Here is a 576,716-nt window from a genome sequence, read left to right as displayed (position 1 = left end):
CAGCGGTGCAACCGTGGCGGAATAGGGCAGGAAGCACGGCCAGCCTGTTGGCGGTGCTTCCATCATTTTAGCCCTGGCGGTCTCGGACCGCCAGGGTCAAAATGACCCCCTAAGACCCATATTTATACTCTGCTTGCGTCGGATTTCTGTCATTTTTTTAACACAAATCCACTGCAAACTTAAATCCATATTTATATTTTGACTCTAGACCCATCTAGCATCAAAAATATGGAGTTAGCGTCATTTTAAGGATGTGTGAAAACGCCTTGCATCAATGAGATGCAAGGTAGATGTTCCCGTCCAAAAAATGACTCAAACACCCTGGCCCCATATTTATCCAAAAGGGCAAAAATGACGCAGAGTGGGAGGCAGACCTGAAAAATGACGCTAAACTCGATTTGCGTCAAAATTTAACACCTGGGTCAGGGCAGGCGTTAAAATGAGGCAAACACACCACCACTCAAAGAAAACACACACAAGCAATATCACAGACCAACAGGACAACATGGAGGTGCTAATGATGCAGCTTGCAAGACGACGCCGAGCACAGGACCAACGGCAGCAGCCACCACCACCCCAACGCAGCCCACAAAGGCAAAACAGAAGGCAGGAGAGGCTCTTTAGGAACAGGACAACCCTCTGTGGCCTCAGGAAACAGGACATCATCTGGAGGTATCGACTGAACTGGCAAGCCAATCAGCAGCTGCTGCACTATATTGAGCCACAGCTATCAGCTAACCTGCAGACACAACACAACATACCACCGGTGACCAAGCTGCTAGCTGTCCTGCATATGTTGGCAAGTGGCTCCTTCCAGACAACAGGTGCCCTGGTCGCTGGGGTATCACAGCCCTCATTCTTGGCCTTCCTGCCCAAGGTGTTAGATGCCATGATCTCCCTCACACACCGCCATTTCAGCTTCTCCAACACCCAGCAGAAGTAGCAGGAGATAAAACAGGGCTTCTACCAAATCCATGCCTTCCCGCATGTGCTCGGTGCAATTGACTGCACCCATGTCCGGATCGTCCCACCTGCAGCAACAGAGCACCTATTCCGGAACAGAAAGCACATGCATTCCATCAATGTGCAGGCCATAGATGACCACCAGGGATTGTTCACTAACATCTTGGCCAAGTATCCTGGGAATGTCCATGATTCATTTATATTTCACCACAGCAGGATCAATCAGCACTTCCAGGACGGACAATATGGCAATGGCCTTCCTGTCGGTAAATGCATAAACCTAGCAATATACACACAGCACAACAACCCTGTATGACACACAAAACATACACCACTACATTGACACGTGGGCAGGATGACACTGAGGTGTGACACTGGTAGTTATGTTGTACACCCTGACACAAAGGGATACACACCTCTAGACAAATGACGGCTGCCACAAACATTAGCTGCCACTTTCAGAGCAACAAGGGACCAATGTCAAAGCCCACAGTGACAATGACATGGCCTGCCCTGGAATTACAACTTGGAAGATGAACCATTTACAATTACATTAGGCCAAGTATTCAATCTGACACCCTCCCAAGCAGTATGTAGCGAAAAATGGGTGCGCAATATGTGTTGCAGCAGGTCTAACACCATGAGACACATAGCATGATGATGCTGGCTCAAATGTATGTGACACAGAAATACTGAGGCAGTCCCAACATCATACATCCCTCCTGGGGTGCAGTTGCCAGGTAGCAATAATGAAGTGAACTGTCCTATGAACACATATTGAATGCAAACTGCACACTGCTGCACACACTGAAAGAGCCAATTGTCCATCAAAGTAGCATATGTACAGGGAGATGGCCCTTCCTGCACAGATACATTCACATCCACAAGGCAGTTAGCCAGGTTCCCTGGAGCAAGTTTGGTAGTGTAGGTGCACGGTTGCACATGAGCTACTGGCAGAGGGAACAACAAAGGTTTGCCTAGAACCAAGTCACACATGGGACAATTATGCATTGTCAATACTGAACACCTCAGTGCTGCCAACTTATGGAGATGTGTTGTGCATTGTCACCTAGCCAAATCAAAGGGCCTCACTGTTGAATTTCATCTGCAATTACTTATGTCTAAATGGATGGGATGTCCAGGCCATGTAGTGCAACCATGTTACTACCACATCGGAATCTATTGTGTTGGTTGAAGTATCATGTCCCCTCCAGTGAAAGCACACTAAAACATGTTGGACACTACACAACACATGGTACATACATACTGACCAACAGTTTGGAAACAAAATCATAGATCACAGGTCAATGAGTCAAACACAAGTTGTCAAGTCAAATAACCCACTGCAGAAAAAACCTCACAGAAGCCCAGGATCTCACACAATACCACAAACACATATGAGTCACAGATGACACAAGATATTAACTGCCATGCTATGGCATTCCTGTTGCAAGCACTAACAAAATACTCACTTCTGTTATCTTTTGCAGCGGATCAGAGTTACGGAATCCAGCCATGGATCATGTCCCCATTTCACAACCCAAGCACAGCAGCAGAGCGTGCCTATATTGAGGCACATCGGAGGACACGCACCATTGTGGAAAAGACCTTTGGCATCCGGAAGTCCAGATTCAGATGCCTGGATCACAGGAGGCAACCTCCTATATGCCCCACACATTGTGTGTAAGATTATCCTCACCTGTGCTATCCTGCACAACATTTGTGTGGGGAGGAACATCCCTCTATATGAGCCCGAGCAAGAACTGCCTGAGGAGGAGGAGGAGGAGGATGGTGGCAGGGAAAATGAGGGGGAACAGCAGAACACAGCTGTAGGAATGCGCCGCAGACAGCTAATTGTACAAAACCTTTTCAACCAATAGTCACTCTACACACCTTGTAAAGATATGTAAATAAACACCTTACTTGATCACACAATCCTGCTCTGGTTTCTTCATTCTCCATCACATGTTACTTAGGAATGGGAGTATTACCTCAGGGAGTATGTTACAAAGACAGATCTGACTACTTCTGATGTAACATCACATGTGATGCGTATGATTGTACAGCAAACATCACACACAAATAAAAAATATTCATCTCTTGAATTTCACATATGAAGGACAAAATCAATGGACCACAGCATATGACTCACATCCACATTGCCAACATGGTCTACTGTAGCACATGACACACAACTATGACATCTCCAATCATAAGGTAAATAAGCGCCCCATACTTGAGGCAGTGGATGTGAAATATCAGTGGAAAAAGAAATGTATGAACAGACCCCTGACATTAGTAAGTGTGACATTTGCAATCTCTGCAAGGAGCTTGTGTGACAAGTGGGGCATCATTTGTGAAAATTGATAGCATGAGTGTCCCAGGTATGACATGCAATGTTCACAACACATGCTCTGTGCAGCCCATCCCTGGAAATAAGTCCTGCCACTGCCATGTGTCACGTCTCTGCCCTCCCATCTCTAGGGGGCGCTGTAAACTGACTATCTGTTCCCTGGGAATCATCATTAACAGTCACCTAGAGTCCCTTTCTGACTCCTGTTTGCTTCCCTTTTCCACATGACATGCTATAGAAGAACTACATTAGCTTGCATGAACTTCAGGTCCCATAATGCACTGCCTGGAAGTCGGTAAGACCTGTAATTTTCTGTCCATTGCTTCCTATGGGAAAAGTCTGGTTGTCCCTTTATACTGGATTCTCTTCTCCAGGACTTGCGAGAGACTGAAGCTGCACACACCTCTGACCTCTCTTGTGCAGCCCAGCCATGTGACTCTGCCCTGGCCTTGCTGCTCCTGGAGCTGCTTATAAGCTGCCATTCCCTGAAGCTCCTCATTGTGCATTGGAGTACAATTCCTTTGTGTTCCAAACCCCTGGTTGGATTGTGTCACAGTCCTGATTCAGCCTGAACCTGCTCTCCGTTTACCCAGTCCTGTTCCTGCTTGTTCCAGTCAGAGTCTGCTCCCTGTTTCTCAGGCTTGTTCATGTTTGTTTCTGCCAGAGCCTGCTTTCTGTTTCCCAGACCTGTTACAGCCTTTGCGTCAGCCTGAGCCTGTTCACTGTTCCTGGCTTTGCCTTCTAGTTGGTTTCTTCGCTTTCTGTTTTCCCTTGGGTTATCATGTCTGGTAAGTGTCCTATCACTCCTCACCTGTGTAGAAGAGTTTTCCTTTGTACTTGGGTTGGCACCTGGTTTCCAGGAGGCAAATCCAGCCCCTATCATTTGTCTAGTGTTGCATGTAGTCTTTAGTGCCTAACAGTGACAGTGTGCTATGGCTGTATTCCTGGAATTGCGGGACCCCCAAGGGCTAGTCTCATGTATGTAAGTACGATCCTTGTTTGTGCCCTGAGGGTCCAGCCACAAAATCACTTCTGCTGCCTCCTTTCTATGGGGCTTGTGTGGTGACTATCTGTAAGATTAATCTGCACAGAAGCACTAACGTTCCCTTTTGCTGTGGAAAGTTCTGAGCCCTACCCTGTGTACAATCTTAGTGATAACCCCAGCGTGTTTGTCCATTACTGACCTGTTCCATATTTTCTCACACAAGGTTGCTCTGCCTTCACATTTCCGTTTTCTCTGCCTTACCATATCTGGCCTTTCTCCTTGTATGCCTTTAGCTGCTCTTCTGCTTTTGTACACTACCTCTTTGTGAGATACTCTGTGAACTCAAGGGGTGGTCCTGACTAGACCCACCCGAAACGGTGACACCATGGAGCCCAATCCTGGCACAGGGTACACATGCCCACACACTTAAACTGGATACTTCTGTGGAATGCACATCGGAAAATATGTGAACACATGCAGCCAGGGCAGCAGGCCCACCACAGCAACACAAGTAACATAGGTAATTGTAATGAGTCACACTGACGTGTACCAAACATTTTATGAGTGGAATTAAGGCACAGTGTCTCAAACATAGTACGCACCAAACATGTACACATGTCAGACATTTGTGTAGTTCACACACAAGTCACCATGAAGTCGTAACCAACAATTAATGACATATGAGGGGTAACATATCCTACATAGCACTCATCAGCCATCCTCAATGATCCCTGAGTTTTGTTTGTCGTGCGAAATTTAATGTCTCTGTCGTAGGTCGGCCGATCAAGTACACCAGACTGCTTGTCTCTTTAGGGAAGTATGAAGCTTGTGTGACTACTAAGTATGATTTATTGTTCTTTTACAGAGTAATTTTCTTTTCTGTTGGGTAAGTCTGAGGTAGGTGGTGGTAGATGTCTTCTCTCGTCTGGGAGCTAATCTCGTCTTCTTCTTTCTTTCCTCTCCATAGGCCTCTCGGGAAGCTTGTGGGGACAGAAGAAGAATAGGTACGGTAAGTGATTGTTTAAACTCTCTTTCTCTCTCTTTATCTCTTCTCTCCATTCTAATGGCTCAACACTTATTTTCTCTGTCTCTCTTTGTCTCTTCTGCTCTTATCTCGTCTTTTCGTACTGGTTCTTCCTTAACCCTGTTTTCCTTGTCTTACTGTTCTTCCCTGTTTCCTGTGGGGAGGGTTTCCTTTTTCTCTCTTCTCCCTGTCTATTTGCGTATTTCCGCTATCTGGTTTTCTCTTCTCCTGTCTCCTGTCTTCTCCTGTCTCTTTCTTTCTTCTCCTCTTTCTCTTTAGTTTCTGGAGTTGTCTGCTTCTTCATTAATATTTGCCCTCTTTTGCTTCTATTTCCTTTCCTCTCATTCTCCTATTTCATGCTCATAAGATCTTCCTGCGTTTTATCCTTTCTTTCCCTCCCCTCCTTTCTACACTATTTTCCCACCCGTCCTTGCTCATTGTGTGAGTGTGGCGGGTCCTAGGCATTTTCTCCCCGGGGCCAGCGGTCTTCGTCCCTGGGTCGGGACTGTGAGGGTGTCGGCTCCGGTCTGCTCTTCTCCCAGGAATTCTGGACGTCTCCCGATTCTGTTCTTCCGTGGTCGCTTTCTGTCTTTCCGATCCTCTCGCCGGTCGGCTCCTCCAGGATTCTCCTCCGGATCTCCCTGGCATTTCGGGGCCTCCCCTTTTACGGCCCATCCTTCTCGAGAACACTGCGGGGAGCCAATACGAAGGCTGGCACCTCGGGCTGTTTCCGTCACGCTAGGGGCAGAGGTAGGACAAGTCGCAGTTGTGTGCGGGTCGACATGGTCCGACCCGTCACAGTCCCCAAACTCAAACAACTACATACATCACATGAGTCAACACATATTACAAACACATATCATGACTGTTGTAGATCACTGATTGCCATCAGATGTAGGTACCCATTTAGAACACATTCATACATTTGCATTACATCCAATGTATTGCATGCCGTTCCTTCAGAAACACACATATTGTTGTTACAGATCCTTCACACCCAAAACACACAGTTGCATGATCTACCACATGTGGTCAACCACTATACCACACACTGCAGGCCATTCCATCCTATCTTCATGTTGATACAGGGAGCATCAATGTTTAAATATTTAAAAATCACGCAATGACAGATTGAGTCAAACATTTTGATGCAAATGCCTCGGAAATCACACAAACGCTAATTAACCATACATGGGCCCTTAGCGTGAATTCCACCTGCGCACTGCATGCATGCAGATAGCCATTGAAATAGAAGTCTACAGGTAATGCGTGGTATTTTGCCGCTCATGTAGGTTTTGCGTCGAAAATATTTATGCAAACATCATATGCGTCAAAAAAAGACACTTATTACGCAAAACGGGCAGCAAAGGGGACAGGAAGTGATGTAATAGGAAATCCTGTTTACAGGCATGGCACAATGGGTGTACTTTTACTTTCACTTTACAGTCTGTGCTTTTACTTGACTGTGTGGCTGTGTCTCGGTATTGCTGGTGTCTCGATTGCGTTTCTTGTATCTTGTGGTGTCTCTCTTGTGTCTTTTGTGAATTCTGTTTGTTTATTGTACCTGTGTATATGCTTTTGTGTAGTTTAGTGTCTTTCAGATTGTATTTGTACTGTCAGGTGTCTGTCTGGGGGTTAGATTAGTTGGGTTAGTTGGGGTTCTTAGGTTTGGCCTGTAAGTTTCCTTTTTTCATTTATTTTCAGTTTTTTTACACACATTCTCAGTTTTGATTTGTTGTTCACGGTCAAGTCGGGAAGGGCGATGCTGACCCGCATTGGGGAGGAGGAGCTTGGGGGCTTTGTGTGGCTGGTGTGCCACTTCCTTCCCTTGATGCTGGAGATGGTTGGGTGTGTGATACAGGGGTATCACACAGAGGTGAGGCGGCTGCGGTGGGGCAAGGTGCTCTACCCCCTCAGAAGAGTCTACCATCTGAGCAGGAATGAGCACCAGCTGAAGCACTGCTGGGCTGACCTGGCGGCCAGAGATCAGGATCTACTGGACCACCTGGGTGTGGTGATTGGTGGCCATGTTGGTGAGTATCGCATTGACAAATGTGTACAGTAGAATGCTCCTGAGTGACAGTAGCAGATGTCTTGATGTGCTGCATGCAATGTTTGTGGCCATGTTGAATGTAAGCAGAACAAAGTGTTAGTGCCCCAGTATTGAGATGGATTCCACATGTCTATACGTTATCAATGCAGTCCTGAGGTTTGTTGAGTCATGTACGACTATCAGTTAGGGCCACATGTACAAAGCTATTTTTAATAGTCACAAATAGCCTAGTTTTCCTAATTTGTGTGTTTACATCAAGAAAAAATGTTTATTCCAATGCACATACTCAATTTTGCCATTCTGCAATCCCATTGCCGAATCACAAGACAGGGTTTGCTAGTTGAATTTAGGAAGGGGCGTTCCCTTCCTATTTGCGAGTCGCAGTCGGCTGATTGATTGTTTGGTGACTGCAAATGCCGTCACAAAACAATTGCAGTTACCACCAGTTTCAAGTTTGTGCTAACTCATTCGCAAAAGGAAAGGGGTCCACAGGGGATCCCTTCCCCTTTGTGAATGCATGGCAAAAAATTGTTTCAGAGCAGGCATTGGTTCCACGGACCACTGTCTGCTTTATAACAAAATATTAAAGTTATAATATTTTTTTTTACATGCTTTCTGTTTACCCTTAATGAAATAAGGCTGCATTTAAAAAGAGAAAATATATCTTTATTTGAAAGCAGTCACAGACATGGTGGTCTGCTGAGCCCAGCAGGCCAGCATCCCTGTGAGTACCGCCATTCCCAAGTGTTTGCAAAATGAGACCTACCTCATTAATATTCATGAGGTAGGCCATTTCCCACCCCATTTGTGATTTGTAAACAGTGTCATTGACAGTGTTGTACATCAGATTATCCTACTCGCAAATTGCGAGTTGCTAAGTCTTGCAATGTGTGACTCACAAAACCTGATCTTCATACATGTGGCCTTTAGTCACACATTTCAGGTGCAATGGCAACACCTGTGCCCATGCATTCTGTCAATGATGATCAGGCAAGGCACTGTCAGCATTCTACATTTACTGTATCAGGACAGCAAAGTGGGCAATCCATGTTTAGCGCTACATTGTCATTATTGCACACACATAATCCCTGCCATTATGTTGGCAAAGGGGGCACACACTGCTTAGGGGACACTGCCAATGGGGCATCTGTTACCTACATACAACTGTGCCACATCTGTCATGGACCACTGAATGCATGATAATTGCAGACTGAATATTGAGCCACATGTCCATCACACAGTAACTCAGTGTCTCTTGATGCACAAGCCACAATACCTGAGTCACTTGTATTGCTGTGCACCAGGGAAGTGCCATTGAAATTGTCACCAAAATACAAATCATGCCATGGAGTACCATCTGAAATGGATTAGCCACAATGGTTGTAGTTGGGTTTAGCACCACATGACTGTTAGGCCCAGTGCATATGTGCAGATGTGTGGCTATCACTCACTGGAGTGTCAGTGTCAGTGTGAGTTTGTAGTGGTATGTCTGTTGTACTGTCTACATGCAGGATCACCAGCTCACTCATGCAAAATGTTACACACTGTGATTTGTTGTCCACACGTTTGTACAGTGATCTGACATTGGGCATATATTTCCTTTCCATGTCTTACAAAGTGGACCTGCCCCCTATGCCATCGGGGAAGTGGCTCGATTTCAGGATCCAGACGTATCCAGTAAGTGCGATAATGTCTGTCCCTTGTAGTGATTGCAGCTGTTGTGTGAGTGACTCTTGTCTGTTGCACTCATTACAAGATATGTTGAGCTGGCACGTGATCTGGTATATTACTTGGATGGATGTTGATATAGTGTTCCGTGCAAAAGATACACATTCACAGGCAGAGAGTCACATGTTGGCGCAATAGGCAGCAGCTTGTGAACAAGGTGATTACTAGCCACATGTAGGCCCACATGTGACTTTGAAGTGCTCCAGTGTCAGTATATTGGCACTGGGGTCATACCCTCATTCTCACAACACAGTGAGGCATCAGCTTTCCACACAAAATTGTGCATCCCTGTATTGTAATGTACAGATAGGACTGTATGGGTAAGTGTCCCCCAGCAACTAGTCCCATAAGTTGTACTCAATTTACGTGACACTTATGTGGTATCTAATAGGCGTGCATGCAGGTCAAGGCCAGATGTGTGCTGGCATCAACGTGGGTGTTTTGGGAATTGTGTTGGCAGATCGGGTGTTGATCGTTGTCCACAACTGGACACATGAATGTAGATGTGAGTGACCTACGGATACCTTATTTCTATGTGGCAGCCCTTCTCACATGTGTTCCACTCACTAAATCCATGTACAAGTGGACATGCCTTCATGGTTGTCCTCGACAGTTGTGATGATGTATTGCATGCCCATCCCCCCTGAGGCACAGGGGTAGGGGAACAACATATATGTAGGTACATGTGATGGTCACTGTGTAGATGACAGTCATCCCATTCAAGCATGTATGTGTCCCAAACAACACTTACCCCTTATGATTAGCAACTGCATATCATCCTGCTAATTACATCTACAAGTCACTGGTCTTGTGTGCTTTGAAGTTGACTCAGATGATAAAGATTAGTCAGCCTGGCCGATGTGAAGTAGTTGCGGCCTTTGTATTGTGACACAGTGCACTACATCAATGCACAGATCGCTTTATTTGGTCCAACTCTTGTGCTTTGCTGTGGTGTAAAAAACATGATGGCTAGCATCGTTGCCATTACATTCATCAGGGACATTGTATTATGTGGACGGTGATTTGGACTGCATGTGCAAATCGAAGCAGAGTTTTAGATTATCATCTGTACATGCATCACACAATGATGACACTGATGGTTGCCTGTCTAATTTTTACAGCTGCCAACATGGATGTTGCCGAAATCAGGGCTTTCCAGAAGCGGGCAGTGCGATACCGACACATCTTGGATGTGGAGTCTGGGTACCGAAAGATGGCATGAGGCTAACAAAGAGAGCGAGCCACAGGGAAATGGCAGGCTTTCATCCAAGGGGGACCGGCATTGGCCACAAAGGTTGTAGCTACCACCACAACTACACACAGTACCACAGCTGCCACCTCACATCTGCCCCACTTGCTTCACCGTCAACCTCTGCACCACAGACCACCACACCTGCTGCACCATCAACCTCTACAACACAGACCACCACACCTGCTGGAATGGACATGGCCGCAATTGTGGAGCTCCAGAGGGACATGAAGAAGGTGTTAAAAAAGCTGAACAGCATTCAGAAGGATGTAGACAAAAACACACGGAGACTGAAGGCAATTCAAAAGACACTGAGGAGGGCCAACCTGTGAACTCTTGCCTCTCCCCACCTCTAGTTCAGGCCCCTCCCTCCTCATTCCTCATCCTGTTTTGTAGTGGGTTTAAGGGGTGAGTGATAGGTTAGAGTAGGGTAGTTATTTAGATAGGATAAGTAGGTTTGGGGGGGTGGTTTTCATATCATTGCATGTTAGTTTATGGGTGGGAGGGGGTTAATGTTGGGGTTTTTGTGAATTAAAAAATAAAATAAAATTATATATATATATATATATATAAATATATATATATATATATATATATATATATATATATATTTGTTTAGTATTAGGTAGTATATGTTGTCCTCCATGTGTCTTGTCATATATAGGGGGTGGGGGTAAATGTTTAGAGTGTGTTGTTAAATGTGGTAAGTAAGCTTAGCATAGGGTAGTTAGGGCCAGTTGTGGGTAATGTATAGTTAGGATAGATTAGGTTAGTATAGGTGTGCTACATAGTTTTAAGTTCTGTTCCGTACATAGTTATTAAAAATATAGGTACTCCCTTACTGCATGTGTCATATGCTTGGGGCTCATGAGTGTACAGTGCCAATTGTCTGATGGCCTGTGAATTCTGTCCTACATCCACATCCCTCTCCTGACATGTTGATTCCCACTTCCAACTGAGCTGTCACATTGGCAGGTATAACAAATCTAATTCTGAATGCATCTGCTATCCATTGTACCCACCACTCAACATGACTATGGTTCCCATGTATTGGACAGGTAGGTGTGTTTTTTCAACTGTAATTGTTTTGATCCTGTGTCGTGATGTTGGGCACTGAGGAACGTCTGCATGCAGCCTGAAGTTCATGTGAACACTGCTAAACTGAGTAGTGCCAATTTTAGATGAGGTCAAGTATACACATTTCACTACAATGTGTTTTACTTGTACTCCCAGCTGACGTTATTGGCCGAGCACTCTTACACAGCCATTCCTGCTGTATGTTGTGGATGAGGTATGTATGTATGTATGTTTTAAAGCTAATGTTACATACACAGTGACTTGCTTGTAGGGAATGTGGCCAGCATTGACGTTCATCTTGTAGATACTTTGAGTGAAGATATCTGCCCACATTATTTCTGGACTCTGGTATTCACACTCTGTGACCATAGACATGTTACACGCATCACAAACCTCCAGCACAGTAGATGTGTCACACTACACAGAGACAAAGTGGGTGTGTAGGTGCTGTTTATTTTAAAGTGATGTAGTGTAACATTTACATAGTCCAGGTCTGTGATCCCATTACCCCATTGGTGTAAAGCATTCTATTGTGATGCAACACAAGTGAAAGGTTGACAGACATGTCATTGGACATGCTGAGGTGAAGTGTTGTTCAGTGCAGGGGAACATGAATTGCCAATTGAGTAGTGAGAGACAATTGCAGTCCATAGTGGAAAGGTTAACAGTGTGTTACCAACTGTAGCAACATTGGCATGTTGTCAAGCACAGGACAAAGGAAAATCAGTGCCCATGTGGCATGGGCTGGTGCTATCGGGTACTCCTACAGGTGAAGATGATCTGTTCCACATCTTTATCCTCTGATGTGTGTGTTATCTCCTCTGCCCTTGATGGTGGTTGTGGTGGGTTTGAGGGGGCCACACACACTTCAGTGGTTGGAGAAGTGGACACCAAATTCCCGGCAGCTGCCATCTGTGGAACTATATATGGCATCACTGCAGCAAGGAGGAGCTGCTGATTATTGAGTATGGCAGCAACATCCCTTTGGTAGGTAGCCATGTCTGCCCTGAAGGAGGCCAGTTCCCGGTACATGGAGTCCTGCTTGTTGTCATGTATGCAGCAGCAAGATTGGGAGTGCAGGTGTTGTGGCAACTCCCTCACGGCAGTGGTTAGGTCCCTCACACACTGTTGGACTCCACACAGTAGGGATTGTGTGACTTGTCATCATGCACATGCGCATCCCCTTAAGGCTGGCTGCCATAGTTTGCAACCCTTACCCGCACCTCCTTGGCCAGCTCCGCTGTACTCCCACTACTGTCCTCTCAATGGTGGTCCCTGTGTCATCAGAGTCCTCAACTGTGTTTGAGCTGGCAGGTCGTACTATTGGGGTGGTGGGTGGGTCCTCTGGAATGGCTGCTACATGAATGCTCCTCCTTGCGACTGGAGGTGGTGTCTGGAGGGTTTCCAGGACATCTTGGAGGGTTTCTTGGCTGATGGTTGTCAGCTGATCATCCTCCAGGTCATCCGGGTAGTCCAGGACAGGCAGATCTACAGGAGAGCCATCGTCCTCTGCAATGAGATATTGCACAATTAGTGTGTCTGTGTTGTGCCAGTTGTAATGTGACGTTACTGACTTCCTATTGGTGATACATTATCATCTTCGTTCCCATGCATTGTTCCTGTCATTAATGTTTGCAGTCTCTCAGCCCTATTCCCCACCTGCATGTCACATGTAGTGTGGGCAGTTTGGGCAATTGTCTGAGTCACATCTTCTAGGTTTGGGTTCTGTCCAAATTGTGGCTTGCCAACTTCTTGTCCTCATCAACCCTCACTCTGCTTCCATTTGCATGGTGAGGCCTTGCAATGATTGTTGGTGTGCTGATGCCACAGCACCACACATGACAATATGGCCCTGTCCCAGTCTATTGTCTTTCACATACACCTATGTGGTGCTAAGACTTAGCACCACACCATCCATGGCATTTCCATGAGACAATGCACGTGTTACCATAAGTAGTTACTCATGTTGATGTTTGCGTATGTGTGCTACATTGCATTGCACTGATGTACCTGCCAGAGTTCCATTTACTCTTGTGGCTGCGTGGGTGTGTTTGTCTTCCTACAGACATATGTCCTCCCTCACAATGCAGTTGTCTTAGCACTATGATACCGGAGATGTTGCATGGTGGCATTGCAGCTATTGTGACACAGGCACAGGGGTAAACCCAGGGATGGGCAGCATGGATATGAGATCACTACTGTGTACATCATTATGTATGTAACAGTGCCTCATGGTTGTTGAGTCTATGGACATGACCAGTTGACAGGATTTGCACTTGGATAGGTATTGATGGGGACTGATCACGAAGACATACTGAACCCTCATTTCGAGTGTGTTTGTTCCATGGGCACCTAACTGGCATTTCATAATTGAATAGCGCGCACAGCACAGGTAGTTGTGGCAAATGTTGTCAATGGAGACTGCCACTTGAGCCAATGGCCTGAGACTAGGCATTGTCCTCTAGTTTACATTCTGACAGTACCGGCTGTCCTGTGACACTATGGGCCTGATTCCGACCCTGGCTGTCATGGACCGCCAGGGCCGGGGACCGCGGATGCACCGGCAACAGGCTGGCGGTGGATCCAGGCCAATTCTGACCGCGGTGGTAAAGCCGCGGTCAGAAAAGGGAAACCAGCGGTTTCCCGCCGGTTTTCCCCTGGCCTGAAGAATCCTCCATGGCGGCGCTGCAGGCAGCGCCGCCATGGGGATTCCGACCCCCTTCCCGCCAGCCTGGTTCTGGCGGTTTTGACTGCCAGAATCTGGCTGGCGGGAACGGGTGTCGTGGGGCCCCTGGGGGCCCCTGCAGTGCCCATGCCAATGGCATGGCCACTGCAGGGGCCCCCTAAAAGGCCCCACACAGATTTTCAGAGTCTGCATAGCAGACACTGAAAATCGCGACGGGTGCAACTGCACCCGTCGCACCCTTTCCACTCCGCCGGCTCCATTCGGAGCCGGCATCCTCGTGGAAGGGGGTTTCCCGCTGGGCGGGCGGGCGGCCTTCTGGCGGTCGCCCGCCCGCCCAGCGGGAAACTCAGAATTACCGCAGCGGTCTTTTGACCGCGCTGCGGTATTCTGGCGGTTCCTGCTTGGTGGGCGGCTCCTGCCGCCCGCCAAGATTAGAATCACCCCCTATATCAGTTGTACATTCTACCCTACCCTCCTGGTCTGCTTCTGCATTTCCAGCAGCCTTGGCATGGTGGTGTATCTCCATGCAAAGGTTGTTGGTGTTGTGTTGTGCTGTGCCCCTGCACAACCCATGCACCTGGCATGGGCAGTGCAGGAAGTCCCGATGCGTGCCCCTTTGCCCTTTCCACTGCCTGATTTTCAGGGCTGACATGCATTGTGTAGCAGATATGTGCCTCCCTTTTCTTGCACTTGACATTTTGGTCCCCTATGCAACTTACCCTGCATATGTGTTGTTTCCTGGTAGTCTGCGCTGTCCTGTCCTGCGATACCAGTGACGATTTGCTCCGGGATGACGGCTGCAACCATCTCCTCCATCTCGTCCAAGTCCTCTTGCAGTGCTGGACTCCCACCTCCGGTCTGCAGTGCTGTCTTCCTGTTCCTTGCCATTTTTTCCTTTGTCCTCCGCTCGCAGTCATGGCTGCATGTCTTGCACTCAGTGACAGTTCTCCTGACCTCTGCCACACTGTTCATCTTGTCCACAATCTGTTGCAAAATTGCCTCTCTCCTCCCAATTGGCAATTTAGAGTTGATGAAGAGTTGATGCTGGTGCTCCATCACCTCTCTCACCAGTATTTCATGCTCCTCTGCGATGAAGCAACACTTCCTCTTCTTCTTGTCACTCCCCTGGATCTTGTCTGTGTCCTCCTGGCTGGTCCCTGGTTGTCTGGGGTCTCCCTGGAGTCTCTCCTGGCTTCTCGGATCCATTTTGGGGCTCCTTAGCACTGTTTGCTCTGTTTGCTTCGCTTTTTGACGCTATTGCGGGGGACAATGGCGCATATCCTTTTTGCGACGTGTTTCCATGTCGTAAACCGGATTAGAGTCATTTTTCCTGCGTAAACGTCATTTTGCCTTACGACAAGGCGCAATGGTTAGCATCAGGAAAAATGACTCTAACCTCTTCTTAGCGCCACCCAGTGTCATAGTATCATTATGATGCACGGGTGGCGTTAAGAAATGGCACTAGCCAGCGCAAAACGTTTTGACACAAAACTGCGCAGTTTTGAGTCAAAAAGTATAAATTTGGCCCCCAATCCGAAGGTAAACTTTTGAGTGGGGCCTCCCGCTTGCTGTAGCTGAGCAGGGCTCCATTGCGGTCGGCCTTAAACTTTGACTTTGCCCCGGTTGAGGTGCAACCAAACATCCCGAGTGGCACTTTCAGTTTCTCATTGGTAAAAAACATTAAGGCCCTCATTACAACATTGGCAGTAAATGCCACTTACTGCCGTGCAGAAGACCGGCAACTCACCGCTGCGGAATTCCACTACAGCTATTACGACCCACAGCTCGGAATACGCCAAAATCTAGACACCCACACAATGCCCCCACACCAAAGGTCAGTGATAAACTGGCGATACCAAAACCTCCACTGTCATGGCAACAGGAATAAGCCCACACTATCACGACCCATGAATCCACGCAGCGGTCTTTCAACCGCGGTATTCCATTGGCGGTACACACCGCCGCGTTCAAAATACACACAAACTTACAAAACACAACCACATTGGACAATTCCAAATACACACACCTGATACACATAAACACACCACTCCCACACACCCAATACAATATAAAACACACACCCACATCACCCATAAACCCTGACAACCAGAATTGCTAAAGAAGGCCAGAGAGAGACACCACCATCAACAAACTAGCATCCACAGGCACACAACACCATCACTCACACAACATCCACGCACCTCACACAACACACACAAACACATCCCCTCACACATCACAACACACATCACCTCACACATCACCCACACCACCCCATGGCACCGCAAAGACACCCCAGGTTTTCTGAGGAGGAGCTCAGGGTCATTGTGGAGGAAATCATCCGGGTAGAGCCACAGCTATTCGGATCACAGGTGCAGCACACCTCCATAGCTAGGAAGATGGAGCTATGGCGCAGAATCGTGGACAGGGTCAACGCAGTGGGACAGCATCCAAGAACACGGGATGACATCAGGAAGAGGTGGAACGACCTGCGGGGGAAGGTGCGTTCCGTGGTCTCAAGACACCAGATTGCAGTTCAGAGGACTGGCGGTGGACCCCCACCTCCTCCCCCACAACTAACAACATGGGAGGAGCAGGTCTTGGCTACACTGCATCCTGAGGGCCTCGCAGGAGTCGCAGGAGGAATGGACTCTGGTAAGTCAAATCGTTACTACCGTATCCCCACACTACCTGCATGCTATCACATACCCCCACACTCATCCCCATCACTCCAACGCCTCACATATGTCCCACTATCACAAACCACCCATCCCAACACCAAGCCCTGCATGCAACAACAAAGCATGGACACTCATCACCAAAGCATGTCCACTACAGACCCCAAAACAATTATCACACAAGGTCCCACACAAGAATGTAAGCACTGGGGTACAGGGTCACCCACCCATTGCACACAATGTCACACACAAATGCAGTAATCATGCCTTTACACCCCTGCAGGACCCCTACCCAACGTCACCGGACAGGAGGTTCCAGACATGTCCACCCCCCACAGAAGAGGCCCACAGTGATGACAGCAGCTCTGTCCAACTGGTTCAAGATGACCAGCCCGGCCCATCTGGGACCTCGGGACAGTCGGTTCCCCACACACTGGCACATGCCACCACAGAGCCTCCCCCCTCAGGAAACACCAGCACAGCACCCACCCAGTGGGCCCATACCTCTGTCCCCAGGACATGTCAATCAGCAGTGTGTCCATCACTACAGGGAACCCAGGCGAACCCGCCAACCCAAGAACAGCAGGGACCTGGGGGCAGTGGCAGTGGGCACACGGTGCAGGGGACAGAGGAACAGGAAAACCGGGGAACTGGGAGGACTGCTGTGCGACAGGGGGAGGACAGGCCTAGGGAACCCACTCTCCACGAGGCCCTCTCCAACATCATGGGAGCATACCATCATTCCCAGGAGACGATGACAACGGTACTGGCCAAGTTTCAGGAGACCCAACGGCTGCAGGAGGAACAGTATCTGGGGATCAGGGAGGAACTCAAGTCCATCAACACCACCCTGGTCACCATTGTAGGGGTGCTGAAGGACCTTGTGAACACCAGGAGGGACACTGTGGCACAACAAGGGGCCCCTGACACTAGCCTGGACGATGAACTGCTCACCACCTCTGCCGGCACTAGTGGACAGAAGGCACCTCCACAGGACCACGACACAAGCACCCCACCCCCTGCAGATGGAGAACCACCCCACAAATGGTCCCTGAGCTCCAGGACAAAGACACAGAACAATGCCAAGACTTCCGCCAAGAAATGAGACCACCCTGAATGTCATCCTTCTGTCCCACTTCGTCACCCTGTCCATCCTTAAACTGCCCCAGCTCCACTTCCTATGCCCCTTTGGACAATGCACCTGTGAGACTAATAACTGGACTCTGCCATGGACATTCCTCCACCATCACCCCTGACCATTTTACAACCCCCTCCACTATTTTGCACTTAAATAAACACCCTTGAATCACAAAACAATATGGAGTCAGTCTGTGCTGTCACAAATGTGTATTTGCAAAAACTGAGGAAAATAGCAATTCCCATTGTATTGTCAACATACCTAAGTCACACAGCTCTACTCCATGAGGTAACATAGCAGAGGTCACACAGTGGGACCCATATCTGTGAAATGGAAAGGCAAAGTGACAGGTCAGGGTCCATACACTGGGTGAAAGTGACAGACATATGATAGGTCCAACAATTGTATGAGATGTAGGAGGCAGTAATGTCTTCTTACCTGTGTCTCACTGGAAGTATTGCTGGATCACGTTGTTTATGTTGTCGATATTCTCTTCTTCTGCCTCCTCTTCTTCACTGTTCACAGGCTCCACAGCTGCCACAAGACCTCCTTCTGGACCATCCTCCTGCAGAAAAGGCACCTGTCGTCACAAAGCCAAGTTGTGCAGCATACAGCAGGCCACGATGATCTGGCACACCTTCTTTGGTGAGTAGTAAAGAGAACCACCTGTCATATGGAGGCACCGGAACCTGGCCTTCACGAGGCCGAAGGTTCTTTCTATAATCCTCCTAGTTCGCCCATGTGCCTCATTGTAGCGTTCCTCTGCCCTTGTCCTGGGATTTCTCACTGGGGTCAGTAGCCATGACAGGTTGGGGTACCCAGAGTCACCTGCAAATGTCGAGGGTCAACTGTTAGACACACACTAACCCTTAGGGACAACTCCAGACCCAGACAACTATTCACAGGGTATAGGGTCCTTGTCCTCACCTATTAGCCACACGGTGCCTCTGGAGTTGCCCCATCACATAAGGGATGCTGCTATTCCTCAGAATGTAAGCGTCATGCACTGAGCCAGGAAACCGTTCTCATGGGAGATGTACTATTCGGCCAAACACACCATCTGCACATTCCTTGAATGGTAGCTCTTCCGGTTTCTGTACACCTGTTCACTCCTGCGGGGGGTACCAAGGCCACATGTGTCCCATCAATGGCACCTATGATGTGGGGGATATGTACCAGGGCATAGAAGTCACCTTTCACTGTAGGCAAATTCTCCAACTGAGGGAAAACGATGTAGCTGAGCATGTGTTTCAGCAGGGCAGACAACACTCTGGACAACACATTTGAGAACATAGGCTGGGACATCCCTGATGCTATGACCACTGTTGCTTGAAAAGACCCACTTGCCAGGAAATGGAGTACTGACAGCACCTGCACTAGAGGGGGGATTCCTGTGGGATGGCGGATAGCTGACATCAGGTCTGGCTCCAACTGGGCACACAGTTCCTGGATTGTGGCACGATCAAGTCTGTAGGTGACTATTACATGTCTCTCTTTCATTGTCGACAGGTCCACCAGCGGTCAGTACTCTGGAGGATGCGCCATCTCCTTACCTGCCCCAGCGGACGTGCCCTATGGACGAGAGCAGCAAGCACAGAGTCAGCCAACACTGAGGTAGTAAAAAAAGAATTTATTCTCTGTGTGTATGCAAGGCCTAGATTCGTGTGACACATTTAAAAATAAGGCCATGTGGCCCCCTGGAATGGCAGCTGCCTGACCTGTAATGTAGGACAAGGGGATATGAGGTAACTGCGCTGGCGTTGTACACCGTCGCGGTAGGCGGTCGAAAACCGCGGCGCAATCCAGAATCGGTTAACATTGGGCACTATGGGTCCCAGGAGCCAATGACGATGTACGCCGGTGGTGACGGTACGCACTGCCGCGGACGTGACCACCATTTTCTGTCTGTTCACTCACTTGATACCTGACCTTTGACAGGAGAAGACCTACACTGCAAGTGCTGCTATGACCTCAGTCTGGAAGCGACGATGGCTCATGTGTCTGGGGAAAGGGCCCCTGCCTTCACATCGGACGAGTTGGAGAAACTAGTGGATGGGGTCCTCCCCCAGTACACGCTACTCTACCGTCCTCCAGACAAACAGGTGAGTACACTGTGAGCATGCTGTATGGGCAATGCCTGTTTGGATTGGTGTGGATGGAAGATACCTGGGGGGGATGAGGCCTGCGTGATCGGACGGTGAGTGTATGTGCATCAGGGCAAGGGTGGGAACATGGGACAATGACTGTGACAGTCTGGACGGTTAAAGTTTTTCATTTTCCCCCTGTACCATTACCTCTTGGTCAGCGCCAACCAGAAGAAGGATATTTGGCATGCCATCGCCAAGTACGTCCGGACCCTGGGGGTCCACCACAGACAGAGCACCCACTGCCATAAAAGATGGGAGTACATTCGCCGCTGGAGAAAGAAGACATTGGAGGCCCAGCTTGATATGGCCTCCCAACGTGGGAGGGGTGCCCGTCGCACCATGACGCCCTTGATGTTCCGGATCCTGGCAGTGGCGTATCCTGAGTTGGATGGGCACTTGAGGGCATCACAGCAGCCACAAGGGGGTGAGTACCGTCACATCCATCTGACTCTTCGTGCATTAGGAGGTGTCTGGTTGGGGGAGGTGGGCAGTGGGTTACCCTAGGCTAGGACGAGCTTTGTAGGCAAGGACCCTTTGTGAGGCAGGCTAAGTGGCACCCCAACCCCACCAGTGGTAAGAGCCATCTACACCTAGTCAGGCTCCTGTGACTTTCAGGTGTGCAGCAATCGGGCATAGGCCATGTACCCCATGTCCCTGTGATTAATTAGGGATCTCTAAGTGCATGGCGTAGTGCAGAGGGCTGCTGTGTCTGTAGTGTCCGCCAACAGTAGCGGTATTGCATGCACTGAACATGTCTTTCTTCTTTCCCCCCCCCCTTTTTGTGGTCTCCCTGTTCTTGTGTGCATTAGCATCATCAGGCGGAGGAGCAGTGCCACCAGAGCAGGAGGGAGCTGCATCTCACATGGCCCTGGAGGGCGAGACATCGGAGTCTGAAGTCACCAGTGGGACAGAGGGCGAGGGGAGCTCCACGGCGGGGACAGGAGCAGAGACCTGCGACACCGACTCCTCCTCTGATGGGAGCTCCCTTGCGGTGGCGGGCCACTCTGTGCCCACCGCATCTACAGGTACAGCCGCCGCCCCACCTACCAGCACCGCACTCCCAGCAGCGCCTCAGCGTGTGTCCTGGGGCCGCTCACCCAGGAGGGTGGGCATCTCCTTTGCCCCCGGCACCTCAGGCCCTACCCCAGTCAGCCCTGCTGCCCTCAGTGAGGTCGCCATTGACCTCCTGAGATCCCTCACTGTTGGGCAGTCTACCATTCTGAATGCCATCCAGGGTGTAGAGAGGCAGTTGCAACAGACAAATGCATACCTGGAGGGAATTCATTCTGGCCAGGCAGCCCAACAGTGAGCACTTCAGGCTCTGGCCTCAGCACTGATGGCAGCCATTGTCCCTGTGTCCAGCCTCCACCCTCCAACTTCCTCCACCCAGACCCAATCCCCAGTACCTCAGCCTATCCCAAGCACACCATCAGACCATCATGCACACACATCAACACACAAGGGTGGCTCTGGCAAACATAAGCACCACACATCCCACAGGCACTCACACAAGCATCATATCCATGCACACATACCAACATTCACTGCCTCCACTGTTTTCCCCTCCTCCACATCTCCCTCCTCCCTCCCAGTCACGTCTCCACTCACACCTGCATGCACTACACCCTCAGCTACTACCTCCATCACCAGCACGCCCATCACCACACACCGCTCACGTGCACTCACCACCCCCACTACCATTCACACATCCCCTGTGTCCTCTCCCAGTGTGTCTGTGAGCCCTCCTCCCAAAGTACACAAACGCAGTCACACACCCACCCAACAGCCATCCACCTCACAACAGCCTCCGGCCCATGCACCTTCATCCAAATTCAGCAGACGTACACCTCCTACAACCACTACCTCTTCCTCCACTCCCAAACCCCCTCCATCTACCCGTCCCAGTGTGTCTAAAAAGCTTTTCCTATCAAATGTTGACCTCTTCCCTACACCTCCCCCCCGGGAAGTGCACCAAGCAACAGGGCTGCCAGTCTCCCAAGGAGCGAGGGCAAGGACATTCCCCCACCTCCAAAACAGAAAAAGTTGCCCACATCCCGGAGGGAGAAGGCAAAAACACCTGCCACCAAGGTCTCAGGCAAGACAAAAGTTGAAAGTGGGGAAGGTCCTGAAAATGAAAGGCAAGTCCATGTCGACGCCAACCTGCACGGCGGACAAAACTGGCACCGCCACCGCCACCTGCACTGCCGCCACAGACACTGCCGCCAGCACCCCAGATGCTGAGCCCTTCACCAGCACCCCAGACACTGTGCCCTTCACCAGCACCCAGTTAGTGAGCCCGCCACCAGCACCTCCGCTACTGACACCACCTCCAGCACCGCAGTCAGTGAGGCTGCCACCAGCACCGCCGCTACTGACACTGCCACCAGCACCGCAGTCAGTGAGTCCGCCACTAGCACCGCCGCTACTGACACCGCCGCCAGCACCGCAGTCAGTGAGCCCGCCACCAGTACCGCTGCCACAATGACCGCCGCCAGCACTGCAGTCAGTGAGCCAGACTCCAGCACCGCAGTCAGTGAGCCCGACACCAGCACCGATGCCACAGAGCCCGCCGCAAGCACTGCCGCTACTGACCCGGCTGCCAGCACCGCCAGCGGCCTGCAACATCCTGAGCCAGTGGCACCACCGAAGACATGGCTGCCATAACCAGTGGTCATTCGTACGAGGCGGTGGTCAGTTCCAGGGGCCTGGGCAGCTTGCATGTTGCACCACCGTCAGTGGAGTGTCACATCCACTACCTCAGTCCTTGGCAGTATGAAGCACTCTTGGCACAAAGCCCCCTCCAGAACCAGTGGAGATTCTCATCCACTACCTCAGTCCTTGGCAGGATGAAGCACTCTGGGCACCAGGCCCCCTCCAGAACCAGTGGAGAAAGGCATCCACTACCTCAGTCCTTGGCAGGATGAAGCACTCTGAGCACAAAGCCCCCTCCAGAACCAGTGAAGATTCACATCCACTACTTCAGTCCTTGGCAGGATGAAGCACTCTGGGCAACAAGCCCCCTCCAGAACCAGTGGAGATTCACATCCACTACCTCAGTCCTTGGCAGGATGAAGCACTCTGGGCGCAAAACCCCCTCCAGAACCAGTGGAGTCTGTTATCCACTTGGGAGACTGTGGCTTTGCACTCCCCAGGATAGAGCAGTGGGCAAACCACCCACTGGAGAGACTTGTGAGACTGTGGCTTAGCACTCCCCAGGATACAGCAGTGGGCAAACCACCCACTGGAGAGACTTGAGAGACTGTGGCTTTGCACTCCCCAGGATAAAGCAATGGGCAACCCACCCACTGGAGAGACTTGAGAGACTGTGGCTTTGCATTCCCCAGGATACATCAATGGGCATGGAGCCCCCTTGTGGAGCTGGTGTTGTGCACTCATCCGGCTAAGGTGCCCCCCTTCCCTTCCCCCTGAGGTGCCTGTTTCATTTCGATCTAATGCCCCAGCAGTGTTCTCTCCGTTTCGTGTCTGGTATTGAGTGTGGGCCTCGCCCATGCATTTTGGGCCCAGTGGTCTACGGACTATGAATGGTGCACTACCCGGACTTGATTGGTTGGTGTACATAATTGTTTATACTGTATATAAAGTTTTGACTAATGGATTTTTATTGATTACAATCGTTCAACTCATTTCCTTTTGTCCTTGCGTTCTTCCATGGGGGTGGGGAGGATGTAAATGTAATGTTGCAGCATGTATTGGTGTGTATGTTGTTGTGGGTGGGGGTGGGGGTGTTGCATTTTGCGTGTGTGTGTCACTCTCTTTTCCCTCCCCTGTGTTGTAGGTGCAGTACTCACTGTGGTCGTCGACGCCGTCTTTCGTGCTCCTGGTAGAGGAGCAGGAATATTATCGCAGGGAATATTTGGAGTTCAGGCTCCATGGCGTCCTGGTTCCTCGTGGGTTGTGTAGAGGTGAGTGTTTTCCCTTCCAAGTCCTGTTTCCGTCGTGTTTTTAATCGCGTTGAATCCGCCCCGGAAAAGGTGGCGGATTGGCCTGTCATAATAGTGTGGGCGGTACATTGTCTTCAGCCTGTCTGTTAGCAGTGACTGCCGCTGTGTTTGTTTCTACCGCCGTGGCGGGCGGAGTGTTAAAGAGGCTGTCTATGTTGGCGGTTTCCGCCATGGTCGTGATTCCATTTTTTTTACCGCCGGCCTGTTGGCGGTCTTACCGCTGCTTTAACACCGACCGCCAGGGTTATAATGAGGGCCTAATTCTTTAAAATTCATACCTCCGGTTCCCCTTATCCGATTTTATTTGTTTTGGTGTCAAATTAAAGATAAAAATATTTCCTATTTTTATAAATTGGGTTTGGGTTTTTAAACTGTTTCTTTGTTTTATTTCATTATTGTTTTGTGATACTTGAATGCTTTACACACTTTGCCCCTCATTATGACCTTGGCAGTAAATACCGAATACCGCCGTGCTGACTGCCTCCAGCATACTGCCGCAGAGGTGGACATCTGTCTGCCACATTATGACACATACATACAAAATTGACAAAAACCAGCCACAACCACAAATCAGCCAGGCCCACTGAACATGATAAACTGTCGGTACTACCACCCATACCGTTACGCCACCAACACTACGCCCTCCAAATAATGACCCACCAATCACCACAGCGGACATTCAACTATGATAAGCCATTGGCGGTGAACACCGCCGGGGCGGGTAAGGCCAGCCAAAAACAAAACAAGACAACATTGGCCAGAACAAAAAAAAACATACCTGACACAATTACACCCACCCCACACACCCAACAGCACTATAAAACACACACCCACATCACCCACAAAACGAAAAGACTGCAATAGCTAGCCACGCAAATCACAGAGACAATTACACACACATCAAACTCATCCATCACACATCACACACCCCACCACATTACTCAACACCCTCTGTACACCAGACACACCACCCAACACCCATGTCTGCATAAAGGCACCCCGGTTTCACTGATAAGGACTTGCGGGTCATGGTTGAGCAAATAGTCAGGGTAGAGCCACAGTTGGTTGGAGCACAGGTACAGCAGATATCCATTGCCAGGAAGATGGAGCTATGGCAGAGAATCGTGGACCTGGTGAACGCCGTGGGACAGCATCCACAAACAAGTGACATCAGGAAGAGGTGGAATGACCTACAAGGAAAGGTACTTTCCATAGCACAGGGTACCAGCTCGCTATCCAGAGGACTGGCGGTGGATCCCCACCTCCTCCCCTACAGCTGACAGCATGGGAGGAGCAAGTCTTGGCAATCCTGCATCCTGAAGGACTCACTGGAGTTGCCGGAGGACTGGACACTGGTGAGTCAACATTTACTACCTATCATTCCCCCATACCTGCATGCCACCACTACTCCTCACCCTGACACCCATCACCCCACTCCATCCCACACAGTGCACCACCACAATTAACAAACCTAAATGCCATGCCCTGCATGCCACACCTACTGCATGCACATCCCTTCCAGCCCTGCATGTACACCCACCACCAATGCATGCACAGTATGGAGAACTAACAATCCCACAATACATCACCATGCACAAACAAAGGGGACGCTAGGGATGGAGAATATCTCACAGACATGTAGCATAACACACCACTTACATCCCCACAGGTGCCCCAGCCTGTGGAGGTGCCACAGCTACCCAGTCCCCCACCAGAAGATGGCCCCAGTGATGACAGCAACTCTGGAGTTCTGGATCTGGATGAAGCCCCTGGCCCATCAGGGACCACTAGTCAGTCGGATACCCCAGCCCACACCCTCTCCACCACAGAGCCTCCCCCCTCAGTATCCAACGCCACAGCAGCCACCCAATGTCCCCAGACCTCTGCCCACAGGACACGTCAATCAGCAGTGTGCTCACCTATACAGGGACCCCAGTCCACACCTCACAGGCAAGACAATGAGGGTCTTTGGGGTCAGTGGCAGTTGGCACACCATTCAGGGGACACAGGCACAGGGGGCCATGGACACTTGGAGGACAGCTATGAGCCAGGGGGAGGACAGGCCCAGGGAACCGACTGTCCTGGAGACACTCACTAATGTCCTGGGGACTTACCAACAATCCCAGGACAAGATGGGTCAGGTGATAGACATCATGCAGGAGAACCAGCAGCTGCAGGAGGAAGACCACCAGGAGATCAAGAAAGAATTGCAGGCCCTGAACACCACCATGGTCTCCATTGCATGGGTGCTGGGTGGTATGGCCAACACCATGAAGGAGTACACATCGCACCAGTGGGCCCCTTCCACTAGCCAGTCAACTGACCAGCCCTCCACATCTGCTGCAGCTAGTGGACAGGAGGCCCTGCCACAGGACCCACAGGCCATCAGCACCCCTCCCCCTCGCAAACGGACCCTGTGACCCAGACAGACACCAGAGACACTTGCCAAGACCATCGCTAGGAAATGAGCCCCTCCTGAATGTCCCCCTTGTATTCCACTGTGTCACCTTGTCCACTTTGAATTGCCTTTGCTCCCCTTCTTATGGCCCCTTGGGCACTGGACCTGTGATACAAACAGACTGGACCACTACCCTGGACTATTCCCAACCATCACCCCACTCTATTGCACTTCCCATTGTAGAACAATTTTCAATAAACACCCTTGGACATGACTTGAGTAACAGTGCTTTATCTACAGGTAATGTACAATGTAATGAACTGTAATGAACGGCATGATCCTGTGTAAATGTCCAGTAACATGTTGATCCACCCAACAAATGTGTCTCAGCAGTCTGTACACATCACAGCAGTACACTGTTGGAACAACACCAACATCTGCAATAAAGGAAGGCGTAGCTGACAGTCAGGTGGGATGCAAAGGGAATGACTGGCATTATGGTGCAGTCACACAGTACAACACTAAAATGTTGAAATGTTTAGCTCAACAGTCTTACCTGAGTGTCATTGGAATTACTGCTGGATCAAATGTGACCTGTTGCACACATCCTCCTCCTCTTTGTCCTCCTCACTGTCCTCAGTGTCCACTGCTGCAACAGCTGCATTCTCTCCCCCTCCTCCTGCAGATAGGGTACATACCGTCTGAGGGGCAAATTGTGCAACATACATCACACAACAACAATTCTGCAGACCTTCTGAGGGGAGCATCAGAGGGATCCACCTGTCAGATGGAGGCACATGAACCTGGCCTTCAGGAGACCGAAGGTCCTTTCTACAATCCTCCTGGTATGCCCATGAGCATCATGGTACCTATTTCCAGCCCCTATTCTCGGATTCTTAACAGGGGTCATGAGCCATGACAGGTTTGGGTAGCCGGAATCACCATGAGGAAGTAATGGACACATTAGCGCTGCACAATGGCATGTGCCATGACTCCTCAAGGCATACACTCATAAACATTGGGTGGGGACACAGGCTCACCTATTAGCCACACTCTGTGCCTCTGTAGTTGTGCCATCAGCTGTGGGACACTGCTATTCCTCTGGACAAAGGCATCATGCACCGACCCTAGATACTTGGCAATGACGTGGGAGATGTACTGGTTAGCCAGGCACACCATCTGGACATTGAGGGACAGATTTATACTGTGTTTGCGCCAGATTAGCATCATTTTTTTTACGCAAATCCGGCGAAAATTCAACTCCATATTTATATTTTGATGCTAGACCCGTCTAGCAGCAAAATATTGGAGTTAACGTCATTTTTTTACAGTGGAAACCTACCTTGTGTCAATGAGATGCAAGGTAGGCGTTCCCGGGCAAAAAATTACTCTAAGGCCTTTGCGCCTTATTTATCCTCCTGTGCAAAAATCACGCACGGGAGGAGGAGGGCCTTAAATAATGGCGCTAAGTCTGTTTAGCGCCATTATTGAACGCCTGGGTCAGAGCAGGTGTTAGGGGACCTGTGGGCTAATTTCCATGGTCAGAGACCATGGAAGCAGTCCACAGGTCCCCTTCCCTGCCCCCAGAAACACCCCCAGCCAACCCCACCCACACCTGGAGGACACCAAAGGATGGGGGACCCATCCAAGGTATGTCCAGATAAGTTTTTATATTTTTTTTCAGAGTGCCATAGGGGGCCCTAACTTGGGCCCTCCTACATGGCACTGTGCCCAATGGGCATTCCCAGGGGCCATAAGTCCCCTGGGCATGGCCATTGGGCTGGGGGTCATGACTCCTGTCTTTACTAAGACAGGAGTCATGTCCATGGGGGTTGTGCATCAAACAATGACGCTAGTCAGGCTAAAGTCAATATTTTTCACGCTAACCTGACTAGCGCCATTCTTTGATTCACAACCTCTAGTCTCCCATACTCCTCCCCTACCCGGGTTAGCTTCATTTCTATTGACGCTAACCGGGCCTTAGCGCCGGCTAGCATCATTCCTTAAATATGATGCCCGGCTGGCGTCTAGGAATGGCAGTAGCTTACGGTATACTTTTTGATGCAAAAAGTATAAATCAGGGCCTGAGTGAGTGGAAACTCTTCTGATTCCTGTAACAGGTATTCATTGGCCCTGGGGGAGACTAAGGCAATATGGGTCCTGTTAATGGCCCCAATAACATGAGGTATATGTCCCATTACATAGAATCCAACCTTCACAGTGGGTAAATCACCTACCTGGGGGAATGCGATGTTGCTGAACATGTGTTTGAGCAAGGCAGACAAAACCCTTGCAAGCACAATAGACAACATAGGCAGTGACATACCTGCAGCTAAGCCCACTGTCACCTGGAAAGAGCCAGTTGCCAGGAAATGGAGCACTGAGAGTACCTGCACAAGAGGGGGTATTGCTGTGGTGCTACGAATAGCAGGTAGCAGATCAGGCTCCAATTGTTCACACAGCTCTGTGATTCTGACCCTGTCCAGACGATAGGTGAGTATGATGTGCCGGTCCTCCACTGTAGCCAAGTCCACAAGGGGTCTGTACATGGGTGCTTGCCTCCTCCTATTCCTCTGCAGTGGTTGGTACCTATGGGACCCAAATGTAAGAAAGGAGTGACAACAGGAACCTTAAACCCACTACAGCAGTGTACACAGAGCATGTGTGTATGTTGGATACTGGAACTGTGTAGGTGAGTACATTTGACTACAATGGTGCACTAGTTAATCTGTACATGTGTACTAGCATTATAAAATGGCACCCGCCTGTCCTGTATTCAGGGACAGGTAGAAGTGACCTCACAACGCTGGCGTTGGCATCATGGCGGAAGGCAGTCTGCACCCCGTGCAATTCCTCATTGGCTAACATGGCCCTCTATGGATAATGGCAACCAATGATGATTAACACCGGCGGGGACGGTGTTCACCGCCGCGGACATGACCACCATTTATTTTCTACCACTTCACTTGATGTGGGAATCTTGCTTGGTTTGTAGTGGGTACCAGAGGTACGTACACCTTATACCAGGTTCAGTGATCCACCTTAGTGAAATGTAGGCAGTGTCTAGCAGCTTAGGCTGTCTAGAGGTAGCTTTAGCAGAGCAGCCAAGGCTGAACTAGGAGACATGCAAAGCTCTTGTAATACCACTATAGTCACACAGGTGGTCATTCTGACCTCGGCGGTAAAAGGCGCCTACCGCCGGTCAGAAATCCTCCATAATTCCGCTGCGGTCGCGGTAACCTGCCACGGTCATTCTGACCCCCAGCAGCCAAACCTCCGAAAATCCGACAGCCACAACAGACCGCCAGACCAGCGGTCGGCGGAAAAGTGGAGGTGACCAAACCTCCACCGTCACGCCAACAGAAATACGCCCATGCCATTACGACCCACGAATCCACGCGGCGGTCTTTCAAACGCGGTTTTCCATTGGCGGGACACACCGCCGCGGTCAGAATACACACAAGCGAACAAAACTCAGACACATTGGCCGATTTGAATTCCACACACCTGATACACATACACACACCACTCCCACACACACAATACAATATAAAACACACACCCACATCACCCACAAACCCCTTCGACCAAAATCCTAAAAGAAGCACTGAGAGACACATCAGCGATCACAGAATACCATCACACAGAGGCACACTACACCATCACCCACACAATATCCACACACAAAACAACACACACCACCACACTCAACACACTTAACTACACATACTCCACCCCACCCATCATACACACCACTCCATGGCACCCCAAAGACACCCCCGCTTCTCAGACGAAGAACTCAGGGTCATGGTGGAGGAAATCGTTTGGGTAGAGCCCCAGCTCATCGGCACACAGATCCAATACACCAGCATTGCCCGGAGGACGGAGCTATGGCAGAGGATTGTCGACAGGGTCAACGCTGTGGGACAGCACCCCAGAAATCGGGAAGACATCAGGAAGCGATGGAACGACCTACGGGGGAAGGTGCGTTCCATGGTATCCAGGCACAACATCGCCGTGCAGAAGACTGGCGGAGGACCCCCACCTCAACCCCCACAATTTACAACATGGGAGGAGGAAGTCTTGAACATCCTGCATCCTGACGGCCTCGCAGGAGTCGGCGGAGGAATGGATTCTGGTAAGTTGAAGCTTCACTACTGCTTCCCCCCCACCTGCATGCCAAATCATACCCCAACCCTCACCCCCATCCTCGAACCCCACCCTCACCCCCACCCCCATCCTCACCCCCACCCTCACCCCCACCACCATCCTCACCCCCACCACCATCCTCACCCCCACCACCATCCTCACCCCCACCCCCACCCCCAGCACACCTATTCCCTGCCAATGTCTCACCATCACAACCCACACATCCCAAAACCTAGGCCTGCATGCGTCCACTAAGCATGGACACCCATCACCAAAGCATGCCCAATGCATATACACATCCCCCCCACAAGCCACCCTCACCAAAGCCCCCACACACGAATGCCAGCACTTGGGGACACGGGAACCCACAGATACACCCATATGCCACACATTGAAACTATAACCATACCTCAATACCCCTGCAGGACCCGACCGTCAACACACCGCCACGGAGGGCCCAGAATTCTCCACACCCCCCACCCAAGAGGCCGTCAGCGATGACAGCAGCTCTGTCGACCTGGACACTGATGACCAGCCCGGACCATCGGGGACCTCTGGACAGTCGGTTCCCCTCACACAGGCACAGGCCACTACAGACCCAAACCCCTCTGGGAACACCAGCACAGCTCCCACCCAGCGGGCCCATGCCTCTGTCTCCAGGGCGCGTCAATCTGCGGTGTGTCTACCACTACAGGGCACCCAGGATAACCCACCACCCCAACAACAACAGGGACCTGGGGGCAGTGGTAGTGGGCACACCGGCCAGGGGGCAGAGGCCCAGGGAAACAGGGCAACTCGGAGGGCAGCTGTGCGACAGGGGGGGGACGGGCCCAGGGAACCCACTCTCCACGAGGCCCTCACCACCATCATGGGAGCATACAACCGCTCCCAGGAGACGATGGTGACAGTACTGGCCCGGTTCCAGGAGATCCAGGTACTGCAGGAGGAACACTATCGGGGGTACAGGGAGGACATCAGAGCCCTCACCTCCACCCTGGTTACCATGGTAGGGCTGCTGCAGGACCTCATCAACACCAGGACGGACACTCAACAACAACAAAGGGCCCCTGCCACTAGCCTGGACCAAGAACAGCCAACCACCTCCGCCGGCGCTAGTGGACAGGAGGCCCCCGCACAACAGCAGCCCACCAGACCCCCACCTCCTGCAGGAGAAGAACCTCCCCGCAAGAGGGCCCTGAGATCTCGCAAGAAGACAGAGTAGGATGTCAAGACCCCCGCCAGCAAAGGATACCACCTGATGTCATCCCACTGTCCCACATTGTCACCCTGTCCATCCTTGAACTGCCCATGCTCCATCTCTCCACAGGCCTATGGACAATGCACCTGTGTGACTGTTACTCTGGACTCTGCCATGGACATTCCTTCACCATAGCCCCCACCCACTTGAAACCACCCATCCCATTTTGAGCACTGAAATAAACACCTATTTTGCACAAAACTATCTGGAGTCTGGCTGTGATTTCAAAATATTGTAATTGACATGACAGTGCAAATATGTCCTTGTACATAGTGAAGTCAACAAACAGCTGCCACAAAGCTGTAGTCCATGGGGAAACGAAGCACAGGACTCGTAGTGGGGACCCCAGATCTGAAATAGGGAGGGAAAAGCCACAACTCAGTCATCATACACTGGGGCAAATAGACAGGCAGCAGAGATGCAGGAGAGTAGTTCACATTTACTAAATTATGTTATGGAAGTACTGTTCAATGATTCTGTCCCTGTTGTCTGTTTCAGCCCCGTCGTCTTCCTCCTCGTCACTCTCCACAGGTTCCACAGCTGCCACAACACCACCGTCTCGACCATCCTCCTGCAGGAAAGGCACCTGGCGGCGCAAAGCCAGGTTGTGAAGCATGCAGCAGGCCACGATGATGTGACACACCTTCTTAGGTGAGTACATTAGGGATCCACCTGTCATATGCAGGCACCGAAACCTGGCCTTTAGGAGGCCGAAGGTGCGTTCGATCACCCTCCTAGTACGCCCATGGGCCTCATTGTACCGTTCCTCTGCCCTGGTCCGGGGATTCCTTACTGGGGTCAGTAGCCACGACAGGTTGGGGTACCCAGAGTCCCCCAATAGCCATACACGGTGTCTCTGTAGCTGTTCCATCACGTAAGGGATGCTTCTATTCCTTAGGATGTAGGCGTCATGCACTGACCCTGGGAATTTGGCATTTACATGCGAGATGTACTGGTCAGCCAAACACACCACCTGGATGTTCATGGAATGGTAACTTTTTCTGTTCCTGTACACCTGCTCCCTGTCTCTTGGGGGAACCAAAGCCACATGGGTCCCATCAATGGCACCAATGACGTTGGGAATATGTCCAAGGGCATAGAAATCACCCTTCACTGCAGCCAATTCGCCCACCTCAGGGAAAAGGATGTAGCTCCTCATGTATTTCATCAGGGCCGACAACACTCTGGATAACACCTTCGAAAACATGGGCTGAGACATCCCAGAAGCAATTCCCACTGTTGTCTGAAATGACCCACTTGCCAAGAAGTGGAGTACTGACAGGACCTGCACCAGAGGGGGAATCCCTGTGGGTTGGCGGATGGGGGACATCAGGTCGGGCTCCAGCTGGGCACACAGTTCATGTATAGTGGCACGGTCAAGCCGGTAGGTCAGGATAATGTGGCGTGCTTCCATTGTCGACAGGTCCACCAGCGGCCTGTACACGGGAGGATTCATCCGTCTCCTCGCCAAACCCAGCGGACGGTGCCTAGGAAGGACAACATGGAGCACACAGTCAAGCAACCCACAGGTACGTACTCACAGCTTGCACAGTAAACGATTCTCTATGCAGTGAATGGCGTGTCTGAGTGGCTATGCAAGGCCTAGGCCTGTGTGACGCAGTTGAAATTGAGCCATGTGGACCCTCGAAATGGCGGCTGCCTGACCTGTGAAGTGTGACAATGGGATGTGAGGTCAATGCGCTGGCGTGGCACACCGCGGCGGTCGGCGGTCGAAGACCGCGGCGCGAAGCCGCATTGGTTAACATTGAAGCCTATGGGTTTCAGGAGCCAATGGCGAAGGGCGCCGGCGGTGGCGGTACGCACTGCTGCGGTACGCACCGCCGCGGACGTGACCGCCATTTTCTATCTACTTATTCACTTGCGACTTGAACTTTCACAGGAGAGGACCTATACTGCAAGTGTTGCTGTGACCTCGGTCTGGAAGGGACAATGGCTGCTGCGCCTGGGGAAAGGGCCCCTGCCTTCACTGGAGAAGAGTTGGAGAAACTTGTGGATGGGGTCCTCCCCCAGTATGCGCTACTCTACGGTCCTCCAGACCAACAAGTGAGTTTAATTCAATATGGATTTGGGGCCACTGGCTGGCTTGGGGGCCTGGCGGGGGGCCTGGCGGGGATGGGGGGCATGTTGGGCCTGGCGGGGGGCATGGCGGGGTGCCTGGCGGGGATGGGGGGCATGTTGGGCCTGGCGGGGGGCCTGGCGGGGGGCCTGGCGGGGATGGGGGGCATGTTGGGCCTGGCGGGGGGCATGGCGGGGGGCCTGGCGGGGATGGGGGGCATGTTGGGCCTGGCGGGGGGCATGGCGGGGGGCCTGGCGGGGATGGGGGGCATGTTGGGCCTGGCGGGGGGCCTGGCGGGGGGCCTGGCGGGGATGGGGGGCATGTTGGGCCTGGCGGGGGGCCTGGCGGGGATGGGGGGCGTTGGGCCACTGGCAACGAAAATGCAGACAAACTTGAACGTGGTATTTCTCCCTCCCTGTACGTGTCACATAGGTCCGCGCCCATGAGAAGATCGGGATTTGGTGTGCCATCGCCAAGGAAGTCCGGACCCTGGGGGTCCACCATCGACGGGGCACCCACTGCCGCAAGAGGTGGGAGGACATCCGCCGCGGGACCAAGAAGACCGCCGAGTCTCTGCTGGGGATGGCCTCCCAACGTAGGCGGGGTGCCTGCCGTCAACTGACCCCCCTGATGTTCCGGATCCTGGCGGTGGCCTACCCTGATTTGGATGGGCGCGTGAGGGCAGCACAGCAGACACAAGGGGGTGAGTACAAGCATTATCTACTCTGTTGTCGCGCAGTGGAGGTGTCTGGGTGGGGGAGGAGGGCTGTGGGTCCCCCTAGGCCAGGGCGATATCTGTAGGCTGGGCACCCCCGTAAGCCCCTGTGTCCCCAGCCACCACCCTCAGTAGTGTGCCAGTACAGCCATCCCTGGGCCGTGTCATCCATGGGTTCAGTTGTCAACTCTAGGCGTGTAGGCCATGTTCCACGGAATGCGTAGGGGACCCCAAGTGCGCAACTTAGTGCAGGGGGCATCTGTGTCTGTCATGTCCGCTAACTGTACCGGTGATCCATGTACTCAAAATCTCTTTATTTCTCTCTCCCCCCCCCCCTTTTTGTTTGTCTTTCTGTGCTTGTGTGCATCAACATCATCAGGCGGAGGAGAAGTGGCATCGGGGCAGGAGGGAGCTGCATCTCACATGGCCCAGGAGGGCCATGCCACAGAGTCTGACTGGACCAGTGAGACGGAGGGCGAGGGGAGCTCCACAACGGGGACGACTGGACCCTGCAGCGACACGGACACGTCCTCGGAAGGGAGCTCCCTTGCGGGGGTGGCACCATCCGTGCACCCCGCCATCACAGGTACAGCCGCCACCCAGCGCCCCATCTCCGCCCTCCCAGCAGCCCCTCAGCGTTCGCCCCGTGCCCACTCTGCCAGGAAGCCGGGCATCTCCTTCGCCCCAGGCACCTCAGGCCCTGCCCCTGTTACCCCCGCTGCCCTCAGTGAGGAGGTCATTGACCTCCTCCGAACGCTCATTGTTGGGCAGACTACCCTTTTGAATGCCATCCAGGGGGTGGAGAGGGAGGTTCATCGCAGCAATGCGTACCTGGAGGGCATTCATTCGGGTCAGGCTGCCCATCAGCGATCGTTCCAGGCTCTGGCCTCAGCACTGACGGCAGCCATTGTCCCTGTCTCCTGCCTCCCTCTACTAACTCCCTCCTCCCAGTCTCCTGTTCCTCTGCCTGTCCCACCCACACCATCAGACCAGCCTGCACACACCTCAACACCCAAGAGCAGCTCATCCAAACATAAGCACCACAGATCACGCAGACATTCACACAAGCAACATTCCGATGCAGACATGCCAACAGTCACTACCACCTCTGTGACCCCCACCTCCTCGTCTCCCTCCTCCCTCCCTGTGACGTCTACACTCACACCTTCATTCACCTCACCATCAGCCAGTGTTTCCATCACCAGCACACCCTCCAGTCCAGTCCGCACACGTGCAGTCACCACCCCCACTGCCATTTACACGTCCCCTGTGTCCTCTCCCACTGTGTCTGTCACCCCCTCTTCCACACCACACAAACGCAGCCACCCACCCACCCAACAGCCATCCACCTCACGACAGCCTCCCGCTCCTGCACCTGCACCCAAAGACAGCAAACTTGTCTCGCCTACAACCACATCCTCTCCCTCCACTCCCATTCCCACTGTACCTACCACTATACATTGTCCCAGGAAAATCTATCTCTCTACTGCTACCTTCTTTCCTGACCCTGAGCCCCCCCCTCCTTCTCGTCGGGGTAAGAAGAGCACCTCAGCCACCACCAGCCCTGCAGCCCCCTTGACAAGGGTGCAGGGGTATTGGAGCCCACCAGCCCGCAGGTCTGGATCTTCGCCCAGCAGCAAGGGGACAGCCAGCCCACCCCCTGGGAAGAGGAGCAGAAGGCGGAAGGGCCGCCGCCGGAGCCCGGGTTCTATATCCCCCCAGGACACTAGCCAGCCACCGTCAACAGCCACAGCTCCAAAGGGAGGAAAGGGCCACAGACTCCCGACTAAGGAGGGCAAGGGCAGCAAGGCGGAGAAGTCAGGCAGCAGGCCTGCTGCCCATGGAGGACCCGTCACAGCTGCCCAGGAGGAGCCCGCAACCCCCATAGCCGCTGCCCAGGGAGGAACCGGCACAGCTGCCCCGGGAGAGCCCACCACCCCCATAGCCGCTGCCCAGGGAGGACCCAGCCCAGCTGGCCAGGAGGGCCCCACCACCCACAGCCCAGGTGGGCATTGAAGGAGCACCATCCCCGCTGCCCAGGAGGGCACCACCAGGCAATGAGCAGTTGGCCATAGAATGGCCGCCGTCTCCAGCACCGCTCCGCTGGGGACCGCCGTCTCCAGCACCGCTCCGCTGGGGACCGCCGTCTCAAGAACCGCTGAACTGGGCCCTTCAAGGCAAGAACCGCTGAACTGGGCCCTTCAAGGCAAGAACCGCTGAACTGGGCCCCGCCGTCTCCAGCACCGCTCCGCTGGGGACCGCCGTCTCAAGAACCGCTGAACTGGGCCCGCCGTCTCCAGCACCGCTCCGCTGGGGACCGCCGTCTCAAGAACCGCTGAACTGGGCCCTTCAAGGCAAGAACCGCTGAACTGGGCCCTTCAAGGCAAGAACTGCTGAACTGGGCCCCGCCGTCTCCAGCACCGCTCCGCTGGGTACCGCCGTCTCAAGAACCGCTGAACTGGGCCCCGCCGTCTCCTGCACCGCTCCGCTGGGGACCGCCGTCTCAAGAACCGCTGAACTGGGCCCTTCAAGGCAAGGACCGCTGAACTGGGCCCTTCAAGGCAAGGACCGCTGAACTGGGCCCTTCAAGGCAAGGACCGCTGAACTGGGCCCTTCAAGGCAAGAACCGCTGAACTGGGCCCTTCAAGGCAAGAACCGCTGAACTGGGCCCTTCAAGGCAAGAACCGCTGAACTGGGCCCCGCCGTCTCCAGCACCGCTCCGCTGGGGACCGCCGTCTCAAGAACCGCTGAACTGGGCCCTTCAAGGCAAGAACCGCTGAACTGGGCCCTTCCAGGCAGGAACCGCTGGCCCTTTGGCAGACGTGGCAGGGCAGGATCTGTCTCGGGCAGGGCTGCAGGATGTCCTCTGGCCAACATGCCTCCTCCAGTGGCAGTGGAGTCTGTTATGGACTATTTGGACTGTGGCTTTGCACTCCCCAGGATGGCCCAGTGGGCAGGCCACCCACTGTATGGACTGTATGGACTGTGGCTTTGCTCTCCCCAGGATGGCCCAGTGGGCAGGCCACCCACTGTATGGACTGTATGGACTGTGGCTTTGCTCTCCCCAGGATGGCCCAGTGGGCAGGCCACCCACTGTATGGACTGTATGGACTGTGGCTTTGCTCTCCCCAGGATGGCCCAGTGGGCAGGCCACCCACTGTATGGACTGTTTGGACTGTGGCTTTGCTCTCCCCAGGATGGCCCAGTGGGCAGGCCACCCACTGTATGGACTGTTTGGACTGTGGCTTTGCTCTCCCCAGGATGGCCCAGTGGGCAGGCCACCCACTGTATGGACTGTTTGGACTGTGGCTTTGCTCTCCCCAGGATGGCCCAGTGGGCAGGCCACCCACTGTATGGACTGTATGGACTGTGGCTTTGCACTCCCCAGGATGGCCCAGTGGGCAGGCCACCCACTGTATGGACTGTATGGACTGTGGCTTTGCTCTCCCCAGGATGGGCCAGTGGTCATGGAGTCCCCTCGTGGATCTGGCGTCGTGTACTCAAGTGGCTGAGGTGCCCCCCCTTCCCTTCCCCCTGAGGTGCCTGTCCTTTTTTCTTTCTGATGCCCCTGCAGTGTTCTCTCCGTGGAGTTCTTGTCGTGGGACTGGGCCTTGCCCCTTTGCTCAGGACCCCTGTGGTCCACGGACAGTGGTTGGACTACATTTAGTAGATGTATATATTTTGTACATAGTTTGTTTATTTATTGGGATTACTGCTGTCCATTTTTTAATATATCTGCCCGTTTAAGATCTCTTCTTTTGGTCTTTGCATTATTTCGGAGGGGGGGGGGGGTTTGTGGGTTGTGACAGTGATCTGTGGGAATGCATTGATGTGTGTGTTGTAGTGGGTGTGGGTGGGTGGGTGTGTGCCGGTAATCTTTTCCCTCCCCTGTGTCGTAGGTGCAGTACTCACCGATGTCTTCCGCGCCGCCGGGCGTGCTCCTGGTACAGGAGAAGGTATAGGAGTGCGGGGATGACCTGCAACTCGGGTTCCATACTGCCGGAATCTCGCGTGGATTATGTGGAGGTGAGCGTTTTCCCGTTCGTAGTCTGTTTCCGCCGTGTTTTTATCGGCGGTGCTCCCGCCCCGGAAAAGGTGGCGGATTGGTGGGTCGTGATAGGGTGGGCGGTACATTGTCTGCCGCCTGGCTGTTGGCGGGGACCGCCGCGCTGTTTGTTTGTTCCGCCGTGGCGGGCGGAGTGTTAATGCGGCGGGCTGTGTTGGCGGTTCCCGCCAGGGTCAGAATTGCATATTTTGGACCGCCGGCCTGTTGGCGGGTTGGCCGCCGCTTTATCACCGACCGCCAGGGTCAGAATGAGGGCCACAGTCCTTATACCCAAGTAGTGACAATACTCAGTGTTACCAAAAATAAAGGTACTTTATTTTAGTGACACAAGGCCAAAAATATCTTAGAGACAATACTCCTTCTGGAGGTAAGTATTGTACACAATACATAAACCAGTAAACAAAATCAGGTAAGTACACAGTCATAAAATAATGCAAACAGTGAAAAACACAATAGGTTGCAATGGGCCTAGGGGCAACACAAACCATATACTAAAATAGTAGAATGCAAATGTTGGTTTCCCCCCTAGGCAAGTGTAGTGTGTAGAGGGGCACTGGGAGTGTAAGAGAACAACAAAGGAAAGTAAATTACCCCACCCCAGAGTCCAGGAAAACAGGAGTAAAGTACAGCAAGTTTCCTCAGAACACACTAGAAGTTGTGGTAAAGGATTATGCAAAGATCAAGCAAGACAGCAAGAGTCAAACGATGGATTCCTAGACCTGAAAACCTGTGGAGGGAAGAGACCAAGTCCAGAAGTCAATGAAGAGTCCAGGAAGAAAAGGACCCCATGCCAACCTGGATGAAGGTGCAAAAGTGGATTCTCCAGTTAGAAGAAAAGTACAGGAATGCACCAAAGAAGATTGCTGCAGGTTCCTGCTTTGTGCAAGAGATGTCCCATGCTGAGTCGTTGGATGCAAGCTGGTTATCGTCGTAGGATTCTGCCAAAAAGCCTTGACTCACACAAGGATGTGTTTTGCGGCAAAGAGGTGCTGCCCGTGCCCAGGGGGGACCTGGAGGTCTCGACTTGGACTGAGGAGACAGAGGGACTCTCAGTACTTTGGAGAGCCCTCAGAGAACCAGGCAGCACCCACAGGAGTCCCAGGACACGGGGACAAGGGAGTTGCAAATTGTGGTCATTGCAGCACTACACAAAGGGATCCCACGCCGCCGGATAACAACTCAGGGAGCTGAGCGGCACAGGATAGCGTGCTGGGGACCCGGGATACACTGTGCATGAAGGACTTTTGGAAGAAGTGCACAGAAGTCCAAGGAGCTGCAGAAGACGCAGTGCACAGGGGTACTGTCTGCCACAGGGATGCAAGCTCTTAACTCCACCAAATTTGGACAGGTGGACCTTTGGACAGCCAGGATCACTTTGGTCTACCACCTGTGTTCCAGGGATAAAGCTCGTCGATAGGCGAGGAGTCCCAGAGTACGGGTTCTCGTTGCAGAGAGGTGCCTGCTGAAGCAGGGAAGTGACTCTGTCACTCCACAGGAGATTCCTTCAGTCCTTCTGGTGCAGAAGGAAGACAGGCAGTCCTCAGAGCAAGCACAACCTGGAAACTGTTGCAGTTGCTGGCTGGAGCTGAAGTTGCAGGATTACAGTAGCCTTCTTGGATACTTTGTTGCAGTTACAGAGTTCCTGGAGCAGTCTGCAGTTGATCCAGCGGACAGAAGATGTAGCAGAGGATGCAGAGGAGTCCTGGAGGAGTCTTGCAAACCCGAATCTGAGGAAACACCCAGAGGAGAGACCCTAAATAGCCCTGGGAGTAGGAATGGCTACCTAACCAGGTATACACCTATCAGGAGGGGTCTCTGACCACTCAGATGCTCCCAAAGTTCCCTGACAATCCTGAAAACAAGATGGCAGAAGATGGCAGAACCCAGGGACACTCTGGAGGAGCTCTGGGCACCACCCCTGGGGTGGTGATGGACAGGGGAGTGGTCACTCCCCTTTCCTTTGTCCAGTTTCGTGCCAGAGCAGGGATTGGGGGGGCCCTGAAACAGTGTAGCCTGGATTATGCAGGGATGGCACCATCTGTGCCCTTCAAAGCACTTCCTGAGGCTCTGGGAGGATACACCTCCCATGCCTGTAACACCTATTTCCAATGGGAGAGAGTGTAACACCCCTCTCATAAAGGAAATGCATTGTATTGCCCTCCTGGGATTGAGCTGCTCAATCCCCAGGAGGGCAGAAACCTGTCTGTGAGTTGGCCACAGCTGGGGCTGCAGTGTAAACCTCAGAGAGCTGGTTTGGCAGTACGGGGGGTCCATGGTTGAGCCCCCCGGTTGCATGGAATTGGTCCCCCAATACCAGAATCGGATTAGGGGTACAGTTTCCCAATCTTAGTCACCTCACATGGCCACATTCGGGGTTACTATTGTGAAGCTACATATGTGTATTGATATATATGTAGTGCACACTTATAATGGTGTCCCCGCACTCACAAGGTCCTGGAAATTGGTCCTGGATAACGTGGGGGCACCTTTGCTAGTGAAAGGGTGCCCCGACACACAGTAACTTTGCACCAAGCCTTCAGTAACTGAAGGTTAGACATGGAGGTGACTTATAAGTTACTTGGTGTGGTGAAAATGACTGTGAAATAGTGTGTGCACTATTGCACTTATGCTGCAGTGGCAGTCCTGAAGGAGTGTTTGTATAGCTCCTTATGGGTGGCAAAAGAAATGCTGCAGCCCATAAGGATCTTCTGGAACCCCCAATGCCCTGGGTACCTAGGTACCACATACTAGGGACTTATAAGGCGGGTACAGTGTGCCAATCTGTATTGGAATATGGAGTTACTAGTCTATAGTGATAAATTTGGAAACAGACAGAGCATAAGCACTGGAGTTCTGGTTAGCAGAACTCCAGTGACACATTCAAGCATACTGACAGCACAGTAAAACACACTGACATGTATGCCATAAACTATGAGCAGTGGGGTCCTGGCTAGCAGGATCCCAGTGAGATCGTAAAAACACATTGACAAACACTAACAAACAGGCAAAAAATGGGGGTAACTATGCTAGAAAGAGGCTACTTTCTCACACTTGATTCCTGACTTTCCACAGGACGACGTCTCCACTGCGTGTGCTGGTGTGACCTGTGTCTGGAACCTGCCATGGCTTGTGCAACAGGCGAAAGAGCCCCAGCCATCACGTCAGAGGAGTTGGAGTGCCTTGTGGATGGGGTCCTAACCCATATGGCCAGTTGTATGGGCCTCCAGACCAAGAGGTGAGTACACCGTGGGTACGTTGCATGAAACTTGACTGCATGGAGATGTGTGTGTGTGCTGGCAGTGTGTCAGGTGGGGGGTATGGCTGGTGGCAGCGTCAATGCAGGGGTACAGGTCATGTGTGTGCCTGATGAGGGGAAATGCTTTTTGTGGGCCATATGTGTGACAATCTGGATTGTCAGGTTCATGGTGTACCGCCTTCTGTGTTTCTTCTGCAGGTCAGCACCCATCAGAAGAAGGGATTATGGCGTGACATCGCCAAGGACGTGGAGACCCTGGGGGTCTATAACTGGGAGAGCACCCACTGTAGGAAACGGTGGGAGGACCTGAGACACTGGGCCCAGAAGACCATGGAGAGCCAGCTGGGGATATCCTCCCAATGAGGGAGGGGTGTTGGTAAGAACCTGACACCCCTGATGGCCCGCACGTTGGCAGTGGTCTACCCAGAGCTGGATGGGCGTTTGAGGGCATCACAGTAGCCACAAGGAGGTGAGTACAGTGTGTTTGACAACCATCTCTGTTGCTTGGCATCAGATTTGGGTGCTGGGTACAAGTCAGTGGATGCCCCAATATGCCAGTTCAGATATTGCTGCGTGGTCCAGCTCAGGTAAAGAGGGTGGAAAGCATGTATTAGATAGCTAGGTAGGTGGTTTCCCATCTCAGATAGGGCTTAGCTGGTCCAGGTTTGTGTGTAGCTGGCAGTGTTTGGCTCCTACCTGCTGTGGTACTTAGCCAGTGGTATGCCAGTGTAGTCCATACTGCCCATTTTTATGTCTCAGTGTGTGACAGTGATGTGTCTGCCATCTGTGCTGTTGGTGCTGATATTGACTCTGTGCACCCTTTCTCTCTCTCCCCTCTCTCTCCTTAAGTCATCCTGTCCATGTGTGCATTAGCATCATCTGGCGAAGGAGCAGGGGCGCTGGTGAGTCAGGGAGCTGCAGCCCACGGAACCCAGGAGGCAGAGTCCACTGACGCTGAGGGGACCAGTGGGGTGGAGGGCAAGGGGAACAACACGGCTGAGACAGGAGGTGACACCACTAACTCTGATTTGTCCTCTGATGGGAGCTTCCTGGTGTTGGTAGACCCCTGTTGGACCACCCCAGCTACAGGTTCTACCGCCACCCCTATATCAGCACTGCCCTCCCAGTAGCCGCCCACCGAGTTGCCCGTGCCCGCTCACCCAGGAGGGTGGGCATCTCCTTCACCTCAGGCACCTCAGGCCCTTCCCCAGTTAGCCTTGCTGCCCTCAGTGAGGAGGCTATTGACCTCCTGAGATCCATCTCTGTGAGGCAGTCAACCATTGTGAATGCCATCCAAGGGCTGGCATTCCAGATGCAGCAATGCCTTCCTGGGGGACGTCCACGGTGGATTGGAGGCCCTGCAGAAATTGTTTCAGGTCTGGCCTCTTCACTGACGACAGCCAGTGTCTCTGTTTCATCTGTCCTCTCTCCAAGTACCACTACCCAGTCCCAGCCTCCTCACCCCCAACCCATCCCACGCACACATTCTGACAAGCATGCATCCAAAACAACACACAAGACTCGCACAGACAAACACAAGCAGCATACTTCAGTCCACAAGCATTCACACAGCCAACATACAGATGCATACACAACATCATCCACACCCTCCACTCTCTTCCCCTCCTCCTCCTCCCTCACAGTCACATCCACACTCACACCTGCATGCACTGCATCATCAGTCCCAGAACCTGCCACCTGGACAGCTTGCCCACAGTCACCACAACAGTTGACCCACAGACATGTACCCAACACACCACATGCGCAGTCACCACCACCACCACCTCATGCAGCTCACCCACCTCACTTGCAGACACCACCACAACATCCATACATACATCATGTTTGTCCTCCCCCACCCTGCCTGCCCCTTCCAGTAACACACACACGCTGGCACTCAGACCCCCACAGCCATCCACCTCTCACACGTACACTGTCCATGCACCTGCACCCAAGTGCAGCACACCTCCTCGTCCTACAACCACTCCCTCTACCTCCACTCCCATCCCTCCTCCCACATCCTGCCCTATTGTTCTTAAGAAGCTTTTCCTTGCCCGCCTTGACCTCTTCCCTCCCCTCCCCCCTTCCTGCCCATAGGAGGAAGGTCACACCACCCCGCCCAGTACCTCAAGCACCCAGTCTAATACAGCTCCACCCCCAAAGTCTCGAGCTGGCGCTAAGGTGCACATGAGTGACAAGGACACTCCTCCACCACCTCCAAAACCCAGAGCCAAGGATGCCCCAACGACATCCCTGCCCAAAGAAGCCCTACAAAAATCAAAGGCCAAGGAGGCCCCCCAGATATCCAACGCCAAGAAGGTACCCTAGAAATCAAAGGCAAAAGAGTCCCCCCAGAAATCAATGGCCACGGAGGGCCCCAGAAATCAAAGGCCAAGAAGGCCCCCCAGAAATCCCTAGACAAGGAGGCCTCCCAGAAATCCCTGGACAAGGAAGCCCCCCAGAAATCCCTGGACAAGGAGACCCCCCCCAGACGTCCACCAGAAAGTTATGGACAAGGAGGACCCACAGAAATCCCTGGACAAGGAGGCCCCAATGGAAACCATAGCCAAGGAGCCCCCACTCAAAATTGTGGCCAAGGAGCAACATCCAGAACCAGAGGCCAAGGGGCACCATCAATAACCAGTGGGCAGGAAGCTTCCTCCTCATCCTGTGGGCAGGCAGTCCACTCCAGAACCAGTGGGCAGGAAGCCCCCTCCTCATCCTGTGAGCAGGAAGCCCTCTCCTCATCCTGTGGGCAGGAAGCCCCTTCAAGAACCATTGGGCAGGAAGCCCCCTCCTCAACCTGGGGGTAGGCAGCCCCTCCAGATCCTGTGGGCAGGCAGCCCCCTCTAGAACCAGTGAACAGGCAGCCCCCTCCGGAACCATTGGGCAGGAAGCCGCCTCCAGAACCAGTGGACAGGATGCCCCATCCTCATCCTTTGGGCAGGAAGACCCTCCTTATCCTGTGGGCAGGCAGTCCCCTCCAAAATCAGTGGGCAGGAAGCCCCCTCCTCAACCTGTGGAAAGGCAGCCTCACCCAGACCCAGTGGGCAGGAAGCGCTCTCACAATGAGTTGCAACCCCAACACATACCACCTCCCACCCCCTGATGTGCCTGCCCATTTCCAACATGATGCACTGAACAGTGGAGTCCCGATGTTGTCAGGAGTCAAGTTGGGGCTTGGACTTTTCCCTGTGGGCATTAGTGACTTTGGACTGGCCTTTGGGCCTGCATTTATTTATTTCTGCAGTTGTGCATATTTTTGCATCTTACATATTCATACAAAAGGAATACAGTGGGTAGAACTATATATGTGTCCTGGGTTTATTTACTCCGGGGATCTGTTACTGGTATTTTCCTGTACATGTTACTGGGTGTGTGGTGTGTGTATGGTGTGTGTTGTGAGTGTGTGTCACTCTCCCCCCCTCTCTCCCACCCCTGTGTGTTAGGCGGCAGTACTCACCATCATCGTCTTCGTCTGTGTTGGTGCTCCAGGACAGACGTAGCATGGTACAGCATAGGGGAATACTTGCAGATCAGGTTCTATGGTGGCCGTGGACTCCTGTGTGTCCCTGAAGGTGAGTGGCTCCTTTTAAATGTTTTACATGTTAAATGATGTGTTTGCGGCAGGTTTTTGGTGTCGTTGTTACCGCCCTGGAAATCGTGGTGGTGTGCTATGTCATAATGTGGTGGGCGGATCCTTGTCTTCCGTCTGCCTGTAGGTGGCTACCGCCGTCTTTGGTGTTCAAACCGCACTCGCGGTTGGTGTGGTACATTGGCTGTCTAAGGAAGGGATCACCGCCAGGAACATAATTTGACGGTCATTTTCGCCAGCCTGTTGGCGGTGAGACCGCAACGTTAACCCTGGCGGTCAGTATACCGCCAGGGTCATAATGACCACCATTGTCTCCTGAGTTAAGCCATATTGCTCATTGCCAAACTACCAAGGGTTTAGCTGGGGTTAATTTATTGAGACCTAACTGAACCTAGTGGGGGATAGTGGCCTATTGCTAAGTGTAGGTAATTACATGCGCTTACTAATAATTCACTTTCCAACAATGGATATGTGAACAGATGGATGAAATGGTCAATGGATGGATGGCAGGGTGAAAGATTGAATGATGAATAAAAAAATAAATGAATGACAAAAGGTAAACATGAAATGGATTTCAGCAGATTGATGAAAGGGTAGAGGAATGAATGGTAGGTGCTTGTATGAAAGAGACATGGATGCTTCTCTGAAAAGCTTCAGGCTCACCTGCTTTGCTTGGTGACACCAGTGATTAGGTTGGGGCGTATTGTAATTTTCTGGCTACTATCTTGAACATGTTTCTGTAAGTCACCACTCAACTGGCATCCATTCCAGTTCCAATATCTTCACAACTCTACATTTCCTGTACTACATTACTGCACTTTCTCACCCACTTTAATTCATGTCTTTCAACCTAAGCAATACATATATTCCCCTCTCCAATCACAATTCAATAAGAAAAAAACCTCAAAAATATTTAATAAAATACAGTTCACATTATACAATCTTTGAAGTTAATAGGTACCATTCTCTCACTCTTATTCTCACAATTCCCTTTCTGAACTACATTTTCCTCTAGCACCTCACTGGACAGAATCAAACTTCTGCTACTAGTGGACATGGTGGGGGATCACATTATAGAACACTAGTTTTACTTCCTTCAGATAAGTATAACTATAACAGCTGAATTTGCATGGTTATGTGTGTGTAGAATGTGAATCTAACTACAACATCCCTGTAACCTTTGTTTTTTTCAGTGAATTTCTAACTTTGTTTTATTATACTTTCTAACTATAATCTAATCTTTGGTTTGTATCTGTAGATATGTGTGTGTGTCTGCGTGTGCATATACACATATATGTATAACTTACCGGTGTTTGTCAGTCGGTAGTTACAGTTAGGGCCATGTTTTCATAGGAAAAGCAGTTTTTGACTTGCCTATGAGTTTGGCACAGTTTCTTCAGGAATCTTCACAAAAATTTCCACAAAAAGTGTGCAGATGGTTCATGTTGTGCATGGAAAGTTTCAAGGTGAGCTGACAAGTGGTGGCTGAGAAAAAGAGGAGGTCATAGAAAGTGCATTTTCCATGTTAATTCCCATAGGCTCTTTAGATACACCTGCAACGCGAACTACTGAAAATAACTGCTCCAAATTTGGCTGAAAGGTAGCTGTAGGTCTGCAGATGAACCTTTTTCTTATTTGGTGCAAATCAGTGCAGTAGTTTAGGAGAAATTAAATAAAATCCAAATTTGTATATCTATGGTCACAAATAATTTGCGACAAAATCATGACTAGTTGCAAATGCGTGCGTGAATAGAAGTGTTGTAATTGTCTGGCCGCAACCTGGACAGAAAGATGAGGCTGCCATTTTATTATACAGACATGGTCCCTGGGATAAAATAAAAACTGAGGGAAACAGGTATAGTGGGTCTGGTTGGATGCTACCTGACCTCCTGGGTGGGACATAGGGGTGTTATTTAGACATAGTATGGGCATAAAACGCTGAAGAATTGTTTTTTTGCCTGATGTGCAATATTGACAAATTCATTGCGATGCCCAACACAACCCTCCCATGTAACATTGCAATGAATTTGCGAATACGGCAAAAAAAACACAAAAACATTCACACACTGAAAGACACTCATGGACCCACTCATACACCCACAGAGGTACTGATGCACACCCTCACACACACACACTCAGAAACTCATGCACACACTCTTAGATTCACAGACTCATGAACCCACTCACAGATCCACTCAGAGACCCATGCTCACACACCCCCTGAGGAACTCCTGCAGACACTCACAGACCCAGTCAGAGACTCATGCATGTACTCATAGACTCAGAGAGTCATGCAACCCCTCATAAACCACCTCACACACTCATGCTCCCACTCACAGACCCAGTCAGACACTCATACACCCACTTAGACACTGATGCATCCACTCACAGATCCACTTAGAGACTCAAGCATCCACTGAGGGACTTACACACCCATTGACAGACCCACTCAGACACTCCTGCATCCACTTACAGACCCAGAAAGACACTCTCACACCCACTCTCAAACCCACAAAGACCCTCTCACACCCACTCTCACACCTAGACACTGTCACACCCACTCTCACACCCAGAGACACCATCTCCCACCTATTCTCATACCCAGAGAGACATGCGGTGGGGCCAACCCCTGCCGTGCACAGGCAAAGACCGTGCACAACGCAGTGTTGAGTGGCTCTAGGGGGTTGGCCGTGCAGTATAAAAGGCCCTCTCCCTTGTTAAAGGCCCGTAGAAGCGGGCCTTTAATGGCCGGTAGAGCCCGCTACAGCGGATTCTAAGGCTCTAATGTGTGCCCCCACAAGAGTCTCTGAGACTCTTGTGAGCCCTCCCCAAAAGGCCACTACGACTGCCGAACTCCATAGAACGGGTGCCTCTTATGTGAAAGTGGCATCTCACATTATCGATTATCAGCAGCAACAGAATGGAGCACTTGCAGGTAGATAAAATTTACACTTCAGTTCCATCAAAGAGACACCCACGGAGACTCTGTGCCGGTTTTTTCAAATAATTAGTCACTTGACAGGAGTGAACCTTAAACATTAAGGGCCAGATGTAGCAAGGTTCCAAATTGCGAGTTGCAATTTGGGAGTCCCAGCGACTCGCAAATTGCAACTCGCAATTTGGAATGCAGAAAGGTGTCTGAGACACCTTCTGCGAGTCGCTATGGGGTCACAAAGACCCACCTCATTAATATTAATGAGGTGGGTTGCAATTTGCGACCCCATAGCGATTCAGGGCACTCATGGGGATGGTGGCCTGCTGGGAACAGCAGACCACCATGTCCGTGACTGCTTTTAAATAAAGCAGTTTTTTTTTTCAAAGTGCAACCCGTTTTCCTTAAAGGAAAACGAGCTGCACTTTGAAAAAAAAAACGAAACCTTTAGTTTCGGCATTTTTCAGGGCACATTGGACCACTGCCTGCCCTAAATGTTTTTTTTTTTTGCCAGACACAAAGGGGAAGCGGTCCCATGGGGACCCCTTCCCGTTTGCGCCTGCGTTACCATCCACTTCAATTGGATGGTGATTGCGGTCGCAAATGAAAATGCATACCATTGCATGTTGCAAATAGGAAGGGAACACCCCTTCCTATTTGCGAGTCGGAAATGCATTTTGCGAGTCGGTTCCGACTCGCAAAATGCATTTCTACATTGCAAAGTGGCTTTAGCGACTTGCAAATGGCGATTTTCACCGTTTGCGACTCGCTAAACCTTTGCTACATCCGGCCCTAAATTTACTCCCTTGTTACCGCAGTTTAACCAGTGCTCCGTTCTGTAGCGGCTTTTGGAGTGATTCAATTTATAGTGCCAGAACCGCCGCAGCCTGAATGTCTGCCGAAATTAGAACATTACTAAATGTTAAGGCGTGTGCCACTAAGCTTGCGTCTTCAGGGTGTCTACCTATATTGGCTAAACAGCTTTTGTGGATTGATGTGATGCTGGTGGTTAACATCCACAATTAGTGGTCTAATGGGAGTGACTTTAAGTTGCATGTCATGTGACTGTTTAGTTCAAATGACTGCCATTGAAAAAAGCAGTAATTGCTGAAACCCGTCTTGCGAAGCATTAAAATTGTATTTCACCTACCTGCGAGTGCTCCGTTTTGTTGTTGCAGATATATATATATATTTTTCAGATCTGGGAAACCCTTGTTTCTCTGAAGAGTTCCCCCTTAAATTTGGGGTGCAGCAGGGATCTGCTTTAAACTCTAACATTTATCTGCAGCCTTTAGATGCCATGGTTAAGTAATTAGGTGTAGGAATCATATCTTATGATGATGACACACTGTTGGTCGTCTCCCTCATTCCCAGTAATAGTATTCAGCAACAGCTGGGTCCCTGTTTGGAGAAGGTGGCCCAATGGAAGACAAGCTGCTACCTGAAATTAAACAGAGACAAAACAGAACTACTTATGGTGGGAAATAATGCATCTCCTTGTAGTCCGTTGACTACACTAGACTGGCCGATGAGCCTAGGGACCCCTCCTGTGCCGTTGAACCCTATCACAGGTGAAAAAACTAACATGTACATGCTTTGCCTTGCTGAGAACTCTTTACAAAATACTGGACCTCTTACCTACATTATTCAGAAGAATTGTGGTCCAGGCACTAATGCTGTCATGCTTGGACTACGGAAATTGCCTGAACGGGGGCTTACCTAAAACAGTCCTAAGGAGATTCCAAGTAGTCCAGAACGTTGCAGCCAGGACTATCTTTAAGCTGCCTAAGCTTGCCTCACCTAAAGAGGCCTTGGCATCTATGTATTGGCTCCTTTTGGTGGAAAGAATAACATTTAAGATGCTGTGCATTACTCACAGAGCAGTCGCCCACAAGGGACATAAGATGATCAGGTATCTTATCAGTCCCTATACTCCCAATAGGACATTAAGGTCCTTCAACACTTGTCAGCTGAAGGTCCCCCGCATTCAATAGGCCAGATAGGGAGGAAGATATTTCGCCTACATATCCCCCAAACTGCTTAACTCCATGCCGGTTGGACTGAGAATGGAACCCAATGATATGAAATTGAGGAAACTTCTCAAAACCTGGCTTTGGCTGACTAGCTGAAGTATATGGTAATAGGCCTGTCTAGTGCTTACTCTCACAGCGTGGGGAAGCCTCACTGTAGCCAGGCACTCTATAAATCCATATAAGATTTGAAGAAAAGATTTATATTTACATATATAAATATATATAAAATGTATGATTTATCGGTTGGTGAGTGTATAGGGTGGTATGGGTGTTTTGGGGTTTAGGGGTGGGTAAAAGTATAGGGTGGTAAGGGTGTTTTCAGGTTTAGGGGAGAGTAAAAGTATAGGGTGATAATGGTATGTTTAGGGTTTAGAGGTGGATAGGGATATAAGGTGGCAAGGGTATTTCAGGGTTTGAGGTGGGTTAAAGGTATAGGGTGGTAAGGGCCATATATATATATGCATATATATATGCATATATGTATATATATATATATATATATGTATATATATATATATATATATGTTTATATATGTGTATACATATATAAATATACATATATATATGTATGTCAAACCAAGGCCCTTTCAGGGTTAGAGTGATGCATAAATTATACAAAGAACAAAGGAGAACTCTGGAAAGTTCCCAATTTTAGGCGGAGAGCCGCTCTAGTAAGGAGCACCCTGCAACACCAGCGACACTCTAGATTTGCTCACCTCAAATGTCTGCTTATCTAGCAAAGTTTTTAAGCATAGGATCAGCACAGTGCTATCCTCGCCGAGCTAGATAGTGACAAAGTCTTTTGCCATTTGTACAGCGAAATCTTTAACCCCTACGGTGCCCTGGACGAGGTGATCTTGTCCAGGGCACCGGTTCCTGGGTGCATTGGACGAGATCACCTCGTCCTGAACCCGGGAACTGGGGGGAGGGCTAGCACTCCTCCCCCTGTGCTCCCCACCCCCCCCAAGGCAGGGATGGAAGGAGAAGCCCTTCCCCTTCTACCCCCGCCCCCTGTGACATCAACGCACGATCGCGCGCTGATTTGTCACAGGGCTTCCTCCCATCGCTCTGGAAGCTCAGCTTCCAGCGCGATCGGAAGAGAAATGCTTTGCATTTTTCTTCCGATCACGTGGGGGAGGCCGAGAGAGGCTTCAAAGGGAAGGAAAGTTATTTCCGTCCCTTTGAAGTCTCTCTCTGCGTTTCAAAAGCCGGATTGCAAAGCAATCCGGCTTTTGAAACGCCCACTAGACACCAGGGATTTTATTTTTTATTTTTGAAAGTGGCATAAGGGAGCGGCCCCATGGGCAAGGGTCGCTCCCAGTGGGGACATTTTTTTGGAAGGTCTTTTCTGCCCCCCCTGGGGGCAGAAACCTCTAGGCACGAGGTATCATTTTTTTTTTTTCCTTTTTGTGTTGTTCTGTTTTTTTGGAGGTGGGGAGCGACCCCTTAGGCAAGGGTCGCTCCCCTAGGGGGCAAATTATATTTAGGCCATTTCTGACCCCCTTGGGGGCAGATTGGCCTATTTTTATGAGGCCAATCTGCCCCTAAGGGGGACAGAAACCACTAGACACCTGGGTGTTTTTTTTTCCTCATGAATTTCACGCAAGGGGATTGACCCCTTAGGCAAGGGTCGTTCCCCTGGGGGACAAATTTATTTTATTTATATATCTATTTTGATTAAGCCGATCTGCCCCCAAGGATGGCTGAAACCACTAGGCACCGGGGATTTTATTTTTTTTGTTTTACAGATGGGGAGCGACCCCTTGGACAAGGGTCACTCCCATGGAGAGGAAAATTGTATTTAGGCCATTTCTGCCCCCTTTGGGGGCAGATCGGCCGATTTTTGCTACGCCAATCTGGGCAGATTTTTTTTTGCGTCAATGTCACGCAGGTGGAGCGACCACGTAGGCAAGAGTCGCTCCGGGGGGGGGTTGGGGGAATTTATTTTAGGCCATTTCTGCCCCACCGGGGTCAGATCGGCCTATTATTAGGCCGATCTGCCGACAGGGGGGGGCAGAGACCTCTAGGCGCCAGGGCAATTTTTTTTGTGTGTTTTTTTTTGTTTGTTTGCTTTTTAGAGATGGGGAGCGACCCATTAGGCAAGGGTCGCTCCCCTGAGGGGCAAATTGTATTTAGACCATTTCTGCCCCCCTTGGGGGCAGATCGGCCGATTTTAGGTCAATCTGCCCCCAAGGGGGCAGAAACCACTAGGCACCTGGGATTTTTTTTTGGGTGCCAATGTCACGCAGGGGGAACAACCCTGTAGGCAAGGGTCGCTCCCAGGGGAGGGTTGGGGGGGCAAATTTATTTTAGGCCATTTCCGCCCCCCCTCGGGTAGATCGGCCTATTGTTATTAGGCCGATCTGCCCCCAAGGGGGGGCAGAAACTTCTAGGCGCCAGGGCAAATTTTTTGTTTGTTTGTTTTTTTAGAAATGGGGAGCGACCCATAAGGCAAGGGTCGCTCCCCTGAGGGGTAAATTGTATTGAGACCATTTCTGCCCCCTTGGGGGCAGATCGGCCGCTTTTAGGTCAATCTGCCCCCAAGGGGAAGAAACCACTAGGCACCGGGGATTTTAATTTTGCGCCAATGTCACGCAAGGGGAGCGACCCTGTAGGCAAGGGTCGCTCCTGGGGAGGGGTTGGGGGGGCAAATTTATTTTAGGTCATTTCTGCCCCCCCTGGGGCCGGCTGAGCTGGAGGCCAAAATCAACAGGTAGGCACTTTGCAAAAAAACACCTCTGTTTTTTGTGAAAAAATGTGATGTGTCCACGTTGTGTTTTGGGCCATTTCCTTTTGTGGGCGCTAGGCCTACCCACACAAGTGAGGTACCATTTTTATCGGGAGACTTGGGGGAACGCTGGGTGGAAGGAAATTTGTGGCTATTCTCAGATTCCAGAACTTTCTGTCTCCGAAATGAGAGGAAAAAGTGTTTTTTGGCCATATTTTGAGGTTTGCAAAGGATTCTGGGTAACAGAACCTGGTCAGAGCCCCACAACCCACCCCATCTTGGATTCCCCTAGGTTTCTAGTTTTCAAAAATGCACTGGTTTGCTGGTCTCCCCAGGTGCCGGCTGAGCTAGAGGCCAAAATCCACAGCTAGGCACTGTTTTCTGCGAAAAAATGTGATGTGTCCACGTTGTGTTTTGGGCCATTTCCTTTCGTGGGCGCTATGCCTACCCACACAAGTGAGGTACCATTTTTATCGGGAGACTTGGGGGAACGCTGGGTGGAAGGAAATTTGTGGCTCCTCTCAGATTCCAGAGCTTTCTGTCACCGAAATGAGTGGACAACGTGTTTTCTTAGCCAAATGTTGAGGTTTGCAAAGGATTCTGGGTAACAGAACCTGGTCAGAGCCCCGCAAGTCACCCCATCTTCGATTCCCCTAGGTCTCTAGTTTTAAAAAACTGCACAGGTTTGGTAGGTTTCCCTAGGTGCCGGCTGAGCTAGAGGCCAAAATCTACAGGTAGGCACTTTGCAAAAAACACCTCTGTTTTCTGTGAAAGAATTTGATGTGTCCACGTTGTGTTTTGGGCCATTTCCTTTCGTGGGCGCTAGGCCTACCCACACAAGTGAGGTACCATTTTTATCGGGAGACTTGGGGGAACGCTGGGTGGAAGGAAATGTGTGGCTCCTCTCAGCTTCCATAGCTTTCTGTCACCAAAATGAGTGGAAAACGTGTTTTTTTGCCAAATGTTGAGGTTTGCAAAGGATTCTGGGTAACAGAACCTGGTCAGAGCCCCACAAGTCACCCTATATTGGATTCCCCCAGGTCTCTGGCTTTAATAAATGCACAGGTTTGGTAGGTTTCCCTAGGTGCCGGCTGAGCTAGAGGCCAAAATCTACAGGCAGGCACTTTGCAAAAAACACCTCTGTTTTCTTTAAAAAAAATGTGATGTGTCCACGTTGTGTTTTGGGGCATTTCCTGTCACGGCGCTAGGCTTACCCACACAAGTGAGGTATCATTTTTATCGAGAGACTTAGGGGAACGCTGGGTGGAAGGAAATTTGTGGCGCCTCTCCGATTCCAGAACTTTCTGTCACCGAAATGTGAGGAAAACGTGTTTTTTTAGCCAAAGTTTGAGGTTTGCAAAGGATTCTGGGAAACAGAACCTGGTCAGAGCCCACAAGTCACCCCATCTTGGACTCCCCTAGGTCTCTAGTTTTAAAAAATGCACAGGTTTGGTAGGTTTCCCTAGGTGCCGGCTGAGCTAGAGGCCAAAATCTACAGGTAGGCACTTTGCAAAAAACACCTCTGTTTTCTGTCAAAAAATGTGATTTGTCCACGTTGTGTTTTGGGGCATTTCCTGTTGCGGGCGCTAGGCCAACCCACACAAGTGAGGTATCATTTTTATCGGGAGACTTGGGGGAACATAGAATAGCAAAACAAGTGTTATTGCCCCTTGTCTTACTCTACATTTTTTCCTTCCAAATATAAGAGAGTGTGTAAAAAAGACGTCTATTTGAGAAATGCCCTGTAATTCACATGCTAGTTTGGTCACCCCGGAATTCAGAGATGTGCAAATAACCACTGCTCCTCAACACCTTATCTTGTGCCCATTTTGGCAATACAAAGGTTTTCTTGATAGCTATTTTTCACTCTTTATATTTCAGCAAATTAATTGCTGTTTACCCGGTATAGAATGAAAACCCACTGCATGGTGCAGCTCATTTATTGGCTCTGGGTACCTAGGGTTCTTGATGAACCTACAAGCCCTATATATCCCCACAACCAGAAGAGTACAGCAGTTGTAACGGTATATTGCTTTAAAAAACCTGACATTGCAGGAAAAAGTTACATAGTAAAATATTGAGAAAAATTGCTGTTTTTTTCACCTCAATTTCAATACTTTTCTTTTCCAGTTGTTATTTTCCGTAGGAAACCCTTGTAGGATCTACACAAATTACCCCTTGCTGAATTCAGAATTTTATCTACTTTTCAGAAATGTTTAGGCTTCTGGGATCCAGCATTGGGTTCATGCCTATTTCTGTCACTGACTGGAAGAAGGCTGAAAGCACAAAATATCATAAAAATAGGGTATATCCCAGTAAAATGCCACATTTGTGTTGTAAAATTGGGTTTTCTGATTCAAGTCTGCCTGTTACTGAAAGCTGGGAAGCTGGTGATTTTAGCACCACAAACCCTTTGTTGATGCCATTTTCAGGGGAAAAACCAAAAGCCTTCTTCTGCAGCCACGTTTTCCCATTTGTTTGAAAAAAACAAAATTGTCACTGTATTTTGGCTAATTTCTTGGCCTCCTTCAGGGGAACCCACAAAGTCTGGGTACCTCTGGAATCCCTAGGATGTTGGAAAAAAAGGACGCAAATTTGGCTTGGCTAGCTTATGTGGACGAAAAGTTATGAGGGCCTAAGTGCAAACTGGCCCAAATAGCCAAAAAAAGGCCTGGCACAGGAGGGGGAAAAGGCCTGGCAGCGAAGGGGTTAAGCATAGGATTGACACAGTGTCATCCTCGCTGAGCTGTAAAATGACACAGGCCATTTTTCACTCGGGGCACAGTATTACAGCTTTGGACTGGTCAAATACCGTCCAAGCCAACCTGGAATGAGTAAAGCAACCCCTGACACGTGTTTCACTCTCATTAGAGCTTTTCAGAGGAGTTTAGCTTTGTGCAGACACAAGGGAACACTCAGTATAAGTCAAACCAAGGCCCTTTCAGGGTGAGAGTGACGCATAAATTATGCAAAAAACAAAGGAGAACTCTGGGAAGTTCCCAATTTTATGTGGAGAGCCACTCTAGTAAGGAACACTCTGCAACAATCTAGATTTGCTCACCTCAAATGTCTGCTTATTTAGCAAAGTATTTAAGCATAGGATCAGCACAGTTCTATTCTCGCCGAGCTAGATAGTGACAAAGGGGGTCATTCTGACCCCGGCCGGCGGCGGAAGCCGCCGGCCTGGCTGGATCGCCAGAATACGGCTGCGCGGTCAAAAGACCGCTGCGGGTATTCTGGGTTTCCCGCTGGGCTGGCGGGCGACCGCCAGAAGGCCGCCCGCCAGCCCAGCGGGAAACACCCTTTCATGAGGATGCCAGCTCCGAATGGAGCCGGCGGAGTGGAAGGGGTGCGACGGGTGCAGTTGCACCCGTCGCGATTTTCAGTGTCTGCATGGCAGACACTGAAAATCTTGGTGGGGCCCTGTTACGGGGGCCCCTGCAGTGCCCATGTCATTGGCATGGGCACTGCAGGGGCCCCCAGGGGCCCCACGACACCCCATACCGCCATCCTGTTGGCCGCCAGGAACAGGATGGCGGTATGGGGGTCGGAATCCCCATGGCGGCACAGCAAGCTGCGCCGCCATGGAGGATTACCCAGGGCAGCGGAAAACTGGCGGTACACCGCCGGTTTTCCGTTTCTGACCGCGGCTGTACCGCCGCGGTCAGAATGCCCAAGGGAGCACCGCCAGCCTGTTGGCGGTGCTCCCGCGTCGTTGGCCCTGGCGGATTTTACCGCCAGGGTCAGAATGACCCCCAAAGACTTTTGCCATTTGTACAGCAAAATCTTTAAGCATAGGATTGACAGTGTCATCCTCACCGAGCTGTAAAATGGCAAAAGCCATTTGAGGTGAGCAAATCTAGAGTGTCGCTGGTGGGGCAAATTTATTTTAGGTGAGGTATCATTTTTATCGGGAGACTTGGGGGAACGCTGGGTGGAAGGAAATTTGTGGCTCCTCTATGATTCCAGAACTTTCTGTCACCGAAATGTGAGGAAAACGTGTTTTTTTAGCCACATTTTGAGGTTTGCAAAGGATTCTGGGTAACAGAACCTGGTCAGAGCCCCACAAGTCACCCCATCTTGGATTCCCCTAGGTCTCTAGTTTAAAAAAATGCACAGGTTTGGTAGGTTTCCCTAGGTGCCGGCTGAGCTAGAGGCCAAAATCTACAGGTAGGCACTTTGCAAAAAACATCTCTGTTTTCTTTAAAAAAAATTGATGTGTCCACTTTGTGTTTTGGGCATCTCCTATTGCGGGCGCTAGACCTACCCACACAAGTGAGGTATCATTTTTATCGAGAGACTTGGGGGAACGCTGGGTGGAAGGAAATTTGTGGCTCCTCTCCGATTCCAGAACTTTCTGTCACCGAAATGTGAGGAAAACTTGATTGTTTAGCCAAATTTTGAGGTTTGCAAAGGATTCTGGGTAACAGAACCTGGTCAGAGCCCACAAGTCACCCCATCTTTGATTCACCTAGGTCTCTAGTTTTCAGAAATGCACAGGTTTGGTAGGTTTCCCTAGGTGCCGGCTGAGCTAGAGGCCAAAATCTACAGGTAGGCACGTTGCAAAAAACACCTCTGTTTTCTGTCAAAAAATGTGATTTGTCCATGTTGTGTTTTGGGGCATTTCCTGTTGCGGGCGCTAGGCCTACCCGCACAAGTGAGGTATCATTTTTATTGGGAGACTTGGGGGAACATAGAATAGCAAAACAAGTGTTATTGCCCCTTGTCTTTCTCTACATTTTTTCCTTCCACATATAAGAGAGTGTGTAAAAAAGACGTCTATTTGAGAAATGCACTGTAATTCACTTGCTATTATGGGCACCCCGGAATTCAGAGATGTGCAAATAACCACTGCTCCTCAACACCTTATCTTGTGCCCATTTTGGAAATACAAAGGTTTTCTTGATAGCTATTTTTCACTCTCTATATTTCAGCAAATGAATTGCTGTATACCCGGTATAGAATGAAAACGCACTGCAGGGTGCAGCTCACTTATTGGATCTGGGTACCTAGCGTTCTTGATGAACCTACAAGCCCTATATATCCCCGCAACCAGAAGAGTCCAGCAGATGTAACGGTATATTGCTTTAAAAAATCTGACATTGCAGGAAAAAGTTACAGAGTAAAACGTAGAGAAGAATTGCTGTTTTTTTCACCTCAATTTCAATATTTTTCTTTTTCAGCTGTTATTTTTCATAGGAAACCCTTGTAGGGTCTACACAAATTACCCCTTGCTGAATTCAGAATTTTGTCTACTTTTCAGAAATTTTACAGCTCGGCGAGGATGACACTTTGTCAATCCTATACTTAAAGATTTTGCTGTACAAATGGCAAAAGACATTGTCACTATCTAGCTCGGCGAGGATAGCACTGTGTTGATCCTATGCCTAAAAACTTTGCTAGATAAGCAGACATTTGAGGTGAGCAAATCAAGAGTGTCGCTGGTGTTGCAGGATGCTCCTTACTAGAGCGTCTCTCCACCTAAAATTGGAACTTCCCAGAGTTCTCCTTTGTTTTTTCCATATATATGTATATATATATATATATATATATTCAGAAAAAATGGTGCATTTAAATCGCACACCAAGGGCTGCACATCATCCAATACCAGCTGGTAAAATACTCAAAAAAACACTTTTATCGATAAATTCATCGGCTGCTATTTATTGAAAAAAGATTAGATTGCAGGTAAATCAAACCAGCAAAAGTTGGTACAAAAAGCACAAAAAGAAAATCAACAATGTGCCCACCATTCAAAAAACACACACGCTGTCCCAACCAAATGTCCGCGTTTCGGCCGAAGCCTTCAACAGGACATTGGCAGACATTTTACACTCAACTATTTAAACCATATAGTCCTTCTTTGTTGTTCATTGCATAGCTCAAGAGAAGTGCAAATGGAGCAGCCATTTTATAACGTCACAATTTTAACTTAAAAATGAGAAACTCCTAATCCTGTGCATGCTTTGAAATAAACTAAGAACTAAAAATGTGACATTATATATTTCTCTCATATTATAATACATTATCACAAATATAGTCTGGTCACCTGTGAACACTAAAAATTAATTGTAATCACAGTCTACAATTCTTGAATACAAAACAAATCCCATGTATGCTATTTTTTTCTCTCTTTCTCTTTTTTAATTTTCCTTTTTCCTTTTTCCTTTTACTCTTGATGTCCACATATTGCCCACTTATACCTAATAATTTAAATTTTAATTTTAAAAGCCTGATATATAAATGTAATTAATTAATTATATAAATGTATAAATATATAAATATATGTACTGCCAATTGATTGCAATACATCCACTCCATATACAGGCTATAAATAGAAGATAAATGATGACAAATAAATAGAGTAAATTCAGTCAATTCTAAAAATAAAAAATAAAATACAGGTAAAAGGGACTTCAACGTAGAATAAATATATAAATGGATATTCATCATCATAATTCATTAAATTAGTCATAGTCCTATCAATTAATATATTCTAAAAGGAATCTGAAGAGATTAATTAATAGATCCATATCATAGGTAAAATTGTTATCAGTTAGGAAATTGTAAATAAACCCCACAAATTCAGCAGCAGGAGAGTGTATATGTGCGCCGCTATCCTCCCCAAAGACCTATGCAACAGTATAAGAATAAAATAGATGAGTATAACACCCTAAAAGTGAGTAAAATATTAATAAAAAATTATTACCAAAATACACTAAGTTTCAATCCGGCAACATGCTAATAATAATGATAATAATAACAATAATAATAAAGTCAATCAGTAAGGATCCTAACAAAACACAATATTCTAAAAAAGTCATCAGTTTCATTTCATGTTTTCTATTGGACAAAATCTATGTATGAAAAAATGTGAAAAAAATTATATATCTGTGTGGGGAAATCTAAAAACTTACAGATGAACATGAAGCTCTGCGTCCAAGTTGTGACCCCAAGGGTGTTCTGTACCTAAAAGTAAAATAATTTTGGACTCCATTTGTCTCAAATGTGCAATTCTATTGCCTCCTCGGGGATGGGCCGCAATGGTTTTAACACCATAAAATGCTAGGGAACTACAGTTACCTTCATGTACATCCCAAAAGTGTTTAGCTAAAGGATAAGATGGATCATGATTCTTAATGGCTCTAAGATGTTGCAGGAACCTGACTTTCAGTTTATGAATGGTACTGCCCACATATTTTTTACGACACCCACATTCAATGACATATACAACATATTCAGTTTTGCATGTGATACGATCAGTTATGTCACAAATTTTTCCTTCAAACGTGGTGTATGTCTGAGTATTCTGTGCATACAAACAAGATTTACAATGTCCACATTTCCAAAAGCCCAAGCTTTTTTTAGCCAACCACGACATATTAGTTTTGGGACTCTGAAATAGGCTTCTGGTAAGATGGTTACCCAAAGATTGAGTTTTGCGGTATGTGATACATGGATGTGGACCTATACTGTCCTTAATGGCAGAATCATGTCTCAAAACATGCCAATTTTTCTGTATGATATTATTTAAATATGAATGTTGAGAATTAAACTCTAAGAACATACATATATATATATATATATATGGACACACACACACAAAATCCTTTGGGATCAGTACAACCTAAACGGTATGTCTCCCTGTTCCACATGCCTCGGACTTGTACAATAAAATCAGCAGTTTGGCAGCACAAACAGTTTTGTCAATAGGGATAACTAAAACAAGTGTCACAAGATCATCTGCTATCTCAGCGTGGTACATGGTTTTCTGCATGAATTTCCACCTATCAACACTATCTAAGCTAATTAACCTTTTCACGTCACAATGTCTTCCGCACACTATTCCATATATACTGCACACTTGACCACTTTTGATGTATGTCAATGTGTGCAAAAAACCCCAAATCATTTGATTCTGTTCACAGGCAGATTACTATTGAGTTCAGTAAATATTGCAGTAAGCGGTTTCATTCTAACATACAGCTGTTTAGTGCATACATATAGGCCCTCATTAGAACCCTGGCGGTAAATCCCGCTTACTGCCGTGCTGATGGCCGTCAAGATGCCGTGGACGCGGCGGAAATCGGCTACAGGTATTACGACCCACATCTCGTAATGCGCTACAATACAGACACCCACACAAGTCTGCCACACCAAAGGTCAATAATAAACTGGCGCCAACAGAACTACGCCCACACTATCACGAATCAACACAGCGGTCATTCAACCGCGGTAAACCATTGGTGGTACACACCGCCACGCTCAAAATACACACACATTTACAAAACACAACCACATTGGACAATTCGAAATACACACACCTGATACACATACAGACACCACACCCACACACCCACAACACTATAAAACACACGCCCACATTACCCACAACCCCTTACAACAACATTTTTGGAAGAAGAACAGAGAGAGAGAATAGCAAACACAACACCAGCATCTAGAGGCACACAACACCATCACTCACACAACATCCACGCACCTCAAATTACACACCCCAACACAACACATCACACAGCACAACAAACAGCCCCACACACATCACCCACATCACTTCATGGCACCTCAAAGACAACCCAGGTTGAGGAGGAGCTCAGGGTCATGGTGGAGGAAATCATCTGGGTAGAGCCAAAGCTATTCGGATCACAGGTGCAGCAGACATCCATTGCAAGGAAGATGGAGCTATGGCGGAGAATTGTTGACAGGGTCAACGCAGGGGCACAGCATCCAAGAACACAGGATGACATCAGGAAGAGGTGGAACAACCTACGGGGAAAGGTGCGTTCTGTGGACACCAGGTAGCAGCACAGAGGACTGGTGGTGGACCCCCATCTCCTACCCCACAACTAACAACATGAGAGGAGCAAGTCTTGGCGATCATGCATCCTGAGGGCCTCTCAGGAGTAGCGGGAGGACTGGACTCTGGTAAGTCATATCTTTACTACTATATCCTCCCCCCACCCTACCTGCATTCCAGCACAAACTCCTAGCCCAACCCTCACACCCATCACCCCAACACCCCACAGATTCCCCACTATCCACACATCCCAATACCAAGCCCTGCATGTTACACCAATGCATGGACCTCCATCACCCAAGCATGTCCAGTACAGATACTCAACCAGGCCCCAAAATTAACAATCACACAATGCCAAAGACAATAAGCCAAGCACAGGAGTAGAGGGTAACTCACACATTGGACAAGATGGCACACACAGATACAATAACTATGCATTTACCCCCCAACAGGACCCCTACCCAACATCCCCGGACAGGAGGTGCCAGACATATCCAGTCCCCCCACCGAAGAGGCCCACAGTGACAACAGCAGCTCTGAACGCCTGGATCAAGATGACCAGCCCGGCCCATCTGGGACCTCGGGACAGTCGGTTCCCCTGCCACTATCACAAACAACCACTGAACCTCCCCCCTCAGGAAACACCACCACAGCACCCACCCAGCGGGCCCATCCCTCTGTCCCCAGGACACGTCAATCATCAGTGGTGTGTCCACCACTACAGGGACCCCTGGCAAACCCACTAACCCAAGACAATCAGGGACCTGGGGTCAGTGGCAGTGGGCACACGGTCCAGGGGACAGAGGCACAGGATAATAGGGAAGCTGGGAGGACTGCTGTGCGACAGGGGGAGGACAGGCCCAGGGAACCCACTCTCCACAAGGCACTCTCCAAAATCATGGGAGCATACCATCATTCCCAGGAGACCATGGGCACGGTACTGGCCAAGTTTCAGGAGACCCAGTGGCTGCAGGAGGAACACTACCTGGGGATCAGGGAGGACTTGAAGTCCATTAGCAGCACCCTGGTCACCATTGCAGGGGTGCTGGCAGACATGGCCAACACCAAGAGGGACACAGTGGCACACCAATGGGCCCCTGACACTAACCTGAATGATAAACAGCCCTCCACCTCTGCTGGCGCTAGTGGACAGGAGGTCCTGCCACAGGACCAACAGGCCACCAGCACCCCTACCCCCTGCAGAAGGAGAACCACCCCGCAAACAGTCCCTGAGATCCAGGCACAAGACAGAGAACATTGTCAAGACCCCGCCAGGAAATAAGACTCTCCTGATTGTCACCCTTCTGTCCCACTCTGTTACCCTGTCCACCTTGAACTGCCATTACTCCACTTCCTATGCCCCCTTGGACAATGCACCTGTGATGCCAATAGACTGGACTCCACCATGGACATTCCTCCACCATCACCCCAGCCCATCGCATACCCCCCTCCACTTATTAGCACAGAAATAAACACCCTTGAATCACAAATCAATCTGGAGTCACTCTGTACTTTCACAAATGTGTTATTGCAACCGATCTGAAAAATAGCAATGTCAATGTTCATTTTCACATACCAATGTTAAACAGTTGTTGGGCAGCAGTAAACATAGCAGAAGGCAGAAAGTGGTACACAGATCTGTAAAATGGAAAGCCAAAGTGAACTGTCAGGGTCCATACACAGAAGTGAAAAGGCAGAATCATGCAATGTCCTACAGTAGTATGATATGAGAGGAGAAGTGCCAGTCTCTTACCTGTGTCTCACTGGAAGTATTGCATGATGATGTTGTTTTGGTTGTCTATATCTTCTTCTTCTGCCTCCTCTTCTGTATGGTCCACAGGCTCCACAGCTGCCACAAGACCAACATCAGGCCCATCCTACTGCAGCAAAGGCAACTGGCGTGGCAAAGCCAGGTTGTGCAACATACAGCATGCCACGATTATCTGGCACACGTTCTTGGGTGAGTAGTATAGGGAGCCACCTGTCATATGGAGGCACCGGAACCTGGCCTTCAGGAGGCCGAAGGTTCTTTCTATAATCCTCCTAGTTCGCCCATGTGCCTCATTGTAGCATTCCTCTGCCCTTGTCCTGGGATTCCTCACTGGGGTCAGTAGCCATGACAGGTTGGGGTAACCAGAGTCACCTGCAAATATCGAGGGACAACTTTGAGACATACACCAACCCTTACGGACTCTACCATACCCAGACACCTATGTAAACTGTGTTGGGACCTTGGGCTCACCTATTAGCCACACCTGGTGCCTCTTGAGTTGGCCCATCACATAAGGGATGCTGCTATTCCTCAAAATGTAAGCGTCATGTACAGAGCCAGGATACTTGGCATTCACATGGGAGATGTACTGGTCTGCCAAACACACCATCTGCACATTCATCGAATTGTAGCTTTTGCGGTTTCTGCACACCTGTTCATTCCTGCGGGGGGGGACAAATGCCACATGTGTACCATCAATTGCCCCATTGATGTTGGGGATATGTCCCAGGGTATGGAAGTCACCTTTCACTGTGGGTAAATCCTCCACTTGGGGGAAACGATGTAGCTGCGCATGTATTTCAGCAAGGCAGACAACACTCTGGACATCACGTTAGAGAACATTGGCTGTGACATCCCTGATGTCATGGCCACTGTTGTTTGAAAGGACCCACTGGCCAGGAAATGGAGTACTGACAGGACCTGCACTAGAGGGAGGATTATTGTGGGATGGTGGATAGCTGACATCAGGTCTGGCTCCAACTGGGCACACAGTTCATGGATTGTGGCACAATCAAGTCTGTAGGTGATAATGATGTGTCTGTCTTCCATTGTCGCCAGGTCCACCAGGGGTCTGTATACCGGAGGATGACGCTGTCTCATCATCTGCCCCAGCTGACGTCCCTATGGAGGAGAAGGGTGAGCAGAGGGTCATACACCACATAGGTTCCACAAGGGAGTTTAGAACAAATGTGATGTAATCTGTGTTTTGCGCTGTATGTCTGTATTCCTACCCAAACGTGCTGTGACACAGTTAGGTGCCCTGCCATGTGGCCCCCAGAAATGGCGGCTGCCTGACCTGTAAGGAGGGACAAGGGGAAATGAGGTAACTGTGCTGGCGTTGTGCACCGTCGCGGTAGGCGGACAAAGACTGCTGCGCAATTCAGCATTGGTTATCATTGGGCCCTATGGGTTCCAGGAGCCAATGACGATGTACACCGGCGGTGATGGTAAGCACCACCATGGACGTGACCACCATTTTCTATCTGTTCACTCACTTGATACCTGATCTTCAACAGGAGAGGACCTACACTGCAAGTGCTGCTGTGACCTGAGTCTGGAAGTGACAATGGCTACAGTGTCTGGGGAAAGGGCCCCTGCGTTCACTGCGGAGGAGTTGGAGAAACTGGTGGATGGGGTCCTCCAACAGTACACACAACTCTCCGGTCCACCAGACAAACAGGTGAGTGCACTATGAGCATGATGGATGGCACATGAATGTATGGAGTGGGGTCAATGGAAGATACAGGTGGGGGGTGGGCAGAGGCCAGCATGTGAGGATGGGTAGTGTATGTGTTTGTGGGTCAGGGTGGGAGGTTGTGGACAATGAGTAAGAATAACCGGACGGGGGAGTAAAATCTATTCCTACTTCACTTTTCCTCTAGGTCAGCGCCCACCAGAAGAAGGGTATTTGGCGTGCCATCGCTAAGGAAGTGCAGACCCTGGGGGTCTACCATAGACGGAGAACCCACTGCCACAAAAGATGGGAGGACCTGCGCCGCTGGACCAAGAAGACGGGGAGGCCCAGCTGGGGATGGCCTCCCAACGTGGAAGGGGTGCCCGTCACACCATGACCTCCCTGATGTACCGGATCCTGGCGGTGGCATATCCTGAGTTGGATGGGCGCTTGAGGGCATCACAGCAGCCACCAGGGGGTGAGTACAGTCTCATGCAGCTGACTATGCACACTTTATGAGGTTTCTGGGTGTGGGAAGTGGGCTGTGGGTTCCCCTAGGGCAGAGCAAACGTGCCAGGGTAGATCCAGTGTTAGGCAGGCTCAGTGCCAGTCCAACCCCAAAAGTGGCAGTGGCCTTCTACACTTAGGCAGGCTCCTGTGGGTTCCAGGTGTGCATCAAATGGGTCTAGGCACAGTGCCCCATGGGTATGTGAATTTGCTCTGAACTGTTAGTGCATGGCCTAGGGCATAGGGCTGCTCCCGGTGTGTTTTGTCCGCCAACGGTGGTGTTGTTGCAGGCATTGACCATGTGTCTCCTCTGTCTTTCCCCCCTTTTTTGTTTTGTCACCCTGTCCTTCTGTGCATTAGCATCATCTGGCGGAGGAGCAGTGGCACCAGAGCAGGAGGGAGCTGCAACCCACATGGCTCTGGAGGGTGAAATTACGGAGTCTGAAGGCACCAGTGGGACTGAGGACGAGGGGAGCTCCATTACGGGGACAGGAGGAGACACCAGTGACAGCGACTCCTCCTCTGATGTGAGCTCCCTTGTGGTGGCGAGCACCTCTGTGCCCACCGCAACAACAGGTACAGCCGCCACCCCCCCCTATCAGCACCACCCTTGCAGCAGCCCCTAATCGAGTTTTCCGGTTCCTGCTCACCCAGGAGCGTGGGCATCTCCTTTGCCCCAGGCACCTCAGGCCCTGCTCCAGTCAGCCCTGCTGCCCTCAATGAGGAGGCTATTGACCTCCTGAGATCCCTCACTGTTGGGCAATCAACCATTTTGAATGCCATCCAGGGTCTCGAGAAGCATTTGCAGCAAACAAATGCATACCTAGAGGGCATTCATTCTGGTGTGGCAGCCCAACAGAGAGCATTTCAGGCTCTGGCCTCAGCACTGATGGCAGCCATTGTCCCTGTGTCCAGCCTCCCCCCTCCAACTTCCACTACCCAAAACCAATCCCCTGTACCTCAGCCTATCCCAAGCACACCATCAGACTAGAATGCACACTTATCAACACACAAGAGTGGACATGGCAAACATAAGCACCACACATCCCACAGGCACTCATACAAGCACCATCCCCATGCAGACACACCAACATCCACTGCTTCCACTGTGTTCCCCTCCTCCATGTCTTCCTCCTCCCTCCCAGTCTCGTCTCCACTCACACCTGCATGCACTACATCCTCAGCCACTACCTCCATCACCAGCATGCCCATCACCACACACCGCTCACGTGCAATCACCACCCCCACTACCATGCACACGTCCCCTGTGTCCTCTCCCAGTGTGTCTGTGAGCCCTCCTCCCAAACTACACAAACACAGGCACACACCCACTCAACAGCCATCCACCTCACAACAGCCTCCAACCCATGCACCCTCACCCAAATTCAGCAGACGTACACCTCCTACAACCACCACCTCTTCCTCCACTCCCAAACCCCCTCCATGTTCCCATCCCAGTGTGTCTAAAAAACCTTTCCTTGCTAACTTTAACTTCTTCCCTATACCTCCCCATCCGTCCCCTAGGGCCAGGATGTCCAGATCCCAGCCCAGCACCTCAGCCACGAAATCCTCGAGCCCTGTGGTCCCTGCAAGTCCAGAAACATCGCAGGTTGTACCCATCAGGGCTGCCAGTGTCCCACCTAGTGAGGCCAAGGATCACCCAATTCCACCACCTGCCAACGCAAAGAAGGGGACAACATGCCGTAGGGAAAATCCGCACCAACCAAGCAGCAAGGCCTCCTCCAAGACAAAAGAGGACAGTGCCAAGGTCCCATCATTGACTTCCAAGGTGGGGAAGGGACACAAGGCTAAAGGGAAGTCAGCTCAGGGCACGGTGGCTCAGGGTGAGTGACTGGTGACACCCCTTTTGCAGGACAGAACAGCAACCTGTACGGCGGTGGCCACCACCGCAACCACTGCCACCTGCACCCCAACCTGCACACCCACCTACACCGCCAGCTGCACCTCCACCTGCACGTCTGCTGCCTCTGCTACAGTCCCCAGCATCATCCCCAGTGGGCAGCCATCCTAAGCTGCAGGAGACGTCCTGGTGTCTCCCTCCACAGGTGCTGACATATGCACCACCGCCAGCATCTCCGTCACTGACACTGCTGAAACCACCGCCACCTGCCCCGCGATGTTCTCAGACTGTGCCACCACAGCCGACATGGACATCATCTCCAGTGGGCAGTCGTCCGAGGCTGCAGGAGACGTCTAGGACTCTGCACAGAGAACATGAGGCACCGCAACCAGCACTGCAGCACCAGCAGTTGGCAGGCTGAGTCGCTGCAGGGTGGAGTGTGTCTCTGCCTCCATGGAGCATCATGCTACCTGTTCCCAGGAAATCTCGTGGCTCTGACACCCACGTGCGGGAATGGGAACTGCCACACACCATGTGCAGCACTCTGGGCACCAAGTCCCCTCCAGAACCAGTAAAGAGATACATCCACTACCCCAGTCCTTGGCAGGATGAAGCACTCTGGGCACCAAGCCCCCTCCAGAACCAGTGGAGAACAGCAGCCACTACCCCAGTCCTTAGCAGGATGAAGCACTCTGGGCACCAATCCCCCTCCAGAACCAGTGGAGAGATACATCCACTATCCCAGTCCTTTGCAGGATGAAGCACTCTGGGCATCAAGCCCCCTCCAGAACCAGTGGAGAACAGCATCCACTACACCAGTCCTTAGCAGGATGTAGCACTCTGGGCACCAAGCCCCCTCCAGAACCAGTGGAGAGACACATCCACTACCTCAGTTCTTGGCAGGATGAAGCACTCTGGGCACCAAGCCCCCTCCAGAACCAGTGGAGAGATACGTCCACTGGAGAGACTGTGGCCTTGCACTCCACAGGACCAAGCAGTGGGCAAACCACCCACTTGAGAGACTAGAGAGACTGTGGCTTTGCACTCCCCAGGACCAATCAGTGGGCAACCCACCCATTTGAGAGACTTGTGAGACTGTGGCTTTGCACTCCCCAGGAGCAAACAGTGGGCTGTGAACCCACTTGAGAGACTAGTGAGACTGTGGCTTTGCACTCCCCAGGAGCAAACAGTGGGCAGTGAACCCACTTGAGAGACTTGTGAGACTGTGGCTTTGCACTCCCCAGGACCAATTTGTGGGCAAACCACCCACTTGAGAGACTTGTGGGACTTTGGCTTTGCACTCCCCAGGAGCAAACAGTGGGCATGGAGCCCCCTCGTGGAGCAGTGGTGTCGTCCCATCATCTGGCTGAGGTGCCCCCCTCCCCTTCCCCCTGAGGTGCCTGTTTTTTTCCCACCTGATGCCCCAGCAATGTTCTCTCCGTTTTGAGGCAGGTATCATGTGTGGGCTTCGCCCATGCAATTTGGGACCACTGGTCCACGGACAATGAATGGAACACTATCCAGACTTGTGTAGTTGCTGTACATATTTGTATATAATGATCTGTTACAGACCTTTTTTCCCTATCTGAATTTTCAATGATTACACCCGTTACAATCATTTCATTATGTCTTTGCGTTCCTCCAGAAGGTTACGGGGTGTATTTGCAATGTTGCTGCATGTATTTGTGTGTATGGTGTTGTGGGTGAGGGTGGGGGTGTTGCATGTTGCGTGTGTGTGTCACTCTCTTCCCCCCCGTGTGCTAGGTGCAGTACTCACCGTGGTCGTCGCCGCCGTCTTTGATGTTCCTGGTAGAAGAGGAGGTAAACCAAGATTGGTAGCACCTGTAACGCGGGCTCCATGGCGTCCTGGTTCCTCATTGGGCGTCGAGAGGTGAGTGGTTTCCGTTCCATAGACTGTTTCTGCCGTGCTTTTGATGGCGTTGGTACCGCCCCGGAAAAGCTGGCGGATTGGTGCCTTGTAATACAGTGGGTGGTACATTGTGTTCCGCCTGGTTGTTGGCGGTTACCGCCGCGGTGTTTGTTTCTATCGCCGCGGCGGTCAGAGTGTTAAAGTGGCTGTCGGTGTTGGCGGTTTCCGCCATGGTCGTGATTCCCTTTTTTTACCACCGGCCTGTTGGCGGTATTACTGCCGCTTTAACACCGACCGTCAGGGTTGTAATGAGGGCCATAGTTTCCACATTATGATAGCCAATATAGCAAAAGCAATGAACAGTGAAATTGAGGAGTTCTGTACCATATTAAGAATTTTTGTTGCTTCTTTTTTGATATACCTCCTTGGTCTCCATTGCAAGGCCATCTGTCTGATCTGGTTACATGTAGGGCACTCCACTTCTTGTTGCTCTTGCTTTTTGGAGACCAGGATTTCTCGTTAATGTGCCCATGCATTAGTGCCTTTCTCTTCCAGATGCCCTGAAGTCATGTAAGCCCAGTTTTCTAAGGCCATTTTAGCTTCTCCATTAAGTACCACACGTCTTGCTTTGGTCATTTGATCCACCTCATTGTTGAACAGAGATGCAAAGCAAATGTCCAATGGACAATGGGCACCAACACTACCCACATATGACCCACATTGATTTGACACTTCTGCCCTTTCTTCCACACATCTCTTCCCACAACTGTTCACTACCCCAAATAGGGGTGCCTTTGATTTTCCACCCATCTCGGTGCCAGGTTGAAGCCCAGCTTACCAGTTCTTGATCGATGGCTCAGCTGTCAGAATACACAAAGATTCTTTCTCCAACAGGGGCTTGCTCAATCACTGCTGCCACCCCTTGCAGGTCAGCAAACTGGCTTAAACCATTGTCTCCTCTTCTCAGCAGCATTGTCTCTGTAAAAGGTCAGAATGCAACTGGTTGCCATTGTCTTTTGCCCTGCTGAAATCAAGCAGTCCCATCAGTGAACCATGCATTCCACCAAAGCTCCATCAACCCATTGGACCTGTGCACTTCTGCTTTTGTTGTACAGACCTTAAACTGCTGCACCTTATCAATCACTTTCTGCAGTATTATTTTCACTGGTCTTGACCAGATAGCACCCCAAAATTGGTAAAATGTTGCAGGACACTGCACCTTTTCAGAGATGATAACCCACCCTCTCTGCTCTAAGTAGTCAACCTCTAATGTCTTGGCGACCTGTTCTTTTGTGTCCCCCATGATCATGACATCATCAATGTAGTGTGCAAGTCGGGTATCAAGTGGCAAAAAGTTAGAAGACCTCTGGCAATCAATCCTTGACACAACGTAGGACTATGCACATATTCCATAGACAGCTTTCTAAGAGTGTATCGCCTAACATTCCAACTTATTTCAAATTGATCCTTGCTCACTTAATTGATATCAGTGGAGAGGAACATATTCGCCAAATTGATGACTGAGTGCCTCTCCCCATCTCTTTGTTCAAATTCTCAAAAAGTGTTTTGGCAGCTGTCAAAGGTGGGGCTACCTTGTTCAATTGGTTGAAATCAACAGTCATCCTCTAGGTATAATCTGGTTTCTTCAAGGGATTATAAAAAGGGGATCTATTCGCTGAACAGGCTCTGAAATCTCTTTGTACCCTCCAAATATGCTGTATTGTTTAATACAAACTGGCTCAGTTAGAGGGGGCACATGAAAGAGGCTCCATTTAGCATGCCTAGCCAAATCTTCTCAGGTTTCTTAATGTGGGTGTTCCTCACACCAACTGTCCCCTGCTCCATTTCAGTGTTGCCCAATAGCAAGTCCATATCAGTGAAGTACTCTGGTACCTTAGCTAGCAATACCTGAGCTGTAAATGGTTGTCCTCTGCCTAGTGACAGTTTTATTTTAGTAGGTTTGGCTTCTGTCTCAGCACCCCCGTCACCATTCATAATCACAATTCCCAAGGTAACCTTTGGGTGTTTACACTTATCAAGGTTACTTCAGCACCTGGATCAATCAGTGCCACCACATGTGGATGATAAATAGTGAAAAGTACATATGTCCTACTGTGCCTGGGGCTTACCTCTTGACCTGCTCTGACTCCCAGGGCCCGGCCTCACCTTCATAAAGGCTTCAAGACTTCCCAGCCATCGCTGGGCATGTCTGGGCAAAAGGTTGAAATTGGTACCTTCCTCCCTTTATTATAAAATCCAGTCTTCCAGACCTCCATCTTGTCTGCAGAGGGAGCAAAGGGTTGTTTTCTAGTAGGGGTATTCTTCACCTTCTATCAACACTGTAGTTCCCCCCACTTACTAAATAACTAACTGGTTGGTTTACTGTGAAGCTAGTCCTTCTTTACCCTGCCAATTTAATAAATCTATCCACAGTTGTTGCTGGATCAACCTTATCGTGGTCTCTTCCTCCTTATCTTTACTATCCTGGCCCACTGCTCTGGCTGATTCCTGATGGTCCAGCCCTTCCAACTGTGCCCTCAACAATACCACTTCTTCCACAGATTGTTTGCGAGCAGGTCCTTGAAGGGCTAACAAAGCTCCCTCCATTTGTTGAGGAGCATTCTTAATCAGTTTTGCTCTGATTCCCGCAGTCAGTGTCTCTACATCACACCCTGCAAACTCTTGAGAATATGTGGCAGTCTACATCTCCAAATGCCTTGTCTGTTCATTTGGCTCTGTGATTATGTGCCAGGTCCCAATTTCTCTCAATATCTATGGCAGTTGGATATAACTGCTATAGTCCATCTATCAACCATCCCACCAAGGAAATTGCTTGCCGCATGGCACACCTCACCATTGCTGCCCCACAGTGGCATACATCAGAATTGATTCAATTTTCAAAAGTGATAAGATTGCTCCATCTGCCCCTGTATCTCACAACTGAAAAAGCCATTTGGATAGAGGCTCTCCAGGCTTCTGCCTAAACATGTGTGTTATCAACAACTCACTTTGTTTATAATCCCTTACCAGGCGGGTATTTACAACCCCTCTTAATTCTGCTGCAGATATTTTCATCCTCATCGTCCCAGCCTCACACATCACTGTCAGAGACTGATCCATCCTATGTACTGGGATTTCATTCCTCTTTTCTCAGCGATGCCCTCACAGACACTGATGGTGCCCTGGGCTAGTTCTTGCTTTTCAATTGTGTTTCTCACACTTGTAACAATGTGCACCTTGTCTCCATTTGATCCTCTTTGTTAATGTAGTTTTGACAGTCTCTCTCTTAATAAGCTGTCTCTCCTGCAAGGCTCCCACCTTATCCCATACCTTTCTTACCTCAGCATCTTGGATTAATTTTTGCTTATACACCATGCGGTGCACAGGCAGGAAAAGTCATCCCACTTGTCCAGCTGTTTTCTGCCCCAGCTTCCCCCACTTAGCTTTATCCTCTCTACAGCATTTTCCACTAAAAGAGCAGTCACATTTTCAGTTAACTGTTCCGATACAACTGGTGTTGCCGACGAAAAGTGGCAGTGCTGGCTGTCTGACAGCAGCACTACCCCTGCGGTCGTAATGTGGCGGTTGGACCACCATGGTCGGAATGTGGCAGTCGGTTTGCCGCATTGGCGGCGACCTGACCGCCACCACGACTCTGGCGGTCATGGACTACTAGGGTCATAATAAGGCCCTATGTCTTTAATAAAACACAAGCGCATATATTGGCAATCATGGCTAAATAGTAGCATAACTGTTACTTTATATATACAGGGCAATGCTAGAACACGAATAGCATAAAAAAGATGCAGTCTTTAATCTCCTGCAATGCAGTAGATCAAAAGCACAATAATAAATCTGTAAATCAAGTTAGAGCAAGAGAATTTGGATCTTTATTCTGGATTACATAACAGTAGCAGCTAAACCTGGGAAGCCCAACCTCTCTCCCTTTAAGAGTGGCCCAACTGAGGTTGAGACTGTGGGCGAGACCCATATCATCAAGGCTCTGTCTGTGAGCTTCCCTGATGCATCTACACCCCTCCTTTTATACAGTTAAATCTGGCTTACACAACATCATGTTCCTTTCCCAAACCAGGGGTTGCTGTGTTATTATTAGTGGTTTTTGCTAACCTAGGATGACTACTAATCACCTCTTGTTTGCATTGGTATCAATCAGTCATCCTCCCACGGTCTTCAAGCTACTTCTAGGCTTGTTCGGGGTCAGTGCAAGATCAACAAATGTCTCCCTTGATCCCCATGCCTAGGCCTGTTACAGTAAATACAGCATTTTGGCTGCACAAACAGTTATGCCTACTAAGAATGGCAAAACAAATGTCACAAGATCATCTGCTATCTCAGCATGGTACATGGGTTTTCTGCATGCATTTTTACTCATCAACTCTGCCTAAGCTATTTAACCCTTTTGCGTCACAATGTGTTCCACTCACTACACCCTATGTACTGCACACATGGTAAAGGCATGCTTGATGAAGACAGCCAGTGGTAAAGACATCGGGTACATTACAACATTGCCGGTAAGTGCCGCCTACCGCAGCGGCGACGACCGCCAAAGACCATCTCCGCGGCTAACATCTGTCTCCCTAATTCTGACCACAGACGGGTTTCTGTCACAAGAAGGGTGTAAGTCCGGCTGTGGCCATACTGGTGGATGGTGTTAAGGTGGTGCTGCTACCACCAGCAGCGCCACGCCAGTAGACTGTCGCCAGCCGTATTATGAAAAATAATACAGCCTGACAGTGTTCTGCTGGTGGGCGCTGCTGGTGGTAGCAGCGCCCCGTCCGTCCCCTGCCGGAGGACCCCCTGGATGCAGGTAAGTTGGGTTTTCTGACAGGGGACGGTGTTGTTGTGTGTGTGTGTGCATGAATGTGTGAGTGTGTGTGAATGCAAATGTGTGTGTAGTGTTGTTTGCGTGCATGTATGCATGTGTGAGAATGCATGTATGAATGGAAATGTGAATGCGTGTCTGCATGACAGTGTGAATGTGGTACGAATGTGTGCATGAATGAATGGATGCATGCGTGTATGAATGCATGTATGACTGTGCGAGTGAGTGTGTGTATGCATGGTGCATGTCTGCGAGTGTGTGTGTATGGGTGGTTGGAAGGGGGGGAGCATGGATGGAGGGAGAGGTGGAGGGAGTCTGAGGAGTGTTTCTCCTATCAGTGACAGGGAAGGAATTCCCTCTCACTGGTAGGGCCTACCACCATAGTTTTCACGGCATTACGAATGCCACAAAAAACATGGTGGTAGGCAGGGTCAAAATGCCTGCGGCAGTACATTAGCAGCCGTCGGGCTGGAGATTCTTATCTCCAGCCCAGCGGCTGCTACCACCATGGTGGTCGGTGTGGTATATTGGTGGGTTGGCGGTACTACTGCCACATTATCACCGACCGCTGGGGTCATAATGATCCCCATTGTGTGGTAAAGACAGCATTATAATGGCAGGTTCCCATCACAAGGCTGTTTTTTGCCATCTTGACTAGGGGTGAGTTAATGGAGTTTTTGGCACTCAGAGCGCAGAGTTTGGCCAAACACTCCGCTAGCCCCAGAGCAGAGCTGACTGCACTATTTACTATGGGCCACAAAGCGCAAACACAGATTGTCTGCGCTTGCACTTTGTGGCCCATAACAAGTCTGCAGCCCAGTTATGGGTCACACTGTGCAAGCGCAGACAATCTGCATTTGCGCTGTGTGGCCCATAACTGGGCTGCACAACTTATTCTGCCGGTCAGCGTGGAGCTGCTGCTGAGGGCCAGCTCCAGATCAAGGACTCCTTTCACTGTCCTCAGACTCAGAGAGAGGCAATAAGCCAGGATGTTGGCAACGGGCACCCTGGACGGTGGACCCAGGCCCAGCAGGTAAGACCCTCATTTGCTTTCTGGGCCAGCATCGGGCATGCACGGTATTGGCATATGAGGGGAGGTGTCTGTGCTTGGAAAAAAGGTACAGTCAGAGCTCAAATTGAAAACAACATGTCTCCCCCGAGTCCCTGGAAAAGGAAGTGGTGTTATGGTGTATGGTGCTTAGGCCAGCAGGGAGAGCTGGAGACCGGCAGAGCATCAGCTGCTGAGTGGTAGTCTGGCAGCCCTCACCAGATAGAGATGTGTGTGTCCTGAGAGAGTGCATTAGCGCCTAGTGGCAAGCAAGGCTAGGCACGTTGTGAAAATACCAGGCTGCTGGTGGTGAATTGGTTTGCTGCTGACTAGTTCTGGGCCCTCAAGAAAGGTGGTCTGGGGCTGTGTGTAAGTACAGAGGAAGCAATTGCAATGCTGGTGAAAGACAGGGGGTGTGCTTGGCCCTCCGTAGCAAGTTTGTGAAGGAGGGCAGCTGGTGACAGGAAGTGTGGAGGGGAGACTTGCGCCCAATCTTGGAAGCACTAAGCAGGGTTGGGTACTTCACTCCCATTATTAGAAACATTCTATGGCGGCGGAGCTAGGTTACAGATCAAGTTGCCCATGTAGAGCCCAAGTAGAGCTCTCTGTACTTCCCTGGGGTGTGCATGGCTCAAATAGCCCTTTTTCCTTTGTGAGGTAGATGAGATTGATACCTCCCTGAGCCTCTCAAACCCTGAACATTTTTTTAATCATTTAATTTTTTTTATATTGAGGGATCCCCCTCAAACCCACCCTTCTTTTTCATTACCCTTTCGCCTGGGCCCTGAAGGATGGGGTCCCTGGGGTTGGAATCAGCCCAGGGAAGGGAGACATCTTCCTCCCCTCCTTCTTCAAAATGCTGCCAAGCCCCAAGGGATGGAGCCCTCAGGGCTGAAATCGTCCCAGGGAGGAGGGCAGCATTCCTCCCTCCCCCTTCAAAATACACCGGGCCCCAGGGGATGGGGTCCCCTGTGTTGAAATCAGCCCGGGCAGTGGGGCCATGTGCCCTCCATAAAAATTGAACCTGGCTCCGGGGATGGAGTATTTGGGGCTGAAATTGGCCCGAGGAGGGGGTTCCTGGTGGAATAAACTATCTAGGGAGGGGAGCCATATGTGCCCACTTCAACTAAAATAGTAATATATATCCGCTGAGACCGGGCCCACCCAGGGGTCTTTAAAAAAAACAAGCGCAGAACACTACTCTTGTTTTTTTTATATTTTGCCACAGATTCACAGATCCTCCACAAATTCATGGTAAAATGTTCTAAAAAAAGTTTTGGGACCCAGGCAGGGTCCTTCGGAGACCCCACCATGAGACTTAGAGGGTCATGGTTTTCCTACCATGCCCGCTTGTGTCTTTCTTTTACCTGTTTAGGCCTCTGGACCAAGTCATAAGTCTTAAGATGGCTCCCATCACTTTAGGGTTGAGATAGGATCAGCCAATCAGATGTCAGTTTGAGATCTGTCGGGATCCTCGGAGCCTCCACTTCCCTATATATACAAGTTATTTTTTCATTAATTTTTCAAAAACTACTTAATGGATTTCCAATAAAACACAAAAAGCAGTCTTTCTGGGCCTCAATCCAGATTTCTGCCAAATTTGGGGTAAATCTGTTGAGCAGTTTAGGCTGTAGCTGTGTCTAAAGTTCCTATGGGAAAATGAATTGGGAAAAAGCATTTTGGAACTTCCCCTTTTTTCTCTGTCCCCCTTGATGTTACACATTTCATAACCACTGCACTGATACACCCAGTTTTAGTGTAATTCAGTGGTTCACAGCCTGTGGTCCGGAGACCCCTGGTGGTCTGTGACGCCTCCTCAGGGGGTCAATGACTGCTTATAAAATTAAATATTCTTAATAGATTAGGTCCCCAGCTTTAAGTAATGACTCAGTGGAAGGTCCCTGGACTCCAATAATGATTCAGTGGGGGTCCCTGGGTTCCAGTAATGATAAAGTGGACACTGGATAAAACAGTGTTTTGAATTATGAGAAAAAGCCAAAAAAGACTTATTAATAAAAATAACTTTCGTAAAATTGTCAGAGGAAAATGGAAGCATACGTCTAGTACTGAGCCTTTCTTTAATAAATAAAACTACTTGCAAGATAACACATTAGTGCATGCAGTTGAAACAACTGGTCAGTGCTATGAGTTAAAAGATGGTACTTCCATCGCGAAAGAAGGGATGGTTCTTCGAAATGTAGAGGAAGAGATAGCTGAAGAGCTACAAGGAAGGTGTAGACATGCCCCAGTATATAAGTGTTGTAGTGTTGTATTGTTTGTCAGGAATCAATTGATATAGTAAGAACTTTCCTAAGTGAATTTCCATAAAAAGGTGTGAAGCAGAAAATTGCAATGTTGTAAGGATTAGATCCGTGCCAATTGTGGAAATATTACTAATTTACAAGGACAGTCACTGGTGTGTCCATCCAACAAAGTGTGCACAAGCACCTTTCATCACTCCAGAATGTTGGCTGTTAATCACTCTAAAATGTGAAATTTTGTTAGGGAGCTTTACTTTGCAAGACGTCCTGCATTGTGTTTAGAAGAAATGAATAAAGCTCTTTTGTATGGTACACTATCAGAGGTAGAAAAAGTTTGTGAAGTTTTTCAGTTATGTTTCTTTGGTCCTGAAGAGGAGTCTAGGGAAAATGAAGAGTTGCTATGTGCTGGTGGGGAGGAACAGAACGCAGATATTAGTACTGATAACTTTGCTCAAGAAAGTGCAAAGTTTAATGCAGTTTCAACTGAGAAACAAAACTGTTTGTATTGGGTGTCGACGTACTCAGTACAAAAACCAAACTCAAAATGTTGATGTGTTCTCAAAAACTAAACAGGAAAACAGAGGCAAGTGGCTAGAATGTGCTGTATATTTATTTGTGGATGAATGCTTTGATTGGTCTACACAGCAAGTGATATGTAAGTATTGCTATGAGAAGATGGAGGATAACAAAATGTCTGCCAGAGCAATACATAACAAGTAAGAGTTGGTTTCAATTCCAGAAGAACTTCAAGATTTAAATATTTCTGAATCAATACTGATACAATCGATACACCCTTTTCAAGCAATAGTTCAAATGGAACAATAGGCTGTGAAGCTACCACTGACTGAGCTTCAGAAAGGCCTTAAAGGTAGAATGATCTACTTACCTTTAGAAATTAAACAATATTAAAACTGTGGGTGGAGAGAGATATAGACGAATAGACGAAGCACTTATTTTTCTAGTGAATGGTGTGCCAACAACAAAAAACTGTCAAGACTAATGGATGTAAATAAAATATAAAAAGGCACATTCTCCCTGAAATAAACTAATATGTATTACAAAGATGTAAATATTGTTGCAGATGGAAGTGTATGGAGGCTGAAATTTTACCATCAAGTGGAAAGAGTGAAGCAATGGATAGAAATAAATCAGAAGAAATATATGAACACTACAGTATCCATCCAATGCATTCAAAAGACGTTATGGGCGATGCTATTGATGTGTATCAGATCTGATGTAACAAGCAAAAGGAGCTCCAATGAGTGTGTGGGAAAAAAAAGTTTAGAGGCTGGCTGTTTTCCACAACTATTTCCTGCTAGAGTAGGTGGGCAGTATAATGACAGCCAAGTGCAAATACCAGCAGCTGAATATATGTCAACCAGAATAAACTCAGAGGACCCTAAATGTTGTCAAAGTATTCCTTATGTATTCCATCTATTATTTGAAAGTTATATGTCTGGAATTTAACATGCTGTTAACCACATACTTAAGACAGGAGTTAATCTGCCAAATCTGTCTTTGAATGACTTTGTTGACAATATTCATGGAAAGGATGAAACGTTAGAGTGCAATTTCAAAAATATGATGGAAAGCCAATGTGAGATCACCGAATATTGGTATCGCCATCTTGTTGAACTGAAATGTATGTTGCGAAATTTAAGTGCACCTACGTGGTTTGTAAACCTCAGTTGTGCATAGTATGCATAGGATGACTGACGACTTTTTGAGAGAAGCAAACCCTAACATTAAGAACATCAATTTGAAGACACCGGGAGAACTTTACTGTTTGGATCCTGCAAATGTTTGTAGATATTTTAACTATGGATTTCAAGCCATGCTATCCTTCATCTGCAACACAAAATCCACCTGTAGGAGAAGTTACTAATTTCTACTGATAAAGACAACCAAGCAAGGAGTTCTCTTCATATTAATATGCTATTATGGATAAAAGATTTACCAAAATTTGGAACTAACACAGATGACTCTGTTCTTTCTTTCGTAGCACAGTATGTGATATGTGCCATCCCAAAAAACAGTGATGAAAAAGGCCATAAAGAGCAAGTTCTGGACTTTCAAACACATAGATGTGGGAAATACCGTTGGAAGAAATACAGAGTGAAAAGAAGTAAACACGAAGGTAGGGGACCAACGTCTTTTTATTCCTGCTCCAGCAACATCCAGGCAGCAACTGCCAACCCTCTGAACTCCCAGGTTCTACACAGGGAACTCTAATCTTTCCGTTCCATCATTCTACCCCACAGCCCTCCCTTTATAATGACAACAAAAGATGATAACTAAACCAGGAAAATTATATTCACATAAAAGTTGGAAAGGCAAGTTAGCATACAGAAATCAGCACATATGTAGTACCAGATGTTACAAGAACTTTAGAACTGTTAACTATTCAAGTTGTATTTATCCAACTAATACATGCTGTAATCTTTGAACTCTGCAGGACTTGACTTTGTCGTGCTCGGAATTCTGCTGTCTCCACCACCTTTACTACAACATTCTCTCATTTGCCCTCCCATCTTTTTGCCTCCATACTTGGTTTTAGTTTCTGGCACAAAGGAAAGAAACAACCTATTTCATATTTTCCTATTTTCCAACACCACAAAATGATCTTTGACTTCTTTCACCCTTGCAGGAGAAGAAAAGTGATATTACCCTTTGCGGACATAACCTGGCTTCTTGATTTTATCCCATCTTCCTTCCTGAACATCTAAACTCTTGTGCAGATAATATTTGGTCCTGTACTTCTCTTGTACTGCAGATCTCACATCCACCACACTTCCCACTTTTTTCATGTCAACACCCTACTTGACCATCCATTCTTTATTTAACTTAGAACCTGCTACTCTTACTCTCTGTAGCGTGAAAGGGGATATTAGTGTGCTTATGTAGGGAATAGTTCTTATTCCCCCTCAATACTTCTTTAATTGCTTCTTTCCAGTGTAAACCATTGATAAGAGCAAGCTGCATGTTATCTTTTATAACTCGGTTTAGTCTCTCCACCAGGCCGTTGCTGTGGGATGGTATAGAGATGATAAAATGTGCTTAATGCCTGAGCTCACTAGAAAATCCTCCATTTCTCTTGACAGTAGTTGCGTACTATTGTCAGTTACCATCTCTTCAGGGAAACCTTCCCTCAGAAACACTTATTTAAATAATCTAATAACTGAATCAGAATTTGATTATCCACAAACTTTACCTCTGGCTACTTGGTCATGTAGTCCACTGTGACTAAGTCGTACTTTGGTGAACTTCCAATTACATCAAAAGATACAGAAACATCCAATGCTACCTTTGACCATGGTACATTATTAACTTCGATTGGGGTCATGGGTAAGGGATATGTTACCTCAGTTTTATCACTCAACACGCACATGCTGCAGTCCCGGACATAATGTTCTATCGCTTTGTCCACCCCAGGCCACCAGAAGTCCTCTCTCATTCTACGTTTCATAGCATGTATTCTGAGATGCTCTTTGTGTGCTAAATCTAATACTTTTTTCTGTAAGCAGCTCAGAACTATCAATTGGTTACTACTGCGCATGATGTTACTGATAACTGACAATTCTTCCTCTACTCTTTTGTAGGGAATGAATCATTCTGGGTTATTTTTTACAGTAGGCCATCCCTTTGTGACAAAGGTTATAACTGTCTGTAGTTCATCATTGGTTAACGCATCTATCCACTCAATTTCTGTCAAAGTCCCCCCCGATACCTCACCAACAGAGTTCACCACAAACCCCATCTCTAGTTCATTTCAAACATCCAGACTGTTTTCCTGCTCAATCAAAGGTAACCTAGAAAGGCAATCAGCCACCCGATTCTTCACTCCTGGCACATATACTAACTTGCAGTGGAATTTTTGCAACCTATATTACCCCTTTGCGATGACTAGCTCTACCTCCTCCCTTCGTGGTGAATAGATCCACCAAAGGCTTGGGATCTGTTCTCAAAATTAACTCCTTTCCCCACAACTTTTGTATGCCCCACCACATGGCTAAGTCTTCCTTTTCAAATGTGGAATAAGTACTTTGTTGAGCTCCCCTCAACGTTCTTGATGCAAATGCTCTGGTTTCTTTTTTTTTATTACATCTTTGCTGCATAAGCACAGCACCTAGACCTATGTTACTTGTGTCAGATGATATGATACTTAGATCGCTGATGTCAAAAGCTTTGAGGGGATGAGCTCTACAATATTCTTTTTGATTATATCAAAACTCTCAGTACACCGGTTGTTCCACACATATTTTACATTTTTTTTCAGAAGATTACGTAGGCATGCTGTCTTGTCAGAAAATGTATTAATAAATTTAGGGGCAGATTTATGAAAAGTGGCCCTGAACCTAGTGCAGCACCACCTTTCTTGCCCCCATAGTGCCCCCCTAACACCACAATGTGTGCACTGTATTTAAAATATGGCGCACCATGGCGGAAGTCAGGGGGACTAGCGTCATCATTTTTTACGCTAGTCCGGCGCTTTGCAGGATTAGCATAAAAAATGTTGACGCTAATCCTGCAAAGCACACAGAGGCCCATTGAAAACAATGGGAGCCTCTTTTTAATGCCTGCTCTTAGCAGGCATTAAAAATTACAATAAAAATGATGCAAAGAAATCTCTTAGATTTCTTTGTGCCATTTGTTTGGCCCCCGTAACGCTGGAATTCCCTCCTTGCATACATTATGCCTGGGGCAGGCATAATGTGCCACAGCGGGTTACAAAGTGGTGCAATTCAAGCATTGTGCCACTTTGTAAATATGGCACTGCGTTTTTGCCCTTCCAATGCCACGTTAGCATAAACAAATTACGCTAATGTGGCGCTGGAATTGCTCAGGGCTCTCATAAATCTGGGCCTTAGCGTAGTATTCTACCAAACTGAGAAATTACTGTAATTGGTCTTTATCGTTTGGTTTAGGTGCATTTTTGATGACATCCAAAATTTTCATTTTGTCCAAGGCTCTTTTCTGACGCATGATGCCCCAAGTAATCCACACCTTTTTGCGAAAACTTAAATTTGTCTTTCTTCAATGTTAACACACTTATTTTTATGATCTCCAATACTTCCCTCACTCTTTAGCTGTGTAACCCTTCATTCTCCCCAAATATCAAAATGTCATCCTGAAAATATATGATCCCCGTTTTGTTTTCGAATAATCTGTTCATCAATCATTGGAATACTGCAGATGCAGGTGCCAGACCAAATGGCATGCATACATATCTGTATGCCCCCTTGGAAGTTACAAATGATGTGCTGCTAACTGCAGAGCAGTTTCTAAATCTGGATCATCTGTGGTCAAAAGTTTTTCTTGCACCTTTTTATTATTTGTTCTCTCAATTAGTTGATCCTGGAGAATTTCATCTCTAAACTCCTGATGGTTGCAACTTGTTGCAAGAGTTCATAGTACTGCCACAAAGTCATTTATTGATTCCTCTGAAATCTGTGAATGTTGAAGAAACTTGTGTCTTTCCAAAACTATATTTTTCTCTAGGATTAAGGCCCATATTTGTGGAAGCTTAGTGTCGCCTTAGCGCAATTTATTTGGCTATAAAGTGGCTCTAACCGAACTCCATATTTATATTTTGACACTAGACCCGTCTAGCTCCATGTTCAGGATGCGTTAGCCCACCTGGCGTCAATGAGGTGCAAGGTAGGCCTTTCCATCCTAAACATGACACTAGCCCCCCAACGTCATATTTAACTCCCGGCACAGAAATGACGCACAGCTGGGAGGCGGACCTAATTAATGGTCGCTAAGTATGCTTAGCACCATTATCTAACGCCTGGGTCAGACTAGGCGTTAGAGTGCAGGTGGGCCCATTTCCATGGTGAAACACCATGGAATGGTCACATAGATGCCCAGCCCAAGCCCCAGCAACACCACTACCCACACTACAGGGACACTACAGAAGGAGGGAGCTCATCCCAGGTAAGTTGCAGGTAAGTGTTTGTGTATGTGTGTTGTGTGCCATTGGGGGCCCCTTATGTGCCCCTCAGCCCCAGCCTGGCACTGTGTATTTTGGACTTGCCCAGGGGACACTGGTCCCCTGTGGTGGGCATTCGGGTGGTGGGTATGACTCCTGTCTTAACTTAGACAGGATTTTTTTGGCTGCTTGTGAGTCAGAAAATGACGCTAGGCTGACTAGCGGCAACATTTTTCCCGCTAACCAGACTAATATCATTTCTGACCCACTAGCGCCATTCCCCCTAACGCCAACCCCCCGGCTGGTGTCTATGTTTTTACGCTAGCCATTTCTTAGTGCCGTTGTGCAGCATTACATAAATATGGTGCACGGATGGCTTTAAGGAATGGAGTTAGGGAGAAAAAATTATGCACGATTGCATTAGCGCAGTTGTGCGTCATTTTTAATAAATATGGGCCTAAACCTTTTATCCAATATGCCTATTGTAGACGCATATGCATCAATTGTAGATGAAGATTCATGTTCTTCGTTTCCCACTACATAAACACTCACTACCTCCGGAGGTAATGTTTTTAAAAATGTTCATGCCTTCTGCGCCCAAATTATTATTAATAGTGTTTTTTCTTTTTCGATGTAAAAGTGTACCCATCTATAGTTTCTAAGTATGCCTAGAAAGTCTCCTTCCATATTTGCCATGTCACAGCCGGTGTTCCTGCCACCTGCAAGAATGGTGCTGGTGCAAGTATTTTATTGATAGCTCACCTGTGTGGGTGAGTTGCTGCCCACGTAAACAATTCTTCTTCGTAGTGTAAACTGTGTTTTCAGTGTTAGTACAGTTGTGACCTATTCATCCTTGACTAAAATTGTTTTTTCACGTAAACATTTTTTTTATTACTTTCTCTGATCATATCCCTTTTTAATCTTTTTTCCTTATTAGTTTGATGGGTGTGCCTGTCACCGTAGCAAGTACAGCAAGTACAGGCTCCAAATCATGTTGCACATCTTAAATTCTCGTAAGGTTTTGTTTGGGAACTTCAATTAGTTTTTCAATTACTTAAGATGGCCTCCGGACACGTCTCAGTATTTTTAGTTGCACATGCGTCGCCTGTGTTTCTGCAGTTGGTTGGGCACATTACTCATTGCTTCCCAACCATTTAAAATGGCTGCCAGACGTGTACAGAATGCTTCTTTCCCTACACATGAGCAGGAACATGTGCGCAGTTGTATCCGATCTGCGTTGGCTTTGCAATGTCTCAATTGAGCTTTTCCCCTATATTTGACACACAAAACATATCTATTAGCAAACAGTATATTCACTGATTAGATAGTGCTGTCTCCCCGACCGGCATACGTTCCGAGGGCAATTTTCTCTGCCCAGCGTCTTACTGCACCAAAATCAACTTGCTTCTATCCTTGCCAGATTCTGTGCTTTCAGATCGTTGCTTTGGAAGGACTCAGGAAAGTTGTCGCCACTGAAAAGAAGTAAACACAAAGGTAGGGGACCAACGTCTTTTTATTCCTGCTCCAGGAACATCCAGGCAGCAACTGTCAGCCCTCCGAACTCCCAGGTTCCATGCAGGGAACTCGAACCTCCCCGTCCCATTGTTCTACCCTACACAGAGTTAAAGGAAAGTTTTACACAAAGTGTCATTTGGGATTTCCAAGACCTGTAATTTCCAACGGAAGAGTGAATGCTTTTTTGTCTGCAGTGAATCATACACTTACTTGAAAATCACTGAAAAACACATACAACCTGAGAAGAAGAGGCCTTCAAAGATATTAATGACTATAATCCTGTGATTCTCAAAATGCAGAATACCAATATGGATATTCTATTTGTGTCCGACAACTCCATAGCTGTTGCTTGTTATGTGCTTCCTACATAACAAAATCAAAGAAGACAGAGATGAAGGAGATGTAGGAGGAGATTTCTGCTGAAAAGTCTCTAACCAAGAAATTGTACAGCTTCAGCTTGAAGATGTTTTCACCCAGAGAACTTGGATCCTATGAGTGCTGTGCCAGATTAAGCTCAGCTTGCTTATACTCAATGTCAAGAGGAATTGTTTGGTTAAGTCTAGGCCTGGCATGCACGCATGTGTTGAAGTGTTTTCCAGAAATTCAGCACCTCGCAGAGTTTGATCCAGAAATTACAGATTTTGATAAAACCAATGTTGGACACTTGCTATCCTAAAAGGATCTTGAAAATGTTTGTCTTTATAAAGTATTTCAACCCTACAGATATAGAAACAATATTACTGAAAATGTAGATGAAAGTAAATATGCTGTAGTTGGTTGCGACATTTGTTTTGTATGATACATAGAAGGCAGTCTAATTAACCACATAAATCTTAGTTGCCAACCTGCTGGAAAAACTTCTACAACTGTTTAAGACTTGGCGTTCTAAATCAGAATTTCTCAGAGACTTTGACTGTTACAAAAACTCTTTCAATACTGTAAAGGATAGCATTGAGTGATCAGAATTTCCTAACTATTTGAAAATGTTAAAGGTTGAGAACAGGAAGAAACAATTGCCGCTCAAAATAGCTAAGGAAAGTTAAATTAGCAGCCAAGGGTCTGGTCCCCTACGTCAAGATCCTCTTCGACAACCAATCATTGAAAATGAAGTTGCCATTGCAATGAATGAAGTGGAGACTGCAGTGGAACAAGTAAGACAGGAAAGTATTGTGTTGGATGAGTGAGCTGGGCAACTAAATGACAAGCAAAAAGAAAAATATATAGAGGTGAAAGACACAGTTCATCATGGTTTCCTCCATGAGAAGAGAGAGTGTGGGTGCATATCATTTAAGCCAATATTGTTGTATGCCAGGGGTTTAAGCTGGCACTAGTAAAAGCTTTTTAATAAAAGTTCTTACTGCTTTCCTACAAAAGTGACAGCAATTACAGAGTGGAATTTGTCTTGTGTAGTAACAGCACACACTGGATTTGCTTCACACAATATTAAAGGAATTACTTTACACTGACTTCTCGAGATGCTTGTGGAACATTGCAATAAACTGGAGTACCACAAGTTATCTGGTGAAACTTGTCATGAAGTTTCAAGAGTACTAAATAAGTTAAAACTTTTTAATTATTTATGAGGTTAGCATAGTCTCAAACTGAATGATTGCTTTTGTACACTTGAGAATGCAATAGATTCAATGGACAGGCTAAAATGTCCTATTTGGAGGAAAACACTGGCGGTCATTCTGACCTTGGCGGACGGCGGAGGCCGTCCGCCAAGGTACCGCCGTCAGAACACCGCACCGCGGTCGAAAGACCGCGGCGGTGATTCTGACATTTGCCCTGGGCTGGCGGGCGGCCGCCAAAAGTCCGCCCGCCAGCCCAGGGCAAATCAACCTTCCCACTAGGATGCCGGCTCAGAATTGAGCCGGCGGAGTGGGAAGGTGCGACGGGTGCAGTTGCACCCGTGGCGTATTTCAGTGTCTGCTGGGCAGACACTGAAATACTTTTTGGGGCCCTCTTACGGGGGCCCCGCGGCACCCCCTACCGCCATCCTGTTCCCGGCGGGAGAACCGCCAGGAACTGGATGGCGGTAGGGGGTGTCAGAATCCCCATGGCGGCGGAGCGCGCTCCGCCGCCATGGAGGATTCTCAAGGGCAGCGGAAAGTCGGCGGGACACCGCCGACTTTCCGTTTCTGGCCGCGGCTGAACCGCCGCGGTCAGAATGCCCAGCGGTGCACCGCCAGCCTGTTGGCGGTGCTACCGCCGACCTCCGCCATGGCGGTAATTACCGCCAGGGTCAGAATGACCCCCTGATTGTGTTTGGCAATCTAATACAACTTATACCAGTCAAAGGACAGCCTGTGTTCAAAACACTGATCCATGAAGAAACTCAGATGAATATATATATATATATATATCTATTGCTAAGGATATTAGAGTAGGTGTTCTCTCTAAAGAGGGGAAACATCATCTAGAAAGTCGACTTGTTAAGAAACTGCTTCCTACAAACAAGACAGCAGTAGATCTAATGTTCAGTTTTATTCAAGAAGGAAAATCCATTGTGTGCCTAATGTTTACAATTGAGAAGTGCACCTCTTTCAACAAACAATTGCTCAAATTGGAGAAAGAAGAAATGTTGAAATTTACAGCAATAGATAAAATGGAACACCAGGGCATGAAGGTATTTCTAAATGAAAAGCTACAAGTGAAATCGGATTTGTTGGAAAAATCTGTTTTCAGAACTATGTGATTAGAGAAATGTTTAGGTGTTTGCAAGAACTGTATCTTAATTTTGCATTGAAATTTAAATGTTGATGATGGATCAGTTTATGGTGCTATTAGTAAAGTGATTGATTTCATTTGCTTTACAAATCGGAAGAAGGTTGAATACCTAGCAACAAATTTTGATCAGTTTGATGGTGTAAAGCAGATTGGGGGGTCCATTGTACATTGTTTTGCTTGTGGAAGACTGACATGTTCGACGGAAACGGTTTCCCTAGCATACTCTGTGACTATTCATAAACACTCAGGTTTAAGTATAGATGCAGCATTTATTAATATTGGTAGTACAGTGTTTAAAGAAGGTATGTCATTGGTAGCCTTATCTTGAGTTAGAACATTGTCTGGTTTTCATCTTGTTGAGTTTGATGACAGCGAAGTAAATGCCAATCCACGTTGTGTGTAAGAGTATAACTAAATAAGAAGTGTTTAAAGCTCTTCGTGTAGGACAGTGTCCAGTTAATGAAGAATGTACCATCCGTTCAAAGTGAAAACTTTCAAAGGATTGCAGTCATGTTGAAAAGAAGCTAGCAAAAGAATGCATGAAAGTTGTTAAAGAAAAGAAATGACAGTCGCGAAGATATTGTTGGTTACCAGTTGTCAAATCTCTCTGGTGTGAACTCCTATCCAATGTAATTCTAAACATTAACTTTACGTTATCTCATGCTGGCCTTGCAACTGAACAAACGCAACACAAGACATTGGCCTCATTACAACCGTGGCGGTAAATGCCGCCTACTGCTGTACTGATGGCCGCCAACATACCGTGACCGGGGTGGAAATGCGCTACGGGTATTATGACCCACACAGAAAAATCCACCACTATACAGACACCCACACAAGTCTGCCACACCAAAGGTCAGTGATAAACTGGCGGTACCAAAACCCACCCCGTTAAGCCAACAGGAACACGCCCACAGTATCACGACCCACGAATCACTGCAGCGGTCTTTCAAATGCGGTAAACCATTGGCGATACACACTGCCGTGCTCCAAATATACACACACTTACAAAACGACACCACATGGACAATTTAAAATACACACACCTGACACATATACACACACCACACCCACACACTCACACCACTATAAAACACACACCCACATTACCTACAGCCCTTTACGACCCCAAGGATGTGACAACTGAGAGAGAGACAAGGCAGGAGCACCCACTCAATCAGAGGCACAGAACACCATCACCCATACACCATCCACGCACCTCACATCACACACTACAACACAGCACCCCATACATCACCACACACATCCTCACACCTACCACTCACACCACATCCATGGCACCCAAAAGACACTCCAGGTTTTCTGAGGAGGAGCTAAGGGTCATGGTGGAGGAAATCATCCAGGTAGAGCCACAGATATTCGGATCACAGGTGCAGCAGACATCCATTGCAAGGAAGATGGAGCTATGGCGGAGAATCATTGACAGGGTCAATGCCGTGGGACAGCACCCAAGAACAAGGGATGACATCAGGAAGAGGTGGGACGAACTACGGGGGAAGGTGCGTTCCGTGGTTGTAAGACACCAGGTAGCTGTACAGAGGACTTGCGGTGGACCCCCACCTCCTTCCCCACAACTAACAACATGGGAGGAGCAGGTCTTGGCAATCATGCATCCTGAGGGCCTCGCAGGATTAGCAGGAGGACTGGACTCTGGTAAGCCAAATCTTTACTACTTCATCCCTCACCCTACCTGCATGCCATCACAAACTCTACCCCTACCCTAACCCCCATCACTCCACCACATCACATATACCCCACCATCACAACCCACCCATCCCAATACCAAGCCCTGCATGCAACACCCATCACCACAGCATGCCCATCACAAAGATTCATCCAGCCCACAAAAACCACCACGAACACAAGGCCAAGCTGACAGGGAAATCACAATCATACATGGAAACACACCCATGCACAAGATGGCACACGCAAATACATTAACACTGCATTTAAATCCCACAGGACCCCTACCCAACGTCACCAGAGAGGAGGTGCCAGCTACAACCAGTCCACCCCCTGAAGAGGCCCACAGTGATGACAGCAGCTCTGCACTCCTGGATCAGTATGACCAACCTGTCCCATCAGGGACCTCTGGACAGTTGGTTCCCCTGCCACAGTCCCAACCCACCACAGAGCCTCCCCCCTCAGGAAACACCACCAGAGCACCCACCCAGTGGGCCCATACCTCTGCCCCCAGGACACGTCAATCAGCAGTGTGTCCACCACTACAGGGACCCCAGGCAACCCCACAAACACAGGAAGATCAGGGACCTTTGGTCAGTGGCAGTGGGAACACGGTTCAGGGGACAGAGGCACAGGACAACAGGGAAGCTGGGAGGACTGCTGTGTGACAGGGGGAGGACAGGCCCAGGGAACCCACTCTCCACGAGGCACTCTCCAAAATCATGGGAGCATACCACCATTCCCAGGAGACCATGGGCCAGACTCTGGCCAAGCTGCAGGAGACCCAGCGGCTGCAGGAGGGACAGTACCTAGGGATCAGGGATGACCTAACAAACATCTACACCATCCTGGTCACCATTGCAGGGGTGCTGGGTGACATGGCCAAGACCATGAGGGAGGCAGTGGCTCAACAACGGGCCCCTGACTCTAGCCACACAGATGAACAGCCCTCCACCTCCGCTGGCGCTAGTGGACAGGAGGCCCCACCACAGGAACAACAGACCACCAGCACCCCACCCCCTGCAGAAGGAGAACCACCCCGCAAACAGTCCCTGCAATCCAGGCAGAACACAGAGAACATTGCCAAGACCCCGCCAGAAAATAAGACTCTCCTGATTGTCACCCTTCTGTCCCACTATGTCACCCTGTCCACCTTGAACTGCCATTGCTCCCCTTCCTATGCCCCCTTGGACAATGCACCTGTGATAACAAGAGACTGGACTCTAACTGGACATTCCTCCACCATCACCCCTGCCATTGCACATCCTCCTCTACTTATGAGCACTGAAATAAACACCCTTGGATCAAATACAAGTACGGAGTCTGTCAATTGATTGCAATATGTTTTAGGTTAATAAGCTGTAAACATTTCAATCCATATGTTCAGTTATATATACATTGGTATGACCTGTAGTGGGCAGCAGTACACATAGCAGGAATCAGAGTGGGGCACAGGGATCTGAAAATAGATATGGCAAAGGGTAAAGTTAGTGGGCAGAAACATAGGGTAAGAGGCTGTCTTGTACAATGTCCAGCAGTTAACTGAAATGTAATATGAACGTACAATGTCTCACCTGTGTGTCACTGGAAGTATTGCAGAATAATGCTGATCCTTTTGTCAAAATCTTCTTCCTCTGCCACCTCTTCCTCACTGTCCACAGGCTCCATCGCTGCCACAAGACCATCTCCAGGCTCATCCTCCTGCAGAAAAGGCACCTGGTGTCTCAAGGCCAGGTTGTGCAACAGGCAACGATGATCTGGCACACCTTCTTGGGTGTGTAGTACAGGGAGCCACCATTCAGATGGAGGCAGCGGAATCTGGTCTTCAGGAGGCAGAAGGTCCATTCGATAATCCTCCTTGTACGCCCATGTGCCTCATTGTAACGGTCCTCTGCCCTTGTCTGGGCATTCCTCACTGGGGTCAGTAGCCATGAAAGATTGTGGTAACCAGAGTCACCAGCAAATAGCGAGGGATACATGTTAGACACACACTAACCCTTAGGGACAACCCCATACCCAGACACCTACTCATACTGTGTGGGGACCTTGGGCTCACCTATTAGCCACACCCGGTGCCTCTGGAGTTGGCCCATCACATATGAGATGCTGCTATTTCTCAAGATAAAGGCGTCATGCACAGAGCCAGGATACTTGACATTGACATGAGAGCTGTACTCGTCGGTCAAACACACCATTTGCACATTCATCGAGTGATAGCTTTTTTTGTTCCTGAAAACGTGCTCATTTCTCCAGGGGGGGGTACAGATGCCACATGTGTACCATCTATGGCACCAATGATGTTGGGGATATGTCCCAGGGTATACAAGTCAGCTTTCACTGTGGCCAAATCCTCCACCTGGGGGAACACGATGTAGCTGTGCATGTGTTTCAGCAGGGCTGACAACATTCTGGTCAAAACATTAGAAAACATTGGCTGAGACATCCCTGGTGCCATGGCCACTGTTGTTTGGAAGGAACCACTTGCCAGGAAATGGAGCACTGACAGGACTTGAACTAGAGGGGGGATGCCAGTGGGCTGACGGATAGCTGACATCAGGTCTGGCTCCAATTGGGCACACAGTTCCTGGATTGTGGCACAATCAAGTTTGTAGGTAATGATAATGTGTCTGTCCTCCATTGTTGCAAGGTCCACCAGAGGTCTGTACACCGGAGGATGCCGCCATCTCATATGCAGCCTCAGAGGTTGGAGCCTATGGAAGAGAACGGTGAGCAGAGGGTCACATTCCCACATCTATTACACTAATGCTGTATTTTTGTAACTTTACAGAAACAAAATGTGAATCCTAGAATCAGTTGCCGTGCCAATGTCTGCTGTGACGTAGTTAGGTGCCATGCCCTGTGGCCCCCTGAAATGGCAGATGCCTGACCTGTGAGGAGGGACAAGTGGAAATGAGGTAATTGTGCTGGTGTTGTGCGCCGTCGCGGTCGGCGGTCAATGACCGGCGCGCAACTTCGCATTGGTTATCATTCGGCCCTATGGGTTCCAGGAGCCAATTGTGATGTACGCCGGCGGTGATGGTATGCACCGCCGCGGACGTGACCGCTATTTTCTATCTCATCCCTCACTTGCTACCTGACCTTCAACAGGAGAGGACCTACACTGCAAGTGCTGCTGTGACCTGTGTCTGGAAGCGACAATGGCTCATGTGTCTGGGGAAAGGGCCCCTGCCTTCACTGTGGAGGAGTTGGAGAAACTGGTGGATGGGGTCCTACCCCAGTAAACATTACTCTACGGTCTTCCAGACAAACAGGTGAGTACACTGTGAGCATGATGCGTTGGCCATGAGTGTATGGTGTGCTGTGGATGTAAGCCACATGTTGAGGGGTGCTGAGGTGTCCTGGCCAGAGTGCAGCGTGTAAGGTGGTAATTGTATGTGCGTCAGGGAATGGGTGGGAACTAGTGGCCAATGAGTCTGACGGTCTGGACGGGTGATTAATTCCCTTTTCTGCTGTCTTTTCCATCCAGGTCAGCGTCCACCAGAAAAAAGGTATTTGACATGCCATCGCCAAGGAGGTGCGGACCCTGGGGGTCTTTCACAGGCGGCGCACCCACTGCCGCAAGAGATGGGAGGAGCTGCGCCCCTGGTCAAAGAAGACGGCGGAGGCCCAGCTGGGGCTGGCCTCCCAATGAGGAAGGGGCTCCTGTCGCACCATGACCCCCCAGATGTTCCGCATCCTGGCGGTGGCCTATCCGGAGTTGGATGGGCGCTTGAGGGCATCACAACAGACACAAGGGGGTGAGTACAGATTCTGAAAGCCGACTTTGCGCACTTTAGGAGGTACCTGGGTGGGGGCTGTGGGTGCCCCTAGGCCAGGGCGATCATGGCAGGGTAGGTCCCTTGTTGGGGAGGCTCTGGCACACTCCTACCCCAATAAGTGGCCATCTACTACTCGGCAGGATCCTGTGGGTTTCTGGTGTGCAGATGCTGGCGTTAGGCATTGTACCCCATAGGCCGGTGACTGTCTTAGGAAATGGGTGGGCATGGCCGAGTGTATAGGGCTGCTCCCTGTGTGTTGTGTACGCCAACAGTAGTGGTGTTGCTGGCATTGACCAAGTGTATCCTCTGTCTCTCCCCCCCTTTTAGTTTTGTCACCCTGTTCTTAGGTGCATTAGCATCATCTGGCGAAGGAGCAGAGGCACCGGCAACAGAGGAAGCTGTATCCCACATGGGCCTGGAGGCCGAATCCACCGAGGGTGAGAGCACCAGTAGGACGGAGGGCGAGGGGAGCACCACAACGGGGACGGTGGGGGAGGCCACAGACAGTGACTCCTCCTCCGATGGAAGCTCCCTGGTGGTGGCGGACACCTCTGTGCCCACCCCAACAACAGGTACAGCCGCCACCCCCCCACCAGCACCACCCTCCCAGCAGCCCCTCAGCGTCTTTCCTGTGCCCGCTCACCCAGGAGGGTGGGCATCTCCTTCGCCCCAGGCACCTCAGGCCCTGCCCCTGTCAGCCCTGCTGCCCTCAGTGAGGAGGCTATTGACCTCCTGAGATCCCTCTCTGTTGAGCAGTCAACCATACTGAATGCCATCCAGGGTGTTAAGAGGCAGTTGTAACAAACAAATGCATACCTGGAGGGCATTCACTCTGGCGTGGCGGCCCAACAGAGAGTATTTCAGGCTCTGGCCTCAGCACTGATGGCAGCCTTTGTCCCTGTGTCTGGCCTCCTCCCTCCAACTTCCTCTACCCAGACCCAGTCCCCTCAACCCCAGCCTCACCCAACCACACCTTCAGACCAGCATTCACCCAAATCACCACACAAAAGTGGCTCAGGCAAACATAAGCACCACACTTAATCTCACAGGCACTCACACAAGCACCATACCCATGCAAACACACCAACATCCACTGCCTCCACTGTGTCCCCCTCCTCCTCCTTGTCCACCTCCCTCCCAGTAGCATCTACACTCACACCTGCATGCACTACATCTTCATCCACTACCTCCAGCACCAGCTCACCCATCACAACACACCCCTCACGAGCAGTAGCCACCCCCACAACCATGCACACATCCCCTGTGTCCTCTCCCAGTGTGTCTGTGACCCCCTCCTCCCAAAGTACACAAACGCAAGCACCCACCCACCCAACAGGCATCCACCTCACAGCAGCATCCAGCCAATGCACCTTTACCCAAACTCAGCAGACAGACAGCTCCTACAACCACTCCCTCTTCCTCCACTCCCAAACGCACTCCATCTTCCCGTCCCAGTGTGCCTAAAAATCTTTTCCTGCAAACATTGACCTCTTCCCTACGCCTCCCCCCCGTCCTTCCCCTCGGGCCAGGGTGTCCAGATCCCAGGCCAGCACCACAGCCACCAAGTCAGTGTCCACAGTGTCCACTCTAAGAGGATCAAAGGTGGCACCCGTCAGGCCAGGCAGTGTGCCACCGACCCCTGCAAAGGACCAAACCATTCCAAGAAGGGGCCAGCATGCAGCAAGGCCAAGGAGCACAACCCACCCAGCAAGGCCTCCTCCAAACCTCCAGCTGCCAGAGCCAAGGTCCCAGCAGCATCTGCCAAGGTGAGGAGGGGTCAGAAAAGCCAAGGAAAGGCACTTCAGGCCTCAGAGGCTCCAGGTGAGGGCCTGGTGCCCACCATCAGAAGCGACAGCCCCGCTACCGGTACTGCAGCCAGTGCCGCCACAAGCACTGCAGCAAGCACCGCCACCTGCACTGCCGCTGCCACCACTACTGTGAGCAGCAGCATCCCCAGTGGGCAGCCGTCCAAGGCTGCAGAAGATGGGCTGGTGCCTCCCTCCACCCTTGACAGCACCAGCACCTGCACCACGGACAGCACTGCCAGCATCCTCGCTGCAAGCACCGCAGCAAGCACCGCCACCTGCCCCGCCGCTGCCACCACTACTGTCAGCAGCAGCATCCTCAGTGGGCAGCTGTCCGAGGCTGCAGGAGATGGGCTGGAACTTCCCTCCACCACTGGCAGCACCAGCACCTGCACCACAGACAGAACCGCCAGCATCCCTGCCCCAAGCACCGCCACCTGCACCACTACCAGCAGCAGCAGCCCCAGTGTGCGTCCGTCCGAGGCTGCAGGAGACGGCCTGGGGCCTCCCACCACCACTGGAAGCACCCCCCACCGGCACCAATTTGCAGCCTTAGTCGCTGCAGTATGGAGCCTGGCCCTGCCTCCATGGAGTATAATGCTACCTCATCCCTGCAAATCTCGTGCCTCAGATACCCAGGTGAGGGAATGTGAACTGCCACACCCCAAGTGCTGCATCACTGGACACAAGTCCCTCTCCAGAAGAAATGCATCCACTCACCCTATCCTTGGCAGGATGAAACACACTGGGCACAAGGCCCCCTCCAGAACTAGTGGAGAAATGCATCCACTCACCCTATTCTTGGCAGGATGAAGCACACTGGGCACAGGTCGCCCTCCAGAACCAATGGAGAAATGCATCCACTCTCCCTATCCTTGGCAGGATGAAGCAGACTGGGCGAAAGGCCACTCCAGAACCAGTGGGAGAAGGCATCCACTTGAGAGACTGTGGCTTTGCACTACCCAGGACCAAACCACCCACTAGAGAGACTGTGGCTTTGCACTACCCAGGACCAAACCACCCACTAGAGAGACTGTGGCTTTGTACTCCACAGGACATCGCTGTGGGCATGGAGACCCCTCGAGGAGCAGTGGCGTAGTACCATCTTCCGGCTGAGGTGCCCTCCTTTCCTGTCCCCCTGAGATGCCTGTGTGTTTTCGACCTGATGCACCTGCAGTGTTCTCTCTCTATTGAGGCAGGAGTCAAGTGTGGGCTTGGCCCATGATTTTTGGCCCAGTGGGCCACGGACATTTGCAAAGGACAGTGTACGGCCTTCTGTACATATTGTAAATATTTGTATATAGTGTTTTTCTATTTGTTACATATATCTGCATATTTCAATATATCACTTATTTCACTCAATTCCTTTTGTCCTTGCGTTCTGCCAGGGGGTAATGGGGTGTAAATGTACTGTTGTTGCATGTGTTTGTGTGTATGGTGTTGTGGGTGAGGGTAGGGGTGTTGCGTGTTGCGTGTGTGTGTCACTCTCTTTTTCCTTCCCCCATCACCTGTGTGCTAGGTGCAGTACTCACCGTGGTCATCGCCGCCGCCTTTGATATTCCTTGTGTATGAGGAGGTAGACCAGCATCGGCAGGATCTGCAGCTCGGGCTCCATGGCGTCCTGGTTCTTCGTTGAATGTCGAGCAGTTAGTGGTTTCCCTTCCATAGACTGTTTCCGACGTGCTTTTAATGGCGTTGGTACCGCCCTGGAAAAGCTGTCGGATTGGGCGGGTTGTGATGTGGTGGGCGGTACATTGTCCTCCGCCTGTCTGTTGGCGGTGAGCGCCGTGGTGTTTGTTGCTACCGCCATGGCGGTCGGAGTGTTAAAGTGGCTGTCTGTGTTGGTGGTTTCCACCGTGGTCGTGATCCCATTTTTTTTACAGCTGGCCTGTTGGCGGTATTACCGCCGCTTTAACACCGACCGCCAGGGTTGTAATGAGGGCCATTGTGTTCTGCACTGTTTATTTTGTGTCTGTGCAGTGACATAAGTACAGCACACATTGGAGACACATTTGAGACGTTGTTAATGTATGCAGTGGATCTGTGCAGTTGATACGAAACACTCAAGACGATGGCCAGGAGTTTTTAATGATGATTTTAACAGTTTTAGAAGAGGATGTATCTATTGAAGAGTTATTTGGACTTAGTTACCCATGGAACCATGACTGTGAAGATTGATTATTCATGTCAAGTACAGAAATAGTTTCTGAGCAAATTATTAATTTAATGCTACCAGATTGCAAAACTGTGACTTTTGACAGATTGTTCAAGCAAGCAACATAAAACAATACCTGGTCACATTGTCGAGCAGATCTTATGTCAACTAATATTTACAGTATACGACGAAGTGGCACATACGCTAAAACAGAGATTACAAACTTTAAAGCAGGACACATATGTATTTCTGGATAAACATCTACTACTGTGGATAATATTTTTGATGAAGGAGTTTCTGATACATCTGATCACAACACTGTCTATGTGAAAAGTAAAGCTGGATGGACAGAATGTAATAATAGCAACCTTATATTGAAGCAAATACTGCCTTTTAAGTTACTAAATTCTCATCTTTACTTTTTGAAACCAAAGTTCAAATGAGGATTACAATTATAAAAGTGAAATAATGTAGTTTTCATAGATGCATTATGAGTGTTTATGACTTCTTACGGCCTACCAGAGGTGATGCCTTTAAAATGCTTTCCACATGCTGGTGTGCAGTTACTGCAGCAATGATGCAGAGGTGATGACAGTAAATTGGAAACAGAGATTACAAACTTCAAAGCAGGACAAACATATTTTTCTGGAAAAGCATATACTAGTATAACCAGCATATTTAATGAAGGAATTACTGTTACATCTGGACACTACACTGTCTATTTAAAAAGTAAAAGTGGATGAGCACAATCTAATGACAGCAATGTCAAATTAAAAAAAAAGTGCCATTAAAGCTACCAAATAGTTTTCTTTTCTTGCATGAAGCAAAGCCGTAGGGAGGATTACAATTGTAAAAGTGAAATAGAGTAGTTGTACTTCATGCATTATCAGTATTTATGATACCATACGGCCTACCATGGGTGTTGTCTTTCCTACTCTAGTGCCCTTTACATGTAATAGTAGTGCTGTAGCAGTTCTCATAATGAAGGAGTTATTTTTAGCATATGCGTCCTTAGAATACTTGTGTAAGCATAGGTAAAACAATCAATTGAATAATTGTAGTGAGTGCAAAGCATAGTGTTGCTAATTTATACTGACGTACTGTGCAGTTTTGTTTTTTTCTACAATCTATATGGTTGTTTTTTCCTAACTGTTCCAGGATGATAGGATGACTCTTTATACGGTACATCATTTATGGTGTATAAGTAGAAAATCTGAGAACAGTAAAAAAGGGAAAACCAAATACTTATATTTAATGTAAGATAGCACTACAGCATAACAAATATGTAGTGTTCTGTTCATAATATCACCTTATGTATTACATAAATTAAAACTTTATTGTATAATTTTATAAAATATAATGCTAACATGTTTACGCTTTTTATACCACTCAAGGTCAGCATCTATTGGAGTAATGTAGTATAATAGTTAGTTCTTTCCGTGTTGTTCAATTAAGTTACATTCTCAAGGCACCTACTAACACATCCATCACACACTGATACAGTCACTGGTATACCCATGCATGCACCGATGCAGATACTGACACGCCCAGGCACACACTGATGCAGAAATTCACAGACCCAGGTACTTCCTAATTCAGACTTTGTCACATCCAACTTCACACACAGGTATGTCCCAGACACTGTCACACCCAACTAAACAGTAATGCAGGAAATAGCACAACCATGCACACACTGGTGCAGACACTGGCACACCCATGCACACACCGATGCAGTCACTGACACACCCAAGCAAATAGTAATCTAGCCACTGACACACCCAACCAAAAACTAATGCAGCTAGTAATACACCCAGGCACAAACGGATACATATATTGACACATGACACATACCAATACATTTACTAACTGTAGGAGGCTGGCCTGGCTTATAGTGGGTACCTGATGGTACTTACACCTTGTGCCAGATCCAGTTATCCCTTATTAGTAGATAAGTAGTGTTCTAGCAGCTTAGGCTGATAGCAGTAGCTGTAGCAGAGCAGCTTAGGCTGAACTAAGAGACATGAAAAGCTCCAACTATACAACTTATATCATATAGCACTATATCACAAGAAAACACAATACTCAGAGTTACTAAAAATAAAGGTACTTTATTTTAGTGACAATATGCCAAAAGTATCTCAGAGGATACACTCCCTTAGGAGGTAAGTAAAATACACAAAATATACACACAACCCAAAATCAGGTAAGTAAAACACTTAGAAAAGTAGGGCAAACACTGTAGAACACAATAGAATGCAATAGGAGAAAATAGGCCTAGGGGCAACACAAACCATATACTCCAAAAGTGGAATGCGAACCACGAATGGACCCCAGGCCTAGTGTAGTGTGTAGAGGGTCGCTGGGAGTGTAAGAAAACACTAAGGGTGTCCAAGATACCCTAGTCCAAGGCCCTAAAAAGTAGGAGTAAATTGACCCTACTACCACAGAAAGACAGTAAAGTCGAGATAGGGGATTCTGCAAAGACAACAACTGACTGCAAAGCACTGAAGATGGATTCCTGGACCTGAGGATCTGCAAAGGAAGGGGACCAAGTCCAAGAGTCATGCAAGTGTCCGGGGGGGCAGGAGCCCACTAAACCCTGGATGAAGATGCCAAAGGGTTGCCTCTGGGTGGAAGAAGCCAAAGATTCTGCAACAACAGAAGGTGCCAGGAACTTCTCCTTTGGTCAGAAGATGTCCCACGGCGTGCTGGAGAATGCAGAGTTGTTTCCATGCAGAAAGACCACAAACAAGCCTTGCTAGCTGCAAGAGTTACGTTTGAAGATTTTGGGTGCTGCCAGGGCCCAGGAAGGACCAGGAGATCGCCCCTTGGAGAAAGAGACAGAGGGGGCGCTCAGCAATAGAGAGAGCCCATGCAGAAGCAGGCAGCACCTGCAAATGTACCTGAACAGGTGTTCAAGAAATCTGAGCATGGTGGTCGTCTCAGCACAACAAAAGAGGGTCCCACGAAGTCGGAGGTGAGCAATGCAGGACGGAGTGCTGGGGACCTGGGCTAGGCTGTGCATGAAGGAATCCCTGCAAAAGTGCACAGACGCCCTAGCAGCTGCAGATCACGCAGTACACAGGATTACTGTCTGGCATAGGGAGGCAAGGACTTACCTCCACCAAATTTGGACAGAAGGACCACTGGACTGTCGGAGTCACTTGGATCCAGCTCCTGTGTTCCAGGGACCAGGCTCGTCAAGATGCGAGGGGACCCAGAGGACAGGTGATGCAGAAGTTTGGTGCCTGCAGTAGCAGGGGGAAGATTCCGTCAACCCACGGGAGATTTCTTCTTGGCTTCCAGTGCAGGGTGAAGGCAGACAGCCCTCAGAGCATGCACCACCAGGAAACAGTTGAGAAAGCCGGCAGGATTAGGCGCTACAATGTTACTGGTAGTCTTCTTGTTACTCTGTTGCGGTTTTCCAGGTGTCCTGGAGCAGTCAGCGGTTGATCCCTGGCAGAAGTCGAAGAGAGAAGTGCAGAGGAACTCTTGTGTGCTCTTGAATTCGTTATCTGAAGAGGAACCCTCAGGAGAGACCCAAATAGCCCTCAGAGGAGGATTGGCTACCCAACCAGGAAAGAGCCTATAAGGAGGGGTCTCTGACATCACCTGCTGGCACTTGCCACTCAGAGGTCTCCATTGTGCCCTCACACCTCTGCATTCAAGATGGAAGAGGTCTGGGACACACTGGAGGAGCTCTGGGCACCACCCCTGGGGTGGTGACGGACAGGGGAGTGGTCACTCCCCTTTCCTTTGTCCAGTTTCGCACCAGTTTCTGGCGTGAAACTGGACAAAGGAAAGGGGAGTGATCACTCCCCTGTCTATCACCACCCCAGGGGTGGTGCCCAGAGCTCCTCCAGAATGTCCCTGGGTTTTCGCCATCTTGGATTCCAAAATGGTGGGGCACTCTGGAAGCATCCGAGTGGCCAGTGCCAGCAGGTGACGTCAGAGACCCCTCCTGATAGGTGCTTACCTGGTTAGGTGTCCAATTCTCCTTTCAGGGCTATTTAGGGTCTCTCGTCTGAGCGTTTCTTCAGATTGCAAGACTCCAGCAGGAATCCTCTGCATCCTTTACTTCATCTTCTACCGACGGAACAACTGCTGACCGCTCCATGAACTCTAGAAAACTGCAACAAGGAAGCTAAGACGACTTCTGCAACATTGTATCTTCAGCTCCTGCCAGCCACATCAACAGTTTCCAGTTCATGCATCCTCCGAGGACTGCCTATCTCTAGCCTGCACCAGAATAACCAAAAGAATGTTCTGAGAAGTGACAGAGTCACTTCCCTGCTTCAGCAGGCACCTCTCTGCAGCGTCGATCGGTGGCTTGGGTCCCCTCTCTAGGCGACAGGCGTGGTTCCAGCAACAGGGGTGGTGGAATAAAGTGACTCCGACAGTCCCTACATCCAGCTGTCCAACTTTGGTGGAGGTAAGGGCTTGCATCTCCATGAAAGGCAGTACCCCTGTGCACAGCATGACTTGCAGTTGCCAAGGCTTTTGTGTGACCTTCCAAGAAGTTCTTCATGTACAGCTTAGGCCACCAGCACTCCATCCTGCGATGCACAGCTTCCTGAGTGGTTCTCTGGCGGTGTGGGAATCCTTTGTGTCGTGCTGCATGGGCTTCCATTTGCACCTTCTTCGTCCCCATGCTGTGGGACTCCTGTGCATGTTGCCTGGTCTTCTGATGGCTCTCTGAGTTGCTGAGAGCCCTCTCTGTCTCCCCCTCGTGGGTAGAGGCTACCAGGTCCCTCCCGGTCCCAGGAAGTGCCATTTTCCCCTAACCATGAGATTTGCATGTGCCAAAGCTTGTTGGTTGAATCCTGCAACGCAGACCAGACTGCATTCATCCATTCAGTGTGGGACATCTTCTGCACCAACCAGGAACCCGCATCTGTCTTCTTTGGTGCAATACTGACTTTGTCTTCTCACTTTGCATCTTCATCCGGGTTAGCAGGGGCTCCTGTTCTCCCTGGACTCTTCAGTGCTTCTTGGGCTTGGTCCCCTTCTTTCACAGGTCTTCAGGTCCAGGAATCCATCATCGGTGTCTAGCAGTCTCTTCTGGTTCTTGCATTATCTTCTATCACAACTTTTTGTGTGTTTTAGGAAACTTGCTGTGTTGTACTCCTGCTTTCCTGGGCTCTGGGGTGGGGTCTATTACTTACCTTTGGTGTTTGCTTACACCCCCAGCGCCCCTCTACACACTACACTTCCCTAGGTGGGAAACCGACTTTCGCATTCCACTATTATAGTATATGGTTTGTGTTTCCCCTAAGCCCATTGCAACCTATTGTGATTTTCACTGTTTGCACTGTTTTCTTACTGTATACTTACCTGTTTTTGGTTACTAGTGTATATATTGTGGAATTTAATGACCTATTAAGGGAGTATAGTCTTCAAAGTATTTTTGGCCTTGTGTCACTAAAATAAAGTACCTTTATGTTTGTAACACTGAATTGTCTTTCATGTGTGTGAGTACTGTGTGGTTACAGTGATATTGCAAGAGCTTTGCATGTCTCCTAGTTCAGCCTTGGCTGCTCTGCCTACAGCTACCTCTAGACAGCCTGGCTTCTAAACACTGACTACATTTCACTAATAAGGGATAACTGGACCTGGTATAAGGTGTAAGTACCTAGGGTACCCACTACAACCCAGGCCAGCCTCCTACACACCTTCCTTAAGTCAAAATCCAGATTATTATTAAACTCATTATTGTAGGCTTTCCTCTTAAAGGAAAGTATGCTACTCATTTTTCTTCTCAAAAATTCTTTAAAAGAGACTCACACTACACCCAGCGAGGCTGAACCTAGATTGATTTGAAAAATCGCCTCTGTCTCTGAGTGGAGCACATTCACAGCCTCCTTATCTTGAAATATCAAATGATCTAACGTCCATCTCCTTAACTATGCTCTAATGACAGGTTTAAACTCAAGTAGTACTGCTGAATAGTCTGACCAATGCGCCCCTACATGCTTAATCTTCTGAATCTGTCACCTTGTGCTCTAATCTTTTAGGAAATAGTTGATCCCATGTTGGTGGCCATATGTTTTAGTGTTGAAGGTATAACCTCGTCTAAGTCCAGCCCTCTCTCTCCATATGTCACATAACCCCATTTGCCTCATCATATTTTTAATTAATGATAACATTTTCAGGCATGCCAAGGACCTATTTTTTGACAACTTAACTAACATATTATCCAGGTCAACATTAAAATGTCCCACCATTATAACATGAAGGAACGGTCCAACAGATTGGAGAACATTTCCCTATAGAGCACTGTTTAGTCTATATTGGCAATCCCTCCCTGACTTCCTCATGGCCTAATGCATTTTGGTATGTCACACCTGGTGTGCAAACATATATCAAACATAGAAACAGAAACATCAGAAAAACTACATAACCAAAACTAGGGGGAGGAGGGATAAAGGAAGTGAGAAGGTAAGAAAGAAAATCTATCCAATTATCAAAACTACCACTTATTCCATACTTTCCATCAGCCCTCCTTACTCTTTGGCGCCACTATTCTTGCTGATGGCATCAATTAAGTTGTCGACCGCCTTATGCCATCTAAAACTATACATTTGAGCATTATGCATGACTAAGGCTGTCAGGAAATTTTAGCTGAGCAGTGGTCCCTAGCTTCTACCTCTTTCCCAACTCCCACTACCTATTTAAGGTGATCCAGGAAATGGCCAATGTAATCCCAAAAGAGATCCCGATCACTTTCAGCGATTCGATTTCAGGGGCATTTAAGAGAATTTCCTACTTTAATGCATACATGTGAAAATTTACTGAGATCTTTTTGGGCTTACTTCTATTTGGGTTCTTCCTAAAGGGCTTGCGATGTACCCTTTGCATATCTTTGAAAATATCTTGCTCTGACTCCTCTATTAGAACCCCTGCTTTAATTAGCTTCACCACATATGTTTTCAAGTCAACACACCCTGCCTCATCCTGGACATCAACATCCTCAGTTGTTTCTTCTCAGATTGTTTTCCAGGGCCTCTAGCATCTCCATTTGTGATCCCACTGGTTGCCATGTTATCTAAACTGAGGTTCTGTCCTAGGCCCCGAGAACTTGATGGCTGATCCTCTACTCTTTCTTCCCCTCTTTTTGACTCACTAAGAATAAGGCGGTCATTCCAACCGCGGCGGGCGATCGCCGCCCGCCATGCGGTTACCGCCGAATGACCGCACCGCGGTCAAAAGACCGCGGCGGCCATTCTGGCTTTCCCGCTGGGCCGGCGGGCGACTGCCAAAAGGCCGCCCGCCGGCCCAGCGGGAAAGACCCATCAACGATGAAGCCGGCTCCGAATGGAGCCGGTGGAGTTGCTGGGGTGCGACGGGATGCAGTGGCACATGTCGCGATTTTCAGTGTCTGCTTTTCAGACACTGAAAATCATTATGGGGCCCTGTGAGGGGGGCCCTGCACTGCCCATGCCAGTGGCATGGGCAGTGCAGGGGCCCCCAGGGGCCCCATGACACCCGTTCCCGCCATCCTGTTCCTGGCGGTTTTTACCGCCAGGACCAGGATGGCGGGAAGGGGGTCTGAATCCCCATGGCGGTGCTGCAAGCAGCGCCGCCATGGAGGATTCCTTGGGCCAGGGGTAAACAGGCGGGAAACCGCCGGTTGCCCTTTTCTGACCGCGGCTTTACCGCCGCGGTCAGAATGGCCCATGAAGCACCGCCAGCCTGTTGGCGGTGCTTCCACGGCCCTCTGCCCTGGCGGTTGGAAACCGCCAGGGTCAGAATGAGGGCCTAAGTGTCTTGGGGAGTATCTTAAAATAATTCCAAAGTGAGGGGGTGATCTTTACTTTTTGTACTGATTCTCTAATACTAGTGGGTCTACCCTTACCTAAGTTCATCTTTTCATTGGACACAGACTGTAACTGTAGGGGGCCTTTCTCAGTGACTAACTTTCCTTTATTCTCATTCTCTGCAGTTTTACCAAGTAGTAACTTTCTAGTAATTTGTGAGACACCTTGGTATTTCATTGCAGGTACTCCTCAAAGCTTATCTAGCCTTCTTTTCCTGAACTCTCCCACTCACTCCCTCAAGTTTGCGTTCTTATTGTTTACACCAGTTTCTTTGTTACCCCCTTGCCTCCTTACCCCTGCACCTTCTTCTCCTTTACTCTGGCCAAATACTGGGTCATTGGTTGTCTCAACCACCCAAAGATGACATATTTCTGCCTTTCGCTTCCCAAATTTCACTGCTGCACCTTTGTGGATGCTCCTGCTACTGCTGTCTCTTTTCCTCCAGAAGGGGATCCTGCTGAAGCCCTCAACTCTCTCCGTAGCTCGAGCCTGTTCTGCATTGGGCTTGGGACCCGCCATGTCTGTCGTGGTTGCACTCAATGCAGTTGCTGAGCCTGATGGCGTCCATGGACCGCACGCTGAACTTGGTAAGTAACAAAAGGGATCCTTTGCTACCGACTCTATCAGCACGTTCATTTCTTTCCCTTCCGCTCCTCCAGTAAACCTTTACCATTGCAGAGATACAAACAGACGCATCTCCTGTGCAGATCATATCTGCAACCTGCCACTAGCTGGCCACCATTTTCTCCCCAGGATGCCGTTTTGGAGTATAGAGTTAGGAAGAGGTGGGAAGAGGTGGGAAGCCAGTAGAATAGCTCATTCAGAATATAGGGAGAGTTGCAGGAAGCTCCTTCCTTGGAAAATGAAATCAGACCTAGCAAGAAACCGAGTCAAGGAAATAAAGTGTAGTATTTCTGGGGAGATTCTAAGAAGTAGTAATGAGATTGAAACTGCTTTTCAAAAATGTTTCAAAGATTTATACACTAAAAAGTTAAGGTTTGATTTAGAGTTTGGTGGAGGGCTTACTCTGTCACAACTGTGATGGATATACCATCTAACAAATTACAAATCCCATTGGATCCTATGGGATTTATATTTCAGTTGGCGAGATAACCGTCACCGTTGTGGCAGAGTAACCCCTTGACCAAACTAAATCAGACCCTTAGTGACTACTGAGGAGAGGGTGAAGGATTGGGTTGCTCAACAGGAATTAGGTAAATTTAGAGAGGGTAATAAGACCCAAATTAACAGCAATATTAAACTGTGAAGTCAACTAGCCAATTAGATCTGGGAAAACAGGAAAGGCAGCAGGTCCTGATGGTTTTCTTCTTGAAATATGTAAGGCTCTGGGTGACATAATACTGCCTGTACCGAATAAGCTATTTGAGGAGATCTTTAAGAAAGGGTCACCTTAACTACCCTTGTCACTTTAATTCTTAACCCCAGGATAAGGCCTAATAATTATGAGTCATATATACCCCTATCGCTCCTTAATTGTGATTATAAAATGTTCGCCAAAGTCTTGTCTGAGAGGATGAATGGAGTGATTCGGGACCTCCTACGTAATGATCAAAAGGGCTTCTTAAGATGGAGAGCATTGCATGAGCTGACCTGTGGCCTCATAGGCTCTATAGATTTGGCAACTGGGTTTAAGATCCCACTGGGGTAGTAACCTTGTATGCTACAAAGACATTTCATAAAGTGAACTGGACCAATTTGCAAAGTATGCTTTATTATTATAATTTTAGGAGAATTTCTGCAGAACACTACATTTTATACATCAAACCCCCTCTGCCATGGTAATCTCACAACAACTTTCAAAATACACAGGGGAATGAGGCAAGGATGCCCGCTATCATCCTTATTATCCAACTTGTATATTTAACCATAGCTCTGTAAAATTAGAAAGGAATACTCTATCCCTTCTTCATGGCTGGAAAAAAGGTACGTAGGCGACCACATGGTCTATTAATGAGCTCTGCAGACTGCTCTATGGATCATTGAGCAGTTGACTCTAGACTGTGGCCAGGTGGTGGAAGTCTGTTAATAATGCCAAGACAGAAACAATGGTTTGGAACATGCTGAGGGGTATTGGCCTAAATAAGGATAAAATGAAATACTTAGGGGATGCTTACTAAAGGAACTTGGGAGTAAAATCTCCATTGCCCAGCATCCTTAGAGGCAGGAAGTTGCCTCTCCCGCCCTGACCGCGCCCGGAGGCGTATATCTTCAGTCTTTTTGACCCGCTGCGCAGGACGCTTGCTAAAGGAACTGGGGAGTAAAAACTCCATTGCCCAGCATCCTTAGAGGCAGGAAGCCGCCTCTCCCACCCTGACTGTGCCCGGAGGCGTGTATCTTCAGTCTTCTTGACCTGCTGCGCGTGACGCGTGTGGGCACGCCCGGGCGAAGCCTGGGCCAAGGGCGGGCCTGTCCTTGGCCCGTCAGTGACCGGAAGAGGCTGGGTTTGGCCATCCCCCTTGATTTTCCTTTATTATATGTTTTTCTCCTTTGCCCCTTCTTGGTCCTTTTGTTTAGTAACTCCTTTACAAAGGCGCACAAGAATGGGCAAAAGGAAAGCCTCCGACAAAAATCTTGGATTGGAGGGGGCAAGGAAAAAGGTTCCCAGACACTCTGCTGAGAACTGCATCCTGTCTGAAATTGATTCCCTAATTGAAGAAGTGGAATGCCTCCTCGCACTGAAAAGTAGAGCCAATGATGGGGAGGGGGGAAACCCTTGGCAAAGACATTAAGGTGGTCATTATGAACACGGCGGAAACAACCGCCATGTTCATGCTGGCGGTCAAAACACTGACCGCCAGCGACCCCGGAACACCGCTGGCCAGATAATGAACTTTTCTGAGAGCCGGCGGGTGAAAACATTTTTTCCGCCCGCCGGCCCACAGAAAGGCACGGCGGGGACATTGACGGCAGCTCCGTAATTCCTACAGTGACCAATTCTCATACCTTGCAAGCCAATTCTCCCCCAGATGAGCTACTTGTTGAATGTTTTAACCACTACGCCCCCTTAAGAGATCTTGGATGCATATTGGAAGATAGGGGAAACCCTTATGGGATTAACAATGATGATGGTAGCGAGAGAGAAGCCCCTACAAAGGTGCATGTAGAACAATTAAGAGGGGAAATAGAGAATTTGAAAGCCTATATAAGTTCATTAGGCAAAAGGCTGGAAGAAAAACTGGATTGCTTGCCGTTCACAGTAGCAAAGCTTGTAATCTCTCCCCCATTGATTGAGCAAATTTTGATATCTGCAACTCCCACTCCCCTTGTTAACAACCATGAGAACATAGATTATGAAATTCTGCAAATTAACTAACCTAAATTTAGCTCCCGAAGGGAAATGCACCCCATGGGATGCCAAATACCATCTATGATACACAAGCACAGTTCTAGTCTAGTGGGAGGGGAAAAGTGGGCATTAGAGGGAAATGATAGGCGCTCTACTCTTACAAAAAAAGGAAACCTGGAAAGACCTCCCTGGAATAGCAAACCAGGGATACAGTATGATCTGTATTTGCTGAATGTTCCTAAGCTGTCTGCAGACAAAAGAGAAACGCAAGATTCTCTTAAAAATAAAATAATCCATTGGATTAGGCAAACAAAGTGCTGCAGATCAGTGATAAGAGAAGACATAAGGTACGTCACAAGAATTAAAAATACAGACTCAGGCCAGGATTCTATTGGCCAATTAGCCAATTTAGAACTTGTGGACGGCCTTCTATCGGCTCGAACAGAGATCCAGACCACATATAAAATCGCAAATAAAGGTTGCATCAGCAGTTTCCCCACACCCCCTAGGATATAGAAATGTGACATATAGTGGAGACCCCCCATCCTACTATATTAAACGAGACTCCCCGGGACCAAATGGGTGTACTTCAGATGTTGATTGACAGGAGGTGCTCCAGCCAGCCATGGGGGAATTGTCTGTAAAAAGTAGCAAAGAGGTGGTAAGCATTAAATTGATCTGCCCGCTTGAAAAATGGAAGGAAGGGAGAGAATGTAACTATGAAGCCCTCATTGAAAGACCCTGGGATATAGGGGAGAGATTAGACGCTCCTAAGCCATGCAAAAATAGAAGTCTGGGAATGTGTGATGTAGAATCAATTAGACTCCTCTCGTGGAATGTGGCGGACCTGAGAACGAAGATAAGTGCCCCAGAATGGTATAATTTCATAGATTGGCACCACATTATAATGATGCAGGAGACCTGGGCTCCAGGGGTTTTACACAGAGCGGGATACTTAACTTTTCAAAAGCTGGCGGTCCCTTCACACTCGGGACGCGCTGCACGAGGTCTTATGGTTTGGCTCAAACAGGATCTATTTCCAAGAGCAAAAGTGATCTCTTGTAATAGTACGGATATACTAATAGTAGAGCTTAAGATTGCGGCCCAGCTGGGAATGACTTATATAGCCATAGTAAATGTTTACAGTAGACCTGCCCCCTTAAATGACCAAATTGTGTGTAGTGAACCAGGTTGCAGGTATTTTAACCAAACTCCCAGAGTGTGTGCAGGTCATAGTTGCCGGGGACTGTAACGCTAGGCTGAGAATTAACGATGACTATTTATCATCTATTTACACCCATGATAGAACTTTGGGAAGATCGAGGCCAGTACAGGGAGAGACACACAAATCCATGGGGGTTAGCAGCTCACCTCGAGAATTTGATTGTTACACTGGGACTCAAACAGGTTAATGGGAACACAAGATCAGACATCCCAGCCTTGCCCACATTTAGAAGGGGAACTTGACTACGTTTTCCTGGATCAAACGCTCTGGCCAGCTCTGGTGGACATGGTAGTGACCCCAGAGCCGATAGTGACCATTATGCCCTTTGGCACCTCCTTTCAAAGATTGTGGGTTGTCCCCATGGGTTGAGGGTAACAGCTCAAGAGTAACAAATAATAGGAGGAATCTAAGATGGGAGGAAGTGGCAAATGATGGAAAGGGTCAATCTGCTATTTATTCATGGGTTATAGAGAGCTTAGCTCCCCTGGGGTCTGCCTACTCTTTAGCATCCAATTTTGACCAGTTACACTGTGATTTGATGGATAAATTGAGATCTTTGTTCACAGTATTGAGGCGTAGAGGGGCGTAGAGGGGCTCCTACAGCTAACAATCCAAGATGGTTTTCAAAGCCCTGTAAGATGGCGAAACTGCAGCTCCTGAATGTGTTGGGTAAAGGACAAAAAGAGGAGATACAGGGTGCAAGGGTGCAAGGCATCATTTAAAAGAACCCTGAGAGATGCCAAAATGAGGTGGGAAAATAAGCAGTGGGACAGATTAATTGACGCCCTCCATGATAGGGACACCAAGCTGTTTTGGAAACTAGTAGCAGGCAGGAGAGAACTCCCTGCCTTTGATTGTGAAGCATCTATCCAGCCAGAGCGATGGATAGCCCACTTTAAAGGGCTATATGGCATAAGAACTACTGAGAAGCTAATAGAAACAGCACCCGGGCCATTGCTGGGCCTATACCACATAGTAAATCTAACCTCCCCAGTTACAACTTGGTAAAATTCACCTTGGATGAAACTTCTATGGTCTTGCGGACCCTTAATAAGGGGAAAGCGCCGGGCCCTGATGGCATCACCGGGGACCTGTACTTATCACAGCTTGAGATTTGGATGCCATACATGAATACTTTAAGTAATGCCATCCTGAAGGGAGAAGGCGTCCCCCATTTTGGAGGGGAGCAACAATTGTCCCAATTTATAAGAAGGGAAATCGTATCCTCCCCGGGAACTATAGACCAATAAGCCTAATTGACGTTACCCAGAAGGTCTTTTGTAAACAGATTTTGGCAAGGTTACACTAATGGATGGAGGAGCATCTCATCCTCGATGACTGTCAGGCAGGATTTCAAAAGGGGGTCAGTACAGTGGATCAGGTTTTCAGGTTCAAATATTTATGTTGGAAGTATCTGACTCTGAAACATGATCATCTATATGTCGCTTTCATCGACCTGAGGGCGGCTTTTGACCTGGTTCCACGCGAGTCCCTTTTGGAGAATCCTAAATGATTGTGGACTGGATAGCGACCTCCTGAGACTAATACGACCTTTACACGAGGGCACTTATGCAAGGGAGAGGTGGACAGCGGGAGGGGATCTTACTGACCCCATTCCAATCCCCAGCAGGGTGAGGCAGGGTGTGTGTTAGCCCCTACCCTGTTTAGCCTTTATATTAATGGGCAGCGGTCCAGGTGAGGAGGTGCAATCATGATGCACCTAAAATAGCGAAAAAGCCAGTACCCATTCTTATGTTCGCTGATGATACGCTATTAATATCAAAGACCCCGATGGGCTTGCAAAAGGAACTATACTCCTTTGCTGTATTTTGCGAAGAGAGGGGGTTATAAATAAACAAGCAGAAGTCAAAATATATGGCCTTAAACCCGCACAAATCATTTATGGGGAAAATGGCTATAGGTGGCACAATAATTGAGCAAGTGAGGCAATTTGACTAGCTCGGCATAAGATTGTCAAATAGCCTCAACTGGACTCCCCAAATAGAGAAGAGTGCTGTGGCCTTACAGCAAGGAGCACTGGTTATCGGGAGAAAGCTAATGAATTCACCTGGAGGCCCTGTTTCCCCGGCACTTACGGTTTACAAGTCTGCAGCAGTGTCAGCTGCATCTTATGGAGCAGAATTATGGGGGCATTGCAATCTGCATAAAATAACTCTGATTGAAAATAGATTCTTACGATCGATATTGCACTTACCAGCTAGTACCCCACTTATTCCGCTTAGGCTTGATTTGGGATTAAACCCAATACATTGTGTCATTAGCTTGAAACCCCTCCTATAATGGGTGCGCCTGTGGTCTTCCGTCCATTTGGGGCAGTATGGGTTGGTAATGATGAAACTATTATCCCTTGATAGAGTGGCATCAATTACGTGGCTCAATTATATAAAGGAGCTGTGCCACCAGATTACAATGGAGGAGCTATGGAGATGCCCGTTGAATATTAAAAAAGGCATGGCGCCCTGTGTTGTCAATCTTTATTGGGAGGCTGTACTAGTACAAACTTGGCAAGAGCAGTCTATGGGCACCAGAACAGAACAATTCCTTAAGCATAAATGTCTGCCAAAGTTTGAATGCTATATGGATAAAGTTTACCCGGCGCAGGCAAAGACCCTGTTTATAAAATTGAGATTAGGAATTCTGCCTTTGAACTCCTTTACCTCTGGGTGGGGAGAGAAAGGTAGTAGTGGTAGGTCCAGTTTCTGTCCCTTTTGCCCATCAGAAGTTGAATTTGTAGCCCATTTCCTCTTCTTCTGTCCGAGTTACCTAAAACCTAGGAAGAAATGGATTGCTCTGCTGTGCCGTAATCTTGGTATCAAAAACTACAAAGAATCACTACGGGTCCTGTTAAGTGACACTAGTGGAAAGATAGTGTTTTCAGTCACTGGATTTTGGCGAAGTGCCTGGTTAGTAAGATCCAAAAGTACGTCCGTGAACTTGCAGAACAATCTTTAATCATGGTCATTGGCGAGTATGAATGTAAACTAGAGCAATATGTTTTTCTTTTTTTAAAAGGAATATTTATCTTTTGATTTTATGGATTTTACTTGTGAATTCTTTTAATAATGTATGATCTATTGTAATAAGACTATGGCCCTCATTACAACCCTGGCGGTCGGTGTTAAAGCGGGCGTAATACCGCAAACAGGCCGGCGAAAAAGAAAAATGGGATTACGACCGTGGCGGAAACCGCCAACATAGACAGCCACTTTAACACTCTGACCGCCATGGCAGTAGAAACAAACAATGCGGTGGTAACTGGCAACAGACAGGCGGAAGACAAAGTTCAACCCACTGTATTCCAAGAGGCCTATCCGCAACCTTTTCCGGGGCGGAACCAACGCTATCAAAAGCACGGCAGAAACAGTACACAGAAGTGAAACCACTCACCTCTCGACACCCAATGAGGAACCAGGACGCCATGGAGCCCGAACTTCAGGTGTTACCTATGTTGGTTTACCTCCTCTTCTACCAGGAGTACGAACGGCGGCGGTGACCACGGTGAGTACTGCACCTACAACACTGGGGGGGGGAGGAAAGAGATTGACACACATACACAACAAGCAACACACAACAACCCCACCTTCACCCTCACACACAACAACATACACACAAATACCTGCATCAACATTACATATACACCCCCCCACCGCCTGGAAGAACGCAAGGAAAAAAGGAAATGATTGTAACGATTGTAATCATCAAAAATCCATTAGTCAAAAGTCAAAATTCAGTATATACAAATATGTACACCAACTACACAAGTTCGGATAGTGTACTAATCATTGTCCGTGGACCACTGGGCCCAAAATGCATGGGCGAAGCACACACATGATACCTGACTGGAAACTGAGAGAACACTGCTGGGGCATCAGATCGAAAACACACAGGCACCTCAGTGGGAGGGGGGCACCTCAGCCTGATGAACGCACAACGCCACTGCTGCATGAGTGGGGTTCCATGCCCACTGCTGTATCCTGGGGAGTGCCAAGCCACAGTCTCTCAAGTCTCTCCAGTGGGTGGTTTGCCCACTGCTCTATCCTGGGGAGTTCAAAGGCACAGTCTCTCAAGTCTCTCCAGTGGGTGGTTTGCCCACTGCTCTATTTTGGGGAGTGCCAAGCCACAGTCTCTCAAGTCTCTCCAGTGGGTGGTTTGCCCACTGCTCTATCCTGGGGAGTGCAAAGCCACAGTCTCTCAAGTGGATAACAGTCTCCACTGGTTCTGGAGGGGGCCTGGTGCCCAGAGTGCTTCATCCTGCCAAGGATTGAGGTAGTGGATGTGATACTCCACTGGTTCTGGGGGGGGGCCTGGTGCCCAGAGAGCTTCATCCTGCCAAGGACTGAGGTAGTGGATGTGATACTCCACTGGTTCTGGAGGGTGCATGGTACCCAGAGTGCTTCATCCTGCCAAGGATTGAGGTAGTGGATGTGATACTCCACTGGTTCTGGAGGGGGGCTGGTGCCCAGAGTGCTTCATCCTGCCAAGGATTGAGGTAGTGGATGTGATACTCCACTGGTTCTGGAGGGGGCATGGTGCCCAGAGTGCTCCACGTGCAGTGTGGCCGGTACAATTCCCTCACCTGGGTGTGCGTGCCACGAGATTGGCGAGGTTCAGGTAGCATGATACGCCATGGAGGCAGCGACATACCCCACACTGCTGCAGCTTTGCCTTCCACCTGCAGGTGCAAACAGTGATGGAAGTCATGCCTCAAGGAAGCTGGCCAGGGTCCCGGAACTTTCCTCCAGCCTCGGACGACTGACCACTGGGGATGGTAGCCATGTCAGCGGTGGTGCCACTGTCCGAGCACGTCGTGAGGCTGGTGGCGGTGCTTGTGGCAGTGTCTGTGGCGGCGGTGCATGCGGCAGTGTCTGAGGCGATGGTGCTGGAGGCGGTGCATGGGTCAGCACCTGCTGAGGGACAAAGCTGGACGTTTCCTGCAGCCTCGGACGGCTGCCCACTGGGGAAGAGCCTGGGGACTGTCGTTGAGGCTGTAGACGTGCCGGGGGCGGTGCAGGAGACAGTGCAGGTGGCAGTTGTGGTGGCGTTGCAGCTAGAGGTGTTCGCCGCCATACAGGTTGGCGTGGTCGTGGACAGAAGGTGTGACACTGGTCCCTCAGTCGGTGCCATCATGCCCTCTCCTGACCTGCTCTTCTGCTTTTGGCCCTTCCCCACCTTTGATGGTGCCACAGTTGTCTTGCCACTGTCCCCTTTTGTTTTTGCTGAGCCCTTGGTGGCTGGTAGTTAAGGCTTTTCCCCGTGGGATGTGGGCACCTTTTTCACCTTGGCAGGTGGCGGAATGTCCTTGCCCTCGCTACGTGGCACACTGGCAGCCCTGATTGGTGGCACACTCGATGACCCCACAGTTTCTGGCACCACTGTGCCTGGGGATGTGGTGGCTGAGGTGCTGGGCTGGGACCTGGAAAGCCTGGCCCTAGGGAAAGGACAGGGAGGAGGTGTAGGGAAGAGGTCAATGTTAGCCAGGAAGAGTTTTTTTAGACACACTGGGACAGGAAGATTGAGGGGGTTTGGGAGTGGAGGTAGAGGTAGTGGTTGTAGGAGGTATACGTCTGCTGAATTTGGGTGAAGGTGCATGGGCCGGAGGCTGTTGTGAGGTGGATAGCTGTTGGGTGGGTGTGTGCCTGCGTTTGTGTACTTTGGTAGGAGGGCTCACTGACACACTGGGAGAGGACACTGGGGATGCGTGAATGGTAGTAGGGGTGGTGAGTGCACGTGAGCAGTGTGTGGAGATGGGCGTGCTGGTGATGGAGGTAGTGGCTGAGGATGCAGTGCATGCAGGTGTGAGTGGAGATGAGACAGGGAGGGAGGAGGAGGACGTGGAGGAGGGGGACGCAGTGGAGGCAGTGGATGTTGCTGTGTCTGCATGTGGATGGTGCTCGTGTGAGTGCCTGTGGGGTGTGTGGTGCTTATGTTTGCCATGTCCACTCTTTTGTGTTGATGAGTGTGCATGCTGGTCTGATGGTGTGCTTGGGATAGGCTGAGATACAGGGGATTGGGTCTGGGTGGAGGAAGTTGGAAGGGGGAGGCTGGACACAGGGACAATGGCTGCCATCAGTCCTGAGGCCAGAGCCTGAAATGCTTTCTGTTGGACTGCCTGCCCAGAATGAATGCCCTCCAGGTATACATTTGTTTGTTGCAAATGCCTCTCTATGCCCTGGATGGCATTCACAATGGTAGATCGCCCAACAGTGAGGGATCTCAGTAGGTCAATAGCCTCCTCAATGAGGGCAGCAGGGCTGACTAGGGCAGGGCCTGAGGTGCCTGGGGCGAAGGAGATGCCCCTGAGCTGGCACAGGACACACACTGAGGGGCTGCTGGGAGGTCGGTGCTGGCAGGGGCGGTGGCGGCTGTACCTGTTGATGCGGTGGGCACAGAGGTGCCCGCCACCGCAAGGGAGCTCCCATCAGAGTAGGAGTCGCTGTCACTGCTGTCTGCTCCTGTCCCCGCCGTGGAGCTCCCCTCGCTCTCCGTCCCACTGGTGGCTTCAGACTCTGTTGCTTCACCCTCCAGGGCCAAGTGGGTTGCAGCTCCCGCCAGCTCCGGCGCCAATGCTCCTCCGCCTGATGATTCTATTGCACACAAGAACAGGGAGACCACAAAAAGGGGGGGGGAGACAGAAGAAAGACATGTTCAGTGCATGCAACACCACTACCGTTGGCGGAAACAACACACATGGAGCAGCCCTCTGCACTACGCCATGCACTGACAGTTCCTAGAAAGTTCAGCTGACCATGGGGTACGAGGCCTAAGACCAATTGCTGGACACCTGGAAGTAACAGGAGCCTGACTAGGGGTAGATGACTCTTACCACTGGTGGGTTGGGTGCCACATAGCCTGCCTCACAAGGGACCTTGCCTACCAAGTTCACCCTGGCCTAGGGGAACCCACTGCCCACCTCCCCCACCCAGACACCTCGTAATGCACACAGAGTCAGCTTAATGAGAGTGTACTTACCCCCTTGTGGCTGCTGTGATGCTCTCAAGTACCCATCCAACTCCGGATAGGCCACCGCCACAATCCGGAACATCAGGGGGGTCATAGTGCGATGAGCACCCCTGCCACGTTGGGAGGCCATCCCCAGCTTGGCATCCGCCGTCTTCTTGGTCCAGCGGCGCAGGTCTTCCCATCTTTTACAGCAGTGGGTGCGCCATCTGTGGTAGACCCCCAGGGTCCAGACGTCCTTGGCAATGGCACACCAAATACCCTTCTTCTGGTGGGCGCTGACCTAGAGGAATGGTACAGGGGGAAAGGAAATTACTTACCCGTCCGGACCGTCACACTCATTGCCCACCAGTTCCCACCCATGCCCTGACACACATACACTCACCATCCGCACATGCAGGCCTCAGCCCCCCCATGTATCTTCCATCCACACTACTCAAAACAGGCATTGCCCATGCAGCATTCTCACAGTGTACTCACCTGTTTGTCTGGAGGACAGTACAGTTGCGTGTACTGGGGGAGGAGCCCATCCACTAGTTTCTCCAACTCCTCCGAAGTGAAGGCAGGGGCCCTTTCCACAGACACTCGAGCCATCGTCGGTTCCAGACACAGGTCACAGCAGCACTTGCAGTGTAGGTCCTCTCTTGTTGAAGGTCAGGTATCAAGTGAGGGAACAGACAGAAAATGGCGGTTACGTCCACGACGGTACGTACCGTCACCGCCGGGGTACATCGTCATTGGCTCCTGGGACCCATAGGGCCCAATGTTAACCAATGCAGAATTGCGCCGCAGTCTTCAACCGCCCACCGCAATGGTGTACAATGCCAGTGCAGTTACCTCATATCCCCTTGTCCCACCTTACAGGTCAGGCAGCCGCCATTTCAGGAGGCCACATGGGATGGATGTTAACTGTGTCACACCTATCTAGGCCGGGAATATAGACAGATACTGGCACATTGCGGATGTCAGGGAGACCAAATCCTCGGGGTCTGCGCGCTTTCCCAACATGTCCACCACTAGACAGCTCCAAGACTCTGATAAATAAATCAGAGAGACTGAGAGAGTCCAAGCGGGGGAAAAGGGGATTAGGATGGGAACAGCTGGGAAGGAGACCTGTAGGAAACAAAAGGTTAAAACACACAATATCAAGATTATATCACATTGACATTTACTAGACTATGGGGGTTATTCTAACTTTGGAGGAGTGTTAATCCGTCCCAAAAGTGACGGTAAAGTGGCGGATATACCACCAGCCGTATTACGAGTTCCATAGGATATAATGGACTCGTAATACGGCTGGTGGTAAATCCGTCACTTTTCCGTCACTTTTGGGACGGATTAACACCTCCTCCAAAGTTAGAATAACCCCCTATGATTCTAAACATTATCACACTGTAACCATGGATAACTTAAGAAAAGACTAATAACTAGGTGTGAGAAAACAGGGCTGATTGCAGAGGCCCCCTAACTTTTTGCCCCCATTTTCCACTTTTTGCTGGTGTTTTCCTGACTCTGATGGTGCCCTGGGTACTGCTAACCAGTCCCAGGGCCTGTGCTCTGTGTACAATGGATATGCAAATTAGTCTAATTATAATTGGCTAAGTTAACCTACCTATAACTCCCTAGTATATGGTAGGGCATGTAGGTTTAGGGACCACAGCATAGGTGGTGCACCCATAGGTGCACTGCTGAGGTGCCCAGTGTCATTTTAAAGGCAGGCCTGCCTTGCTGGCTGCTTTTAAATTAAAGTTATATGCAAATTCGACTTTGGAATTAAAAGTAGTTCCAAAGTCTTAAACTACCTTATTTTTTCATATAAGTCACCCCTAAGGTGTGCCCTATGTGCCCCTGGGGCTGGGTGCCATGTAACTATAAGCAGGGACTTTATAAAAATAGTTTTATAAGCCCTGGTGAGGTAAAAACAGCCAAATTCGCTTTTCCCTCATTGTAGTAAATGGCCTTCATAGGCTAGAATGGGGAGACTTTATTTTAATTTTTAAAGTCTCCTTAAATGATGCATACCAAGAGTTTGGTATCAAATTAATTGTTGTAATAAATCCCACAACTTCCAGTTGTTGGATTTAATATAACTTGTTCAGGTAAAGAGTTTTAAACTTTACCTGAAAAGTTACCAATTTCAGCACTGCATTGTTTTTACTGCTGTGCTCTGATTGGCCAGCCTCAGAGCAGCTTGGCCAAGCTGCCTTGATGAGGTGTGAAGTGGCCTGGCTTCACACAAAGGAATGTGCCTGTGGGAGGGAATCTCCCCTCAGCAGATGGTGAGGCAGGAAGGGGGAGGGCTGCCAAACTGGTCTTCAAAGGCAGAGAAGGACATTTGGAGCAACCAGCAACACCCCCACATCCTGCAACCCCAGACAACTAGGTGACCCCTTGATTAGATTAGGAGAGGGCAGGAGAGGGGTGTGTTTATGATTTTTAGCCACACCAGTGGGTGGGCTCAGCCAGATGTAACCTCCAAAAATCAGATTCAGCCATGATGGATTTTTAGGGAATGTTGCCTCCTGGGATTGATTTTTGCCACACTTCCCAGGAAGTGGTCATCACACGGGGAAGGACCCTGCACCTGATTGGAGAACCAGGACCCCTCTGCTTTTCACCCAGGAGCAAGGATAAAACTGTCAGACCTGCACCCACACCTCAGTTCCCTACCACATCCAACAAGGAAGAACGACAGAAGAAGAAGGACTGCCCTGCTGGACCCCTGGCCTGCACCTGGAACCTGCACTCAGAAGGACTGCACCAGCTGCACACTTGGGCTTCACCACAAGAAGGACTTTGCCTGGCTTCAACTGGTTCAAGGAGGGACTCCCTGTTTGCTACAGGTGAAAAATTGCTAACCAGAGTCCCCTGCACCAACTCCTGAAGAAAGCGACCAGTTGACCACTGTCCAGTGGCCAAAAAGGAGTTTGCGCCAGGTGCATTCTGGGAGTTGTAGTCCACACCCCCCAAGGACCATCTCAGAACTTCTGGACCCTTGGGGTGAGCTGTGGACCCCAAAAGAACCTTAAAAGGACATCTGGGAGAAGCCCCAGAAGTTTGGAGAAGTTTGGAGAATTTTTGTAAAAAAGCTCCATAGAGGGACCGACCCGCCGCAGCAACTCTAGCCGGCTTGCCTCAACCGCGACCCGGCCTGATTTGCTGGTTCGTCCCGGTAAAGAAAAATCTCAGAAAAAGAGACTAAGGGGCTGATTCTAACCCCGGCGGTCTTCGACCGCCGGGGCGAGGGTCGGCGGGAGCACCGCCGACAGGCCGGCGGTGCCCCGCAGGGCATTCTGACCGCGGCGCTTTGGCCGCGGTCAGAAAGGGTAAACCGGCGGTCTCCCGCCGGTTTACCGCTGCCCTCAGAATCCCCCATGGCTGCGCAGCTTGCTGCGCCGCCATGGGGGATTCTGACCCCCCCTACCGCCATCCTGTTCATGGCGGGAAAGCCGCCATGAACAGGATGGCGGTAGGGGGGGTCGCGGGGCCCCTGGGGGCCCCTGCCGTGCCCATGCCAATGGCATGGGCACGGCAGGGGCCCCCGTAAGAGGGCCCCGCAAGGTATTTCAGTGTCTGCCTTGCAGACACTGAAATACGCGACGGGTGCTACTGCACCCGTCGCACCTTCCCACTCCGCCGGCTCGATTACGAGCCGGCATCCTCGTGGGAAGGGAGTTTTTCCCTGGGCTGGCGGGCGGTCTTTTGGAGACCGCCCGCCAGCCCAGGGAAAAACTCATAATACCCTCCGCGGTCTTCTGACCGCGGAGCGGTATTATGGGGGCGGAATTCTGGCGGGCGGCCTCCGCCGCCCGCCAGAATCAGAATCACCCCCTAAGTCCGAAGGTAAAAAGTTGACCGGGACCTGCAGCCAGCGTATCCGAGGAGGGCTCCATGGACGTCGGATCAAGATCCAGGTTTACCCCGGTCGAAGGATTTTCACCTCGAAAAAAACGACTAAGTCCAAAGGTAAAAATCTCCACCGAGGATTCCAGCATCGCGTATCCGGAGAAGGGCTCCAGGAGGTCGGATTGGACTGGCAGGTTCGTCCCGCTGAAGAAAATCTTCGAAAAAAAGACTAAGTGTGAAGGTAACATTTTAACGGAGGCCTCCCGCGGCCTGTAGCCGAGCAGGGCTCCATCGCGGTCGGCCTGAAACTTTTACTTTGCCCCGGTCGAGGTGCAACCAAATGACCCGATTGGCGCTTTTTGTTTCTAGGCGCTAAAAAAATAATAATTCTTTAAAAATTGCATATCTCCGGTTCTCCTTATCTGATTTTATTCGTTTTGGTGTCATTTTAAAGACAAAAATATAATCTATTTTTATAAATTGGTTTTGGATTTTTAAACTGTTTCCTGTGTTTTATTTAATTACTGTTTAGTGATATTTGAATGCTTTACACTCTGTCTCCTAAGTTAAGCCTTGACGCTCGTTGCTGGACCTTAGTGGAGGTTAGTGGCCTATTGCTAAGTGTAGGTACCTACCTGCCCTTACCAATAACCCATTTTCCAACACTAGGCCTCAAGACGTCTAGTTACCTGGGAAGGAATCAAGAATGATTAATACAACTTCTCAATGAACCTTTTCATGAAATGTTACACATTGACTAGGAATATAAGAACCTTCTAGAATTATGTTTTCAAAATCAAACATGGTCTTTTTGCATGAGGACAAGAAAATAATCTGAACGTTTTCTGGAACACAATAGGAGTTGTATTAAGGACTTATTATGCGCATATAATGTAACATCTAGAATGTTAACACTTAGTTTTAAATACAGAGACATGAATCGCGCACACTGCTGATTTCAACAAGAATATGCAAATACCATGAAATGATCGTGCACACTGAAAGAGATCTGAAACATCAAGTTTTAACTGCAGGAATGAATTGCACGTCTTGCCAATTCGAATGCCACCATGTAATTGCCAAGAAATGGTTGTGCACAATAATTATCAAGAATTAAATGTACGGAATGAATCGCGTGTCTTGCCGATTCGAGTGTCACCATGTAAATGCCAAGAAATGCTTGCGCACAATGCGTATCAAGAGTTAAATGCAAGGAAATGAATCACGCATCTTTCTGATTCGAACGCCACCATGTAAATGCCAAGAAATGGTGGCACACAATGAGTATCAAGAGTTAAATGCAAGGAAACGAAATGGGCGTCTTGCCGATTCAAAATGCCACCATGTAAATGCCAAGAAATGGTAGCGCACATTGAGTATCAAGAGTTAAGCACAAGGAATGAATTGCGCGTCTTGCCGATTCGAATGCCACCATGTAACTGCCAAGAAATGGTAGCGCACAATGAGTATCAAGAGTTAAACACAAGGAATGAATTGCGCGTCTTGCCGATTTGAATGCCACCATATAACTGCCAAGAAATGGTAGCGCACAATGAGTATCAAGAGTTAAACACAAGGAATGAATCACACGTCTTGCTGATTCGAATGCCACCATGTAACTGCTAAGAAATGGTAAGAGCACAATGAGCATCAATTGTTAAACACGAGGAATGAATAGCGCGTCTTGCCGATTCGAATATCAATATGTAAATGCCCGAAACCAAGAGCACATTCACACGCACAAGGAAAAATCTCCCAATATGAAAATTAGTGAGTGAAATGGGGTGTAATAACAGGGGACTAATGGCGCTCAGGAAACAAATTGGCCAATTATCATATTAGGGGTTGCCTACACAAGGGAAAACACCCATCCCTTCAAGGTTCAAAATGAACCCAACAATACTTAACTCAACGTGAGGCCCCCCTCACCCAGAGTTTTCTAATCACAAATCAAGTAAGTCAAAACTCAAGTGAGTAAAGTTCAAAAGAAACGCAATCTGAAATTTCACGCCAGTCTTTATAAAGTCCAATCCAATCCAGAAGTTTATTGGATCATATCTTCAAATTTACAGCATTCATAGTGTGACTTGGCACTTCGCAACCTCTTTCTATGTTGGTAACGGATGACAGTCCTTCTTTGACTTTGATCACGTGAGGTGATCGCGCGCTCCAGAAAATGCTTTTAACCTTGGCTGAGGCGAGACGCGCTGGTGCGTACTCGCAACGGAGAGTTTCCTTAGCATGGAAACGCTGTTTCTGGTCTGTTTATGATTTAACAGGTAAGGACGTTGGAGACACTGGTGTGGACTGTCTGGGCTTTTGAAATTTAAACTAATAATTAACGTGGACTATAAACTTGGCATTTCATTTGTTTTATAGCTTTGAAATATACAGCTCGTAATTACAGAGCACATGAGAACCAAGGAATTTGATGTAAGATATACTGTATATTCTCAACTTATTGAGGTGCTTTTGAATTTGGGACTAGGGGTCATTTATTGAGTTGTATGTGGTGCTTTTCTTCCTTTTACTTTTATCATAAAGGGGACCTTTATATAGCATTATTATAATTTAACATTTTGCAGTTTGAGCATTTTGGTTTCTAATGTAAATCATTTACTTATAATGTAGAGCCCTGAAGAAGTCGTTGGGACTAAAGGACTTTCCCATGACAAAACACGTGTTGGCTCGGAGTGTATTTCCATGAAGAATGCTGTAAATTTGAACATATGATCCAATAAACTTCTAGATTAGATTGGACTTTATAAAGACTGGCGTGAAATTTCAGATTGCGTTTCTTTTGAACTTTACTCACTTGAGTTTTGACTTACTTGATTTGTGATTAGAAAACTCTGGGTGAGGGGGGCCTCACGTTGAGTTAAGTATTGTTGGGTTCATTTTGAACCTTGAAGGGATGGGTGTTTTCCCTTGTGTAGGCAACCCCTAATATGAAAATTGGCCAAATTTGTTTCCTGAGCACCATTAGTCCCCTGTTATTACACCCCATTTCACTCATTGACAATTTGAAGGGGGCAGCTTGGACACGGGCCTTTACACATATATATTCTGCGTTATGGATAGAACTAAAGTAGCTGAGGAACTTTTTGAAAGTCTAGCCAAGGGAGGTACAATTCAGAACACATCATGTAATAGCTTAAAATTACAAAATGAAGGCTTAAGGAGCAAATGTATTAGATTGGAGAGACTAAAAAAGAGTGAACTATCCAAGTGGTGGGACGGGGCAACATTGAAACAGTATAAGAAATTAAATCGCATCCCCCGAGGTTTAAGATCTCAGATCTTTCCTACCTTTGATGACTTGGATATGGATCTGCTAGTTATGTGGGACAATGAGCTAACTACCAGCTCGATGAAACTTATGGATATTTTAATTATTAATTCAGAGAGGAAAGTGATCAAATTACAGAGAGATATTGAGGTTTTAGAAAAGGAAATTGCTAATTTGAATCTCAAAGAAGCCACCGACAAAAACTACAAGATTCTGGAGGAAATATTACTTAAGTACCAGGAGGAAATCACACAAAGAAAAGCCCGTAAACTGAAACGTGATGAAAAGGATTATTTGACAGGGAGAATTTTCAAGTTTTCAAGCAAATATGATCATTTAGTACAGACCAATCCGGCCCCTAGAAGGTCCAGCGTTTCCAACATTTCTGACTCGACATCCATTAGTACCTCGATCACTAGTGACAGTGAAGGAGAAGGTGGTCCAAGTACTTCTGCACAGGCTAGTGACGCTTTGGAGGGCAGTACTTTTTTACAGGAGCTAATGAGAATGAAACGGGGCAAATTTATCCAGAACAGAGGAACACCCCTTACAAAAAGACTAGGAGGGGTAGCAGAGGATCAGGTGGTCAAAACAAAGGATCAGGAGGGAGTCATAACAAGATCTCGGGACAAGAAAAAGTAGATGTGGAGGAAGTTTCAACCATAAATGTGGTCAACTTGTCAAAGATTGAACTAACATCAGGGGTGAGTAGTCTTTTAGCTAAAGGACTACATTTCTGCCCTAAAACTTTTGGGGATCCTTGCAGATCCAAAATTGACCTATATAGGTTTGTTCGTAAATTTAAAATAAAAATATATTTTCAAATAAATCAAATGGAGAGTATAGCTTCGGATGAAACGGTTTCTTCACTTAGTGCTTTGTCTATCGAGGAAGTGCAAGATACAGCACTCTTACTCTCTTTAGCAGAACGGGATGAGGGTCCAGACATTTTTTCTAGGGTATCACATGATTTAGATGTTGATTTCAGCAAAAGTATTTCCAGTGGCTTAAAAAAGAAATCATGTTGGACTCCGAAATCCTGTGGTATGAGTACTTTTGACAAGTTCTTTGACCTGGTCTGTCAAGACTATGATAAGTACATGGCAAAGAACAGATACAGACAATTTTCTAAAAACCTGAATTCGGATGAACTAGTTGCATTGGAAAATCTCAGACAAGATAAAGATGTGATTATTAGACAAGCTGATAAGGGTGGGAATGTTGTTCTCATGAATAAGGTAGACTATGACAATGAGATCTTGTCACAACTAAATGATTTGTCATGCTATGAGAGTGTTACTGGTAACCCTATCCCCCACCTGGTGGATGTGATAAACTACAAACTATGTATATGGCAACAAGAAGGGTTACTGAGTAGAGATGAGTATTTATACTTAAAGGTCACTCATCCAAGATATCCATGTCTATACACACTACCTAAGATTCATAAGGGTCTGCCTTTTCCACCTGGAAGACCGATTGTCTCAGGTTTAAAAAGGTCAATGGAAAGACTTTCGGAATTTGTGGATTGTTTTTTACAACCAATGGTTTGTAATCTCCCATCTTTTATTAAGGACACTACCCATATTCTTAGTATTTTGAATGATGTAGAATGGGATAGGAACATGTTGTTAGTAACACTTGACGTAGTATCCCTATACACTTGCATTAAACACGAGCTAGGACTAGAAGCCACTCGTTTTTTTCTAACCAAAAGATCAGCAAGTCTTTGGCAACATACTGTTATGTTATTGGAGATGATTGACTTAATCCTTGACAACAACTTCTTCCTATTTAACAATGGCTGGTATAGACAAAAACGGGGTGTCGCATTGGGCTCCAAGTTCTCACCTTCCTATGCAAATCTTTTCATGGGTTGGTTCGAACACAAGTGGGTTTGGGGCTCTGATTCTACTCAATGGCAAACTGATATTCTCTTTTGGGGCAGATTCATAGACGATTGCTTCCTGATTTGGACTGGTGGGGAACAAAAATTGTTGGAGTTTTGTACCTTTTTAAACTCCAATACTATGAATGTGAAATTTACATATCAATACAGTGCAGAGAGGATTGTTTTTTTAGACGTAGAGGTCTTTATTGCGGCTAATAAGATCCAAAGCAGACTCTTCAGGAAAGCTACGGCTTGTAACTCAATCCTACATGCGGAAAGTGCACACCCACGACATCAAATTACTTCTATTCCTTTTGGTGAAATGGTGAGGGCACGACGAAATTGTAGTTTGGATGATGAATTTTTGTATCATGTGAATGAGATGGGCAAAAGATTTAGAGCACGTGGCTACTCTAATAAAGTGATTAAGAAGGCAAAATCAAGAAGTAAAAATGTTAATAGGATTGACACCTTGAAAACTAAAAAACCTAAGACCATGTTAGATGAATCTAACAAGGTACGTCTTATAACAGATTTTAATGATGCTTCTTTGATCATGGTCAAACACGTGGCTAAACATTGGCACTTATTATCACAGGATGAGTCAATCAGAAATCTAATACCAGCAAGAGTGCCCACTACTTACCGGAGAGGGAGAACTTTAAAGAACATTTTGAATCCCAGTTTTACTACTGGGTCTCCCAACAAAACTTGGCTATCTGCACAAACGATGGGTTTCTTTAAATGTGGTAGCTGTGGAGTATGTCGGTGGGCTTGTCATAGGATTAAAGAATTTTCTTTGGAGGGGAAAATTTACAAAATTTGTACTATGATCAACTGTAACACCACTCATGTTGTGTACATAATACGATGCAAATGTACCCGCATTTATGTAGGAAGTACAATACGCCCACTAAAGGTTAGGATTGGAGAACATATTCGGATGCTTAAAAATGGTGATGCAAGATATCCATTAGTTGCTCATATTTTATCATGTAACTCACAACCAATTCATAAGAATTTTGAATTTTTTGGACTAGAACATGTTCCCCGCAATCCAAGAGGGGGTAATAGAGAATTAATGCTACGTAGGAAAGAGGCAATATGGATAATGAGATTAAAGGCTGTGGAATCAGGCCTTAACTCAGACAGGGAGTTGGAGTTATTTTTGGGTGATCGATGACAACACAAATTGTTAACTACCAATCATGTTGAAAAATGCATGGTTTGTTTCTTACTTCAATTTGTGTACACAGATATTGTCATTTTGAACCAAAATTCTCATACTGAAGGTACTACTCTACTAGTGGTTAATATATGAAAGTCAGGGGGATCACAAATTTTGCTGACTATTAATTATCTTATCTCTATTTTATGTCTCTTAATCTGTTAACTTCTCTTGACATCTGAGTCAATTTATATAGTAGCTTGGAAATATTTGGCTGACTAGCCTGAACGGTTAATGTGCCTAACAGGGGTTGATACTTATTGGTATGTGTTTCCTGATTTAGTTGGGGAATAATTGTCATTTGTAACGGTAAACGTTAATTATTGTGTTGTATTTTATTTAATGTACATGTGTATGTACAAGATATGAGCTTCTTTCTTAGTTGTGACACGTTGGTGTCAGATGCACCGGCTATGTTCAGTTTCGTCCTATATTAACCATTGATCTGCAGTCCTTGGAGATAGAGGATTTGTTGTTAATACCAGTCCGATAGCTAATTTTGTTTAGAAAACGGGGTGGTATCAGACACACCGCCAATTTTCAGTTTCGTCCTATGTGAACCATTAACCAGTAGTTCTTGGTGTTAGAAGATAAATTGTCATTAATTGTCGGAAAGCTTTATACAGCCTTTGCGCGTGAAACTGATTCACGCGTTTCATAGTGTGACTTGGCACTTCGCAACCTCTTTCTATGTTGGTAACGGATGACAGTCCTTCTTTGACTTTGATCACGTGAGGTGATCGCGCGCTCCGGAAATGCTTTTAACCTTGGCTGAGGCGAGGCGCGCTGGTGCGTACTCGCAACGGAGCGTTTTCTTAGCATGGAAACGCTGTTTCTGGTCCGTTTATGATTTAACAGGTAAGGACGTTGGAGACACTGGTGTGGACTGTCTGGGCTTTTGAAATTTAAACTAATAATTAACGTGGACTATAAACTCGGCATTTCATTTGTTTTATAGCTTTGAAATATACAGCTCGTAATTACAGAGCACATGAGAACCAAGGAATTTGATGTAAGATACATATTCGCAACTTATTGAGGTGCTTTTGAATTTGGGACTAGGGGTCATTTATTGAGTTGTATGTGGTGCTTTTCTTTATTTAAATAGATATGTTGGTGCACTGAGCAGTCATATTAAGAACATTACCTACCGTTTGAAGTAATTTTTGAATTTCCACTAATACTTCACTTGACTTTTGGCTTGGTGAGTGTTCTTTTGGGTGTTTTTTGACATTAGCATTTGGTATTTGTTTTGGTGATCGTAGGAGTGGGTTACGGTGACATATGTGATTATAGTTGCTTGTGATGTTGTAGGTTAGCTGGTGATTGGTAGCACTTTGATCATCTGCACGTGGTGACTTGGTGAATCATTAATGAGGGTGTGCTTTTGGCTTTATTTTATCAAATGGGAATTCACAACTAAGGGAATCACTTTCCATCTCATACTACTTGTGGGTCGTTTTTCTCTTTTCTTTCTTCCTTTTTCTTTTATCATAAAGAGGACCTTTATATAGCATTATTATAATTTAACATTTTGCAGTTTGAGCATTTTGGTTTCTAATGTAAATCATTTACTTATAATGTAGAGCCCTGAAGAAGTCGTTGGGACTAAAGGACTTTCCCATGACGAAACACGTGTTGGCTCGGAGTGTATTTCCATGAAGAATGCTGTAAATTTGAAGATATGATCCAATAAGCTTCTGGATTGGATTGGACTTTATAAAGACTGGCGTGAAATTTCAGATTGCGTTTCTTTTGAACTTTACTCACTTGAGTTTTGACTTACTTGATTTGTGATTAGAAAACTCTGGGTGAGGGGGGCCTCACGTTGTGTTCAATATGAAAATTAGGCCCAAGAACTCGAATTCCTTCGAAAACGGGATCGGGGGCCCAGCCCGACCTCCGTCTTACTGCCCTGATCTAGGATCACCAATACAATGAAGGGCAAGGCCTGGAAGATCAAAGTAGCATGAATTACGTTATTTCATAAGTGTTGGGTTTTTGCATTCCAGTCGCCCGTAGAGCGCGCTCTGCCCTGATGTTGACAGTGGATTAATAAAGTTTCTGCAAGTAACAAATTGTGATACCTCAGTGTTGGATGACCCTCTGCTCGCTGTTCTCCTCCATAGGGCTCGTCTGCTGGGGCAGGTGTTGAGATGGCGGCATCCTCCGGTGTACAGACCCCTGGTGGACCAGTAGACAATGGAAGAGAGACACATCCTAGTCACATACAGACTTGATCGTGCAACAATCCAGGAACTGTGAGCCTAGTTGGAGCCAAACCTGATTTCATCTATCCGCCATCCCACAGGAATCCCCCCTCTAGTGCAGGTCCTGTCCGTACTCCATTTCCTGGCCAGTTGGTCTTTTCAAACAATAGTGGCCATGGCATCAGGGATGTCCCAGCCAATGTTCTCTAACGTGTTGTCCAGAGTGTTGTCTGCCCTGCTGAAACACATGCGCAGCTACATCGTGTTCCTTCAGGTGGAGGATTTGCCCACAGTGAAAGGTGATTTCCATGCCCTGGGACATATCCCCAACATCATTAGTGCCATTGATGGGACACATGCAGCATTTGTACCCCCCCGCAGTAATGAACAGGTGTACAGAAACCGGAAGAGCTACCATTCGATGAATGTGCAGATGGTGTGTTTGGCAGACCAGTACATCTCCCATGTGAATGCCAAGTATCCTGGCTCAGTGCATGATGCTTACATTTTGAGAAATAGCAGCATCCCTTATGTGATGGGGCAACTCCAGAGGCATCGTGTGTGGCTAATAGGTGAGGGCAAGGTCCTAATACAGTTGATATAGGTGTCTGGGTATGGGGTTGTCCCTAAGGGTTAGTGTGGGTCTTACAGTTGTCCCCCAACATTTGAAGTGACTCTGGTTACCCCAACCTGTCATGGCTACTGACCCCAGTGAGGAATTCCAGGACAAGGGCAGAGGAAAGCTACAATGAGGCACATGGGCGAACTAGGAGAGTGATCGAACACACCTTCGGTCTCCTGACGGCCAGATTCCGGTGCCTCCATCTGACAGGTGGCTCCCTATACTACTCACCGAAGAAGGTGTGCCAGATAATCGTGGCCTGCTACATGCTGCACAACCTGGCTTTGTGACGGCAGGTGCCTTTTCTGCAGGAGGATGGGCCAGATGGTGGTCTTGTGGCAGCTGTGGAGCCTGTGGAAAATGAAGAGGAGGCAGAAGAAGAGGATATCAACAACTGAAACAACATCATCATGCAATACTTCCAGTGAGACACAGGTAAGAAGATGTCACTGCTTCCCCCATCTCATACTAATGTTTGAGCTAGCATAAGTCTGTCATTTTCACTCAGTCTATGCACCCTGACTTGTCACTTTGACTTTCCATTTCACAGATCTGGGTCCCACTTTGTGCCCTCTGCTCTCTTTACTCCTAGCCTACAGCTATGTTACATTGGTATGTGAACAAGTAAATTGACATTGCTATATTCCAAAGTTATTGCAATTACATATTTGTGAAAGCACAGACTGACTCCAGATTGTTTTGTGATTGAAATGGGTTTATTCCTGTGCAAATAAGTGGAGGGGGTTGTAAAATGGGCTGGGGTGATGGTGGAGGCATGTCCATGGCAGAGTCCATTCTATTTGTTTCACAGGTACATTGTCCAAAACGGCATAGGAAATGGAGTAATGGCAGTTTAAGGTTGGACAGGGTGACATAGTGGGACAGAAAGGTGACATTCAGGGGGGTCTCATTTCCTGGCGGGGGTCTTGGCAAAGTTCTCTGTCTTGTTCCTGGATCTCAGGGACCGTTTGCGGGGTGGTTCTCCATCTGCAAGGGGTGGGGTGCTGGTGTCCTGTTGTTCCTGTGGCGGTGCCTCCTGTCCACTAGCACCGGCGGAGGTGGAGGGATGTTCATCGTCCAGGCTAGTGTCAGGGGCCCCTTGTTGTGCCACTGTGTCCCTCCTGGTGTTGAGAAAGTCTGCCAGCACCCCTGCAATGGTGACCAGGGTGGTGTTAATGGACTAAAAGTCCTCCCTGATCCCAAGGTAGTGTTCCTCCTGGGGCCGCTGGGTCTCCTGAAACTTGGCCAGTACCGTTGCGATGGTCTCCTGGGATTGATGGTAAGCTCCCATGATGTTGGAGTGTGCCTTGTGGAGTGTCGGTTCCCTGGGCCTGTCCCCCCCTGTTGCACAGCAGTCCTCCCAGTTTCCCTGTTATCCTGTGCCTCTGTCCCCTGAACTGTGTGCCCACTGCCACTGCCCCCAGGTCCCTGATTGTCCTGTGTTATTGGGTTTGCCTGGGTTCCTTGTAGTGGTGGACACACTGCTGATTGACGTGTCCTGGGGACAGAGGGATTGGCCCGCTGGGTGGGTGCTGTGCTGGTGTTTCCTGAGGGGGGAGGCTCTGTGGTGGCTTGTGACAGTGGCAGGGGAACCGACTGTTCCGAGGTCCCAGATGGTCATCTTGATCCAGGCGTGCAGAGCTGCTGTCATCACTGTGGGCCTCTTCTGTGGGGGGACTGGATATGTCTGGCACCTCCTGTCCGGTGATGTTGGGTAGGGGTCCTGTTGGGGTGTAAATGCATAGTTATTGTATCTGTGTGTGCCATCGTGCGCAGTGGGTGAGTGACCCTCTACTCCTGTGCTTGCATTATTGGCTTGGTCCTTGTGTGATTGGTGACTTTGGGGGATGAGTGAGTCTCTGTACTGGACATGCTTTGGTGATGGGTGTCCATGCATTGGTGTTACATGCAGGGCTTGGTTTTGGGATGTGTGGGTTGTGTTGGTGGGATATCAGTGGGTTGTTGGAGTGATGGGTGTGAGGGTAAGGGTGGAGTATGTGATGGCATGCAGGTGGGGTGGGGGGATAAGGTAGTAAAGATATGACTTACCAGAGTCCAGTCCTCCTGCTACTTCTGCGAGGCCCTCAGGATGCAGTATTGCCAAGACCTGCTCCTCCCATATTGTTAGTTGTGGGGGAGGAGGTGGGGCTCCACCGCCAGTCCTCTGTCCAGCAATCTGGTGTCTGGAGACCACGGAATGCACCTTCCCCCGTAGGTCGTTCCACCTCTTCCTGATGTCATCCCGTGTTCTTGGATGCTGTCCCACTGCGTTTACCCCGTCGACAATTCTGTGCCATAGCTCCATCTTCCTAGCAATGGAAATCTGCTGCACCTGTGACCCGAATAGCTGTGGCTCTACCCGGATGATTTCCTCCACCATGACCTTGAGCTCCTCCTCAGAGAACCTGGGGTGTCTTTGAGGTGCCATGATGTGGTGTGGGTGATGTGTGAGGTGGTGTCTGTTGTGATGTGTGAGGGGATGTGTTGGTGTGTGTTGTTTGAGGTGAATGGGTGTTGGGTAAGTGATGGTGTTGTGTGTCTGTGGATGCTGGTGTTGTTTAAGGTAGTGTATCGTTCTGGCCTGCTTCCAAATTTCTGGTAGAAAGGGTTTGTGGGTTATGTGGGTGTGTGTTTTATAGAGGTGGGAGTGTGTGGGTGTGTGTATGTGTATCAGGTGTGTGTATTTTGAATTGTCCATTGTGGTTGTGTTTTGTAAGTGTGTGTGTATTTTGAGCGCGGCGGTGTGTACCGCCAATGGTTTACCGCGATTGAATGACCGCCGCATTGATTTGTTGGTCGAGATAGTGTGGGCGTATTCTTGTTGGCGTGACGGTGTTGGTTTTGTTATCGCCAGTTTATCACTGACCTTTGGTGTGGCGGACTAGTGTGGGTGTCTGTCTTGTGGCGGATTCTGAGCTGTGTGTCATAATACCTCTATCGGAATTCCACGGCCGCAGTGGTATGTTGGCGGTCTTCTGCATGGCGGTAAGCGGGATTTACCGCGAGAGTTGTAATGAGGGCCTATGTTTTTCTAGTAAGTTTAGGGTGCTGCTTTTATGGCCTACTTCCGAAATACTTAGGCTAACAGCTCACACATGATATTAGGAAGCTACCGGAAGCAAACTTTATAAAAGTTATGACGGAGTCATTTAAACTGATGAAGAGTTGGGCTCATTTATGGCTTAATATTTGTGGAAGAACTAACATTGACAAGATGAGTTTGTTCCTATTTAATATAATCCGTTTGAGTTTTAAGCAGGAATGTTTAGACAGATTGCAAGGCAGGATTAATAGTTTTATCTGGGCTTCAAAGGAAGCACAAATGGCTTGGAAGAAAGTTCAGAGAAGAAGAGATAAAGGAGTTTGACACTTCCAGATATAACATTCTATGTATGGGGTTTTCAACTAAAGAATGGAAGAATGCTGCTAAATAGCCCAGACAGCTCCAAGATAGACACTATATACAAGGCCATGCTAAAGGACATCAGTGGAGGGGAGACTAGTTTCCTATATAAATGTAGAGACCCTAAGTACTACCAGAATGTGAGGGTTGGGTTACTACAAGCTGAACTTGGGTATCATATTAGGAAGGGACCTGATAGAATCCCTGCCTACATATATAAAACTATACCAGAACTTTGGGGGCCATTACTTACTAATGTTTTGAGATCTGCTGTGTTAGAAATGGGGTCTTTGGTTGGCAGTCAGGTTACCCCCTGTCCAAGCAAGGACCCTCTCTCTAGTCAGGGTAAAGGAGTATCACCATCAGTTAACCCTCTCTCACCCGCTTGGTATCTTGGCACAAGCAGGCAGGCTTAACTCCAGAATCTAGGGGGGTCATTACAACATTGGTGATAAAAAGCTGCTTACCGCCGTGCAGAAGACCGCCAACACACCGCCGCGGCCGCGGAATTCCGAACAGCTATTATGACACACATCTCGGAATCCGACAAAATTCAGACACCCACACAAGTCCGCCACACCAAAGGTCAGTGATAAACTGGCGGAAACAAAACCTCCACCGTCACGCCAACAGAAATACGCCCACACTATCACAACACACAAATCCACATGGCGGTCTTTCAACCGCAGTATTCCATTGGCGGTACACACCGCCGCGCTCAAAATACACACACATCTACAAAGCACCACCACATTGGACAATTCCAAATACACACACCTGATACACATACACACACCACTCCCACACACCCAATACAAGATAAAACACACACTCACATCACCCACAAACCCCTACGACCACAATTACAGAGAGAAGGCAAGAGAGAGACACCACCATCAACAAACTAGCATCAACAGGCACACAACACCATCACCCAAACTACTTCCACACCCAAAACACCACACACCACTACATATCACCACACTTATCACCACACACACCACCCCACACATCACCTACACCACCCCATGGCACGGCAAAGACACCCCAGGTTCTCGGAGGAGGAGCTCAGGGTCATGGTGGAGGAAATCATCCGGGTAGAGCCACAGCTATTTGGATCACAGGTGCAGCACACCTCAATTGCAAGGAAGATGGAGCTATGGTGAAGAATAGTCGACAGGGTCAACGCAGTGGGACAACACCCAAGAAATCGGGAGGACATCAGGAAGAGGTGGAACGACCTACTGGGGAAGGTGCGTTCCGTGGCCTCAAGACACCACCAGGTGGTTTAGCAGACCCCCACCTCCTCCCCTACAACTAATAATATGGGAGGAGCAGGTCTTGGCGATTCTGCATTCTGAGGGCCTCGCAGGAGTCGGTGGAGGAATGGACTCTGGTAAGTCAAATCTTAACTATTACATACCCCACCCTACCTGCATGCTATCACATACCACCACCCTCGCCCCCACCCCTATCACTCCAACTCCTCACAAATGTACCAATATCACAAACCACACATCCCAACACCAAGCCCTGCATGCAACAACAACGCATGGACACCCATCACTAAAGCATGCCCACTGCACATACCCATACACCCCCCTAAACCATCATCACACAAGCTCCACACAGGAATGCCAGCACTGGGGTACACGGTCACCCACCCATTGCACACCATGACACACACAGATGCAATAATCATGCCTTTACACCCCTGCAGGACCACTACCCAACGTCACCAGACAGGAGGGTCCAGACATCACCACTCCACCCACAGAAGAGGCCCACAGTGATGACAGCACCTCTGTCCACCTGGATCTAGATGACCAGCACGGACCATCGGGGGCCTCGGGACAGTCGGTTCCCCTCACAGAGGCACAGGCCACCACAGACCTTCCCCCCTCTGGAAACACCAGCACAGCACCCACCCAGCGGGCCCATACCTCCGTCCCCAGGACACGTCAATCAGCTGTGTGTCCACCACTACAGGGAACCCAGGATAATCCACCACCCCAACAACAACAGGGACCTGGGGGCAGTGGCAGTGGGCACACGGTCCAGGGGACGGAGGCCCAGGAACACAGGGGAACTGGGAGGGCTGCTGTGTGACAGGGGGTGGACAAGCCATGGGAACCCACTCTCCACGAGGCCCTCTCCTCCATCATGGGAGCATACCACCACTCCCAGGAGACGATGGCAACGGTACTGGCCAAGTTTCAGGAGACCCAGTGCCTGCAGGAGGAACAGTATTTGGGGTTCAGGGAGGAACTCAGAACCATCAGCTCCGCCCTGGGCACCATCGTAGGGGTGCTGAAGGAAGTACTGAACACCAGGAGGGACACTGTGGCACTACAAGGGGCCCCTGACACTAGCATGGACGATGAACTGCCCACCACCTCCGCCGGCGCTAGTGGACAGGAGGCACCACCACACCAGCACCACACCTCCTTCAGACGGAGAACCACCCCGAAAACGGTCCTTGAGATCCAGGAAGAAGACAGAGCACGATGCCAAGACCCCCGCCAATAAATGAGACCACCCTGATTGTCATCCCACTGTCCCACTTTGTCACCCTGTCCATATTGAAACTGCCCCAGCTCCACTTCCTATGCCCATATGGGCAATGCACCTGTGAGACTAATAGACTGGACTCTGCCATGGACACTCCTCCGCCATCACCCCTCACCATTTATCTTCCCCCTCTAATATTTTGTAGTTAAATAAACACACCTAAAGCACCAAAAGATCTGGAGTCTGTCTGTGATTTCGAAATAGTGTATTTGCAATTACAGTGACAAAATGTTCATGATATAGTAATGTCAACATACCTATGTCACACAGCTCTAGTCCATGATGAATCTAAGCAGATGACACACTTTGGGACCCACACCTGTGAAACCGTAAGGGAAAGTGACAACTCAGTGACCATACACTGGGTGAAATCGACAGACAGGATAGAGGTAGAAGTGTAAAAGTACATGTAGTAGGCAGGAATGTATTCTCACCTGTGTTTCACTGGAAATATTGCTGGATGACTGAGTCCCTGTTCTGCATGTCTTCTTCCTCTGCTTCCTCCTCATCACTGTCCCCAGGCTCTATAGCTGCCACAACACCACCATCTGGACCATCCTCCTGCAGAAAAGGCACCTGTCGTCGCAAAGCCAAGTTGTGAAGCATACAGCAGGCCACGATGATCTGGCACACCTTCTTTGGTGAGTAGAATAGGGATCCACCTGTCATATGGAGGCACCTGAACCTGGCCTTCAGGAGGCCGAAGGTCCGCTCGATCATCCTCCTAGTTTAACCAAGGGCCTCACTGTAGCGTTCCTCTGCCCTTGTCCTGGGATTCCTCACTGGGGTCAGTAGCCATGACAGGTTGGGGTAACCAGAGTCACCTAATAGCCACACACGGTGCCTCTGGAGTTGACCCATCACATAAGGGATGCTGCTATTCCGCAGGATGTAGGCGTCATGCACTGAGCCAGGGAACATGGCATTCACATGGCAGATGTACTGGTCTGCCAAACATACCATCTGCACATTCATGGAATGATAACTCTTCCAGTTCCTGTACACCTGTTCAGTCCTGTGGGGGGGGGGATCAAAGCCACATGGGTCCCATCAATGGCACCTATGATGTTGGGGATATGTCCAAGGGCACAGAAGTCACCTTTAACTGTAGGCAAATCCTACACCTGAGGGAAAACGATGTAGCTCCGCATGTGTTTCAGCAGGGCAGACAACGCTCTGGACAATACGTTGGAAAACATAGGCTGGGACATCCCTGATGCCATGGCCACTGTTTTTTTAAAAGACCCACTAGCAAGGAAATGGAGCACTGATAGCACCTGCACTTGATGGGGGATTCCTGTGGGATGGCGGATTGCTGACATCAGGTCAGGCTCCAACTGTGTACACAGTTCCTGGATTGTTGCACGGTCAAACCTGTAGGTGATAATCAAATTTCTTTCCTCCATTGTCGACAGGTCCACCAGCGGTCGGTACACCGGAGGATTCCGCCATCACCTCACATGTCCCAGCGGACGGTGCCTATGAAGGACAACAGCGAGCACAGAGTCAAACAACTCAGAGGTATGTACCCACAGTCTACACAGAACACCATTCATACACAAAATCTGGCCTGTATGTGTGTTGAGACTAGGCCTAGGTATGTGTGACGCAGTTGGTAATTAGGCCATGTGGGCTCCTGAAATGGCTGCTGCCTGACCTGTAAAGTGGGACAATGGGATGTGAGGTAACTGTGCTGGCGTTGTACACCATCGCGATAGGCGGTGGAAGACCGCGGTGCAATGCTGCATTGGTTAACATTGGAACCTATGGGTCCCAGGAGCCACTGACGATGTACGCCAGCAGTGATGGTACGCACCGCCGTGGACGTGACCGCCGTGGACGTGACCGCCGCAGACGTGACCGCCATTTTCTATCTGTTGAATCACTCGATACCTGATCTTCAACAGGAGAGGACCTACACTGCAAGTGCTGCTGTGACCTCGGTGTGGAAGAGACAATGGCTTGTTCGTCTGGGGAAAGGGCCCCTGCCTTCACATCGGAGGAGTTGGAGAAGCTCGTTGATGGGGTCCTCCCCCAGTACACGCTACTCTACGGTCCTCCAGACCAACAGGTAAGTACACAGGGAGCATGTTGTATGGGCTATGCCTGTGTGGAGAGGGCTGGTTGTATAAGGAAGGGGGAAGAGTACTGCGTGCATGAAAGACGGTGGGTGCAAGTGCCACATGGCAAGGGTAGGGATGGGGGCCACTCACTTTGATGGCGCAGTTGGTAATGACTTCTCTTCTTCCCCTGTACATTTCATGTAGGTCAGCGCCCACTAGAAGAAGGATACTTGGCGTGCCATCGCCAAGGACGTCCGGACCCTGGGGCTCGACCACAGTCGGAGCACCCACTGCCGGAAAAGATGGGAGGACATTCGCCGCTGGGGCAAGAAGACGGCGGAGGCTCAGCTGGGGATGGCCTCCCAACGTGGGAGGGGTGCCCGTCGAACCATGACCCCCCTGATGTCCAGGATCCTGGCGGTGGCCTACCCGCAGTTGGATGGGCGCTTGAGGGCATCACAGCAGACACAAGTGGGTGAGTACACTCTCATTCAGCTGACTTTGCGTGCAGGGGAGGGGTCTGGTGGGGGAGGTGGGCTGTGGGTTTCACTAGGCCAGGGTGAGTTCCGTAGGCTAGGCCCCTCCGTAAGGCATGACCCTGTGGCCCCCCACCCCACCTCTGTAGAGTGCCAAGTACAGTTATTCATGCACCTGTGTCATCTATGTGTGCATATGTCGTCCATAGCCTTGTAGGCCATTTTCCAGGAATTGCACTGTAGAGCCCAACAGCGCAACGTAGTGCAGGGGGCTTCTGTGTCTGTCTTGTCCGCCAACGTTAGCGGTAATCCATGTACTCAACATGTCTTTCTTCTGTTCCCCCCCCTCTTTTGTGGTCTTCCTGTTCTTGTGTGCAATAGCATCATCAGGTGGAGGAGCAGTGGCACCGGAGCATGAGGGAGCTGCATCCCACATGTCCATGGAGGGCCACACTACGGACTCAGAATACACCAGAAGGATGGAGGGCGAGGGGAGCACCACGGCGGGGAAAGGAGCTTAAACCAGCGACGCAGACTCGTCCTCCGATGGGAGTTCCCTTGTGGTGGCGGCAAAATCTGTGCCCCCCACTTCTACAGGTACAGCCGCCACCCCCCTACCAGCACCGCCCTCCCAGCAGCCCCTCAGCCTTCGCCCCGTGCCTGCTCACCCAGGAGGGTGGGCATCACTTTGCCCCAGGCACCTCAGCCCCTGCCCCAGTCACCCCTGCTGTCCTCAGTGAGGAGGCCATTGACCTCCTCAGGTCCCTCACTGTTGGGCAGTCTACCATTTTGAATGCCACCCAGGGTGTAGAAAGGCAGTTGCAACAAACCAATGCATTCCTGGAGGGTATTCATTCTGGTCAGGCGGCCCTTCACCAATCCTTTCAAACTCTGGCCTCAGCACTGATGGCAGCCATTGTCCCTGTGTCGAGCCTCCCCCCTCCAACTTCCTCCACCCAGACCCAATCCCCTGTACCTCTGCCTATCCCAAGCACACCATCAGACCAGCCTGCACACACCTCACCACACAAGGGAAGCTCAGGCAAACATAAGCACCACACATCCTACAGGCACTCACGCAAGCATCACACACATACAGACACACTAACATCCACTGCCTCCACTGTGTCCCCCTCCTCGTCGTCTCCCTCCTCCCTCCCAGTCTCATCTACACTCACACCTGCATGCACTACCTCTACAGCCACTATGTCCCGCACCAGCACACCCACCACCACACCCCGCTAACGTGCAGTCACCACCCCCACTACCATCCACACGTCCCCTGTGTCCTCTCCCAGTGTGTCTGTGACGCCCCCTCTGAAGATACACCAACGCAGGCACACACCCACCCAACATACATCCACCTCACAACAGCCTCCAGTGCATGCACCTGCACCCAAAGCCACAAAACGTACACCTCCTACAACCACCACCTCTTCCTCCACTCCCAAACCCCCTCCAGCTACCCGTCCCAGTGTCTCCAAACAACTTTTCCTGTCCACCCTTAACCTATTTCCCCCCCGTCCAACTCAAAGGTCCCGAACTAGCACCTCAGCCACAACATCTCCGGGACCAGTGGTGCCTGTTGTCACAGGTATGTGGAGTGCACCGGCCACCAGGACACCCAGTGTGGCACAGAGCCACAGCACAGCCAGTCCCCCCCCGGGGAAGCACCAGAAGTTGGCCAGTGCCCGGTGAGAGAGGGGGAAGACTCCAGCCACCCAAGCCGCTCCCAGGGGTCCCGGTGGGAGTGTGGACTCAGCTGTGACTCCTCCCAAGGTGGGGAAGGGCCAGAAGAAACCCGGCAAGTCTGGGAGGAGCTGCACGGTGGAGAAGACCGCCATCACCCCCGCTGGCCAGGAGGGCCCCGCCAGCCCCATCGTCGCTGCCCAGGAGGCCACTGCCAGCCACAGCCCAGCTGCCCAGGAGTGTCCCGCCAGCCACAGCCCAGCTTCCCAGGAGGGCTCCGCCAGCCACAGCCCAGCTGCGCAGGAGGGCCCTGCCAGCCACAGCCCAGCTGACCAATGAAGGACCGCCAGGCCCAGCCCAGCTGGGCAATGAAGGACCACCAACTCAAGCACCGCTGAACAGGGCAAGCACTGCTGAATAGGGCAAGGACCACCAACTCAAGCACCGATGAACAGGGCAAGAACCGCCAACTCAAGCACTGCTGAACAGGGCAAGCATCGCTGAACAGGGTAAGGACCGCCAACTCAAGCACCGCTGAACAGGGCAGGCATTGCTGAACAGGGCAAGGACCGCCAACTCAAGCACCACTGAACAGGGCAAGGACCGCCAACTCAAGCACCGCTGAACAGGGCAAGCACCGCTGAACAGGGCAAGGACCGCCAACTCAAGCACCACTGAACAGGGCAAGCACCGCTGAACAGGGCAAGGAACGCCAACTCAAGCACCGCTGAACAGGGCAAGAACCGCCAACTCAAGCACCGCTAGCCCATGAGCAGCAGGGGCACTGACGCAACAGGGACTGTCACGGGGTGAGTGATGCACTCTGGGCACCAGTCCCCCTCCAGAACCAGTGGAGACATGCATCCACTACGTCTGTCCTTCTCAGGATGAAGCACTCTGGGCACCAGTCCCCCTCCATAACCAGTGGAATAACACATCCACTACCTCAGACCTTGGCAGGATGAAGCACTCTGGGCACCAGTCCCCCTCCAGAACCAGTGGAGAAACACATCCACTACCTCAGTCCTTGGCAGGATGAAGCACTCTGGGCACAAAGCCCCCTCCAGAAACCAGTGGAGAATGTTATCCACCTGAGAAACTGTGGCTTTGCACTCCCCAGGATGCAGCAGTGGGCAAACCACCCACTGTAGAGACTTGAGAGACTGTGGCTTTGCACTCCCCAGGATGCAGCAGTGGGCAAACCACCCACTGTAGAGACTTGAGAGACTGTGGCGTTGCACTCCCCAGGATACATCAATGGGCATGGAGGCCCCTCGTGGATCTGGTGTTGTGCACTCATCTGGCTGAGATGCCCCCCTTCCCTTCCCCTTGAAGTGCCTGTTGTATTTCTATCTGATGCCCCTGCAGTGTTCCCTCTGTTTTGATCTGGTATTGTGTGTGGGCCTCGCCCATGCATTTTGGGTCCAGTGGTCCACGGACTATGAATGGTGCAATACCTGGACTAGTAATCTTGGTGTATATTTTGTTAATAGTGTATATATGTATATTTTTGCTTACTGAATTTTGATATATTACAATGGTTACACTCATTTCCTTTTGCCTTTGCGTTCTTCCGGGGGGGTTGGGGGGTGTAACTATAATGTATAGATATGCATTAGTGTGTGTGTTGTAGTGGGTGAGGATGGGGGTGGGGGTGTTGTGTGCTGCGTGTGTGTGTGTTCCTGTTTTTTGCCTCCCCCCTCCCCTGTGTCGTAGGTGCAGTACTCACCGTGGTCTTCGCCGCCGGCGTTGGTGCTCCTGGTACAGGAGCAGGAAGACTATTGCAGGGAGAATTTGGAGTTCCGGGTCCATGTTGTCCTAGTTCCTCGTGGAGTGTGTAGAGGTGAGCGTTTTTCCTTCGAAATTCCTATTTCCACCGTGTTTTTATCCGCGGTGAATCCGCCCCGGAAAAGGTGGCGGATTGGCCTGTCATAATAGTGTGGGCAGTACATTGTCCTCCACCTGTCTGTTGGCGGTGACAGCCGAGCTGTTTGTTTGTACCGCTGTGGCGGTCGGAGTGTTAAAGTGGCTGTCTTTGTTGGCGGGTTTCCGCCACGGTCGTGATTCCAAAAAGTTTACTGCCGGCCTGTTGGCGGTCTTACCGCCGCTTTAACACCGTCCGCCAGGGTTGTAATGACCACCCAAGTGTAAAGTATTTGTACCTACACACACAGTACTTTAATGAAAACATTACAAAATGACACAACACAGGTTTAGAAAAATAGAGAATATTTATCTAAACAAAACAAGACCAAAACAACAACAAATCCTCTATACACAAGTCAAGTTATTAATTAAAAAGCACAAAGAGTCTTTAAATCCTTCAGAAACACTGCTAACACTGTTATCATTGAAAAGTACCTGGGTAGCGTCAAAATGACACGCACAGGGGAGTGTGTGTGGAAAGAGGTTAGCGGTGCGTTGATTTCTCACCCACAAGTGAGGTCGTGCGTTGTTTCTCCTTCTCCGATCCGATCGGTGTGAGTAGTTTCTTCTCTCTGCAGGAGAGCGATGCGTCTATCTGGACAAAGCACCTCGGGTCCGGGCAGGCTTGCGTTGTTTTTCCGCACCCAGCAATGTTGCGTCATTGCAGCCTCCATCCTCGATGTTGCACGTCATTTCTCCAGCTGTGTGCGTCAGCCTTCCAGCCGGGCTGCTGGAGGAGCGTCGATTTCAGCCGCAAAACCAGAGGCGCGTTTTTTTTCCAGCCGCACTTGGGAGGTTGCATTGAAAATTTCCCCGCAAGGCGATCTGTACGTGAATTCTCAACCATGGTTTGCCAGCTTAACCTTTCAAGGCCCTAGGAACTGGATGGGCACCACTTGGCAGGGCAGGAGTCTTGCAGAGAGTTCAGGTGCTGGCAGGGAAAGTCTTTGATGGCCCTGAGACTTCAACAACAGGAGGCAAGCTCAGGACAAGCGCTTGGAGATTTCTTCTCAAGCAGGAATATGTCACAAAGTCAAGTCTTTGTCCCCTTGCACAGGCAGAGGCAGCCACTGCAGGATAGCTCCACAAAGCACAGTCACAGGCAGGGCATCTCTTCTTCCTCAGCTCTTTATCTCTTCTCCAGGTAGAGGTTCCTCTTGATTTCCAGAAGTGATCTAAAGTCTGTGGCTTTGGGTGCCCTTCTTATACCCATTTTGGCCTTTGAAGTAGGCTTACTTCAAAGGAAAGTCTCTTTTGTTTGTGAAGTCCTGCCTTTCCCAGGCCAGGCCCTAGACACACACCAGGGGGTTGGAGACTGCATTGTGTGAGGACAGGCACAGCCCTTTCAGGTGTGAGTGACCACTCCCCCACTCCCTCCTAGCACAGATGGCTCATCAGGATATGCAGGCTATACCCCAGCTCCCTTTGTGTCACTGTCTAGAGAGAGGTGCAAACAGCCCAACTGTCAAACTAACCCAGACAGGGAATCCACAAACAGGCAGAGTCACAGAAGGTTTAGGCAAGAAAATGCTCACTTTTTAAAAGTGGCATTTTCAAACACACAATCTTAAAATCAACTTTACTAAAAGATGCATTTTTAAATTGTGAGCTCAGAGACCCCAAACTCCACATGTCTATCCGCTCCCAAAGGGAATCGAACTTTAATCAGATTTAAAGGCAGCCCATGTTAACCTATGGGAGGGATAGGCCTTGCAACAGTGAAAAATGAATTTAGCAGTATTTCACTGTTAGGACATATAAAACACATTAGTATATGTTCTACCTTAAACATACACTCCAGCCTGCCCATGGGGCTACCTAGGGCCTACCTTAGGGGTGTCTTGCATGTAAGAAAAGGGAAGGTTTAGGTCTTGCAAGTGGGTACACTTGCCAAGTCGAATTGGCAGGTTAGAACTGCACACACAGGCACTGCAGTGGCAGGTCTGAGACATGATTACAGGGCTACTAATGTGTGTGGCACAACCAATGCTGCAGGCCCACTAGTAACATTTGATTTACAGGCCCTGGGCACCTCTAGTAAATCAAATATGCTACTCATGGATAAACCAATCAACAAGACAATTTACACAGAGCGCATATGCACTTTGGCACTGGTTAGCAGTGGTAAAGTGCCCAGAGTTCTAAAGCCAACAAAAACAGGTCAGACAAAATAGGAGGCAGGAGGCAAAAAGATTGGGGATGACCCTGCTAAAGGGAAAAAGTCCAACATGCTGTGATAGACTCCCTGATAGAAACCTGGAGATAGGCGATCATTGTGCCTATTTTTAAGAAAGAGGATAGTGCTATCGTCCAATCTCCCTCTTAGACAGCTCTGTTAAGATCTTAGGCCGAGTGGTTCTAGCAAAATTGGAGACCTGGGCTATGGAGACCAACTGTTAATCAAAGGTACAGTTTGGGTTTCTCCTGGGGCTGGACACAATTGAACAGACTCTCAACCTGATAGTACAAAAATATACTAAGGCCAAAAAAGGCTGTGTCCATCTAGCCTTTATGAATCTGTCCTGTGCTTTTGACACAGTTGACAGACCCAAATTGTGGGCTGTTATGTAAGATATGGGGATGGATGAAGGTATAATTTCTCTTCTCAGCAAACTCCATGCCTGCACCTCTTCTAGGGTCTGTTTCAGTCAGAAGGGTCATCTGACATATGAATTTCCCTCTTTAAAAGGAGTTAGACAGGGATGTGTGCTGCGCCTTTCCTTTTCCTTCTCTACATAAATGGTCTGGAAGATTTTTTGTGTAAGATGGGAAAGGATTTGCCATTCACTAACTCTCAGCCAGTCCCAGTCTTACTCTTTGCGGGCGATGCTGTCCTTTTTTCAAGGACAGCAAATGGCCTTCAATCTTTGTTGGATGCTTTTAATACTTTTATGGGGAGCTGTGGACTAAGAACAAATGGAATAAAGGCCTATGTTATGAAGAGTGGTCCAAAGCTATCAAAAACTAAGAAATTTGTTCTTGAAGGTTCAGAAATATTAAATGTTTAGAATTTTACTTATCTTGGGGTCCCAACAGATGTTGGTTTTTACTGAAAATGTTTAACTAGTGTCCATGTTTTGCAATTTCAAGGAGCCGTAGATGCTGTTTTTAGGTTCTCAAAGAAGCTGGGCCATAAACCAGTGAGGGAAATGCTGACTGTTTTTAAAAGGAAATGTTTCTCTACTGCCTCGTTCGGAGCTGGGGTCTGGGCTATGGCGACTGCACGAGCCTTCAGGTAGTGGAGAATAAGTTTCTGAGGAAGTTATTAGCAGTTCAGCAATCCACTCCGACTGCTTTCTGTCATGATGAAGTTGGTCTGGGGCGCATAGCCGAATACATAAGATTGCAACTCCTATTGCTTTGGTCAAGAATCTGTCTAAATTCCAAAGCTCAACTCTGTAGATCAGTGATTTCGGACTGTTTGTCACTGGCACAGTCGATGGATATTCCCTGGCTCAGTTATGTTAATTCCTTATTTTCCCATCTTGGGGAATATTTCCATGCCTCTGAGTCCTTACCAGCCAAGGCCAAAGAGAGGACTTAGGAGCTCTATTGGCATTCTTTTTCAGAATTTAATTTGACTGGTAGGGCATCAGGGGGTTTGGATATCTCGTTGCCACAGCCGCTACACCCTAAGCTGTATCTTACTATCACTCCTTTAGAGTGGCACAGGTTTTTATTGACTAGATTTTATTTGAAGTCTATACATTTTTTAGTAGCATTTCCCACTCAAGGCACTTGGTTTAAAAAACTTCCGCCATGTATATGTGACGGTAATTCTTCCCAAAGCACTTTGCACTTTGTTCTCTTTTGTAATCTATATGTTGTATGAGTGCTGGTGATTTTCCACCTAAAGAGTGGCAGAAAGCTGCCAGAGGTAGTAATATGGCAGTTTGCAGACCGCCAGTACTGGTGGTATAGTGGCGTTATGGCTTTGTCGGTCTTGCAAAAAGACCGCCAAAGTCATAATGAGGGCCTATGTCTTTTATGGCTCTTTTGAGTCGAATAAAGTATTTCTGAGTGACTGATATTAGGAAGGCTACCATACTCACCTATTACAGTGAATCTGCCTCTATCTGAGACTCTCCCGGCTCCCCGGAATGCGTTATGGACAGACTGTCACTTCTCATAAAAGGCGGGCATCCGGACATAGGGCCAATTGATTCAGAACGCAAGAGTACTTGCAGCTGAAAAGTTGGACCTGGATTTCAGCTGTGGAGATGGGGGCACCAATGAACTGGAAGAAGCCTTTATAGACGGAATGCTAAAGGGCAAGGAAGGTTTGAGATGATATTGGTTATTGATGGATATGGGAGATGGAGAGTTCACACTGCCGGAGGAAATGTGGGGACAATACTTGCCACAAATGCAATTGAAAGAATTACTGTAAGAATCAATTAACGTACTATACAGTACTGTCAAACCTGCTAGTTTAAGGAGGAACCAGCTTTCTCCCTTCACAGAGCATATTGAATGCCATACAGGATATTGAAGATGGGAAAAGGAGTAGCAAAATGCACAAAATGTGGGCTAGGGAAGGCAAATGATATACCTGACTTTGTGGATTGCCCCAGAATCCACAGGTCCTGGGAAAACGTGGGTAAAGCTCAGAGTAGCATTCTCAGCATAACCATCAAGGTAAGTCTCTCCCTAATTGTTTTTGGGACTTGGAAGGTTAGGTGAAGTTGAGTAAAGATGGAATGTAATTGCTATTCTATTTGATTCTTCTAGCTCAAAGGGAAATTTGTAGGAAGTGGATGAGCGGTTTCCCACTGACATACACTGATTGGTTTAGTTTCCATACATACAACGTAAAAATGTATACTACAGGCCTGACTGTTAGAAGGTATAAGCTTTGGCTGCTACTAGTGAGATGGGTAGAGAGCAATGCTAAGGGAAAAAAGTATAACGTTTTGGGTGTTGTAGACTTCAAAGTGAAGTTTGTCCTATGATTACACCTACCGTTGCTTCTACACGTTGATACTCTATGGAAAACCGAGGTACACCAAAGAACAATCAAAATACCTCTCTGGTGTAGCAATCCTACAAGATAAGAGCGTAAAACAAGAATAAGATCTTTAGGGTACAAGCCTGAGGTGAATGTGGACAAAGCTAAAATTAAAAAGAACTTCTGAAATCCACTGAAAAAAACAATGGTTACAGAGAGGGTATAATTAGGCACACATTTTAAAAGTACAGAACCATATTTATTTATGATCTCACATATTACATCACTCATGACATCGTTAGTGGCATAACTGATGACATCTCAAATTACATCATTGATGACTTCACGGATGATATCACCCACATAACCCATAACACAGCCACATAACCACCAACATACCTGCTGATACACCCAGACAACCACTCACAAACAAATACAACCACTCACTCACCACTCAAATAGCTACACCACTATGTACACACCTTATCACATACCCATACAACCAGTTACACACCCACCCACACAAACACTTACAATCCCACTCACACCCACATATCCAATCACACCCCCACTTACACACCTGTACAACCACTCACACAGCCACTCACACATCTACTCACACACCCACTCACACACCCATACAATCACTAACACACCCATTTACACACCCATACACTCACATATCACTCAAACACCCACTCACACACCTATATAGCTACTCAAACTCTCACTCACACACTGACACAGCTACTTGCATACCCACTCACACACAAATATACACGGGACACACCCATTCACACATCCATAAACCCTCACACATCAACTCACACAGCCATACAACTATTGAAATGGCCACTAACAAACTAAAAAAACAAACCCTACTCACACACCCATCCACAGACATATCAGCCACTCACACACACACTGACAGACCTATAGATCTACTGATAAACCCACTTCCCCATTCATACAGCTGCTCACATACCCAGTCAGACACCCCATATAGCCACTCAAATATCCACTTACAAACTCATACAGTCGCTCAGCTACTCAGATCACATAGGTCAGAGTTGGTATCAGTTATTAGTGGTACAGAACAAATAGTAATTTAAGGAATGCAGTAGTTTATTATATATATCCTTAAGTCTCTGAAACATTTACAAAACAATTACACTCACTGGATGATGTCATCAGTGATGTAATTTGAGATGTCATCAGTGAAGTCACTGACCATGCCATGAGGGATGAAATATGTGAGGTCATAAGCAGTGCATTGCGGGGGCGTAAGTTATAATTAGGTGAGGTAACTATAACTGTTGAATTACAATTTTTTTGGATGTTTAAAATTTGGTAAATCTGAGGCTGACTATAACGTCCCTGAAACCTTTGTTTTTTGCAATGTATATATATATATATATATATATATATATATATATATATATATATATATAGATATATATATATATCTATATATATATATATAGATATATATATATATCTATATAAAATATATATATTTATATATTACCTTCTGGTAGTTACCAGTAGGTAGTTATAGTTAGGACCATGTTTCCATAGGAAAAGCATTTTTTGACTTGACTTGCCTATATCTTTGCCGTCATTTGTAAATCTTCACTACTTTTTCCCCCAAAAAATGTGCTGGTGATTCTTGTTGCACATGGAAAGTTTCGGGGTAACCTATAAAGCAGGGGGGCCAAGAAAAAGAAGGGCAAAAAAGTGTGTTTCACATGTTAATTCCCATAGGAGCACGACTGCAGCCTGAACAGCTGGAAGAAATAACACCAAACTTGGCAGAAAGATAGATTTTGTCCTGCAGATTATACCTTTTATTATTTGATGTAAATCCGATCAGTATTTGAAGGGCAAATACATTTGTATATTTAGGGCAGTGGATCTGTTGCAACAAATTTGTGATGATCGCAGCGTATTCATGAATACGCGTGCCACCAAGAATGCTGTGATTGACTGGCCGCAGCCTAAGCAGAAAGTTGCAAGTGTCATTTTAGTTAACAGGACACAGTCCCCAGGGCTGAAAAATAAAATAAAAAGTGGTATAAGGGCTAAGGTAGAGGTGCCCTGACCCCAGGGGTGTGATATGGGGGTTTTTGAGGGTGAAATTATGTGTTTAAAAAGATTTTTTTCACTACACATGATATTCGCAAATACGTTGCGACGCTCAGCTCAGCCCCCCATATAACATTGCAACGAATTCTCAAATAGCACTGAAAATTTAAAAAAAACATTCAAACATTCATTCATTCACTCATATATGCACTCAGAGACTCATGCCCCAAGGTAACGATAACTGATGCCCTCACCATGCACTGCTAACTACCCCACATATTACATCACTCCTGACATGTTTGATAACCTCATTGATAATATCAATGTAACATTTGCAGTAAAATTATTTAGCAGAAAACTGTACATGGCGTTACCTTAGGGCACGAGCTATACTTACTTGAGCTAACCATAACTATGACTGCTGAATTTCTATTGTTTTGTGCGAGTAAATTCAAATCCTAACTTTACGTCAATGTAACCTATGTTTTTTAAGTGCAAATATATATAGTAAAAAAAAATAATAATAAAAGAAAAAAATATACATCAGATTGATCTTAACCTATAATGAGGATACTACAGAAATTAAAAAGATCATCTCTAAACATTGGAATATTTTGAAGTGTGATCCTATTATTGGTAAAGAGATCCAGAAGTGGCCCTCGATTGCTTATAGAAGAGGTTGCAATCTTCATGACAGGTTGAGATCGAATGATGTCACTTCTATTTCTCAATTAAGAGAACATAATTTACAGGGATTTTTTCCATGTGGTCACTGTAAAGCATGTCGTAACAGTGTGGCCAGGAAAGAGTACCTGACAAGCAAGCCAGGAACAAATAGAAAAATTAAACAATTTCTAACGTGTAGTACTCCATTTACTATTTACGTATTGGAATGTCCATGTCATCTCTGGTATGCGGGAAGTACAAAACATGCAGTGAAAAAACGTATTCTTGAACACATGCGTGCCATTACAACAAAGGATCATCATTATCCGGTAGCCAGAGTTTGTACAGCTGTTTGTAGTACAGGTACAGCAGATCTCCATTGCCAGGAAGATGGAGCTATGGTGGAGAATCGTGGAAAGGGTGAACGCCGTGGGACAACATCCATGCACAAGGGACGACATATGGAAGAGGTGGAACGACCTACGGGGAAGGTGCGTTCAATTGCAGCAAGGCACCAACTTGCCATCAGGAGGATTGGCGGTGGACCCCACCTCCTCCCCCACAGCTGACAGCATGGGAGGAGCAAGTTCTAGCAATCCTTTCACCCCACTCCATCCCACACAGTGCACCACTGCAATTACAAAACCTAAATGCCAAGCCCTACATGCCATACCGACTGCATGCACATCCCTTCCAGCTCTGCATGCACACCCACCACCAATGCATGCACAGTATGGAGAGCTAACAATCCCACAATCCATCACCACACGTTACCATAGGTGGGAGGACAACAACTTTGTCATTGGGAAAGCTAGGAATGCGGAATATGGCACAGACATGTACCATACCACACCACTTACATCCCCACAGGTGCCCCAGGCAATGTCAGCAGCAAGGAGATGCCACGGCTACCCAGTTCCGCACCAGACGATGCCCTCAGTGATGACAGCAACTCAGGAGCTCTGGATCTAGATGAACTCCCTGGCCCATCAAGGTCCACTGGTCAGTCAGCTACCCCATCCCACAGCCAGTTCACCATAGAGCCCCCCCTCAGAATCTAACACCACAGTAGCCAGCCAATGCCCCCAGACCTCTGTCCCTAGGACATGTCAATCAGCAGTGTGCCCACCACTGAGTCTACATCACACAGGAAAAACAATGAGGGTCCTGGTGTCAGTGGGAGTGGGCACATCGTCCAGGGAGCACAGGCACAGGTGGCCAGGGACAGTCGGAGGACAGCTGTGCACAAGGGGAGGACAGTCCCAGGGAACCTACTGCCCCACAGGCACTTACAAATGTCCTGGGGCCATACCAACAATCCCAGGACAGGATGGGTCGGGTGCTCAACATCATGCAGGAGAACCAGCAGCTGCAGGGGGAACAGCACCAGGAGGTCAGGCAACAATTGAAGGCCTTGAATACCACCATGGCCTCCATTGTAGCGGTGCTGGGTGACACGGCCAACATCATGCAGGAGTATACAGCACACCAGCGGGCCCCTACCACTCGCCAATGTTCTTACCAGCCCTCCACATCTGCTGCAGCTACTGGACAGGATGCCCTGCCACAGGACCCACAGGCCACCAGCACCCCTCCTCCTGCAGAAAGAGAACCACCCGCAAACGTTCCCTGTGACCCAGACAGACACCAGAGACAGTTCCCAAGACCAAGACCACCACCAGGAAATGAGCCCCTCCAGAATGTCCCCCTTGTGTTCCACTGTCTCACTATGTCCACTTTGAACTGCCATTGCTCCCCTTCCTATGGCCCCTTGGACACTGGACTGTGCTACAAACAGACTGGCCCACTACACTGGACTTTTCCCAACCATCACCCCACTCTTTTGCACTTTGCACTGTATACCTGAATTATTAATAAACACCCTTGGACACAACTTGAGTAATAGTGCTTTACTTGAAGGAAATGTACAATGTATTTAACTCTATTGAACTGCATGATCCTGTGCACATGTCCTGTAATATGTTGACACGTCCTACATATGTGTCTCAGCAGTCTGTACACATCACAGCATTACACTGTTGTAACCACACCAACCTCTGCAATAAGGGAAGGCATAGGTGACAGTCAGTTGGGATGCAAAAGTAGTGACTCGCAGAATACTACAGCCACACATCACAACACTTAAATGGAGGAATGTTTAGTTTAACAGTCTTACCTGAGTTCATTAGAAGTACTGCTGTAGTATATGTGTCCTGTAGTTCACATCCTCCTCCTCTTTCTCCTCCTTACTGTCCTCGCTGTCCACTGCTGCCACAGGTGCATTGTCACCCCCTCCTCCTGCAGATAGGGCACATGGTGTCTGAGGGCCAAACTGTGCAACATGCAGCACACAACAAAAATTTGCAGACCTTCTCAGGGGAGTAGCGTAGGAATCCACCTGTCAGATGGAGGCACCTGAACCTGGCCTTCAGGAGACCGATAATCCTTCAACAATGCTACTGGTACGCCCATGAGCATCATTGAATCTATTCTTAGCCCCTGTCCTCGGATTCCTAACCGGGGTCACGAGCCAGGACAGGTTTGGGTGGTCCGAGTGACCTGGAAGAAGTGAGGGACACACATTAGCCTTGCACAATGGCATGGGGTATGACTCCTGAAGGCATACACTGACATACATTAGGTGGGAACTCAGGCTCACCTATAAGCCACACTCTGTGCCTCTGTAGATATGCCATCAGCTGTGGGACACTGCTATTTCTCAGGCTAAAGGCATCATGCACCGACCCAGGATACTTAGGAGTGATGTCAGAAATGTACAGGTCAGCAAGGCTTGCCATCCGGACATTGAGTGAGTGATAACTCTTCCTCTTGCTATACACCTGTTCATTGGCCCTGGGGGGACTAAGGTAATATGAGTCCCGTCAATGGCCCCAATCACATGTGGTATGTGTCCCATTGTAGAGAATCCAGCCTTCACAGTGGGCAAATCATCTAACTGGGGGAATGCGATGTAGCTGCACATGTGTTTGAGCAAGGCAGACAAAACCCTTGCAAGCACATTAGAGAACATTGGCTGTGACATTCCTGCAGCCAAGCCCACTGTCACCTGGAAAGAGCCTGTTGCCCGGAAATGAAGCACTGAAAGTACCTGCATAAGAGGGGGTATTACTGTAGTACAATGGATAGCAGGTAACAGATCAGGCTACAATTGTGCACACAGCTCTGTGATAGTGGCCCTGTCCAGACGATATGTAAGTATGATGTGCCTGTCCTCAAGTGTAGCCAAGTCCACAATGGGTCTGTACATGGGTGCTTGCCTCTTCTTCCTATTCCTCCGCAGTGGTTGGTACCTAAGGAACCCAAATGTAAGAAGGGAGTGACAAAAAGAACTATGGACACACAACATCATAGTCTACAGAGCATGTTTGTATGTTGGACACTGGAATTGTTTAGGTGTGTACAGTCGACCCCAATGACGCACTTTTAAATCAATACATGTGTACTAGCAGTAGAAAATGGCAACCGCCTGTCCTGTATCCAGGGACAGGAGTTAGACGTTATGGCGGGAGGCATCTGCACCACCATGCAATTCCTCATTGGCTAACATGGAGTTCAAGAACCAATCATGATCAACGCCGGCGGTGATGGTGCTCACCGCCGCGCACGTGACTGTCATTTTCTTCCTACTACTTCACTTGATTCCTGAATTTCCACTGGACTACATCTCCACTCCATGTGCTGCTGTGACCTGTGTCTGGTAAATGTCATGGCCCGTGCTACAGGGTAAGGGGCCTAAGCCTTTACGTCAGAGAAATTGGAGAAGCTTGTGGATGGGGTCCTACCCCTGTAAGGGCAGTTGTATGGGCCTCCAGACCAACAGGTGAGTACAACATGGGTATGTTACATGCGACATGGCTGCATGTAGATGTGTGTGTGTGTGCTGGCACTGTATAATTTGAGGGGTATGGCTTGTGGCAGTGTAAATGCAGAGGTACAGGACATGTGTGTGCTTGATGAGGGGAAAATGCAGTATGTAGGCCACATGTGTGACAGGCTGGATAGTCTGGTTCATGGTGTGTCTGTGTTTTCTCTGCAGGTCAGCACCCATCAGAAGAAAGGGCTGTGGCATGCCATCGCCAAGGACGTGTGGACCTAGGGGTCCACAGCCGGCAGAGCGCCCACTGCAAGAAACGGTGGGAGGACCTGAGAAGCTGGGCCCGGAAGACCGCGGAGGCTGGGGACGGCCTCCCAACGAGGGAGGGGTGCCCGTCGGAACCTGACACCCCTAAAGGCCCGCATACTGGCTGGAGCCTATCCAGAGTTGGATGGGCTCTTGACAGCATCACAGCAGCCACAAGGGGGTGAGTAGTGTGTGTGACAACCATCATTTGTTGCCTGGAATGTGATTTGGATGTAGGGTTGTAATCAGTGGATATCCCAAACTGCCAGTTTAAAAAATTGCTGCGTGGTCCAGCTTAGGCAGTTTGGGTGTAATGCATATTTGTGATGGCTAGGTAGTTGTTTTTCCATGGCAAACAGGGCTTAGTTGGTCCCAGTAGGTGTGCAGATATCAGTGTTTGGGTCCTACCTGCTGTAGTACCTAGCCAATGGTATGCCAGTGTGGTCCATATTGTCCATTCTTAGTCCCAGTGAGTGATAGAGATGTGTATGCCATCTGTGCTGTTGGTGCTGTGATTGACCCTGTGCTCCCTTTTTTTCTCCTCCCTTTTCTCTCCTTTTGTCATCCTGTCCGTGTGTGCATTAGCATCATTTGGCGAAGGAACAGAGGCACTGGCGAGTGAGGGAGCTTCAGCCCACGGGACCCAGGAGGCAGAGCCCACCGACACTGAGTGGACTAGTAGGGCGGAGGGTGAGGGGAGCACCACGGGGGGTACAGGAGCTGATACAACTGACTCTGATTCCTCCTCTGATGGGAGCTCCCTGGTGGTGGCAGACCCTTCTGGGACCACACAAGCTACAGGATCTTCCTCCACCCCCTGTACCAGCACCGCCCTTTCAGTAGCCCCCCACCGAGTTGCCTGTGCTCTCTCACCCAGGAGTGTGGGCGTCTATTTCGCCCCAGGCACCTCAGGCCCTGCCCCAGTCAGCCCTGATACCCTCAGTGACGAGGCTATTGACCTCCTGAGATCCATCTCTGTAGGACAGTCAATCATAGTGAATGCCATCCAGGGGCTGGCATCCCAGATGCAGCAATGCAATGCCTTGCTGGAGGGCATGCACAGTGGCATGGTGGCCCTACAGAGATCGTTTCAGGCTCTGGCCTCCTCTGTGATGGCAGTCAGTGTCCCTGTTTCTTCTGTCCCCCCTCCAACTACCACTTCCCAGTCCCAGTCTCCTCTCCCCAAAACTATCACAGGCACACATTCTAAAGAGCATGCACCCAAAACAGCAGACAAGACATGCACAGGCAAACACAGGCAGCACACTTCAGTCTACAAGCACACATAACCACCACACAGATGCACACACAACATCAGCCACTGCCTCCACTGTCTCCCCCTCCTCCCTCACATTCACATCAGCACTCACACCTGCATGCACAGCATCAACAGTCCCAGAGCCTGCCACATGCAAAGCCTTGCCCACAGTCACCAGAACAGCAGACCCGCAGACATGCACCCCACACACCACATGCGCAGTCACCACCACCACCATCACCACCTCATGCAGCACACCCACCTCACTTGCAGACACCAGCACAACATCCATCCACACTTCCTGTTTGACCTCCCCACTCTGTCTGCCCCCTCCAAAGACACACAAACACTCGCAGTCAGACCTCCAACAGCCATCCACCTCACACACACACATTGTCCATGCACCTGCACCCAAGTCCAGCACACCTCCTCCTCCTACAACCACTCCCTCTACCTCCACTCCCAAACCTCCTCCAACAAGCCCACCTCACTGGTCCTAAGAAGCTTTTCCTTTTCCACCTTGACCTCTTCCCTCCCCCTCCCCCGTCCTGCCTGTAAGAGGAAAGTCCAACCCCCTAGCCCAGTACCTCCAACACCAAATCGAGCCCTGTTCCACCCCCTAAGACTTCAGCTGCCACTAAGGGACACATGAGTGGCACTCCAGCCCTCCCCAAGAACACTCCTCCGCCCCCAAAATGGAAGGGTAAAAACCTGCCCCATCCCAAACCCAAGCACCTGCCCCCCTTCAAAAGGACCCCCCCACACACCCCATACCTCCCAGCCCCCGAGGTGCCTGCCCATTTCCAACATGATGCCCCTGCACAGTGGAGTCCTGATGTTGTCAGGAGTCAAGTTGGGCCTTGGACTTTGCCCTCTGGGTATTTTCAGACTTTGGACTGGCCAATGGCCCTGGCTGTAAATATGTATTTCTGCATTTTTTCCTTTTGGGCTCTTCATCCTACAAAATTACTTTGGTTGGAACTGAGGTTTGTTTCCTAGCATTCTTTGCTCCTGGGTTCTGTTACTGTTGATTTACTCTGCAGATAGTTGTGGGTGTGTGGTGTGTTTATATGGTGTGTGTTGTGCATGTGTGTGTTTCACTCTACCCTCCCCCCTCCCCTGTGTGCTAGGCGACTGTACTCATCGTCGTCGTCTTCGTTGGTGTTGATGCTCCTGGATGGTGTGGTACTTTTTTCAAGGCACTAGGGGGGTCATTCTGACCCTGGCGGCCGGTGATCGCCAGGGTCACCGACCACGGGAGCACCGCCAACAGGCTGGCGGTGCTCCCTCGAGCATTCTGACCGCGGCGGTTCAGCCGCGGTCAGAAACGGAAAGTCGGCGGTCTCCCGCCAACTTTCCGCTGCTCGGGTGAATCCTCCATGGCTGCGGAGCGCGCTCCGCAGCCATGGGGATTCTGACACCCCCTACCGCCATCCTGTTCCTGCCGGGTCTCCCGCCAGGAACAGGATGGCGGTAGGGGGTGCCGCGGGGCCCCTGGGGGCCCCTGCAGTGCCCATGCCCATGGCATGGGCACTGCAGGGGCCCCCGTAAGAGGGCCCCACTGTGTATTTCCGTGTCTGCAAAGCAGACACTGAAATACGCGACGGGTGCAACTGCACCCGTCGCACCTTCCCACTACGCCGGCTCCATTCGGAGCCGGCGTCCTCGTGGGAAGGTAGATTTGCCCTGGGCTGGCGGGCGGCCTTTTGGCGGCCGCCCGCCAGCCCAGGGCAAATTTCAAAATACCCTCAGCGGTCTTGTGACCGCGGAGCGGTATTTTGACGGGGGAACATTGGCGGGCGGCCTCCGCTGCCCGCCAATGTTAGAATCACCCCCTAGGTGGTGAGGTGGAGAATGGTTTAGTTAACACATGTGAGAGGCTGTGCGAAGTGATTGCTGGAGAGCATATGTTCAGTTCTTGTTTTCCAGAGCCGCGCCATCAGGTGGAGTATGAGTTCTCTGACCCCAGGGAACCTGCACTGGAGGCAGACCTCTGGGTGAGTGCCAGAGAGCCTGAACAGGCATTTGAGGGTGCTCCTGAAGGTAGTGGATAAGGTTTCCCCAACCAATGGAGGTGGAGGAGATAGGCAGTGACCCAAGTGGGTCCTCGTGCAGTGGAATGGGTGAGGTCCCATCTCCTGCCTCAGGAGAAAAGGAGTGGGGGTGGGCAGAGGCCCAGGTTACCCAAGACCCAGTCCCAGAGCCTGGGGGTTTCTATGAGAGAACACCAGTGATGAATCTTAGCCTATACCAGGAGGCCATCTGCTGAAAGAGACCCCATAGTGTCAGGAGGATTTGGGAGGCCAGATGTCACCAGCATCCTGCCAGTCCTGGTGTCTGGCAGAACCACTCCAGAATGGAGGGTGCAGCAGACCAGGCAGAGGGGTGAGAGGGGGAGTGTAGAACATGGAGTGTCAAGAGTCAGCTCTGAGGTCAGAACTCCAAAGAAATTCTACTGGTGATACTACTTCTGGTCTGGGGGGGCTCCATGCCCTGCCAGGTGGGCAGGGGTCAGGGAACCAGTGCCAGACTGCCAGACCTAAGGCAGGTGTTTCCCTTTTGGGGGTTAGGAATACTCCCCAAGAAGTCCTGGGTTGCCAGGCAGTAGTCCAGTCTAAGTTTACAGACCCTATGCTGGATGGTCAGGTTCAGGGGTAAACCCTGGCCTGATGGGAGGGCGGCTTGCCCAATCACTGCCTCCCCCGATGTGACTTCTAGGAGAACTCTCCATGGGGGGTGGAACTCTGGAAGTGAGGGCAGGGGAGGGAGAGACTCACCTCTGACCCTAGCTCAATCCAAGGGTACAGACCCAGGGTTGGGAGACCAGTTACAGGGTAGTGGCCCTGAACTGGTGGGACAATTGTTCAGTGTGGCTGGCACCAGTACCCTGACAGCTCTGGAATCTTGGGGTGCCACCCCGGGTGGGAGGGTGCAGAGCCCCAGTGAGGAGGGTCAGCTCTAAGGTCACAGCTCCCTAGGAATGACTCTGGTGATATCACTTCTGGCCTGGGGGGCCTCCATGCATTGTCAGGTGGACAGGAGACTGGAGACCTGTGCAAGGCAGACTCTTACCCAACACATGAGGAATGTGTTTCCCTTGGGGGGTAGGGTTACTCCCCTTGAAGTTCTGGTTTGCCAGGCACAGGTCCAGCCTCAAGGTACAGACCCTAGTTTGGAGGGCCAGGTTTAGGGTGTCCAACCTGACCTGGAGGGAGGGGTGACTGCTAACAGTGCCCTTCCTGTGTTGTCCCCAAGAGGTACAACTCTGGGTGGGAGGGTGCAGAACCACCTAAGGAGGTTTAGGGTGAGGGAAGCCATGCCCCTGACCTTTGTCCAACCTAAGTGTAAAGACCCTAGGTTGGGAGACCAGTTATAGGTTAACATCCCTTCACTGGTGGGAGAATTGTGCAGAAATGCTTCCACAAGTGCCCTGACAATTCTGGACTCTGGGGTGCCGCTCCTGGGTGGGGGGAGGTAAAGGGTCCCAGAGGAGAGAACCAGTGTCAGGCAGCCATCCCTCACCTGGTGGGAGGGAGAATGGACAAAGGTTGCCAGGCACCTGGGGCTACTGCCCCCACTCTCCAAAGTCACCGTGGTTAGAGAGCCCTGAAAGGAAAGGCCTAGGGTCTGGCTCCCATCACTAACAGCTGTCAGTGGCCACTGTAGTTTGCTGTCCTGGTGCACAGAGTTGCCCTTGGGTTGAGGGCAGGAGTCACACCCCAGGGGTGGAGTAGGTCATACCACTGTGTTGGCAATGCTGGTACTGCCTGCCCACTGGGATACCTCTGTGAGCAAAGTAAGGTGCACAGATGGTATCCACAGGTGAGGAGAGAAGCCCCCCATGGGTTAGCTTAGTGGGCCTTGAGAGTATGGACAGGGGGATCCAACTAGGCTCAGGAAGGCTTCGAACTGTAAAATTCTTGTGTTGTTGCAGGCCAGGGTCCATGTTCTATCACCCCAATCAGGGAACTTCATCAAGGTATTGATTTGTCCCCCCTGGCTTTAGGCCGGTGGGGGGTTGTGTTGTGTTTTTGCAGGCCAGGCTTTGCTGAAATTTGGTTATTCTATCCCAGTGATATCACTCTGCAAGGCTGGCCCCCTTCAATCCCCTCTTATTCTACCAATATTGTGCCACCCTCACAGAGGATTAGAAAGTCTCTGGAATTCTTCAGTAGTACTCCTAGTATTAACCTCTCTTCCAGGTCAATTCTCCTTTCTGCCTCTGGCCCTGAGCTTTCGCTTAACCCACCTTGTTGGACCTGGCCCTTTTTGCAGGGTCCTCCACAAACTTTTTGCCTCCTTCCTCTTATTTTTTCTGACCAGTTGTTGTTGGCTTTAGAACTCTGGGGCCCTTACCAATGCTAACCAATGCTAACCAATGCTAAGGTGCGAATGCTCTCTGTCTAAATTGTATTGGTGATTGATTTATCCCTGATTGACATATTTGATTTACTAGTAAGTCCCTAGTAAAGTGCACTAGAGGTACCCAGGAGCTGTAAACCAAATGCTACTAGTAGGCCTGCAGCGCTGATTGTGCCACCCACATGAGTAGCCCTGTAAACATTTCTCAGACCCCCCACTCCAGTGTCTGTGTGTGCAGTTTTGCACCTTCAATTCGACCTGGCAAGTGTACCCACTTGCCAGGCTCAAACCTTCCCTTTTACCACATATAAGTCACCCCTAAGTTAGGCCCAAAGCAGCCCCATGGGCATGGTGCAGTGTAACTAATTGGTAGGACATGTACTAATGTGTTTTACATGTCCTGATAGTGAAATACTGCTAAATTAATTTTCACTATTGCAAGGCGTAACTCTCCCATAGGTTAACATGGGGATTGCCTTTAAATATCTTCTAAGTGTAATTTCCCATTAGGAGCGGATAGAGATTTGTAGTTTGGGGTCTCTGAATACATTTTTTGGTAAAGTTGTTTTTTAGATTGTCTCTTTGAAAATGCCACTATTAGAAAGTAGGCGTTTTCTTGCTTAACCATTCTGTGCCTCTAACTGCCTGTGGAGTCCACGTCTAGGACAGACTGACAGTTGGGCTGTTTGTGAATTCCCTCTAGACAATGACACAAAGGGAGCTGAGGTGTGTCCTGCATATCCTGATGGGTCTTCCTGGGCTGGAGTGGGAGGGAGGAGCTGACACCTGCACCTGAAAGGGATGTGCCTGTCTTCACACAATGCAGTCTCCACCCCCTGGAGTGTGTCTGGAGCCAGGCCTGGGTAAGGCAGGAGCTTGTAAACAACATAGCCTCTCCTTTGAAGTTTGCCTACTTCAAAGGCAGAAATGAGTATAAGTAGTGCACCCAAAGCCCCAGACTTTTGGATAAAGAGGAACCTCTGCCAAGGAAAACAGCTGAAGAGCCGTGAGGAGAAGGACTGCCCCTTTGCTGTGTGTGCTTTGCTGGGTTGGCCTGCAGTTGCTGTTTCTGCCTGAGAGAAGACAAAGAGTGGACTTTGCTGTGTGCTGTGTATCCTGCTTGTGCAGTTTCTCCAAGGGCTTGGACTGAGCTTGTCTCCTCTCAAGAAGTCTCAGAGACAGCAAAGACTTCACGTGCCAGCGCCTGGGTACTCATGCTGAGAACCCTGGCTTGCTAAGTGGTGCCAATCCAGTTCCTGGGCCCTTGGGAGTGAAAGCTGGCCTGAAAATCAAGAAAAAACAGGCACACCAACTCTGGCCGACTCCAGAACCGGCACTGCTGCACAATTTCGTGCCACTGCCTTCAACCTCAAGCCATGGTCCCCGCTGGAGTGCGATGACCCTGACCGATGCCGCAGCCTGGCTGCAGCCCCCCAGAAGTCCTGTGACGTTGTGAGTTCTGAGTGCTGTGTCACCAATGTCTGTGACACCCGACCCCTCTACGGTGCCTGTATCTCCATGGTGTGACCGCGACCCCGACCCCAAGAGGTGACCCCGCCGCATCTTGACCCGCCAGATTCATCGACCCTGCTGGATCGTAAGGGACCGAAATCTCACACCAACGGCGCATCACCTCCCCTGTCCTGCAGTGAGGAGCTGATGGCACACCGGATCCAGCAGTGCCTCACCTCCCGACTCTGGGCACTGGCTTGTTTTTTATCATTACCAAATGTACTGTACCTGGTGGGCTATGCAACTCCGTGACCAGTGCCGCCCTCCATGCGAGTGGAGTCGGACTGTTGGGAAAGTCTCCGTCAACGAATTGGAGCTATTGTGTTTCTAAGTGTTTTTATGGGGATTTAACCTTTTAAAATTCATATCTTTGCTTTTGTATGTTGGATTTGTGTCATTTTGGTCTTGGTGAATTAGAAAAATATTGGCTATTTTTCTAAACTGGTGTGGAGTCCGTTTGTGGTGTTCTCACTGTGTTACTGTATGTGTTTGTACAAATACTTTACACATTGCCTCTGAGATAATCCTGACTGCTTATGCCAAGCTACCAAGAGAGTGAGCAGGGTTTATCTGAGCTGTGCATCTCCCTTACACTGACAAGAGTGAGGGTCCCTACTTGGACAGGGTACAAATTGACTGCCAACTAGAGAACCCGTTTCTAACAATATTTTAATAGAATAAACTGTGTGATTTACTGGATATAAAAAACAAGATTGACTCAGCTAATATTTTGTTGGCTTTAGGCAAATATATCATAATAATTAACTCACAGCCAAGTGGCAAAAATACTTTTCATGCTGGTTAACTGAAATAAAACTGTCCACCCCAAGTAGTTGAAGCACAGAAATATAATAGTTTGCCCATAGCAAAACATAAGTGATGGCCCACGAAATGAAAGAAAACAGTAACTGATACCCTATACCCCTCACACAAAAAAAGAAAGACAAGAGATACTACACCCCTTAAAACAACAAAAACAGTGAAAGCAATATTCTATATGGACACAAACACAACAGGTAAATAACCAATTGTACATACTTAAAAAGAAAGCAAAAAGTTTTCAGAAAAAACATTTCTTATCCAATGCCCAACACTAAATGGTTTAAAGGACTACTTATAAGGAATCACTCATCCAGATATACTTAAGGTGAATAGCACATACTGTAGCATCAATGGAGTTTAAAAGTTCATAACACTAGTCCATAGGTTCTATATCTCTCAAGTCCTTAACTAATATGGATGTGCGGTTTCTCATCTTGGTTAAGGCCATCTGGATGCTTGCTGTTGAGCATGATGATGTACTCCGACACCATCTTCCTCACATAAAGTACTGTATCCCCTCCTTTTGCACCCATCAAGACCCTGTCAATTCCAAAAACTGAAATGCTTTCAGTACTCTGATTATGAATTAGATCCCAGTGTTGTGCAATGGGGTAGTTAGAGTCATTGTTACGTATAGCACGCAAGTGCTCTAAAATTCCCTTTTTAACTGGGAAAATGATACCCCCCACGTATTGCAAACCAGAAGGACAAACCAGGACATAGACAACATGATCACTATTGCATGTATAAACTTTTAGATTTTCATATTCTTTCCTGTTGGTAAGGTGAAGGTTTTCTTATTGTGGCTTTGGGCACAAGCCTTGCACCTCCCACACTTGTAGAACCCCTGATGCTCTTGAAGCCATGAACCAGAGCTACCCTGTGATTTATTAGGATAACTGTGTACCAGAATATTTCTTATGGACCTGCTCTTTCTGTATGTGTTACTTGGAAAGGGGCTCACTAAATCCCCAATAATGTGATCCATTTTAATCAGATGACAGTGCTATTTTCTAGCACACCTTACTGATTCTGATTCACTGCTATACGTAGTAATGAGTCTGACCTCATTCCAACCCTTCTTTCTTGTTTTTGGTGTTAATATATTCTCCAGTTTCACTTTAGAATTTTTTTGGCATGCTGCCTTGATCACACTATTGGGGTATCCCCGGGACCTGAATCTTGTAATCATCCTACCCTGCTGAGCCCGGAAGGCCGGTGTGGTACTGTTACATTTTGCTCTCAGCATCTCCCTGGTTGGTGGCTGCGAGCATGCAGGATACTGTTACCTGCAGTGCCTTTCCTAAATAGGCTCATTTGGATGCTGTCCCCTTCCGCTGTAACCAATACATCCAAATCTCCAAACATGTCAGATGTGTCTTCTAGGTGTATTTACGATTAAGATCATTATCATCAATCCATAAAAGAAAGGCTTTCGAGTCTTGTTGTTGACCATCCCAAATTACAAAAAGGTCATCAATATATCGTGTCCAAAAAAAAAGTCAAGTATCCATCTGGAATTTGCCTCTGTCCAAATATTTTGGTCCTCCCGCCAGCCCATAAACATACCGGCCTAGCTGGGAGCGAAGCAACTTCTGATCACAGTCCTGGTAATTTGTTTAAACCACTGGTCACCAAACAAAAATAAATTATGCTCCAGACAAAATTTGAGCATGTCCAGAAACATCATAGAATGGTCATATAAATGCAGTGGTCATAGGAAAGTACCCTCTTTCTTGACATGGTTACCCCTTATTTTCTGCCTGATATCAGTGTGCTTGACTGTGTTCACTGGAATCCTGCTAACCAGGACCCCAGTGATTATGCTCTCTCTCCCAAAAGCCTGCATTTCACTGACAATTGGCATACTGGTGCCCCCTTATAAGTCCCTAGTATATGGTACCTAGGTACCCAGGGTACCCAGGGCATTGGGGCTCTAGGGAATCCCTATGGGCTGCAGCATATATTTTGCCACCCATAGGGAGCCCACGCAAAGGCTTCTGCAGGACTGCCATTGCAGCCTGCGCGAAAAGGTGCAAGCACCCTTTTACTGCCATTTACACTGCACCAGGTCACTTATAAGTCACCCCTATAGCAGGCCCTCCAGTCCTGAGGGCAGGGTGCAGAGGACCTGTGTGTGAAGGCACCCCTGCAGTAGCAGAGGTGCCTCCACAACCTCCAGGACCATTTACCCGTACTTCGTGAGTGCAGGGACGCTATTTTACACGTGTACTGGACATAGGTCACTACCTATGTCCAGCTACATAATGGTAAGTCCAAACATAGGAATGTTTAGTATCAAACATGTTGGAATCATACCCCAAGGCTTTTGCAAGCATTGGTTGTATGATTCCATGCACTGTGGGGCTCCTTAGAGGATCCCCAGTATTGCCATTTCAGCCTTCTGAGGTTTTCCAGGCAGCCCCAGCTGATGTCACCTCACAGACAGGTTTCTGCCCTCCTGTTGCTTGAAAAGCTCGTTCCCAGGAAGGCAGAATAAAGGATTTATTTTGGGAGAGGTGTGTTACACCCTCTCCTTTTGGAAATAGGTGTTACAGGCTTGGGAGGGGTAGCCTCCCCAAGCCACTGGAAATGCTTTGAAGGGCACATTTGATGCCCACCTTGCATAAACCAGTCTACACCAGTTCAGGGACCTCCAGTCCCTGCTCTGGCATGAAAATGGAAAAAGTGACCACTCTGCTGTCCATCACCACTCCAGGGGTAGTGCTCAGAGCTCCTCCAGGGGGTCCCTGGGTTTTGCCATCTTGGATTCAAGGTTGGCAGGGAACTCTGTGAGCATCTGAGTGACCAGTGCCAGCAGGTGACATCCGAGCCCTCCCCTGATAGGTGCTTACCTGGTTAGCAAACCAACCCCCCTTTCAGGTCTATTTAGTGTCTCTCCTTTGGGTGGTTCCTCAGATTCAGATTGCAAGACTCCAGCAGGAATCCTCTGCATCCTCCACTTCGACTTCTCACTGAAGAAGCTGCATCTGGACCCTCCAGGAGCTCTACAAGCTGCAACAAAGAAGCAAGACCCCTTCTGCAACATTGTATCTCCTGCTCCTGTCAGCAACTGCAACTGTTTCCCACTTGTGCATTCTCTGAAGACAGCCTGACTTTAGCCTGCATCAGAAGACTGAATGAATCTCCCTTGGGGTGAAGGAGTCACTCCTCTGCTTCTGCAGGCACCAACTGCAATGATGTCCTGCTGCGTGGATCCCCACTCCTGCTGAGCTGCATGGATCCTGCATCACAGGTGGTAAATTGAAGTGGTCCCGAAGGTCCTCTCTTCCAACTGTCCATCTTTGGTGGAAGTAAGAGGTTGCCTTCCCACGCAAGACAGTACCCCCTTAACCTGCATATTTTGCAGCTGCCAAGGCATGTGGGTATCCTTCCTCCATGTACTTCATGCATCTTGTAGCTCCAGCCCCCAGCACTCTATCCTGCGACGCACAGCTTTCTGAGTGGTTCTCCGGGGATGTGGGAGCCTTTGTCATAATGCTGCATGGGCCTCCTATGCAACTTACTTGTCCCAATTCTGTGACACTCCTGGGTGCGCTGCCTGGTCTTCTGTTGGCTCTCTAAGTTGCTGAGCACCCCCTCTGGCTCCCCCTCTTGGGTAGAGTCCACCTAATCCTTCCTGGTCCCCAGCAATGTCATTTTCCACTAACCGCAAGCATTGCGTGTGCCAAGGTTTGTTGGCGTACCCCGACGACACAAACCCAACTGCAATCCTCCATCCGGTGTGGGACATCACTTGCACCTCCCAGGAACCCAACTTCATCTTCTTGGGTGCAGTGCGGATTTCTTCTTCACCGGTGGTTCCTCTTTTGCACCTTCATCCGGGTTAGCAGGGGCTCCTGCTCTTCCTGGATTCTTCTGTGCTTCTTGGGCGTGGTCCCCTTCTTCCACAGGTCTGTTGATGTCTTGCAGTCTCTTCTGGGTTTTGGCCTAGTGCCCACGTTCCCCAAAATCTGGGGTTCCTCTACATCCAAGTAATTGTCAGAACTTGATTCTGAAGTGACCAATTCCTGTTATCCTAGTGAGTTCGTCTATCTGAATTATTTTCTCGCCCCATCATACTTTCTCCCAAAAGTTAGGATTCGGTTAGTAGCATAATCAATTTTATCATAAATGAACTTCCGTTTTTTCTTTGCCTTGATTTCATCCTTATATTTTGTTAACCTTCCCTCCATCTCTTTCAGAAAAGAAAGGATGGTCATCCAACATTTCGCTCACTTTTTTTAATCTCAATTACCACTTGCTACAACTCCAATTCAGCATACTTAAAGAGAAGTTCCAACATCCTTTTACATGTGCTAGCCATTAAAATAGACCATTCTTCAAGTAATTTTGGATGTGGGATCTGGTAAATTGGGCAATCAATATACATAAGCCACGCGGTATTCTTCCCACTTCAGAATAGTTGTTCAGGCATATCCCCTCCCAACTCCGATTTATTTAATTTTTACATAGTCTTTAATAATAAACCAAAATCTGTTTAGAAGGTCTCTGACAGCATGCAATGCAGCTGTCTTGCCGTGTTCATCGGAACATACCTGTCCCATCTCATTCTCATCAAATAGTCTTTGTGCCACATCTAGGGGTCATTACGACCCTGGCGGCCGGCGGTAAGTTGGCGGTAACACCGCCAACAGGCTGGCGGTGTTCCGCCAGCAATTATGACCGTGGCGGAAAAGCCACGGCCATACCGCCGGCCCCTCCACTTTCCCGCCAGGATTCCGCCTGGCGGTCATAATCCCCAGGGCAGCGCTGCATGCACCGCTGCCCTGGGGATTATGAGTCCCCACCCTGTCCGTGGCGGTACACACCGCCATTGAAAGGCTGGCGGTAAGGGGACGTGGGGTGCCCCTGGGGGCCCCTGCACTGCCCATGCACTTGGCATGGACAGTGCAGGGGCCCCCAGGCATAGCCCCATCGAGCATTTCACTGCCCGAATTTCGAGAAGTGAAATGCGCGACGGGTACTACTGCACCCTCTGCACATCAGCATTGCCGCCAGCTCTATTATGAGCCGGCAGCAATGTTGATGTGACATTTCCGCTGGGCCAGTGGACGGTAACACTGTTACCGTCCGCTGGCCCAGCAGAAATGTCATAATTGGGAGCCAGGAATACCGCCGGCAATGTCTGTCTCCCGCGGCCTCTGCGGTCTTTTTCCAAGACCGCCGAGGTCGTAATGACCCCCCAAGTCTTTTACGAACGGCCTCACTCATGGTTAATTATCGGTAGGTGCCCAAGTAAAAAAATCCGAAAACACGGCTGACATCCAATGCCGCTATTCCTGCAGAAACCTTGCCGGGCGGAACCCCCAGTGCTTAATTTGTGCTTGTTGTTTCCGGTGCTGAGCACCAGCACTTACATTGGAGGGCCGGTGCTTATCCTTCTGCCTCAAGCATTTGCTGCGAGCAAAACACAAATATGGGAAAGACGGAGGAAGAGAAAAACGAAAAAGCGTCATAATGGGAGAAAGTAGAAAGCTGCTAGAATGAGCTGAAGGGGCAGGGAGTGTCTTTAAATGGATGGACAGGCCCGAGATGGCTTCAGGATTACGTTGCCTCAGCATTCCATGTTCCCACATTTGCAGCAGCCTCGTGTTTAAGAGGAGGGCTTTGGGCACCAGCACCTTTTTTATTTTCAAATTAAGCACTGGGAACCCCTGCCATTAAAATACTTCAAGTTCCAGATGGAACCCCACTGGGCCTCACAGACTGTAGTGGCCAGTCCCTGTGTCTCATTACAAACATGGAGGACCAGCCACCAAGATCAGTTCAGCCCCCGGTCAGCATGCCACTCTCTCACGCATGGTCAACGGCAGTGGGAATCGGGTCCATTTATTTCACAGTTCGCAATCCTGCAGACTTCCAATTACATCCGCAAAACGGGGTCGGTGCGGGACAGTAGGAGCAGGCCCTACTTCACATACATACAAGGAACTCCGTGCTGCTATATCACACAAATAAATAATGCCAGCACTCCAGGATGCCAATTCAATACACCGCAAATGTATTACAAAGGCTGACTTGTTTTGACCACACGAGTCTTTGGTAAATCCATAAAATACACAGTGCCCCACTTCCTTTTCAAACAAGCCTTTGCCATCAAGAACAATAGAAGACCTACTAAAAACAAACCTTTCACATAATGTGTAAATCGCCTCTCGGAAAAAAAGATTATCACCAACAAAGTAAAAAGAATGTTAATCACCAAATGCAACAATTGAAATTACGTCCCAGGCTCACTTTTCATTATTTGTCAATAAATAACTCATACCAATTTGTGTACGAGTTATAGTTGCTTAAGCTAACCATAACTATAACTGTTAAATATCTGCGGTTTTGTGAGTGTAAATTTAAATCCTAACTTTAACGTTCCTATAACCTTTGCATTTTTTTGAGTGAAAAAAAATAATATATATATATATAGAGAGAGAGAGATAGATAGATGTCTAAATATATATATATATATATATATATATATATATATATATATATATATATATACATATACATATATATGTGTATATATATATATATATATATATATATATGTATATATATATATTATCAGATAAAAGGAATACAAAGAATTACAACAATTAATAAACAAATGTCTCCACAGAAAAGATAATGATATTTTAAAACCTGCATGTTAAGTAACACACATACATTTTAAAATGTATCTCAAACAATTAAAATCAATTAATGTAAAAATGAAACCAAAACATGAAAAAATGAAGATTCCAAATTCACCACATTAAAAAAAACAAAAAGAAACATATAAAAATAAAATGTACCACTCTAGCTTCAATCTAAAAATAGAAGGAAAAGTATTGCACTTTCACAAGATATAATTTACTGTTCCACAACAACCTAAGCCACAAAAGGGAAAGAATTAGATCCAGAAGGCTCAGATTTACTAATACCATTTCGATCTAAGGAACAGTATAGAAAGCATTTAACTTTGGTGGGGGTCAGACTTACTGTTTCCATTTGAATGCAAGCATCAGTAGAGAAAGTGATGAAAAATGTCAAATAATTATTATATAATCTTCTCATGGAAAATAAAATTAACAATTGATATAAAAAATAAAAAAAAATCATTAAAAAGTTAAATGTTTATCTAAGCCAAATATGTAATTAGCCAAATATTCTGCTACATTCCTTGAAAAATAAAAAAAACCTATAAAATATCAATTTAAACAATATTTCTGACTTTAAAAACCTCAAAAGCATTCACAATAAAACACTCCCTACCCTACTCTGATGAGATGGTAAACCCCCTAAAAAGAAAAAATATAAAAAAATAAATCACAACAAGTAATCAAAAAAATAGGGCCTGATTACGACCTTGGCGGATGGGATACTCTGTCACTCTGTCACAAACATGATGGATATTCCCTTACGCCATATTACAAGTTCCATTATATCCTACAGAACTTGTAAAATGGCAGGCAGGATATCCGTCATGTTTGTGACAGAGTATAGCATACGCCAAGGTTGTTATTAGGCCCATAGTTTGTGTTTAAATAAACAAAAAATATAACAAATTTAAAATATCATTACAATGAATTAAAAAATTGAAATACAGATTACATAAAGTAACAAACAATTTACATGATTATTACTTTAATAAACCAATTCAGTTAAAAAAATTATAAAACATATTCTGAAAAAATTAAAAGTGCATATTTAAATGCTGTTCAACCCTATTCTCCTATAAGCCAAACAATCCACCAAAAATGTAAAGTAATTAAAAACGAAGCAATGTTTAAAAATATCATCAGAACTTTAAAATCGCTACAAAAAGTTACAACTAACAACTAAAAGTAACATATTAATAACTTAAAACACACAAATTCTTAAAACATTCCAAATCAATAGACAGCCAATATTGTATAACACTCTATTTAAAAAAAAAAAACCTGTTATTAAAAACCTAAAAATGATATAGGCCCTCATCATGACATAGGCGGTAAATGCCGCCTACCGCCACGGCGACGGTCGCCAAAAGACCATAGCCGTGGCTAACTACCGTCCTCCATATTATGACCGTAGCCGGAATTCCGCCAGCCTTCTGGCGGAATTCCGGCTGCAGCCATGGCGGCGGACAGTGGTAAGGTGACGCTGCTGCCAGCAGCAGCGGCACGCCAGTAGACCGCCGCCGACTGTATCCTGAGCCATGATTCGGCCTAGCGGTGTTCTGCTGGTGGACGCTGCTCCTGGCAGCAGCGCCGCGTCCAGCCTCCTGCCAGAGCACCCTTTGCATGCAGGTAAGTCGGGTGCACCGACAGGAGAGGGGCCTGGTGGAGTTTTGTGTGTGTGGAGGTGGGGTTGTTTGTGTCTGTGTGCGTGCATGCGGGTGTGGGGCATGTGTAATGCGTGTGCGCATAAATGAATGTGAGTGTACGTGTATGTTGTGATGTATGAATGCGTGTGTGTTTGTATGTATGTCAGTGTGTGTGGGTGTGTGTGTGCAAGGATGTATGCATGTGTGTGTGTATGCGTGTGTGTATGTCTGTGTACATATGTGTGTTTAAGTTGGGGAGACGGGGAGGGTCGGAGAGGACTCTGTGAAGGGGGCAGGGGAGACCCCTTTCACGGCCAGGGAAGGAATTCCCTGGCACTGATCGTGCTTACCGCCATGGTTTTCGTGGCAGTAAAAAAGTCACAGAAACCATGGCGGTAGGCAGGGTCATAATCCCGCAGGAGGCCTAGTGACAGCCGGTGTGGTACGTTGGCGGTTTGGCTTTGGCCAAACCGCCAATGTCATAATATGGCAGTATGTACCACCAGCCTGTTGGCAGTACTACCGCCACTATAACACCAACCGCCGGGGGTCACAATGAACCCCATAGTCACCTGTGATTTTCTGTATGATGGTATTCTTGTAACCACAAAATTTTGTGGATTATATTTGTGTTTTTCAATCTTTTTGAGATGATATTAACATTGTGCACTTAAACATCTCAATTAATGATGGGTGTTTTGATGAATTTGTCAGCTAGCTAGTTAGCCACCACTACCCAAACTGTAAAGAATCTAGAAAATAGATCTTTTTTATTACACCTAACTATATCATTACTTTAACCTTTGTTTTTTCAGTGAATTTGTACAGTTTTTTAAAGTAAATCAATTTATGTTGTGAGTGTATGTACGGTAGAATGACTGTATAATATACGTTTTGTGCCAACATTATTTTGAAGAGGAATGCTTTTTTATTGTAACATAATAAAATATGGTTTACAGTTTGCAAAATGTTTCTAAAAAATGATATGTGAGTATAAAAAAGAGTAATACAGCAATATTTGTGTTGAGATTGTCTGTCCCCTCAGTTCTTGAAACTGTCACATTGAGAGATCTTCCCAGCAATCTATTTTTAAGAAGTCATTACTCTCGCAAGAGAGTGTATGGTGGGACTGGCCTCTACTTTGAGACCTTTCTTTCAGATGATGCTTGTGTATAGTAGGGTGTGTGGATGGACTGCCCTCTCCTTTCAGACCTCTCTCTCAGATCATGGGTGTGTGTAGTAGAGAGTGTAGATGTACTGGTCTCTCCTTTAACCCCTACGGTGCCTTGGACAAGGTGATCTCGTCCAAGGCACCGGTTCCCGGGTGCCTTGGACGAGATCACCTCGTCATGCACCCGGGAACTGGGGGGAGCGCTAGCGCTCCCCCCATGAGCCCCCCACCCACAGCCCCCGGTCGTGGATGGAAGGGGAAGCCCTTCCCCTTCCACCCCGACCCCTCCCTCGGCAATCCGATGATTACAGCGCACCGACGTCATCAAATCTTGCTGAGGGACACGCTGGAAGCCATTTGCTTCCAGCGCGTCGAGGGAGCAGGACTTCAGGTGAGTCCTTCCCTCTTTGGGGGGTGGGGGAAAACAGACACAAGGTTTTTTCCTTTCCCCGGTGCCTGTTTTCAGTGGATTCCTGCTCCAGGATCGCGGGCGGGCCCTGCGATCCTGGAGCAGGAATCCCCACTAGGCACTAGGGATTACCTTTCTCAGGTAGTTTTGGGGGGCGACCCCTTGGGCAAGGGTCGCTCCCATTGGGGGGCATTATTTTCCTTTTTTCTGCCCCCGGGGGGGCTGAAAAACTACTAGACACCAGGGATATTCTTATTGTGCATATATTTTGGGAGCGACCCCTTGGGCAAGGGTCGCTCCCTTTGGAGGGCATTATTTTCCTTTTTCAGCCTGCCCTGAGGGCAGATCGGCCAATTTTTTGGCTGATCTGCCCCCAGGGGGGGGGGGGGGGGACGAAAAACCACTAGACACCAGGGATGTTATAATTTTGTATACATTTTGGGAGCGACCCCTTGGGCAAGGGTCACTCCCATTGGGGGGCATTATTTTCGTTTTTCGGCCCCCTCTGGGGGCAGATCGGCCGATTTTTCGTCCGATCTGCCCCCAGGGGGGGCCGAAAAACCACTAGACACCAGGGATTTTATTATTTTGTATATATTTTGGGAGCGACCCCTTGGGCAAGGGTCGCTCCCATTGGGGGCTATTTTTTTTTCTTATTTCGGCCCCCCCGGGGGCAGATCAGCCAATTTTTTGGCCGATCTGTCCCCGGGGGGTGGGGGCAAAAACCACTAGACACCAGGGAAATTATTTTCTTTGTTTTAGGGCAGCGACCCCTTAGGCAAGGGTCGCTGCCCTGGGGCAATCATTTTTTTAATATCTTTCGGCCCCCCCGGGGCTAGATAGGCCATGTTTTTGGCCGATCTGGCCCCCGGGGGGTGGTCGAAACCCACTAGGCATCAGGGATTGTGAAGTGTGTGTGCTTTGTGTGTTTGGGGGCACCCCTTGGGCAAGGGTCGCACCACCAAAGGGGGGAAATTTCGTATTGGCTATCTCTGCCCCCCCTTGGGGGCAGAGGGGCCTATTTTTGTAGGCCCATCTGCCCCCAAGGAGGGCAGAAACCACCAATACGGCAGGGATTTTTTTTTTTGGTTCCCCTTTTTTTGTTTAGTGCTGGGGTGCCCCCCGTTTGTCCCCTTTGGCAAGGGTCGCCCCCTAAGGGCACAGAGCTATTGGCCATTTCTGCCCTCCTTGGGGGGCAGAATCCACTGAGGCACCAGGGATCCTGTGTGTGTTTTGTGTGGGGGTCGGCGGCACCGTTCAGGCAAGTGAGTGGAAGAGTTTTTTAGTACATAACTCTTTGTGATAAAGCTACACTTTGTTTATTACTTATTTTAGTGCTAGTTGTTGTTGGCAATCCATTTGTTGTTAGTGAGGATCATGGCTAGCTGCAGAGTGACCGCTCAGCAGGTTGTTGGCATGCTCTTTGAGTCGTCTTCAGACCATGATTATGAGACTGACTCTGCATCTGAGGCAGAGGAGGAAGTGAGAGATTCTGGCAGTGAGTTTTCTGTCCGAGAGTATTCTTCTGATGAGGAAGCTACTCTCAGTGCAGATGAAGGGCCTGTTGTAGAGGAGGGCATTGATGTGCCAAGAGTGCAGCAGCCTGGGGCTGAATGGTTTCCCAATAGAAGACCTGACACCTGGATTGCCCCAAACATGGAGCAGCCACAGTTACCTGCATTTACTGGTCTCCCAGGGTGTAGAGTCAATATGGAAAACATTTTGCCTGCCCATTTCTTTCACTTGTTTATGGACGATGTATTTTTGGAACAGATTGTGGAGCAGACTAATTTGTATGCAGAGCAATATTTGCGGGACAGCGCTGCCAGACTTAAGCCTCAGTCTAGAGCTACTCAGTGGGTTCCCACATATCTGGAAGAGATGAAAAAGTTTTTAGGTTCGACTTTTTTGATGGGATTGATCAGGAAGCCATCACTGGCTTCTTATTGGTCTGCTAGTCCCTTGATGGCAACGGCTATATTTCCTGCAACTATGACACGTAATCGCTTTCTTTGGTCCTTTTCAAGGGGCGTTTAGTTTTTAAGCAGTACATTGCTAGTAAGAGGGCAGGGTATGGGATTACATTGTATATGCTGTCAGAAAGCAGTACAGGATATGTGTATAATTTCCGGGTCTACACTGGTAGGGATTCCAGTAGTGACCCTCCTGGTTGTCTGGCCACTTTTGGAGTTAGCGAAAAAATTGTGTGGGAACTTGGTAGACGACTGTTTAACAAAGGTCACCATTTGTACGTAGATAATTTCTACACTGGAGTGCAGTTGTTCAAGGAGTTGTTTAGAGTGGACACTATTGCTTGTGGCAAAATCCGTTCTAACCGGAAAGGCTATCCAAGGGAGCATGTCTGTAAAAAACTTGAGAGGCGACAGTGCAGTGCCTTGCGGAATAATGAGCTGCTCGCTCTGAAATTTTCAGACAGGAGGGATGTGTACATGCTATCTACCATCCATGATGAGAGTACTTCCCCTGTGACTGATTGGGGTGAGGTTGCGGAAGTACGCAAACCTGCGTGCATTTTGGACTACAATAGGCACATGGGTGGTGTTGATAGAGTAGATCAGAGGTTGAAACCTTACACTGCTCCTCGTAAGTCTTACGTGTGGTATAAAAAGTTGGCCCTAAATTTATTTCATTTGGTAACTTTTAATGCTTTTATTGTGTTCAAGGATTGTTCACCTGAGTCAAGGATGACATTTGTTAAATTTCAGGAGTCAGTAATAGAAAGCCTTATTGCGTTGGAACAGGCAAGAGTTCCTAGAGTAGAAGTGGTGGAGGATGTGGCTAGATCGAAAGATTGGCACTTTCCAGATCACATTCTTCCCACTCCCAAAAAAGACTTGCCCACAAAGAAATGTAGAGTATGTGCCCGGAGATCAATCCGGAGGGAGAGCCGGATGTACTGCCCTGAATGCCCTTCAAAGCCTGGGCTGTGTGTGCCCGGCTGTTTTAGAAGTTACCACACAAGGAAAAACTTTTGGGAAATACTGTGAGCGTAAACTGCCTATTTTATATTTTCATATGTTCGGTTTCATGGTTGGCATTACAGTCATGTATTTAGTTAGAGCTTTTGTGTTTGTAGTTTTGTACTTATTTTATAATTAGTGGTTTCTTTGTTGTTTATAAACAAAAAAAAGTGATGACAGTGTGCGTGGGGTGGCGCTTGGCTGGCGGTATGGGTGGGGTGGCGCTTGGCTGGCGGTGTGCTTGGGGTGGCGCTTGGCTGGCGGTGTGCTTGGGGTGGCGCTTGGCTGGCGGTATGGGTGGGGTGGCACTTGGCTGGCAGTGTGCTTGGGGTGGTGCTTGGCTTGCGGTGTGCTTGGGGTGACGCTTGGCTGGCGGTATGGGTGGGGTGGCGCTTGGCTGGCGGTGTGCTTGGGGTGGCGCTTGGCTGGCGGTATGGGTGGGGTGGCGCTTGGCTGGCGGTGTGCTTGGGGTGGCGCTTGGCTGGCGGTGTGCTTGGGGTGGTGCTTAGCTGGCGGTATGGATGGGGTGGCGCTTGGCTAGCGGTGCCAGCCAAACGCCAGTCCACACACTCATCAGCTGGTGTGATTGCTGTATCAGGCATGTGGGCGTATGAAAGTGATGGGCCCTTGACTGGCGCTGTCTGTCGATGCGAGTGTTGTAATGTGCTGGGCCTGTGGCTGGCGGCGTGAATGATCTTGTGAATGTCATGTATGAAAGGTGTGTGAATGGTCTGTAAATCGGTTGGTGCCTTGCCGTGGCTTTACAGCTCCCGAGCTGTGAGTCATTGGTTCAGTTTTTTGGCCTTTCAGTTATTACCAGTGCATTTCACTTTTGTGAAATCTCTTGTTAATAAAATTTGATCTACTGAACCATCACTCACCCTCATGCCAAATCCAACCAGTATGTGTGGTACAAATGACAAAACCTGCTCCGCAGTAATCAGGCGTCGCAGCACACTTGAGGTCTCAGGTGGGACCCCGATGATGAAGAATGCCACCAACTTAGTTGGTGGGTGAGGGGTCTTTTTCACATAACCTAAGTGTGTTTCTTTTCACAATTTTAGTGTTTGGCACATCACAGACATATGTGGACACATCAAAATGATATATTACAAAACTACCTGTGTTTGGGGGGAGGGGGCACCTATGTTTTTGGTCCTGGGTGCGGCCTTCATCTAGGGAAACCCACCAAACCCAGACATTTTTTTAAACTAGACACCCCAAGGAGTCCAGGGAGGTGTGGCTTGCGTGGATCCCCCAACATTTTCTTACCCAGACTCCTCTGCAAACCTCAAAATTTGCTTTAAAAAGCATATTTCCTGACTTTCGTTTGTACGATCACCGCTCCAGCACAAACTTTCTACTCCCCAGCGTTCCCCTCAGTCTCCCAGGTAAAACGACACCTCACTTGTGTGGGTCCCCAAAGCAGAGTCAGCCTAAAGATGTATAAAAGAAGAATATGTCTTTATCAACTCGCTGTGCTATCCCCTCTATCTCTACAAGTTTTTGGCCTTATTCTGTTACAGGAACCTGGCCCACCCACACAAGTGAGGCATCATTTTTATCGGGAGACTTGGGGGAACGCTGGGTGGAAGGAAATTTGTGGCTCCTCTCAGATTTCAGAACTTTCTGTCACCGAAATGTGAGGAAAATGTGTTTTTTTGGCCAAATGTTGAGGTTTGCAAAGGATTCTGGGTAACAGAACCTGGTCAGAGCCCCACAAGTCACCCCATCTTGGATTCCCCTAGGTCTCTAGTTTTAAAAAATGCACAGGTTTGGTAGGTTTCCCTGGGTGCGGGCTGAGCTAGAGACCAAAATCTACAGGTAGGCACTTTGCAAAAAACGCCTCAGTTTTCTGTCAAAAAATGGGATGTGTCCACGTTGTGCTTTGGGGCATTTCCTGTCGCGGGCGCTAGGCCTACCCACACAAGTGAGGTATCATTTTTATTGGGAGACTTGGGGGAACGCTGGGTGGGAAGAAATTTGTGGCTTCTCTCAGATTCAAAACTTTCTGTCACCGAAATGTGAGGAAAATGTGTTTTTTTAGCCAAATTTTGAGGTTTGCAAAGGATTCTGGGTAACAGAACCTAGTCAGAGCCCCACAAGCCACCCCATCTTGGATTCCCCTAGGTCTCTAGTTTTCAAAAATGCACAGGTTTGGTAGGTTTCCATAGGTGCCGGCTGAGCTAGAGGCCAAAATGTACAGGTAGGCAGAAAACACCTCTGTTTTCTGTCCAAAAATGGGATGTGTCCACGTTGTGTTTTGGGGCATTTCCTGTCGCGGGCGCTAGGCCTACGTACACAAGTGAGGTATCATTTTTATCAGGAGACTTGGGGAAACGCTGGGTGGGAAAAAATTTGTGGCTCCTCTCAGATTCCAGAACTTTCTGTCACCGAAAAGTGAGGAAAATTTGTTTTTTTTAGCCAAATTTTGAGGTTTGAGAAGGATTCTGGGTAACAGAACCTGGTCAGAGCCCCAAAAGTCACCCCATCTTGGATTCCCCTAGGTCTCTAGTTTAAAAAAATGCACAGGTTTGGTAGGTTTCCATAGGTGCCGGCTGAGCTAGAGGCCAAAATCTACAGGTAGGCACTTTGCTAAAAACACCTCTGTTTTCTGTCAAAAAATGGGATGTGTTCACGTTGTGTTTTGGGGCGTTTCCTGTCGCGGGCACTAGGCCTACCCACACAAGTGAGGTATTATTTTTATCGGGAGACTTGGGGGAACATAGAATAGCAAAACAAGTGTTATTGCCCCTTGTCTTTCTCTACATTTTTCCCTTCCAAATCTAAGAGAGTGTGTAAAAAAGACGTCTATTTGAGAAATGCCCTGTGATTCACATGCTAGTATGGGCACCCCGGAATTCAGAGATGTGCAAATAGCCACTGCTCCTCAACACCTTATCTTGTGCCCATTTTGGAAATACAAAGGTTTTCTTGATAGCTATTTTTCACTCTTTATATTTCAGCAAATGAATTACTGTATACCTGGTATAGAATGAAAACCCACTGCAGGGTGCAGCTCATTTATTGGCTCTGGGCACCTAGGGTTCTTGATGAACCTACAAGCCCTATATATCCCCGCAACCAGAAACAAATTGCTGTTTTTTTCACCTCAATTTCAATGTTTTTTTTTCAGTTGTTATTTTCTGTAGGAAACCCTTGTAGGATCTACACAAATTACCCCTTGCTGAATTCACAATATTTTTCTACTTTTCAGAAATGTTTAGGTTTCTGGGATCCAGCATTGGTTTCATGCCCATTTCTGTCACTGACTAGAAAGAGGCTGAAAGCACAAAAAGCAAAAAAATTTGTAAAAATGGGGTATGTCCCAGTAAGATGCCAAAATTGTGTTGAAAAAATGGGTTTTCTGATTCAAGTCTGCCTGTTCCTGAAAGTTGGGAAGCTGGTGATTGTAGCACCACAAACCCTTTGTTGATGCCATTTTCAGGGGAAAAAACACAAGCCTTCTTCTACAGACCCTTTTTCCCATTTTTTTGAAAAAAACAAACTTTTCACTGTATTTTGGCTAAATTCTTGGCCTCCTCCAGGGAAACCCACAAAGTCTGGGTACCTCTAGAATCCCTATGATGTTGGAAAAGAAGGACGCAAATTTGGCTTGGCTAGCTTATGTGGACAAAAATTTATGAGGGCCTAAGCGCGAACTGCCCCAAATAGCCAAAAAAAGGCCTGGCACAGGATGGGGAAAATGCCTGGCAGCGAAGGGGTTAAGACCCCTCTCTCAGATGATGGGGTGTTTGTGTAGTAAGTATGTGGAGAGAGACTGCCCTCACCACCGAGACCTCTCTTTTGGCTGAAGGTTGTTCATATATGGTATGTCTTCCCCATTAACAGCCCTCTCTTTGGTGGTGGGTGTGCATAGATGGGTGCGGAAAGCAACTGAACTCTTCTCACAACTCTTACCAAGCCGATAGGCATAAATGGTAAACACCATCCCTTCGTACAGTAACAAATGTGCATATTATAGTGTATTCAAAGATTACCTACTCCTTTCATGATCTCATGAGAGTCTCCCGAGATCATAACATTTTTTGAACATAAGAATTAGCCTTCTACTTATCACGGTACTTATCTGTTACACACTTCCATTCAATAACAAGTGCCAGAATATACATTCCTATAAGTATAGTGCATTGAGAACTCACCTACTCCTTTTTACTATTCACAATCCCACAAGAGTCCAATGAGATCATAAAAATTAGTTAAAACCAATCTACATTTTATTGCCATCATAGTAGTTATCCCTGAGACCGCAGCTCATCTTTAAATCTAGGGGGACAGGATACAGTTCTGCCTCCCCCATATATAGATTTTTAATCATTTCCAGAAAACCTCTAATTTTTTACAGTAAGCAGCAATGGCGGCTATTTCATTTCCAACATTCCACAGCCAGCCCATCAGTGCTCTTCCAAACATTACTTCTATTTGGAATAGGCATATTACATTATTCAAATGTCAGTTTTTGTTTCTTTTCCTTTTTGTTTCAGCTCCATTTTGGTTGAATATCATCATCTTTCTTCAAAAAGTGGAAGATTTGTTTACAAGATTCATTTATGCAAGAAGACATACAAAATGCTTCTTTAACTTTATCACTGCCTTGGCTGAAAGGTGGCAATGGCGCCCTAACCTTGGACTGAAAAATTATGCCACCTTTGCTTTTCAGGTCAAAGGAATTTCCTTAGAGCAGGGGACTGGCAGTTGTAACAATGCCTACATTGAGGGTATGTTAAAGTTCAAAAAGGTTCCTTACCTTCATCCTTTTTCAGAGTTCCACTTGCACTGTATCATGACCAGATGAACATTCGGAATACCTTAAAGAAAATATTGTGTTTTTTTGTTATTACAAAGTGTCATTTGTGCCCAGCAAATCTTCCTTACAAGACTGATCATTGATTTTTCTATTTCTCAAATCCTTGACCTTTCATAGATGGCAATCAATTGAAATTAATAAGCTGTGTGACTTCTTTGCATTTGATTTAGTGAAAGATCTGGGAGTAGTCCCAATATATAGTAGAGAAGATAATGGGCTGGTATCAACTGTCATAATTCTAACTAAATTGTGAATTTAAAACCCTAACATAGAGAGAATTTCAAAAGAGAAACATGGGTCATGGGTTTGTTTTCAACTACTTCATGATATTTCAATATGAGTCGATGGTACATACGTTTAGGAGTTTAGCAGTTTGGAGTTCAGGCCACCAGAATAAGGAAACATTTGCTTTCTCACTCAAGTTTGCCTCGGGAAGTACTCTCACTCCCCAAAGCATGCAGTTCTTTAGCAGGTGTATGGTATTAATGTAGTTGGTTTTCATTTATTGCATATACTAATCGAAAGTGGAATGATTGTCATTATTTGAACCTTTTGTTGCGTTGGGTGACAACTGTTGCCGAATAAACACAGCTGGAACGCTTGTGTGAGATGTATGTATATATATATCTATATATAGATATATACCAGAAGATGAAGGATCACAAAAAAACAACAGCCAGCCAGGGCAAAAATCTAGATCCCAAAGGATACAATGAGTCACAAGAAAATGAAATATCCAAGAAAGAAGTTACTCGAACAGATGGTCTCACCAAAGAACAAAATATATTTCCACTACAATGTTTCGGCTTCCGCCTTCCTCATGTAGTACACGATGTTTTGTTCAGTTGCTGCACAGCTGCACTGCTGGATTTTCGAAAAGCATCATGAGTGAAGATTCCAAATGGAATGTCTAATCGATGCAGTCCTGAGATCTCTTCAGATATTTAGAAATCAAGTGGTATTGTCAGTGATTCTCGGTCCATCTGGATGCAGTGATATTAAACAGTACATCCAGATGTTTTCTCTGATGTCCAGTAGTTCTTCCTTTAAAACATGTTCCACAGGGAAAATCTTCAAATATGATAGTAAATGGTCCACAAGGTTAAAATGATTGGCTGGCTACAGGCTAGTCACGTTTCTAGTTAATTATTGCTGATTTGAGGTCATTCACTGTTTGACCTACATATTGTTTTTTATAGCTCTGGCATTGGCACTGAATCACATAAATAGTGGATGTTGAACGACATGTAAGATGTCTTATTTCAAAGGTCCTTTTTGTAACAGAGCTAGTTAATGATGATGTTTGTAAAAGGTATTCACATGTGATGCACATTTTAGAATCACAGCAATGAACTCCTGCATTTGTTACAGTTTGCTTAAGTTCAGCTCTCACAATAAGTGATCGTGAATTGTGAGCTCTGCGGTAAGCAATGACTGGTGGTTTTGGAAAAAGCTTTTGCAATTTTTCACAAGTGGATAGTAAGGGAAAAGTTGTTTGCATTATATTTCTATAGTTGGGAGCTAATGGATGATAGTCAACCACAATGGGATTCTGTCACTTTTGTTTCTTTTGTTGGTATTCCAAATAAGTGTTTTCCTGAGTAACCGCAGAATTGTTGGATTTAAGGATAATTCTTGCAAAGTTGGTAAGTACATTTGTTGATGTTTTTTTCACTGTTCTTTTGTTAAGAGCTTCAGATAGTGCCATAAGCCCATCCTCATGCAGTATATTGTTGTATAATGATGTAACATCAAATGTAGCCAGAAGAGTCTCATCATCAAATGTGTAGGTTTGGTTTAATTTTTCAATACTCTGAAGGAAGTGACTGGTGTCCTTAACAAATGATGGAAGTTCTTGGACAATGGGCTGGAGGTGCAGGTTGACAAATAAAGATAGTCTCTCAGTGGATGTATCATTGCCAGAGATGATGGGGTGGCCAGGATTGTTCCTTTTGTGAATTTTGGGAAGCATATAAATTCTCCCAGGCCTTGGTTTGGGATGAACGAGTATATCTGCTGTTGTTTAATCAATGAGGTATAAGCTCCCATACTTTGCAACCATGTTCTTAATTTCTTTATTCAGGTCTTTTGTGGGATCAGTTTCTAAAGGTTTGTATGTGTTGGGATACATCAGTTGTCTTATTCCCTCCTCAATGTAATCACATACTTTCATGGCAACCACTGCACTACCTGTGTCTGCCGGTTTTATAATGACATCTATTTTTGTTGAAGGTGGTGGAGAGCTTTTCTTTCCTCTCCAGTAATATTATCAAAAATCATTTTAGATGTTGATTCTTTGATGAATTTGGTAATAAATAAAATGTATGTATCAAGAACAGGATTTCTGCCACATTGAGGAGTCCATGATTTGCGATGGCAGAACTTCTTAAATGGATCTGGAAGGTAGATTGGTAGATCCAAATTAGAATTACTGTTAAAGTATTCTGCAAGACTGCATCTTCTCTTGAAGGTTTTTAGGTCTCTCATCAAGTTGGCTCTATTATGGTCCTTAGGTACAGGACAGATATAGAGGCCTTTGCTCAAGAGGTTTAATTCACCTGGGAACAGCAGCCCTCCCTGTGGAACATGTCTTTAAGGAAGAACTACTGGACATCAGAGAAAACTTCTGGATGTACCATTTAAAATCACTGCATCGAGATGGACTGAACAACACTGACAATACTACTTGATATCTGTATATCTGAAGAGTTCTCAGGACTGCATTGATTCCACATTCCAAATGGAATCTTCACTGTTAGAAATGGGGTCTCTGGTTGGCAGTCAGTTTGCACTCTGTACAAGCAGGAACCCTGACTCTTGTCAGGGCAATGGAGAAACACACTTAGATATGCCCTACCTACCCCCTTGGTAGCTTGGCACAAGCAGTCAGGCTTATCTCAGAAGCAATGTGTAAAGTATTTGTACCAACCCACACAGTAATAGAGTGAAAACACTACAAAATGGACAGCACACCAGTTTAGAAAAATAGGTAATATTTATCTAAATCAAACAAGACCAAAACAACAAAAATCCAACATACATAGAAGTCAAGATATGGATTTTCAAAAGAATAAGAGCCTTACTCCATCGGAAAAGTCAGCAATGCGTCGATTCCTTACTTGCAAGTGAGGCCGTGTGCAGTTTCTTCTCCGGTTGGGTCAGCGATGCATCCTTTTTCACCCTCACAAGAGAGCAATGAGCTGATTTCCGGACGGGGCACCTCGGATCCACGTAGGTTCACAATGACTTTGACGCCCTGTGACGATGCGTAGTAAATCCGGTCGCACGGTGTTAGAAAACCGCGCTGTGTGGTGTTTGCGTGGTTATCAGCAGCCGCAAGTGGGTGTTGAATTGTTTTTTCCAGCCACGATGCGTTGATCTCTCAGCTGCGACGCAGGTGGAGCATCGCTTTCAGCTGCAAATCGGGTGGCACGTTGTTTATCTGCCGCGTTGCAGATGGTGCTTAGAAAATTTCCCCTCAGGATGTTCTGTGTGTGGATTTCAGCTTCTGTTCTGCCAACTTCACCTTTCAAGGGCCCAGGGACTGGATAGGGCACCACTTGGCAGGGAAGAAGTTTCAGCAGAGCGTCCAGGTGCTGGCAGAGGAAGTATTTGATGGCCCTGAGACTTCAAAACAGGAGACAAGCTCAGTTCAAGCCAGTGGATTCATGCAGGAATGCACCTCAAAGTCCAGTCTTTGTCCCCTTTCACAGGCAGAAGCAACAACTGCAGGATAGCCCAACAAAGCACAGTCACAGGTAGGGGCAGCACTTCTCCTCGGCTCTTCTCCCTGGCAGAGGTTCCTCTTGGTTCCAGAATTGATTGAAATCTGGGGTTTTGGGTCCTCTACTTATACCCCTTTCTACCTTTGAAGTAGGAAAACTTCGAAGGAAAGTCTATGTTGTTCACAAGTTCCTGCCTTCACCAGGCCAGGCCTGAGACACACACCAGGGGGTTAGAGACTGCATTGTGTGAGGGCAGGCATAGCCCATTCAGGTGTAAGTGAACACTCCTCTCTCCACTCTAGCTCAGATGGCTCATCAGGATATGCAGGCTACACCCCAGCTCCCTTAGTATCACTGTCTAGAGGAGATTCACAAACAGCACAACTGTCAGTCTGACCCAGACAGGGAATCCACAAACAGGCAGACTCACAGAATGGTTTAAGCAAGAAAATGCCTACTTTCTAAAAGTGGCATTTTCATACTAACAATCTAAAAACCAACTTCACTAAAAGATGCACTTTTAAATTGTGAATTCAGAGACACCAAACTCCAAATTTCAATCGACGCAAAAAAGGGAATCTGCACTTTAAGAATATTTAAAGGTAGTCCCCATGTTAACCTATGAGAGAGATAGGCCTTGCAACAGTGAAAACCTAATTTTGCAGTATTTCACTGTTAGGACATTTATAACACATCAGTACATGTCCCACCTATAACATACCATGCACCCTGCCCATGGGGCTACCTAGAGCCTACCTTAGGGGTGCCTTACATGTATAAAAAGGGAAGATTTAGGCCTGGCAAGTGGGTACACTTGCCAAATTAAATTGGCAGTTTAAAACTGCACACAAAGACCCTGCAGTGCCAGGTCTGAGCCATGATTACAGGGCTACTAATGTGGGTGGCACAACCTGTGCTGCAGGCCCACTAGCAGCATTTGATTTACAGGCCCTGGGCACCTCTAGAGCACTTTACTAGGGACTTACTAGTAAATCAAATATGCCAATCGTGGAAAAAGCAATTACACATACACTTTACACAGGAGCATTTGCACTTTAGCACTGGTCAGCCGTGGTATAGTGCCCAGAGTACCAAAAAAACAGCAAAAACAGAGTCTAGCACACAGTCTCAACATGAGAAGCAGTGGCAAAAAAGTCATGGGAGACCACACCAAGGATGCCAGGTCTAACATTCACTCATGATGCTTTTTGAAAATCCATCAGTGTCAGCTGTGCAGCCACTGAGCAAACAATCTCGTACTACCTGAGGCAGGCGGAAGCCGAAACGTTGCAGTGGAAATATATTTTTGTTCTTCGGAGAGACCATCTGTTTGAGTCACTTCTTTCTTGGATATATACATATACACTTTTCCTTTGGAAACTATGTCCTACCTATAGCTACTCACTAAGGACTACCAGCAGGTAATATATATATATATATTGCAGTATCCTCTAGGTAGTTATAGTGAAGACCATGCTTCAATAGAAAAAGTGTTTTTTGACTTGCCTATATCTCTGGCACCGTTTGACGAATCTTCAATAAGTTTTCTAAAAAGAAAGTGTTGCAGTGATTCTTGTTGCACACTGAAAGTTTCGGGGTGATCCGTAAAGCAGGGACCGAGAAAAAGGGGATGTGAAAAAAGTTGAGTTTCTCATGTTAATTACCTTAGTTCATTTAGACACGTCTACAGCCTGAACCGCTGGACGGAATTACACCAAATGTGGCACATAGCTAGCTTTCGGTGGCAAATCACGCTTTTCTTATTTGCTGTAAATCCGTTCAGTAGTTTGTTTTCAGAATATTAACGAGAAAATGAATTTGTATATCTCTGGCCGCAATGACTCAGCGAATTTTCATGAATACACATGCAAAAAGAAGCATTGCAATTGGCTGACTGCAACCTGACTAGAACGCTGCGGCTGCCATTTTATTTCATGGGACACGGTCCCCGGGGGTGAAAATCCAAATTAAAAGTAGCATAACGGGTCACGGTGAAGGTACTCTGACACCTGGTGTGTGATGCAGGTGTGTTTTAGGGGAAAATTATAGGTTTTTAAAAAAAATCACCACCATGCGTGGTATTCATAAATTTTCACGAATTAAAATTTTTTCGCAAATTATTCACAAAATATTTACAAATATGAAAACATTTGAAAGAAAAACCACAGACTCATTCATTCACTAATTATTTCACTCATACATGCACTCAGAGACTCAGGCGCCCACTCACACACTCACTCAGACACTCATGCACTGACTCAGACCCACTCATAGACACACATCCACTTTCAGACCCACTCACAGATCCACTGACAGAGACAGGCCCTGTGGCCAACCTACATTGCGCACAACCAAAGCCCGGGCATGGCGCAGGTTTGGGTGGTTATAAGTGCTTGGATGTAAGGCCTGGCTGCAGGCCAGGCCTTGCGACCAAGCCGTGTCACACACTGCCGGAGGCCGTGCACGGCAGGGGTTGGAATAATGTATAGTAATTAAAATTACTTTACGATAAAAAAACATAAAAGTTCACTGAAAAACTCAAAGGTTACAGGGACGTTATAGTTAGATTCTGAATTTATTTGTGCAAAACAATAGAATTTCAGCAGTTATAGTTCTTTCAAGTACTTATAACTTGCACCCTAAGATAACTATGACTCAAGCCTTCTCCATGCACAGATAATTACTCCACATATTAAAGCATTGGTGAGATCTTGTATGGCGTCTTTGATATGATCACTGCAACATTTGCAATAAAATTATTGATAAGAAAACTGTGCATGACAAGGGCGTGAGTTATAGTTATATTAAGGCGACTGCAAGAGTCTCACAAGACTCCCACGGGCCTACAAATCAAAAACTTGAGCCATCTGATTGGCCAAGAAGACCTTTTTTACCATTAGCCGTCTCCCACCTGTGGGATATAAAGGCTTCCGCAAGTCATGCCTCCATGAGGGTTGTAATTGGCTGTCTGTTGGAGGTTCAGAAATGAAACGCCAGCCTTTAATATAAATAGCAAAAAATTGCTAGTGTTGTGAGAATGAAGTGGAAAAGGTAAATAAATTGGCAGAATAAAGAAAACCTGTCCCCCTAGTAATTGAAAGGAGGCGCACAAGGCATAAATAGTGAGATGAAGCAAACTGTAAATTCTTTTTTTAAGAACATCTTGTAATACCACAGACGTTTCTTGGGATCGTGAAAAAAAGGATAGAGAAAATCTAGCTCCACTCTGCTATGTACATCTGTCACCCTAGGGAGGAGTTTCGCTGATGAGGAAGTCCATCATTACACTATGCTATGCTGTCAACTTGTAGAAAGCCTCAGTGGAGCTGCTAATCCCTCTTTGTGCTCTACTAAACATGCTTATAGTCCTGTGAATGGGTGTTAGCAGAGAGGCCATTCTCTCCCCACACCCCTCTATGAACACCCATCACCTGAAGTTAGCTGTCAGTGGAGGGGCCAGTCCCCCATACCCTACTACACACACTTGCTATCCTAGAGAGAGGTCTTAGTTGAGGTGCTAGTAATTTTCTGCATCCTACTATGGACAATCATTATCCAAGGGAGAGGTTTCAGCAAAGAGTCTAGTCCTTCCCCACACCCTACTATGATCACCTGACATGGAGCAGAGAGGTCTAGGTGGAGAGTGTTGCCCCTTCTCATACCCTACTATATACAAAATTGTGTTCCAAGAGAGATGTCTCAGCAGAGAAGCCAGTCCCTCCCCACACTCTACTACATACATCTGAGAGAGGTCTCAGAGGAGAGGCCCATCCTTTTCCTCACCCTACTTTGTACCTCGTTATCCAAGAGAAGGGTTTCAGTAGAGAGGCCCGTCCCTTCCCACACCCCACTATGCACGCTTGTCATCCCAGAGAGGGGTCTCAGTGGAGAGGGAAGTCCTTCCACACACCCTAGCAAACACACATATCATCTCAGAGAGAGGTCGCAGCGGAGAGGCAGTCCTTCTCTACACCCTAGTACAGACATTCATCATCCAAGAGAGAGTTTTTAACAGAGGGGACACTAGTTTTGCTAGAGACAGGTATGAGCAGAGAAGCTACTCCCGTCCCACACCCTACTAAGTATACTGTTGCATAGGTTAGTATTATCCTAATGAGACTACTGGATTTGGGTGGCAGAATCGCCTGGACAGTGGGAGACTGAGTCTGAACCTGGTCCAGGTGATGCCTGCCAGCCTAATACAGGTTTGTTCCGGCTAACTAGCAGTGCCTCATCTCCACCCAAAAGAAGGGATGATTTGGGCAACCGGGCGCTTGACATAAATGACTCCTCAGGGGAATCGTGGTCACTCAGATCTCTTCTGTTTCTCTCAGTAACATTAGTCTCACGTATGCAAGGACAATCAGAGGCAGAGTATAGTTCAAAAAGTGAAGTAACTGCATTTTTTATAATAAAGCATGTATTGCAATAACTAGGACGATGAAGCACAACAGGATTAAAAAGTTGACAAGGAGAGTAAAACACAAGAATAAAGCTACCATATTGTTACTAGGATTTGTATCGATAGTTTCTACCTAGGCTATGTCAGAGCACAGCATGTTAAGCTCTAGTTCTGCCCTTCGGGTTTCCCCTGGGAAGACATCATCCCTCATACCCAAGCAAGAGGCCTGTAGTCTATATAAGCAGCTGCAGCGAAGCAATCAGCATACAGTCGTGGTCATCTAGCTGGAATCTCCCTCTAACGTACATGGGTCAAAGTAGTGTTTTTATAATAAAACAGCTGATGTTCCAAGAAAGGATCCCCATGTAAGAGTGTGTATGTTTCTGTGAATATTGGAGAGAAAGCCTTGAGAAAGCACAGAGTAAAAGAAATGTCTTCATTTAAAAACGCAGTGCTGACCTAGACGGGGAGCAACTAGATAGAGAAAATAAAACAAGACCGCAAATGTGGCTGTTATTAATATAATGAAGCTAGAATAAAAACACATCTAGGTTAAAGTGCACAACGGCAGGCCTAGTTTGCTAAAGTAACGTGTATAAAGCTATAGTTAAAATGACTACACAACACCTTCCCCTTGCCGGTTCAAAGGTGGTTCAAAGTCTAATTATATATTGTAACAGCTATTAATATTTATCTTAAGGCATATATATATGGGAATGTCAAGAATGACAGGTCAAAAGACACTTGAGCATTCAATAAAAGGACAATTTAAAATGTTAATCGTGGCGCCAAAAAAGCTGAATTTCAAAAGTCAGAGTTATTTTGAAATTGCCAATTGAGTCCGGGATAATTGAAGACAGGAAATCCTCCACTTCGGCAGGTGGTAAAGTAGGAAGTTCATTGCACAAGGAAAATCAAGGAACATTTGTGTTCCAAAGCCTGAGCTCCAGCCGAGGCAGCAGCATTCCATGGTGTGCCCAACAATGAATTTAGAGCTGCATGATCCACAGAGGGCAACTCATAAACAGCTTCCCGTAGCAAACGCACCCTCAACGCGCATGTCTGGTAATGAGCCCTCAGCGAGAACATCAACAGATCAGCGTCCAATGAAAGCAAGCACTGTATAGAAAGACAAACTTTCAGTGCACATTCAAAAGTGCACCACAGGCACCAAAACACAGGCTGCACACAATGCAAAACCGGTCTGAATGACAGAGACCAGTCACACTCTAATTGTTCCAGGAGTGGTACTCCAAAGTACTGCATCATGCGTTCACGACACAGATGCACCAGTGGAGGCCCTTTCAGTCCTCTTTGTTGCAGCGGGACAGCCATTGCGCAGAAAAAAGTAGCAATAGCAAAATGCCACCTATTATAGCCAAATTTATCGGAAATGCCCCGAAAATACTGAAGAATATTGAGTGGATGGCTGAAAGTATTCAGCCAAATATAGAGGAGAAGGTGTGAACGAAACCAGAACCAACAGCCTTAAAGAAATTAGCAATTTCAGTAGTACTGGACAAGTTAAATATCCGTCCTACGAGTTCACCAAAGTGTCTCAGAAATTTAGTACTTAAAAGGGACTGTATCTCTGCCAATGTCCTCACAACCTAAGGCGCATAGGTCTCGCGTGCAGATGTAAGCGCCACATGTTTTTGAAACAATAAAGCCTTGAGTCTGCTCAACTTGTCAGAATTCACATTTGAAGTAGCAATATGGGGCCAAATCTCAGCTACTTCCCTCTGTGGTGTAGGAGGAAAAAGTACATTTGCAGCATGTATCAATTTGGGAGACCGAAATGGTGTAAACTATACCGCATCCCACAACAGCTCTCGCTATTAAGGAGCACATAGCTGCCATTCGAGAGCACCTTGGACACGGGTCTAATCAAGGGGACTGGGACTCCCTTCAGATAACAAGCCAAGTTCGCTGCCGAAGCGTTACACGTCCCGTGCAAGGACAGCTGTTTCCAAACCATTGAATGGCTGACAGAAATCTCGCATTCACTACCGCTAAGAAAGACCTCTTTCATGCCACTGAGACATTTGTACAAGAAGGGTAGCTCCCACACCTCATACATGTAACTATCTCCTAGCCTTTTATATTTGCCCACTGGAATGTGTTTTAAGCAGGATGTGAATTGAAGTGTTGAAATAGGCAGATTGATGACCCCGTGTATTAACCACTCAGCAGATGGTTTCTCAGCCACAGTAAAAGGCAACTTTTCCAATTTTTCAATATTTAACATGACATGAGTTGCTTCTTTTTTAGCCATTAGTTGTTGTTGTCATGTTAAATGAAATGTGGGAAATATGTCCCTGCTGACGTGTTGCCAAGGAACACGACCTGCCTTCAGTGTTTGTAGTGTCCATCCCAACTGCAGAATGGGCCTTAGTGTACTCTGTCCGTGGTGTAAATGGGACATTTTGGGGGTCATTCTGACCCCGGCGGTGCCCCGCAGGGCATTCTGACCGCGGCGGTTCGGCCGCGGTCAGATGCGGGAAACCGGCAGTCTCCCACCGGTTTCCCGCTGCCCTGCAGAATCCTCCATGGCGGCGGAGCGCGCTCCGCCGCCATGGGGATTCTGACACCCCCTACCGCCATCCTGTTCCTGGCGGGTCTCCCGCCAGGAACAGGATGGCGGTAGGGGGTGCCGCGGGCCCCTGGGGGCCCCTGAAGTGCCCATGCCAATGGCATGGGCACTGCAGGGGCCCCCGTAAGAGGGCCCCACAAAGTATTTCAGTGTCTGCTATGCAGACACTGAAATACGCGACGGGTGCCACTGCACCCGTCGCACCTTCCCACTACGCCGGCTCAATTCTGAGCCGGCGTCCTCGTGGGAAGGTTGATTTGCCCTGGGCTGGCGGGCGGTCTTTTGGCGGCCGCCCGCCAGCCCAGGGCAAATCCCAAAATACCCTCAGCGGTCTTTCGACCGCGGAGCGGTATTTTGGTGGGGGAACTTTGGCGGGCGGCCTCCGCCGCCCACCGAAGTTAGAATCACCCCCTTTGTTTTGTATTATGTCTATTGCAAAAGAAACAATGTTGTTTAAGGTGTATATCCAGTCAGGCAGGGTATTAATCCCATTATCTACAACATCTAATGCCTTCTGTAAGTTTTTCTGATCTATTTGCCTTGTTTGGAAAGCTTCCATTTTTCATTATAGACTGCATATAAGAAGTACTTTCTGAATTGTTTTCTGGGGCCTAACAGGAAATCCTGTAAGTCAGTGTCGTTAGACAGGAGACTGAGGTGTTCTTTAACAGCATCCAATGAGGAACTCTTCAACCATTGCTGGCATAGTTTCCCTACACTATATGTTGTTACTTTATCCGCATGTTCAGATGACACATAGCGAGGGTCTGGACTACTTGTTCTAAAAAACCCGTGGAGTTTACAAAACATTTATGATACCCATTGGTCAAAATAACCACCCACCAGGAAGTGAAAGTGAAGTATTGAACGTGCCATTTTGGACCCATTCATCAAGCTGATCTTTAGTTGCATTTATACACCTTTGCCATTTGTAAAATTTTGCAGGGGCAGGAATACTGGGTGCATTCAATTCCTTGATTTTTGCTAAGCCTAAACAGCTTGTCTGTTGTACATTTTCATTTGAAAATATAATTTGAACAGGTGTCAGGCATGCTCTAAATAAAGCTTCCTTTCCCCTTATTTGACAATTTTTTGTTCCCCACACACTTTTTAAGTCAATCGACTTCAACCAATATTCACAGCTTTCTATAGCTAACAGGGAAACAAAGGAATCTGAATAAATGATTTTTGTGCCTGTTAATAATATTTTCCATTAATGGCAATTTGAAATAATATGACTCTATAAGTATGAGTATTTTTAACATTGCCCCCAGAAAAATATGCACATTTTTCAGAATATGTTTTAGAACTTCCTTGAGGAGGAGTTGGACAATGTTCCCATTGTGTGTAATTAAAAATAGTTTTCGGGGTACTTGCTCTGTGAATGAAATGGTGTCCATAATAATGATAACAGAACATATATCCATAATTTTCTTTGGATTGATAAACATCCTCACTTTCAAATACAGTAAAATACTGCAATTCAGTCATCATAGAATCAACTGTTTTTACATCCCAGTCATCTGAAACAACTCCGGGTATTATTACATCATTCATAGAAAGTTTAAACACATTTGGTATTTGAATGACCTCCATCGGGCCGTATATATCAAATGTGACTTTATCCCAAAAAATCCCATCAGGAATTTGTATAGCAGAAATGTTCACGAAGGACAAGTCTCAGCGGACCTTGTGAGAAGAAAAATGGGGTTTTAGGACCTCATCCACCAGTTCAACTATAGATCTATCAAGAAGGTAATGACCATGTATTAATAGAAATAAAGTAATAACAAAGTCAATCCAAAGGAGGAAAGCTAATATGGTCAGGGAAAGCCACAGATAGTTTCATGGGAAAAGGAAGTAATTTGTTTTAAGCCAATTTATCAGCTTAAGTGTTTTTTGGCAATTCAGGTGTAGAAGAGGTAAATGAGTCTGAAAAGGTGTCATTGATGTCAGCAAAGTATCCAGAAGCAATGTATGCAAAAACTGGAGCTGTATTTGAATGAGGAGGACCGGTAGGGGTTTCCCGCAGTGGTTCACTGTAAATGACACCATCCGTTTGTGTAGAAGTTGAATCAAATCGATCAGCAATTTCCGTGTTGCTTGTTGTAATAGATGTTAATGGAACTAATGCAAGATCATTGTCCAACCTCCCCAAGCTCGGAGAGGTGTCAGCGTTGCTGCTCAAAACTTGTAGAGAGACATCATGACCAGTAGTGAGAGGAATTCGGAAACTTCTGGTTGTTCCTCTTGGTCTGCTGTGCAGGATCGGCCACATTGTGTAACTGGACATTGTCGAATGAGACAAAGTGGTTTTCTTTAGAACCAGGCAGCGGTGGTAAAATGACAGCTGTGATACCGTGTATTGCCAGGACTGGGACCGGTGCACGATAGGAAGGACTGAACTCCTTTTCCACAGCAATTTTTTCATGTCCTAGATCTCCAACCTTTGGAATCCTGTCGGTAGATGTTATTGGTACATCCATAATTCCCACGGAGGCAGCACTGGCAGAAGCATTGTCGTCAGGGAACTGTTGTAATTTCTGAGGACATACTGCTTGGTCTGTTTTTATAGACCTGTCCACCAATACCGTGCTTGCAATAATGATATTGTAGCTGCCACACCAGCATGGGCAGAGGCAACCTACTCATGCACTGCTTTAATCAACACTGGCCTTAGGTCTTTATTGGGAAATACTTGAACTCTCATGCCTGGTATTTTTACTTCTGTGTCTAGGAAGCCTCACATCCGGTAGGAAGATTTAGCAGGGAATGCTTTTAGTAATGACGTGCCTTCAGCCGTGGTTTCTATAGCAGCTCATATGTCATCGTCCAGTTTCGTTCTACAACGAGTTACCACAGCAACAGAAGCCGTAGCTACTGCTGATTTGGCTGCTTCATCAGCCAGTTTATTCCCAGCAATGTGTATTCCAACGTGCTGGTGTCCAAGTGTATGTACAACATGGACATTTGGTAGTGTTTCCTTCAGATCCGCTACTTTCTCCCACAGTAATCTGTGTTTGATGGTGTTACCTTTGGAATCTCTGAACCCATTCAGGTGCCAGTAATGCAGATATTCATTGAAGGACTGGACACAATAATACGAATCACAGACAATCAGCGTTAGCTGGTCAGGATCCGTATGTTCCAGTGCCATCACCAGAGCCTTCAGCTCTGCTAGTTGTGCTGTGCAGTGCCCTAGGGTTTACGTAAAGGTATGTTGTGGAGAGAATTTTCCACCTTTCATGTAGTCGCTCACGACTGCGCAAGCAGCGGAGTATTGGTGTTTAGTGCCCATAGCAGGTTGTGCTGAGCCATCGGTGTCCATGACTCTTTGATATTGATCAATAGGCAATGCGTTAGCTGGAACTGGGTATTCTAGTTCATGTTACAAAAATTCTTGAGTTTGTAACTTTGGGTCGAAGTAATAGTCAACATCAGTGGCTGTCAGAGACGTTGCCCATTGGATCCAACGTGGATGTAATGCTTTAGCGTTTGGAACGCTGGCTTTGGTAACAGCCTCAAGGGCTGGGATTGGAGATACGACAATAATGCATTTCCCCTGAGCTAGTGGTCTTTCTTTAATGACAGCCATCTGAACAGACTTGAGAATTTTCTCGGTGGAAGCAAAGCGTTGTTCTGCTGCTGAATACAAGTGTGATTTGTATGCATTCGGGACCGTATCACCCTCATTAAATGTTACATAGATGTAACCAATGGCACCAGCATTTACTCTGATGACTAGATGTTTTTTATTGTCCCTTGTATGTAGGTGTTATGCTGTAAGCATGTCTGTTTGCAAAGCTCCGAGAATGCGTGTGTGTTCAACTGTCCAGAATTTACTGGAAAAGTCAGAACATATTAGGTCATATAAGGGTTTTATGCGTGATGCATAATCTGGAATGTAAGTTCTGCCAAAATTTAGGAAACCCAGTAGGGATTGGAGTTTTTTAATGGTATTTGGAGGTTGTAACTGTGCACATTTTTCTAAGTATTGTGGCACCAGGCTCTTTCCTTCACTTGATAATTCGTATTCCAGAAACAGGATGCTAAAGAAGTCTATTTTTGTTTTCTTGAAATTTAATTTATAGCTTAATTCGGCAAATCCTACAACAATGCGGACTACCCATCTTAGATGTTGCAGTAATTCCTCATCTGTAAGATAGATATCATCTACATAGGGCAGTGCTCCAGGGTCAATGTTGTGCAATATTGAAGTCACACAAGCCACAAACAATCCTGGACTGTTCTTGTGGTAAACAACAGATGTTTTCTGAGAGCCCAGTGTGCTGAAACTTGTTAGGTTTCTACTCTCAGGCGCTATGTTTTGGCAGAAGAAACCATTTGAAATATCCAGTGTTGTGTTGTATTTTGTGTGCACTTATGTTGTTCATAAGTGCTGTGCTATGAGGATTTTGTGTAGCATATGTGCGAATATGACTGTTTAAGTGTCTATAGTCCAAGACTATTCTGTACGAATGGTCTGGTTTAGCTACTGGGAATAAAGGATTATTCATTGGTGAGGCACAGGGTTCAATTACGCCCTGGTACCCTAGTTGTGTGAGAATTTACCTCACAGGTGCTTTAGCATAATTTTTTATTAGATACTGTGGTTGAGGTTGAGGTTGATTCTTAATTGGAATTACATGATAGGGGGAATCTTTATTCCACCCTACGTGGCTGTGTTATAACGTGGGTGCCTGCGCCAGTGCCCAATCAATGGCATAAGACTCTGTGAGCTCCTCGAGAACAAGAGACGAGAAAGAAGGTTTGATAACCTATTCCCCATATGGGCAAGTACGGACAAATTCAGGTGGTCAATCCTTTTCGGCCAGTAGATTATCACATATATTTACAACGCAGTACCAAATGATTGCGATGATTGTGTTTTGAATATCTCCTTCTAACTGTAACGTTACTTTGTACACCCTGTCAGACGTGGAGACACGCATGTCCGCAGTTTCAACTTGTAAGAAGTCATTAATTGCTTTCACCTCCAGATGCTCTTAAAGATTCTGGCGAACTATTGTGACCTCTGCTGCGCTGTCTAGCAGAGCTAGTGCCCACTTGTTGTTCTTTAATAGAGCCCTCTTCTTTAGTGGCATGACGAATCCCAACTGCTGCCACTTTTTTCTTTTTAAATTGAGCCTTCTGTTGTGGAAATTCCTCTTCCTTTTTGACAGAAACTTCTGTAGTGTTGTGATTCCTGTCTCAGCTTCACGTACTCTGTTCTTCGCTCTTACCACCCACCTCTCTCACTGCGTTTTTCCAGTGAGTCCTGAAAGGAACGAGATTGGCGTGTATCAGTATATTGATATCTGTCAGGTGTTTTAATATTATCTCTATTTCTGAGACTATATCTATTCTGTGGGGTTTTCAGGAGTTGCTTGGTAGTATCTTTATTAGATTTACCCTGAAACTGTGGTTTTGTTGGTCTGGCCCCAGACCAATACTAGAGTAGGCCTCCGCGATAATCTTTGGCAGTTCTCGTTCTTGATCCTGTGGTGGAACGTCCCGAAGACCCATGCACACTGCTAGTGCAACTTCTTCCCCTTTAAGGCTACTTACTATGATTGAAGATACCATGGCAATATTGCCATTGAGTTGCATCCCCAAGTCCAGGTCCGGCGCAGCCCCATTTTCATCTTGAATCTGTTTTAACACTTCCCGAAGATTGGCAAGTGTCGGTGTAACATGTGCGGGAGTATAAAGCGAAGCAAATACCATGCTCCAAGTATTGCAGTTATCTACTGTGGGAACCATCCCAAATGGCAAGCACATAGTTAATATTCTATGTTTATCCTGAGGTCTCGTATGGGGAAATACTGCTTCCAGTGTGTTTATTTTTTGAGCTGACCAAAACAGAATCTCTTTTCGTTTGGCGCGTACTTTACCCATGATCTAATGTACAGTCGCAGGATTAATACCTGGTGTTACTGCTTGTGGTTGCACCGGGCCAGCACGTGTTGAGTTTGTATTTAATGTTTGCATTACAAACTGTACAAATCGTCTATATATTTCCGTCAGCTCAGCATATAAGTGGCAGGCTTCAGCTACCGTCAAGGTTGCTGCATCAGGTGCAGTAAGTATGTGGCCAATAAAGGCCAAGTAGGACCATCATTACTTAGAGGACCTAACCTAACGTGTAGGATTGTATGTGGTAGGGTGCCATTAAGCCAATTATTATGTTCTTGATAAGATAAAGGTAAGATAAAGGTATTTCTTTATATGCATATGCTCTTTATTGTGCAGGTATGTTTGCAGGTATATAGTGATGAAATGTATTTGTGTTCCCATCAGCTGCTGGAAATGTGACCCAAGAATAGAAAATTTCTGTTCTATAGGCTGGATGAGCCTCAACAACAAATGTAACAGGACACCCCCTGGGCCGGTACGCCATGTGCCAATAAATGTTCAGTAAGGGATGGTCGCATATGACTCCAACTGCTACCCGTTGCGGGTATACCATGATAAATGGTAAATTTAGTTCTGAGTCAGTGCACCAAATGTGGATTATCCTTTTAGAGTTCAAGGTTGAACAACCTACAGAGTTAGTTAGGTAGTCCTTACTTAGCCGAGGAGTAAAATCCTCAATACCACGGATGTCTCCGTATACAGTACTGAGGTGTCTTTGCATGTAGTGAGACCGAGATACTCAGGAGGATCCGCAAATTAGAGCCTGACCAAATGCTGGCGGCGCCATGTTGCGTAGTTCTCATTATCCTAATGAGACTACTGAATTTGGGTGGCAGAATCGCCTGGACCGTGGGAGACTGAGTCTGAACCTGCTCCAGGTGACGCTTGTCAGCCTAATCCAGGTTTGTTCTGGCTAACTAGCAGTGCCACCCAAGAGCAGGGATGATTTGGGAAACTGAGCGCATGACATAAATGACTCCTCAGGGGAATCATGGTCACTCAGATCTCTTCCGTTTCTCTCAGTTACATTAGTCTCACATATGCAAGGACAATCAGAGGCAGGGTATAGTTCAATAAGGTTTTATTGAAGTAACTGTATCTTAGATAATAAAGCATGTATTGCAATAACTAGGACAATGAAGCACAACAGGATTAAAAAGTTGACAAGGACACACAAGAATAACACTACCATATTGTCACTAGGGTTTGTATAGATAGTTTCTACCTAGGCTGTGTTAGAGCACAGCATGTTAAGCTCTAGTTCTACCCTTTGGGTTTCCCCTGAGAAGACATCATCCCTCATACCTGAGCAAGAGGCCTGTAGTCTACATAAGCAGCTGCAGCGAAGCAATCAGCATACAGTTGTGGTCATCTGGCCAAAATCTCCCTCTAACGTACATGGGTCAGAGTAGTGTTTTTATAATAAAACAGCTGATGTTCCAGGAAAGGATCCCCACGTAAGAGTGTGTATGTTTCTGTGAATATTGTAGACAAAGCATACCACTTTTGCCGGCTACCTATCTCACTACAGCCTTGAGAAAGCACAGAGTGAAAGAAATATCTTTATTTAAGAACGCAGTGCTGACCTAGACGAGGAATAATTAGATAGAGAAAATAAAACAAGACCGCAAATGTGGCTATTATTAAAATGATGTAACGAAGCTAGGATAAAAACATATCTAGGTTAAAGTGCACAACGGCAGGCCTAGTTTGCTAAAATAATGTGTGTAACTCTATAGCTAAAATGGCTCCACAACAATACTTGTGATACAAGACAGAGGTCTCAGTGGAGAGACCAGTCTCTCCCTATACCCTACTATGGACACCCATCATCAAAGAGAGAGGTCTCAGCAAATAATCCATGCTGCCCCCACACCCTACTATGTTCACCTGTCGTGGAAGAGAGAGGTGTGTTTAGAGAGGAACAACCTGTCCCATACCTTACTATGTATACTTCTGATGCAAGAGAGAGGTCTTAGTGCTGAAACCAGTCCTTCTCCACACTCCAATAAGCATATCCGTTATCCAAGAGAGAGGTCTCAGCTGAGAGGCCAGTCCCTACCCGCACACAACTATGCAATCATCCCTGAAAGAGGTCTCAACAGAGAGGAAAGTCCTTTCACACACCCTAGTGAGGACACCTATCATCCAAAAGAGAGGTCTCAGGAGAGAAGCTCGTTCCTCCCTACACCCTTCTACATTCACCTGCCATGCAACAGAGACGTCTCAGTGGAGAGTCTAGCACCTTCCCACACTCTCTTATATTTACTTGTGATCCAAGAGAAAGGTGTCAACAGAGAAGCCAGTCCCACTCCACACTCTAGTATGCACATCTGTCATCCAAGGGAGAGATCTCAGTGGAGAGGCCAGGCCCTTTCCACACCCTTCTATGAACACCTGTTATCCACTAGGGAAGTCTCAGTGGAGAGGCCAGTGCTTTCCTACTTCCTATTATACACACCCATTACCTAACAGAGAGGTCTCAGTGGAGAGACCAGTTCCCCTCCACGCCCTACTACATACACACAGCATCCAAGAGAGAGGTCTCAGTGGAGAAGCCAGACCCTGCCAACAACCTACTAGGCATGTCTGTCATTCTGGGGAGAGGTCTTAGTAGAGATGCTAGGTCCTCCACACACATACCCTACTACACATACTCCTTATCCATGAGAAATTTCTTAGTGGAGAAGCTAGTAGTTTTTGACACCATGCAACATACTCCTCTTAGTCTGTCCTGTACTGTGCACTATGCATGTCAGTAGGACTGGGGATGTTCTTTGCACAGAGGCAACTTCTTGCCTACAGTGTACATACAACTTCACATAAGCTGTTTGTTTAGATGAGACTCAAAAGGCCTCAGTCCTCAGCACTCACAGACTTTACAGGGGAAAACAAAAGAAGTCTGCTTTTCAAAAAAGCAGGAAATTATAATTTGGAGCAAAATCATAGCAAAAAAAAAACAATTTCTGTGCTAGGTGAGGCATTTATGTTCCTGTACCAGACAGTCCTTGGCAGTTCCACTGAGCGCGAATGAGAACATAATTTGCTTGCACAGGCAGAAAAAAAGAGAGCCTTTTTCAAATAGACTGGGTTGTTAATAGCCTGACTGTACTGTACTGGAAGGGGTACTGTTCCCCCACGTGCAAAAGATGTAGAAGCCCCTGAGTTGTGGTCTATTTCAGCAGAGGGAGCCAGGTCAGCATGGGCAAGTCTGTGCAAATGCATAGATCTGCAATGCCGCCACGGGCCAGATGTGCCCATGTTGTGCTGCATCTTCATCCCTCTGCTAACTTCCTCATTGCATAGTTTGTAATAAACTTGGCAGGCACATGTTTGCCTCCTGCTCTCATATCAAAGAACTCCTAAACAAGATATTCTTTTTGCTGGTTTAGCAGGTTGACGTGGTGGAACTGCTGGTGGCTGCTCATCAGAGTCTGATGGATATATTTTAGATTTTAAGCAATGATATCACTTTGATGAATGTGTCCGAGGGGATTGCAAAAACTTGTTGATTGTAATGTTGTCATTAATACTTATTTCTGGTCTCTTTCAGAAAACCTATATTATCAGAGTCCCTTCAGAATTACTATTAAATTCTATTATCAACATAATTTTTAATATATGGTCTCATGAGTGATCCGCGGGGGAAAACAGGAAGCTCTTGCGAGTCTATCATTAAAGCTGTATATTGTAATAAGATGAAAATAAGGATAATATACACATTTAAATGACACCTTTATTGAAAATGTGTATTAAACACACATGCAGCACATGAATGAGATTTATTATTGAAAAGCATAAAAACTTGTATTTGATTGTATGATCTCGCAAGCATTTCGCAAGTTGCTTGCTACACTCCCTCAAGAGTAAAGGCAGACACATAAAAAGAGATGTGATTGGTTAACACTAATGCCATGAATTACTGAAGGGAGTCACCACCCTCTTTTTCTCATTTAGGGTCAAATGTTTCATGTGAAACACATCTATAGAGCCCAGGGAGTATCTTCTTTTCTACTGTTATAGAACGTGGCTGACAAAATATCTTCATCTGATAGTGATGAACAGAGGCAAGCTGCACCACCCAAACCCCCTATGCCACCAAAGGAGCCGATTGTGTGGCAATTTATTGAGATCACACCTGGTGGGAAGAAGGTGCCTGCAAAGCATGTGAAATGTAAACTGTGCAATAAGGAATTTTGTGGGGGCACAAAGAAGCTATATAGTATTGGGACAAGAGGGATGTTGCACCACTCAAAGGCAATGCATCCCCAATGTCTAGCTTGTGCAGAGATGCAGAGAAGCGCGGAGCTAGGTGCCTTATTAGGTGCCTCTACACTTCTTTTGGCAGAGCAACCAGTATTGTCTGAGGTTGTGGCAAGGCTATGCTAATAACAACCCGGCCTTTTTAAATACCATACTATTTTGCTTTTTAAATACCACACTAATATTTTTTCATCTGAGTTAAGTGCTGCCACCCATGAGAAGTTGACACTGGACCATAGATGCCCTCCTAGGATTATTTTTTTTTGCTATGATTTTGTCTCAGTTTAGAGCTCTTTATTTTCCTAAAGGTCCTTACTTTTGTTTAGCACTTCAAAAAGCAAAAACACCAAAAAGAAACAAAAAATGGTTAATAAAAACAAAAAAATGTCTCTTTTTAGAGCTGCCTATACTGGCTAAAAGAAATACAACATTTTATGTTTTTTGTGTTTTGTGTGACTATGGGGGTCATTCCAACCCTGGCGGTCGGTGATAAAGCGCCGGCCAACCCGCCAACAGGCAGGCGGTCGAAAAAATTGAATTCTGACCCTGGCGGGAACCGCCAACACAGCCCGCCACTTTAACACTCCGACCGCCACGGCGGTACAAACAAACAGCGCGGCGGTCACCGCCAACAGACAGGCGGCAGACAATGTACCGCTCACCCTATCACAACTCACCAATCCGCCACCTTTTCCGGGCGGGAGCCCCGCCGATAAAAACACGGCAGAAACAGAGTACGAACGGGAAAACGCTCACCTCTATACACTCCACAAGGAATCTGGACAGCATGGAACCCGAATTAAACATCCTACCAGCTATTGTCTACCTGCTCTTCTACCAGGAGACGGGTAGGTGTAGTGGGTATGGATGTGGAGGAAGAGGATGTGGTTGTAGGAGAGTCAAGTGTGCTGTCTTTGGGTGCAGGTGCTTGTGACGGAGGCTGTCGTGAGGTGGCTGGCTGTTGGGTGGGTGGCTGCCTGCGTTTGTGTGGTTTGGAAGAGGGGGTGACAGACACAGTGGGAGAGGACACAGGGGACGTGTAAATGGCAGTGGGGGTGGTGATTGCACGTGTGCGGACTGGTCTGGAGGGTGTGCTGGTGATGGAAGTACTGGCTGATGGGGCTGTGCATGCAGGTATGAGTGGAGACGTCACAGGGAGGGAGGAGGGAGGAGGGAGACGAGGAGGTGGGGGACACAGAGGTGGTAGTGACTGTTGGCATGTCTGCATCTGGATGTTGCTTGGGTGAATGCTTGTGTGATCTGTGGTGCTTATGTCTGGATGAGCGGCCCTTGGGTGTTGAGGTGTGTGCAGGCTGGTCTGATGGTGTGGATGGGATAGGCAGAGGAACAGGAGACTGGGACTGGGTGGAGGGAGTTTGAAGAGGGAGGCTGGAGACAGGGACAATGGCTGCCGTCAGTGCTGAGGCCAGAGCGTTGAACGATCGCTGATGGGCAGCCTGACCCGAATGAATGCCCTCCAGGTATGCATTGCTCCGATGCACCTCCCTTTCTACCCCCTGGATGGCATTCAAAAGGGTAGACTGCCCAACAATGATGGTCCTCAGGAGGTCAATGACCTCCTCACTGAGGGCAGCAGGGGTAACTGGGGCAGGGCCTGAGGTGCCTGGGGCGAAGGAGATGGCCGGCTTCCTGGCCGAGCGGGCACGGGTCGAACGCTGAGGGGCTGCTGGGAGGGCGGAGCTGGTGCGCTGGTTGGCGGCTGTACCTGTTGTGGCAGTGGGCATGGATGTTGCCGCCACCGCAAGGGAGCTCCCTTCCGAGGACGTGTCTGTGTCGCTGACGTCTCCACGGGTCCCCGTTGTGGAGCCCCCCTCGCCCTCCGTCTCACTGGTGTACTCGGAGTCGGTTGCATGGCCCTCCGGGGCCATGTGAGATGCAGCTCCCTCGTGCGCCGATGCCACTTCTCCTCCGCCTGATGATGCTAATGCACACATGAACAGGAAGACAAAGAAAATGGGGGGGGGGGGAATAAAGACAGGTTGAGTGCATGCATTGGCAACACCGTTGTCGGAGAGGACAGACACAGAAGCCCCCAGCACTACGCCGCGCAATCGGGGTACACTACTCAGTTATTGTGACTTGGCCTACAGGTCTATGGACGACAAATGCACACATAGGTGAGGCCGGACCATGGATAGCTGTACATAGCACCCTACAGAGGTGGGGGGCGGGGGCACAGGGCCATGCCTAACGGAGGGGCCTAGCCTACAGAATGCGCCCTGGCCTAGAGATAGCCACAGCCCTCCTCCCCCACCCAGACACCTCCACTGTGGGCAAAGATAGCAGAATGTGCTGATACTCACCCCCTTGTGTCTGCTGTGATGTCCTCACGTGCCCATCCAAATCGGGGTAGGCCACCGCCAGGATCCGGAACATCAGGGGGGTCAATTGGCGGCTGGCACCCCTCCTACGTTGGGAGGCCATCCCCAGCAGAGCCTCGGCGGTCTTTCTGGTCCCGCAGCGGATGTCCTCCCACCTCTTTCGGCAGTGGGTGCCCCGTCTGTTGTGGACCCCCAGGGCCCGGACATCCTTGGCGATGGCACGCCAAATTTCGATCTTCTGATGGGCGCTGACCTATGTGACATGTACAGGGTGGGAAAGGAAATATCATCACTTTTCTGCATGGTCAATGTGAGTGGCCCCCCCTCACCAACCTTGCCATGTGGCACATGCTCTCATCTGTCGTGCGTTGCACTCCTCATTCGCTCACCTCCCCACCATCTTACATCCACCCCACTCAACACAGGCATAGCCCATACAACGTGCACCCTGTGTACTAACCTGTTGGTCTGGAGGACCGTAGAGTAGCGCATACTGGGGGAGGACCCCATCAACAAGTTTCTCCAATTCCTCAGATGTGAAGGCAGGGGCCCTTTCCCCAGTCGCAGCAGCCATTGTATCTCCCAGACCGAGGTCACAGCAGCACTTGCAGTATAGGTCCTCTCCTGTGGATGATCAGGTCTCGAGTGGTTAATCAGATAGAAAATGGCGGTCACGCCCGCGGCGGTGCGTACCGCGGTGGTGCATACCGCGACCGCCGGCACACATCGTCATTGGCTCCTGAAACCCATAGGGTGCAATGTTAACCAATGCGGCTTTGCACCGCGGTCTTCGACCGCCTACCGCCACGGTGTGCCACGCCAGCGCATTGACCTCACATCCCATTGTCACACTTCACAGGTCAGGCAGCCGCCATTTCAAGGGCCCACATGGCTTAATTTCTACTGCGTCACACATGCCTTGCATTGCCACTCATACAAGCCTTTCAATGCATAGCGAATCGTGTACTGTGCAAGCTGTGTGAATGTACCTGTGGGTTGCTTGACTCTGTGCTCCATGTTGTCCTTCCCAGGCACCGACCGCTGGGACTTGCGAGGAGAAGGATGAATCCTCCCGTGTACAGACCGCTGGTGGACCTGTCGACAATGGAAGAACGACATATCATACTTACATACAGGCTTGACAGAGCCACTATAAATGAACTGTGTGCCCAGCTGGAGCCAGACCTGATGTCCCCCATCCGCCAACCCACAGGGATTCCCCCTCTGGTGCAGGTTCTGTCAGTACTCCATTTTTTGGCAAGTGGGTCTTTACAGACAACAGTGGCCATGTCATCAGGGATGTCTCAGCCTATATTTTCTAAGGTTTTGTCCAGAGTGTTGTCTGCCCTGATGAAATACATGCGGAGCTACATTGTGTTCCCTGACGTGGCCGATTTGGCTACAGTGAAGGGTGATTTCTATGCCCTTGGACATATTCCCAACATCATTGGTGCCATTGATGGGACCCATGTGGCTTTGGTTCCCCCCAAAGAAAGTGAGCAGGTGTACAGAAACAGAAAACGTTATCATTCGATGAATGTCCAGGTGGTCTGTTTGGCTGACCAGTACATCTCCCATGTAAATGCCAAGTTCCCTGGGTCTGTGCATGACGCGTACATCATGCGAAATAGCAGCATCCCTTATGTGATGGAACAGCTACAGAGACACCGTGTGTGGCTAATAGGTGACTCTGGTTACCCCAACCTGTCCTGGCTACTGACCCCAGTGAGGAATCCCCGGACCAGGGCAGAGGAACGGTACAATGAGGCCCATGGGCGAACTAGGAGGATCATAGAAAGGACCTTCGGGCTCCTGAAGGCCAGGTTTAGGTGCCTGCATATGACCGGTGGATCCCTAATGTACTCACCAAAGAAGGTGTGCCATATCATTGTGGCCTGCTGTATGCTTCACAATCTTGCTTTGCGACGCCAGGTGCCTTTTCTGCAGGAGGATGGTCCAGATGGTGGTGTTGTAGCAGCTGTGGAGCCTGTGGAGAGTGAAGAGGAGGAAGACGACGGGGACGACACGGACAACAGGGATACAGTCATACAACAATATTTTCAGTAGCACACAGGTAAGAATGACCCACGCCATTTTACATTTACTTAAGGCCTCATGCGTCTCTACTGTCTGTGTTTCCCCCCAGTTCCTGTTAACTGATTTGCGACTTTCCCTTCCCTTTTCAGAGCTGTATGACCCACTGCGTGACTTCAGCTTTGTTTGCCCATGGACTAAAGCTTATTGACATTGGTATGTTGTCATCAAAATGTAACTGAACATTATTGCACCATTATGTGTAATACATTTGTTAAGAATACAAGCAGACTCCTGATTTTTTAAGTGCAATAAGTGATTTATTTCAAGTGCTACATATAGGTACATGATTGTAAAACGGTGATGGGTGGGGGTGGAGTAATGTACATGGCAGAGTCCAGGTCTCAGTCTCACAGGTGCTTTGTCCATATGCCTGTGGAAGGATGGAGTAGGGGCAGTTAAAGGTTGGACAGGGTGACAATGTGGGACAGTGGGATGACATCAGGGGGTATCTTATGCTGGCGGGGGTCTTGTCATCCTACTCTGTCTTCTTGTGAGATCTCAGGTTCCGCTTGCGGGGTGGTTCTTCTTCTGCAGGAGGTGGGGTTCTGGTGGCCTGTTGTTGTGTGGGGGCCTCCTGTCCACTAGCGCCGGCGGAGGTGATAGACTGTTCCTGGTCTGGGTTAGTGACAGGGGCCCTTTGGGGTGCCACATGGTCCCGCAATGTGGTGACTATCTGGTTAAGGGCCACGACGATGGTCCCCATTGCGGAACCAATGTTCCTCAGTTCCTCTCTGAACCCCATGTACCGTTTCTCCTGCTGTGCCTGGATCTCCTGGAACCTGCCCAGTACCGCAGCCATCGTCTCCTGGGAGTGGTGGTATGCTCCCATGATGGAGGAGAGGGCCTCCTGGAGAGTGGGTTCCCTGGGCCTGTCCCCCCCCTGTCGCACAGCAGCCCTCCCAGTTCCCCTGTGTTCCTGGGCCTCTGTCCCCTGGACGGTGTGCCCACTACCACTGCCCCCAGGTCCCTGTTGTTGTTGGGGTGGTGGGTCAACCTGGGTGCCCTGTAGTGGTGGACACACCGCTGATTGACGTGTCCTGGAGACAGAGGCATGGGCCCGCTGGGTGGGAGCTGTGCTGGTGTTCCCAGAGGGGGTTAGGTCTGCTGTAGCCTGTGGCTGTCTGTGGGGAACCGACTGTCCCGAGGTCCCCGATGGGCCGGGCTGGTCATCTGGGTCCAGGGAGACAGAGCTGCTGTCATCGCTGGGGGCCTCTTCTGGGGGTGGGATGGACATCTCTGGACCCTCCGTGGCGGTGTGGTGGCGTTCGGGTCCTGCAGGGGTATAAGGGTATGGTTATTGCTTCTGTGTGTGGCATTTCGTGTGATGGATGGGTGGCCGTGTACCCAAGTGCAGGCATTCCGTTGTGGGGGCTTTTGTGAGGGTGGCTTGTGGGGGTGATGCGTGTGTGCAGTGGGCATGCTTTGGTGATGGGTGTCCATGCTTTGTGGTCGCATGCAGGGCTTGGTGTTGGGATGGGTGGGTTGTGATGGTGAGCCATTTGCAAGGAGTTGGTGTGATGGGGGTGGGGGTGAGGGTGGGGGTATGTGCTGGCATGCAGGTGGGGTGGGGGTGGGAAGAAGTAGTTAAGATATGACTTACCAGAGTCCATTCCTCCGCCTACTCCTGTGAGGCCCTCAGGATGCAGGATATGCAAGACTTCCTCCTCCCATGCTGTAAATTCTGGGGGAGTAGGTGGGGGTCCGCCGCCAGTCTTCTGCACCACGATGTTGTGCCTTGATACCATGGAACGCACCTTCCCCCGTAGGTCGTTCCAGCGCTCCCTTATGTCATCCCGATTGCGTGGATGCTGTCCCACAGCGTTGACCCTGTCGACTATCCTTTGCCATAGCTCCATCTTCCTGGCAATGCTGGTGTGCTGCACCTGTTCCCCGAAGAGCTGGGGCTCTACACAAACTATTTCCTCCACCATGACCCTGAGTTCTGCGTCAGAGAACCTGGGGTGTCTTTGGGGTGCCATGGGGTGGTGTGGATGAGGTGAGGGGTGTTGTATGTGTTGTAGAGTGTGATGTGTGTGGTGGTGTATGGTGTTTTGTGCGTGGTAATTGTGTGGGTGATGTTGTGATTTGCCTCTGTGTGATGGTCTACTCTAAGCAGTGCTGTCTCTCTCTGTCCTTCAGTCGCAATTGTGGTCGTAAGGGTTTGTGGGTGATGTGGGTGTGTGTTTTATATTGTATTGGGTGTGTGGGAGTGTTGTTTGTATGTGTATCAGGTGTGTGTATTTCAAATTGTCCAATGTGGTTGTGTTTTGTAAGGGTGTGTGTATTTTGAGCGCGGCGGTGTGTACCGCCAATGGAATACTGCGGTTGAAAGACCGCCGCGTGGATTCGTCGGTCGGAATGGCAGGGGCGTATTTCTGTTGGCGTGACGGTGGAGGTTTGGTCATCGCCAGTTTTTCGCTGACCTTTGGTGTGGCGGACTTTTGTGGATGTCGGGTTTTTGGCGGTTTTCCAGTTGCGGGTCAGAATGACTGTGGCGGTTTACCGCGGCCGCGGTGGTGTTATGGCGGTCTTCTGACCGGCGGTAAGCGCCTTTTACCGCCGAGGTCAGAATGACCCCCTATATCTCTAAAAGTTACTAGTGAATCTTTTTTTAACTTACTTGCAATTGTATATTTAAATTCTACAATAAAAACATAGGAATGTCAGGTGTTCCATTGAAGACAATGAAGTGACTCATGGGTTATAATGGATGGTGTAATCCTTGTCCTCTGACATTCCAAAGTTTGTTTTTCTGCATGTCATTTTTTATTTAAAACATTCTATGCTCAGTGGGTGGAATGTTTAAATAGTCCTACAGCTGTTCTGCTTCCAGCTATACCAAGTGCTAAAGACCCTCTTCTTTGTTATGGATTCTCGCCTGTGACTTTAACAACTTATGCAGCCCTCAGTAGTAGACTATAAGCCTTAGAGCAGACAAATAAGTCTCTTCCACACCATATGACACACAACCAGCATCCAAGAGAAAGGTCTCAGCAGGCAGGCCAGTCCTTCTCCAGACTCTTCTATGCATGGCTGTTTTCTGAGAGTGGGAACTGTACAGAGATGCCATTTACTTCCTACTCCCTAATATGCACACTAATTTTCTAAGACACAGAACTCAGCAGAAAGGACAGTCCTTGGTCACATTCTACTATATACACCTATCATTCTGGGGAGGAGTGTAATCAGGCAAAGCAGTCCATCATCACACCCTATTATGCTCACATATCAAACAATACAGAGGATCAGCGGAAAGTTCAGTCCCTTCCCAGACATTACATGCAGAGCTCTCCCCTTGGAAGGTATGTGTGTTTACAGGATAGTTCCTCTCTACACCATATCATCTGCAACTTGGAAAGAAAATATTACTCTCTGTTAAAAAGATCCTAGATTCCCACTGAAAAAAACTAAGTTTAAAGCAAAGTTATAGTTAGGAATTGGAATTATATCTTAATTAACATTAAACAAAACCTTATAAAGTCACTGATAAAACATAGATTAAAGTGACATTATAGTTAGGCGTGATAGAAAGATCTGATTTTATTTTTTTTAATTTACCAGTTATAGTTAGCAGCTTAACTAAAATTTACATCCCTCCCATAAACTGCTTATGACCTCACACATTATATCACTCATGACATGTTCTAAGATTTCCCTTTAACAAAAATAAGGCCCTGCGGGATGTGGTCTGAGGGCCTAATGATGCTTGGGAAGGGGTGCCACGTGACCCCCTCCCCTTTAAAATAAATAAGGCCCTGGGGCATGGGGTCCCCAAGGCTTAATGAGACTCGTGAGGGTGGTACATGACCCTCCTCCCCTTCAAAATAAAAAAAAGCCCTTGTGGAGGGGGTACCCAGGACCTAATGAGTGCATGGGGATGGGAGCCCACAGACCCACTCCCCTTTAAAATATATATGGCCCTGGAAGATGGGGTCTCCATGGCTATAATAGGCTTGGAGAGAGGGGCCACAAGGCCTCTTCCCTTTTAAAAAACATAGGGGTTTATTTACAATCCCAGATGGTGCAGGGCAGTGCAGAAAGTGCCTTGCTGTGCCACCCTGTGCCACCGTGAAAGGGTAGAAATGCACTGTATCTACAAGAAAGGCTGCCTGTGTTGCAGGGATTGATTGTTTATGTCCAGAAAGATGTCCCTTTCGGCACATTACCAGTCAATAATGGTGATTTGCTACTTCTATGTCTGCAGACATAGAAGTAGCAAATCGTCATTTTTTAATGATTGTTTATGTGCAGGAAGGTACACCTTCCTGCACATTAACAATCATTAATGGCAATTTGCTCTTTCTATGTGTGCTACAGAATGCACACATAGAAAAGGCAAAATGAGGAGAAATAAAAGTATTTCTCCTTGTTACACCACTCTAACGCCTTCCCTGAGATGGTTTTAGTTTTTGTCACTGCCTCAGTTTTACGCTTTCTTGTGAATCTGGGGCAGTGTAAAAAACAATGGATGTTTGTTTCAAAACGCCCGCAGCAACACCCATTGCATGCCCCTCTGATGCAGATAACTGCATTGGGGCTCTTATTTACAAGGTAATGTTAAGCCACGCAAAGTGGCTTAGCGCTGCCCTGTAAATGTGGAAAAGGGCACACCGCCACTAGAGCGTCATTGAAAGTGATGCTCTGGTGGTGAAAGGGGCTTGTAGATATGTTCCATAAAGTCCACGGTTCTCGCTTTTGATTGCTGATGAGTATGCAAAGGTGCCAAATCACATACAAGCTCTGTTAAATTTGGGCCCACCTTTTCCACCTGGGGCGGTATCTCCTTTAGGGCAGAGGGGCTGCGCCCCCCCTGAACTCCCTACACATTCATTGCAAAAAATAATTAATAGATTGATTTGTTCAGAGATGCGATCACAACGATTGTAACTCTAAACGAATTGATGCATTTAAGACTGGGCTGTCTGTCCCAGGCTGCCTGGCCCGCCTCGCCTTGAAGCACGAGACGGAAGCTAGGCAGTAAATTAGCTTTCTACACTGTGACGCACAACGCAGGGCTGACTGCTCTAAAGCCCTTCATTTTGATTGTGTTCTATGGCAGTATTCACTATAGGCCAGTGATGCTTTTTTGCATCATGATTTTGGGCATCAGAGTCTTCATCCCTGCGTGAGGGTAGCCGTTTATCATTCACAGGCATAGATCCCACCCTTTCCCCATTTCTCAGCAAGTAGGAGTGGATGCAAGCACGTGTGATTTAGTACCTTGATAATGGTTATAATACTATTCTTGAGTTATTTTTATTGTGCTGAGACTCCTTGTCACGCTAACCTCCCCTACTATGACACCCCAGGCCTCAAATCGCTGGCTCCTTCAGAAGTGGAGCTGCTGTATTTGTTCTCTCACAAAATTGATCCAAAAGACAAGCAGGGTTCTTGTTCCCTTGTGAAATTGATCAAATATCGGACTCAAGCACAAAGGGAAAAATATGTGCTTACAGTAAAGGCCGACAGGATTGCAAAAACTTAGACTTTGGATTGGTACGGGGAGGCGGACTCTTTGGGTTCTGCTGGCGAGGAAGGATGCGATCCATTCGATGGCCTGGTCCTGGATTCCTGCTGTGTGGAGGCGGGATTTTAGGGTGTGGTGACAGTCGGTGTCAAAGGCAGCTGATAGGTCAAGGAGGATGAGGGCTGATGTTTCTCCATTGTCGAGGTGGCTTCTGATGTCGTCTGTGGCAGCGAGGAGGGCGGTTTCAGTGCTGTGGTTGTGTCTGAAGCCGGACTAGGAGGGGTCGAGGATGTTGTTGTCTTCGAGGTACCGAGTGAGCTGAGTGTTGACGATTTTCTCTATGACCTTCACCAGGAAAGGGAACAGAGAGATGGGACGGAAGTTTTTCAGGTCTTGGGGTCCGCCTTTGGTTTCTTGAGAAGGGCGTTGATTTTGCCGTGTTTCCAGCTTTCTGGGAATCTTGCAGTTTTGAAGGAGATGTTGATGGCTTTCCGTAGGTGTGGTGTGATGGCTGTGTCTGCTTTGTTGAAGATGTGGTGTGGGCAGGGGTCTGATGGTGATCCGGAGTGGATGGAGTTCATGGTCTTGTGGGTTTCGCCGTCGCTGATGTTGGTCCAGGAGGTCAGTCTGCTGGAGCGTGTGGAGTTCGTGGTGGGTGGGGTAGGAGCGTCCGGAGTGTGAGGGGAGTTGAAGCTGTCGTGGATGTCCGTGATTTTTTGGTGGAAGGCGGTTGCTAGGGTGTCGCATGTTCTTGGGAGGGGGTGATGTCATTGACGGTGGGTGGGTTGGAGAGTTCCTTTACGATGCTGAAAAGTTCCTTGCAGTCGCGTGCGTTGTTTTCTAGGTGGGTTTTGAAGGAGGATCTTTTTGCCAGCCTGATGAGTTGGTGGTGTTTGCGTGTGGCATCCTTGAGTGCTGTGTGGTTGTCTGGAGTGCGTTTGAGTAGCCATATTTGCTTGAGTTTTCGGCAGTGGCGTTTGGAGGCTTGGAGGTCGTCGGTGAACCAGGTGGCTTTTTTGTTGATGTGGTTGTTGGAGGGTTTTCTGAGTGGAGCAAGGTGGTCGGTACAGTCGTTGATCCATAGCTTGAGGTTGTGTGCTGCGATGCCAGGGTCGGTGGGGTTGACAGGCGGTTTCTGGGCTAGGGCGTTGGTTAGTTGAAATTCGGTGACTTTGCCCCATCTGTGGCATGGTGGTTGTTCGGTGAGGTGGTGTTCTGTCTGTTTCTTGAAGGTGAGGTGGATGCAGTGGTGGTCGGTCCAGTAGAGTTTGGTGGTATGGTTAAAGGTGACGTGGTTGCTTGTGGAGAAGATGGGGTCAAGGGTGTGACCGGCTGTGTGGGTGGGTGTGTTGACGAGCTGTGTGAATCCGAGGTTGGCGAGGTTTTCGGTCAGGGTGGTGGAGTTGGTGTCATTGTTGTTTTCAAGGTGAAAGTTCAGGTCCCCGAGGAGGATGTAGTCCGTGGAGGCGAGTGCGTGGGTGCTGGCCAGGTGGGCGATAGCATTGCTTAAAGGTGCCCTGGGGTTCTACAGATGAGTGTTCCTCTGAGCGTTGTGTTGGGGTCGGTGCGGACTTGGAAGTGAAGGAGTTTGGCGGCGCTGAAGGAGTCGTCCAGGGTGGTTTTGACTTCGAGGGTGGCTTTGTGGACAATGGCTATGCCTCCTCCGGTTCTGTTGGTGCGGTCTCGGCGTGCGACTTTGTATCCGTCCAGGATGGCTATGGCGATGTCAGGTGCTGAGGAGTCGTTCCACCAAGTTTCAGTTAGAAAGGCCACGTCCGGGGAGGTGGAGTCGAGCAGGTCCCAGACTTCGATGGCGTGCTTGCGTGCTGAGTGGGTGTTGAGGAGTATGCAACGGAGGGGGTTGGTCTTGATCCTAGGAGGTTTGTGGGCTCTGTTGCAGGTGAAGCTGCAGTTGTGGCAGGAGAAGAGTCTGTGCGTGCTCTTTGGAGAGGCCTGGAAGCAGGTGGTGTCTCGGCTGGTGTTGAGTGCGCGGAGGGTGTCGGTGTTATAGCGAATGCTGACGGGGTGGCTGTTGCCGGGGCCAGGGGTTCTGGCGCTGGGCAGATCCAGGCGCAGATGGGCGCAGACGGGCTTGCCTTTGGCGTGCCAGTGGTGCGCCCGTGCCGTGGTTGCTCTAAGAGGAGGGGAGGGTGGGAGTGGCAGCTAGGAGGCGGGAGGGCCTGGCGAATGAGAGGGCTGGGGGTGGGGCCGCAGGGGACGCAGCGGCGGGAAAGACAAGCAGCAAGGAAACGGGGAGAAGGAGGGGGGAGGCGGGAGGGGCTGTAGGGGGCCCAGCGGCAGGAAAAACAAGCAGCAAGGAAACAGTGAGAAGGAGGGGGAGGCGGGAGGGGCCGCAGGGGACGCAGCGGCGGCAAAAACAAGCAGCAAGGAACCAGTGAGAAGGAGGGGGAGGCGGGAGAGGCCGCAGGGGACGCAGCGGGGGAAAAACAATCAGCAAGGAAACGGGATGGAGGTGGCGCGGAAGGCGGAGTGGGGAGCGACCACCCTGCAGAAGCAGGGACTAATCATTGTTGTTACTTGTTTATCTTAAAGAGCTAACAACCACTGACAAAGCCAACAGTATTGACAGGTTTTAGGTGTATGTCAGGTGTTGTGTTATATTTCTGGATGCAAAAACATGTCAGAGAGAAACCAAAATGCATGCCCAGTGGTGCACTATGGGAATCGCAGAAGTTTAGTTTGCATGTTCCCTTTTAGAGAACCCTCACTTTTTCCATCCCACTTAAAGACAGGGCAATTTTTAATGTGTTTAATATTGCAAGACCATACATTTCCACTGCTTTATAAACCTTGCTTTCTCACTAAATTTATTGCCTTTATTTCCTTTAAAATGCACCATTTGTCAATCTTTTTTCAATTTTTTCTTGGGAGGAGGACCCACCCCGGCCCCCATGTTTGTTCACTGAGCTTGCTCGTTTCACTCGCTATATAAAAGTCGTACCTAGACATCAGCTGCCACTGATTTTCACATTAGTAGTATTCAACAGTGTACCCGCCATTTTCCAAGCTGATGGATATTGTGTTTTCTTAACTAATGCATGTTGAAACATTTTCTGAAATCCTTGATGGAGGTGAATGCATTGTTAATTTGTTGGAGCGCTATTTCTTCTGAGGTGACTATCCAAGTTGAGTGCATTTTTTTTGTTGTCTCTTGGCCTGAGAACAGAGACCACGGTTCTCTCTTTTGTTTGCTGCTGAGAATGCAAAGGCTGCAAATCACCTACAAGCTTTGCCTGTTTGGCCCTGCCCCTTCCATGTTAGTGGAAAGCAGAGTGCTTTCTCTGGGATGGTTGGCCACAGGCCATGTGCAGTGTGGTGTTGGCAGGCTGTGGCAGGTTTTCCTCAGGGCCTCACATTATTCAATGTGCTACTGTACTGAATAGTTTACTTGATGGTGGGTAACTATCATATTACTTCTCTACCTACTTTTGTACTGCCTATGTCCAGCTAGTGGATGCAATTGTTTACAAAACGCATTTGCTGCTGATAATGCATAATTTTGGCTGCACCATCATGCAACACAGGAGTGGCACAATAATGTAATCAACAATACATATTTTGTGTGCCTTATATAATACTAATGCGAAGTGGAACAACTAAGTCATATTATTGAAGGAGCATTCACAATTCAAGATTAGCAATTCATTTATATATATATATATATATATATATATATATATATATATATATATATATATATATATACATATATATACACACTATACACACATGCGTGTTCTAATGTTGATTTTAACATGCTGAGCTGTAATACTTATGCATACTTATATTAATGTACTCTGTGTATTATGGTAAACGTGAATATGATTGTGTCACATTTATAATCATGTTGCAATTATAAATAAAGATGCACGCATAATCATGTATTTCGAATGCGCATTGCAATGCCATATTAAGTTATCATAACCAAAGGTCTGAAATGTTGGTTTCATGTGTTTAACCTTCAACATGGAGTTTTTCTTGCGTTGCAATGTTCTTTATTTGGAGGTGCATCCATCTGAGTCTACAGTTAATAAAAGGCATATTGTGTATCTTACATAGTGGGGTATGTGAGGATACTTTTACAAGAACAAAGGAGCACTAACAGACTGAAAAGAAAAGACTCTGATTTGTGTACCAGACTCCAAGAGACATGCAAGGTCATCCTGATGCTCGATTTGTGGGATGAGAACTTGATGGGAGTTGCCAATTTCAACTGAGCAAGGAAGATGGAAAACGACTGGTGTTGGTGGTGTGGGTTTCTCAAAGGGTCTGTAGGTTTAATTGGTTTTCACCTAGTTAGACGAGAGGAGATTCTATTTTGCCTCTGATGAGAGCAGATTCCCCTTGAGACTTGGAGGGGTATTGACCTCTCTATTCTTTACCCTTTGACTGGCTTTATGCTACTCAACGCCTTTCTATCAGAACTTCTACTGAGGTTTCTGCTATGCTGACACTTTCCTATATTTTCTGAAAGATAATTAGGATTTCCTTTTATCTAGTTTCTCATCTTTTGGATTGTTTCAACTGAAATTCTTGTATGCCTTTTGCTTGTATGATTTCATCTCATTTAATACTTTACTTCACCTTTGGTGATTCTGTACTTATATAGCATGTTGTTTAGATTAATTTACACAAGTTTGGCTTTAAATTTCTAATACATTTTTGAACTCTGCTCCATCCCTGGAATTTAAAGCATGACCAAATATAGTTACACACTGTTAATTGATTTGAAGTGTTGGTTTTAACTCCCCTTTACCCCTCTTGACTCCTAAAAAGGTCTGTCGGAAGAAGAAAAGCAAGAATATGGGCCGGCGTGCCATCAGATAGTAGCAGAGTAAGAACGGTTAGGATATCAAAGTAAGGGGAGCTAGAACCCTTTATTCTAGATTAGTTAGTTCCTAGAGCCCAGTCCTTAGTCCCCATGTCCAGAACTTGGAAAATCTGCAAAGTTCCGAAGATTTGGAGAGTGTTGAGGAGTGAGTATCAATAGGGTAGTAGATTGTAGAGGTTCATGTTTAGCTTGCAGTGCTTTGGGGAGTCTGGCAGGTGTTTTGTGGAGATGTTTTGAATGTTGTGTGAATATGGTGTTTAGTAAAAGAAGTTGGAGTTGTTATAGGGTGTAACGTGACCTAAGATCCAGGGACAGTATTTAAAGTTTAGAAGACACTATGGGCCTGATTATGACTTTGGCAGAGGGGATTACTCCATCCCAAATGTGACGGATGTCCCGCCTGCTGTATTCCAAATTCCATAGGACATAATGGACTCGTAATTCGGCGGGCCGGATATCCGTCACATTTGGGACAGAGTAATCTACTCCGCCAAAGTCGTAATCAGGCCCTAAATTCCAATTGTCTGCTAAGTGTTGTGGTGCTTGTCATGAGATGTTGTTGATAGCACAAATGTAACATTATCTTTGCATGAATGTGAGTTGGTTAGTATAGTGGATCCTAAAGTGCAGGGTGAATCTGTACTAACTGAATGATAACCTGCAGGTTAAGGTTTTGTTCGAAGTACTTGATTGCTTTTTGTCTTGTGCAACTGCATATTGTCATCAGACAAAGGTTATTTGTATTGTATTTTGTGATATGTGTTTGATGCTGAGGAGAGTGCATGTGTGCAGATTGTAAAGGAGGGTGACCTCGCTGCAAGGACCGAGATGGATGTCACAGTGTGCAGCGGTGGTATTGGTCGATGGCATAGTGCCGCACTGGTACTGGTTGTCTATGTCACAAAGGGTCACGCTGTGATTGATTGTTGCTGCTTAACAAGGAATTGTGGATAAAGAGTTATTTCCTGGTCCTGAACAAAGTTCTACCTATAAATACTGATGTTTGGTTGAAAAATGAATTGTTTCAAGGTCATATGAGATTTGTTTAGAGGAGATGTGCTTTTACCTAGTATAGAGGGAGAAGAAGCACCACCCAAAGATATCCCAGGTCATTATATGGCAATAAATGTAGGGCTCCATACATGTATTTGGCTAAGAAAAGGATGGTGCATTGAGGTTTCTACGTTATGACACATATAATCTGAGGATAGCTGAAAACTTGACGAGAATGTTATATGAGATGAAATTACCTCCTAGACCTGAAAGTATGAGGCGCTTAACACTTTGGGAATGTACTGCTCATTCTAGAGAGAAAGAAAAGTATCAGGGAAGAGCTCAAAAAGAAGTGTGCACATATGAGGATGCCAGATGGGATGCCATCAAGAGATTGAGAACTGACATGATAGAGGCAGTTAGGCAGTTAGATTGTTAGACCTGGCAGCTTTTTGGTGTGCCTCCCCTGTCTTTTTGCCTTCTGTTTTTATGGATTACTGGACTTTGTTGGTTTATTGTCTCTGTGCACTTTACCATTGCTAATCAGTGCTAAAGTGCAAGTGCTCCCTATATAAATTGTACTTTTGATTAGTTTATCCATGATTGGCATCTTTGTTTTACTGGTAAGTCCCTAGTACAGTGCACTAAAGGTGCCCAGGGCATGTAAATTAAATGCTACTAGTGGGCCTGCAGCACTGATTGTGCCACCCACATGATTAGCCCTGTAAACATGTCTCAGACCTGCTACTGCAGTGTCTGTGTGTGCAGTTTGCACTGCCAATTCGACCTGCCCAACCTTCTCTTTTACTACATGTACAGCACCCCTAGGTAGCCCCTTGGGCAGGGTGCAGTGTATTTAGAAGGTAGGACATGTACTGGTGAGTTTTACATGCCCTAACAGTGAAATACCGCCAAATTCTGTTTTCACTGTTGCAAGCCTATCTCTCTCATAGGTTAACACGTGGGCTGCCTTTAATAACTATAAAGCTCCCTTTGAGAGCAGATTGAAATATGGAGTTTGGGGTCTCTGAACTCACAATTTATGAATGCATCTTTTAGTAAAGTTGTTTTTTAGATTGTTAGTTTGAAAATGTCACTTTTAGAAAGTAAGCATTTTCTTACTTAAATTATTCTGTGACTCTGCCTGGTTGTGGATTACCCGTCTGGGTCAGTTTGACAGTTGGGCTGTTGTGAATTTCCTCTAGACAGTGACACAAAGGGGTCCGGGGTGTAGTCTGCATATCCTGATGAGCCATCTGAGCTAGAGAGGAGGGAGGAGTGGTTACTCACACCTGAATGGGCTGTGCTTGCCCTAGCACAATGCAGTCTCTGACCCCCTGGTGTGTGTCTGGGCCTGGCCTGGACAAGTACGGATCTTGCAAACACTTGAGACTTTGCTTTGAAGTTTGCCAACTTTAAAGACAGAAAGGGGTATAAGTGTTGGACCCAAAACTCCAGACTTTTAGAATCCTTCTGGAATCAAGAGGAACCACTGCCAAGGAGAAGAGCTGAAGATCTGGAGGGGGAGTATTGCCTCTTTGCTGTGTTGCTTTGCTGTGTTGGCCAGCAGTTGCTGTTCCTGCCTTAAAAAAGAGCAAAAGGTGAACTTTGCTGTCTATCCTGCTCGAGAAAGCTCACCAAGGGCTTGGAGTAGAGCTTGCTTCCCTCCACACTGCAATTCTGGTCTCACCAACAATGCTACCAAGCCGCTGCTTGCACTGTGACCTTCGGGCCCCGCACTCCAGCGTTGCCTTGCTCACACCGCAGCCTGGGCATCCTGACGCTGCTGCTCCTGCTGACACTGGCGCTGCTGCTTGCACCGTGGCCTGTTGACACCTCTTGTGAGGAGGAATGAAGTTGCTTAAGCCCAAGGACATGGGACATTTTGTGTTAAGGTTTGTGACGGGATTGAGACTTAAAATTGCCATTATAATTCAAAAGCATTTGATTTGTTGGCAAAATAAATCAGTTGATGAGATTCTGAGATATGTGAAGTACTGCAGTGTTAAAATAGAGATGAAACAGAAGAAGCTGAAGGAGAGATCAATGGTTGCCTAGATTAAGGCTGGTCAGAAAAGTAGTCAGATCCAGCCATTTGTGGGGAATGTTGCTGCAATGCAAGGTGGGTATCAGCAGGGTACTACTGCGATGCAGGGTAGAAGCCGAGGGCTCCAATTTGACTCTAGTACAGGAATGGATGTGGGTAGACTGAAGAAGATAACTCTTTGTCATTTTTTAAACAAGTTGGGACATTGGAAAAGGGAATGTCATCTTAACTCAGCCAACCAGCTTCAGAATTCAGGGTTTGTACAACTCCAGAGTAAAAACCGCATACAGATGTGAAATGTGCAGAGACAGAGAGGGCAGAATTTCAGTGTACCATAACCTCCAGTGCTGCAGGTTCCACAACCCTGATGTCACTGCAAAATGTGGCTGGATCCAGAATGAATTCTAATCAAAGTCCAAACATGAATTTGAATGCATTTCAAGACAATAATCCATTCCAACAGTTTCCTATCTTTGAGACATTCAAGAACTATGGCTAGGATCATCTTGCCTGAAAGTGCCTGAAGGTTGGGGGAATTGTGTGCGTGGCACAGTTTTGGAGGTATGCCAGAGTGGTCTATTTTTAGATGGTGAAGTGAATGGCCACCCCATGTCATTCTTGATTTACACTAGTGCTACCCATTCTACTCTAATAACAGTAGAGGTCCCAAAGCTACTCCTTTCAGGAAAAAGGATCTAAGTTATAGGAGTTGCAAATAAACAAATGACAACCCAAGAAATGACAGAAGTGCCTGTTAGAATAGGCTCCTTTGAAGAAAATCACCGATTTGTGATGTGTTATTCTAGTCCAGTGAGTCTCTCAGAAGAAACCTACTTTGCAAGTTAAACTGTGTCATCTATTGTACTCCAAAGGTATAGAAATGCAAACTCATGATGAGGATGTCGCCTTCACATTGGTGAATGATGGTTCTTAAAATGCATTGTTTACCGTGATGACCATTGATGATTTACTGCCAGCTCTTAAAAATGCAGTTAGGCCTGAGGTTTGGGATTTTTCAGGAAAGGAAATCGGGTTGACCAAGGTCTTGAACCCTTCGAATCACAGTGAAGCTAAATGCTGAATATTCACGAACAATCCAATATAATTTGACACCTGAAACGATTGCTAGGATTACCCCAGTAATCGAATCTATGATCCAACACAGGATCCTAAAGGAGATTATGCTGAGTCCATTCAATTTACCCATTATGCACTTACAGAAGCCAAATGGGGACTATTGCATTGTTCACGACTTGCGAAAAGTAAAAAACATTGTTGTTCCTTGTTGCCCCGTGGTACCGAATCTAGCTGTGATTTTGTTTCAGATTCCATGTGAGAGCGAATGGGTCACAGTTACGATTTGCACCAGGCATTCTTTTTGATACTGTTGCATGAGATTAGTCAGTTCCTCTTTGCATTTTGGTTCAGCAGTCAGGTTTTGGGATGATGCAGAGTCCCACAACTGTATACCAAGAGTCCCTCTATATATTTCCATATTCTTATGAAGAATCTGGAGTCCTTGGTCATGCCTTGCAACTCCGTCCTTGTCCAATATATTCTTGACCTACTTGTGGCACTGAATACACAAGAAGCCTGTAAACTAGATACCATTGCGTTGTTGATCCATTTGGCTGAGAATGGAGGTAAAGTGTTGCCAAGCAAGTTGCAATACTGTCAGAAAGAGATAAGGTATCTCAGACATGACATTGAAAAAGGAGCAAGGAAAGTGTTGCAAGGGAGGATTTCGGTAATTGTGAAAATTAGTCTGTCAACTATCCAGAGAGAAGTCAGGATATTCTTGGGAATGGTGGGATACTGTCACCAAAGGATATCAAACTCTTCCCTAGTGGCCAAGCCTTTGCAGAGGCTGACACAAAAGGATGTGTCTGATCCAGTACCCTGGGATAACGATTGCTTGATTGCCTTCTTAAAGCTGAGAGGAAGTGTCTGTTGTGTCCCAGCACTGGGAATGCTTGATTTCAATAAGTCATTTGAACACTTCTGCAGTGATAGGGAGGGCTGTGCTCTCTCAGTGCTCAAACAGTTTTACGGCAATGCCAGAAGGCCTGTAGCCTATTTCTCTGTTACTCCTGATCACGTACCTTCTGCACTGTCAGGTTGACATAAATAGGTGGCAGCATCAGTGTCAGCTCGGAGAGGTGTGAAAACATGGTCATGGGTCACCCACGGACAGTTTATGTTCCCTACTCTGTCGAACTGTTGTTGACACGGACTATAACACAGCATTTGACAAGTAGCCACATTACTAAGTATGAACAAACTATACTTGCAGGAGAAAATGTGATGTTAAATACTGTACTGTTCTAAATCCCGCTACTCTTTTGCCTGTACCAGATTATGAAAATGATGATTGTGAATCATGACTTTCTCAATGTAACTGAACTATGCACCAAGCTGAGACTAGATGTACGAGATAAGCCCCTGCCTGAGTCTGATTTTGTGCTCTATGTTGATGTCACATGTTTATGAGTAGTTTAAGCTTCCTGGCTACAAGGAATATTTTCTGCACATTTGGTGGAATTGATTGCTCTTACCAGAGCATGCTGTGTTTCAGACCAGGTGAAAGTGAATTCTTTTTAGTGGTAGTCAATACGGCTTAGGTGTTATGCATGACTTCGGACAGTTATGGTCCCAGAGGGGGCTTCTGATATTGTCTCAATCCCCAGTCCAGAATGGTGAAGAAGTGAGTAATCTCCTTGAGGTGATACAGATGCCTGACCAAGTTGCAGTGGTCAAGTGCCCTGCACATCGTAGTGGAAATTATCCTGTACCTTTGGGCAATAAATATGCTGGAAAGCATAAGGTCACAAAGTACTGTGCTCACAATATCTGTACCTTAAATGGAGAATATACAAATGTGGGAAAGGATGCAAACAATTACAACCTTTTGTTCACAGCTGCAGAAGAAGAGGTAAAGAGGATTCAGGAAGAGGTGTAGGAGGAAGACCAACAGAGTTGGGCCGAAGTTGGGTCAGAGCAAGTTGTATCAAGAGACAGGATGATGATGTTTGGGTTTCAAAGGATGGAAGACTCGTGTTGCCAAATGGCTTGTTGCCTCCACTGGCTATACATTTCCATGGCTTGGCTCATGTTGGCAGAGATGCAAAGCTGCAGTTGTTTAGACAAACATGGTTTAATTCCAAGTTAAGTTTGATGGCTGAAGCGTTGTGTCACAGATGTGTTGTGTGCCAGCAGAACGAATGCTGGAAAGAGAATTGCAGTAACACATAGGGCCTGATTTAGATCTTGGTGGTAATGGTCCCGCTGTCAGTTTTCCATTGGATTACCAGTCCTTCGACTTGGCAGTCCACCTGATTTACATGTTGGTGAGTCCCTAGATGAAAGACCGCCGATGAACCGCCGTCACCGCCAGGAATCACCACCCGCGTCAACGGTTCCATAGACAAAAGCAGATGGCATCGGGATTCCAGCCCCTTTTTACTGCCAAACCAATCACAATGTGCATTCCCACCAACCTAACTGTAGCGGTCAAGCCACCACATCTGAGTTGGCTGATTGGGAGGGACATAAGCACTAAAATCACCTTTTTTCACTTCACCCACTTCTTGTCACCATGAATTTGGTTGCACAAGTCCTATCTAGCTGCTGTTGCTGGAGCAAGATGAAAATTGACTCCATTTTTGACGGAACCAAAGGTATGTCACCCTTTTACCTGTCATCCTCTGAGCTGTCACTGTACATTAGCCCTGGACTCGAGCATGCTAAACAAATGCTTGCAACCAATTCAACAACAATGTGCAATGCATATGTGTGTAGTGTAGAAAAATGTTTAGTAGAACCCACCATTCTGATACTAACTGATTTCTTAGCAATGACACCTACACCAAAGGTGACATCAATCCCAAATAAAAAATGGGACCATGCTGGTGTATGCAATGATGTTCCCTAGACTACCATATCAAATACATAAACAGTATACCCAAAAGGAACTACTCAGATCCATGATACTACAGCAATTGCACTACAAAATGCTAGAAGTGGGTGCACACAGAACGTACAACCAATCTTCCTCAAAACTGCAAACATGTCAGAAATGCAAGGTCATGTGTCCTGTTGGTAAGTGCAGTTTATGACAAACATTAGATGTCATTTAACTCTAAAGTGTCGTTATGATAGAGTCTACCACGCAGGCTTCTCCAGAGGCTCTAGAGGGGTGGCTATCCTACTCCACCGCTCACTACCTATGGTAATTACAGACACGCAATCTGACCCGCAAGGCAGATTTGTAGTGGTCACAGGAGTTCTTCACGGATCACCACTAAACCTGGTGAGCGTATACGCCCCTCCGGCAGGGCTTGACGCTTTTTTAACTTCACTCCGCCAGGTAACGGCTGTGTTACCTCAGGGAGCCACCTTATTAGGGGGAGATTTCAATGCTGTCCTCGATCCAAGTCTAGACATATCAGGCGAGATTACCACTGGCAGATCCAACCGGGCATCGAGTCTTATGTGCTGGGCTGAAAGCCTGGGTCTCTGCGACATATGGAGAGTTTGGCACCCTAGGGAACGTCAATACACACACACATCGGCCGCCAACCCGACACAATCCAGAATTGACCTTGTATTTATGCCCGCCATTGATGTCACTAGCGTCACAGGTGCGGATATACTACCTTGTGGAGTCTCCGACCACGCACCAGTGAGGGTCCGACTGGGGGGGGTGGATCCCTCCAGACGTCCGTTGTGGCGCCTTAATACATGGTACCTGCAAGACAACGACTATACCCTCAAGGTTAGGAACCATCTCACTCACTACTTTGAAATTAATCTGGGATCAGTCCGGTCCCTAGGCACACTATGGGCCGCGTGTAAGGCCACTCTCAGAGGACATGCTAAACATCTTCTTTGTGTCCGTGAACGCGCCCGAGACTCGCAAGTATCTGCTCTAGAGGCAAAGGCTTTAAGCCTGGAGCGACAATATGGGATCTCTAAGTCAGCCTCCAGTCTGAGGGACCTCACTATGGTGAAAGATGAAATTAAACACCTAGTGCTAGAATCAGCAAAACATATTTGGAGAGCCTCAGCTGCCCGAGTGTATGGATGGGGAGATAAAAATGGGAAACTCTTACATTGGCTGGCTACTCACCCTCTAGCCAATAGAGTTATTCCCGAAATTATGGAAGATTCAGGCTCCCTTTCTAAAACTCCCACCGAAATCGCACGAAGCTTTGCTTCCTACTATACTCGCCTTTACGCAGAACACCCTCGGCTCATTTCCGAGAAAGAGTCTCCTCTCTTAAACGAAATATCCCTCCCCAGAGTCTCCCCGGAGACAAGGAATAGGCTAGACGAAGCCGTTAATCTTTCCGAGATTACTAACTCAATCTCCGGCCTGACATCGGGCAAAACCCCAGGGCCAGACGGATTCCCGGCAGAGCTGTATAGCAAATGTAGTGACATCCTAAGCCCCCACCTGCTTGAAATGTACACAGAAGCCGAAAAGCAAGGTCGCTTGACCAAGCCACAATTGTGGTAATCCCTAAGACGCAACCTCCGTCAAAACACTGCTCGGCATACCGGCCCATTTCTCTCCTGAATATAGAGATCAAAGTACTGTCCTCAATCCTGGCCGCTAGACTGAAAGAAGCCATCCCCTCGTTGGTGCACCCTGACCAATGTGGCTTTATGCCCACCCGTGGCACTAGGCACTGTATTAGACGGGTGCACCTGGCCCTAGCGCATTGTGGGACTCTGTCGCGTAATCCGTTGGCACTACTCCTACTCGATTTTGAGAAAGCTTTTGACACAGTAGACTGGTCCTACCTTGACCAGGTGCTGCTAAGAAATGGACTCAGGGCTAAATTTCGTGGCCTGGTAAAACTGCTTTACTCCAACCCGACGACCCGAGTACAAGTGAACGGGGTGGTTTCTGACCTGTTCCCTATCAGCTGTGGCACCCGACAGGGGTGCCCTCTAACCCCCCGACTCTTTGCCTTAATGATTGAACCTTTGGCGATATTGTTACGCGGGGATCCCTTGATTGAGGGTTGGCCCTGGGCCACTTGCGCAGAGGACCGGGTGGCACTTTATGCCACGAGTGGTCCCCGCGTTCTACACATATTGAACATCTTCGCAGAGGCTTCCGGGCTGACTCTAAACCATAGTAAATCCTTGCTGGTCCCCCTCCACCGCTCTCGAGACTGCGTGGATTGGCAACATACCATCCCAGTGTAAAGAAACAGCTTTAAATATCTAGGAATATACGTCTCGTTACTCCTGGAACTAGCCTGGGAACTTAATATTACACCTTCAATCAGGACAATTAGGACTGACCTCCAACGCTGGAGAACCCTCCCCCTCAACCTCCTAGGTAGAATAGCGCTTTATAAAATGATGGTCCTCCCCAGACTTCTTTATCTATTACAGAACTTCCCACACACCATCCCAAAGAGAAGGTTTCGAGAGCTGGACACTTTGGCACGCCAATTCATATGAAGTGGCGCCCGTCCACGACTGGCGCTCGCTACCTGCCAAAGGGACGTCTATGATGGGGGATTGGGCATGTCCAACATTTACCATTACCACCTCGCAATGCACCTACATGTGATTAATGATTGGATGGGGGGTGGATGGTCGGACCCGGCATACCGACTAGAACTCCACACATTGAGCTATCCGCGGATTCTCGATGCCCTATATGGGGGCCCGATCTCCCGAGATACCCCTGACGTAACCAAGGTGGTCCTAATGGGTTTGCGGGCGGCACAAAGTGTGTCGGGCTGGTGGGGACGCCTCACTCAACGGACCCCGCTGTGGCATGGGAAACAATTGCAGGAAGTGGCGGGCCTAGAGGGATTCCAAAAATGGGACATCATAGGCATATCCACACTAGGCGACATTTGGAACGGGACACACATGCGATCCTTTGAGGAGCTCCAGAAACTTTTCTCACTAAACAAGACGCAATTTCATAAATATCTCCAGCTCCGCCACGCCACGCCCTACAATCACACGTGCAAGCAGGGGACACCATACCAGAGTACAGCCCGATGGAGGCAAAGGCACTAATGGGGAGTCTGGGCAAGGGAGGGTCTCCCAGATATACCGCGCCCTGGTTGCCAACACAGTCCGCTCCCTGGAAGGTCTCCGCCAGAAGTGGGAGGGATGGGTGGGCCCCATAGAAGAGGTGGATTGGGGCGAGGCGCTGATGGCCCCCCGCTCCCTAACGATGGCCTCCCGATTCCGACAAATACAGTCCTACTACCTTCATGTAGCATACCTAACACCTACTAAACTACATAGAGCGGGCCTCCGATCCACAGCTGACTGCCCTCGGTGCCTAGACCCCTCTGCTGACTTCTTTCATATGGTTTGGACATGTCCGGTTATAGCGACTTACTGGAGGGCGGTTCTAAATGATGTCTCTGATGTCCTGCAAGTAGATGTAGAGAAATCACAGTTGTCCTCCCTACTGGGAATTATGGGAGACACTGGGTTGAGAAGACCAGACAGGACCTTCCTGGGGGTTGCATGTTTGGTGGCCAAGAGGGATATAATGGAGAATTGGAAAGCCAGGGGGGCCCCGGCCTTGATTAAGTGGAGGCGTGGAATGGATTGGTGTGCGATACGTGAAAAATTGGTATATGAGGCCAGAGGTTGTCCGAATAAATATAATAAGGTATGGGGAAGGTGGGAAGCCGCTACAAGTGCCTCTCCTACATCACCGAAAACTACCTCACCACAGAGGGTCGAAACAGATCCCCTCCTATTCCACCCTCACTGATCAATTCATAATTCACTAAGGCCAGTCTAGTAGATTTGTATGCAGCTTTCTTTCTTTCCTTTACAGTTTAAGAACGTGTCGCTGGAACAGGGGATCTGACCAATGTTGTGTGCCCGCTGGTACCATGTTTAAATGTTTGTATCATATTTATTATAGTTGTTTGCAAAACAATAAAAATTACTTTATCAAAAAAAAAAAAAACCTCTAAAGTGTCAGGCTCCCTATGTTATGCATATGTGCATGATAATGACACGTCATGTCAAAATAAACATACATGCTTTCTCCAGTCAGAATAACAGAAACACATATAATTTTGGTGTAACTGTCCAGTAATATGATGAATGCTTGCACCAAAATGAACATGTTCATCAAAAATGTACAGCACTAATGTATGCATTTTAAAACATATCTAAAATATACAGACTGTGCTTGTCACTATCATAAACAAGAGTAAGTGCATGGCACACACAATAGCAGCAATCAGTAACAATCCAGAAATAAGGCCTGGACAAAGGTATTCTCAAATGTTTTTTTATATATCAATGGGATAACTCTCTAATAACTTTCTAAACAGTTTTACAAACAAAGAAACAAAGGTTTTGCACATCAGTCCAGACTGGGTTGCATGCCCATCACTTGCCTCCTGATTTCACTACCAAAATTAACCTTCTCTGGAAGAGACATGTATGGGGCATAGAGCAGGCACCTCAATTATATTACTTTGGATTGGTCCTTGGGTTTGGGAGGGGTGGGGTTTTGTTTGGGAGGGGTGGGTATGGATTTGGGAGGGGTAGGTTTGGATTTGGGATGGGTGGCTTTGGCTTTGGAAGGGGCGGGTGGGATGTGGAAGGGGTGGGATGGGGTGTGGAAGGGGTACCTAGTTGTTTGGGTGGAGTGGACTTCTGTTTGGGGGGGTGGTCCAGGACGAGGAAGGGGTCAAAGCCAGGTAAATCAAAACATTCTCCTTCAGAAAAAAGCCAGGGTGTTCGGGAGGGAGTTGTCGATGGAAGGTAGAGGAAGTGTCAATGTCTGTTATGCAAGTGTCTGTTGATGGTGTGGGTGCCTGAAAGTCATGTGTGTGTGGTTTATGTTTTGCTTTGTGTTTCTTACTGAGTGTCTGTTGTGTGGATGACTGTGGGTCTTTTTGTACAGTATGTGTGTGTGGATGTGTCTTTTGAGGAGGTGCTGTGTGTGGGTGTGGTACCTGTGGATGTGCTGGTACATGTGTGCATTGTGGTGGGTGTGGTGTCTACGGATGTAGTGCTGGGTGTGGATGTTTGTGCTGTGATGGGTGTGGTGTTTGCCGGTGTGCTGATGATGAGCGTGGATGTCTGTGTTGTGGTGGGTGTGGTGTCTGCAGGTGTGCTGGTGGTAAATGTGGATGTCTGTCTCGTGGTAATTGTGGTGTCTGGGGGTATGCTTGTGGTGGTGGTGGGAGTTTGGGCAAGAGGTTGGGGTGGGTGGGAGGCTGCAGTCATTGAGGAGGCCAGACCCTGAAATGACTGCTGTAGGCCAGACAGGGCACTGAAAATACCATCTTGGTAATCTAGCATCTGGGTATTCTGGCCACTAAGCCCCTAAATCGCATTCAGTAGTGCGGTCTGGCCTACAGCAATAGTCTGCACAATATCAACATCCTCCTCATTGAGTGCAGCTTGGGAGACCGGGGCAGGAGGCGGAGCTTGCAGCACAAGTGACACTATGGTGATCATCATGACATTGCCTGCGATGGCGGTAGAACCACCGCCAGGCCGGCGGTAATGACTGCCAAATAATGACCATGGCAGTGATCCCTCCCATGGACAGCCAATGTACCACCCCAACCACCAGTGCGGTATGACCACTGAACACGGCAGTATCCACCTACAGGCAGGGGGAAGACAAGGATCCACCCACCATATTATGACATAACACACCGCCAGGATTTCCGGTGCGGTAGCAACGCCACCAAAACGGAAACACATCATATAAAAGGAGACACTCATCTCCAGGGACACAGAGGAGTCTGTGGCCGCCACAGCACCAGAACTGGAAGTCTTCCCGATGCTGTACCACGTCTTGGCCGTCCTGGAGCACCAACAACAATGAATATGACAACGGTGAGTACAGCTGTCTAGCACACAGGTGAGGGAGAGAGAGAGGGGAGAGTGACACACACACGCACAACACACACACCCAGAGCCATCTACAGAGTAAATCGACAGTAACAGGACCTACTAGCAAAGAAAGCCAGGACACAAACCTCTGTTGTAACCACTGTAATCCTGTTGGATTATTCCAAAAAAATACAGAAATGCATATTTACATGCAGGGCCATTGGCAAGTCCAAAGTCTGAACATGCCCACAGAGAAAAGTCCAAAGCCCAACTTGACTTCTGACAACATCAGGACTCCACTGTGCAGGGGCATCATGTTGGAAATAGGCAGGCACCTAAGGGGGCAGTGGGGGTTAGGGGGGATGAGGGCTTCTTTTTTGGGGGGGTCATTGGGTTTGGGTTTTGCAGGGGGTGGTTCTCTACCCTTCTGTTTTGGGGGCGGAGGAGTGGGCTTGGGGCGGGGGATCAGAGTGCCACTCATGTGCCCCTTAGTGGCAAGTTGAAATCTTAGTGGGTGCAACAGGGCTAGATTTGGTGCTGGAGGTACTGGGCTGAGGGGGTGGGACTTTTCTCTTATGGGCAGGATGGGGGAGGGGGAGGGAAGAGGTCAAGGCGGGAAAAGAAAAGCTTCTTAGGATCAAGGGTGCAGGTTGTGGGAGAAGGATTGGGAGTGGAGGTAGAGGGAGTGGTTTTAGGAGGAGGAGGTGTACTGGACTTGGTTGCAGGTGCATGGACAATGTGCATGTGTGAGGTTGATGGCTGTTGGGGGCCTGAGTGCAAGCGTTTGGGTGTCTTTGGAGGGGGGGCAACAGGGTGGGGGAGGGCAAACAGGACGTGTGGATGGATGTTGTGGTGGTGTCTGCAAGTGAGGTGGGTGTGCAGCATGAGGTGGTGACTGCACGTGTGGTCTGTGGGGTGCATGTCTGCGGGCCTGCTGTTATGGTGACTATGAGTAAGGCTGTACAGATGGCAGGTTCTGGGACTGTTGATGCTGTGCATGCAGGTATGATTGCTGATGTGAATGTGAGAGAAGAGGAGGAGGGGAAGACAGTGGAAGCAGTAGATGATGGTGTGTGTGCATCTGTGTGTTGGTTGTTTGAGTGCTTGTGAACTGAAGTGTGCTGTCTGTGTTTGTCTGTGCGAGTCTTATCAGTTGTTTTGGGTGCATGCTTGTCAGAATGTGTGTGTGGGATGGGTTTGGGGACAGAAGACTGGGACTGGGAAGTGGTAGTTGGAGGGGGGAACGGAAGAAACAGGGACACTGGCTGCTGTTAGTGAAGACGTCAGAGTCTGAAACGATCTCTGTAGGGCCGCCAAGCCACTATGAATGCCCTCCAGGAAGACATTGCATTGCTGCATCTGGGATGCCATCCCCTGGATGGCATTCACTATGGTTGACTGCCCTAAAGAGATGGATCTCAGGAGGTCAATAGCCTCCTCACTGAGGGCAGCAGGGCTGACTGGAGCAGGGCCTGAGGTACCTGGGGCGAAGGAGATGCCCACCCTACTGGGTGAGCAGGCACAGGCAACTCAGTTGGGGGCTACTGGGAGGGTGGTGCTGGCACAGGGGTTGGCAGAAGATCCTGTAGCTGGGGTGGTTCCAGAGGGGTCAGTCACCACCAGGGAGCTCCCATCGGAGGAGGAATCAGAGTCAGTTGTATCAGCTCCTGTTCCCCCTGTGGTGCTCCCCACGCCCTCCGTCCCACAGTCAGTGGAACTCTGTCTCCTGGGACCCGTGGGCTGCAGCTCCCTCACTCGCCGGTGCCCCTGCTCTTTCGCCAGATGGTGCTAATGCACACATGGACAGGATGACAAAAGGAGAGGGGGGAGAAAGAAAGGGAGCACAAGGTCAATCACAGCACCAACAGCACAGATGGCACACACATCACTTTCACTTACTGAGACAAAGAATGGGCAGTATGGACCACACTGGCAGACCATTGGCTAGGTACCACAGCAGGTAGTGGCCAAACACTGCATTTTGCACACCCACTGGGACCTACTAAGCCCTGACTGACATGGGAAGCCAGCTACCTAGCTATCAAAAATATGCATTACACCCGAAATACCTAAACTGGACTACGCAGCAATGTCTAAACTGGCATATTGGGGCATCCACTGACTAGAACCCTGCACCCAAATCCTAAGCAACAGATGATGGTTGTCACACACACTCTACTCACCCCCTTGTGGCTGCAGTGATGCCCTCAAGCTCCCACCCAGCTTTGGGTCGGCCACCGCCGGTATGCGGGCAATTAGGGTGGTCAGGTTCCGACGGGCACCCCTCCCTCGTTGGGAGGCTGCCCCCAGCTGGGCCTCCACGGTCTTCTGTGCCCAGCGTCTAAGGTCCCCCACCATTTCCTGCACTGGGTGCACTGCCGGCTATGGGCCCCCAGGGTCCGCAAGTCCTTGGCGATGGCACGCCACAACCCCTTCTTCTGATGGGTGCTGACCTGCAGAGGAAACACAGACAGAGGGACACCATGAACCATACAATTCAGCCTATCACACATATCAAGCACACACATGACCCGTACCTCTGCATTAACACTGCCACCAGCCGTACCCCCAGCCATTTTCCCTGTAGCACGGACCATGGCAGGTACCAGACATAGGTCACAGCAGCACACGCAGTGGAGATGTAGACCTGTGGAAAGTCAGGAATCAAGTGAAGTAGTTTGTAGAAAATGACGGTCACGTCTGCGGCGGTGAACACCGTCACCACTGGCGAAGATAGAACCCCACGGCAGTGCAGACCGTCTCCCGCCAAGACGCCTAACGCCGGTGGAGTGGGGTCACTTCCACCTGCCCCTGCATACAGGACAGGCAGTTGCCATTTTCTAATGCTAGTACACATGTATTGATTTAAATGTGCGTCATTGGTGTCGACGTACACACCTAGACAATTCCAGTGTCCAACATACAAACATGCTCTGTGTACACTGATATTGTGTGTCCATAGTTCCTGTTGTTACTCTGTCCTTACTTGTGGGTCACTTAGGTAGGAGGAGGAGGCAAGCACCCATGTACAGACCCCTTGTGGACTTGGCTACACTGGAGGACAGGCACATCATACACAGCTATCATCTGGACAGGGCCACAATCAAAGAGCTGTGTGCACAATTGGAGCCTGATCCGCTACCTGCTATCCGTTGCACCACAGTAATAGCCCCTCTTGTGAAGGTACTATCAGTGCTCTATTTCCTGGCAACAGGCTCTTTCCAGGTGACAATGGGCTTGGCTGCAGGAATGTCACAGCCAATGTCCTCTATTGTGCTTGCAAGGGTTTTGGCTGCCTTGCTCAAACACGTGCAGCTACATCACATTCCCTCAGGTAGATGATTTGCCCACTGTGAATGCTGGATTCTATGCAATGGGACACATACCACATGTGAATGGGACCATTGACAGGACCCATATTTCCTTAGTCCCCCCCCCGGGCCAATGAACAGGTGTACCGGATTAGGAAGAGTTTCCACTCACTCAGGGGCATATTTATACTCTGTTTGCGCCGAATGTGCTTCAAAAACGTTGACGCATATTTTGCGCAGACCGCGCACCATATTTAAACTTTGATGCCCGAGTCTGCGAACGCCAAAATTCCGCTGTGTGTTTCATTTTCTGGATGCGGTAAACCGTCTTCCGTTAATGACATGCAAGGTAGGCGTTCCCGTCCCAAAAATGACTTAAACACCCGTGCGCCTTATTTATCCAATCGCTCAAAAATCCCGCATGGCCGGGAGGCGGAGTCAGAAAATGGCGAACAGCCCGATTTGCGTACAAAAATAACGCCTCGGTCGGGGAGGCGTTAAAATGGGGCAAACATACCAGTACTTAATGAAAACACACAGAAGCAACAGCAGAGCTCCAAAAGGAAGACATGGAGGTGCTTTTCATCCAGGAGGCACGCAGGCGCAGAGCACAGGACCAACAACAGCAGCTTCCACAACATCAGCAGGGACCCCAAAGGCAACGCAGAAGGCAGGAGAGGATATTCCGCTCCAGGACAACCCTTCTGGGACTCCGCCAGCAAGACATCATCCAGAGGTACAGGCTCAACTGGCAAGCTATTCAGCAGCTGCTGCGCAACATTGAACCACAGTTGGCACCCAGTTTGCCGACTGCAGTTGCACCATACCACCAGAAACCGAGCTGCTAGCTGTACTCCACATGTTGGCAAGTGGCTCCTTCCAAACCACTGGTGCCCTGGTTGCCGGGATCTCACAGCCCTCATTCTTCGCCTTCCTACCCAAGGTATTGGATGCCATCATCTCCCTCACACCCGCCACATCAGCTTCCCCAACACACAGCAGAAGCAGCAAGAGACCAAACGGCTTCTACCAAATCAACAGCTTCCCACACATCCTTGGTGCCATTGACTGCACACATGTACGCATTGTGCCACCTGCTGCAACCAAGCATATATACCGCAACAGGAAGCACACACACTCCATTAATGTGCAGGCCATTGTCGATCACCGGGGTTTGATCACCAACATTGTGGTAAAGTATCCTGGGAGTGTACATGATTCATTCATCTTCTGTCACTGCATCATCAATCAACACTTCCAGGATGGACGATATGGAAATGGCCTACTTGTTGGTAAGTACAGAAACCTACTCATATACACAGAGCACAGCAACCCTCTAGGACACACAAAACATACACCACGACATCGACACGTGGCCAGGAAGAGAATGAGGTTGTGACACTGCTAGGCATGTGTGATATCCTGACCCATTTGGATATACACCTATGGACAATTGACAGTACCAAGTAACAACAGATGCCACTCCACAGACACAAGGGAACAATTTAAAACAACACAATGACAATGAAATGGCCTCAACAGGCAGTACAACTTGGAAGATTAATCTTTCAATATCACATCAATAACACTCACTCAATCAAAGAACCTTCCAACCAATATGTACTGTGTAAGGGGTGCGTAATGTGTTATGCTGCAGGTCAAACACCATGACACACATAGCATGATGATGACTACAATGAAGGTGACATGGAATCATTGAGGCTGTACCAATATTTCACATCACTCCTGCTCCCACATTGCCCACTACCAATAAGAAAGTGGACTGTGCGAAGAACACATATTGATGTGACAATATTGAAAGTGCACATTCCTACACATATGGATTGAGACAATTTCACACACACACAACAGATGTATAGGCATACGGACCTTCTGACACTCAAAATGACAACCTCATAACCAAGTTAGGCAGCTGAACTAGAACATGTTCAGATGTATAGGTACACGTTACAACCTGAGTCGACTTGGCAAGGGCAGATAAATAGGTCTGCAGAGAACTTGTCACACATGGGATATTTGTCAGTGCTAACAACGTACAGAGATATGTTGTACATTGTCACCTTGCCAAATCTAAGGGTCTCACTGATGTTTAAATAATTCTATTGCATATGTGACATTGGATGGCATGTCAAGGGTATAAAGATGGAACCGTGTTATCACCACTGTGGAATTGATTCTGTGTATGGAAGTATCATGTCACCCCCAGTTAAGACACATGGACACCTCTCTCACAGTACATAATGCAAGGGAGTACACAATGTACTGCAACTCTACAAAAAAACTGCTGACATCTGGTCAATCAGCCAAACACCCGTTCAGATAAGGAAACAACTTAATGCTGATGGTACATCCTAGAAGCCTAGGATTCAAGCAATAACACAAACACTGATGAGTCATAGACAACACAAGAGAACAACTGCCATTAAAAGTGATAATCATGGTGCAAGCTACATCAACATGTTCTCACTCATTTTCTCTTTCCGCTGATCAGGGATATGGGATCCAGCCATGGATCATGACCCCATTTGCAAACCCAAGCACTGCAGCAGATCGTGCCTATAATGAGGCACATCGGAAGACACACACCAAAGTCGAGAGGACCTTTGGCATCCTGAAGTCAAGATTCAGGTGCCTCAACATCGCCGGAGCCAGCCTCCCATACTCACATGAAATGGTGTGCAAAATAATTTTGACCTGTGCCATCCTGCACAACATATGTGTAAGAAGGAACATTCCCCTATATGAACCCGACCCTCAAATGCCTGAAGAGGAGGAAGAGGAGGATGCTGTCCATCAACATAAGGGGGACCATCCAAACACAGCTGCAGTATTGCGTCGGAGACAACATATTGTCCAAAATTTCTTTTAACTCTACTCATCCATCACCACTGTCTTACAACATGTCAATAAACACCTATTCTAATCACTATATCATGGTCTGGATAATCGGTTTTGCATAACATTATCCCTAACTATCAGAATCAGAGGGTAGCCTCATGGAGCATTGCAGAAATACAGATTAGGATTCAGAAAAATCCACATCAAATTTGATGCGCATGAATGTACAGCCAAATTCACACATACTGTAAATGACATATATCCTGTACATTTCACATTTGAAGGGCAATAGCAGAGGACCACAGCTATTTCACACATACATGTTGGCAACATGGTTAATTGCAGCATATGGCACACAACTAAGACACAATCAGTCAATAAGGGAACAAAAATGCCTCATACATGAGGCAGTGGATGTGCTATTGCATTGGTGACAAGAAGGTATGACCAGACCCTTGACAGCAGTAAGTGTTACATCAGCTATCTTTGCAAGGACTATGTGTGACAAGAATTCCATATAAGCAGCAAATGGATAGCACAAGTGCCCCAGGTATGACTAGCTTTGCTCACAAGACATCCCCTGCACGTGGCAGCCCAGGTCTTAAGTCCTGCCACACCCATGTTCCCTGTCTCACCCCACCCTTTTTCAGAGGTCCCTGGAAAGGGAATATGTGTACCCAGATAATCCCTCCTCTACACACACCCAGACTCACATTGTGAATCCAGTGTGCTTCCCTCTTTAGTATGGTATGCCATAGTCATTGTACTTCTGGCTGCATGGACTTCTGGTCAAATAATGCTCTGCCTTGTAGTCTGTAGGACCTGTAATCACCTGTACATTGCTTCAGTGTGAAGGGTACTGTTGGCCCTTTGAACCTGATTCTTACCTACAGGACTTGTGAGAGACTGAAGCTGCACACACTGTGAGCACCTCCATGCAGACCAGCCATTTGAACATGCACTGCCCATGCAGCTGCCTGGAACAGCATAGAAGCTGCCATTTTATGTATAACACTGTTCTGCATTGCTGTATAAATCACATGTGTAACACAGCCCTTGGATTATTGTGTTAGGTTCCAACACACAGGACAAACACAGTTTTTATTTTCCACAGCGTTGTTCCACCCTTGGCCAGGCTCTGTCTGCTCACTGTGTATTTGCCTTGTTAAATTTTTTGATCCTTATTGACCCTGCATCCTGTTACCCTGACTGGTTCCTGTCTTTGCGTTACCATAAAGGTTCCCTGTGGCTAAATTTGTATCATAGTTGCTATCCCAGCCTTCACTTTCCTCCTGGAGTATTGTGTCAGGTGGGTCTACAATGAATATTCAAATACATTGTATAGCATAATCAGTTTACTTATTGTACCATGGGGTGACTGTATGCATGGATTGGGCATGGTGCCTCCAGCACAACAAACATCGTCAGATAATGTGCATGAAATGACAACACATGTTAGGACCCTGACAGTCCACACGCTGATTCACATTGCCCCCACATATTGATGGGGCTTGCATGGTGAATAGCTGTGAGATTAATCAGCACAGAGGCACTGATGTTCCTGGATGCAGTGGGAATTTTAGAGGCCATCCTGTGTACAAATGTTGTGAGGAAACCTGCCAGTTTAAAATTCCTGATCCATTAACTTTGTCAGCACACCAAGGTTGCCCTGTTGTCAGTCTCATAACACGTCTGCAGTGCCATAGCTGGACTATCCCCGTGTGTGTTCTCAATTCCTCATTGGCTTTCCTTCAATTCAGCTATGAAGGATACTTTGTAGATGCAGGAAATGGCTCCATAGACTCATGACTAGACCTGCACGTAACTGTGACAACCTGGACCCCAATAATGATACAGGCTAAACATTGGCCCACGCACTTGAAACGGACACCTTTGTGCATTTTACCACTGGAAATATGTGAACACGTGCTGCTTGGTCTGCTAGTCCTCCACTGCCACAGGAGAGACATAGCTCATTTATATGACTCCAACTGTGGCGTGACATGACATTTGTGGATTGTATTTGGGACTCAGTGTCACAAACACCATACCCACATAGCATTATACCGTGCCTGACTCATGGGGAGTAAACAAACAAGTGCCTAGGAAGTAGTATCCAACATTCCAGGACATGGGATGGCTTAGTTTTGTTACATTGCCATGATCAACCGTCTGCTATCTATCCTGTGCATGCTTTGTCATTGGTGGTGCTTATGTTCCAAAAAACCTAGGAAGTGCACACAGCATTTGTTGCTACGTGTATGACAAACACATTTCCTCTCTCATTTCCACACTGAATAACATCTGATGGTTGGACACATTGACTCCACATGCATACAAGCAGATTTGCAAAAATGGGTGTTGTGATGTTCACACAGTGGGACAACTACAATAGTAAGAGCCAAATCACACACATTGACCAATAGGCATTGAGTTACTGTATTGAGTTGCGTCGCCTTTCTATCCTCTCTTGACGCAAAACATGCCCAAACTGGGTAATACCTAATTGTATTCCACACATTTGGCCATCTATTGCGTCAGTGAAGAGTGCAAATCCGGTACAACAAGTAGAGGCTCATGGTCCACGATAGTATGATCTGTCACATCTGCCCATACACCGGAATGCACAATGTTGGTGCAATCAGCCTATCTCTGTATTGTCACACATGTCATGTACTATTACAAATGAGAAATGACCCAAACCCAGTCAAAGACAGAAATTTTGACGCATACACGTAAAAAACGATGCACATGCGTCAAAAAATGACGCATATGGGTCAAAACATGACGCTCATTGCCATGAAACATCCATTGGCCCTGAGCGGTAATTCCCACAGTGTACCCCCTGAAATTGGTTAAGTATGCAGCATATTTCAAAATATGGATGCGGGGTTATTTCTAAGCACAGACTATAACGCATAAGATTAAAAAAGCACTGCATTTGAGGCAAGAAGTGATGTAATAAGATATCCTGTTTACAGAATTGGTACAGTGGGTGTACTTTCACCTTCACTTTGCAGTCTGTGATATTTCCTGACTGTGTGGCTGTGTTTTGACTTGTCTCTCTGTGCATTTTGTGAATTTGTCTCCAGTGTGCTCTTTAAATTGTCTTTTTGTGTTTCCTAAGTGTCTGTGGTATCCTGTGTTCATTTTTTTGGTCATTTCTGGTGTCTAAATTTGTCTTTGTACTGTTGGGAGTCTGTTGTGGGTAGTGTTAGTTTGGGGATAGTTGGGTTGTGTTCTGTTAATTTTTTGCATTTCCCTCTCCTACTTTCCCTCCATTCTCCTCTGTACCGATTTATTCCCTTTTTTGGTGCAAGCATGTTGGGTAGGCCTCGTCTTGGCAGGATGGGAGAGGAGGATCAGGGTGGCTTTATTTGGCTGGTGTGCCACTTCCTACCCTTAATGATTGAAGCAGGTGGGGGTGTGATACAGGGGTATCACACAGAGGAAAGGAGGCTCCGGTGGGCAAAGGTCCTGTACCATCTACAGTGAATCTACAACACACCGTGCAACGACCACCAGCTGAAACCAATGGTGGTCCTGTTGGTGAGTACAAATCAGAGTAATGTGCACATTTAAATGCTCTGTAGTGACAGTAGCAGATTTGTTCATATGCTGCAGGCAATGTTTTTTAACATGTGGAATGCAAGTTAAACATACAGGCCCATATTTATACTTTATTAGCACTGCATTTGCGTCATTTTTTGAAGCAAAAGTGGCGCTGCTTTTGCATCAAAAAGCGGCGCACATGCAGCGCTAAAAAAGTATAGATATGGGCCACAGTTGCCTGTGAGATATGCAATAATTCCTACACATTACCGTCATTTGTTGACGCAACAGCTAGACTAACTAACAAAACACAACAGGAGCCTGTAAATTAGTGCTGCCTTCACGTCAATACATGATGCAAATGTGGCTCTAACATATGTTTCACGCATGGTCTGTGAGTGTACCAGGAAACACATGTTTTAAATCCAGATTTTTACAAGAAATATTGTGTCCCTCAATTTTTTGGGATACATGTCTGAACTGGATTCTGACACATACGTAACAAGTTATAGCTGACCACAGGTTACATCTTAGACTGATATTTGGACTTTGTAGTGCCACAATTAAATTAGGGATGGATGCCAAAAGTTATGCACATGGGTTCATATCTCTATGGTTGGTGCAACTTAACATAGCTGTGGCACATCAAAGGAAGAAAATGATACAAAATGAGGGTTAACAACTGTCCCTGGCCCTCTGTACATTGTACCTGTGTGTTTTAAATTGGTCTTAGTCACAATAGCTGGGTGACTAGTATTGCAGTCCTCCTGGAAAGTGGCTTTGCATGTCTCTCAAGGATACACATGATGAAAGGAATACACTCCACAAATTAGTCTGCTAACTAATGATGGAGCATGTTTGCCACCACATGATAGTTAGGGCCACTGCATGTGTGCAGATATGTGTGTATCACTCACTGGAGTCCCCGGGTCTGTACATGTTTGCAGTGGTATGTCAGATGCAGTATCATCATGTCTGAGAGGCTTGACTTTCTGATTTAATATTACACATAGTGTTTGCATTTGGAAGTCTTGTACAGTGCACAGACATTGAGCACATTTCTCCCTTCCATGCCTTACAGGTGGACCTGCCCCCTACACTATAGGAGAGGTGGCTCGATTTGCGGACCCAGACATCTCCAGTAAGTGTCGATATTTCTGTTCTGTGTTGTGTTTGCTGATGTTGTGTGATTGACTCCTGTGTCTTGTACACATAGCAAGGTGTGATGGGCTAGTAAATGATCGGATATGTTCCTTGAGTGAAGTATCATTTTTTCCCCATCTTTGAGTTGGCCAATCATTAGCGTATTGTCATAATTTGGGATTGTAGGTCAGTCCTGTAGGCACGGCCATTTGAATAGGTATGAGTTTTGTGCATAAAACTTAAAATCTGAAAATGTCACAGAGGACCAGATTTGTGATTTAGTCAGCAAGTCAGACCCTGATTCTCACAGAATAGGGATGCCAAAGTCTTACCCACAGACTTCAGCTTCCCTATTCAATAATGAACATGTTTAACTGTATGTCTGACTCCTAGCAGCATGTAGCTCCACATGTTGTGCTACGAGTATGAGGCACTTGAGTACAATGGCCTAGGTGTGCATGCAGCACATGGGCAGATGTGTGCTTGCATTTATCTGCTTGTTGTAAGTCATGTGTTACTGGTGGAAATGATGTTGACAATTGTCTGCATTTACATAGTAAGGGGGTCATTCTGACCCCGGCGGTCTTAGACCGCCGGGGCCAGGGTCGGCGGGAGCACCGCCGACAGACCGGCGGTGCCCCGCAGGGCATTCTGACCGCGGCGGTAAAGCCGCGGTCAGAACGGCAACACTGGCGGTCTCCCGCCAGTGTACCGCCGCCCCTTTGAATCCTCCAAGGCGGCGCAGCTCGCTGCGCCGCCGAGGGGATTCCGACCCCCCCTACCGCCATCCAGTTCCCGGTGGTCCGCCCGCCGGGAACCGGATGGCGGTAGGGGGGGTCGCGGGGCCCCTGGGGGCCCCTGCAGTGCCCATGCCACTGGCATGGGCACTGCAGGGGCCCCCGTAAGAGGGCCCCTACGAGTATTTCACTGTCTGCTTGGCAGACAGTGAAATACGCGACGGGTGCAACAGCACCCGTCGCACCTTCCCACTCCGCCGGCTCGATTACGAGCCGGCTTCATCGTGGGAAGGACGGTTTCCCCTGGGCTGGCGGGCGGCCTTTTGGAGGCCGCCCGCCAGCCCAGGGGAAACCTCAAAATACCCACCGTGGTCTTCCGACCGCGGTACGGTATTTTGGCGGACCGCGCCCGGCGGGAGTCAGAATGACCCCCTAAGTGTGGATGGAATTGTCCAAGGTTTGGCTGTGTCCTAGTTGGACTTCCTCCTTACCTGTGGTGGGCTGCCCAAACCCATGTACAGCTGTCCAAAGCTTCCTGGGTGTCCTTGTTGTTTGAAGGTATTTGTTGCCTGCCCCCCCTCCCCCTCAGGCACAGGCGTAGGATTGTGAAAAGAGGACCTAGGACTGATGATCCAAGTTTAGTACACAGACATGTAAATCTGTAAGTGACTTGTCCAAACCTAGATACCCACTCATGACTAGCAACTGCATTCTATCCTGGCAATTCCATTTACAACTCGCAGATCTTTTAGCCCTTGATTGTCATCAAGAACTTAGTCATTAGTTGGCCTGTCACTGGTGGAGGACTTGCAGCATTTTTTTTTACCTGACAAATGGCTGAACAGTGATTCATAAGTAATTCAAGTTGTTACCCATCTTTTAGAGTATTGCTGTGCTATTTGATAGGACATGTGTAGGCTGCATTGGCATGTACTTTCTTAGGGACAATCAGGGATCTGTATGATGATATTGCCTGTTTCTTGTACACTTGATGTATTGTCTTATTTACTTCTGGATCCATATCACACAATGAAGTACCTAATGTTTGCATTTCTATTTGTTTTAACAGCTGCCAATATGAATCCCTTCCAGATTCTGGAGTTTCAGCGCAGGGCGATGCGTTACTGCCACATTCTGGATGTGGAGTCAGGGTTCCGCAACATGGCAAGGCGTTATCGCCATGAAAGAGCCTCCAGAGGGAGGAGGGCATTTGCCCAAGGGGGCCCTTCTGTGTCTACCACAGCCACCACCACCAGCACCACCACTGCCACCCAGGTGGCCCCAACCTTAGCAGGAACCTTTGCTGGTCCGTCAACCTCCACTGCTCCAGGACCTGTAACAGCACTACCTGTACCTCCTCCTACAGACATGGCACCGACAAGGGCACATACTTCCTCAACTGGCACCAAGACCACCCCTGCTGCAGTAATAGACCCAGCAGCTTTTCAATAGATGACCAGTCTGCAGCAGTTGGTGGCACAAGTAAATCAGAGGGTGCGTGCCATAAAAAAGACCCTGCAGAGGGCAAACTTGTAGACAACATACCCTCAGCCATGATTCCCTCTCCTCCCTCCTCTTTCCTGGTTCTTTTAATTAGTGGGTTTGAGGGGCTTAGTGTTAGTTTAGAATAGGCTGTTAGTTTAGTTAGTAGTAGTGGGTGGAGGGTGGGGGTATGATACTTTGAAAACAAAATACAAAAACAATATATATTTGTTTAGTATAATATAGTATGTGTTTAGGTTAGTATATGTTGTCCTCCATGTGTCCCGTCTTATAAAGGGGGTAGGGGGTTGATGTTTAGATCGTTTAGTAAAATGTAATAAGTAAGTTTAGCTTAGGTTAGTTAGGACCAGTTGTGGGTAATGTGTAGTTAGGATAGGTTAGGTTAGGTAAAGTGTTTCCCCTGGTTTTAGCTTCTGTTTTTACTGTTTAATAAATATTTAGGTAACCCTTTACAGTATGTGTCACGTGCTTGGAGATCAGGGCCTTGGCATGAGTGAACAGTGTCTCTTTTGTATTAGCTTTTGTGTCCCATGCTGCAACCAAATCCCAACTGAGCTGTTACATTGGCAGCTACACCAAAGCTACTTTGCGAAGATTCTGCCATCCATTGCACCCACCACTCACGGTTACTATGGATCTCAAAGTGTGGTTAATTTCTGATTTATGTTTTCAATGTCACATACTTTGCTAACAGAATTGGTTTAGAGGACACTGCGTTAAGTCTGCCTGCAGCCTGATGTCCAAGCGAATCCTTATAAGGTGAGTGCTAGTATGCTCTTATGTAGTATGGTATACATAACTCACACCTATTATTTGTTACAATGTTCAGCCCGGTGACAACTTTGCATGTAAACTCATACACATCCATACATGCAGTATGGTGTGTGTTAGGTAAAATTTGGGTCATAAGTCACATACGTAAGCTTTGGCTTGAAGAAAATTTGAAGGCAATATTTTTTGGCTTAGACATCCCTTGCGGATGCGTTATTCTGTCCAATACAGCATTATGGTGTATAGTTTCTATTTTCCTCTGAAATAACCCTCAGGAAGGGCAGATGATGGTACAATCCAGAACACAGTGGATAGTTATCAGCCAACATTCTTTCAGGTCAGGTTTATTGACAATCTATGATCATTGACCTGAGGTAAACATCATTGATCTACCTCATGGTTGACATGTCACATTACACAGAGACAAAGTTGTTGTGTAAGTGCTATTTATTTTAAAGTGCTGTGGTGCTATCTGTACATTGTCCATGATTGTGAGTCCATTAGTGTGACTCCTTCCATTGTGATCCCACACAAGTGCAAATAGACATGCCATTGGACATGCTGGGATGAAGTGTCAAACAGTGTAGAGGGACAGGATTTGCCAATGAGTTAGTGAGAGACAATCACAGGGCAGGGTGACAAGATAAACAGTGTGCTGAAGAACAGTGCTTGAGTACAGTTGTTGCAAGACTGGCATGTTACAAAGCACAAGACCTTGGCAATAGGTGGCCATGTGGCAGGGACTAGTGCTACCAGGTACTCTTACAGGTTAAGGTAATCTGTTCCACGTCTTCATCTTCTGATGTGTGTGTTGTCTCCTCTGCCCTTGGTGGTGGTGGTTGTGAAGGGGCAACACACACCTCAGTGTTTGAAGACGTGCAGTCAGACATCCCGGTAGCTGCCAACTGTGGGGCTATTAAGGGCAGTACTGCAAGAAGGAGGAGCTACTGGTTCTTAAGAATAGCAGCCACACCACTCTGGTAGGCAGCCAGGTCAGCCCTGAGGGGTTCAATATTGCATTCGTGCACGCGTTGACAAGATTGTTGTTGTAGGTGTTGGGTCAACTCTCTTACAGCTGTGCTGATTTCCTTCAACCTTTTTTCAAGATCCTGCAAGATTGTTGTTCACCCTTGCATGGCTGCTGCCTGTTCTTCAGTTGACATCATGCCTAAACGAACCCCCTCTAGGCTGGCTGCCATATTTTCTATCCCCACCCACACCTCCATGGTCAGCTCCCGCTGTAGTCCAACTAGAGTTCTCTCAAAGCTGGTGCCAGTGTCGTCAGAGTGCTCAGCTGTGTTGGAGCTGGCAGGTCATACAATTGGGGTGGTGGGTGGGTCCTCTGTGATGGCTGCTAGTTCTGTGCTCCTCCTTGTGACTGAAGGTGAGGTTTGGAGGGTTGCAAGGACATTTTGGAGGGTTTGCTGGCTGATGTTTGTCAGCTCGTCATCCATGTCATCATGGGAGTCCTGGACTTGCATATCCGCAGGGGAGCCATCGTCCTCTGCAATGAGATATGCTACAATTAGTGTGTCTGTGTTGTGGGATTTGTAATGTGACGTGCCTGCCTTCCTATTATTTTCACATTGTGATCTTGGTTCCTGTTCATTGTTCCTGTCTTTCATATTAGCATTCTCCCAGGCCTATGCCCCACCTGCATGTCACATGTATTGTGGTCAGTTTGTGGACTTGTCAGCATCACATCCTCTAAGTGTTGGTTCTGGCCAAATTGTGAATTGCCACCTTCTTGTCCTACTCAACCCTCTGTCTACTTCCATTCTCATGGTGAGGCCTTTCACTGGCAGTGGGTGTTCTGAGGGCACTAGCACCACACGTGACAGTCTGGAACTGCCCTAGTCTCTGATATTTCACATCTACCTATATGTTGCTAAAATCTAGCATATACTATGTATAGCATTAGTATGGCACGATACGGATGTCAGCATTGGTAATGTATACTGCTGATGTTGGGAAATGTGTGCTACATTGGATTGCACTGATGGTCCTAGCAGTGTTCCATTTCCTCCTCTGACTGTGTGGGTGTATTTCTGTAACCAGTTACATATGTCTTCCCCCTCAATGTTGTTGTCTGAGCAGTATGACATTTGGGATGTTTCATTGTGACCCAGGCACAGGGTGGACCCTGACATATGCAGCATGGGTATGACATTAGTGCTGTGTACCTCATAATGTTTATGACAATGGCTGATGTTTGTAGCAACTATGGACAATCACATTTGACAGGATTGGAACATTTGTATTGATTTCAGGGGATTGATAAAGTTGTCATCCTGAACCCTCTAATTTGGGTGTGTTTGATCCATGGAGACGTTACTGCCATTAGCTACTTGACCTGCACACACAGCAGAGGTGGTAATGGCAACTGTTGTCAATGGTAAATTCAACTTGCAGATATGGCCAGAGGTTGCCAATTGGGCCCTAGTTCATGTAGGGAGAATACTGGCTGACATGTGACAGCATGCCAGTTTTACATTGTACCCTACCCACCTGGCTTTACCTTTCCAACATCCTTGGCAAGGTGGCATACCCCCATGCAAAGGTTGTTTGTGTAGTGTAGTACTGTGCCCCAGGTTTCCTCTGAACGGGCCATGCCCCTGTACCATGCTCCTTTAACCATGCCACTCCCTGAATATTATGACTTCCATGCATTGTGTAGTGGGTATGTCCCCCGCCTGGTTGCAGTTAACAATTAGGCATTTTAGTTCCCCATGCGACTTACCCTGCATCTGTGTTGTCTCCTGGTAGACTGCGCTGTCCTGTCCTTGAATCCCTGTGATGATCTCCTCAGGGATGACGGATGCCACCATCTCCTCCATGTGGTCCAGAGCCTCCTGCGGTGCTGGACTCCAACCTCCAGTCTGCAGTGCTGCCTTCCTGTTCCTGGCCATCTTTTCCTTGGGCCTGCGCTTGCAGTCATGCCAGCGTTTCTTGCACTCGATGACTGTTCTCTGTACTTCTGCCACACTGTTGATCTTGTCAACAATTTGTTGCCATATTGCCTCTCTCCCACTAATTGGCAACTTTGAGGTGACAAACAGTTGGTGCTGGTGTTCCGTCACCTCTTTCACCAGAATTTCCTGCTCCTTTGCACTGAAGCAACACTTTCTTTTCTTCTTCTCCCTGTCCTGGGTCTTGTGTGGGACCTCCTGGCTGGTTCCTGGGGTCTGTGCAAGCATCTGGGATCCATTTTGGCTCTCCTTAGCACATTTTGCTGTGTTTGCACCGCTCTTTGATGCTTTTGCGTTAAACAACAGCGCGTTTCCGGTTTGCAATTTCGTAAACCAGCTCACAGTCATTTTCGACGCGTTCACGTTGTTTTTCTTTACGACGTGACGCATTGGTTTGAGTCACACCTGTGGTTTGCGCCGCCGTGCGTCAAAGTATAAATTTGACACCCGCACAGTGCAAAGAAATGGAGTTAGCCGGCGGTAACATTTTTGACGCAAAACTGCATCGCCACAGTTTATAAATATGGCCCTCAATGTCCAGATGGTGTGCTCTTCTGACCAGTACATCTCCCACATCACTGCCATTATCCTGGGTCGGTGCATGATGCCTTTGTCCTGAGAAATAGCAGTGTCCCACAACTGATGGCATAACTACAAAGGCACAGAGTGTGGCTTATAGGTGAGCCTGAGTCCCTATCCAATGTATGTCAGTGTATGCCTTCAGGAGTCATACCCATGCCATTGTGTAAGGCTAATGTGTGTCCTACACTTCTTCCAAGTGATTCCGGCCACCCAAACCTGTCCTGGCTCTTTACCCCTGTCAAGAATTAGAGAACAGGGGCTGAGAATAGGTACAATGATGCTCATGGCTGTACCAGGAGGACTGTTGAAAGGACCATTGGTTTCCTGAAGGCTAGGTTCAGGTGCTTCCGTCTGACAGGTGGATCCCTATGCTGCTTCCCTGAGAAGATCTGCAAGATTGTTGTTGTGTGCTGCATGTTGCACAATTTGGTCCTCAGACGCCATGTGCTCTATCTGCAGCAGGAGAGGGGTGACATTGCACCTGTGGCAGCAGTGGACAGTGAGGAGGATAATGTGGACAACAGGACAGATATAATACAGCAGTACTTCCAATGACACCTAGGTAAGACTGTTGAACTATACATTTCTCCATTTAAGTATTGCGCTGGGTGGCTGTAGCATAATGCCAGTCACTACCTTTGCATCCCACCTGACTGTCACCTCTGTTTTTCTTTATTGCAGATGTTGGTGTGGTTACAACAGTGTAATGCTGTGATGTGTACAGACTGCTGAGACACATATGCAGGATGGATCCACATATTACAGGACATTTGCACAGGATCATGCAGTTTAATACAGTTCAATACAGTTCAATACATTGTACATGTCCTTCAGATAAAGCACTATTGCTCAAGTTGTGTTCAAGGTTGTTTAGTTGAATAACAAAAAAACTATGGAAAGTGCAATAGGGTGGGGTGATGGTTGGGAAAAGTCCAGTGTAGTGGGCCAGTCTGTTTGTAGCACAGGTCCAGTGTCCAAGGGGCCATAGGAAAGGAAGCAATGGCAGTTCAAAGTGGACGTGGTGACACAGTGGAATACAAGGGGGACATTCTGGAGGGGCTCATTTCCGGGAGGTGGTCTTGGTCTTGGCAACTGTCTCTGGTGTCTGTCTGGGTCGCAGGGAACGTTTGCAGGGTGGTTCACCTTCTGCAGGGGGAGGGGTGCCTCTGGCCTGTGGGCCCTGTGGCAGGGCTTCCAGTCCACTAGCTGCAGCAGATGTTGATGGTTTCTGGGCGGAGTGTCCAGTGGAAGTGTCCCGCTGGTGTGTTCTGTTCTACCACATGGTGTTGTCCATGTCACCAAGCACCCCTACAATGGTGGACAGCACCCCTACAACGGTGGCCATTTTGTCGTTTAGGCCCTGCAACTACTGCATTACCTCCTGGCGGTGTACCCCCTGCAGCTGCTGGTTCTACTGCATGATGTTGATCACCTGACCCATCCTGTCCTGGGATTGTTGGTATGCCCCCGGAGACATTTGTGAGTGCCTCCTGGGCCGTGGATTCCCTGGGCCTGTCCTCCCTCTGGTGCACAGCTGTCCTCCGGCTGTCCCTGCCCCATTGTTCTGTGTCCCCTGAGCGGTGTGCCCACTCCCACTGACACATGGACCCTTATTGTCTTGACTGCTTTGTGTGCACTCGGGTCCCTGTACAGGTGCCCATACTACAGATTTATGTGTCCTGGGACAGAGGTCTGGGGGCATTGGCTGGCTGCTTTGGTGTTAGATTCTGAGGTGGGGGGCTCTGTGGTGAACTAGCCATGGGATGGAGTAGCCGACTGACCAGTGGTCCCTGATCGGCCAGGGATTTCATCCAGATCCAGAGCTCTTGAGTTGCTGTCATCACTGTGGTGATTCGTGGGTCATTTTCTGGAGGGCGTGCTTTTGGTGGGGTTATGGTATGGGTGGTAGTACAGAGATTTTATCACATTCAGTGGGCCTGGCGGATTTGAGGTTGTGGCTGTTTTCTGTCTTTTTTGTATGTATGTGTCATAATCTGGCGGACGGATGTTCGCCTCCGTTGCGGTATGTTGGTGGCAGTCACTGCAGCGGTATTTGGAATTTACCGCCAGAGGGCTTATATCTTTTAGGGGAGCAGCTATGCAAACTGGGGGAGCAAGAGGGAGGATAGAGATGTAAACATGGGTGGCAGACGGTGATGCAGGTACAACTGTAGCAGTAGGGTCTACCACCACTAGAGACTGGTCATTGGTGGAGGCCTCCAAAGATGATGTTGAGTTACAGTGCCAGTCCCTTCACCCTCTGTGGCACTGAGTCCCTCTGTGTCAGTGGTGTCTGCACCAGGACCACAGTGCCTAGCTTCTTCCTCGCTGACGTGGCCGCTGTCACCTTCTCCTTGCACAGATGATGCTAGAAAGACAGGTGCAGCAATTTGAAGATATCTAGGTACTGTGATTTGAAAATGAACTTTGATCACAAAACATTTGCCAAGTCTACATAATAAACCAGCTTCAAGGCACTCAAAGTTGGCTTCTTAATCATCAGTATCTCCTGCCTGTAGGGAAGAATTCCAGAAACCATTTGCTCACAGTCTAGAAAATCCCCATGCTTGCTCCCATATCATGTATGCCTTTTGTTTCTTATCCACTTTCATTTCTCTGCATGACAAATGTATTTGACAGCATTAGTAAACACATTGGCCTGGATACCTCCCTAAACCACTTCAGTACAAAGCAACAACATTTCCACATATCCAAAAGAGACATGTTTTTGACATGATATTAACTTGATGGAATACTTCAACATCTATGTAATGGAACATTCCATCTGCAATATCCTTTCGAATATCATTTTTTGCAACATAATTGCATTCTCACCTACACATAACTAAGGACACCTAAATGTAATTTAGGTACATGTAACTCTGTTACCAATGTGGACACATTCCTGTCTGTTTCAATCAATACAGTCTGCCATGACAATCCATATTGATTGGCATAGAATGGCTTACATGCGCATTAGGGTAGGACTGATGCTTCATGACAACCTGCTACTGTCTACATTAAATGAATTGAACTTTGCTATTAAAACATATTTCGGATAAGGAATGAAGCCATTTCACGCATGCTTCCAGTCCTTTTGGTGCAGATGCTCATGATCATATTTTCATAGGACATATTTACCAATGTAAAGTCTGAAACATGAACTGTCTTAGAAGTGTTTCCTATGCCATGTCAGCAGGAATAGGGCTGACATTCCTTACTGTCATTTGTGATGGAGCATCACACCTGACCCTATCCTCAAATTGGGCATGTTTGGTACAAATGTCCCTGATAACATGGAGAAAATGTGGGTACTGCTTTCTTCGCCTGCAGTCATGGGTTTGCTCAAAACAATACTTGGCTTGTGATATGGAATCTAGTGACAACCTTTAACACAAAATGATACAGCAAATACATCATGAGACACTGTCTGAAAAACTTACACCTCCTGAAATCTTTTTCTGCGTTGAATGTGTGTCAACCGTCATGTTGATACCAAAATAAATTGCTGTAAATTAAAAAGGTTAAACGACAAGATTAACTACATACAATGACTCACCCCCTTGATGCTGCTCTTAGGCCCTGAACTGCCATCAAGCTCTTTGTGGGCCACCGTAAGGATGCTTGTCATTAGGGAGCGGTCAGGGTGCCGCGCATGCCCTTGGCTCGTTGGGAGGCCGGGCCGAGCTGGACTTCTGCTGACTTCCTGATCCAGCATCGGAGGTCCTCCCACCTCTTCCTGCAATGCAGGCTGCTCTGCTTAAAAAAACAGGGTCCACACTTTCTTCGGGATGACCTTCCACAAATTTTGCTTCTGATGAGTGTTGACCTATATGGATGAGAACAAAATACAACAAAAGAGGTTTTGAGTGATTTTGTTTGAATGTAGTGCAGTGATACAATTGTTTGCCATCTCTGACATGTATTCCCAAAACAGTCAGTACAGATTATTTACAAACATTTAAAAGTTCCTAAAAAACTATTTTGCAGTAATCTGTGGAGTAGCCTCAACAATTTCTTTCTCCTCATGTTACCAATCCAAGACACAAACAACATCTAAGTCAGGGATAGGAAACTTTTCATGTAATGAGACCCACTCCAGATTAGTCCACTTCATTGTGAGCTACTGAAGGCTAAACACCCTGTACATTATTCGCACATAACCAAAGGCAGATACTGTGGGTTGTACCACATGGAGTGACTAAGGCCAGTATGAGAGGGTTACCACGTGCCTGTGAGAGTATGGGTTTGGGTGATGTATGAACAAGTGTGTGTTGTGATGAGAAACACTTGTATGGCTGATTGAGAACCTGGGTTGTTTAGACTGGCTGCACAGGAAATACTTTTCCCCATATGTCATATGTGGCACCAGGACATGTCTAAACACATGAATATACTCCTATTCCAAAATATGGGCTGTACATACACTTGACAGAATAGCATCAGACAACTCATAACTTTAGATATTCTATTTGGACTTGACATTTCTCTCGATTCAACATGGGCAGTATGTTTCCACTTAAACTAGGGGTACAGAGCCTATCAGTTACTTGAAAGAAGGTGCCTAATTGAACCTGGAATTGTGAGTAACACTCACTGAAAACTCAGCTAATTCTTTCAAGTGACTTTTTATTTGAAATGCCCAGACATTTCTTACAACAAACCCTGTACCCAGTACCCAACACCCTGTACCCAGATACATCATTCAGTTCAATACACTACAATCACAACACTTCACTCAAACAAAAAGGCAGATAATAGCCTGTGGACAAAGAGGGAACAAATTACTTTGGCAAACATTTCCTATTCAAACATGTGCCTGTTCCTCTAAGTTCCCATGCAGCCGGCTGTACAGGGACCGGAACTTGCTAGTGAGGAACTCTAACTCCTCAGGGGAGAAGGCAGGGGACTGTCACCACTGGGCTTTGCCTGGCATCCTGGCTCCCAGAGGTCGGTAACAGCAGCAAAAAAATGAGGAGGTCTTGCTACTAGTGGGCCTGTAGTACTGATTGTGGCACCCACATAAGTAGCCTCTTAACCAAGTCCCAGGCCTGCCATTGCAAAGCCTGTGTGTGCAGTCTCACTGCCACTTCTACTTGGCATTCAAAACTACTTGCCAAACCTTAAACTCCCTTTTTAATTACATATAAGTCACCCCTAAGGTAGGCCCTAGGTAGCCCATAGGGCTGGGTTCTATATAAGTATAAGACAGGGCATGTACTTGTACGTTTTACATGTCCTGGTAGAGAAAAACACCCAAAGTATTTTTTCATTTTTGTGAAGCCTGCTCCTCTCACAGGCCAGCATTAGGAATTCCCTTATGTACTTTTTAGCGGTAATTTCAAATCCAAAAGGAGTGACATTGTCATGTTTGGTATGGTATGGTTGGAATGGTAGTGAGAAATCCTGCTTACTGGTGAAGTTGGGTTTAACATTATTATTTTAGAAATACCACTGTTAGAAAGTAGGCATTTCTCTGCACTTACTGCTCTCTGTGCCTTACAGCCTGTCTCCAATCCACATCTGGTCTGTGCTGATTGACAGCTTCCCTTGTACATTCCACCCAGACATCCATAAACACAGGACACTCCGCTGCATCTGCATTAATCTGCATACTGATTGATCTTCCTGGACATGAAGGGTGGAGGTAGTTTCACTAACACTTCAAAGGCTATTGGCCTGACCCCACCCAAACATTTAGTGGCAAACAGGTCTGGGTTGAAAGGGGGCTCGGTGCACTTCAAAACCACTCTTTGAAGTTTCCCCCACTTCAAAGGCACATTTGTGTATACATACTGGGTCTGTGACTCACACAAATTAGACACTTCTGGACCTACAAATGGACTCTATTCGAAGGACTGCAGTGCTGCCCAAAGGACTGCTTTTCTGGAAGGACTGCTCTCCTGCTTGTTGCCCTATGGCCTGCTGCTCCCTGATCCTGCTGAAAGAACTTTACCTTCTCACTACAAGTATTCTCAAAGGGCTTGTCAGCTTGCCTCCTGTTAAAAAGTCTCAGAGCCATCAAAGACCAAACCTAATAGAGAAAAACCACTGCACTGGAAAACTCAACACAACAGCTGCAGAATCGATGGAAAACTGATGCAACACCTGAAGAATTGATGCAGCATCTGTTTCATTATCACAGTGCATTTGGATTTTCCATGCATTCTTCCTGGGCGTCAATCTGTCATCAAACCCTGCACCGTAGTAAGGAACCAAGGCTGAGTGCCCGGAAATCGAAACAGTACCTTGCCTGTGAGGAAAGAATAGATGCATCACCTCCGCTATGCTAGAAAAATAGACACATCACTTTACTTTCTGATGCCTCAACTCCTCTGTGGCACACACCTTCTTAATTTCTGATGCATCCCAGGTACTTCGTGCTAAAGAGATACATCAGAGTAATATCTTGACTTGTGCATATTAGATTTTTGTGATTTGGGATTTGTGTTACTCAGATAAATATTATCTATTTTTCCAAAGTAGTGTGGAATACTTTTTGAAGTGTTTTCACTGTGTTAATGTATAAGTTACTGCACAAATACTTTACACATTGCCTTCTAAGTTAAGGCTGGCTGCTCTGTGCTGAGCTACTGGAGGGTGAGCACAGGATAATTTAGGTTGTAGTGTGACTTACCGTAAGATAGTGGTCCCTACTTGGACAGGGTGCATACCTCAGCCAACTAGAGACCCAATTTCTAAGAAATACATTTCAAATGTATTATTCACACATTATTTGTCAAAAATGTCAGACATGTTAAAAAATATCGATCTGCAGTAGCAAAGATGTTTGAAAATGATGGTACCTTATATGAGACCATTAGATCATTAATCTAACCTAGACCTGAGATGTGTGTTGATTGTGAAAGTCTTGGTTGACAATTTTTATTGATAGTTTGTTTTCCTTACATGCAGACACATGAACACAGGGATGGGTAGAAGAAGGCGTCTTCAAGTCTTCAAACCATTTCCAGACCTTGCCACCAAGGAAAAAAGGGATATAATCATAAAGTTTAGATTAAATAGGCAAGCTTTACTGGATTTGTGGCAGCAGCTGGAGTCTGATCTCATGACTGTCAATATGAACACAGCAGCAATAACATTGATAGTGAAACTCATGGCAGTGCTTCATTTTGTGGCCACTGCCTCTTTTCAGCACACTGGGGGTCATTCTGACCCCAGCGGTCAGAGACTGCCGGGGCCAGGGTCGGCAGGAGCACCGCCGACAGGCCGGCGGTGCCCCGCAGGGCATTCTGACCGCGACGGTTCGGCCGCGGTCAGATGCGGAAAACCGGCGGTCTCCCACCTGTTTTCCGCTGCCCTTTAGAATCCTCCATGGCGGCGGAGCGCGCTCCGCTGCCATGGGGATTCTGACACCCCCTACCGCCATCCTGTTCCTGGCGGGTCTCCCACCAGGAACAGGATGGCGGTAGGGGGTGCCACGGGGCCCCTGGGGGCCCCTGCAGTGCCCATGCCAATGGCATGGGCACTGCAGGGGCCCCCATAAGAGGGCCCCACTATGTATTTCAGTGTCTGCTATGCAGACACTGAAATACGCGACGGGTGCCACTGCACCCGTCGCACATACCCACTCCACCGGCTCCATTCGGAGCCGGCTTCCTCGTGGGGAGGGGTTTCCCGCTGGGCTGGCGGGCGGCCTTCTGGCGGTCGCCCGCCAGCCCAGCGGGAAAGCCTGAATGGCCTCCAAGGTCTTTCGACCGCAGAGCGGCCATATGGCGGTTCCCGCGAGGCGGGCGGCTACCGCCGCCCGCCTCAATTAGAATCAGGCCCACTGTGTCAGTATCTGCAGGCTCGTAACAGCCAACTTTCAGTGGTGTGCTACATGAAGTCCTTGCTTCACTGATGAGACACATCAATGTGAGGGGAGAATTTTATGAGTTGGTTGGCCTACCACATATGGTTGGAACAATTGATGGCACACATATTGCCTTGATACCACCACTTGCAAGGGAACAGATCTACTGCAATTCAAACAACTTCCATTCCATCAATAAGCAAGTTGTCTCTTTACTGGATTCATACAGCTCAACTGTTTATGCCCTCTTTGCTTGATCAACACATGATTCCTTTGAACTACGGAACAGCACCATACCCCTGTAAATGTCACAACTTGGACATGAGAGGGTCTAGCTTGTTGATAAGTACAATATTACTTGAGACTTATTTGCTTTAATTCTCATTTAGGATTGTACAATAGCCTGATAAGATTTTAATTAGACCTGGGTGGAGTTCACGGAGTCCGTCTCTGCTAAATTCCGCAGAGTTGAATGAAAACTCAGTGGAATTCCGTGGAGGCGGAGTTCAGTGACCCTCAGAGTCATGAATGCGCTGGATCTCGGAAGCGCTAAGCAGGGTCGAGCCTGGGTAACCAGGCCAGACCCTGCTTAGTGCATCTGGTAAAGATATCTTCTGAACCAATGAGAGAAGGTTCATGAATTCATATTACTGCTAACTCTATTGCCCCAAACAATGCCAATGCTCTTACTGTTATTATTGGTCCTTGTGGTTCCTATGTATAAACCTGATTTCCCAGGAAAGACAACATATAATTTGACTGTCCCCAGTGCAAAAGGTGCTTCAGGTAATGCTGCTGTAAGTACCAGTATGAGAGGATTTGTTCCTCTAGTTCTGATGAACACAAATTCTCCATGTGTGGCGAGTGCTGATTTGACTTTGATTAGTACAGAGTGAAGTTCCATAGGTGCACTTCAGAGAATACTAACTTGTAGTACACCTAAGTGGGAGCTGCCTCTAAATTCCAGTGGTGGTGCCGATTGAGTTGGGAATATGTCTAAGGTCACTGTGGTGTCACAGAGTCTTGATGCTAAGGGAATAGATCAGGGGGTGGAGGCCTTTAATACTAAAACTGCTTTATGTGATAGTGAGAGTTCTGAGTTGAGTCAGGGAATGATTAAATCAATCAATCATCTGTTTATAAGCGCACTACTTACCCGTGAGGGACTGAGGGTGGTGTGGGGTCGGTCCTCTGAGCTTCAGTCAAAGAGCCAGGTCTTAAGGTCCTTCCTGAATTGAGGTAGGAATGGTGACTGCCTGAGGTAGATAGGCAGGGTGTTCCAGCTCTTTGCAGTGATGTAGGTGAAGGATCTTCCACTAGCCGAGGTCTTCCATATGTGGGGTAAAGAGGCAAGTGCATGTTGAGAGGAGCGGAGAGAGGTCTGGCGGGGGAGTAGAATGTGACGCAGCATTGAGGTAGGTGGGTTCCAGGTTGTCGAGGGCCTAGTAGGTATGGCTGAGGAATTTGAATTTGATCCTCTTCTCAACGAGGAGCCAGTGGAGCTCTTTCAGGTGTTGTGATGTTTTTGCAGCGGAGGACGTTCAGGATGGGTCTGGCGGAGGCGTTCTGGAATATGTTGTAGTTTTTTCAGGTTCTTCATGGTGGTTCCGGTGTAGAGAGTGTTGCTGTAGTCAAGTCTGCTGGTGACCATGGCATAGTTTACGGTCGTTTGACAGTTTTTTGGGATCCATCTGAAGATCTTCCGGAGGATTCGGATGGTGTGGAAACAGGCGAAGGTGATGGAGTTGACTTGTTGGGTGATGAGTCTAGGATGAAGCCTAGGTTGCGTGTGTGGTGTGTAGGTGTGGGGGCTTCCTAGTGTGGTGGCCCACCAGGAGTTGTCCTAAGCTGATGTGGAGGATCCCAGGATGAGGATCTCAGTCTTGTAAGAATTGAGCTTGAGGCAGCTCTCCTTCATCTGACAGCTTCCATCCGATTGTGGAAGTTCTTCTTGGCTGTTGTAGGGTTTTCAGTCAGAGAGATGATCAGCTGAGTGTCATCGGCATAGGAGATGATGTTCAGTCTGTGGCTTCTGTTGATGGATGTGAGTGGGGCCCTGTAGATATTGAAGAGTATGGGGCTCAAGGAGGAGCCCTGAGGTACTCCACAGCTGACCTCCGTAGGATCTGATAGGTATGGCGGGAGACTGATTTTCTGTGTTCTGTCGGTCAGGAAGGATCGTATCCAATGTAGGGCCTTGCCGCAGATGCCTTCTGCATGGAGTCTGGAGCAGAGAGTGTGATGTGGTGAGAGACTGTGTCAAAGGTGGCCGATAGGTCCAGTAGGATGAGGGCTGCTGTTTGACCGCAGTCGAGGAGCGAGTGGATGTCATCTGTGCTGTAGTTGTTCCTGAATCCTGAATGGGAGATATCCAGGAGTTGTTGTCCTCAATGTATTTTTGGAGCTGAGCATTGATGGCTTTTTCGATGATCTTGGCTGGGAAAGGCAACAGCGAGATGGGGTGATAGTTCTTGAGGTCCATGTGGTCTGCCGTGGGTTTCTTCAGGAGTGGGCGGATCTCAGCTTGCTTCCAGTCCTCGGGGAAGGTGGCTGTCTCCAAGGAACAGTTGAGGGTGTTGCAGAGCTCGGGTGCAATTAAGGCGTGGCTTTGTTAAAGATGTAGTTGGGACAGGGATCCATTGGGGCTCCATAGTGGATGCTGCTCACAATGGAGAGGGTCTCGTCCATGGGGAGGGGGATCCAGTGGTGCAGGATCTGTGAGGGTTCATTCACCTGTGAGAGAGAACGTTGTAGATGCGGCTAAACTGAAGTTCAAACTGGATGAGATGATTAGCGGGAATCTTGAAATGACCAGTTTAGACTCTTATCAAGAAAATGAACTTGTATTCATGTGCAAGAATGTTATCAGACATACAGGACAAGTTAATGACAAACTATCTGAGCTGACTCAAAGATATGAGATAGACTTGAATAAGGATCAAAGCATTGCAAAGCAAGTCATGTGTATGCTTCAATGAGGAATACATAGCCTCTATGAGAACTTCAGGTATGAAATACAAATTAGAGAGATGATTTAGCACATTCGAAAATGGAATGAGCTCGATTAGTGGGAACGTTGATGGGTGAGAAAGAAAGAACTCTAAGATACAGACAGGGGAACCACCTCCTTCTATAGCGGGGAGGTGAATGCATCAAATTTCGCATTAAGAGAAGTGCTTGGTGGAGGTTATGTTCATGTGCCTTGGAGTAGAAGTGATTTCACATCATTCACTAATGACTTTCCAAAGCTGAGGGAAAAGTCATTGGAGTGGCACAACCAAGTTGAGAGATCTGTAAAGATTTCTTAAGTGTTGTGGGTCAATGTGAACACTCTGTTGTGACACTGTGGTTCTGAGCGACTTGTGGGTGGAATGTAAGATAGCTGTTGAATGGCCTTAGTCAGAACGCCAATGAGCTAGTGATCTTCATTGGTGATGAAAAAGTATCTACAGGTGATGGTGTTTCTAGAACAACTCAGGAACATAAAGAATAGATTCAGTCCTATTATGGGAGACTGTTGATTCAAGCAGTACAGTGTAATGGAGACTCTTGATCCCAAGAATATGGGACATTTTGTGTTGAGGCTTGCGACAGGACTGAGACCTGAAATTAGCAAAATGATTCAAAAGTATTTGGCTTGTTGGCAGAGTAAATCAGTTGATGAGATTCTGAGATATGTACTGCAGAGATGAAATAGATATGAAACAGAAGAAGCTAAAGGAGAAGTTAACGGTTGCCAAGATGAATGCTCCTCAGAGAAGTAATCAGAACAAGCAATTTGTAGTAAATATTGGTGCTCTACAACGTGTGTATCAGCAGGGTACTACTGAAATTCAGGGTAGAGGTATCCAATTGACCCTAATACACAAATGGATGTGGGTTGTCTGAAGAAGACAACCCCTTATAATTTTTTCAACAAGTTGGGATATTGGAAAATGGAAAGTCATCTTAACCAAGCCAATAAGCTACAAAATTCAGGGTCTTTACAACCACAGAATAAAAACCCCGTTCAGATGCAAAATGTGCAGAGACAGAGAAGGCAGAATTTCAGTGTACCACAAGCTCCAGTTATGCAGGTTCCACAAACCTGATGTCGCAGCAAAATGTGAATGGACCTTGATTGAATCCTGATCAAGCTCCAAACATGAAGTTGAATGCATTTCAAGACAATAAATCCTTCCAACAGTTCTCATTGTTGGAGACATTTAAGAATTATGGCTCAGATCAGTCAGCCTGATTGTCCCTAAGGGGAGGAGCATGATTTTGTACTTGGCACAGTCATGGTGGTAGACCAGAGTGGTCCATTTGTAGATGGTGAAGTAAATGGCCACCTGTGTCATTCTTGGTTGACACTGGTGCTACCCATTCTACTCTAAGAACAGTAGACGTCCCAGACCTCCCACCTCAGTAAAAATGATCCAAGTTAAAGGAGTTGAGAATAAAGAAATGACAACCGAAGAAACCACAGAAGTGCCTGTGGGAATAGGATCTTTTGAAGAGAATCACCGATTTGTGGTGTGTGATTCTAGTCTAGTGAGTCTCTCGGAAGAGACCTACTTTGCAAGTTAAACTGAGTCATCTATTGTACTCCAAAAGGTATAGAAATGCAAGTTCATGATGAGGATGTTGCCTTCAAAGTACTGTACTTGCAATGTCTGTATCTTTAACCCCTTCGCTGCCAGGCCTTTCCCCCTCAGGTGCCAGGATTTTTTTGGGCTATTTGGGGCAGTTCGTGCTTAGGCCCTCATAACTTTTTGTCCACATAAGCTACCAATGCCAAATTTGCGTCCTGTTTTCAAACATCCTAGGAATTCTAGCGGTACCCAGACTTTATGGGTTCCCCTGGAGGAGACCAAGAAATTTGCCAAAATACACAAACATTTTGTTTTTAAAAAACAAATGGGAAAAAAGGGCTGCAGAAGAAGGCTTGTGGTTTCTACCCTGAAAATGGCATCAACAAATGGTTTATGGTGCTAAAGTCACCATCCTCCCAATTTTCAGGAACAGGCAGACTTGAATCAAAAAACCAAATTTTTCAACAAACTGTTGGCATTTTACAGGGACATATCCCATTTTTATATTTTTTTGTGCTTTTATCCTCCTTCCAGTTAGTGACAGAAATTGGTATGAAACCAATGCTGGATCCCAGAAAGCTAAACATTTCTGAAAAGTAGACACAATTCTGACTTCATCAAGGGGTCATTTGTGTAGATCCTACAAGATTTTCCTACAGGAAATAAGAGCTAAAAGAAAAAAAATATTGAAATTCAGTTGAAAAAAACTGCCATTTCTCTCCACGTTGTACTCTGTAACTTTTTCCTGCCATATCCGATTTTCAAATGTAATATATCGTTACATCTGCTGGACTCATCTGGTTGTGAGGATATATTGGACTTGTAGGTTCATCAAGAAGCCTAGGTACCCAGAGCCAATAAATGAGGTGCACCTTGAAATGGTTTTTCAATGTGTACTGGGCATAAAGTAAATTATTTGGTAAAATATAAAGAGTCAAAAATAGGTATCAAGGAAACCTTTGTATTTCCACAATGGGCACTAGATAAGTGTTGAGAAGCAGTGGTTATTTGCACATCTCTAAATTCCAGGGTCCCCATACTAGCATGTGACCAACAGGGCATTTCTCAAACAGACGTCTTTTTTACACACTGTCTTACATTTGTAAGGAAAACATGTAGAAAAAGACAAGGGGCAGTAACACTTGTTCTTCTATTCTGTGTTCCCCCAGGTCCCCCGATAAAAATGGTACCTCACTTGTGTGGGTAGGCCTAATGCCCGCAACAGGAAACGCAACATGGGCACAACACATTTTCCCAAAGATAACTGACCTGTTTTTTGCAAAGTGCCTAGCTGTGGATTTTGACCTCTAGCCCAGCCGGCACCTAGGAAAACCTACCAAACCTGGACATTTCTAAAAACTAGACACCTAGTTGAATTCAGAATTAGATCAGTTGCGGGGCTCGCTCCAGGTTCTGTAACCCAGAATCTTTTGCAAACCTCAACATTTAGCAAAATAAACACTTTTTCCTTGCATCTTGGTGATGGAAAGTTCTGGAATCTAAGAGCAGCCACGAATTTCCTACCACCCAGCCTTCCCCCAAGTCTCCCGATAAAAATGGTACCTCACTTGTGTGAGTAGGCCTAGTGCATGCGACAGGAAATGCCCAAATACAGAATGTAGACACATCAAAATGATCTATTACAAAACTACCTGTTTTTGCAGGGAGGGGGGGCACCTGCGTTTTTGTTCCCAGGTGCGCCGGTCATCTAGGGAAACGTACCAAACCCAGACATTTTTGAAAACCAGACACCCGGAGGAGTCCAGAGAGGTGTGACTTGTGTGGATCCCCCAACATTTTCTTGCCCAGACCACTCTGCAAACCTGAAATATAGGTAAACAATCTCATTTTCCACACTTTTCTTTGTAGGATCTCTGTGCCAGTAAAAAGTTCCTTCTACCCAATGTGCCCCTCAATATGCCGATAAAAAGATACCTCACTTTTGTGGATGGCCCAGGTGCCTGCAACAGAAAAAGGCCAAAAACCTGTAGAGATTGAGGGATTGCACAACAAATAGATAAGCACATTTTTTTCTTTTACACATCTTTAGGCTGACTCTGCTTTGGGGACCCACACAAGTGAGGTATAATTTAACCTGGGAGACTGAGGGGAACGCTGTGTGTTAGGAAATTTGTGCGGGAGCATTGATCCTACAAACAAAAAGCAAGGAAAATGTGCCTTTTTAAGTACATTTTGAGGTTGCAGAAGAGTCTGGGTAAGAAAATGTTGGGGGTTCCATGCAAGCCACACCTCCCTGGACTCCTCTGGGTGTCTAGTTTTCAAACATGTCTGGGTTTGGTAGGTTTCCCTAGATGAAGGCCGCACCCGGGACCAAAAATGTAGGTGCTCCCCCCAAACACAGGTAGTTTTGTAATAGGTCATTTTGATGTGTGTATGTACTTCGGTGATGTTCCAAACACTAAAATTGTGAAAAGAAACACACTTAGGTTATGTTAAAAAGAACCCTCACCCACCAACCAAGTTGGTGGCATGCTTCATCATCGGTCCCACCCGAGACACCTAGCATGTCACAGGTGTGCTGCAACGCCTGATTACAGCGGAGCAGGTTTTGTCATTTTTACCACACATACTGGTTGGATTTGGAACGAGTGTGAGTGATAGTTCAGTAGATCAAATGTTATTAACTAGAGATTTCACAAAAATGAAATGCAATGTTAATAACTGAAAGGCCAAAAAACTGAACCAATGACTCACAGCTCATGAGCTGTAAAGCCGCGTCAAGGCACCAACCTCTTTACAGTCCATTCACACACCTTTCATACATGACATGCACAAGACCATTCATGCTGCCAGCCGCGTGCCCAGCATATTACAACACTTGTATCAACAGACAGCGCCATTCAAGGGCCCATCACTTTCATACGCCCACATGCCTGATATAGCAATCACACCAGCTGATGGGAGTGTGCGGACTGGCGTTTGGCTGGCACCGCCAGCCAAGCGCCACTTCACGCACACCGCCAGACAAGCACCACCCCGCCCACACTGCCAGCAAAGCAACACTGCATGCACACTCCCAGCCAAGCGCCACTCCATGCACACTGTCAGCCAAGCGCTAGCCCACGCACATCACCAGCCAAGCACCACTCCATGCACACTGCCAGCCAAGCGCCACTCCAAGCACACGGTCAGCTAAGCGCCACTCCACACACACCGCCAGCTAAGCGCCACTCCATGCACACAGCCATTCCTTTTTTTTGTTTTTAAACAACAAAGAAACCACGAACTAATTATAAATAAGTACAAAACTACAAACAAAAAAGCTCTAACATGACAGTAATGCCAACCGTGAAACTGAATATATGAAAATATAAAACAGCAGTTTATGCTCACGGTAGTTCCCAGTAATTCTTTGTCGTGTGGTAACTCCTGAAACAGCCACCCACACACAGCCCAGGCTTTGAAGGACAGTACGGGCAGTACATCCGGCTCTCCCTCCGGATACCTCTTCGGGCACAGACTTTACACTTCTTAGCGGGAAAGTCTTTTTTGGGAGTGGAAGGAAACTGATCAGGAAAGTGGCGATCTTTCAATCTAGTCACATTCTCCAGCACTGCTACTCTAGGAACTCTTGCATGATCCACCACAACAAGGCTCTCTATCACTGACTCCTGAAATTTAACAAACTGCCTCCTTGACTCAGGGAAACAATCTTTAAATACAATAAATGCATTAAAAGTTGATAGATTAAACAAATGAATCGCCAACTTTTTATCCCACACGCAAGACTTACGAACAGTAGTGTAGGGTTCCAACCTCTGATCTACTCTATCAACACCACCCATGTGCTTATTGTAGTCTAAAATGCACACAGTTTTGCGCACTTGAGAAACTTGACCCCAAACAGCCACAGGTGAAGTACTCTCATCATGGATGGTAGTTAGCATGTACACATCCCTCCTGTCTATAAATTTCAGAGCTAGCAGGTCATCATTCCGCAAGGCACTGCACATTCCCCTCTCAGGTTTTTTACAGAAAAGCTCCCTTAGATAGCCTTTCCGGTTAGAGCGGATTGTGCCACAAGCAACAGTGTCCACTCTGAAGAATTCCTTGAACAACTGAACTCCAATGTAGAAGTTATCTACCTACAAATGGTGACCTTTGTTAAACAGTCGTCTACCAAGTTCTCACACAATTTTCTCACTAACTCCAAAAGTGGGTGGGCAACCTGGGGGGTCAATACTGGAATCCCTACCAGTGTAGACCCGGTAATTATAAAGATATCCTGTACTACTTTCAGACAGCATAAACAATTTAATTCCATATGGTTCCCTCTTGCTAGGAATGTACTGCCTAAAACACAAACAACCCTTGAACAGGACCAAAGACTCGTCCACACTTATTTATTTGCTTGGAACATAGAACTCTGAAAACTGATCTACAAAATTATCAAGAACAGGCCTAATCTTAAAAAGACGATCACAATCAGGGTAATCTTGCGGCAAGGCTAAAGCATTGCCAACAAAATGCAGTATCCGAAAAAGAAGCAAATACTGATTATGAATCATGGTTGCAGGAAATATAGCCGTTGACATCAAGGGATTAGTATACCAATAAGAAGCAAGTGACGGCTTCCCTATCAACCCCATCAAAAAAGTAAAACCCAAGAACTTTTTCACCTCTTCCAGATTTGTGGGAATCCACTGGGTAGACCTAGACTGAGGCCTAAGTCTGGCAGCGTTGTCCCTCAAATACTACTCTGCATACAAATTAGTCTGCTCAAAACTCTCTTCCAAAAATACATCGCCCATAAACAACTCAAAGAAATTGACAGGCAAAAGGTTTTCCATATTTACTCTACACCCTGGGAGACCAGTAAAGGCAGGCAACTGTGGCTGCTCCATGTTTGGGGCAACCCAGAGTTCAGGTTTTCCAATGGGAAGCCTTTCAGCTGTTGGCTGCTGCACCATTGGCACATTAGTGTCCTCCTCTAAAACAGGCCCTTCATCTGCACTGAGAGTGGCTTCCTCATCAGAAGACTCCTCTCGGGCAGAAAACTCACTGCCAGAATCTCTCTCTTCCTCCTCTGCCTCAGATGAAGAGTCAATCTCATAATCATGATCAGAAGACGACTCAAAAAGCATACTCACAACCTGCTGAGTGGTCACCCTGCGGCTAGCCATGATCCTTTCTAAGAAAAGTAACTTGACAAATGCGCCAACAACAACCATCACTGGGGAAGATGGGCCTAAAAAATAGGCTGATCTGCCACCAAGGGGGGCAGAACTGCCCAACAATGTTTTTTGGGGGGCGACCCTTGCCCAAGAGGCCGCCCACCCAGCAAACAAAAACAAAGCGCAAAACATCCCTGGCGTTGCTGTGGCTTCTGCCCCCCCTAGGGGCAGATCGGCTTAAAAATTGCCTGCCGTTCTGCCCCAAGGGGGGCAGAAATGGCAAAAAACATATTGGCCCTCTAAGGGGAGCGACCCTTGCCCAAGGGGCCACCCCCCACACAAAAAAAATTAGTGGTGCCTAGTGGGCATTCCTGCTGCCCGATTGCATTGCAATCGGGCAGCACGAATGCTGAAAGAGACATCGAGGGAAAGAAAAACCCCTTCATTTCTCCAGATGACTCTTTTTTAGCAAAACTCCCCCCATGCCTGAGGAGGAACTCACCTCCTCTTTTCACGACGTGTTGGAAGCAAATGGCTTCCAGTGCGTCAGGTGGCCTCTATAGATGTCAGCGCGCGACCGCGCGCTGACGTCATCAGATGGGGGTGGGGGAGGCAGGGGTGGAAGGGGAAGCGAGTCCCCCTCCAGTCCTGCCCATAGGCCCTCAGGGGGAGCATTAGCGCATCCCCCGAGGGCAGGGTGCAGGACATAACTGTTACATCCTGGGCACCCGAGTGGTGCTGCCCAGGATGTAACCGTTATGTCCAAGGCATCTGAGGGGTCAATGGAGAGTATACAAGCAAGGGAATGGATGAGACCAATAACAACCTTTAGTTAACAACTGCAGACACATGGAAAAATGTAAAGAAGCTTCACGAAGAGGTGTCAGAGGACAAACAGCAGAGTAAGGTCAGGGCAGGCTGTGTCAAGAGAGAGTAAGATAGCATTTGGGTTTCAATGGATGGGAAACTGTTGTTGCCAAATATCTTGTTGCCTCCAATGGCTAGGCATTTCCATGGATCGGCTCATGTTGGTAGAGATGCAATGGTGTGATTGATTAGGCAAATGTAGTTTATTCCTATTTAGTTAACTGTTGTGAATCAAAGAGAGGCTAAAAGCACATGTTTGGTCTGAGGGGGTTCTGGAGAGAGCCACAGTTGAAGTTGAGATGGAAGAATCTCATCCTGTAGTGGCAAATCCAGATTCAGACCCTGACAAAGGACCTAGTGTAGTGTGAAAGCGAGTGGAAGCTGGGGACCATTGACCCAGAGACAAGAAAGAGACAAACTGAACTTGCCTAAAGAACATATGCCTCAAACAATTCCAGCTAGAGGACACTGAGAACTCTGATATTTGTGAAAGTGAAAACAAAGGATTCAACTGAGGAGATCCAAAAGATCTTGAGTGTCATGTCGGAGGTACTATTCACCTGAATGGACATACTCTGATACTGATGGAGAGAGAAAGTTTTGGGAAAGTGCTGCCGATTGAACTGATTCTCTTTGAACTGAACATTGTGCATGAGTTCTACTTTGAGTTTCCTGCGCTGTTGGATAAACTGAGACATTTCATTCTGGATGTGATTATTAGTGACTTTGAACCGTGCCTTATGTAGTGACTTTGCACTGCCTTTGCGTAATAAAAGAATTCAGAAGAATACTGAGGCCTGAGTCTACAGAAGAAGAAAGGGTTGTCCTTTCGAGAAACACTGAGTAGGGCTAAGGAAGACTAATCAGATGGGGGAGAGTTAAGAGCTGGGAAGGGAACCGGGGGCTTGATGTGAATAATGCCAACAAAGCAATGCAATGTACAATGTGAAATTCACGCAGAACTCGGACCATGTTGGCCACTGACAGTCTCCCGATGTTGGTTAATGAAAGTAATAAAAAAAGTTTTAAAAAAAGAAAAGAAAAAAAAAACAAAGACCTTGCAACTAAATATGTTACTGAGTCCTGTAGATAGTTGCTTGTGTAGATTAGATGATATGGCTTTGTACATAGATGATGCTAGAGACGATGATATAGCAAATGTATATTTTAGACTGCTTTATGAGTATATTGACACTATGGACACAAGGGATTTCTATGTTTGTATGCAATTACCTGCTTCTGTTTCAGAAGGCATCAATTACCACCACATTCCTTTGACATATGTAGTCTTCTGAGGTCTTTTCTTGAGTATATTTTAAAGACAGGGTGATTTTCAACATCATTTTTTGAATTATAATTTAGTTCTTCCAGAAGTTGTTTTGTTCAAACATTTGAATGTTAATCCTCAGTCTAAAGGTGCAGAAATAGTAGGTAAATGTTTTGCTTCTCTCTAGCCGCTAGACACTGCATATGCACACAGACATAATTTGACTTCTTCAATGAAATATGTAGAAAATACAGCGAGTCCCCCTCCAGTCCTGCCCATAGGCCCTCAGGGGGAGCATTAGCGCATCCCCCGAGGGCAGGGTGCAGGACATAACTGTTACATCCTGGGCACCCGAGTGGTGCTGCCCAGGATGTAACCGTTATGTCCAAGGCACCTGAGGGGTCAATGGAGAGTATACAAGCAAGGGAATGGATGAGACCAATAACAACCTTTAGTTAACAACTGCAGACACATGGAAAAATGTAAAGAAGCTTCACGAAGAGGTGTCAGAGGACAAACAGCAGAGTAAGGTCAGGGCAGGCTGTGTCAAGAGAGAGTAAGATAGCATTTGGGTTTCAATGGATGGGAAACTGTTGTTGCCAAATATCTTGTTGCCTCCAATGGCTAGGCATTTCCATGGATCGGCTCATGTTGGTAGAGATGCAATGGTGTGATTGATTAGGCAAATGTAGTTTATTCCTATTTAGTTAACTGTTGTGAATCAAAGAGAGGCTAAAAGCACATGTTTGGTCTGAGGGGGTTCTGGAGAGAGCCACAGTTGAAGTTGAGATGGAAGAATCTCATCTTGTAGTGGCAAATCCAGATTCAGACCCTGACAAAGGACCTAGTGTAGTGTGAAAGCGAGTGGAAGCTGGGGACCATTGACCCAGAGACAAGAAAGAGACAAACTGAACTTGCCTAAAGAACATATGCCTCAAACAATTCCAGCTAGAGGACACTGAGAACTCTGATATTTGTGAAAGTGAAAACAAAGGATTCAACTGAGGAGATCCAAAAGATCTTGAGTGTCATGTCGGAGGTACTATTCACCTGAATGGACATACTCTGATACTGATGGAGAGAGAAAGTTTTGGGAAAGTGCTGCCGATTGAACTGATTCTCTTTGAACTGAACATTGTGCATGAGTTCTACTTTGAGTTTCCTGCGCTGTTGGATAAACTGAGACATTTCATTCTGGATGTGATTATTAGTGACTTTGAACCGTGCCTTATGTAGTGACTTTGCACTGCCTTTGCGTAATAAAAGAATTCAGAAGAATACTGAGGCCTGAGTCTACAGAAGAAGAAAGGGTTGTCCTTTCGAGAAACACTGAGTAGGGCTAAGGAAGACTAATCAGATGGGGGAGAGTTAAGAGCTGGGAAGGGAACCGGGGGCTTGATGTGAATAATGCCAACAAAGCAATGCAATGTACAATGTGAAATTCACGCAGAACTCGGACCATGTTGGCCACTGACAGTCTCCCGATGTTGGTTAATGAAAGTAATAAAAAAAGTTTAAAAAAAAGAAAAGAAAAAAAAAACAAAGACCTTGCAACTAAATATGTTACTGAGTCCTGTAGATAGTTGCTTGTGTAGATTAGATGATATGGCTTTGTACATAGATGATGCTAGAGACGATGATATAGCAAATGTATATTTTAGACTGCTTTATGAGTATATTGACACTATGGACACAAGGGATTTCTATGTTTGTATGCAATTACCTGCTTCTGTTTCAGAAGGCATCAATTACCACCACATTCCTTTGACATATGTATTCTCCTGAGGTCTTTTCTTGAGTATATTTTAAAGACAGGGTGATTTTCAACATCATTTTTTGAATTATAATTTAGTTCTTCCAGAAGTTGTTTTGTTCAAACATTTGAATGTTAATCCTCAGTCTAAAGGTGCAGAAATAGTAGGTAAATGTTTTGCTTCTCTCTAGCCGCTAGACACTGCATATGCACACAGACATAATTTGACTTCTTCAATGAAATATGTAGAAAATAAATTTTTGTCTGAAAGAGCTCCCACAAAGCAAAAGCAAACACTCCGCTTCCAGGAAGCGGGCTGTCAAAATGCTCCCATTTGCTGGAAGAGGATTTTTAATCTCTTTAACTCCCTGCAGAATGAGGGCAGGGAAAGAGATGAAAGTATTGATCTCACACACAGGGAGCTCCATTTCCAGCAGCTCCCTGCGTACGGGAGCAGTGCTGGCTCCTGGAGGAGGAGGGGAGATTGCTGGGACCATGGGGCCCATGAAGCTCCCCTCACAGTCCCGAACAAGATTAAACAAGCATTGGCAAAGCCAATAGGTCTCACCCATATTGGCTTTGTTTTGCCATGTTGTACATCTTTGTGGCTCCTGTTCAGCCTGGCTTAAGGTTAGTGGCATGGAGTGTCAGAGTGGAGTGGGGGAGTAGAGTGTCAGAGTGGATTTGTCTGAATATTGTAGAGTGGAACAGGAGGAGTATAGTGTTGTAGCGTTGAGTAGAGGGAGTAGGATTCAGTGGCAGGGTGTGCCGTAGAGTGGAGTTGGGTGGAATAGGTTGAAGTGAGTTAGAGTGGATGGAGGTAGTGGGGTGGATTAAGGTGGCTTGAGTGGAGAGGGGTGGATAGGTATGGGGCGGATTGGATTGGGTGGATTGAAATGGGGTGAGGTGGATGGGATGGGATTGGAGTGGATTTGAGAGGGGTGGATCAGATTGGATTGGGTGGGTGATTTGCATTGGAGTGATAGAGCTGGGGTAGGGTGGATTAGACTGAGGTAGGATAGATTAGATTGGGGAGGAGTATATTGGATTGGGGTGGGTTGGATTGGACTGTGGTGGATTGAGTTGGGGTGGATTGAGTGGGGTGGATTGCATGGAGGTGGGGTGAATTGGACTACGGTGAGGTGGATGGATTAGAGTGGGGTGACCTGAATGGATAGGGTAGAGTGGATTGTATTGGGCTGGGTGGATTGCAGTGGAGTGGAGTGAATTGAAATGGGGTGGGGGGTTGATTGGGATGGGGTAGACTAGAGGAGATGGATTGGATTGTGGTGGACTGGACTGGGATTAATTGGAGTGGGTGGATTGCAGTGAGGTGAGGTTGGTTGGATTGGCACTGCAGTGGAGTGGACTGCAGTGGGGTGGATTGGAGTGGGTATATCAGATTGGGGTGGAGTAGAGTGGAGTGAGGTGGATTGGACTGAGTGGGGTGGATTAGGCTGTGATGTGGTGGGTAGATTTAGTGTGGTGGATTGGACTGGGGTCTATTGGATAGGGTAGGGTGGATTGTACTCGAGTGGATTGGTCTGAGGTTTGGTGGATTGTATTGGACTGGACAGAAGTTGGGTGGACTGGATTGATGTGGGGTGGATTGGATTGGTGAGGAGTGGATTGATTGGAGGGCGATGTACTGGATTGAAGTGGGGTAGATTAATGTAGGATGGAGTGGGGTGGAGTCGACTGGAGTAGAGTGGATTAATGTGGCCTATATTGGATAGAGTGGGGTGGCTTAAAGAGGATTGTATTGGAGTGGGTGGTTTTGTTTTGAAGTGAGGTAGATTTGGTAGCAGTGGTCTTGACTAGAGTGGGGTGGATTGGATTGGAGTGGGGTGGGTTGGAGTGGGGTGGGTTTGAGCGGAGTAGAGTTGATTGGATTGTACTGGGGTGTGATGATTGTAGTGGGTGGGATGATTGCAGTGGGGTGAGTTGGATTGGAGTGGAGTAGGGTGGATTGGATTGGAGGAGGGTGGTTTGGATTGAGAAGGGTGGATCAGACTGTAGTGGGGTGGATTGGACTGGAGTGGGGTTGAGTGGGGTGGGGTGGACTGGAGTGGATTGGGGTGAGGTGTATTGGATTGAATTGGAGATTGGACTGAGCTGGATTGGAGTGGTGTGGATTGGATTGGTGTTGGGTGGAGTGGCTTGTAGAGGGTGGATTGTGGTGATTGGAGTGAGGTGAATTGGGATGGAGTGAGCTGGATTGAGGGGAGGTGAGGTGAAGTGGATTGGAATGGAGTGAGGCAGACTGTTTTGGATTGGAGTGTGTTGTTTGGAATTGTAGTGAGGCAGGTTGAAATGGGGCAGGTTGTTCTGGATTGAAGTGGGACAGGTTGGAGTGGGGCAGATTGAAGTGGAGAAGATTGAAATGGGTTGGAGTGGCTCAGGTTGTTTTGGATTGAAATGGGGCGGATTGAAGTGGTGGAGATTGTTTTGGACTCTAGTTGGGCAGACTGGATTGGAACAGATTGTTTTGGATTGGAGTGGGACAGGTTGTTTCCATTGGAATGGGCCAGATTGGAGTGTGCCAGATTGGTTTGGATTGGAGTGGGCAGATTGTTTTGGATTGGAGTGGGGCAGATTGTATTAGGGTGGATTCGGTTGGTATGGGGTTGATTGGATGGGAGTGGGGTGGATTGGAGTGGGATAAAATGGGATTGAGTGGGGTGGATTGGATTGGGGTGAGGTGGATTGGATTGGAGTGGGGCATATTCCTTTGAAGGGGCGTGGGGCAGACTGTAATGGGACGGACTGTTTTTGATTGGAGTGGGGCAGACTGGAGTGTGGCGCATTGAAGTGCGGCAGATTGTTTTGGATTGGAGTAGGGCAGATTGGAGTGGGGCAGATTCAAGTGGGGCAGATTGTTTTGGATTAAAGTGAGACAGATGGGATGGGGTGGGGCAGATTTGAGTGGGGCAGATTGTTTTCGATTGTAATGGAACAGATTGTTTTTGATTGCAGTAGGGCCGATTGGAGTGGGGCAGATTGTTTTGGATTGGAGTGCAGCAGATTGCAGTGGGGCAGATTGTTTTAGATTGGGGCAGATTAGAGTGGGGCATATTGTTTTGGATTGGAGTGGGCAGGTTGTGATGGATTGGAGTGGAGAAGATTGTATTAGGGCGGATTGGAGTGGGGTGGATTAGGTTGGTGTGGCGTTGATTGGATGGGACTGGGGTGGATTGAAGTGGGGTGAATTGGGATTGAGTGGCGTGGGGTGGATTGGTTTGGGGTGAGGTGGATTGGATTGGAGTGGGGCATTTTGTTTTAGATCGGAGAGGGGCAGACTGTTTTCAAATGGAGTGGGGCAGACTGTAGGGTAGCACATTGGAGTGGGACAGATGCTTTTGGATTGGACTTGGGCAGATTTTTGGATTGCAGTGGGGCAGATTGTTTCAGAATGGAGTAGAGCAGATCATTTTAGATTGGAGTGGGGTAGATTGTTTTGGATTGCAGTGGGGCAGATTGTTTTAATTGGAGTGGGATAGATTGTTTCAGAGTGGCGAAGAGTGTTTTTGATTAGAGGGTGAGAAGTGGAGTGGGGCAGATTAGATTGGGGTGGGTTGCGAGGATTGAAGTGGGGTGGATTGGTGTGTGGTAAAGTGGGTTGGACTGGGGTGGACAGTAGTGGGGCAGATTTGAGTGGGGTGGATTGGGCTGTACTGCATGATTATGTGTTAAAGCATCATTTCAGAGATTACACATAATAAAGAAACACTGTCGTTTTGCAATATTTTGAACAAATTAATTGTCATCTTTTGAGAACAGCGCCCATGAGCAAAAACATAGGAAAACATGAGTGGAAAGTGAGAAAAGATGACTCGGCAAAATAAAAGAAAGTTAGCTTTAAAAAATAAATCTTTGCAATTTACTTTGTCCTGCTGGGCACGTTTTGGCAGTCACAAGCCCTCTATTTGCAGGGCACTTGAAGTAAAAAAATAAAATAGTACCTCGATCAAGTCGGGAACAGCAGACGGGCACTAATTAAGTTGAATCAATTAGTGATTGATCCCTCTCCACACAGAGGAACGGAAATGATGCCAGGCATGCTTTGATGAATTACTAAGCAGCAAAGAAGAGTGCTGCGCAAACCAACAAATGGTGAGTGACAGCCGGGCTCCAAGCCCTTTACTGAACACAACAGAGTCTTGCAAGTGAGAGGCATGCGCTAGCGCATGCACTCTCAGACTCGACCCTAAAAAAGGGAAAACAAGTGTGTTTTTCCTTCAGTTCTGCCTCGAAATGTTATCTGATGAAAACGCTTGAGGAACAATCACATTTGCAATGTTGCAGACACACAAGGTTATTGGATACATTACCTCGATGACCTTTAGCAGCTGTAGTGTAGGGGATGCAATATTCATTTTTCCAAAGAGGTATCACTTACTAATTAGTCATTCTGGCATGATGATTATTACATAGAAATCAAACTTCAACAGGAAACACTTACAGATATAAACAAAGCAGGTGCCCACGTTCAAGCTCCACTTCTGTAAATTACTAGTTCAGTCCATTTCAAAATACATTATTTGACTGAATTAAGCCATAAAAGTCATGCAGAGAAAAAGAGAGCATATACAACAATACTTGATATGATACAAGAACCAAAATCATTTAAAATGGATAAAACAAAGAGGAATGAAAATAACACGATTCAGTATTTAGATCTAATCCATAAAGCACTTAAAATAAAGTTCAGTACAGCATAAATGACAACCTTACTTACTAAATAATGTAAATAGGAAAAGGAAGTTACATGAAATCCTTATGGGTTATAAAAAGTGCAAAATAGAATAAAGTGCATAGTGCTTTGTTCTGCCAGGACTTCACAATGACAGTGGGGAAGGGATGGGAACCAGGTGTCTTTTGTTGAAAAAGCAAGCAAAAATGTATAGTTTTGAGGGGAAACCTGGTCAGCAAGAACTTCTGTCTCTTGTTTGCAATTATCTGCAGATAGAGTGCAGAGCGTACATGTAATTGCCGTGGGTTCATATCCTGCCCATCGCAACTATCCTCCATTCGTGCCAACTGGGTATGCTGATGAAATAACTCCTTTATTCTACCCAGGGAGATGTTAGATAAACTGTCCGGGTTAGAAAAGTATTCTGGGGTGCCTAAACCTAACAAAAGTAATTTTAATATACTTAAGCCATGGGATATTTAAACCATTATCCAGATTTATAAAAACCATGAGAATTAGTCTACACAGTTGGGCTTCTGGGTTTTTACAAATTCTGAGCCAGAGTAACAAAGGCTGCAGTTTAATCTGGTCTTCAAGGTGGCTGAGCCCGACCTCATCATGACAAAAGGCTGTTGCAGTAGATTGTGGAACTGCAAGTAGCCTTGTATTAAACTTATTTTCCAAAATTTGAAAAGATTTACAATTGTCATCCGGCACTACATAAAGTAACAGAAAAACATTTAATTTAAAAAATACTAAGTGGTTTATTGAGTGGTTTGTGCTCCAACCTTTTAGAAAATCTAAAAACTGCATTAATCACCATTTGAAATTGCAGGACTCTTATTTCGAGTAAAAATCTCTAATTAAAATCTACATCTATTGGTACTCCCAAGCATGTAAAGTGAGGGTTTTTCCTAATTTCTTCACAACCAAGAAAATATTTCCTAGTCTTAGATACTTTTAGACCACACCACATTTCATTACAAAGGACTTTGTTTGATTTGTTTGGAGTCCTAGTCTGACCATAACATTATTTAAAGCATCTAAGAGGGATTGGAGACGTTAGCTGTCCTTGCTATAAAGACAGCATCCTCTATGTCCAGTAGCACAGGAACTTGTTTCAAATTAAACCTTGGGATGTCTTTCCCTGTCCTTATCAGGTGATCTCCAAGTCCATTAATATAGATTAAGAAAATAAAAGGGGCCAATACACAACCCTATCTAACCACTACTACAACAGAAATCTTTCAGTAAGGTCCCCACTCCTACTGTAGTGAACTCTAGCTGTGATATGTTCATGGAGCCTGTAAAGCAAGATGATGATTGTGCTATTGATACCTAGCTGTGACATTACTGACCATAATTCAGAGTGTTCCACTATATCCAAAGCACATGTTAAGTTAAAAAATTTAGATGGATACAGCCTTTGTTTGCTTAAGTGTATTTTTTTGGACGATTAAGGATAGATTTAAGGACTGCACAACTGTTCTTAAGCCTGGATGTAATTGAAAATGGAGCGCTGAGATTCCATGCTTCTCAATGGCCCAGGTTACTAGTTTGGTCAGTATTATGCTACCTAGAATCTTGACCGTGCTATCTAGGAGGTAGATTGGGCAGTAACAATAGGGCTGGCTCTCACCATTTTTAAAAACAGGGACGATATTAGCTCCTGCCATCTCTTAATCAAGGGTCCTACAATTGCACCTCTTATGACATTTGTTATTAGAGCGATCCAAAATTGCGGATGGGATTTATAGAGGTCAGGTGGAATTCTATCTGGACCTGGAGCTTTCTCTGAGGGGCTACTCTCATTGGCTAAGAGGACATCATATACCTTAATTGACCTACTTAGCTCCATGGATGCACTCATATCGCAGTGGGGTACGATATCAGGAGACACTTTCATGTTCTGCGTCTTATGGGCAAATATTTTAGAAAAGTGGTTAACCCAATCTTTGCATGGGATGAGACACTCAACTTTTGCAATGCTCGTACCCCAAAAATGTTGAGAGTTTACTATCTGCCAAAATGTGCAAGAATCTCTTGACGCACTTGCAGGTCTTAAATCTTCCCAAGCCTTTTCCCTTACTTCCCTCATCCTTTTCTTGATAGCTTAATTACAATATTTCCTTGCCATCTATACACCTATCTGGTCTTGTGCTTCTTAAGAAGGATTTTTAGAGACTAATGGGCCTTAGAATAGGCACTGTTGGACAGCCTTGGGCTGTTGCTGTTTTTACGGCATTTTTAGTTAACATAGCCGCCATATAATCATACAGGGAGGTAGAGGCCTGGATAACTTCTGCTGGATTTGAGTCATCTTGCAGGACCTTTTTAATATTAATTTGGTTATGCACAAAAAGACCACTATGGAATGCTTCCTTATCAATGTTCTCACCACTTCACACTCATACCCTTGTTCTTGCTATATTCCAACCAGTGTTGTGGGGTTTTACAGATTATGCTAATTAAATCTATATTAAGCACCAGTATTAATGGGTTATGCTCACTTAGGCAAATAACCTAAACTTTGCCGCTGATAAAAAACTGTTAACAATTCATTGGAGAATAATATATGGTCAATAATGGAATGTCAACCAAACCCCACATAAGCTGGAACTTGTGCAGAACCCCCAGGGGCAGAATCTTGAGCCAGAATGGGGTAATTGGAAAAAATCACTCTATTTATTGTGTCCCCATATGGGGTATGCTTGAAATGGGTAAGAGGCTGATCTAGGTCATCGCAAATACCACATGATAAGACAATTGAGTGGTCACACTTTCCACTTTTGAAGTCTCCTGCCCAAACAATTAAGAATTCCTTTCCATGACAATTCTGAGCCTTATGTAAAACAACCTCTAATCCATTCACTATCTACGGAGGGATTAAATATATTATAATAGAAATGAATCGGTACCAGGTCAAAGGGTTTCTCTAAAGTAACTAAAACCTTATGATAGTAAGGTGTGACAGCTATTTCAAAAACCTCAATGTCCACCAGAGTCACTGATATAAAAGTGGCCAAGCCCCCATTTGCTCGGCCTGACTTGAAGGGGATAGCTGGGATGTGATAAGTAACAAAGCCATCTATGTAGGGCAGGTCCAGGAGCCATGTCTCCTGGCAACAACTTATTGTGTATTGCCCCACAGGTTTACCCAGTCTGAAGTCTCCTGCTTAACCCTTAAATCTGCCATGTTCCACAAGATTAAACCCAGAAGACCTATCCCAGGAAACTGTGGCAAAACTTGACCATTGACAGGGCACAGGTGAAAGGGGAGGGTTATTAGCTTCTTCGATAATGCCTGCCATGTGAGGTAGTTAGTCAAATTGGTCCAGGGATGACAAGACCTCAAATCTGTTAGAAAGAGGACAGTCCTTTGCGACTGATAGCTTTCAGAATTACTACTTATGATACAAGGCTCCAGGATCTGATTGTAAGTTCCCAATGACTGAAGAGTACTTGATCGATAGAAGAAGGCCAATGGGCATGCTCTAATGCCTTTTCAGGGAATATCAGCTTGGTGAAGAGAATGTAACAGTGCCTGAAGTAAGTTTGGTCTTCTAAAGTTAACAATAGCACAATCTCCTTGTGAGTTCATGGGCAATGGGCCTATCAAGGAGATCTTACAGGTGTCAATAATTTCTTTTGATAAGTCCCTAGACCAGCTATAATATTTTCACAACCAATGTAGAACTTTATTCAGCAGGGAGGTATGAGACTCGGTGTGAGAAAACAGGGCTGATTGCAGAGGCCCCCTAATTTTTGCCCCCCTTTTTTCACTTTTTGCTGGTGTTTTCCTGACTCTGGTTCTGCTAATCAGTCCCAGGGCCTGTGCTCTGTGTAAAATGAGTATGCAAATTAGGCTAATTATAATTGGTTATGTCAACCTACCTATAAGTCCCTAGTATATGGTAGGGCATGTAGGTTTAGGGACCCCACCAAAGGTGGTACACCGATAGGTGCACTGCTGAGGTGCCCAGTGTCATTTTAAAGGCAGGCCTGCCTTGCTGGCTGCTTTTAATTTAAAGTTATATGCAAGTTCGACTTTGAAATTAAAAGTACTTCCCAAGTCTTAAACTACCTTATTTGTTACATATAACTCACCCATAAGGTGTGCCCTATGTGCTCCTAGGGTTGGGTGCCATGTAACTGTAAGCAGGGACCTTTAAGTAAATAGTTTTATAAGCCCTGGTGAGGTAAAATAGACACATTTGTTTTTCTCTCACTGTCGTGAATGGACTCCATAGGCTAAATGGGGAGACTTTATTTTAATTAACAAAGTCACCTTAAGTGTTAGATACCTTGAGTTTGGTATCAAATTAATTGTTATAATAAATCCCACATCTTACAATTGTAGAATTTAATATAACTAGTTCAGGTAAAGAGTTTTAAATTCTAACTGAAAATATGCCAACTTCAGCTCTGCTGATTGGCCAGCCTCTGCCAGGCTGGCCAGGATGCCTTGATGAGGTGTGAAGTGGCCTGGGCTGAACACAAAGGATGTGCCTGGGGGAGGAGAACTGCCTCAGCAGATGGGGCAGGGATGCCAAACTGGTCTTCAAAGGCAGGGAATTACATTTGGATCAACCCAGCACCTTTCTCACATCCTGCAACCCCAGACAATTAGGTGCCCTCTTGATTAGATTAGGAGAGGATAGGAGAAGGGTGTGTTTAGGATTTGTAGCAACACCAGTGGGAGGGCTCATCCAGATCTAACCTCCAAAAACAATTTTCAACCATGATGGATTTTTGAAGAATGTTGCTCCCTGGGATTGTTTTTTTCTGCACGTCCCAGGAAGTGGTCATCACAGGGGGAAGGGCTCTGCATCTGACTGGAGAACCAGACCCCCTTGTTTTTCATCCAGGAACAAGGATAAATATGGCAGAGCTGCACCCACACCTCATATTCCCACCATATTCCTACAAGGAACAAGACAAAGAAGAAGAAGGACTGCCCTGCTGCACCCCTCACCTGCAACTGTCCACTGCACTCTGAAAAACTGCACCAGCTGCACACTTGGGCTTCACCATTAAAAGGATTGTGCCTATCTACTGCTTCAAGAAGAGACTCCCTCTTTGCTACAGGTACAAAGGAGCTGCCCAGTGTCCCCTGTATCAAGTCCTCCAAGCACAGCCAGCTGACCAGCTTTCAGTGGCCATTTGAGGATTCTGACCAGGTGCAGTCTGGGAATTGTAGTTCCAACTCCCAAGGAGCAACTCAGAGCTTATGGAACCTTGGATCAAGTTGTGGACACTTCAAGGACCCAAGATTCAGAATTTTGGAGACGTTTGGAGAAACTCCATAAGTTGAAGAGGTGCATTGTGGGTGTTGTAGTCCCAGAACACAAGAGGCAAACCAGAGCCTCTGAACCCTTGGCTGGTGCTGTGGACCACTTTCCTGAATCAGGAAACATTTCTGAAAGTAAGTGTGACAGTGTTTCCTCATGGGTGGCCTGAACTCTGGACTTTGTCCCTTTCCAATGTGACCTTTTTTTTAACCCTTTGAGCGCTAGTTGCTTCTATGCGCAAGAAAACATTAATTCATTACAAATTCATATCTCCTGTTCCCCTTATCTGATTTAAATCATTTTGGTGTCATTTTAAAGATAAAAATATAATCTACTTTTATTAATTGGTGTTGGATTTTTACTGTGTTTTGTGTTTTACTTACTAACCGTTTTGCAATTTTTCAATGCGTTGCACACTTGTCTCCTAAGTTAAGTCTTGTCTCTCACTGCCAAGCTACCAAGGATTGAGCTGGGTTTATTTATTGAGAATTAACTGGATCTAAGTGGGGGTTAGTGGCCTATTGCTAGGTGAAGGTACTTACCTGCCCTTAACAATGATCCACTTTCCAAGACCCAGAGTGTTGGAGCTCCAGTTTATGGACATGCTCCAGAACGATAGTGTATGGGGCACACTCAGGTGGAATATGAGGTCAGACATCATTTACCTCATTCTACAATCCCTCATTTAGGGGCAATAGGCTTTTGACAAAGGTCTCTTGTAGAACATATGGGGCTCTATTACTATGGGTGTCTACTTTACTGTAGGTGTAAAGTATTAATCATCCTAATTTTTTGCACATGGTCAAGGTAAAGCAAGTGCTTTTTTTCTCAGGATTTCCATCCTGAAAAATTATCTTTAAACCTTGATGGAGGTGTTTGTATCCTTGCTTTTTTCAACACAATATCTCATGTAGTCACTGTGACAAGTGGGTTCTTTCTTGTCGTCTGCTAATAAGGCAGAGATTGTGATCTCTCTTTTAAAAACTTCAAGTATAAAAAATTGTCTAGAAGTCCTGCCCTATTGGTCCCACCCACATACATTAGTGGTATACAACATCTTCCTTCCATTTTCCCAGGATGATAGACAGCTTACTAAAAAGCATGTTTCCCGCCAATTTTGGAGACCTGTTCTTGATGCACAACAATGTATTCATAGCTTCATCAAACAAAGAAGCACTTCATGAGTGGCGTGGGGTTTAGTGGGTATAGGGGATAGGCCGCAAGGCCACAGACTAGGCCATGTAGTCAACCCCTGCTGTGCTCGTCCGAATGCCATGTGTGGTATGGGGGTTGGGTGGTCAAAGAGCGTAAGCCACAGGACTTGGCCTCAGGCCAGGCCCTGCAGGAAATCCCCGCTGCGAACAGCCAAAGGTCGTGCGGGGTTGGGTGGTTATAGGAGGTTGATTGCAGGGCTTGCTGGCAGGCCAGGCCCTGTGATCAACCCCCATTGCACATGGCGGTGGTTGGATTAACACAAAGTAATTAGATTACTTTAGATTAAAATAAGCAACAGACATTCACTGAAAAAAAACAAAAGTTACAGGAACACTATAGTTAGAAAATATATATTTTTTAAATATATAAATTCACTTAAAAAATACCAAAACTTACAGGGACTCACACCCTCGCCATGGACTGCCAATTACCCCAGATTTTACAGCACTCGTGATGTCTTATATAACATCATTAAGAATATCAATGTTAGCAGTCAAATTATTGATGAGAAAACTGTGCATGGCAGTGGTGCAAGTTATAGTTACCTTAGGGTGCGAGCTATAGTTACTTGAGATAACCATTATTATATCTGTTGAATTTCTCTGGTATTGTGTGAGTAACTGTAACATTCCTGTAACTTTTATACCGTTGTTTTTTTAATTGAATATATATATACACACACACACACACACACACACACACACACACATGCACACATGCACACACACACATAATGGCAGCTTGAAGTACTGGAATCCATAAGAAGAGTTTTATAATCCAGTTCCAATGAAGCAGGAATAGAAGTCCATACAAAAATTACATATAGAGCACCAAAAGGTCCCTAGTTATGGATCAGAACAAAGCATGTACGCCCAGGTGACAATTTGGGAACAGTGGCAACAAGCCTTGAGCACATACAGTTTTTTTTAACATCCACCTGCTAAAATAGGACATGATTTGGAGAGGAAGAGTACTTTCCAAGGCACACTTGTAGGTGAGTTAGTAAATGTTTCCTTATTGTGGTGACCTGAATGCTAAGTCCCTAAATATATTTACCAATGACTCATCTTGAAACATCATGAAGCAACTGAAAACAAACCCATAACCAGTATTTTTCTTTCAAAACGTTCTCCTGATAGGGTTTTAAATTCACCATTTAGTTGGAAGTATGAAAATTGACATCACCACATTATCTTCTCTACTAGATATTGGCAATCCTCCCAGATCTTTCATTAAACCAAATGCAAAGATGTAACCCGGATTATTCATTCCAATTGATTGTCATCTATGTAAGATCAAGAATTTGAGAAATAGAAAAATCAATGAACAGTCTTATAAGATAGATTCTTTGGCCAAAAATTACACTTTCTAATAACGAAAAAGCACAATATGCTGTTCAATTAAGGTATTCAGAATCGTCATCTGGTCATGGTATAGTGCATTTGGAACTCTGAAAAAAGAAGGTAAGGAACCTTTTCAAACTTTAACATAATCTCATTGTAGGCATTGTCAGAACTGCCAGTCCCATGCTCTAATGACATTCCGGTGACCTGAAAAGCAAAGGTGGAATTATTTTTCAGTCCTAGGTTAGGACGTTCTTGCTCCCCTTTCATCCATGGCAGTGATAACATTGAAGAAGCATTTTGTATGTCCATCTTGCATAAATACATTTTGCAAGCATACCTCCCACTTTTGAAGAAAGATGATGATAACCAACGAACATGGAACTGAAACAAATCAAAAAGGAAAAGGGACAAAAATACAATTTGAAATAATACAATATGCCTATGCTAGATAAGAGTAATGTTTGAGAGTGCTTGTCATATTACACCAGAGGATTTGTAAAGAGTCTGATTCCCCAGTAGCACTAATGTGTTTTTTCCTAATGTAACTGAAGGGTTAATGGCTGCGCAAGTAAAATCGAATAGCAGAGATTTGGTTTTTGTACTGATTAACCAAGTAGCCCCTACCCAACTTAGTGAAGAAATGCATTGAGTGACTGGTAGCTTGAGACCTATATTTGTATATTCATTGAGATGCTCTAATTTAAGAGTGTGATGGAACCGCCTTTTAAAGCTGGGGAGGGTGATACAGTTAAAGAAACAAAGACCAAGGAGCGGGACTTCCAGGTCGAAACTAGCAACAGCACTATTTAAACATCAGCTAGACAGATGAACATTGCCTGGCAACTTGCCATGTTGCATTGGCTCTCCGCGTGTCATATGTTTTGTTCGCTATCTCAACCTCACTTTTTTTTTATTTTTTCCCTGTTTGGTTCCCTCGGGCATTTCTGACCCTTTAGCCTGTTACCACACTTTGGCTTCTGAACTTCCATTAGGCTTTATTTGCATTATGGTGTTCTCTTTACCCTATTTCCTTCCCGTTTCACAGTTTTCTTGGCTTACTTACTGCTGCCGTACGAGCTTCCTTATTTCAGTTCTCCTTAGGTACACCGTAGCCCACATTCCTGAAGTCGGTAATTGATATAGGCACTCTAATATTTTAGTAGGTTCCCAGTTCAAACCTATATGCTGTCTCCTTACATACAAAGGCAGTCTTTTACTTGAGAGTGCTGAGCATTAATATTGCTGTGATTAGTGACTTGAGATGAGAGAGAATGGTGCAGCTGTACACTTTGGTATGTTATTTGTTTCTTCCCTTTTAACATCCTATTTGTCTTTTCCTCCATTATTTAGCTCTGCTTGGAACTTTTAATTTGTTTTGGGTAGTCTTACATTATGGTGAGTGGGGTGGATTGTCATCAGAACCTGAAGGCATGATGAAGGAGGTTAATACCATCTCAACATCCAGGGGTCTTGAAAATAGAAAAATAATCAATAGGTTTGGTCAATGAGTACTGAGGGCCAATAAATGATCTATTTCTGAATTAGGTTGTCCACGAGCATCATTATGTGAATAACTACTATTGTGGCAAGGATCTCTGAATCAGTGTTTAGGAAGGGGATGGATTGATACAACTCAGGCTTACTTCAAAATTTGCCTGGTTTCAGTAAAATGACCAGGACCACCACACAGAAAAAGAGGGCCCCTTGCTACCTTGTAGAACATCACTATAGAATATTGCTAAAGTAAGACATAGTGGGTTTGCACCAGTTTGCAAATCTCAGATTTTTGGCCATTCTTGCCCAGTGCCTTAGGTGATAGTTAGTTGAACTAACATTCTGACTTGATGTGCAACAGGAAAGGATTTCAGAGAGGTAGTTCAGGGCCATGCCACCTACTGGTTGAAAACCAGAAGGCTCTGCTTTTGGCAGAGAGCCAGCCAGCCTGGTGGCTGTAAAATGAGGTGGGAGTATATATAGGCAGATTGTACAGATTCTACTTCCTGTTGTATTCTTTTGGCTAGTCAAGAAGTGTATAACAAAGACAAGAAAAGAAAACTCTCAGATGTGTTCTGCCTCAGTTCCATCCAGCCCAAACACTCTACCGCCCCCATTCACTTTGCAAGGAAAGAAGAGGAAGAAGTGAAACATTAACTCTGTTGGTCTATTTGGGAAAGTCTGACACCCATTTCATTGTCATTTATCAACCCAGTCAAGCTCTAGAATATGGGAAATGATCAGGATGAAGAGGCATGGGTTTCCCTGTGTGACTGAAGGCCATGGCTAACACATCCCTACTACAGGCATACACACACACACACACGCACATACCTCTGTCCTTTCTCCTGTGCATAAATTATGAATTGTACTCCACACTGACAACATGGAGTACAATTCATAATTGCCCATGTGGGTCCCACAAGACCCATTAATAGGAAAAATGGCAACTCACGGAAAATAAATCACAGGAAATATTTTAATCTTTCAGGAAGATTATGAATTCTCTGAGACCTTCTTACCCCTACCTTGGATCCTCTCAAAGATTGTCTGTCCACCACAGAACAGGGAGAAGAGGGGTCATGGAAATTTCTCATCTACACAGGCAGTTAGCAATTCCTAAGGGACCACAGAATTGTCAACTTGGATGCACTAAAAAAATTAAGCATATGTCCAAGACCTGACCTGAAATCAACCACTGCTGAAAGGGAAAACACTAGAAGCATGCACCAGACACCATGGTACCAAACACAACCTTTCCTTATCCCGTCACATGCCATCTTCAACTTCACCATGCAATCCTTGACTTCTTTAACTTGCATTAGAGAAAAAAGGCTACTAAGACCTTGGAATCAGAAACCAGGCAATTGCACACGCACCAGTTTCTAAATCAAGTCGATGACCAAACAGATCTATGTATTTCAAACTGACCCAATGCATTCTAGCAGCCACTTCCTCCACCTGAAACTTCCATTCCATTTGTAACTGTTGGTAATAGCCCTCTCTACAGGATTACCCCCAAAACCTTTTGCCTTCCTTCTCCTACTTTTTGCTGGATTTTGCTTTTGTTGGTCCGAGGACTTTGCACACTTTACCAATACTAATCAGTGCCAGAGTGCTTGCTCTCACTGCCTAAAACATGGTTTAATTGGTCTATACCCAATTGGCATATTTAATTTACTTGTAATTCCCCTGTGGAGGAGTATACCATATACAAAGGTCCTGTAAATTAAATGCTACCAGTGGGCATGCAGCACTTATTGTGCCCCCAACCTAAGCAGCCCTCTAAAACATGTTCCAGGCCACCGTTGCAGACTGAATGCAGTGCCCCGCTGCCATTTCGACCTGATATTTAAAACACCTGGCAAGGCCTTAAATTTCCCTTTTGTCACATGTGTCACCCCTAAGGTAGGCCTTGGTTGTCCACATGGCAGAGTGCTGTGCAATTAAAAGGTAGGACATGTACTTTTATTTTTTACATGTCCTGGTATTGAGAAGCACCAAAAATTCATTTTTCACAACTGCAAGGCCTACACCTCCCATAGGCTAACATTTTGAAGTCCCTATAACATTTACTATGTGGTAATTCCTACATGAGAGAAGAGAGGAGGTAGATATGTTATGTTTGGTACCTATGAACTTGTAATGAGAAACCCTCTTTAATGGTAAAGTCAAATTTATCGTCACAAATTTGAAAATGCCACTTTAAGAAATATGCTAAAAATACAGATGATGGACGGAATGCTGAACAATGTCAAACATTCACCCCCAGTCAGTGATCTAGGCCTAAATCTATTTTTTTTGCTCCCCATGCTATTCCAGGTTTGACCTAGCCATTTGTAAATCAGTCTTGACTCTACTCCCCATGGGAAGAGTCCAGCCCATACTGCCAGGCCAGGTCCTCACTGCACTAGAACAAGCATCCTGTGATCAGGACATAAACCATTATCAGCCAGGCCAGCTTGAATCTGGTGACATGGCGATCATGGCACTCTTTTGTTATTTTGGTGTCAAATGATTTATTAAAATATACTTTATTTTTCTGAATTGGTTTGGGATTCTCCATTTGTGTTGTCACTTTATTACTGTTTGTATGCTGCAAAAATGCTTTATACATTGCCTCTAAGTTAATCCTGACAGTTTTTTGGGTCAAACTACCCAGGGTTAAGCACAGGTTTAGTAACTTTTTGTAGTTCACCCTGTAAAGGATTGCAGCTTGTGCTTGACCATGGCTAACACACAAGTCAACCAACAACCCAATTTCTCACAGTAACCTAATCAGTTTGGATCCTCGTAGCTTCCACCTCAATAACACAAACAGTAAAAAAAAAACAGTATTGGTATTAGGTGTTGTATGTATGGACCACAGTAACTCCAATCTTAGTAGCCAATTTAAAGCATTCGCTGAAGACAATTCCACATTGTATTAATAATTCTGTTATACCGCTATACCATTCGTGTACTGCAAGAGTGATACAAGGAGGTGGTCACATGTTTGAATACAAGTCCCGACAATAAGTTCTAAAACTTTTCGAAGGAAAATTGTGTGCCATTATCAGTGACAATTTTAACACGTATGTTTTCCCTGGAAAACAAAGACCCCCAAAACGTCTTTCACACTGGTGCTGTCTGCAGATTACACAAATCTGACTTCTGACCAATGAGAGAAATAATCCATAACCGCAATCCCGCAGCTTCTAATGTCACTCAGGACACTGAAAGTATCAAAGCTATCCAGACCAAGCTTTGGTCATGTTTTTTCTGGGACAGAGTTTAATTTCAAAGGGCTGGGCATAGTCACCTGTGATTTGTCACTGATGGCACAAGGCACACACTGTCTAAGCTACTGTTCCACATTTTAATTCAAACCCAACCACCAGAAATACTCCCAGGATCTGTACTTCATTGGCAAACTCTAACAGCTTTCTAACAGGGCCAAGGTAATTGTTTCCTCTACATGACATATGCTCCTAACTCACTGCCAGCATCCTTGCAAGCATGTATTATTCACTTTGAAAGTTTCTTCAGTGCCTCATACTTCTGGAGGGCCTCCAACCACTGAGGCTCAGAGACAAAACTGCACCCTGGGTAGCACCCATTAGCGCACACACCACTACATCATCTTCCTTTTCAACCTCAAAATCATGTACTAAATGGGGTCTAGACAAAATATTAGCCAATATGTTTTGACACTCAGAATATACTGTACTGAACTCCAGAAAACTCTCCTGCTGCTTGCCAATTAAAAGTGTTTCCCTTGATAGTGAACATGTCCACTTAAGGTCTTTGATCCATCTGAATCTTAAATTCTGTACCCCATAGGTAGGAGCAAAAATCATTATTCCTCACCACTGAGTGAATTACCTCAGCACCATGCAAACACCTCAAGACAGGTACCACTACCTTATGTTCGCAATTTCTTACTTGCAACAATAGAGCACCCAGCTCATGCTGACTGTCATCAGTAACAACCCCAGTGTTGCTTGGCTTAGCAGGTATCGCAAATGAAATTTCCTTCTTAACCAGGATAAATTGTTGCTCATACTACTCCAATGAAATCTATAATTTTTCTTGAGTAGTTTATGCTTGTGATTTGTCTTTTTAGCCCATTTCATAATGAACGCAAAGAAAAGTATCAGCAGTCCTAAAAAGGTACTAAGTTGATCCCCGCAAACCTATCACAGGCCTGCCAGTGCAGCCTGTGTGTGCATTTTTAAAGCTGCCATTTCAACCTGGTAAAATTGAACTTTTGCCAACAAGCTGATGCTTAAGGATGCACCAGGCCCAGGATGCACTACCCCCAGAAAAAGCTAACAATCGAAAACACTGAGTCTAGTTTAGTCCATATCTTCTTGTTTAATCTTTTTTTAACCAATTACTTGCTTTAATGCTTCTAATACTCATACGGAGGCATGCAATTCCAATTTTCAAATGTATGAGAAGTGCCAATCCAGGCGTAATTCTGCAACATGGTGAAATTCCCAATGTATCATGAGTGATATGATGGTATAAAACCAATGCATTGCTGGCTGAGCCCTTCATCAGGGGTAAATATAATGTAAAAAAAGTCCCATCAGCAACCATCGATATCGGCATGACTACAAAACATCAATAGTACTTGCTTATACCACATGTTTAACTTGCTGTTTAATTAATTCTAACACGAAAAACAAACACCAAAACACACTGTGAAGAACATGACCAAAAAAACACTCATGCTTGAATATTGCAAGTACAAATGGTGGTAAATGAGCCTGTGACCACATTCTCCCTGTAACTATAGTGTGCTCCATACTAAACAAATCTCTATATGAAACAGACTCAGGCCTCATTACGAGTTTGGTGGTCCTATGACCCCAATGGTGGTGATGGCGGTCACACCGCCAGCAAGTCGGCGGAGAAGACCACCATTTTATAAGCATGACGGTGTTCCCAGCAGAATATGGCCAATACACAGCCAGTACAGCCAGTACCGCCAGTACGTACAGACCGCCACGGCTGGCGGCAGGCATCTTCAGGCCGGCGGAGACCATGTTTCCACCGTCCATATCACGAGGTTGCCCACCGCCAGAATTTCCGGGCCGGTTACACCCCCACGAAAAGTCTGGCGGAAATGAACAACATAAAAGGAGACTCTCACCTTCAGGAACACAGACACGTCAGCTGCCTGCCACCATAGAACCCGAACTTGACGTTTCCCACTTGTCCCGCTGGCCATACTACACCAGAACCAGCGACAATGACGAAGACAACAACCGTAAGTACGCTCACCTAGCACACACTGAAGGAAAGGCCATTAGTACACACCCATACACAACTCACAACCCCTGCACAGCAAAATACGGCTACACACAAATGCATACATACACCTGTATCAACACACATAAACATCTGCATAAACACACCCACACACAAACAACACATACCACGTCCAACATGCACGCGCCATACATACACACCACCGCCATTGTCAAACTTACCTACACACAACACCACCGAACCATCATAAACAAACGCATTGCCAGAGAGCAACACTTCACACTTCTAGAGGTAATCACACACTGGCTGCAACACGTGATAACAGCAAACAACCAATAGAAACATTAACACTGGCAAACAACTTGTCTGAACACAAACCACGTCCACCCAACACACAAAGTACATCACAAATGCATCACAACATACTCACCACTACAACACAATGCCACACAACACATCACAAGTCCATAGCACAACTCACCCACACAACTCATGCTACTACACAAATACATCACATACACAGAAGACACACACCCAATCGCACATGTACAACACATACATGTGGAAGGAAAGCCAGGACAAGTTTGTAACCATTGACACCAACGGTGAAGTGGAGCAGATATATTGAACTGAATAAATAGAGGTATATACAACTATATACAAAATGGGTCTACTTGCCAGTCTAATAGTCCTCTGTGCCCCTGGCACACTGGGCAATGTCTCACGCCCCAACTTGACTCCTGACTGCCAATTGTCCTCCACATGGCAGGGGCATCAATGAGGCAAGAGGGGCGAGATGGGGTCTTGGGTTTGGGAGGAGGGGTCCTTAGGTTTAGACTAGGGGGGGTTGGACTTTGACTTAGCCTTAGGGGGAGAGCCCTTGATTTTGGCTTTTGGAGTGCTCTCCCTAGCTTTTGTGAGAGTCAATGTCTTAGGTGTGCTATAGACATGGGCAGTACCAGGGGGGCCATGGGAGGGCTGGTAGATGGAAGGACTGGGACCAGGGAGGGTTGCAGGATGCTTGGGGGAAACAAGGACTGGGTCAGTGGGAGGGAATAGGGCAAACTCATTGAGAGGTGTGTATGGGTATGTGCCTTTGTTGCTGGTGTGTGGGTGGATGCCATGTGTGTGCTGAATTTCTGTTGGGTGGGTGTGCGCAGGAGTTTAGGTATACTGAGAGGAGGAGGGGAGGAGGTGCAGGGATATGCCAGTGTGGATGTGTGAGTGTCTGTTGGGGTGGTGTGTGCAGGTGTACTGGGAGGAGGAGGGGAGGAGGTGCAGGGAGATGCCAGGGTGGATGTGTGAGTGTCTGTTGTCATGGTTTGTGCTGGTAAGGTGGATGTACAGCATGTGGGGATGTTGGTAGCCCTGGTGAGTGGGAATGTGGTATATGGGTTGGGTGCATGAGTGTCAGCTATTGTGGTGTTGGTGGGCATGAGGGGACTGGTGGCTGGATCTGGCAGTGTTGATGTGGTGATAGCAGGTTTGAGTGGTGTAGTATCTGTGAGGGAGGAAATGGTGGGGACGTCTGTGTAGGGAGTGGATGTTGTTCTGTCTGCATGTGTCTGCTGTTTGTGTGCATGGTGGTGGTGGGATTTGTGGTGCCTGTGTTTTTCTTTGCGAACCATGTCTGCTGAGGCGGATGAATGGTGGTCTGACTGTGTGCTTTGGATGGGTGTGGGGAGAGGAGTGTGGGTCTGGGCACAGGTAGCTGGAGGGGGGACAAAAGACAAAAGGACACTGGCCGCCGTCAATGAGGAGGCCAGAGCCTGAAAGCATCTTTGCAGGCCAGTCAGGGCACAGTGAATGCCTTCCAGGGATGCATGCATCTGCTGCATCTGTGATGCCTGTCCCTAGATGGCATTCACAATGATTGACTGTCCCACAGAGATGGACCTCAGGGGGTCAAAAGCCTCCTCATTGAGTACAGCGGGCTGACTGGGGCAGGGGCAGAGGTGGCTGCAGCAAAGGATACCCCCACCCACCTGGGTGAGCAGGCATGGGCAACTGGGTGGGGAATTATAAGGAGGGTGGTGCTGGTAAGGAGGGTGGCGGACAAGAATGATTCTGGGCTGGTCCTAGATGGGTCCACCACAACCAGGGAGCGTCCATCGGAGGAGGATTCCAAAAAGAAAGGTGTTGACCCGGTATCCCCGTGTGGCACTCCCCTCTCCGTTCGTCCCACCGGTCCTCTTGGCTCTGCTGGTTCCAGCCTCCTGGGTCCCGTGGCCTGCAGCTTCCCCACTCGCCGGTGCCCCTTCTCCTTCGCCTGATGATGCGGAGGAGAGGGACGGAGGGTGGAAGAGAAAGAAAGGGTGCAATGGATCAATATATACTGATCATTCACACAGAGTAAGAACCTCAAAATCTGCTGACATGCCATGCCATTGCATGCCTTTGAAGTGACATGCACAATTGCCTGAAATCATAGAACAAACTGAAGCTATGCAGTGAAAACCTACTGATGTGGCAACATATGGCACGCTTTGACTACATGAAGGGTCCTGCAATTCACAGTAGCACAGTACTTGCCACACTACCATGCTCATTTACATAGACATACCCTGTACTCCTTAGCCATACGATTCCTACATTGCAAGTTTGTATGCCATGACATCCTTTCACAATGTGTACAGTAATATCTTGGCCCCCTGCAGCCATCTACACCTATAGTATGAGGCAGCTGATTGAGAACACACCAATTTCCAGAGTCTTAGTGGTAGGTTAATACTGATGACAATGCCTTGACACCTCAGGTATACAGTTGCTGATGGAAGGCCATTCTCACTCATAACATGTTTAATGTGTCCTGACAAACTCTAACATATGAGTAAGTCCACTCATGAATCACTGTCTGCATGGCGTTGGCATACAACATTGGCAAAAATCCTGCCAGGGCGGCTCATACCCCTAGCCAATGTGCAAGTCCAATAATCTACACCACATCTTCCCACTAGTAGGCTACTCAAAAACCTTACATGCCTACCATTAGCCAGTTGTGAGTGTGTACTTACCCCCTTGTGTCTGTCGTGCTGCCCTCAAGCACCCATCCACCTCAGGGTAGGCCACTACCAAAATGCGGGGCATTAGGGGGGCAGGTTCCAACGGGCACCCCTCCCTCATTGGGAGGACGTCGCCAGCTGGGTCTCAGCGGTCTTCTGGGCCCATAATCTCATGTCCTCCCACCGCTTTCTGCAGTGGGTGCTCCCCTGGGCATGGATCCCCAGGATCAGCACTTGCTTGGTGATGGCACAACAAATCCCCTTCTTTTGATGGGCACTGGTCCGCATGGAGGACGCAGACAGAAGGAGAAAGTCATGTAGAGTGGCATCAACACATCAGCAGTGGGCTCCACACATCAGACACATCTCATGAACACACAAACGTGCACCTACGCCGATAATGTACCAAATCCTTTCCCATCTGCATGCATATATTCGGTGTGCATCATCACAACTCCTCTCACACCGACACACATCACAAGCAGACAGGACAGGAACATTTGACTTACCTGCTGCTCTGGTGCCCCATTCAACTGTCCATACAGGGGTAGGATCCTGTCTACTAGCTTTTCCAGCTCCTGCTGGATAAAGACAGGGGCCCTGCGTCCTGTAGGACATGGCATATTGGCTTCTAGAGTCAGAACACAGCAGCACACAAAGTGGAGGTCTTGCTTGCACGATTGTCAGGAGTCAAGTGAGTTCTGCAACAAAAAATAGCTGTCACGTCTGCCACGTACAGGACCGTTACTGCCAGCGGTGATCATCATTGGCCCCAGTCTCCCATAGGCAACAATGTTAGCCAATGAGGAGCTGTATTGCGGTTGAGACCGCCTACTGCCATGACAACTAAATCCAGACAAATTATGTCACTTCTATCTGTCCTGTGCTTGCAGGACAGGCAGCTGCCAATTTAGATGTATGTTGTGTATTGTAGGTGATTGATAAGTGCGTCATGGATGATATCAGTGAGATGTGCACATATGACCTATGTGCACACATGTCAACATGGTACACATATTTGATATTCATGCATAGTATTGTTGGATGTACAGATAACTATGACACAACAAGTGCAGTCACTTGCTGCCTTATAGATGGGGTAATTATGTAACTATGTTCAAACTGAACATACAACTCAATACCTCTGGTGCCTATGGATTATAAGTGGTAGGTGATGGGTTTGTGGCTCCTCGTTGTCTGTCTGTGGTTGTAATTGCAAAAGATTGTGGGTTGTGTGAGGGTGTATTTTATAGTGCTGGGTGTGGGTGTGTGTAGTGTGGTGGGTGTGGGTGTGTGTAGTGTGGCAATGTGTGTTAGGTATAGGGTGTTAGTACTGTCCAATGTGGTGTTGGGTTCTGGTGGTGGTGGTAATTTGAGTGTGGCGCACCACCAATGCTTTTCTGCCGTGCAATGACCACTGTGCTGATTTGTGGGTCATAATATGGAGGGTGGGATGTTGTTGGCGTAGCAGTGCTGGTGGTGGGACCACCTCAATCCCATCCTCGGTGGGCCTGGCGGTCTCGGATTTGTGACTGCTTTTGTGTGGTCTTCAGTATGAGATCCGTAATACGGCAGTCGGGATACCACCATTACTTTGGGCGGCCATCAACACGGCGGTCTTCTGAAAAGACCACCAACCTCGTAATGAGGGACTCAGTGCCCAAAATCAAAATCCTTAAATGAGCTCTAAACTGGCAATATATGCCTAAGTCAAAATAAATATAACAACATCATAATTCACAATGTATTCAATTTGTGCAACATAAATTCAACAAGTGGAATCCCCCATCGAATGGATCGGCCAGAGTGAACAGCCCACCAAAAATAAACCTTTTGCCAGGCCCAAACCTTCCTTTTTAATGCATGTACGTCACCCCTAAGGTAGGCCCTAAGTGGCCCATAAGGCAGAGTGCAGTGTATTTGAATGGTTGGACATGTACTTTTAAGTTTTACATATCCTGGTGGTGAATAACTTTCATTTTTTACCACTGCAAGGTCTACCTCTCCCATAGGATAACATTGGGTTACCTTATTTAATATGTGAATACCTTTGATTCAGAGCAGGGGGACAGGTTGAGTTTGATGTCTAAAGAATTATAATTAAAAGCCTTCCTTAATGGTAAATTGGGACTTCTAGTCACACGTCTGAAAGTTGGCATTTTCTAATCCCAATGATTTGGTCCCTGTGGGTTGTGGGGTGGACTGGTTGTGATTGGAGTGGGGCAGAATGGAGTGAGGCAGATTGTATTGGATTGCAGTGGGGCAGATTGTTCTGGGATGGAGTGGGGCAGATTGTTTTGGATTGGAGTGGGGCCGATTGTTATGGATTGCAGTGGGGTAGATTGTTCTGGAATGGAGTGGGGCAGATTGTTTTGATTGGAGTGCAGCAGATTGTTTTGCGAGGGGGCGAATTGGCTTGGGGCACATTAGACTGGGGAGGGTTGAGAGGACTGAAGTGGGGTGGGTTGGAGAGGAATGGATTGGGGTGGGGTGGATTGGTGTGCAGTAAAGTGGGTTGGATTGGGGTAGACAGCAGTGGGGCAGATCTGAGTGGGGTGGATTGGGGTGTACTGCATGATTATGTGTTAAAGCATCATTTCAGAGATTACACATAATAAAGAAACACTGTTGCTTTGCAACATTTCAAACAAATTAATTGTCATCTTTTGAGAACAGCACCCATGTGCAACAACATGAGTGGAAAGTGAGTAAAGACAGCTTGGCAAAATAAAAGAAAGTTAGCTTTAAAGAATAAAACTTTGCGATAAACTTTGTCCTGCTGGGCACAGTTTTGGCAGTCACAAGCCTTCTGTTTGCAGGGCACTAGAAGTTAAAAGAAAATAGAACCTCGATCATGTCAGGAGCAGCAGATGGGCACTAATTAAGTTGAATCAATCAGTGCTAGATCCCTGCTCCACACAGAGGAACGGAAATGATGCCAGGCATGCTTTGACAAATTCCAAGGCTGTAAAGAAGAGTGCCATGCAAGCCAACAAATGGTGGGCAACAGGAGGGCTCAAAGCCCTTTACTGAACACAACAGAGTCTTGTAAGCTAGAAGCATGTACAAGCACATGAACTCGGAGGCTCGACCCTAAAAAAGAGAAAACACCGAAGAGTGTTTTCTCTTCAGTTCCACCTCGAAAAGTTATCTGATGAAAACGCTCAAGGAACAATCACATTTGCAAAGTTACAGACATGCAAGGTTATTGGATACATTACCTTGGCGATCTTCAGCAGCTGTAGTATAGGAGATGCAATATACATTTTTCCAATGGGGTAGCACTTACTAATTAGCAAATAGAAAGTACTCCAGAAGGATAAACATTATGCACAAAACGGTGGCCTCTTCTTGGATAAATACCCAGGGCAGGATTCATTCTGGCATGAAGGTTATTGCATAGAAATCAAACCTCAACTGGAAGTACTTGCAGATATAAACAAAGCAGGTGCCTAAGCAAGCTCCACTTCTGTAAATTACCAGTTCAGTTCAGTTCAAAATATTATATTTGACTCACTCAAACCATAAAAGAAATGTAGAGAAAAAGAGAGCATATGTAACAATACCTGATATAATAAAAGAACTAAAATAATTAAAAATGGATAAAACGAAGAGAGGAATGAAAACAACACATGATACAGTATTTAGATCTAATCTGTAAAGCACCTCAAATAAAGTTCAGTACAGCATAAATAACAACCATACTTCCTAAATAATGTAAATAGGCAAAGGCATTTAAATGAGATCTGATCTGCAATTTGCGAGTCGCAAAGCCGGATGCAGGATGGTGTCCCTGACACCATCTGCGAGTCGCAAGGGGGTCTCAAAGGCCCACCTCATTAATATTAATGAGGTGGGTTGCAATTTGCAACCCCCTTGCGAGTCGCAGCACTCACAGGGATGGTGGCCTGCTGGAGACAGCAGACCACCATGTCTGTGAATGCTTTTAAATAAAGCTGTTTTTTTTTTTTGTAATGCAGCCCTTTTGCCTTAAAGGAAAACGAGATGCATTACAAAAGAAAAAATGAAACATGTCAGTTTCATTTTTTCAGAGCAGGCAGTGGTCTATAGGACCACTGCCTGCTCTGAAAAAATGTTTTCAGGGCCATTCGCAAAGGGGAAGGGGTCCCCTGGGGACTCTTTCCCTTTTGCGAATTGGTTACCACCGGTGTGACACTGGTGGTAACTGTGAATTGCTTTGCGACCACGTTCGCGTTCACAAAGCAATTCTGCATCGCAATGCGACTCGCAAATAGGAAGGGGAACACCCCTTCCTATTTGTGACTCGCATTCCCATTTTGCGAGTCGGTAACTAGGTTACTGACTCGCAAAATGGGAATGGGCACCGCGATGTGGCTTTTGCGCCTCGCAAACTGCGATTTTCACTGTTTGCAAGGTGCAAAAGCCTTGCTACATCTGGCCCCAGGTGTCTTTTGTTGAAAAAGCAAGTAAAAAATGTATAGTTTTGAGATGAAACCTGGTCAGCAAGAACTTCTGCCTCTCATTTTCAATTATCTGCAGATAAAGTGCAGGACGTGCAGGTTATTGTGGTGGGTCTATATCCAGCCCATCACAACTGTCCTCCATTCGTGCCAACTGGGTATGCTGATAAAATAGCACCTTTATTCTACCTAGGGAGATTTTAGATAAACTGTCCGGTTAGAAAAGTATTCTGGGGTGCCTAAACCTAACAAAAGTTATTTTAATATACCTAAGCCATGGGATATCTAAACCATTATCCAGATTCATACAATCCATGAGAATTAGTCTACACAGTTGGGCGTCTTGGGTTTTACAAATTCTGAGCCGGCGTAACAAAGGCTGCAGTTTACTCTGGTCTTCAAGGTGGCTGAGCCCGACCTCATCATGACAAAAAGCTGTTGCAGTAGATTATGGAACTGCAAGTAGCCTTCTAATAAACATCTTTTCCACATTTTGAAGAGTTTTACAATTAGCAGCTGGCACTACATAAAGCAACAGACAAGCATTTACTTTAAATAAAACAAAGTGGTTTATTGACTGGTTTGTGCCCCAACCATTTAGAAAATCTAAAAACTGCATCAATCATCCTTTGAAATTGCAGGAATCTTATTTTTAGTAAAAATCTCTAATTAAAATCTATATCTCTCGGTGCTCCCAAGTATGTAAAGTAAGGGTTTTTCCTAATTTCATCACCACCAAGAAAACATTTCCTAGTTTTAGATACTTTTGGACCACATTTCATTATAAAAAACTACGTATGATTTGTCTGGAGTCCTAGATTGAGCGCAAAATTATTTAAAACATCTAACAGGGGTTGGAGACCGTTAGCTGCCCATGCTTTAAAAGAATCCTCTTTGTATAGTAACACAGGAACATGTTTTAAAATAACCCTTGAGATGTCTTTCCCTGTCCTTATTAGGTGCTCCCCAAGTCCATTCATATAGACTAAGAAAAGAAAAGGGGTCAATACTCAACCCTATCTAGCCCCTACTACTGATGGAAATTCTTTAGTAAGGTCCCACTCCTACTGTAGCAGACTCTAGCTGTGGTATGTCGCATGGAGCCTGCAAAGCAGGGTGATGATTGCCCTATTGATACTAGCTGTGACATTACTGACACAATTTAGAGTGGTTCACTATATCAAAAGCACATGTCAAGTTCATAAAAGCTAGATGGACACAGCCTTTGTGTGCTTTATTGTAATTTGGGACTATTAAAGATAGATTCAAGGACTGCACAACAGTTCTTAAACCTGGACATAATCCGGCATCTAGTTTGGCCAGCATTACCCTACCTAGAATCTTGACTGTGCTATCTAGGAGGGTGATTGGGCAGTAACAATGGGGCTAGTTCTTGTCACCATTTTTAAAAATAGGGACAATAACAGCCTCCTGCCATGTCTTAACGAAGGGGCATACAGTTGCACATCTTATGAGATTTGTCATTAGCAGGGCCCAAAATTGCAGAAGGGATTTATAGAGGTCTGATGGAATTCTATCTGGACCTGGAGCTTTCTCTGAGGGACTACTCTCAATGGCTAAGATGACATCAGATACCTTAATTGACGTCCTTAGATCCATGGAAGCATTCAGATCACAGCAGGATACAATATCAGGAGACACTTCCATGTGCTGCGTCTTATGGACAAATATTTTAGAAAAGCGGTTCACCCAATTTTTGCAAATGTTGGGAGTTTACTACCTGCCAAAATGCATGAAAATCTCTTAACACACTTGCAGTTATTAAATCTTCCCATGCCTTTTCCCTTAGTTTCCTCTTTCTAATCTTGATAGCTTCTTTATAAGATTCCCTTGCCATATATTCTTCTACCTGGTCTCGTGGGTGCTTCTTAAGAAGGACTTTTAGAGACTTATGGGCCTTAGAACAGGTACTGTCGGACCGCCTTGGGCTATTGCTGGTTTTTGTGGCTTTTTTAGTTAGCATAGCCCCCATATAATGATTCAGGGAGGTATAGGCCAAGATAACCTCTGCTGGATTTGTGTCATCTTATAGGACCTTTTTAATATTAATGTGGTTATGCACAAAAAGAGCACTATGGAATTCTTCCTTATCAATGTTCTCACCACTTCACACTCATACCCTTGTTCTTCCTATATTCCAACCAGTGTTGTGGGGTTTTACAGATTATGACAGTTAAATCCATATTAAGCTCCAGTATTAGTGGGTTATGCTTACTAATACAGCTAACCAAATCTTTGCTGTTGATAAAAACTGATGGCAATTTATTGGAGATTGATATATATGGTCTATAATGGAATTTGAACCAAATGCCACATAAGTTGGAACTTGTGCAGAACTCCTGGGGCCACAATCTTGAGACAGAATCAGGTTATTGGAAAGAGTCACTCTATTTAGTGTGGCCCTACATGGGGTACGCTTGAAATGGGTAAGAGGCTGATCTAGGTCATCGCAAATACCACATGATAAGTAAATTGAGTGGTTACACTTTCCAATATTGAAGTCTCCTGCCCAGAAAATTAAGAATTCCTTTCCATGATCATTCTGAGCCTTCTGTAGAACACCCTCTCATCCATTCACTATCTTAGTTACCGAGGGATCAAATATATTACAATAGAAATGAATCAGTACCACATCAAAGGGTTTTTGCAAAGTAGCTAAAAGTATATGATAGTAAGGTGTGACAGCAATTTAAAAAACCTTAATGTCCACCAGAGTCACTGATACAAATGTGGCCAGACCCATTTTACTCCACCTGACTTAGGTGGGATAGTTGGTATGTGATAAGTAACAAAGGAATCTATACAGGGAGGGTCCAGAAGCCATGTCTCCTGGCAACAAATCATCATGTATTGCCCCACAAGGTTTACCCAGTCTGAAGTCTCCCGCTCAACCCACAAATCTGCCATGTTCCACAAGATTAAACCTAGAACCGTATCCCGGGAAACTGTGGCATTACTCGACCGTTTGACAGGGCACAGATTAAAGTGGAGGGTTATGGGCTTCTTCAATGATGCCTGCCATGTGAGGTAGTCAGTCAAGTTGGTCCAGGAACGACAAAACCTCGAATCTGTTAGAAAGACGAACAGTCCTTTGCGACTAATGGCTTGAAGCATTACTACTTATGATACCAGGCTGCAGGATCTTATTGCCAGTTCCCAATGGCTGAAGGGTACTTGATCGATAGAAAAAGGCCAGCGGGAGAGCTCTAATGCCCTTTAGGGGAATATCAGCTTGGTGAAGAGAATGTAACAGTGTCCGAACTAAGTTTGGTCTTCTAAAGTTAACGATAACACAATCTCCTTGTGAGCTCTTGGGCAATGGGCCTATCTAGGAGACCATCCATGTGGCAATAATTTCTTTTGATAAGTACCTAGACCAGCCACAATATTTCCGCAACCAATGTAGAACTTTATTGAGCAGGGAGGTATAAGACTCGGAGTTTAGGGGCATTGTCCAGAACAATAGTGTATGGGGTACACTCCAGGGGAAAATGAGGTTGGACATCAATTACCTCATTCTGCAATCCCTTATTTAACTTGTTGGGTGCCTTGGACGAGGTGATCTCGTCCAAGGCATCGGTTCCCGGGTGCCTTGGACGAGATCACCTCGTCCTGCACCCGGGAACCTAGCGCTCCCCCCATGGGCTCCCCACCCACACCCCCCAGTGTGGATGGAAGGGGAATCCCTTCCCCTTCCACCCTGACCCCCCTACTTCCCCCGTGACATCAGCGCGCGATCACATGGAGGAGGCATGGAGGAGGCCGGAGAGGCTTCAAAGGGAAGGAAATGAATTTCCTTCCCTTTGAAGTCTCTCTGAGCGTTTTAGCAGCCGGATTGCAAGCAATCCGGCTGCTAAAACGTCCACTAGACACCAGGGATTTATTGTTTATTTGGAAATTGGCATATGGGAGCGACCCCTTGGGCAAGGGTCGCTCCCGGGGGGTCATTTTTTTTTAAGGCCTTTTCTGTCCCCCCTGGGGCCTCTAGGCACCAGGGATCATTTTATTTTTTGTTTTTTTGTTTTTTTAGAAGTGGGGAGCGACCCTTTAGGCAAGGGTCGCTCCCCTAGGGGCCAAATTATATTTAGGCCATTTCTTCCTATTTTTATGAGGCCAATCTGTCCCCAAGGGGGACAGAAACCACTAGACACCAGGGAGTTGTTTTTTTTCTTTATGAATTTCATGCAAGGGGAGCGACCCCTTAGGCAAGGGTCGTTCCCCTGGGGGGCAAATGTATTTTAGGCCATTTCTGCCCCCCTGGGGGGCAGATCAGCCTATTTTAATTAGGCCGATCCGCCCCCAAGAGGGGCAGAAACCACTAGGCACCGGGGATTTTTTGTTGTTGTTGTTGTTTTACAGATGGTGAGCGACCCCTTAGGCAAGGGTTGCTCCCCTGGAGGGGCAAATTGTATTTAGGCCATTTCTGCCGCCTTTGGGGACAGTTCGGCTGATTTTAGGTCAATCTGCCCCCAAAGCTGGCAGAAACCACTAGGCACCGGGGATCTTTTTTTTTTGCGGCAATGTCACGCAAGGGTCGCTCCCCGAGGGGGACAAATTGTATTTAGACCATTTCTGCCCCCCTTGGGGGCAGATCGGCTGAACAGAAACAACTAGGCACAGTGTTTTTTTTTTTTTGCGCCAATGTCACGCAAGGGGAGCGACCCCGTAGGCAAGGGTCGCTCCTGGGTGGGGGGGGCAAATTTATTTTCATCCATTTCTGCCCCTGCAGGGGCAGATCGGCCTATTGTTATTAGGCCGATCTGCCCCCAGGGGGGCCAGAAACCTCTAGGCGCCAGGGCTAATTTTTTTTTAGTTTTTTTTTTTAGATATGGGGAGCGACCCATGAGGAAAGGGTTGCTCCCCTGGGGGGCAAATTGTATTTAGACCATTTCTGCCCCCCATTGGGGGCAGATTGGCCAATTTTTGTTAGCCCAATCTGCCCCCATGGGGGCAGAAACCACTTAGGCACCAGGGATTGGTGTGTGTGTGTATGCGTGTGTTTTCTTTAGGGAGGCAGCCCCTTGGGTAAGGGTCGCTCCCCATGGGAGCACATTACTGTTGGCCATATCTACCCCCCATTGGGGGCAGATGGGCCTATTTTTGGAAGGCCCATCTGCCCCAAGGGGGGGCAGAGAGCCCACCAGAGGCCAGGGAAGTTTTTTTCTCCAAAAATAGGAGGGTGGGGGTATGGCCATACCCCCACCCCAAATAAATGGGGCCAAAGTTGTTCTGCCCATTAGTGGGCAGATGGGGCAATTACCTCTGATCCACACCCCGGGGGGCAGAAAGTCTACTAGATGCCAGGGAATTTAAAAAAATATATATATATTGGGGTGGTGGCTACCAACCAGTATGGGCCTGGTTACGCCCCAACCTCAACTGAAGGGGGTAACAGTCTTTCAGCTCTAAAACATCTTATCCCACAGCAAGCAAGAAGACATTTGAATATTTTGGGCTTTAGTTTTACATTTGGGCCATGAGAACTTAGCTTACTCTCAAAATCGTCCCACTTGGAATGGTGAGGGCTGCACTTTATGGACTTTGGGACGCTGCCATGTAGAAAAATCCACAAGACCTAGACACATCTGAAAACTAAACATCTGGGTGATTCCAGGGTGGTGTGTTTCACATGCACCCCGCACCATTTTTGTACCCACAATCCCCTGCAAACCTCCAACTTTGCTAGAAATCACAAATTTTTCCCACGTTTTTGTGATGGAACCTTCCGGAATCTGCAGGAATCCACAAAATTCCTACCACCCAGCATTGTCTCATCTATACCGATAAAAATTCTGCTGCACTTGTCAGCCTAAAAATGTTTTTTTACAAACTGCCCTTTTGGAACCCCTTTGTTCCCCCTCAATATCGACATGTTTTTGGCTCTTCCCTTTCACAAGCACTTGGCCCACCTACACAAATGAGGTATAATTTTTACCGGGAGACTGAAGGGAACATTGGGTGGTATGAAATGTGTCCCAGTACGGTGATCCCACACAGAAATGTGGGAAAAATGTGATTTTTTAGCTAAATTTGAGGTTTGCTGAAGATTCTGGGTAAGAAAACATTAGGGGATCCACGCAAGTCACACCTCGCTGGACTCCCTTGGCTGTCTAGTTTTTAGAAATGTCTGGGTTTGGTAGGTTTCCCTAGAAAGGACCAAAAACGCAGGTGCACCCCTGCAAAAACAGGTAGTTTTGTATTTGACCATTTTGATGTGTCCACGTTGTGTTTTGAGCCATTTCCTTTCGTGGGCGCTAGGTCTACCCACACAAGTGAGGTACCATTTTTATCGGGAGACTTGAGGAAACGCTGGGTGGAAGGAAATGTGTGGCTCCTCTCAGATTCCAGAACTTGATGTCACCGAAATGAGAGGAAAAACTGTTTTCTCAGCCAAATTTTTAGGTTTGCAAAGGATTCTGGGTAACAGAACCAGGTGAGAGCACCACAAGTCACCCCATCTTGGATTCCCCCAGGTGTCTAGTTTTTAAAAATGTACTGGTTTGCTGGGTTTTCCCAGGTGCCGGCTGAGCTATAGGCCAAAATCCACAGGTAGGCACTTTGTAAAAAACACCTCTGTTTTCTGTGAAAAAATGTGATGTGTCCAATTTGTGCTTTGGGCCATTTCCTTTCGTGGGCGGTAGGCCTACCCACACAAGTGAGGTATCATTTTTATCAGGAGACTTGGGGGAACGCTGTGTGGAAGGAAATCCGTGGCTCCTCTCAGATTCCAGAACTTTCTGTCACCAAAATGAGAGGAAAAAGTGTTTTTTGGTCAAATTCTGAGGTTTGTAAAGGATTCTGGGTAACAGAACCTGGTCAGATCCCCACAAGTCACCCCATCTTGGATTCCCCTAGGTGTCTAGTTTTAAAAAATGTGCTGGTTTGCTAGGTTTCCCCAGGTGCCGACTGAGCTAGAGGCCAAAATCCACAGGAAGGCACTTTGCAAAAAACACCTCTGTTTTCAGTGAAAAAATTCGATGTATCCACGTTATGTTTTGAGCCATTTCCTTTCGTGGGCGCTAGGCCTACCCACACAAGTGAGGTACCATTTTTATTGGGAGACTTGGGGGAACACAGAATAGCAAAACAAGTGTTATTGCCCCTTGTCTTTCTCAACATTTTTTCCTTCCAAATGTAAGGCAGTGTGTAAAAAAGACGTCTGTTTGAGAAATGCCCTGTAATTCACATGCTGGTATGGGCACCCTGGAATTCAGAGATGTGCAAATAACCACTGCTTCTCAACACCTTATCTTGTGGCCATTTTGGAAAATACAAAGGTTTTCTTGATACCTATTTTCACTTTTTATATTTCAGCAAATGAATTGCTGTGTACCGGGTATAGAATAAAAACCCATTGCAAGGTGCAGCTCATTTATTGGCTCTGGGTACCTAGAGTTCTTGATGAACCTACAAGCCCTATATATCCCCACAACCAAAAGAGTCCAGCTGACGTAACGGTATATTGCTTTCAAAAATCTGACATTGCAGGAAAAAGTTACAGAGTAAAACGTGGAGAAAAATGGCTGTTTTTTTACCTCAATTTCAATATCTTTTTGTTTCAGCTGTTATTTTCTGTAGGAAACCCTTGTAGGATCTATACAAATGACCCCTTGCTGAATTCAGAATTTTGGCTACTTTACAGAAATGTTTAGCTTTCTGGGATCCAGCATTGGTTTCTCACCCATTTTGGTCACTAACTGGAAGGAGGCTGAAAGCACAAAAAATAGTAAAAATGTGGTATGTCCCAGTAAAATGTCAAAATTGTAGTGAAAAATGGGGTTTCCAATTCAAGTCTGCCTGTTCCTGAAAGCTGGGAAGATGGTGATCTTGCCACCGCAAACCCTTTGTTGATGCCATTTTCAGGGGAAAAACCACAAGCTGCCTTCTGCAACCCTTTTCCCATTTTTTTGAAAAAAACTAAATTTTTACTGTATTTTGGCTAATTTCTTGGTCTCCTTCAGGGGAACCCACAAAGTCTGGGTACCTCTAGAATCCATAGGATGTTGGAAAAAAAGGACGCAAATTTGGCATGGGTAGCTTATGTGAACAAAAAGTTATGAGGGCCTAAGCGTGAACTGCCCCAAATAGCCAAAAAAGGCTCGGCACGGGGGGGAGGCCTGGAAGCGAAGGGGTTAATGGCCATAGGCTTTTGTTAAGGGTCTCCTGTGGGACTATGGGTGTCTATCACTATGGGTGTCTACTTTACTATAGGTGTAAAGTACTAATCATCCTAATTTCTTGCACATGGTCAAGGCAAAGCAAGTGTTTTTTCTCTGCATTTCCATCTTGAAAAAAGTATCTGTAAACCTTCATGGAGGTCTTTGTATCCTTGCTTTTTTCAAGCACAACATCTCATGTAGTCACTGTAACGAGTGGGTTCTTTTCTGTTATCTGCTGATGAGACCAGAGATTGCGATATCCCTTTTAAAAACTACAAGTATGAAAAATGGCCTAGCAGCCCTGCCCTATTGGCCTCACCCATATATATTATTGGTATGCAACATCTTCCTGCCATTTTCCCAGGATGATGGACAGCTTACTAAAAAGAGCCCCAGAGCATGATTTCCACCAATTGTGGAGACCTGTTTTTGATGCACAAGGATATAATCATATCTCCACCACACAAAGAAGCACTTCATGAGTGGCATGGGGTTTAGTGGTCATAGGGGGTAGGCCACATGGCCTGGCCACAGACCAGGCTCTGTGGTCAACCCCGGCTGTTCATGGTCGAATGCCATGTGTGGTACGGGGTTGGGTGGTCATAGCAGGTAGGCTGCAGGCCAGGCCGTGCAGACAATCCCTGCTGCACGGCATGGGGTGGGGTTGGGTGATTACAAGAGGCTGGCTGCAGGGCTTGCAGGCAGGCCAGGACCTGTGGCCAATCCCCACTGCACACGGCAGTGGTTGGATTAACATAAAGTAATTAGCATTACTTTACATTAAAAAAACAACAGGACGTCACTGAAAAAACAAAGGTCACAGGGACATTATATTGAGAAAATAGAATTTAAATACTATATAAATTCCAATTTATGGCAATTACCCCAGATTTTACAGCACTCATGACGTCTTTTATAACATCATTAAAAATATCAATGTTAGCAGTCAAATTATTGATGAGAAAACTGTGTATGACGGTGGCGGGAGTTATGGTTACCAAGGAGTACGAGCTATAGTTACTTGAGACAACCATAATTATAACTGTTGAATTTCTATGGTTTTGTGTGAGTAAATTCACATCCTAACTATGACATTCCTGCAACCTTTGGACCTTTGGCTTTTTAATTGAATATATACACACACACACACACACAATGGCACCTTGATGTACTGGAATCAGTATGAGAAGTGTTAGAATCCAGTTTATCTGAAAAAGCAATAGAAGTCCATAAAAATTACATATAGAGCACCAAAAGGTCCTTAGGTATGGATAGGAACAGGGCATGTACGTCCAGTTGACAATTTGGGAAGATAAGTAGCAAGGGGCGTTGAGCACATACAGTTTTCTTAACATTCACCTGCAAAAAAATGGCATGCTTTGGAGAGTAAGAGTACTACCGAAGTCACACTTGTAGGTAAGTAAGCACATGTTTCCTTATTCTAGTCACCTGAGCTCTAAACTCCTGAACAGATTTACCAGTGACAAATCTGAAACACTATGAAGCAACTGAAAAGAAACCCAGTATTTCTCTTTCAAAACTTTCTTATGATAGGTTTTTAAATTCACCATTTATTTAGAAGTATGAAAATTGATATGAGCCCATTATCTTCTTTACTATATATTGGCAATACTCCCAGATCTTTCATTAAACCAAATGCAAAGAAGTCACCCAGATGTTTCATTCCAATTGATTGTCATCTATGCAAGATCAAGAATTTGAGAAATAGAAAAATCAATGAACAGTCTTATAAGGTAGATTTTTTGGCCACAAATTACACTTTCTAATAACGAAAAAGCACAAAATGCTGTTCAATTAAAGTATTCAGAATCGTCATCTGGTCATTGTATAGTGCAAGTAGAACTCTGAAAAAATAAAAAGGTAAGGAAACATTTCAAACTTTACCATAATCTCATTGTAGGCATTGTCAGAACTAGAAATCACACAAAGAAGTACGGGGTTCACTTATAAATCAAAGAGCGAAAGTCAGGGGTACAACTTGTGCCCCCGACTAATCGAAGTCCTTATTAGGGGAATTAGGTCAGTATGATGCTGTGGAGTATTGAAAGGACACGAGGGAATTCCCTTTACGGACTAGGTGGTCTCACACACTATATAGTGTCATGCTTGATCATTTGTCCACCTAGTCCCTCCCAGGTAGGACAATGCCACCTGGGCAGACTCAACCTCGCTGTTAAAAGAACAGGAGGGAGTGCGTAAATTAATTCTTGGTCTGGAAAGATTAGGGATCCAGCTAACCTTGGGAAAATAAAGACACCTGACCAGTCACCTGTGCGAAGTTACAGTTTAATAATGATGTCTGTTTGGTGTGGTTAAAAATATAAAGTGGGACACCTCCGTGAGAGCAAGGACTCACAGGGTCACCTATCTAAAAATCGGTAGCCAACATGTTTCTTCCCTTAATAGTGAGCCAAGGAAGGTTTTGGGGCATTCATCAGGGCCTCGGATCCCTAAGACTCAAATTAGAGTGAAAGAAACTATTCCAAATTCACAGAGAGTGAAAGAGTTAAGATGAAGGGCCTACCTTACCCAAGGAAATACCTTGAGGTGGCCTGAGGAATGCAAAACAGAATAGCTATGAAAACAATAGTGAAACACAACACTGCACAGCAAACCAAACACACACGTGACAGAGAAATTTACTCATGCACAGTATATATACGTGGTAGGCACTTCTACCACTAAGAGGAGGTAGAAAATCTTACCCTATCCCTAGAAGCTAATGGCCTCTGGTATCCAGGAGGGGAGTGTTCCCTTATTGTCAAACACTAAGGATAAATAAAATAAAACAAAAGAAGCAAGGTAAAGGGTGAGGAGTTCACACTAAAATGGGAAGATGACCCAAAACTGTGTCTGCGCCTATCGAAGGAAAAGCAGAAAGAGGGAAGAGCCCAAACGATTACCAGCACTATCTGGAAAAAAGGGCTGGTTGGTAGAGTGCAGAAAGGTCTGTGCCAGATCATGGAGGCGCTCGACATAAGGGAGTGCACCTCTAACAAACAATTAATAAAATACAGTCAAAACGGACAATGCACGGAGGGACACAAGAAAAAAGAAAGAAGAAATATCTTATCTGTGCTGCGTGAAGTCCGAAAAGTCTCTCACTGCTTCAAAGGGGGCGCTCGCTGTGCACCTATGCCGTCCTCTCCCTGGACCGCTTGAAAGAAAAGGCCAAGAAGAGGCGGTCTTTTTATTGAGGGTGTAAGAGAGTTGGCGCACAAAATTAGCGTTGTCACGGCCGAGAACCCTTGAAACAGGTGTTCAAAATCACCGCTGCGGGGCCGTGGTGCAGCTGGGGTACGACGCGGAGACCGTAAACGTGTCTCCAAAGTCGAGTCTGTCGACCCAGCATTGTACTGCAGAAGGTCCGTGGCCGCTGGGAAATGTAGTTCCCAGCGGCCGTGCAGAGCTCCGGTGTACTGCAGGAGGTCCGTGGCCGCTGGGAAATGTAGTTCCCAGTGGCCGTGCGGTGCTCCGATGTTGCAGAGAGGGAAAGGAAGAGAAGAAGGGGCGCCAAAGTGGAGGAAAGGGAAAGAGGGAGGGGGTAACACGGGGGGTAAAGGCAAGAGGGGAGGGGGAAGGCCAAAAGGAAAAGAAGAAAATAAAAAATAAAAATAAAAATAAAATATAAAATGCGCAAATGCGTGTTTGCTATGCAGAAATGCATTTTGCGAGTCGGAACCGACTTGCAAAATGCATTTCAGAGTCGCGAATAGGAAGGGGTGTTCCCTTCCTATTTGCGAGTCGCAGTGGTATGCAATTCCATTTGCGACCGCGAGTCGCAGTTACCGTCCACTTGAAGTGGATGGTAACCCACTCTCAAACGGGAAGGGGTCCCCATGGGACCCCTTCCCCTTTGTGACTGGACCCAAAATTATTTTTTCAGAGCAGGCAGTGGTCAAAGGGACCACTACCTGCCCTGAAAAAATCCGAAACTAAAGGTTTCGTTTTTTTTTCCTAAGTGCAGCTCGTTTTCCTTTAAGGAAAACGGGCTACACTTGGAAAAAAAAAACTGCTTTATTTAAAAGCAGTCACGGACATGGAGGTCTGCTGTTCCCAGCAGGCCTCCATCCCCGTGAGTGCCCAGAGTCGCTATGGGGGCGCAAATTGCGGCCCACCTCATTAATATTAATGAGGTGGGTCTTTGCGACCCCATAGCGACTCGCAGAAGGTGTCTGTGACACCTTTCTGAATAGCAAATTGCGACTTGCAATTTGCAAGTCGCACGGACACGCAAATTGCAAGTCGCAATTTGCTAGTTTCCTACACCTGGCCCTAAGACCAAGAAGCACGACTTCCAGGTCGAAACTAGCGACAGCACTATTTGAACACCAGCTAGACAGAAGAACATTGCCTGGCATCTTGCCATGTTCCATTGGATCTTCGCGTCTCGTATGTTTTGTGCACTGTCTCAGCCTCACTTTTTTTTATTTTTGTCCTGTTTGATTCCCTCTGGTATTCCTGACACTTTTGCCTGTTACTTCACTTTGGCCTCTGATCTTCGATTAGGCTTTATTTGCATTCTTCTGTTCTCTTTACCCTATTTCCTTCCCCTTTGACAGTTTTCTTGGCTTACTTACTGCTACCATACAAGCTTTCTTCAGTTCTCCTTAGGCACACAATAGCCCGCCATCTGGAAGTCGGTAAGTGATTGTGGCACTATAATATTTTAGCAGGTTCCCAATGCTAAATATTTTTACTAAAGTCTTATATGCTATCTACTTGCAAACAAAGACAGTCTTTTATTACAGAGTGTTGAGCCTAAATTCTGCTGTGATTACTGCTTGAAAACGAGAGGGCTCTGCTTTTGGCAGAGAGCCAGTCAGCCTGGTGGCTGTAAGATGAGGTGGGAGTACATGTAGGTAGATTGTAGAGCTTTTACCTCCCACTGTATTCTTTTGGCTATTCAACAAGTGTACTACAAAGACAGGAAAAGAAAACTCTCAGAGGTGTTCAGCCTCAGTTCCATCCAGCCCAAATACCCTGCAGCCCCCATTTCACTTTGCAATGAAAGACGGGGAGGAAGTAAAACACTAACTCTGTTCGTCCATTTGGGAAATTCTGACACCCATTTCAGTGTCATTTACCAACTCAGTCAAACTCTAGAATATGGGAAATGATCAGGATGAGGAGGCATGGGTTTCCCTGTGTGACTGAAGGCCATGGATACCACATCCCCACCACAGGCACACACACACACATATATCTCTGCCCTTTCTCCAGTGCATAAATTATGAATTGTACTCCACACTGACAAGGTAATAGTTACCATATTACCTGGTGCATAAGTGTCCATGTGGGCCTCACAAGACCCATTAAAAGGACAAATGCCAACTCATGGAAAATAATCATAGGAAATATTTTAACTTTTCAAAACGATTATTAATTCTCTGAGACCTTCTTATGTCCACTTTGGATCCCCTCAAAGATTGTCTGTCCACCTCAGACCAGAGAAAAGAAGAAGAGTCATGGAAATCTCTCATCTACACAGGCAATTAGCAATTCCTATGGGAACACAGAGTCGTCAACTTGGATGCACCAAAAAGATTAAGCATATTTCCTAGATCTGATCAGAAATCAACCTCTGCTCATAGGGAAAAATTAGAAACGTGCTCCAGACACTGTGGTACCAAACACAACCTTTCCTTATCCCACCACTTGCCATCTTCAACTTGACCACATAATCCTTGAATTCTTTAACTTGTTTTGGAGAAGAAAGTCTACTAAGATATTTGAGTCAGAAACCAGGCAATTTCACATGCACCAATTTCTAAATCAAGTTGATGACCATACACATATTTGTATTTTAAGCTGGCACAATGCATTCTAGCAGCCACTTCCTCCACCAGGAATCTGCTTTCCATTTGTAACTGTTGGAAATAACCCTCTCTACAGTGCCACCCCCAAAACCTTTTGCCTTCCTTCTCCTACTTTTTGCTGGGTCTTGCTTTTGTTCACCCTAGGACTTTGTGCACCTTACCAATGCTACTCAGTGCAAAAGTGCTTGTGCTCACTGCCTAAAACATCATTTAATTGGTATATAGCCATTTGGCATATTTCATTTACTTGGAAGTCCCCTGTGGAGTGGTATACCATATACCCAGGGCCTGTCAATTAAATACTACAAGTGAGCCTGTGGCACTTTTTGAGCCACCAACCTAAGCAGCCCTCTAAGACAAGTTCAAGGCCTACCATTGCAGACAGAATGCAGTGTTCCACTGCCATGTCGACTTGACATTTAAAACCCCTGGCCAAGCCTTAAACTCCCCTTTTGTTACATATGTCACCCCTAAGTTAGGCCCTTGGTAGCCCATGTGGCAATATGCTGTGTAATTAAAAGGTAGTAACAAAGAGGGAGAAGGAGGTCTTTCAGGGATGAGTCCGTCCTCCTTAGAGCCTATATAATTTTACCAAAGGCCCAGCCCAAAGGACCTTCCATAGGGTGGAACAAAAGTTTTTTTGTGTGTGAAAAACCTTCACCCATGAGGGTTACCCCTTGGTGACATGCTTCATCATTGGGTTTTCTCCCATTCCTAAGCGGTCTACATGTTTCGGAGTCCACCCCTAGACTTCTCTTGCATCATAGATCCTCGCACATTCATCAAAGCGATACTCCCGCTTTCTGCCTATTTCTCACCTCTCTGGGGTCCGAGAATTAGGCAGAAAACGAGAGTATCGCTTTGATGAATGTGTGACTACAAGCACTCCCGGAGGATCTAGGATGCAAAAGCGTAGACACTAAAAAGTTTTCCAGAAGGACATTGTTACAAATGGGTATTACTTTACTTTAGTTGTATGTACCACATCATACCACAGAGGATTTAATGTTAGTGCTTTCACTAGTGGTAGTTAATCAAGGAGTGACACTAGGGAGCCCACCTTGGTCCTGAAGAGGAGTCTAGGGGTAGACTCTGAAATGTAGATCACTTAGGAGGTAAGGTACATAATATACTCCCCTCCAACACCCCTCTTTTAACCATACCACCCCTGTGAGATATGTTAAATTAGTAATACCATCCAGAGGCAGGTATTTTTAACCCACTTAAGACTCCTATCCCTCTTAGATTCACATTGATGAAACTATAACAGTGCTCCCACATATTCCGTTGGTCGTAGCATGCCTCGTTCTGCAGCAGAACGGGAGGAAACCTAATGATTAAGCATGCCACCAAGGGGTAACCCTGGTGGGTGAGGGTTTTTTACACACAAAAAAAAAAAAATTCCACCCTGTGGAAGTTCATTTGGGTTGGGCCTTTTTGTAAAATTAAACACCAAAAATTCATTTTTCACAACTGCGAGTCCTACCTCTCCCATAGGATAACATTGGGAAGTCCCTAGAACATTTAATGCTTTGCAATTCATAAATGAGAGAAGTGAGGCGGTAGATGTGTCATGTTTGGTACCTATGAACTTGTAATGATAAACCCTCTTTAATGGTAAAGACAAATTTATCATCATAAATTTGAAAATACCACTTTTACAAAGTAGCAAAAAGAACAGATGATGGACGGAATGCTGAACAATGTCAAACATTCATCCCCAGTCAGTGCTCACCATGCTATTCCAGTTTTGACCCATCCATATGCAAATCAGTCTTGTCCCTGCTCCCTATGGAACAGTCCAGCCCGAACTGCCAGGCCAGGTCCTCCCTGGACTGGAACAAGCATCCTTGGATCAGGACATAAACCATTATCAGCCAGGCTAGCTTGCATCCCATGGCATGGCGAGCATGGGACCGTTTTGTTATTTTGGTGTCAAATAATATATTAAAATATACTTTATTTTTCTGAATTTTTTGGGGGTTTTCCATTTGTGTTATCACTTTATTACTGTTTCTATGCTGCAGAAATACTTTATGCATTGCCTCTAAGTTAATCCTGACTGCTTTTTGTGTCAAACTACCCAGAGTTACCCAGAGATAAGCACAGGTTAATTTAGTGACTTTTTGTAGTTCACTCTGCAAAGGATTGCGGCAGGTGCTTGACCAGGGCTAACAGGCCAGTCAACCAGCAATCCAATTTCTCACAGTAACAGTCAACAACAGGCTACAGCCTCACTCTTCACCACTGAGTAAATCACCTCAGCACCATGCAAACTCCTTAAGATAGGTGCCACTACCTCATGTTTGCCATTTCATACTTGCAACAATAGAGCACCCAGCCTATGCTCACTGGCATCAGTAACAACCCAAGTGTTGCTTGGCTTAACAGGTGTCGCATATGAAGTTTCCTTCTTAACCAGGATAAACTCATTGTTGCTCATACTATTCCAATTAAATCTTTAGTTTTTTTTTTGTAGTTTATGCATGTGATTTGTCTTTTCAGCCCATTCCATAATAAACTCAGAGAAAAATATCAACAGTGGTAAAAAGGACCTAAGTTTATCCCTGTTTCCTGACATAAGAAATGAAGCATTAGCTCAAACATTTATTGGTTTGACCCCCACAGCTGATAATATATTGCCCACATACTCACAAGTAGTCACATCAAATTGAATTTGTGCCCTCCACGTAATCTCGTTTTCTTTCAAGATCTTCTGGTGATATGCAGATAGAATGTCAAGCATGGTGAAAATCTTGGAACCCTTGAGAATAGTTAATGTTTCAATGATCTCTGAAGAGGATGTCCGTCTTCCCTAATTCTAGCATTCAAATCATACAAATTGATCATATCCCCTAAGATCCATTCGCTTTCTGTGCCAACAAGACAAGGGTCACCTGAGACTCAATCAGACCCTCTTTATGCAATCTATGCAATTCCTTTTAAATTCTATTCCGTTCTATTCTATTCTATTCTGTTCTATTCTATTCTATTCTATTCTATACTGTGTTTTTAAAGTGTGAAGAGTTACCCAGTAATTTGTTCTGGCACTAGCAGGGTTCACTGTAAAACTATGGTCAGAATTAGTTGAACAGGCCTGTTTAAATTATTTTCCTGAAAGTTAGATGATGTGATTCCATGCAGATATCTACTGGCAGGCTAGTCTACTTTTTAATAGCATGGCTGAAATAAAATCTGCCACCTAGCCTCATCTTCTGAAATTTGGGTGACATCAAAAGTGTATAGCAGAGTGAAGAGGGCTGGCATGTTGGTACATTCTAAAAGATTGTTTATTTTCAGTTGGATCCCTGTTAACTAAGGCTTGATGACAAATAGAGAGAGCCTTGAATGTAAACCTTTTTGAATAGGTAACTAGTGACGTTTTCTCAGATAATTTCTTACTAAGTGCTGCCAAGGAACATTCAGCAGTGTTCTGACTCCCATGTTTTGAACAACTCGCACTCTGCTGGTGAACCTAATGGGTAGACCAATGTAGTTAGCATTGTGGTTGTACAATTCGGAAATAATCACTGCCTGCATCATCATTTTTTGCTGGACTAAAGGCATAAGAGTGAGAATCATCTGTAGTAATTGAAAGTAAAATTAACAAAATGAGGTCACTTTATTTATCAGTATATTGAGAGCTAGTTTGCTGTCAACTAATACTTCTACACTTTTAGCTACCTCTGTTGGGACCAGAGTAGCACCTAATTCTGGGGGCCAGCAGAACATACCAAAGGTAGACTGGCAAAGATAACCAATTCTGTGTTGTCCCCATTCAACCTAAGGTTATTGGAGAAAATCTAGACAGTGACCCTCAAGAGGCATTATCAACAGACTTCCGTCACTGTTCAGACAAAGATAACACAATTTGATTATCATCAGTGAATGAAATTACTGAAAGCAAAGAGCTTATGAGCGCTGCCAAAGGGGCCACTAAAAGATTAAAAGGCATTAGGCCTAAGGATGATCCCTGAGGGTCAGTAGTAGAGTAGAACTCCCATAGAATAATAGCCCAAGATCAAAAAGTTGAAAATAATTTCAGCCATTCGAGTGCTGAGCCTTTGAGTCTCATAACATTCAGGCAATTCAAAGGCTTAAAGTAGGAATCTGTGGCAAAAGTGACACTTTAGTAAAGCTGAATCAAGGATGCCTTATTGCCACTGTCAAGGATTTCTTGTAGCTACTCAATCAGCAAGTAGAAGAGCACATTCAGTACCATTGTGAGAAATTGGGTTTTTGGCTGGGGTGACCCCTAATTAAGCAACAGCCACAATTCCTGTCAGGGAGAACCACAAAAGGCACTAAATTAGGCTGTGCTTAAGCCTGGGTAGCTTTGCGCAAAAAAGCAGCCAGGCTTAGCTTAAAGGTAATGTATAAACTATTTATGCAGAACACAAACAATAATAAAGTGAAAACACAACACAAGAAAAACCCACACCAAAGTAGACAGATAGAGTACATTTTACTGTATTGTTTGATACCAAAACAACATAAATTCAATCAGTGAAACTGGCAGGAAGCTGGGTCAAATTAAAAAAATATGGCAGGCCTTGGTGGAGCTCGGGTTGGATAAAAGAATGATTGGGCTCCGTCGGCACTTACTTTCAGACTTATAAGAAATCTTGAACAAAAAGTTCTGAGAAGGTAAAGATTAGCAAGGCAAGGCTGCAGGCGTTGTTCAAGGAGGGAGCATTGTTGATGAGGATCTGCTGGACATAGTGGGGGTGAAGGTTTCTACATTTGTGCTTAGTCACTTTTTTGTTAGTTGAAAATCTACAGTGGGGTGAGGCAGAGCACTGAACACCCCCTTGGCAAAGGACTGCTGAGCAGAACTTGCTGCTGTGGAAAAGAATGTAGCAGACGTTTCTGTGAAGCCAGGCTCACAGCGATGCATCTTTGGCAGGCAGACGGGCATGTTGGTCTTAGTCTTACCTTGGTTCTCAGAGCAGGTTTTAGACAAATGTTTTCCAAGTCCCAATGTTTGGATTTTGACTATTTGGGTACTTTAAACACCACTACCAAGGGTCCAGGAATGGAGGGGTACAACTTGGGGGTTCAGGGCTCACTAAGGCTGGGTTCAGATTCATGTTCATTATAGTGGGATCCTGCTATGTCCCTGTGGCTCTGAACAGGAGATCATCAAATTAGCCTTAGGAGTTGCTCTGGCAGTCCTAGGTTCAGGTCAAAAAGCAGATCACAGGCCGCAGGGTGGGCCACTGAGGGTCCAAGGCAGGTTCCAGGCAGCACTCCTTCCAAGTGCAGCAAAGTAGTCTTCTGGATTTCACAGCAGGCCACAGCAGCAGGCAGTACTCTGTGTGTTCTTCCAAAGGTACAGAAAGTGAGTTGAACAGTACATCCTAGGCTCCTATTTTCATACCTGGTTCCTTCATTGAAGTAGGAGAAGCATTCTCTCTGACGTACTTGAAATGTCCTTACTCCCCTGGCTACAGGCTGGCTGCAGGGACAATGCAGTGGTGACAAAACCTTTGTTGGGAGGCAGAGCACAGCCTATTCAGTTACAGGTGGGTCTATGCCCAGCTCTGCCCCACACCAGCAGATAACCCATCCAGACACACCTAATCCCTCTATTGTGTGACTGTCCCGGAGGAATTCACACCATGCCAACTACACTCAGGGCGGGCAGTCTTATTAGGTCGGAAGACTGCCAGTTCGGTCTTCCACCTGCTGGCCCTAATATGAGTTTCAAACTGGCCCAGAGGGAAACTACCAACAACATTGACGCCGGCTCGTAATCAAGCCGGCGGCAATGTTTCAGTGTGTCGGGTGCAGCAGCACCAGTCACGCATTTTACTGCCTGTAATTCAGCCAGTGAAAAGCGTGACAGGGTTGCCCATGGGGCCCCCCGCACTGCCCAGGCCAAGTGCATTTGCAGTGCAGGGGCTCCCATGGGGCCCCTGGCACCCTATCTTTGCCAGCCTTTGCTTGGCGGATTAAGACCGCCGGCACCACTAGGTCGACGGCCTCTGGAAAAGTGGTGGTGGCGGCAGTCGGACTGTGGTGCTTTTGCCACGGTCATAAGGTCATAATGTGGCAACACAAAAGGATGATGGACGGAGTGCTGAACAATGCAAACACTCACCCCCAGTCACAGATCTGGGTTTAATCCATCATTCTTTTGCTCACCATGCCACCCCAGTTTGGACCCAGCTATAAGCAAATCAGTCTTTACCCTGTTCCTCAAGAAAACAGTCCAGCCAGAACTGCCAAGCCATGTCCTCCCTGGACCAGAAACAGGCATCCTGGGACCAGTTTCAGGGTATCACCCTTCATCAGCCAGGCTAGCTTGAATCTAGTGACACAGGGAGCACGGGACCCAGGTCTGGGCATACCCTTCCCACTTAGAGCAACTTTAGCAACACAAAAGGATGAATGAAGGAGTGCTAAACAATGCAAACACTCACCCCCAGTCACAGATCTGGGTTAAATCCATCATTCTTTTGCTCACCATGCCACCCCAGTTTGGACCCAGCTATATGCAAATCAGTCTTTACCCTATTCCTCAAGGGAACAGTCTAGCCCGAATTGCCAAGCCATGTCCTCCCTGGACCGGAAACAAGCATCCTGGGACCAGTTTCAGGACATCACCCTTCATCAGCCAGGGTAGCTTGAATCCAGTGGCACAGTGAGCATGGGAACCATGTCTGGGCACACCCTTCCCACTTAGGGCAACATTAGCAACACAACAGGATGATGGACAGAGTGCTGAACAATGCAAACACTCACCCCCAGCCATAGATCTGGGTTTAATCCATCGTTCTTTTGCTCACCATGCCACCCCAGTTTGGACCCAGCTGTTTTCAAATCAGTCTTTACCCTATTCCTCAAGGGAACAGTCCAGCCCGAGCTGCCAAGCCATGTCCTCCCTGGACCGGAAACACACTTCCTGGGGCCAGTTTCAGGGTATCACCCTTCATCAGCCAGGTTAGCTTAAATCCAGTGGCATGGTGGGCACGGGACCCACGTCTGGGCATACCCTTCCCACTTAGGGCAACTTTAGCAACACAAAAGGACGATGGACGGAGTGCTGAACAATGCAAACACTCACCCCCAGTAACAGATCTGGGTTTAATCCATCGTTCTTTTGCTCACCATGCCACCCCAGTTTGGGCCCAGCTATATGCAAATCAGTCTTTACCCTGTTCCTGAAGCCTGGCTGATGAAGGGTGATACCCTGAAACCGGTTCCAGTATGCTTGTTTCTGGTCCAGGCAAAACCAGGCCTGGCAGTTTGGGCTGGACTGTTCCCATGGGTAACATGGTCAAGACTGATTTGCATATGGCTGGGTCTGAGCTGGAATGGCATGGCAAGCAAAAAAACTGATGGATTAAACCCAGATCTTTGACTGGGGGTGAATGTTTGATTTGTTCTGAATTACGTCCACCTTCTGTTGTTTTTGCATTTGATGCCCCAAGTGGGAAGGGTATACCCAGACATGGGTCCCATGCTTGCTATACAACCAGATTCAAGTTAGCCTGGGTGATGAAGGGTGATACCCTGAAACCGGTCCCAGGATGCTTGGTTTTGGTCTAGGGAAGACCAGGCCTGGTAGTTTGGGCTGGAATGTTCCCATGGGAAACAGGGTCAAGACTGATTTGCATATGGCTGGGTCTGAGCTGGAATGGCATGGCATGGCAAGCAAAACAAACTGATGGATTAAACCCAGATCTGTGACTGGGGGTGAATGTTTGATTTGTTCTGCATTCCGTCCATCTTCTGTAGTTTTTGCATTTGTTGCCCCAAGTGGGAAGGGTATGACCAGACGTGGGTCCCTTGCTTTCTATGCCACCAGATTCAAGCTTGCCTGGCTGATGAAGGGTGATACCCTGAAACTGGTCCAGGATGCTAGTTTCTGGTCCAGGGAAGACCAGGCCTGGCAGTTCGGGCTGGACTGTTCCCATGGGGAACAGGATCAAGACTGATTTGCATATGGCTGGGTCCAAACTGGAATAGCATGGGCAGCAAAAAAACAATGGATTTAGGCCCAGATCTCTGTACTGGGGGTGAATGTTTGACATTGTTCAGCATTCCATCCATCACTTATTCTTTTTGCATTTGTCGCCCTAAGTGGGAAGGGTATGCCCATACGTGGGTCCCGTGCTTCCCATGCCACTGGATTCAAGCTAGCCTGGCTGATGAGGGGGGAAGCCCTGAAACCGGTCCCAGGATGCTTGTATCCAGTCCAGGGAAGACCTGGCCTGGCAGTACGGGCTGGACTGTTCCTATGGGGAACAGGGTCAAGACTGATTTGTAGATGGCTGGGTCTGAGCTGGAATGGCATGGCAAGCAAAAATACTGATGGATTAAACCCATATCTGTGACTGGGGGTGAATGTTTGATTTGTTCTGCATTCCGTCCATGTTCTGTTGTTTTTGCATTTGTCGCCCCAAGTGGGAAGGGTATGCCCAGACGTGGGTCCTGTGCTTGCTATGCCACCAGATTCAAGCTAGCCTGGCTGATGATGGGTGATACCCTGAAACTGGTCCCAGAATGCTTGGTTCTGGTCCAGGAAAGACCAGGCCTGGCAGTTCAGGCTGGACTGTTCCCATGGGGAACAGGGTCAAGACTTATTTGCATATGGCTGGGTCTGAGCAGGAATGGCATGGCAAGCAAAAAAAACTGATGGATTAAACCCAGATCTGTGACTGGGGGTGAATGTTTGATTTGTTCTGCATTCCGTCCATCTTCTGTTGTTTTTGCATTTGTCGTCCCAAGTGGGAAGGGTATGACCAGACGTGGGTCCCTTGCTTGCTATTCCACCAAATTCAAGCTAGCCTGGCTGATGAAGGGTGATTCCCTGAAACCAGTCCCAGGATGCTTGTTTCTGGTCCAGGGAAGACCAGGCCTGGCAGTTCGGGCTGGACTGTTCCCATGGGGAACAGGGTCAAGACTGATTTGCATATGGCTGGGTCTGAGCTAGAATGGCGTGGCAAGCAAAATAACTGATGGATTATACCCAGATCTGTGACTAGGGTGAATGTTTGATTTGTTCTGCATTCCGTTCATCTTCGATTGTTTTTGCATTTGTCGCCCCAAGTGGGAAGGGTATGCCCAGACGTGGGTCCCGTGCTTGCTATGCCACCAGATTCAAGCTAGCCTGGCTGATGAAGGGTGATATCCTGAAACCGGTCCCAGGATGCTTGTTTCTGGTCCAGGGAAGACCAGGCCTGGCAATTCAGGCTGGACTGTTCCCATGGGGAACGGGGTAAAGACTGATTTGCATATGGCTGGGTCTGACCTGGAATGGCTTGGCAAGCAAAAAAAAAAACTGATGGATTAAACCCAGATCTGTGACTGGGGGTGAATGTTTGATTTGTTCTGCATTCTGTCCATCTTCTGTTGTTTTTGCATTTGTCGCCCCAAGTGGGAAGGGTATGCCCAGACGTGGGTTCCGTGCTTGCTATGCCACCAGAATCAAGCTAGCCTGTCTGATGAAGGGTGATACCCTGAAAGCGGTCCCAGGATGCTTGTTTCTGGTCTAGGGAAGACCTGGCCTGGCAGTTCGGGCTGGACTGTTCCCATGGGGAACAGGGTCAAGACTGATTTGTATATGACTGGGTCTGAGCTGGAATGGCATGGCAATCAAAAAAAAAACTGATGGATTAAACCCAGATCTATAACTGGGGGTGAATGTTTGATTTGTTCTGCATTCTGTCCATCTTCTGTTGTTTTTGCAATTAGCTTGAATCCAGTGGCACAGTGAGCACAGGACCCACGTCTGGGCATACCCTTCCCACTTAGGGCAACTTTTGGCAATGGTCATAATGTGTCTTTCAGACGGCTACATTGGCAGTGGTCTGACTGCCACTGCAAGTCTGGTGGTCCTAGGACCACCAGACTCATAATGGGGGCCTCAGTCTTGTGACCTAAGACAGGCTGCAAGCACCAAATGGCAAAGGGAAGGAAAAGGCCAACTTTCTGAAAGTGGCATTTTCAAAATTGTAATTTAAAATCCAATGTTACCATTAAAGTGCCATTTTCGAAACTGTAATTTAAAATTCGATGTCACCATTAAAGAGGATTGTTTAGTTACAATTTCAGAGATACCAAACATAAAATGCTTATCTGTTCCTAGTGGTCTTGGCTTCTCCTGCAAGGTCATCCCCAAACGTTTTGCCTTCACCCCTCCTACTTTTGCTGATGTCATTTTTGTTGGCCTTTGGACTGCTAACCACTGGTAAAGTGCTTGTGCTCTCTCCTTTAAACATTGCAGATTTGGCTTACAATCAATTGGCATATTTAATTTGCTTGTAAGTCCCTAGTACAGTGATACTCCATCGACTCAGTGACTGTAAATTAAATGCTTCTAGTGGGCCTGCAGCACTTATTGAGCCACTCACTCAAGTAGCTCTGCAAAAATGCGACAGGCATGCCATTGCAGCCAGTGTGTGTTTTTAAAAAGCTGCCATTTCAACCTGGCAAAATAAACCTTTTGCCAACAAGCTGGTGCTTAGAGATGCACCAGACCAGGATGTACAACCCCAGAAAAAAGCTAGCAATCAAAAACACTGAGTCCAGTTTAGTCCATATCTTCTTGTTTAATCTTCTTTTTTCAACCAAGTACTTGCTTTAATGCTTCCAATACTCGTAAAGAGGCATGCGATTCCAATTTTCAAATGTATGAGAAGTGCAAATCCAGGCGTAATTCTGCAACATGTCCAAATTCACAATGTTTCATGAGTGACATGATGATATAAACACATTGCATTTCGGGCTGAGCCTTTCGTCAGGGGTAACTATAATGTAAAAAAAAGTCCCATCAGCAACCATCGATATCAGCATGACTGTAAAACATCAATAGTTAAACACTCAAATGTGCTAATACCACATCTGTAACTTGCTGTTTAATGAATTCTAACATGAAAAACAATTGTCAAAACACTCTTTGAAGAACATAACCAAAAAAAAACTCATACTTGAATATTGACTTTGTGACCACATTCTCCCCATAACGATAGTGTGCCCCATACTAAACAAATCCTTATATGAAACAGACTAGGTGCCCAAAATCAAATACCTTAAATCAGTGGTTCTCAACCTTTTGACTTCTGTGAACCCCCACTTTATCATTATTAGAGCCCGGGGACCCCCACTGAATCTTTATTGGAATTCGGGGACTCCCCAATGAGCCTTTACTGAAAGGTGGGGACCTAATCTGTTAATAATATTTAATTTTCTAAGCAGTAACGGATAAGCTGAGGAGGCTTCGCGGACCCCCAGGGTTCTCCGGACCACAGGTTGGGAACCTCTGCTTTAATTGAGCTCTAAACTGGCAATATATGCCAAAATTCTAATTTAAATCCACTACCTGAAATCCAATATACCAGGGCCATAATTCACAATTTATTCAATTTGTGCAACAGAAATGCAACAAGTGGAATCCCCCATCGAATAGATCGGCCAGAGTGAACATCCTACCAAAAATAAACCTTGTGCCAGGCCCAAACCTTTCTTTTGACTACATATACATCACCCTAAGGGTAGGCCCTAAATGGCCCATAAGGCAGAGTGCAGTGTATTTAAGTGGTTGGACATGTACTTTTAAGTTTTACATATCCTGGTGGTGAATAACCTTCGTTTTTAACTACTGCAAGGCCTACCTCTCCATTGGGTTACCTTGTTTCATATGTGATTACCCTCAGTTCGGACCGGGGGACACGTTGAGTTTGGTGTCTGAAGAGTTGTAATGAAAAACCTTCCTTGATGGTAAAGTTGGACTTTTAGTCATAAGCCTGAAAATGTTACGTTTAGAATGTTGACATTTTCTTGTCCCAACGATTTGGTGTCTGCGGCTTGTATCCTGGGTCACATGACCTGGTGTATTTAGCAGTTGGTCTTTGTGCATTTCTCCTAGACAGTGAGACAAAGACAAGCTTTGTGCTAGCAGGATGAGCCACTCTTGCGCATCACAAAAGCCCTGCCTGAGCACTCACCCAAAGGGGTTTAACACATTGATAGTGACCCTAGAAGAAGGCAGGGAGGCAGAAAATTCCAAGCACCTCTGGGGGGTGGACACCTCTAGAAGGTTCTCCTACTTCAAAGTGAGCACCAAGTAGCAAAATCGGACCTCAGACCGAACTTTTTAGTACACATCTGGACCTTTGCTACAAGAAAGACTGCCACTTTCCTGTCCTGCTATGCTCCTGACTGAGTAAAGACTGGATATGCAATTGAAGCCAGGACCACCAAAATGACTCCAAGGACTAGTTGGCAGGCCCCCTCTTCAGAGCCTCAGGACCAGAAGGCTCCACCCACCTTGAACCCAGTACTTGCACTCTGCCTGCTTTGAGTCCTACCCCCCAAGTGGTACCACCACATACATGGAGCTTTGGAAGTGGGCCGGAAGATGCTCTGCCAACTCAACTGTGCTGCCAGCAGAATCAATGCATCGCCTCCCAGAAACTTGCATCGGAGCCACTGCGCATTGCCTCACCATAGTCTGCACAGGAACCACTGAGTGATAGATTCCCAACTCAGAACTCTGCATTGCAGCATAGCAGCTTCTTCACAACAAGCCAGTGGGCGACGCATCTTTGATGCAGGACTTCAAATTGCAAGTCCCTCGTCGATGGCAACCTCGACAACTGTGCAGAAGTTGGCATCTCAGCCTAGCAGCTCCCTGGAACTGCCACTGCGCAGTGCTTCTCCTCTCCAAGGCCTTGCATCACCTCAGAAGCACAATGCATCCTCAAAATGGGACTGTGCACTATTCTGCAACCAGGATTTAAGGTACTCTTGTTCAACTGGTCTAGTGGGTTCCCACGTTTCATCGCAGTTGGACAGAACCTGTGACTTTGTCCCAGTCCGAATTGATCAGATAACCACTGTGGGCGCTTTGTGCTTTTAGGTGCTATTTTCACTGAAAACTTCAAAATTGTATATATCCTTTTCTACTACTAGGATTTTAGTCATTTTGGTATTTTTTATGGCCTTAACTTCTTTATTTAATACAATTAGTTAAAACCATTACAAAATTTGCCATAAAAAAGGCAGAGCACGATTATTTGGAAGAGCTAAGTCTCAAGGCATTGTAAGACCATAAGGTCTTAACATGCGTCTTGGCTTAAAATATTTATTACATTTTATTTTATTTTTCTAAATTGCTGTAGGATTTTACTTGTGTTGTGTTTTTAGATGCTATTTTCATTGAAAACTTCAACATTGCATATCTCCTTTTCTACTGATTGGATTTTAGTTGTTTTGGTATTTTTCATCCTAACTTCTTTATTGAATACAGTTAATTAAAACCATTACAAAACTTTCAATGAAGAGACAGAGCATGATAATTTGGCAGAGCTAAGTCAAAGTCAAAGTCAAAATTCGTTTATTCGGCGATTGCCATAGAATCACATTTAAAAACCATGTATATACAAATAAAACCTACAAACATATTCCAAATAAATACATTTCATATATAAACTTAAAATCAATCATTTAAAACCCCGAATCCCCTAGAAAGCCCAAAGCGACATCTTGCACCAGTACAATTTCAACTTTATAGATACATTCAGCTGCTCACAGAGTTTCCTTATAGCAAGGGCAGATCTAATAAAGTTTAGTATCTGATGGCAAGTTTCAATAATCAATAGCTTTTGGGTTAAGTCATTGCTTCCTTGCAATTTCTTATTTTTGCCGTACGGAGAAGGGGAGAATAAAAGACGACATAGGGTCAGAGTATAATGTGCAAAATAAAAAAAAATGACAGGTATTCTGCTTTGATTTGGCATCGCACGGGCAAGGTGGCAGATGTCTCTGCCAGGTGCCCTGCGTGGGAAAAGCAACTTTATGATGGATCAAATTTAACCTAAACAGTGTTAGAAGGGAACTGGGTGTTGAACTCTCAAACCAATATAAGGAGGGTTCCATGGCATCTGTAGTTGAGGTCAAAATATAGGTCTCTAGTGTTCTCAGCTGCAAAGTGCCCTGTAGTCTATGGGATACAGCATGCTCTTTAAAGCACTGTTGGACGATCTCCTTTGCGTTGTTTGGCAGGGATTTAGGCTCTGTAAACATGTGGTCGAGCCCCATGCCTCTGAATGACCTTTTAATGTATGAAAGCCACTGGATCCTGTTAGTGTTAGCCTGTTGTAGACACTCAGATATACAGACTCGTACCAGAGTCACTTCTGGTCTGCTCCAGCATCTAATTCATAACAGGAGAGGAGAAATTGCTACCATGTCCTCTAATTACTGCAGAGCCAATTCCTCGTGGCATATTATTTTCACAACACTCTTGGGCACCCCCAGCAATCTGTGAAAAAAATGTATTTTACATACATTGCAATGAATCGGCATTAGCGTAGCTCCATAGGCCCAGCCCATACATTGCAGCAGACAAACATTTTGATTTATAGAGGGTCACCATCTGGGGGGGCGGGCTTATGGCCCAATTTCAAGCAAAATGGAAGATCAATCAATCAATCAATCACTGCATTTGTAAAGCGCGCTACATACCCGCACGGGTCTCAAGGCGCTGGGGAGGGGGGGTGCTACTGGTCGAAGAGCCAGGTCTTGAGGAGTCTTCTGAAGGCCAGCAGGTCCTGGGTCTGTCGTAGGATGGTGGGGAGAGTGTTCCAGGTCTTGGCGGCGAGGTAGGAGAAGGATCTGCCGCCGGCGGTGGTTTTTCGGATGCGTGGGACTGTGGCGAGGGCGAGGTTGGCTGAGCGGAGGCTTCGGGTGGGGGTGTGGAAGCTGAGTCGGTTGTTGAAGTAGGTGGGTCCGGTGTTGTGCAGTGCTTTGTGTGCGTGGATCAGGAGCTTGAAGGTGATCCTTTTGTTGATTGGGAGCCAGTGCAGGCCTCTCAGGTGGAGTGTGATGTGGCTGCGGCGGGGGACATCGAGGATGAGTCTGGCCGAGGCGTTCTGGATGCGTTGGAGTCGTCTCAGGAGCTTGTTTGTAGTTCCTGAGTAGAGGGCGTTCCCGTAGTCGAGTCTGTTGGTGATCAGGGCCTGGGTAACGGTTTTTCTCGTGTCGAGGGGGATCCATTTGAAGATCCTGCGGAGCATACGGAGGGTGTTGAAGCAGGACGCGGAGACGGCGTTGACTTGCCTGGTCATGGAGAGAGTGGAGTCGAGGATGACCCCCAGGTTGCGTGCGTGGTCCGTGGGTTCCGGGGCTGTGCCTAGTGACATGGGCCACCAAGAGTCGTCCCAGGCTGATGGGGTGGGTCCGAGAATGAGGACCTCCGTCTTGTCTGAGTTCAGCTTCAGTCTGCTATCCATCATCCAGTCGGCTATGGCCTTCATTCCTCGGTGGAGGTTAGCTTTGGCGGTGTCGGGATCTTCGGTGAGGGATATGATCAGCTGGGTGTCGTCGGCGTAGGAGATGATGTTGAGGTTGTGTTGTCGTGCGACGTGGGCGAGGGGGGCCATGTAGATATTGAACAGTGTCGGGCTGAGGGAGGATCCCTGTGGGACGCCGCAGATGATCTCAGTGGTTTTGGAGCGGAAGGGTGGGAGGCGGACGCTCTGGGTTCTGCCGGAGAGGAAGGATGTGGTCCAGGCCAGGGCCTTCTCTTGGATACCGGCGTCATGGAGGCGTGCTGATAGGGTGCGGTGGCAGATCGTGTCAAAGGCTGCTGATAGGTCCAGGAGGATGAGAGCAGCTGTTTCTCCTTTGTCCATCAGGGTCTGGATGTCGTCAGTGGCGGCGATGAGGGCGGTCTCGGTGCTGTGGTCACTGCGAAAACCAGATTGGGACGGGTCCAGGATGTTGTTGACTTCGAGGTAGCGGGTCAGCTGTTTATTGACAATCTTCTCGGTCACTTTTGCCGGGAAAGGGAGCAGGGAGATGGGACGGAAGTTCTTGAGGTCCTTGGGGTCCGCCTTGGGCTTCTTCAGAAGGGTGTTGATCTCGGCGTGCTTCCAGCTTTCTGGGAAGGTTGCTGTCTCGAAGGAACAGTTGATTGTTTTCCGGAGGTGGGGCGCGATGGCTGCGCTGGCTTTGTTGAAGACGTGGTGAGGGCAGGGGTCCGATGGGGATCCGGAGTGGATGGAGTTCATGGTTTTGATGGTATCTTCGTCGCTGACGCTGGACCAGACGGTCAGGCGACTGGTGCGAGTGGTAGTCGCAGGGGTGGTGGACTCGGTGGTGGGTGAGGGGGGGTCGGGGTTGAAGCTGTCATGGATGTCGGTGATCTTGCAGTGGAAGAAGGTGGCCAGGGAGTCGCACAGGTCTTGAGATGGCGGGATGTCGTTGGTGATGGAGCTGGGGTTGGAGAGTTCTTTCACGATGCTGAAGAGCTCTTTGGTGTTGTGTGCGTTGTTGTCTAGGCGGTCCTTGAAGGCGGTCTTCTTGGCGGTCCTGATGAGTTGGTGATATCTGCGGGTGGCACTCTTGAGGGCTGTGTGGTTGTCTGGTGTTCGGTCGTGGAGCCATTTCTTCTCCAGCTTCCGACAGGTGTGCTTGGAGATCCGGAGGTCCTCGGTGAACCAGGCGGCTTTCTTGTTGGTGTGGTTGGTTGTAAAGGTCTTGAGAGGGGCGAGGGTGTTGGTGCAGTCGTTGATCCACTGTGTGAGGTTGGTCGCGGCAATGTCTGGATTGGTGGGGTCGGTGGGTGGTCTCAGGGCGAGGGCGGTAGTCAGTTGGTCCCCGGTGACCTTGCCCCAGCAGCGGCGTGGTAGCTGTTGAGTGCGGTGGTGTGTGGTGGGTTTTCTGAAGGTGAAGTGGACGCATCTGTGGTCGGTCCAGTGTGGTTCGGTGGTGTGGTTGAAGGAGACATGGGGGCTTGCGGAGAAGATGGGGTCAAGCGTGTGTCCAGCGGCGTGAGTGGGTGTCGTTACTAGCTGTTTGAGTCCGAGGTTGGCGAGGTTGTCGATCAGGGCGGTGGAGTTGGCGTCGTTGTTGTTCTCGAGGTGGAAGTTCAGGTCCCCGAGGAGGATGTAGTCCGTGGAAGCAAGGGCGTGGGTGCTGATGAGGTCAGCGATGGTGTCACTGAACTGTGGGCGGGGTCCGGGAGGTCTGTAGATGAGAGTTCCTCTGAGGGTGGTGTTGGGGTCGGTATGGATCTGGAAGTGCATGTGCTCGGCGGTGGTGAGGGTGTCATCGGTGTTCGTTGAGATTTTGATGGAGTCTTTGTGGATGATGGCGATTCCTCCTCCCACTCCGTTGGTGCAGTCTCTGCGGGAGATCTTGTAGCCCTGTGGGATGGCTATGGCAATGTCTGGTGCTGAGGTGGCGTTCAGCCAGGTCTCCGTCAGGAAGGCAACGTCAGGGGCAGTGGAGTCTAGGAGGTCCCAAAGTTCGATGGCATGCTTGCGAGCGGAGCGGGTGTTGAGGAGGATGCAGCGGAGGTGGTTGGGTTCTCTGGCTGGTGGTGTGGAGGGTTGGATGCTGGTGAATCTGCAGTTCCGGCAGGTGAAAGGCCCCTGGGTGCATTTCGGGGTGGCCCGGTAGCAGGGGTGGTCTCGTCTGGTGTTGAGTGCGTGGAGGGTGCTTGCGTCGTAGTGCAGTCTGGTGTTGCGGGGGGTGCGGGTTCCAGGGGTTCTGGTGCTGGGTGCGGTCCAGGCGCGGACGGGCGCAGATGGGCTTGCCTTAGGCGCGCCTTTGGCGTGCCAGCGGCGCGCCCGCTGCGTGCGTCTGCTGCGCGCCCGCTTCGCGGCCTCCATATGAGGGCACAGAATGGAAAAAACAAGTGGCACAGAAGCACAAGCTCAGGGGAATAGAAAAAAGGGAGCGAGTAGTCAGGCGGCAAAAGTGGCAACGGAGGTTCAACCCACAGGGGGCTGCGTGGCAGATGGGGGGAGCGACCTGCCTGGTGACAGGGTCAAAGGTCGCTCTCTACCACTGCTTCGCGGCCTCCATATGAGGGCAGAGGGAGGGAGGAGCAGCTGGGAGGTGGGATCGGGGCGGCCAATGGGAGTGAAGGGGGCGGGGCAGCAGGGGCTCAGCAGCAAGGGAAAAACCCAGGGGAAAACCCGGGGAAAAAGCGGCAGGAAAAGACGGCGGGAGAGGGACAACAGAGCACAGGGGTACAGAAAGCAAAACACAGGGGCACAGAATGGAAAAAACAAGTGGCACAGAAGCACAAGCTCAGGGGAATAGAAAAAAGGGAGCGAGTAGTCAGGCGGCAAAAGGGGCAACGGAGGTTCATCCCACAGGGGGCTGCGTGGCAGATGGGGGGAGCGACCTGTCTGGTGACAGGGTCAAAGGTCGCTCTCTACCACTGCTTCGCGGCCTCCATATGAGGGCAGAGGGTGGGAGGTGGGATCGGGGCGGCCAATGGGAGTGAAGGGGGCGGGGCAGCAGGGGCTCAGCAGCAAGGGAAAAACCCGGGGAAAAACCCAGGGGAAAACCCGGGGAAAAAACGGCAGGAAAAGACGGCGGGAGAGGGACAACAGAGCACAGGGGTACAGACAGCAAAACACAGGGGCACAGAATGGAAAAAACAAGTGGCACAGAAGCACAAGCTCAGGGGAATAGAAAAAAGGGAGCGAGTAGTCAGGCGGCAAAAGGGGCAACGGAGGTTCATCCAACAGGGGGCTGCGTGGCAGATGGGGGGAGCGACCTGTCTGGTGACAGGGTCAAAGGTCGCTCTCTACCACCGCTTTGCGGCCTCCATATGAGGGCAGAGGGAGGGAGGAGCAGCTGGGAGGTGGGAGCGGGGCGGCCAATGGGAGTGAAGGGGGCGGGCAGCAGGGGCTCAGCAGCAAGGGAAAAACCCGGGGAAAAACCCAGGGGAAAACCCGGGGAAAAAACGGCCGGAAAAAACGGCGGGAGAGGGACAACAGAGCACAGGGGTACAGAAAGCAAAACACAGGGGCACAAAATGGAAAAAACAAGTGGCACAGAAGCACAAGCTCAGGGGAATAGAAAAAAGGGAGCGAGTAGTCAGGCGGCAAAAGTGGCAACGGAGGTTCAACCCACAGGGGGCTGCGTGGCAGATGGGGGGAGCGACCTGCCTGGTGATAGGGTCAAAGGTCACTCTCTACCACCGCTTCGCGGCCTCCATATGAGGGCAGAGGGAGGGAGGAGCAGCTGGGAGGTGGGAGCGGGGCGGCCAATGGGAGTGAAGGGGGCGGGGCAGCATGGGCTCAGCAGCAAGGGAAATACCCTGGGAAAAAACGGCCGGAAAAAACGGCGGGAGAGAGACAACAGAGCACAGGGGTACAGAAAGCAAAACACAGGGGCACAGAATGGAAAAAACAAGTGGCACAGAAGCACAAGCTCAGGGGAATGGAAAAAAGGGAGCGAGTAGTCAGGCGGCAAAAGTGGCAACGGAGGTTCAACCCAAAGGGGGCTGCGTGGCAGATGGGGGGAGTGACCTGCCTGGTGACAGGGTCAAAGGTCAAGGTCGAAGATCAACTCGCTATTCCTTGCCATTTGCTGGGCCTTGACCTTCAGGGGCCAGGCCCATGATAAGGAAGAGCTTAAATGCATGCCTAGATAACACAATTCCTTGACCTTATTAAGGATGGAACTACACATACGAAATAGTTTGTACTTTGTATTCTGGGGTCCACTTTTCATTATGTAAGATTTGTTCAAATGTACCTTCAGGTCCAGGTCCTGCATAAAGGAAAAAGCAAGGTCTAGCAGGCCTTAAGGGCCATTAGCCGTACGTGAAATTAGTACTGCATCATCTGCGTATAATAGGACAGGGAGGTGTCTCTGGCCCGTCTTGGGGATATCCTTCCCAGACCTAAGTAAGCAATCATAGAGCCCATTTATTTAGAGTAAAAATAACAGAGGGGCTAGGAAACACTCCTGCCTCATACCACGCCTAGAGGGAATTGGGCGTGTGTTCTCTCCTTTAGGGCCATATCGTACTGATACACTAAGGCCTGAGTGCAGATGGATAATTAAGTTCAGCAGATTAGGATCAATATCCATGGCTTCCATTTTTTGCCATAGCTTCTCTATGTTCACCATGTCAAAGGCGCTAGAGAGGTCAATGAAAGCCATGTGAATGGTGCCCTTTTTCTCTATTACATATTTGCTGAGTATAAGCTGCAGATTTAGGACCTTGTCGATAGTGCTTAGGCCCTGCCCAAAACCAAACTGGATTGGAGACAAGATATTTCCTGCCATTACCCACTCCTCCATTCACAAGAGGATTACTCTCCCTAGAATTTTAGCTGTAGAATCTATATGGAAGATAGGTCTATAGCAAGTTGGGTACTACCTATTACCTTTCTTGAAAATGGGGACGATTATAGCCTGTTTCCAGGAGGGGGGATGTGACTCTCTACTACACTTCTCAGGACATTTGTAACAAGGGGGCCCCATAAGTGTGGCAATGTTTTAAAAAGATCTGCTAGGACCCCATCTGGTCCAAGTGCTTTACCCGCTCTAGTGCGATTTACTGCTGTGAGGACCTCCTGCAAATCAATAGGAGGGTCTAATGGGATTGGGTGGGGACATGCTAAATTTGAGCTTCCTACCCCAGTACCTCTGACCTTTTGGCCAGGAAATCACTCCCTGCGTGCACAGCACCACCCTGCTGTACCCGTGTCCTCCCACCCCGCCCTCAATGCTACCAAGTGCCTAGTGTCTAGTGGTAAGTGTAGTGCAATTTTTTTGTTATTCTGTACTTTTGTATTTTCTGTTTTTCTGTACCTCTATATTGTGCCTTTTTCCCGGTTTTCTGTGCCGCTTGTGTGCCCCTCTGTCCCCCTTGCACTCCTCCTCCCCTGAGCTGCTCTCATTCCCACCACTGCGTCCCTGCGGCCCGCCCCCCTCGTGCCCCCATTCGCTTCCGCCTCCCAGCTGCTCCTTCCTCCCACCTCCCCTTCTTAATGGCGGTCGCTGCGCGACCCGATGAGTCACCTCTGACCTTTTGGCCAGGAAATACCTCCCAGCGCACACAACACCACCCTGCTGTACCCGTGTCCTCCCACCCCGCCCTCGCTGCTACCGAGTGCCTAGTGTCTAGTGGTAAGTGTAGTGCAAATTTTTTGTTATTCTGTACTTTTGTATTTTCTGTTTCTCTGTACCTCTATATTGCGCCTTTTTCCCAGTTTTCTGTGCCGCTTGTGTGCCCCTCTGTCCCCCTCGCACTCCGGATCCCCCGAGTGGCTCTCATTCGCGCTGCTGCGTCCCTGTGGCCCCGCCTCCCTCGCGCCCCCATTCGCTCCCGCCTCCCAGCTGCTCCTCCCTCACACCACCCCTTCTTAATGGAGGTCGCTGCGCGACCCGGTGAGTGACGTCTGACCTTTTGGCCAGGAAATCACTCCCTGCGTGCACAGCACCACCCTGCTGTACCTGTGTCCTCCCACCCCGCCCTCGCTGATGCTGAGTGCCTAGTGTCTTGTGGTAAGTGCTGTGCAATTTTTTTGTTATTCTGTACTTTTGTATTTTCTGTTTTTCTGTACCTCTATATTGCGCCTTTTTCCCGGTTTTCTGTGGCGCTTGTGTGCCCCTCTGTCCCCCTTGCACTCCTCCTCCCCAGAGCTGCTCTCATTCCCACCACTGCGTCCCTTCGGCCCCGCCCTCCTAGCGCCCCCATTCGCTCCCGCCTCCCAGCTGCTCCTCCCTCCCACCTCCCCTTCTTAATGGCGGTCGCTGCGCGACCCGGTGAGTGACCTCTGACCTTTTGGCCAGGAAATCACTCCCTGCACACACAGCACCACCCTGCTGTACCCGTGTCCTCCCACCCCGCCCTCGCTGCTACTGAGTGCCTAGTGTCTAGTAGTAAGCGTAGTGCAAATTTTTTGTTATTCTGTACTTTTGTATTTTCTGTTTCTCTGTACCTCTATATTGCGCCTTTTTCCTGGTTTTCTGTGCTGCTTGTGTGCCCCTCTGTCCCCCTTGCACTCTGGCTCCCATGAGCCGCTCTCATTCCCGCTGCTGCGTCCCTGCGGCCCGCCCCCCATGCGCCACCATTCGCTCTCGCCTCCCAGCTGCTCCTCCCTCCCACCTCCCCTTCTTAATGGCGGTCTCTGTGCGACCGGGTGAGTGACCTCTGATCTTTTGGCCAGGAAATCACTCCCTGCACGCACAGCACCACCCTGCTGTACCCGTGTCCGCCCAACCCGCCATCGCTGCTGCCGAGTGCCTAGTGTCTAGTGGTAAGCGTAGTGCAATTATTTTGTTATTCTGTACTTTTGTATTTGCTGTTTTTCTGTACCTCTATATTGCGCCTTTTTCCTGGTTTCCTGTGCCGCTTGTGTGCTCCTCTCCCCCTTGCACTCCGGATGCCCTGAGACGATCTCATTCGCGCCACTTCTTCCCTGCGGCCCCGCTCCCCTCGTGCCCCCATTCGCTCCACCCTCCCACCTGCTCCTCCCTCCCACCACCCCTTCTTAATGGCGTCGCTGCGCGACCCGGTGAGTGACCTCTGATCTTTTGGCCAGGAAATCACTCCCTGGGTGCACAGCACCACCCTGCTGTACCCATGTCCTCCCACCCCGCCCTCGCTGCTGCCGAGTGCCTAGTGTCTAGTGGTAAGCGTAGTGCACATTTTTTGTTATTCTGTACTTTTGTATTTTCTGTTTTTCTGTACCTCTATATTGCGCCTCTTTCCCGGTTTTCTGTTCCGCTTCTGTGCCCCTCTGTCCCCCTTGCACTCCGGCTACCCCGAGCCGCTCTCATTGCCGCCCGTGCATCCCTGTGGCCCCGCCCCCATCGTGCCCCCATTCGCTCCTGCCTCCAAGCTGCTCCTCCCTCCCACCTCCCCTTCTTAATGGCGGTCGCTGCGCATCCCGGTGCGTGACCTCTGACCTTTTGGCCAGGAAATCACTCCCCGCGCGCACAGCACCATCCTGCTGTACCCATGTCCTCCCACCCCGCCCTCGCTGTTGCCGAGTGCCTAGCGTCTAGTGGCAAGCGTAGTGCAAATTGTTTGTTGTTCTCTACTTTTGTATTTTCTGTTTTTCTGAACCTCTATATTGCGCCTTTTTCCTGATTTTCTGTGCCACTTGTGTGCCCTCTGTCCCACTTGCACTCCGGCTCCCCCGAGCATCTCTCATTCCCTCCGCTGCGTCCCTGCGTCTCCGTCCCCTCACGCCCTATTCGCTCCCGCCTCCCATCTGCTCCTCCCTCCCACCTCCCCTTCTTAATGGCAGTCACTGCGTGACCCAGTGAGTGACCTTTGACCTTTTGGCCAGGAAATCACTCCCAGCACGCACAGCACCACCCTGCTGTACCCATGTCCTCCCACCCTGCCCTCTCTGCTGCTGAGTGCCTAGTGTCTAGTGGTAAGCGTTGTGCAAATTTTTTGTTATTCTGTACTTTTGTATTTTCAGTTTTTCTGTACCTCTATAATGCGCCTTTTTCCCGGTTTTCTGTGCCGCTTGTGTGCCCCTCTGTCCCCCTTGCACTCTGGCTCCCCCGAGCCGCTCTCATTCCCGCCCCTGCATCCCGGTGGCCCCGCCCCACTCGCGCCCCCATTCGCTCCAACCTCCCAGCTGCTCCTCCCTCCCACCTCCCCTTCTTAATGGCGGTCGCTGCGCGACCCGGTGAGTGAACTCTGACTTTTTGGCCAGGAAATCACTCCCCACACGCACAGCACCGCCCTGCTGTACCCATGTCCTCCCACCCCGCCCTCGCTGCTGCCGAGTGCTTAGCGTCTAGTGGTAAGCATAGTGGAAATTGTTTGTTATTCTGTACTTTTGTATTTTCTGTTTTTCTGAACCTCTATATTGCGCCTTTTTCCCGGTTTTCTGTGCCGCTTGCGTGCCCTTCTGTCCCCCTTGCACTCCGGCTCCCTCGAGCCGCTCTCATTCCTGCCCCTGCATCCCGGTGGCCCGCCCCCTCGCGCCCCCATTCGCTCCAGCCTCCCAGCTGGTCCTCCCTCCCACCTCCCCTTCTTAATGGCAGTCATTGCGCGACCCAGTGAGTAACCTCTGACCTTTTGGCCAGGAAATCACTCCCCACACGCACAGCACCACCCTGCTGTACCCATGTCCTCCCACCCCGCCCTCGCTGCTGCCGAGTGCCTAGTGTCTAGTGGTAAGCGTTGTGCAAATTTTTTGTTATTCTGTACATTTGTATTTTCTGTTTTTCTGTACCTCTATAATGCACCTTGTTCCCGGTTTTCTGTGCCGCATGTGTGCCCTTCTGTCCCCCTTGCACTCTGGCTCCCCTGAGCCGCTCTCATTCCCGCCGCTGCGTCCCTGCGGGCCCACCCCCCTCGCGCCCCCATTCGCTCCCGCCTCCCAGCTGCTCCGCCATCCCACCTCCCCTTCTTAATGGCAGTCGCTGCGCGACCCGGTGAGTGACCTCTGACCTTTTGGCCAGGAAATCACTCCCCGCGTGCACAGCCCCACCCTGCTGTGCCCGTGTCCTCCCACCCCGCCCTCGCTGCTGCCGAGTGCCTAGTTTCTAGTGGTAAGTGTAGTGCAAAGTTTTTGTTATTCTGTACTTTTGTATTTTCTGTTTTTCTGAACCTCTATATTGCACCTTTTTCCTGGTTTTCTCTGCTGCTTGTGTGCCCCTCTGTCCCCCTTGCACTCCGGCTCCCCCGAGCCGCTCTCATTCCTGCCGCTGCATCCCTGCGGCCCTGCATCCCTCGCGCCCCCATTCGCTCCTGCCTCACGCCTCCCAGCTGCTCCTCCCTCCCACCTCCCCTTCTTAATGGCAGTCGCTGCGCGACCCGGTGAGTGACCTCTGACCTTTTGGCCAGGAAATCACTCCCTTCGCACACAGCACCACCCTACTGTACCCGTGTCCTCCCACCCCGCACTCGCTGCTGCCGAGTGCCTAGTGTCTAGTGGTAAGCATTGTGCAAATTTTTTGTTATTGTGTACTTTTGTATTTTCAGTTTTTCTGCACCTCTATAATGCGCCTTGTTCCCGGTTTTCTGTGCCTCATGTGTGCCCCTCTGTTCCCCTTGCACTCTGGCTCCCCTGAGCCGCTCTCATTCCCGCCGTTGCGTCCCTGCGGGCCCAACCCCCTCGCGCCCCCATTCGCTCATGCCTCCCAGCTGCTCCTCCCTCCCAGCTCCCCTTCTTAATGGCGGTAGCTGCGCGACCCGGTGAGTGACCTCTGACCTTTTGGCCAGGAAATCACTCCCCACGAGCACAACACCACTCTGCTGTGCCCGTGTCCTCCCACCGCGCCCTCGCTGCTGCCGAGTGCCTAATTTCTAGTGGTAAGTGTAGTGCAAAGTTTTTGTTATTCTGTACTTTTGTACTTTCTGTTTTTCTGAACTTCTATATTGCGACTTTTTCCCGGTTTTCTGTGCTGCTTGTGTGCCCCTCTGTCCCCCTTGCACTCCGGCTCCCCCGAGCCGCTCTCATTCCCGCCCCTGCATCCCTGTGGCCCCGCCCCCCTCGCGCCCCCATTCGCTCCAGCCTCCCAGCTGCTCCTCCCTCCCACCTCCCCTTCTTAATGGCGGTCGCTGCGCGACCCGGTGAGTGACCTCTGTCTTTTTGGCCAGGAAATCATTCCCCGCGCGCACAGCACCATCCTGCTGTACCAATGTCCTCCCACCCCGCCATCGCTGCTGCTGAGTGCCTAGCGTCTAGTGGTAAGCGTAGCGCAAATTGTTTGTTATTCTCTACTTTTGTATTTTCTGTTTTTCTGAACCTCTATATTGCACCTTTTTCACGATTTTCTGTGCCACTTGTGTGCCCCTCTGTCCCCCTTGCACTCTGGCTCCCCTGAGCCGCTCTCATTTCCGCCGCTGCGTCACTGCGGGCCCACCCCCCTCGCGCCCCCATTCGCTCCCACATCCCAGCTGCTCCTCCCTCCCACCTCCCCTTCTTAATGGCAGTCATTGCGCGACCCAGTGAGTGACCTCTGACCTTTTGGCCAGGAAATCACTCCCCGCACGCACAGCACCGCCCTGCTGTACCCATGTCCTCCCACCCCACCCTTGCTGCTGCCGAGTGCCTAGTGTCTAGTGGTAAGCGTTGTGCAAAATTTTTGTTATTCTGTACTTTTGTATTTTCAATTTTTTTGTACCTCTATAATGCGCCTTGTTCCCGGTTTTCTGTGCTGCATGTGTGCCTCTCTGTCCCCCTTGCACTCTGGCTCCCCTGAGCCGCTCTCATTCCCGCCGCTGCGTCCCTGCGGGCCCACCCCCCTCACGCCCCCATTCGCTCCCGCCTCCCAGCTGCTCCTCCCTCCCACCTCCCCTTCTTAATGGCGGTCGCTGCGCGACCCGGTGAGTGACCTCTGACCTTTTGGCCAGGAAATCACTCCCCGCGTGCACAGCCCCACCCTGCTGTGCCCGTGTCCTCCCACCCCGCCCTCGCTGCTGCCGAGTGCCTAGTTTCTAGTGGTAAGTGTAGTGCAAAGTTTTTGTTATTCTGTACTTTTGTATTTTCTGTTTTTCTGAACCTCTATATTGCACCTTTTTCCTGGTTTTCTCTGCTGCTTGTGTGCCCCTCTGTCCCCCTTGCACTCCGGCTCCCCCGAGCCGCTCTCATTCCTGCCGCTGCATCCCTGCGGCCCTGCATCCCTCGCGCCCCCATTCGCTCCTGCCTCACGCCTCCCAGCTGCTCCTCCCTCCCACCTCCCCTTCTTAATGGCAGTCGCTGCGCGACCCGGTGAGTGACCTCTGACCTTTTGGCCAGGAAATCACTCCCTTCGCACACAGCACCACCCTACTGTACCCATGGCCTCCAACCCCGCACTCGCTGCTGCCGAGTGCCTAGTGTCTAGTGGTAAGCATTGTGCAAATTTTTTGTTATTGTGTACTTTTGTATTTTCAGTTTTTCTGCACCTCTATAATGCGCCTTGTTCCCGGATTTCTGTGCCTCATGTGTGCCCCTCTGTCCCCCTTGCACTCTGGCTCCCCTGAGCCGCTCTCATTCCCGCCGCTGCGTCCCTGCGGGCCCAACCCCCTTGCGCCCCCATTCGCTCATGCCTCCCAGCTGCTCCTCCCTCCCAGCTCCCCTTCTTAATGGCGGTAGCTGCGCGACCCGGTGAGTGACCTCTGACCTTTTGGCCAGGAAATCACTCCCCACGAGCACCACACCACCCTGCTATGCCCGTGTCCTCCCACCCCGCCCTCGCTGCTGCCGAGTGCCTAGTTTCTAGTGGTAAGTGTAGTGCAAAGTTTTTGTTATTCTGTACTTTTTTATTTTCTGTTTTTCTGAACCTCTATATTGCGACTTTTTCCCGGTTTTCTGTGCTGCTTGTGTGCCCCTCTGTCCCCCTTGCACTCCGGCTCCCCCGAGCCGCTCTCATTCCCGCCCCTGCATCCCTGTGGCCCCGCCCCCATTCGCTCCAGCCTCCCAGCTGCTCCTCCCTCCCACCTCCCCTTCTTAATGGCGGTCGCTGCGCGACCCGGTGAGTGACCTCTGTCTTTTTGGCCAGGAAATCATTCCCCGCGCACACAGCACCATCCTGCTGTACCAATGTCCTCCCACCCCGCCATCGCTGCTGCCGAGTGCCTAGCGTCTAGTGGTAAGCGTAGCGCAAATTGTTTGTTATTCTCTACTTTTGTATTTTCTGTTTTTCTGAACCTCTATATTGCACCTTTTTCACGATTTTCTGTGCCACTTGTGTGCCCCTCTGTCCCCCTTGCACTCTGGCTCCCCTGAGCCGCTCTCATTTCCGCCGCTGCGTCCCTGCGGGCCCACCCCCCTCGCGCCCCCATTCGCTCCCGCATCCCAGCTGCTCCTCCCTCCCACCTCCCCTTCTTAATGGCAGTCATTGCGCGACCCAGTGAGTGACCTCTGACCTTTTGGCCAGGAAATCACTCCCCGCACGCACAGCACCGCCCTGCTGTACCCATGTCCTCCCACCCCACCCTTGCTGCTGCCGAGTGCCTAGTGTCTAGTGGTAAGCGTTGTGCAAATTTTTTGTTATTCTGTACTTTTGTATTTTCAATTTTTTTGTACCTCTATAATGCACCTTGTTCCCGGTTTTCTGTGCTGCATGTGTGCCTCTCTGTCCCCCTTGCACTCTGGCTCCCCTGAGCCGCTCTCATTCCCGCCGCTGCGTCCCTGCGGGCCCACCCCCCTCACGCCCCCATTCGCTCCCGCCTCCCAGCTGCTCCTCCCTCCCACCTCCCCTTCTTAATGGCGGTCGCTGCGCGACCCGGTGAGTGACCTCTGACCTTTTGGCCAGGAAATCACTCCCCGCGTGCACAGCCCCACCCTGCTGTGCCCGTGTCCTCCCACCCCGCCCTCGCTGCTGCCGAGTGCCTAGTTTCTAGTGGTAAGTGTAGTGCAAAGTTTTTGTTCTTCTGTACTTTAGTATTTTCTGTTTTTCTGAACCTCTATATTGCGCCTTTTTCCCGGTTTTCTCTGCTGCTTGTGTGCCCCTCTGTCCCCCTTGCACTCCGGCTCCCCCGAGCCGCTCTCATTCCTGCCGCTGCATCCCTGCGGCCCTGCCTCCCCCACACCCCCATTCGCTCCTGCCTCACGCCTCCCAGCTGCTCCTCCCTCCCACCTCCCCTTCTTAATGGCAGTCGCTGCGTGACCCTGTGAGTGACCTCTGACCTTTTGGCCAGGAAATCACTCCCTGCGCACACAGCACCACCCTGCTGTACCCGTGTCCTCCCACCCCGCACTCGCTGCTGCCGAGTGCTTAGTGTCTAGTGGTAAGCATTGTGCAATTTTTTTGTTATTCTGTACTTTTGTATTTTCAGTTTTTCTGTACCTCTATAATGCGCCTTGTTCCCGGTTTTCTGTGCCTCATGTGTGCCCCACTGTCTCCCTTGCACTCTGGCTCCCCTGAGCCGCTCTCATTCCCGCCGCTGCGTCCCTGCGGGCCCACCCCCCTCGCGCCCCCATTCGCTCCCGCCTCCCAGCTGCTCCTCCCTCCCACCTCCCCTTCTTAATGGCAGTCGCTGCGCGACCCGGTGAGTGACCCCTGACCTTTTGGCCAGGAAATCACTCACCGCGTGCACAGCACCACCCTGCTGTGCCCGTGTCCTCCCACCCCACCCTCGCTGCTGCCGAGTGCCTAGTTTCTAGTGGTAAGTGTAGTGCAAAGTTTTTGTTATTCTGTACTTTTGTGTTTTCTGTTTTTCGGAACCTCTATATTGCGCCTTTTTCCCGGTTTTCTGTGCTGCTTGTGTGCCCCTCTGTCCCCCTTGCACTCCAGCTCCCTCGAGCCGCTCTCATTCCCGCCCCTGCATCCCTGTGGCCCCGCCCCCCTCGCGCCCCCATTCACTCCACCCTCCCAGCTGCTCCTCCCTCCCACCTCCCCTTCTTAATGGCGGTCGCTGCGCGGCCCGGTGAGTGACCTCTGACTTTTTGGCCAGGAAATCACTCCCCGCGCGCACAGCCCCATCCTGCTGTACCAATGTCCTCCCACCCCGCCCTCGCTGCTGCCGAGTGCCTAGCGTCTAGTGGTAAGCGTAGTGCAAATTGTTTGTTATTCTCTACTTTTGTATTTTCTGTTTTTCTGAACCTCTATATTGCACCTTTTTCACGATTTTCTGTGCCACTTGTGTGCCCCTCTGTCCCCCTTGCACTCTGGCTCCCCTGAGCCGCTCTCATTCCCGCCGCTGCGTCCCTGCGGGCCCACCCCCTTCGCGCCCCCATTCGCTCCCGCATCCCAGCTGCTCCTCCCTCCCACCTCCCCTTCTTAATGGCAGTCATTGTGTGACCCAGTGAGTGACCTCTGACCTTTTGGCCCGGAACTCACTTCCCGCACGCACAGCACCACCCTGCTGTACCCATGTCCTCCCACCCCACTCTTGCTGCTCCCGAGTGCCTAGTGTCTAGTGGTAAGCGTTGTGCAAATTTTTTGTTATTCTGTACTTTTGTATTTTCAGTTTTTCTGTACCTCTATAATGCGCCTTGTTCCCGGTTTTCTGTGCTGCATGTGTGCCTCTCTGTCCCCCTTGCACTCTGGCTCCCCTGAGCCGCTCTCATTCCCGCCGCTGCGTCCCTGCGGGCCCACCCCCCTCACGCCCCCATTCGCTCCCGCCTCCCAGCTGATCCTCCCTCCCACCTCCCCTTCTTAATGGCGGTCGCTGCGCGACCCGGTGAGTGACCTCTGACCTTTTGGCCAGGAAATCACTCCCCGCGTGCACAGCCCCACCCTGCTGTGCCCGTGTCCTCCCACCCCGCCCTCGCTGCTGCCGAGTGCCTAGTTTCTAGTGGTAAGTGTAGTGCAAAGTTTTTGTTATTCTGTACTTTAGTATTTTCTGTTTTTCTGAACCTCTATATTGCGCCTTTTTCCCGGTTTTCTCTGCTGCTTGTGTGCCCCTCTGTCCCCCTTGCACTCCGGCTCCCCCGAGCCGCTCTCATTCCTGCCGCTGCATCCCTGCGGCCCTGCCTCCCCCACACCCCCATTCGCTTCTGCCTCACGCCTCCCAGCTGCTCCTCCCTCCCACCTCCCCTTCTTAATGGCAGTCGCTGCGTGACCCGGTGAGTGACCTCTGACCTTTTGGCCAGGAAATCACTCCCTGCGCACACAGCACCACCCTGCTGTACCCGTGTCCTCCCACCCCGCACTCGCTGCTGCCGAGTGCTTAGTGTCTAGTGGTAAGCATTGTGCAAATTTTTTGTTATTCTGTACTTTTGTATTTTCAGTTTTTCTGTACCTCTATAATGCGCCTTGTTCCCGGTTTTCTGTGCCTCATGTGTGCCCCTCTGTCTCCCTTGCACTCTGGCTCCCCTGAGCCGCTCTCATTCCCGCCGCTGCGTCCCTGCGGGCCCACCCCCCTCGCACCCCCATTCGCTCCCGCCTCCCAGCTGCTCCTCCCTCCCAACTCCCCTTCTTAATGGCGGTCGCTGCGCGACCCGGTGAGTGACCCCTGACCTTTTGGCCAGGAAATCACTCACCGCGTGCACAGCACCACCCTGCTGTGCCCGTGTCCTCCCACCCCACCCTCGCTGCTGCCGAGTGCCTAGTTTCTAGTGGTAAGTGTAGTGCAAAGTTTTTGTTATTCTGTACTTTTGTGTTTTCTGTTTTTCGGAACCTCTATATTGCGCCTTTTTCCCGGTTTTCTGTGCTGCTTGTGTGCCCCTCTGTCCCCCTTGCACTCCAGCTCCCCCGAGCCGCTCTCATTCCCGCCCCTGCATCCCTGTGGCCCCGCCCCCCTCACGCCCCCATTCACTCCAGCCTCCCAGCTGCTCCTCCCTCCCACCTCCCCTTCTTAATGGCGGTCGCTGCGCGGCCCGGTGAGTGACCTCTGACTTTTTGGCCAGGAAATCACTCCCCGCGCGCACAGCCCCATCCTGCTGTACCAATGTCCTCCCACCCCGCCCTCGCTGCTGCCGAGTGCCTAGCGTCTAGTGGTAAGCGTAGTGCAAATTGTTTGTTATTCTCTACTTTTGTATTTTCTGTTTTTCTGAACCTCTATATTGCGCCTTTTTCACGATTTTCTGTGCCACTTGTGTGCCCCTCTGTCCCCCTTGCACTCTGGCTCCCCTGAGCCGCTCTCATTCCCGCTGCTGTGTCCCTGCGGGCCCACCCCCTTCGCGCCCACATTCGCTCCCGCATCCCAGCTGCTCCTCCCTCCCACCTCCCCTTCTTAATGGCAGTCATTGCGTGACCCAGTGAGTGACCTCTGACCTTTTGGCCAGGAACTCACTCCCCGCACGCACAGCACCACCCTGCTGTACCCATGTCCTCCCACCCCGCCCTCGCTGCTGCCGAGTGCCTAGTGTCTAGTGGTAAGCGTTGTGCAAATTTTTTGTTATTCTGTACTTTTGTATTTTCAGTTTTTCTGTACCTCTATAATGCGCCTTGTTCCCAGTTTTCTGTGCCTCATGTGTGCCCCTCTGTCCCCCTTGCACTCTGGCTCCCCTGAGCCGTTCTCATTCCTGCCGCTGTGTCCCTGCCGGCCCAACCCCCTCGCGCCCCCATTCGCTCCCGCCTCCCAGCTGCTCCTCCCTCCCACCTCCCCTTCTTAATGGCGGTCGCTGCGCGACCCGGTGAGTGACCTCTGACCTTTTGGCCAGGAAATCACTCCCCACGTGCACAGCACCACCCTGCTGTGCCCGTGTCCTCCCACCCCGCCCTCGCTGCTGCCGAGTCCCTAGTTTCTAGTGGTAAGTGTAGTGCAAAGTTTTTGTTATTCTGTACTTTTGTATTTTCTGTTTTTCTGAACCTCTATATTGCGACTTTTTCCCGGTTTTCTGTGCTGCTTGTGTGCCCCTCTGTCCCCCTTGCACTCCGGCTCCCCCGAGCCGCTCTCATTCCCGCCCCTGCATCCCTGTGGCCCCGCCCCCCTCGCACCCCCATTCGCTCCAGCCTCCCAGCTGCTCCTCCCTCCCACCTCCCCTTCTTAATGGCGGTCGCTGCGCGACCCGGTGAGTGACCTCTGTCTTTTTGGCCAGGAAATCATTCCCCGCGCGCACAGCACCATCCTGCTGTACCAATGTCCTCCCACCCCGCCATCGCTGCTGCCGAGTGCCTAGCGTCTAGTGGTAAGCGTAGTGCAAATTGTTTGTTATTCTCTACTTTTGTATTTTCTGTTTTTCTAAACCTCTATATTGCGCCTTTTTCACGATTTTCTGTGCCACTTGTGTGCCCCTCTTTCCCCCTTGCACTCTGGCTCCCCTGAGCCGCTCTCATTCCCGCCGCTGCGTCCCTGCGGGCCCACCCCCCTCGCGCCCCCATTCGCTCCCGCATCCCAGCTGCTCCTCCCTCCCACCTCCCCTTCTTAATGGCAGTCATTGCGCGACCCAGTGAGTGACCTCTGACCTTTTGGCCAGGAAATCGCTCCCCGCACGCACAGCACCGCCCTGCTGTACCCATGTCGTCCCACCCCACCCTCGCTGCTGCCGAGTGCCTAGTGTCTAGTGGTAAGCGTTGTGCAAATTTTTTGTTATTCTGTACTTTTGTATTTTCAGTTTTTCTGTACATCTATAATGCGCCTTGTTCCCGGTTTTCTGTGCTGCATGTGTGCCTCTCTGTCCCCCTTGCACTCTGGCTCCCCTGAGCCGCTCTCATTCCTGCCGCTGCGTCCCTGTGGGCCCACCCCCCTCACACCTCATTCGCTCCCGCCTCCCAGCTGCTCCTCCCTCCCACCTCCCCTTCTTAATGGCGGTCGCTGCGCGACCCGGTGAGTGACCTCTGACCTTTTGGTCAGGAAATCACTCCTCGTGTGCACAGCACCACCCTGCTGTGCCCGTGTCCTCCCACCCCACCCTTGCTGCTGCCGAGTGCCTAGTGTCTAGTGGTAAGCGTTGTGCACATTTTTTGTTATTCTGTACTTTTGTATTTTCAGTTTTTCTGAACCTCTATATTGCGCCTTTTTCCCAGTTTTCTGTGCTGCTTGTGTGCCCCTCTGTCCCCCTTGCACTCCGGCTCCCCCGAGCCGCTCCCATTCCTGCCGCTGCAGCCCTGCGGCCCTGCCCCCCTCGCGCCCCATTCGCTCCTGCCTCACGCCTCCCAGCTGCTCCTCCCTCCCACCTCCCCTTCTTAATGGCAGTCGCTGCGTGACCCGGTGAGTGACCTCTGACATTTTGGCCAGGAAATCACTCCCTGCGCACACAGTATCACCCTGCTGTACCCGTGTCCTCCCACCCTGCACTCGCTGCTGCCAAGTGCCTAGTGTCTAGTGGTAAGCGTTGTGCAAATTTTTTGTTATTCTGTACTTTTGTATTTTCTGTTTTTCTGTACCTCTATATTGTGCCTTTTTCCCAGTTTTCTGTGCCGCTTGTGTGCCCCTCTGTCCCCCTTGCACTCCGGATCCCCCGAGCCGCTCTCATTTGCGCTGCTGCGTCCCTGCGGCCCGCCCCCCTTGCGCCCCCATTCGCTTCCGCCTCCCAGCTGCTCCTCCCTCCCACATCCCCTTCTCAATGGCGGTCGCGCCGCTGGTGCGCCAGAGGCGTGTCAGAGGGAAGCCCGTCTGCGCCCATCTTCCCCCCCGAGGCCACCGCACCGCCGCATGGCGTTACTCTGCCAGCAAACTCCCCGCCCTCAATCCAGGATGCTCCTCCACCTTTTTTCAGTCCACCCCGAAGTACACCAAAGGACCCTTCGCCTGCCAAGCCTGCCACTACACCTGCACCCTAAAGCGCCACGACAGTCTGGCCGACAGCCAACTCAACTGCATTCTACTCAACACCCGATCCATCCACAAACACGCAATCAAACTTTGGGACCTGCTGAGCTCCACGTCACCAGACATCGCCTTCCTCACCGAAACCTGGACGAACTTGGCCTCTGAGCCCGACATAGCCATCGCCATCCCTGAAGGCTACAAGATCACCAGGAGAGACTGCACCAACAAACCAGGAGTAGGAATCGCTGTAGTCCGCAAAAGCACCATCGAAGTCTTGACCAGCACCCAGGACACCCTCAACACCGCCGAACACCTCCACTTCAACATCTACGTCCACGCCAACACCACTATCAAGGGAACACTGATATACAGACCCTCGGGCCCCCGAGCACAATTCTGCGATACCATTGCCGACATCGTCTGCGCCCAGGCCCTCGCCTCGGAAGACTTCATCCTCCTCGGCGATCTGAACTTCCATCTAGAAAACAACTACGTCAACACCAACCACCTGCTGGACAACCTCGCTAACCTCGGCCTCAAACAACTTGTCACATCGCCCACTCACACCGCAGGCCACACACTTGACCCCATCTTCTCTGCCAGCAGCCATGTCTCCTTCAGCCACACCACCAAACTCGACTGGACAGACCACCGCTGCATCCACTTCTCCTACCTGAAACCAACCACTCACCACCACCGCACACAACCCCCCCCGATGCAACTGGAGCAAAATCTCAACAGATCAACTGATCTCCACCCTCGCCCAGGCCCCGCCGCCAGGAACCTCGGATGCCAACACAGCCGCCACCGACCCACATCGCTGGTTAGAAGACTGTGCCAACACCCTCGCGCCACACAAAAAACCCTCAAACACCCTCCACAGCGCCAAGGCCAGCTGGTTCACCCCAGACCTACAGAACTCCAAATATGAATGTCGCAAAAGAGAGAATACCTGGCGCCAGGATCCTACTGAACCCAACCTCACCGCACTCAAGGAGTCCATCCGCAAGCATCACCTGCTGATCTGCACCACCAAAAGGACCCACTTCAAAAAATGCATAGACAAAAACACTTACAACAGTAAAGAAGTCTTCGGCATCGTCAAAGAGCTCTCACACCCCAGGACCTGCTCCAACGAACCCCCACCCTTGCAGGAGCTCTGCAACGCCCTCACCACCCATTTCCGCCGCAAGATAGAATAAATCCTCAACAGCTTTAACCTCAAGACCCACCGACACAGCATAGATCCCCACAAACCCAACGCCCCGAGCAACACCAACCTCCTCACACCTGGACCCTCGTCAACAAAGAAGACATCACCAACACCATGGCCTCCATCCACTGCGGATCCCCATCGGACCCCTGCCCTCACCACATCTTCAATAAAGCAATCAACATCATTGCACCCCACCTCTGCGACACCATCAACAGCTCTTTCGAGTCAGCCACCTTCCCAGAAATCTGGAAACACGCGGAAGTCAATGCCCTACTGAAGAAGCCCAAGGCGGACCCAGACAACCCAAAGAACTACCGACCAATCTCCCTCCTCCCCTTCCCAGCCAAGGTCATCGAAAAAAGTCATCAACGCCCAACTTTCCTGTTTCTTGGAAGACAGCAAGGCGATCAACACCTCCCAATCCAGATTCCGAAAACATCACAGCACCGAGACCGCACTCATCGCTGCCACGGATGACATCAGGACCATGTTCGACGAAGGCGAAACCCCGGCACTCATCCTCCTGGACCTCTCCTCAGCCTTCAACACGGTATGCCATCACACCCTCTGTACACGGCGCCGGAATCCGCGACAAGGTGCTCAACTGGATCTCGTCCTTCCTTTCCGGCCAAACCCAGAGAATCCGCCTTCCACTGTTCCTGTCAGAGGCCTCCAAGATCATCTGTGGCGTCCCCCATGGATCATCCCTCAGCCCAACGCTCTTCAACGTTTACATGGCCCCTCTCACCAGCATCGCACGGTCCCACCGCATCAACATAGTGTCCTACGCAGATGACACCCAGCTGATCCTCTCCCTCACGAAAGACCATACCACTGCAAAAAACAACCTCCACAACGGACTCCATGCCATCTCCAGCTGGATGGAATCGAGCCGACTCAAGCTAAACACCGACAAAACTGAGATCCTCATCTTCGGCTCTGACCCCTCAGCATGGAATGACTCTTGGTGGCCCAGCTCCGTAGGTACCGCCCCCTCGCCCACCACCCACGCACACAACCTGGGCTTCATCCTAGACTCCACTCTCAGCATGACTCAGCAGGTCAACGCAATCACCTCCTCCTGCTACAACACTCTCCGCATGCTCTGCAAAATCTTCAAGTGGATTCCCGTCGAGACCAGGAAATCTGTCACCCACGTCCTGGTCAGCAGCAGATTGGACTACGGCAACGCTCTACACGCAGGGACAACGGCCAAGCTGCAAACAAAACTGCAACGAATACAGAACGCATCCGCCCGCCTCATCCTTGATGTCCCATGCCACAACCACATCTCTCCCCACCTCAGAGACCGGCACTGGCTACCCGTTTCAAAGAGGATCACCTTCAAGTTCCTGACCCACGCACACAAAGCTTTCCACAACACAGGTCCAGCTTACCTCAACGACACACTCACCTTCCACGCCCTCACCCGCCATCTCCGCTCCGCCAACCTTGCACCCGCCACCGCCCCCCGCATCTGCCGCACCACTGCCGGAGGAAGATCCTTTTCTCACCTCGCCACCAAGACCTGGAACTCCCTACCGCCCCACCTACGCCAAACCCAGGACCTCCTGACATTCAGGAAACGCCTCAAGACGTGGCTCTTCGACCAGTAGCGTCCCCCTCCCAGCGCCTTGAGACCCGAACGGGTGAGTAGTGCGCTTTAGTAATGTTCTGATTGATTGATTGATTGAGTACCTTGCGTTGGAGCCAAGCAGAAGAGTCAAGGAAGTCGATGGCATCTTCAACATGTTACTTTAGGGAACCGCATGGGGCATTATTGTAGAAATGTATTATGTGAATAGCTTTCCTTGTCTCCCCTGTACCAAAATGATCATAAAATGGGGGGATGCCCATAAGAGTGTTGCTCTAGATTTAGCCAGGTCCAGGGAGACAAGGACAGCAAGGCCTCCACTGGCCCTGCCTGCAGTGGATGGTATCGCAGGTTGGTGTAGGGCAAGGAAGCCATCCAGGTGGATCAACTGACAAGGTCTCCTGGAGACAAATTACGCTATATGAAGACACAAATTTTATCCACTCTGGGTTTTTTATTTTAGGCCGGACTCCAGCAATGTTCCAACTAATCCAAGATAGGGTGGTCCGGCCTGCTTCATCCTTTTGTACTTCCTGCTGGGGGGATAGGGCAGGTTCCTGTGCTGGAAATCTCAGGGGGTCTTTCCTTCCTGGCACTCCTCGGGCCAGGAGGCACACCCCCTTCAATTGGTGGTTTCATCGTCAGTCAGTCCACACCTTCGAGGGAATTCAGTGGCTCAAAACTATTTGGGACCAGAACCCTTGGCCGGGATTGCAGACCTGTCAGCCCTACCATGCTGGCTGGTGATACATTAGGCAGGCAGATCATAGAAGTTCCCCAGTGCATGAGCTTTAATCCCGCCCCTATTCCCTTCCCTTCACTCCAGGGACTCCAAAAGGCTCCTCACCACCTGGGAGTCTCTGAAGTTTATCACAATATAATCTCCCTTTGAATAATTTATTAAGGGGCCTGTCCATTTCACTCTTTGTGTGAAGACGATCATGTGGTTTAAGCCCACAGGGAAGTTTGTTTTCGCCCTCAACCAATGGGCAGACTTTCTCATCAGAACTTTTGTGTCCTTCTTGTTTCCCTTGGTAAGAGGGGGCACATTTTCCACTACCAGTACGTGTGGGGCACAATCTGGTGGTAAGTGCAGACCCCCCTCTAGGATTGGATTCAAGTTTGATCATGGGAGATTTGGACACCCAGAGGACCTGCTTTCTGGAAGGACAAACTTGCTCAGGATGAGGATGTCCTTGTTGGACATGGGTTGCTGGGGGACTCCGGGGCCTCAAGGCTGGGTTTCATAAAGCAATTCCGGTCCCATCTGTAGATTCAGCACTATGGATTCCCTTTTGGGCGGGTGACTCTGGTCTAATTGATTCAGTAACCAAGCTTATTGCATTTTCTTGAAAGAGGGCCATCTTCTCAGTGATCAACTTGGTGAGTTTCAGCTCTAGAGATGTACAAAATAGTTTGAGTGTAGAGTCAATTTGGGAGATGAGATCACCCACAATATCTTTACCCCTTTGGCGTTTCTTGTCATTTCTTCATTCCCCAGAGTACCCTTCCAATCCTTGGACCTTTCTTCCCTAGAGTGGCAATGGCTTTTCGGGACCTGCTTTTTTCTTCTTTAAAGAGGGTGAACGCACCAGGGAAGAGTCTATAACTGGGTAATCTGTTAGACTTTCCACTGGTTTAGGGGGATTAACGAGTGATCTATGGGGCTAGTCTACGGAGAGACGCTAACCAGGGGCTTACTCGAACAGTGCTCCATTGGCAGTGGCTTTATTATAATACGGGATTTCAGGTGAGACCTCAGGGACAGGTTCTGCACTGCGCCAATCTTGGATTCGACTTGCTCTAATTCTGACTCAATAACCCCCATGACAAAGGACAAATAATTCAAAATCGAAGTTTGGGCCATGTGGGTCGATCCTTTTTTATCAATGAGAGCGCTACTTTTCCCTTTCCCCATTTGCCTCCTTTGGGCGTGGACAGGCGTGGACAGGCCCGCCCTTGGCCCAGGCTTTGCCCAGGCGTGGCCCACATGCATCCCGCGCTGTGGTCGATTCCCTGGCGCTTTAAAGCACTTGTTGGTGTAGCAAGTACGAGCAGCTGGGCTTGGAAATGGCCACTTACTGGGGCCAAGAGCAGTCTGGGATATGTAGTCCCCCTCCTGATGCTTACTGTTTCCCGTGCTACGGTCGATTCCCAGGCGCTGTATAGCACTCGTTGGTGTAGCAAGTGTGAGCAGCTGGGCTTGGAAATGGCCACCTCCTGGGGCCAAGAGAAGTCTGGGATATGTAGTCCCCCTCCTGATGCTCTAAAGATTAGTGTGGTTAGCCGATATCTATCAATGGGATCTACTCCAAATAAGGCCACTCATGTCTCAAGGGATTGTGGCAATAGTCACACAGTAATCAGGTGACTCAATCATGTGCACCTGACAAATCCGAATAGACAGAAATGAAGGATGTGTGACAAGAGATCTGGCAGAAAAGTCTTTAGCTAAGAAACTTTAGAGTTTGATCTTGAAAATCATTTTGTGAGACTTCTGAACAAACAGTCCGTGTCCAGCCTGGAGTTCCCTTCAAAACATGTACTACTTTCCAAAAGCTTTCCAGAGCTAAGTCTCAAGGCATAGTAAAAACATAACATGTCTTAAAACATGTTTTGGTTTAAAATATGAATTACATTTTACTTTATTTTTCTAAATTGCTGTGGGATTTTTCTTGTGTTGTGATTCACGTCATTACTGTTTGAAGTTCTGCATAAATAATTTCCCCATTGACTTTAAGTTAAGTCTGACTGGTTTTGTGCCAAGCAACTATAGGTTTAATCACAAGTTAATCTGGGGTTTGCTTGTGACTTCAGAGATTTACCCCTCTCAACCAGTAACCTAATTTCTTACAGTTACCAATCAAAGGTTAGCAGATATTAAATGTAAAAAAGGCAACCCAATGTTATCCTATGGGATAGGTGGGCCTCACAGTAGTAAACAACAAATTTAGGAGTTTTCTTTCTACCAGGACACAGAAACAACTTAATAATACATAATTTTAATAATAAACAACCTTTTAATTACAATGCACCCTGCCCTACGAGACACCTATGACCTACCTTAGAGATGACATATTCAATAAAAGGGGAGTTTCAGACTTGGCAAGGGAGTTAGATTGCCAAATCAAATTTGCAGTATAAAATTGAATTCATATTGCAATCGCAGGCCGGGGGCAGTTTTAGGGGGCAACTCAAGTGGGTGGTACAATAAGCCCACTAATAGCATTTAAGATGCAGGCCTTGGGAATATGATACATCAGTCTACAATTGACTTATAAGGAAATTAACTATGTCAATTAGGTTTACTCCTATTTTACAATATTTAGGGGAGTACGCACAAGCAGTTACTACTGGTCAGCAGTGATAAAGTGCACACAGTCTTCCAGCAAAAATTGAGGGAAAGGAGCAATCAGTTTTGGGAAGACAACTCTAAGGCTGAGCGGTCAAACAACCATGCTGAGATCGAAAGCCTATCTGAGAGATGTCCAGTAAGTTGTTGGCATCTATATAACAAGTAAGTTGTTGATTTACTTCCCTTTCAACAGTTTTACCTGGTATTGGTAGTGGCATACAATTGCTAAGCACAGCTGGGCCAGTGTCTGCTTTCTTCAAGAAAGAGATAAATATGATGGGCTTCCCAGAGTGGGGCATAGTTGATAAGAGAAAAGGTATACTTCATAGATTCATGAGTACAGGAGTAATAGTCTTAGCTACTCTATGAAGTACAGTGGGGGAACAAGGATTAGAGGGGGATCCCAATTTAGTCTGTAATTTTTAGTCGCTCATTCAAGAAAGGGTACAACGGAAGAGAAGAAAGGTTCTGAAGTCAAACAACAGGTTGAATAACGTGTACAGCAATGTTATCTTGAAGTAAAGAGGGGACTTTTTACAGAAAGTCTAGGACAGATAAATGATCTTACAAAAGGTATCCTACCACCTTGTACTCAATTATAAAATGGTGACCTGGTCCTAATGCTTCTATAGAAATATTAGATATTTCATTGTGGGCCCTCACACACCTTATTGGTGTCATGCTTCAACATTGGGTCGCACTATGGTCCCTATAAACCAGTGTGGGCTCAACCATCTTCCAGGGAGCTCTTTGGATAGTGTGCTATTCCTGGGGGGGAGAGTAAATATTGAAATACCTTGTGCTTACACCTGTTTCTCTTTATTTTGGGTATCACTTTTATGATTAAAAAGCAAATATATTTTTTGTCAATTAAAGGGAGGGTTACTACCCCAATGCCCTTGTTAAGTCGAGATGTTTCAGCCATTCCTCATGGCCCTTGTATGGTCCCAGGCTTTCATCAGGACCTGTTTTTCATCTACTGTTACCATTTTTGTTGTTGTTTGGTCTGTAATTCATCAGTTGTCACAAACACAGGACATGAGACAAATATAAAGAAGTGAGGCTGGTGCACTTGCCTGAGGCCGAGGGGAGGGGCATATAATTGTGCTTTACCACCTACATTTATCCTGTAGTCACAGTCACTCCAAGGGTTGTGTATCATGAGAAACCTGTGATGCCATCAAAACTCCTGTGCCGGTCAGGACAGAGGTATAGCCACTGCTAACTGTGGAGGATTGAGTAGATTTTTCACAATTTACAAAATCCCTGCATGCTATTTTTTGCTGCCTCAGTTCTATCACAGAGTTGGGCTGAACATGCTAACTTTAACATCTTTTTATAATTTCTCAAGGTAACTAAGTAAGAAATTCTATCTTCAGTGTCGTAATAAGATCTCTACTATCTTTCTATTTTTAGACTTGTTTAGAATTAACTGACAGCTGAGTACCATAGGACAGATGGTTTACTGTGTTTTAGGTTCTTTAAAGTGCATAGAGCATGTGAACTCATGATGGGAATTAGAAATATACTGTTTTGCTGCTTCTTCTAAGCTAGAGCCCGTATTCTTAAACAAACTAGAAGTGTAATTTGTGACAGGAGAGAAAAATGCAGTTTAACCACCAAATCTGGCTTCTGAGGAAAATTGTTGATCCCAAGCCTGTATTCTAGTAAAAAGCTTGGAATGGGTTTTATTTTTTTGTGGACCATTAGGTATTTTTATTGAGATAATAACTAAAAATGATGGGTTTAGTTCATAGGACTGGGATTGGAGCTTCTGATAGTGTTTCTGAATGACAATTTGCATCCAATGTGTGACCTGTGTGGTGTGTGTTGGTTACCTACCACTGATAATGGAACTCTGTTCACTTTGTGCACACAGATAGGACATCAAATTTAAGTTGGATTCCAAGCGATAATCCTCTCAGTTTTCTCAGTTTGTTTGAAAAAAACTTATGACACTGCTGCTCCAACCCATCTAATAAACTCATCCTGGTGCATTCACACTTTAACAATTCACTCTTCAGAATCACTTGGTCTGGGTCACTAGGGTCCAAAATGTATTCCCATACTATTTTGTTCTAACCACCCTTAAAGGCATGATTCATCCTTCACAACATACACTGGTGCTGAGGTAGAAATCCCATTAAAAGATATTACAGTGTCAACTCCCCCAAATCCTCAAAAGGATTTCCACCATGTGCCATGGGTTAAACCTGAGTCGAGCTTAACATTAGTCCAAAAAATGACTTCTATTCATTCACTTCAATTAAGGTAAACATAGGTCATGAATCAGTCATCATTCTTACCTCCATGTGATCGAACACAGCTTTATAAAAAGGTCTTCTGACATACAGTCATTCACCAAGCATCACTATAACTTCCAATGAAGCACTAACACATTACAAATCCACACACAAAAACATTTTCTACACTTGAATCAGAATCTTTCCACTAATTATCATTCACTGCAGCCATGTTGTTCACTACAATGGATGAAATTGGCCTACCAACACTTTTACAAAATTTGTCAAAATGCCCTCTTTTCCTGCACTTGTTACAGATATGATATACAACAGGGCAAAATGTTGCAGTATGCAAATGGTTGTCCTAGCACAATGGTAACATTCAACATCTTTTGTTCTTCAACCCACTTCATTGTCACTCTTTTTGTTAGTCAATCTTTTATGTAGAAGCACACGAAGACCTCCAGCTCAATATTTTTGCCCAGAGTTAATTTGGGGATAATCAATAAAGTTTCATGGATTTTCTTGTTCATCTTCTCCACTACTTGGTCCATGATAATTTTTTCTCCTAATTCCCCAAACTTTCATGTTGCAGTCAATATTATCATTGTCCCTACAAAACTCTCATGGGCTACCCTGGTAACTGTTGCTTCTCCTACTTTTCAAAGGTTTAAAATGAGTGTTGAGCATTTTTTTGTCTGAGGCATAATCATCAGTTGTGTCTCCATCAATAATTATGATTTTACAAGGAATATGTTTCAGAATGTTTCTGCTACACAGCAGAGGTAATGAAGGAGTATAGTAAATGATTTCTTTTGTGTGAAAGCTTTATGAGAAAGTGTCTCTTTTTGCATGCTTGGCCACAACTGTTATTGTGGACTGATGCTGCTGTGTTTTTTTTAATTTGTGCACTGGGACACCACTAACCAGGCCCCAAATGAAGGTGCTCTGACCCCTAAAGCTTATTGACATTGTCTAAAACTCTAATTGCCATATTTAGCTTTGCAACAAGACCATAGTATATGGTGTCCAAGTACATCCATGACATGTAAACAACTCAAGGACTGTTTTACATTTTTGTTAAAAGCCAAACTTAATGGTGAACCTGGATTTTTTTAATAAATATCAACAAACAAGGGTACTTTAGAAAGTTATCTTTTCCCTGCCTGAAGCCACTGGAGGATAGTTTGCATTAGCCTACCACTCTCACCCAGCTGGTGAATAACCATGATGAGGTGTGAAAACTATGCTCAGAACAAAGACAATGTCCTCAGTGTGGGGATGTGTTTTTGTTGTAATGGCAAGGAGACTAGACAGGCTCTGCCCAGGAGCGTAATTTACTTCAGAGGGACTCCCTGTCACACATGAATGTTGCTCACACCTAAACAGGTAATCTCTTTAGACCTCCCAGTCAGCAGATACTTGACCGCCAATTGCTACTTTTGTGGCTCTGGGACTCTTGGCTGTATCTAATTGGAATTTGCCAAACATTGTTTGGATTCCTAGACCTTTGGGGGACTGGGACAAACCTTCCAACCTGATCCACCCAACCTGTGTTGCCACTGGGCTTGAGAAACAGGTTTCTCACACTCTGAGTTTTACAGTAGCAAATCTACCTCAGCGGGACCTTCGGAAAACTGTACCTAGCCTTTTGGAGCCCTCCTGCTCTGCTGGAGGATGCTGAGCTCTTAAAAAGAGACTTAGGGCCTTACTAGAGTTTACTCCATCACAAATGTGACAGATATCCCATCCTCTGTATTACAAATGCCATTGGATACAATGCACTTATAATACGGGGGACGGGATATCTGCCATGTTTGGAATGGAGTAACATATTCACCAATCTCCAAATCAGGCCTTTAGTCTGAAGGTAAAAATCTTGACGGAGATGGTACCAAAAATATCGGACTGGTGAGATGATTTCACTGAACATGAAATTTGAAGTTTTCCACTCTGAGCTTTTCCCGCCAAAACCAACAGCTTCACAGGGACCTCACTCAATGCCTATCCAACATTGTGGAACCCTCCTCAAACACAGCCTGCTGCCTTGTCCCACTGATAGAATTTGCCTTGTTATGTGTATTTGTAAAGTGCACTTTCACCCATGAGGTGCTGAGTGAGTGTGAGTACCTAGCCTTACTTATGGTACATTAGATAATAGAAAAGCCAGGTCTTCAGCTTCTTGTAGAATTCAAGAAGAGTTGAGGCGGCTCTGATGTGGAGTGGGAGGCCATTTCATGCTTTGAGGAGAGATATAACAGAACGCTCAAACTCTTAATTTGGTTCTCTGTAAGCACCGGATGTGTGTGAGTAGCAGCACTGAGAGGTGGAGGTGATTAGGTGATTGATGAAAGGAGATCAAACTTTTTCAGGCAGGTGGGGCATGAGTTATGTAATGCCCTGAAGGTGTGCGTGCAGATTTAGAATTGAGTGTGTTTGTCTATCGGGAGCTAGTGGAGCTCCATGAGGTGTGATGTGATGTGAGTCCTGTGTGGGCAGTTGAGGATGGGTCTGGCTGCTGAGTTCTGAATGGTCTGTGGTCTTCTAGAGAGTGCTTGGTGATCCCGGTATATAGCATGTTTCCATAGTCCAACGTCCTGGTGACTAGGGGTGAGTGACAATAGTTGTTGCGTTGCTTGGAAGCCATTTGAAGACTTCCAAAAATAAAATTACGTCCCAAGTTAAAACATCTGTATGGGTCAAACCTGATTGGTGTATTCAACCTGTGCTCCATCGTGGCTGGCCTAAAATTGCACCTAGTTCCCGGTCTACTGCATCTACTGACTACCATTTGCACGTTGCACTTTTTGGCATCATTTTTACTTAAATCTTTAAAAATTCATATCTCCCCTTCCCCTTTTTTGATCTTTGTTGTTTTGGTGTCATGTTGCTCTTTAACTTATTCTCTATTTTCCTAAATTGGAGTAGGATTTCTGGTGCATTGTGTTTTTGACTTTTAACTGTTTTGGTACTTCTAAATGCTTTATACATTCTCCAAAGTTAAGCTTACCTGTTCTGTGCCATACCTACCATGGGTTGGACTCAGGATTAAATTACTGAAATCTTAACTGGACCTAACAAAATAGTGACTTTATTTCTTGTAGTGGACTACCACCCACCACAACTAATAATCCACTTTCTCAAATTTTTCAGCACCATCTAGATATACCTCAAACGTTTCTTTCTATTATTCCCAATCAACGGCAGGATCACCAGCGCTAGGTAAAACTAACACACTGCTAAACATTAAAATGTAAATCAAAATCCAAAACCAGTTTTGCTCCCTTGCACAGAAATTATTTTACATGAACAGTTTCCTTAACCCAAAGCCAAAAATAGTTTTACAAATAGTTTCCTTTGGTCAAACTGCATTCAATTACTAATAATCTAACATTTGCTCATACAAAACTAATGTACTAACGTAAGAATGCATTCTTTTTCACATAATACATCTCTGTAATGTCCCATCCTATATGGATAATAACATAAGATGAATGTGCAGTAGGATGTGGAGTAAAATGGCACAACAAAATGTGACATGATCTGCTGAAGGCCATACACACTCACATTAGTATGGGCTGAGGGGCCCCTACAGTATGGGTAAGTCTGGGGGCACCCTGCACTGTGGGGGCTGTGGGGGCCTCTGTTACGCCCCTGGTGGAGTAACTGCTCACAAAACAACAAATAGGTCAGTAAAGTAAATAAATACAAAGTGAACTTGCCAGCATACTGACCCTGTAGATCATTGGAGTTATAAAGATGTGCACGTTACCATGTCAGTGTGAAGAGAACGTGCAACTTAAATTCATATTATCATAAATAAACTGCTGCTACACGAATGCTGCTGTACTAGTATGATTGCACAAGACAGGAGACCACACTGGGGGACAGATTTAAGAAGCCCCTAGCGCCACCTTGCGCCACATTTGCATAATTTTTCTATGCAAATGTGGCGTTAAGGTGGCATTTCCCCCACGCCATATTTACAAAGTGGCGCAATGCATGATTTGTGCCATTTTGTAACCCCCTGTACCACATAATGCCTGCGGCAGGCATAATGTATGCAAGGGGGCTTTCCGGCACGAGGAGGATTTCACTGCGCCATTTTTTCTGTTATTTTTAACATCTGCTCAGAGCAGGCGTTAAAATGACACACCCATTTAAACCAATGGGACTCCTTGCACTTTGCTACACTAGCGTAGTGTAGCAAAGCGCTAAAATGGCGTCAACATTTTTAATGCTATTGTTCTAACTAGCACCATGTTATAAATGGCGCAACCATGTTATCATTAGGTGCCGGAAGGGGGCGCGCAAAAAAAGTGCCACATCAGAGCTGGTGCGCCACTTTTTCATTAATCTGGGCCTGTGTTTCTTAAGTTGTGCCTATAACATTGGTTCGGGTGAACGCACACTGTTTTATTCCAGGCTATGCTTACTACAGTAACAGATATATCTGAACAATTGAAAACCAAGATAGCTGCATGAATGCAGGTAAGAGCTCAGCCGTGATGACATGAGGGGCTCAATGCTTAACTTGAGCCGGTGGTTGGGGGCCACCAGCACTTACTTTTGAGGACTGGCACTTATCTTTCTGTATTAGACATTTACTGTGAGGAGGAGAGAGAAAAGAAACAAAACAAAAAGACAGAGGAAGAGGAAGATGGAAAACCTGTCACAAAAAGAGAAAGCAGGAACCTGCAAGAATGGGATAAAAGGACAGGGGGAGAGGCATGAGATGTATAGCTTTGGTATTTGGCACTCTGACTTTTAATTCCACTTCCTGCGGGCTTTCGAGTAGACCTTTAACCATAGAGTCAATGGAACACACATTGTAGACCCTTGGACTGAACAGCACAATTTTGGCCCAAAGAGAGCATTCCAAATATGGGGGCAATTTTTGGAGCCCCTTGTGCAGCTGTTGCATCATTTTTTTTATGCAACAGAGGCGCACACCTTCAACTCAAATCTATGAGGCCGTTCAAAGCCACTGTGTGTTTCTTTGAATGGCCTCATAGATATGGAAGGAAGGACAAGGAAGCGCAAATTGCTGTATTGCCTTAACTGTACCAGGGAGGTGTTCCATGGGCACTGCAGTGGGTGTTCCCATGCAACACCCATGGATTTTGATGCATCCCCAGATTTACAAAAGCTTGTAAACCTGTAGATGCTTCAAAACCCTACGCCTTCCCAGGGTAGGTGCAACAAGGAGAAATATCATTATTTCTCTTCGTTTTTTCCTCTTTCTATGTGCGCTACTCTCTGCAGCACACATTGACAAAGGAAAAAGCCTCCCAGGGTGCCATAGTGCAAGGGTACCTTTGTTGATGCTAGGCTGCTGAGACGGCACCAGTGCAGTGGGAATGGATAGGAATGTGCTGTATGCCATAAGTACGGCGCATTCCTGCCCTTTCCCTTTCATGGAGGGCAGTGCAGCAACGTGACTTGCTGCGCGGCCGTGTGTCAAAAGTCCATAATAATTGCCCATGGTCTCTATCAAGGCTAATCATAGTAAAAAAATTACTTTAACAAGGTTGTGAGGTAGTGCTCTTTAACCAGGTTCTTTGAGCCTTGAATTGCTGCTCAGGGAGTGCATCCTAAGGAACAATGAAGGATCAATCAGCCGCTAAGAAACTGAGGAGATTGTTGCATGATTCAATAAGGCGGTTTGCAGATACGATAGGATTTTGGAATCAGTGGCTTAACCAGTGGTGTAACTAAACTTGAGAGGGCCCCAAAGCATGTGGCCCAGTCAGGAGCCCGTGCACAGTGCCAGCCAGTGCATGGTGCATGGCTGCAAGCTGCAAATGGGCCCTCTGGAGCACAGACCCCCCCACCCCACACTGCGGGGGCTGCGGGGGCTGTGGGGGCTGAAGTTACACCACTGGGCTTAACTGGCACTCTTTGCCAGTGAAAATATGCCCCATATGGCAGGTATATGGTGAACAGGTGAACTTTGTACAGAGCCACAAATGGCACATCCAGCAGAGCCACAGGCAAGGAACAGCTGCCACTTACAAGCCCTTAATAGTTCAAACACAAACAACAAAACCTAACAATATAGTGCTTGCACACTATGACATCTGGGTGGAGACCCTTGATTCCTGCAAGGAAAAAAGTATCAGATAGAAGTACAGTAGCTGATGGAATAATTACTTCGATATCTGTGTTAGAATTATGAGTGCACAATGTTCCAGAACCTTTTGAGGTGAGATTTTGGTTCTGCAAGTTTCTGTAACTGAACGCATATATTTGGAAATATATCGCACACAGCATGTATTTGGCTCATCTGGAAAATATTAAAGATTAACTTGCTCAATCCTTTGCCAAATAATTGTGTAAAAGAAGTAAAACTATCAGGCCTTTTCCACATTAGTGGGAAAATTCCAGTACTTAATTTGAAAGAAAAAGACAATAGAAAAGGAGAAAAAGAGAAAGATGGAGGAAAAGAAAGACAGGAAAACAGTGATGAAGAAAGCAGGGATGAAAAAGAACCTGCCAGAGTGAGTGAGATAAAGTTCATTAAACCCTGCATTCGCCATTGCTTTAAGTCCTCAATTTCCTGAAGAAAAACTATCATGGCCTTCCTCTGCTTATTATTAATGTTTTGCATCATTGCATCTTGTCTTTCAGTATACTCCCACTCCGTATTCCTTTTCTTGTATGTTTCTGTAAACATTAAACATCATACTTGTGACCTTGCTATGTGGAAACTTGCCTTTCCTACATGCCAGGGCCTTTTAAGTGCATAAATTCTCTATGTGTTGCAACATGACATTGTACATTCTTGTGTAACCTTCAAGCGAAGGTTAACTAGTATTAGAGCACTGGGATGAAGGAGCTCCAATAAAGACATCTCTCTATAATGACTACCATAGACCTCTGGTTCCCACATTTGGAGGTGTGTCTCTCTGTTTCCCACTTTTTAATTTGATAACATTCCACCGTCAGTGGGTGCAATGTTTCAATAGCACTATAGGCCTTCTGCCTCATTCCATACCAGTTACTAAATGCCCTCACCCTCTTTATAAATCCTTGACTGTGAATTGTGCCTAACACTCAGATTCAAGGCCTTTAATAACTGTTATATACTTAGGCAGTGGGATGTAATGGTTAATTACACAAACCCTTGCATGGCCGTAATGTATATTTTGCCTTGATTAAAAGTTCCCACTTGATTCTGATGCTGAAACTGAAAAAATATGTGGGTGAAATTCCAGGGCAGAAATTAGAAATTATGGAGGGAATTGGGATCTAATTGCTGAATGTAAGGATAATTCCTCATTAATACTACAGACAAATACATGCTAAATACAGTACTGTTTTTAATTACGAGCCAGTTAGTTATGCACAAGTGCACAAGTGAAGTTGATGATCAAGAAAGCTAGTGGTGTCCTCCATTCCCTATCAGATTCTCAATCCCTGTGAAAACATGAATGTAGGAAAGTCTTCCTTTTTGCCCTGGTCACCCCAAGTTTTTTGGACAGATACTGGTGGTTACTGACTCTTGACTGTGCCCTGAGTTCTGCTTACCAGTCCCAGGGCCAGTGCTCTGTGTAAAGTGGATTTGCAAATTAGGCTAATTATAATTGGCAGTATCAACCTACCTATAAGTCCCTAGTATACTGTAGGGCATATAGGTTTAGTGACCCCAGCATAGGTAGTGCACCCATAGGTGCACTGCTTAGGGGGCTCAGTGTCATTTAAAGGCAGCCCTGCCTTGCTGGCTGCTTTTAAAATAAAGTTATAGTCAAATTTGACTTTGGAATTAAAAGTACTTCCAATGTCTTAAACTACCTTATTTTTACATATGAGTCACCCTTAAGGTGTGCCCTAAGTGCCCCTAGGGCTGGGTGCCATGTGACTATAAGCAGGGACCTTATAGAAATTGTTTTATAAGCCATGGTAAGGTAAAATAGACAAACTTGTTTTTCCCTCACTGTAGTGAATGGTTTCCATAGGCTAAAATGGGGAGGCTTTGTTTTAAATAACAAAGTCCACATAAGAGACAGATGACTAGAGTTTGGTATCAAATTAATTTTTATAATAAATCCCACAACTTGCCATTGTTAGATTTAATATACCTAATTCAGGTGAAGAGTTTTAAAACTCTACCTGGAAATTGCCAACTTCAGCTCCTTAGTGCCCTTCTCTGATTGGACGGCTACTGGCAGCCGGGACAGGCTTTCTTGATGAGGTGTGAAGTGGCCTGGGCTGAACCCAAAGGATGTGCTGGGGAAGGAGATCTGCCTCAGGGTATGATGAAACAGGATGGGTGAAAGCAGCCAAACTGGTCTTCAAAGGCAGGGAAGGACATTTGGAGCAGCTCTGGACCTCACCCATTTCCTGCAACCCCAGACAATTAGGTGCCCTCTTGATTAGATTAGGAGAGGACAGGAGAGGGGGGTGTTTAGGATCTTTAGACACAGCAGTGGGTGGGCTCAGCCAGATCTAACCTCCAAAAATCAGTTTCAGCCATGTTGGATTTTTTGAAGAATGTTGCTTCCTGCTATTGATTTTTGCCACACTTCCCACATTCCAGCCCCCCTGCTTTTCACCCCAGGAGCAAGGATAAATATGGCAGAGCTGCACCCACACCTCAGATCCCTACAAGGAAGAGCATCAGAAGAAGAAGGACTTCCCTGCTGGATCCCTGACCTGCACCTGGACACTGCACTCTGAAGGGCTTCACCACTAAAAGGACTTTGCCTGGTTTCAAGAAAGGACTCCCAGCTTGCTACATATGGAAAATAGCTAACCAGAGTCCCCTGCATCAAATCCCAAAGAAACTGACCAGCTGACCACTGTCCAGTGGTCATTTTGGAGTTTGAGTCAGGTGCATTCTGGGAGTTGGGGTCCTAACCCTCAAGGAGCAAATCAGAGCTTCTGGAACTTTGAAGTAAGCTGTGGACTCCTAAAGGACCTTCAAAGACCTTCTGGAAGAAGATCTAGAAGTTTGGAGAACTTTTGGAAGAAAGTTCTATTAAGAGACCTACCTGCCATTGAGAGTCAAGCCGGCTTAAGTCGACCGTGACCCGGCCTGACTTGCAGGTTCGTCCCACTGAAAAGCTCTGGAGTCCCAGACTTCCAGGATTTCACATGGGCTCCTGGAAAGGCAATCCGACGACGTTGACTCAAAATCGGCTTACTGTGGAGAGTCGGCTGACATTGAAGAGAAAAAGCTCCAAAAAAGTGACTATGTCTGAAGATAAAAAGTTGACTGGGACTTCCCATGCAGCGTATCCGAGGAGGGCTCTAGGGACGTCGGATCAAGATTCAACTTTGGCCTGAATGAAGATTTTCATCCCGAAAAATCATCGAAGTCCGAATGTAGAAATATTCACCGAAGTCTACAGCGACACGCATCTGAAGAGGGCTCCATGGAGGTCAGATCAAATTGGTGACTTCATCCCGCTGAGAAAAATCTTCAAGAAAATGACAAGTCCTGCTTGCTGTAGCCGAACAGGGCTCCATTGCAGTCAGCCTGAAACTTTGAATGTGTGACCAGATGACCAGACTGGCGCTTTTTGTTTCTATGCGCTAAAAACATGAAGGGCCTCATTACAACATTGGCGGTTCCCCCGGTGCCCATTTTGACATCCCCGCTGGGCCGGCAGGCAGAAACAGAGTTTCCGCCCGCCGGCACAGCAGGGATGTGGGCCGCAACATGGGAGCCGGCTCCAAATGGAGCCGGCGGTGTTGCGGCTGTGCGGCCTCTGTGGCAGCGGGCTCTGTGGCGGCGGTGCTGGTGGCGGCCACTGTGGCATCGGTGCTTGCGACGGGCTCTGTGGCATCGGTGCTTGCGGCGGGCTCTGTGGCATCAGTGCTTGCGCTGGGCTCTGTGGTGGCGGTCTCTGTGGCAGCGGTGCTGGTGGCTGGCTCAGTGACTGCGGTGCTGGTGGCGGGCTCAGTGACTGCGGTGCTGGTGGCGGGCTCTGTGGTGGTGGTGCTGGTGGAGGGCTCAGTGACTGCGGTGCTGGTGGCGGACTCAGTGACTGCGGTGCTGGTGGCGGTTCAGGTGACGGTCTTCTCCGCCGTACAGGTTGGCGTCGACGTGGACAGAAGGGGTGACACCGGTCCCATTGTCGGTGCCACCATGCCCTCTCCTGAACTGCCCTTTATTTTCTGGCACATCCCCACCTTGGATGGTGGCGCTGCTGTCTTGCCACTATCCCCTTATCGTTTTCCCTGAGCCCTTGGTGGCAGGGGTTTTCTGCTTCTCCCTCCGGGATGTGGGCAACTCTTTGACTTTTGCAGGTGGCGGAATGTCCTTGCCTTCCCTCCGTGGCACACTGGCAGCCCTGATGGGTGGTGCACTCCAATAGCCCGCAGTTGCTGGCACCACTGTGCCTGGTGATGTGGTGGCTGAGGTGCTGGGTTGGGACCTGGAAAGCCTGGCCCTGGGGACGGACGGGGGGAGGTGTAGGGAAGAGGTCAATAATAGCCAGGAAAAGTTTTTTAGACACACTGGGACGGGTAGATGGAAGGGGTTTGGGAGTGGAGGAAGAGATAGTGGTTGTAGGAGGTGTACGTTTGCTGAATTTGGGTGAAGGTGCATGGGCTGGAGGCTGTTGTGGGGTGGATGGCTGTTGGGTGGGTGTGTGGCTGCGTTTGTGTACTTTGGGAGGAGGGCTCACAGACACACTGGTAGAGGACGCAGGGGATGGGTGAATGGTAGTGGGGGTGGTGAGTGCACGTGAGCGGTGTGTGGTGCTAGGTGTGCTGGTGATGGAGGTAGTGGCTGAAGATGTAGTGCATGCAGGTGTGAGTGGAGACGAGACAGGGAGGGAGTAGGACGACGTGGAGGAGGGGGACACAGTGGAGGCAGTGGATGTTGGTATGTCTGCATGGGTATGATGCTTGTGTGAGGGCCTGTGGGATGTGTGGTGCTTATGTTTGCCTGAGCCACCCTTGTGTGTTGAGGTGTGTGAATGCTGGTCTGAGGGTGTGCTTGGGATAGGCTGAGGTACAGGGGATTGGGTCTGGGTGGAGGGGGGAGGTTGGACACAGGGACAATGGCTGCCATCAGTGCTGAGGCCAGAGCCTGAAATGCTCTCTGTTGGGCTGCCTGTCCAGAATGAATGCCCTCCAGGTATGCATTTGTTTGTTGTAAATGCCTCTCTACACCCTGGATGGTATTCACAATGGTAGATTGCCCAACAGTGAGGGATCTCAGGAGTTCAACAGCCTCCTCACTGAGGGCAGCAGAGCTGACTGGGGCAGGGCCTGCGGTGCCTGGGGCGAAGGAGATGCCCACCCTCCTGGGTGAGCGGCCACGGGACACACGCTGAGGGGCTGCTGGGAGGGCCGTGATGGTAGGGGGGGTGGCGGCTGTACCTGTTGATGCTGGGGGCACAGAGTGGCCCGCCCCCGCAAGGGAGCTCCCATCAGAGGAGGAGTCGCTGTTGCTGCTGTCACCTCCTGTCCCTGCCGTGGAGCTCCCCTCGCCCTCCGTCCCACTGGTGGCTTCAGACTCTGTTGTCTCGTCCTCAAGGGCCAAGTGGGATGCAGCTCCCTCCTTCTCCGGTGCCACAGCTCCTCCGCCTGATGATGCTATTGCACACAAGAACAGAGAGACCACAAAAAGGGGGGGAAAGACAGAAGAAAGACATGTTCAGTGCATGCAATACCTCTACCGTTGGCGGACACTGCAGACACAGCAGCCCTCTGCACTCCGCCATGCACCTATTGTTCCTAGATTATTCACAGGGCCAAGGGGGACAAGGCCTATGCCCGATTGCTGCACACATGGAAGTCACAGGAGCCTGACTAGGTGTAGATGGCTCTTACCACTTGTGGGGTTGTGGTGCCACATAGCCTGCCTCACAAAGGGACCTTGCCTACAAAGCTCACCCTGGCCTAGGGGAACCCACTGCCCACCTCCCCCACCCAGATACCTCGTAATGGGCACAGAGTCAGATGGATGTGACTGCACTCAACCCCTTGTGGCTGCTGTGATGCCCTCAAGTGCCCATCCAACTCCGGATACGCCACCGCCAGGATCCGGAACATCAGGGGGGTCATGGTGCGACAGGCACCCCTCCCACGTTGGAAGGCCATCCCCAGGTGGGCCTCCGCCGTCTTCTTGCTCCAGCGGCGAATGTCCTCCCATCTTTTATGGCAGTGGCCGCTCCGTCTGTGGTGGACCCCCAGGGTCCGGATGTCCTTGGCGATGGCACGCCAAATATCCTTCTTCTGGTGGGCACTGACCTACAGGAATGGTACAGGGGAAAAGGAGAAACTTTAACCCTCCGGACCGTCTCAGTCATTGGCCCACGTTCCCACCCTTGCCCTGATGCACATACTGTCACCGTCCGCTCATGCAGAGCTCAGTCCACCCCCATGTATCTTCCATCCACACCACTCCAAAACAGGCATTGCCCATGCAGCATGCTCACAGTGTACTCACCTGTTTGTCTGGAGGACCGTAGAGTAGCGTGTACTGGGGGAGGACCCCATCCACTAACTTCTCCAACTCCTCCGAAGTAAAGGCAGGGGCCCTTTCCCCAGACACATGAGCCATCGTCGCTTCCAGACTGAGGTCACAGCAGCACTTGCAGTGTAGGTCCTTTCCTGTTGAAGGTCAGATATCAAGTGAGTGAACAGACAGAAAATGGCGGTCACGTACGCGGCGGTGCGTACCGTCACCACCGGCGTACATCGTCATTGGCTCCTGGGACACATAGCGTCCGATGTTAACCAATGCAGGATTGAGCCGCGGTCTTCGACCGCCTACCGCGGCGGTGTCGAACGCCAGCGCAGTTACCTCATATCCCCTTGTCCCACCTAACAGGTCAGGCAGCCACCATTACAGGGGGCCACATGGCAGTAACAATAACTGTGTCACACCTATCTAGGCCTTGCATACACACAGTTACAGGCACATTGCGGATTAACAAATGTGTGCAAATTACATATTGTACTACCTCTGTGTTTGCGGACTCTCTGATCGCTGTTCTCGTCCATAAGGCACATCCGCTGGGGCAGGTGATGAGATGGCGGCATCCTCCTGTGTACAGACCGCTGGTGGACCTGTCAACAATGGAAGAGAGACACGTAATAGTCACCTACAGACTTGATCGTGCAACAATCCATGAACTGTGTGCCCAGTTGGAGCCGGACCTGATGTCAGCAATCCGCCATCCCACAGGGATGCCCCCGCTAGTGCAGGTCCTGTCAGTACTCCATTTCCTGGCATTGGGTCTTTTCGAACTACAGTGGCCATGGCATCAGGGATGTCCCAGCCAATGTTCTTAAACGTGTTGTCCAGAGTGTTGTCTGCCCTGCTGAAACACATGCGCAGCTACATCATTTTCCCTCAGGTGGAGGATTTGCCTACAGTGAAAGGTGACTTCTATGCCCTGGGACATATCCCCAACATCATAGGTGCCATTGTGGGACACATGTGGCCTTGGCCCCCCCTGCAGGAGTGAACAGGTGTACAGAAACCGGAAGAGCTACCATTCTATGAATGTGCAGATGGTGTGTTTGGCTGACCAGTACATCTCCCATGTGAATGCCAGGTTTCCTGGCTCAGTGCTTGACGCTTACATTCTGAGGAATAGCAGCATCCCTTATGTGATGGGGCAACTCCAGAGGCACCGTGTGTGGCTAATAGATGAGGACAAGGACCCTATACCCTGTGAATAGTTGTCTGGGTCTGGGGTTGTCCCCACGGGTTAGTGTGTGTCTAACAGTTGTCCCTCGACATTTGCAGGTGACTCTGGGTACCCCATTCTGTCATGGCTACTGACCCCAGTGAGAAATCCCAGGACAAGGGCAGAGGAACACTACAATGAGGCACATGGGTGAACTAGGAGGGTGATCGAAAGAACCTTCGGCCTCCTGAAGGCCAGGTTCTGGTGCCTCCATATGACAGGTGGTTCTCTCTACTACTCACCAAAGAAGGTGTGCCAGATCATCGTGGCCTGCTGTATGCTGCACAACCTGGCTTTGCGACTACAGGTGCCTCTTCTGCAGGAGGATGGTCCAGCTGGAGGTCTTGTGGCAGCTGTGGAGCATGTGGACAGTGAAGAATAGGAGGCAGAAGAAGAGGATATCGACAACAGAAACAAAGTTATCCAGCAATACTTCCAGTGACACACAGGTAAGAATATGTCACTGCCTCACACATCTCATACTATTGTTTGACCTATCATAAGTCTGTCACTTTCACCCAGTGTATGGACCTTGACTTGTCACTTTGCCTTTCCATTTCACAGATGTGGGTCCCACTGTGTGACCTCTGCTATATTACCTCATGGACTAGAGCTGTGTTACATTGGTGTGTTGACAATAAAATTGACATTGCTATAATCCATAGTTATTGTAAATACACATTTGTGAAAGCACAGGCAGACTCCAGATTGTTTTGTGATTCAAGGGTGTTTATTTGTGTGCAAATAAGTGGGGGGGGGGTTGTAAAATGGTCAGGGGTGATGGTGGAGGAATGTCCATGGCAGAGTCCAGTCTATTTGTTTCACAGGTGCATTGTCCAAAGGGGCATAGGAAGTGGAGCTAGGGCAGTTTAAGGATGGACAGGGTGACAAAATGGGACAGAAGGATGACATTCAGGGGGGTCTCATTTCCTGGCGGGGTCTTGGCATTGTTCTCTGTCTCGTTCCTGGATCTCAGGGACCGTTTGCGGGGTGGTTCTCCATCTGCAGGTGGTGAGGTGCCAGTGTTGTGGTCCTGTGGCGGTGCCTCCTGTCCACTAACACCGGCGGAAGTGGTGGGTTGGTCATCATCCAGGCTAGTGTCAGAAGCCCCTTGTTGTGCCACAGTGTCCCTCCTGGTGTTGACAAGGTCCTTCAGCACCCCTACTATGGTGACCAGGGTGGTGTTGATGGACTTGAGTTCCTCCCTGATCCCCAGATTGTGTTCCTCCTGCAGCCGCTGGGTCTCCTGAAAGTTGGCCAGTACCGTTGCCATCGTCTCCTGGGAAAGATGGTACACTCCCATGATGTTGGAGAGGGCCTCGTGGAGAGTGAGTTTCCTGGGCCTGTCCTCCCCCTGTCGCACAGCAGTCCTCCCAGTTCCCCTGTTTTCCTGAGCCTCTGTCCCCTGAACCGTGTGCCCGCTGTCAGTGCCCCCAGGTCGCTGATTTTCTAGGGGTGGTGGGTTTGCCTGGGTTCCCTGTAGTGGTGGTTGAGTGATGGGCCCGCTGGGTGGGTGCTGTCCTGGTGTTTCCTGAGGGGGGAGGCTCTGTGGTGGCATGTGCCAGTGTCAGGGGAACCGACTGTCCCGAGGTCCCTGATGGGCAGGGCTGGTCATCTTGATCCAGTTGGGCAGAGCTGCTGTCATCACTGTGGGCCTCTTCTGTGGGGGGAGTGGACATGTCTGGTACCTCCTGTCCAGTGACGTTGGGTAGGGGTCCTGCAGGGGTGTAAAGGCATGATTATTGCATCTGTGTGTGCCATGGTCTGCAATGGGTGAGTGACCCTGTACTCCAGTGCTTGCATTCTTGTCTAGGACCTTGTGTGATAATTGGTTTGGGGTCTGTGTGGGTATCTGTTGTGGTCATGCTTTGGTGATGGGTGTCCATGCTTTGGTGTTGCATGCAGGGCTTGATGTTGGGATGGGTGGGTTGTGATAGTGGGACATTTGTGAGGTGCTGGAGTGATGGGGGTGATGGTGGGGGTATGTGATAGCATGCAGGTAGGATGGGGGATGTAATAGTTCAGATTTGACTTACTAGAGTCCATTCCTCCTGCTACTCCTGTGAGGCCCTCAGGATGCAGTGTAGCCAAGACTTGCTCCTCCCATGTTGTTAGTTGTGGGGGAGGAGGTGGGGGTCCGCCGCCAGTCCTCTGTACTACAATCTGGTGTCTTGAGACCACGGAATGCACCTTCCCCCGTAGGTCGTTCCACCTCTTCCTGATGTCATCCCGTGTACTTGGATGCTGTCCCACTGTGTTTACCCTGTTGACGATTCTGCGCCATAGCTCCATCTTCCTAGCAATGGTGGTGTGCTGCACCTGTGATCCGAATAGCTGTGGCTCTACCTGGATGAGTTCCTCCACCATGACCCTGAGCTCCTCCTCAGAGAACCTGGTGTGTTGTTGAGGTGCCATGATGTGGTGTGGGTGATGTGTGAGGTAGTGTGTGTTGTGATGTGTGAGGGGATGTGCTGTTGTGGGTTGTTTGAGGTGCATGGATGTTGTGTAAGTGATGGTGTTGTGTGCCTGTGGATGGTAGTGTTGTTTCTGGTGGTGTCTCTCTCTGGCCTTCTGTTGAAATTTTGGTTGTAAGGGTTTGTGGGTGATGTGGGTGTGTGTCTTATATTGTATTGGGTGTGTGGGAGTGGTGTGTGTATTTTTATCAGGTGTGTGTATTTTGATTTGTCCAATGTGGTTGTGTTTTGTAAAAGTGTGTATATTTTGAGCGTGGCGGTGTGTATGGCCAATGGAATACCGCGGTTGAAAGACCGCTGCGTGGATTCGTGGGTCGTGATGGTGTGGGCGTATTCCTGTTGGCGTGACGATGTTGGTTTTGTTATCGGCAGTTTATCACTGACCTTTGTTGTGGCAGACTTGTGTGGGTGTCTGGATTTTGGCGGATTCCGAGCTGTGGGTCGTAATAGCTGTAGCGGAATTCCGCTGCCGCAGCATTGTGTTGGCGGTCTTCTGCACGGCGGTAAGCAGGATTTACCGCCAGAGTTGGAATGAGGGCCTTTGTCTCCTAAGTTAAACCTTGTTGCACATTGCCAAGCTACCAAGGGCTGAGCTGGGGTTAATTTAGTGAGACCTAACTGAACCTAGTGGTGGTTAGTGGCCTATTGCTAAGTGTAGGTACTTACCTGCGCTTACCAATAATCTACTTTCCAAAAATGACATATGAAGCATATTATCTTGTTAGGCAAGGTGCACAATTTGTTAGTCTCAAAATGGGTCTCCAAACTATCCGTGAATGGGAAGAGTCATTAATGAGACATATCTTTATCCTGAGATACAAGTATGAAAATTTCAGGTTCCCACAAGACTGCATACTAAGCCGCAGTTAAGTTGTTCAACAAAAATCACATGGGACTGCTTCATTACTGCATACAGGGCGGATTCTCCAAAGACAAAGACACCCAGTCCCAAAACACCTCAAACCCAAGCACTGCCAGCACAAGGTACTTAAATATCAGTAAGCAATAAGCGTTACATCGGACTAAGACTCAATTCTGCCATTGCCATCCACCCTGTGCCTTCTGGGTTTTCTGGCCCTGTCGTTATGTAAACATCTTCAACTTGAGAGAGCCACCGGTCGTGCGAAGAGTTCATGTAAACGTCGTCTGAAAACATTAATCCATGTTATAATTCCGTATGTAGGGGGTTCATTTTATTTTGATTCTTTAATTGCTTTACCAATATTGTTTTTATATTTTTTACTACCTACCTTTGATCCAAGTTTAAGTCCCCTCAAACAGATGACAGTCGAGGTAAGTTTCGTACATTCGACTCTCAGTTCTCTCTGCTTTTCATAAATTGCTAGGATCTTCCGCATGCAAAATTCACCCTGCACATTGCCAAATGGAAAATATACAAAGAAAAGTTCAAATTTACTTTTGTATTTTATCCTCTGCGTCTCCATTAAAAATGCAAATATAAGATTTGAGCACCTAGCCACTTTAGTAACGTTGTTTTTTCTCATCAAGAGACAAATGCTGGCAGCCATTTACGCTACCTTTAAGTGGGCTATTTGTTTTGCAACTTTCTCATGGGTTGCCTTTGGATATGTCTTCACAGCGATAGCATGACGAAGATGGACAGTTTTCCTAGTTTCCTCCTGACTGGTAGTCGAGCCGTACTTCCAACAAGGAGGATAAAACACAGCAAGATTTAATTACGAACGTCTTAAGTTCCTATTGGAATAGTGCAAAGCATTGAAGCACACAGGCGTGCTGAAATATCGAAACATCTTCCACTTTATGTATTTAGATCACATATCTCATAGCATGGCTGAGAAAGAAAGGTACTCAAAATACGGTATCTTCAAAGGAAAGAAAGGTAGGCGTAAACATAGAGTGGTGAAAGCAAAATGGAAATAGAAGAAGGATGAAAGCAAGACCATCAGTGTATTGAGAAATATTAAATAGGAAAGGAGGATGCTAAGATATAGGGGAAGCAGGAACTAATGTTAATGCCGGAAAGATAAGTATTACAAAAAGATGCGAGAAAGGAAGCAGCAAATATGGAAGTAGTGTATTTGCAGTGAATTGGAGTGAATGCTGTGGAGCAAACAAGGACAGGAAAGAAAATCTAATGTTTGACAAGGAAAAGCAGGAAAGATAAAACATTGACTATAGGAAGTGAGGTGCAATAGTGGATGTAATAAAAGGTATTTAAAGTCAGTAGAAGACAAAAACTAAGATGAAAGGACAAATAAGAAAAGAGAGAAGGGTAGAAAGAAAGAAGGGATGGGGAAAGGAAAGAGGAATAAAGGAAGGCAGGATGGCGGCTGAGAAAATGAAGAAGGGAGGAAGAGTGAAGATAGGAACTGAGAAAGTGAATAAGCTGTGCGTCCTTTGAAGAATCCCTAGCGAGATCAGTTCAAATTGTTAATTTATTTGTAATGGGTAGACACAAATGCCTTGTTCGGGGCTTAAAATAGGTTTGCCTCCTGTGCTTCACAAAACAGTGCCGAGCTTCCCCAAGTGTGAATTCTAGATAATATACTTGCCACTTAAACCAATGTAGTATATTTGAACGTATGAAAGTACACTCACACCAAAGGAGGCACATTGAGATAAAGAAATGTAAATATGCAGAAACAAATGTATACACCTACAATACCTGCTTAACCACACATTCAAAGAAGCTAACTAAATATGTACCCTATGAATGGACTAGAAAAAAGCCACATCCATTATGTAATGCTACGACATGGCTTGCCCATATATTCAATAAACTATGTAGCATGAGTACATATTCAGACTGGAAAACTATGTTCTGTGCAGTAAATAGCTTTAATTACTCAGTCACTGTCATTAACGTAATGCCAAATTTTCAGTGAGATTATTGGGTACATTGGGTGCAGATACTTTTGAAAGATATTACTAATACTGAAAGACACCACTTAAAGTGCTTTTAAAAATCCCATTATGGTGCTATGCAAAACTCTCAACTCAGCATGACTGAAAACCATTATTTCACAACCAACGTTGCAACACCATGCAATATTGAAGAAAGATTAAAGTATGTATAGCACTATTCAATATGTGCATGTTTTTTTTAAATACTGTAACCAATAGTTTTCAGTGCCTTTAAGAATTCTTCTTTTTAGGGGTTGTGGTCTGCACCTGTCCTAATCTAATTATTTATTGAAACTAACCTAATTCTTTATTGAAACCTTTATTTGGCTCCTTTAACAAATAGGAAACACAATGTATCACATTTGCTTCCAGTACAGCAGCTTTTATCATCTTGTATCACTGTAATTATTGTGGTGCCATTTTCAGACATGTAACAAAGCTCATATTCCACGCTGGGTCTGTAATTTGTGTACTTCTGAATACACATTGATCATAGCAGATGTTACAGTACAGGCACATCTAACCATCTTCCTATAAAAACATATTAAGTTCATTGAGTAGTGTAATCTTTTGATTATTTTTTTTGAAACCAACAAACAAATACATTATTATTTTGTTTTTTATTCATAAAGCACCTCTTGTTATGAATGGCCTAATAGCAGTAATAAAATAATATAGCGCCTAAATTTAGGTTCTGAGTTCATAGACATTGACCTCCATTCACAGAGGCTTTTACAAGCGTAAACCTATTTGTAGAGCCATAAGCTGCTTTGTTTGCACCAGACAGCTATCCACCAAAAAGATGTGTCATATGCGTAAATGGGTTTACTATCACTTAATTCTCTATCACAAGAGCATAGAATTAGTAAATTGTAAATCCCATAGGGTGGGAAATGGGAGGAACTAGACATGGTTTGACTCATAAGTTTATAAATGTCCAACAAAAAATAGTTTGTGAGCATTCACAAACTCTTATCCACTCTGTCTAAGGAATAGAGTATCTCCTCTTCCAGGACAGGTAGGAGAAACCTCAACTGAAGCCCTCCTGGGCATGTAGGAAAATATGTCTTTGTATGGAGAAAACGTTTTGACTGTGGACAGAAAAAAGAAAAATGAAAAATATTTGCATAAATAGTGAGCATTTACCAGCTGCTGATTGTACACTATGTACAATTACCAAATGCTGATTTTGAAGCCTTTACAAAATCACATCATTCTTCTGAGTTTTGTGACTAAGAAAAATAGTGAATTTGCACTTGTGGATAATGATACTTCTGCAAGTTTAAAATCATAAGTCCCTATGTTAATCAGGCCTATATAATTTTTGTTGGGAAAGCAAAAGGATTTGCCTGATTATTTTTTTAATGTAGATTAGGTGAATATTGACTGTCTTTAAGAATTCCAATTTCAGCAGTACTCTGTCTAATCAAGAGTCATATATAACGATATATTAGGATATTGTTAGGGAGAGATTAAAATGAGGGAAATCTGTGGATGTATGACACAGAACACTGAAAGTTAATTTTCAAAAATATTATCAAATATAAAAACCAAAATGTCACCGTCATTGTGAGCTCAGAAGATATCTGGGTCAATTACATAGCTAAACTTAACATTTCCACTCAAATGCCTGTCCTTACACAAAGCAGGCTCCAACCCCCTGGAGTGTGTCTGGGGCCAGGGCTGGAAAGGCAGGGTCTTGTGCACTACAAACATTTTTGCTTTGAAGTTTACCTACTTCAAAGGCAGAAATGAGGATACGTATTGTGCCTCTGAAACTCCAACTTCAGAACACTTCTTGACTGAGGACATTCTGCCTAGAAGAAGAGCTAGATGTGGTAGGAGGGACTGCCACTCCGCCTTTTGCTTTGCTCTGCTGGCCTCCTGCTTGCTGCTTCTGTCCTGGGAGTTAAAGAACCGAGCTTTGCTTTCTACATCCTGCTTCCCAAGGTTCGCCAAAGGCTTGAACTGAGCTTACCTCCTGTTAGAAGTCTCAGAAACCAATTGCATTGACTCCAGAGCGACTTCAGAACTGGCACTGCTGTCTGACTCTGTGCCATTGCTTTCACCCGGAGTCGAGGTCCCCACTGAGTGCAATGACCATGACCCACGCTGCAGGCCTAATGCCGCTGCATCACCTTCGAAGTCCCACCACAGTGTGAGTCCTGGGGGCCATGTCCCCTGATGTCTGGGATACCTGACTCTGACTCCACTGCCACACTGTGGCCCTGAGGTGTGATTGCAACACCGCAAAGTCAATGCCTCTTGTCTTGACCTGATGGATTTATCGACCCTGCCGGATCATAAGGAAACAACGCATCACCACCGACGCTGCATCACCTCCTCTGCAACTGTAAGGAACCAACACCTCACCTCCCCTGCCTGGCAGTAAGGAACCAATGCCTCACCTCCCCAGTGGGAGCAAGGAACCTGACTCTGCACCGGCTCCAGCAGGGCCTCACCTCCCTGACTCCATGCAACGTCTTTGCTTCCTCATCATTTTAAAAGGTACTGTACCTGGGGTCCATGAGACTCCATGACCGGCCCGCACTCCCTTGCAAGTGCCGTCGGACTGTTGAGAATGACTCTGTCAATGATGGCGTGATTGCCCCAGTTGGAGCTATTCTGTTTCTTAACACTTTACTGAGATTTAATCTTTAAAAATCTGTATCTGTGCTTGTGTATGTTGAATTTTTGTCATTTTGGCCTTGTTTTATTCAGATAAATATTGGCTATCGTTTCTAAACTGGTTTGGAGTCCTTTTGTAGGGTTTTCACTGTGTTACTGTGTGTGTGTGTGTGTGTGTGTGTGTACAAATACTTTACACATTGCCTCTGAGGTAAGCCTGACTTCTTGTGCCAACCAGGGGCTATCTTCGCTGTGTAGCTTCCCTACCCCTACTAGAGTGAGGGTCCCTACATGGACAGGGTGCAAGCCACTGTCAACTAGAGATCCCATTTGTAACTCCTCTGTTTTACATATTAGTACGTTACCCTTATCTAGGCATTGTAGCCCACACATCAGGGTGTGTGGTATTTAAAAATGCATAGTTACTTAAAAGTGTGATAGGTAGGAAATTAATATTACCTTGTGTGTTCATTGACAAGGCCCACATTGCTGGTTTCAGAGGGGCAAACGTAGCTGTCCTATGTAAGAAACCAAAATGCCAATTAACATTCTAATACTGCTAAGTAGAGAAAGGGACCAGCTAGAAAAATAATTAAAGCACTGTTATAATAGTTACTAAAAATCCAATATAATGGTGGAGTTGGATATTTAATAAATATTAAGTAAAAGTGACCTTTAGAAAGTTACTGTTTACCTGCCTGAGTTTTCAGATGGTGAATTAGCATTCGTTTCTGCTCGCTCCCATCCTCTCCCCAGCCCTGAATGAGGTGTAAACAAGATGTGAAATTCCTCCTAGGAGGCTGCACAATACGTTGCTCTGAATGGACTGGAATGAGCATTCTGAGCTCTGCAGAATCTTCACGGTGGGGCTATGGGCATACTGTTGAAATTACATTGTCAAATCCTGCTGCACAGGTTTGTTTGAACCATGTGTAACACGTTGGCACAATTGAATGGGAGAAAACAGAATGCCAGGACAGTCCTTGTGTATCCCATGTCTCTGGGCTAAAGGGCCTTGCCTTTGTCTTTCTGGACGTCTGACTCCTAGTTTATTTTGGGTATAAGGCCTGCTATACACTGGTGTTTAGTGTTAGCTGTGGTAAGACACTAGTGATTACCATAGGGCACTCTCCTACATACCCACAACCCTCAGAGCTAAACTTTTAAACGTTCACCATCTTGAAAATGCCCTGACACATGGCATTTGAGGTCTGTTGCAGTAAAGCAAACATGAACTACTAAAAATGTGGGAAGGGTTACCCCTGGGAACTTTTACTCAATTGTTTAAGGAGTCATCACTACTCATGAGCTTGTGCTAGGCATGACTGTGGCATCCCAATCATTAGCTAGTGCTAGGCATGACTGTGGCATCCCAAGCAGATTATCAGAAGACTTTCTGTACCAGTAGACGAACAGAAGACGACTGAACCTGCTGTCCGTGACCTGAGGCAAGCCGGGAAGGACTATACCTGCTCCCTCTTGTACCCAGGGCAAAGAAGTGGACTCTATGGATCAGGAGTCTGACCTTCTGTGAGGTTACCAGAACACAACAAGCTTTAAGAGGCTAGAACTGAACTTTGCTTTTGACATCTGCCTGACAACCTTCTAAGTGCCCTACCTTGAAACCCTATAGGCCTTAAAAGTGTACTCCTGTGATGCTTTGGGAACCACAACTAGGTTTGGAAACTTCGGAAAACGCTTGCTCTGGAGTCTCAGCACTACCTGATGCAAAAAATATCCAGTTCTACAGCATCTAATTCAATTGCAGCTTTCAGAGATCTCCACCCCTATTAAAATAAGCAAAAATCTCCAGAGTGTCAATCTACTTCAAGTTTCTGACCAGCTGTTCCATGGCAGTGGGTACACTTTCAGCTTTGACCTGCATAGAAAAGACTGTTGACTCAAAAAAAAAACAAAGTTCCCTTTTGACTTAGGACTTACAATTTTTTTCATACTTGGACTTCATTAATTTTTAATGGGGTAAATCCATTTGTTGTTACTCATCAGGGCTCCATTGTGGTTAATTTCAAACCATGCCAAGGTCACAGTCTACAGTGACCATTGACTCATTGGCACTTTCTGGTGCTTTTTCTACTTAAAACTTAAAAATAAATCAATCTTTAGTTCCCCATGTTTTTTTTTGTTGTTTTGGTTTTATTTTGTTTATTCAAGTGTACTCTATTATTTTAAATTTGGTTAGTATTACTTGGTGTTTTGACTTTATTACTGTTTTGGTACTGAACAAATACTTTACCCATTGTTCTAAGTTAAGCCTGTCTGCTCTGTGCCATAACTATCAGGAGGTTGAACCCAGGTTAATTTAGTGACTTTGTGGGTTCAGTCTGAGTTGTGATTATTCCTTGAGATGGGCAGCCACCCTCCTCAAATAATAATTTCTTACAGTTATTACGTGTTTTCGAGACCTGATTATCTAACCCACACCACCATGCTGATTAAGTCTCGGTCTGTTCCAACTCACTACTAAGGCTTTTCTGTTCTTTCAGACTGTCTACAATAGTTGAGACCTGCCATTTAATAACTTAGGGGTTCAATTAAAATTTTAGAATTGGTCACAGAGCAGTGACTCCCAGAGGGCCAAAATGCCCACCAGAGGCTTTCCAAGTCTATATATTGAAGGCAAGGAGATAGCTGATTTGGGTAAAATAACCTTTGTGTCCCTTAAATTTAACCTCTTTAGTAGGAATAGTATGTGGGTGGCAAACTCTCTTATTAGAATGCCCCTGACAACATTTAGGTATGGAGTGACATGAGATGAGAAATGATCAACTGTTCCTCAGTTCCAAGTCACCGTCATTATGCAGGGTAAGTTCACCACAATCTGGCTGTACTAATTGTACTCCCAACCATCCTGTTGTACACCGGCACCCCCTACAGAGGCTAGACAACCAGGGTCAGGGCTGTGCATGGAACTGAGGCCCATATTTATACTTTTTTAGTGCCGCATGTGCGCCATTTTTTTACACAAAATCAACGCAAACGTACAAAATACAATTGTATTTTGTAAGTTTGTGCCGCTTTTCCATCAAAAAATGACACAAATGTGGCCCTAAAAAAGTATAAATATGGGCCTAAGTATTCGGCAAACTTTTATCTGTTGAACCTCTGTCACTGCTCTCTGGTTGCTGGCACATAACCTTTGGGGTCATCAGTATTCACTCTGTAGTGCCCTCAAGTTCTCTGAGTGAAGCTGCAGCACCTTCATGGTTAGAAATATGAGGTACTACAGAGGTGTTCACCATTTGATTTCTTTGGTTCAGTGAGCCATATCTGGGCATCAGAATGGGACTATCTTGTGCTTGTGGAGTTCCTATATCTTTGCAATTTATGTCCATTGCCGTTTCATCACTGAATTCCTGCTTGTAGGAGCAGTGCAGAACTCCCTGTCAAAAATATTGTCACTGCCAAAATATTGTGGAACAGAATGTCTAAGATAAAATTATTGTTTTTTTGGTATACAATATTGTTTAACTAATAATTCATAATGTACATTTTTTATTGTTTATTATGAAAATAATTTATTTTATTTGAATTATTTATGAATTCATTGGGAAATGTATTTAACAATAACATTTGTAAACTCTATGTTTTATTTTTTATTGTTTTTAATTGTATTTGTTATATTTAATTAGTATTTTAATTTACATATTTTATTTATTTTGGTGTTTGTGGTTTTTGGCTGGTAGCAAGTTAAGCAAACTTCATTTTAGTTAATTTATTTGAAAATGTATGTCATATATTTTTTTATTTAAATGTTCTTCTTTTTTAGATTTATGTCATATATTTTTATATAAAATATGATTTCAAAATTTTCTGTTGTACTTAAATATTTTCTAGAACATTATTATGAGTTTCACTAGTACATGTACTCTCTCTCCAAAGCCCAGCACTTTTGCTACTGTTGCTTAGATTGGAGTAGGAATGGTAAAGTTAACCCCTCTGAGGTCCAGCACTGCCCTCACCTAGATTAGAGGGCGAATAGTAAATGAAACTTATCCAAAGTCCAAATCTAACCCATCACTTTCGCCACAGCTGCCTGGAATGGAATGGAAATAGCAAATGTAAAGCCTTCAAAGTCCAATACTTCCCTTGCTTTTGAGTACACTGATGTGAAAATAGTAAATATAGTGCATGCAAAGTGTAACACTTTTCCTATTTTTTTAATTGAAGTGATTTGAATTATTTTTGATATTTGCTTAATTTTATTTGTTTTCATTTTGTCAAGATTTTTTTTTTCAAATGTTTCTATTATTATTTTAGAAACATATTGTTAATATAAAAATGTTTTTTATTAATTGTATTACTTTAGTTGCCAAATGTAGTTATTTGTAATATATATGTTCATTTATTTTGGTTTCATACATCTTTGCTCATGTTAACTTTCCTGTTAATATTTTAAATTGAATGTATTTAAAATTGTTTAAATATTGGTGTTACATTTTTAAAGAATATAGACATTCTTGGTAATATTCTTTTCCACAATATTTTGACACGCTATTTTTATTTTTTATTTTAACTATATTAACACAATATTTGTTTAGACAATATTTTCGATTCAATATTTACATCATTTGATGTTGTTGTTCTGGACACAGTGCCAAATGCAAATATGTAACCATTGTACATTATTCATTATTCTTTGAATTTAATTGCTAATGTACAGAAGGTTGTTGATTTTTAAAGACAAGCCAATATTACAAAAATATCCATTAACTTGGGAGACCAAGGACCATATTGATACTTTTTTTTGCACCGGACTAAAACCAAGACCGCTGAAGTCCTGCCAGCCACAAGATCGCCAGGGATGGCGGTCATCTGACCGCCATATTATGACTGCTAGCGGCTCTCCACCAGAATTTGGGTGGAGAGCCGCCAGCAGCCATACTGGCGGTCGGCGGTGCAGTGGCGCCTGTTCTGCTGGCACCGCCACGTCATCACAACACCGCCACGCCTATTATGAGTTGGTAATAGGTGTGGCGGTGTTGTGGTGATGTGGGACTGCCGGCGGAGCAGGCCCCAAGGATCCTGTCCCTTCCCAGACGTCCACTGTGTAAAGGTAAGTGCCCATCCGATAGGGGAGGGGGGTGTTCAGTGGTGTGTGCGTGCATGGGGGTGTGCGTTTGTGTGATTGGAGGCCGGTAGGGTTTGTGTGCATGTATGTGTGTGATTGTGAGTGTCTGAGTGAGTGCATGAATGGATGCGGGGGTGGTGGCGGTGTGTGTGAGTGTATGTGTGTGTCTGTATGAGTGCGTCAATGCTTGATTGCATGTGTGTGTGATATATGCATGTTTGGATGGGGTGGGGAGGTCTCTAGGGGCTTAGGGGGGACCATGGCTGTGTGGTGGGGAGCTGGGGGGAGTCACATACTGGCGACAAGAATGTAAATTCCTGTTGCCAGTATGCTTTCCGCCAGGGATTCCCTGGCGGTGTTGCCGCCAGGGAATCCCTGTGGAAAGGAGGCTCCAAATACCGTCAGTGGTCTATGGTGGACCGCCGGGGCGAAGGTGGTCCACCTTCGCCCCGGCGGTCTGGCCGCTCTGGCGGTACAAGTGGTGAACTGGCTGTTTTACAGCCTGTTCACTGCTGTGGTCATATTCTGGAAGTCCAGCAACCCCACGCCGTCAACGGTCTTACCGCCAGCATGGCAGAGCTGGACAGCCAATGTTATAATGAGGGCCTTAGAGCCTGATTATGACTTTGGCGGTCTTGGTAGCCCCGTTGTGGCAGAGTGGTGTGTGCGTGCATGGGGGTGTGCGTTTGTGTGATTGGAGGCCGGTAGGGTTTGTGTGCATGTATGTGTGTGATTGTGAGTGTCTGAGTGAGTGCATGAATGGATGCGGGGGTGGTGGCGGTGTGTGTGAGTGTATGTGTGTGTCTGTATGAGTGCGTCAATGCTTGATTGCATGTGTGTGTGATATATGCATGTTTGGATGGGGTGGGGAGGTCTCTAGGGGCTTAGGGGGGACCATGGCTGTGTGGTGGGGAGCTGGGGGGAGTAACATACTGGCGACAAGAATGTAAATTCCTGTTGCCAGTATGCTTTCCGCCAGGGATTCCCTGGCGGTGTTGCCGCCAGGGAATCCCTGTGGAAAGGAGGCTCCAAATACCGTCAGTGGTCTATGGTGGACCGCCGGGGCGAAGGTGGTCCACCTTCGCCCCGGCGGTCCGGCCGCTCTGGCGGTACAAGTGGTGAACTGGCTGTTTTACAGCCTGTTCACTGCTGTGGTCATATTCTGGAAGTCCAGCAACCCCACGCCGTCAACGGTCTTACCGCCAGCATGGCAGAGCTGGACCGCCAATGTTATAATGAGGGCCTTAGAGCCTGATTATGACTTTGGCGGTCTTGGTAGCCCCGTTGTGGCAGAAGCGGAATCCCCGACTGCCGACTAGGCGGTCCGCCAGCCGAATTACGATGTTGGTGGTCCCATTGACAAAAGACCTCCTGTGTCCCACCGCCACCACCAGTCTTTCACTCCTGCATCAACGGCGGTCACAAGCTGCATTGGGTGACTGCGGAAGTCAAGCCCCTGTTCCCCCAGGCAGTATTACAATGTGGCTAACTGCCAAGCAGACTTGGGTGGGAAGACCTCCATACTCGATCTGGTGGAAACACAAGATATAAAGTAAGAACTCACCTTATATCCAGTTTCTACTCCTCTTCCTGTCACAGAGCCCCTCGTTAAAGCCTTCCCTTCGATGCAGACACTTGCCCACAAAGAAAATACACACCAATGGCGTCAACTCCTAAGGTAAGCCACAAGTACATTTCTCCTCTGTCACAATGACTGTGGACCCATGCTGTTGGACAAAGTATGTTTTACATCAGTGTAATATATATGTGTGTATTTTCAGACTTCCTTTGTGTACATACACAAATATATATTATCACTGTGGAACAAAGCTACAAAAAATAAGGTTCCTAGCACAACGGTGCACCTCTGTTGGAATACCGCCACTGCGAGACCACTGACCGCTGGCTCAGCTTTTGTCTGATTTAGAACTTGGTGGATGGGTTACTCCATCACAACCATGATGGATGTCCCGTATGCCAAAAACTAAATCCCATTCTATCCTATGGGATTTAAATTTTGGCGGATGGGATATCTGTCACTGTTATGAGGGAGTAACCCGTCCACTGAGTTCTAAATCAAGCCCAAAGTTATTAGCCAGAGTATAGCATAAGCTGTTATCTTTTAGAAATAAAAGTACATTTTGAAATGCTCCAACCTTCCCATTAAAAATAAAATTTGGATTCTTGCATTTTATTTTTGCTTGTGAACTATCTAAAATATTGAATAATTCATGTACTGGTTTGATGTGTACTTGTTTCCGTATTTTTGTGTACTCTTTGAGGTTCTAGACATGGAAATTGCTTAAGCGGGTTCCTGCCTTTGAGTAGTGATTCAGTGGAGGGTCCTAAGACATCAAAAGGTTAAGAACTACTGCCTAGAATATTGTTTTCCCCCCCAAAGCCACTCAGTACAATTCCAAAGGGGACACTGTCCAGGACTGCTTCCCCTTTTTAAATCAGTTCCTTTTAGGTGTCAGTAATTTTTCAATGGTTTGTGATTACATCTGCAGTCGCAAACCATTTGTAATTACATCTGTGTTCGCAAACTATTGATACACACTACTATTTTTTTAATAATGAAGTAGGTCATACTACTACTGCAATTTATATTTTACATTAAAAAATACATTTTTGCAAAATTTCATATGATTTAATACCAGGGTATTTTGTTAATTGCCAGTCACATATAACCATCCTCTGATCAGTCCCCTTTCTCACCAAATTTCTTCTGCAATCCATTTTTCAATGTAATGTAATGTAAGGTGGATCTGAGGAGTGCTGCTTGTCACCTGTGAGGCTATCCAAGCACCATGTAAGTGAGTGTAGGCGTTTGGTGAGACTGGGCCTAAGTACATACAGTCTTGATCATCTTGCAAGACAGCTTACTGAAAAGCCAGGTCCTATGCTTTTTGTGGAATGCAAGAAGTGAGGAGAAGGCCCAAATGTGTTGGAGGAGGTTGTTCCAGGATTTGGCAGCTTGGTAGGAGAATGATCTACCTCCAGTTCTTCTTCTGTGGTTGTGGGGTGTGTGCATGCATGAGTCAGGCTGGGCAAAGTTATCTAGTGGATTGGTGAAGTGAAGAATGTCCCATGTTGTGTAATGACTTGAATGCATGTGTGAGATGCTTGAGGTGGCAGTGCTTTGGATGGGCAGCCAGTGGAGCTCTCCGAAGAGTGGTGTGGTGTGGGTTTGGTGCAGGAGGCCAAGGAGGAGTCTGGTGGCAGCATTTTAGATGATTTGATGACTATGAAGAAAATGGGTTGGGATGCTGGCTTAAATGTATTGCCTTAGTCAATCTTTTTATGATTAGGGCCTATGTGAGGGTATATCTGGTGTTCAGTGGGAGCCACTTGAAGGTTTTACAGTACATGCAGAGAATGTGGAAGCATGAGGAAGTGATGGTGTTGACCTGGGATGTCATGGTGAAGTTGGTGCTAGGGATTGGCCGAGCTCACAGAGTTCTACTCTGCGGAATTCCACGGACCCAGGACCCAGGCACCACACAATCTGAGCCCACAGCAGATCTCAACTGAGCAGTCCAAGACTTCACCACCTGGCTCACCAAATCTGCCAACAGATTCGCCCTGCTGAACCCAGCTAAAACCAACAACACCTCCAAGTCAGTAAGTTGGAACACTTTAGAGCTTAAGAACTCTAAACGTAACTGCCACCAACTCGGGAAACAATAGCACCAGACCAAGGACCCCACCGACAGAGCTGCCTACAAGGCAGCCCTCAACAACTACCACCACCACGACATCAAGGCAGCAAAGAAAGCAGCGATCACTGCCTGCATCGATACCTCAGCCAACCACACAAAAGAACTCTACAAAATCATCAATGAGTTTTCCAACCAGAAACCACCATTCACCCTTCCCAGGAACTCTGCAACACCCTCTCAGACTTCTTCCACAGCAAGATCACCACCATATATATCAATTTCGACCCCCAACCCTCCATCTCCAGCTTAGACAACATATCTCAAACAACAAACACTAGGCACAAGATAACCTCCTGGTCCCTGATCGCCACACAGACCACAGCAGCCGTTATGTCATTCATCCACTCCGGGGCACCCACTGACCCCTACCCCCACTGGCTTTTCAACCTCAGAGTCAATGCTATTTGCATGGAAATAACCTGCATACTCAACACCTCCATTTCCATGGCAACCATCCCAGATGAACAGAAACACACAGTGGTTAAACCCCACATAAAATAAACTCTCCACCAACTCCAGCAACCTCAAAAAATGCAGATTGATCTCACTGCTCACCTTCCCGTCTAAAGTGCTTGAGAAAGCCATCAACCAACAGCTTACTGACTACCACGAAAGAACCACCTTCTTGACATCTCACAGTCAGGATTCCGGGCCAACCACAGCATGGAGACTGCACTGATCACCGCCAAGGACGACATGTGGTCCCTCTTCGACAGAGGAGAGTCAGCAGCTCTGATCCTTCTGAACCTCTCTGCAGCGTTTGATTCATTCTCCCACCAGATTCTCCTCAGCAGACTCCACAACATAGGCGTTCAACAAAATGCGCTTAAGTGGGTCACCTCCTTAATCTCAGGGCCCACTCACAGCATCCACCTTTCTCTCTTCACTTCTGCCCCCAAGAACATCACCTGCTGCATACCCCAAGGATCCTCCCTCAGACCCACCTGTTTAACATCTACATGACCCCGCTCGCATACATCGTCAGATCCTATAGACTCAATGTAGTATCCTGTGCCAATGACACTCAAATCCTCTCACTCACCGAAGACCCCCACAATGCCGAAGGCAACTTCCTCAATGCCATGACCAACATAGTAACGGGGATGAAAAACAGCTGCCTCAAACTAAACTCAGACAACAGAAGTCCTAATGTTCAGGAAGAACACCTCCATATGGAACCACAGCCGGTGGGCAGCAGAACTCAGACCAACATCCTCTCCATCAGACCACACTCAAAACCTGAGCATCAGCCTCATCTGCCAACTATCCATTAATCAACAAGTGAACTCAGTCTCTTCCTCCTTCTTCTACATCCTCCGTAGGCTCAGCTGAATCTGCAAATGGATCCCTGCCTACAGCAGAAAGACCATCAAGTATGCCCTGGTCACCAACTGCCTTGACTATGGCAACTCTCTCTATGCTGGAATGTCCTCCCAGCTACTCAGAAGACTCCAGACTCTACAGACCACCACAGCCAGACTCATCCTCGAACTTCCCAAGTGTTCTAGCAACACCCCACTGCACAGGAACCTCCATTGGCTCCCTGTGCAGAAGAGATACCAATTTAAAATCCTCACACTTGCATACAATGTTCTCCACAACCTAGGGCTGTCCTGCATCAACCAACTACTAAGCTTCTACAACTCATCAAGACAACTCCACTCAACCTTGCACCGCCCCCCATGCATTGCAGGCACCCCTTCCCTTCTCCTTCATAGCAAATAAGTACTGGAACAGCCTGCTCCTCCACCTCTGAAAGGTCCCTCCCTGGTGGACTTCAGAAGGATACTCAAGCCGTGGATTTTCCACAGAAACATGTCACTCTCAGCACGCAGATACCCTTAGGGGTGATGGTGCTGCAATATACAAATGCTATGATTTATTTACTGAGCTCTCCCAGAGAGGAAGGAAACTATCCACTTGAGAGCTGTTTGTTGTATTCCTGCTTTGTGTAGGCAATGAGTGTGTGCTGGGAAACGGCGTCGAAGGCAGCAGAGAGGTCACTCTGTGAATGGACAAGGATGGTGCGTATGTAATCTGTGGCAGCGATGGGGGCATATTTCAGTGCTGTGGTAATTTCTGAATCCTGATTGCGGGTCGTCCAGACATTTGTGACATTCTAGGTGTTCTGAGAGTTGTCTGTTGATGGTCATTTTGATGATTTTGGTTGGGAAGGGGAGCAGCGAGCTGGGTGGTAGTTGTTGAGTACTTCTGGGTTGGCTGAGGGTTTTTTGAGGAAGGCAGTGACTTTGGCGTGTTTCTAGCTATCTGGGAAGATGGCTGTCTTCAAGGAGCTGTTGATGATGGAATGAGTGCAGTGCTCTTCCCTGGTTGTAAATAGGTGGGGGGCAGGGGTCTGAGTGGACTGTCTTCATTATTGCTGCAGTGTCCTTGATGGATAGGGGGTTCCATGCTGTCAGTTGGTAATATTTAGTTGATGAGGTTAGCAGGCTGCGAAGGTCGATGGGGGGTGGCTGGGGTTCAAAGTTGCTATAAATCTTGGTGATTATTTTGTGGAATAAGTCAGAGAGAATTTCGCAGAGCTCTTCTGTGAGGGGGATGGTGTTGGTTGTGGCTGCTGGGTTGGTTAATTCCTTAATGAGGGTAAACATTTTCTTGCAGTTATTTGATTTTCAGGGTCTTTTTCTTGGTCTCCTTAACTTGATGGTGAGAGTGTTGAGATGCCACCTTCTAGGTGTTTCTTGCACTAGTTCTTCAGGTGGTTCTCCATTTTCTTTTGAGTTGTTTGCAAAGTCTTTTGGAGGTATATTTGATGGTGTCTCTGTGGATGATTGTGAGTGCTCCTCCAGGTTTATGGGGTTGGTCCTGGTGTGGGACTTTGTAACTAGTAGGGATGGCTGAATCAATGTCCAGTGCCAATGTCCAGTGCTGATCAGCCAGGTTTCATGAGGAAGAGGAGGTCCGGTGTGTTGGAGTCGATGAGGTCCCAAATCTTGGAGTGCTTGCAGAGTGACTGTGTGCTGAGGAGCATACATGCGAGTGAGTGTTGTTGTGCAGGGTGGATGTGCGGTGCTGTGTGAGTGTTGGTTTTGAGTTCTGAATTGGTGAGGGGTGCAATGTGTGTGTGAGCAGTGGTGTGTGGATGCATGCAAGGTGGCAGTGCCAGCAGGCAAAGGGGCCCAGTGTGGACTGAGGTGCAGCTCGGTAGCAGCATTTATGGCATTGTCCAGGGTTGAGCAAAATGAGTTCTCCAGTGGTGTAGCTGCAGGAGGCATTTGGACAAGGGTTCTGGCACTGGGTGTGGTCCAGGCACAGAAAGGCTTGCCTTTGTGCTGTAGTCTCTACTAAGTAGGGCCTTGGAATGTTGGAGGAGCACACAGGGGCTAAAGGGCAGGCTCAACAAGAGCAGGAATGTCTGGCCGGGACAGCGGGAATGTTCTGCAGGAGGGGCTGGGGAAATGCAATTGGAAGAGCAGGTCTGGTGGAAAATGACAGAAGAGATCAAGATGCAAAATGGAGCAGTAAGAGAAGCAAAAATGCAAAAAGGAGCAGTAAGTAGAACAAATGGTGCAAAAAAGAGCAGTTAAATAGAGGGGCAGTTACAGAGTTGGGGCAGAATGAGCAGGAAAATTGACAGGAGACAAACACCATTACAAGTCAGAAGGGCAAGACGAGGTCATGGTTGCACTGAAACGGAATCAAGATGAATGGGCACCTCTCAATACTAAAGCCCTCATTATAACATTGGAGTTCCAGCTCCGCCACACTGGTGGTGGTGGTAACACCGCCGACGGCGTGGCGGTGCTGGACCTCCAGATTATGACCACGGCGATGAACAGGCTGCAAAGCAGCCAGTTCACTGCCTGTACCACCAGGACTGTCGGACCGCTGGGGCAAAGGTGGACCACCTTTGCCCCGGCAGTGCACCATAGACCGCCAACGGTATCTGGAGCTTCCTTTCTGCCAGGTATTCCCTGGCGGCAACACTGCCAGGAAATCCCTGGTGGAAAGGATACTGGCAACAGGAATTTACATTGCTGTCTCCAGTATGTGACTCGCCCCGGTCCCCCCATAGCCCCTAGAGACCCCCTCACCTTCACCCCATCCAAACATGCACGCATCCCACACTCACACACACACACAGACATGCAATCATGCATTCACGCACTCATAAAGACACACACATACACTCGCACACACCCGCATCACCCACGTCCATTCACGCACTCACACAGACACTCTCAATCACACACATACACGCACAAAACCCCCACCCCCTCCAATCACACAAACGCACACCTCCGTGCAGGCACACAACATTCATCACCCCCCTCCCCTATCAGACGGGCAATTACCTTTACACAGTGGACGTCTAGGAGGGGACGGGATCCTTGGGGCCTGCTCCACCGGCAGTGCCCCGTCACCACAACACCGCCACGCCTATTACCAACTTGTAATAGGCGTGGCGGTGTTGTGATGACGTGGCGGTTCAAGCGGGCAGCCACCACTGCACCGCCGACCGCCAGTATGGCTGCTGGCAGCTCTCCGCCCAAATTCTGGCAGAGAGCCGCCAGCAGTCATAATATGGCAGTCAGATGACCACCATCCCTGGTGGTCTTGTGGCTGGCGGGACTTCGGCGGTGTAGGTTTTAGACCGCCGAAGTCATAATGAGGGCCTATATTTCTTCTTTAAAAAAGTGTATGTTTTCAATTTTTTGCTCCATATATCGAATGTTGGGCTTTCTAAACATTCCCAATTTTGAGCAGATAGTGATCTAGGTATTATTAAAGCAGATTATTATATGGAGACATTTTAGGTTTACTTCCAGTGAAGTCCTAGCAATACAGTGTAGGTGTCTGATTCAACAATGCATCCCAATCTCTTTCTTTCCTAGCTATACAAACATTAAGATACCAAAAGGTGGGACCTTACTACAAGCCGTCAGTATATGTTTCCAATTTTTAATTTTAGGTAATAACTGGATGCATTTCGCTGAAAACATATTAATAAACGTATATGTGCATTCCGGAATAACATCTAACCTGTGAACACAGAATATTAAATTTGGCACATATTATAACTCAGGGGACTATGCATCTCCTTAATAATGCATCCACATTCTCCTTCCTTAAATTTAAATCTCAAATCTGACTCCCAGACCACTTTTAATCTATTCTCCTTTATTGATTTCTGCGCCACTGTGGCGTAGCAATTAGTTCGCGGTTGATGAAAAGTTTATTTAAATGTTGTAGGTCATAGCTTTGGGTTTGCGAAAAACAGGCTCTTAGTTGGAGGTATTTTTAAAAGAGCGTCCTTGAAATTGGACTTCAAACTTTCGTCTTATTTCTACAGCATAGTTGCAGAAAAAAGAGGATATAACATTTGACTTTTGGCGATTCTACTGAACGCTGTAAGTAAATGCATTAAATGCCCTGTGCCAATCTGCTTTTCACTTAACTCTTGCTTTTCTCAGTAAACACCTAGGCACAAATAATTCAGTAGTTCACTGACGTGACTTGCCAACTGTTGACAATATTAGTCAGAAGCTCTGTTTTGTGCAATGGCTACTCAAATTAAACAATGGAAATTCTTCTGTATTAAAAATATCAACACTCACATGCAATGGCACAGCCTCAATATAGGGCACAACCTATCGTATTGGTGCAAGGAATGCATGTGAAGGGATGGAGGGCAGAGTGGTAGGGCTACAGAGAGCACAATGTTGCAAATTAGAGGGTAGGGGGCGTCAGGATTGCTACAAGGCCACTGTGGAGAGGGTTGTTACATTGTAGAAACCCTAGTACAGGGAGGAATATATTGCACTCTGGCAATCAGGGCACATGAAGGGTGAAACCAGACAGCTCCACGAGCTGATGTACTTTGCATATGCCCAGGAAAATGAGGGGCAGAAGGAGGGTAGACTTGAAGAGAGATACATTGCTGTGTCACATCAGACTAGGAGGGAACACTGATTTTATTAATGGAGCACTTCTATAAACCTGCTACAGTAAGCACTATATATAGCTCCCAAGTTTTGAAATTGCTTATGTGCGAAATTTCCATGGTTTCAGTGTGCATATGACTGATGTTCTCATTTCAAATGTGTGAGATTTCAAGTGAGACTTTCTCACGTGTAAATCAAAGCAATAACTGGGATGTGAGAGACTGTGAATTTCCTGTTACTGTATTCGAACATAATACCCAGCAATGAACATATACCTAAAACTAGACACACCTATTGTCTTTGCTCGTGTTTTTTAGACGAATAGGATGAATGAGTAGTAATGATGACTTTGTTATGAATAATTACAAATTAAAATGTTTAAATTCTGTCAATATTACACTGTGAACTGAAATTTGCTAGATTTGTAGAAGGGATAGTGGTCTTCAAAGTGTGTAATGACACCTGTTCTTTACTTCACACCACTTTCTGCTGCAGTTTCTCACGGTTATCACTTATACCTTTTTTTCTCCTAACATCTTTTGGAAATCCTCCATCTGCATATCTGACACATAATGTCCTTCCTCTTCAGTCTGTCTTTCTGCATTACTTCCTTTCATCATGGGCTTCTCCATGCTCAAATACCTCGATCACAATCCTTCACATAAAATTGCAATTACAGTTGTCACATGTGTGATAATTGGTCCATGCATTCTTAACAGAGGCTATGGATTAGGTTACCATGTACCATGTATGACCCACCAAGAGGCACCGTGAGAAGCTTTTGCTGACTTTGGGTCTTATTACAACTTTGACAGGTCGACTCACGAACTGCCAAAGCCGCAGGGATGGGGCCGCCATCATACTGGTGGCCTAACACCTGTTGTATTACAATGTTTCCACCGGGCTAACGGGCGGAAACTTTGCATTACGACTCTTCTGCTGGTCAGTCCCATGGGAAAAGTGCCACAACATTGGCCAATGCCATACGCATTCATATGGTGCTGGCAGGGGGCCCTGCACTGCCCATGGCATGGGCAGTGCTGGGGCCTCCCTGTGGCCCCCATCACTGACTTTCCTCCAGCCTTTCTATGATGGTGTAGCCACTATGAAAAGGCTGGAGGAAAGTGGACTTGTGATCAGCCTGGTTGACCATGAGCCTGACCGCAGCCACCCCATTAGGATCCGTGGGTTGTAATAAGACTGCCAAACTTTTAATCAGGCCCTTAATCCTCAGACCCCAGACTTACCAGTCATGCACACCCACTCATAAACCAAACTTATCCAGATACCTAGAGACGATTCTGTTCTCAGTATGCACTATACAAGAGTCCGATTTTGCAGGAAAAAACTACAGAAACACAACATTTGGAAAAAGAATGTGCCCTTAGGGAATGCAAGATAAGGTAAAACGTCAAATGTAAACATGGATAGAATCACTGACGTGGATTACAATAGGAGAAGGTTTTACTGTCAATCTGTGTGCTTTGTCGAAAGATAAATGTTTGGATGAAAATGTGGTCCGAACACATTTATGATTTCAATCATGCCCCATAATGCACATCCACCCATGGTATGAATTTACGCAGGCATGTAGAGGCAACTCAGTTTACTTTTCATGCTGTATACAAGGGTTACACATTTAATTGAAACATACTGTAGAAACACATCTGGTAAAATTATATATTTATATGTAATCCAAGATTATGTAAAGCAGGGCCGTATTGGGACAGAAAATAGGCCTGGCACCACAACAAAAGTGGCACCTATTTGTGAACCAGTTGGCATAAAAGTGGCCCACATTGGAAAACTAGGATAATTTTGAACTCAGAAAGATATGCTGTGTGGGTGTGTTGCATGGCACGGGACACTGCATGCATTTGTGCTTGCAGCAGGCAGTGTTTGTGGTAATATCAGGGAAATGAGCATTAAGAACCAGCCCACCAGTCCATAAAATAGGCCCACAAAAGACAAAAACATGATTTACACACAGACCCATCAAACCACACCTGGCATTGCAAGGTTGTCCTATCGGCATCAGTCCTCATAGTGTGAGTAAACCCTGTTGGGCCCAGACAAACACTGTTCTTGTTAGGACCATGTGTGTTATGAGGACCGGTCCCCATCATGTGTTTAGGTAGTTTCTAGCGAGTGTATAAAAAAAGTAAAAGTGCATTTATATTTGCCTTTGTCTGCTTTATAACCTTCCCTACTATCAAAGCGCACATGGAGTTTAAATAGTAAATATGCACTTCATTACACAGAAACTATTCACATACATTGTAACAAGTTGGGCGCGGAGAGGTTTCTATGGCAACCCCAGTCATTTCTCCTCTGGGTCCGGCTCAAGCTTCAATGAGATTAAATAAATGAGCACTGGCTGCATTGAAGCCTTCTTGAAATCAAAATGTCCCAAGCAGTGCTCTGAGAAACTTAGGGCCTGATTTAGAGCTTGGCAGATGGGGTTACTCAGTCACAAACATGGTGGATATCCTGTCCGCTGTATTACAATTTCGATAGGATATAATGGAATCACAATTTGGAGGACAGGATATCTGTCACGTTTGTGACAGAGTAGCCCCATCCTCCAAACTCTAAATCAGGCCCTAAATATGTGTGACAAATGTGATTTAGTGTGAGAACTAGCTGATATGCACTAAAATGCATTAGAATAACCTCTAATTCATTCTTCTCACAGAGCTGACTATGTTACACTGGACCACTGTAAGGTATGTGGAGAACTGGTCAGAGAACAAAGCAAGTCATCTTTAAGAAGTCCCATATCACCCTGAGCAAGCAGGAAGTTGGGATCCCAGAATACCAGTGGTCTACTACGTGAATGACCATGTTGCACCAGAGCAAGCTGAGGGCGGCAGAGGGAGGGTTAGACTAGTGAAATACAAAATGGCACAACCTTCTGCTCTGTTACACACAGAAGCATGATGTATCATAGGGAGTGTGCTTGAAAGTAATGGGGCACTCCTGCTGTAGGAAACATTGGGTTTAGCTGAAGTAAGTGTGGTTTGGGGGCACAGAGAAAGGAGAGATAAGAACGTTGGTAAGGATGATGTCAGGGACTCTGTAAGAGCTACATCCGTGCTAACAACCAGTCCCATTCAGATATGCTCTGATCACTCTTCTTCAGAGGGCTTGGCCAGACCGTCCGGTTAATGGCACTTTGTAGCTCAGACCCAGATAGTTTGCCTGCAGTGATCACAAGATACTCCAGGGAAGCAGATCTTACTAATGAAATGAGGGATGAGGCAACATCCCAGTCACCCAATCTGATATGAACACAACAGTTCTGAAAAAAGATAGAGGTATTGGAAAAACCCATGCTCAGATTTGGACTTGATGTGCTTGTCATGTGAAGTGGACTTTCTTGCTATGGTTGCCAAATGCTCACTCCTCTGTGTTATTAGACACTTCAAAACCTAGTTAGTGTTGAGCCGCACCAAACCATACTTTCAAAGGCAAAAGGAGAGAATAAATAGGGTGGTTGGCACAACTGCTCTGTGGGCTGGAAGGGCTAAGTTGTTTGCATCACTGGTTAAATGCTAACACCCTTTCAAGATGGTCCCCACATTTCTCACTGTCCACAGTAAAGGGCAAAATTCACCACCACTGCCATCCTATCCCCCTGCAGTACCCCACCTTGAAGTGGGGAAGTGAATTGCTGCTTAGGATCTGTGGTGGCTTGCACTGTAAGGCCTCCTCCTGCAATCACATCACTGTACATTCCTGGTATCCTTTGCTAATCACTAATGCAACATTAAAAACCCATGCAGTCATACTTTGGGCTTATCCAAAATGTGAATTGTATTTTTTCAAGAAATGGCTGAAGGGAACAAGCAGTCATTCCAATGGCTGAAGGGCGCCAACCCAAAGCCTGCCTCAGTGTATTTTGCTGTGTTAATGACATGAGCTCTAGCGACAGTTAAACCTATCTGTAGCCAGATCTAAAATGCCCAGCTGATACAATATCTATATAAATGGCGCCTGATTAAAATGTGGGAGGTAATGGAAAATCCTCTGATTTCTGGAGTAAATGCTACATAAAGACAAGAATCCTGTGATGCTATTTTGTCCTAATTGAGATAGTATTGTGGGGTTATTTCACAACGTACTTATTCAGTATGTTATTGTGGAGATAACTGCACAATGGATTTATTTGGTGCATTTTCCATAACATTTTAAGATGCCTACACATGAAAAGGGCTTGATGAATGATGTTATAATTGTCAGTAAAAAATTTGCCATGGCTAATGGCCTGATTTATAATTCTGAGGATAGGACAGCGCCATAGAATATAATTCACTTGCAAGAGGGCAGACCGGACATCCGTCATGTTTGTGATGGAGTATCCCATCCACCAAACTCTAAATAAGTCCCTAAGTCTCCAATCCCTGTTTATTGGTCAAATCACCTCCTGGTTAATTTTCTCCTCAGCTCTTCTATACAAATAATGCAAGGCAAACAGAGGAAACCCATACATTGGATATGAGAATATAAGAATCACAGGAGCACAAGCAGTGGAGATGTCATCCTGTGGAAAGTCAGGAATCAAGTGAAGTGGTGTAAAGAACATGGCGATCACGCCCGCTACGGTGAACACCGTCACTGCCGGAACTGATCATCATTAGGTCCCATACTCCATAGAGGGCTATGTTAGCCAATGAGGAATTGCACGGTGGTGCAGACCTCCTTCCGCCATGACCCCAACGCCAGCGGAGTTAGTCACTTCCCCCTGTCCCTGCATACAGGTCAGGTGGGTGCCATTTTCTAATGCTGGTACACATGTACAGATTGATAAGTGCGTCATTGTAGTTGAATGTTCTCACCTATACAATTCCAGTGTCCAACATACAAGCATGCTCTCTGCACACTGCTGTAGTGTGTTCATGGTTCCTGTTGTCACTCGCCTCTTACTTTTGGGTCCCTTAGGTACCAACCACTGTGGAGGAATGGGTGGAGGAGCAAGAACTCTTGTACAGACCCCTTGTGGACTTGGCTACACTAGAGGACAATCACATCATACTCACCTATCGTCTGGACAGGGCCACAATCACAGAGCTGTGCGCACAATTGGATCCTGATCTGCTACCTGCTATCCGTTGCACCATAGTAATACCCCCTCTTGTGCAGGTACTCTCAGTGCTCCATTTCCTGGCAACTGGCTCTTTCCAGGTGACAGTGGGCTTGGCTGCAGGAATGTCAAAGCCAATGTTCTCTATTGTGCTTGTAAGGTGTTAGAAATTGGGTCTTTTGTTGGCAGTCAGGTTACCCCCTGTCCATGTAAGGACCCTCACTCTAGTAAGGGTAAGTCACACACAATCCAAATTATCCTGTGCCCAACCTCTGGTAGCTTGGCACTGAGCAGTCAGGCTTAACTTAGAAGGCAACATGTAAAACATTTGTGCAATAAATCATGTAATAACACAGTATAGCACCACAAAAATACACTACACAGTGTTTAGAAAAATACTTAATTTTTATCTGATAAGATGCAGGTCAAAACGATTAAGATGCAATAAGTATATGTTGAAATATTACTGTAAAATGATATAAAGTGTCTTTAGTCTCTTAAAAGCAACAAATGCCTCTTGCAAGCACAAAGTACCTGGTTTGCGCTCAAATTATCTGCAAGGAACTGCAGAGGAGGAGATGTGTGGAAAACAAGGAGGTGTGTGTCGATTACTTGGACCGCACATGGCGATGCGTCGTTTATTTTTCATGCCGGGAAGGCTGTGCGTCGATTTCCGGCCCTCGGTCTTGGATCCTCTTCTGGTTGTGGGGGTTTTGGATACCCCGGGAATGATGCATAGAAATCCGGCGCTGACAGGACGAAGTCACGGGGGCTGCGTCGATCCGGTGGGCGTTGCGTGGAAATTTCTACCGCGATGCAGGCTGTGCGTCGTTTTCTGCAGGCTGTGTGTCTATCTCCGTCGCACAGGGAATTCTTCTTCAAGGAATGAAGTCTTTTTGGTCCTGAGACTTCAGGGAACAGGAGGCAACCTCTATCTAAGCCCTTGGAGAGCACGTCTCAGCACAGCCAGAGAGCAGCAAGGCAGCAGGGCAATAGCAAGGCAGCAGTCCTTCTTAGAAAAGCAGTAAGGTGAGTCCTTCTGGCAGCCAGACAATTCTTTTGGCAGGTTGTAGGTTCTGGTTCAGGTTCTTCTCCAGGAAGTGTCTGAGTTGGTAGGGGCAGAGGCCCTGTTTAAATACCCAAGTGTGCCTTTGAAGTGGGGGAGACTTCAAAGAGTGGCTTAGAAGTACACAAGGTCCCCTTTCATCCTGTCTGCCAGGGTCCCAGTAGGGGGTGTGGAATCCTTTGTGTGAGGGCAGGCTGCTGTCCTTTGACATGTCAGTATCAGGCCCTCCACCTTCCCAGCCCAGGAAGACCCATCCAGTATGCAGATGTATGCAAGTGTGACTGAGCATCCTATGTTTGGGCTTTGTCTGAGTGAATGCACAAGGGAGCTGTCAACTGAACCTAGCCAGCTGTGGATTGTAAGACACAGAAGGATTTAAGTGCAGAGAAACGCTCACTTTCTAAAAGTGTCATTTCTAAAATAGTAATATTACATCCAAATTCACCAGTCAGCAGGATTTTGTATAACATTCTGGCAACTAAATATGACCTTCCTACTCCTTTTAGACCAGCAGCTACCACTAAAACAGTATGTGAGGGTAGCCCTAATGTTAGCCTATGAAAGGGGCAAGCCTCACAGCAGTGCAAAACGAATTTAGGAGTTTTACACTACCAGGACATTTAAACTACACAGGTACATGTCCTGCCTTTTGTCTACATAGCACCCTGCCCTATGGATTACCTAGGGCCTACCTTAGGGGTGACATTTGTAGAAAAAGGGGGGTTTTAGGCTTGGCAAGTACTTTTAAATGCCAAATCGAATTGGCAGTAAAACTGCACCCACAGGCCTTGCAAAGGAAGGCCTGAGATATGGTTAAGGGGCTACTACATGGGTGGCACAAGCAGTGCTGCAGGGCCACTAGGAGAATTTTATCTACAGGCCCAGGGCACATATAGTGCACTTTACTAGGGACTTATAAGTAAATTAAATACGGCAATTGGGTATGATCCAATGGCATCATGTTTAAGCACTGGTTAGCAGTGGTAAAGTGAGCAGAGTCCTAAAACCAGCATAAACAGTGTCCAAAAAGTGGAGGGAGGCAGGCAAAAAGTTAAGGGTGACCACCCTAAGGCTGTCAGGTCTAACACAATGTTTTTGACAGCCTTGCTGCTCAAACACATGTGCAGCTACATTGCATTCCCCCAGGTAGATGATTTACCTGCTGTGAAGGCTGAATTCTATGCAATGGTATATATACCACATGTAATTGGGGCCACTGACAGGACCCATATTGCCTTAGTCCCCCCAGGGCCAATGAACAAGTGTATAGAAATCAGAAGATTTTCCACTCACTCAATGTCCAGATGGTGTGCCGTGCTGACCAGTACATCTTCCACGTCATTGCCAAGTATCCAGGGTCGGTGTATGATGCTTTTGTCCTGAGAAATAGCAGTGCCCCACAGCTGATGGCACAACTACCGAGGCACAGAGTCTGGATAAAAGGTGAGCCTGACTCCCCACCCAATGTATGTCAGTGTATGCCTTCAGGAGTCATAGCCCATGCAATTGTGCAGGGCTAATGTGTGTCCCTTACTTCTTGCAGGTGATATCAGCTATCCCAAACCTGTCCTGGCTCCTGACCTCTGTTAGAAATCCGAGAACAAGGTGCTGAAAATAGGTAAAATGATGTTCATGGGCGTTCCAGGAGGATTATTGAAAGGACCTTCGGGCTCCTGATGGCTAGGTTCAGGTGCCTCCATCTAACAGGTAGATCCCTCTGCTACTCCCCTGAGAAGGTCTGCAGAATTGTTGTTGTATGCTTTATGTTGTATAAGTTGTCCCTCAGACGGCATGTGCCCTATCTACAGGAGGATGGGGTGACAATGCAGCTGTGGCAGCAGTGGACACTGAGGACAGTGAAGAGTAGGAAGAGGAGGAGGATGTGGACAACAGGTCACATCTGATCCTGCAGTACTTCCAATGACACTCAGGTAAGACTGTTGAACTACATTTCTACATTTTAGTTTTGTGCTGTGTGACTGTAGCATAATGTAAGCCATCACTTTTGCATCCCACCTGACTGTCACCTATGCCTTTCCTTATTGCAGATGTCGGTGTTGTTTCAACAGTGTACAGCTGTGATGTGTACAGACTACTGTGACACATTTGTAGGATAGGTCAACATGTTACTGGACATTTACACAGGATCATGCAGTTCATTACAGTTCCATACACTGTACATTACCTGTAGCTAAAGCACTATTACTCACGTTGTGTCCAAGGGTGTTTATTGACAATTGGTATGCAAATGGGAAGTGCAATACAGTGAGTTGGTGGTTGGAAATAGTCCAGTGTAGTGGGCCAGTCTATTTGTAGCACAGGTCCAGTGTCCAATGGGCTTTGGAAGGGGAGCAATGGCAGTTCAAAGTGGACAAGGTGACACAGTGGAACACATGGGGGACATTCAGGAGGGACTCATTTCCTGGCGGTGGTCTTTGTCTTGGCAAGTATCTCTGGTGTCTGTCTTGGTCGCAGGGACCGTTCGCGGGCTGGTTCACATTCTGCAGAGGGAGGGGTGATGGTGGCCTGTGAGTCCTGTGGCAGGGCCTCCTGTCCACTAGCTGCAGCAGATGTGGAGGGCTGGTCATTACACTAGCTAGTGGAAGGGGCCTGCTAGTGTGCTGTGCAGTCCCTCATGATGTTGGCCACATCGCCCAGCACCCGTGCAATGGACACCATGGTCGTGTTCAGGGCCTGCAATTCTTGCTTGATCTTCTGGTGGTGGTCCCCCTGCAACCGCTGGTTCTCCTGCATGATGTTTATCACCGCACCCATCTTGTCCTGGGATTTTTGGTAAGACCCCAGGACATTTGTGAGTGCCTCCTGGGCATTCGGTTCCCTGGGCCTGTCCTCCCCCGGTGCACAGCTGTCCTCCGACCGTCCCTGGCCCCCTGTTCCTGTGTCCCCTGAATGGTGTTCCCACTGCCACTGAACCCAGGAGCCTCATTGTCATGCCTGTGAGGTGTGGCCTGGGTCCCTGTATGGGTGGGCACACTACTGATTGACGTGTCCTGGGGACAGAGGTCTGGGGACGTTGGGTGGCTGCAGTGGTGTTGGATTCCAAAGGGGGAGGCTCTGTAGTGGACTGGGTGTGGGCTGGGGTAGCCGATTGACCAGTGGTCCCTGATGGGCTAGGAAGTTCATCCAGATCCCAAAAAACAAGCTCCAGAGTAGCTGTCATCACTGTGGGCATCTTCTAGGGGTGGGGGCTGGGTAGCAGTGGCACCTCCTCTCTGCTGAGATTGGCTGGGGCACCTCTGGGGATGTATGTGGTGTATTATGCTACATGTCTGTGACATATTCTGCATCACTAGCGTCCGCTATACTATTGCAGTTGTCCTGCCATCTTTGTTTGTGTATGGTGATGGATTGTGGGATTGTTAGTTCTCTATGCTGTGCATGCATTGGTGGTGGGTGTGCATTCAGTGGTTATTGCATGCAGGGCTGAGCATTTAGGTTTGTTAATTGTGGTAGTGCACTGTGTTGGATAGAGTGGGGTGATGAGTGTAAGGGTGAGGCTTAGTGGTGGCATGCAGGTATGGAGGGGTGATAGGTAGTAAATGTTGACTCACCAGTGTCCAGTCGTCCGGCTACTCCAGTGAGTCCCTCAGGATGCAGGATTGCCAGGACTTGTTCCTCCCATGCTGTCAGCTGTGGGGGAGTGGGTGGGGGTCCACCACCAGTCCTCTGGATTGGGAGCTGGTGCCTTGCTGCAACGGAATGCATCTTCCCCCATAGGTCGTTCCACTTCTTCCTTATGTCGGCCCTTGTGTGTGGATGTTGTCCCACAGAGTTCACCCTGTCCACGATCCTCCGCCATAGCTCCATTATCCTGACAATGGATATCTGCTGTACCTGTGATATAAACAGCTGTGGCTCTACCCTGATTATTTCCTCAACCATGACCCGCAACTCCTCATCGGTGAAACAAGGGTACGTTTGTGGGGACATGGGTGTTGTGTGGTGTGTGTAGGTTGTGCAGAGGGTGGTGCGTGTGGGATGTGATATGTGTGTGCAGTTCTCTTTTGTGTTTGTGTCGCAAAGTGTAGCCGTCTTGTGTTTGCAGAGGTTTGTGGGTGATGTGGGTGTGTGTTTTAAAGTGCTGTTGGTTGGTGTGTGGGGTGTGTGTATTTGTGTCAGGTGTGTCTTTTTTGTTCTGGCCAATGTATTCTTGTTTTGTTTTTGGGTGGCCAAATACACTGCGGCGGTGTTCACCGCCAATGGTTTACCATCATTGAATGTCCACTGTGGTGAAACGTTTGTCATTATTTGGAGGGTGTTGTTTTGGTGGCGTAATGGTATGGGTGGTAGTTCCATCAGTTTATCATGTTCAGTGGGTCTAACGGATTTGTGGTTGTGGCTGTTTTCTGTTGGCTTTGTGTGTATGTGTCATTATGTGGCGGACGGATGTTCGCCTCTGCAGCGGTATGTTGGTTGCAGTCACTGTGGCAGAATTTGGAATTTACCACAATGTCATAATGAGGGCCTAAGTCTGCTAATTGGAAAGACTTGTTTAAAAAATGATCCACCTGGTTCATGGATCAATCAATAGTGTTTGACTGCATCAAGAGAACATGTTTGTGTTCTGTTAATAATTCTACTGTCAGTTTTTTCTTTTGCTTCTAACATATCATAGTGCAAATACTTTCACATGTACAGTCAAACAATAGTCTTCTGGTTCCCAGAAAGTCCATACACAGCTTCTAAAACACAAACTATAAGCATGGATCGATAGTAGGACCATGTGAATCATCAAATCTAATCTTTATCAGTGCGAACTAGAGAACATCAAATTTGGTTTGATACGGACATGCAACACGAGACCGTCCTGCAGCATTAAGAAGTCTCTTCTACCCTAACGGCTGAAGGGTAACAAAGGGATATATTTGGAGAGTCAGCTTGTGGTGGACGCTAGACATGAATGTGATCTATAATGTTCTATGGTTCGTATTGATGAAGTTTAGGTATGATGATTTACATGGTCCTAGTATCGACACATTCCCATAATGTGTGCCTTAGAAGTTGTATAGAAACTGCCTGGGAAACTGAACTGATCTTGTAGTCCACTTACCTTATGTCTCGAGTGAAGAAAATATTGGGGAATTTCCTTTATATGATTCATTACAGATCATTCTAATTAGCCCTGAAGAAGTGATGTAATATGCCTTGAAACGTGAAAATTGTCAAGCTATTTGTTTAGAATATAATGATGTTTAGTTTGTTATTTGCTTCATATTGGCATAATCTCATGGAAATACTCAAGACTATATTTTGACTGTACATGTACATGTAAAAGTATTTGCACTATGATATGTTAGAAATAAAAGGAAATAAAAGGAAAAACTGACAGTAGAATTTTTTATTTCATTGTTTATGCGCCAAACAGATTTAATATAAGAGTGTGAAATTTTAAGCCACATAGGACAACTGGCTTTGTTGTGCTGGCTATGCAAGGCCACTTTCTTTTTTTTTGCCTTAAGTTTAATTACTTATTTTTTGCCTGAATTGATGTTGCTGCTTGACCTTGTGGGCACATGTCAAAGGTTGCTTCTGGTACACTTTCCTTCCCGCGGAATCACAAATCCACATCTGAAACACAGCTTCTTTTTGCAAGTAGACAACACTTTGGCCCTCATTACAACCCTGGCGGTCCAAGACTGCCAAGGCTGTTTTGGCTGAAGCACCCCCAACAGGATGGCGGTGCATCAGAGGGGATTAAGACCACAGCGGTAGCGCAGCAGTCGCACCGCCGGGGCCGGCGGTTTCCCGCCAAATTTGCCCCGCCGGTGATAATCCACCAGGGCAGCCCTGCTTGCAGCACTGCCCAGGGGATTACGAGTCCCCGACCGCCAGCCTTTTCCTGGCGGTTTGAACCGACAGGAAAAGGCTGGCGGTATGGGTAGTCACGGGCCCCCTGACAGGGCCCCATGCAGCTTTTCACTGTCTGCTATGCAGACAGTGAAAAGCGTGACGGGTGCAACTGCACCCGTAGCACGGCCGCAACACCGCCGGCTCCATTTGGAGCCGGCTCCTATGTTGCGGCCGAGATCCCCGCTGGGCCGGCGGGCAGAAACCAGGTTTCCGCCTTCCGGCCAAGCGGGGATCTCATAATGACCGCGGCTGGGGTGCGGCCGCATTGGCGGCCTCCCAGAGGTCAGACCTTGGGGGGCGGCTAAGGTCATAATGAGGGCTTTTATGTCCTTCAGTCTTTTGTTTCGAGTTAATTTTCACACTCACGACTGACTCATTCTGGGCACCTCTGATGCTCTATGTCAGCAGCTTGTCTCTCAGCAAGTTCTTCTGCTCTAGCAGCCATAAGCACTTGCTCCAGACTTAGAGAGAGTTTCTCTCACCATCAATAACTTTAAGCCACATGGCTTTTTCATTGTTAAATTGATTGAATTTGCAGTGTCTGATGAGTGTGTTGAGTATTTCCAGGAATTCATCAATTGTTTCACCAACACTTTGATATTCTTGACTGAAAACATACCTTTCATAATCAACATTTGGTACTGGATTGAACTTGAGATGCAGCACATTTTTTATTTGATGGTATGTGACTTTTTTGTCAGTTCTCTGCATTTTCTTTATGACTTCTTTCACACTATCATCAGCAAGAGTTTTGAGATATTTGATAATCTTTCTGTTATAAGTCTTTTCAAGTGCATCAATGAAATCTTCATATATCTCTATCCAGGCAGAGCAATTATCACTAATATTTTGCTTTTTGGCAGCATCGAAAGGTGGTGGTGGTTTCAGGAAGGCGACAGCATTGTAAACCAGTGTGGAACTTACTGAAATTGAGATTGGAGCTCTCTCTGGCCTACTTGATTGGAATCCAGGATCAGTTCCATTCATGCTTTGACCGTGCAATGGGCCAGCCTTGGGGTCATCCTTGATGGGCTCCATCAGCAGAATGGCCTTCTGCCAAGTTTCTAACCACTGTAAATATGAACTGCTCCGTTAGCCAAAGCCAAGGCAATTCTCTTGGGGCCACCACCAACTGTGCATGATGACTCTGTCTATCGGGCTCGGTAAGTCATTTATTTTATTCTTTTTACACTTCAGTTTGCATTCTCTTACACCAAGTTGATCTCTGCCTTGCAGAACTATTTGGTATGTGATAATTGTCTATAACTGCACTTTGTAAACCTGGTTGAATCCTCCTTTTGCATTAACGCTCCATACACTGTCTATATTTATTTTTACGTGGCAGAGCAGTACATTTTTGTAGGATCTTGACCATAGTTTCTTGACTAACGATGCATAAACTTTTTAGTGAAGCTCTCTTTCTGTTGACACGCTTCACACCAGCAGGAGTTGCAATTTGACTCCACATATGCCAACCGTCAACTTGGCACTTCACGAAGGCACAGGTGTTAAAATTTGTGTTCAAGTAAAATCTATGCACTGTTTTCTGAATAGTCTGCTCCCCCTAACATTCCAAACTAACACCCCCATTACAAGTTTGGTGGTCCCATCATGGGACCGCCAACTGTGCAGGGAGGATGCCACTACCAATGCGGTGGTGTCCCCGAGCGTATTACAATGTTCCCACGGGGCTGACCAGCCAGAACATTGCCATGCGGGTTCCCACCAATCAGTCTGGTGGGGTCAGTGGTACGAGATAGCACTCAGCTCCCTTAAAGGAGCCAAGTTCTCTCTCACAGCACAGAGGGGACCGACCAGCATCCTCGGAATGTGCTCTGCCAGCAGAGCAGGCAGTGTGCATTCTGACGGCGCTGGGCAGGTTGGCCCCTGCATTGACCAAATCATGGGCAGTGCAGAGGCCCCAGTGTGCCCACCTGCACTTATTTCCTGCCAGTCTTTTCATGGTGGGGAAACTACCATGAAAAGGCTGGTGGAGAACACAGTTGTAATCAGTGAGGCGGCTTCCCCTGGCTGACTATAATGAAGACCTCTGGCAGCCCATCGGAAACACTTCCCAGTGAAGACGGCGGTCCCCTGGTGAGTCTGCCTCCCAGGGTTGTAATTGGGCAGTCGTATATCCTGGAGTGTGGTAGCCCAACCGTCAACGCGAATGTGGGGATCCTCATACCACCGCACTTGTAATGAGGCCTTAACGGCTTTTTTACTAACTTGAAGTAGCAGACTACTTAAAATCAATTGTTCTTGTCTTATTTCATGAAAACTTTGCTTCTTTTTAAAAACATCCAGGAAATGACAGAAGGTTGGATGTGTTTCTCCTACAGAGTTCCACAATGTAATTTGATGATAGGAAAGTCACCTGTGAACTGACCTGTTTAGATGGCCAATCCAATTTTGCTCAAAATAGTTTAATAATAGTTAGAATTTTTCTTAATTTTAGTTAAAATAAGGAGTTTGAATAATTGTGGCATAGAAATCCTCCACACGGTCCTGGGCACAGTAGCTACTGCAGATTTTCTTAAGTGAGAATTGTAGTTTGCTATATGACATTTTTGATCTTTTAGGCCAAATTGCCTGTACAAATGGATAAACAAATCCATGACTTTGTGTACCGGAGTACAGTTTCTTATTTGTTGAAATCATAGCAAATTTAAAATCAGTTATAATTCTCACAGGACTTTTGTTCACATTTGTAAATGACATAGTAATTCACAGGTAGTAGAGGATTGTTTTAAGGTAGTAAAGCATGCACAAGATATATTTTGCTAGTGTTACTTTTATTATGAATAGTGTATATTTGCTTGAATAAGGGAGTGCTGTCTTGAATGTTTCATCCATCATCCAAGTATCATTAGTCTTGAGAGTTCGTAAGTTGTAGAGAATTGCAAAGATTAATGTTTTTATTTAAAGTTTCTCATTAGTATAGATTGGAAAGGGTTCATGAAAGTAAGTTTCTTTTAGTTCAGGAGGTGTTAGTACGTTATTAAATGTTTTGGGCTTGGGACAAGAAATGTTACTACCCTATCCTTTTCTACTCACCATTCTTTTTAAATTTTAAATGCTAAGTAGATCTCCAACAACATTTGTTACAAAGTTAGTTTCAACGTCACATACCACTGACCAAGAGGGCTCACAGGAGGTGCTTGCAATGGATTTTATTTGTTGAGCATTGTTCCTTACTTCTAACACTGTTGCAGAGCCAGAGTGACTATGTTCGGTGATTTGTTCTATATGATGCTGCTCAGTGCTTCTTTCTGTATGATCTTCAGCAGTAACAGCTGTGGCTCTGCCAGAAGTTGAATTGCAATTTACGTACTTGCAGTGAGTCCGTGGTTCAGTGTTTCTGTCCTTAAAATAAACGTAACCATTATATTTCAACAACTTGTTTCCCCTCTAGAAAGAGCATAGGAGGCCAGGGGCAGATTCTCCATCTTACCTTTTTTTGAAGGAAATAAACTATTGTTTAATGAGTGGTGTATCACTTTAGTTTATTGTGTGAATATTATTTACAAACCTCCATGCCTTTCTTTTAGTTAATAGTTCTGTAGGAAAATAAAAACAAGTTTAAATATCGCTTTGTGAATACTAATGTTTATTTTGCACTTCTTTCTTCCTGTAAAGAAGAAAAAATGTTTTTAATTAATTGCAAATGAACTGTAAATGAAAAAGTTAATTGGTTCCTGGAAAAAAGTTTTTTCATCCTTTGGCCTTGTATTTTCTATTTTTTCTGCCATGACAGGTGATTAGTAAAGGTAAAACAATTTGCCTTTTTGCTGAGTAATTTAAAATCTACCTTGAGACTTTCTGATGATGTTTTAGAGAATAATTTTGTGGTATATCAAAGGACTCTGTTTTATTTGGTGTTGTCTTTTATTTAGATGTTGGATCTCCCTGATAGAAAAGATTCTTATAATTAGACTCATATATTTTAGATTTTGTTTTGTTAATTAGCTACAAGTGGATAAAAATATTAGGCTTTGAGGAAAAATTCAAATGTTAACATGCTTCGATGCTTGAATATTTATACTGGAAAAATGAAATGGTACATGGTATTTGATTAATTTCAATACTTGGATTTAATAGACAAAATCATACTTATCTAAGAAGAAATGTCAGTCAACCTTTTTTTCTTTACTTTTTCTGAGTATTTACCTTTTTAGATATATCTTCAGTACTGTGGTGATCGAAAGATTGATTGTTATTGTGTCCTGGAAGATGTCACATATAGATAAAATAATTTGAAATAGATATATAAAATCACTTAATTTCAAATATTTACTGATTATTTTGGTTTCCCCGTGCAAAAAACTGTAGGTTGTGTATTTAAATATTATGGGGGTCATTCTGACCCTGGCGGCCGGTGACCGCCAGGGTCACCGACCACGGGAGCACCGCCAACAGGCTGGCGGTGCTCCCAAGGGCATTCTGACCGCGGCGGTTCAGCCGCGGCCAGAAAGGGTAAACCGGCGGTCTCCCGCCAGTTTACCACTGCCCTACAGAATCCTCCATGGCGGCGGAGCTCGCTCCGCCGCCATGGGGATTCTGACACCCCCTACCGCCATCCTGTTCCTGGCGGGTCTCCCGCCAGGAACAGGATGGCGGTAGGGGGTGCCGTGGGGCATGGGCACTGCAGGGGCCCCCGTAAGAGGGCCCCACAAAGTATTTCATGCAGACTGCACCCGTCGCACCCCTGCAACTCCGCCGGCTCCATTCGGCATCCTCGTTGCAGGGGCATTTCCGCTGGGCCGGCGGGCGCTCTTTAGGCCACATCAGGGCCTATATCATTTCAAAAAAAGTTTTATATGCCTCACTATGATTACCATAAGAGACTGTGTGGAAAAGTAATCACAATTCATTTGTATTATCCACTTGTGGAAATTTCAAAAATTCCTTGTATAAATTTGAAATGAAAGGAATACACTGAAAAAATCAAACAGGAAAGGTATAACAGTATATTTAATATAGTAAGGTATGTTTATGTCTTCTTTACTAGGGTTTTCCTACCTCTCATTTCAGGTAGATGGTAGTAACTATCTAGCTTTGTTAGGGTTGTGTGATACCCCTCAGAGGCAGACACTTGACTAGGTGTAAAATGCTGAACGTTCTCTTTTATATATTTTTTAAAATTAAAAGTTATTTTTAAACAAAAGCTGATCCTATGATTTATTTTAAAATGTACTAAGGCTAAACCTATATTTGTTTATTATAATGAAGTTGAGGAGTTTTTGACCTCTCTTACTTGTAAACGTAATTGCTATTCTGGTGTGGGCAATTAAAAAAAAAAAAACTTAATCCGTCTAATTCTAGGATGGTTGCTTTTTCTTTTTTTTTTTTAAACAATGCTTCTAAGTTAACTGAAAACACTTTTAAATATGGGAAAATAAATACATTGTGGAGCAAAATTAGATGTGCAGAATAAAGACTCTCATTGTAATCACATTGAAGTAAATGTAATTGTGGAGTAAAAGGTATGCAGGGTAAAAGCTGTGGAATAAAGGCATTAGGGTAACATCTCATATTTCAGTAGAGCACTCACTAAATATGACTTGGACCTGCTGGGTGGGGATGGGCTTGATAAGGCAAGGTAACATACCAACAAGTGAAAAGTGGACTTCTTTACTCACCATATCCCCCAAGATGAGAGTGCACAGCAGAGAAGAAGATAAGGGCTTGTTGACAAGGGCCCTTAAGAAGGGACAAAAGAGGATAATAGCATACCTAGACACCATTACAAATAAACTAGACAAGGTGGAGAAATCTATAGCTGCAGTAGAAGTCTGACTGGCATAAATGGATGTGATAGTGATAAACTGGGAGGGGCAAACGAAAGGGCTGGAAGACTGATTGGACAAGGTTGAAACTAGAGCTGCAAAAGAAAATAATGAACTTCAAGGATCAGATCATAATGCAGGAGCACTGTGCTGAGGCACAAATACCTTTGGAGTTGAAAAAAAACACAACTAATACAGATTAGAGATGTCAGTGGCCCTGTGCTAGAGCTAACTCACTGCATTGGTAACCAAACAGACAGATACATTTTAAAACTTTAAATGATTGTCCAGTGGAGAGCAGAAACAATCTTCACAATGATATATGTGTCAATTTCCACATTTCAATTATATTTTTTATTCAAACTCAGTTCATAACATGACTTGAAAAGCATAACTTAGGGCCAAATGTATCATTATTACGATTCACTGCAAATCACAATTATGTAATGCAATTACTAATTTATGACACTCATAGAGTTTCATTCTGCGTTTCCTAATGGGTCACAAATTGACCTACCTCATTAATATTAATGAGGTAGGTTGCAATTTGTGACCCATTAGGAAACTCAAAAATCACAGAGATGGTGGCCTGCAAGGGGTCAACAGACTACCATGTCTGTGATTGCTTTTATATAAAGAAATCGTTTTTTTTTTAAATGCAGCCTGTTTTTCTCAAAGGAAAAAACAGGATGCATATAAAAAAGAAAAATGAAAAGCTGTGATCCATGGCACCATTTCCTGCTCTAAAAAAAAATATTTTCATGAACATTCACAGAGGAGAAGGGGTCCCTAGAGGACCCTTTCCCATTTGCAAATGGGTTACCACCTACTAGAAGTAGGTGATATAATGCAAATGTTTTGTGACCTCATTTTAGTAACAAAACATTCTTGCATACCTCTGCTTTTCGGTATTAGACAGGAATGCCCTAAACACGTCCCATTCTAATACCGAATCGGTATGTATTCTCAATTCCAAACTGTGGTTTAATAACATGTTACCAAATCACAGTTTGGATTTCATACATACCAAAATGCATGGCTTGCGACTGGCAAAATGCATGATACATCTGGCCCCTAATTTTTCAGGTCAATCCTATGTATTTATAGTTCACACAAATTACACTTTCCCCTGACCAAATTGTAGCAGTCACAATTAAAAAAACACAGCATAAAACGATTGAAAATGATTTGAATTTTAGGGATGATTTTTGCAAAGCAATGATGGTTTCACCCTGAAATGCATATATGTTAGGATTCGTTGTAACTCTATGAATAGTCTTTGAAAGACATTTGTAACAACAGCTGACGGACGGACCCAGGGCAACACGTGCTTCATGGTAACACGTTGCTTTTTTCAGAGCTGTACCTGTAAGCATAAGTTATGTTATAAATACTATACCAATAGGCTAAGAGTCACTTACTGTGCATTCTGATAATCCTGAGCAATTTTAAATACAAAAAAATAAAAGCCATATATTTACAATCCTCATGCACAAATTCTGAGGAAGTAAAATCAACTTTATATTTATATTGCTCGTGGGAGAAAAGCAGACAATAATGCCTTATGTTAATCTCATAGTCAAATTGTCATGTTTAATTTCAACCAATTGTAAAGCTAAGAACCAATTATGATCAATCACCTCTAAGCCCATCACAATACACATTTTTACCTTACAATGTTAGATGCCGTAACTTAAAAAATATCATCAAATGGAATTCACAAACTCACTGCAGTCTGTGAGGCGTTATGCCAAGACGCCTCAAACATTGGTTCTTGCAGGTTTCACCTACGGACAATTGCAAAATATAGTAGTCAATTACCAGTTACAGACGTAAAAATAATTGTGCTCAAACCACAGTAAATCATAGTTACTTCATATCGCTACTCTACCTTCCAAATAAGAATGAAAGAATTGGGACCATGTTCCAAAAAACACAAATCACACTGTAGTTTTCTATATATTCAAAGCTTCACAAATTGATTGAAATCAGAAAAGACATATCAGCGGGAGAAAAAGTAGATTACGGAACTCCCAAATCCAGCAAATAAATCACTTGTTTTTTTCCCACAGCACTAAATTTATTCAGTAATTATAATCAGCATTACAGTAGTAATGTCATAAAAAAACAATAATAATGTAATCATGAAAATAGTGCTCATTAGACATACATTGCTGCAGAAAACAATAAGTCTACCAAATAAAAAAGGCATAATCAAAAACCTAAATCACTAGAAAACATAAAAGAATGTTCTGCATGAAAAGACCAAAGTATGCTCTGAGATCCCATAAACTATGCCCATGTGAAGCATGCTTGTAAATGAGCTAAAATGAGCTGATTGGCAAAACATTTGAGACTGCCATAGTGTTTTGATCAATGCATGTTATTCAGAACAATTTGTGACATTTTTAAGACATAACATTCTGTCAGCAATGGAACAGAACAGAGATTTTCATGAAAATAATATAATTTTCTCCTGCTTTCCATTTGAACACTTGTATCTTTCAAATAAAAATACACCAATATTTTCTGTGCAAGCTTCCACTATTCGTATAACCTTTCCACTAGAAGTTAAATAACATCTTCAAAAAACATTGCATTCATTTGGCTTTTTTGCATGGTATTTTCCACGCACATTTCATGCTAGGAGGAAGCATGCGTAAATATAACAATGAGAACATTTAGGGTTTCCTTATGAGTTTGGCGGACCGAGGACCGCGATCAGTCTGCCGACGGGCTGGTGGAGAGGACCACCAAATTTTGAGTTTGGCGGTGATGCCAATAGAATACAGCCAAAGCACCATCAGCACCTCCAGTGCGGTCAGACCACCGCAGAGACTTATTCCGAGGTAGCACACCACCAACATTTCTGCCGCGGTCGGACCACCACAGAAACCCAGGTGGTAACGAACTGGATAAGAGGAGACACTCACCTCCAGGAAGCCAAACTCTTCTGGAGCCGCCAAGGAACCACAGCTAGATGTCATCCCACTGCTCCTGCTCACCGAAAGACAACCGAATAATCGTCGACAAGGATGACAGCAACCATAAGTACACACTCTCACCTGTTACATTTGTATAGTGGCAAATTTTGTATAGACACATACGGCTATACTCACACATAACAGTATAGTGACATGCACACACATACAGCAACAAATACACCCACACATACACAGCATGCACACTGAAGCCAGCACACACACACACACACACACACACACACTGCACATCAAGAACACACAGTTACACATGGCAAACACAGCACAGGCCAAGTCTCACAGAGTCCCATACAACATACCAACAAGTCACAACTACACCACAGCTGCACAATCATAAACACATCGCCAAACAATCACAACCGACACTGGCCAGGGACTCATCACACATACAATGCAATGTACAACCAACTGGGAATGAACACACACAATTAAACCCTGAAGCAACTTAGCAATCGACAACACACATCAGACACACAGCACATTGTACCTATCATAACATGCACAATATACGCACAGTCACACAGTCAAAGCACACAAAGCCACACACTACAACAACTACCACATGTCAACACAAGCACAGTACCACACCATGACAACATGTCGCAACATACACATGCCCATCACACAACACATACCCTGTCCTTGGGGGACAAAAGCACTGCACACACCCTCACATACTGCTCAAACAACACAAGAAGCACAAGCACCACACCCACACAAAAATTGGGACACAACCAATGTCTTCTGGAACAACTCAACCTAGGAAAGGAAAGGCAGGACAAAGATGTAACCAGAGAAACAACAACTGGTTGGTCACTATATATTATTTCAATCTTAGACAACACAGAAAAGTGCAAGGCCATTAGCCAGTCCATTTTTAAAATTAGTCCATTGCACCTAAAGTCATGAAGTGGTGCCCCAACTTCACTTCTGACTTCCATATAACCTCCACAGGTACGGGCATCAAGAGGCCAGGCAGGCACCTCAGGGACATTTGGGGGGGTGGTGAGGGTTTGGGTTTATGCTGGGAGGATTTGGGCTTAGGCTTGGAAGGGGTGTTTTAGTTTTGGCTTGGGGGAGTGGTGGATCTTGGGAGGAGTCGACTTCTTGGTGGGAGGAAGGGTGTGGGTACTGACGGGGGCAGGGGAGGCTTTGGAGGTGGAAGAAATGTCCTGGGGAGGAAAACAGATCTCTTAGGGGCGTCAATGGGGGGGCACTGGGGATAAGGTTAAACTCTGAGGGGAAAGCTTTCTTAGACATAATGGGACGGTCATAACAAAAGGGTTTGGGTGTGGAGGTGGAGGGAGTGGTTGTAAGAGGTGTTGGTGTGGATGTCTTGGGTGCATGTTTGTGGGAGGTATGCTTGTGGGCAGTGGGCGTCTGTTGAGTGGATGAGTGAGGGGTTTTATGTTTCTTGGGCTGAGGGGGGTTGGAGGTACTGCGGATGCCATGGTGGGTGGTTGGCTGTCTGTTGAGGTGGTGACCACGGGTATGGTGGATGTGCTGTATGTAGGCATGTCTGTGGTTGTTATGTCTGCGGTTTTGGTGACTGGGGTGGATGTCTGAGGGTCTGCTGGAGTGGTGCCTGCGGGTAGGAAAGGTGTGGGGACTGCATCACTGAATGTTGGTGTGGTGTATGCAGGTGTGTCAGGTGTTGTGTCTGTGATGGTGGGGGTGGAGGGGCTATCCGGGCAGGTAGTGACTGTTGCTGTGTGTGCAGGTGTATGTTGCTTGTGTGAATGCTGGAGGTGTGTCTTGTGGTCCTTTGGTTTTTCTGCACTACCCTTGGATGCTGAGGTGGATGCATGCCTCTCTGTTTATGTGCTTTGGCTGGGTCAGAGAAGGGGGTATTCTGATTGGGAAAAGGAAGGTGGAGGGGGTAGTAGACAAAGGGTGGCTGACTGCCATCAGTGTGAAGGCCAGAGCCTGAAGAGATCTCTATAGGCCAGCCAGTACACCATGAATGCCCTCCAGGGACACATTACTCTGTTGTGTCTGAGTTGCCAGTCCCTGGATTGCATCCACGATGGTCAACTGGCCCACAGAGATTGACCTCAGGAAGTCAATAGCCTCCTCACTGAGGGCAGCAGGGCTAACAGGGGCTTGGGCAGAGTTGCCTGCAGCGAAGGAGATGTCCACTCTCTTGGATGGGCAGGCACTGGCAACTGGGTGGGGAGCTTCAGGGATGGCGGTGATAGAAAGGGGGGTGGCAGACAGAGATGGTGCTGGGGTGGTCCCAGATGGGTCCGTCGCCACCACACAGTGGCCACTGGAGCTAGATTCTGAGGATATTGGACAGGATCTGGTCAGCCCCACTGTACTCCCGTCGCCCTCCTGGCCAATGGGTCCCTCGATGTCGGTGTTCTTATGACTGGAGGTCCTGTGGCTAGCAGCTTCCCAAGTTGGCTGTGCCCCTTCTTCTTTGCCTGCCAATGCTGAAAAACAGAAAGTGAGGTATGGTCCTCACATTCTCTACATACCACTTCAATCACACTTTACAAATCAGCAAATTTACATTCAGTTGACCAACACCCCCAGGTAGTACCAGTTTAGTACCAATATCTTGTCACAACAGGATACAATGTATGTCCCTCTATAAAAAATATATTTACACACAGGTTAAGCTACCTATCTCTGACCCACAATACTATGATCAGTAGACCTGTCACACTGACCATTCCATGACAAGGTGTATTTGCCACATGCTACAGGGTCCCTATCCACAGCAACATAGTCAAGCAAGAATCAAGCAATAGTTCAGAAATGTGACATTGAGTTCCACAATTCAAATACACAAACTCAACACATTCTAACAAATAAGCCTAATGTCATGTACCAGGCAATGAAACATATTGCATAGTAAACAGCCTATTGTACACAAGCCATAAGCACTTCATGTCACATACTTAACAACATGCACAATGGATATATGCAATCATGCAACTTCTCTAATTACCATACTTTAAATCTTTTTTTTAATGACAGAGTCTAAACACATGTCACCTACACATGTACCAAGAGTGATGATTGAAAGGATTGCAAATACTTTTTGGACCAAGGCATCTAAGTCGTTGCCCTTCTGAAAACAAAGTATATCAGTCATATAAGGGGCTAACATGCTCACAGCATTTCACCACACACAACAACAGCTACTACATCTTATGTTTCTAGTCAACGGACCACTGTCATGTGCATGGAGTTGACATTCAAATTTACCTAATCATGCAATCAGTCCACCAATAGCCCAATCTCTGACTCGGTGGCAGCATCACTGTCCACACATCAGACATGACCACCCTTCTATCTGTCTGTGAAAAGGTTCTGAGAGACAAACCACATCTGATGACAGGTACATCCACCATGATGCAAGCCAAATGTCTGAATATACATACCATGGCACTCACATGTGTATGTGAACCAGTACACCTGCACCACATCAGTGTCAGTGCAAACAATAGCTTTCCATATAGCCAGGACTCAGTAAACATAACCTATTTAGCAACTGAAAGTATGTATATAACTCTTAACAATGTGGAATCATGACAGAACCTTTCAATTTGCACACTCTGTTGGCAATAAAAGATAAGATTTAAACTGGGAATGTGATTTTTTTCACTCATTATCATGCCTAATACGGTATGGCTAAGTAAAATGCTGGGTAGGCACTTGCCACCTACTGAACATGAACACGGTACTAACATTTATTGTCCTGACAGCAATGTATGTGATCCAATAGGAGTCTAGCAGTACCTCCATGGTTCCCAACATGTAGGTTGTCCACTCAGAAGAGACATTACAAAGGTCTGTGTACATCCCTCTCTTACCAAGTGGGTTCACCTTGTAACAGGTCTGAATAAGTGAAGCAAGTATGTCATGTGAAATGTCAAATGGACATCACAGTCTCACATTATGCTGTCACTCATCTGTAACATTTTGAAAAGTATGAATGACTTCAAATTGTTTGACTCAATGTTGAAGATAGACATAGATCAAGGGACATTGCAATGGACAGAGAGCAAGGACCTGGACAACTTATCCACATGATATTGGGATTATTGATCTGTAGTTGGAAATTAACAACCACCAGGGTATGAAAAGTTGTATTGTGGTACACACATGGCCCTGTTACATGTGCATCATTATATGCTTTTGTACAGAGGGGACCACATAGGAGAGTAATATGTCCCCGTACACATTAGAATGTACACATCTTTGTCCCAGTGTTGGGGACTGTACATCAATGTGTTGACTGGGGATCTTTGACCCTTTGCACTTACCATATTGTCAGAGCTAACAATCTGTCACATTAGACACTAACCTGCTAAAGGGGTGCAATTGTGTTAGGTTTGTACTTACCCCCTTGTGATTGCTGTGCTGCCCTTAAATGCCCATCCAACTCCGGGTAGGCAACCGCCAATATGGAGGAAATTAGGGGGGGGTCATGGTCAGACGGGCACCCAGTCCTCGTTAGGAGGACACCCCAGCTAGGCCTCCATGGTCTTCCGGGGCCAGTGTCTCAGGTCCTTCCACCTCATCCTACAGTGGGTGTTCCGCTGGTTGTGGATCCCTAGGGTCCGCACCTTCTTGGCGATGGCACATCATATCCCCCTTCTTCTGATGGCCATTGACCTGCACGGATGACAAAGGCAAGAATAAAATGTCATGTCCACATGCGCAATTCCAAAACAAGCAGGGTGAAAAACAAGTTAGAGCACATAGCCATACATAGACTGTCTTCAACATCCCCTTCAATGGTAGATGAACATATGGAGTCAGGACATGTGTGATGTTGGAACAGGCATACAACATCTATTTCCAGTAACAGGTGTCAGCTTGTTACATATGACCAGACCAATGCACATCTTTAAAGATGTTCTTCCTGGCAAAGTTTGTCATACCACCTTCAGTGATCATGTATTACAGTCAGTAGGTGGGTCAAGGAACATACATCACATACTCTTCATGTCTGATTACTCCAAATCTATCAAAACACATTAGAACGTGCCCTTCTACCCACACATATCACCACAACCCTTAATTTCTCCTCATTTCCTGGACATCATCACAAACTTAACCCATCATCCATTGCTTGTCATAACAAAGGATATATGGGGAAATATACATATGTGCATATGGTGCACTCACCTGTTCCTCTGGTGCACCCTAGAGCTGTCTATATAGGGTAGGACCTCATCTACCAGCTTATCAAGCTCCTCTGTGGAGAAAGCAGGGGCTCTATCACCTGTAGGCCATGGCATGATTGCTCCTAGGGACAGTGCACTGCAGCTCAGGTCATGTAGGTCTTGCTGGCAGCACTGTCGGTAGTCATGTGAGAGATGAAGCATGAGACAGTGGTCACGACTGCCGGCAGACATCGCCATTGGAGCAGGACCACCAAAGAAAGCAATGTGTTCCAATGGCAATATCCACCATGGTTGTAGCCACCTGCCACCATGACGACTTCTACCAGTGGAGTTAGGTGATTTCCCACTGTTCAGTTGAGTATGTCAGGCAGCTGCCATTTTAAGGCTCACAGTTGATCAGGAAAGTTTGTTCAAAGTTGCGTCACAAGCTGTGAGACATTTTCACGACCTTGTGTTCACTGCAGGCTTTTAGCTTGATGAGTTAATACTAATGTAACTTTAATGGCATAGTTAGCACACCATTGATATATGGCATTTGTGTCTTATCAATGTGAAACATGATATGAATGTCATTATCACAGAAACCTTTAGTGACACCCTCCTCCATTTCTAATTCATGAGTGAGGGTAGGGAATGTGATGTAGTAAGAAGCCATTATTTGCCTAGCTATGAACTGTGTACAATGTTTCCACAATTTCATGTGGCATGTCGGAGCATTATGTGTGACATGTTTTTTAGCAATTACAATGGACAGAATGAGTGAAACACATAAATGTTGATTTTGTCACACATAGTTACTCCGGCATGAGAAGAGTGAGAGAACCTCCAGTGTACCGCACACTAGTAGACCTGCAGACCATGGAGAATCAGTATGTCATCCAAATCGACTGCCTGAATAGGCATACGATCATGGATCTCTGTCATCAGTTGTAGCCTGATCTGATGCCTGCCAATTTATTATCATATGTCGTACCACCCATTGTACAAGTCATGCCAGTGCTGCACTTCCTGGCCACAAGCTCCTTTCCAAAAACCGTGGCCCCAACTGCAGGGATGTCTCAGCCTATGTTCAGTCTGGTTTTGTCTGCACTGTTGAAACACCTGGACAGCTACATCAGATTCCTACAATGTGAACATTTGGCCCATATGAAGGCTGATTTTTATGCTTTGGCACATATCCCACATGTGGTGGGTGCCATTGATGGCACCCATGTAGCCTTGGTTCCCCCAAAAGACAATGAACTGGTGTATAGGAACAGGAGAAACTTCCACTCCATTAATGTCCAAGTAGTCTGTTTGGCTAAACTCTACATTTCACAAGTTTGTACAAGGCACCCGGGGTCTGTCCATGATGCCTTCATCATGGGAACAGCATTATCCCACTGCTGATGACAAAACAATACAGAGAGAGGGCCTGGCTAGGTGGTAAATTATATATGTCATGTGTTCCTGCAACTTTTTGTTGACACCAAATGTTAGGATGTCCAAAATTTAATTTTGCCTCTTTGTGACTATTTCTTACAGGGGACTCTAGCTACCCAAACCGTCTTTGGTTGTTGACACCAGTGAGGTACCCAACCAGGCCACTCTGCATGTATAACAGGACTGACATAGGTGCAACAACAGGTCTGGGAAGAGTGGATGTAGGTAGGGTGAGGCTGACAGTTGTTGACTGACCAGGTCCTGCAGATGGGCCAGAGTTGTCCTCAATGTCCACATACCCAATGGTGATTTCCTCACTGAGGGCTTTCATCCAGAGGGGAAGTGGATGTCTCTGGTGTCCTTTCCATTGTCACAATGGCTCGGTTATCTGTAGAAGAAGTGGAACTCACAGTTACTGTGAAGTATGCAAGAAATGACTTCAAAGTTTGACTGGTAGAAATGCACACAAAGCCTTTACTTCATATGACATTGACACCTGCTTCCAAATCTGGGTTAGAGCTATATGGGAAACAGAGGTTTCCCATATCATACACCTTGTTACAAGATCTTGGATTATCTTGATGATTGGATGTGTGTTCATAGACTCATATCTTGTCTGCTAAATGAATTATTATTTTAAAGTTAAGTGTATGGCTTCATAGTGTCAACTAACAGCAGCACAATGTACAATGGAAACAGAGGTGGCCAACAGTTCAGAGTTACCATTATACCTGGTCATCTGTATGGTGTACTTCAAGTACATCCAGCTTCCTAAATGTGTGTGCCCCCAGGTGAGTACGTACTTTGTTTGAATGGAGATTAAAGACCACTTGAGCAGGGTACACAGCTGTAGCTGTGTGTTGGATGGTATTGTACTTGCAGATGCCCATTATATTCCTGTCAGTGCCATAGACTGTACAATTGTGGAGCATTCAGGTGTGTTGAATTGTTTTTTAGATTAACAGGCAAGGCAATTTTATTTGTAGTAAACTGTTCTGCTTTTCTTTATGGTGCTTGATGGGAGTTGAAGTGCTATCAGTCCCTGTACTACCCATGCCATTAACAGACACTGGGGCCCCAGATGAGGTTAGTTGACATGTGGGACGTCAGAGAGGATTATTTGGACAGTTGGACACAGTGGTGATAAGTGGTTTGCCAATTATGATGTGAAAAGGTGATCAGTGATCATGCAAGAGAAACCTTTAGGTGTTGTGATTTACCCGACTTCACTCCCCCAGGTATCCCTGTCAAGCCCTCAGGATGCAGGATGTCCAAAACCTCCTCCCTTGATGTGAAGTGTGGGGGAGGAGGCGGGGGGCCACCGACAGCCTTGCTGACCGCCAGCTTGTGCACAGTGGCCATGGATCGCACCATCCCCCTGAGGTTGTTCCACCTCTTGCTGGTGTCCTCCCTTGTGCATGGATAGTTACCTACAGCCTTTTATGAGCTGTGTGTGGCGTTCTGGTTGCAAAGGATTGTGGAGTGTGAAGGGGTGTGTTTTATAGAGCAGGGAATTGGTGTGGCGGATGGGTGGATGTGTGTCCGGTGTGGGGTTTTCAAATTATCCAATGTGGTGTGGTGTATTATTGTGGTGACTGCCGACATCCGTGGATAGCACTGCAATTGATTTACTGCCATGAAAAAAACTATTGTGATTTGTGGGTCGTAATAACTTTGGTGGATGTTTGACGGGCTGGGGCTGCATGTGGTGAGACCGCCTCTTTACACCCTCCAGGGTCCTGGCGGTGTCGGAATTCTGGCTGTCTTTTGGTGGGCTTGCCTGTGTAACTGATAATACGGCGGTCTGTATTACTGCCAACATGGCATCCTTTTGGCGGCCACCACTGCAGCAGTCTTATGGTCAAACTGCCAAACTAGTAAAGAGGCCCTATGTAACATATTGCCGCCTTTGTCTTTGTAATGTTACATCTTGTCATGCAAGGAAAGATACAATAGAGCAAAAGCTAGGAAAATGAAGTGTAATTCACAATATTTTTTTTATTTCTCAGACATAAGAAATCTAGGCACTTTTATTTGTCATGTACGTTTTAATATCCTACGGCATTGGCTACTATAAAATATTGTTAAAGTTTAAATTTGTTAATTTTTCAACTGCACACTGCTTTTACTTGGTTTTGGCCCCCTTACCCAAAGAGATAAAAATGCAGGTGATTTGCACCCCCTCAGTGGGTGCATAAGCTTCTTTGTTGAGTCAGCAAAACTTAAAGTTTTCACCTGAGAAAACACAGGTGGAAGGTACTCAGCCTTTCCTGGTTGCTTTTAAGGGTTTTGAGAGTGCAAACTAGGATACAGTTAAAGTCTGCCATGACGTTTCTGAAGTTATTTAGTTGCATCTGATCCCCTTCAGTTGCTGTTCCCTTGATGACCTGGACAATAGAAAAATGGTTGCAAATGTATGCTTTGTGTTATGAGGAGTTGCAACATCTGAGAATTCTGCCGCACTCTCTGTGCTACTCTCTTTTTTCTCTTAACTGTTTTTCTGTCATTCTTTCTTCTGTTGCTCTGTCTTTTCTGCTCTAGCCTTAGGCCTGTTGTTGCCATTTTGTGTGGCTGGTAAAGCTAATCAAGGGGGATCTTCATGTTCTATTAAGGTAAGTGTTGTGTTTTTCCAGGACGTGTGTGTGCAGACATTTTCTATGGCTGTAAAATTCAAAGAAAGTCATTGAATACGATAAGTTAGATGAAAAAAAGAATGCCTCTAATTCCAAAAGACTGGCTAGAAATCACAGGAAATTAGCAAACCAAATATGAGAAGTTATATTCTGACAAACACTTTGAGCAAGGACTCTATGTAATTTGAGTGAACAGCCCATATCTAAAGGGCTCTTGACAAAGTTCTGGTCCAATCTCATAGATCACCCTCCGTGCTTCAATTTAGGATGGCTGCAGATCAGTGACACTCATTCATGTCAATATGATGTTACGATTCTACAAAACTGGCATACACTTTCTTCTTCTTGCAAATTTTATATAAGTCCACTGACCATTTTTTTGGTGCCTTATTAGAAAACTATAGGACTTGGATAATGTAGGCTGGTGTATGTTTACTTACCTATTTTGCAAAACCATTTAGTTTGCTCAGGTATGGTGCCAGAATTTTGTGGCCTAAATATTGTCTGGCAAAAAGGTGTAAATATTGCTTATAGAATTTATAATGAACACAGACTGAGTGATAAGAAAGTCTTCAGACAAAAAAGGGGATCAGGAAAAAAGAAAGGCGGGAAAGATAGAGAAACTTAGTTAGGTCAAGCCCTCATGGAGCTTAATTCAGGTTTTTGGGCTTTAATGCTGAAGATAAAGACCTATAAAATAGAGAGGAGGCTACCTCTGAATGAAAACAAACTCCTAGGCACAACATGTTTAGAAGAAGCGTACCTTTATTATTTTGCCATTTTGACAAGATGAGTGAATTCCTTGAAATGGAGAGATTAACTCCTTTTAGGATGGCTATGGCTAAATTACTAAGCGTCAAAGTCAGAGATGAGAGTTAATTTAATAAAAGAAGTGTTTTCACATCATTTGCAATATTCAAGAAAAATTTTTGCCTTGCCAAAAAACACAAAATTGGTTTTCTACAAAGTATATGCACAAGATTACATTAAAGGGAATGTTAGAAATTAAATCAGCATAAGCCATGCATGCCACCAACCTGAAAATACTGACAATGAGTCTCCAAATTGAACATATCTATGAGTGTGGTCTTTCAAATCTCCCATGAACCAGAAAAGGCTTGCGAGTTTCTGGTAAAGATTCAACAAACAGATAGGATGTGTTATTGAATTGAAATGGTGAAGCAGATGAATTTGAATCAGGAGGCTGAGGAGTTGGGAAGTAAATATCATTTATACTAAAAATAATGGGATTTGGAAATCTGGGACTGGATTGGTGATCAGAAATGTGGGCATTAAAATCTGGCTAAATTGCCATATTTTGTCACAGAAAATTAGGAGGACCTATGCAATACTTAACGTTTTATAAGGGGTTAAGGATAATTGTGCATATCAAACCATGTTTTTCCTATGGGACAAATTAGGCTCCATTCTTATTTTAGAAAGATGGAGGAAGCTGAAGGTAGTGTAGGTTCCAGCTCCTACTCCCTGCTACCAGAGGGCGAGCACTCTGGGATTAGTTAAGAAACGTGAATGGTGAAACATGGAGGCAGGGCACCAAGACAAAAATGTGAGAAAAGATTCAGAAAATGTAGGGGTTCTGGATTTTTGAGAAATAATAGGCAGCGACTAATGGTCATTGTTAAACATTTGACTTTGAATATTAATAGCTTTGTTAATCCCCATAAATTCAGTGTTTGATTTCAATTTTAGAACATTCTTGATCCTAGACTATTATGCTTCAGATTGGCAATTCCCTAAGAAAGCTTAAGAGGGTCTAGTGGAAACAGAGGTATGGCTGGACCCAAGCCATCCTCTATTTGTGTGCTTCTGTGATTCACAGAGCAAACACTATTATTTTTAGGAAGATGAAGGGCTTGCTGATTGTGAAACATGAGACAGATATCAGGTCACTGTTTCTGTTACCTTTGAAATTAACTCCTTTTCATTCATTGAATACTGTGGCCCACAACAGACAACCGCTGACCCTGAATGGGGCTCTTCAGTTGGGTGTGGTTTGGGACCAGTGGCAAAGTGATCATGGGATCCACATTTGTTCATACCATCAGATTTATGGTATGGGGTAGAGGTACACAGCATGCTTCTCGTGTTTTCAGTATTTACAAGATTTTCAGAGTGAGTTTACCATGTGATGGTCAGACCCAATACATGGCAAATCCTCCAGTTGAGGTAACTGAGGATTAAACATGCATAGCAGATCAATGGATTGGCTCTTAATGTGGTAGGGCCTAATGTGTGCTGGTTTAGTTTTAAACAGTTCATTCGCTCCATAAATTTAATTTTTTAGCCCACATTTTTATCAGTAGCCCGATGATTGAAGTCTCCAATTATTAGTAGTTGAGAATGGTCAACTAATAAGGGACATATGGTGTTATAAAATTGCTGAGGTGTTCAGTAGGTAAGTAAACCAATCAGAGTATGGAATGATAACTTGTTTTTTAGTGTTAAAATATCAACATCAGGTATGAGTTCACAATGGTGCAGTGAGGTTTTGAAGTTTTTATGGACAGTTGCAGCCAGCCAAACCCCTTTCCTACCCTCTGTTATATTCACCTGAATACATGGTAGCTATTGGGCAATGCTACTAGTACATCTGGTGTAGATTACTACATAAACCATGTTTCAGTGAGTAGTAATATAACGGCTTTCTGTGTTGAGCAGATCAAATATTTCAAGTTTTTTCTTCTCAAAGGATGGAGTGTTGAGTTATGCAACATTAATGCTATCCAAAGATCTTGGAGGAAAAGGGGCTAAAGGTACAATTGAATATTTGGTGGTCAGGCCGTTCTACACCAGAGTGATGGAGTAAATTACGCTGTGGCCCTAACTGAGGTACTAATGATCAAATATAGAAATGTCCATTGCACCAGTGGACGTTTCAACAATTGACAGGACCTTCCATCAAGGTGGATCCTGAAAATGTAATGTAAGTTTGTAACTTTGCCATACAGCTCTGACAAACATGGTAGAGCCTTTTGACAAAGTAAAAAAAAAATGTAACACAAAAACAAAATGCAAAATCAGCAATGCCCACCTTGCCATAGGAGTTACCTTCAATGGTGAGGGGGCATTTTTACAGTTTTCCCTGTCCCTTACCGGCAGAATTTTCCTGGCAGTTACGGGTAGTGAAAGCTGATCTGTATGTCCACGCACCCAAATTAGGTAGGTGGAGATGGACATATAGTTCAACCTCTATTGGACCTTATGCCATCAGACCATAGGATGAGTGTAAACGCTGCAGAGATGGAGTACTCTCCACTGTCATTGCACCAAAGATCCGCCCAAATTTAATTCGGGCGGGCAGACCTTTATGATGGCGGAATGGATAATCTATCTCTGTTGTTACTGGTGAGGCTGTAAAAATTACCACTGTCAATCTCTTCACAATAAGCAGACCGGGGTATTAAGTATCAGCTAATAGTGCCCAGTGTAAGACCCCTATTCCTCTCTTAACCCCCACGGTGCCTGGACGAGCTGGTCTCGCTCTCGACCACGGTAACCTTGTGCCACGGACGAGACCAGCTCTTCCTGCACCTGGCCCATGGGGGGAGCGCCAGAGCTCCCCAGTGGGCCTCCCACCCCGTCATGGATGGAAGGGGAATCGCTTCCCTTTCCACCCCGTCCCCCCCTCACCCCTGTGACATCTGAAGACATCACTATGCAATCGCGTGCTGCCCTCATCAGAGGTCACCTCCCATCTTGATGCGGAAAAGAAATGCTAAGCATTTCTCTTCTGACCGAGAGGTGGGGGCAGGCATAGGCATGATAGGAAAGAAAAGGGCTTTCCTTTCATGTCTCTGTAAGCATTACTGCAGCCCGACCGTGAAGCGATCGGGCTGCAGAAATGCCCACTGGATACCAGGGAGTTAAAAAAAATATATATTTATGTTATATTTTTACATAAGAGGAGTAACCCCTTGGGCATTGTCGCTCTCCTGGAGGGCATTTAATTATTAGGTGGCAGATCGGCCTATTTAAATTAGGACGACCTGCCCCCAGAGGGGACAAAAGCCACTAGATACCAGGGATAATTTTAGTTTTTTGTTTTTTTAGATATGGGGAGCAACCCCTTAGGCAAGGGTCGCTCTCCTGGGGCAAATTGTATTTAGACCATTTCTGCACCCCTGGGGGCAGATTGGCCAATTTTAATTAGGCCGATCTGCCCACAGGGGAGCAGAAACCACTAGGCACCAGGGATTTTTTTTAATATATTTTTTTACAGATAGGGAGCGACCCCTTAGGCAAGGGTCGCTCCTCTGGGGGGGGGAATTTTATTTTAGGCCAATTCTGCCCACCTTATGGGCAGATCGGCCTATTTTAGGAAGGTCAATCTTGCACCAAGGGGGGCAGAAACCACTAGACACCAGGATTTTTTTGTAATGTCAGTTTAACGTATGGGGAGTGACCCCTTAGGCAAGGGTTGCGCTGCTGGGGAGCTATTTTATTTTAGGCCACTTCTCCCCACCTTGGGGGCAGATCAGCCTATTTTTGGAAGGCCAATCTGCCCCCAAGGGGTACAGAAACCACTGGACACCAGGGATTTTATTTTTTACAGTTGGGGAGCGACCCCTTAGGCAAGGGGAGCTCCCCTGGGGGCAATTTTATTTAAGGCCATTTCTACCCACCATGGGGGGAGACTGTCCTATTTTGGAAAGGTCAATCTGCCCCCATGGGCAGAAACCACTAGACACCAGTGATTTTTTTTTTACTTCAATTTCATGTAAGGGGAGTGACCCCTTAGGCAAGGGTTGCTCCCCTGGGGGGCAAATTTATTTTAGGGCATTTCGGCCTATTTTCATTAGTCCGATCTGCCCCCAAGAGGAGCAGAAACCACTAGGCACCAGGGTTTTTTTTTTTACAGATGGGGACTGACCCCTTAGGCAAGGGTTGTTCAACTGGTGGGCAAATTTATTTTAGGCCATTCCTGCCACCTGGGGACAGATCGGCCCATTTCTATTAGGCCCATCTACCCCCAGAGGGGGCAGAAACCACTTAGGCACCAATGATTGGTGTGTGTGTTTTGTTTGGGGTGGCAGCCCCTTGGGCAAGGGTCGCACCCCATGGTGACACATTATAGTTGGCCATTTCTGCCCCACTTGGGTGCAGATTGGCCTATTTTTGTAAGGCCCATCTGCCCCAAAGGGGGCAGAAAGCCCACCAGACACCAAGGAACACTTTTTGTTCAAAAAGAGAGATGGGGGTATGGTCATACCCCCACCCCAAATAAATGGGGACAAAGTTATTTTGCCCACCGGTGGGCAGATGGGGCAATTACCCTCGATCCACTCCCCAGAGGGGCAGAAAGCCTACTAGATGCCAGGATTTTTTATTTATTTTTAATAGTGGGGTGGTGGCTACCCCAACTGAAGGGGGTAACAGTCTTTCAGCCCTTGTCCCGCACACTTAAACATCTTATCCCACGGCAAGCAAGAGGACATTTGATTATTTTGGATTTTGGTTTTACATTAGGACCATGAGAGCTTGTCTAACTCTCAAAATCGTCCCACTTGGAATGGTGAGGGCTGCACGTTTTGGACTTTGGGACGCTGCCATTTAGAAAAATCTACGAGACCTAGACACATCTGAAAACTAAACATCTGGGTGAGTCCAGGGTGGTGTGCTTCACATGCACCCTGCACCATTTTCTTACCCACAATGCTCTGCAAACCTCCAACTTTGCTTGAAATCACACATTTTCCCACATTTTTATGATGGAACCTTCGAGAAACTGCAGGAATTCACAAATTTTCAACCACCCAGTATTGTCGCATCTATACTGATAAAAGTTCTTCCCCCCTTGTCAGCCTAAAAATGTTTTTATTAAACTGCTCTTTTGGACCCGCTTTTGTTCCCCCTCATTTTTCAACATGTTTTTGGCTCTTCCCGGACACAGGCGCTTGGCCCACCTACACTAGTGAGATTTCAATTTTACCGGAAGACTGAGGAGAACGTTGGATGGTAGGAAATTTGTGCGGGAGAGGTGATCCCACACAGAAATGTGGGAAAAATGTGATTTTTTAGCTACATTTGAGATTTGCTGAGGATTCTGGATAAGAAAACCCTGGGAGATCTACGCAAGTCACACCTCCCTGGACTCCCTCAGATGTCTAGTTTTCAGAAATGTTTGGGTTTGGTAGGTTTCTTTAGATGGCTGCTCAGCCCAAGACCAAAAGGCAGTTGCCCCTACAAAAACAGGTAGTTTTGTATTTGATGATTTTGATGTGTCCTCACATTGTTTTGGGGCATTTCCTGTTGCGGGCACTAGGCCTACCCACACAAGTGAGGTACCATTTTTATTGGGAGACCTGGGGGAATGCTGGGTGGAAGGAAATTTGTGGCTCCTCTTAGATTCCAGAACTTTCTAACACTGAAATGTGAGGAAAATGTCTTTTATTGCCAAATGTTGAGATTTGCAAAGGATTCTGGGTAACAGAAGCTGGTGACAGCACCACAAGTCACCCCAATCTGGGTTCCCCTAGGTGTCTTGTTTTAAAAAATGTATAGGTTTGCTAGGTTTCCCTTGGTGGCGCCTGAGCTAGAGGTAAAATCCACATCTAGGCACTTTACAAAAAAACAGGTCAGTTTTCTTTGGGAAAATGTGATGTGTCCACATTGTTATTTGGGACATTTTCAGTTGCGCAGCTCTAGGCCTACCCACACTAGTGAGGCACTATTTTTATTGGGAGACTTGGGGGAGTGCTGGGTCTAAGGAAATGTGTTGCTCCTCTCAGATTCCAGAACTTTCGATCACCGAAAAATGAGAAAAAAGTGTTTTTTTGTCAAATTTTGAGGTTTGTAAAGGATTCTTGATAACAGAACCTGGTGAGAGCCCTACAAGTCACCCCATCCTGGATTCGCCTAGGTGTCTTATTTCCAATATGCACAGGGTTGGTAGGTTTCTCTAGGTGTCGGCTGAGCTAGAGGCCAAAATCCACAACTAGGCACTTTCCAAAAAACACATCAGATTTCAATTTAAAAATGTGATGTGTCCATGTTGCATTTCCTGCCGCAGGCATTAGGCCTACCCATGCAAGTGAGGTACCATTTTTATTGTGAGACTTGGGGGAACACAGAATAGAAGAACAAGTGTTATTGCCCCTTGTCTTTCTCTACATTTTTTCCTTCCAACTGCAAGACAGTGTATAAAAAAGACATCTATTTGAGAAATGTCCTGTAATTCACATGCTAGTATGGGGACCCCGGAATTCAGAGATGTTCAAATAACCACAGCTTCTCAACACCTTATCTTGTGCCCATTTAGGAAATACAAATGTTTTCTTGATGCCTATTTTTCACTCTTTATATTTCACCAAATTATTTGCTGTATACTCGGTATTCAATGAAAACCTATTGCAAGGTGCAGCTTCTTTATTTGCTCTGGGTACCTAGGGTTCTTGGTGAACCTACAAGCCCTACATATCCCTGCAACCAGAAGAGTCCATCAGACGTAACGGTATATTGCTTTTGAAAATCTGACATGGCAGGAAAAAGTTACAGAGTAAAACGTGGAGAGAAATGGCTGTTTTTTTCACCTCAATTTCAATATTTGTCTGTAGGAAAACCTTATAGGATCTACACAAATTACCTCTTGCTGAATTCAGAATTTTGTCTACTTTTCTGAAATGTTTAGCTTTCCGGGATCCAGCATTGGTTTCACACCCATTTCTGTCACTAAATGGAAGGAGAGTAAAAGCACAAAAAATTGTAAAAATGGGGTATGTCCCAGTAAAATGCCTAAAATGTATTGAAAAATGTGGTTTTCTGATTCAAGTCTTTCTGTTCCTGAAAGCTGGGAAGATGGTGAATTTAGCACCGCAAAGCCTTTATTGATGCCATTTTCAGGGGAAAAACCACAAGCCTTCTTCTGCAGCCATTTTGCTAGCACGCCTGGTCCTTAGTAAGTAAACTTACAAGGGGACGCGTATAGGTCGATGAATCTTTTGAATCGCATGGAGTATCCTAGTCATGCAGTAATTACTAAATCAATAATCAACATCAATAGAACAAGATAAAACACCTTAAGAAACCCCCAAGAAAACCACACTAATCAGAGATAACCATCACTCATGGAAAAGGTTAACAGCTTTTATTCCCTATTGCTTACAATTCTAATCAATTGCTAATTATATCTTTATTAATCAATCTTTATTAGTCATCAAAAGAAAAACATTTTCTCCCAGGAAATCATGAGCAACAATGCAAATAATAAGACAATGAATATCAGCATTAATTATGCAGTTCAGCAAATAATTTGCCAGTCATTTGTCAGTGTCAACGTCTCCCCTGTCAGCCTACCTAACCAAGATTAGCAAGAGCATGTGGGTCTTCATGCGAAAACAATTTAGTGAAAACATTAATTTGGAAAAATCGACCTAAAAGAGAGAAATTCTACAAACAGTGCAGTTGGTACCTAGAAGAAAAGGCAGAAATTGCCACTCACATTTTCATAGCTACCGATCCAGGATGGATCAGCAACAAGTCAGTCTTCGTCTTCAGGTCATCAATAGTCAGCTACGCATCAGGCTCACAGAGTATGAGCACAATGTCAGCACCTCGGACAGCGTCTCCTGACGTCATCAACTTTCTCCTCGCAGTTCAGATTTCTCACCCCTTGTCATGACTTTTTATTAGGGTCTCCCAGTCCATCCCACTAATGGCTAATTGTTCAGTCTATCGGAAGTTATGACTCTAACCTATAGTTTTTGTTTACCAAATCTTTGATTTTCCATATGTCTTGTGTCCCATAAAACGGATTGGTTTTTCTTGCGATGAGAACATCATCCAGCTCTTCAGATAACAAAATTGTTGCATACGAGTCTTTAGTCAGTGCCTCTATTGTTCAAATCCTGGGAAAGTACATTTAGTCTACACTACACATAATTGTATCAAATTGTCTTCATCATCTCCTGTCCGTTGGTACATTTGCAGAATTTTCTAGCTGAGCATTTTGAACTCTGAGTGTTTCAAGGTTGCCATCCCCGGTTACCAGTCCTGGGCAAGACGCTCAAATTCTTCATGTTCAGAGCAAGAAAGGCCCAATGGAACTAGACTTTAGCCCGGCTAATTTAATAATATGAATTCATATGAAACATAGGTTATACACTTCGTTATGACATATTAGTGCATTTTCTTATACATTTTTCCATTATTTTGCATCTGTTAATACACATGGTGACCACTCCCCGATGGAACATTTTCAAATGCACAATTTATTTTCTGAAATTATTTTTTCTATACATATTTCTTATGAATAAACACACATTAGTCATTAGAAATTTCTTAGTTACCATATCTGCTCCATCACTTTTTTCCCTTTTTTTTAATACAACATTTTTGCTGTATTTTGGCTAATTTCTTGGTCTCCTCCAGGGGAACCCACAGACTCTGTGTACCTCTAAAATCCCTTGGATGTTGGGAAAAAAGGACACAAATTTGGCATGGGTAGCTTATGTGGACAAAACGTTATGAGGACCTAAGTGCAAGCTGCCCCAAATAGCGAAAAAAAGACCTAGCACCTGAGGGGGAAAAAGGCCTGGTAGCGAAGGGGTTAAAGGAGCAAGATAGACAATCTCAGGTAAAATAGAAATCAGTCCTTAAGACAACTATGCAAATCATCAGAAGCAATGTCCAACATTAAAATGTTTTGTACAGTTTACGGAGTCCAAAAATAAATAAATCAATGGGCAAAAGCAGATTTTGAAAAAAATAACAGGGCCAACAAAATATCAGCTATTCAGCAATAGTACCCCCACTTGTAGTACTACACATGCACGCCACAGTATTGATTAAGTACAATAGTACCATGAAAAATCTGACTAATTAGAGCATTCCTTCAATGTGGTGGCTCAATGTGCGCTACTAGCGAGGAGAAAATGGCTACAGTTATCCCCCCTGCAATATGAGGAACAGGGATACTAATTGAAGTACAGCGAGTCCAGCGAAAGACCCCTATTCCACTGTTAAAAGATCAAATTTGTGCTCTTAACATATAGCTTTGTGCATTTTACTATACAGATGAATGCAAGAAGTTATCAGCCACTTTGTAAGACACAGAGAAAGCATCCCACCTGGTGAAGTGGTGCTTTCTTTGAAGTGTCCAGAATGGGGATAAAATGCTAGTTCATTAGATCGGTCTCAAGACTGTACTTCAGCGCATGAGTCTGCTAAATAATGGCATTAAAAAAGACATGATTTTGGTACTAGGGAGAAGGGCGGGAGGTAGGCAGAAAAAAAGAAACATGAAAGTAAAAATGATGGTAAAAATACGATAAGAAATAAGTTAAGATAAGTCTTTTATGCTCCCCAAACACTATACTATGAATAATATTACTGACTTGCAATTTCTAACAAGAAAAGTTAAAGGGCTAAATCAGACAAATAAAAAGGCTAGTCGCAGAGTAGTTCAATATTTTTAAAAATGGAGATAATTTCTATTCCGGAACTCATGTTAGTTATTAGGAAAAAGGCTGTTAAATTCCTCCTCAAACATTAGTATGCAATACACAACATGTTTTCTTTGTGGGGTGCTATATTGGTTCGTTTAAGAGTGTGGTGAGTCTCACAGAAAGCTGCTGACTGTGAGGTGGCCAATGACTAATTTCCAGCAGGTTGTTACAACTTTACACTTGATTCCATCTATAGTCCTGCTATAGATCACCCAGAAGTATTTGATAAAATTAGTGTGCTGAAATTTAAATTGTTCATTAGGCAAAGAAACTGAATATTATGGAATGACGGTTTTCAATGCATGCACTAAATTAAAGTCAATCTTAATTTTAGCAGAAAGGTACAGTATTTTAAAAGGATGACAATGTCACTAAGAAGGTGACATTCTACATTTTACTCATCGTGCACCAATATCCCCATATAGTCGCTTTATTAGTGGAGAGATCTCTAATAAAGCAAGCTGTCTTATCCAGGTGACTGGTTGACACCTGTTCGGTATAAGTCAATAAGGACGCTCAATGAAGGACCACACGCCAATTATGAATACAATTTAGCTTTACTAGAATTTCAGGTAAATGTATGCATTTAGCACATCCACAATGGTAGAATAAGAATAGCAGTGAAGAGCATCTATTTATATATGAGTACACTACAAAGAGCATCTATACATATATATGAGCAAAGATTTAATTGACAGATATAAGCATTGATTAACTGTATACCAAAATGCATCACACTACGATGTTCAGGAAGCAAAATATAAACAAGTTGAATTCTTCAGATAAACTTTGATTTACTGCACACCGAAATGCATGTTTCAATTACTGCAGCAAGCTCACACTACGATGTTCAGAAAGAAAAATATAAACGAGCTGAATACTTCAGATTAGCTTTGATCAACTGCATACCAAAATGCATATTTCAATTACTGCAGCAAGCTCACACTACGATGTTCAGTAAGCAAAATATAAACAAGCTGAATACTTCAGATTATAAACACAGTGCAAGCATAATAATCAATCATAATAATAGAGCAGAGAAACAAAGGCCTTTCATCCCTGTGTGGAACTTAACTTAGTCCACGAAATGCTGGAAAGCCCTCTACGGCCCGCTTGGACCTCTCCCTCTCTCAAGCATCACAGTCTCTGAACAGCAAACAGGGAGGCAGCACTGGGTCTGGAGATGGCAGCTTTCACAACCCCATCTGCGAGCTTCAAATCCCTCACCCGCACTTCAGTGCTTAAATAACTCAAAGCTTGGATTCTATCCCCTTCTGGCATTTTCTAGCTATGTTATCAGCACTTGTCTCTTGGCTGCTCTGCCCTTCCCCAGCCATTGTTTTCATTCCATCTTCTCCCTGTGCTCTCGTTCTCAAGGTTGAGACGGAGTCTACTACACAAACAAGCTTGAAACTAATATTGTGAACTTTTCCACGTTGTTCGGGTTTCAGCAGGCATCACGCTCATCTACACTGCTCAAGCTAATTAACCCTTCGTGTCACAATGTCTTCCACACCTTTCCCTATACTGATCACAAGCCAAATTAAACACATACATAAAAGTTTCATCTAATCACAATGCACTTTCATTAGTTTGTAAGGTTTGTAATTTACAGATACCATGCCCCAGACAGACATTCAATAGGGCTCTGCTGGCCAGCCCTCACATTTACATTGCGTAAGTGGGGCTGAGAACTTTACATTTCATCTTAATGGTTCAGCAGCCCTGCACATATTGAGGGTTGCCTCTTGGGTTCGAGGCACTACTTCAATTGTTCAAAAATTTAAGGTAAAACTCACAAAATCCTACTAACCAGAAATATCAAAACTTGACGGAGCTAATCGATCAAAAACATATGAGTATATTAAATCAGTAGGAACATTTTTTTTGTTAAAATGAGAGGAACCCCTAAACAGAATAATGTTAATTGTATAAAAATGCACAAGAAATTGGGATTACAAAATAGATTATTTCATCAGTGTCTTTCTGGAGTATTACCAAACGTTATACACTGAAGAAAGACAAATCTCTGAACAATCACTCCTCTTAAACATAAACTCCATCTAGCTGGAAACACTCACATAATGTGATGCAGACTCTCTTGATGTGTCTGTGTCTTACCAGGATATTGAAACTGCTTTTCAGTTTCAATAACTTGGGAGGGCGGAGTCTGGCAGGGTGGAGTCTAGCTGCTGACTCTCATTGCCAGCTCTGTGTAAAGCTCCTCCGGCCTGGGGGGACAAAATTCTGCCTGACCACTTTCTTCCGGATGCCCCACCGTCCTGATTGAGGGACCACTTTAGCAGAGGAGGGGCAGCGCAACACTAGACCCTGAGATGTCCTGAGGACTGGCCCAGAAGCCTTATTTCTCCAGTTTCCTGCCAAAACTTGTGCAGCTAATTGAGACTGGCTGCTTGCATGTGAGGGGCTGCATGGGGTGCTTCACAGGCAGGCATACCCGCATATTTCTCTTGTAACCTTGGCTGCCATGGGGCAGTGGCACCTTGTAGGAGGCTGGCCTGGTTTGTAGTGGGTACCTATGGTACGTACACCTTCTATCAGGTCCACTCATCCCTTATTAGTGAAATGTGGCAGTGTCTAGAAGCCAGGCTCTCTAGAGGTAGCCTTGGATGAGCAGCCAAGGCTTACCTAAGAGACATGCAAAGCTCATGCAATACCACTGTAGCCACACAGTACTCCCACATATGAAAGAAAACACTCAGTGTTACAAAAATAAAGGTACTTTATTTTGGTGACACAAATACCAAAAATACCATAGAAACTATACCTTACCTTAGGAGGTAAGTAATACACAAATTATATACACTAGTATAGAGAAATAGGCATAAAAAAAGTTTACAAAACAGTGCAATTAGTGCAAATCACAATAGAATCACCAAAGGTAAGTACTAGAACCCACCCCCGTGCCCACAAAAGCAGGAGTAAAAGACAGTAACTTTCACAGAACACACATAGAAACAAAAAGAAGGATTATGCACAAACAAGAAGAGACTATAAGACACCAACAGTGGATTCCTGGACCTGAGGACCTGTGGAAGAAGGGGACCAAGTCCAAGGAGCACTGAAGAGTCCAGGGAGAACAGGAGCCCCTGCTAACTCGGATGAAGGTGCAAAAGAAGAACCACAGGTGAAGAAGCACAGTCAGTATTGCACCCAAGAAGATGGAGTCAGTTCCTGGTTGGTGCAACTGATGTCCCGCGGCGAAGGAGGATTGCAGGCTGGTTTGCGTCGCTGGAGACCACCAACAAGCCTTGGCACCCACAAAGCTCGTGGTAAGCAGAAAATGGAGCTGCCCGGGACCAGGAAGGGCCAGGTGGACTCTACCCAGGAAGGGGAGTCAGAGGGGGCTCTCAGCAACTAAGAGAGCCCACAGAAGACCAGGTAGTGTGCACCGGAGTCCCACAGCACAGGGACAAAGAAGGTGCAAAAAGAGGCCCACGCAGCACTACGGCAAAGGCTCCCACACCGCCGGAGAACCACTGAGGAAGATGTGCGCGGCAGGATAGAGTGCTGGGGGCTGGAGCTGCAAGATGCATGAAGAATTTTGTGGAAGGGATGCCAACAAGCCTTGGCAACTGCAAAACATGCGGTGCATGGGGTACTGTCTTATGTGGGGAGGCTCTTACCTCCACCAAAGTTGGACAGTTGGACCTCAGGACCGTCAGAACCACTTCAGTCCACCAACTGTGATGCAGGATCAACACAGTTCAGCAGGAGAGGGGATCCACACAGCCGGTCGTCGTTGCAGTAGGTGTTTGCTGAAGCAGGGGAGTGACCCCTTCACCTCAAGGGAGATTCCTTCGCTCTTCTTGTGGAGGCTGAAGATGGGCTGTCCTCAAAGGATGCACAACCGGAAAACAGATGCAGTTGCTGGCAGGAGCTGAAAGTACAATGTTGCAGAAGGCGTCTTGATTCTTTGTTGCAGTTTGCAGTGTTCCTGGAGGGTCCAGATGCAGTTTCTTCAGTGAAAATTTGAAGTGGCGGATGCAGAGGATTCCTGATGGAGTCTTGCAATCCAAACCTGAGGAACCACCCAAAGGAGAGACCCTAAATAGCTCTAAAAGGGGGATTGTTCCCCAAACCAGGTAAGCACTTATCAAGGGAGGGCTCTGATGTCACCTGCTGGCACTGGACAGTCAGATGCTGCCAAAGTTCCCTGCCCACTTAGAATCCACAATGGCAAAACCAAGGGACCCTCTGGGGGAGCTCTGAGCACCATCCCTGGGATGGTGGTGGGCAGGGGGGTGGTCACTCCCCTTTCCTTTGTCCAGTTTCACCCCAGAACAGGGACTGGGGGTCCCTGAACCGGTGTAGAATGGTTTATGCAAGGAGAGAACCAAAAGTGCCCTTCAAAGCATTTCCAGTGGCTTGGGGGGTATACCCCTTCCAAACCTGCAACACCTGTTTCAAGAGGGAGGGTGTAACACCCCTCTCCCAAAGGAAATCCTTTGTTCTGCCTTCCTGGTCTCGAACTTCTCAAGCACCAGGATGACAGAAACCTGTCTGTGAGGTGGCAGCAGCTGGGGCTGCCTGGAAAACCTCAGAAGGCTGCAATGGCAATACTGGGGGTCCTCTAAGGAGCCCACAGAGAGCATGGAATCATACAACCAATGCTTGCAAAAGCCTTGGGGTATGATTCCAAAATGTTTGATACCAAACATGCCGATGTTCAGAGTTACCATTATGTAGCTGGTAGTGACCTATGTCCAATACACACGTAAAATGACCTACTATGCACCCTGCCCTCAGGGCTGGAGGGCCTGCTATAGGGGTGACTTATAAGTGACCTGGTGGAGTGTAAATGGCAGTGAAAGGGTGCTTGTACCTTTTCACGCAGGCTGCAATGGCAGTCCTGCAGAAGCCTTTGCATGGACTCCCTATGGGTGGCAAAATATATGCTGCAGCCTATAGGGATCCCCTGGAACCTCAATGCCCTGGGTACCTAGGTACCATATAATAGGGAATTATAAGGGGGTACCGGTATGCCAATTGTGGATGAAATACTGTGTTATCAGTATCTAGCAACCATTTTGAAGGGAGAGAGCATAACTACTGGGGTCCTGATTAGCAGGATCCCATTAGACACAGTCAAGCACACTGACATCAGGTAGAAAATGGGGGTAACCATGCCAAAGAAGAGGGTACTTTCCTACACACCACATACGATGCTGGTGTTCCCTTAATGAAAGAATGAGGATCCTGTCTACCTTTGCTGTCCCGCCCAGACCTGCAATGTCCTGCTGAGGCCTATGCAGCCAATTTCCTTCGAAGGGTGAGGCTGAAGTGGCCTTCTTGGCAGTGCCCCACTGCGGCCTTGCTGCGTTCTGGTCGTCCCAGGTGGGCCATGCACAGGATCATAATTCCCCTGAGGCAGGAGACGAGAAGACTTAGGGTCATGGGGCCGCACCTGTGCAGCTTTGATTGGGCTGCAACATCCTATCCAGGTGGTCTCACTGCATTCCCCCCTTTCTTCTTTGGCAACTGGCTACAGAAAGAGACATCATTGTGTCTGTCCTCCTCCTACGTTGCTGTTTCACAAGTTGGACTTTCCACTCATGGAACCTCCTGACAGCCTACTTTCTATGGCCCTGCACTGTGAGGGGGGTTCACCATTCACCAACACTGCCACTTCTTCTCCCCCTGGGCATTTGGACCACATCTTCCCCTGTCTCTGCCTTCGGGGTGTGAGGGGTCCCGTATTGTTCCTTCATCCCTTCAACTGCCTACAGCTGACTGCGAATACAGCTCAACTTGGTCATGCTCTGTGCCCTGGCCTGCAGCACTGGTTCACAACACCCCCTTCCTTTACCGCGTGGGCTTCCTGGCAAGCCTTCTCGCACTGCCCTGTATGGAACTTTGCCCCACCCCTTGTGGGCCCAACTGATTACAATGGCCAGTGATAAAGCCTCCTGACAGCTACTGTTTACGGAGGCCATGGAGGAATTGAAGCAATCCTCTGGCAGCACCACATCTCAGCCCTCAGAGGCACCATGGACCTTATCCTTAAGGCAATTTCAGCAATGGTGGCACAGCTAGGGCCCATGGACACGAAGATCTCTGACCTTACCATGGATATGGAGACTCTACAGGCAGACATGAGCACTGTTCATTCTAAGGAAGATGACCTGGACAAACGGAAGACCCTTATAGAGGAGCGGCTGAACAATGCTGACTCATGGGGGCCTGGACATTTGGTATCATACAGAAAGTGGTTGACTTGGAGGACATGGCATGATGGAATAACATAAGGTTTTATGACATCCCTGAAAAACTGGAGGCAAAAAATGATGTGGGGCTCTTCCTGCCAGACCTGCTCCCTCACTCTCTTGGTCTCATTCTTACTCATCCCCTGGAGATCCAGAGGGCCCATAGCATCCACCCTTGAGTGCCTTTTTCAAACAACCAGATGCTTGAATGCTTCCTTTGGCATGAACAGGTCTGTCAGATTCTATCCTCATCCAAGGACCCGCAGCCTGCACATTCTGGATGGCCATAAACTGCAGATAGCCACAGATTAATCCATGGAAACCAAAGCCAAATAGAAGGCTTTTTTGCGACTACATCCACGTCTTCAAAAGTGGGACATTAAATGTGGCTTCCTGGAATCTGCCACAATGTGAATAACCATGGATAGTAACTCTAAAGACTATTCTGAGCAGGAAGGCTTGCCACGCTTTTCAGATTGCCTGGATGAGAAAGATATTTACACCGCCCAACCACCATCCACCAGAGGGTCTCTGCCGGCCCCTCAACGTGACCACCCTTCTCGGCGGGTGTGCCATGCCCTAGACAAGGCCTTTAAGAAGTCCTCCGATTAAAGTGAGAACCGTGTACTGTGTGGAAGAATTCTCGAATGATGCTGCCAGAGATTATTCAAGATCTCCCTTGAAGTCACCTCCCTCCATGCCTCCAGCATTTTGGCAGGACCCTCTGGAAGTCCGACTGATGGACATGCTCTAAGGGCCAGCCTCACTAGGCATACTCTGACCTCTTGGTTGTTTGTTGCTTATTTGTGTATGCTTGCCACTTTCTGGGTTGCCTGTCCTTGGGACGGGTAGCTGGGGTCTTAGTGTGCTCCCTCTCTCTTTTCTGAGCCCCATACAAGGGCCATATTGCTTCACCTTCTTCTGTCTCCCACAGGCCACCCCGTTGGTGGTTTCTCCCCTGCCCATCCCATATGAATAGGAGTCCCCCAGTATCTATTAAAACCAGGGGACTGCCAGCGCCCCCGATTGCCATACACTTTCCTGTCTTTGGTGACTAAGTGCCTCCCTTACCCGTCACCACCACTCTAGAGAGGACCACCTCCCCATTGAAAATACTTTCCCTTAATATGAATGGTCTGAGGAGCTATGTTGAGCAGAAGAAAAGTCTCACCTACATGTCCTCTATATGGGGTGGACATAGCTTTCCTCCAAGACATCCATTTAACTCATACAGAATCAGCCAAACACAGATGTGACTGGGTAGGCCCTATACAGTGCTCCCCCCCGCAGTCTCAGGGGGATTCAGATTCCCACCACGGCTCCTGGCAATGTGCATACTCATTTTACACAGAGCACAGGCCCTGGGACTGGTTAGCATCACCCAGGGCACCATCAGAGTCAAGATAACACCAGTAAAAATTGACAAATGGGGGCAAAAAGTTAGGGGAGTTCTGCAATCAGACCAGTTTTCTCAGTCAAACCCCCTCTCAGTCCACATGCCCAGGAGACTCAACCCAACCCTGGGAGAGTCTTCCTGGCTTGTCAGGAGAGGAAACCAGTGAGGAAAACTGGCTGTCCTTTTTTTCAGGGCCTACTCTGACTTACATCCTCCTGTCGGGGTCATTTTCTCTGGGTAGTGAACCCATTCCAACACTAAAGGGACACATTTTTAACTGAAACTTCCCTCTAAGGGTGTCCTCCTCCTCTCTCTCTCTGCCAACTTGAGTAGTGAGGTGGCCACCCCCCCTATCCCTATCTTTGCTAGGGCAACACCTAGCTTGCCCAAAGAGATCACCCAACACTTGAGCAACCCCACCTACTGTGCTTTTGTCCCGGGGTCTGCCTCCCAGGCGAAGTGCAGTGCTGCCGTGAAGGCTAGCACCCAGCAGAGGATGGTGACAGCTGTCAGCACCCAGAACCACACCTTAAGCTCTCCACTGACAGGTGTGTGAGCTGCTTTAGGGCCAGCTGTGGGATCCAGGCACCCTCTTGCTGTTTAGAGTGGGGGGCTACCACATCCTGTGACAGACACCCTTCTTCCACTCTCCCTTCTGTCAGTGCAGGGACAACACCCTGCAGCTGGACAGCTCCCTGACTACTCAGGACTTCCTTGGAGTCAGGTGAGGCCTCACCAGTGCCAATTCTGAGCTCCTACCCTACAGGGGTAGAAGGCCTTGGTCTCACATGAACTCCCTTTCAGAGTGGCCTACCTTTCTTTTTCTTCTTCCCTTTTCTTGGGGACCCTGTCTCCTAACTGTAGGAACTGCCCCCCAGGATTTTGGGTTGTGGGGTGACCACCCCCTCTGGGACCAGACTCACCTCTGGGAGGCCATTGCCCAGGATACAATCTAGGGGGAGGTCAGCACTGACCACCACCCTAAACCAGTCAAGGATACCCTCCCACTGCAGCAGCACTATGGCTACAGGTTTGGTGGTGACCTCACCTGTGGCTATCCTAACTTTCCTGGTGTCCCCTGGGACATACATGTATGGGGCCACCAGAAGATCACTCGCTATAGTGTGACTGGCAGAGGTGTATCACAGGCCAGTGGTAGGGATCCCATTCACCTGAATGGGGTGAAAGTGCCTACTCCCACCCTCAGTGATCACCAGCTTACCATCTGGTCCTGTCTCCCAGTCCTATGCTATAAGGCGCTCATCATCTGAGGAGTCCTCCTGTATGGGTACACTGGTCAGCCCTGAGATAACCACCATCATGTGACAGGCTGCTTCTCCTCTGAAGTGACCTGTCTGCTGACAGTCAAAGCAGACCTTATTGTAGAAGACCTTCTTTAACCCTGGGTCTCCTTGCAGCTGCTTGTCAGAGTGGGAGTGGGATTACTTCCCTCATTCATAGGGTTCAGGGGAACAGAAGGGGTCTCTGTGGTGGGCTTACCCCACCCCTCTTTAGGTTTTTGGGGATCTGATCTCCCCGTTCTTGTTGTCTCCTCCATGGGACTTGACAACCACCCTGGTTCTCAAACACTCATCAACTGCCTCCCCCAGCTCTCTGGGGTTGGTCATCTTAGAGTCCACTAGATCCTGGCGTAACCTCTCTTGTATACAATTGGTCAAGATGTGCTTAATTATGATCAAATTATATAGCCCCTCATAAGCATTCACTTTGTTACCATGTACCGAGCCCTCTGGTGCCTTAAGTGAGGTGTCAACAAAGTCAAGACTGGGTATTGACATTCTGGGTGTCCCTGAACTTCATTCTGTACTGCTCTGGTGTCAGACCAAACTTCTTGGTTGAACACCTTTTCGTTCTTGGATAGGAATCTGCTTCCTCCCCCCACTAGGATTAGGAGCCTCTCCCTCCCAGATCTTGGGACCAACTACCATAGGAGTGACCCCAATATTTGGGCTTAACCATTCCCATTTTGAGGGCCCTTTCAAAGGCCTCCAACCACTTGTTCATGTCATCCCCTTCTACATAGGCAGGAACAACCGATTTGGGTAGCCTGGGGCAGAACCCATCACTCATGGACACCTCAACTTCTTTCTCTCTGCCACCATCTCTCTGTTCAATATTTTCCCACGTCTTCATCTCTAGGGCCATCTTCTCTGCATCCAAAAACATGAGGGCTACCTGGGCCTCAAGTTCCCTTTCCTTGAGGTCCAGGTCTGTTTCTTCTTCAGCTGATGCCACAGACCCTCCCCTTTCACTAGCTCTGGATGGGGCCCTAACTAATGATGTCATCCTCCTCCTCCTGGAGGTTGGAGAGGACATCTTCAACCTCTCTTCCTACCTATGAAGCTTTCTCCACCTCCATCTGCACTACCCAGGCTTCAAGGGACTTGATCATCACAGCCTTCCTAAGGTTGTTAGCAGCAGGTAATTCCCTCTTTCTGCACAACACCCTAAGCTCAGCTGCAGTGAGTGTGGGTAGGCTAGCTAGATTAAAAAAAACTTTGGCACTAATTGATCAGAACAATTTAGAAAACTAAAAAATAAAGTAATTAAAAAATAAATAGTCCAAATTTGAAAAATCTAAAATAGTTTTGCTCTAAGTCAATTTAGAGAATTTTAACCTAAAACTGTAGTGTGATATTAAACACAAGTACTGGATCCCACCACTGCTCAACAAAAATGTTGAAAAGTAGATTATTGGCAAGGGTAGGTAAGTACCTACACCTGGGAATAGTCCACTAACCCCCACTTAGGGCCAGTTAGGTCTCAATAAATTAAACCCCGCTCAACCCTTGGTAGCTTGGCCACGAGGGTCAAGGCTTAACTTAGGAGACAGGTGTGTAAAGCATTCAATATCAACATAACAGTAAATAATTAAAACACAAAACACAATAAAAATCCAGCACAAATTTATAGGAATAGATTATACTTATATCTTTAAAATGACACACAAATGATGAAAATCCAATGTAGGGAACCGAAGATACAAATTTTTAAAGATCAAAAGTAATTCTAGTGCTTAGAAGCAAATAGAGCTCAAAGGGTTAACAAAGGTCACACTGGACAGGGACAAAGTCCGGAGTTCAGGCCACCCACAATGTAACACTGTTACACTTACTTTCAGAAGTGTTTCTTGATAGAGGAAAGTGGTCCACAGCACCCGCCGAGGGTTCTAAGGCTCTGGTTTGCCAATTGGGGTTTGGGACTACAACTCCCGCGATGTATCTCTTCAACTTATGGAGCTGTTTGCACCAGTTGCTCCAAATGTCTCCAAACTTCTGGATCTTCTTCCAGAGGTTCTGTTTGGGCCCTTGAAGTGTCCACAACTTGATCCAAGGTTCCAGAAGCTCTGAGTTGCTCCTTGGGAGTTGGGACTACAGTTCCCAGAATGCACCTGGTCACAATTCTCAAATAGCCACTGGACGCTGGTCAGCTGGGCTCTTCTTGCAGGACTTGATGCAGGTTACTCTTGGCAGCTCCTTTGTACTTGTACTTTACAGGGAGTCTACTCCTGGAGTTGCAGAAGCAAGGCAAAGTCCTTTTCTTGTTGAAGCCCAAAGATTGCAGGTGGTACAGTCCTTGTGAGTGCAGTGTCCAGGTGCAGGCCAGGTGTACTGCAGGGCAGCCCTTCTTTTCCAGTATCTTCTTCCAGCAGGGATCGGAGGTGTTGGTTCAGCTCTGCCAAATTTATTCTTGGTCCTGGGTTGAAAAGCAGGGGGGCAACTGTCCAATCACAGGCAGGTCACCTGGATGACCACTTCCTGGGAAGTGTGGCAAAAATCAGTTCCAGGGAGAAACATTCCTTAAAAAGACAAAATGGCAGAAACTGAATTTTGGAGGTTAGGTCTGGCTGAGCCCACCCACTGGTGTGGATAAAAATCCTAAACACACCCCTCTCCTAATCTAATCAAGAGGGCACCTGATTGTCTGGGTTTGCAGGAAATGGGGGAGGTCCTGAGCTGCTCCAAATGTCCTTCCCTCCTTTGAAGATAGGTTTGGCTGCTCTCCCCCCATCCTGTTCAATATCTACTGAGGCAGATCTCCAATCCCAGGCATTTCCTTTGTGTTCAGCCCAGGCCACTTCACACCTCATGCGGGGAGGCATGACTAGTATGTGGCTCCAAGCTGGATGGCACAAGCCTAGTGCTGAAAGCCTTCACAACTACTGGTTCTGCGCCACAGCCCTATGACTTACCTTTGCTCACCTCCACACTATATTAGCAGCTAGCAGGTGAAACTGATCTGCTTGTAGGCAAGCTTTTCACGGGCCCCTGCACTGCTCCGTGGGTCTTCTCCCATTCTCCCAAGGAGGACTAGGGCCCTCAAGAGCAGACTCAACTATGGTAGAACAGCGGGCGGTGGCCCTGAGTTTCAAAATCCTCCCGGGCTTCTCCCCATGGATACACCTCTCGGCCTGTCTCAACTCGTGGTCCTGGCGTCCCTAGCCACATCTCTTCCTTCGTTTACTATGTGCTCTATCTAATTAGTTACATTTGATTTTATTTGCAAATATCAGCTTTGTGGTTGGTGACTTTTTTTTAAACAAATTAATGTACATATTTTTTTTATGCATCAGTATTATTTGCTATTGTAGTTGTATGTGTACTGCATACCCCTTGTGGCCCATTAAAAAATTATGTAAGGGCATCGAGGGATATACACTGTGCTGTAATGCAGAGCACACTCCTCAGTGCCCTTACATACTTATTTAAGGGCACTGAGGGATATGCACTGCACATTGCTGTTTTCGCTGTACCCCTTGGTGGAATTCTATAGAATTTGAATGTAATTCTGAGTGATTCCGCAGAATGAAATTCTGCCAATTCTGCTCACCTCTGCTATTGACTCTAAGTAATGTACTCCTTTGAGGTTTATAAAGGAATTTACTTTACATTGAAGCATGTCTTATATTCTGTCAGCTTGTTTGCTAAATTTGGTTTTAATGTGGGTTACTGATTGTTCCGTTCATAATGGTTGTAAGCTTTGTTATTTTTAGCGATGGGTTTCTATGAATTTGTAGACTTTCGGTTGGGTTCCGTCTAATGTGGATCAGAAGACATTATGCCATCCTACTGCTCCGTTGTTGGTTATGGCTCCATGATGCTGTCGTCGACATTCCAAAATGTGTAGGAATGCTTTCTTGGCATGGTTACCCCCATTTTGTGCCTGATGTCAGTGTGCTTGACTGTGTCTAATGGGATCCTGCTAACCAGGACCCCAGTGATCATGCTCTCTCTCCTCTAAATGTGGTTGTTACTTACTGTTAACACAGTATTTTACCCACAATTGGCATACTGGTGCCCCCTTATAAGTCCCTAATATATGGTACCTAGGTACCCAGGGCATTGGGGTTTCAGGGGATCCCTATGGGCTGCAGCATATATTTTGCCACCCATAGGGAGCAAATGCAAAGGCTTCTGCCACTGCCATTTACAGGGCACCAGGTCACTTCTAACTCACCCCTGTAGCAGGCCCTCCAGCCCTGAGGGCAGGGTTCAAAGTACCTGCACTAACAGAGGTGTCCCCCACGACCTTCAAGACCACTTTCCCAGACTTCGTGAGTGCGGGGATGCCATTTTACATGTGTACTGGACATAGGTCACTACCTAGGTCCAGCTACATAATGGTAAATCTGAACATAGGCATTTCAGCCTTCTGAGGTTTTCCAGGCAGCCCCAGCTGCTGCTACCTTCTGCCCTCCTGTTGCTTGAAAAGCTCGACCCCAGGAAGACAGAACAAAGGATTTCCTTTGGGAGAGGGGTGTTACACCATCTCCCTTTGGAAATAGGTGTTACAGGCGTGGGAGTGGTAGCCTGTCCCCCATCAATGACCATGAGCAGGGTTAACTCACCCCTGTAATAGTAGGCCTTTAGGTGGTTCACATGAAGTACTCTGAGAGGACTTCTAGGAGTGCCAAGGTCAACTAAATAAGTGACCTCACCCTTTTCCTCCACTATGATGAGTGGTCCACTCCATTTGTCTTGGAGTGCCCTTGGTACCACAGGCTCCAGGACCCACACTTTCTGTCCTGGTTGGTACCCTGTCAAGACAGCCTTCTGGCCATGCCATTGCTTCTGAACTTCTTGGCTTGCCTGAAGGCTTCTAGTGGCCTTCTTCATGTACTCAGCTATTCTGGATCTTAGGCCAAGCACATAATCCACAATATTTTGTTTAGAGGGCTTCAGGGATTGATCCCAACCCTCCTTGACAAGTGCTAGTGGACCTCTCATAGGGTGACCAAAGAAGAGTTCAAAGGGGCTGTAGCCCACTCCTTTTTGGAGTACCTCCCTAAAGGAGGCAAAGAGGAGGCATTGTAACAGGACATCCTATCTCCTCCTGAGTTTTTCAGAGAGGCCCATTATCATGCCTTTGAGTGTTTTGTTAAAATGCTCAACCAACTCATTTGTCTAGGGGTGGTAAGGTGCAGTGAATTTATAGGTTACACCGCACTCTTTCCACATTGCTTTTAAGTATGCAGACATAAAGTTGCTACCCCTGTCTGATTCAACCTCTTTTGGGAAACCCACCCTGGAAAAGATTCCCAGTAGGGCTTTGGCCACAGCAGGTGCTATAGTGGTCCTAAGAGGCATGGCTTTTGGATATCTGGTGGCATGGTCCACCACCACCAGAATAAATCTGTTTCCAGAAGCTGTAGGAGGGTCAAGGGGGGCAACAATATCAAGCCCTGCACTTTCAAAGGGTACCCCAACCACTGGCAGTGGGTTTAAGGGGGCCTTTGGCGTGCCACCTGTCTAGTCACTGGCTTGAGAAGTGACACAGGAGCAACAAAACTCCTTGGTATCTTCAGACATGTGAGGTCAGTGAAAGTGAGGTACCAGTCTGTGCCAGGTCTTGCTTTGCCCCAGATGTCCAGAAAGGGGAATATCATGTGCCAAGGTTAACGAAAAATTCTCTGTTTTGCAAAGTAATGACCAGACACTTGCTGGCACCAGGTTTGGGGTCCCTTGCCTCAGAAAACATTACAATTGTTCTCCCAGTACATCCTGTGTGTGCCACTGATATCCTCTGCTTCTTCTTTGACTGCTTGCTGTCTCAAACCCTCAAGTGTGTTACAAGTCTGTTAAGCCACACTTAACTCCTCCCTGGCAGGCCCCCCTGCACCTATGAGTTCAGCTGTGTCAGCTTGATGTTCTTCAGGTGTAGGTTCTGTCCAAGGATTTGACTCCTCCATCTCAAATGGGGAATTATCAGTGGAGGGGGTGATAGGGGATAACTTTTTACCCTTCCTAGCCCTGCTTTTGGGAAGCTCTTGGTCCATAGTTTCAGGATCCAAGTTTCCCAGTCCTATTTGCTTCTTAGCATGAGTCCTTGTCAAAGCAAAGATATGCCCAGGAATGCCCAGCATGGCTACACGTGCCTCTGACTCCAGTGCAGCCCAGGCTGAAGTCTCCTAGTCATCCCGTAGTAGAAGCTCTACAGGTAGCTCTGTGGATACCACAACATTTTTAGGACCAGTACCCCCCCCCCCCAGTTGAGATCTACAACTGCCATGGGGTGGCTTACAGTGTTATTATGGGCGTCAGTCACTTGGTACTGATAACCAAGTAGGTGTTGCTCAGGGGCCACCAGTTTTTCAGTCACCGTTTTGACACTGGCACTTGTGTTCCTGTGGGCCTCAACCTGAACACCACTTATTAGGGGTTATTGCTTGTACTTATCCATATTAAGGGGACAAGCAACAAGGGCGACAAGGTCAATGACACCATCAGAGACTAAAACAGCCTCAGTGGTTTACCTAACTAAACCAACCCCCACTACATTTCCCAGAGTGAGCCCTGCTAAACCCTTGGACTGACTATTTGTAGTGTTAGTTTTCCCACCACCACTGCTATTGCTAGGGGCACTGGTTGTAGCAGTAGGGATAGTGGTGGTGGGAGGTTTAGTGCTTTTCTTAGGGCAAGAGCTTTCTCCTGCCCTCTGGCCTTTGTTTCTACAAATATAGCACCAAGGCTTTTTATTCTGATGGGTGTGAGAAGAGGATTTAGACCCACCCCCAGAAGAGTTTTGTGGGCCTGATGAAGACTCTTTGTTTTTATCTTTGTCCCCACCTTTGTCATGTGATGTACCATCCTTCTTCTTGCCTTTGTCTCCCTCTGTATGTTTTCTGCACACCCTTGTTCTGACCATTTGTCTGCTTTCTTTTCCAATTCTTGGGGAGAGGCCAGACCTAAATCTACCAAGTAGTGGGGCAACAAGTCAGACAAACAGTTATTCAAAATATGCTCTCTCAGTAACAGATTGTACAAGCCCTCATAGTCAGACACTTTGCTGCCACATAGCCAGCCATCTAAAGCTTTAACAGAACAGTCCACAAAGTCAACCCAATATTGTGAGGTCTGGTCTCCCTGAACTTGATTCTATACTGTTCAGTGGTGAGACCAAAACATCACAGACAGGTTTCTGCCCTCCTGTTGCTTGAAAAGCTTGATCCCAGTAAGGCAGAACAAAGGATTTCCTTTTGGAGAGGGGTGTTACACCTTCTCCCTTTGGAAATAGTTGTTCCACGCTCGGGAGGGGTAGCCTCCTCAAGCCACTGGAAATGCTTTAAAGGGCACATTTGGTGCCCTCCTTGCATAAACCTGTCTACACTGGTTCAGGGACCCCCAGTCACTGTTCTGGCATATAACTGGACAAAGGAAAGGGGGGTGACTACTCCCCTGTCCATCACCACCCCCCCCCCCCCCAGGGGTGGTGTTCAGAGGTCCTCCAGAGGTTCACTGGGTTTTGCCATCTTGGATTTAAGGTTGGCTGGGAACTCTGGGAGCATCTGAATGGCATGTGCCAGCAGGTGATGTCAGAGCCCTCCGCTGATAGGTGCTCACCTGGTTAGGTGACCAATCCCCCTTTCAGGGCTATTTAGGGTCTCTCCTTTGGGTGGTTCTTCAGATTTGGATTGCAAGACTCCAGCAGGAATCCTCTGCATCCTCCACTTCAACTTCTCACTGAAGAAATTGCATCTTGACCCTCCAGGAACTCTACAAACTGCAACAAGGAAGAAAGATGTCTTCTGCAACATTGTATCTTCTCCTCTGAGGACAGCCTGTCTTCAGCCTGCACCAGAAGAGCGAAGCAATCTCCCTTGGGGTGAAGGAGTCACTTCTGTGCTTTAGCAGGCACCTACTTTTTGCACCTTCCTTGTCCCTGTGCTGTGGGACTCCTCTGTGGGCTGCCTGGTCTTCTGTGGGCTCTCTGAGTTGCTGAGAGCACCCTCTGACTTCCCCTCCTGGGTAGAGTCCATCTGGTCCTTCCTGGTCCCGGGCAGTGCCATTTTCCGCTAACCACGAGATTTGCCTGTCTCAAGGCTTGTTGGCAGACTCCAGCGACGCAAACCAGACTGCAATCCTCCATCCGGCGTGGGACATCATTTGCACCAATTAAGAACCCGACTCCATCTTCTTTGGTGCAGTACTGACTGTTCTACTTCACCAGTGGTTCTTCTTTTGCACCTTCATCCGGGTTAGCAGGGACTCCTGTTCTCCCTGGACTCTTCTGTGCTTCTTGGACTTGGTCCCCTTCTTCCACAGGTCCTCAGGTCCAGGAATCCATTATTGGTGTCTTGTAGTCTCTTCTGGTTCGTTTCTGTGCGTATTCTGGGAAAGTTACTGTGTTTTACTCCTGCTTTCCTGGGCACTGGTGTGGGTTCTAGTACTTACCTTTGGAGTTTTCTAGTTCTCCCCTCTACACACTACACATGCCTAGGTGGGAAATCGACATTCGCATTCCACTTTCTTAGTATATGTTCTCTATTGCCCCTAGGCCCATTTCTAACTATTGTGATTTTCACTAATTGCACTGTTTTCTAACAGTTGTAATGCCTATTTTTGCATACTAGTGTACATAATTTTTTAATTACTTACCTTCTAAGGGTGATATTTTTGGTATTTGTGTCACCAAAATAAAGTACCTTTATTTTTGTAACACTGAGCGTTTTCTTTCATGTGTGTGAATACTGTGTGACTATAGTGGTATTGCATGAGATTTGAATGTCTCCTAGATAAGCCTTGGCTGCTCATCCACAGCTACCTCGAGAGAGCCTGGCTTTTAGACACTGCCTACAAATCACTAATAAGGGATAACTGGACCTGGTATAAGGTGTAAGTATTGTAGGTACCCACTACAAACCAGACCAGCCTCCTACAAAATGGTATTACGAATTTGGGTTGGCACTTGTGTCAAAAGTGAAGCAGTCTGCTATCCCCAAGTGTCTTCAAAGTAGTCCATTAGGGGACTTAGAGCCTTATTATGAGTTTGGTGGTCTCATGATGCCATGTTAGCGGTGGTGGTCCAACCACCAACAGGCTGGCAGAGCAGACCGCCAAATTATGAGTCTGGCGGTGATGCACACAGAAGACCGCCAGCGGTTCGCCGGCACCCACAGCAAGCACAGAACGAGGCGGTCACAACAGTCCTGTGGCAACCATGTTTCTGCTGAGCCTATTAGGAGGTAGCACACCACCAATGTGACTGCCGTGGTCCAACCACCACGGAGCACTAGGTGAAAACGAACAGTATAAAAGAAGACACTCACCTCCAGGAAGCTATACATGTCAGGAGCCGCCGTGGAACAATAACTAGACGTCATCCCGCTGCTCGTTCTTGCCAAAAGATGACAGAATCATCACCAACGAGTACGACAACAACCAGAAGTACACACACTCACCTTTTATATTTGTAAAATGGATAAATTTGTACAGTTGCATAACATAACATAGGGAGGGGGTGCGGAGGGCTGCAATCACACGTAACAGCATAGCGACACCCACTCACATACTGCATCAAGGACACCCACACATACACATCATGCACACTTCAACCAGCACACACACACCACACATCAATACCACCCATTTACGCATGGCAACAGAGCACAGGTCCAGACGCTCAAATTCTCATACAACATACAAACTTGTAAAAACAGCACAACAACTGCACAAATACAATAACATGTCACACACTCACACCCAACACTGGCTAGGGACTGGACACACATACAGCACACAGGTACATCCACATGCCATGGAACACACACAACAACACCATCATACAACCCAGCAAACAACACACACACAGCACATCAAACCCATTATGCCATGCACAATGCACGCAGACACAAGCAGTCAAAACACACAAAGCGACACATCACAACAACACCGGCACAGCAGCAATGGGAACACCAAAACCATACATGGAAGGGGGCCATACTGGGACACATCTTTTGTTGTCAAGGCCCACAAAAACATACCCACACAAACAGGGCCCATTCAGATCTAATTGACAACCAATACCAACAACAAATGTAATGCACACACACACATATGGGTGAAGGACAAGGCTACAAAGCATACACTACTCGAAAAACTATACAAGACACCAGTCAGCTCTGAGGGACACACACCGAAATAGTCATATGCACACAAAAGCAAAGCACACTTGTACAACTCAACACACTTTGTATCTGCAATGAAAAACTCCACAACACACACCACATGTACACAAAGGACAAGGCATACATCATGCAGGACTACATCACTTTGGTTTATGAAGGGGGACTTTCTTGTGAAGGTTGGACCTCTTCTTGGTGGTGGTACATGGGTGCTGGCGAGCGGGATAGGGGAGGCCTTGGAGGTGGAAGGGATGGGCTTGGGGGGAACACATCTTTTGGGGGTGTTAAGGGGGGGGCGGGTAGGGAAAAGGTCAAGGTTAGTAAGGGCAACTTTTTTAGACACACAGGGACAGTCATAATAAGGGGGTTTGGGTGTGAAGGGTGAGGGAGTGGTTTTCTGACATTTAGGTGTGGATATCTTGGGTATATGTGGGAGGTATGTTTGTGTGGGGTGGGTATCTGTTGGGTGGGAGAGTGAGGGCATTTATGTGTCTTGAGTTGAGGTGGTGGAGGAGCTGAGGGCTGCTGTGGTGGGTGGGTGGCTGTCTGTTGGGGTGGTGACTGCAGATATGGTGGGCATGCTGCATGTAGGTGTGTCAGTGGATGTGGTGTCTGGGGGTGTGGGTACTGGGATGGATGTTTGAGGGTCTGCTGAGGTGGTGGCTGTGGGTAGGATAAGTGTGGTGGCTGGATGCTGGTGGGTGTCAGGGCAAGTCATGACTGTTGTTGTGTCTGCAGGAGGATGTTGTTTGTGTGTGTGCCAGTGGTGCTGAGGTGGATGCATACCAGTTTATTTGTGTGCTTTGGCTGGGTCAGGGAAGGGGAGATTTGGACTGGGAAGTGGAAGGTGGGGGGGTATATAAGGGGTGACTGGCTGCCGTCAGTGTGGAGGCCAGAGCCTGAAATGCTCTCGGTAGGCCAGAGATTGCACTGTGAATGGCCTCAGGGAATGCATTGCTCTGATGGATCTGGCTTGCCAGTCTCTGGATGACATTCGCAATGGCCATCTGACCCACAGAGATAGACCTCAGGAGATCAAAAGCCTCCTCACTGGGGGAATCAGGGGGAACATGGGCTGGGGTAGAGGTGCCTTCGGCAAAGGAGATGCTCACCATCTTGGATTAGCAGGCATGGCCAACTGGGTAGGGAGCTACAGGGAGGGTTATGATAGAATTGGGGTGGCGGACAGAGATGGTACAGGAGTGGTTCCACTAGGGAGTGGCCACTGAAGGAGGACTCAAATGAAGATGTTGCAGATCCAGTCTCCCCCATAGCACTCCCCTCTCCCTCTGGGCTACTGGGTCCATCGGTGTCTGTGATGTTGTAACCTGAGGTCCCGTGGCCAGAGGCTTCCTCACTCGGCTGTGCCCCATCTCCTTCACCTGCCAGTGCTGATGCTGAAAATAGATATTGAAGTAGGGTCATAACATACACATGATAACATTTCCCTCACAATTTAGTTAGAAATCACATACCATCATGTCAACTGACTCTCCCCCCCACAGGAAGTGCCAGCAAAATATCAACACCATGTAACAACACTAAACAATGCATGCCCCTCAATTTTACAGGTGACACACACCAGCAAAGCATGTTAAGAGAAAACTACAATATCAGGAATTAAGTTGACCTATCACATTGACCGTACCATGACTAGGTGACAAATCCACAACATACATGTGCCATAATCAGAACAAATTAGTCAAGCAGACGACAAGCAATCGATTCCCATTGTAAGGTTGTTAGCCAATTACACAGACCCAATCATTACCACACAAATTCCTTACTCTGATGTAATGTAACAAGCAATAAAATATTTTGGCAAGTAAAGGCAGGCAATTCTGGTACAAACAAGCCATGCCTTCACCAAGTGACATAGATCCAACCATATCACTATGGGCACATACCATCATATGACACATCAATATGAATCACCTGCCAAATGATATTTAAGGAGGTAGTACACATGTCACACACATATGCACCAATTGTGATGTAGCAAGGAGTGACAATAGACTCAGGTCCAAAATATCCAGTTTAAATGTCTCCAAAAGACGAGCAATAGAAGTCAAGTGAGGACCAAGTAAGCTCACACCAATGTCCCACACACAAGTCTACTAATTTGTGTATGTATCAAAAAAACAAATGTACTATGCAGGAAGGAGGAAAACATACCTTGCAAACACTAACATGAGTAAAATAATTTGTCACAGAATGAGAAGCAACATCACTACTCACACATCAGATATGGCAAGCATGGCATCTGTCTGTGGAGGATTCCCAGAGGCAAAGCATAAGTGATGCTAACATAACTGGTCCACCAACCATGATGCAAGTCAGGTCACACTTACCAACCTACACGTGGGTGTTAATGAACTATCACAACTGCACCAAATAGGTTTACTGTCAAAAATGAAGTCCCCAAACACCTTGGTCTCATGTGTCATTTCAATCAAAGCTACAGCAGGTACATATGATACATTCCAACATGTAGCCATGATTTTTGTTAACAAAATACACATGATGTTGACACAGTACTGTCTGGGCCATAGCTGTGAGAGGACAACCATTGCCTACGTATCATACCTTCATAAATATACCATGGACAAAATATGTGACAGTTTTCTACTATCAGGACATCAGCATGGCAATCACATTCTTACGTCTGATACCAACATATGTGTCTTAGTGGAAATGTAGCATATGCACACTGGTAACCAACATGCATATTGTCAAATTTGATGGGTCATCACACGTCAATATACATTCCCTTATGACCAATAGGAATTAGCTTGCAACAGGTGTGAAGATGTTAGCTATGTATATCATGTGACATGGCTGATGGGCACCACTGAATCACATAATGCTGTAACACATCAGAAACCAATAAACACTGGAGATGACTTGCACCTGCCTGACTTAAAATCACACAGAGACATACCCCCCAATACATAGCAGAGGACAGAGGGCAAGAACCTACCCACCTTTCTACTGTGACATTAGGGAGCAGTGATCTGTTGGTGGGAACTAACACTCACCAGGGCAGAAAATGCAGATTCCTGGAACTTATAACCAAGTCACATGTGCTCCATTCTGTGCTACAGGACAGAAGGGTTCCCATGGTTGAGTTCCAGGTCCCAAACCAAAATGAATGTGCACACCTGTTGTCAATACATGACCTGTGTTCACCAATGTGAGCTCTGAAGACCTGTGACACTTGACACTCCCCACATTGTCAGAGCTAGCTTTCTGTCCCTCGCTCAATCACCTGGTAAAGAGGCATAGATGAGTTAGGCCTGTACTTACCCCCTTGTGGCCACTGTGCTGCCTTCAAACACTCATCCATCTCAGGGTAGGCCACTGCCAAATGTGGGTCATTAGGAGGTTCATGGTCCTAAGGACACCCAGTCCTCGTTGGGAGGACTGCCCCAGCTGGGCCCCTGTGATCTTCCCTGCCCAGCATCTCAGGCACTCCCACATCTTCTGACAGCGGGCTCCCTTCTGGCCGTAGACCCCCAAGGTCCGCACCTACTTGGCGATGGCATGCCAAATCCCCTTCTTCTGATGGGCATTGACCTGCGAGGATTTCAAAGACAGACAATCATGTCCACAAGTCCCACACAAGAACAGGCATAGATAACTAAAAGACAGTCCAACAAGCCACTAACAACCTGCCTTGACCTTCCTTTCCACTTGTGGCACATTGTAGACATTAGATAAGGAGACATTACTGCTAACAGTCCCTATAAGGGTATCCATCACAACCACTAGCTCAGCCCCTGCACTGACCAGTTAGTAGAGCCATGTTTTTTGTGTGACATGAGAATTCCACATTACATTGACCAGGAACACGATATAACATATCACACAAAATGGCAAGTGACAGCTACACCAAAAGGTGAACACTGCACACATACATCCACAACCCCTGATGTTCACAGGCTGCATATGGTCTCTACAGGTCACAGCCAGGCCACACTCATTGCAGACTCTCCTCACTGCCTCAGGACTCTAAACCTGTCACTTCACATAGGTACATGCTCAGGGACTCAACCATTTAAACACACAGATGGCACCTACAGGGCTTTAAGGACACTTTCTGACACATTGCCCAGAAGCCTAGGCTAACTAAATCATATCTCAGTAGAGATGTAGAAACATATCTGCGCATGGTGCTCTTACCTGCTCCTCTGGTGTACCATTGAGCTGTTCATACAGGAATTGGACCTCTTCCACAAGCTCCTCAGTCTCTTCTGGTGAGAAGGCAGGGGACCATTCACCTGTAGGATGTGGCATGATTGCTCCCAGAGGCAGTACACAGCAGTTCAGGTCATGGAGGTCTTGCTAGAAGCACTGTCAGTGAGAGAAGAAGCAGAAGATGGCAGTCACATTAGCCACGGACGCGACCATCACAGCCGGCAGACACTGCCATTAGCCCAATACCGCTACAGGCAGCAATGAAATCCAATTGTAAATGTCCACCACAGTATGATCCGCCTAATACCATGACAACTTCCGCCGATGGAAGGATTGTGTTGTCATGTTGTCCTGCTAAGTTTCAGGAATCATGGGTGGCATAGTCACTACCCTCTCAGCCATTTGCAAGATTGTATTTTGGCCTTTCAATCACAGGCATTGTTTGATGTTAGTATCACATAGCCTTTCTGATATCTCAGTTAATATAAACATATCTTAATTGAGGCAAGGGGATGACATGTAAATAATGTGCCACTGTGACCACTAGTATGTGCTGTGTATCATGTTTTCACTCTATCAAAAGACATGTCACAGTTTTCATGTGACATATGTCATGTCACTTACAAGGGACACAATGAGTGATAGACATACCTTCTCATTTTCTGTCCCATAGTTACCCTGCAATGAGAAGGGTCAGACAACGTCCCGTGTACCGTCCACTAGGAGAATTGCAGACCATAGACAATAGACATGTCATATAAATGTATTGCCTGGAAAGGCAGGCAATCAATGATCTGTGTCATGAGCTGGAGCCAGATTTGATGCCTGCTATCAGTCATCCAAATTGCATACCACTCATTGTACAAGTCATGTCAGAGCTGCACTTCCTGGACACAGGCACCTTCCAAAATACAGTGGCCCTAACTGCAGGGATGTCCCAGCCCATTTTCAGTCTGGTCTTGAAGGATGTAATCTCTGCAGTGTTGAAAAACCTGGACAGCTTCATCCATTTTCCACAAAGTGAATATTCTGTGCATGTAAAAGCAGAGTTCTATGGTTTGGCACACATCCCACATGTAATGGGAGCCATAGATGGTACCCATGTAGCCTTGGTTTCCCCACATGTCAATGAACAGGTCTTTTGGAATAGGAAGAACTACCACTCCATAAATATCCAAGTAGTTTGTTTGGCAGACCTCTACATTTCTCAAGTATGTGCACAGTATCCAGGTTCAGTTCATGATGCCTTCATCATGCGGAACACGCGCTATCTCACATATGATGATGACACAACAGTACCCGGTGAGAGCCTGGCTGGTTGGTATGGTACATATGTCATGTGTGTTTGTTTGCTATATCTGCTGCCAAATGTGATGATGCCCTAGACTCATGTTTGCACACATGTCACAATTCCTTACGGGGGACTCTGCCTACCTAAACTATTCCTGGTTGTTGACACCAGTAAGGAACCCAACCATGTTAGGGGAAGTCTTCTTAAATGAGGCCCATGGAAGGACATGGCTTGTCATGGAGGTGGCTTTTGGGCTCCTAAAGGCAAGATTCTGCAGCATCGATAAGTCTCCACTCACCCGCTAAAGTGTGTTGGATCATTGTGGCTTGCTTCCTGCTCCACAACCTTGCCCTGAAATGACAGATCCCATAATTCTCAGATGAGGGGGAGCTGGCAGTTCCACCGGGTTTAGAATGCAGAAAAGCCAAGTGAGGATAACGATGAAAGTGGGAGACATGGGGGCAGATCTCATCAATCAGTACTTACACCTCATCATCAATCAGTACTTACACCTGAGTGTAAGTATGTGATTTTTTGTGATTTCACTGACTACGTGGGGTACTGTGGGCGGTCAGGATTGGTTGAAAAGGGTCTCTGTGTGACCATCAGACAGATCAATTGATGCTTTGTAGTTTACAGCTCAGGTTGTCTGGCAAGTTTATACTTGGAATTGTGACTCTCATGAGGTACTTCTTTGTTTGGAGCAGGCTAAATGCAGAATCTGAGAAAGAACACTATTTGGAACACATTTGTATTGCTCATGTAAGTCTTTACCTGCCTAATCTCCTTGTTTATCACTTTTTCCTTCCAGGTTCCTTCACAATGCCATCCTCATGTGGACATTTCTGGGTTGTATCAATGGTAGGTGGATGTAGCTGGTCTAACATTTGAAGTGGACATGGATTGACCCAGGTACTGTTTTACATATTTTTGGGCTGTATGAATCCCATGCCTAGGGGTGTCAGGGCAGTGGTATGGCAGAGTTCTGTGCTAAACAATAGATTACCATTAGTATGTTTGTCCAGTGGTGCCACGTGTGCGATCATGTGTTGTGAGAAAGTAGCCTCTTTCTAGCCTTGTTACCCCCACTTTAGGCCTGTTTGTGAGTGTATGTCAGGGTGTTTTCACTGTCTCACTGGGATCCTGCCAGCCAGGGCCCAGTGCTCATAGTGAAAACCTTATGTTTTCAGTATGTTTGTTATGTGTCACTAGGACCCTGCTAGTCAGGACCCCAGTGCTCATAAGTTTGTGACCTATAGGTATGTGTTCCCTGTGTGATGCCTAACTGTCTCACTGAGGCTCTGCTAACCAGAACCTCAGTGGTTATGCTCTCTCTTTACAAATTGTCACTAACAGGCTAGTGACCAATTTACCAATTTACATTGGCTTACTGGAACACCCTTATAATTCCCTAGTATATGGTACTGAGGTACCCAGGGTATTGGGGTTCCAGGAGATCCCTATGGGCTGCAGCATTTCTTTTGCCACCCATAGGGAGCTCTGACAATTCTTACACAGGCCTGCCACTGCAGCCTGAGTGAAATAACGTCCACGTTATTTCACAGCCATTTTACACTGCACTTAAGTAACTTATAAGTCACCTATATGTCTAACCTTTACCTGGTAAAGGTTGGGTGCTAAGTTACTTAGTGTGAGGGCACCCTGGCACTAGCCAAGGTGCCCCCACATTGTTCAGGGCCAATTCCCCGGACTTTGTGAGTGCGGGGACACCATTACACGCGTGCACTACATATAGGTCACTACCTATATGTAGCTTCACAATGGTAACTCCGAATATGGCCATGTAACATGTCTATGATCATGGAATTGCCCCCTCTATGCCATCCTGGCATAGTTGGCACAATCCCATGATCCCAGTGGTCTGTAGCACAGACCCTGGTACTGCCAAACTGCCTTTCCTGGGGTTTCACTGCAGCTGCTGCTGCTGCCAACCCCTCAGACAGGTTTCTGCCCTCCTGGGGTCAAGCCAGGCTTGTCCCAGGATGGCAGAACAAAGGACTTCCTCTGAGAGAGGGTGTTACACCCTCTACCTTTGGAAAATGGTGTGAAGGCAGGGGAGGAGTAGCCTCCCCCAGCCTCTGGAAATGCTTTCTTGGGCACTTTTGGTGCCCATTTCTGCATAAGCCAGTCTACACCGGTTCAGGGACCCCTTAGCCCTGCTCTGGCGCGAAACTGGACAAAGGAAAGGGGAGTGACCACTCCCCTGACCTGTACCTCCCCTGGGAGGTGTCCAGAGCTCCTCCAGTGTGCTCCAGACCTCTGCCATCTTGGAAACAGAGGTGCTGCTGGCACACTGGACTGCTCTGAGTGGCCAGTGCCACCAGGTGACGTCAGAGACTCCTTCTGATAGGCTCCTTCAGGTGTTGCTAGCCTATCCTCTCTCCTAGGTAGCCAAACCCTCTTTTCTGGCTATTTAGGGTCTCTGTCTCTGGGGAAACTTTAGATAACGAATGCAAGAGCTCATCCGAGTTCCTCTGCATCTCTCTCTTCACCTTCTGCCAAGGAATCGACTGCTGACCGCGCTGGAAGCCTGCAAACCTGCAACATAGTAGCAAAGACGACTACTGCAACTCTGTAACGCTGATCCTGCCGCCTTCTCGACTGTTTTCCTGGTGGTGCATGCTGTGGGGGTAGTCTGCCTCCTCTCTGCACTAGAAGCTCCGAAGAAATCTCCCGTGGGTCGACGGAATCTTCCCCCTGCAACCGCAGGCACCAAAAAGCTGCATGACCGGTCCCTTGGGTCTCCTCTCAGCACGACGAGCGAGGTCCCTCGAATCCAGCAACTCTGTCCAAGTGACTCCCACAGTCCAGTGACTCTTCAGTCCAAGTTTGGTGGAGGTAAGTCCTTGCCTTACCTCACTAGACTGCATTGCTGGGAACCGCGACTTTTGAAGCTACTCCGGCCCCTGTGCACTTCCGGCGGAAATCCTTTGTGCACAGCCAAGCCTGGGTCCACGGCACTCTAACCTGCATTGCACGACTTTCTAAGTTGGTCTCCGGCGACGTGGGACTCCTTTGTGTAACTTCGGGTGAGCACCATTTCACACATCCTTGTAGTGCCTGTTTCTCGCACTTCTCCGGGTGCTACCTGCTGCTAAGAGGGCTCCTTGTCTTGCGCGATGTCCCTTCTACCTCCTGGTCCAATTTGCGACCTCCAGGTCCCTCCTGGGCCACAGCAGCGTCCAAAAACGTTAACCGTATGATTTGCAGCTAGCAAGGCTTGTTGCGTTCTTTCGGCAGGAAAATACTTCTGCACGACTCTCCACGGCGAGAGGGATCCGTCCACCAAAGGGGAAGTCTCTAGCCCTTTTCGTTCCTGCAGAAACCTCAGCTTCTTCTGTCCAGTAGAAGCTTCTTTGCACCCACAGCTGGCATTTCCTGGGCATCTGCCCATCTCCGACTTGCTTGTGACTTTTGGACTTGGTCCCCTTGTTCCACAGGTACCCAAGATTGGAAATCCATCATTGTTGCATTGTTGGTTTGTGTCTTTCCTGCATTATTCCTCTAACACGACTTCTTTGTCCTTAGGGGAACTTTAGTGCACTTTGCACTCACTTTTCAGGGTCTTGGGGAGGGTTATTTTTCTAACTCTCACTATTTTCTAATAGTCCCAGCGACCCTCTACAAGTTCACATAGGTTTGGGGTCCATTCGTGGTTCGCATTCCACTTTTGGAGTATATGGTTTGTGTTGCCCCTATCCCTATGTGTCCCCATTGCATCCTATTGTAACTATACATCGTTTGCACTGTTTTCCAAGACTATACTGCATATTTTTGGTATTGTGTATATATATCTTGTGTATATTTCCTATCCTCTCACTGAGGGTACACTCTAAGATACTTTGGCATATTGTCATAAAAATAAAGTACCTTTATTTTTAGTATAACTGTGTATTGTGTTTTCTTATGATATTGTGCAAGTGACACTTGTGGTACTGTAGTAGCTTCACACGTCTCCTAGTTCAGCCTAAGCTGCTCTGCTAAGCTACCATTATCTATCAGCCTAAGCTGCTAGACACCCTATACACTAATAAGGGATAACTGGGCCTGGTGCAAGGTGCAAGTACCCCTTGGTACTCACTACAAGCCAGTCCAGCCTCCTACATTGGTTGTGCAGCGGTGGGATAAGTGCTTTGAGACTACTTACCACTCTTGTCATTGTACTTTTCATAAGAGAAAAACATACAAAACAAGTTCAGTGTATATACACATAGCCAAAAAGTTTTGCATTTCCTCTTTTCACTCTTTTCTAAATGCTGAAAAGTACTTCTAAACTTTCTAAAAAGTTCTAAAAAGTTAAAAAAGTTTTTTTTCTCTGTCTTTCTAAAAGCTCTGACAAACTTTTTTATCTTTTACTATCACTTTAACTCTCTCTAAAAATGTCTGGCACAGGCCAAAATGTTGATCTGTCCAAACTTGCATATGATCACCTGAGCTGGAAAGGAGCAAGGAGTCTCTGCATAGAGAGAGGTTTGAGTGTAGGGAAGAATCCTTCCTTGGAATTGTTACTTAATATGCTTAGAGAACAAGATAAGGCTAAAAGTGCCCCATCTGTTGAAAAAGTAGCTAATGGTTCCCAATCTGATCCAGGGACTCCCCCAGGAAAAGATTCAGGAAAGAAACTTCCAAGCCTGCCCATTACTAGACAGTCTAGCATAGTTGGTACTGATGTTGAGTCACACCATACAGATAGTGTTGTCTCACATCATAGCAAGAGCATTCATTCTCATCACAGTAGAAATGATGTTTCTGTTAGCCAAGCTGTTAGGGTGTCCTCTGTAAGGGACAGGTCTACTTCTGTTCATTCTCATCATACTTCTGTGTCTAAGAATGTCCCTCCCACCAACCCTGATGACAGAATGTTAGAGAGGGAACTCAATAAGTTGAGAGTGGAACAAACCAGACTGAAGCTCAAGAAGCAACAGCTGGATTTGGATAGACAGACTTTAGAAGTAGAGAAGGAGAGACAGAAACTGGGTTTAGAAACCCATGGTGGCAGCAGCAGTATTCCCCATAGTCATCCTGCAAAAGAGCATGATTCCAGGAATCTGCATAAGATAGTTCCCCCTTAGAAGGAGGGGGATGACATTAACAAGTGGTTTGCTGCACTTGAGAGGGCCTGTGTTGTACAGGATGTCCCTCAAAGGCAGTGGGCTGCTATCCTATGGCTATCATTTAGTGGAAAAGGTAGGGATAGGCTCCTTACTGTGAAAGAAAGTGATGCCAATAATTTTACAGTTCTTAAGAATGCACTCCTGGATGGTTATGGCTTAACCACTGAACAATACAGGATAAAGTTCAGAGAGACCACAAAGGAGTCTTCACAAGACTGGGTTGATTTCATTGACCATTCAGTGAAGGCCTTGGAGGGGTGGTTACATGGCAGTAAAGTTACTGATTATGACAGCCTGTATAACTTGATCCTGAGAGAGCATATTCTTAATAATTGTGTGTCTGATTTGTTGCACCAGTACTTGGTGGACTCTGATCTGACCTCTCCCCAAGAATTGGGAAAGAAGGCAGACAAATGGGTCAGAACAAGGGTGAACAGAAAAGTTCATACAGGGGGTGACAAAGATGGCAATAAGAAGAAAGATGGTGAAAAATCTCAAGATAAGCATGGGGATAAGGGTAAAACCAAAGATCCCACTTCAAATCTTAAACACTCTTCAGAGGGTGGGGATAAAACAAATTCTTCCTCTTCTTCTCAACCCACACACATTAAAAAGCCTTGGTGCTTTGTGTGTAAAAACAGAGGCCATAGGCCAGGGGATAAGTCCTGTCCAGGTAAACCCCCTGAGCCTACCACCACTAATAGATCAAGCTCTAGTGCCCCTAGCAGTAGTGGTACTAGTGGTGGGACTGCTGGCAACAGTCAAGTTAAGGGTGTAGTTGGGTTCACTTATGGGTCCATAGTAGAAACTGGGGTAGTCAGTCCCAAGACAGTTTCTGTCACACCTAGTGGCATTGGCCTTGCCACACTGGCTGCTTGTCCCCTTACAATGGATAAGTACAGGCAGACAGTTTCAATAAATGGTGTTGAGGCCTTGGCCTACAGGGACATAGGTGCCAGTATCACTTTGGTGACTGAAAACCTAGTGCACCCTGATCAACACATCATTGGACAACAGTATAAGATTATTGATGTCCATAACTCCACTAAGTTTCTTCCCTTAGCTATAATTCAGTTTAGTTGGGGTGGAGTTACTGGCCCTAAGCAGGTGGTGGTATCACCTAGCTTACCTGTAGAGTGTCTCTTAGGTAATGACCTAGAGGCCTCAGGTTGTGCTGATGTAGAGTTTTATGCCCATGCAGCCATGCTGGGCATCCCTGAGGAATTGTTCCCTCTCATTTCTACTGAAATGAAAAAGCAAAGGAGAGAAGGCCTGAAAACTCAGGATCCCTCTCCATCAACAGGTAAAAAGGGTATCACAGTATCCCCTAACCACCCTACCATTCAGGATACCATTCCTGTGGTGGGAGAAACCTCTCCTGGGGTGGCACCTGTTCCAAGGGAATCATCAGCTGGCAAAGCTGGACTCCCTGAGGTAGAAGTACCTCTCTGTGGGATAACTAACATTGGTGAGAAAAAGCCATTTTAGTTAACATGGAGCATCCCTCCCAGAGAACCTTTAGTGCAGAAACCCTGCACTGCCTCACAACACTTAGGACAGCATCCCTGCCCTAGTGTGGAGCTCATAGGACAGCATCCCTGCCCTGCTCCAACTAAAGAGAAACAGCATCCCTGTTCTCTCTTCCAGCCATATGGACAAAGTTTTTGCCCAGCTATGGCTTTTCTGAGACAGCATCCCTGTCTGGCATTTCCATCACTACAAATAGGTTCAGTGGACAATTCCCACTGCTCTAAACTAAAACTTACTGATAGAAACTCTGAAAATACATCTTCACATTGTTGCTTAGCTAAAAAACTTCAAACAGGGTGGTTTACATCCCCACAGGGAAGTAACCATATAGTGGATGATAAAGGGAGTAACCAGTCTATTGCAGAGCTACTCTCTACTTATCACCACTTAGACAATAAAGTCTCAACTGGCCAAGGTTAGCCTTATTGTCCTTCATTTGGGGGGGGGGGGTTGTGTGAGAAAGTAGCCTCTTTCTAGCCTTGTTACCCCCACTTTAGGCCTGTTTGTGAGTGTATGTCAGGGTGTTTTCACTGTCTCACTGGGATCCTGCCAGCCAGGGCCCAGTGCTCATAGTGAAAACCTTATGTTTTCAGTATGTTTGTTATGTGTCACTGGGACCCTGCTAGTCAGGACCCCAGTGCTCATAAGTTTGTGACCTATAGGTATGTGTTCCCTGTGTGATGCCTAACTGTCTCACTGAGGCTCTGCTAACCAGAACCTCAGTGGTTATGCTCTCTCTTTACAAATTGTCACTAACAGGCTAGTGACCAATTTACCAATTTACATTGGCTTACTGGAACACCCTTATAATTCCCTAGTATATGGTACTGAGGTACCCAGGGTATTGGGGTTCCAGGAGATCCCTATGGGCTGCAGCATTTCTTTTGCCACCCATAGGGAGCTCTGACAATTCTTACACAGGCCTGCCACTGCAGCCTGAGTGAAATAACGTCCACGTTATTTCACAGCCATTTTACACTGCACTTAAGTAACTTATAAGTCACCTATATGTCTAACCTTTACCTGGTAAAGGTTGGGTGCTAAGTTACTTAGTGTGAGGGCACCCTGGCACTAGCCAAGGTGCCCCCACATTGTTCAGGGCCAATTCCCCGGACTTTGTGAGTGCGGGGACACCATTACACACGTGCACTACATATAGGTCACTACCTATATGTAGCTTCACAATGGTAACTCCGAATATGGCCATGTAACATGTCTATGATCATAGAATTGCCCCCTCTATGCCATCCTGGCATAGTTGGCACAATCGCATGATCCCAGTGGTCTGTAGCACAGACCCTGGTACTGCCAAACTGCCTTTCCTGGGGTTTCACTGCAGCTGCTGCTGCTGCCAACCCCTCAGACAGGTTTTTGCCCTCCTGGGGTCCAGCCAGGCCTGGCCCAGGAAGGCAGAACAAAGGGCTTCCTCAGAGAGAGGGTGTTACACCCTCCCCCTTTGGAAATAGGTGTCAGGGCTGGGGAGGAGTAGCCTCCCCCAGCCTCTAGAAATGCTTTGATGAGCACAAATGGTGCCCATCTCTGCATAAGCCAGTCTACACCACTTCAGGGATCCCCCAGCCCTGCTCTGGCGCGAAACTGGACAAAGGAAAGGGGAGTGACCACTTCCCTGACCTGCACCTCCCAGGGGAGGTGCCCAGAGCTCCTCCGGCGTGCCCCAGACCTCTGCCATCTTGGATTCAGAGGTGTGCTGGCACACTGGACTGCTCTGAGTGGCCAGGGCCAGCAGGTGACGTCAGAGACTCCTTCTGATAGGCTCTTACCTTTCTTACCAGCCTATCCTCCTTCCTAGGTAGCCAAACCTCCTTTTCTGGCTATTTAGGGTCTCTGCTTTGGGGAATTCTTCAGATACTGAATGCAAGAGCTCACCAGAGTTCCTCTGCATCTCCCTCTTCACCTTCTGCCAAAGGATCGACCGCTGACTGCTCAGGACGCCTGCAACCTTGTGTCGCTTCATCCTGCCGGTTTTCTCGCCTGTTTCCTGGTGGTGCATGCTCTGGGGGTAGCCTGCCTCCTTCTTGCACCAGGAGCTCTGAAGAAATCTCCCGTGGGTCGACAGAATCTTCCCCCGACAACCGCAGGCAACCAAAGACTGCATTACTGGTCCTCTGGGTCCCCTCTCAGCATGACGAGTGTGGTCCCTGGAACTCAGCAACTCTGTCCAAGTGACTCCCACAGTCCAGTGACTCTTCAGTCCAAGTTTGGAGGAGGTAAGTCCTTGCCTCACCACGCTAGACTGCATTGCTGGGTACCACGTGATTTGCAGCTGCTCCGGCTCCTGTGCACTCTTCCAGGATTTCCTTCATGCACAGCCAAGCCTGGGTCCCCGACACTCTAACCTGCAGTGCACAACCTTCTGAGTTGTCCTCCGGCGTCGTGGGACTCCCTTTTCTGACTTTGGGTGGACTCCAGTTCACTCCTCTTCCAAGTGCCTGTTCCGGTACTTCTGCAGGTGCTGCCTGCTTCTGTGAGGACTCCCTGACTTGCTGGGCGTCCCCTCTGTTTCCTCATCCAAGTGGCGACATACTGGTCCCTCCTGGGCCACAGCAGCATCCAAAAACCCTAACCACAACCCTTGCAGCTAGCAAGGCTTGTTTGTGGTCTTTCTGCGTGGGAACACCTCTGCAAGCTTCTTCACGACGTGGGACATCTATCCTCCAAAGGGGAAGTTCCTAGTCCTCTTCGTTCTTGCAGAACACCAAGCTTCTTCCACCCAGTGGCAGCTTCCTTGTATCCTCAGCTGGCATTTCCTGGGCATCTGCCCACTCTCGACACTATCGCGACTCTTGGATTTGGTCCCCTTGTATTACAGGTACTCAGGTCTGGAAATCCACTGTTGTTGCTTTGCTGGTGTTGGTCTTCCTTGCAGAATCCCCCTATCACGACTTCTGTGCTCTCTCGGGGTAGTAGGTGCACTTTCCACCTACTTTCCAGGGTCTTGGGGTGGGCTATTTTTCTAATCCTCACTGTTTCCTTACAGTCCCAGCGACCCTCTACAAGCTCACATAGGTTTGGGGTCCATTTGTGGTTCGCATTCCACTTTTGGAGTATATGGTTTGTGTTGCCCCTATACCTATGTGCTCCTATTGCAATCTACTGCAACTTTACACTGCTTGCATTACTTCCTTTTGCTATTACTGCATATGTTTGGTATTGTGTACATATATCTTGGGTATGTTTGGCATTCTTATACTGAGGGTACTCACTGAGATACTTTTGGCATATTGTCATAAAAATAAAGTACCTTTATTTTTAGTATATCTGTGTATTGTGTTTTCTTATGATATTGTGCATATGACACCAGTGGTATAGTAGGAGCTTTGCATGTCTCCTAGTTCAGCCTAAGCAGCTCTGCTATAGCTACCTTCTATCAGCCTAAGCTGCTAGAAACACCTCTTCTACACTAATAAGGGATAACTGGACCTGGTACAGAGTGTAAGTACCCCTTGGTACCCACTACAAGCCAGGCCAGCCTCCTACATTGGTTGTGCAGCGGTGGGATAAGTACTTGCAACTACTTACCACTTTGTCATTGTGTACTTTTCATAAGAGAATAATAGACAAAACAAGTTCAGTGTATGTACACCTAACCAAAAAGTTTTGCTTTTCTTCTCTTACACTATCTGCTAAGTGCTGAAAAGTACTCCTAAACTTTCTAAAAGTTTCAAAAAGTTGAAAAAGTTTTTTTTCTGTTCTTTAAAAAGTCCTGAAACTTTTTCTCTCTTTTATCTGTCTCTAAACCTTCTTCTATCATGTCTGGTGTAGGAAATCCTCTTAATTTGGTCAATACAACTTATGACAATCTTAACTTTAAGAGCCTAAGGAGTCTCTGCATTGATAGAGGTTTAGTGGTAGGAAAGAACCCTTCTAGAGAATTTCTGTCTAACATGCTCATTGAGAATGATAAGGCCCAGGGTGGGACTTCATCAGAAAGGTTAGTAGATAGCTCACACTCTGACCCAGGGGAGACCCTTGTGGGAGTGGTACAGGGTTCTCTTCCAAACCTCCCCCCCCCAGCAGACCTCATAGCAATGCTGGTAGTAATAGAAGCTCCCATCATAGTAGGGATGGTTTTGTTCCTGAAGGCCAGGTTGTTAGAGTGCCAGCTGTTAGGGACAGGTCTCCCTCTGTTCATTCCTATATTTCTTCTGTGACAAAACATTCCCAACCCACCCACCCTGATGACAAAATGTTAGAAAGGGAACTCAACAAGTTGAGAGTGGAAGAGACCAGGCTGAAGCTTAAACAGCAAAAGCTGGCTCTAGACAGGGAATCCCTAGACTTGGAGAAGGAGAGACATAGGTTGGGGTTTGGACCCCATGGTGGCAGCAGCAGTATTCCTGATAGCAATCCTGTGAGAGACCATGATTCCAGGAATCTGCATAAGATAGTTCCCCCTTACAAGGCGGGGGTGACATAAACAAGTGGTTTGCTGCACTTGAGAGGGCCTGTATGGTACAGGGGGTCCCTCAAAGGCAGTGGGCTGCTATATTGTGGCTTTCTTTCAATGGAAAGGGTAGGCTTAGGCTCCTTACTGTGAGAGAAAGTGATGCCAATAATTTTGCAGTTTTGAAGGATGCACTCTTGGATGGATTTGGCTTAACCACTGAGCAATACAGGATTAAGTTCAGAGAAACCAGAAAAGAGTCCTCACAAGACTGGGTAGACTTTGTTGACTATTCAGTGAAGGCCTTGGAGGGGTGGTTACATGGCAGTAAAGTTTCTGACTATGAAAGCCTGTACAATCCAATCCTAAGAGAGCATATTCTGAATAACTGTGTGTCTGATTTGTTACACCAATATCTAGTGGACTCAGATCTGACCTCTCCCCAAGAATTGGGAAAGAAGGCAGACAAATGGGTCAGAACAAGAGTGAACAGAAAAGTTCATACAGGGGGTGACAAGGATGGCAAGAAGAAAGATGGTGAGAAATCTCAGGATAAGCATGGGGATAAGGGTAAAACCAAAGATCCTTCTTCACATCCTAAACACTCTTCAGGGTGTGGGGATAAATCAAATTCTTCCTCTTCTTCACAACATCCACACATTAAAAATGCCTTGGTGCTATGTGTGTAAAAATAAAGGCCATTGGCAAGGGGAAAAGTCCTGTCCAGGTAAATCCCCTGAGCCAACCACCACTAATACATCAAACTCTAGTGCCCCTAGCAGTAGTGGTAATAGTGGTGGGACTGCTGGCAGCAGTCAAACTAAGGGTGTAGTTGGGTTCACTTATGGGTCCATCATAGAAACTGGGGTAGTCAGTCCCAAGACAGTTTCTGTCACACCTAGTGGCATTGGCCTTGCCACACTGGCTGCTTGACCCTTTACAATGGATAAGTACAGGCAGACAGTTTCAATAAATGGTGTTAAGGCCCAGGCCTACAGGGACACAGGTGCCAGTATCACTTTGGTGACTGAAAACCTACTGCCTCCTGAACAACACATCATTGGGCAACAGTACAAGATTATTGATGGCCATAACTCCACTAAGTTTCTTCCCTTAGCTATAGTTCAGCTTAGTTGGGGTGGAGTTACTGGCCCTAAGCAGGTGGTAGTGTCACCTAGCTTACCTGTAGACTGTTTCTTAGGTAATGACCTAGAGACCTCAGGTTGGGCTGAGGTAGAGTTTTATACCCATGCAGCCATGCTGGGTATCCCTGAGGAATTGTTCCCTCTCATTTCTACTGAAATGAAAAAGCAAAGGAGAGAAAAAGGCCTGAAAACTCTGGATCCCTCTCCAACAACAGGTAAAAAGGGTATCACAGTATCCCCTACCCACCATACCATTCAGGATACCATTCCTGTGGTGGGAGAAACCTCTCCTAGGGTGGCACCTGTACCAAGGGAATCATCAGCTGATATAGCGGTACTCCCTGAGGTGGAAGTAGCTCTCTGTGGAATAACTAATATTGGTGAGAAAAAGAGCACCATTTTAGTTAACATGGAGCATCCCTCCAACCCTCACAGAGAAACTTTAGTACAGAAACCCTGCACTGCCTCACAACACTTAGGACAGCAGCCCTGCCCTAGTGTGGAGCTAATAGGACAGCATCCCTGCCCTGCTCCAACTCAAAAGTGGAATGCGAATAACGTATGGACCCCAAACCTATGTGAGCTTGTAGAGGGTCACTGGGACTGAAAACAGTGAGGGTTAGAAAAATAGCCCACCCCTAGACCCTGAAAAGTAGGTGTAAAGTGCACCTAAGTTCCCCAAAGAGCACAGGAGTCGTGATAGGGGAATTCTGCAAGGAAGACCAACACCAGCAATGCAACAACAATGGATTTCCAGACGAGAGTACCTGTGGAACAAGGGGACCAAGTCCAAGAGTCACACTCAAGTCGTGAGTGGGCAGATGCCCAAGAAATGCCAGCTAAGGGTGCAAAGAAGCTGCCACCAGATGGTAGAAGCTGTGGATTCTGTAAGAACGAAGAGGACTAGGAACTTCCCCTTTGGAGGATGGATGTCCCACGTCATGAAGAAGCTTGCAGAGGTGTTCTCACGCAGAAAGACCACAAACAAGCCTTGCTAGCTGCAAGGGTCGCGGTTAGGGTTTCTGAATGCTGCTGTGGCCCAGGAGGGACCAGGATGTCGCCAATTGCGTGAGGAGACATAGGGGGCACCCAGCAAGACAAAGAGCCCTCTCAGGCGCAGGCACCACCCGCAGAAGTACCGGAACAGGCACTACGAAGAAGAGTGAACCGGAGCTCACCCGAAGTCACAAAAGAAGGTCCCACGATGCCGGAGGACAACTCAGGAGGTCGTGCATGGCAGGTTAGAGTGTCGGGGACCCAGGCTTGGCTGTGCATGAAGGAAATCCTGGAAGAGTGGACAGGAGCCGGAGCAGCTGCAAATCATGTGATACCCAGCAATGCAGTCTAGTGTGGTGAGGCAAGGACTTACCTCCACCAAACTTGGACTGAAGAGTCACTGGACTGTGGGAGTCACTTGGACAGAGTTGCTGAGTTCCAGGACCAACGCTCGTCGTGCTCAGAGGGGACCCAGAGGACCGGTGATGTAGTCTTTTGGTGCCTGCGGTTGCAGGGGGAAGATTCCGTCGACCCACGGGAGATTTCTTCGGAGCTTCTAGTGCAGAGAGGAGGCAGACTACCCCCACAGCATGCACCACCAGGAAAACAGTCGAGAAGGTTGCTGGATCAGCGATACAAGGTTGCAGTAGTCGTCTTTGCTACTTTGTTGCGGTTTTGCAGGCGTCCAGAGCAGTCAGTGGTCGATTCCTTGGCAGAAGGTGAAGAGAGAGATGCAGAGGAACTCTGATGAGCTCTTGCATTCGTTATCTAAAGAATTCCCCAAAGCAGAGACCCTAAATAGCCAGAAAAGGAGGTTTGGCTACTTAGGAAGGAGGATAGGCTAGCAACACAGGTAAGAGCCTATCAGAAGGAGTCTCTGACGTCACCTGCTGGCCCTGGCCACTCAGAGCAGTCCATTGTGCCAGCAGCACCTCTGTTTCCAAGATGGCAGAGGTCTGAAGCACACAGGAGGAGCTCTGGGCACCTCCCAGGGGAGGTGCAGGTCAGGGGAGTGGTCACTCCCCTTTCCTTTGTCCAGTTTTGCGCCAGAGCAGGGCTGGGGGATCCCTGAACCGGTGTAGACTGGCTTATGCAGAGATGGACACCATCTGTGCCCATCAAAGCATTTCCAGAGGCTGGGGGAGGCTACTCCTCCCCAGCCCTGACACCTTTTTCCAAAGGGAGAGGGTGTAACACCCTCTCTCTGAGGAAGTCCTTTGTTCTGCCTTCCTGGGCCAAGCCTGCTGGACCCCAGGAGGGCTGAAACCTGTCTGAGAGGTTGGCAGCAGCAGCAGCTGCAGTGAAACCCCGGGAAAGGTAGTTTGGCAGTACCCGGGTCTGTGCTAGAGATTCGGGGGATCATGGAATTGTCTCCCCAATGCCCTGGCATTGGGGTGACAATTCCATGATCTTAGACATGTTACATGGCCATGTTCGGAGTTACCATTGTGACGCTATACATAGGTAGTGACCTATGTATAGTGCACGTGTGTAATGGTGTCCCGCACTCACAAAGTCTGGGGAATTTGCCCTGAACGATGTGGGGGCACCTTGGCTAGTGCCAGGGTGCCCACACACTAAGTAACTTAGCACCCAACCTTTACCAGGTAAAGGTTAGACATATAGGTGACTTATAAGTTACTTAAGTGCAGTGGTAAATGGCTGTGAAATAACGTGGACGTTATTTCACTCAGGCTGCAGTGGCAGGCCTGTGTAAGAATTTTCAGAGCTCCCTATGGGTGGCAAAAGAAATGCTGCAGCCCATAGGGATCTCCTGGAACCCCAATACCCTGGGTACCTCAGTACCATATACTAGGGAATTATAAGGGTGTTCCAGTATGCCAGTGTGAATTGGTGAAATTGGTCACTAGCCTGTTAGTGAGAATTTGGAAAGAAATGAGAGAGCATGACCACTGAGGTTCTGGTTAGCAGAGCCTCAGTGAGACAGTTAGTCATCACACAGGGAACACATACAGGGCACACTTATGAGCGCTGGGGCCCTGGCTGGCAGGGTCCCGTGACACATACAACTAAAACAACATATATACAGTGAAATATGGGGGGTAACAAGATGGTACTTTCCTACACAACCCCACCCCAAACGAAGGACAATAAGACTAGCCATGACCTGATGAAATATCTGGAGAGTCCATCTGCATTGGAGTGGGTGCTCCCAGGTCTATGTTCCACTTTATAGTCCATTCCCTGTAGAGATATGGACCACCTCAACAATTCACCTTTCATTTGTTTTAGCCAAAGTAGAGGTTTGTGGTCTGTCTGAACAATGAAGTGAGTGCCAAACAGGTATGGCCTTAACTTCTTCAGTGCCCAGACCATAGCAAAGGCCTCCCTCTCTATGGCAGACCAACGCTTTTCTCTAGGGGTCAACCTTCTGCTGATAAAAGCAGCAGGTTGATCCTGGCCCTCAAAATTGAGTTGTGATAAGACTGCCCCTACCCCTAATTCAGATGCATCAGTTTGGACAATGAATTTTTTGGAGTAACATGGGCTTTTTAGGACAGGTGCAGAGCACATGTCCTGTTTCAGCTCCTCAAAAGCTTTCTGACAGCTAGCTGTCCACAATACCTTTTTAGGCATTTTCTTAGATGTGAGGTCATTAAGAGGGGCTGCTTTGGAGCCATAGTTCTTTATGAACCTCCTGTAATACCCAGTGAGGCCTAGGAAGGCTCTCACCTGGGTCTGAGTTGTAGGGGGAACCCAATCTATAATAGTTTGGATTTTCCCCTGAAGTGGTGCAACCTGTTCTCCACCTACCAGGTGTCCCAGATAAACCACTTTCCCCTGCCCTATTTGGCACTTTGAAGCCTTGATAGTGAGGCCTGCCTTTTGCAGGGCCTCCAAAACTTTCCACAGGTGGACCAGGTGATCACCCCAGGTGGAGCTAAAGACAGCTATATCATCTAGATATGCTGCACTAAAAGCCTCCAATCCTTGCAGGACTGTATTCACCAACCTCTGAAAAGTGGCAGGTGCATTTTTTAAACCAAAGGGCATTACTGTGAATTGGTAGTGCCCTCCAATAGTCGGAAATGCAGTTTTTGCTTTAGCATCCTCTGATAACTTGATCTGCCAATACCCTGCAGTCAAATCAAAGGTGCTTAGATACTTGGCAGATGCCAGTGTATCTATTAGCTCATCTGCCCTGGGTATAGGGTGAGCACCAGTTTTAGTTACCTGGTTGAGACCTCTGTAATCCACACAAAATCTCATTTCCTTCTTTCCGTCTTTGGAATGAGGTTTTGGTACAAGTACCACAGGAGAGGCCCATGGACTTTCAGAGTGCTCAACCACTCCCAGTTCAAGCATTTTCTGAACCTCTTGCTTTATGCAGTCCCTGACATGGTCAGGCTGCCTATAGATCTTACTTTTGACAGGCAAGCTGTCTCCAGTATCTATAGTGTGCTCACACCAAGAAGTGGTGCCTGGCACAGTAGAAAAGAGTTCAGTAAACTGACCCAGGAGATTTATGCAGTGGTCTTTCTGCTCAGCAGTAAGACAATCTGCCAAAACTACACCTTCCACTAGAGCATCTTGTTCTGTGGAAGAGAAGAGATCAGGGAGAGGGTCACTCTCTTCTTCCTGTCCTTCATCTGTTGCCATGAGCAGGGTGAGATCAGCCCTGTCATAGTAGGGTTTCAGGCGATTGACATGGAGCACCCTAAGGGGACTCCTGGCAGTGCCTAAGTCAACCAAGTAGGTGACTTCTCCCTTTTTCTCAGCAATAATGTGGGGACCACTCTGTTTGTTTTGGAGTGCTCTTGGGGCCACAGGCTCCAAGACCCACACCTTCTGTCCTGGTTGGTACTGAATCAGAACAGCCTTCTGGTCATGCCATTGCTTTTGGAGCTCTTGGCTGGCCTGAAGGTTTTTGCGGGCCTTTTTCATATACTCAGCCATTCTGGATCTTAGGCCAAGTACATAGTCCACTATGTCTTGCTTAGGAGCTTTTAAAGGTTGTTCCCAACCCTCCTTTACAAGTGTTAGAGGACCTCTTACAGGGTGCCCAAATAGGAGTTCAAAGGGGCTGAAGCCCACTCCTTTCTGGGGTACCTCCCTGTAAGCAAAAAGGAGGCAAGGTAACAGGACATTGTAGGAGGCTGGACTGGCTTGTAGTGAGTACCAAGGGGTACTTGCACCTTGCACCAGGCCCAGTTATCCCTTATTAGTGTATAGGGTGTCTAGCAGCTTAGGCTGATAGATAATGGTAGCTTAGCAGAGCAGCTTAGGCTGAACTAGGAGACGTGTGAAGCTACTACAGTACCACTTAGTGTCATATGCACAATATCATAAGAAAACACAATACACAGTTATACTAAAAATAAAGGTACTTTATTTTTATGACAATATGCCAAAGTATCTTAGAGTGTACCCTCAGTGAGAGGATAGGAAATATACACAAGATATATATACACAATAGCAAAAATATGCAGTATAGTCTTAGAAAACAGTGCAAACAATGTATAGTTACAATAGGATGCAATGGGGAAACATAGGGATAGGGGCAACACAAACCATATACTCCAAAAGTGGAATGCGAACCACGAATGGACCCCAAACCTATGTGACCTTGTAGAGGGTCGCTGGGACTATTAGAAAATAGTGAGAGTTAGCAAAATAACCCTCCCCAAGACCCTGAAAAGTGAGTGCAAAGTGCACTAAAGTTCCCCTAAGGACAAAAGAGTCGTGTTAGAGGAATAATGCAGGAAAGACACAAACCAGCAATGCAACAACTGTGGATTTCCAATCTAGGGTACCTGTGGAACAAGGGGACCAAGTCCAAAAGTCACAAGCAAGTCGGAGATGGGCAGATGCCCAGGAAATGCCAGCTGCGGGTGCAAAGAAGCTTCGACTGGACAGAAGAAGCTGAGGTTTCTGCAGGAACGAAAAGGGCTAGAGACTTCCCCTTTGGTGGACGGATCCCACTCGCCTTGAAGAGTCGTGCAGAAGTGTTTTCCCGCCGGAAGGACGCTAACAAGCCTTGCTACACGCAAATCGTGCGTTTGGCGTTTTTGGACGCTGCTGGGGCCCAGGAGGGACCAGGAGGTCGCAAATTGGACCTGCAGAGAGAGGGGACGTCGAGCAAGACAATGAGCTCTCACTGAAGCAGGTAGCACCCGGAGAAGTGCCAGAAACAGGCACTACGAGGATGCGTGAAACGGTGCTCGCTGAAGTTGCACAAAGGAGTCCCACGTCGCCGGAGACCAACTTAGAAAGTCGTGCAATGCAGGTTAGAGTGCCGTGGACCCAGGCTTGGCTGTGCACGAAGGATTTCCGCCGGAAGTGCACAGGGGCCGGAGTAGCTGCAAAGTCGCGGTTCCCAGCAATGCAGCCCAGCGAGGTGAGGCAAGGACTTACCTCCACCAAACTTGGGCTGAAGAGTCACTGGACTGGGGGGTCACTTGGACAGCGTCGCTGGATTCGAGGGACCTCGCTCGTCGTGCTGAGAGGAGACCCAAGGGACCGGTAATGCAGCTTTTTGGTGCCTGCGGTTGCAGGGGGAAGATTCCGTCGACCCACGGGAGATTTCTTCGGAGCTTCTGGTGCAGAGAGGAGGCAGGCTACCCCCACAGCATGCACAAGCAGGAAAACAGTCGAGAAGGCGGCAGGATCAGCGTTACAGAGTTGCAGTAGTCGTCTTTGCTACTATGTTGCAGGTTTGCAGGCTTCCAGCGCGGTCAGCGGTCGATTCCTTATCAGAAGGTGAAGAGGGAGATGCAGAGGAACTCGGCTGAGCTCATGCATTCGTTATCTAAAGTTTCCCCAGAGACAGAGACCCTAAATAGCCAGAAAAGAGGGTTTGGCTACCTAGGAGAGAGGATAGGCTACTAACACCTGAAGGAGCCTATCAGCAGGAGTCTCTGACGTCACCTGGTGGCACTGGCCACTCAGAGCAGTCCAGTGTGCCAGCAGCACCTCTGTTTCCAAGATGGCAGAGGTCTGGAGCACACTGGAGGAGCTCTGGACACCTCCCAGGGGAGGTGCAGGTCAGGGGAGTGGTCACTCCCCTTTCCTTTGTCCAGTTTCGCGCCAGAGCAGGGGCTAAGGGGTCCCTGAACCGGTGTAGACTGGCTTATGCAGAATTGGGCACCTCTGTGCCCAACAAAGCATTTCCAGAGGCTGGGGGAGGCTACTCCTCCCCTGCCTTCACACCATTTTCCAAAGGGAGAGGGTGTCACACCATCTCTCAGAGGAAGTTCTTTGTTCTGCCATCCTGGGCCAGGCCTGGCTGGACCCCAGGAGGGCAGATGCCTGTCTGAGGGGTTGGCAGCAGCAGCAGCTGCAGTGAAACCCCAGGAAGGGCAGTTTGGCAGTACCAGGGTCTGTGCTACAGACCACTGGGATCATGGGATTGTGCCAACTATGCTAGGATGGCATAGAGGGGGCAATTCCATGATCATAGACATGTTACATGGCCATATTCGGAGTTACCATTGTGAAGCTACATATAGGTAGTGACCTATATGTAGTGCACGCGTGTAATGGTGTCCCCGCACTCACAAAGTTCAGTGAATTGGCTCTGAACAATGTGGGGGCACCTTGGCTAGTGCCAGGGTGCCCACACACTAAGTAACTTTGCACCTAACCTTTACCAGGTAAAGGTTAGACATATAGGTGACTTATAAGTTACTTAAGTGCAGTGTAAAATGGCTGTGAAATAACGTGGACGTTATTTCACTCAGGCTGCAGTGGCAGGCCTGTGTGAGAATTGTCAGAGCTCCCTATGGGTGGCAAAAGAAATGCTGCAGCCCATAGGGATCTCCTGGAACCCCAATACCCTGGGTACCTCAGTACCATATACTAGGGAATTATAAGGGTGTTCCAGTAAGCCAATGTAAATTGGTAAAAATGGTCACTAGCCTGTTAGTGACAATTTGAAAGTAATGAGAGAGCATAACCACTGAGGTTCTGGTTAGCAGAGCCTCAGTGAGACAGTTAGGCACCACACAGGGAACACATACATGCACACCTATGAGCACTGGGGTCCTGTGTGACAGGGTCCCAGTGACACATACATATAGGCCACAACCTTATGAGCACTGGGGTCCTGACTAGCAGGATCCCAGTGACACATAACAAACATACTGAAAACATAGTGTTTTCACTATGAGCACTGAGGCCTGGCTATCAGGATCCCAGTGAGACAGTGAAAACAGTGACAAACACCCTGACATACACTCACAAACAGGCCAAAAGTGGGGGTAACAAGGCTAGAAAGAGGCTACCTTCTCACACAACCCCCCCCAAACGAAGGACAATAAGGCTAACCTTGGCCAGTTGAGACTTTATTGTCTAAGTGGTGATAAGTAGAGAGTAGCTCTGCAATAGACTGGTTACTCCCTTTATCATCCACTATATGGTTACTTCCCTGTGGGGATGTAAACCACCCTGTTTGAAGTTTTTTAGCTAAGCAACAATGTGAAGATGTATTTTCAGAGTTTCTATCAGTAAGTTTTAGTTTAGAGCAGTGTGAATTGTCCACTGAACCTATTTGTAGTGATGGAAATGCCAGACAGGGATGCTGTCTCAGAAAAGCCATAGCTGGGCAAAAACGTTGTCCATCTGGCTGGAAGAGAGAACAGGGATGCTGTTTCTCTTGAGTTGGAGCAGGGCAGGGATGCTGTCCTATGAGCTCCACACTAGGGCAGGGATGCTGTCCTAAGTGTTGTGAGGCAGTACAGGGTTTCTGCACTAAAGTTTCTCTGGGAGGGTTGGAGGGATGCTCCATGTTAACTAAAATGGTGCTCTTTTTGTCACCAATGTTAGTTATCCCACAGAGAGGTACTTCTACCTCAGGGAGTCCAGCTATGCCAGCTGATGATTCCCTTGGAACAGGTGCCACCCCAGGAGAGGTTTCTCCCACCACAGGAATAGTATCCTGAATGGTAGGGTGGTTAGGGGATACTGTGATACCCTTTTTACCTGTTGATGGAGAGGGATCCTGAGTTTTCAGGCCTTCTCTCTTTTGCTTTTTCATTTCACTTGAAATGAGAGGGAACAATTCCTCAGGGATGCCCAGCATGGCTGCATGGGCATAAAACTCTACATCAGCCCAACCTGAGGCCTCTAGGTCATTACCTAAGAGACAGTCTACAGGTAAGCTAGGTGATACCACCACCTGCTTAGGGCCAGTAACTCCACCCCAACTAAACTGAATTATAGCTAAGGGAAGAAACTTAGTGGAGTTATGGACATCAATAATCTTATACTGTTGTCCAATGATGTGTTGTTCAGGAGGCACTAGGTTTTCAGTCACCAAAGTGAAACTGGCACCTGTGTCCCTGTAGGCCAAGGCCTCAACACCATTTATTGAAACTGTCTGCCTGTACTTATCCATTGTAAGGGGACAAGCAGCCAGTGTGGCAAGGCCAATGCCACTAGGTGTGACAGAAACTGTCTTGGGACTGATGACATCAGTTTCCACTATGGACCCATAAGTGAACCCAACTACACCCTTTGCTTGACTGTTGCCAGCAGTCCCACCACTAGTACCACTACTGCTAGGGGCACTAGAGCTTGATGTATTAGTGGTGGTAGGCTCAGGGGGTTTACCTGGACAGGACTTATCCCCTGGCCTATGGCCTCTATTTTTACACACAAAGCACCAAGGCTTTTTAATGTGTGCAGGTTGGGAAGAAGAGGAAGAATTTGTTTTATCCCCACCCTCTGAAGAGTGTTTAAGATTTGAAGTGGGATCTTTGGTTTTACCCTTATCCCCATGCTTATCTTGAGATTTTTCACCATCTTTCTTCTTATTGCCATCTTTGTCACCCCCTGTATGAACTTTTCTGTTCACCCTTGTTCTGACCCATTTGTCTGCCTTCTTTCCCAATTCTTGGGGAGAGGTCAGATCAGAGTCTACCAGGTACTGGTGCAACAAATCAGACACACAATTATTAAGTATATGCTCTCTCAGGATTGTGTTATACAGGCTTTCATAATCAGTAACTTTACTGCCATGTAACCACCCCTCCAAGGCCTTCACTGAATGGTCAATGAAATCAACCCAGTCTTGTGAAGACTCCTTTTTGGTCTCTCTGAACTTTATCCTGTACTGTTCAGTGGTTAAGCCATAACCATCCAGGAGTGCATTCTTAAGAACTGTAAAATTATTGGCATCATTTTCTTTCACAGTAAGGAGCCTATCCCTACCTTTTCCACTAAATGATAGCCATAGGATAGCAGCCCACTGCCTTTGAGGGACATCCTGTACAGCACAGGCCCTCTCAAGTGCAGCAAACCACTTGTTAATGTCATCCCCCTCCTTATAAGGGGGAACTATCTTGTGCAGATTCCTGGAATCATGCTCTTTTGCAGGATGACTATGGGGAATACTGCTGCTGCCACCATGGGTATCTAAACCCAACTTCTGTATTTCCCTCTCTATTCCTAAAGACTGTCTATCCAAATCCAGCTGTTGCTTCTTGAGCTTCAGTCTGGTTTGTTCCACTCTCAATCTATTGAGCTCCCTTTCTAACAATCTGTCATCAGGGTGGGTGGGAGGGACATTTCTAGATACAGAGGTATGATGGGAATGAACAGAAGGAGACCTGTCCCTTACAGAGGGCACCCTAACAGCTTGGCTACCAGTATAATGTGAGAGCACACCATTAGTATGGTGTGATTCAACCTCTGTACCAACTATGCTAGACTGTCTAGTAATGGGCAGGCTGAGAAGTTTCTTTCCTGAACCTTTTCCTGGGGGAGTCCCTGGATCAGATTGAGAACCATTAGCTACTTTTTCTACAGATTGGGCACTTATGGCCTTATCCTGTACTCTAAGCATATTAATTAACAGTTCTAAGGAAGGATTCTTCCCTACACTCAAACCTCTCTCTATGCAGAGACTCCTTGCTCCTTTCCAGCTAAGGTGATCATATGCAAGTTTGGACAGTTCAACATTTTGGCCTGTGCCAGACATTTTTTAGAGAGAGTTAAAGTGATAGAAAAAGAGAACAAAGTTTTCAGAACTTTTTGGAAAGACAGAAAAAAAACTTTTTAAACTTTTAAGAACTTTTTGAAAGTTTTAGAAGTACTTTTCAGCACTTAGAAAAGAGTGAAAAGAGGAAATGCAAAACTTTTTGGCTATGTGTATATACACTGACCTTGTTTTGTATATTTTTCTCTTATGAAAAGTACAATGACAAGAGTGGTAAGTAGTCTCAAGCACTTATCCCACCACTGCACAACCAATGTAGGAGGCTGGACTGGCTTGTAGTGAGTACCAAGGGGTACTTGCACCTTGCACCAGGCCCAGTTATCCCTTATTAGTGTATAGGGTGTCTAGCAGCTTAGGCTGATAGATAATGGTAGCTTAGCAGAGCAGCTTAGGCTGAACTAGGAGACGTGTGAAGCTACTACAGTACCACTTAGTGTCATATGCACAATATCATAAGAAAACACAATACACAGTTATACTAAAAATAAAGGTACTTTATTTTTATGACAATATGCCAAAGTATCTTAGAGTGTACCCTCAGTGAGAGGATAGGAAATATACACAAGATATATATACACAATAGCAAAAATATGCAGTATAGTCTTAGAAAACAGTGCAAACAATGTATAGTTACAATAGGATGCAATGGGGAAACATAGGGATAGGGGCAACACAAACCATATACTCCAAAAGTGGAATGCGAACCACGAATGGACCCCAAACCTATGTGACCTTGTAGAGGGTCGCTGGGACTATTAGAAAATAGTGAGAGTTAGCAAAATAACCCTCCCCAAGACCCTGAAAAGTGAGTGCAAAGTGCACTAAAGTTCCCCTAAGGACAAAAGAGTCGTGTTAGAGGAATAATGCAGGAAAGACACAAACCAGCAATGCAACAACTGTGGATTTCCAATCTAGGGTACCTGTGGAACAAGGGGACCAAGTCCAAAAGTCACAAGCAAGTCGGAGATGGGCAGATGCCCAGGAAATGCCAGCTGCGGGTGCAAAGAAGCTTCGACTGGACAGAAGAAGCTGAGGTTTCTGCAGGAATGAAAAGGGCTAGAGACTTCCCCTTTGGTGGACGGATCCCTCTCGCCTTGGAGAGTCGTGCAGAACTGTTTTCCCGTCGGAAGGACGCCAACAAGCCTTGCTACACGCAAATCGTGCGTTTGGCGTTTTTGGACGCTGCTGGGGCCCAGGAGGGACCAGGAGGTCGCAAATTGGACCTGCAGAGAGAAGGGACGTCGAGCAAGACAAAGAGCCCTCACTGAAGCAGGTAGCACCCAGAGAAGTGCCAGAAACAGGCACTACGAGGATGCGTGAAACGGTGCTCGCCAAAGTTGCACAAAGGAGTCCCACGTCGCCGGAGACCAACTTAGAAAGTCGTGCAATGCAGGTTAGAGTGCCGTGGACCCAGGCTTGGCTGTGCATGAAGGATTTCCGCCGGAAGTGCACAGGGGCCGGAGTAGCTGCAAAGTCGCGGTTCCCAGCAATGCAGCCCAGCGAGGTGAGGCAAGGACTTACCTCCACCAAACTTGGGCTGAAGAGTCACTGGACTGGGTGGGTCACTTGGACAGCGTCGCTGGATTCGAGGGACCTCGCTCGTCGTGCTGAGAAGAGACCCAAGGGACTGGTAATGCAGCTTTTTGGTGCCTGCGGTTGCAGGGGGAAGATTCCGTCGACCCACGGGAGATTTCTTCGGAGCTTCTGGTGAAGAGAGGAGGCAGGCTACCCCCACAGCATGCACAAGCAGGAAAACAGTCGAGAAGGCGGCAGGATCAGCGTTACAGAGTTGCAGTAGTCGTCTTTGCTACTATGTTGCAGGTTTGCAGGCTTCCAGCGCGGTCAGCGGTCGATTCCTTATCAGAAGGTGAAGAGGGAGATGCAGAGGAACTCGGCTGAGCTCATGCATTCGTTATCTAAAGTTTCCCCAGAGACAGAGACCCTAAATAGCCAGAAAAGAGGGTTTGGCTACCTAGGAGAGAGGATAGGCTACTAACACCTGAAGGAGCCTATCAGCAGGAGTCTCTGACGTCACCTGGTGGCACTGGCCACTCAGAGCAGTCCAGTGTGCCAGCAGCACCTCTGTTTCCAAGATGGCAGAGGTCTGGAGCACACTTTCCTTTGTCCAGTTTCGCGCCAAAGCAGGGGCTAAGGGGTCCCTGAACCGGTGTAGACTGGCTTATGCAGAATTGGGCACCTCTGTGCCCAACAAAGCATTTCCAGAGGCTGGGGGAGGCTACTCCTCCCCTGCCTTCACACCATTTTCCAAAGGGAGAGGGTGTCACACCATCTCTCAGAGGAAGTTCTTTGTTCTGCCATCCTGGGCCAGGCCTGGCTGGACCCCAGGAGGGCAGATGCCTGTCTGAGGGGTTGGCAGCAGCAGCAGCTGCAGTGAAACCCCAGGAAGGGCAGTTTGGCAGTACCAGGGTCTGTGCTACAGACCACTGGGATCATGGGATTGTGCCAACTATGCTAGGATGGCATAGAGGGGGCAATTCCATGATCATAGACATGTTACATGGCCATATTCGGAGTTACCATTGTGAAGCTACATATAGGTAGTGACCTATATGTAGTGCACGCGTGTAATGGTGTCCCCGCACTCACAAAGTTCAGTGAATTGGCTCTGAACAATGTGGGGGCACCTTGGCTAGTGCCAGGGTGCCCACACACTAAGTAACTTTGCACCTAACCTTTACCAGGTAAAGGTTAGACATATAGGTGACTTATAAGTTACTTAAGTGCAGTGTAAAATGGCTGTGAAATAACGTGGACGTTATTTCACTCAGGCTGCAGTGGCAGGCCTGTGTAAGAATTGTCAGAGCTCCCTATGGGTGGTAAAAGAAATGCTGCAGCCCATAGGGATCTCCTGGAACCCCAATACCCTGGGTACCTCAGTACCATATACTAGGGAATTATAAGGGTGTTCCAGTAAGCCAATGTAAATTGGTAAAAATGGTCACTAGCCTGTTAGTGACAATTTGAAAGTAATGAGAGAGCATAACCACTGAGGTTCTGGTTAGCAGAGCCTCAGTGAGACAGTTAGGCACCACACAGGGAACACATACATGCACACCTATGAGCACTGGGGTCCTGTGTGACAGGGTCCCAGTGACACATACATATAGGCCACAACCTTATGAGCACTGGGGTCCTGACTAGCAGGATCCCAGTGACACATAACAAACATACTGAAAACATAGTGTTTTCACTATGAGCACTGAGGCCTGGCTATCAGGATCCCAGTGAGACAGTGAAAACAGTGACAAACACCCTGACATACACTCACAAACAGGCCAAAAGTGGGGGTAACAAGGCTAGAAAGAGGCTACCTTCTCACAGGCATCCCATCTCCTCCTGAGCTTTTCAGGGAGTCCCATTATCATTCCTTTGAGGGTTTTGTTAAATCTCTCAACCAGTCCATTTGTTTGTGGATGATAGGGTGTGGTGAATTTGTATGTTACACCACATTCCTTCCACATGGCCTTTAAGTAAGCAGACATAAAGTTGCTACCCCTGTCTGATACCACCTCTTTTGGGAAGCCCACCCTGGAAAAGATTCCCAGGAGGGCCTTTGCCACTGCAGGAGCTGTAGTGGTCCTTAGAGGAATTGCGTCAGGATATCTGGTGGCATGGTCCACTACCACCAAAATAAACCTATTGCCTGAAGCAGTAGGAGGGTCAAGGGGGCCAACTATGTCAACCCCTACCCTTTCAAAGGGGACCCCAAAACAGGTAGTGGAATAAGGGGAGCCTTTGGAGTGCCACCTGTTTTGCCACTGGCTTGACAGGTTTCACATGACTTACAGAATTCCTTTGTGTTCTCTGACATTCTAGGCCAATGAAACAGGGGGACAAGCCTATCCCATGTTTTCATCTGCCCTAAATGTCCAGCCAAGGGAATATCGTGAACTAGAGTTAGGAGGAACTCTCTGTATTGCAGGGGAATAACCAATCTCCTGGCAGCTCCAGGTTTTGGGTCCCTTGCCTCTGTATAGAAGAGGTTGTCCTCCCAGTAAATTATTTGAGAGTCACTGACATCCCCATTTTGCTGTTTGACAGCTTGCTGTCTTAGACCCTCTAGTGTGGGACAATTCTGCTGTGCCACACTCAGCTCCTCCCTGCCAGGCCCCCTCCACCCAAAAGCTCAGCAGTGTCTGCTTCCAGCTCCTCTGGTGAAGGTTCTGCACAGGGGGGAAATTCTTCTTCCTCAGAAGTTGAATCCACTGTAGAGGGAGGGATAGTAGGTAGTGATTTACCTTTACTAACCCTAGCTTTAGGGAGCACTTGGTCCATTGTTCCAGGATCCAAGTCACCCTGTCCTTTTTGCTTTTTGGCCTGAGCCCTTGTCAAAGCAAAAATATGCCCAGGAATGCCCAGCATTGCTGCATGAGCCTCCAACTCCACTTCTGCCCAAGCTGATGTCTCTAAATCGTTCCCTAGTAGACAGTCTACAGGTAAATCTGAGGCAACCACAACTTTCTTTGGACCAGTAACCCCCCCCCCAGTTGAGATTCACAACAGCCATGGGGTGGCTAAGAGTGTTGTTATGAGCATCAGTCACATGGTACTGGTGACCAAGTAGGTGTTGTTCAGGGTGGACCAGTTTCTCTATTACCATGGTAATACTGGCACCTGTGTCCCTATAGGCCTGAACCTCAACACCATTTATTAGGGGAAGTTGCTTGTACTTATCCATATTAAGGGGACAAGCAACCAAGGTGGCTAAATCAATAGCCCCCTCAGAGACTAACACAGCCTCTGTGGTCTCCCTAACAAGATCAACCCCGACTAAATTACCAAAAGTGAGCCCAGCTACTCCCTTGGATTGGCTATTAGTAGGTTTGCTCCCACCACGACTGCTATTACTAGGGGCACTAGGTGTAGCAGCAGGGGTTGTAGTGGTAGGAGGCTTGGTGCTTTTCTTTGGACAACTGGCATCAGTTGTCCAATGGACTTTTACTTTACATAAATAGCACCATGGTTTCTTTACTTGATTAGAAGAGGATTTGGGCCCACCACCCCCACCAGAGTGTTTTTGTGGGCCTGATGAAGAATCATTTTTAGATTTGTCCACATCCTTGTCTGAAGACTGACCATCCTCCTTCTTGCCATCCTTGTCACCCCCTGTATGAACTTTTCTGTTCACTCTTGTTCTGACCCATTTGTCTGCCTTCTTTCCCAATTCTTGGGGAGAGGTCAGATCTGAGTCCACTAGATATTGGTGTAACAAATCAGACACACAGTTATTAAGAATATGCTCTCACAGGATTAAGTTACACAGGCTTTCATAGTCAGAAACTTTACTGCCATGTAACCACCCCTCTAAGGCCTTCACTGAATGGTCAACAAAGACTACCCAGTCTTGTGAAGACTCCTTTTTGGTTTCTCTGAACTTGATCCTGTACTGTTCAGTGGTTAAGCCATAACCATCTAGGAGTGCATTCTTTAAAACTGTAAAATTATTGGCATCACTTTCCTTCACAGTAAGGAGCCTATCCCTACCCTTTCCACTGGAAGATAGCCATAAGATAGCAGCCCACTGCCTTTGAGGGACCCCCTGTACAACACAGGCCCTCTCAAGTGCAGCAAACCACTTGTTAATGTTATCCCCCTCCTTGTAAGGGGGAACTATCTTGTGCAGATTCCTAGAATCATGCTGTTTCATCATCATCATCATTTAACTTTATTTCGGTGAGTAAAAACAAACCATTAAAGTACAATACACAACAAAGAACGAGAGGACTTCTAAAAATACGGAGGTAATAAAAAAGTAAGGTAAAAATACAGTTAAAAGGGGCAAGACAGGTTTATAAAAAACAAACAAGAAGTGAACAGTCATATAAGCATCACTTAATGTAATGGAAGGCAACACACAAATATTGAAAATAATTCCATGAATCAGCACTAGTTAAAAATATAATACACCAATATCTGAATACTGTGGAGCAATCACACATCCAATTTGATAAATATAAATAGATAAGTCTAAAAATTAGTTCCCCACTCTTGCTCCTTGGAATTGCTGAACTCGGATATCATAATAATACAAACATTTTCCCCTTTTTCCCCCATAAAAAAAAATACTGTCTGGGTGGATGGTTTTCGCTTTAAAATTCTCACGACATAAAATAAGGGAACAGATCCATAGATCTATAAATAATCCATAAGGAACTAAGCCAAGATCCATGTCCTGTACAAAAAAAAGCTACAATCATACATCCAAGTCGGATAAATATACATAAATAGAACTAAACAATAACTACACCATTTTATCCCTTAAACTTGCTAATCTCAACATCCAGATAGACTCGAGGAAACTTGCCACTGGTAGAGCTATCTTGACGGATGGGTTGCTTTTTAAAATTCTCTCAGCATGGAGACAGGATCTAACTCCTAATTGTTTAAAAAGCGGGATGAGCCAAAGTGCTCTTTGTTTGTGATATGCTTGCCAGTGGAAGAAAACGTGTGAAACAGTTTCTGCACTTCTACAACCCATCGGGCAATCTTTAGATCTATTAGTTGAACTGGACCATTTGTACGTAAGGCAGCACAGGGGGAGGGACCCAATCCTAAACCTGATAAAGAGGGCATGAGCAAATGGAGATAACTTTGCATCCAAAAAGGGCTCAAATTCGTAATGGCATTTAACAAGTAAAAAATTGTCAGACATGGACAATGGAATAGAACCAGCAAATTGTCCAACCTGAACATTATGCCAATAAGCATCCTTTAACAACTGTGCAGCATTTTTAGGAATAGAAATAGGATCATGCCAAGAGGAACCTAACCCCAGACGGGAAAAAGATTGCTCAACGAATACACACCATTTAGATTTAATACTAAAATCACGGCCCACCACATTTAGGAGGCCACACCGAAAAGGGGTTAGGGCATCAGTTGTCCACAGTCGAATCCAAAACAGCAGGGGCCTTAAGGCAGCAATCTGTGAGATTGAGAAAAGATTTAGGTCCAGGTGAATGGGCAAGGATGGGGTACTCAATGGAACCTTGAGCATCATTTTTAAAAACTGGTTTTCCGTGCTAGCCAGATTCGCCAGATTACAATGGCCCCAAAGTTCGGCTCCATATAGGGCGGCCCCCCTGGCTTGAGCTTTGTAAATTTCCAGTGCAGGTGATATTGCAGATTTCGGGGAGCTAGAGGCAAATCTGACAATTCCACCCGCCCTCTGCTTCAGGCATAATAAAGATTTATGGCGCTGGGCATGCCAAAGATGTGAATCTTCCACTTTGATACCTAGATAATCAAAGGTACCCACACTTTCCAAAGGAACATCATCTAAGTATACAGGCCTCTTCATTTTTTTCCTACTATCTCCGAAAACCATGTATTTTGTTTTTGCTGAGTTAATTGATAACCCATGATCAGTGCAAAACTCCAGAAATCTGGAGAGCAGCCTAGAAAGGCCCATAGCAGTACGTGATAGCAATAGGGTATCATCTGCAAACAGAAGACAGGGGATCTTCTGCCCGCCCAGGTTAGGGGCGTCACTTTGACAGTCTAAGAGATATGGCAAACAGGCATTAATAAACAAGAGAAATAAGGTGGGTGCCAAAACACAGCCTTGCCTCACGCCCCGTGTAGTTGGGAAAGCAGGGGTCAAATCGCCAATGGTACCCCAGCGGACTTTAGCACAATTATCAGAATAAAGATCCTTGATAATATTGATCATGGAACCCGGATCACCGGTGGTACTAAGGACCTCCCAAAGCTTGGCACGCGGGACCAGGTCAAATGCAGACTTCAGGTCAACAAAGGCCACAAATAAGTGGCCTTTGTCTACATCTACGGTCTTCCACTTGATGGTGGTGAATCGGAAGATCTGATCGATAGTGCTGATCTTGTCCCTAAATCCTGCCTGGAGATGTCATTATCCATTGTTTTAATCTAGTTAGCAACTGGTACGAAAAGATTTTCTGCAAGTTGTCTAATAGACTGATAGGCCTATAGTTTCCAGAGGAGCTCTTGTCTCCTTTTTTATGAACGGGGACAATAATCGCCATCTTTCACGAGAGCGGATAGGATCGGGATGCCATGGCAATGTTTGATACCCTGTTTATATAACGGGTCCACACAGATAGGTCTGATTTATACAGATCAGAGGGAATACCATCTTGGCCAGGGGCCCTACCAGATCTTTGAGTGCAAATTGCCATCTCTGTTTCTTTTAGGGTGAAGGGTGGCATTTCAGGCTGGCACAGTGCGTAATCTATGGGAGTATCATAAAGCTCCGTCCGAGAGCCATACAGTTCACGAAAATAAGAGAGCCAGGTTCCTGGGTCGATATGACATTCAGTATTGGATGACAGGCCTGGGTCGCTGCGTGCAACCAAAGCCCAAAAGAGCTTGGCGTCGCGAGAGCTAGCAGCCTCCGCCAGACACTCCCATAAATGCTTCTCATATTTGAGTTTTGATAGAGTGAGAGTAGACACATTGGGGGTCATTCTAAGTCTGGTGGGCGGCGGAGGCCGCCCGCCAGACTTCCCCCACCAAAATACCGCTCTGCGGTCGAAAGACCGCTGAGGGTATTTTGGGATTTGCCCTGGGCTGGCGGGCGACCGCCAAAAGGCCGCCCGCCAGCCCAGGGCAAATCAACCTTCCCACGAGGACGCCGGCTCAGAATTGAGCCGGCGGAGTGGGAAGGTGCGACGGGTGCAGTGGCACCCGTCGCGTATTTCAGTGTCTGCAAAGCAGACACTGAAATAAAAGTGGGGCCCTCTTACGGGGGCCCCTGCATCAGGGGCCCCCAGGGGCCCCGCGGCACCCCCTACCGCCATCCTGTTCCTGGCAGGAGACCCGCCAGGAACAGGATGGCGGTAGGGGGTGTCAGAATCCCCATGGCGGCGGAGCGCGCTCCGCCGCCATGGAGGATTCTCAATGGCAGCAGAAAACCGGCGGGAGACCGCCGGTTTTCCGAATCTGACCGCGGCCAAACCGCCACGGTCAGAATGCCCTGCGGGGCACCGCCGGCCTGTCGGCGGTGCTCCCGCCGACCCTGGCCCCGGCGGTCAGAATCAGGCCCATAGTTCTTTCTCACATGTGCAATGTCGTCCCGATTCTTTGCCTTTAAGGCTTCAGATAGAAGATACTTGGCCACCCGGCACTCTTTGTCAAACCATTTGCACCTAGGAGCAGAAGATTTTGTTTGGGATTTGGAAGGTTTAGTGAAAAGCTCCTTGAGTTCCGCAAAAAACCCCACATGGGCGGACAAAATTTCTGAAGGAGATAATGCAATAGAGTCCTCAAAAAGTTGGTGACTGGTCATCATAATGCCAAGCTTATGGTTCAGTAAGTCAGATTTAAAAAGTGAGGGCCACTTTACCGCAAGCTTGTTAGTGGGAAGTTTTGATAGAACACTTCGGCCAGCCAAACCAGCGGGTAGATCAAACAGGGCTACGTTATATGCAATTTGCAGGGGGGTGTGGTCACTAGTGCGGGGAAGACCCACCTCTACATTAGTTATGAAATGCCAAACTCGTAAGTCCAAGATGACATAATCCAAGCAGCTACTATAATTACCTCTGAAAAAAGTGGGCCTAGCAGGGTTATCATTTGGAAATCGGCCATTTCCAAAACGGAGGCCGTAGGTAAGTGCAAGGTCTATTATCTGAGACACCCTAGGGGAAGGAGTGAGTGGCGTAGGATGAAGTTGGAGTGGGGGAATGTTCCACACTACGTCCTCATCCTGAGTGGACTCAGCAAAGGCTGAGCCAAACTCAATTTGGGCGTTAAGATCACCAGCAATAATGACTCAATATTTAGAATTGAATTCTGAAAGAACATTATGCAAGCGATAAATGGTATTAGACTGTTGGTTAAGGGAGCCTGGACGGTTGTAGATATTAATACACAGCACAGGGGTACTAGACCTAGGCTGTATTACTATGGCTAAAATGTCACAAGAATCAACAGCAATTTCCTTGACCCTAACCATCTCAGACATCTTGACCCAGATACATAGACCCCCAACCGCCCTTCCCCTGGGGGATTGAGTTGCCTTTTTTATAAAAGAACGATAACCTTGCCTATACATACCACCCATTGCCCAAGTTTCCTGGAACATGCAAATATAGTAAGATCCCACAAAAGCCCCCCACTCCGGATCAGGCAGTTTGCTCTTAATACCCGCCACATTCCAGGACAGCAAATGCCCTTCAGAAGTTGGAGTGTTACAAGTGAGCGCACCAAAATCAGTATCCGTAATTAGTTTAGAATTGACTATAGGAGTACAGAAAGAAGCACTTGGGTTAGGACCACCTGGGCTGATTAATGGTCTTTGAGACAGTACAAGTGGACCACAAGGTGTGCAATGATTAGGGAAGAGTAGTCAGTCAACATCAGATGTATCCCCTATAGTAACGGGGTCTTGAGTACCACTATGTTTAGGATTATGAACCAAAGCAGCCCCATCAACCGGGAAAGGCAACGAGCCAGACTTAGGAGCAGGAACTGGAACACTGCAGGGGCTTCCCTTGGGCCTAAAAGAATGTGCAGTCAAGATCTTGTGGCCAATAGCAGGCAGGCGTTCGCGGAAATGAATATTGAAATCAGTTCTTGGCGTATTGCGGCCTTCCATCTGCAAAAGTCCCCTAACTAATTCAGGGTTAGTGAGGTTAATTTTGATGGTATCACGGCCACCGGGACAACCACGTACTCGAGAAGCAAAAACAATGTCAGAATGAATGATAGAAGCACAGCCCCTGGTATGACGAATCCAATATGCCACCTTGTTGACAAGGGAGGAGGTATCTTCTCTGATATGAGATGTAAGAGGAGGAACATTGCACAAATAAATACAATTTGAATTAGCCACGTGAGTAGAAGGAGCCACAACTTGACTAAAGTCAAAAGAGGAGGGTGCTGGACGTACTGAACGTACTGCGGAAGTGGCCGGTTGGATCCTATGGCCTGGCTTATTAGCGGGGCCCTTATTGTGGTCCTCACTTGTTGAAGAAATAGCAGGCAGTGCAGCCGGGCCCAAAGGCCAAGAAGATTGTACCGGCACAGGAATCAAAGTACGGTGAGGAGGTGAATCAATTTTTTTAAAGAGATTGAGAACCTCAAACAATATGCCCTTTAGCTCCCCGACTTCACGTTTTAAGCTAGAGACTATTGTTAGTACATCTTCTCCTGGAGGGTCACAGGGAGTGATAACGTGTGAAGATATCGGAGGATGGTTGGCCCCCACCGAGTCAGCCTGGTCTAAAATAGAAAAGCGGTTAGCGCAAGGGATGCCCCTGAGAATGAGATCGTGAGAAGTGGCATCTAAGTTGTCCAATAAACCTGGGGGAGTCAAAGGTTTAGGCAAACCCAACTGACTAGGCGATACAGAAACTTGCACAGGGGAATTCAAGGGCTGGGGATCAATAGAAAGGTTAGGGCCTGCTGTAAGGAACGGGAGTAGAGTCCCAGATTTCAGTCTCTTGCAGGCCTTGCTCTCCTTTTCCTTAAGAATAGATTCCACCTCCTCAATTAAGTTATCAATTTCTCTTGAGACGCAGTTTGAGTGGACTTGCGCTACTCGATTAAGTCACCTATATGTCTAACCTTTACCTGGTAAAGGTTGGGTGCTAAGTTACTTAGTGTGTGGGCACCCTGGTCCTAGCCAAGGTGCCCCCACATCATTCAGGGCAAATTCCCCGGACTTTGTGAGTGCGGGGACACCATTACACGTGTGCACTATACATAGGTCACTACCTATGTATAGCGTCATAATGGTAACTCCGAACATCGCCATGTAACATGTCTAAGATCATGGAATTGTCACCCCAATGCCATTCTGGCATTGGGGAGACAATTCCATGATGCCCGAGTCTCTAGCACAGACCCGGGTACTGCCAAACTACCTTTCCCGGGGTTTCACTGCAGCTGCTGCTGCTGCCAACCCCTCAGACTGGTTTCTGCCCTCCTGGGGTCCAGCCAGGCTTGGCCCAGGAAGGCAGAACAAAGGACTTCCTCAGAGAGAGGGTGTTACACCCTCTCCCTTTGGAAAAAGGTGTCAGGGCTGGGGAGGAGTAGCCTCCCCCAGCCTCTGGAAATGCTTTGATGGGCACAGATGGTGCCCATCTCTGCATAAGCCAGTCTACACCGGTTCAGGGATCCCCCTGCCCTGCTCTGGCGCGAAACTGGACAAAGGAAAGGGGAGTGACCACTCCCCTGACCTGCACCTCACCTGGGAGGTGCCCAGAGCTCCTCCAGTGTGCTCCAGACCTCTGCCATCTTGGAAACAGAGGTGCTACTGGCACACTGGACTGCTCTGAGTGGCCAGGGCCAGCAGGTGACGTCAGAGACTCCTTCTGATAGGCTCTTACCTGTGATGCTAGCCTATCCTCCTTCCTAAGTAGCCAAACCTCCTTTTCTGGCTATTTAGGGTCTCTGCTTTGGGGAATTCTTTAGATAACGAATGCAAGAGCTCATCAGAGATCCTCTGCATCTCTCTCTTCACCTTCTGCCAAGGAATCGACTGCTGACTGCTCCGGACGCCTGCAAAACCGCAACAAAGTAGCAAAGACGACTACTGCAACCTTGTATCGCTGATCCAGCCGCCTTCTCAACTGTTTTCCTGGTGGTGCATGCTGTGGGGGTAGTCTGCCTCCTCTCTGTACTAGAAGCTCCGAAGAAATCTCCCGTGGGTCGACGGAATCTTCCCCCTGCAACCGCAGGCACCAAAAGACTGCATCACAGGTCCTCTGGGTCCCCTCTCAGCACGACGAGCGTGGTCCCTGGAACTCAGCAACTCTGTCCAAGTGACTCCCACAGTCCAGTGACTCTTCAGTCCAAGTTTGGTGGAGGTAAGTCCTTGCCTCACCACGCTAGACTGCATTGCTGGGTACTGCGTGATTTGCAGCTGGGTCCCCGACACTCTAACCTGCTGTGCACGACCTCCTGAGTTGTCCTCCGGCGTCGTGGGACCTTCTTTTGTGACTTCGGGTGACCGCCGGTTCACTCTTCTTCGTGGTGCCTGTTCGGGCACTTCTGCAGGTGCTGCCTGCTCCTGAGAGGGCTCCTTGTCTTGCTGGGTGCCCCCTCTGTCTCCTCACGCAATTGCCGACATCCTGGTCCCTCCTGGGCCACAGCAGCATCCAAAAACCCTAACCACGACCCTTGCAACTAGCAAGGCTTGTTTGTGGTCTTTCTGCGTGGGAACACCTCTGCAAGCTTCTTCACAACGTGGGACATCCATGCTCCAAAGGGGAAGTTCCTAGTCCTCTTCGTTCTTTGCAGAACACCAAGCTTCTTGCACCCGGTGGCAGCTTCCTTGCATCCTCAGCTGGCATTTCCTGGGCATCTGCCCACTCTCAACAATATCGCGACTCTTGAACTTGGTCCCCTTGTCTTACAGGTACTCAGGTCCGGAAATCCACTGTTGTTGCTTTGCTGGTGTTGGTCTTCCTTGCAGAATCCCCCTATCACGACTTCTGTGCTCTCTGGGGTTAGTAGGTGCACTTTACACCTACCTTTCAGGGTCTTGGGGTGGGCTATTTTTCTAACCCTCACTGTTTTCTTACAGTCCCAGCGACCCTCTACAAGCTCACATAGGTTTGGGGTCCATTCGTGGTTCGCATTCCGCTTTTGGAGAATATGGTTTGTGTTGCCCCTATACCTATGTGCTCCTTTTGCAATCTACTGTAACATTACACTGCTTGCATTACTTCCTTTTGCTATTACTGCATATTTTTGGTATTGTGTACATATATCTTGTGTATATTTGGCATCCTCATACTGAGGGTACTCACTGAGATACTTTTGGCATATTGTCATAAAAATAAAGTACCTTTATTTTTAGTATATCTGTGTATTGTGTTTTCTTATGATATTGTGCATATGACACCAGTGGTATAGTAGGAGCTTTGCATGTCTCCTAGTTCAGCCTAAGCTGCTCTGCTATAGCTACCTTCTATCAGCCTAAGCTGCTAGAAACACCTCTTCTACACTAATAAGGGATAACTGGACCTGGTACAGAGTGTAAGTACCACTTGGTACTCATTACAAGCCAGGCCAGCCTCCTACAGTATGCCAATGTGAATTGGTAAATTTAGTCACTAGCCTGTTATTGACAAATTTGGGAAGCGGAGAGAGCATAACCACTGAGGTTCTGGTTAGCAGAGCCTCAGTGAGACAGTTAGGCATCACACAGGGAACACATTCAGTGCACATACTTATGAGCACTGGGGCCCTGCCTGGCAGGGTCCCAGTGACACATAGACTAAAACAACATATATACAGTGAAATATGGGGGTAACATGCCAGGCAAGATGATACTTTCCTACAGGGCCCATGCCACAACAGTCAGTTCACTTCTACCAGGTTCTTGAGGTCAGCTGAGGAGCTGTCCTGGCTGTCTGTAGTGCTGAATGGGATTTCCACTGGTCATATTTATTATTATTTCTTACTTTTACCTCTTATCACTAGTAAAATTGTGGCCTTATGTATTTATAATATCTACCTTTTAACTCCCCTACCTAATGTTTGCTATCCCTTCTTTACCCTGTGTTTTCTATATTCCTGTTTCCACCGCTGAGGTTCTTCTGTCTGTAGCTTTTGTCTGATCCTTTTTTTAGTAAGTTTTCCTTCCCCCTCTTTTATATGTCTTATGTAGTATTGTTAAGAAAACAGATTTTGTAATGTGAAGAGTTTTTCAGGCCCAAGTACGCTATTCACCAAACGTGTTGATTGATAAGGCTTTCTTTGATCAAGCAAGCAAAATGTTTTGGGACAGAGTGGTAGAGTAGCCATGGTCATGGACCCCAAATGTTGTGTCATTTCTACACTATGATAGTAGTCTGCATGACAGTGCAACATGGCAAGAATGAGATCCTATTACCAACCAGTGCTATATGCCCTTAATTGACCATTCCCTTCCACTCCTTCTTTGCATTTCACTCGCACTCTTTCGTAGAATTATCCCTCCAAAAAGAGATAAACATTTTTTTGTTGATTTGACTACCTGATTTTTAACGTGTTTTTAACCAACAAACCTCTGAAAGTGATGGTTATGATAGAGTACAATATATTGATAGATAGCTCACCGAATTGCATTGAGGTATTGCTATTGTACTTTGCACAACATAATTAATTAGGTGGCTAATCTGGTATCCACAGTGGCTGCAATATTTTTTTTCTAGACACACAGGCCACCAGTTCCGCAGCCAGCACCTGAAGCCAGCAATGGAAGAAGGAGGCCCAGGGGTCGAAAGGGGTGCTGTCTCAGTGGTGGCAGGGAGAAGTGGCAAATCACCATGCTTTCTTATTGACAATACAGTATTTTGTAAGCACAGCAGATATCCCACCCACCCCTGCCCATAGTATTTTGCACATAAAACTGCAGGATAGCGTAATTTGGTGCTGCAGTGTAGGCTATGAAATGTGTGTCTCGATCAGTTAACAGGGCGGCATTATGAAGTCTGTAATGCATGCAAACCAAACACAACATGTGTTTCCCCGTGCCCACTCAGTCACCTTCTAGTATTTCGTTTTATCAGTCTTTCCTTCTGTCCCAGCATACCAAAAATGTAAACTCCATCTTGGCATATGCTGCCTGCAGCCAGGGTCCACTGCTGCCCAGCAGAACACCAGCCCTCCCCATTCTCCCTGTCATGAACAGAAGGCCTTCTCTGCATCCTTGGCACTGCTACGGCATGGGAAGCAGAACATGGCCCACATAAACTCTAAAACGGATGCCCTCAAGGCCCTTGATTAGGTCCTTTTTTATTGAACTTTTTTTGTGAGTGTGGCTGTTGTTGTGCGTGGAGATGGTGGAAAGGGAAGTTAGGGAAATGGTTTGACTCAGGACATTTGGGGGTTTGTACTTGGGGAGCGGGGTGGGCCTGTTGTGGGTGCAAAGGGTGTGTGCCCTTATGTAAAAAAAAAAAAACTGGGTTTTTTCGCCAAACATCACTCGCTAACAGCCCTTTGTCTTTGCATTGCTAGTTGGCACAGTTTGTGGTTGATTGATGAGAACAACACGAGTAGCTGTTCTCTGCAATCGTCACATATTATACTGTACATCGACTTTTCCCACCTAGATTTCCCCTATCTGATGTCCCTTACCTTGTATTTATTCTTCAGTTGGTTACTTTAATTACCTCTTCTTGCAGTCCAGTATACCCAGATACCATTGTGAGAACAGACTAGTTCTGTTTGACTTATCAATTGATGAGAGTTTGCAGCATCCACCCACCTATCTAAGTGTATACTAGTTATTTAATGCCCTTATCCTACCCTCTGTAACTATTGACCACAAGGGTGGTATGCCAACAACATACACAAAATTCATAACTGTATCTATTTCTGCTTCCCAATTACAACTTAAGTAATAAATCCTTAACTAGTTCACTTCTTAGTTCTTACCTACCACTTTCAATCTTCCCAAACCTTATAGCATGACTTCCCAAAAGGCCGTCTTAATGCTGGTGGTAATAATGGACTAGCACTAACAAGGAACACGTTCACCAAACGATGTCCAACACCCACCCATTCCGAATTATGCTCGCAAGGTAAACTCCAACTGTAGTATTATTCAGAAGGATTATCCATCACAGGCAACTAAACTGAAAGAAAACACAGAATAAGTGGATAATCCAAGACTGAGACCATCATGATAAAAATGGCATACAACAAATAGCAGTAGCACTTCTAAGCAATCTGGGAAGCTAGTGACTATTAAATTTTGTTTAAAAAAAATCAAACCAATCTTACAAAAACCTCGAAATCAAGTGTCAGGATTCAGGAGAAGGTTACTGAATGTGGCATAGATTTTGTAAACAACATAAGGCCTGATTCACAAAGGTAAAGTTACAGTTTTGATGCTATCTTACTCTTGCAGTGTAAGTGTATGCCTGTAACTTAACTTTTTGAGTAGTAACATTATGAGTAGCGAGTAACTCCTATCAATTTAAAAGGAGTCACTGTTACTATTAGTTAGCTACTACTCGCAGTTACTGGCTGGTAGGACAGTTACACTGCAAGAGTAAACTACGAAAATATTAACTTCACTTTACCTTCTGGAATAAAACCATAATGTACACTAGCACTGATTGCTGCAGATATTGTCCTAAGTAAAACTCTACACTGTGAGTATGAGGTCCCTTTCATGTCTGGGTGGGGGTAGGAGTGCTTGTGTGGGCTATTGTTCAGAAGATCCAGTAACAGTAAATTGATGTTGCATTCATCGCATCCATCCGTCGAGTGTCTGATCAATTTATGGTGTAAATTATTAAGTCATGCTTCAATAGATCACACAACCGTGGGAAAAGAGGATTAGGGGTTTACTGAACTGAATACAGTGAACGAATATCAATCCCTCCAGAGTACAGACTGTTAGCAAAACCTGGAGAGAACCAGGGGTCTGTTATGTGGTGATGTGAGAGGCACAGAGGAGATGCGCAGAGGAGGCTGCAGGACATTGGTGGTTGCCTCCGGACTGCTGAAAATGCAAAAACTTCGACCACCATAACGTCACTGGTAAAGCTGGCTGGGCCTAGACTATACCATTTGCTGATATGTGCTGGCACCCATTGGCTGACTGGCACCTGTTAGGTGTGGACCAGGGTGAGGGCATGAACACCAGCTGCAGCCAGTATCAGTAAGAGGAGTGAGATGAGCAAGTGGCAGTGACAGCAGTGATGACAGTGATAACAAAGAGCCAGCGAAACTGAGAGAGCTAGTGCGCCAGAGTGTTGGTAGGTGCTGGCGTGGCGGGGGGGGGGCTGTGAAGAGGGGCAGCTTGGAGAGCCCTGCTCGGAGCATTTGCTGCTGATGCACACTCTGCCCTCGCCTCTTCTTTGACTTGGAATCTCCGATAGTGTGGTTGTGCTCCCTCTCCACTGAAAACATAAGGCAAAGCATTGTTAGACGACCATAAGACTATTACAGGGAAAGTGAGGCAGCACTCTGGGTAAATTGACTCTAGTCAAAGCAAATTTGTAGCTCCAAAACTCAGCCTGACATTATATGGATCACACTAGGAGTTAAAAAGGAACCGAAGAGCCAGAGATCATGAACTTCAGACCTAGGGTTGAAATAATTGGGTCAAACTCTAACGACATTAAGGCCCTCATTCTGACCTTGGCGGGCGGCGGAGGCCGCCCGCCAAAGTCCCGCCGTCAGGTTACCGTTCCGCGGTCGAAAGACCGCGGCGGTAATTCTGACTTTCCCGCTGGGCTGGCGGGCGGTCGCCTTCAGACCGCCAGCCAGCCCAGCGGGAAAGAGGCTTCCACGATGAAGCCGGCTCGGAATCGAGCCGGCGGAGTGGAAGCTGTGCGACGGGTGCAGTTGCACCCGTCGCGTATTTCACTGTCTGCGCAGCAGACAGTGAAATACATGTAGGGGCCCTCTTACGGGGGCCCCTGCAATGCCCATGCCAGTGGCATGGGCACTGCAGGGGCCCCCAGGGGCCCCGCGACCCCCCCTACCGCCATCCGGATCTCGGCGGTCCGACCGCCGGGATCTGGATGGCGGTAGGGGGGGTCGGAATCCCCGCGGCGGTGCAGCAAGCTGCGCCGCCGCGGAGGATTCAATGGGGCCGCGGTACACTGGCGGGACCCCGCCAGTGGTGCCGGTCCGACCGCGGCTTTACCGCCGCGGTCGGAATCCCCATTGGAGCACCGCCGGCCTGTCGGCGGTGCTCCCGCGGTCCTCCGCCCTGGCGGTCAAAGACCGCCAGGGTCAGAATGACCACCTAAGTGTACAAGACACATCTAGTACCCAAGAACCGAAATGTATTTGAGAGCGTTGGAAGTGCTCACCTTACTTTAAAAGCACTAATCTGGGACAATTAGTGGATTTAAACTACTATATCGTCTTACAGTAAAGAATAGAGGATTGCCGCAGCTCAGTGAGAGCCCAAAGGACACAGGGCATAGCGCAGAGCAGCGAACACCCTCGTCAACATGTCATAGCTCCAAATCATCAAAAAGTCTAAGCACCACACCTCTGGTGGTAATCACAAGCATAACAGCCACAGCCCACTATGAGGTCGGGGAGATTGAGAAATCCACCATAGCAAAAAAGCAAATAAAAGAAATACAATGTAGGGTACCACCCTTAATAAACATATGCAAAACTGGGGGCTCTGATGGTCAGCCAAAAATTACAAGATTTTGGGGCTGCTATCTACTCCACAATTACACCAATCACGGGGTTGCCAGCCCATTCACTCCGATCATCATTATTCAAACAAAAGGTCAATCTCCGAACCAGATCCTGGTTAAAGACAATACAATTATCGCATCTCCTGTATTCATCCACCCAACTAACGGCTCTATGAGACTCGAAGAAAATGACACGGAACCTCAAACTCAAGTTATATAGGCGAAATAACTAGGGGAAGTTCTCAGAGCCAACGCCCTAGAAAAGAAAATGAGACTGAGAACGAGAAAGAAGACACTAAAATTGAGGAAAGCCCAAAGGAAACCAGCCCAAACAGCCTGGCAGGAGTACCAGAGCATAAGATTCCAATCCAAACTTAAACAGCAATGCAATAACCCACTCAGCCTATAGCTGTTCCCCGCTAGTAAGGAACGCAGGAGACATGGAAGAAAGTATGACATTTCCAGTCCTGACACAAGAAGAGTGGGACAAGTAACTGGCCTCAAAAAGGAAAAGGACCATGAGAGCTCAACAAAGGGCACAGAAAGTACAGAGGAGATGCCACTTTCACCAGGAGACTCACTCCATGGAAACACAGGAAAGCAACCGGACGAGCCTTATAACATCGTCTGGCCATCTCTGATAAGGACCCTCAAGTCATGGTCGACGTCCTGGTCTACTACTCCGCCAAAATGGACGTATAAACTGAGGTTCTTAATGTCGTAACAGCTCATGTGGCTGGAATTGATGGCAAAATTGCTGAGCTGAATAGGCTAATTAAAAGAGCTCAAGGCGATACAGCAGTATTTACCCCTAGATGCACATGCTCCCCAGTATTACAGATATGGAATGCTCTACCTGAGTTTCTGGGGGAGGTATTGGAGGGCCTCAAAGCAGCTAACAAGCAAGTAGCAAAGACGGACCCGTCCTTGTGGTTGGGGTGGGAGCTTTAAGCAGAGATACCCTCACACCAGAACATACAATATTGCCAGCAGATGGGCCTGTTCACCAATCCTCAGAACATTGGGTCAGTTAGTTTGTGACTCCAACAACAACTGTAGCACGCAGTCAAGCAGAGAGACACAGGGAACAGAGCATAATGCACTGTCTGTGGATGAGCCTGTCCAGCACCCTTCAAAACATCGGGTCAGCTCAATCACGACCCTAATAACAACTAGCAGCACACTGACAGGCGGCGAGGCCGTGAGCGCAAAGGCTGAGCCCAGGAATGGAATCGTTTCAGTAGTCAGTAAAAGGGATGACTCTACACACCCTCAAGTTCCCACCATCGAAGACGTCCAGTCCACTACGGGGTAGCCAGTAAAAAGGATGACAATACAAAATCACTTATCTATTAATGAGGAAATCTATTCTCCTGCTACAGCAAGAAATAACACTAAAGCAAAGTTTAAAAGAACTCAAAAAAGGAAAAACACAAAACAAAAACTTCCCTAAAACAACCTGGCTAAGAAACTATACCATTTTTGATATACCTGGCCACAAAACAGAAGGACACAACAGAGCCCCTTTGCTATAAATTGAGTCGTCCTCAAACCAAGAAAGAAACGGGAATCGACACTCCACGTGGTCAACTATATGCACTGAAACTCAAAGGGCCCACTCCTGATGCTCACCATCGCCCCTGAACCACACTCCTAAGATACACACTCAAAATCATTCTGTAGCTGGCTCTCCCGAAATCGTTGAATGTCCTCTAGATCCAAACAACACACAGGCCAGTACAACGGTAGCTCTTAGCCAAGGCCTAGGAGCTCAAGTCGATGTATCTAGGGCCTGCTATGACATACTCCCCCCTCGTTAATCTTCACCGCACAGTCCCCTTAAAAAGGACAATTTTAAACACAACTGCTGGGGGCGACATCTCCCAAATATCCTTCACCCACCAGGCTCCCTACATCACTCACAATGAAACAAGAAGTGACAAAGTTCCCCCACACATGGGAGGTAACATCGAAGTTCCGAAGCCTGAACCTGACGAAATTATTCACAGGCAAATACCCTCAAGCAAATCACAAGGTCCATGTGGCCCTAACATCAATCAGGCCCATGGAATCTCAACTCACCGTATATCGGTAGCTACTGACACATCCCAGACAGTACTAAATGAGAGCAAACAGTTTATGGACTGGGGGATCGTGATGGAAACCTTTATTTAATTTGGGTAACTACATCCTCTAAGGAACCATAAAGAGCTCTGTACAGAAAACATAACACTGTCATTTAAGACTTACTCGGTCCTAAGGAATGCTAAAGGACCCTCACCATTAAAAGGAGGCAAAGCCAAAAGTCCGGATCAATCCATGAACAGGTGACCCAGCTCACAAGGGAGTCCCCTAGGGATGACTGGTGGTGGGTTGTTAGCTTTATTAACTGGCAGCCACCCTCAAATTGAACCGATCCCAAAGAGGCTGCTCTAGAACACAGTGGATCCATGATATGAATATGCTCGTGGAACATTCAGGGCCTGAGGGACAAGATACACCACCCAGACATGCTTAGTTATCTCCAAACCTTTGCAATCGTAGCCCTGCAGGAAACCTGGGCGCTCGAGCCAGTCTCAATCCCTGGTTGAGCTCACACTCTGACCTCGGCTGCTAAGGATGCATAATTTGGCCATAGTAAAGGTGGTTTGGGGATATACGTATTGACAGCCATTAAGGCCAGAATCAAGGTACTAAAAACGAACTCAGAAAAAGTCCAAATACTGCATATAATATTTGAAGACAGTGGGAAGGAACAGGTTGTGATACTAATAAGCATCTATGCACCACCTACGTGTAAGGACCAAGGTGAAGTATAAAAAAAATTTTATTGAACACGTTCTCAAAGCAAAGGGATCCTACCCAAGCACACCACTTATAGTGACGGGAGATTTCAATATGAAATTGCTTGGACAGTCCTCAAGAAACTTGGGGCCAAATGTATCAATATTTTAAATAGCAATTACTTAATTGTGATTTTCTGTGAATCGCAATGAGGTAATCGCTATTTGAATGTATGAAACTCCAGGAGTTTCATTTAGCGCTTCCTCATGGCTTGCGAATCGACCTACCTCATTAAGGGCCAGATGTAGCAAAGGTTTTTCACGTCGCAAACAGCGAATTTCGCTGTTTGCGACGTGCAAACCCCACATCGCGATGCCCAATTCCCGTTTTGCGAGTCGGTAACTGGGTTACCGACTCGCAAAACGGGACTGCGAGTCGCAAATAGGAAGGGATCTTCCCCTTCCTATTTGCGAGTCGCAGCGCGATGCTGCATTGCTTTGTGACTGCGAACGCGGTCGCAAAGCAATCACAATTACCACCAGTGTCACACTGGTGGTAACCCATTCGCAAAAGGGAAGGGGTCCCCAAGGGACCCCTTCCCCTTTGTGAATGGCCTGGAAAAAAAAAATTCATAGCAGGCAGTGGTCCTATGGACCACTGCCTGCTCCGAAAAAACGAAACTGAAACGTTTCATTTTTTCATTTTGTAATGCATCTCGTTTTCCTTTAAGGAAAACGGGCTGCATTACAAAAAAAACTGTGCTTTATTTAAAAGCAGTCACAGACATGGTGGTCTGCTGTCTCCAGCAGGCCACCATCCCTGTGAGTGCTGCGAGTCGCAAGGAGGTTGCAAACTGCAACCCACCTCTTTAATATTAATGAGGTGGGCCTTTGCGACCCCCTTGCGAGTCGCAGATGGTGTCAGGGACACCATCCTGCATCCTGAATTGCGACTCGCAAATTGCGACTCGCAATTCAGGACATTGGTACATCTGGTCCTAATAGTCATGAGGTAGGTCGCAATTTGTGACCCATTAGGAAACAGTAACATCACAGGGATGGTGGCCTACTGGGCAGACAGACCCCATGTCTAAGTGTTTTAAAAAAGCAATCTTTTTTTTTAAATGCAGCCCGTTTTCCCTTCAAAAAAGACAAATGAAAATATTTCTTTTCATTTTTTAAGAGTAGGCAGTGGTCTGTGGGACCACTGCCTGCTCATAAAAAACATTTTTCCTACCATTCTCAAAGGGGAAGGGGTCCCTTGAGGACCCCTTCCCGTTTGCGAATGGGTTACCACCTACTTCAAGTAGGTGGTAAAATGCAAATGTTTTGCAACCGCATTTGACTCACAAAACATTCTTACATATCACTACGATTAGCTATTGGGACACTCTTGACGCGCTCCTCGTAATACCGAATTGGTATGTATTCACAATTCCAAAGTGCAATTCGGTAACATGTTACCGAATCGCAAATTGGAATTTATACATCCCAAAATGCATTTTTGCAGTCACAAACGACCCTATTGGGCCGTTGCAACTGCAAAAATGTATGATACATATGGCCCTAAGTTATAGATATCCAGGACTGCCACTGGAATATTCCCAAGCAAGTTCAAACAAACTTAGACAAGAGGGACCTAGGCCTGCAGGTTCTAAAAGGCCGTTTTAGTGGGGACATTACTCCAGCCTATTTGTTTCACTCAACACATGGAAACTAACTAATAGATTACACACTGGTATCTCTCCCCCGATTTACCTCCTTCAACATGGGTTTAAGACCTGAAAGTGTCCATCTCCCCCAGGAACTGGAACTCTCCTTTAAATCGACTGTGCACAAACCTACAACACAACGACTGGGTCCATTTACTCGACTGATCTAAAAAGAGTTCAATTGTCATTTGGAACAATAGAGAATTTGGCCCGTGTGTCTGAACTTGACTTGCTTGAGACTCAACAACTTGAATGCTCTGTATGAGAAAAATGGGAGGTTTTCATAGAAACTTTTAAGAAACAGTTCGCCTCAAACGTTACACCACCAGGGCTCAACATCAACTTATCCGTCTGACTAGCCAAAAAGTACACAAGGTAGGAGTGGGGAGAACAACGAAAGCAGAAAGTCAGCAAGGATCTTTGGATAGTTCGTCAGTCTCCATTCAACGAAGAATACATAAGCAATTTAACCCCTTCACTGCCAGGCCTTTTCCCCCTCCTGTGCCAGGCCTTTTTTTGCCTATTTGGGGCTGTTCGCGCTTAGGCCCTCATAACTTTTTGTCCACATAAGCTAACCAAGCCAAATTTGCGTCCTTTTTTTCCAACATCCTAGGGATTCTAGAGGTACCCAGACTTTGTGGGTTCCCTTGAAGGAGGCCAAGAAATTGGCCAAAATACAGTGAAAATTTCGTTTTTTTCAAAAAAATTGGAAAAAGTGGCTGCAGAAGGCTTGTGGATTTCCCCCTGATAATGGCATCAACAAAGGGTTTGCAGTGCTAAACTCAGCAGCTTCCTAGCTTTCAGGAACAGGCAGACTTGAATCAGAAAACCCAATTTTTCAACACAATTTTGGCATTTTACTGGGGCATACCCCATTTTTGCATTTTTTTGTGCTTTCAGCCTCCTTCCAGTCAGTGACAGGAATGGACATGAAACCAATGCTGGATCCCAGAAACCTAACCATTTATGAAAAGTAGACAAAATTCTGAATTCAGCAAGGGGTCATTTGTGTAGATCCTACAAGCGTTTCCTACAGAAAATAACAGCTGAAAAAGAAAAATATTGAAATTGAGGTGAAAAAACCATCAATTTTTCTCTACGTTTTACTCTGTAATTTTTCCCTGCAATGTTAGATTATGGAAAGCAATATACCGTTACGTCTGCTGGACTCCTCTGGTTGCGGGGATATATAGGGCTTGTAGGTTCATCAAGAACCCGAGGAACCCAGAGCCAATAAATGAGCTGCACCCTGCAGTGCGTTTTCATTCTATACCGGGTATACAGCAATTCATTTGCTGAAATATAAAGAGTAAAAAATTGCTATCAAGAAAACCTTTGCATTTCCAAAAAGGGCACAAGATAAGGTGCTGAGGAGCAGTGGTTATTTGCACATCTCTGAATTCCAGGGTGACCATACTAGCATGTGAATTATAGGGAATTTCTCAAATAGATGTCTTTTTTACACACTCTCCTATATTTGGAAGGAAAAAATGTAGAGAAAGACAAGGGGCAATAGCACTTGTTTTGCTAATCTATGTTCCCCCAAGTCTCCCGCTAAAAATGATACCTCACTTGTGTGGGTAGGCCTAGCGCCCGCGACAGGAAACGCCCCAAAACGCAACGTGGACACATCCCATTTTTTTGAAAGAAAACAGAGGTGTTTTTTGCGAAGTGCCTACCTGTAGATTTTGGCCTCTAGCTCAGCCGGCACCTAGGGAAACCTACCAAACCTGTGCATTTCTGAAAACTAGAGACCTAGGGGAATCCACGATGGGGTGACTTGCGGGGCTCGGACCAGGTTCTGTTACCCAGAATCCTTTGCAAACCTCAAAATTTGGCTAAAAAAACACATGTTCCTCACATCTCTGTGGCAGAAAGTTCTGGAATCTGAGAGGAGCCACAAATTACCTTCCACCCAGCGTTCCCCCAAGTCTCCCGATAAAAATGATACCTCACTTGCGTGGGTAGGCCTAGCGCCCGCGACAGGAAACACCCCAAAGCGCAACGTGGACACATCCAAAATTTTGGAAGAAAACAGAGGTGTTTTTTGCGAAGTGCCTACCTGTAGATTTTGGCCTCTAGCTCAGCCGGCACCTAGGGAAACCTCCCAAACCTCTGCATTTCTGAAAACTAGAGACCTAGGGGAATCCAAGATGGGGTGACTTGCGGGGCTCGGACCAGGTTCTGTTACCCAGAATCCTTTGCAAACCTCAAAATTTGGCTAAAAAAACACATGTTCCTCACATCTCTGTGGCAGAAAGCTCTGGAATCTGAGAGGAGCCACAAATTTCCTTCCACCCAGCGTTCCCCCAAGTTTCCCGATAAAAATGATACCTCACTTGCGTGGGTAGGTCTAGCGCCCGCGACAGGAAACACCCCAAAGCGCAACGTGGACACATCCCATTTGTTGAAAGAAAACAGTGCCTACCAGTGGATTTTGGCCTGTAGCTCAGCCGGCACCTAGGGAAACCTACCAAACCTGTGCATTTCTGAAAACTAGAGACCTAGGGGAATCCAAGGATGGGTGACTTGCGGGGCTCGGACCAGGTTCTGTTACCCAGAATCCTTTGCAAACCTCAAAATTTGGCTAAAAAAACACATGTTCCTCACATTTCTGTGGCAGAAAGTTCTGGAATCTGAGAGGAGCCACAAATCTCCTTCCACCCAGCGTTCCCCCAAGTCTCCCGATAAAAATGATACCTCACTTGTGTGGGTGGGCCAGGTGCCTGCAACAGAATAAGGTCCAAAACCTGAAGGGATAGAAGGGATAGCACAGCAAGTTTATAAGGGCATATTCTTTTATAAATCTTTAGACGGACTCTGCTTTGGGGACCCACATAAGTGAGGTGTCATTTTACTTGGGAGACTGAGGGGAAAACTGGGGAGTAGGAATTTTGTGCTGGAGCGGTGATCCTACTAAGAAAATCAGGAAAATATGCTTTTTTATGCAAATTTTGAGGTTTACAGAGGAGTCTGGGTAAAAAAATTTGGGGGAGCCATGCAAGCCACACCTCCCTAGACTCCTTGGGGTGCCTAGTTTTAAAAAGTTTCTGGGTTTTGTAGGTTTCCCTACATGACGGCCGCACCCAGGACCAAAAACATAGGTGGGCCCTCCCCCCCAAACACAGGTATTTTTGGAATATATCACTTTGATGTGTGCACATACGTCCGTGATGTGCCAAACACTAAAATTGTGAAAAGAAACACACTTAGGTTATGTGAAGAAGACCCCTCACCCACCAACCAAGTTGGTGGCATGCTTCATCATCGGGGTCCCACCCGAGGCACCTAGCGTGTCTCAAGTGTGCTGCGACGCCTGATTACAGCGGAGCAGGTTTTGTCATTTGTACCACACATACTGGTTGGATTTGGCACGAGGGTGAGTGATGGTTCAGTAGATCAAATTTTATTAACAAGAGATTTCACAAAAGTGAAATGCACTGGTAATAACTGAAAGGCCAAAAAACTGAACCAATGACTCACAGCTCGTGAGCTGTAAAGCCACGACAAGGCACCAACCGCTTTACAGTCCATTCACACACCTTTCATACATGACATGCACTAGACCATTCACGCCGCCAGCCACGGGCCCAGCACATTACAAGACTCGCATCCACAGACAGCGCCAGTCAAGGGCCCATCACTTTCATACGCCCACATGCCTGATACAGCAATCACACCAGCTGATGAGTGTGTGGACTGGCGTTTGGCCGGCACTGCCAGCCAAGCGCCACCCCACCCACACCACTAGCCAAGCGCCACCCCACACACACCGCCAGCCCAGCGCCACCCCACACACACCGCCAGCCCAGCGCCACCACACCCACACCGCCAGCCCAGCGCCACCCCACACACACCGCCAGCCAAGCGCCACCCCACACACACCGCCAGCCAAGCGCCACCCCACACACACCGCCAGCCAAGCGCCACCCCACCCACACCGCCAGCCAAGCGCCACCACACCCACACCGCCACACCGCCAGCCAAGCGCCACCCCACACACACCGCCAGCCAATCGCCACCCCACACACACCGCCAGCCAAGCGCCACCCCACCCACGCCACCAGCCAAGCGCCACTCTACACATGCCATCCCCTTTTTTTTGTTTTTAAACAACAAAGAAACCACTAATCATAAATTAGTACAAAACTACAAACACAAAAGCTCTAACTGAATACATGACTAATGCCAACCGTGAAACCGAACATATAAAAATATAAAACACCAGTTTACGCTCACAGAATTTCCCAATAATTCTTCTGTGTGTGGTAGCTCCTGAAACAGCCACCCACACACAGCCCAGGCTTTGAAGGACAATCAGGGCAGTACATCCTAGTCTCCTTCCTGATACCTCTTCGAGCACAGACTCTACATCTCTTAGCAGGAAAGTTTTTTTTGGCCGTGGGAGGAATGTGCTCAGCAAAGTGACGATCTTTCAATCTAGCCACATCCTCCACCACTGCTTCTCTAGGAACTCTTGCCTGTTCCAGCACAACAAGGCTAGCTATGATAGACTCCTGAAATTTCACAAATGTCATCCTTGACTCTGGAGAACTATCCTTAAACACAACAAAAGCATTAAAAGTTGCCAAGTGGAACAAGTGAAGCGCTAATTTCTTATACCACACATAAGACTTACGAGCAGCAGTGTAAGGTTCTAACCTCTGATCTACTCTATCAACACCACCCATGTGCTTATTATAGTCTAAGATGCACACAGGTTTGCGCACTTTGGCAACCTGACCCCAAACAGCCACAGGTGAAGTACTCTCATCATGGATGGTGCTTAGCATGTATACATCCCTCTTGTCTACAAATTTCAGAGCTAGCAGCTCATCATTCTGCAAGGCACTGCACTGTCCCTTCTCAAGTTTTTTACAGACAAGCTCTTTTGGATAGCCTTTCCGATTAGAGCGGATTGTGCCACAAGCAACAGTGTCCACTCTGAACAACTCCTTGAACAACTGAACTCCAGTGTAGAAGTTATCTACATATAAATGGTGACCTTTGTTAAACAATCGTCTACCAAGTTCCCACACAATTTTCTCACTAACTCCAAAAGTGGGAGGACAACCAGGGGGGTCAATATTGGAATCCCTACCAGTGTAGACCCGGAAATTATAAACATATCCTGTACTACTTTCTGACAGCATATACAATTTAATTCCATACCGTGCCCTCTTGCTAGGAATGTACTGCCTAAAAACCAAACGACCCTTGAACAGGACCAAAGACTCATCTACAGATATTTCTTTCCCTGGAACATAGATCTCTGAAAACCGATCTACCAAATGATCAAGGACAGGTCTAATCTTAAAAAGACGGTCAGAATCAGGATGATCTCGTGGCAAGGCTAAAGCATTATCTACAAAATGCAACATCCGAAGAAGAAGCTCATACCAGTTACGACTCATGATGGCAGGAAATATAGCAGTTGCCATCAAGGGACTAGTAGACCAATATGAAGACAGCGACGGCTTCCTTATCAGCCCCATCAAAAAAGTTAAACCCAAGAACTTTTTCAACTCTTCCAGATTTGTGGGAATCCACCGGCTAGCTCTAGAGTGTGGCCTAAGTCTGGCAGCGTTGTCCCTCAAAAACTGCTCTGCATACAAATTAGTCTGCTCAACAATCTCTTCCAAAAATATATCGTCCATAAACAACTCAAAAAAGTTGACGGGCAAAAAGTTTTCCGTATTAACTCGACACCCTGGAAAACCAGTAAACGCAGGCAACTGTGGCTGCTCCATGTTTGGTGCAACCCATGCGTCAGGTCTTCCAATGGGAAGCCTTTCAGCCGCTGGCTCCTGCACCATTGGCACATCACTGTCCTCCTCTAAAACAGGCCCTTCATCAGCACTGAGAGTGGCTTCATCATCAGATGATTCATCTCTGACAGAAAATTCACTTCCAGAATCCTGCACTTCCTCCTCTGCCTCAGATGCAGAGTCAGTCTCATATTCATGGTCAGAAGATGACTCAAAAAGCACACTAACAACCTGCTGAGCGGTCATCCTACGGCTGGCCATGATCCTTCCTACAAAAATTAACTGGACAAATACACCACCAACAACCAGCACTGTGTAAGATAAGTAACAAAGTATAGGTTTATCACTAAGAATTATAAACTCAAAAACTATACTGCTCACTTGCCTGAAAAAGCTTGACTCACTAGCAACTACTCTGCACAGCCACAGCAATCACCAACGATATCCCACTAAAAAGAGAAAAAAAAAAGCAAATTAGACATAAGACAACACAATAATCATTGTGCATAACTCTAAGGACAATTTCACACACAATCCTGCATTCAGTACACCACCTACAAACATGTCATTCATGCATTGCAACAATACTCACTTGGAGTAAATTTATTTACTTACCTAAAACATGCAACTACGCAAATCGCAGGACAACTACTGCCAAAACTGCAACAAGCCACAGCAAAGTCAGCAAAAGCTTTGAACTAGAACAAAAAGGAGAAAAACTGTTATTATCATAAAAGCAAATACTTCGCCAGTTGACAAACACTCCGCCACTAACCATTTTTTCATTTTCCCTTGTGTCTAGTCTTCTCTGCTTGGGGGAAGATGGGCCTAAAAAAAAATAGGCCAATCTACCCCCAAGGGGAGGGGGCAGAAATCGCCCAGATTACATTGCACCCTTTGGGGGGGCGACCCTTGCCCAAGGGGCCACACCCCCACACAAAGCACACACACACACACATATAGTATCCCTGGCGCTATGGGGATTCTGCCCCCCTTGGGGACAGAAAGGCCTAAAAAATAGGCATATCTGCCCCCAAGGGGGGCAGAACTGCCCAATAATACATATGGGCCCCTGGGGCCGACCCTTGCCCAAGGGGCCGCCCCCCAACACAAATAAAAAAAAAAACAACAATAAAATCCCTGGTGTCTAGTGGCTTTCTGCCCCCCTTGAGGACAGATTGGCCTAAAAATAAGGCCAATCTGCCTAGCAACGACGATAAATACATTGCCCCCCCAGGGGGAGCGACCCTTGCCCAAGGGGCCAACCCCCAACACAAAGCACACATACAAAACATAATATTTCTGGCACTATTGGGATTCTGCCCCCCTTGGGGGCAGAAAGGCCTAAAAAAAATAGGCCTATCTGTCCCCAAGGGGGGCAGAACTGCCCAAAAATACATGTGGGCCCCTGGGGGCGACCCTTGCCTAAGGGGCCGCCCCCCAACACAAAAAATAAAAACCAACAATAAAATCCCTGGTGTCTAGTGGCTTTCTGCCCCCCTTGGGGGCAGATCGGCGTACAAATAGGGCCAATCTGCCCCCAAGGGGGGCAGAAACGACGATAAATACATTGCGCCCCCGGGGGGAGCGACCCTTGCCCAAGGGGCCACCCCCCAACACAAAGCACACATACAAACATATCTTTCTGGCGCTATTGGGATTCTGCCCCCTGCCTAAAAAAAATAGGCCTCTCTGCCCCCAAGGGGGGCAGAACTGCCCAAAAATACATGTGGGCCCCTGGGGGCGACCCTTGCCCAAGGGGCCGCCCCCCAACACAAAAAATAAAAATCAACAATAAAATCCCTGGTGTCTAGTGGCTTTCTGCCCCCCTTGGGGGCAGATCGGCCTAAAAATAGGGCCAATCTGCCCCCAAGGGGGACAGAAACGATGATAAATACATTGCGCCCCCGGGGGGAGCGACCCTTGCCCAAGGGGCCACTCCCCAACACAAAGCACACATACATACATACTATTTCTGGCGCTATTGGGATTCTGCCCCCCTTGGGGGCAGAAAGGCCTAAAAAAAATAGGCCTCTCTGCCCCCAAGGGGGGCAGAACTGCCCAAAAATACATGAGGGCCCCTGGGGGCGACCCTTGCCCAAGGGGCCGCCCCCAACACAAAAAATAAAAACCAACAATAAAATCCCTGGTGTCTAGTGGCTTTCTGCCTCCCTTGGGGGCAGATCGGCCTAAAAATAGGGCCAATCTGTCCCCAAGGGGGGCAGAAACGACGATAAATACATTGCGCCCCCGGGGGGAGCGACCCTTGCCCAAGGGGCCACCCCCCAACACAAAGCACAAATACATACATACTATTTCTGGCGCTATTGGGATTCTGCCCCCCTTGGGGGCAGAAAGGCCTAAAAAAAATAGGCCTCTCTGCCCCCAAGGGGGGCAGAACTGCCCAAAAATACATGAGGGCCCCTGGGGGCGACCCTTGCCTAAGTGGCCGCCCCCCAACACAAAAAATAAAAATCAACAATAAAATCCCTGGTGTCTAGTGGCTTTCTGCCCCCCTTGGGGGCAGATCGGCCTAAAAATAGGGCCAATCTGCCCCCAGGGGGGGCAGAAACGACGTAAAATACATTTGCCCCCAAAGGGGAGCGACCCTTGCCCAAGGGGTCGCTCCCCTACACTAATAAGCACACACACAGAGAAATCCCTGGTGTCTAGTGGGCATTCCTGCTGCCCGATCGCATTGCGATCGGGCAGCAGGAATGCTCAAAGAGACATCGAGGGAAAGGAAAACCCTTTCCTTTCCCTCGATGCCTCTCTCAGAGCACCCCCACCCCGCACGAAGGTGAAATACTCACCTTCTCCCTTAGACGCGCTGGAAGCAAATGGCTTCCAGCGCGTCTTTCCCCCTTTCCATGAAATAAGCGAGCGATCGCGCGCTGACGTCATGGGGGTGGGGGGTGGGCGTGAAAGGGGAAGGGGAAGGGATTCCCCTTTCAGCCCTGGCCTGGGGGTGTTGGGGGGCGGCCCTCGGGGGAAGCGCTAGCGCTTCCCCCGACTGCCAGTCCCAGGACGTAATGGTTACGTCCATGGCGCCACACGGGCGCTGCCATGGACGTAACCATTACGTCCCTGGCGGGGAAGGGGTTAAGGACCGCCAAACAGGATTACAAACAAGATCTATGGGCTATAAAGAGGCAACACATCAAAACCTTCTGGGCCAAACTCATATGGGACTTCAAGCATGACAGCTCCAACAGGTTCTGGAAAAGGGTGAACGCCTTAAAAAATGATGCTAACTGCAAGCTGGATTCAAGCAGCCCAGAAAAAGTTTGGGCCGCCTACTTATATGCTAATTTCAACCTGAAAACTAGCACAAATGCAAGCCTGCAAAATTCAGCAGTAGTATATCGGGAGGGAACTGGATTTGCTGTGGCATCACTGTTAGGTTCAGTCAGCATGCCTCCTATCACTGCCAACGAGGTACATCGTCAGATACCAAAGGGGCATACTACTGGTTCTTCAGGCCCAAACGGTATTCCTCAAGCCATTTACAAGAAGGACCCGACAATATGGCCTGAAGCACTGGTGCCACTTCTTAATCAGTCTTTAATAGCAGCCACAATCCCAACCTCTTGGAGAGGTTCTAAAATCACCCCCATTTTTAAAGGAGGCAATAAACTTGAGCCTGGGAACCATAGGTTAATTGCCCTCATTGATGATGAGGCAAATACTGCATTAATATCCTACTTGAACACTTCTGTGACTGGACAAGCTTGAACAACATCATTCTTTCTAATCTCAAACAGGTGTTACAAAGAAAACTGGAACAGCAATAAATTTGATGGCACTGTCACAAATTTTTGACTCTTCCAAAACAATTATAAATTATAATTATAAAGCAGCCTTCGATTGTGTCAACCGCAAAAGGCTCTGGGAAAAACTGAAAGGCTGAAGTATCCCCCACCTCTCCTGAGAGCGATAGAAAATGTATACTCCAACACTTGGATTAAACTTAAGTTGGGGAGTGTTGCTTGTCTATCAAGAGCTATCTTGGCACTGACTGTATTTAACTTATTCCTGGCCCATCTCCCTCCAGCTCTGTCCTCAGTAAATTCACATCCTCCAAAACTAGGGTCAATACAACTGTCAAATCTTCTTTATGCCAATGACCTTGTGCTACTCAGCCACACCAGGGTCGGCATGCAGCGCATCTTGGTACGACTTAGGAATTTTCCCTGGGAAGTGGGTTGAAAATAAACAGTAAAAAGTCAAAATCATGATTTTAGCTGGAAACAGTCTAAAAGGGAAAGCCAGCTGGACCTCGATGGATATAAGCTTGAGGAGACAAAAGACTACAAATACCTTGGCCTCCTATTTAACAATAAAGGCTCTTTTAAATCGCATAAGGAGGAAATTAATTAAAGGGGATTGCCTTGGCGTCCAGGCTCTATGCCATATTTAAGAATCTAAATGGGTATAATTCAGTACCATACAGTAAATCGCCATTGCACAAGTAGCACCGACCCTGGCTCACGGTTGCAAAACTTTTTGGGGGAGAGATACAACAACTCTGGACACTACGGTATCAAGTACATGTAGACAAATATTTCAGCTCCCCAGTTACACATCAACTGCCCATTTTAGGCCAGAGTTTGTACTAGCAAAACAGTCCCATGTCAGGCATGCAGCATTCGTTCTTTTTTGCTACAAGCTCAAAACCACAGGGGCACATACACCTAATTATCACACATGGAAGGACATAACAAAAAGGTCACGTTCATCAGCACAAGACTGTCTTGATGAAACAATTGCTCTGTTCAGGTTGGCTGATCTGTGGATGGCTGCTGTGAGCCATGACTCTTTCAAAAAAACTGTCAACAAAGTTATGAACATGATTTCTTCACTAGACAACAGGGCTACTCTAGACAATCGCTTTCATGCCTGGGCTACACTTAGCAGCTTCAAGGCCTTAAGACCACATCAATACCCTAGGGTGGTTTCAGATTGCAGGATTGTGAGCAGATATCTGAGCTATCACTTTGGGATTTTACTATTCTACCTGCATGATGGCCCCTGGCTGAGGAAAGAAGGGGCAAAGAACTGTCAGCTATGTGGCCTTGTGACCAAAGACCTGGTGCACACCATCTTCCTTTGCAGCTCTACCATAAATATTTGTCAGAAATGGCTGCGCCCCTCTAGAACTAGTGAGGGATACGTTCCTGTGTGGCAAGCTTAAATTCAGCAGACCCAAGAACAATATCATTAACTGTTTAATACCTCCTAGGAGTAGAGAGAGCCCTAACGCAAGCAAATACCATTTAACTGTTAACTGGATATGAACTATTTCATCTCTCCTCCTGGGATGCAATTGTAGCCACTGAACCTTTTGGTCTTACTCCCATGTATCTCTTAAAGCTTGTTTTTAGCTAATTCAAAAAATTATCTTTTATCTTTTTATACTGCACCTGCACACTGTGATCCATTTTGCGCTTGCATTCCTAAGCATTGTTTTAACCTGCTTCTCTTGTAGATTGTAACAATTTTAGTTAATCTAACAATAAAGATGACTTGACTTGAATGGATGGGAAGTGGGCGGTGGGGAATGGTGAGACAAAGACAAACACGACATTCATCAAGTCAATGAGCTACATTCCTTATATCTGCTGTGGAAAGTATGATGAAATTCGGTTACCAAATGAATTGCAAACAGATCTTCAGCCCCCAGTGTCCCAAGTTATCTTATGTTACTTAGGGTTGAAAAACATACAAAAGAGGGAGGACACACACAGTTCTACAAAATGATATTCTTATGAAAGGACAAATTATGCTGTATATGTAAATGGTCAAATGGATGGTGCATCTGCATTCTTCCTCTCATTCGTCTTTGGTGCAGAGCTGAAAGGTCAAGTTAGCAGGAGTGTTATCTAGTTTTTTTTGCAGAAGAAGAGAACGCCTGTGGAATGGAAAAACGTACATGTCAATATTTTTGAGTCAAGGAGAAGGTAAGCTTCATCATGTATGAGGGTCAAGAGAGAAAGTTATTGGCTGGTGCAGTCAGGAGATTAACTCAGCAGGGAGAACAAACGTTTACCACCAATCCCAGACAAGTAGCTCCATGTGCCTGGCTGATCAATCGCAAAACATATCAATTGTGTGTATTTATTATGTGACATGTATCCAGTGAAGTCCCTCCAGAACGCAACCAGTTAATCAGAGTTTGATTGACATTTGAGCTAGCACACAACTTGGCATTTTCCAAATCAATTCCCCTCTCTCCTGTCCACAGAAATAGACCTCTTTGAGTCATGTTTCTTGTTTCCATTGACAATGTTTGTAACTGCCTTCTTCCTTCCTCTGGCTTGATTTTGGCTAGTCCAATGACCGTCTCGAACCCGAGTTCTTCCCCCGACCCAAGGGAGATAAGTCTGTAGGTTTGATGAACAAGAAGAGCAACATAATTTGAGCATTTTATGTAGTTTTGCTAACTAAAGTGGTCTCTGAAGAACCTGTAAAAAGAATTACAGAAAAGGACTGGAGTGGTCCATGTAAATCATTAAAGTGTAATGTGAAATCACGGCAGTCATCCATCAGGCCCCAAACATTATAAATCAAGTTTGCAAATTAGTCAGAACACCCTTGCAGCCACACATGATTCATCAGTCACTCAATAGACTGATGGTGCATAGTTACCTGTACCAATTGCGGTGCACTGCAAATTTGTCTATTCTCTTTTCCCATGGAAGTGAGAAACAATAGCATTCCTGTATTATCAATGATCTTTACTGGCAGGTAGCACAGTAAGGGAATGAAAACAAGAAGGATAGGGATGGGTGGCATTGTCCTCATGCCCTTTAGGCAAATGGGGGAGTCTTCTTCTGTGCACACTGGTCCACTACATACGTGTGAATAAGTCAGACACCATTATATAAATGTTCTTCTATACCCCACTTTTCTTTGCAAAGCAGTTTGACAATAATAAATGAAAGTTCTGTTATGCATGCTTAGTCAGGGAAGTAGAGTTTCGCCTCAAACTCAGGGGGTTCACCCATAGGTTCATTAGCTAACACACTTAAATCCGACCAATTACCCTCATCCCCCTTCGTGCTATAGTGCTTGTTTAATACAACCACTGTCAATTTCCCCACATTTTGAGGTGAGAGACAGGCCTTTCTGACTGTGACAACTGCACTGGCTGTCCTGAACACACACTCAGAAGACACACTGGCTACCTGGACAAGCCAGATAATTTATTGGCATCTGCTTAGCCATGGCCATTGCCACATCTTCCCATACCAGTAAACCCATAGGTATTGATCCATGTATACCTCTTTTGGGTCATCCAGATAGTCTTGGACCATCCTCTGAATGGTCATTGGTGCTGCCACTTGATCGACCTCTGTTGCCTCCACCTCTGCACTTGACTTAAACTCTGCCAACTGAAACCAAGCCATTGCAGAGCTTAGGTCGAATTCATCTGTTGAGGGTGATGATGGTGATGGCTGTGAGACAATAGCACTGCCCTCTTTGGAGGTTGAAGGCAGCATGCCAGAACTTCTTCCTCTAATAGCCAACTGCTCCTCTTGCAGTTCTCCCACTTGCTCAACAATCCTAGTCTGCTTGATCAACAATCCAGGCCTTGCATTCTGAAACATCTCCTTCTGGAAAAGGAAAGAAAGTGGCCAGTTTTTTATGTACCTTGGATCAAGCACATATGTAATCTTTGGAGTACACAATCTCTCTTGGCAGCCTTGCATTGACAGTGAAGTGAAGGATCAAGTTTTGAACCAGTTCATATGCTTCTATGTTCACACTGGTGAAACTTTGTGGCGTCTTTTCAGCTGATCCTGTAGCAGATGCAACAACGGCATTGCTTGTCTCATCATACTGTCTTCTTTACTGACTTCCAATATGAAAATCTCAAAAGGAAGTAGCATTTGTGTCAGGCATTTGGCCAGCCCCATTTGTCCATCTCTATGGTCATGATTTTCCCAGTTGCACCGCTTCTCTTTCAAGGACATGATTGGTCTGTGCTGCTCAAACAGAGGTTGCAACATGTGGTAGGTCGAGTTTCCAATGTGTTGAGACCTCCTGTATGAGGGTTTAACTGGTACTCTATTGCAGACTGAATGATCTTTAACTCTTTCTGAGCTTAAACAAAATGACTGAAATTAGTGCAGATTCTTCAGCAGATGGTCAGTATTTTGTTGACCAGGTCTTCTTTTTTCGAGAAAGTCATTCAAACACCTTGATGTTAAAGTCTTCCAAGATGTTTGCAGCTGTATGGGATTTGATCATGGAGAATATTGCTACTGTTGCATGCTGTCGAACGCCCTTGAAAATGTGTACCGTGCTGAAACCTGCAGAAAGCTTTTGCCTAACCCCCCAAAAGAGATTTAGGCCCTCATTACGACCCTGGAAGTGAGTGATAAAGTGGCAGTAATACCGCCAACAGGCTGGTAAGTACCCCCAAATTATGACCATGGAGGAGATAACTCCCATAGTCAGCCAATGTACCACACCAAGCGCCACAGTGGAAACAACAGTCACCATGGCGGTAGCCGCCAACAGCCAGACGGGAAACAAAGTACCGCCCACCATATACCAATGCCAACAAAAGCCTGGTGGAAACAGAGCTCAGAAGTGAAAGGACTCACCATTGGAGACACAGGGAAGAACCATGCAGCCATGGAACCCGAACTGCAAGTCTTCCCGTTGATCTTCTACATTATGCTCCACCTGGAACACCAACGCCGACGAAGATGACGACGGTAAGTACCAGCGCCTAGCACACAAGGGAGGGTGGGAGGAAAACAAGAGTGACACACATGCACGACACATACCCGACACACACACACACACACACAACAAGCTGCACACGTAAACCAATGGCACACAGTATGATAAAACACACCCATAATGCTGGAGTAACGACAATGGATTAGCATAGCAAAATCCTCCACACGAACCAAATATATACAAATGTCCATAAAGGGCCAATGCCCAGTCCAAAGTCATGAGGGCATGCAAGGCCACAGGGCACAGTACAAGGCCCAACCTGTTTCCTGACACAGCCGGAGAGAACACTGCAGGGGCATTATTTGGCAAGTGGGAACGCACATCAGGAGGATGGGGGGCACCTCAGCCAAATACTGGAACGTCCCCACTGGTTCTGGATGGGGCAACATGCCCATTGCTTTGTCCTGGAGAGTTCAATGCCACAGTCTCTGGGGTGGGTGACTTGCCCACTGGTTCTGGAGGGTGCAACATGCCCATTGCTTTGTCCTGGGGAGAGTAAGGCCACAGTCTCTGGAGTTGGTGACTTGCCACTGGTTCTGGATGGGGCAACATGCCCATTGCTTTGTCCTGGGGAGTTCAAGGCCACAGTCTCTGGAGTGGGTGACTTGCCCACCGGTTCTGGATGGGGCAACATGGCCATTGCTTTGTCCTGGAAAGTTCAAGGCCACAGTCCCTGGAGTGGGTGACTTGCCCACTGGTTCTCGAGGGGACAACCTCCCGGGGAGTGCAAGGCAACAGTCTCTGGAGTGGGTGACTTGCCCACTGGTTCTGGATGGGGCAACATGCCCATTGCTTTGTCCTGGGGAGTTCAAGGCCACAGTCTCTGGAGTGGGTGACTTGCCCACTGGTTCTGGATGGGGCAACAGGCCCATTGCTTTGTCCTGGGGAGTGCAAGGACACAGGGGACGCGCGCTTGGTTATTGTGGAGGTGTCTGCCAATGAGGTGTGTGTTCTGCTTGGTGTGATGATGCTGATAGTGGATGTAGATGGAGTGCATGCAGGTGTGAGTGTGGACGTGACTGGGAGGGAGGTGGAGGAGGAAGAGGGGGAGACAGTGGAGGATGTGGATGTTGTTGTGTCTGCAACTGCATGGTGTTTGTGTGAGTGCCTGTGGGATGAAGTGTGGTGCTTGTGTTTGCCTGTGCCACTGTTGTGTGTTGCCTTGTGTGCATGTTCATCTGTACGTGAGCCTGGGATAGGTTGGGGTTGAGGAGAGTGGGACTGGGAAGTGGTAGGTGGAGGAGGGATGGTAGAAACAAGGACAATGGCTGCCATCAGAGAGGAGGCCAGAGCCTGAATCGATCTCTGTTGGGCAGCCAATCCACTGTGAATGCCCTCCGGGAATGCATTTCTTTGCTGCATCTGGGAAGCCAGCCCCTGGATGTCATTTACAATGGTTGACTGCCCTACAGAGATGGATCCCAGGAGGTCAATAGCCTCCTCACTCAGGGCAGCAGGGCTCACTGGGGCAGGGCCTGAGGTGCCTGGGGCGAAGGAGATGCCCACCCTCCTGGGTGAGTGGGCACGGGCAACTTGCTGAGGGGCTACTGGGACCTGCAGCTGGGGTGGTCACAGAGGTGTCCGCCACCACTAGGGACCTCACATCGGAGGAGGTATCAGAGTCTGTGTTGTCTCCTCAAGTCTCCGCAGTGGTGCTCCCCTCCGTCCCACTGGTTCCCTCGGTGTCAGTGGACTCCGCCTCTAGGGTCCTGTGGAATGCAGCTCCCTCTGTTACTGATGCCCCTGCTCCTCGGCCAGATGATGCTAATGCACATGAGGACAGGATGACAAAACAAGAAAGAGGGGGAGAGACAAAGGATACACTGAGTCAATGACTGCACCAACACCACCGTTGGCGTACACAGCACCCTCACACACAGAGAACAGGCCTACGCAATATGCATTGCACTACCAGTGATATGGCTAGTCACCAAGGCATGATGAGGAGCACACATCACCAACTGCAGCACATCTGGGACACATGATGCCTTGCCTGAAAGTGACTACTAACAAGCTACGTTACCTGTAGTTGCCATGCAACCATTACTGCAGCACACCTGGAACACACGCTGCAATGTCTGGCCTGGCCTTAGGGGCACCCACTAACATACAAACACCACCCGGATACCATCCCACCTGCCAAAATATGTAATGATACCCACAGTACTCACCTCCTTGTGGCTGCTGTGATTCCCTCAAGCGCCCATCCAGCTCAGGGTACACCACTGCCAGTATGCGGGCCATCAGGGGGGTCGAGGTCCGATGGCCACCCCTTCCTCATTGGGAGGCCATCCCCCAGACCCGAGACCCCGAGGGTCCGCACCTCCTTGGCGATGACACGGCATATTCCCTTCTTTTGATGGGCTCTGACCTGCAGAGTCAATAAAGACAGGAGAAAACTATTAACCTAACAGTTCAGCCTGTCACACACATGGCCCACCATACCCGTTTCCATCACCATTGGCACACACATTGCCCAGCGCACAACTTGTACACCACCAACAGATAGTCCCCCCCTTACACAATGCCTTCAAACACATCTTCATGCATCCATGCCACATGCATCGTGCCCAAGGTGTACTCACCTGTTGGTCTGGAGGCCCATACAGCGGTCCGTACTGGGGTAGGATCCCATCCACCCATCGCTCCAACTCCTCCGAAGTAAAGGCAGGGGCCCTTTCTCCTTTCACACGGGCCTAGGCTGGTTTCCAGAAAGAGGTCACAGCAGCACATGCAGTGTAGGTGTTCTCCTGTTGATGGTCAGGAAAAAAGTGAGGATCAGATAGAAAATGTCAGTCACGTCCGCGGCGGTGTACACTGTCATCGCTTGCGCAGATCCCCATTGACCACTGTACTCCATAAAGACCCATATTATCCAATGAGGAATCGCACAGCGGTACAAGACCGCCTTCCGCCATGACGCCCAACGTAGACGGAGTTACCTCACTTCCACCTGTCCGTACATACAGGACAGGTGGTCGCCATTTCATGGTAATGGACAACGATCAGATTAACCTTTACTGCGTCACTGCCTAGATTTGCACATACCTTGCCATTCCCACTGTCCCATCACATAAATGCAACATGTACACTGAGGTGGTGGTTCCACTTTTCAAATTGTGACAGCCTACTCAATTTTATGTCCCTTAGATACCTACCGCTGCAGATGAATGTGAGAAGAAGACAAACCCCAGTGTAGAGACCCCTTGTGGACTTGGCTACACTGGAGGACAGGCACATTATACTGACTTATAGACTGGACTGGGCCGCAAACACAGAGCCCAATATCAGCTATCCGTCATCCAACTGGGATCCCCCCTCTTGTGCAAGTACTATCAGTGCTCCATTTCCTGGCAACTGTTTCTTTCCAAGTGACAGTGGGCTTGGCAACTGGAATGTCACAGCCAATGTTTTCAATCGTGCTGGCAAGGGTTTTGTCGGCCCTGGTGAAACATTTGTGCAGCTACATTGCCTTCTCGCAGGTGGAAGATTTGGCCACTGTGAAAGCAGGATTCTATGCAATGGGGCATATCCCTAATATTATTGGGACGATTGACGGTACACATATTGTGTTTGTCCCCCCCTCCAGAATGAACAGATCTTCAGGAATCGTAAGTGTTTCCACTCACTGAATGTGCAAATCGTGTGCCTGGCGGACCAGTACATCTCTCACGTCACTGCCAAGTATCCTGGGTTGGTGCATGACGTCTTTGTCCTGAGGAATAGCAGCATCCCAAATGTGATGGCCCAACTACAGAGGCACAGGGTGTGGCTAATAGGTGAGTCAGAGCCCCTACCCACTGTATGTCAGTGTATGCCTTCAGGTGTTCTCCCCATAGGATTGTGTAAGGCTAAATGTTATCCCTCAATACTTGCAGGTGACTCTGGCTACCCAAACCTATTGTGGCTCCTGACCCCTGTGAGGAATGCCAGGACAGGGACTGAGGACCTTTATAATGAGGCACATGGGCGAACCAGAGGAATAATCGAGTGGACCTTCGGCCTTCTGAAGGTCAGGTTCAGGTGCCTCCATCTGACAGGTGGATCCCTGTGCTACTCACCCAGAAAGGTCTGCCAGATAGTAGTTGCATGCCGCATGCTGCATGTTGCACAACCTGGCCCTCAGACGACATGTGCCTTTTCTGCAGGAAGCGGGGACTGGAGATGACCCTGTGGCAGCAGTGGACCCTGCGGACAGTGAGGATGAGAAGGCAGAGGATGACGATGAGGACAACAGAACATCAGTTATATGATACTACTTCCAATGACACACAGGTGAGACAGTGGAACTGAACATTACTCTGACTATTGATTTATCTGTGTGGATTTAACATGATGGCATTCACTTCCTTTGCATCTCAACTTACTGTCACCTATGGCTTCTCATTTTCCAGATGTTGGTGATATGACAACAATGTCTTGATGTGATCATTTCAGGCAGTTACAGGTCATTATTTGTATGCTATCACAGTGTTCAGATCATTTGCATTCAATGCGATTGTTCCCACAAATGCACATTTTCAAAACATAAAACAGTGTCACTCAAATTGTTTTCAAGGGTGTTTTTTATAGTACAAATAAGGGACTGAAAATGCAATGGAATGGGGTGATGGTGGAGGAAATTGCAGGGTATTGTTCCAGTCTGTTTGTAGCACAGGTCCAGTGTCCAAGGGGCCATAGGAAGGGGAGCAAAGGCAGCTCAAAGAGGACAAGGTGACAGGGTGGGACACAAGGGGGACAATCAGGAGAGTCTCATTTCCTGGTGGTGGTCTTGGTCTTGGCAAGTGTCTCTGGCTTCTGTCTGGTTTGCAGGGAACGTTTGCGGGGCAGTTCACCTTCTGCAGGGGGGGTGCTGGTGGCCCGTGGGTCCTGTGGGGGGGCCTCCTGTCCACTAGCTGCAGCGGATATGGTGGGCTGGTCAATAGACTGGCTAGTGGGAGGGGCCCGCTGCTGTGCAGTCTATTCCCTCATGATGTTGGCCATTTCTGCCAGCACCCCTGCTATGGAGATCACAGTGGTGTTGAGGGCCTGCAAGTCCTCTCTGATCTACTGATGGTGTACCTCCTGCAGCTGATTGTTCACCTGTGTGTTGTTCAGGATCTGGCCCATCATGTCCTGGGATTGTTGGTAGGCACCCTGGACATTAGTGAGTGTCTCCTGGAGAGTCGGTTCCCTTGGCCTGTCCTCCCCTTGGCGCACGGCGGTCCTCCCAGTGTCCCTGTTGCCCTGTGCCCCTGTCCCATGAACGGTATGCCCACTGCCACTGACCCTAGGTACCTGATTGTCTTGGGTATGAGGTGTGGACTGGGGTCCCTGTACAGGTGGGCACACTGCTGATTGACGTGTCCTGGGGACAGAGGTGTGGGGACGCTGGGTGGGTGCTGTGGTGTTGGTAACTGATGGGGGAGGATCTGTGGTGGACTGTGTGTGGGATGGGGTGACCGACTGACCAGTGGTCCCTGATGGGCCAGGTTGTTGATCCAGATCCTGAAGTCCAGAGTTACTGTCATCACTGGGGGCATCTTCTGTTGGGGTACTGGATAGTCATTGCACCTCCTCTCCACTGAGGTTGGCTGGGGCACCTGTGGGGATGTAAGTGATGTATTATGCTTCATGCCTGTGACATATTGTACATCCCTATCTTCCCCTCTGTTATTGCTGTTGCCCTGCCACCATTGTGTGTGTGTGGTGGTGTATTGTGTGCTTGTTAGTTCTCCATGCTGTGCATGCTTTGGTGATGGGTGTTCGTGCAGGGCTGGGAGGGCTGTCCATGCATTGGTATGCATGCAGGGTGCTGGGTTTAGTTATATGTGTAGGTGCAGTGTGTGAGATGAAGTGGAGTGATGGGCGTCAGGGTGAGGGGTGGTGGTGGCATGCAGGTATGGGGGGTGTTAAGTGGTAAATGTTGACTTACCATTGTCCAGTCCTCAGGCTACTCCAGTGAGTCCCTCAGGATGCAGTAATGCCAAGACTTGCTCCTCCCATGCTGTGAGCTGTGGGGGAGGAGGTTGGGGTCGACCACCAGTCCTATGGCGAGCTGGTACGTTCCCGCCACGGAACGTGCCTTCTCCCGTAGGTCGTTCCCCCTCTTCCTGATGTCATCTCTTGTTCTGGGATGCTGTCCCACGGCGTTCAGCCTGTCCACAATTCTCCGCCATAGTTCCATCTTCCTTGCAATGGATATCTGCTGGACCTGTGCTCCAAACAGCTGTGGCTCTACCCTGACTATTTCCTCCACCGTGACCCGCAACTCCTCATCTGTGAAACGGGGGTGCCTTTGTGGGGCCATGGTTGTTGTATGGTGTGTGTAAGTGTGTGTGTGTTGGGTAGTGTGATTGGGTGTGCGTAGTGGAGTGCGTAAGGAATGTGTAGGGGTGTGTGTAGTTGTCGCAGTGGTCTGGATGTCTGTCTGGTGGCAATGATTTGCATTTGTAAAGGGTTGTGGGTAATGTGGGTGTGTGTGTTTGATAGTGGTATGAGTGGAAGGGTGTGTTGTGTGTATGGGTGTCAGGTGTGTGCTGTTTGAATTGGGCAATGTTGTATAGTAGTATTTGGGTGTCCATTCTGAGCACAGTGGTGTGTACTGCCAATGGTTTACCGCCGTTGAATGTCTGCCGTAGTGATTCGTGGGTCATGATTCGCAGGGTGTTGTTTGTTGGCATAACGGTACAGCTGTTGGTACTGACAGTTTACCACTGACCTTTCTGCGGCGGATTTGTGTATGTGGCTGTATTCTGTCGGTTTGGTGTGTGTGTGTGTCATTATATGCCGAACTGATATTCGCCACCGCGGCAGTATGTTGGCGACCATCAGCATGGCAGTAAGCGGGATTTACCACCAAAGTCATAATGAGGGCCTTAGGGTCAAAACTCAAATAACAGCGCAGAGTATTTTTATCAGTGTGCTTCGTGTAAAATTCTACCTCTAAGTGTCCTGATACGTCCTTGATGGAAATATTCAAGAAGTCAACCCTCTCATTGCTCACATGAGCTGTGAACTTAAGGTTGGGATCCCCCAGGTTCAACCATGCCACAAACCTATCCAAGTACCGGATACGGCCCTCCCATATGAAAAAATGTCACCTATAACCCAATGCCAACAAAAAATATTTTCAAATAAGGGTTGCACTTCATTATAAATATGTTTTCTTTCAAACACACCTGCATTTAGGCAGGCTAGGCTGGGTGCAGAGATTGCTCACATGCTTGTCCCTTTTAATTGGAGGAATAGTTCATTCTTAAAGAGAAAAACATTATTCTTAAGTATCACAGATACACACTTTATGATTAATTTGTTGTTACCTCCTTATATGTCAATATTCTGTAGGACTTTTCTGATGGCTTCTTGGAGGATGTTAGTGTTAATGCCTCAATGTATAGAGTGACAAGGAGCTGTGTGTCTTTATTGAAACTGGTACCTTTCAAGAGGGCAATAATGTGGGCAGAATCTTTTGCCTATGAGGTCTGCTTACTCACTGATGGTGTTAAAAAGCAATCAGAGTATTTACTTCAGGATTCTAGTAGAGACCCAAAGCTGATAACATTTGGTCTGGGGGGATCATATTTGCCTTTATGGATCAGAGGTAATCCATAAAAAGCCAAAACGTAGGGCTATTATTCCTTAGGAATTGTGTTTCTCTTCACAGATCCAATTGTTATTCTATGTCTCCTCTACTAGATCGAAGACATTTTGTTAGGTCGGTTAGCCTACTACTCGGAACCCTCAAATAATGTTCCCTAAATGAAAGGAGTCTCAGTACTGAAGCTTCATAATCCATGGTATCAAGTACTACCACTCCAAGGGGCGTGGCTAGCGCCTGATGGAGCCGCACGCTTAGGGAAGAGCTCCGGGGCAGCAAAAGGGGCCCGACCAGCTTAAAACCCCTGATCGACGCCTGAAAACCGAAGCTGGCCGCAGGCAATAATACCACAGAGCTGTGGGAGCGCAGAGAAACTCTCATGGACTCGGATCATGCATTGAACGCAGCGCAGAACGATTTCTCACAAAGCGACCGCCCGAGTCAAAATGGCGGCCGCAACTAAATGAATGAGCAGCGATCCTGTGGCCGGGAGCGGAGAGGCCGGGGCAAGTGCTACTGGACCCGGAGGACTGAAATCGGCCTAGCGGGACCATCGGACTCAGACGATCCTCTGACTGGGCAGAAGTGAAACCGGTAGGTGGGAGAGGCAGACGCCCAGGGGCTGCGGCCTCCTCACCCGGGCGTGAACCACGACCGGGCCCTGCATCCCTGAGGCCTCACGAAAAGCGGTGAGTGGGAGACATCCCCCCCCACCCCAGAGGAATCGCACCCGGGGGAACCCAGACCGGCAACCGGGGGCCTCAGAACAGCTCAGGAGGCCGGAGACAATTAACTATCAACCCCCCCGCCAATCGACAATGCCGGCGTGATACACATCCCACAACGCTGTAATCGGAGAGAGGAAGAGCTCAGAAATCGGGGTCTGCAGGCTAGCGAGGCTGCCATTCTGGACCTTGAGAGGGGGGACCCCCAGCGCCAAGGACCCTTGACCTGGCTGGGGGAGGAAAAGTTACTGGGGGCGCCCCTGGCTCTGCTCCCATCCTCCATTCTTTCTGAGGCCCCGTCTTCCCCCGCCGAAAAAAAAATCAACGGATACTAAAGACCATGGGGAAAACCAAAAAACGTGAAGAGCAGAGCCAGGGCGAGGACGCAAGCACTAAACCCACTACCCTCCCCACAAAATCGCACTCCACAGACGATCTGTCACTACATGAAACTACTCTGGACACGGTTCTCCTGGCCATCAGAGATTCCCGAGAAGCACTGGAGAAGAAAATAGATAACTTGGCAACGGACCTCACTCTACTGAGAGATGACCATCGCAAACTGAAGGAGAGAGTAAGAACCAACGAAACATCGCTTGCGGCAGTGACTTTAACACAAAAAGCAACAACTGCAGAACTCACAGCTCTCATCGCCCGCATCAAAACCTTAGAAGCCAGAGCAGAATACGCTGAAAATTGTGCTCGCAGGAGTAACCTTAGGCTGGTTGGGATCCCTGAGTAAACCGAAACGTCCGCAGACAGTATGGAGTCCTTCTTAGAAAACTGGATTAAGACCACAGTGGCCCCGGAGGGCCTCTCAGCTTTCTTCGCTATAGAAAGAGCACATAGTGTACCCAACAGGATCCCACCCCCAGGAGCTAGACCACGTCCAATAGTGGCTAAATTACTACACTACAGAGACAGAGACTATATTCTCTCACAAACACGTCAACTCGGAGAGGTCACCTGCAACAACCAACGGATCATGATCTTTCCAGATTTCACCAGGGAAACGCAAACACAAAGGGTCTCCTTTAATGTCCCCAAACGCACATTACGCGAGAACGGCATAAAATATGCAATGCTCTTCCCAGCTAAACTCAGGGTGGAACATGACGGTAAAACGCACTTCTTCACCTCGCCGCAACTAGTTTGGGAGTGGCTGGAAGCTCAGAATATGTCTACCTTGAACCACTCCACTGGGACCCCGCGCAAACCGGATGGGAAACCCATCAGATCCTCCAGACGAACCACAATGGCGGCCCCCCCCAGACACCAATCCCTTCGCGAGATGAGAAACGCGGTGGAAACTGCAGCAGCCCTAAGTGGGGGAACGAGCCCTCACCCACAATCCCCGGAAAATACATTGGATCTTGATTCGGACTGCAGGAGCTCCTCGTTGTCGCATGACACCTTAACAAGCCTGCCGAAAATCACACCAGGCACTGCTGAGGAGAATATCTAATCTCTAGCTTCAAAGATCATGCCCTGTATGCATACTGGCACGTCCTTTACCGTCTTCAGGTAGAGACCCCTCCGACCCTGCTACTAGGATAGGTTTACTAAGTACACTCTGTTGGGTCCTAGATATGACACAGCCGGGCCCCAGGAGCGACCCGGGACGGAAGCTCTCGGCCCCTGCCACGCCACCCACCTATAGGACTTTAAACTAAGAATGTTCATGTTTTGGACGGGGAAAATTTTGGTTACCGGTCCTGGGGTATGGGAGTTGGGGTTTAAATTTGTTTTTATAGTTATAGGGGTCCACGTCGCATTAATCATCCACGAACCTAACAACTCTCGTCTTCACTCCTCAACAAACTCACATAACAGAAGACCTGTCCAGCGGTCCAGTCCCACACATAGTCAACAATTTACAATTCATAATACATGGCTGTAACCTACAAAATGATAACATGGAACGTCAGAGGCTTAAATAGCATGTCTAAAAGATATAAAGTACATAGCTACCTTAAACGCAGAGGAGCGCATATAGCCCTGCTCCAAGAAACACACCTACTAGAGCAGGACGTCACAGCGCTCAAAAAAAGATGGAGAGGCCAAATATTTGCCACTAACTACTCCGCTTATGCCAGGGAGGTATTAACATGGATCCGTCCAGGGGTCCCATTCCAGGCACTTCTAACATCGATAGATAAAGAAGGGAGATATGTGGTAATCAGGGGAAGGCTGGATGGAAAAGAAGTGAAAATAGGAGGTCTCTATGCACCGAATTCAGACCAAAAACCTTTCCTAGATAAGTTATCACAAGACTTAAGACTGACCCTTACAGGCCCAAAAATACTTGATGGGGACTTCAACTGCATAACTAACACACACTTAGATAGATCACACCCCCCTTTACAACACACACAAACTCAAAAAACTGCCAAATACTTTGCGGAATGGCAACAACACTGGCAACTTGAAGATTGTTGGAGACAACACAATCCACAAGGCAGAGATTACTCCTATTATTTGACAGCACACGATCTACACGATAGACTAGATACCTTCCTGGTCTCCCAGGAACTGCAACATATTGTAACCACAGCCGAATACCTAAGCCGCACTATATCGGATCATAATCCCCTGATGATTTCACTGGCATGGGGTGGGGAGAAACCAGCAATCCCCACTTGGCGTCTGAGAACTGAGGCACTCGAAGACGAGGTGTTCAAACATACCCTACACCAAAGCATTGAGGAATTTTTCTCTCTAAATGCAGGGTCAACTCCTTCTAGAACCCTGGAGTGGGAAACCTTCAAAGTAGTAACAAGAGGTAACTGCATTGGCGAGAGCACTGGCGTTCGAAAATCTATCGAAACTGAACTCAAAAACCTAGAGGACTCCCTCAGAGAAACCGAGTGAAAGCTCCCAACACATCCCAAACTGATGTCCCTCCTGAATGATACGAAAACTAAAATAGTCGAAGCGGGCTCAAGATTGTCCCACTTTGACTACAAACAGCACCTAAACAGACAACATACAGAGGGCGATAAAACAGGAGCCCCGCTAGCATGGCTTGCCAGGCCCCATAAACAAAATAACCCCATAGTTGAGATTATGACACCCACAAGGGGCAGCATACACGGTCAAAAGGAAATAAACACATGTTTCCTCGAATACTACTCAACCCTCTATGCCCCCCCCCCCAGTGGTTACTATCTGCAATACCCAGATCCAGGAATTAGGGTCACTCACCCTCCCAACATTAGGCGCAGAGGACAGTCAGGCACTAGCTGCGCCTATCTCAATCACAGAGATTAAAGCAGCTATACAGGGTATGGCTAGGGGAAAAGTCCCTGGAACAGACGGACTCCCTATGGAGTTTTATCTGCTGTACCAAGACCTGTTGTCTCCTAGACTATGCGAACTATACGCAGAAGCCTGGCATAACAATAAACTGCCCCAATCAACTAATGAGGCCGTAATGATCCCCCTACTAAAACCCGATAAACCTCCCACAGATGTCCGCTCATACCGCCCACTTTCCATGTTAAACCTAGATTATAAAATATTAAGCAGAATACTGTCAAATAGACTATTACCCCACATGACGTCACTAATCCATCAAGACCAGGCAGGATTCATACCCCAACGCAGCACAGCGCAAAATATTAGACGCTTAGTCTCAATATTACACGCCATGCCATCAACTACAACGCTACCCCAAGCAGCGATAATCTCATTAGACATAGAAAAAGCCTTTGATAGCCTACGGTGGGACTATCTGGAACTGGTTATGCTAAAACTAGGGCTTGGGGAGGGCTTTACGCGCTGGACAAGGCTACTCTACACCAACCCCACAGCGAGAGTACGTACAGGTGGCATTATTTCCGACTCTTTCCCGGTGGGCAGGGGAACCAGACAGGGCTGCCCACTGTCTCCCCTCCTGTTCGCCATGGCAGTGGAACCTCTTGCACAAACAGCGAGAACAGGGAGGTACTTTGAGGGTATATCGATCAACAATTAAACACACCACATAGCACTATATGCAGACGACATGCTATTGTTTCTCAGAAAGCTGGACACTGGCCTACCAGGGACAATAGACATGCTCGAAAATTTCGGTAGGGCTTCTGGTCTCCGAATCAACTGGAGAAAGTCCACCATCTTTCCACTTACTGCAGACACTCCTGAGCCCGAAGATACTAGAGGTCTTCCCTGGTCCCCGAATACATTTAAATACTTGGGGATCAATGTATACCATAAAATCGAAGACCTCTTAGAAGGAAACATACAGAGAGCTATTAATGGACTCAAAAATAATATGCAATTTTGGAATACACTCCCCCTGACTGTCTTTGGGGGGGTTGCCCTGATAAAAATGATAGCACTGCCCAGACTATTATACTATTTCTCCACCATCCCTCTAATAATCCCAAAAAGAGTATTCAAAAACATGGACTCCCTAATTGTGAATTTTATATGGGGATCGAACAGACGCAGAATCGCGCTTAACACACTCCAGAGGCCTACCTCAGAGGGAGGATTAGCTGCACCAAACCTAGAGATTTACTATTGGGCAGGGCAACTACAATGGATAGCAAGGATAAGCAGCAAGTTCCTAAACAATAGCAACCCACGAATCTCATTAAACTGTCCTCTAGAAAATATTTTAAAAATCTTACTGAACCCCAAAAAACCATCGCAATAGCTCCCATTAGAATGGGAGGCTCCTAGACATTGCTGGGACCAATTCCTAAAACGCACACGCACAAGAACACCCTATTCACCCGAGATCCTCCTAACAGCTCTAAACCTCACCCCGAAGGGACACATCATAGCACACTCTAACAAAATGACAAAGTATAACATCACGAAAATAGGAGATTTGTTTAACAATGGTAAACTTTGCAAATACATAGAATTACAAGAACGGTTCAGCCTACCCTTGGGCTTATTCCTCTCCCACTCTGCCTTAATAAATACTATCCAAAAACTATGGGGCACAAAATCGAGTGAACCTGACATACACGAAAGTTGCCACCTCCTCTGCACAACGGGAGACCAGAGAGGGGTAGTATTGAGAATATATAAGTCCCTACAAAACACCACCTGTCTCCCACTGAACAAACTTAGATCCAAATGGCAGACCGACCTGGATTGTACCCTAGAGGATACCCAATGGGCCAGAATCACCTCCCACATTTACTCTGTATCCAGGAACGCAAGGTTCAAATTGATAAATTTATACATTTATCATAGAGCTTACCTGACTCCACAATTACTAACCAAATTCTTTAACATGAATAATTCTAAATGCCCCAGATGCGAAGAATTATCAGCGGACCTTCTGCACATGCTATGGATCTGCCCAAGAATAAACTTGTTCTGGACTGAAGTGTTCAGGAAACTAGCCTCCAGCACAGAAAGAACAATCTCGCCCACGCCACTGGTTGCTCTTCTGGGAGATTTCCCTCGCCCCTCAGCAAAAACATATCCAAGAGGTTCATAGATCTGGCACTAATACTTGCCAAGAGGGAAATAACTTCCCACTGGAAAGACCCAGGAGGCCCTCTGGTGGACAGATGGCAAAATGCACTAGTGAAGTGGGCTGAAATCGAAAGCACAGCACTGCTGAAAGAAGCGCTGCAAGGTCAAAGACCCAGAGACAGCGGCAAACACTAGGACACACTGCTGGACAGTCTAAAGGCGATGGATGCCTCCACATCAGAGGATAGCACATCTGACTCGGAATCGGACCCTGTACAGTCAACAACTACTATGACATAACATACAATAAGGATCACCGACTAATATTCTGGCAGCAAGGAGAGTTGTAATTAGAATAATAAATGATGGACAAAAATGCAAGATGGGGGGTATAATACACAGTTCGGAATAACTTAGTATCTGTATTTGTTATGAGACATAATCCCTTGTTAAAAGCAATAAAAGATATTTAAAAAAAAAAAAAAAGTACTACCACTCCCCTGCCCTTGTCTGCAAGTTTGATAGTGATACCCAAATCTTTTCTCAATGAATCAATGGCTTCCCTATTTTTTAGTTGGCAGGTTGCTAGGTTGGAAACATCAGATCAAATCAAATCAAGTTTTATGGAGCGCAACTACTCACCTGTAAGGGTCTCACTGCGCTGAGGGGGGTTTGTCCTCTGAGCTTCAGTTGAAGAGCCAGGTTTTACGGTCCTTACTGAATAGAGGTAGCAATGGTGACTGCCTGAGGTGCGGGGAAAACATGGCTCCTTGACAAATGTCAGTAAACTAATCTCTACTATTTTTTTTAAAGTGTCTATATTTTTCAACTTGAGCTATGGTGGGTGTGAAAGTAGATTTTGGCCTCAACCCAGACTTATTAATATTCAGTCTATCATGATAGCCCTCAAAAAGTCTACTAAGTTTAATTTCCTGAAAAAAGGCTTAAATTGTCCCTCATTCAAATGTACTTATAATTGTAGAGGGAACAAAACTAAAACACTTTTCTAAAACTTGCTTTTCCACTAGGCTAAGTGTTCTACTGAATAGATTAATGATCAGGGATTTACTTAAAACCAGTACTTTCTGCTCCTCATCCTTATATATTCTTTTGGGGACTGGGTTCTCAAAATTGGCCCTGCCACGGATGGGGTTGTTTCTCTGTCCTCGCCTTTGCCACTGCTTCAAAACAATTCCATAATCTTTATTAGAGGTATGTCCTCCAATTTCATCCAGGATGGAGCCCTCATCCTCAATGGTTCACAGAATGTAACATTTTTCACATCCCCTTTTAAATATATAGGTCTATTATTGGGCTGTCTTTCTCAGCTCCGGTCTTTCCTCTCCTGGTAGTAATCTTTATTTAAATAAGGAAAGGCCGATTCGTAACTAAACTTATTAATGTCTTTTTTTAAGTTTTAATGTTTTCTGTTAATGAGATATTCCTTCTAGCTGTCAACTTCTCTGTTTACTTCTTCCAACTTCTTTCTGGCTTCTTCCAGTGCAGTATTCCCTCTTAGGCTAGCCTCTAGTTCTTCGATAGCCCACTTCTTTATCAGGACTACTTCCTTGGTTGTCTCTATTATCAGAAGCATCCAGTCCCTACTGCACCGGTTAGCTATTTGAGTCCAAGTTTCAAGGAATTTCTTATTTTCAACAAATAACCCCAGTTAATTTCTAAAGTGCAACTATATTTGGGATCACCCCTGATTTCTCATATTTTTTAAGGAAGTCCGCATGTTCTGGCTATTTTTTCTTTAAGTTTATAATTTGGTCACATTTCTCACTGTTATTTGAAATTATAGTGAGTTTGTTCCCATTTTTAGTACTCATATTGATGATGTTAATCAAAAATTATCTCGCCAAAATACTTTTTAACACTTTTCAGAAAAACATAAAATACCAAAAAGACACACTTTGCATTTAATCAAAGGCCATCCCTAAATTAAGTAATGTTTTTGAAAAAGAGATACTACATAAACAACGGTTGTTTAATAAATACCCAATGGCTAGTATTAATATCTGCTTAGCCATGGCCTGTGGCAAGGGAACACTAGGCCCCACGGTAAATGGGCAAAATAATAGGGCAAAATTACCAAATAATACAGAAGAACATGGAGAAAAAGTACCATAAAAGTTTTAAAACCAGGCCCCTAGCCCTGCCAAACTTGTGCAAACTTTCCCCTTGGACGAAACTAAAACGGTTAATGCAAATTAGGCCCCTAGTGCAACTTCTGGCCACCCACATCAAATTTAGAAATGGAAGAAAAAACATAAAAGGAAAAGAAATGATAGTGCACACTCTCAAGCAAACAACAGACTTATCCAAACTTTCTTTAAATTACTTGATTCTTAAAAAAAAGTCCTTGAAAATCCAATGGTATATGCAGCAGAGATTGCAGGCAAAGAAGAGAGTGATTCTTTCTACTCAAACTCAAATTGAAAAGTCATCAATGGATCGACAAAGCACTGAGAGAAGGCTTCTGGACAGGAAAAGGAAGTTAGAGCATCCATGGAACTTCCTTTCTGTTAAAAACAGAAAAATTAAAAAAAATGTGGTTTATTCCAAAAAATAAAAACTACTTGAACCGACCGTTTCAGTAGAATAGTTACTCAAAAATCCAATTTTAAATTGATTTGCTGCTTCTTGAGTCTGAAGGTGACCGCTTGCAACGGTCCACGTTAGAAAATGCAGCTGAAAGGCTTCCTAGTGACTGGAAATTGCACTTGTTCGCCAGACCCCTTGCTGGAGCCTTGCTTTGTTCCCATAGACAGTGCCTTGCTCGAATGGGAGCAAAATTCTGCCATGCAGCAATTGGAGGAATTTTGACCAGAGCTCTGCATTAAAGAGCAAAGCAGAGTGATCAAAATTCTGCCAATTTGGCAAGTGGAGTGAACTTTTTACCCACCCTTGTTTCCTTTCTGTGATGCTATGTATCTTCCCTTTTATGTCATTATGACTGAGAATAGTGTAATATTGTAATATTACAAATAAATGTTAACATATTTATATAACATTTGTTATTGACATACAAAGTTTTGCTATTTGTTTTCTATTTTGTACTTATTTTATACTAACTTTTATGTCGAGGGGAAAAAGTTGTTGTTTCATATTTTATTGTTTGTTTTTTGCTACCTAGTGGGAGGATGAGGGAGTTTGATTTTATTTCTAGCATTTTCCGGTGAGTTGGTCTTCAGAAATATTTTTTATTTACTAACTGTTTGTGGGACTTTTTCCAGGTACCTCATTGCTATACATTTTTTAATTAGTAGCAGAGTGTGTTAATAGTTATTTACTACTTTGCATTAACAATTCATTAATTTATAAGGTAAGTCAATTAAATGTTCTTCTACTCTGTTTTGCTATTGCGTTTGGCAAATCTGTTACAGTATTGTTGCTTTCCAGCTTTCGTAATTTTCTGTGCAGCAAGTTGCTACATTTTGTGTGCCTTTTATATTGCCAGTTGATTTGATAATATCGTTTTATTGATTACTTTGCTATAAAGTTTGTTTTTATTGGTTAGTGCTCATTTTGTTTGACATTTTTTCTGTCATTGCCGCCTATGATAACCACTTATTAGTGTTTATTTTATAATGTTGAATATATATTTCTATTTTGTGTGTTATTTTGAAAGCATCATTAATGTATATATTTAAAATTATGTTTGTTTAATATGTATATGCTAGTAGATGTTGCAAAGATATTTTCAATAATATTTAGATACATTGAAGTTTATATTTTTTTGTGTGGTGTGTTTATTTTAGTTATATGAAACAATTATAATATTAGAATATTTATATATTTTTTAAGTCTATTTTTATTCCCTGGTTTTTGTTAAATGCTGTTATTTTAATGGTTAGTAATGAAATGTCTTTAAAAAAAAAAAAAATATTTATTTATTCGGTCTAAAGTTAGACCATTAAAAAGCATAAAAATTAACGATACATACAAGAAAATACAGAAATCATAACCATCCCGGAAAGAGAAAAGCAATAACAATTAATACACTGCTTGTCCGACGGACCAAATGTTAAATTGTACTCCTCAGTTGGTGCCTCCTAGCTTTTTTAATACCATTTACCAGGACAGTTTAAAAGAGAAACAGATAGTTTACCAAATCTTTTCTGATGTTACCTATAAATGCTATTCTAAAACAAGTTATACTTAAAAAGTGGTTCATAATACTTCGTAAAATACTTCGGACTTGTGAAAATTAAAAAGCAAACATTTAAAAGGGTACCATAAAGTTAGCCTCATATCTTAAGTAAATTATTCAGGGGAATTTAATCTTATTATTTGCAAAGTGCTATGTGCTAAGATACTATGAGTCGATTTAAAACAGATAGTATACCAAATCATTTCTAATGATACCTATAAGACTGTTCTAGAGCAAGTTATACATGAAAAATGATTCTTGATACTTCGTAAAATACTTCGTACTTATGAAAATTCGAAACCAGGCATTTAAAAAGGTACCATAGAGTTAGCCTCATGTCTTAAGTAAATTGATCAGGGGAATTAAATCTTACCGTTTGCAAAGTGCTATGTGCTAAGATACTGTGAATCGGTTTAGATGAGAAAATCCGCTAAAAACACAGACAAGAATAAAATCTAGTATCATAGATAAATCAACGCAGATAATTATATTTGAATTCCCTAACTGCCTAAAAATCCTCGTCCACTAGCTGTTGGACCTCTCTTCAGCCAGTAGACTAGGGTCTAAAATAGTCCTGCTACGAATTGTCCATGCTGCTGACAGATATTTAGAAACAGAGCTTACTATCAGCGTGGAAGTGTCATATTTGCATAGTCTGTAGGCACTAGTTCGGTTTTGTAATAGCAATACCTTTCACAAGGGAATAATCCACCTTCCTCTAGGACATTTATACAAGGGGCAGAAAAATAGAACATGCTCAGGAGTTTCCTTGCATGAGTGGCAGTTTATGTATTTGTCAGACATGGGACTGTTAGTCGACCAGCGGGCCGTAAAGCTGTTCACTGCTAATGTTCCGTACCTGAACTGAAGGAATAAGGCTCGGGCACGTGCTGGTATGGGTGGTCCAGGAAATTTTCTGGCCAAGGTAGGTGTTTGACCAGCAGAAAGTCTGCTCTCAGCCGACCTGGCCCATTACAATGAAAAGACTCCTCATGGATTTTTCCCCAGGATCGTTCTTTGATCAGCAATCTGACGTTAGCAGGAATCATCTCAGGATTTTCCCAATAATGGGAGAAGCCCAGCTTAACCCAGGCAGATTTAATCTCCCTCACCAACAAACTTTTTCCCTTCCCTGGAATGGTGGTATAAGATCTTTGATTGCTATCCTGAAGGGCTCAAGTTCTTCCGTTTTCCAAAGTCGAACCCAGTATAGAAGCGGCCTAAGCATGCTGTATCTTTGATGCTATTTATACCCAGGTCTAATGTTAGGGGAATCATTGGCGTGCCCTTCCCTAGCCTAGATATATGTCTGAAGAAGTTGTTTTCTTTGGTTTGGAGGGTATCCAATTGTCTGTGTGAACCCCAGAGTTCCGCTCCGTACAAGGCAGAAGCACGGATTTGAACTTTATAAATTTCGGAGATAGGAATCAGAGGGGGGCTTGCTACAGTATTAGCCTTTTGTTCTAACACTCCACTTCTTTGGCTGATAATGAGTGCCCCTTATCTGATAGTCTAATGCCCATATAATTGTACTCTGTTACCCTCTCCAAAGGGACTGAATCCATCATTATATTTGCTTTTGGATTCTTGCTCGGGGTACGATATATCATAAATTTGGTTTTCTTGGCATTGATATCCAGCCCGTAATCTCTGCAAAATTCACAGAACTGGTTAACCAGATTTTGGATTCCCATGGGTGTTTTGGCCAGCAAGATAGTGTCATTCGCATAAAGCAGGCATGGCACTTTATTCCCGGCCAGCTTAGGGGAGTCATTGGTGCAGTTTGCTAGATAGTTTATGCAATTGTTTATATATAGGAGGAAAAGGGTAGGGGCTAGGACACAGCCCTGTCTGACTCCTCTTTCGATGGCAACCGGATCTGTTAAATCGCCATCCTTACCACTCCTAATTTGTGCATAGGTGTTCTCGTGTAGTCGGGCCATAAGTTTCAAAAGACCAATGCCCATGTTGGCTAATGTCAGCCATAACTGGTTCCTGGGGACCAGATCAAATGCGGCTCTAAGGTCAATGAAGACCACAAACAGAAATCTTAAGACTTGATCTATGGTACTAACTGCTGGCCTAAACCCTGCTTGCAAATTGGAGATGGCATTGGTTTCTAGTATCCATTCTTCGAGATGAAACAGGACTTGCTTTGCAACATTTTTTTGGAAATTATCAAGTAAGGAGATTGGACAGTAGTTGGCAGGGTCAGAGGGGCTGCCTTTCTTGAAGATAGGAACTATCTCCGCTCCCTTCCAGGAGCTCGGGACAGGAGCTCCTGCAGCTACTGCATTAGAGACCAAGTTCAGGTATGGGGCCCATATATCCGGACTTGTCTTGTACAGATCACCTGGGATTTTGTCAAGGCCTGTGGCCTTTCCCCATTTCAGTGAAACAATCGCAGCCTTGGTTTCTGCCAGGGTGAACTTGATTGGGGAGGTCTCAAGGGTCATGATGTGGTTCAATTCCCTGGTAATCGGCCAAAATGATCAGTCCACTCTACAGGGAGTATTGAGGCACCGGGCAAACGGTTTGGTTCTTCACTAGCGTCGGCCACCAGTTTCCAGACTTTTGAGGTATCATTAGCTTTTGCAGACTCCAGAAGGGAAGCCCATCTAAGCTCATCCCATCTCCTGCGGACTCTACTTAGTTCCTGTTTGTAATTTTTCCTTGCTTGCCTTATATGCTCTGTCTGGCCCCCTCTTAGAGCTCTCAATAGTTTGTGCTGTGCTTCCCTGCATGCAGCACTAAACCACCCTGCATTACACTTTTTTTTGCTTTGTTAGCAGTCTCTTTGGTGAAAAGATATTTTAAAGAATTAAATAATAATGTGTGGGCTGCTATAAGCCCTTCACCATTTTCTAAAAGCAGGGGCATACACCCCATATGGTCAGCCAACTGGCTATACAAGGATACCATGGTACCTGAGTCAGTGCTCACAAATTCCCATTTGACATTTCGTCTATTGTTTGTCAGTGCAAGCTGCTGTTCGTAAATCTTGGGGCAAGGAGCTTCTAGTAGAGGTAATAGGCTCCTAACCGATAAAATCAGTGGCTCATGATCACTTTCCTCATGTTCTAAAATCTTCATGTCAGCCATGTGACCCCACAACCGTATGTCAAGCAGAATATAATCTATCTGGCTCTTCTGGGCTCCACGCCTAAATGTAGGATGAAGGTCAACGTCCGAAGGGGAATGACCATTACAGGCCCGAAGACCATGTGCCAGTTTAATTTCCATGACTTAGTGTGTTAATCTATTAATTCTCGGTCTTTTGCTTGACACCAATTGGAGGATACCCCAATAAGCGTCCTCTTCTTTATATAGTTCCTGGGCCAGCGAGTAGGGCTCAAAGGTAGTATTAAAATCCCCTGCAATAAGAAAAAAGTGGGAGGAGGTTTTACAGGAAAGATAACTGTCCAAAATAGTCAAAGCGTCTGACTCATATTTACTGCCCAGGCTCCTGTTGTAGATGTTGATTATTAGGAGCGGTTTCTCCTTAAGAGATGGTATTGATAAACCCAACAGATCGGGACAGCCCATAACTACTATTTCAGCCCGACATTTGAGGGAGCAACTAAGCCATATGAGCAGCCCGCCTGAGGGTCTCCCAGAGATCGCCTTGCTTGCTGGGACCCAATAGCTTTTGAAACCAATTCTATATTTGGGCTCCAATGCCCACGTTTCTTGAAAGAGGCATAGTTTGTGTTCATCTATAAATTTGCCCCATTCAGGGATACCCATTTTATTCTCCAGCTCTGCAATGTTCCAACTAAGAACTGTGTCTAAACCATCTATTTTATCTTGGGAAGCTTTGGCCGTAGAGTACCCTCTTACAAATGAAGTGCCACGGGGAGGTTTAATACCCTTTTCAATCATAACTAGACTGGCCTCAGTTAGGTTTTCTACTACATTGTCACCCATGGTGTTACTCGCCCCATTTAGATCGGGGTCTGGCATAGTCGGTTCAAATGCCCGGACAGGTGGACTAGACCCGCGCTTGCTGGTACCTGTTAAATGTGGGGCTGGGTGGATCTCATAAGCCATACCCTCCTTACTAGCTCCCCAAGTGAAGGTCTCCATGCTCTGATCACAGAAGAAAAGAGAGGGGCTGTTTTCCATCCTAGAGAGTTCTGTCTGGGCTGGTGGAAGGATTAGTGTGGAGCCTCTGATGTCTGCAGTAAGAGTCTGATCAGCCTCAGGACTGCCTATTCCTATTCCTTGTGTTTCAATAGTTCCGGTTGTAAGATGATTCTTATCCCAATTTCTAGTTCCTTGAGGCTTAGGTGGGCCAAGCGCGGGGCTGATTTTTAGTCAATCAATTTAAGAGAGAGATGGTGGAAGGGAGCTACGTCCTGACTGTGGGGCAGGCTGCATCTGAGAGCTAGTGGAACCTCTAAGTGGCATTGGCGCCCCCTTAATAGCTGGCAAAACTATATGAGGGTAGAAAGCCTGGAGTCTACACAAGGATACTTCTCCCCCTAGAGGGTTGGATTTGCACATGTTCAAGGAGAGCTGCTGGACAAGGGTGGGTGAATCGAATTTGATAACAATACAATCCGTACCAGGGTTCTTAAGTGGACCCACCCAACCCACCCTCCTCACCATTAATATTGAGGGTACCATATGGAATGCAAATCTGGCGTTACTATGTAACCAATGTATGACCTTATTTTTCAGTTCTGTGAATGATTCGGAAATATCGGTTTCAAGTTTAGGGACGCTCGTGATAACAAGAACGTATGGGCAGGACTCCGGCGGTAGATGTAAAGTTCTCAGGTTGGTTCCTTCATCCCTATGCATCCGATCTGTTGGTGGATAGTTCTGATCAAGGGTATCTTTGTAGGATTTTGAACCCATGTTATTGGAAGAAACAGCTCCACCATTCCCCCTCAGAAAGGGGGTGGCAGTCTTAGTACACTTGACCTTTGAGGCGGTAGCCAGCCTAGCAGTTGAAGCCCTCACTGGTTGGTACAGAAGATCAGGGCAGTTCATTGAAGGGTTGTGGTCCGTACCCAATGATAGGGGGATGTTACTGGCGCTGTTGCCTAGTAGTCTCAAGGGGAGAATTTGGTGGGAAAACTGCAAGTCCGGTGAGAGGGGGGTGATCATCTGCTTGGACTTGATAAGACCTTCCAGTTTCTCTTCAATGGTTTGCAGGCAGGTTGCTATAGGGTGTAGCCTTTTGGAAAACTCATCTTTTATGTATTCAATTATATAATCAATTGCTGAAAGGTCATCAATAGATGTTTCAGTTAATATAGAGTCCTTGTTCAGAGTTGGTGTGCCGTGATTGGGGGAGCTCAAAATGCGGGCCCGTTTGTTCCTTAGATTTACCTTGCCTCGTTTTCTTTTACGTTTTGTGTTGTGCTCTGAATTGGGTAGAGACCTGTCTAAGAGTGGCTGTGTAAGTTCTGGTGGCTGTGTGGCATTAACCTGGGTCTCCACAGTAGACTCTTGGGTAGTTGAAGGAGAAATAGCCAGGGGAGACTGTAAATCGGGTGGATGGAGGGAAAGTATTGGGATTTGCGGTGGGGATAAGGATGGGCAATTAACTACCGTCAGTGGGGGGGCAGTTAGACGGCGCTCCACCATTTCAATTTCCTTTTCTAGTGCTCCAACTGCTTTTTGGAGAAATCCGTCTAGGGTCTTGTTGTTGCCAGCCTTTTCCAAGGGTGCCCCCCCCTTCCGTCTACCCATCTTGACTCTTTGGACTCCTTTTATCTAGCAGGTATTTTTGGTCAGCCTTTTACTGTAGGCACTTTGCCTCCCCTGTTCCCACCCTATTTCCACCCCACTGGGGCCTTGCTGAAAAAGCTAAAATGTCAGAAAGGTACAAATGCTGCTCACCTATAGCGGTGGGTTATCCTCACGGCTGCAGTGGGTTCAATCGCTAGTCACCAGCCCCAATGCCAGTACCAGGAGGAAAATAGTATGGCCCAGCCCAGCCTCCTCCCGTCGCAGGACGGGCGCAGGACGGGCCCGCCCTTGGCCCGGGCTTCGCCCGGGCGCCGCCTGCGCGCGTCCTGTGAGGCGGGAGCGCGAAGAAAGATTTAAAGGGCTCCTGCCCTAGATGACGCTGCCGCCGCCTCCTCCACCAGATGATCGTGCTTCCCGCGAGGCGGGAGCGCGAAGAAAGATTTAAAGGGCTCCTGCTCTAGATGACGCTGCCGCCGCCTTCTCCACCAGCTGATCGTGCTTCCCACAAGGCGGGAGCGCAAAGAAAGATTTAAAGGGCTCCTGCCCTAGAAGATGCTGCCGCCGCCTCCTCCACCAGCTGATCGCGCTGTCTTTAGTTTTGCATTATTAATGTAGTTGAAAATGTGTGTTGCGATGTTTTAGACAATTTATATGTTTACTTAAAGGTAATGATAGTTTTGTTTGTGACATATTTGTTATTAACATAAATAAAAGTAGATATTTTTAAGTGCAATATTTTGGTTATAGATATTTGTGATTTTATTACTTAAGTATATGAAGGCAATACTTTTGTGCACAATATTTATTGCCAATTTTTTTTATAGTTGCTATCAATATTATGTCATTGATCCCAGTGAGGACTGCAGAGCCAATGGTGATGCTATCTTTGATGCAGCAAGGGCCATCAACTCCATTTGCAGTCCTGTTTAAAATTAGATTTTGGGGAACATACTTAACATGGCTTAGACTGCTAAATATATGAAGCTCATGGCCAGGCTGAAAGTGAATGGAGTGCTGGCAGATCCCTTCAGATTGATGTGAGGTATGAGGCATGGGTGTCATCTATCTCACATGAGTAGTTTTAAACATTGTGGTATTTATGTTACCTGTAATAAAAACAGACTTTTTCAGTGTTAACCTGTGCCATGCATTGGAAAGTTTCAGAGTAGATGAATGCCATGGAAGAAAATTGACACTGGCTCTCCTGGGCGAGATGGACTTATAAAAATGATGACACATGCAAGGTTGTGTCCCTGAAGACAGCTTTAAGTACCAGAAGGCTGAGGTGTGTCTGCTACTATAAGTTGGAAGTTTCTCTTGGATATCTCTCCTGACGCTTAGTCGGGGGTACAAAAATGCCATAGCATTGGCCAATATTCACTATGGGGTGCCCCATTTAATGGGAAGGAATTAGTGATTTTTGCCTCACGAAGAACCCTCTCTCAGGATAGACACACAAACATAAAACTGGTATGTAACTTGGATGAGACATTATATTGCCAAACATTGGGGGACTATGTACGCCTCTCCTACAACTTAGATGGCTGAAAATTAGACATTGTTGCCAAAAGAAATACAACAAGATCTGGAGTCTTCGGGTAGAGTAATGCAGTCTCACATGACCTGGACTTAAATGTCAGAGTGGAGAAATGGTACCTTTCCTGGATTTGAGATTGTAAAAAAGCAGTAGAGTTGACATATTTTGTGCAGTTTTTGGCCTGCTTGGCTGAATACCGTGCTGACAGATTATTGTAAAAACATCAACTAGTAATGATATGTTGGTTTATTTTAGTTTTCTGTGCACGTTCCACGCTCTGTATCGTGGATATTGACAACTTTTACTGGTATCCTGTTTTGAGAAGTAGAAAATGCTTAAAAACACTTCTTGGGGCAGTTTCAAAAGGTTCCTGACAATTTGGGGGTCATTATGACTTTGGAGGTCTTTTGGGAAGAGCCCCACAGTGGCTACCGCCCAAAAACTTCCATGTTGATGGTAATCCGACCGCCGTATTATGACTCACACTTTGAAGACCGTCACAAAACAGACAAAAATCTGAAACTGACAGGACACTGAAGGCCAGAAAAGAGATGGTCCCACCACCAGCACCGCCAGCCTGACAAAAATCCACCCACCAGATTTAGAGCCACAAATCACCACAGCATTTCTTCCATAGCGGAAAACCATTGGCGGTACGAACCGTGGCGGTCTCAACTCACATTACATTGAACACAACACCACATTGGATAGTTTGAATGCCCCACACCTGACACACATCCACACTATCAACACATCTACTCACTGCACTATATAACACACCCCTATATAACCCACAATCCTTTGCAACTGAAACACCGGTCAGATACTCAGAGAAGCCCAAAATATAGAAATATCACTCTTACACTATAGGTACACATACACATCTCACTAAGCACACAACCCACATCAGCACAACTGTCACAAAACACACATCACTAGCACACACAATCCACTACAACTGTCTCACATGCACAACGCAGCACCCACACCTACCAATTACCCAACACTACACACTTACACTCACAACACCCCTATACACCATCTACATAACCACTACCATGTCCTCACACTAAACACAACACCCACGTTTCACAGATGACGAGTTGAGGGTCATGATCGATGAAATTGTCAAGGTAGAGCCACAGCTGTTTGGACCACAGGTCCAACAAACATTGATTGCTAGGAAAATGGAGTTGTGGCAAAGGATAGTCAACAGGGTAAATTCTGTAGGCAATCATCCACGCACAAGGGACGACATCAGGAAGAGGTGGAACGACCTACAGGGGAAGGTCCGTTCCATGGCATCCAGGCCCCAGAGAGCTGTGCAGAAGACTGGTGGTGAGCCCCCACCTCCTCCCCCACAGTTCACATCATCGGAGGAGAAGGTCATGGCCTGCATCCTAAGGGCCTGACTGCAGTCTGGTAAGTACCCACAACCTTTATGTCACACCATTGGCTACTCCTGCATGCTTCCCCACTACCCAAATCTTCCCTAATTAACTAATTGTGCTACTACACCTCTCACCTAATCACCCAATGCTCCTCTCTTGCATGACACCTCTCCAACTGCCCTCACAGCCCTTGGCAATGGCATGTTAACTACAAGCTCACTACGACTCCCAGATTGCACCAAGCCATCATTTGAAAACCTGGATTTTGCACATGACATCACATTTTGTGCATGTATGACTAATATACTAACTACACTAATTAGGTTGTTCTACCGAGGACCAGCACATGACAACAATGCAATGGCACACACACAATAACAACCAACTCAAAATACAGCTACAGCTCAGTGACCATTCTGTCAATGCGCTATTCCTAGGGGCTTGCACGCTGATAGAATGTTCCACCTCCATGCTCCACAAAATCTGAATGTCGTGGTAACACAGATCATTTGAGTGGCCAGGTGGGGGAAGAGTGCTGGAAAGGGGACTGCGAGGAGGGAGATCTGTGAAAGGAAAGCATTAAACACAGATAAAAAGCATAAGCATCTCACTTGCCACCTGGCAAATGCAATTAAATGCATACCGAATACTTCAGCAAATGGCTTTCACCACAAACATCAAGTGCACGCTAAATTCCTCATGTATGCACTTCTACAATAACACCAAATGCGCACTGACTTCCTATGTTGTGCGCGTTCACAGTAACCTCAAATATACACTAACTTACTCTGTCATGCGGTTCCACTACAAACACCAAATGCGCACTGAATTCCTATGTTGTGCGCTTTCACAATAACATCACATGTGCAAGGAATTTCTCTATCATGCGGTTCCACTACGAACACCAAATGCACACTGAATTCCTCAGCCGTGTGCTTAGATCTTACTACAAAGATGTAAAAATATCCGGAATCCTTGTGACAACACTCTTACCGCATAGAGAACAACCTGCTCGGAGTGACGTGTCCGATCCAGTTTGCACCTGAGGGAATCAAAGAGGAAATGTTATTCAGTGAAATGCCGAGATAACCGCCCTGAAGACAGCTGCACCGGAGCGGCCGAGCTGGAGCAGAGAAGTCTGCTTCCAGGCTTCTGAGGAATGGTGAGCAAGTAAACATGGGTGGGGTCCCTTTTATACAGGGGCCCCGTCCAAGATGGCCGCCACTGTAACACCTGGGAACTTGGAGTCAGTTTCCAACGGCTCATAATTACTATACTAACAACATTTTAATATCTGAATGTGAATGGTAAGACTGCATCAACAGCACAAAGTGAAATTACAGTTATGACGTTGGCAATATTGGAATATAAACATTACAAGAGCATCAGCAGTGCAAAGTTGAAGTACAGTCATGACCAAAATGTTAAAACTGAGTTTTTTCTGATAGAGGGTGCACTTGGGCACCATAACCAATACTTGGTGACCATGAGACAGTGGTGCATTTTGCCATAGCATTCACAAGAGCAAATTTGCGCTTTGAATTCCCTACACGTCCTAGAGCCGCTATTTGCCATCATGACAATTCTCAATGGCCACAGATCAAAGATCTGGTTTGGAAACTAAGATGTCAGAATCCTTGCACATGCATAGCATCTAATAACAGGGCAATTTCCCCTACGTACTCACATATTGTGTACCTCCCTAGGACACCATGGCGTATTGTGCAGCTCTAATGTGAGACAACTAGTAAGCCTGCCCATTCACCAGGTAACAGAGCTGAACAGGCATGTCATACATCAGGCATACTCAGATTGCAACTTCACAAAAGCCTGAATCCAAATAGGATGACAATCCACAACATGGATTAAGGTAAACAGTCACAGAGTCATCTGTACAACTAAGGTGTGCAATGCTGCATCTGTCGATGTCATTTCAGGGAATCATGCAAAGCCACTGTCTGTATCTCACAAACAGGCAACCAAACACACATTCTAACCTGAACTCTGTGTCTCACTCCCTCCACAGGTAACCTTGTCATTGCAAACATGGAGAGGATACCTGAGACTGTCAGTTCCCCTCAGGATGAAGGCCCTCAGTGAGGACAACACCTCTGGCTGACTGGACACTGACAGACAACCTGGCCCATCTGGGACACCTGGTCAGTCTACAACTCTCAGCCTTATCCTGCCCACCTCAACCCCTACCACCCCTATTGCATTGACATCACAGGCAACCATTCGCCCCTAAACCTGTTTCCCAAGGAACGTTTGATCTATTGTGTGCCCCAGAGTACAGGGACCTTGGTCTAACCTTGACACCCCTAACAATGATGGACCTGCAACTACTGGGAGTGGTCACACTATGCCAGGGGCACAGGCACGTGGGGCAAGGGTGCATGGGAGGGATGCAGTGGGCCAGAGAATGGGGCCTCAAAGGGACACAACTGACCACAAAACCATCTCCCAAATCTTAGAAGCATACCAACATTCCCAAGACAGGATAGGCCAAATTATCACCATGTTGGGGGAAATCAAAGGCTGCAGAGTGAACTCCACCAGGACGTCATGCAGCAGTGGCAGGCACAAAATGCCCACATGGCTGCTACTTCAGGGGAGCTGAGGGACATCAATACCACTCCGAAGACCTTCTCTACACAACAACAGGACCCTTCCACTAGCAATGTTACATCTGTCCCTTCTAAATCTGGGGCAGCTAGTGGAATGGAAGCCCTGCCAGGGGAACCTTATACCTGAGACACTCCTTCCTCTGTAGCTGAAGAACCCCCTCAGAAATGTGGACGTCCACCCAGACATCCAGCTGGAGCAGATGCCAAGACCAAACCCACTGCCAGGCCGTCAACCTCTCCTGATTTGTCACCCTTGGGTGCCACAGATACACCCTGTTGACTTCAAAAACCATACTCCATTTTCACAGGACTTGTGTAACCAACTGGTGTAGCAGCTACCCTGATTAATACACCAACCATGACTTTGCTCATCACGTTTATTTTCATTAATTCACTTTAATTGTTACTGATAGTCTTTTGCTATGCACAGTAAATCACACTTAAACACAGCTACTGTGTTTGTGTCCTTTATAATACGTGTACAACTGTCATGCTTGCTTACTGTGGTCTGGTCATGCCCCCTGTAACGAACAGCCAATGTAATGGTCATCAGACGGAGGCTCCCTAACCAGGGGACACATTATAACAGAAATGTCACAGGACAGATATCAGAGAGGTTGAAATCCAGGTCAACACAATTGTATAGTCACCATTCCAATCTGCAAATACAGCATGACAGAGAGTACCATCAGGATGTAATACATGGTGTTGTACAATGTACATATACAGGTTATAGGAGTCAGGCTCATGCTAAACAACCTACGAAGCAGGGGCACACAAAAAGGTAATCTATATCCTCAGGTAGAGGCAATTCCCATTCCCATACTATAGCTACAAATTCACATATTTTATGGAACACACATAGAACACGACAGAGGAACCCAGTACTCAAAACATACACTAGCATAGGCCCAATACCTGTAGAATTGCCAGTCACCTATGTCACTATACAGTTACATGGGCCTTGGACCGCAAAGTCAGAACACATTCACATCTAGGTCTCATGGCCATCACAAAGTACTCCACCCATTGTGAAGTGAGAGGCCATGATCCAACTTTCACACATGTGCTACTAACTTCACTTGACACATCATACACCATTTCACATCCTCATCAACCCCACAGGTAAATGAAAAGGACTAAGCACTAACCACCCCACATGTATGGAGGATAAACTATAATGGTACCACCCTAATAAAACTAAACTCATGTAACCAGGTATCTGTCAGGTACTCCTCTGATGTCTGTCAGCAATCAACATTGGCTACTGACAATGAATACCACAAGCCTAGGTTGCAGAGCTAAAGATAACATAGCTAAATCAGTGAGTGGAAGGACATGAGGATAGGAGAGTGCACAATATATACCTCAAATCTGAGATGTCTTGAAAAGAAGTGTATGTCAGCATCTGCTGAAGCAATACATGAAAAAGCAAAACATACTGTCCTGTACAGATTACAAACTATGAGTCTGCATCCAAAACTCACTCACAGACATTGGAGCTCATAACACCCACATTGATAAAGCAAGAAAAGAGGTGTAATGGCAGCCATCTACTTCAAGTTGCACACATTCATCACAACAAGAGGTCCACTTCATATACCTGTATATCAGTTGAAGTACTGATTGATGAGATCGGCCCTCTAGTCACCTGCTCCGTCTTCCTCAGGCTATTCATCACTTGCCATATCAGCATTTCCAGCCACTGATCGAGCTGCCTCTCCCTCATCTGCTAACAGTGGTATCTGACATATCAGGGCTAGATTGTGGAGCAGGCAGCAGGCAACGATAATCAGGCATACCTTGTGGGGCGAAGTAGAGAAGGGTTCCTCCAGATAGGTCCAGGCCTCTGAATCTTGCCTTCAAGAGCCCAAATGTTCGATCAATTACACGCCTTGTACTCCAGTGAGCCTCATTGTAACGGAGTTCCCCTGGCGTGGTTGGGTATGGGTACTGGCTACATTGTGATGACAGGAGACATAACTCACAAACACACACTACAATGGAAATTTACCAACGAGCCAGGCCCTCTCTGTTTAGAGTCCTGCCATTATCAGTGGGACATTGATGTTCCACACAATGTAGGAATCATGCACAGATCCTGGATACTTGTTGTGACTTGTGAGATGTACTGGTCTGCCAGACACACCACCTGTAACGTTGATTGAGTGGTAGTTATTCCTGTTCCTATATACCTGTTCATTGGTACTGGGAGGGACCAAGGCTACATGGGTGCCATCAATGGCTTCTACCACATGTGGAATGTGTCCCATCTCATAAACTTCTGCCTTCACATAGGCCAAATCCGCTTGGTGGGGAAACCTAATGTAGCTGTCCAGGTGTCTCAACAATGCACATAGTACATCTGTTAAAACCAAACAGAACATGGGCTGAGACATCCCTGCTATTGAAGCCACTGTATTCTAAAAGGAACCTGTGGCCAGGAAGCGTAGTACTGACAGGACCTGAACAATGGGAGAGATGACACAAGGATTGTGAATGACAGGCATCTGGTCTGGCTCCAACTGAGTGCAAAGATCCATGATGGTATGGCGATTCAGACGATAAGTCTGCATGACATGCCTTTCCTTCATGGTGTCCAGGTCTACCACTGGACAGTACACTGGTGGTTGTCTCACTCTCCTCATGGTAGCATAACTATGTTGGGAAAAATGAAGATATAATGAGTTATGCCATATGCACATATCATGAACTCTTTGTTTATTACCTAACATCTGTAGAGAATGGATAGCACATCTGACATATACACTACAGCCCATAGGTATGCACCCATTTTACCCTCTTTGGTGCACATTGGCAACTCTGTCAATGGGATTGTACATATGATAATAATGTAAGAGGATATGTGTGTAAGAGTTAACTGTCCTGCAGTAATCACACATATGTCTTGGAATAGATCAATATCTTCTCGTGGACACTGAACCTCTGAATAGCTTTACAAAGTTATCACCATATTTGCTCACTCAACACAACTTTTACTTCACATTTGCACAATATGTTACACAAACATGTTGGCAGTGCATGCAGATATAAAACATTTTAGGGGAGTAAGTGAATGACGTAGATTAGTATACACTGCCATCTATGAAAAGTGCTCAAAATGGCAGATGCCTGACCTACTGTACTGGACAGGTGGAAGTGACCTAAGTCCGCTGGCAGTATTCGTCATAGCGTCAGGCGGTCGCAACCGCTGTGTAACTTGCCATTGGTGAACATTGCTGCCTTTGGTGGACTTGGGCCAATGACGATATCCACCGGCGGTGACGGTCTTGTATGTGGCGGCTGTGACTGCCATCTTCTGCACTATTACTCACTTGACTCCTGCCACTGTTGCCAACAAGACTTCCACGACATGAGCTTCTGTGTACTGCTTCTGGGAGCCATCATGCCACATCCTGCATGTGATAGGGCCCCTGCCATCAGGCCGGAAGAGCTTGAGAGGCTAGTGAAAGAGGTCTTACCCCTTTCTGAACAGCTATATGGGACACCAGAGGAGCAGGTGAGTCCAATGTCCTAGCCATGTGTGATAGGTGTTCTGTCTGACATTGCATCGGGCATGTGAACTTGTGAAGGTGTTAATGCATGCAAATGGCATAATATGAAGACGTATGTGCCGAGATGATGGGTATGTGTGCCTACTTGCTGCAACTGATGTGTACTGACCACTCCTATTGGTATGGCGCATGTGTACATGACTTTGTCCTTTTGTCTCTGTCATCCATGCAGATCAACACCCATCAGAAGAAGGGGATTTGGCGTGCATTGCCAAGCAAATGCGGACCCTAGGGGTTCACAACTGGCGGAGCACCCACTGCAGAAAGCGGTGGGAATACTGAGACGCTGGGCCCGAAGACTGCTGAGGCCCAGCTGGGGGTGTCCTCCCAATGAGGGGGGGGTTACCTGTCAAACCCTGACCCCCCTAATGGCACACATTTTTTAAGTGGCCTACCCTGCTGTGGATGGACACATGAGGGCAGCACAGCAGCCACAAGGGTGTAAGTACTGACTGACTCCATGTACTTTACTCTGGTAGTTAAGTGTTTGCTGTCACACTTTAGCAGCTGTGACACTGTGGTAGGTGCTACATGTATGTTGACTACTGAGAATACATAGTCATCAAGTTGCCTGTCTATTAGATTGAGATCTGGCCCTAGGGTTGTGCATGTGTACATTTGGATCACAAGTGTCAAGAAATTTCTATGACTGCATGTGGAGATGCACAGTTGACAGTGCCACATGTGTGACTCTACCAAGCCATATATATGTATGTATGCTGCTGTATCATCCTCCCCATCTGGTATTTCCAGGTCCATTATTCTCGTTATATGTATATGTAGATCTAAGGTGTCTGACTACTCCCATCTGTGAAGATCAGCTGTATTTGCTACATAGTGGCTGACATATTTGTTACAGGGCCTAGTTTCCTTTTGCCCTGGTACACATATTGACTCCATGTGAAGCTGACATCTCAGTCAGTCAATAGGTATGCACAATATTGGACTGTTCATATTGGTTTGTGGAGGTGTCCCCATTGTCCCTTCATATTCATACAATGAGGTATGTGAAGGTTGTAACGGAATGCCAACCAACTATGGTTGTCTGGTTTTGTATATTTGCCCTTACCGTGCATTTCCATGCCATTGAAATGTAGGCAAATCACTTTTATCACAATGCCTTTGTTTTAGAGAAGGTAAGTGGTTAGGCTGTCCTATCCTTTGACAATGTGCAATGCCCATGCTATATTTGCCAATGCCCTACCAATAATAGTGCAACATATGGTATCAGCTGCCTACATCATGTCACAATGGTTACTTGGGGGCAGATATTGTTGAGTGGGATAAACATTGTTACCCTTAGCCTAGATGATGTGACCATTTTGTGCAGGATTTAGTTTTGGTTCACCTCATATTTCGACATGTTGTGGTTCAGCTGTACTACTATTTATTATAAACGTGTTGTTGTTGTGGAATATGCTGTCAGTGTAATGACAGTCATGTAGGTCTATGTGTACATCATGTGTACATGTCTTCTCAGTAAAATATGTGTGTTGTCTGGACTTACCTACTGGAAATCACGTCAGGAATGGTGTGAGTGATGTTGGTGTACTCATGTTGTCATGTTGTGGCTCTATGTCTGCATGTCAGTTGGAATGTGATGTGCCTTATTAGGAATTAGTAGGCTGCCCTTTGTTCAGTTGTTGTAACGCTGCTTTCTGTGATACTCAGTGGATGTCTCATGTGGGCTAGATAGCCCATTGTAGCTGTACATGCATGTCTGGTGTGATATGGAGTATCTGTGAATAGTGACTGTAGCTATTCCTCTAAGATTTGGTACACATAGTGACATAGCTGTTCTCCAGACTTGAAATGTAGAAATGTGATGGCACCTGTATGGGACTGCCACATGTTGCGTATTCATCAGAGTTTGAATCCATTGTGTCAATGTACAGAGGGATCAGCTAGGCATGTGATTGCAATGGCAGGTGCTGTGTCGTTTGTGAATAGAGTTGTCTTTACTTGTATGGAACATGACTCATGGACATGGACTGGTCAGGTGTTGAGTCTGAACATGCATGATGTGGTGTTGTCAGTAAACTGCAATTCCTATAGGTGATAAGATTATGGAGTGTTATGACCTGGATTAGGACGAAATAGCAGCTTTAGCTAGGACATGATGAGCATGCTGACATAGATTTACAGAAGATTTGATTGAATGCTCCAGTTGTGCTACCTTACACGGATAATGATGTTAGCGAGAGAGATGACAATAAGGGATAGCTAGAAGTAACCTGTTTTGACATGATGTACGATCTGTGGCTTTCTATATGGCATTCCCTAACCAGAAGATGTATATCTACAGTTGTGCATGTTGTAATGTGTGTATGTGAAGACTGTGAAGACCCTCTCTCTCCCTCCCTCCCTCTCTCTCTGTTTGTGTGTATCAGCATCAGTAAGCGAAGGAGATGGGGCACTGGAAAGTGGGGATGCTGCCGGCCACGGGACCCAGAGTGCTGATACCACCGACAACAAGGGACCCAGTGGCCCATAGGGTGAGGGGAGTGCCTTAGGAGAGACTGGATCCAGCACCTCATCTTTGGAATCCTCCATTGGGTACTCCATGGTGGTAGCGGACCCGTATGGGACCACCTCAGCACCATCTTTGTCTGCCACCCCCCTTACCACCACTGCCCTCCCTGTAGTTCGCCACCCAGTTGTCCGTGCCCACTACCCCAAGAGGGTGGATGTCTCCTTTGCTGCAGGTACCTCTGCTGCTGCCCCTGTCAGCCCTGTGCCCTCAGTGAGGAGGGTATTGACCTCTTGAGGTCGACTTCTGTGAGTTAATTTACCATCATAAATGCCATCCGGGGACTGGCAATCTCAGGTCCAGCAGAGAAATGTGTTCCTGGAGGGCATTCACAGTGCACTGGCTGGCCTAAGAGATTCTTTCAGGATCTGCCCTCCACACTGTCTGCAGCTAGTCACTCTTTGTCTTTCGTCCCCCTCCACCTTCCTCTTCCCAACCCCAAACCCCTCTTCCCTGACCCAGTCAACTCCTATAAACAGACAAGCATGCATCCACCTCAACATCCAAGGGTAGCACTGTCAAACACAAGCACCACAAGACCCAACACCAGCATGCACACAAGCAACATTCACCGGCAGACACACCAACAGTCACTACTTGCCCTGACAATCCCACTACCCCCAGCATCACATACACAACGCCTGCAGTCAGCACACCAACATACACTGATACAGCCACTACACCTATCTTACTCACAGACATCACAACAGCAGACACTCAGACAACCACCCCAGTCACCACATCTGCAGCCACCACAACCACAGACAAATCTACATGCAACACATCCGCCATCCCTGCAGTTACCACCCCAACAGACAGTCACCCATCCACCACAGCATCTCCCAACAACTCCACCCCCTCCTCCCAAAACACATAAACCCCCACGCTCACCCACCAAACAGACACCCAGCACCCACATGCATACCTCACACACAAATGCCCCCTAAAATATCCACCAAAACACCTCAGACAACCACTCCCTATCTCTTTTGCCATTACAGTCCCTGTGTGTCTAAGAACATTTTCCTTTCAGAGTAGAACCTTTTCCCTATTCCTCTTCCACCCTGTGTGTCCCTCACCAAGTTCAGCCCTTCCACCTCCACCACCTCCCATGCCCCCCCTGCAAGTACTCATGCCACTCCCCTGCCAAGAATTCTACCCCTCCCAAGAGTTACCAACCCTCCCATAAGCCTCAAGCTGAGTCCCCCCTCCCGAAGCCAAGCACAAAGGTCCCCCTCCCAACCCTAAGCCAAAGCCCCCACACCCAATACCTGAGGTGCCTTCCTGTCCCCTTGATGCCCCTACCTGTGGAGGTTAATGGTAGTCAGGAGCCAAGTTGGGGTACTTACTATTGCCATATGTGCAAATTGCACTTGTATATTTGGTTTTGAATATTTATATATTTATACTTCTCTGTTTATATATGTCACGGCCAACCTGTTGGTTCGAAGGTTACCTCTTTGTGCTGCTTGCATTTTCTTAGGATAGTTTTGGACTTGGCTGATTTTGTTTGTGTGAGTAGGTTTTGTGTGAGAAGTGGTCTTAATGGTCACTAAAGGATCCAGTGATGCTTCATCAGGACCAAAAAATAGGTACAACTTTTCCTCTAGATATTCTCTGAACCCAAATAGGGTACTGGATCCTTTCGTGACCATTAAGACGTGAAATATGTTGACCAATGAATAGAGGGGTTAGGACAGTGCTTTTTTCCCCCAAATCATATTAAAGTTAGAGTGCATAGGAACATTGTTTATTTAAGCACTCCGGTTATTTGTAATCACAGCCTAAACCTGTCTCTGACACATTACATGATGATGGTTTGGGTTTAGAGCTATTTTTATTGTTTGTCTATTTTTTCTCCTCACCACAATCACTATTTGTTCTCATAGGACAGACAGTGACTCCTTATCACTGTTTTAAGAAAAAAAATCTGAGACCTGAAATACAGTTTAAACAACGTGATCTGATATGAATATGGTTTTGTTCTTTGTATTTGACAACATGTTTCATATCCTTGATGCAAGACAGAGGGCCTCATTACTTGGCAATCGGTCGAGCTCGCTGCCAAAGCTGCAGGAGGAGACTGAGGTCATACCGTCCGCCTCTACCCCAGTTGTATTGCGATGTTTGCACTGGCAGGTAGAAACATTGCAATACGATATTTCAGCCAGTCAGACCGATGGAAACAGTGCTGCGGTATTGGCCTCAGCCATGGCACAACAGCACCCTCAGAATGCGCACTGTCTGCACAGCAGACAGTGCGCATTCTGAGGGTGCTGGCAGGGGGCCCTGCACTTTCAGGGGCCACCCTGTGGCCCTCAGCTCTGACTTTCCGCAGCCTTTTCATGGCGGGGACCCCAACATAAAAAAGGCTGTCGGAAAAAGGACTCATGATCAGCACGGCAGCACTGAACTCAGCGCCACCATGGCTGACCACTACTCTGACCACCGCCACCCCACCGGGATCCATGATGCTGGTGGTGGTGGCGGTCCACAATGGTCCAACCACCAGGGTCATAATCTGGCAGTCAGACCGCCAGGAGTGCAGCGGTCCGATCGTCACCGCAGGTTTGGCGGTCCTCGGAACACCAAACTCTTAATTTGGCCCAGAGTCTGTTTGACCATCTTTAAAAATTACAAATGAACACCTTTCACATTTTCAATTGATAGAGTCTCTACTAATATTCATTGAAAGTCCTTCTCTTTATTTACAACACTGTGCCTCACATTCCATCCAAGGCCTTGCTCTCCAATGGATATACTCCTTCCTAACAAGGAGAACACAGCGAGTCAGACTTTCTACTCTTTGGAAACCCGAGAACCAGAGCTGTGGAGGCCCTCAAGGATCATCTCCCAGCCCCACCCTGTTCAACATCTACATGGTACCAATCACTGACTTTATCAGATCCTATGGCATCTCCTTCATCTACTACGCTGAAGACACACAGCTCATCCTCTCCAGGTCCGATAAATCCTTCACAACCAAATTGTCAGAGTCACCAGATCCTCGGGGTCTGCGCACGTTCCCAACACGTCCACCACTGAACTGCTCCAAGACTCTGATAGATAAATCACAGAAGCTATGAGAGTTCAAGAGGGGAAGAGGGGATTAGGAAGGGAAACAGCTAGGAAGGAGACCTGTAGTAAGAAAAAGGTTAGAACACACAAAATGAAAATTATTTCTCCTGAAATCAATACTACACTATGATTCTAAGCATAGTCATTCTGAAAACATGAACAATCTAAGAATGAAGTTTTAAATGACTAAGTTTCATGATGGCCGGATACCTGTAAGGGAATCAAGATGGATTAAATGAAAACTTTCTTATTCAAGTACTTTCCTTTACATGAGAATCAGAAAAACATTCTGACTAAATTTTAAGCCAGTCATATAAATCCTTTTTTGAGAATGAATACTATAACCAAACAATGTTGCATCTAGAAACTCTGATCTTCTGTGTACTCTTAAAATGTTTCAACACAAATTGTGTATATTGTCAATATATATATATATATATATATATATATATATATATATATATATATAGTAAACACCATAAAAGGAATGTGCACCATGAATAACACAATATGGATTCAGGAAAACAAAATCACATAACTTGTCAACTCGAATATTACATGATAAATATCGTAGAATAGTGGCATACAATAAACAACATGAATTAAACTCGAGGAGAGAATCGTGCATCTTGCAGATTCGAGTGTCATGATGTAAAATGCAAAAGAAATGATAGCACGCAATGACTATCAAAGTCAAATCATCATTAAACGAATCTCGCGTCTTGGCGATTCGTAAACCACAATGTAAATGCCAAGAAATAACAGCTCACAATGAAAAACAAGATCAAAGTACAATGAAACGAATCGCGCGTCTTTTGCCGATTCTTAAGCCACCATGTAAATGTCAAGAAATGGTAGCGCGCAATGAACAACAAAGTTAAAACACCTTAAAACAAATCGTGTGTCTTGCCGATTCTTAAACCACCATGCAAATGTCAAGAAATGGTAGCGTGCAATAAATAACAAGATTAAATTATCATGAAACGAATCGCGCGTCTTGCCTATTCGCAAGTCACCCTGCAAATGTCACAAACACTCAGGCGCATATTTCACACGCGCAAAGAATTAGGCCCAAGAACATGAGAGTTCTCGATAATGGCGTCGGGAGGCCAGCCCAACCACCGTCTTACCTCCCAGAACAAGGATCTCCAAATGAAGAATGAAAGTCAGATGTCTGGAAGATCAAATAGGCCACCGGGACAGGAGCTCAGGAAGTAGCTGCTGCTCTGCACCAGGACCTCTGAATAGGGAGCACTTGGAGCTGGGCTGGCTCCTTTTTATAGAGTCTTGGCCCAGCCCACAACCACACCCAGGCATGTTGCAGGGAAAGTCTCTAGAAGGCCCTGGAAAGGGACCATACCCTAATACACTCTGAAAGCCTGCAGAAATACATTGCAAATGAACAGCATTTGTAAGCACATTAAAAATAAGTCTTCAGGATTGAACTCTGCAATGCAAAAGGTTAAACAACAACATGTCAGCACAATGCATAAATTACGTTGTTTTGAGAGTGCTGGGTTTTTGCATTCTAGTCGCCAATAGAGCGTGCACTGCCCTGGTGTTGACACAAATCCAGCTTCACTGAATGCATGATCCAGGTAGGAGTATGGATGAGAACCAACTGCCTCAAGCTTACCATGGATAAGACTGAAGTACTGATCTTTGGGAACAAAAACTCCACCTGGAGGCCTTCAGAGCTCAGTCCTACTCCATTGTCAACCAACCATGCACACAACCTGGGGATCATATTAGATGACAAACTCTACATGACAGCTCAGGTGAACACAGTCAGCTCCTCCTGCTTTCATATGCTACAAATCCTCAAAAATATCTTCAGATGGATTCCCATGAGCACCAGATGTACTGTTTCTCAAACCCATATCACCAGCTGATTTCACTATGGCAATGCCCTCCATGCTGGAATCCCCAACCACGTACTCCACTGTCTTCAGACCATCCTAAGCACCACTGCCAGACTCATCCAGGACCTCTCCCAGTGCACCCACATCACGCCACACCTCAGAGAGCTGCTGATACATAAACACTGCCAATTCAAACTCCTCACACATGCCTACAAGGCACTGCACAACATTGAACCAGCATACCTCAGGATATATAAATGGCTTTTGTTACTGCAAAAATGATAGAATATAGCAACATTTTGATCTTTGAATGTTCTATTTCATGAGCGGCAAACCTTCTGCGTGGCAAGGTCAGGCAGTGGGGGTTATTTCTACAGTGTCATTGTCGGGTCCCAGTAAGGGACGTGGAGGATAACTGAGTCAGTTACACTGAAAAAATCACCAGGCAGATTGTCTCAATTCGACATTCACCTCATATAGGACATAGGAATATCTTATTTGGTCTTTCTGAGTATGTGTCACAGGTTATTGGATTTGTTTGCCACAAGACATAATTGTGTGGTTCCCCGTTTCCTGGTCAAATAAGGGATCATATGGCAGCTGAAGAAAACGCTTTGGTGGCGCCTTTGGTCTTGTGGGATCACTTATGCCTTTCTGTCCATTTTCTTGATTTTTCAGGTCCTGCTCAGAGGACAACAGAAGACATAAATCAATATGCTTTCCCCTTAATGGCTATGCAGAAACTAGTTCCCTTTGTTTTTGATAATGAAAAAGTATTCTTTGTGGATCTTTCCACTAATATCATGTCCTCTGATCTCCTGATTTCTCCATGTGTGTCAGTGAACATCCTGAATGATGAAAGGATAGGTTTGACTTGCTTATGGCTCTCAGTCGAAGTCCCTGTGGTAGTACAAGCATCTAGACATCCTTCAACCAAACAGAAAGCAGATCCTCATTTATGGGCTTCTTTTCAATCTTCGGTGGTCATGATGAACATGGCGGTAAACACCGCACCACCGACGGTGACGTTAACTACCGCCAACAGGCTGGCGGTCCGGACCGCCAAATAATGAAGCCCATGAGAAACAAGTAGCGGTCCATCCACACACCGACATTTTTGTTGTCCTGATGACGACGGAGGAGGCTGCCCTTAGGCCGGCGGAAAGGCCCTACCCACCCACCAAATAATGAAACACCACACCACCCTCAGTTCCGGGGCGGAAACCACCGCCAGGGAAAGTGTGGTGGAAACAAACAATATAAAAGGAAACACTCATTGGAGGTACACAGAACACGCCAACTCAGACATGGAGTGAGAGTTGAAAATAATGCCAGTGCTTCTCCTTGCCATTATCCTCCAGGACCGTGACTGTCGACGAAGACGACAACGGTAAGTAATGCAGTCTAGTACACATGGGAAGAAAGGGCACAGTTACACACCCACCATGCAACGCACACCCAACCCCTCCCACCATCCCAAACCATACATACCATAATAAGATGTACTTACCAGACACAAGCCAATAAATACCTGCACCAATGCACACACATGTGCACACCACACCCCCACAGTGAAACGCTGCACAACGCCTTTATATTATGCAAACAGCTCTGCTGGGCACTCAAATGTAATATCAAAAAAGAAAATGAATGTCAAAATAAGGCCATTAGCCAGTCCATGACAAAGTTCCTGAAGGGCAAATATAGCCTAAACTGGACCCCCAAGTGTGGAAAGGAAACTCCACTGGGAAGGGACATCAATGGGGCAGCCAGGCACCTCAGGGAACAGAGGCATGGGATGGCGGGGTGGGGACTCAGGTCTTGAAGGGGTGGTCTTGGGCTTAGGTTTAGGAGGTGGAGGGGGTTTGGGCTTGCCCTTGGAAGGAGGGGGAGTGGGTCTGGACCAGGGGGGTGGCAGAGTGACCTGGGGCAACACAGGGCTTCTTCCTCCCTGTGGAAGGGGCATGGGAATGGGAAGGGCAGACTGGGGCGGACTTAGACGAGGAAGGAGTGGACTGGGCAAGGGCATGGGCACGTTTAGGGACAATATAGGGTGGGCCAGTGGGTTCACACAGGTCAACACAGGATAGAAAAAGCTTCTTAGGTGCAGGTCTGGCAGTGGAGGTTGAGGGAGTGGTCGTACCAGGTGTAGGTGTGCTGGACATAGCTGAGGTGCCTGTTTAGTATGCTTATGTATGGTGGATGAGTGTGGTGTTGATGTGTGTGAATGTTTGAGTGTTTTGGGAGGAGGGGGTAGACACAGTGGGAGAAGATAGGCTGCCAGTGTAGATGGATGTTGTGTGGGTGTCTGCAGGTCTGGTGAGTGTGCTGCAACTGTCTGTGAATGTAGTTGTGGTGAGTGCAGGTGTGGTGTCTGGGGTGCATGTCTGGATGTCAGCTGTTGTGGTGACTGCATGAATGGGGGCAGCAGCAGTGACTGAGGGTGCAGTGCATGTGGGTGTGCATGTTGAGGTGACAGACAGGGTGGTGGGGGAGGCTGACACACTGGGGGAGGTAGATGTTGTTGTATGTGCTTTGGTATGTTGGGTGTGTGCCTGCCTTTGGTGTGAATTGTGGTGCTTGTGTTTCTGTTTTCTTTGTGTGTGTTGATCTGTGTGCATGGCTGTCTGTATGTGTGCTTAGGATGGGAAAAGGGAGTGGGGTGCTGGAAGGGGTAGAGGTGGTAGGAGGGGGGACGGAAGACCAGGGACACTGGCTGGCGTCAAAGAGGAGGCCAGAGCCTGAAAAGATCTCTGTAGGCTAGACATGGCACTGTGAAGGCCTTCCAGGTATGTATTGGATTGCTGCATCTTTGATGCTAGCCCCTGAATGGCATTCATGATGGTTTCTGCCCTACAGAGATGGTTCTTAGGAGGTCAATAACCTCCTCCATGAGGGCAGCAGGCCTGACTGGGGCAGGGGATGAGGTGCCTGGGGCGAAAGAGACCCCCACCCATCTGGGTGAGCCGGCACAGGCAACTCGGTGGGGAGCAACTGGGAGGGCAGTGATGGTATGGGGGTAGCGTAAGATGATAATAATGGGTGGGCCCAGTAGGGTCTGCCACTACCAGGGAGCTGCCATCAGAGGAGGTATCAGAGTCAATACCTCCAGTGGTAGTTGCCTCACCTGTGGTACTCCCCTCACCCTCCAACCCACTGGTCCCCTTGGAGCCAGTCGACGCTACCTCCTTGGAACCGTGGGCTGCTGCCTCCTCACTCACTGGTGCTTCAGCTCCCTCGCCAGATGATGCTAATGTACACAGGGACACAAGAGCACGGGGGGGGGAACAAAACAAGAAAAAAGTTTGTAAAATCCCTGAAATAGGTACATTTTGGGACAGAGACACGCCCACCCAGGTCAGGCACGAACCCTAAGTAGACACAACATACGTTATGAATGTGCCCATGACTAGTAGGCATGACCCCATAATATACCACATTACCTTCCGGAAACACAACTCTGATACACTGTGTGAAGTGAACCCATGGGAGACTATGCCAAGACAATACATATACAAGTTCATAAGGCCACAATGAATACCATATGACAAAATTGGGACCCCTCACAGGCCTACAGACCCTGCCAAAACTAGCTATGACACCATCCCTAGGATGTGGAGTGGGGCAGGGCTGCAGAGACACACCTGTCTAAGTGCCTGCCACTACATTGCATGCATCCCACAGCACCATACTACACCCATCATAGTGGTATCACAGCAGTGTAGGTACTCATCCCCTTGTGGCTGCTGTGCTGCCTTCAAACGCCCATCCAAATCCGGATATGCACTGCTAGAATGCTAGCCAGGGGGGTCAGGGTCCGACAGGCACCCCTTCCTCGTTGGGAGGTCTTCCCCAGCTGGACCTCTCCGGTCTTCCTGGTCCAGCCCCTCAGGTCCTCCCACCGCTTCCTGCAGTGGGCGCTCTGCCGGTTGTAAACCCACGGGGCCCGCACTTCCTTGGCAATGGCTTGCAACAGGCCCCTCTTCTGATGGGCGCTGACCTGCATGGGACTCACAGATTAAAGAAACAGACATCAGTGTGGGTGCCCCATACACAAATGCCATGCCCGTTCATACTGACATGGCCCATGGAGACTTGCAAATTAACAAATTACAAGCAGAAAGTGCCAGACAAACTACAGCTGAGCAGTCACACAGTGAACACAAACACATACAGGCATCCGCCACAATCACACACATCTAAGGATGACAGATAGCAACTCACCTGCTCCTCTGGTTGCCCTTACAACTTCGCATACAGGGGTAGGACCCCGTCCACTAGCTTCTCCAGCTCCTCCGCGGTGAAGGCCGGGGCCCGTTCCCCTGTCACACGCGCCTTCTCAGGGACCACAGTCGGGATACAGCAGCACACGCAGTGGAGTTCTACCCTTCAAGTTATGCAGGAGTCAAGTGTCAAGGGTCTGTAAAAATGGCGGTCGATACCACGGTGGTGTGCACCGTCACCGCCGGCAGCGCTCATGATTGGCCCAGGTTCTCCATTGACAACCATGTAATCCAATGATCAGGTGCACGGCGGTGAACACCGCCTACCGCCATGACAACTAATGTCAGCGGAATTAAGTCACTTCCACACTATCATACCTGGATGGCAGGAGGCTGGCATTTTACTTTCACCACATCTCCATAGGCTGGCCAGGGGCCTCATCCATGGCCCCATTCTGTCTCCCCTTCGTTGATTACTGACATGATTCTTTGATCCCCACATGTACTCATGGTTGGAAGTGTGTCTACAATGTGATGTCATTATGACAGAGAAACTTCAGCACACATTATCCTGACAGTGTACCTCATTCTTTCTGTTTGTGTGCATTACTTATGTGTTGCATTTTAGAAAAGTACAGTGACATCATGTGTTGCAAGTGTATGTCGAAACTCAAAATGTGTTCTTTCGTCATCCATAGGTACAGACCCATGGGGCGAGGGAGGGCCCCATCTGTTTACAGACCCCTCGTAGATCTGGACACTATGGAGGAACGTCAGATCATTATTACATATCGACTTAATCGAGCTACAATCCTTGACCTCTGTGCAGTAATCGATCCTGTTCTGAAGCCGGCCAATCGGAATCAGCATGCCATACCTACAACTGTGCAAGTGCTATCTGTGCTCCATTTGTTGGCCACAGGCTCACTTCAGGTGACAGTGGGCATGGCTGCAGGGGTATCACAGCCAATATTCAGCCACATCCTGTCCCATTTCCTGGATGCATTAGTTCAACACTTGCAAATCTATGTCCAATTCCCCCGAAGGGCTGAACTCACCACCATCAAATCTGGATTCTATGCCTTTGCTAATATGCCCCATGTGATAGGTGCCATTGATGGAACCCACAGAGCCCCCATACCCCCAAGAGTGAATGAACAGGTGTTTCGGAATCGTAAGAACTATCATTCCATGAATGTCCAATTGGTGTGTACTGCTGATCAATACATTTCACATGTCAATGCAAGGTTCCCAGTATCAGTCCATGACTCATTTATCCTGAGAAACAGCAGTGTGCCACACATGATGGGACAACTACAGGGGGACAGAGCTTGGTTCATTGGTGAGTGTGTATGACACTGGATCAGTTACATAGCTGACAGGCAGGCTGTATGCAAGTAAACTGTGTGTGTTCAAGTCCTCTTTCGCCCCCTTTTGCAGGTGATTCTAGCTACCCCAACATGCAGTGGCTCCTGACAACTGTGAGGAATCCCAGGAGAGATGCAGAGAGGAATTATAATGACACCCATGGTCGTACTAGGAGGGTGATAGAGCGGGCTATAGGACTCCTGAAACCAAAATTTTGTTGCCTCCCTCTTTCTGGAGGATCCCTGTGCAATGTCCCTGACAAGGTGTGTCAGATAGTGGTGGCCTGCTGCATGCTGCACAACTTGGCTGTGAGGAGGAAGGTGCTGTTCAACCAGCTCTGCAACCTCAGCGGAGGGATGAGAGTGATGGTGAGGAGGAAGAGGGGGAAGATATCAACTACAGGACCCAGCTAATCCAGCTACACTTCCAGTGACTCTCAGGTATTGTTCAATGATGCTGATGTCTTCACTGCATTGTTTCAGTCTGACTCATATAATAAGTACTGTGGTGGCTTTTGTCAGTGACAATGTAAAATCATGACTGAAGTGGCAGATGCCATAGAACCCAATTGTATGTACAGTGTGACATTCTTCAGACACTACAGTGTGTTGGATCCCCTCCTGTAATAAAAGTGGTATCATGTGCTAACTGGCTAATACATTCACAATTGATCTCTCATATTGATTAAGGACATATATTTTTAGTGCACAGGTGTATTTATTTGTTATCAATATATACATCAGTGTTGGGACAGTAAAAGGGAGTGGGCACATGGTGAACAACATACTCAGGTACATATGCTCAGCTATTGGTTGCACAGGGGTATAGTCCAAGGGGCCATTGGAAGATGGTGTGATGGCAGTGGCATGGCAACGAGGTAGCTCAGTGGCACACGAAGGAGTCCGTTCAGGGAAGAGTCACTTTGTGGTGCTGGGCTTGGTCTTGGCTGGTGTTTCAGTGGCATATCTGGGTCGGAGGGCACATTTGCGAAGGTGCAGATGGGATGCATGGGTAGAGGTGCTGATGTCCTGTGAGTCCTCTGGCAGTGCCACCAGCCCAGCAGATGCTGCAGATGTAGATGAGAGGGTAGTGTCCTAGCTAGTGGTAAGGGCCTGCAGGTGGGTGGAGGACTCAGGCTGGCTGTGATACTGAAGTGGCAGCACCCCTGCAATGGAGGCCATGATGGCATTAAGCTGTTTCCATTGCTCCAAGGCCTCCTGGTGGTGTGCTACCTGCAGCCTCTGATTCTGCTCCAAGGTGGCCAGGATCTGGCCCATCCTATCCTGGGAATGGTGGTATGCTCCTAGGACCTCAGCTATCACCTCCTGGGCTGCTGCATCTATACTTCAGCCACACCCCTGGGCCACTGATGCACTTCCACTGGCCCTAGCCCCCTGTGCCTGTGTCCCCTGCACAGGTTTGGCAGTCCCACTTGCAGTTGGCCGTTCATCATCCTTGCTGTTGGTGGGTGGAGACTCCTGCCTCTGTACATGTGGGCAGCCATTTCGTGGCCTAGTGATACTGGTGTGGGGGCATTTGGCCAGCGCTGATGATGGTGACTGAGTGGTAGGGGTGTCAGTGGTGGCCTGGGTGGGGCTTGTGGAGGGTGACTGTCCAGGGGTGTGGGATGTGCCAGGGATTTCATCTGTGTCAAGACATCCCTCTGCACTCTCCTGAGTGGGGTCTCCATCTTCAGGTGGAGGACTGGCACTCTTTGATGTCTCTGTCCGGGTGGCATGGGTGGTGGTGCCTGTGTGTGAGAGAATATAGATAGATGTGGGTGTCCTGTATATATTAGTCAATTGCAGCACTGGTCAGCACTAATTGATGCTTAAGATCCCAAGTAATGGCATGCAAAGTTCCTTCGTGTACATTTAGGTGCATTTTTGGATGGGGGTGGAGGTGCATTGTGGGTGCTGTAGTGCCACTGGGATTCCATGCAGGGGTAGGTGACTGTGCACAGGGGGCTGGATGGTGATTTGTTTGGGGTATTGTGGGTATGCAGGGGACTTGGATGTGGGTGTGTGGGTTTTGTGGAGTGGGTAGGGGATGGGGTCCTGGTGGGAGTGAGGGAATGGTGTGATAAATGCATTACAGGTGTGGTGACTGTTAAGGTACTGTAGTTGACTTACCCCAGTTCAGTCCTCCAGTGAGTCCGGTGAGGCCCTCCGGGTGCAGGATAGCTAGGACCTTCTCCTCCCAGTCTGTGTATTCGGGGGGAGGAGATGGGGGACCACCACCAGTCTTCTGTATGGCGATGTTGTGTCTGGATGCCGTGGACCGAAACTTCCTGCGCAGTTCGTTCCATCTCTTCCTGATATCCTCCCTTGTTCATGGATGGTTTCCCACTGCGTTGACTCTGTTGACAATCGTCTGCCATAGCTCCATCTTCCTGGCCACAGGTGTCTGCTACACCTGTGCCCCGTATAGGTGTGGCTCGACCCTGAGTATTTCGTCCACCATGGTCCTTAGCTCCCTGTCTGTGAAGCGCGGGTGCTTAGGGGGTGCCATGGTCTGTGTTGAGGGTGGGTTGTTGTAGGCGTATTGGTGAGGGTGCTGTTGTGTGGCTGGGTGTGTGCCTTGTGATGGTGGTTGTGCAATGTGTGAGTTTTGGTGTTTTTTTGTGTGTGTTACTTGTGTGATAGTTATTTCAGTATATGCATGTTGTGTTGTCAATATCTGTTGTGCTATTGATGTTGCAAAGGATTGTGGGGTGTGTATGTGTGTGTTTTATAGTGTTGTGGATGTGTGTCAGGTGTGTGGGTTTCAAGCTTGCCATTGTGTGCATTTATTGTAAGAGGATCCGATTGTTGGCTGTGATGGTCGTTCGACATTCACTGTCCGCCAAGCTGATTTGTGCATCATTATTTGGTGGACTGGGATTTGTCTGCACGGCAGTGGCAGGGTGAGGTGTACTGCCTTTCTGCCGTCGTTGGCCCTGGCGGTGGGTGGAGGTTGCAGGATTTTTAGAGGTCTGTCTTTTTGGCATCATCACACGGCGGTGTGCAGTTCACCGCCACTGCGGTCTTTTGTTCATCGACAGCACGGCGGTCTGCGGTGATTACCGCCAAGTTTATAATGAGGGCCATAGCCTCCTTTGCTTGGGGCTTATTTTCATCCCTCCTCCTGCTCTGTTAGATTTTCATTTGGATAGCTTCTATAGAGCTTTTTCTGTTGCTATCCTTAACATACAATGATCAGCTGTTGGGCAGTTGTCCATGCCTTCAGAACCCTTTGGGCTCATTGTATTTGGGGGACACATTGATTGCCTTGTTATTGAAAGATTTCATACTTTTTAATTCAACCAGAAAGGGTATTGTTCCTTCTGATTATCACTGGTCTTGATTGTATTGCAAAATGACTCTTTTGAACTCTTGAATCGCATTTCACTATATATTCATTCTTCAAAAGTCATTCTTTTGGGAGATAGCGTCACTAAAGAGCTCGGATTGGGAGAATTTGGATCTGTGGTTGGTAAATTACCTTATTCTAGGCCTGATGCTATGGTTCTTCTTTCTGGCTCTTCCTTATTGTCAATGTTGCTTTATGAAATTCATTTAAATTAGGAAATAGTTCTTCCTCCTTTTGGGTCAGACATTTCTTCCTTTCTTTTAAAATCTTCAGAGGTCTCCAGAGATGTACTATAGTTTCTGAATCGCATCTCAGACTTCAGAGCATGCAACGCTTTGTTAAATTTGGTTCCTCAAAAAGGGAATAGAACTGGCTACACCCCACTTAGACAGTGTTGTTGATGTCTTATTGCAAATACCTATTCTTTGTATAATTTGGAGTTTCCTGCTGCAATTCTACTATAGGCTGTAACTCTGTAACTTTACTAGGGGTACTGCAGCAGTTTCCTGGACTTCTCTTTGGGCATTCCTTACAGTTCTCTGATGAGGCAGCAGCAACCTTAGGAAGCACAGTTCAGTCTTCGCTCAGAAACTGAATGACATATTATTTTAATCTTTCTGTATTTAATTCATTAAATGTGCATTGAAGCATGTATTCTTTGTGGCATTGGTGCTTTCTCTTTTGATGTGTTTTGCGCTGTTCCTGAGCCGGAAAGCTTTTAATGGATAAGCACTCACAATTTAATGAATAAGACAACCCTGAGATGGTGGGTCAGCAATATTTATATTACATATGGGAGTCCTCATTATGCCACGTAGTATCAACTTCATAATATTTATGAATTCCCTCCACTCTGGCCCGGGGTGGTTGAAGCATGGATTTGTGATCACTAAGGAAGAGGTTATGGTCCTATACTGTGTTACAAGAGACTAAAAGGGGTAGACTAATGACAAGATTGAAATAAAGGACTTCTGGCAAAAAGGCAGAAATGTCTTAACCATCTGTGGAGAGGCAGCATGCGTCACAGTGTAATGTATGAGGAAGATGATACAATAGGTCGTAATGAGGATTACCATATTTATAATATGAACATTTTACAGCAGGAAGAATCCATGAGTAAGCATGCAGTCGTGGGGGAGTCTTGACAGGATATTGTCAAAAAGGTGAGGTCAATGACCTCAATGCTTTGAGATTCTGCAGGCTGTGTATATTTGTTTGATGTAAGATGTTCACTCCAGTTCAAGGATAACCAGCTCCTGAAGTGGAGACCTACAATGAGGTGTTAATCAGTGTTAAGATAGCATAACATATTTATGTAAAATAGGATGAAGTTATTGTTCCTCCTCATGAACACCTCTGGTGGTGTATACATTTTAAGAAATCTGAAAGGTGGAGCATACATTATTATCACATAAAATTAAGTGGTAAAATGTCCAAATAAATAAGATAAAATATCATAAATTAATGCATTTACTACTTACTTTAGCTTTAAAGAAATAAAATTAACACACAATTTATTTTCTTAGTTTTAGATGTGCATGACTTCAATAGCGCAGCTAATGTATGATCAACTTTCCTTTTTTCTTTTAACACAAAGGGTTTGATTTACAGTTTGGCGGATAGGGTTAGTCCGTCATAAACGTGATGGATATCCTGTCTCCCTTATTACGATTCCCATTATAGGTTGTGGACATTCTAATATGGTGGACAGGATATCCATCACGTTTATGATGAAGTAACTTATCTGCCAAACTTTAAATCAGGCACAGAGTCTGAACTTCAACGATGCCAAATATTCATGGATCCAGATCTTTCTCTACCTAATTGATGGTGTTTATCTCTATATGAGATACAAATCATGAAAGGTCAGATGCACAAAAAATGAAAAGTACAAGCAGAAATTGTGTTTTTCCTGTTAAAAAACATTCCCATTACTACTGCTGGACAGCTCTGCCAAGCACTGAGGCTCAGGTGTACTACTGAGAATATGCCATTTTTCAAGGGCTTCTGTTTCCCCTGTCAGGGGGACTCCCTAGCCTAGGTGTCTCCATCCTTTTCTGCAGCAAGAGCTACTTATGCTCAATGAAGTTTATCCTGAGCTGCTGATATTCTTAGTGTTATAATAGTGACTTCCTCAAACAAGATTATATTAGTGGCCACCTCATGCAAGATTACTAGCAGTGATTGCCACAATGGATCAGGCAGGGTTATCAGTAGTAATGTAAACAAGCATTTGCAATGCAATGGGTCTCGCGTTTGCTTGAGTTAAAGCTATTAGTGTTGTAAACTCCTAACCGGACTTTTCTTGCCACATAAATGAAAATGGAAAGTAAATCAGTTTCACATAACTAACTGGACTTTTCTTGCCACATAAAGTGAAAATGAAAAGTAAAACAGTTTCACATAAGTGAGCCGATGGCCGCCATGAGCGCAAAGCAGACACACAAAAAGAAACAAAAGTTCGCTCGCAGTGAAACGTATCAACAAAAGTGCAATTATCCATGTAACCTGCAAAAGTGCAAATATCCATGTAACAGGGTCGATGTCATGCAAAGCGCTCGACTAGTGCCCAGCAAGATCTCGCTGTCTATGGAATGAAAATAAAAAGTAGTCAAGAAAACATACCGAAAATATGGAGCCTCTTATGTTTTTCAGTAGTTTGCCGGTGCACTCGAGGAGAGCTAAACACCGGAAAAGGCATGATGTGTGCATGCCTCTCACTAATGAAATCAAGCGAGGCAAGCCCACAAACCAACCAAACTGATGGGTGTGACATGGGCATGGTAAAAGCCCACAGAGAGATTACACCAGGGACAGAGTGCTTTGAGCTCAACCCTTAAAAGGTGCTGTTAATTTGGAATGTGTTTATCTAGGAAATACACAACAGCTAAAGCTGCAATGCTTGTAACAAGGTATTATTAGTGTTAAGTCTCCCCTATGCCACAACATTTATCACCCACATTTCAGCTTTAAAAGTATTTTGGAAAGCCAACCATTTTTCTCCAGACAGCTCATCTTATGAGATCTGAAAATACACACATTTTCATCTTGAATACATATTTCTGAATGTTGGTGTGAATACTTTAATTCTGCAAGCAAAACCTTGTAATTTAGAAGGCTGGTTTGTGCATAGGAGAGCTACTCAAAGGCAGCCGGAGAGCTACCGGTAGCTTGCGAGCTACTCATGGGAAAAGCCTGCCATAGCCGATAACTCAGCACAGAAATAATGCACATTTTTAGGGTTGAGCGTGCAAGTGCTCTGGCCTATTGTAATCTCTCTGTGGGCTTTTAACCACACCCATGTAACGCCCACCACTTCCACTGGTTTGTGGGCTTGCCTTTTAAAATTCACTTGATTTCATCTGTGAAAGGCATGCATACGTCATGCCTTTTCCGGTGTTTACCCTCCTTGAGAACACCGGCCAACTACTGAAAACATACAAGACTACTTGTTTTCCACATGGTTTCTGGACTACTTTTTCTTTTTCTTTCCTACACAGCCCATCTCGCTGCACAGTAATCGAGCACTTTTCATGACTACCAGTTTATTTCTGTTGTATCCAAGTGCTGTTTGGCAAATTCAAGGTTTTACACAGCGTGATCGAGCTAATTTTTTTTAAACATATTTTTTTGTTAATTTGCCCCATCCACACCCCGCCTGCCCTCCCCTTGAGATTTGCTGCAGCTGCTGCTGCACATATGCATTGCCACGTGTCCTTTTGTTTTTTACTGCTGGTTCTCCTGCCCCCAGCTCTGCGGAGGAAGGATCAGTCTCAAGTCAGGGAGGTAGAGCAGGAATGTTCACTTGTCATTCACTCTGAGGGTCAGGAAAGTGCACTGTTGACACTTAGGTAGGACTAGGCTTCTATACGGTGAGGTCAGATAGCAGCCTGGTAGCACCTGCTATCGGTGGGGTCAAAGGGCAGCAAAAATGCCTTTTATACGGGGTGCATTTAAGAGGCAAAATGTAATTTTACGTGGAGAGCAGAAAATGGTTACATCCTTCCTGTACCTCGAGGACATACTTGTAGGGTCAGTCAGGCTTTCTCACACAGTGGGAGGCCCCGGATTTTTTCTCGGATAAATAAGCACAACTTTCCATGGTCCGATGAGGCTCTCCATTTACTAGAGGTGGTATGCCACCTTGAACGACCCAACCCATGTTCGAGTCAGCAGGTTTGGTTAGAGGCTCTGTCAATTCCATAATCTGGCAGAGGATTTCAAGAATTGCGTTTGTCGTGAAGTGGTAGTTATGCTAGGAATCACCAATGCAAGTGAACCTTGTGGGCTGGAGGGATATGAGTGCCACAAATATCCCCCCCTTGCCTCCCACCACCCTCGTTGTAATGGAGGCTAGCTGGTTTCAACACTCTTAATGTAAAATCACTTCGCATGCAATGGGGACCATGGTGTCATGCAATACATAAAACATATCACACGCAGTGGAAGTGTTTGGTTGTCCACAGCAGGTATATTTACACTAGCTATTGTTATTAATAATGATTACTCTAATTCGCTGTTAAATTGCAATTTTTCGATCTCAGAAGGATGAAATGCTAAATTCAACTCTTTGACTGGCGGATTACATTTATATTTTTGAACGGAGCCCAGCCCACTAAGAGGTTTACCATTGACACTTCTCTTCTGTGCCCAGGATATCTGAACAGAAGCTGAGAACTGTTCGGCACTTTTAACATCGACAACTTCACTCTAATCTATATTCACGTGTCTCGGGCTCACATATCCGTCGTGGAGAGTCAGCATCAGCAGTGGTCGGCCACATCCCAATTCCTCCTCTATTATGTCACAGCAGGAAAAGCTCACCCCTCACAAAGGAATCACCGCGCCCTGGCGCCACTCATGCCCTCTGCCTTGTCGCAATCACACAGATGGCTAAGCATGGAATATATTTGGCTGAGAAGTCAATGTGCTGACTAACTCCACCACGATGGCAACATGTTGGTCCGATTAATTAAATCAGGTTCGTACTGGGACAGATTATTTTAGATTTACACTTTATGGCATAATTAATTAAAATCATTGCAATCACCATACAAAAATCCCCAATTATGTTAGAATGCCATAAAAGATTTAACTGGGACAGAAAAAAGGCTGGGGCACCAAAAAAGGCATCCCTTTTAGTGGACTAGATAGCTAAAATGTGGCATATGTTTTAAATTGGGGCAGTTCTGAACTTCTAGAGATACCTAAGTGTTTTTCCAAGAAATGGAAGACTGCATGGGTTTGAGCTTGTTGCAGGCAATGTTTGTTTTATTATCAGGGATTTCAACAGTGAAACCGGCCCAGAAGACCATAAACAGGCCTAAAAATAACCCAAAAGCCACACACTGACCTGTCAGACCATCCCCTCCAGCACTGTCTCATTGGCCTAGATGCCAGTCTGACATTGGACTCAATGGGAACAACCAGGTGTCTTGCGTTCAGTTTGTGCTATGTGTCTGTCAGCAACCTGATCACTACTCTCCCACCCACATCGCTGCTGCTAGGTAATTCAGTGCTTGCATCTGAGGTGTGCAATGCTCTGTTTAATCATTTTTTCTGGGCCATTTCCAGCAATAAACTGAAAGTAAGTTTATTGGGCAGTTGTTATAGACCACTAGAAAGAGAAATTCGAAACAATTGTAACAATAAAATGGCTACTCTAAAAAAACATTTGGTAAGTTAAATTGCAATATTTCCATTGGCCTAAATTCTGAGTGTAAAAAGCAAACTGCCTTAGGCAGTATAGATTACATCGCAGGAAGTTGCTTGCATAACCAAAGGACGAGGGAGTAAAGTGATGGTGCATATAAAACCTATAAAATGGTTAAGCTCTATAGTTTCAAGACTGGTATACTGTACGGAGGCCCAACTAGTTCCCCGTCCCCTACTATTTCCCAGTCTATTCAATGAGCTGAAAATACTCTTGTCACTTCTTCACAGGTCATTTGCCAACACTAATCAGTTTAAACAGAGACGTGAGTGCTCAATTCGCTGTCAGTCCAGTTACTCTAACACACCCCACACAAACCGTGGCGCTTTGTATCGACTCACCTATGTCAACTGTTCTACTTTTCATTTTCAATTTATGTGGCAAGAAAAGTCCAGTTAGGAATTTACAACGCTAATAGCTCTAACTCGAGCAAACGCGAGACCCATTGCAATGCAAATGCTTGTTTTCTTTTTCCTCTTTGCAGAGAAACTCTTTCCCTTCACCTCAGCAGATCGAGGATGATCGATTCCCCTTCCCGTTCTGAAGCTGTTTTTAACCTTTCATGGCAAACTAAGTATTGGAATGACCATTTCCCAACCGTTTCAGTGGGATTTACGACTTCGGGCTTCTCCACACTTGTGGCACACAAATCTGACACAGTAAATGCATTTGCGCCCCCTCCCCCTCTCCCCTAAGAATCCCATTGTCCACTCCTAGTTTTTTATAAAAAAAGTATATTTGTTCATACAATTATGTTTACGACACCATAGGGTTTTGTGAATACTACCCAAAATGTGTATTTTAATTAAAAATGAGTATGCCTTTTTACTACTTACATTGAAGTAAAATGAGGGCGTATGTAGACTTTGAAATTATTTGTACAGTGTCATAACACAGAAATATAGTTTGCTGTTACTGTGTGGAAACTTAAAATAAAATGTTTCAGATTCTTACTGCTTGGAGCTTTAATCACAAACATTGAATCATCAGTAGTGTTTACATTGCCAGATAGGTATAAAAAATCCCACACAATGGCTCTGCCAAGGTCACCATTGGCTATCGCAGTCCATTCTGTCAAGAAAAAAATAATAAAATGTCTTTAAGGCACACTCTGCAGCACATTTTGCTGTCCTTTCAAAATCTGTCTTTCCTAATCGTGTAAGGTACCTGCGTAATTTCAGTGGCTGTGCATATATCTACCAGACCTAGTACCTCCCACAAGTTACCCCTACCAAGGTTATCACAGGGTATTGCAGATTCTATCAAAAACCTTTAATTTTATGAAATGTTTTTCTTCCTATCAGGTGTATAATGTTAATGGTAATGAATACATCTCTTTTACGCCTGTGCCAGGAGCTTACCAGAGGTGTTGTGCAATGGGAGGAAGCCAGTGTGTCCCTGGGCTTCGTGCTCACCACTTAGTGAGGCAGTGAGTCTCTGGTCTACGTGCAGAGAGCCTATGCAGGTGTCTAGGCTATGCAGACTGTATTGGCATTTGCACGTCACTGGAGCATGTGTTCCACAGGCAATGCCAATAGACAAGCGCAGGGTCAGAGAATGAACCTATCATAGGAAAAGAGAAGTCAAACTTGGAATTCTTCCCATGCCTAAATAATGCCATACTTCGGAAAATGTGAGCATTGCTAGCCTTATGTATTTCTCTTTCAAAGCTGGTGATCCTTTCAGAGATTGTTGCCTGAGGTTCCCAAATCAAGACAGAGCTAACCTGTTTTCTGATACGTCATCTCCTGTTTAGATCACATATAAAGAGGGACTGATAAGAAATGAATGTGTTTCACTATATTCAGTCACTTATTTTTCATCTCGTTCATAGTCCACATGCTACCATCTTTTTCCCTCATGTTTGCCTTAGTTTTCCGCAGCTAATTTGCTGTTGGAATCATGGTTTCTTATAGACTAAACTGGACTATTTTCTCTACCCTTATTCAGGGGAGTCTGGTGCCTTGCTAATTCACATCTGATTTACTCATCATGTTCAGTCAAGATCTATCTACCTTCCCTTGTGGTTTTTGACTCCTACTTGGGGCTCTCTTAAGATGATATTTGACACTTCTCATATGTACATTTAAGAGCAGGGTAACATTGTGAGTAGTGGGAGGAGACACTCTTTCAGTGGGTAATAACAATGTAGCTTGTTAGAACTTCACAGCATCCAGTCCTTGACAGAATGCAACTCCAACAACTCCTTAATTTAGCTCAGACGTTAGATTTTTCTCGGGATTTGGCACAAGTTATGACTATACCTTCAACATTCAGCATTAAAACACACATTAGCATTACCATTTGCTGATATCCCAGAAGACCCTTTGAGTGCCCCATTTTATTCTACAGATCCAGTGAGGTTAAGGGAAAATTTAAAATCCATTATGGTGCATTTTGTTTTCCTCACTGTGCAATTCATTCATACTATACTTAAGGTGTTTATCTGTACCAGCCTTGGCTCCGGCCATGTCTTTATTATTGGCATCATTTTGATGTTAGGATAGTTATGACGTCTTCCTACTTGTGTTCAAATAGATATTTAAACATCCAGATTTGTTGCATTTGGCTGAAAAAGCATTATGTAGTGTCTAACTAGGTGGAATGGATGCATTGATTGTCTTTTGTGACCCCTTTTCCATCAGTTAGCAGCAGAGATCACTTGGGCTGGGAGAACGTAAATGGCACTTCTTCATCATGGGTTGAAAGAAGAGATTATGGGTTTCTTGGTTAGTTCTTATCATCTTAATTCATTTTCTGAATTTATTGACTCAGCACTGCCAATTGAATATGCAGATTATAAAAAATATGCAATGAAATAAAGAGGTCCAGAGGGAGTGTCCCTAATTCCACTAGAATTCCCTAATTTTAAAGATCCCAGATTCAAGTGGATATATTGCCTTAACCCCTTCGCTGCCAGGCCTTTTCCCCCTCCTGTGCCAGGCCTTTTTTTGCCTATTTGGGGCAGTTCGCGCTTAGCCCGCATAACTTTTTGTCCACATAAGCTAACCAAGCCAAATTTGCGTCCTTTTTTTCCAACATCCTAGGGATTCTGGAGGTACCCAGACTTTGTGGGTTCCCCTGAAAGAGGCCAAGAAATTTGCCAAAATACCGGGTAAATTTTGTTTTTTTCAAAAAAATTGGAAAAAGTGGCTGCAGAAGAAGGCTTGTGGTTTTTCCCCTGAAAATGGCATCAACAAAGGGTTTGCGGTGCTAAACTCAGCAGCTTCCCAGCTTTCAGGAACAGGCAGACTTGAATCAGAAAACCCAATTTTTCAACACAATTTTGGCATTTTTCTGGGACATACCCCATTTTTGCAATTTTTTGTGCTTTCAGCCTCCTTCCAGTCAGTGACAGAAATGGGCATGAAACCAATGCTGGATCCCAGAAACCTAAACATTTCTGAAATGTAGACAAAATTCTGAATTCAGCAAGGGGTCATTTGTGTAGATCCTACAAGGGTTTCCTACAGAAAATAACAACTGAAAAAGAAAAATATTGAAATTTAGGTGAAAAAAACATAAATGTTTCTCTACGTTTTACTCTGTAACTTTTCCCTGCAATGTCAGATTATCGAAAGCAATATACCGTTACGTCTGCTGGACTCCTCTGGTTGCGGGGATATATAGGGCTTGTAGGTTCATCAAGAACCCGAGGAACCCAGAGCCAATAAATGAGCTGCACCCTGACGTGCGTTTTCATTCTATACCGGGTATACAGCAATTCATTTGCTGAAATATAAAGAGTAAAAAATTGCTATCAAGAAAACCTTTGTATTTCCAAAAAGGGCACAAGATAAGGTGTTGAGGAGCAGTGGTTATTTGCACATCTCTGAATTCCGGGGTGACCATACTAGCATGTGAATTACAGGGCTTTTCTCAAATAGATGTCTTTTTTACACACTCTCCTATATTTGGAAGGAAAAAATGTAGAGAAAAACAAGGGGCAATAACACTTGTTTTGCTAATCTATGTTCCCCCAAGTCTCCTGATAAAAATGATACCTCACTTGTGTGGGTAGGCCTAGCGCCCGCGACAGGAAACGCCCCAAAGCGCAACGTGGACACATCCAAATTTTTGGAAGACAACAGAGGCGTTTTTTGCGAAGTGCCTACCTGTAGATTTTGGCCTCTAGCTCAGCCGGCACCTAGGGAAACCTACCAAACCTGTGCATTTCTGAAAACTAGAGACCTAGGGGAATCCAAGGAGGGGTGACTTGCGGGGCTCGGACCAGGTTCTGTTACCCAGAATCCTTTGCAAACCTCAAAATTTGGCTAAAAAAACACATGTTCCTCACATTTCTGTGGCAGAAAGATCTGGAATCTGAGAGGAGCCACAAATTTCCTTTCACCCAGCATTCCCCCAAGTCTCCCGATAAAAATGATACCTCACTTGTGTGGGTAGGCCTAGCGCCCGCGACAGGAAACGCCCCAAAGCGCAACGTGGACGCATCCAAATTTTTGGAAGACAACAGAGGTGATTTTTGCGAAGTGCCTACCTGTAGATTTTGGCCTCTAGCTCAGCCGGCACCTAGGGAAACCTACCAAACCTGTGCATTTCTGAAAACTAGAGACCTAGGGGAATCCAAGGAGGGGTGACTTGCGGGGCTCGGACCAGGTTCTGTTACCCAGAATCCTTTGCAAACCTCAAAATTTGGCTAAAAAAACACATGTTCCTCACATTTCTGTGGCAGAAAGATCTGGAATCTGAGAGGAGCCACAAATTTCCTTTCACCCAGCATTCCCCCAAGTCTCCCGATAAAAATGATACCTCACTTGTGTGGGTAGGCCTAGCGCCCGCGACAGGAAACGCCCCAAAGCGCAACGTGGACGCATCCAAATTTTTGGAAGACAACAGAGGTGATTTTTGCGAAGTGCCTACCTGTAGATTTTGGCCTCTAGCTCAGCCGGCACCTAGGGAAACCTACCAAACCTGTGCATTTCTGAAAACTAGAGACCTAGGGGAATCCAAGGAGGGGTGACTTGCGGGGCTCGGACCAGGTTCTGTTACCCAGAATCCTTTGCAAACCTCACAATTTGGCTAAAAAAACACATGTTCCTCACATTTCTGTGTCCGAAAGTTCTGGAATCTGAGAGGAGCCACAAATTTCCTTCCACCCAGCGTTGCCCCAAGTCTCCCGATAAAAATGATACCTCACTTGTGTGGGTAGGCCTAGCGCCGGCGACAGGAAACACCCCAAAGCGCAACGTGGACACATCCTAAATTTTGGAAAAAAACAGAGGTGTTTTTTGCGAAGTGCCTACCTGTAGATTTTGGCCTCTAGCTCAGCCGGCACCTAGGGAAACCTACCAAACCTGTGCATTTCTGAAAACTAGAGACCTAGGGGAATCCAAGGAGGGGTGACTTGCGGGGCTCGGACCAGGTTCTGTTACCCAGAATCCTTTGCAAACCTCAAAATTTGGCTAAAAAAACACATGTTCCTTACATTTCTGTGGCAGAAAGTTCTGGAATCTGAGAGGAGCTACAAATTTCCTTCCACCCAGCGTTCCCCCAAGTCTCCCGATAAAAATGATACCTCACTTGCGTGGGTAGGCCTAGCGCCGGCGACAGGAAACACCCCAAAGCGCAACGTGGACACATCCTAAATTTTGGAAAAAAACAGAGGTGTTTTTTGCGAAGTGCCTAACTGTAGATTTTGGCCTCTAGCTCAGCCGGCACCTAGGGAAACCTACCAAACCTGTGCATTTCTGAAAACTAGAGACCTAGGGGAATCCAAGGAGGGGTGACTTGCGGGGCTCGGACCAGGTTCTGTTACCCAGAATCCTTTGCAAACCTCAAAATTTGGCTAAAAAAACACATGTTCCTCACATTTCTGTGGCAGAAAGTTCTGGAATCTGTGAGGAGCTACAAATTTCCTTCCACCCAGCGTTCCCCCAAGTCTCCCGATAAAAATGATACCTCACTTGCGTGGGTAGGCCTAGCGCCGGCGACAGGAAACACCCCAAAGCGCAACGTGGACACATCCTAAATTTTGGAAAAAAACAGAGGTGTTTTTTGCGAAGTGCCTAACTGTAGATTTTGGCCTCTAGCTCAGCCGGCACCTAGGGAAACCTACCAAACCTGTGCATTTCTGAAAACTAGAGACCTAGGGGAATCCAAGGAGGGGTGACTTGCGGGGCTCGGACCAGGTTCTGTTACCCAGAATCCTTTGCAAACCTCAAAATTTGGCTAAAAAAACACATGTTCCTCACATTTCTGTGGCAGAAAGTTCTGGAATCTGAGAGGAGCTACAAATTTCCTTCCACCTAGCGTTCCCCCAAGTCTCCCGATAAAAATGATACCTCACTTGCGTGGGTAGGCCTAGCGCCCGCGACAGGAAACGCCCCAAAGCGCAACGTGAACACATCCACATTTTTGGAAGACAACAGAGGTGATTTTTGCGAAGTGCCTACCTGTAGATTTTGGCCTCTAGCTCAGCCGGCACCTAGGGAAACCTACCAAACCTGTGCATTTCTGAAAACTAGAGACCTAGGGGAATCCAAGGAGGGGTGACTTGCGGGGCTCGGACCAGGTTCTGTTACCCAGAATCCTTTGCAAACCTCAAAATTTGGCTAAAAAAACACATGTTCCTCACATTTCTGTGGCAGAAAGTTCTGGAATCTGAGAGGAGCTACAAATTTCCTTCCACCCAGCGTTCCCCCAAGTCTCCCGATAAAAATGATACCTCACTTGCGTGGGTAGGCCTAGCGCCCGTGACAGGAAACGCCCCAAAGCGCAACGTGAACACATCCAAATTTTTGGAAGACAACAGAGGTGATTTTTGCGAAGTGCCTACCTGTAGATTTTGGCCTCTAGCTCAGCCGGCACCTAGGGAAACCTACCAAACCTGTGCATTTCGGAAAACTAGAGACCTAGGGGAATCCAAGGAGGGGTGACTTGCGGGGCTCGGACCAGGTTCTGTTACCCAGAATCCTTTGCAAACCTCAAAATTTGGCTAAAAAAACACATGTTCCTCACATTTCTGTGCCCGAAAGTTCTGGAATCTGAGAGGAGCCACAAATTTCCTTCCACCCAGCGTTCCCCCAAGTCTCCCGATAAAAATGATACCTCACTTGTGTGGGTAGGCCTAGCGCCCGCGACAGGAAATGGCCCAAAACACAACCTGGACACATCACATTTTTTCATAGAAAACAGGGCCTACCTGTGGATTTTGGCCTCTAGCTCAGCCGGCACCTGGGGAAACCTAGCAAACCAGCGCATTTTTGAAAACTAGAAACCCAGGGGAATCCAAGATGGGGTGAATTATGGGGCTCTGACCAGGTTCTGTTACCCAGAATCCTTTGCAAACCTCAAATTTTGGCTAAAAAAACATGTTTTCCTCACATTTCAGTGACAGAAAGTTCTGGAATCTGAGAGGAGCCACAAATTTCCTTCCACCTAGCGTTCCCCCAAGTCTCCCGATAAAAATGATACCTCACTGGTGTGGGTAGGCCTAGCGCCCGCGACAGGAAATGGCCCAAAACACAACGTGGACACATCACATTTTTTCATAGAAAACAGTGCCTACCTGTGGATTTTGGCCTCTAGCTCAGCCGGGCCCAGGGGGAGCAGAAATGGCCTAAAATAAATTTGTCCCCCAACCCCCCTGCCCCCCCGGGAGCGACCCTTGCCTATGGGGTCGCCCCCCCTTGCGTGACATTGGTGCCAAAAAATAAATCCCCGGTGCCTAGTGGTTTCTGCCCCCCTTGGGGGCAGATTGACCTACAATCGGCCAATCTGCCCCCAAGGGGGGCAGAAATGGTCTAAATACAATTTGCCCCCCAGGGGAGCGACCCTTGCCTAATGGGTCGCTCCCCATCTCTACAAAAACAAACAAACAAACAAAAAAAAAACACAAAAAAAACAATTTGCCCTGGCGCCTAGAGGTTTCTGCCCCCCCCGGGGGCAGATCGGCCTAATACCAATAGGCCGATCTGCCCCCAGGGGGGGCAGAAATGGCCTAAAATAAATTTGCCCCCCCAATCCCCCCGGGGAGCGACCCTTGCCTGCAAGGTCGCTCCCCTTGCGTGACGGCGCAAAAAAAAGATCCCGGGTGCCTAGTGGTTTCTGCCCGCCTTGGGGGCAGATTGACCTACAATCGGCCAATCTGCCTCCAAGGGGGGCAGAAATGGTCTAAATACAATTTGCCCCCCAGGGGAGCGACCCTTGCCTAATGCGTCGCTCCCCATCTCTAAAAAAACAATCAAACAAAAAAAAAACCCACACAATTTTTTTTTTGCCCTGGCGCCTAAAGGTTTCTGCCCCCCCGGGGGCAGATCGGCCTAATACAAATAGGCCGATCTGCCCCCAGGGGGGCAGAAATGGCCTAAAATAAATTTGCCCCCCCACCCCCCCCGGGGAGCGACCCTTGCCTGCAAGGTCGCTCCCCTTGCGTGACTGCGCAAAAAAAAGATCCCTGTTGCCTAGTGGTTTCTGCCCCCCTTGGGGGCAGATTGACCAACAATCAGCCAATCTGCCCCCAAGGGGGGCAGAAATGGTCTAAATACAATTTGTCCCCCAGGGGAGCGACCCTCGCCTAATGCGTCGCTCCCCATCTCTAAAAAAATAATCAAAAAAAAAAAAAAAAACACAGAAAAAAAAAATTGCCCTGGCGCCTAAAGGTTTCTGCCCCCCCCGGGGGCAGATCGGCCTAATACAAATAGGCCGATCTTCCCCCAGGGGGGCAGAAATGGCCTAAAATAAATTTGCCCCCCCACCCCACTCGGGGAGCGACCCTTGCCTGCAAGGTCGCTCCCCTTGCGTGACTGCGCAAAAAAAAGATCCCTGTTGCCTAGTGGTTTCTGCCCCCCTTGGGGGCAGATTGACCTACAATCGGCCAATCTGCCCCCAAGGGGGGCAGAAATGGTCTAAATACAATTTGCCCCCCAGGGGAGCGACCCTTGCCTAATGCGTCGCTCCCCATCTCTAAAAAAACAAACAAACAAAAAAAAAAACACCAAAAAACTATTTGCCCAGGTGCCTAGAGGTTTCTGCCCCCCCTGTGGGCAGATCGGCCTAATACCAATAGGCCGATCTGCCCCCAGGGGGGGCAGAAATGGGCTAAAATAAATTTGCCCCCCTCACACCCCCCCCCCCCCCCGGGGAGCGACCCTTGCCTACAAGGTCACTCCCCTTGCGTGACGGCGCAAAAAAAAGATCCCTGGTGCCTAGTGGTTTCTGCCCCCCTTGGGGGCAGATTGACCTACAATCGGCCAATCTGCCCCCAAGGGGGGCAGAAATGGTCTAAAT

This window comes from Pleurodeles waltl, chromosome 9, assembly GCF_031143425.1.
Source record: "Pleurodeles waltl isolate 20211129_DDA chromosome 9, aPleWal1.hap1.20221129, whole genome shotgun sequence".
NCBI classification, from domain to species: domain Eukaryota; kingdom Metazoa; phylum Chordata; class Amphibia; order Caudata; family Salamandridae; genus Pleurodeles; species Pleurodeles waltl.
The sequence above is the reverse complement of the archived record's forward strand: the minus strand, read 5'-3'. Positions refer to the sequence as shown.